Raw genomic sequence first — 576,716 nt, forward strand, 5'->3', positions numbered from 1 at the left:
GAAGCTCCCTGAGAAGCTGGTGTTAATCAGTCCAGGCTCCTGGCGGTGCTAGAGAGGTACATAAGAGGCTCCTCCTCCTATCTCTCCTTGCAGCTCCTGTTCCTTTCTGTTATTCCCTCTCACCTTTTCTCCTCCCTGCCTGTTATGTCTCTTGTGCCCTCTTTCCTCCAGCACAGCACTCCACCATCTCTGTGCATCTAGAGCACAGAGAATACATTTGCACCAGCCGCAGACACAATTTTCTATGCTCTGGGTCCTAGTGGTGCCCCCCACAGTCTGGCACCTGAGGTGGCCGCCTCAGTTCGCCTCATGGTAAGGCCAGCCCTGTTCATGCCACTGGTCCCAAGCAAAAGCTGATTTCTTGTTAGTACTTTCAGATACATAGAATCATAGAATATCAGGGTTGGAAGGGACCTCAGGAGGTCATCTAGTCCAACCCCCTGCTCAAAGCAGAACCAATCCCCAATTAAATCATCCCAGCCAGGTCTTTGTCAAGCCTGACCTTAAAAACTTCTAAGGAAGGAGATTCTACCACCTCCCTAGGTAACGCATTCCAGTGTTTCACCACCCTCCTAGTGAAAAAGTTTTTCCTAATATCCAACCTAAACCTCCCCCACTGCAACTTGAGACCATTACTCCTTGTCCTGTCCTCTTCTACCACTGAGAATAGTCTAGAACCATCCTCTCTGGAACCACCTCTCAGGTAGTTGAAAGCAGCTATCAAATCCCCCCTCATTCTTCTCTTTTGCAGACTAAACAATCCCAGCTCCCTCAGCCTTTCCTCATAAGTCATGTGTTCCAGACCCCTAATCATTTTTGTTGCCCTCTGCTGGACTCTCTCCAATTTATCCACATCCTTCTTGTAGTGTGGGGCCCAAAACTGGACACAGTACTCCAGATGAGGCCTCACCAATGTGAATAGAGGGGGACGATCACGTCCCTCGATCTGCTCGCTATGTCCCTACTTATACATCCCAAAATGCCATTGGCCTTCTTGGCAACAAGGGCACACTGCTGACTCATATCCAGCTTCTCGTCCACTGTCACCCCTAGGTCCTTTTCCGCAGAACTGCTGCCTAGCCATTCGGTCCCTAGTCTGTAGCTGTGCATTGGGTTCTTCCGTCCTAAGTGCAGGACCCTGCACTTATCCTTATTGAACCTCATCAGATTTCTTTTGGCCCAATCCTCCAATTTGTCTAGGTCCCTCTGTATCCTATCCCTGCCCTCCAGCGTATCTACCACTCCTCCCAGTTTAGTATCATCCACAAATTTGCTGAGAGTGCAATCCACACCATCCTCCAGATCATTTATGAAGATATTGAACAAAACCGGCCCCAGGACCGACCCTTGGGGCACTCCACTTGACACCGGCTGCCAACTAGATATGGAGCCATTGATCACTACCCGTTGAGCCTGACAATCTAGCCAATTTTCTACCCACCTTATAGTGCATTCATCCAGCCCATACTTCTTTAACTTGCTGACAAGAATACTGTGGGAGACCGTGTCAAAAGCTTTGCTAAAGTCAAGAAACAATACATCCACTGCTTTCCCTTCATCCACAGAACCAGTAATCTCATCACAGAAGGCTATTAGATTAGTCAGGCATGACCTTCCCTTGGTGAATCCATGCTGACTGTTCCTGATCACTTTCCTCTCATGTAAGTGCTTCAGGATTGATTCTTTGAGGACCTGCTCCATGATTTTTCCAGGGACTGAGGTGAGGCTGACTGGCCTGTAGTTCCCAGGATCCTCCTTCTTCCCTTTTTTAAAGATTGGCACTACATTAGCCTTTTTCCAGTCATCCGGGATTTCCCCCGTTCGCCACGAGTTTTCAAAGATAATGGCCAACGGCTCTGCAATCACAGCCGCCAATTCCTTTAGCACTCTCGGATGCAACTTGTCTGGCCCCATGGACTTGTGCCTGTCCAGCTTTTCTAAATAGTCCCTAACCACCTCTTTCTCCACAGAGGGCTGGCCATCTATTCCCCATGTTGTGATGCCCAGCACAGCAGTCTGGGAGCTGACCTTGTTAGTGAAGACAGAGGCAATAAAAGCATTGAGTACATTAGGTTTTTCCACATCCTCTCTCACTAGGTTGCCTCCCTCATTCATTAAGGGGCCCACACTTTCCTTGGCTTTCTTCTTGTTGCCAACATACCTGAAGAAATCCTTCTTGTTACTCTTGACATCTCTGGCTAGCTGCAGCTCCAGGTGCGATTTGGCCCTCCTGATAACATTCCTACATGCCCGAGCAATATTTTTATACTCTTCCCTGGTCATATGTCCAACCTTCCACTTCTTGTAAGCTTCTTTTTTATGTTTAAGATCCGCTAGGATTTCACCGTTAAGCCAAGCTGGTCGCCTGCCATATTTACTATTCTTTCGACACATCGGGATGGTTTGTCCCTGTAACCTCAACAGGGATTCCCTGAAATACAGCCAGCTCTCCTGGACTCCTTTCCCCTTCATGTTAGTCCCCCAGGGGATCCTACCCATCCGTTCCCTGAGGGAGTCGAAGTCTGCTTTCCTGAAGTCCAGGGTCCGTATCCTGCTGCTTACCTTTCTTCCCTGTGTCAGAATCCTGAACTCAACCAACTCATGGTCACTGCCTCCCAGATTCCCATCCACTTTTGCTTCCCCCACTAATTCTTCCCGGTTTGTGAGCAGCAGGTCAAGAAAAGCTTCCCCCCTAGTTGGCTCCTCTAGCACTTGCACTAGGAAATTGTCCCCTACGCTTTCCAAAAACTTCCTGGATTGTCTATGCACCGCTGTATTGCCCTCCCAGCAGATATCAGGAAAATTAAAGTCACCCATGAGATCCAGGGCGTGTGATCTAGTAGCTTCTGCGAGCTGCCGGAAGAAAGCCTCATCCACCTCATCCCCCTGGTCCGGTGGTCTATAGCAGACTCCCACCACTACATCACTCTTGTTGCTCACACTTCTAAACTTAATCCAGAGACACTCAGGTTTTTCTGCAGTTTCGTACCGGAGCTCTGAGCAGTCATACTGCTCCCTTACATACAGTGCTACTCCCCCACCTTTTCTGCCCTGCCTGTCCTTCCTGAACAATTTATAACCATCCATGACAGTACTCCAGTCATGTGAGTTATCCCACCAAGTCTCTGTTATTCCAATCACGTCATAATTCCTTGACATCACCAGGACCTCCAGTTCTCCCTGCTTGTTTCCAAGGCTTTGTGCATTCATATATAAGCACTTGGGATAACCTGCTGATCGCCCCTCATTCTCAGTATGAGGCAGGAGCCCTCCCCTCACAGACATTCCTGCCTGTGCTTCCTCCCGGTATCCCACTTTCCCACTTACCTCAGGGCTTTGGTCTCCTTCCCCCAGTGAACCTAGTTTAAAGCCCTCCTCACTAGGTTAGCCAGCCTGCTCGCAAAGATGCTCTTCCCTCTCTTCGTAAGGTGGAGCCCATCTCTGCCCAGCACTCCTCCTTCATGGAAGACCATCCCATGGTTAAAGAATCCAAAGTCTTCTCTCCGACACCACCTGCGTAGCCATTCGTTGACTTCCATGATTCGACGGTCCCTACCCAGGCCTTTTCCTTCCACGGGGAGGATGGACGAGAACGCCATTTGCGCCTCAAACTTCTTTATCCTTCTTTCCAGAGCCACGTAGTCCACAGTGATCCGCTCAAGGTCATTCTTGGCAGTATCATTGGTGCCCACGTGGAGAAGCAGGAAGGGGTAGCGATCCGAGGGCTTGATGAGTATCGGCAGTCTGTCCGTCACATCGCGAATCTTAGCCCCGGCAAGCAGCAGACTTCTCGGTTTTCCCGGTCAGGGCGGCAGATAGATGACTCAGTCCCCCGGAGGAGAGAGTCCCCGACCACCACCACCCGCCTCCTTCTCTTGGGAGTGGTGGTCGTGGAACCCCCCATCTCAGGACAGTGCATCTCATGGCTTCCAACCAGCGGAGTCTCCTTCTGCTTTCTCCCCCCAGACATATCATCTGGTCCACTCTCCGCAATGGTACCTGTGGAGAGAACATGAAAGCGGTTAGTTACCTGTGTCCGCACTGCTGGAACCCGGACATTCCCCCTTCTTCTTCTGGAGGTCACATGTTGCCAAGCTTCTTCACTGGCCTCTTGGCTCCTGCTCTAAACCTGCTCTAAATCTTTAGAGCTTTGTGCCTGTAGAAGCATATCCTGACTTTTGTCCAGAAAATCCTCCATCTCTCGTATGCAACGCAGGGTCGTTATCTGTTGCTCCAGACCTTCAATCTTCTCTTCCAATATGGAGACCAGCTTGCACTTTGTACAGACAAAGTCGCTTCTGTCCTGTGGAAGAAAGACAAACATGGCACATCCAATGCAGGTCACAACAGCTGAACCCCCCGCTTCCATATCACCTTTCTACTATGTACCAGTAATTGAAGTTGAATATGGTGATTCCATACACTTCATGGAATTCTAAACAGCAAGCGTTATTTTGGGTATAAATCAAGCAATCTCTTAAGTAGTCTGGCTTTCTCTCCTCTCTGAACAATGGTTAAGTTACAGTTCCCATGTAGTATTGCTAACTCCAACAATCTTGAGGACTCCCCCCCCCGCCCCCACAAATCATGAGGTGATTTCTTGTTGGTTATATTATGCTTTTAGTCTGTTTTGAATCCCCCGCCTACCTCCAGTGTGGTAGCTGCTGCATTCTCAGGCCCTTCCCCGCATTTCTCCCTCTCCCCACCTCGGTCGCTTGCCCAGCTCCACACGTTATTCCCCACAGCTCCTCAACAGGCCTGTGTTGCAAGGATAGAGTGAGAGAAGTGGACGGAGAAGAACCGCCCTCAACTGCTGTGCTCTTTCTGCTCCTCATTCCCCTCCTGTGAGAACATTACTTGCTGCTTCCTCTCCTCCCACCCCTACCAAAAACCTCCTCCTGGTTCCTGGTGTGATGTGTGTGTATGGGAACTCAGCCTACTTCCTACAGCAGCCCCGATTGGCTGCTCTTTCCTAGGAGGTAGGGAATGGGAGAAGTGAAGGCAGCCAATCAAAGGGATTCCCTCCCCCCCCCCACCCCCCGCAGGACTGGAGCCTCTCACAGGGAGAAAGAGAGACTTCAGCAATGGCCAACATTGCATTAGTCAGGCTGAAATCACAAGAGTTGGCAACACTGCTGACATAGTGTGGCACTTCGACACAATGAAAACAAATAGTAGACGCTTATAAATCACATAAGCCATGATCACACAAGCTGCCACACTTGTCCCCTGCCCCCGGCTGCCATTGAATCCAATGGGCTCTCCACAAAAGAGCTTGTAACATCAGGGCCTTAGCACATAGTATTATATCAGTCTGTCTGCTTCCAAATGTGACAAGGCAGCAGAGGGTGGTGCAGAGGGGACTAGTTCATTTGGAAGGCAAAGTTTCCTGTCAGAGAGGCTAAACATTTCTGTATCTTTACTGGAACTTGAATGTAAAAGAACAACACACAATAGATTTAAGATGGACTAAAGCAGTAGTTCTCAAAGCCAGTCCGCCGTTTTTTCAGGGAAAGCCCCTGGCGGACTGGGCCGGTTTGTTTACCTGCCGCGTCCACAGGTTCGGCCGATCGTGGCTCCCACTGGCCGCAGTTCGCTGCTCCAGGCCAATGGGGCCTGCGGGAAGCAGCGTGGGCCAAGGGTTGTGCTGGCCACCCCTCCTGCAGCCCCCATTGGCCTGGAGCAGCGAACAGCAGCCAGTGGGAGCTGCGATCAGCCGAACCTGCGTAGGCGGCAGGTAAACAAACCGGTCCGGCCTGCCAGGGGCTTTCCCTGAACAAATGGCGGCCCAGCTTTGAGAACCACTGGACTAAAGTATAAAGATAAAAAAGATAGCTATGGAGTAATATTTCTGCACATCCGTCCATGCCTGCAAGTTTTTCCTTGCCCATACCTATTATCTTTCTTGCAGTGGTAGAAATTTAAACATTGATGGATATAGAAAGATGGTTTACATTTTATATTAAGGTAACATTCTATATAGTTTATAATGTCTAGATGTAACAAGCATGTTACAGATGTGAGCAGTGTGCATTATAGACCATTTTAAGCACATCTATTGAAAGTGTGATAGATGGCTATAAGTGACCTATTGGACTAACAGTTGATTTATAACTTATTTATAAACAGAACATGATTAAAATGTCTGACCAAAAAATGAAATTTCACTACTAGAATTTAATCCCAGCTTTGAATACTTTTTATATTATGGGTTCTACTTTCCTTTAACATTTATTCTTCTAGTAATGTTAACAACAATTATGGTCACACATCTAGTGGAAACTAGGCCCTTTCAGTGTTGATTTTTTAAAAGTATCATTTTGAAGGATTTTCAGTATTTCCTACCAGTTGCATAAATACAAAATGAACCCAACAGATTTAACAAAATGCATTTGTTAAAGTTATCTGTAAACTGAGGGGCTCTGTTTATTATGAGTTTGCCACCTGGGGTATACATAATTTCTTTCACTGAATTATATAAAGCATTATCATACACAAAACAGGCAAAACATCAATGAATCAAATTATATGTAACATGGTGGCCCAGGTACAAGTGATTATAGAAGGAAAAAGCAATTGAACTATTAATAATAACTCAAAGGCATAAACGTGATGCTTTACAGCAATTTCCACATGAAAGAAAACAATCACAAAATTGCATGTTTGCCACCAGAGTGTTTGTGTGTGTGCACGTTAATGAAAAGTAATTTTACATGACTCTTCAAACACATTTAATCATTTTCATTTCAAAATGACTTCGTAGCTCCTCAGCATTTTCTGTTTTTCTTTGAATATAAAAACGAACCTTTCAAAAGCAGCAGTTAATATCTACAGGTCTTACTGAATCATTCATTTTTTTAAAGGGGGATTTCATGTCCTTTGTAAAATTTTCTATTATTATAATGAAATGCAGAAAGAAGAAGAAAAGGAGTACTTGTGGCACCTTAGAGACTAACAAATTTATTTGAGCATAAGCTTTTGTGAGCTACAACTCACTATGAAGTGAGTTGTAGCTCACGAAAGCTTATGCTCAAATAAATTTGTTAGTCTCTAAGGTGCCACAAGTACTCCTTTTCTTTTTGCGGATACAGACTAACACGGCTGCTACTCTGAAACCAGAAAGAAGAAGAAGAACTTGTTTTCCCCAGAAATCTTCCTCCCAGAACAATAAAGTTTTGAACAAAATATTTTCACAAAATTTCATTTTATCTTCTTTTACAAAGCATGATATGTCGGACTTCTAAGTATAGCCTTATAAAATGACAAGTTTTAACAGGAGAAAAACCATTTTAACAGGAGAAAAAAATCGATGAAATCTAATTTCAGGAAAGTCCATGCTGAGTTCAGACAGGCTTTTATAAAAGCAACTTTTCAGAGTTGCCTCTTATATTTCAAGGTCCAGTCCAGGAAAAAATACTTTAATTTATCACTGGTACCATAGCTTTTTTTCCCCATGGGTGAAGTTAGGAATCTACTGCATTATGAAACTGTTTAATTCTGTATACGTTTCAAATATACACAGTTCAGAACCCCAGCAGAATCCTTACAGGCTACATCACAAGTCCTCCTATTCTCCCCAAACTGTTACTGGTCTCATAAAAGATACAGAAATTAATAACCTAAATATCTTTATTGCTGGAAAACCGTGATGGGACTATAAATTTTATTTTAAAAAATCTCAATGCAGTTGTTTAAAAACATTAAATAAAAGCATCTCAGTGACCACATATGTAATTAGTGCTTTTGTTCCAGTTACAACTGAGAATACACTGTAATTTAAATCAAAGATTGTAAATTTCACTAACAAAAGTTGAAATCTCAGACACCTTCATTGCATAAAAGCACAAGCAAAGGAAATTGACCCAATGATAATGTTCTGTATTGCCATGCAGAACACCCAGTTGAGAATCCTTCAGGTAACACGTGTATACTGGGACGTTTGTGTGTTTAAACATATATAAATGAATTCTCCATATAACCAAATGAGAACCCCGCCAGCTGTTCATGAATGGCACAGGCAGATTGAGAAATAAGTCCCATCCAACCCTTAGCAGGAAGAATAGTAAACTGTGATGCAGGAACTCTAGGGTGGTATCAATTAATAACACTTGATATAATGAATAATAGATCCTTTGTGCGATTTTATCACTTCCTAATACTAGCATTATCAATCACTCATTCCACAAGCTGTACAAAAATATCTATATTTAGCTGATTCAGATAAACTCAATAAACAGACATAGTGGGCATTTGAGAAACATAATAAAACCATTCTCACAGGCTAAATGAAATCTGCTGCCATTTAAATATGAAGCCAGAGCAGTCTTATAATACTTTGTTTCAGATTGCACTAACAGGAAAGAAACAAGTTACTTTCAAAGGCTGAAATGCTCCATTGCAAACAAACAAACAAACAAACACACACAAAACTTGATTTTCATAAAACCAGAAAAGAAAGCACAGCTGCTAAAATGTATTATAAAGAAATCCTTCTATTTCATCTATGTTAGAAAGCTTACAACAGAATGTGGCAAATGACATTACATAAATAGCAAGTTAAACAACATCACACAACAAAGAGAACCTTGTGTATGAAATAATACAACCTTTTAACTGATGATATATTTAGTTAAATTTTATTTATTTTTGCTTTAGTAATGCATATTCTGTTCACTCAAAGTGTGCAAAAATGGGGACAAAGGCAGGTGTTTTAACTTTTCTAACGAAAATCAAGCAGAGATGACTTTTCTAGCTGAATGAGAGTCTTATTAAACAGGAAAGCTAAAAAGCCACGGCTTGTAAGACAAAGCTGCTCCCAACCTTATGCTGCCTTAGCACACATCTGGCGAGGTTGTCTGAGCAGCTATACCTCAGAAGAGTGACCTCTAGTGGACCTAAGTGATTGGTGTCATCATGGCAGCTACATTATTGAGATCTGGTTTGCAACCCAGTTCCAACCAGTGGGTGGCAAAAAGAAGGCACAAATCATTGTCAAGACAAGATTTTCTTTTTTTTCTTTTTTTTTAAATATGCCATTCTACACAAACTTAAATTTACACTGTAGATTGGTTTTGGGACATAAAATTGCATCTGTACTAGCATGTAAACCATCCCACAAAAAGCAGGCTATTCTACCGGAAGCAAAAAAACACCCCCACCCCCCAAACATCAACATTCATTCCTGGCTTATATGCAGTACAAATATTTTAGGAATCTGTGACAAAAGAATTAAAAAAAAGGTCAAAATCATAAAAGCTTGTAAACGGATAACCTGAAATACATTTTATTTATGGAAAAATATCGTCAAAATAGTACCACTACGGACTACACTGCCTGAGTTTTCATTTCATTTGTGATCTTGAAGTAGAGACGTTAGCACAGTAAGATCAGTTTCAGTCACAACCAGTGCCATACAGCAACTGCATCCCCTGAAGTTTTTTCCTCTTCGTTGGAATTTGTGTTGTGCTATCAAAAACTCTTGTGCTAATCCTTCAAACAAAGGGATATTGAGGCAATTCTTAAATCATTTGGCACAAAGTTATTTTGGCTGGGGCATAAATTTGAGTCTCAGTCATGATGAATAATGTAACATTCCACCTATCCAGTATTCATTTTGATTGAAGAGCTTTCTTTATGTCGTTAACTTCCATCTGCAAAGAAAAATCTGATTAGGAGATTTATTGATGTGTCAAATTCATGCATAGTGCCAGCACCAAATTCAGTTGCCTCTTATCTCAGGGTGTGGTGGGCTTGAAAGTAGAGGATTCTCTGTCATCCCCTTATTACTCCCACAAGCAAAAGCCTCACACATCCAGGTGACTCTCATTCCGGCTAAAGAGAATTGGAGATTCTTCTTCCAGAGCCCCGCAAAGATAGTCATTGGAACATGTCGTGAACCTACTCAGACTCTTCTCCATTGAGTGGAGACTGAACTGTTGCTGCACTCCAAGCCTAAAGGCTTCTCTTTATTTCACTAGGAAGGTGGTGAAGTATTGGAATGGGTTACCTAGGGAGGTGGTGGAACCTCCATCCTTTGAGGCTTTTAAGGCCTGGCTTGATAAAGCCCTGGGTGGGATGATTTAGTTGGGGTTGGTCCTGCTTTGAGCAGGGGGTTGGACTAGATGACCTCCAACCCTAATCTTCTATGAAATCTGTGATCCACCACACAGCCCTCTGCCAATTGACCTAACAGAGTAACTGATAGTTACCCTCTACTCCGGGTCCCAGCCCAGGGGCCCTAGGGATCGTGGTAAACCACTTGAACTCGTGCTTCCTTCCCCTGGGCTACTTCCCTCTCCTGCTCTTCAGCTTGTGGGGCTTCCTGCCCTCTCTCTCTGCACAAGCCAGGTGTCTCTTTACCTTGGGTCTTGGTCTTCTAACCACGGCACTTCTCCAAACTCTCCTCTACTTCAACTCCTCCAAACTGCACTCTGCTCCAACTCCTTCAAACTGCACTCTGCTCCAACTCCTTCAAACTGCACTCTGCTCCAACTCCAAATCACTCTGCTCCAACTCCTTCCCCTGGATATCTCTCCTATATCACTCTCCTGCTGCCTTCTGGCTATGCTGTATCACAAGCAGTATATTTGATGGTCCAAATAATGGCTCAGTTCTACTACATTTACTCATGTTGCCGGTGTCAAGTACTACTCAAGTGACTGATTCTATAGGATGACTCCAAGTAAGGTAATATTAAATGTTAAAGAAGCAGGACCTGGACTCTTAATGGAAATAATATATATTTTTTAAAATGACACTTTTTTAGAATTATCAGATTGTGTGCAAGAGAAACAGTAGAATCTTGTTCGCTGAAATTAACTTTTCAAATAAAATAAGACCAATTCTTATTTAAAAAGTCATTGGCAGACTGTAAATAACATTTTAAAACATAAATTCTCTCATCTACTTTATGAACAAATTAGATGATTAAAACTAAGAATTTTAAAAACAGATTTCACTTTTCACTAGCTGAACTCTGTTTACTTTTTTGTATTTCCCTCAGCTTAGACAATAAAAAATAAGACTATTCAGATTCCAGAAAATTTTCATATTTTCATGCGATAACACAATGCAACAGCATATAGATTGCAAACACTACAAGGGGAATATATATTTGTTTATATACATATATTTTAATTTCTTTTTATATTAAAAGAATGTATTTTTAAGTTTTATTGTAGGGGCAGGATTTTAGAACTGCACTATAAGAATTAATGTATAATTTGATTTCATCCTGCTAGCCACCCCATTTGAATAGCAGAAAGGAATGACCCTCTGGGACTATGAGATTCTGTTTTCCCATATGCATTACAAATTGGGCCCTCTTTAGTTCTTTGTTTTAAGGTTTAGTTAGTAAGAGACAGGATTCTGTATTGTGTCTATGTTAAGTAGATTAGAGGAACATTGAAGGCCTGGGTCTCAATGTAAATTGTCTTGGTTATTAATTGTAAAACTTAGCAAGGTTTAATTTGCAATGCCTTTTTGCTTGATATAAAATACTACTGTTTGTATTCTCAAAGTCTCTGTAAAAGACTGTTTGGTCTCTGTAACAGACTGCTTGTGTGAATGAGGAATGCATGCATCAGGAAAAGATAAGGTGTGAAGGCCATTGTTAACCAGATGGTCAAGAAAGGCGGAGCGAAGACACTTATCCAGATTTGTTGATGCCAAAGAACCATCAACGCATATCCATGATCCCTGATCCCCTTTGTGACCAATCTGGTTGGCCACTAGATTGATCCAGACTCTGGACTGGTAACTATAAACATCAACTGGCAGGAGAGAGAGAGAGAGAGAGAGAGAGAGAGAGAGTGTGTGTGATTGAAAAGCATATGCTAACTGTTGTATTCTCAATAAATGCGGTATGCTGCCTTCTTCCCTATCAAGATACTGTGTGCTTCTTATAACATTTATAAGAGCTTGTTTGCCTTATGCTTGAGGCTAAATTTGACCTGCCAGTATCCCTGTAAAGTTGTCTCCGACCACATAAGATTTGTTAGTCTCTAAGGTGCCACAAGTACTCCTTTTCTTTTTGCGAATACAGACTAACACTGCTGCTACTCTGAAACCTGTCATAAGATTCAAGTACCTGTAATCGTAGACGGATCTTTTTTTCTTCATCCAATTCAGACAACAATTGTTTAATCTCTTTTCTATAAAAAAAGAATGAAAAAATTGCAAAGGTTCATATTATTAAAATAAAGACAATTATCTCTGAACCATTTTCCCACCAAATCAGTTGCTGTATTTTCTCAATAATGATTTATCAAAGTATTTATATCCTTAAAACTTTTTGCATTAGTTTAATTTAAAACACATAATCGACAGAAGAGACTTCATTTATGCTTTTGGAAAACAGCTGTGTAGCAGCTGACCACTTTTGTTCAACTTACAAAAATACGACAAGGAATAAGGTTTTCCATTGTAATAAAAGTACTGTGTTTACAGGTTTAGTACTTTGGCCACCAAAATTTGCTCTGGTCAGTAACGTCACCACTGACTCAGTCCCCAATTACATTTTTTGTAAACGACAATAGGAAATTTGGATTAGTCCACTGGTAGGTTACCACAAAATGGTCTGTTGTCCAGGGGATGTCATGAAGGGAAAAGAAATGGTTTCTGACCTTTGAAAGGTAAGACCAGGATGTGATTATTTGGAGGAGGAAGTTTCACTATATCTTTCCCATAGAGATATCCTCTCCTCTGTCCCAGGCCTGTGCTCTGATCATAATAAATCTTGGAGAGACAAGGCAGGTGCGGTTAATATATTTTATTGAACCAACTTATGTTGGTGAGAGAGACAAACTTTCGAGCTTATTCAGAGTTTTCTTCAGGTCTGGGAAAGGTACTCAGAATGTCACAGCTAAATAGAAAGTGGGACCAACACGGCTACAGCAACGCTGAATGTAATAAATCTTGTCACACTCCTGTTTACTGCCCTGTCCTTCAAGCCAGAAACCAGCAGTTGGAGGCAGCTCCTGCTAGAATGTCAGGCCAGAGGGCTCTTGGGGCCAGTGGCTATGCAAGGCAGGCTGGGAATAGGTGTCAGTTGGCCCAAATTGGGCCACATTCACCTTGACAACCCCTACTTGACAGTCCTCCCCGTGTTCTTTTATTCCCCTACAGTCTCCTTCTTTGTTCTGTCACATTCCTCTGCCACTACAGGTTTTAGCGGTACTCCTAAAATCCTCTTCCCCAAACCTCTACCCTGTCCCTTTACTGTTTTTGGCCTGGCCTGTGGACACCCTAGTTTCATTCCCACTGGGAACAATGGAAGATATCAGCAATATTCAGGAAGGGCAAAAATAATGAGAAAATCCCAGCTTCTGAGATTTGAGCAGTTTAAACCCTCCCAATATCCTCCCTTCCCCAAGAATAAAAATAAATGTAAGACTCAGAATAATGACAGGAGAGTTTTCAACTCATTATTAATCACAATTCAGTTACAGTATTGCCAGCCTCACAAGATCAAAAATCATGAGCCAGTTCCTAAAAAAGTAATGAGATTTATAAAACATCATCAAACCATGGTTTTTTAGTCTCTCTTTTGACTTTTTACCTCCCTCTACTCTTCTGGTAATGTGTGTATGATAATTTCAGGTTGAAAAATCAACCTTTAATGCACAGATGCTTCTCCCTGGCTGCTCAAATGGAGATGGTGGAGGTACACAAACATATTTAAGGAGAATTAGAATGGAGAAGATGCAAAATGGTTAAATATTTGTTTTATTTAGTTGTTTTATTTATTTAGTCCTAAGTGGCCTCTGTTAATGGTATCTGCTTATTAGGATGGATGCCCCTTCAAAAACGGAGAGAACGGATAAAGAGAGGGAAGACACCCAGGCTGGTGGGAAAGAGGGGGAGTAATAAAAAAAAATCTAATTTACACATATTTGAAAACATACAAAGCCTGTAAAATGGAGCTGGAAAATGAATAAAGAACATCCAAGAAACACAAAGCACTCTCATTATGTATCAAGTTTTCCAATTATTTTTCAATAAAGATTTATGTGAGCTGCAAAGATCGCTATGTACATGAATATGTTTACAACATGAACCACCATTCCGAGCTTTCTATATTTCAGTGCAATAATGATACTTATCAGTCCCTAAATATTATTTTTTAAATAATTCAGTTACATTCTAAATATTTAACAAATAATTTTAAACCATTCTTTCTTTGTGTAATTTGGATAACTGTGTAACTATATACATTATCCAGTAGTTACAATAAATTATTTTTTAAAATCTCATAATTGTCCAAATAGGTAAAAAAATTCATTTTTATTTTAATTGTTCTTTCCTCCTGTGCTTCCTGGGACTTCTCCCCTTCCTTGAACCCAACAGCACACCCTAGCCCCCACCATCAATTCAGTCCCCCCATTCTCATCAGTCCCCATTCCCACATTTCAGCCCTCCCCGCACAGCCACACCACTGCTCCTCCTGGGGTCTTCACTCCCCTTTCCCAGGCCTGGGGGTATACAGCAGCGTCCCCTCTCATCTCCCCTTTCCCAAGGGCTCTTCACCTCTCTCTGCCCCTTCCCATCGCAGGTGCTGCAGGGGGATGCAGGTGAGGAGCAGAGGCACCATCCTGGCAAGTGGGGCAGAAGGAGTGGAGCCATGCTGGGCTGTTGTGCTCTTTGCTCCCTACTCCTCCCTCCCCTCCTGTGAGAACACTGCAAGCAAGATGGAGAGGCTCTGCTGGCTTATAGCAGGGCTGAACTTCATGAGGGGGCTGGAATGTCTCACATCATGGTGAGATGGGCTCTAGACCCTCAGAAATCCCGTCACTTGCAACAAAATCATTTGGAGGAGCAGCTTTCTGGGCAACTGTATTAACAGTTTAACAACTACTGAAGAATTTTAGTATAAAACCCCACTAGAAATGCTTCTCAGCTTTCAGATCAACATATTTAAGAGTCCCTAAATGACAACTGACGTGTTAGACAGTAGCACCTCGTTAGACTCATTAACCTCTGTCAGTCAGCAGTTCAGCTTTTCAAAAAGTCCATGTAAACATGTACTTATATGATAAAACAACATAGCTCCAGAGAAGCTGTTACAAACTATCAGATTGACTGTATCAGTATTTTAAAATTTTTCTCAACATCTGTCTTTATTAAACCTTTTTTTCTGACAAAAAGATCAAAGGAATTTCACACACAAACACACATATTATATGGAAAAGATTGGTACAAGCACAGTAAAGATGATTAGAATGGATGTTGTGGTTTCTAATGCTTACTTTTGCTGGTCTTTCATTGTTTCAACGATAGTTCTTAGCTCCTTAACTTGTGTTCTCAGCTCTTCCAAGGCTGCCGGACCCTGGCTTGAGAGCTCAGTCTTTGGCTTTCCTTCAGTACTGAACAAAGATGGGGAATTTGACCTATGGCCTGTTGTTCCCACAGTAACTGAATGAAGTGCAGGTGAGGATGAGGAGGATAACGATGCTTGTACATTACTCCCACTAGTCAAACCCCCTGGTTTTGGAGGCAATGAAGTTTTATTATCAGACACCTGTCAACAAAAAACAATGAATATTAAGTTGCCAGTGATAAGAAGCTTTGGTTTCCTGAATTGGAAGCACATCTCAGTATTAGCTATATTTTACTCCCCTGCAGTCATGCTGATGGGTTTGGTTAGAACCTTTACATGCTTCAACATGGCACAATGGATACGATACGTCACTGTTACTCAAATCTGTCTTTCTGAACAACCACAGTATTAAGCTTGAGCCTGCCAGGGACCCTCAGCCCAACCCATCACTGAAATGTTTTCCATCAGTATTGTTGCAACTGACAAGGAAAAAACGTTACCAAAATCTAGGTCACCAATAAGACAGGTACAAAGGTGAAAAGAGTTAAAAACAGAGATTTTACATTTTTATTAAGACGACACAGGCAATTCTCTAACAAAATTAAGTGCTTGATACACATTTCACACAGAACTTTATTATAAGTCAGAGTACGCTGAGCTAAGCTGACCTATTTCTGTGAGAATGCAACTTGTGTCATGCAGAGAAACTAAGTAGGATTTCTTGCAGTACCAAATTTGTTTTGATTTTCAACTAGTAATTGAAAGATTCTGTCTGCAATCCAAAACACAGTTAAAGAAAAGGAAAAGTTACTTTACCCAGACTATTACTTAAGAGCTATATAATCCTTAAACCTCCCTGACTTATTCTCCATCAGAACAAATGTACTTCATATTGCAGGAAGTATTCATCTATCAATGAGAAACATCTATCAAGGAGAAAAATAATATGTTCAACTACTTTAAAATAATTGTGTAACTTTGGTACTGAGTTTCTGCTCATGTCTACATCTCCACACTTTCATACAGGAATTCTGGGGCTTGGAAGTTTCATTGTCTTAATCTACCTATGTAGGTACTTATATGGGCCCACATCACTGAAGTGTCTGAATAAAAAAATCATGGATTTTTATCCACACAACATCCCTGTGAAATATTATTCCTATTTTACAGATTAGGAAGTGAGGTACACGTTAGACTAAACTTTGTCACTTACTGATGTTGGCAGAACTCTGAGAACAGTATTTGCTGATTAAAATGCTGCAGAGCACAGGGAGCAATACAGAAAGTGTTCTTTCAGTAACACCGTAACAAATGTGGCTATCTTTCTTTTTTAAATATCCAATCTAGAATTTATATTTTGTGTTAAGGTAATGCCTAGAGGTCCCATTGTGCTAGGCACTGTACAAACACACAGTAAGAAACAGGTCCTGCCCTGAAGAATTTACAGTCTAAGGCCTGTCCTACACAAAATTTTTATACCAATTTATTTCAGACAGGGGTGTGATTTTATATTGATATATTTAGAGTGGTACAACCGCTGTTGTGGGCAGGTTTCAACAATTTGAAGGTGCTTATACATATATAGTTTATTCCTGTGAATTTATATTTATGTCTGTTTCTAAACTGATTTAGTGAAAGTGGTGCAAAAACTACACGTGGACAAGCCCTTGGCAGATAAGACAGAGTGGAAGAGGAAATAGAAGCACAGGCCCAAGGTGTCTCAAAAGGTGGTAGAGGCAGGAATGGAACCCATGTCTCCTGACTCCCAGGCTGATATCCACTAGACCATGCTAGGGTTTTGTTTTTTTCTGCTAGAAGTTTGCTTCATACATTTAGGATCCAGAGAACTAGAATCAGAATAAAACAAATTTTTAAGTTAAATGGAATTTGGTGCCTAAAACCTTGACAATAGTTCTCTGTGATGTGCAGCTCTCTTGTGAAGTTTAGCTAGAACAGTATGATAGTTTAGAGCAGTAAATACAGATGTCTGTATTCATTATTAACATGGTTCCATTTTCTCTAGGCTACTGTGACGATATATTATCAATATGACATGTTCTACACTAATGACTGTTCACTTACCAGTACCATTTAAAGTTTTGGTACCAATAGTTAAAATCATAAATGGTTTGGAACTCAGTTATCTCATCCTCTTCTCCCTCTCAGATTTAATTCTAGTGGTTTGACGGCTTTTGCTCTTGAGTTCTGGATGTCCATAGGATATTCCCAATAGGGATTCATAACCTCTGGAACTGGTTTCCAATGAGTCAGCAGTGGCCAGAGTTTGACAGTCTAAAGGATACGGTGCCAGATTTACCTCTTTGGTTGGGCTTTTGACTGACTGGGGTACCGTAGCTGAGGCAGATAACAGGGTCATTTGCACTAATGAAACCTTGATTGAGATCAATATTTAATCATCATAAATAATGCATTGTATTTGTATCAGATTTTTTCTCTGAGGACCTCAAAGCAAAGATAAAATGTTACACAAATAGACAACACAACATGCCTAATAGTAAACAGAAAAGAAAAGGATGTGAAGAGAGATTTAGTAACTTTTCTAAGTTCAAACAGAACTTAGATCTTTAATTACTAAGGCCCTGCCTACACCAGAAACTTTTGTGGTATAGTAATGTTGCTTAGGGATATGATTTTTGCAACCTTTTTATACTGGCAAAAGCCGTAGAATAGATGCAGTAATACCAGCAAAAAAGTGTTGCCAGTACAGCTTATTTTGCTCAGGGAGTGGATATAAGCTATATTGGGAAACACACTTTTTTGCCAGTATAAAATGTGTCTACAGTGGGAGGATTTGCCCATATAGCTATACTTGCAAAGCTGTAAGGGCAAACCTCTTCTAGTGTAGACTAGGCCTCCATCTTGTGTTTCACTGTAGGACAATCCTTCAGTATTATATGTATTTTTTAAAACTAACTACCCTGAGGAGCCTAGTTACTGAGATGATGGGTACCGTGAAATAAATAAAATAAACGACAATGCATGTACATGAGGGTAAGTTAGCAGATGCAGAGTCATCAAAACGGTCTGATTAACTTACTTGTGATATTGTAACAGTCTTTGTTTTCTTTGACACTTCAGTTGCTTTATGTATAATGGACACATGTTCTTCCTTTTCCTCTTCAGGGCTTGGTGAGTCAAAGAAATCAGGACTTGAAAGGGAGGACTATATAGGCAAAAAAATAAAAACAGATATTTTCATTCTAGACTACTTTTAAAAGAAAAAAATTACATAGCAAATAATATCAAAAGTTATCATACAAGACAACTTATAACTCAAAAAGAAGGTTTTCAAAGTTCTATTTTAATTAGTACCTTGTTTTATAGGGTGGCGAATGGAAAGAGCAATACTGAAATGACAAATGTGTAGTGGCTATATTGTGATTTAGGGGCACTCTTTGTTAAGAAGAGGGTGCACAGCGCCTTCCTGCCCCCCAGAATTTTAGTTTAATGAGGCAGAATTTTGCTGAGGTTAATAAGGTGTGTATGCTGCTGTTACTTCCGTTCCACCACACTGGGAGAGGATGCATTTGGCCTGGTCAGGTGCAGGCCTCACTCTACCATTTTTGGGGAGGTTAGTGCTGCTATCTGTACACAACACCTACATTCCAATCCACCTTGTGTCTAGCCTCTGTGTAGGAGCACGAAGAGGGGAAAGCTCATTGCATCCTTTGCCCCCTGACCTTGCACACTTTGCGTCTTGCACAGAGTCAACCACAAACTGGCTCTTAGATTTGTTTTAAGTAAATGTAACCTTCCGTTTTTGTTCTTTTTTATTTCCATGATGAGCTATTCACTTTCCCTCCACTTTATTTTTCTAGCATATGAACATGAGACATTAGTGTTAGTAATAGCACACTCTCATTTAGACATCCCAACATGCAAAAACAAAAAATGGAAGAAAATGAAAATTATACACAAAAGATTGAGTATTTGTGCATGATCAAATCTTTGTTTTTTTAAGCAGCAAAATTATATTGGTCACACACCAGGAAGCTGGGCACAATTTGATCTATATAACAGATCCAGAGAAGTTAGAAAAAGATAGCTTTACTCCCCCTAAGTGGTATTTTAACAGATGAAAGGGAGGTCCTATTACGTGGAGCTGGTAGTCTGGACTATGTCTTCATACATTAAGGGGTGGATTAATGCAGGGCCTATAGGGGATCTAGATATTGATATATCATTTATAGCATCTTCAATTGGCAGCCATGTTCCTTCACACCTACTGGAAAGCAGCAGCCAATCAGAGCGACTCAGCAGACCTCCCTCCCTCTCCTCTCCGGAGCCTGGCCTATTCTCACTTGAAGGGAGGGATGCCCCTGCTCACAGGAGGAGAGGAAGGAGCATAAAGAGCCCTGAAGCATTGGGCAGCTCCACTCGCTCTTCCCCTGCACCCCTTCCTGTGAGCAGGGATGACTTTTCTGTTCCTTTCTCTCCCACCCTGTAACTCCTGACCAGGGAAGAGGGAGGGAGGTGAAGACCCCTTGCCAGGAAGGGGAAGAGGGGACCCTGCTGCAGCCCTCTCTGGCCTGAAAAAGGGGGTGAAGAACCCCAGTAGGAGTAGAGGTGAGGCTGGGGAGGAGGCACAGCTGACGGGCGGTGTTAGAGGGCAGAACTGATAGGGGGCTGGGCAATACTGATGGGGGCACTAGATGTATGCAGTGATGTTGTAGTTGTGTTAGTCCCAGGATATTAGAGAGACACTGTGAGTAAGGCAAATCTTTTATTGGACCAACTTCTACTGGTGAGAGAGACAAGCTTTGGAGCTGACATAGAGCTCTTCTTCAGGTCACTAGAAGGAAGAACTGATGGGTTCTGTGCCGATGCACTTCAGTTTATTTTCCCTCTATTGACTTTCATGCCATGTATTTAATGTAGAAGCTTTTCATTTACATTTAAACACATTAGATCTACAATCCATTGATACATTTCTACTTACAGTGGTACACTTTTAATCGGGAGCTTACTCAGATACTTAGTTATACACCATGAAGTTATGAGTAATTGACATACTTTCACGTGATCACATGCTGCACAGAAGTTTTCAAAAAAAAAAAAAAAAAAAAGATTGGGCAAGTGTCAAAATTTCAGACAATAAGGAAAAGAAAGTTAGATGTCCCTTCATTCCTAGTGAGATTAATTTATAATGTTAATTTCACAGTTTAAATAGAATTAATATAAATAGCATGCTGTGTTAATAGCATTACAGTGAATCTATATAATTATTTGCTTGAAAGATTTTGTTGCACTGTTGCCTACTGGCTCACTCAACCTTTTATTTTGAGATTAATAAATACAATCTGGCACACCACTCTTGAAAGCTTGTGAGCCCTGGCCAGTGGCAGTTTCACTAGGAGCAAATACCTGAAGAGCCCTTTGGCCCACCAAGATTTGGACTTTGCCTTATCTGGCTCATCAGAAAATGTAACTGAATACCACTGCTATTGATAATTAGGTAATTAAAGCCTTACTACTGGTTATGGCCCAAAATTAAAATGATTTTGCCCATTTTAACTTTAATTCAACCTTACCATATCACATTTAAAAAAGAAAACGGAAATAACCAAGGTAATTTAACAACTGATTCTTTGGCATTGGACAGGGGTGGTGGTAAAACAGTGAACGAAAGAAACTGAATATGCAAGGAGGGACTCCCAAAACTATAACAGCCCTGGGCCCCTATCAAAATTAATATCATCCTGATACACACCTGAGTCCTTTGGGTCATTGGTTGTTGGATGTCAGTAAAAACAAATACATTATTTAGAGCTAACAGCGGCTAGTGGGTTGCTTGATAACAGAATTGAACAGGATGTGTGAATAGTGGATAGGTTGCCTTTTATCATTGTGAGTACTTGCATGGGTATATGATAAGTGAGAGAAGGCCTGTTATTAGGAAATCACAATATTATATTACATTATTATATTATAACTGAAAAAAAATCATGTGTAGCTACTGAAATTCTTCCTTTCCCCTTCTTGTTCAATCCCTTCAATTCTATCTTTTCCCGTCTTTAATTTTAATTTCTTCATTTTCTTTAATTGTTGTTGCTACTGAACTTATCTGGCTGTGCCCTGTACCAGTCACATGTTTAGTATCTGGAGATGTCAGGGAGTGTCTTTTGGGTTTTCAGATCTATTAAATAGTGACCCCGGGCACAACCAATAGGTCATTTTGATTCCTTCATCTGAGACACACTGTTTATTGGGTGTAACTTGTTGAGCAAGAGTTTCCTAAAAGTCACAGTTGATGTGCAAGTGGTGTAAGACATGGTGTCTTCTGTCAATTGCCCCTTTTTATTTCTTTCTTGTCGTGAAAAAAAAAAGATGAAATTTAAGTTTCTCACAGTAACTATGAGTCAAGAATAACAGCTCTTATAGAAGAGGCAGGAAAGTATGAGAGAAAAAACATGCAAACATGGACAATGAAATTTAAAAGTATGACTTAATATGCAGAAAAACTGCAACTGGCATGTTATTACAGAAATATATAGAGAGTGTGTGTGTCAGTTATGAGTAGCCCATATCTGAACAAGAGGCTCATAAAAAGATATCCCCCTTAGTTTTTTGGAAATCTCTATCTTCCAGGGATGTATATGTTTGCAAAGAGGAAGAGTAAGGGACTTCAATATATTGATTTGATTTACCATTTAAATAAAAATGCTTTTTTAAATCATAACAATCAAGGAAGAAGGCAACACCATTTGGCAAACAAACAGCACATTAAGTTCACTTTGCTAGAAATGTTGATACTTTGTTCCTCTAAAAACATAATGTGTTTATTGCCAATATAGCACAGAATTCAACTTGTATAATTTGACAGTGGGGGCAGTTTTGAAGACCCCTAAAAAGACCAAGGAATATTCTCCTTGGGGAAACTTTTTTAAAAGTACTTGACACCTCAAGTGCAATCTGGTCTATTCCAAAAACTCTTATGAAGTATTTTTATGAGCTCCAGTCACGCTTGGTAGAGATGATCTAGTAGTATTCAGAGAGTGGTGAAACTCTTTCTTAGACAGGGAATGTTCTTAAACTTACATTCAAAATTATGACATAATTTTAAAAAGGGTCTCCCTGAGAACCACCTCCAGCACCTCATTAGTATGTGTGACACAGCTGCCTAAGTGTAAATGAAAGGATTGAACAACACGGATACTTACCAAGAAAAAAATTTTCAGAAAGTAATTTGAAAAAAAAAAGGAAGAAAAAATGAACGTACAGATGTGAGTGACTGGGATGGAGGTCGTCTGCCAGTAGCTTTTGGTCTGGTTGTAGTTGGATGACTGAGCTTCTCAGCAACTGGTACTACAGAGTCAAAACCTTCCAGATCTTAAAAACAAAGATCACATTGAGTCAATTCTGAGAATCATTCTCCAAGAGAAACAATACAAACTTATACTAAAGACAAAACAAACCCCCTACCTTTGGTAAATCTCAAAGAATTAAGTCCCCCTTACATCATGTTGCTTCTGTTCTTTTTTTCAGAATTTAGCTACCCTTATGTTTAAAAAAAAAATCTAGGATAGCTGAAATCTAGGCACTTTTAACTTCTGCCATGCATGCTTATTCTTTGGATCAGTTATAATCAGGCCTGGAAAGAGTTCAGGAGACTTTTTTGCCTAGCAGTGTAATTAAAGTTGAATGACAAAACTGTCCCAGTCATGTGAAACAGAAAATGCAGCTGCAAAATTACCTTGTTGCTGCTAGAGAGGCTAACAATTTTTCTATGAGTAATTTGAGGCAGAAAATAGCATGCACATTCTCCCAGTGTTTCTATCCCCAATGCTAGATTTGCACTACAGCACTTGATAATGATCACTAATTGAAACCTATAATAACAATGAAAAGAAAACACCTTAGTAGACTCCTAAAAGTCTACAGGGCCCAGGGTAAGTCAATTCAAAGAATAGGAAGCTGGCTTGGCTTTATGTGACATGAGACACATGGATGGAGTGTTTACTGAATCCAGCCACATGCTAGTACTGAAGGAGGGATATGACATCTGAAGGAATATTACCGCTCTTGAACACATTTGAATCAGATGGTTTAACATCACTCATCTGTTTTGTTTTATAGACAACACTGTTTCAGCCACCTCAACTTAAGATAGTCTACTGCATTTGTGTATGAGATAGATATATCACCCCTCCGGTCCCCCTGTTTTGTCAAATTATTGGAATATGTGATTCAAGAATAAACTCGATAAAAGAATGCATTGGCTGTGAACCAAAAACTGCAAATCCTTCATAAAATATATATACCAAAGAGTTAAATGGGATTGTATTCAGACCTGGTAAAGGAGCAATTAATCTACTGCAGATCAAGCTACGTTGATATAATACACAAGGTTAATATCCTTAAAATGACAGATAATAGAAAATAAAGACCCATTAGATGGATAAACTGTTGCACATTAAGTAGGAGAGCCAAACGGATTTCAGGTACTTAGAGGATTTGGTGGCTGGGAGTTAAACAGGATCTACATTTTAAACCATGTATCTCTGTGGCAGTAATACCCTGGAGAATCTCCAAGGAAGGTATGTACACTACTTTCAATAACCTTCTTATGGTAACCTTCTAAAGGTTATTTGCCTCAGAATTTTACAACATTTTAGGAATAACTCTTTCTACACACAACAAATAACTGCCCGTCCTCTAATGAACATGCCTTCAGCGCGTCTTTTGTTGGATCTTGTAACCTACATCTTAGCCTTGCCACTGTGGCATGTTACACATTCTGCCACTCAGGATCTGACAGTCTAAAGTTACAAGTTCATCTTTGCAAAGGTCAGGTGATGCAATAGGCCACTGTGGAAGAGCATGGATTAAACTTTAAAAGTCCATCCAGCCAACATATATCTGGAACCTATCCTTTTGCCCTCTAGTGCTGCTTTTTGTTTGGGTGTAATTTATTTTCTCTGGAAATCTTAGTTCAAATGTGGCATCTGATTTTCCGTAATACCCCACTTCTATCCAGTTTTCCAGCTGAGGTGAATAAGGGCTGATGAGGTTAAGTGAATTGCCTAAGACCACACAGTTAATAAGTTGCCCAACTTTAATTAGAACCCATGACATGTGTTTTAACCACTATACACAACTCTACCTTAAGTTTTAAAGACGGGGAATAAAAGTAAATTCTGATCCTCTTGACTACCATCTCTTCCACCACTGAACCAAGAAAACACATTGACAGCTTCACTGTTCTCTGTCTTGTGACTTTTGTCCAAAGCGCCACTGTTCTCTCCTTTTTTCTTATAAAAGGTAATTAACTACTACAGGTAATTAGACTATCGTGGAAAGCAACCAATGAAAAAGGGTGACGTTATTAATTCAAAGTGCTGGTTAGTATATAAAAGGATCACACTTGAGAAGTCAGCTCTCTCAATTTTTTAAGTGTAATACTGCTGATCCTACTCATGAATTATTATCAGACGTATGTTTCTATATTTGATCAGAGTAATTAAACATTCACATTTTGTTCATTTTAATGTAAAAACATATGGGTTAGATTCAGCAACTGAATGCATGTGTCGCTGAAGTCAGTAAAAGCTGTGAGCATCTGAATGAAGGAGACTATTAATAAAATTGGATGGGCCATATAATAGTTTTGTCCATAGTGAAACCTGACTTCTGTGAAAAGGTTCTAACAACAAGAAATAGATGGAAGGGTTTTAGCAATAGCCCAGTTTTTCAAGTTTCTCAATCTACAGCTGATTGCTAGAAAAATAGTTCAAAACAGCCTCTACGAGAAATACAGACTATAAAAGAGAAATACAGAAGAGAGCATAGGGTGGAAAGATTTAAATTCTGTTATATGCTGCCAAACTAGTGAGATTACAAAAACCCAAATGACACTATAATTAAAATCCTATTAAACTGTAAGTCAGAGCCCAAAGAGAAGGACCCTTACTTGTACCAGTCTAAAATAGCAAACTCATTTATAGAACCCCCTTGCCCTTTTTTTGATCTTCTTATTTAGACTTTTCGTATTTCTTTCAAATCCTTCCCTTGCCAAGTTGATCAGCACTTCAGAGGCAGACCCTAAAGTACTATTCACACAGAGAACAAATTATTTTAATAATTGATTAAATCAATACAAGTAAAACAAAGACTGCAATTGCTCAAACTAAAGGCAGGTCTCAGTGGTAGCAGAGTTGGTGTATGAATGTACAGTGTAGAATGCTGTACAGTTAGGGTCAATTTTTTATTTACACTGCTTATTTTTCTGTTTATTCTTGCCAATGAAATATAATGCTACAATGATTTTTCAATGTTCTTAGCCAGGTTTCCTCTTATATATTGTACACACATTATATAGGGGTGTGCAGAAATGACAGCATTAAATGCTAATGCAGGCATGTGATTATAAAACAATTTATATATAGCTAAGGAAGATTATATTTTGGGATTTTACATTTGAGTACAGTATACCTCCCTTGTTCTGGGAAATGTGGGATACCATAACAGAAAAAGGAAGCAGTTACTGTATGCAAAGTCTTGCTAATTGTGCTGTAGACCATACAGCAGCCCGTGGAAGCAAACAATCAAATTCTTCTCAAAGGAAGCCCTTCCCTTCTCTGGTCTGACACCAACCAAGCTCCAGGCAGTAGGCTTCACCTAAGACTCAGATGAGATAATGCATCCAGTCTCCTAACTTCCAGGTCTCTCTCAAACTGGGTCTCAGCTTCCCCCTCCCCTCCCCTTAATAGCCTCACGTGCTGCCCTGCTCTCTTAATTGGCCAAACTGGGAGCACCTGCTCTGGCACCAGACCACTGGGCCTGTTCACTTACAGGGGCCAGCCACCCTGTAGCAGTGTACTAATGCAGCATAATCTTTTTTAAAGTGTTCTGCTTGCTGTCCAAGCCTAGTTGGCAGGACCGGCTCTAGGCACCAGCAAAGCAAGCACGTGCTTGGGGCAGCACAATACCAGGAGTGGCGTCCCGGCCACCCTTTTTTTCTTGCTTGGGCAGTTGCGCTCTCGGAGCTTGGGGTGGCAAAAAACCTAGAGCCGGCCCTGATAGTTGGTTAAAATGAAAAATCAGCTGTGCAAGAAATATTCTCAGGTAAATTGGCATGGAAATCAAGAGTAGTTCTCCCGTTACATTATCTTTTAAGGAGTGTGTGTGTGTGTAAAAATGTTACTGTTTTCAAAACAGATCCATGTGAAAAAACTTAGGGTACAAGTTTTCAGCCTGCAAGGGACTTTTTCCCCTCAAAAAAGGGGGGGGGGGAAGTCATTAAGCAATTTTACAATTACTGAGTTGGCAAGAAATAGGCAAGGGTTTTAAGCTTGTTTCATAAGGTTTTTTGTTTGCTCATTTTTTTTTTCTTCTTCATATGGATTCAGCTCTTTGGTGCTTTAGAAGAAACAAGCAAAGTGATTTCACCTTGAAAATTAATAATGAAAAGTGATCAACAGATAGTAGAATCAATATTTTTAATAGTACCATGGATACTAAAATCTTGAAAGAAAATAAACATGAAAAGTCCATGTATGGTGGATGAGATAGAGATTAATGAAATTTGTTGCATGTTAATTAATGCAAATACAGTAAATATGGTTAATAATTGAAAAAAATGAAGAACCTAAGTATTGTTGAGGACTCTAAGAAAACTGACATTATTATCTATGTATTTCTATACAACAGGCCAGATTTTCCCACCCTTTACTCATCCTGAGTAGTACCTTACTTTGGGAAGGAATCCCGCATTGGTTTCTTAGAATGAGTCAGAGTAGCAGACCCCTGTCCATAAAGAAATGCAGACTAACTCCATTTGAACTCCAGTTCAGATCTGATTCATTCAATTTTATCAGGAAGGCTTCCTGTTTCTAAATATATTGCATTTAGAATAACATGGATTGTATGCGAGACTTCTGCCATCTCAGCCTCTTGCTTTAGGTGCAAGAATTTGGATAACAAAGGCTCCATAAGACAGTAATTAGATAACTTTCTTTTCTTAGCTGCCTTTTCAGATTTTATCCTGAATCTTGGATAGTTGAAAACTGAATGCTGAAAGTTGCCGTATGGTACCCCGCAAAGCTCTGGTTCAGTGCTCTCATCAAGTTTTTACCTTTAAAGATTCAGAAGATGCCGAGCAAGTATTTAGAGGTCAAGAAAACTGAGCTAAGCTAGAAAAAATGGGTATGTTGCTTTTAGACAACTCAACATACATGGAGAGTGGTTTATATTTCTGTTTTACCACATTTTCCTTGCCCTGAAGGGCTAGGGAGTTAATTAATTATTTCATGGACTATTATTATCTCTCTGATTACAATATTTACAATTCAAGGCTATGGTTATGGGTAATCCTCAGTTAGCTAACATAAATATTACAGCTTAATGCATTTCTGCAATTCTATTAATTCTGGCAGCTTTGTATAACTGTGTTAGAATGAATATGTACAGCATTGTGTTGGGGGATGCCAGCTGAAGGTGGATTTCTCTTTTCACTATAACTCTCATTTTGCCCTCAGCATCTGGTATTCAGTGAAGAACTATTTTTCCTAAGTTTTACAGATGAGGTTGCCAAGGAACAAGGGGGTCTAGTTATTTGCCTGAAGTCACAAAATGAGCTAATGGCTTACCTGGGATTTAAACACAGGACGATGTGTTTCATAACTCTTTCTTCAAGGGTTCTCTAACTTTTTACATAATGTGGACCATATCTTATTATGGAAATCATTTCACTGCCACTTCCCCTCCCATCCACAATCACACTGACCACCTCCCCTCCCATTTATGAATGTATATCAGCACTGTGGCAACTAGATATTCATTACGAGGAAAAGAGCTTTTTAGGGTATTTTTAACTGTCTTAATGCAATTTAGCATGTGGAAAAAAAGGAGGTGAGCTGGCAGCATGTGCCAGTCAGCTCTCCATCACTCACTAGCAGGTGTTCCTCAGACCATACTTTGAGAACTACTGATTTACTATCTTTCAAGATCATATCTCCCTACAGCTCTGAGAAAAGAGCTTTCTTCTGTTACCTTATAGAATATCTCTTAATAAATCTCATGCCAGTGCTACATTTTTCAGCAGCAATCAGTGAGTACTTAGGTGTCTTCTGTTAGTAATATTAGAGATAGCTAAGATTCGACAGAGCAAAGGGTATAAAAAGACAGGATAAACATTGAAACAGATTGTGTACTCTTAGATGCATGCATGAACTGTGCGCGCAGTGTTGCCAACTCTCATGATTTTGTCACGAGTCTCATGATAATTATTGTTTTCCTTAAAGCCCCAGCTCCTGGAGTCATGTGGATTTGTGATTATTTTAACCTTCATTCTTAAAGTAAAAGTAAGTTTCTAGCTCTTGTTGCTATGAAGAAAGCTTCAAAGTGTGACTCTCAGTGAAGGCTCAAAAAGCAGCAGGCATATAAAAAACCACACCAAATGTATCATTTGTACATAATCTCATGATTTTAAAGCCAATCTCATGATTTTTGGTGAGCTTGACTCATGATTTTTGAACATTTGGGGTTGGCAATACTGTGCATGTGCAGTCCATTATTTACTGGGAAGTACAGAGACTACTATTTTGTGTGGATTATTGCGTGATTCTGATGTATATATTTTAACAGTATTTACTGGCAGATTACAGTTTAAATGACATAGTTCAAATCCATAAGACTTTCAATATCAGATAATTTTTAAAAGGTCAAATTTTGGGTTTTAAAAGACTTCACTGTATTCTTTTAAAAATGTATATAATAATTTCTAACTCAAACAGGAGAGAGTCCTCTACATTCATTATTGATTGAAATTATTCTGTAATTCTTTGAAAACAAAATTAGAGCTTTATCCTTTAAATTACCAAATTTGCTAAAAGTTTTCTTTTGTCAATCTACTAGCCCTCAAAAATTATCATTGTTATAAAATAGATCATATTTCTGAGGGCTAGTAGATTGACGTTCATTGGTCCAGGATCTAGGAACTATGGGTGGAATTTTTAAGAAAAAATGCCTTACCTTGTACTAGTACTTTGCCATATATATAAGGTGTGAATTTAAACCACTATAGTTATACCAGTATAACTTCCCCTGGTGGCACTCTTATTCCAGTTGTGGTGGTTTGGGAGACCTGTCTATCTACACTGTATGAATTCTGTTTGATGCTGTATGTTTGTGCCCATATGGCTGACTTTGCTGTCTTCTTGCATCATATTTCTTGTGGTAGGGAGAGGGGGACTGGCGCGAGGGTGTCTGCTTCTGAAGGGGACAATCATTGAGGAGCATCAACAACTGAATAAGTCTACCCTAACAGAACAATGGGGTTGTTGCAATCTAGGTGAAAAACCAGTTCTTTCCAACTTGTGTGTAGAATGGAAAGAAAAAAAGAGCAAAGAACCAAGATATTAGCCCTGGCTTTTAAAACCACAGAGAGCGGGAGGGTCAGAAATGCAAAAGGAGCTTGGGCAGGAGTGGAAGGAGTCTCTATGATTTCAGAAGAGAAGCTTCAGCAGGACGAGTGAGGTCCAGGAGAGGGGACGTGAAACTCTAAAAAAAACACTGACCAAATCTCTAAGAATGCTCAAGAGTGTTGAGGAAATTGAGGCAAAGAATTGCACACAGGGTATCTTAGTTTGCATGGATCTGTATATATCTTTTGTGCTGTATAAAGTAAAGAGTGAATGATTTAGAAATCCAAAGTCGAGGGCAAAGCTACACTTAGCACGCTGCATCAGCGCAGCTGCACCACTGTAGCACTTTAATGAAAAGGCTCTCCCCCGACAGAAGAGAGCTCTCCCCCGACAAGAGAGCTCTCCCACTGGTGTAGTTAATCCACCTCCCCAAGAGGGGGTAGCTATGTCAATGGGAGAAGCTCTCCCACCAACATAGTGCTGTCTATGCGGGGCGTTATGTCACTCAGGGGTGTGAAATATCCACACCCCTGAGCAACTTAGTTATACGGGTATAGGTCTGTAGTGTAGACCTGGCCTAAGACAATCAAGTCTCCCTGAAGGGTTAAATTATAAACTAGAGTACCCATGAGGATTGCGCTCTGGGAAAAGGGTGTGCTTGAGCTCCTGGGAAATCTTGGGAGCCCAGGGTGGCTGGACCACAGTGTCCCACTTCCAAGAAAGGTATCAGAGAATCCAAGCCCCAGGAGGTCTGTAACACTGGTATAAGAGTGCCTTTTTCTGCTTTAGCTTATGTTGCTTTGGAAGTGGTTTAAGCTCAGCTGAAACAGGCTACTTTTATTTTGGAATAAGAGCATCCACTGTTGGAAATATATATATTATCCTAGTATAGCTGGAAACATTTCCCATGCAGGCAAGCCCTTAGTGACTTAGGTATGTGAGTCTATTGAAAGTCAATGGGTGTTTTTGACAACCTCACTTTATATATTTTACTTCAGACTAGGTAACAGCTCAAAGATGTTACTAAATGGTCCTTCTGTTGTGTAATATGTAATGATGCCACAATGAAATGTATGTATTATACTTTATGGTGGCACCATTTGAATATAAAGACCAGATAAACAGAAACCAGGTGTTGACAGATAGTGCATGCATAAAATATATACATCAGATAACCCAATAAAATCCCATAGAGAAGGGTTATAAGAAATTGTAATGATTATATTTCTGTTGCAATATTATAGTGCAATATTTTCCATCACAGTCCACTATCTACCCATTTGCAATTAGAAAATATCTATCACCAAAATGCACAACAGTAGTTCCACAGAATGCATGCTATTCATTCTTAGCTAAGGTAAATGTCAGGATAGAAAAGAGATGGAAAAACGCCTTACCCTCATCAAGTGAAGAAGAGTTACCCATGGTAAAGAGATGTAAATGGGAAAAGCTTGATGAAATATGAGTGGAAAGGAAAAGAAAGGCATCACTAAAAATAGGGGGGAAGGAAAAAAGAAAAAGAAGTGAGGAGGAAAGGGGAATGGTTTGTTTTTCATGTCCCTTACTGTAACTGTAACTAAAATATTATACTTTGTAAGCAAGATGGTAATAGCTGTAAAACCAGTACTCCACTTTACTGAACTGAATTAAAAAGACAGCCATAAAATCAAACATACTCCCACTAACTAGTATCTCACAGTTCATTATGACTGTAGACAAGCAATTTATTTTGCATACCTTGCGGGCTTGTTTTCACTAGCAAATTACATCAAGTTGGAATATGACCCTGAGGAGTCGTGTTAAGATGATCCTGACCACAACTTTTCAGTCTGTATAGAGAGGGACAAGACATGTAATGGATAAAACCAAATGAGCCTAGGGTTTATTAATGACCATCTAACTTCATGTAGAACATGATGTGTCCCTGAGTATACAGACCGCAAAGTAGCGGTCAGCATCAAGTTAGCTAACTTCTCAAGGTTAACTTCCAATTCAATACAATTTGCTAGTGAAGACGAGCCCCTTTGCTCTTTTGCATCTATTTAAAATTAACTTTCTGACATACAACATTATCTGAATTGTACAATATCAATCTAGTGAAGCTCAAGCAATAGCAATTCAGTTATAATTTGTGTGCTAGTACTCAACACCCCTCTGACACAGAGTATAGCAGAACCTTACTGACAGTGGGAGTGCCGCAGTGCAGATTAGAAAGGCTTCAAAATTTCCAGCGCCAGGGGGCCAGGACAGTGCTGAAGCACCACCCTGTGCACTAACACTTAGTAGCATCATGAAACCAAGCTAGGCCACATATGATTGGCTACTGCTGGTGCTCCTCCTCCTCCTGCTGCAGGGGGTTCTCAGAGCCCCAGAACAGCTCTATTTAGGCTATTGTAGAAATGGAAAGTAACCAGTGACCAAGATTACAGTGAAATGGGTATGCAAGAGCTGTTAGAAAGGCCACTTCGGTTCCCTCCTCTTCAAAGACTACTCCTACAACAGCTACTGCTTCTGCTTGCATGCTTTTTACAGTACTGAGCCCTACTGTGGGTCTGTGCTGAGAAGAAGATGGTACTTAGATCCACCTCCTTCTCACTTTGTTGGAAGCAAAAGGGGAAAAGGAGGCAGCTGGGGGCTGCCCTCTCCCCTCACAGCTCATCAGCATATAGGGTAAATCCTGCCTTAGTGACCACCTCTGAAGACAGACCACCTGTCACACACGACTACTTGCAGAAGCCGCAGAACGCTCCCACTCTCTGGTGTGCAAACCTTTGAAGAGAGACCACCTCTTACAAGTGACCACTTTTGCTAACTTCCAGGAGTGATCCCTCTTGGCAGGTTTTACTGTATTATAAAGTTAAGGCAGTTTTGGCAATGTTCACTACCTTTCACGTATCCCAATTTAATTCACTCTGACCTCGTGCTGCCCAATCAGTCAGTGCTTTTAAATCCATCTCTCAATTCTCTAACATTTTTACTAACAATTTATTATCAACAAAATCTCACCAATTTACTGTCCCTTCCTCTCATGAACGATTAATAAATCTATAAAATAACACTGATCCATAGTAAACCCTGGGGAGGTAATCCCTCTCCATTGCAAGGAGCAGTCATTCACTGCTACTCATTTTAGCTTACAAAATTTTAATCCATCACAAAACTTTACCCTCTACAAGGTGGCTTTTTATTTCCTTGATCAATAGCTTTTTGAAAATCCAAGTAAATTATGATCACTTTCACTCCCAAGTTAATACTTTTTTCTATGAACTCTAATGGGCTAGAAAGACATGTGGTGTAGATGTCATGCTCGTTTGACCCTATCAGGTTATACTTATCTAAGTATACTTTCCTTTATCCAATAAATTTACCTAAGTGTTCACACTATTCTATCCTTAGACTCATTTAGTTCTTTCCATTAAAGTTATTAGCAGCTCAGTGGCTAAAACCTTATGCAATGTTTTGCAAATGTGATTTGTTTATTTTTGTGTGCATTGTCCTTGGGTGATCTTTGTATTTACTTCTGTTCTCCCTACCAGTTCCACCTCAAAAAATAAAAATATCTGAAATGATTCTGGAAGAGAACAGTGATTGTTCTTAAACAACATTTACTAGTTATCCCACGATACCATTTTTTAAAATCTGTGCTTTTATCATATCGCACTTTTAGCACATCGCAGTGCTAGGATACTTATATCACACCATGCTATTTGGTGCATTTTTCCCTTCTAGTACACAGCAGCCTACAGGCTTTGAACTAAATTTATAAACATTAATACTAAATGCTGAAATTGATTGCATTTCCACATCATACTGTTGGCTTTAACATAATATTAATCAGAAAACATCATAATATACACCTGTAAAACAGGTTTCAGAGTGGTAGCTGTGTTAGTTTGTACCAGCAGAAAGAACGAGGAGTACTTGTGGCACCTTAGAGACTGACAAATGTATCTGAGCATAAGCTTTCGTGGGCTAAAGCCCACTTCATCAGATGCATCCAGTGGAAAATACAGGAGGAAGATATCACACACACAAAGAACATACATATATATATATATATATACACACACACACACAGAGAACATGAAAAAATGGGGGTTGCCATACCAACTCTTAACAAGACCAATGGATTAAGGTGGGCTATTATCAGCAGGAGAAAAAAAACTTTTCTAGTGATAATCAGAATGGCCCATTTCAAACAGTTGACAAGAAGGTGTGAGTAACAGTAGGGGGAATATTAGCATGGGGAAATAGTTGGGGAACTGTAAAACAGTTCATGCAATTTAATTGCAATGTGTTTTGCTACGTTCACCTTCATTAAAAATAAAAAAAAAATACTGTTTACTCCCTTAGAACAAGCTTGCTGTCATAGAACACACTGACAGCAACAAATTCAAAAAGCGGATACATGAATACTGAGAGCAATAATCAAGGTCATCTTCATAAAACTAAGAAAAATTATTTGTGTTCACTTTCTATATTTTAAATTATATATAAAAGTTTTCCTTTAAAGTCTGGAGAAAAGGCAGACTGGTTGCTGAAAAGTATAATATTCTACCAAAATGTGTTAATATTAATGTGTTCTATGAAAAAAACCAAACATCAAATTAACTTTAGATGCTACTAATGAGTTCTAGTAATGCTTACATTCAGGGTACAAAGATTCTGCCTCTTACAAAAACATGCCTGCTGCCGCACAGTTGTTACTAAATTGAGTGACTGGAGCAGATGTCATTGGAATACTTTCACATACAAATGACTCTGTTCCTGGGTTTGCTTTCAGAAATAAAGAAGAGTCAGAACACCTCACTTTCAGTGCCTCAGTTACAACAACATCCTGCTCAACAAACATCTCTTATAGATTTCAAGCTTAGCAATGGAAAAAAAAATAAGAAAAACAATCCAATCTTTAACTTTACTCCTGTTCAAGGTGACTCAGTGATTCAACTGTACGTATTTTAGGGATATCGATTATTATCTCAACTGCAGTCGAGTTCATGTTCATTTTAAAATTGGAACAGACACTTCCTTTAATACTTTTTCAGCAAAATGGATTTTTTAAAAGCAGTCTCTACTTCCCTTGTATTTGAAATGTAAAGATTATTGGTAACTACACCACAATGTAAACCTTTAACACATTACAAATATATAATACACATTAATCTTCACCTTACCAAAACATAGTACAATTATTCATTTGGCCTAGCCAATTATTTCAGGCTTTTAACAATAAAATCAATTTCCCATGCCAAAAAAATGTAAGTTTCATATTTCTCTGTTCTCTTAAAATAAAGTTTATGCAAGGAACGTGTGATTAACCTTGCATTTAAAATTTACTATGAACCCATTAACTGCTTCTTGGAGCAAAGCAAGTACCACTAAAATGCAGATATCTACACCATAACTTTGTTAGAGGAACAACAAAAATATGTCAACTTACCAATGTCACTGCTTCTTTCTGAGGAGTCCTTCTCCAAGGTTCCGGATAGTGTGCTGCCCACTAACTCTATTTTTGTACTATCATTCCTACGGTGAGAAAAAAAAGAGGAGACATTTATTAGAGTTTGTCTGTGTGTTACAATAAATTGCCAGCTTGCAATTAATAAAAAGAGAGGGGATGTGTTCCTCTTGTGTAGCACTGAGTTATAGCAACCTGTCACAGAGAGCCATCTCTAGTAAGCAGACATACTGCATGGATTAACCCTATCTCATTTCTCTTTAACACCTGTCAAAAAGCTATTTTAGACACAGTAGTGTCCTAAATTATTCCTCAAATGTTCACAGCATCTCAACATGAAGGAAATCTAAGGGCAAAGGGCTATCCTTCAACAGCTTATTCTTAGTTGCTTACAATTAATAATTGGTGCCTAGATATTATGGATAGGTGAACCAGAAATCTGCAGATAAATGGATGAAGAGAAAAAATGTCAAGCTGGGATAATGGGATCCAGCAGTGCTCCGTTCTGTTCATAGAAGCAGTTTCCTCACCATGATAAGTGCTTCCCACTAGAAAATGAAGATTTTTGTACATATTACCCATCATTATACTACGAAATCCCTTTCTATGGTTTCAAGGATGTCTCCCAACCCAGGAACTGTAGAGCAAAAATTTCTTCATCATAGAAAAATGACAGAGGAGTGGTGATACTTTATATAGGGGGGACAGAAATTTTTAAGAGCAACAGAGATTCAGCCACGAGTAGCCCTGTTTTTCTTCCATGCAAAAGCTCACATAATACATACAAGTTTATCAAAGCAATATGACCACTCAGACAGAATAAAATGGGATCAGCGGTAGGAGCACATGGTTAAACTGCACAGGTCACAAACACAACATCCTTGTGAAAATTTACTATGAGATTTCAAGACAGCTTCAGTTCACTTAATGGAATAAAAAATCTGTATTATAGTCATGAAATATTTATCCCATTTCATGGCCAGCCTCACAATATTGTATAATTCCCACAATAATTGTCACCATACATACATAAACAGTATTATCTATACAGTGTTATTGTACACATATCTTTGCACACTGGGCAAAATGTGCCAAATATATAACTGTCCCTGCAACTAATGACCGAGATATTTAGCGTTTCTTAAAATAGTGGTATTAGCTATTAATACATTAGAAATAAAGCATGCCACAATTGCTAACTGTTTTACCACTCACTATTTTATCAGCTAATTTAAACTAATGGGTTATCCAGGATCACTTTTGTATCCTGTTATGCCTATTTGTAAGGACATTTTATAGGAATAAGGCTTGACATTCGTATGATCAAATCTATAAAATAGTCTTTTAATTATTTGGATAATTCAGAAACTTGGAAAATTAGGGTAAAATGATGTTTTTGTTAAATGTAATTTACAGGATATGTTTGGTTATTTCTTTTTACAATCATTTCAGTTTAATACGCTAATACATATTTTGAAAGTATCTTCTGGTATCTTATTCTGAGATCTGTAAGACTCAGGCCAATTAGAATATCAAATAAAAATAGAACTCCTACAGAAATTTTGCAGATTCTAAGGGAAAAATCCTGTAGATTTTAATAAAATTCCCCTTAGATTTCTGTTGCTGTTGGTTAGCAACGGCATCCTTATTCTAGTGTATGTCAAGAGTCTTGCATTCATGGGTTTCAGTGGGCTGTTTTTATATTTTGTAATAAAAATCAGTTTCTTCAGTTAAATAAATAATTTTCTTTTGGAGGCTGGATAGGGCTTCAAGGACTGTGGGTTGGGTACCAAGAAGGCCCTGCAACTAGTTTGGATGTGGGGCAAAGCTGCAACTGACCTGTCCCCAGACATAATGGTTTATTTGGGCATGCTCCACTATTGGTAATTACACCAGTTACCAGTAGTTCAATTTTCTAGTGTAGACAAGGCACATACTATCTGTTGAGATGTCTCTTTTGAAACCAGGGTTTTACCCTGTTTTTCTGAGATATGTTCATCTGAAGCAATCTTTTTCACTTTCATCTATTGGAGATTAAGTGCATTACAAAAGATTGGTGTTGCTTTTTGAAGGAATAGAAGGCTATACAAATGGCAAAAGGTCAGTGCCAGCAATTGAGCATTTAAGGTATGAGCAACTTGGGGTGCTGGGGATGCGGCAGCACCTCCTGGGCTTGAAGCAGTAATAACCAAATACATGGTTTACGCTTTCAGCACCTCCACTATAATTTATAAATTGTTCTAGCACCCCTGTGAACAATCCTATAATAAACTTGTATGTGTGGGATGGACAAATTCTGTTCATTGGGAACATTTTTAAGATATGGAGTCTTGAAGGACATTTAGCATTCCTTAAGACAGCGGTGTTAAGTATCCTTTTAGGATCCATCATCAAGTTCAGCCTCAGTATCCTTCAGCCCTAAAATCGTAATAGTTTACAACCCCAACCCAAACCTCTCTCAGAACACTTCCAATTAACATTCTTTCTTCGCCATTAAATACATCTTGGCAAAGAGGTCCAGGGGAGGTACAGTGAAGACAGTTTTTGGGATTACCACCAGAATACTGTTACGTTGTTATACATTTCTTCCGGTGATTAAAAAAAAGAGGGAATTTTATTGATCAAGTAGATCATTCTGAACATCCTCGTTTATCATCAGCATTTTACTAATCCAGTGTGGTAGAATGTCTTAATTTCTCTTGCTTCCTCACCTACAGGGATGTCCTGACAACTTAATATTTCATAATATGATCTTGTTTTCCAGATCATCAACTGGGTTTTTTGTCTTTTTACATTCTGATCTATGTATCCAATTTTTTGTAATTTCTTCCAGTTTTCAACAAAACTTGCCAGACTTCTTATCCATTACAGCATTTTTAGTCTGAACAGTTCTAATAGCTAATGCCATGTTCATGCTTATAAATCTGGCATCATTAACTAAATCCAAACCATCCTTTGCCAGATTAGACCACCAGAAGCAGACAGGTGGTATGTGCTTGTATCTGCTAGTGAAAAGTAAGGAGCAAAATGCTAAGTCTTTAGAAGATCATGGGGCAGTATCAACTTAAACACATTTTTCTGTACTTTTAAAAAAACCAATTACCATTACAAGAAACACCCCATAAGAGATTAGAGGATTACATATTTCTCTCTTTTTTCTGTGTTACATTATGTACTGGACAGCACTTTCAATCCAGTTTCACTGTTTACCCTTCTGTAGGTCTTTCAAACAGCTAATGGGGAAACATAAACATTCTTAAACATAGAAACATGAGATTGTATGTATGTATTAATTATTTTCTTTAGTGTTATGTTCAAGCACCTCCCATGTATAGTCAGGTGGGGAGAGATAGACATGTCCCAAGCACTTCAGTAAGACTTCAAAAACTGAGAGGGGTCAAGGGCAGGTATAGCATCTTAAATGACTTTTTTAATTGACTAGATTTCAATAAAGAGTGTCCTTCTATAGGCTATTATTAGACGAATGAAGGGAAGCATGATCTATGGGTCCTATTCTATTCAGGTTCTTAACCTGCCCTTATCAAGGTAGTATATGATCACCTAAAGTTAAAGAGAAGGACTGAGAGTCAAGACATCTACTTTGTATTCTTGTCTGTGCCACGGACATTGTGTGACCATGAGTAAGTCATTTAACTCCTGCATCCTCTGTTCCCCCACTTGTAAAACTGAGTCAATGATACTGATCTTTCCGTCCAGTGTATTGCAAAACTTAATCAAAGCTTGTAAAGCACATTGAACAGCCACTGATGGAGGCTATACATTATGTTTCAAGTAGCATTCTAGAGTAGTACCTTGAGTAAGTCATTGTGTAATCAAAACACATTCTGTAACCCAGTTTGCAACATGCTTAGACTTGCACTACAATAGCCAGGGAAAATGGACTGAAATCAAATCAAATTTCTAGGCACTACAGTGTTTAAGAGAGGAGCATCCTGGCTAATATTATTCACTATTATATTTAGCTACCCAGGAGAGTAGAAAGGGCCACGCAGTGGCCATGGCTAATCTAGAGTTGTTGGTCTTGTAACTTGAGTTAACAGAGTGCCAATTAACTTGAGTTAACTAACTTGATTGTACATGCTAATATAGACACTCCACAAACTTTACAGCAGGAATAAACATCTTCAGGTGTCTAACTGATAATCAATTCAATTGAGTTACAATAAAACCAGAAGCACTAGTCTAGGTAAAACCAGTGTGACAGAGTGATGATACAGTATCTAACCAAAGGGCTTTAATATTATTATTTCAAAGAAAGTTAGAATTGGAAATGAACTGTAACATCAATAGAAAACCTACACTCTGTGAATTTGCAACTTTTAACAATACCTTGTATGCGTCAGAGGCACAGCTGGTCTTTCCGGTCGTCTTGGGGGCAATGCACCAGGTCTGTTCAGAGAGTTTGCTTTGGGTGGTCGAGGTTTCTTCGGCGGTATCGCAGGAACCGAAGGCTTGTGCAAATCTACCAGTTTTTGCTCTCTTTCTGGTCTTTCTTTAAATCAATTTCCCCCCAAAAAAGAACAAAGACCTTATTAAGTGGAATTCACCGGCACACATTGATTTACAATGTACAGAAGCTATGAATGTTAGTTAAACCATATCTAAGAAATAAGTCTGCATTCTTCACTGTTCTGCCTTATTTCACTCTTTTCTGAGAATAAAATGTTTATACCAGTTTTGTGCTAAACATATTTCAATAGTTTGAATTTGCATTAAACCTACTCTTGGCTGACATGTGTAGACAGTGTATGAATCTGAGTGTAATTTCTGATTTTAATTATTAAAAAAACGTATTGATTATCTAAAGAACTATTAAAATAAGACAAGAGAATTACACATCATATAGAAACATTTTTTCCAAGCCCACCTTCATACTAATTTTTACTCTGTGAGATAATACTCAGTTAGAAGAGCACAAAAATAAGGATAATTTTGTGTATTCTTAATGCTCTGCTTAAGCATGCAAATATCTTCTTTTGAAAATGTATTTGGCACGTATTTAATACAAATATATTTAAATGAAAAACGAATCAGCTTCAGATACTAGGGTAAAAATATAACAACGTGGGGACCAACATTTAGACACCCAGATTCATATTTAGGCATCTAAATAGAAGTGGCCTGATTTTTTTTTACAAATTTGGGCAATTGGATCCACAGGAAGTAAGTACCTCTCAAAAAGGGCTTAAATATGGATGTAGGTACCTAATATTTGGGATTCCAAGTTTAAAAAGTGGTTAGTTTGAATTTAAACTCATTACTTTTCATAGGAAATTCTACAGTCTTTAACATGCCAATGCTTACTATTGCTAGGATGTACATAGAGCACATACAAACAGCTTGAATGGTCCCATTATAAAATATGCTGAAAATGCACATAGTAAAATGTAGCTAAACACTTTTAACACTCCAGATTCCTTGGATGAAACCTTGGCTCCATTGAAGTCAGTGGCAAAACTCTCACACCTTGTCTCTCATAATATACCAAACCCATCAGTGACAAGATGGTCTACAGTCTGTTGTGAATATACACAGGAATCCCTATGGCATACACTTAAGAATATTACACAGAGCCAAGCTATCTCTTCATAAGTTTTAGGATACTAGGTTTGAAGGAATCATGGACCACAAAAACAGCCATTGGCAATTTGTCTTTGTTGATAATAGTTGCAGGGAAAAAAATTAAATAAATTCCAACATAAAAATGTGTTCAAAGGTCTGATTTCAACTCACAAAAGCAGTGGCATTCAAGCCCTGGAGACCAATTTATTGCTGTGTTGTCTAAGTGATGCAAAATATTATAAACCATTTGTATTTCACAGGCATATTTGAATGGGCTAGTGGTTTAGGTTAAGCATAGTATCAGCCAAGTTATAAAATGTATAAAAAGAACAAAACATCCACAGAATACACTTAATTAAATCTATCTACTGACTGGAAAATGAAAACTTGAATCAACCTCCTTCTCTATTCATCACTCTGCAAACAGCAGACATAGAAGCACATTTCATACCTTTCTCCTCTGTTCGATTAGGAAGACATTCTGGCCTTTCAGGAGGTACCTTTTTGATTTCATGTTTTCTGTCTGTGGTACCTGTCAAAGAAAGGAAAATTCAGGATTCTGCAAAAAGGTATCTGCAAACAAACCAAGAAAAAGATATACATTTAAATTTGTCCCCCTTTATTTTGATTCCCCAATTTTGAAATTTTCACGCTTAAACTAAAAATTAGCCCATTTTCAATTAAAATTATTTACGTCACAAAAGCATGTAAAATGTCATGATTGTGTAGTCTTTGCAACCAAGTTACATGATTTCCAAAACGTCTCAGGAGAGCAGGCACTTGCAAAATGGAAGTGTAGAATATTTTGTGAAATGTGCAAACAATTGTTCCATTCCAAATATCAGGGAGTCAGAAAATTAAATTTTATAATCCTTTAACTCTGTATCATTGTTAGACTCAAAAATAATTCAATGGGGAGGAAAGTTCAGTAGAGTAAGTCAATTAAATGGGACTTTTTGATGCTAAGAAAATAATTCCACATAGATATCAGATTTATTAATTTAGTTGCTGTCTGCATAATAATGCTTAGCACAAATAAAGTACTGTTTGTGTTTTAAAGTAGTTTTGAACATGATTCACAGCTAAAGGGGGTATATATACTCTCCGGCCACCCAGCTCTGAAGGCAGTGCAGAAGTAAAGGTGGCAATACCACGACCCCCCCCCTACAATAACCTTGCAACCCCCTCACAACCCTTTTTTGGGTTGGGACCCCCAGTTTGAGAAATGCTGGTCTCCCCTGTGAAATCTATGTAGTATAGGGTAAAAGTACACAAAAGACCAAATTTCACAGGGGAGACCAGATTTCACAGTTCGTGACACGTTTTTCACGGCCGCGAATTTGGTAGGGCTCTATTTATAAGAATTATTATAACAGGTTTTGGCTTCATTCCACTAGCCAACTACAAGGTGTTACAACCATTTTAGCTTAGCAGTGTTTAAAACGGCTACATAACACTATTTTGTTCCGTCTGTTTCACTGTGTGTTATGCAGCACTCAAGCACATTTACATTTTCTGAATATGGTAATACAATACTTGCAGCTGGTCCCTAACACTCACTACTCATCAATGCTAATGGCCCCTCATTACTGGAGATTACTGGACATTGTTTCTCTGTAACTGCTCTATTCAACAGGCAACACTTGTATAGCTTATCATGCCCGTAAGTATTTTTTTAACTGAGCTACACACATCACCCTTTTACACCACATAGAACAGAGGTTCTCAAACTGGAGGTCGGGACCCTACAGGGGGTTGCGAGGTTATTACGTGGGGGGTTGTGAGCTGTCAGTCTCCACCCTAAACCCTGCTTTGCCTCCAGTATTAATAATGGTGTTATAAAAGTGTTTTTAATTTATAAGGGGGGTCGCACTCAGAGGCTTGCTCTGTGAAAGGGGTCACCCGTACAAAAGTTTGAGAACCACTGACATAGAGGAGGACACTACTGCTAGCCTCCCAATCACAGTCACTCTAAACTCATGGGTTATATAAGTCGAATATCCCGAGAAACTTAAGTAGCGACACAGGACTTTAAACGTGTGTGTGTGTGCGCACGCAGCTACAACATGGCTGCAGCTGGCCAAGGGTCCTAAGTATGATTACCACACAGTCTCATCTCAAGCCCAGTTTGGGGATATAGTTAAGGTCCCAATTATACTAAAATACAAAATAGAACCAGGCTTTAATTTGTAATATAGACAAAGGCTAATTCTAAACATAGAATCATAGAAGAATCATAGACTCATAGAAGAATTAGGCTTGGAAGGGACCTCAGGAGGTCATCTAGTCCAACCTCCTGCTCAAAGCAGGACCAACACCAACTAAATCACCCCAGTCAGGGCTCTGTCAAGTCAGGCCTTACAAACTTCTAGGGATGGAGATTTCACCACCTCCCTAGGTAACCCATTCCAGTGCTTCACCACCCTCCTAGTGAAACAGTTTTTCCTAATATCCAACCTAAACCTCCCCCACTGCAACTTGAGACCATTACTCCTCGTTCTGTCATCTGCTACCATTGAGAACAGTCTAGAGCCATCCTCTTTGGAACCCCCTTTCAGGTAGTTGAAGGCTGTTATCAAATCCCCCCTCACTCTTCTCTTTGGCAGCCTAAATAAGCCCAGTTCCCTCAGCCTCTCCTTGTAAGTCATGTGCCCCAGCCCCCTTATCATTTTCATTGTCCTCTGCTGGACTTTCTCCAATTTGTCCAGATTCTTTCTGTAGTGGGGGGGCCAAAACTGGACGCAATAGTCCAGATGTGGTCTCACTAGTGCCGAAAAGAGGGGAATAATTACTTTCCTCAATCTGCTGGCAATGCTCCTACTAATGCAGCCCAATATGCCATTAGCCTTCTTGGCAACAAGGGCTCACTGTTCACTCATATCCAGCTTCTCGTCCACTGTAATCCCCAGGTCCTTTTCTGCAGAACTGCCACTTGGCTAGTCAGTCCCCGGCCTGTAGCAGTTCATGGGATTCTTCCGTCCTAAGTGCAGGACTGCACTTGTCCTTGTTGAACCTCATCAGATTTCTTTTGCCCCAATCCTCCAATTTGTCTAGGCCACTCTGGACCCTATACCTACCCTCCAATGTAGCTACCTCTCCCCCAATTTAGTGTCATCTGTGAACTTGCTGAGAGTGGAATCCATCCCATCATCCAGATCATTAAAGAAGATGTTGAACAAAACCGGCCCCAGGACCGACCTTTGGGCACTCCGCTTGATACCGGCTGCCAACTAGACATTGAGCTGTTGATCACTACGGGTTGAGCCCAACGATCTAGCCAGCTTTCTATCCACCTTATAGTCCATTCATCCAATCCATACTTTTTTAACTTGCTGGCAAGAATACTATGGGAGACTGTATCAAAAGCTTTGCTAAAGTCAAGATATATCACGTCCACCGCTTCTCCCATATCCACAGAGCCAGTTATCTCATCATGGAAGGCAATCAGGTTGGTCAGGCATGACTTGCTCTTTGTAAATCCATGATGACTGTTCCCGATCATCTTCCTCTCCTCCAAGTGCTTCAAAATGGATTCCTTGAGGACCTGCTCCCTGATTTTTCCAGGGACTGAGGTGAGGCTGACCGGTCTGTAGTTCCCCAGATTCTCATGTTAATTTTGCTTCTACCCTGTGCTATTTTTCTAGGCTCAGTAATAGAATATATTGGTTTTTAATTATTTAGCATGCAACTGATAGTTCTGGATCTAATTTTTCATATCATGTATTAACAGGTATTCAAAACCACCAATAGCAGAATCAGCCTCATGCTAAGACTGGTAAAATACAGTACCATGTTGGTAAAATTGTGATTTCACACTGTAGTTGGTGGCAGGAGATATTAATTCATAACAACAAGTACAGCATTCTTCAGCCTTGAAATGTTGTACTTTACCTAAACATTCACAGACTTCTTGCAGATACATAGCATGGTCCAGTCAGTAGATTGGGTTTGGAACTAGGAACCTGAAACACCTGAGTTCTCATTTTTGGCTTTTGCCCCCAACTCAAATGGCCTTGAGCAAGTCATTTCATTTTTCCGTGTCTCAATTTGCACTTTATCTGTCCATCTCGCAAGGCTATTCTGATGACTAAGTACCTTGTGCTTTGAGTATGTAAAGGGCTATATACAGGCTAAAATTATTATTCTCACCATTTTATGAAAGAGAAACCTGAAGCCGAGATATAAACAGAAATGTAATCTTTTAAAGGGTTTTTCCAAAACAAAGCTGTGATTATAATTTCATTTATGGATAAAGCATTGCTGATTTTTTTTTTAACACTGCAACCACCACTAGATGGCAAAATTATACTGCTCTCAGTGAGCAATGATTCAGGTAGATCATCTGAATAACAAAATCTATCTTAAAATTAAATCTCTTTTTAAGTGTCTCAAGACATAGAAGTGAACCATTGGCATGATTAAACAAATAGAAACAACTGCTTGATTGAGTTAAATTTCAAATATAGTTCCTTGATTCACTATCAGATACACTAGTGAACTGAAACACAAACTTGGAACAGATAACAATAGGTAGAAAACCCTGACTAGACTGGCTATGTCTATACTTGCTTATTTACCCTAAAATTTCCCAGTGGTGGTAAGTAACAGTGGGAGTGCGATTGTAGAGAAGCCACTAGATTTTTAACCAAGAGGTGGGGGATAGAAAATAGTGATTAAAGTCCTTTGTTGTCACAAGTGCCTGCATCACTGTGACAACAACTGGGAAATTTTAGGGGAAAAACACTAATGCAGACGAGGCCTTTGAGACCATCCCATTCATTCTGAGTTATTATGACCTAAACACAACTTGAATTCTGTCTTTAAGGCTAAAATTTTCAAAAGCACCTTAAGAAACTTAGTTGCGTACGTTCCACTGAAACATAGTTGCTTCTAAAAATTTTACCCTAAGGTCTTATCTACAGAAGGAAAACTAGTTTTGGTTAACTGGGTTTGATCATGGTTCATTCTAACATCGTTTAAACACAGTTTGCTTACCCAGAAAATAATATGAATAATGTATTTCTTTCTTGTTCTCCCTAACAGCCTCCTTTGATTTAACTCTGTGTACTCAAGCAGAATATCATCAAGCAGGTAATCTTCCTCATTCTCCACAGCAGGGATAAGAGTTTTAAAAACATGTTTATACCCACATGTTTAAACATGGCGATGCCTAATCTACACTGGGCAAGTAAATCATATTTGTGTTGTGTTACCATGAACCACAGTTAACTCCAGTTCAGCTGCAGTAGTATAGCTTTGGACCTAGCCGTTGTAAAAATGCAGATATACCAGGGAACTTGGTTACAACACAGGTTGTCCCCTAAATCAGTTTGAACATGATTCTGTGGTTAATAGTGTACTTAAGCCTACCTATAAAATATGGATAAACAAGAAACTGAAACTACGAGATTGATTCTGCAACTGGATCCACACATTTTGACTCCTGCATGCATGCAGATCCAGTTTCAGGAGTGAGGCCTAAGTTGCAAATGGACAGGAAAAAGGCCATGTATTTCTAGTGCAGATGGGGCCTGCAGGTGAAAGGTTAATAAACTTTCCTACTACAGTTTATATTCCCTAAATTTATGACACTGACCTTGCAAAAATGTATGCATGTGCTTAACTTTATGCACCATCACAATTTGTTTTAAATTCCAAGAACAAAAGTTTCATGTTTAGTATTAACTGTTTGAAATGAACCATAATATTTAAGATAAATCTTCTAATGTATTATTTTCAAATAAGAATTGGCATGTGTCCTCTTTCAGTTCACTCACAATCTATTCAGCAAGCATATCACAATCTTTCATGGTTCTTTTGCATCTTGTATCCAATCTACTTTAGTAATTAAGACTCTTTCTGCATATTGGCTTTGATACTGATGGCATCCATACAAATTTGAAAATACATGTGTTCTGTATGGAATGTGTTTAACTGATGTATATTATATAAGAGCAACAACACCTTACCTGACCCTTGTTTGATGATAGGAGCTGATGGAGGTGGTGGTTTCTTAGGTCTCTAAAATCAAGGAAAAGCAGAAAAGAGATTGCTTGTAAACACTTGAACTCATAGAAAGATTTGATGTAATCAGATGCTACTTTACAATGAGAATTACACGTCTTCAGATTCCAGGCCTGTCAATCACACATTTCACAAGTACTAAATTCATTTAAAAGACTTTCAAGAAAGAAAATGTAATTGAGAAATAATATGCCACTTTACTATTTTTATAGTTGAAATGTCTTTTAGATAAAAGCTCAGCATTAAGTGGCTTACAATCACTGAAAACAATGGCCTTTTATATACTGAAGTAGCCTTTGCAATTAAGCTTTAATCTTTTAAATATCCAAAGCCATTTTGAAAAACGTGTAGGCAATCCAAGAGCTGAAATATGTTTCTTACACTAAATTGAAGCATAAATGTAGAACACAGGAAATACTCTAGAGGTTACATTTTGTCATTTGCCAATATATGGTTGTTATCGCATTTGTGAAGAACATCTTCAAGCACAGTTATTAAGGCTTCCCAAGCTTGATGAAATGAAGCTAATTATTCACATCAACAGCCCATTATTCATCTTTGAATAATTATTCATCATTTATTTTCTCTGCAATCACCATCCTTCCTAACAGGACTGCAACACTTTACATGTTTAACAAATATGATCACTGAATTGGTTCCAGATCTGTTTTTCTTCTCTATTATGTAGATTAGCTGTGGGTCGTTTTTCCTTTTGTGCGTGTGTGCGCGTGCGCATCATACTGACAGATGTTGTAAATGCCTTGGAGTGAATGCAAAATCAAACGGGGCATATGACACACTAATTTAACTCCCACACTTAGAATAAAAGGTCAAAGCTTTTGAGTTAAAACTCTTCTAATAAAAAACTATATATATATATATATATATAGTTTTTATTAGAGAGGTGATAGATAGATAGATAGATAGATAGATAGATAGATAGATAGATAGATAGATAGATAGATAGATAGATAGATAGATAGATAGATATAAAACACACACACACACTCTCTCTCTCTATGTGGTATTCCTCATTCCTCAGGATGACTCTATTATTCCTGGTTAATCACTTGCAACCTAATGGCCCCACGTAAAAGCCACTACTTTCTTGACTGAGGAACACTGATCAGGACACCCTTTATTATAGGTGGGGCTTGTAGCACCGCGTATTAAGTTTGCCTGATACTACCCATTATAAAACCGTGTATTCAGTTGCTTATAACTTTCTCAAACTTTAATCCTTTTGGCTGAAATTTTCCTTGTTGGGTGTTTGCCCCAGGCTGAATCTTTTGGGGGAAAGTTCAACAATTCCCCCCCCTCCAAATTTAGCCAAGTTACAAGCCTTTGAAATAAAAATCACAGTTCACATGTGCTCAGTAAAGATTTAATAGAGCTAAACATCTACAATCTCTGAAGATCCCATTCTCACTGAGTATGGTCCATCCCCTCACAGCTCTCACATGTGACTGGACGGCAGATGCACCATCCCCACAGAGCGACTGAGCATGTTCCAGCCCAAGGCTAAGGGGGTTCAAAGCCTTTCCCTGTAGTGGCTGTTCTGGGTCAGGGTGGGGCTGGACACTGGAGCTGAGAGCAGGGAGCTTGCCTCTCCTGTGCTTTCAGTGCTGGCCTCTTCTGCGCCCCCTCCCCCCCCACAGTCCCCCCAGCTCATGCCCAAGCAGAGTGGAAGAGGAAGCCATCTGATTCGAATACAGGGGGAATAAAAGCAGGGAGAGAAAGAAGTATTTTGGGACAAGGAGTCTGGTAAGACTGGGACTAGAGGGGAAGGGAGAGAAACCTTGATTGGGAGGTGGAAGGGGGAGACTGGGACAAGGACACACTGGGAGCTAGTAGCAGCAGGGGCAGACTGTGATTGGTTAAGTGGGGGCAGTTGGGAGCTGGGGGGGTGGGGAAGGGATGCTGGGATTGGTTGGGTCAGGAGACTGGGAGTGGGAGCTGGAGGGCCTTGGAGTCAGTTGGTTGCGGGCGACGGGGGGGACACAGATTGGATGAGAAAATGGGGGGAGAGCAAAAAGTGGAACTGGATAGGCAAAGAGACCAGAACAAAGAACAGGGGAGGGGTTGGCTGAGTCCAAGATTGGCTGAAGAGCCTGAGGATGGAGCCTGTGACTAGGAACTAGTGTCAGGGGGGTGATGGGAGGAAACAGATCAGACAAATAGCTGAGAAGAGGAAACGGGGACTGGCTGGAAAGGAGAACGGGCCTGTGAGGTAGGGAGCAGACTGGGACTTGGCACTGAGCCAGGAGAGGGAGACCTCGCTGGACAAGGAGTCTGAGACTGGGATGAGAAGCCTGAGCAGAGGAGACTCAGACTGAAAATGTATCAGCAAAGGTGTCTGGAACTGGGGCAGGAGCCAAGGATGGGAAAGAAACAGGAGTGGCACAGGGACTGGTTGGAAGGGACAAGCTAGAAGGGCTCAAGGTTGGAAGTCTGCACCAAAAGAGACCAATTAAGATTTACTGGGGACCTGGGCACAAAGAACTTTTGCCCCCCCCAGCCGCCTCGCCATGGGTCCCTGCCCCCTGCTCCTCCTCTCCCCATTCCCCTTGTCTTCCGCCAACCCCACCTCCCTTCCCCACTGCCTCTCCCCCCACTCTACCCCCTTCCCCATTCCCCCACTCCCTCTTCCCCCAACCCTACCTCCTTCCCCTCCCCACTCCACCCTCTTTCCCACTCCCTCTTCCCCCCTCCCTACAACCTTTTCCCCCACCCACCCCTTCCCTATTCTACCACTTCCTCTTCCCCCACTCCCCCCCCCCTTTCCCCACTCCCTCTTCCCCCCACTCCACCCCATTCCTCACTCCCTTGCATATTTTTTTTCAAGGGTCTCTGCCTCTTCTTGAAATCATCATCTTTTCATAACCAGGCCTCGTTCTTTTCCAGGCTATCCACTCTGATGTGGAATGACATTTTACTCTGTGAAAGAGTTTTTGTTGCTCTCACAAGAGCCATAAATTTCACCTTCATCTTCAATAATTGTGGTAGCTTCTGGGAGTTGTTTTGTGATTTCTTTATCAAGGTTTCAAAGTTATTTAATCTGGCATCCAATTTTACTGTCAGTCCTTGAGAGAGAGTGTCTCTTGATTTTATCATTGATGGCTTACATAATAATCACTCTGAACTATAAATCAAGAGCCTGATTACGAGCTCACAGTATCACCCTGATGACAGAGGAGTTTCCTGAAAATGGGACAGTTTTCTTAGAGAGGAGGAATCTATCAAGTTCTCTCAGAAAGTGTGTTAGGATTTCTAAATGGTGTTAGGGAAATAAATAACCTTGCCTATTTTAAAATAGGCAAAAAGAATTTACCCACAGTTGTTGTTTTTTTTTAATTAATGAATTCTGACAGAGCTCAAGCGAACATGTCATAAAACAAGTTTAGCTTTCCTCTTTCAAACACATGCTAGAATTTCATCCTTTTCTTTCTGGAAGAGTGCTTTGAATTATGGCTGCTGGCAAGACAAAATGACATCTGTCTAAGCAGTTGGTAGACTAATGTTTCATACTGTATCACACACACTGTAGACATGTTAATGATTCTGATCATCATTACACCATAAAAACTAAGCAAATTACACCATGATCTCCAGTCACTCTGTCTCAGATAAACTGAGAATGTGGCACAGAGGGCTTTAAAAATAAGGTAGCAGAGGTTGGATGACTGGTTTTATGGGCCAGCAAAATACCTTCCAAGAAATTACTCAATATGGCCTCAAGCCATGAACAATCCAGTCATAGATGCTGCTGCTGCTATCCAGCAATGCCATTTTCCCTAACCATTTTTGTTTAATTTTTTGTAAGTGTAACTTGTCTTGCAGGAATCATAGAAATCCAGAGCAGAATTTCAGCTCAAATTTTATCCTATATGATAAAGCAAAACAGAGGGAAATAATTACACTTACCTCTTTTTCAAAATCAGAGGGAAGAAGCTTGACAAAGTTATCTGGAAACACTCCACGCCTGCCATTGAGTTCTCCTTCCCACCAGCCTGCATCAATGCAATCCTACAATACATTAAAATAAAATGTCAAAAATTAAATGTACATGTATGCTGTACAGATTTATGGGTTGAAAGGCAGTTTGCCATAACCTTCTGCCTTTTCACTACAGCAGGACAATTTTCTAGAGTTTCAGGTACGCAGAACACTCTCCTAAATGAAAGCTACAATAATCACCCTGGCTCATACTGTGATGTGGAAGGAGGAGGAAAGAACAATAAATGTAAGTACTTAATCAAGACTGGCTGGGCTTAAAGCGAAATGTTACCATTTAATCCATGAAACCAATAAGGCCTTTTGGCAGGTATGATATTACTTCTCTCTGATTTCATTTTAGTAAAATAAAATGATTTTATTAAACAAATACATTTTAGAATGCATTCTAAGCAGTAATAAGGCTCCTTTATTTTAATACTAAGGCTCTGAAATGTAAAACCTCTTCACACTAATAACTTTTACAATTATTAAATTTGATCACAAGTCCATTTGAACTGTTATATGCCGGTTCATTATTTATTACCACCAGTCATTGATTAGCAGTATGTTTACATCTACCCAGAAACTTCCTTAAGGAATCACTCTCATGTGCAGCATTCTGTGAATAGCACAAACTAGTGTGTATAACAAAACAATTCTACTAAGGTGGTGACAACAAAAATATTGAGTTATGACATTATTAGATGACAGGCTGGAAGCACAGGCTAATTCTAAATAAAAAAAGAAAATTAGGTATCTTGGTAATGAACCATAATAGTGAAATAGAAAAAACGATAACAATTTAACAAGGTTTTCCATTATTATTGATTATTAATTCTATTATTATTATAACCAGAGACGGCAGACACTGTTGTTCAGCTGTTTATAGCTTTGATAAATGACATGGTTCAGACTGGAATTTTCCATGCTGGGTGTCTGCCTCAAGCTGAATTTTATTTGAAAGTTTCAGTCATTTAAAAAATGACATTAGGGAAAATATGTTGTTTTGCTCATATTGAAAAATTTATTACAGCCATTGAACTGAGAACCTCTATCACCACCATGTTTTGGAGCAAGGTCCTGACATTTGGCAAGGGGTTGCCCTGGTACCAGGGATATGCCTTTTGCTGACCCTGTGAATATTCAACCACATTTGCTCATGTTAAAATGTCTGAAAATTCACAGTTCACACATGCTCAGCAGACACTTGTTAGAGTTTGGAGGTAAATTCTCTGAAGATTCTGTCTTCAGTGAGAATAATCCAATACAGGGCTGTGAAGACCACAGGCAAAGTGTCTCATCCCTGTCTAGTGCCTTGTCCACATAAAAAATAATAGTCTACTTCTGCTAGCTGTTACTCTGTTAACTTAAATGGTAGAGGCCTATCAGGTGGATGTATAGGTCCGAACGCTGTTGATGACCCAAGTTGAGAGTCAGTATGATTCCATGTGATAGAATTTTTTTAAAGTAAGAAATAACATTTAAAAAAACTACATTAATAGAACATTAAGGTCTTTAATTACATAACCACATACTACTTTTTTCACAGAATGGATGGTCCTCAGGGAATGAATTGATGTCATGTAGTGAATAAAACTGCTGTCTGTAGGACCCTGCCTCATTTCTCACAGAAGTTGGAGGTGTGTAATCAATGAGACAAGGAACTGCAGGAAGAGAGAGGATGGTCTTATGATTAAGGTTGTATCCCTGCATCAGCCACAGAGTTTCCATGTGATACTGGGCAAGTCATTTAAATTAAAATGTTCACAGCTGGCCACTAATAGTATGTTCCTTCTTTTCTCGGTGCCAAACACGAGACCTTTGTGGGTTGATTTACAGAAGTGCTGATGCAAATGAAGTCACTGAGAGGTGTGCTTTGAACATATAGTGCTATACAATGCTAAATACTGGGGAAAATCAGGCCCCAGGTTTCTCAAATTGGGCACCCAAAATTAGTGGAAACTTTTGACCCTAATCCCTCTGCCTCATTTCCTCATCTGTAAATTGGAGATCATACCACCCCCTCACCTCACAGAGGTACTATGAAGATAAATTAATTGTTTGTGAAGCACTCAGATACTATAGGAATAAGCACTATAAAAAAGCTCACCAGGAAGTGATTAATTCTGTATTCAGAGTAGGGTTTGAATCGTGTGCAGTAAATAAGGCATGGGGCCACACATGGAACTATGAAGATTAAAATATATAGAATAGCAGCTCATTCAGAGAGTACCGTCCAAACTGTGCCATGAATGAAGCAGGTAATAAAAATAGCAGATGATAATGGTAATTAAAGACTGTATTATAATACAGACACATGAGGGGGCCAAATTAAGGTTGCATGGGCTTACTATTGCTTTTCCAGGTAAGCAATTGCTTTCGTTGCCATAGAGATGTGATTAATTAATTACATTAATCCAGAACAGATGGTGTCTCCCCACCCCCACAACCTGTCAATCAGGTTTATGCAGCCAATCGCCACACGGGATTTTTCACACATTAAGCAAATCTTCAGACAGACTCTCTAATTTTTTCATTCTCTGTCTTATATGCAAGAAGGTCCTTCTCTGTCGCTGAGCAGAAAGAATGGGGAGACTTCACCAAAAAGAAAGCTAAGCTTGGAGAATGGGTGTACCTCATCTAGGATGTCACCTTGCAGTTCACCATGAAAATACAAGATAAGAAAAAAAAAAGAGGAATTTGTGTTAGATAAGAACAGGAGTGTTTAATTCAGAGTTTTAAGGAGTATTGTCAGGAACAGTTTGAACCAAAATTTAGCTTTTGTAAAAATAAGCTTTAACAAAAGCTAAAGACCAACAGAACTGTTTTAATTAATTTCTTTTAAAACTTCCAATGGAAACCTTTTATAAAACAAAATTATATATTCCCCTGCGGCGTTTGTAAGCAACACATTGCAGTATTATGCTTGCTCATAAGAACCTGAGTATGTGATAACATGACTTATAGAAAGTATGTGGTAAAACAAAAAATTTTGACTACTCTTTTCATCATCCAGGCTGAGAGAAATGTAAATCCTGAACAGCACAGTGAAAAGTAAAGAGGATGTTTAACTTTTTCTCCCTTTAAAAAGAAAAGTTGGAGGAGTTTTTTGTCATATACTCAGGAATTTTTGTTTCACATTATTTTAAGGCAGACAGATTTTTAAATACACTCCTAGCAAAATTAACGAAGCAATAAAATGTAAGATAAAGGCCATGGCTTATTCATATGCTTTCATATAAAGAGCTTTTTATCCATAGATCTCAAATCAATTTACAGAGGAAAGTATCATCTCCATTTTACAGATGGGAAAATCGAGACAGAGAAGAAGGGATGGGCCCAAGGTCACAAAGCAGGCCAGTGGAAGAAGCCAATTTGCAACCTACATTCTCCTATGCTCCAGTCTAGTACCCTAATCACTGGACCACAGCAAAGTATTATTACACGAAATAAAATTATTTGTTAGCTAAGTATCTTCTGTAGTAAAGGAGAAGCTTGGATTAAAAAAACCCAGTAAACACCACCTAACCCCTGGGCATGTACTCAGGCGTCTAGCCCTAGCCTCCATGGCCACACTGCTATTTTTAGCCCACTGGCTTGAGCAGAACTAGTGCATGTACATCTACCCAAGTTGAGAATTATACCTCCCAGCTATTGTGCAGACATACCCTATAAGACAAAGAAAAAGATCACAGGGATATCAGATAAAATGTCAATATGACCTGGGATTTTTAAGCAATTTATCTTAAAAAAAAAAAAAGTAAACAGGAAAAAACATTTAGTGTCGGAGAAGTAGCAAGCGCAAGAAACAGCATATACCAGAATAATCGGATACCTAGCATTCCCCAGGATGTCTAAGAATTTTGCCAGTAATTGTAAGTGTACATTCTGGCATCCACTAAAAGAATGATCCCTTTCTTGACATCAGCAATGACCAGGGGAAATGGGAGTAAGGACATCCCTCATGTAATCAGAAATGAAACACACCGAGCTGCAAAGAAATTATAAAAGGGAACCATCTCGAGAAAACAGACATTTTTCTAGGAGGGCAGAAAAAGAAGACAAAGGTCTCAGTTCTGAAACTGGAGCCTACAGTGAGCAAAAGAGACAAGGCAAAATAAAGTACACAAGGCGATCAAGACTTGAAAGAGAAAATAAAAGGAGCACCTGATCTGTTAGCATGTAAGCAAAAGAAACTTGTATTTGGAGCACCAGATTTCTGATACCACCTGCCAAGGTGAAGGAAACATAGGCACTGCTTACAGTATAAGACTATGACTGCAGGATCACATTTCAGCAGCTCCCAACTGGGACCTTGTAGAAAACTCTATCTTGGCTTATAAAAGCTAAAAAAACAGTGAAGTCATATTTTGTCCTTCTGGGCTAAGACGTCATTATAGTACTTGGTCTCTCAGATGGTGGGCTGCTGGACTAGCACATTCTTAAAAAGACTACAAAACTGCTGAATTTTTTCTTAAAATTACAAATGAGGGGGAAGACACAAACTTTGTAGCTTCTGTAGGCCAAGCTTATTGCACATCCCAGAGGCTCCTTGCATCCCTCCATTCTCCCTACAACCACCCTGTGCACCACCCTCCCATCCCCCTCTGTTTCAGGGACTCCCTGCAGCTCCCCCACACCCAGGGGCTGTGTCTGTCCTCTATTCCCTCACTACTATGTGCCAGGGCTGTGTGTGTCTTTATTCCCCTCGCCCCCCCAGGTCTCTTCTTCCCCATTCACCCACCCAGTTCCCTCACTAGATCCTCACTTCCCTCATCACCTCATCCCCCAATCATTGCCAAGTCCACTTCCTTCTCCTGACTCCCCTCTGGATCCCTGTTTCCCTCATCACCTCCACTCCGCCCCCTATTCCTCCTCCTCTCTGAGTCCCTGCTTCCTTCCCTCTTTATCTCTACTGCCCCATTCCTCCAGTCGCTCTTATTTTCCCACTACCACTACTCTTCCCTGTACTCTACAAGCCTCTATTTCCCCTACAGCCCCACATACTATGCTCTTCCCCCACAACTCCTCTCTGTAAGACACTTATTTCTGTTAGAGTCCAAGCTACAGAAAATCTCCCCAGGCAGTTACATTGCTACGTGTGATATGTGTAGCCAGCAGTAGGGGGTAGCAGAGCGCATCCTCTGCTTGCAACACCTCCAGTCAGGGTTCCTTTGCACAAAATCAATATGCATAACAGACAGACAGACAGAGAAATGCCACCGAATTGAGCGTTAGATCTCGCTTTGCTTGGCCAGCAAACAATGGTATTCTTTGCAGCCTGCTCTAAAGAGCAAGGGAACAGACTTTTGGCTAATAGAATTCCTCCACAGTGGTCTTGCCAGCTAAAAGAAGGCAGTTCTTAGTTATGATTCGTTGACACAAGCTAAGGCAGCGAGCGTCACTGCCATGGTCTCTGCGAGAACCAACCTGTTTTGTACATTCAGCTTTAACGCTAACACCTTGTGACAAAGTTATTCCCCTTAGTACAGGTAGGGAAGAGAAGCAAGGGAAACGTATCACACCCAAGAAAGGTCTTAGGGATTTTTATGTTTGATTTAACAAAAGAGGACAGGGGAAATGTTTGTTTTCCTCTATACTTGGTTAATGTTATGTTATGGAAATTGCCCTGACATAAGCACTCCCAAGAGATGGTGATAGTGGGGGAGACATGGTTTAGAGGTGGGAAAACTGCCCTTTATTATCCTTCCTTGAGGTTTTCAATGGGGGAATTGTCTTTTTGTGTAGGTGCAGTAGAGAGGGGAATAGCACACCTTTCTAACCTTTATTGCTTTATGCTCTCTATTTTTAACCTGTTCTTAGCTTTTGTCTGGCAGCAAATCTCTTATTCAACCCCTAACCCATCCTTCCTCCCCACGTGAACCCACTATTCACTTTCTTTAGAAAACCAGAGGACAGGAAGTCGCAGTTAGAAGTTGCTGTGCTAAAGTGGATTTAGTCCAGGCACAGATGTGCTAGCATTGTGCCAAATCTGGCAGTCCCATCAATAGGGAAGGGACAGGTGTTCTGTATGAAGCAACAAGAAGACTGTTTGGTAAAAAAGAGTGCTTGGATATAGGCCAAAAGGGGGCTTTTCCTAAAAATGCACTTTGCCTAGGAATGTAAACGGGATTCTTCTGGGGAAATGTATGTTTATAAACTCAACCCTTCTTCTGCAGCAAGGAGGTGGCAGAAACTGCCTCCCTCAGGCAGCACTGTAATGACTCTGAACCATTTATATGTTGGTTTACTTACAGGACAGCTTCTGTAACTGCAAGAGAAACCCCTTTAAAACTGAAGGACTATGATGAAAGAGTGTATGGGAGTTTTACTCAGCCTGCTCCAGTGGGAGGTGTGTGTATTCAGCACATCAGAAAATCAGGCCACTTTTTATGTAAAAGCTAATTGTATGTAGATGTCTAATAAGGATATATGTGCCTAATTTTAAGCACCCAAGTTTAAAACATGTGTCCATTCTGTTCTGTCATACTCTTCTACTGATATGTAAATTGTTTTGAAGCCCTTTGTATTATGACAGATTTCAGCTATGGTTATGTGCTATTGTGCTTTTTCTTTTACAGTCTATGGTTAAAGTGCAACTTCAAAATGTGTATTCAACAGGGCTCCTTATTCAGAGTGACACTGCTACACTACTGCCTAAACAACCTCTATAAAATCAATCCTCCAGAGCATGGAAGCTGGTTAGGTAGATAGGTCTTACATTCTCTCAGTTTCCCTCAGCTACCTCCCTTCCACCATTCACAATCCATGTATCTCCACCAGTATCCCAAATAACCAGTGTTGGACTTCACTCTGACCACATTTAAATGGTTATACATTCATGTGTTTGGATGATAATACAGGGCTGGGTGGTTTTCATAAATTATTTTGTAAGTATTTCTGCACTAGTGTGTGTAAATATGTGGTGTAGTGTATGAGATTGAAAATGGTGACTGTGAGATACATCTAGGAACCATTTTGTGTGAATTGGTGATCCAAATTTTAGTGGCTGCTCTACAGTTGATGGTAATTTTTATGTAGAACTTACAGAACAGAAGTTTACATAAATATGTGCATTAATGTATACTATCTGTGGTCAGAATGAATTCTCATTGGTGCCCACACAGGCTTGGGTTTGTCTGTGTTTGTTCCCTTGGTGGCAGCCAGGTCCAGCTCCTTGGTACACTGTAGTACCACTAACACTACTTACTACACACTCACTGTCTGTGGGGTGGATGAATGCTGGGACACTGTTGGCAAGCTTAGCCTTAGCCCTAATCACCAACAAACCTTGTGTGAATCATTGTTTGGAGGAGCTAAATTCAAATTTTGCTTTACTTGTATGACACCCATATTACATGGGCTTTGGGGGGTTTTTTTCTCCCAGAAAAGAAAAAGGCAGTTTCCAAAGCATTTGGGCATTTTGCCATGAAACCCCCTGCCCCATTAATTTAAACATGAGTTTCTTAGCTAAAACCCCATGCAACAGTTTGAAATTAAAGGCGCTAATGATTTAGTAACTTCAAACCCATTGTGTTACACTGACCTACCAAGTCTCACTCACTTGGAATTAATTTTAAGGCAGGTTCTAACATACACTTCTTGCACTGTAGGATTTTACAACATGATTAATTGAGATTGGAAATCTCCCTCACTGAAATTATCACATCTTTACAGCCCTGCAAATTTCTATCTGAGGCAAAAATAATTTCATATATTCTACCAAAGTTAGTTTTTATTTTGTATAAAGCAATACTTATGCAAATTATGTTTAGATATCACAAAGGGAGTTACTATTAGCCTATAAGTGCTTCCATGGCTGAAAGGCACTCTAGACTCTGACCCAGCTAAAAGGGTCAACAAGGCAACCACCCTTTTCCCTGTTAATGGAAAAGTGCATATCTAGTTCAGGTTCATATAAACTCACGACACAGGTTTTCCTATTTCCCTAATTCATGGAAGTCACAATATACAAGTTTAGGGTGGTTGTTTTTTTTTAAATAAAATTTAAGAGGTAGGCCAAACTGGGTCACATTGCTCATTGCACTACTCTTCATTTTATTTTTTTTCTTAAAATCACTTGAAAAAAGGAGGGTCATGCTGTGTAAGTGACCATTCTTGATCACTTTAATAACAAGCAGTAGTAATTTAGCCCTTTGGTTCCCTTTTCTTCTGCATCCAGAAGCCCCACCCAACCCATGCCACCACCTAGTTTCATGCTTTGGGAGCAGGGTGAGGGGCGAGCAGCAGAAGTACCGAAGGCAGCAGCATATGCCTGAAGACAACAAGCCGCTACTGCTGCTTCCAATGGCATCAGCTGTCTGATCCTGGGGGATATCTAGGGGCCTGCATCTGGTAAGGGAAGGCCAAGTACGATGGCTTCACCAACATAATAGAAAACCTGAGGTGGTGTAGGAGGGTCAAGAGCAACTGGGCTGAGGTGGGGAAGGGGATGTCCAGCTAGCAATGAAGCTGTGCAACCACCGATCTCCCTCCTTTCTGTTATCCCTGGAGCGATTGCAGCAGTTATGGTAGCCACATCTGCACTCCTTCCAGCATCTAGGAGAGAACCCCCGCTGTCCTTTCCCACACACATGTGATAGGTGGCCAGTACCCTTTTCTCATGGGGTTGGGAGGAAGAGCCAGTGGAGGTTCCCGTGTTGCCAATTCTTGTGATTTTTATTGAGGGTCTCATGAGGGTATTTTATATTTTAATTAATGCCTGAGCACCTAGATATATGTGACTGCAGAAGAATCTCAGTTTCCATTTAAAAAAAAAAGTAAGTTTCTAGGCCTCATAATTGTGGAGAAAAGGTTAAAAACACAAACCAAATGTAGCCTGAAAGCTCAAAACCAGAAATCAAACAAAAGGAATCCCAAATTTATTATTTTTATATTATTATTAGTAAGCCACTCATGACTTTTGGGGGCCTGATTTATGATTTTGAACATTTGGGATCAGCACTACCGAGGTTCCCTCTCAGATCAAAGGGCGGCTGGGAGAAGAGCAGAAGTAGCTCTACCATCTGTTAGCTTCCCACCTTAGCTCAGTTCTTCTGCCTGTTCCACTTACTCTCTGTCACATTCTCCATCTATTTTAGCATGCAGTAGTGCTTTCTGCTGCCTGCTCCACGGCAGTTGGATTCTTGACAGGGTATTACAGGTTTCTGTGTGGGGCAATCTGGGTGCGGGTGGCTCAGTGGGAGATCTGGATGCACAGGGGCTTGTTGGGGGGTTCAGGTGCAGGGACAATGGGACTCTGCAGGGGATCCAGGTGAAGATGGTTGGGACTCAGCAAGGGGGGGTCTGGGTGTAGGGAGAGGAGCTCGGCGGGGGAGTCCAGGTGTTGGAGAAGTAGGGCTTGATGGTATGAGGGTCCAGGTGCGGCTGGTTGGGAATCAGTGGGGTGGGGGCCTGGATGTGGGGGGCTCATTGGAGGGATCCAGGTGTAGAGGGGTAGGGCTTGTCAGGGTGAGGGTTCGATAGGCCTGCTTAATGGGGGACCCCCAGCTGCTGCCGAGGGGATGCCGCATGCCAGGTTGCCACTTCCCCCCACGATTCTCCTATCTCCTTTTCTTCTCCATCCCCCCTTCACTCCCACATTCCCCTCCGCCTGCCCTATTCTACCCCTCCTTCCTTCCCCACTAACTCTTCCCCTCAACCCTTCATCCCCCTTCCCTTACCCAGCCCCACCAAGGGCATTCACTGTTGCACAGAAAACAGGAAGGCTCCCAGCACACAGAAGGGGAGCACGACTGGCATTAGGATCCAGGAAGCAGTATTCAGATGTAGGTCAGAGGAGCCCAGACACAGCCTCCTTCAGCTGGGCAGCACTGCGCTTGCAAAAATGAAGGGGGGGTAGTGGCAGGTAACCCCATGTGCCCCTCCCCCACCTCATCTCTGTTTGGAGGGAGCAATCCCCCTTCAAACTGCACACATTGTTGCCCCCGTCTTCCTCCAGGCCCCACTGTGTCTTCCCTGATGTTTTCTGCACAGAAGCACAGGAATTCGGGGTAGGGAGAGTTGTGCGGGTGTGCAGTCACACAGAATCCCCCCCAGGAGTCATATATGTATGTAAAGCTATAGCAATATCCTATAACTTCAGATGCATAGAGCAATTGACAAAGATTGCTCTTTTACTCAGCATGGCTCTTGTATTTCCGAGCTAGCCGGTAATGTGTATAGTGGCCTTTTAAATGTATAATTACGTCCTAGTACAATTAAATATGAGGCTATAGTTAAGACATCAACTGCTAGTTATTGCTTGTGCTTATTAGGCTTTTCCAAAAAGTTGCTTGGCACAGCAGGACTAGCAAGTGGACAGTTACAACTGTTCTAGAGAGCACTGTTGAGACCAGTGGAACACAGCAGCTCCTCTGAAAATGTAGCTGCAGAATGTGTGCACACATGCTGGGGTTTTATATAGTCACGTGAGTTTTCTGAATACTCCAATAAAGGGGCTTTTTGCCCATGCAAGTAGATGAACTTTCATATACTGATAGCATTTTTGGAAAAATGTACCCTATAAGACTTCTTTTAAACCTAAAATTTTATAAATAAATTTAATTACACATACAAATATCCAGATAATTAGCAAATTACACAGTGAAAAATATAAATTACTCAAACTAATTATGCAGTGAACATCGCAAAACAGTGGAGTCTTTTGGAAAATAAAATCCCCCTGAATAGTAGGAACCTAGAGATTCTGAAAGAAATGATAGAAATCTTCAACGCATTGCCTTGGTCTCTGCAGAAGGGCTCTCACAAAATATTTTCCTATTCTTGACAACTGTAAGAATAAGTTACAAATGTCCGTTTTCCTTCTGCTTTTGTTCCGTAGGTACACCAAGAAAGATGCTGAACTTGTAAAACCACATTATTAGAATAGAGTCATGAATGTGTCTTACATTTTTAGCACAGAGAGCTTTCATGTGTCAGCTGTATCTGGCAGCTACATATTAAATTATTACTACCATAATTTTAAGTCTCTTTCTTGCATTTCCCCCCACAATAGAGAGCCAACCCCATAATTTTCAAAAGCAAAACCACCAAATTTGAGTATTGAAAATTTTAGCCTTAGGACAAGTGTGTTAACACTTTTCCAGAAATTATCAGTAAGTATAAATTTTTAAAAGACCTCTCAATTTGGGGATTATACTTCTCTTCTAAACCAGTGGGAATGTGTTACGTGATCTGTGCACATACTGTGGTGCCAATTCAGGATAAACAGAAGCTGTAGTTTTTATTGGAAGCCATAGCAATTGATGTGAAATCTTGTACAGTAAAACATTAGGTCTTTCCCCATTACTGCCCCTTTATGCCATTCCACTAGTATGTGGGGGGAGGGGGGAATGGAGGGGGGTGGAGAGGTAAGGCAGGGGAGGAATGAAGTGGTTACTAAACTAGAAAGTTGGTTTAAAAAAATACTCGAGGAGTAATGCGTATAAGCAGGAGGGGATTTTACCTTTGTATATGGCATTGGTGAGACTGATACTGGAATGCTGTGTCCAGTTTGGTGACCACATTAGAACATAAGAATGGCCATACTAGATCAGACCAAAGGTCCGTCCAGCCCAGTATCCTGTCTGCCAACAGTGGCCAATGCCAGGTGCCCCAGAGGGAGTGAACCTAACAGGTAATGATCAAGTGATCTCTCTCCTGCCATCCAGCTCCACCCTCTGACAAACAGAGGCTAGGGACACCATTCCTTACCCATCCTGGCTAATAGCCTTTAATGGACTTAACCTCCATGAATTTATCCAGTTCACTTTTAAACCCTGTTATAGTCCTAGCCTTCACAACCTCCTCAGGCAAGGAGTTCCACAGGTTGACTGTGTGCTGAGTGAAGAAGAACTTCCTTTTATTTGTTTTAAACCTGCTACCCATTAATTTCATTTGGCGGCCCCTAGTTCTTATATTATGGGAACAAGTAAATAACTTTTCCTTATTCACTTTCTCCACACCACTCATGATTTTATATACCTCTATCATATCCACCCTTAGTCTCCTCTTTTCCAAGCTGAAAAGTCCTAGCTTCTTTAATCTCTCCTCCTATGGGACCTGTTCCAAACCCCTAATCATTTTAGTTGCCCTTTTCTGAACCTTTTCTAATGACACTATATCCTTTTTGAGATGAGGGGACCACATCTGTACGGAGTATTCAAGATGTGGGCGTACCGTGGATTTATATAAGGGCAATAAGATATTCTCCATTCTACCCTTTTTAAATGATTCCTTACATCTCGTTTGCTTTTTTGTCTGCCGCTGCACACTGCGTGGACATCTTCAGAGAACTATCCACAATGACTCCAAGATCTCTTTCCTGATTAGTTGTAGCTAAATTAGCCCCCATCATATTGTATGTATAGTTGGGATTATTTTTTCCAGTGTGCATTACTTTACATTTATCCACATTAAATTTCATTTGCCATTTTGTTGCCCAGTCACTTAGTTTTGTGAGATCTTTTTGAAGTGCCTCACAGTCTGCTTTGGTCTTAACTATCTTGAGCAGTTTAGTATTGTCTGCAAACTTTGCCACCTCACGGTTTACCCCTTTTTCCAGATCATTTATGAATAAGTTGAATAGTATTGGTCCTAGGACTGACCCTTGGGGACCACTAGTTACCCCTCTCCATTCTGAAAATTTACCATTTATTCCTATCCTTTGTTCCCTGTCTTTTTTAACCAGTTCTCAATCCATGAAACGATCTTCCCTCTTATCCCATGATAACTTATTTACGTAAGAGCCTTTGGTGAGGGACCTTGTCAAAGGCTTTCTGGAAATCTAAGTATACTTCCCCTTTCTTTTTCATTTTTAAAAGGATGTTGAAAAACTGGAGAGGGTGCAAAAAAGAGCCACAAGCAATGATTTGAGGGCTGGAGAAAATTTTACAGTGAGAAATTTTAAGCGCTCAATCTGCTAAATTTGTCAAAAAGAAGAGTCAGAGATGATTTCATTATAGTATATAATTACCCTCACGAGGAGAAAATACCAGGTACGGATGGGCTCTTTAATCTAGCGAAGAAAGACATAAGAACCAATGACTGGAAGCTGAAGCTACACAAACTGAAATTAGAAATATGGCATGACGTTTTTTAAACAGTGAGAGGGATTAACCATTGGAACAAATTACCAGGGGAAATGGTGGATTCTCCATCTCCTGATGTCTTGAAATCAAGACTGGTTGCCTTTCTGGAAGACATGCTTTAGTCAAACACAAGTTACTGGGCTCAGTACAGAGGTAACTGAGTGACGTGATTTGTAGGAGATCAGACTAGATGGATCTAACAGTCCTTCCTGGCCTTAAACTATGAATTTAAATAATCAGATAATCTATAGCAAATTTGACATGCTTTGATGAAATATTGCACATGCTGCAAAAATGATCATGTTCACTGAACAAAACAATTTCTCCTAGAGATTCACTTGCCGTGTTCACTCAGCAGAAAACAGACTATCACAGGGAAACAGATGCATCTCAACACACAGAACCTGCATCATTAGTGTCCATATTCTAAATAAAACCAGAACATACAACAAACATGAGGTGGTTCTGATAACACCTATATTCTCTGTTGGGCCTATACAACACATGTGCATCAACAATATTTGTATATAAAAAAGAATCTATGATAAAACCTAGAATTAGTCTATTAGAACACATTTGTAGGATTATTTAACTCTGTTTTTATTTATAGCATAGTAGTGCCTAGGGATCAGGACTTCACTGTGCTAGCTTCTGTGCAAATGTAAAATAAAAATGGACTCCCTACTCTAAAGATCTTACTGTCTTGGATTTATGGTGACAAGATGCAACGGTGGATGAAACAAACAGACCAGCATAAAGGGGAGGATGACATTCAGTGAAATGAAAAAGTTTTGCATGCTAATCAATAGTCACCGCGTGCCATGTGTTTAGCCATTTCAACAGGTGGTGTTTTGCAGGGACTTCCAATCTTTTCCTTTTTTATTTTAAAATTTTAAAATAAGTTTGAGTTAGCACTGCATAATTTTAGTTTAGTTTTTAGCTTAGCAAACAGACCTTAACAGCCAGTGTTAAAAGAAGCAATTCTTAATCACTGTATGTATGCAACAACTTGTCACCTTACTCTCACAGCTGTGGCCTGCACTTCCATTTGCCAAAATTCATGTTCTTACCTTTCCAACAACAATATGATCTTTTAATTGCAAGACACTGGTCTAGCCCTGTAATACACTAGAGTCAATGCAAGCCTAAGTTGTAGGATGGGAAGAGGAGGATGAAAACAAGGAGAAAGGAGTCAAAGATGCATGAACTTCATTTTAGTGCATGTTTAATAAACAACTTTTATACAGATATCGGCAAGTAAGAAAAGGAAGTGTCATTTATTCCATCACCTGTAATTAATTCAGTCTTAAACATTTACTCAAGTGTGTCATTCAGAAAATGACTGTTTCGCTAACACTTCTGATCGCAGCAGTACGACTTGAGATGCATTTGGTTACATGAATATTTCATCAGCCCCCATCTCAAGGAAGACCTAGTTTGGTGCTTTATTTTTAGTCACAAACCGGTCAATGGTAAGTCACAAGACATGGAAATAATCCAAGTGTTAAAAAAAAAAAAAAAATCTAGGGCAAGTATAATCACCACAACAACTGAAAGGAAGAGGAAGAGGAAACAACTGATAGACAGTTACTAACAGTTTATTTTTCCTCTCAGTATATTAATGTATTTTAGAAAAAGAACCTCTTCTATGAGCTCATTCCTTTTTTCCTAGGTATAGCATCTATTTTAGATAATTTATAAGGTACTGTGGTTAAGCAATCATGCTTCTTTTATACGATAACTAGGATTCTGCCTCAAATATTTGCCACAGAGGAACATTTTCTAAGGGCCTGATTCTACAAACATCTAAAATCACCATCATACAAGGTACTGACAGTTCAGATATGGCAGAATGCAACCACTTTCTATTCCTTCTGGTTCAAATCTTTTAGTCCTTAGGCTACAGGATTTTGCCCTTATCTGAGTAAGTACAAAATGAAACACTTAGCTATAAGCAGACTTATTTTCACCTAGCTCATCAGAAGTTTAATTCAAAATAAAATTATCTATCATATACAGAAATATAAGGTCTCATCCAAGATATACTCAATTATTTTATAGCTTTCTGAAGAGAGAATTTAAAAGCATCCCTGAAGTTCTTTTAAGGCATTGTTTTTCACAATGGGAATACTCATAAAGCCCCAAAGAAAAACTTGTCAGGGCCTTTAGAACTCGGAAAGAGGACTAATGCTATTCTTTAAAGACTATGGTTCTTGAATTCTTGCATGAAATATGATGTTATTTGATGCTCGCTCACCTTACTGATTTCAGTGTCTGTATACAAGACTGACATGGCTGTTGCACATGGTCAAATTATTGAAACCCAGAATGACGGCATTTGTGAGTGAACATTTATTGCAAATAAAAAGGCATTTTGGTAATGACTACTTTAAGATAAAATTAAAAATAGTTTCTATTTACTGTAATAAATTAGGGGTTTTTTCCCCCCTGGTTGACTTGAATTTTCTTAAATTGCTGTCTCAGACAAACTTTTTTATTAAATAAGAAATGTCCCTAACCAGCTATATCTGTCAGAGAAAGAAAAATGTTGAATTACTAGAGAGACTGTCTGGAAAGGGAACTTTTCTTCTGAATGAAAGAAAGAAAGAACGCTTTAATTACTAGATTATTTTTTCTGCTCTGGAAACCAGTGTCTTCCCGGCCAATCAGGTATACTTGTATGACTACATTATGTGATTATCAGTGTGAACTTTTTCAGGAAGTTGAGAATTCTGGAAATCAATAGGGAGATAAGAAGTGGTTCTTAAAGACAGTTCTTATAGCTTCTTGACACTGAAACCACAGTCTATCATCCACTGGTTGGCTTATACTATCACTTTAAAACAAAAACGCTTCCTACATTCTTCTATTTTCTGCTGTTGCAGACAATTTTCTTTACTGTGCCAATGTCTCAATCATTCTGGGGTGTCAAACATCTGTAAGTTTATGTACAGCCTACAGAAAATGTCAATAAAAAATATCAGACTGATCTTAAAAATTAGAAGGAAATATTTTCCACCTGTAAAACTCAGTGATCTGGTCGCATGCTCAGTGTGATGAGATCCACTGGCAATATCAAGTAGCATCCTCTACAGCACGCCATCCTTTTCCTGTTCCCTCCTCTGCCTCCCTGGCCTCAGCTAACTGGCAGGATGCTGGTACAATAGCAATTCCCCATTTTGTTCCTATAGCATCCTTGCACATCCATGAGAGCAGCTGCTTCCTCCACAACTCACACCTAATTCAGTTCTTCTTAGAAGTCTCAGAAAGGCCCTCTGGTCCACTACCTCCTGGACAAGAATGAACAGATCAGAGGTTTTAAAAGGGAAAGTTGAAGGAAACCCATCTGTTGTCAGGTCTTGGAATCTCTAGGAGAGTCAGAGATGATGTGCTCTAGATTCTGAATTTCATTCTTCCTTGTATGTTTGTATAATTAAACTATTATGTTGTCTTTCATTTTTCAAAATAATAATGATATGGAATACTTGACCACACGTTCTTTATTGCTTGGAGCTCTGTAGAGATTGATGTAGAGAAATTAAATCCTTGCAAAAAAAATCTCTCATCAAAATGGGCTGTATAGCTGTTGGGCTGTCCCTTCTTAAACAGTTTATTTTCTATAAACCTCTGATATCCCCAGAGTCTTATGTAGTCGATCATAGGGGAAAATATTTATTAGAGATGATATATACCAGAGTTCACTTAGCAGTTCTTGTGAACAAAAAGGCTCCTGGGTGGTACTGTTGAAAGTTGGGTAATATAGTTATTATTTTGTTGAAATAATATTTGGAATTCATATTTTCTCTGCTAGTAAATCACTATACTTGTATGGCCTGCCTCAAATTAAGTGATCCTATCTTTTTCACATTTATAAATATTAAAGGAAAATGTCCCAAGATCTATGAAAATTATAACGCTGTTCTAAAACATAATATAAGGAAGACTGAAGGGGTCAACAACTTCATTAGCACTAAATTGATGGGGGGATATCCTTGTTAGTAGCTATATTGCAGGTATTCCAACAAATCACACTATGTCTTTAAAATGTGATGTTTTTGGAGAAATGTGTTCTCTTTCAGTATAAAAGAGGATCTATCTCCTGAACAGATATCATTTCAGAGTCCAATTAAGTTACTAAAAAGGTATGATTTTTCTTGTTGAAGAGGTGAAAGGTAAAGATAAGATTGCAATCAAGATATAAATTAAGTGGAGGAAAACTTTGACATGGTCTGAGAAAGCAAATGAAGCCTGCCAAAATCCTGAACAAACATTTCGCTAGTTCACTTTCTACATCAGGAAGTTGTATGAGAATCTTGAAAAATAGATTCCTGTAACTAATTTAATGAGAGAGAGAGAGCGTGAAACATGGTGCCTTCTTATGTTCTTCTTGTCCCCAAGGCCAGCATTAGAGCAGAAATTTGTAAAAATGCCTCTACTGAGTTAAACTTGATTGACTATCCCCCACCATTCTCTTTTCTGATAGCCAGAGCAGAATGTTTTATTAACACATTGCAATAAACAACATATTTTCATATATGAGTCAGATATCTTGTTTCCTGGCTTACCTCCGTCAGCCAGATGTTATGCTGTACCTGTCTCCTATTATTTTCAGTGTAATGCTTATGATATGGAACCTTTATTCTTTATGAACAGCCTTTATTCCTACTCTGTAAATTCTAGAATGGGGCAAAAGTGAATAAGGGTAAACAATCAAATATTTTCAATGTAGGGAAATAGCAATGAATGAAATATATATTAGCCTCCATCTGTTAGACCAGAAGTGGGCAAACTATGGCCCGCGGGCCACATCCAGCCCGTGGGACCATCCTGCCTGGCTCCTGAGCTCCCGGCCGGGGAGCCTAGTCCCCGGCAACTCCCCTGCTGTCCCCCCTCCCCCGCAGGCTCAGCTCGCCATGCCGCCCGTGCTCTGGCCTGCTGCTCCTCCCGGGCAGCGTAGCTGGCTCTGGCATGGTAAGGGGGTGGAGGGGGTCCTGGGAGCAGTTGGATGGGGCAGAGGTTCTGGGGGGACGGTCAGGGAATGGGGAACAGGAGGGGCTAGATAGGAGTGGGAGTCCTGGGGGGCCTGTCAGGGGGCGGGGGTGTGGATTGGGGTTGGGGCAGTCAGGTGACAGGGAGAAGGGGGGGTTGGATAGGGGGTAGGGTCCCGGGGGGGGAAGGGGTGGTTAGGAGCGAGGGTCCCAGGAGGGGGCGGTCAGGGGACAAGGAGCAGGGGGGGTTGGATGGGTCAGGGATTCTGAGGGGACAGTCAGGGGGTGGGAAGTGGGATGGGGCGGATAGGGGGCGGGAGCCAGGCTGTTTGGGGAGGCACAGCCTTCCCTACCCGGCCCTCCATATAGCTTTGCAACCCCGATGTGGCCCTCGAGCCAAAAAGTTTGCCCACCCCTGTATTAGACCCATGAGAATTCCTGCAGGATTGGTAAGAACTGCAAAGGCTGACAAGTATCAGGCTTGATAAACCTCTCATACTATTTTTTAAGTTCACAAAAGTTAATTTCCCAACTTATTTCCAAGTGAGATGCAATTTTCACCCCCCCGCCCCAAAACGTTAACTGAACAGGAAATTGTGTTCTTACAGGTAGAAGAACTATCCAAAAAAATTACAGTGTCAGCTGTGGATGCCCTAGAGACAGCAAATGTATATGTATAATTGACATCCTTAATAACTGACCATTTAGCATATTTAAGTTATCCCTTATGCTTAAGAGTAGGAAACTACCACAAACACTACAATAATGTTATGTTTTTAAAAAGGTACCCAGTGTGCTGTAACAATTTTTTCATTAGAAATTCTGTCCTAACTCCTCCTTTCTTTGTTCTCTCCTTGTTTGTCACTTTGACATTTCCGTCCATGTTTTTGCCAAGATTCTCTCCTAAGTAAAATATGAACCTGACAGTTCTTTGAGTCAGAGACAAACTTCTGAAAATGTTCAAGTACAATTGACTTTATGCAAGAAGAGGTTGCCAATCGCTAGTGAGCATACTTGTACTATGAGTTCAGGTCATTTTCTTTTTTTTTTAAAGTGATTTCACTATTTAGATAAAAGCAGAAAGTTCATAGAATACTGAAAAAGTGCCTGTTCCTTAAACTTGTTATTTTATTGTAGTCTGTTGCTAGAGAGAAAACTCAATCCACCCTTCAAGTCTCTCTCTACAAAACCACCTGTTTAGGCCACTTGGGTCTAGACAATTGGAGAGGGTCAGCATGTTCACCTCTTACGTGCCCAACCTTAGAAAGCAGAACCTACAGACCATGTACTTCTAGATCAATATTGAGAGCTTGGAGAGGCTTTGTAATGGGATGGCAGTTTCCATTGGTTCAGCATGGTAGAAACTGTTGGAAAAAAAAGGTTACCTGACTATAACTGTGGTTCTTTGAGATGAGATGAAGACATTTATTTTATGTGGGTATGCCTCACCAGAGCCAGAAAACTTTGCCTAGCACTCATACCCTGAAGCCATAGCCCCTCCCCAGGCCATATAGCGGTCAGGGAGACATAGCCTTCAGTTCCTTTGCTCCAAACATCAGAAGTGCAGACTCCAATGTAGAGGGGACAGAGGGTGGAACTTGTCCATTGACCTCAGACCTGGCTGCCCTGTTAACAGAGTCATATCTGGAGAGCAAGGCCTGCTAGTTTGCGATGCACTTCTGCAGGGAAGAGGAGGTATAAATCTTTCTCCCCATCAAGTTCATCCTCTTTGACTCTCTACCTTTGGGTGTAGATTTATACCTGCCCTGCTGTTTGCTGCTGTAACCACCAGGGAGTTGGGGGCTAGGTGGGAACAGAAACCCTCAAAACCTGGCATGGAAATGAAGTATAATTTCTCCAAATGTTTTGCCATAGAGGGGAATGAAGCTGGGGTATTTCAGAGGGCCTTCGCAGGATCCAGGAGAGCCTCATTTATTGGTAGGGCAATTCTCCCTAAAGCTGATGGTTGGAAAACATACAGGAGTTTATGCATATTCTCCTGGAGGAATTCTGCCTGGATACCCAAGTTGGCAGGAGGTCCTGATCACCAAGAGAGTGGACGATTCCAGCACGCATGGGGAGGACAAGGAGGTAATTTGCAGAATCAACAATGGATCCTGCTCTTATACCACAGGATCTGGTTGGAAGTGCCCTGTAGGACCAGAGGGAACAGATTCGGTGGTCACAGGAGCCACTGACGGGACTGGTGATCTTCCTCTGGAGGAAACAGAAGAGCGGGACCTCAGAGACCAAGGAGCATCTGAGGATTTCCAAGGAGGCCACTGGGCATACAGATAAGGCATTGGTATATAGTAGGTCCTGGGCCAACAACCTCTGTTCCTACTGCAGGACAGATGTCAGTCTCGATACTGATAGTGATCTGAGGGAGATCCCTGGTACTTATCTTGTGAGGAGGTGAGGACGATCCTGATCTGGATCTTGAAGAATCCCAGACATCCTGTGATGACAAAGGGGGAGCCAGCACCAATGTGGCAAACTACCAGTTCAAGTCATCTGAAGCACAATAAGGAGGCAGCACTGGTGCCGAAGAGCAGTGGAGAATTGGCACTGAATAAGAGACACTCCCACTGGGTACTGGGGAGGCATTGGCACCAAGGCTGGTACTGCATTTGAGATGGGATGTGCCACCAAGAAAACGACAGTGCCGAAGGAAGTCCCAGTGTCGAAGGGGCCTTCGATGCTGGGCCTGGCCTTGACCTGGCCTGGCCTCTAGCTCATGCCACAGGGCCGATGCTCTGCAACACAGCCAGAAGGTGCCAAGGACACAATGGAGGATGATCTGGTAGATGTTATAGCACCAGAGAACTCCTGAACCAGTGGAGAGTCCAGGACTGAGAGCAAACCAGGTATGCCTTCAGCATGGAGATAGTTGATGCTGATATTATCAATACCTGAATCAACAGACACCCTATGGCCAGAACCAGAGCCAACAGCATGGGCCCTTCCTGCTCTCAACATGGTACCGGGCAGCAGCTGGATGGATCTGCTCCATTCTACATGCCAGAGGGAGTATGGTGTTGGTCATCACTCCTCTTAGAAGTGGAAGAGAAGTCTCTGCAAGCTCTGGAATGGCTCTGGTTCATTCTATGGGACCTTTTCCTTGCGACACCAGAGGAGGGTGAACGACCCCTTGTCCTCCTGGGGGAAATGCCAGAGCCTGAATGCAGAGAGGCATCTCTTGCCAGGTCCGAAGGCAACTGCTGATCAGAGGAGGACCTCTGTGCTGAAGCATGCCTTATGGCCTGTTCTGGAAGGTGCTGCTTCAACAGCAAGTCTCTTGCCACCGAGGTTCTCACTTCGAATGACTTGCAGATGGAGCACCTCTCTTTAATGTGTCCTTTGAACAACAAACACCTGGTGCCGGAGTCGCTGTTGGGGTGACCCCCTCCATGATGGACAATTCTTGACTCCTGCTGAGGGCATCATACAGAGCAGCCAACTACTCTAGCTAACAATAAACTAACACTTAACTAACCCTAAAGATATTACTACTACTATCTACAAGGAAGAGTTCTGAGGGAGTCAAGGTGGCACCACCTTTATATGGCATGGGAAGGGGCTGCAGAGCGCCACCCCTACAGGTTCTGCTAGACAAAGTTCCCCAGCTCTGCTACGTGGGGAACGTGTATCCATATAGAATACATGGCTGCCTCTACTTGAAGAAGAGCCTTGTATAAAGATACTGATTAATTCCTGATGACTTGCTGTGGCAGATGTGACTATTAATTCCACCCTGGATATGAGGGAGATTCCTTAGGCAGAATGACTTGGGTTCTAGGACGGAAAGATCTCATCAGAAAAAGCCACGATAGACAGGTTTGCATTTGTGTTGTTCTTTGAATTATCCAAGAAGTCCAGGAGTGGGGGCTAGGTTCAAACAAAATACCCGGTATGTACATTACATTAAGAGCCGGGAGGGAGCTCCACCTGTTTCGAGACTCCTATTGCAAAGATCCTGAACCAACCACTTGAATTCTGCCCTAACAAACTATAGAATTTCGTTTCTAAGGCTGAGTCCAGAGATCTGGAGGATGACTACTGGGTAAGCAATAGCTTCTTCAACATCTATCTCAGATATTAGGGTACAGTTCAGACAAAGCACAAAAGCATGAACTATGGAGGAGCGCCAAGCACCTTTGCACTGAGTGTCTCCACTCACTAGGGATATGCTCAATGAACAATTAATGATAAAAGGCTTATGAGAAACCACAGAAAAAAAGAAAATATATAATTAACGAAAATCTCTGCAATTTGTCTTGCGTAATATCAGATTAGAGAATATTGGGAAATACTGGAATACCCAGAGAGAAGTTGTTGATTACAGGTTTGGAAGAATTGATCAGGCCAGTCAAATCATCAACTCAGCTATTATCAAAGAAAGATATGTTCGTCAAGGCTATGGGGGTCGTAAAGAAGGGATGAATATGAAATGCAGTAGTTCTGGCTCAATAGTACAGCTGCAGCTGTTGCTGGTTTTACATAAAGATGAATCTATCTAGAAGAAATAGTGGGAGTAAGACTCTGCTGTCCTTGCCTGGAGATCAGACACCTCACTGGAGTTAAAACAAAGGCTCGGTCAACAAAGAGTACATGCCACAAAATTTAAAGCAACTTCTATTTGGTAATGGACAATCTTTAAAAATTACCTCAGTGAAAGCCTCTATCCAGTCAGAAATAGTTTCAGTGAAGGCCAGATGAACTAAAAGATACTACAGAGGGATACTCAATTTATTTAAAAAACCAAAAGTTATAAAACTAATGGAACAATAAAGAATCAAATTCCAGAAAAAGTGGTCTTTCAAATACAGCGGTGACTCGTGTTTACTACCTTTAGTCTACATGGAACACAACAAATTTCGTTTTCCCCCAATTAATATTTACTAACCTCAATTAACATTTTATTTTCTGAATAATTATTTAACTTATTTTATTGCAAACACATTCTAAAGAAGGAAGTTCATTAAGCAAAGTGTAAAAGATTATGGCCTTCAAAAAACTTATTCATCAATAACATCTCTGTTCCCCTCCAAATGACCATAATGGGATAAACTAGTAGGACACTGTATTCCTTTGATTGATAAGTGAATAAAAGGGATAGATCATGACTTCAGTTTCAAGGTATGACTGATGTCACAATGGATTTTCAAGCAGGATGAAGACAAATATTGGGAGAAAACAGCTCCTCTGCATGAACAACTTATTCATTTCAAATTAATTTTTTAAAAAGAAAAATAAAGAAGATCCAAAATTAGCAAGGCTTATGTTTAATTTTTTGTCCACGTATGCAAGTTCATCTTTGTTAGCAACTATAAGTAAGTAATTTGGAAACCATTACAGTACTCCAATTCTGCTATTAGTTAGTTGACAAACTAATGAGATTATTTTATTTCTTTTGTACCAAAGGTCCTGATAAATCTAAGAAGAAAAGTATCAGAGGCGTAGCCGTGCCACCGGACTCCTAAGAAGAAAACATACTCAACCTATTTCAGATTCACCTTACACTTAGAAATCAATTCCCTACACAGCATGCAAGATTCATCTCTAGCATAACAATTCTTGTAATATCTCTGTGCATCCATGAGGAAAGACTATGTATACAAGTGGAACAAAAGGATAACAGGACTGAATTTGTTTGGCAAAACAATAGGTTTTCCTTATTTTGACAAACTAAAGGGGAAGACGAGAATAAAAAGATAGCTGAAAAGTTACAATCCACTGAAGTCAAACTCTACACATGCTCTTGGCAGGTAGGCACACGTGTAACAGCATGCATGTCTGTGAAGGTTTAGATTATCTCTAGTGTTTTAATGCTTTCCCTATGGGTTTTTTTTCCTGCTTAAGTGAGGGCACTATCTGCGAAGTCCCCATCCTCTTTACATTTGGGTCACTGTCATGATGCCCGTCAGAAACTTCCACAGCCAGACTTGAGGAGTAACTTGAGCATATTTTACATGTCCTACTTATTTATACTTGTTAAATTAACTGTGTATTGGCTGCTCACCTATCCTACCCATTATCTGTTTAGGCTCCCCACCATAAGCAGTGATACAACCTGCTGGAAAATTAACACATGGGCTCACCATGAAAGCTGGATAAATATTAAATATGTTAGCAACGGAGAAAGGACAGGGACAAACAAGCATTCAGTTTTGAGACACTAGATTGGATTTTCTTTCAATATGTATACTGACTCATTAACTATATTTATATTCAGAATAGGGCTGTCAAATAATTGCAAATAACTCATGCGATTAACTCAAAAAAATTAATCGTGATTAATTGCACGGTTAAACAATAGAATACCAATTGAAATTTATTAAATATTTATTAAATATTTTGGATGTTCTTCTACATTTTCAAAGATATTGATTTCTATTACAACATGGAATACAAAGTGTACAGTGCTCACTTTATATTATTATTACAAATATTTGCACTGTAAAAATGATAAGCTGCCGCCAAAGTGCCACCGAGGAAGGGGGAAAAAGAAAAAAACAAAAAAAAACCCCACACCGGAGTGCCGCCCCCTTCTGATTTGCCGCCCCAGACACCAGCTTCCTCAGCTGGTGCCTAGAGCCAGCCCTGCAGATGTATGCCTTCATGCTTCGGCCACCATTCCAGAGGACATGAATCCATGCTGATGATGCTCATTAAAAAATAATGCATTAATTAAATTTGTGACTAAATTCTTTGGGGGAGAATTGTATGTCTCCTGCTCTGTTTTACCTGCATTCTGCCATATATGTCATGTTATAGCAGTCTTGGATGATGACCCAGCACGTGTTTGTTTTAAGAACACTTTCACAGCAGATTTGACAAAACGCAAAGAAGGTACCAATGTGAGATTTCTAACAATAGCTACAGCACTCGACCCAAGGTTTAAGAATCAGAAGTGCCTTCCAAAATCTGAGAGGGACGAGGTCTGGAGCATGCGTTCAGAAGCCTTAAAAGAGCAACACTCCGATGCAGAAACAACAGAACCCAAACCACCAAAAAAGAAAATCAACCTTCTGCTGGTGGCATCTGACCCAGATGATGAAAATGAATGTGCATCAGTCCTACTTTGGATCGTTATCAAGCAGAACCCATCATCAGCATGGATGCGTGTCCTCTGGAATGGTGGTTGAAGCACAAAGAATCATAGAATATCAGGGTTGGAAGGGACCTCAGGAGGTCATCTAGTCCAACCCCCTGCTCAAAGCAGGACCAATCCCCAATTTTTGCCCCAGATCCCAAATGGCCCCCTCAAGGATTGAACTCACAACCCTGGGTTTAGCAGGCCAATGCTCAAACCACTGAGCTATCCCTCCCCCCAAGGGGCATATGAATCTTTAGTGCATCTGGCACATAAATATTTTGCGACACTGGCTACAACAGTGCCATGAGAATGCCTGTTCTCACTTTCAGGCGACATAAACAAAAAGCAGGCAGCATTATCTCCAGCAAATTGTAACCAAGTTTGTCTGAGCCATTGGTTGAAGTAGGACTGCGTGGACTTGGAGACACTAAAGATTTACATTGTTTTATTTTTCAATGCAGTTATTTTTTGTATATAATTCTACATTTGTAAATTCAACTTTCACAATAAAGAGGTTGCACTACAATACTTGTAAGAGGTGAACTGAAAAATACTATTTCTTTTGTTTTTTACCGTGCAAATAATAATAAAAAATAAATATAAAGTGAGCACTATACACTTTGTATTCTGTGTTGTAATTGAAATCAATATATTTGAAAATGTAGAAAACATCCAAAAATATTTAAATACATGGTATTCCATTATTAACGTGGTTAATCACAACTAATTTTTATAATCACATGATTAATTGCGATTAATATTTTAATTGCTTAACAGCCCTAATTCAGAATATTTTTAAATAATCTGACCAATTTTTGGTCATACTTGCCAGTATAGAGAGCTAAGCCATAATTTACAAATGTTCACAGACATACAAAAATTATGTAGAAAATCAAACTTACTATTAAGATAGTAATAGAACTTTGGCTTATACTACAGAAGTATAATATAGTTATTTAACACAAATTGTAACCATGTATATTTAGTATATTAATGAAATTGGGCCACTTATTACACGTGTAATGATATTAAGTCAACGAGTGTGCGTATGTGTGTGTGTGTGTGTGCGTGTGTGTCTATAACACCATTTTGACCCATTGTCTTTGGGGTTTTTGTTTTGTTTTCAAATTCAATTACCACATGCTTGCCACTTAGTAAAAGCACCTACTTACTAAAATAAAAATAAAACCAAACCAAAACAAAACCCCAACCAAACCACCAAAAAAAGCCAAAGCAAAGCAAATCACAACAAAAACCACTGCAACCCACTCAAACTGGACATATAAGCACTGCACTGATGCTGTTGTGCTTGTGTACATTTACTATCCTTCCCATCTAATCCCAAGGCTGTTGCATTTGGAAAAGGAACCAACCCATGGCTTATTTGGGTAATGCGGATTTGTCACTGGGTGCAAATCAAAGAGTTTTATAATTACTTGGGATGTCTATTAAAATATAATCATGCAAATCATTACTGCTACCACTGTTATATAATTGCAACAAATCTTATACAAAGTGTAACACATAGCCAGAAAGGGTTAAGCATCCTGCAGGCTAACTGACCCAGAGACAACTTGTAAAGACATATCAGAAATGGTAATTAGAGCCATTCTATGTTAGATTGGCTAGAATTTTGAAATGCAAACCTATATTTTTAGAAATTAGAGGTGATGCTAATTGTATGTGTGTACTCATTTCATATTAATATGTGAGCTATGTAAACAGACAGTTCCTGTCTGTCATTATAGCTATTGATTCAGAGATCAAAAGAAATATTAACATTTAGATGCATCTTGGGTGCAATCATGTAATTGTCTAAATGTCTCTTTGAAGTTTGTGTTAGACTGCCTAATGGATAAATTGCATTGTGTTAATTTGGGTAACTAATTACCGGTGATGCTTAGGAAAGAAGTCTCCATTAATTGCCTATTGTTCACCAAAGGACACCAACATGCCAAAAAAGGCCTGAAAAAAGGGCTTGGGGTCCTGATCCTTTTTATCTCAGACCTGCTTAATGCTTGATACAGGGGAAGCTTGAGTCAAAAGGTTGAGATCTTCAGAATCCCAGTCTGGAATCACCCTGAATACAAACATTGGACTATGAACCTATGAGCTAATTCTGAAAGAACTCTTTGCAATTACAAAGCTCACCATCCTTGCTATGAATCTGAATGTCAAGAATTGTACTCATCTGTGTATGTATACTGATCTTTTAACCAATACCCTCTCTCTTCTTTTCTTTTTTAATAAATTTTAGTTTAGTTAATAAGAATTGTCTGTAAGTGTGTATTTGGGTAAGATTTGAAATATTCATTAACCTTGGGAGGTAATCTGTCGGATCCTTTGAGATTGGTAGAATTTTTTTATATGATGAATAAGATTTTCAGTAATCCTCATCACATTTGCCTTGGGTGTCTGCGTGGAGGCCTAAGGCTGGGTTGCTTTAAGGGAACTGTGTTGTTGGCTTCTGGGTTACCAGTGCGGTATTATAGAAGCTGTTATGTGCCAGTTTGGTAAATCTAAGTATTGGCATATCCACCAGCTTTGGGGATTGCCTGCCCCATTCTTTGCAGTTCAGCCTAGTTGAGTGACCCCATTTGGCTCCCCTGGGACTCCAGTCACACTTGTAAACTCATGAAAACACAAACTCTGTGCTTTGCTTAATTTTATCAAGATAAGACTCTGAAGCAAAAGAGAAAAAAAAGTAGGTCTTCCTGACACCTATTTTATCATGTTTTAACAAAAAACTCTTTTAGTTTTATGAGCTAAGAGGGAGATTTTCAAAGGCACAAAATGGAGTTAGGTGCCCAGCATGGAAATTTTGATATATATATATATAAAGCTGTATTCTGGTTTATGAAAGGAAAATGCTGCCTTTACCTTATTGATGAGTATGACAATATCACCTTCTTTGATTGTCAGTTCATCTTCATTCTGTGCTTCATACGGAAATATTACTTTGCAATACTCCTTGACTGAAAGAAAAATGTGCAATTCAATAAACGATAATCTTATAACATTTTTTATCCAACTATTTCCCTATCAATATAGTCACGCTATACTTTAAGTGTCTCTATATAAAATATTTCTTTCTATTTTTACTATTTGTTTCTCTGTATATTGTAGACCTTCACAAATTGCATGAAATATTCAGAAGTTCTGAATTGACAATTCCTGCATTTATCAGCTAGGAAGAAAAAAGAGTTTTGTAGCCATATGTCATGAACTATTTCCATCAAAATAAATGTAAGCGTTTGTTGTTCCCTGTATTTCTTTCCATAAGCTCACAGAAATTAGAGATGGAAAAGACCTAGGAGGCCAGATAGTTCATTTATCTTCCTGCTAATGCAAGGCAATAGATATTTTTAATCTGGTGACTCAAAATAATTAAAAAAATGTAAAGAGGATTCATAAATATTTCCTTGTATATACATCATTAATGGACATTTTCCAACATTACTATAAAGTTTTTTCCTCCTTTCTTTCTTCACTTTCTATAAATAAGGTATCTTCTCAGTTCTAAGATACCAAATACTCCTACTCCTAATCATCAACACAACTGTCATAAAAAAACCCAGTTAATTATGACTTGTTGCTATGCAGCGAAGTCAAGCATGCCAATCCTCATTGAGAAGTTATAAATAAAGAGGATCATTCATTTCTCCTATTAGAGTATATATAAAAATATACAATATTTTAAATCAGAGCCCTCTATTAGAAAGATAGGTGGATGCTTTATAGATTAATATTAAGTAATTATAAAATATACATCTAGGTAAGTCGGTGCATGGGGATGCACTGTGCTTGAACAATTAGTTTTAATGGGGGTCAGGGTCTTTTCTGGTTCACATATTATTACTCAGCAGGGGATGAATTTTAAGTTGCTGTGAAGTAAGTATGTCAAGATCTCTCTGGCTCACAGCTCTCTTCTTGACAGCCAAGAAAATTAGTACATGAACCATCAGTTTGTAGCCTCTTTCCTCCTCTGAAGATATAATGATCAGGAAAAGAGGATGAGCATACTTCTGGAAAGACCCTCTGACAAGAGCCAAGGAGGAAGAGGCTGATCCTCCTGATACTTTCCAGAAATAGAGAACATCCTCCAATAACAATTTCCAAATACTATTATTTATGTATTAGTTGCTCAGAACAAAAGAACGGTCTCCAAGGATTCAGCATGGGAGAACCTGAGACCCATAATTAGTATTTGAGGTGGGACGAGAGTGGTTAACTACCAGTCTGTAAGTTGAGTCTTGGACCTCTCCATCTTTTCTCTGGGGCCAAGCAAGGAAGTTACTCCAGCTCAACATATTGAGCAGTTCTTCTGGGGTGCTTGACCCCATATCACTGTAGGAAGGAGTATGCAGAATAGTGGAGATATGGGGGTGGAAGACTTACATGCACTGATCTAGAACAGCTGGTTGTGGAGCAAGTGAACAGCAAGGAGATAGACTGATAGAATCAACTAAGAATCAACTATGTTCTCATCATTTCATTTGCATGTGGGCTATCATCATAATAATTTTGTATTTATAGAATCTACACACCACAAAGAAAGATTTTGACAAATAACAGATTTAATAAATGTATGTAGAGCTGGTATCAATTTAAGGCTGTACTTCAAAAAAGCGTGTGCAGCATCTTGTGTAAAGCCTCTTGTTATTAGGCAGGACCTTAGTGATTCATTTTTATGACACAGAATGGAATGTTGGGAGGGGCTGTTGCAGGAAGTGATTTTCCTTTTTGAATGAGACTCAGGAGACTGTGCATTCTCAGGTGCATAAATTATTCCTCTATGAATTAATTGGATGTTATGTTCTCAATATCAGGTGGGAAACAATGCACAGCAGTCTACAGTGAATAAGTAGAAAGAAAGTATTACATTAGAATTAAAACCCCAGTGTTCTCAGAGAAGGGCTCCCAGAAAGGGGCAATATACGTAGGTCTTAGTAACCCTTATGAGTGTGTAGTGATGATATGGGTGACTGCATAAAAAGGTTGAATCAACTTTCAAGCCTCTGGAAAGGCTAACTGTTTAGGAGAAGCAAAAATAAATAGTTAAGAGGCTCAACAGGTCAAACATATAAAATTCTATTAACAAAACAAGGTGATATTCTACTTTTCTTCGCCACATTAAGACCTTCATAAATCATCTGAGCAAAAGATAACAACAGGATTAAAATGTGCTTATTTCCAGCAATCATGTTTAGACAGAATAAAAGAAAGGGACAGACTCTAATCTCAGACACACAGCATATATGTATACAAAAATAAATGTTCTGAGAAATGTCAACACATGCCAGAAAGCTGAGGTCAGAATCAAGCCCATGAAACGTAATGGGACGCTGGTTTTCCAGCCTATTACGCTGGTTGGCAACAAAGAGGTGAGATACACTGGGTATTTACACTGAAAAACTACCTCCTAGAGACCACAATAGAATGAACTTTTTTTTAAAAAATGAGATCAACAGTAAATGAGTGGTTAAAGCAATGGCTGCCTGGAGAAATCTGACAAATGACAACTGTAGACAATAACAAAACAGACAAGCGAAACTCTATCCTCCTGCACCAAAAAGAAAATGTTTGTACAGCCCCTATATTTAGTACTCCCAGCTGCCAGTTTTGTACCCCTCTTCATCAGCTTCACACTGTGGACTAGAATACAAGGCACACAAACCTGCACCACTCTTCTTAAGTTCCACCAAATGCCTTGAAATTTCTCTCTGACCTAATGTAAAGGCACATTTTTAAAACAAGACTCCCTCCCAAACATATGCACATGCAAATTTTGGCAAAGAAATACTGGGGGAAGATAAAGACATTCAATCTGATGATTTTCAGTTCTTACTTAATACTTTAAAATGATATCGCTATGTTTACTCTTTCAAACTATATGAAGTGCCAGTAAAATAACTTGAATCACAAGCCCCACCCTCCCTCTCTAGAAATGGACAAGTAACCCTTCTTTCTCAATTCACATTCCTCAGGAAACAGACCGAGTGAACAGACAGGCCTTAATATTGCCCCTGAAAATTAATAAACTCAACCTCTTTTGCAGTGGTGTCTTAACTGTGGCCATTGAGGGAGGAGTCGTCTTTTTACGGGGGGAGGGGTGAAGCTTGACTGAATAATCTATAACTACCATGAATTCTAATTCCTAAATACTTAGCAGTTTATATTCTCTCACTCTGCGCTCTGTCTTTCAGGTAAAACACTTTTCTAATACCACTCCATATCTCTGATATCTTTACTAAATAACATAATGTAACTTTTGTTACCTTAAGATGTTTGAGTTCCTCAGAAAGCTTTTCCCTGTCTTTATCAAAGCCCATACATACACATAAAAGGGGATCAATTGTTTCTTCCACCTTACAGAATATACATAGTCCATCTTTGTGTCTATTTATCCAAAAAAGATTTTTGTTTAAGTCACAACTGGTTAGTACGCTAAACTAAATCATTTCATTTACTCTACCCAGGCTCTGATGTATGTTGTTATCCTCAGCTGTATGGCACAATTCAAAAAATCTTCTTCCGCTTTCTTCACTAATCCCAAATTTTTGCCATTCCTTTTTTAGGTTTTTCTGTACTAGGCTTTTAAATTCCTGTTTACCCAAGGGTATTTCTATGCTAATCCTTTTATTTCATTGTCTGCCTTTTCATTCCCTGTTATCCCAATATGCTCTGGGATCCAAGCTAATGCTAACGGTATCCCCATCTGTAGTAGCTATCATTAGAAATATATTATTTCATTGATTAAATCACTTCTACACACTGAGACACCTTTTTTTTTTTTTTATTATTATAAGACCTCAGACTGAGATAAAAAAAAATGACCACTTCTGTTGGGAGTACACCTCAGATCCGATTTAATGCTAGCATTCCTGCTACTAGTTTGGCTGTCATGACAGCTACAAAATCAGATGTTCTGGTAGATGTACTAATTCCAACTTCTGGTATACCATATGCTGCCCCTACTCTTCCTATTTTTTCTTTTTTGGATCCACCTGTATATATTTGAAAAAAACAACAACTACTTTTCATTTATATACTGGTACACTTCGTTTTTATTACCTACTGTTTCTTTTTTACGCTTACGTTTATAAAATAAATTTAAATCCGCATTTGGACATGCAACTTTCCATCTATAACTAATTTTTCTACGACTAATTTTCCTACAGTTTTCCAAAACGACTAATAGTTTTGACTTTGTTTAGTTTTTCCTTGCCTTTCAACTTCTGCTTCCACACTTTAACTCAATCATGTGGCTTTCTCACATCATGTGCTATCATTCACCAACCAAATTCTCAACAATCCTCGTATATTTGTTTGGTACTTTCCTCACTGAAATTCCCATTAACTTTGGCCCAGAAAGTTAGGTCCAGTAGTTTCATTTGTAGCGTAACTGGCATTTCACTAGAAGCGATCTGTAGTGTGTATATGGGTGTTGTAATAAATGAACCGCATACACTCACAGTGCCTGTGCTTATATTAAATCTAATTTTTTAAGTTCTGATTTTGATGCTGACACCCAGGCCATAGTCAATAATTGGGCCGATTAAAGCTCTGTATATTATCAACAGTGTTTTCTTATCCACCCCACAAGCAGTCCCAGCCAAACTTATAAGCAGGTTACTACTTCCTGTACGTTTATCTTTAACACAGTCTATATGATCTTTCCGAACTAATTTAGTATCAAATATTACCTCCTAGAAATTAAAACCTTTTACCTATGTCTATTTGTTCTCCATACATATATAGCTGACATTCCTTTATAACCTTCCTTATCATAAAGACCAATACTTTGATTTTAGTGATGGAGAATTTGAAACCTCAAGCATTTTCCCAGTCAGAGGTCTTTTGTAATGCTTTGTTGATTCTCTTTTCTCCCACTTCAGTATTCTTGCTCCTAACCCACAGAGCACAATCATCTGCAAATAGAGTGACACCTACTCTGGCACTTATTCATGTTGGGAGATCATTTATTCTATATTAAAGAAGGTCAGCCTGATAACACTTCCTCATGGTGTATCATTTTTAACATTACATATTTTTGACATAATTTTCCCAACTCTGACCTGCCTAGTCTTTTTACTCAAAAATTCTCTAATCCACCCATATATTCTTCCCCTTATTCCTTGTGCACCTATTTTGCACAACACGCCCTCCCTCCACAGCATGTCATAAAACTTTTCAATATCTATAAAGATAGCTATCATGAAACCTTTGTGCCCCATACAGTTTCTAATTTAACAATTTGATCAACGGTGCACCTTCCTCCCCAAAAACCACTCTGCACCTCATTTACAATGCCACTCTTTTCCAAATAGGCAGCCAATCTTTCATTCATCAGTCTCCCCATACTTTTTACCCAGGCAGGATGTAAGGGCAATAGGTCTACAGGCACTACTTTTGTGGACAGTTTGCCTAATTTCTGCATTTGTATGTTTTTGACAGTTTGCCTGATTTTTGCACTAGAATTACTGCACGTTTCTATTCTATTGTTATCACTCCTTTTCCCCATATAGTATTATTGTCATTTCCCACAGATCTTGAACCCAGGACTGCAGGATTCCTGGGAGCAGTCACACTCCAATCCTCCACCTGGCAGCCTGCTGACAATGGCTTATCTGGACCCACCAAGACCTGCCCCAGTGTGAGGCTCCACCTCTGAAGTCCAACTGGTGGAATCCCAGAGCGGCTGACTGGTCCACTGGCAGCAGGAGGAACAGGAAGCTCCACCCTGTTCTGGACTGTGTGCCTTATGTTTCCTGCTCTGTGGCTTGATTTCCTGGAATTCTGACCAGGCTCGACTCTTGGCATCTGACTTGTGGTTCCTAACCTCCAGTTATTCTCCTGCCTCTGACACTCTAGTATTCTGATCCCCAGCCTGACTCTGGTTCCTAAGTCATGGTTCTGACCTCTAGTTTGTCTTGTGCTTTTGATCTCCTGGTATCCTGACCCGCTGACTCTTGACTCTGGTCTATTGCGGACTCTATCTCTGCTAGGTCTGGCCTCCCACAACCAGGCCATGACAGTTATATAATTACAAGAGAACCCTCAGACTGCTTTCAAAGAGATATTTAAACACTATGTTGCATATATTATCTTTACCTACGGATGTATTCTTGCTGATATCAATAGCTTTCTCAAGTTCCCACAAACAAAACCATTCATTCAGAAAATAAAGATAAAGATAACAACTACACTGTTCATGATTCTCTTCAATGAATTGTATTTTATTCTTGTGGAAAACTGCCCTTTGATTTTCATAATTACTCACCCTTTGAAAAGCTTCTGTCAAAACTTCTGCTTTCTCATTATCAGAACATCTAACTATTTTGTCAGTCCTAGTAGGGCTTGGAATGTGACTCCTCTTGGTCTGAATTCCATTCATTCTTCTAATTTGCCTGTACATTTCTGATGTCTTAGTATCTTTATTTATCTGCCCGCAGTACCTCTTCACACGCTCTTTGATTTTTTTTAATAAGTCTTTGTGCTGTTGTCTTACTTCTTTTACACTTCATTACATCTTCACTATTAATTGCATTTTTTTGCTTTTTCATAGACTTTGTTCCTTTCTTTAACTGACATTTTGCACTCCTCACTTCACCATGGAAGAGAGTTTTTGTTTTGGGGTACTTCAATATCTTAGGTAGGGCTAGAGTAGCTGCTGCTATTAATCCTTTTACTATATTGTCATTGAAATTCTCTGTCATCATTCACATAAAGCTTTCTTAAAATTCCAGGTAGGTAATCTTCCATTACATTCAACCTTACCTTGCCCTGGAAAAGTAATATGTATGGGGAAATGACCACTCCCCATTCCTTCTTCCTTATGTATTTCCCAGCTGCGTCTACTTGCAGTATCTGGTGTTATAATTTCCAGGACTAACCAAGAAAGATTACCTATTCTGCATTAATTTGAGTTGGGGTGTCATTGTTTAAAACCACTACATTGTTTTCATCAACATAACTCTTGAAGGAGTCTGTGTTACGAAGAAAAATTGTATTTGTCTAATTTAAAGTCCATTCTCTGGGCCACACCCTGTGATTTTTAAAATGAAGTGTTTTAACCTGGCCTTTTACTATGGAGAGGCAATAGAGGGGGACCCTCTCTCGAGCTGACTCCTATCACTTCTGGTGCAGTCCTAATAGCAGCTCTGATGTGACTCAGGAGTGCCCTGAGCAGCTGCTGTACTTTATCTGCTGCAGTGGCTCAGGAGCTCCCTCAATGGCTATTTGCTGCATCTCCAGGGAGGGAGGAGAATGGTTCTGGCTCCTCCATTGCCAGTTTCCCCACCAGGCTATGGGAGCCCCAGGGAAAATACAATAGGAGCTCAACTGGCTGTGCCTAATCCCAGAAAAAAACATGGAGTAAAACATGGTTCCCCACTTGCACACAATCACTCAGGCAGTGGGAAAAAGGAAGAGAATCAGAGAACTAACAGCTCTCTGATTCTCTACCACAGCCTGAGCCCCAGCACAGGTTACAGAAGTCCAGGGGCTGCTTTAAGTTGTGTAAACTGGCTATGGTCTCCAAGGAACAATGCACCGGGGGGAAGCTAGAATGCAACTCACTCCAGCTACTCCCCGTCCATGCCCCAGAATCTGTCCGAAAGTACTGAACATAGCTCCTTGATCTATTTGTACTATGTTTGGCACTCAGGCAAAAAGCACAGCTTTGTTGAAAGAAGAGGGCAAGCAAGTGCCAAAGTTAAGGATAACTTGGAAACTGCAGCTAGTACAGAATGTGGATGCCTAATTACTTAGGTTGGTGCATGGGTCATATTTCTTTCACACACCACAGACTGCACTGGCTTGAAATGTATTTCCAGTGGCAATCTGAAGCATTACGTATAAAGCCCTATATCGTTTGGAGTCCCATTTATCTTTAAAGACCAACTTTCTCCTTGTTCTCTTACCAGACTCTAAAGATCAGATGTGGCATTCAAGCAGACAGTCCACAGATGCGCACATCTAGAGGCTGAAATAGGGCAATTCTCCAGGGAAGGTCCAGGACTCTGGAGCTTGCTTTCCCTCTAAGTCCAAGTGGAGGCATAATACTCTTTTTAAGTCTGATCCTGCTTCTTCCTTGTCAGACAACTAGTGTGATACACTGCAATAAACTTTCCTCAGTCTGACACAGCACAAGCACTATGCTAGATTTGTATTTGCAGTTTACTTGAAAATTGATTAAAAAACCCCATCAACATACATTTGACTTCTGAAAACCAGTTATTTAGCTCTCCACAGGGAGTCTAAATTCACATACCAACTGAGTTGGGTGCACACGCTAATGGAGTTTGGATAAATAAAAACAACACAGTCTGAAAGAAGAAGCCTAAAATTAAGTGAGATTAATCCTATTACTGATAAAACAGGTTTCTATAAATGGAGGAAGAGATGCTAGAGCACAAAAGACCCTGCACACTATTTAAATGAGAAAAAACTGCAACTCTGTTGCAAAGACAAACAAACACACCACACAACTCAAACCCAAGTCCAAGTTACAGCAGAATTTAGTTCTACTGCTCAATATCTACACAGATCATTAGAGTCATGATCCAAAACTGGACTACCCAAATCGACCTTTCCACAGAATTTCACCATGTATACCGAGAACATCAGAACACTACCTCACCACCGTAGAAACAAACATAAAACATAACAACCTGGAATAAATTAGAATTTCTCTAATCCAGATTAACTAATCTTTACATTTTATAATTTGTACCAAGAGGTATCTTCTGCCTACTACTGAGGAATATCAGACACAACATTATAATAAAGTTTCCTTATTATAAGAATTTGTTACTTTTACAAAATATAAAAATCATTTGCACATTATGAAACACCATGAAGTACCTGAAAGTAAATTATAATGCATTTTGTGCTACATTATCCATATTTTTCTATTGCATTTATTTACATTCTAAATTGTCAATTTCAATCATTTGCAATAGTTCTCCCAGTTAATTAGCAATGTTCTGCTGTACAGATTTTTCAGAATCCAATCTCAAATTCTTATAATAATGGATAAATATTTCCTAACACACAATCTTATCACGACAGGCTAGTGCCCCTCCCCCCAAAAGCAAATAACTCCAACCCCACAACAAAAACACACCTCCCCACAACATATTCTATTCCAAAATCATAGAAAAATATAGACACCCATCATCAGCATTGCCCCCACAAAAACCCAAACACAGCACATATCAGTCTTCCCCTACAAAAATCACTCCTATAAACTCATGTGACACCTTCAGTGACATTCCTCCTTGTCCTCTTTTTCTGCTGCCTCCCTATACCCCAAGGACTCTCCCACATATTCTGCCCCCTCAAACTCTACACACTCTTCCACCTCCTCTTTGCCCTTGGAGCCCTGAAGTCCCATCTTTTTCTCCCCCAAATCTTTGAGTGCCCTTCTTTCACTCTGATGGTTCTCTAGCTCTGAAGTGCTTCCTCCTCTTTGTCTCTCAGATCCCTGAGAACCCTTCCTCCTATCCTTTTACCCCTCTGTGGAATGATAGGCCAATAAAGAGACGGGGGGGCTCACTCAGTTGGGCAGAGAGGGTAAAAAAGAAGTGAAGCTGCTCCGCATTCTCTGTGTTTGTGGGCTACAACCAACATGTAGTCTCACACTGCAGCTGCTGCTATGCAACTGAGAGCAAGAAGCACCAACGTTAGCCAAGGGAAGGATGGCTCTGTGGCGGCACGCCAATCTTCCTGCCCTACCTATGCTACCTGCTGCTCCTCAGGCCAGCAATGTACTCATAGACTCATGAGAACATAAGAACAGCCATACTGAGTCATATTAATGGTCCATCTAGCCCAGTATTCTGTCTTCCGACAGTGGCTAATGCCAGGTGCTTCAGAGGAAATGAACAGAACAGGTAATCATCAAGTGCTCCATGCCCACCCTTTCCCAGCTTCTGGCAGAGATTAGGGATGCTTCAGAGCATAGTTTTGCTTCCTTGCCCATCCTGGCTTATACCCATTTATCTAGTTCTTTTTTAAGCCCTGTTACAGTCTTGGACTTCACAACATCCTTCGGCAAAGAATTCCACAGTTTCACTGTGCGTTGTGTGAAGAAATTCTTCCTTGTTTGTTTTAAACCTGCTGCCTATTAATTTCATTTGCTGAGCCCCTAGTTCTTGTGTTATGAGGAGAAAATAACACTTCCTCATTTACTTTCCCCACACCAGTCATGATTTCATAGACATCTATCATATCCCCCCTTAGTCATCTCTTTTCCAAACTGAAAAGTTCCAGTCTTATTAATCTTTCCTCATATGGAAGCTGTTTCACACCCCAGTCATTTTTTGTTGCCCTTTTCTGTACCTTTTCCAATTCCAATATATCTTTTTTGAGATGAGATGATCAGATCTACATGCAGTATTCAAGATGTGGGCATACCATGGATTTATATAGAGGCAATATATTTTCTCTTATTATCTATTCCTTTCCCAATGATTCCTAATATTCTGTTAGATTTTTTGACTGCCACTGCACATTGATATTTTCAGAGAATTATCTAGAATGACTCAAAGATCTCTTTCTTGAGTGATAACAGCTAATTTAGACCCATCATTTTATTTGTATAGTTGGGATTATGTGTTCCAATGTGCATTACTTTGCACTGATCAACATTGAATTTCATCTGCCATTTTGTTGCCCAGTTTACTTTGGATTTAACTATCTTGAGTAGTTTTGCATCATCTGCAAATTTTGTCACTTCACTGTTTACCCCTTTTTCCAGATCATTTATGAATATGTTGAACAATACTGGTCCCAGTACAGACCCCTGTGGGAACTTTAAGGTCATCTAGTTAGCCTGACCTCCTGAACACTGCAGGCCAAAAAACCACACCCAACCACTCTGTAGACCCCATACCTCTAGCTGAGTTATTGAAGTCCTGGAATCATGATTTAAAGACTTCAAGTTACAGAGAATCCAACATTTCCACTACTTTAAATTGCAGGTGACCTGTGCCCCATGCTGCACAGGAAGGCGAACCTCCCCACCCTCCGAGGGTCTCTGCCAATCTGACCCAGAATAAAATTCCATCATGACTCCAAATATGGCGGTCAGCTAGACACTGAGCATGTGGGCAAAACCCACCAGCCAGACACCTGGGAAAGAATTCTCTGTAGTAACTCAGAGCCCTCTCCAACTAGTGTCTCATCACTGGCCATTGGAGATATTTGCTGCTCGCAGTAGCAGATCCAATACTGTAGGCAGTCTCATCATTCCATCCCCTCTAAGCACTCTCTGGCAGCGAGCACACTAGGATCCAAATCGTGAATCCAAGAGCCCGCTCTCAGTTTGGAGCTGGATCAGTGGATTGTGCCGTGAGTGGCACAGTGTCTACTGTGTTTAGCACCTATAGGCTCTAGTCAGGACTGAGGTCCCATTGTACTAGGTGTTGTATTGAAAACACAGCAAAGAGGAAAGAGAAATTAAGCTAAACTCCAAGAATGCTGGTACCTAGCACTCTTGAGGAAGATTTAGTAACAGCCTGGGACTGGAGACTTTTTAGATTTATGGCTAATCCAGCTTACTTGTGGCAGCTTCTCAAAAAAACACAAAGAAAATTCCCATGCCTAATACAACTTCTGAAACCTTAAAAGTACCTATGAGAACTGTTCAGCTGTTTCTACTTTTCTACTTTCACTTATACCTAGTGGGATGGAAACAGTGACATAAACATGAGATTATTATTTAGGCGTGCAAATAGTAGGTATTCACACTGATCCATAAATGCTATAGGACTATGCAATTAGTTTATATAGATTTCTAAACTGAGACTTATTCAGGAAGTTATGCAATCTAGGGACTGTGGGAAATTCTGGGTGCATTGTAATAGAGCACAAGTGGCCAACCTGAGCCTGAGAAGGAGCCAGAATTTACCAATGTATATTGCCAAAGATCCACAGTAATACATCAGCAGCACCCCATCAGCTCCCCCCTGCTCCAGCCCCCAGCACCTCCCACCCACAGGCAGCCCTGACAGTCAGCACCTCCTGCCTGCTGCAATCAGCTGTTTTGCATGTGCAGGAGGCTGGGGGGAGAGACGGGGAAAGCAGTGAGCACCTGGCAGGCTCGAGGGAAGGGGTAGGGGCCTTGGGGGAAGGAGTGGAGTGGGGGCAGGGCCTGGGGCAGACACGGGGTTGAGCAGTGAGCACCCCCAGGCACACTGGAAAGTTAGTGTCTGTAGCTCCAGCCCCGGAGTCAGCACCTATGCAAGGAGCCGCATATTAACCTCTGAAGAGTTGCATACGGCTGTGGAGCCACAGGTTGGCCACTCCTGTAATAAAGTAAAAGAGGCACCAGATGTAGAACTTAAGAGAATACCCAGAATACCATAGAACAATTCTTTTGGAATAACTTTCTTAACATGGAGAACAATGGATCATATGCCTACGGTCCGACTATTACAGATGAAGTTTATTATTACAAAAACATTTCTCTCATATAACATTGGATATTAAAAAAAATCTTGTTAAAAATAGTTAAGGACATAAAGGTAAACGGTAATTGGGATAAAGTACAATATGGTTCTACAAACTGTAGATTGTGCCAGACCAACCTGATCTCTTTCTTTGAAAAGATAACTGGTTTTCTAGACAAAGGAAATGCAGTAAATCTAATCTACCTGGCTTTCAGTAAAACGTCTGATACGGTTCCACATGGGAAATTATTAGTTAGATTAATACAAGAGTTGAAAGGTGGATAAGAAACGGGTTAACAGGAGCCTACAGCAGGTAATGTCAGACTGGAGGGAGGTTACTAGTGGTGTACCACATGGATCAGTCTTGGGACCAATCTTATTTAACATTTTCATTAATGACCTTGGCACAAAAAGCAGGAATGTACTAATAAAATCTGAGGATGACACAAAGTTGGGAGGTGTTGCCATTACTGAGGAGGACCAGAATACAGTAAAACCTGCCAAGAGCAACCACTCATGGAAGTTATGGTATGTCTGCACTACAAAATTAGGTCGAATTTATAGAAGTCGGTTTTGTAGAAAGCGTTTTTATACACTCGATTGTGTGTGCCCCCACACAAATGCTCTAAGTGCATGTAGTCGGCGGAGTGTGTCCACAGTACCGATGCAACCGTCGACTTCCGGAGCGTTGCACTGTGGGTAGCTATCCCACAGTTCCCGCAGTCTCTGCTGCCCATTTGAATTCTGGGTAGAAATCCCAGTGCCTGATGGGGCTAAAACATTGTCACAGGTGGTTCTGGGTACATATCGTCAGACCCACCAAAACAATCGTTTTGCGCCTTTTTTCTTGAGTTACCTGTGCAGACGCCATACCACGGCAAGCATGGAGCCCGCTCAGCTAACCGTCACCGTATGTCTCCTGGGTGCTGGCAGACGTGGTACTGCGTTGCTACACAGCAGCAGTTTATTGCCTTTTGGCAGCAGACAGTGCAGTATGACTGGTAGCCATCATTGACGTAGTCCTGGGCGCTCTTTTAACTGACCTCGATGAGGTCAGGGGCGCCTGGGCAAACATGGGAGTGACTCAGCCAGGTCATTTCCCTTTTAAGTTTTGTCTCATGGTGATTGACTCCTACCAGCAGTGCACTGTCTTTTAATCAGCAGCCAGCAGAAGATGATGGCCAGCAGTCATACTGCACCGTCTTCTGCCGAGCACCCAGATGTTGATGATGGCTAGCGGTCGTACTGCACAGTCTGTTGCCAGCAAGATCTATAAAGATAGATGAAGTGGCTCAAAACAAGAAATAGACCAGATTTGTTTTGTATTCATTTTCTCCTCCCTCCCTCCGTGAAATCAACAACCTGCTAAACCCAGTTTTGAGTTCTATCCTTGAGGGGGCCATTCTGTTTCTCACAAAGCCACCCCCTTTGTTGATTTTAATTCCCTGTAAGCCAATCCTGTAAGCCATGTCGTCAGTCGCCCCTCCCTCCATCAGGGCAACAGCAGACAATTGTTCCGAGCCTTTTTTCTGTGCAGACACCATACCACGGCAAGCATGGAGCCCGCTCAGATCATTTTGGCAATTAGGAGCACATTAAACACCACGTGCATTATCCAGCAGTATATGCAACACCAGAACCTGGCAAAGCAAAACCGGATGAGTAGGCGATGTCAGCGCGGTGACAAAAGTGATGAGGACATGGACACAGACTTCTCTCAAAGCATGGACCCTGGCAATGTGGGCATCATGGTGCTAATGGGGCAGGTTCATGCAGTGGAACACCGATTCTGGGTTCAGGAAACAAGCACAGACTGGTGGGACTGCATAGTGTTGCAGGTCTGAGATGATTCTAAGGGCACTTTCACGGAACATTGTGACTTGCTTTCCCCTGCCCTGAGGCGCAAGAATACCAAGATGAGAGCAGCCCTCACAGTTGAGAAGCGAGTGGCAATAGCTCTGTGGAAGCTTGCAATGCCAGACAGCTACCAGTCAGTCGGGAATCAATTTGGAGTGGGCAAATTGAAGCACTTGCATGAGAGGAAAGTAATCAGGAACAGCCAGCATGGATTCACCAAGGGAAGGTCATGCCTGACTAATCTAATCGCCTTTTATGATGAGATTACTGGTTCTGTGGATGAAGGGAAAGCAGTGGATGTATTGTTTCTTGACTTTAGCAAAGCTTTTGACACGGTCTCCCATAGTATTCTTGTCAGCAAGTTAAGGAAGTAAGGGCTGGATGAATGCACTATAAGGTGGGTAGAAAGCTGGCTAAATTGTCGGGCTCAACGGGTAGTGATCAATGGCTCCATGTCTAGTTGGCAGCCGGTATCAAGTGGAGTGCCCCAAGGGTCGGTCCTGGGGCCGGTTTTATTCAATATCTTCATAAATGATCTGGAGGATGGTGTGGATTGCACTCTCAGCAAATTTGCGGATGATACTAAACTGGGAGGAGTGGTAGATACGCTGGAGGGGAGGGATAGGATACAGAAGGACCTAGACCAATTGGAAGATGGGCCAAAAGGAATCTGATGAGGTTCAATAAGGATAAGTGCAGGGTCCTGCACTTAGGACGGAAGAACCCAATGCACAGCTACAGACTAGGGACCGAATGGCTAGGCAGCAGTTCTGCGGAAAAGGACCTAGGGGTGACAGTGGACGAGAAGCTGGATATGAGTCAGCAGTGTGCCCTTGTTGCCAAGAAGGCCAATGGCATTTTGGGATGTATAAGTAGGGGCATAGCGAGCAGATCGAGGGACGTGATCGTTCCCCTCTATTCGACATTGGTGAGGCCTCATCTGGAGTACTGTGTCCAGTTTTGGGCCCCACACTTCAAGAAGGATGTGGATAAATTGGAGAGAGTCCAGCGAAGGGCAACAAAAATGATTAGGGGACTGGAACACATGAGTTATGAGGAGAGGCTGAGGGAGCTGGGATTGTTTAGCCTGCAGAAGAGAAGAATGAGGGGGGATTTGATAGCTGCTTTCAACTACCTGAAAGGGGGTTCCAAAGAGGATGGCTCTAGACTGTTCTCAATGGTAGCAGATGACAGAACGAGGAGTAATGGTCTCAAGTTGCAGTGGGGGAGGTTTAGATTGGATATTAGGAAAAACTTTTTCACTAAGAGGGTGGTGAAACACTGGAATGCGTTACCTAGGGAGGTGGTAGAATCTCCTTCCTTAGAGGTTTTTAAGGTCAGGCTTGACAAAGCCCTGGCTGGGATGATTTAACTGGGAATTGGTCCTGCTTTGAGCAGGGGGTTGGACTAGATGACCTTCTGGGGTCCCTTCCAACCCTGATATTCTATGATTCTATGAAATCTACTGTGGGGGCTGCTCTGATGCAAGTAGCCAACGCAAGCAAAGATCTGCTGATATCAAGGGGAGTGACCCTGGGAAATGTGCAGGTCAAAGTGGATGGCTTTGCTGCAATGGGATTCCCTAACTGTGGTGGGGTCATAACGGAACCCATATCCCTATCTTGGCACCGGAGCACCAAGCCGGAAAGTACATAAACCGCAAGGGGTACTTTTCAACAGTGCTGCAAGCACTGGTGGATCAAAAGGGACGTTTCACCAACATCAATGTGGGATGGCTGCAAAAGGTACATGACGCTCGCATCTTCAGGAACTCTGGTCTGTTTCAAAAGCTGCAGGAAGGGACTTGATTCCCAGACCAGAAAATAACTGTTGGGGATGTTGAAATGCCTATAGTTAGCCTTGGGGACCCAGCCTACCCCTTAATGCCATGGCTCATGAAGCCGTACACAGGCACCCTGGACAGTAGTCAGGAGCTGTTCAACTACAGGCTGAGCAAGTGCAGAATGGTGGTAGAATGTGCATTTGGATGGTTAAAAGCGCGCTGGTGCAGTTTACTGACTCGCTTAGACCTCAGCAAAACCAATATTCCCACTGTTATTACTGCTTGCTGTGTGCTCCACAATATCTGTGAGAGTAAGGGGGAGACATTTATGGCGGGGTGGGAGGTTGAGGCAAATCGCCTGGCTGCTGGTTACGCACAGCCAGACACCAGGGCAGTTAGAAGAGCACAGGAGGGCGCTGTGCGCATCAGAGAAGCTTTGAAAACCAGTTTCATGACTGGCCAGGCTAGTGTGAAAGTTCTGTTTGTTTCTCCTTGATGAAACTCCCCATCTCTTGGTTCACTCTACTTCCCTGTAACCTAACCCCCCTCTCCTCCTCCCTTCTATCACTGTTTGCAGAGGCAATAAAGTCATTGTTGCTTCACATTCATGCATTCTTTATTAATTCATCACACAAATAGGGGGATAACCACCAAGATAGCCCAAGAGGGGTGGTGGAGGAGAAAAGCACCAGGAGGGGTGGTGGAAGAGGGAAGGACAATGCCACACAGCACTTTAAAACTTTAAAACTTTAAAACTTATTGAATGCCAGCCTTCTGTTGCTTGGGCAATCCTCTGGGGTGGAGTGGCTGGGTGGCCAGAGGCCCCCGCACCGTGTTCCTGGGCGTCTGGGTGAGGAGGCTATGGAACTTGGGGAGGAGGGTGGTTGGTTACACAGGGGCTGAAGCAGCGGTCCGTGCTCCAGCTGCATTTGCTGCAGCTCAACCATACGCTGGAGCATATTAGTTTGATCCTCCAGCAGCCTCAGCATTGAATCCAGCCTCCTCTCATCACGCTGCAGCCACCTTTCAGCTTCAGCCCTCTCTTCAGCCCGCCACCTCTCCTCCCGGTCATTTTGTGCTTTCCTGCGCTCTGACATTGTCTGCCTCCACGCATTCATCTCTGCTCTGTCAGTGTGGGAGGACAGCATGAGCTCAGAGAACATTTAATCGCGAGTGTGTTTTTTTCGCTTTCTAATCTTCGCTAGCTTCTGGGAAGGAGAAGATCCTGTGATCCTTGAAACACATGCAGCTGGTGGAGAAAAAAAAAAGGGACAGTGGTATTTAAAAAGACACAGTTTATAGAACAATGGATACACTCTTTCATGGTAAACCTTGCTGTTAACATTACATACATAGCACATGTGCTTTCGTTCCAAGGTCGCATTTTGCCTCCTCCCACCGCGTGGCTAGCCCCTCACCCCTCCCCGTGGCTAACAGCGGGGAACATTGCTGTTCAGCCACAGGCAAACAGCCCAGCAGGAACGGGCACCTCTGAATATCCCCTTAAGAAAAGCACCCGATTTCAACCAGGTGACCATGAATGATATCACTCTCCTGCGGATAACACAGAGAGATAAAGAACGGATGTTGTTTGAACAGCAGCAAACATACACTGCAATGCTTTGTTCTACAATGATTCCTGAGTACGTGCTACTGGCCTGGAGTGGTGAAGTGTCCCACAATGGTGGATGGAATAAGGCTGCCCTCCCCAGAAACCTTTTGCAAAGGGTTTGGGAGTACATCCAGGAGAGTCGCGAATGCCAGGGCAAATTAATCATTAAACATGTTTGCTTTTAAACCATGTGTAGTATTTTAAAAGGTACACTCACCAGAGGTCCCTTCTCTGCCTGGCGGGTCCGGAAGGCAGCCTTGGGTGGGTTCGGGGGGTACTGGCTCCAGGTCCAGGGTGAGAAACAGTTCCTGGCTGTCGGGAAAACTGGTTTCTCCGCTTGCTTGCTGTGAGCTATCTACAACCTCATCATCATCTTCTTCGTCGTCCCCAAAACCTGCTTCCGTGTTGCCTCCATCTCCATTGAAGGAGTCAAACAACACGGCTGGGATAGTGGTGGCTGAACTCCCTAAAATGGCATGCAGCTCATTATAGAAGCGGCATGTTTTGGGCTCTGACCCAGAGCGGCCGTTTGCCTCTCTGGTTTTCTGGTAGGCTTGCCTCAGCATCTTAAGTTTCATGTGGCACTGCTTCGGGTCCCTGTTATGACCTCTGTCCTTCATGGCCTGGGAGATTTTGACAAATGTTTTGGCATTTCGAAAACTAGAACGTAGTTCTGATAGCACGGATTCCTCTCCCCATACAGTGATCAGATCCCGTACCTCCCATTCGGTCCATGCTGGAGCTCTTTTGCGATTCTGGGACTCCATCATGGTCACCTCTGCTGATGAGCTCTGCATGGTCACCTGCAGCTTGCCATGCTGGCCAAACAGGAAATTGAAATTCAAAAGTTTGCGGGCCTTTTCCTGTCTACCTGGCCAGTGCATCTGAGTTTAGAGTGCTGTCCAGAGCAGTCACAATGGAGCACTCTGGGATAGCTCTCGGAGGCCAATACCGTCTAATTGTGTCCACTGTACCCGAAATTCGACCCAGCGAGGCCGATTTCAGCGCTAATCCCCTTGTCAGGGGTGGAGTAAGGAAATTGATTTTAAGAGTCCTTTAAGTCGGAAAAAAGGGCTTCGTCGTGTGGACGGGTGCAGGGTTAAATCAATTTAATGCTGCTAAGTTCGACCTCAACTCCTAGTGTAGACCAGGGCTTAGCAAAAATGGTCGCCTGTAAACAGTGGTCTCTCTTTAAAGATTTGCTACCTTCAGAGCTGGGCAGCCAGAGAGCAGTGGTTGCTGGCCAGATTCCCTGCTCTGAACGCAGTGCTGCCGCAAGCAGCAGCACAGAAGTAAGGAAGATCATGTGTCCTACAGGTTGTTTTTATGGATGGAGTAACAAAATATGGTTGCTGGTTACAGACGACAGGTGGTCACTCTTCACAGTTAAATTATAGGAGGAAAACATTCTGTGGCCTCTGCAGGTAGTCACTCGTGATAGGTGGTCTCTCTTCAGAAGTGGTCGCTAAGGCACATTTTACTGTATCACACAAGAAGATCTGGATGACCTTGAAAACTGGACTAATAGAAATGGGATGAAATTAAATAGTGCAAGGTCATGCACTTAGGGACTAACAACGAGAATTTTTACTATAAACTGGGAGTTTATCAGTTGGAAGGGGGAAGAGGAGAAAAAGTTGGGTGTACTGGTTGATCACAGGATGACTATGAGCCACCAATGTGATGTGGCCATGAAAAAGGCTAATGCAAACCCAGAATGCATCAGGCGAGGTATTTCCAGTAGAGATAGGGAAGTGTTACTGCCATTATAAAAAACACTGGTGAGGCCTTATCTGGAATACGGTATGCAATTTTGGTCTCCCATTTTAAGAAAAATGAATTCAAACTGAAACAGGTGCAGAGAAGGGATACTATAATGAGCAGAAGAATGGAGAATCCACCTTGAGAGGAGACTTAAGAAACTTGGCTTGTTTAGCTTAACCAACTGAAGGCTGAGAGGAAATACGGTTGCTCTCTGTAAATACAACAGAGGGATAAACAACAGGGAGGGAGAGGAGTTATTTAAGTTAAGGGTCAGTGCGGGCAAAAGAAAAAAGGATATAAACTGTCCATCAACAAGTTTAGGCTTGAAAGTAGGTGAAGGTTTCACCATGGACAGCCTTCAAAGGGGCAAAACACGTACCTGGTTACAAGCTAGATAAGCTTATGGAGGGGATGGTATGATGAGCTTGCCTACCGTTGCATGTGGCCCATCTGTGATTGCTAGTAGCAAGTATCTCCAACAGCCAGAGATGGGGCAATAGATGGAAAGGGCTCTGAGTTACTAAAATGAATTCTTTTCTGGGTGTCTGGCTGGAAGGTCTTGCCCACATGCTCAAGATCTAATTGATCACCAGGAATTTTCTTCCAGGTCAGATTGGCAGAGCCCGTGGGTTTCTTTTTTTGCTCTCCTCTACAGCACGGGTCACTTGCTGGTTTGAACTGGAGTAAATGGTGGATTCTCTGTCACTTGAAGTCTTTAAATCATGATTTGAGGACATCAGTAACTCAGCCAGAGGTTAGGGATCTATTACAGGAGTGTGTGAGTGAGTTTCTGTGGCCTGAGATTACAGGTGGTCAGACTGGATAATCACAGTGGTCCCTTCTGGCCTTAAAGTCAATGAGTCTACATGCATGCCTCAGTCCCCTGTCTCCCAAGCAAGACCACAGACTCTAAAAAGGTTCAAATGGAGCCTGTAGATTCCAGCATGGATAAAATGTCCTAATTCAACAAAGTTTGGAGAAAATGCAGAGGTTCTCTATGAGGTCAAAAATTTGGGTGTAAATGGGAATGTTGTCTAGCTTATTCCACTTTGATATTGTGCAAGAAGAGGCTCATCCCATCAATTTTGGTCACATATAAGAAACTGAGTTTTATTTGCACACAGCAGGGGTGAAAGAGGTATGCAGAAGAAAGAGATGTTGTTTCTGGCCAAAAAAATCAAAGTGTCAGAGGAATATTCCAGGGAGGTGCAAGTAGCACCATTCAACAGGGACTAAGGTTAATCCTAATATAAGAGTGTGCCACTCTCCTATTGACTTAGATGGGAATTGCACCTGCTTACCTCAGGGAAAGCATGAAACCCAAGAGTGTTGGGAAAATCCACTCAGGTGTATATTAAAGTAGGACTGCCTCATATTACATTAATATTAATAGATTTTTAGCTGCTTTCCCAGCCTCAGAATTTTTGCAGTGGAACTTACTGCTTGTATGGCCTCTTCCTGGTCACCTCCAGTCTTTTTCCTGCTACAACTCCCTCTCTTCCTCCTCCTCAGTGTACAAACTATACCCAGTTTGCAGGCTAAAATAATAGCAAGTTGGTGCACATTGCCCTATTTTGTTACTTACCATGATTTTCTTATCAGCTTACATCCAACAACTAACTTTCACCACCTCTGTACTTTGCTTATAAGTAGTTCTATACAATTCTGCATTGTATGTATGATACCTACATCAAGAGACGCTATGTCCCCAGGGCCGAAGAGTGCATAAAATATTTGTGAGGAAGACCAGACATGCATTAAGTGTCAGGATGTCAGCACATTTAGAAAGAGGTCAGAGAACAACAAAAATTATTAAGGAAAGCAACACATAATGAAAAACTATAAGAAATAAAATATATAGAGAGAGGCTAAATGATTACTAAAGTTTGGGAGAAAATGTTTGTGACATATTCTTCATAGTGATATTATGATATGATTATGACATAATTATTATGTATTTTATGCAAGATAAGTCATGTGAGGTGTCATGGGAAAAGTTACGATTTGCTGAATATGAGTATCCTATCATATCATTTTTGTATCTGAATATTGACTATATACCTATATTTCAAATGTAGTTACACCTGGGTAACGCCCATTAGACAAGATGCTTTCAGTCTAGACAGTGGGTTGGAAAGGGCCTATTCAGGGCAGTGGGCCATTAGGAAAAAAACAATATGCCTTAGGAGCAGCTTATTTCCCACCTGGTGATGAACCTTCCTGGGAACACTCCAAACAGCCTGTGAGTAATGGCTGCTATGACTCTACAAGGACATGTGCTCAGATCACATGCCGGACTCCTTGGGATGTCAGTATTTTTCCACAGACTGGCCTGGGAACCAAGCTTTGAAACAAAAGGTTCCCACTATATGCAAAAGCTATATAAGGCAGGGTATGACATCATCTGGTGTTCTTCATTCCCCACACAAGAGGACTCCTGGAAACACCTGAGGAACAAAGACTGAACTGGGGAAAGTGCTGGACCCAGGCTAAAGGGATTTCTAGCCTGCGAATGAAACACCTGGGGATTCCAAGCTGTAAAGAAAGTGCAGCTTGTCCCTTAAGAATCTGTGGCCTGCTTGTATCATCTCTTAGAGTGAGAATCTGCTAATTCATATCCAATCAATTTAGTATATTAAGCTTAGTTTGTGTTTTTTGTTTCTTTGCTAGGTAATCTGCTTCAATCTGTTTGCTATCACTTATAATCACTTAACATTTATCTTTTGTAGTTAATAAACTTGCTTTTGCTTTATCTAAACCAATGAGTTAATGTGAAGTGTATGGGAATCTTAGCTCAGGGGCAAAGGTTGTTGCATATTCCTCTCCACATTGGAGGGAGGGGGTGAGCTTTCTAAGCTTACACTGTACAGTTTCCTGTGCAGTGCAAGACAGTACAATTTTGGGCTTATACTGCAGAGGAGCTGCATGCCTGGAGAGTTGGGAGTTGCCTTAGCTGTAGCCTTTCCATTGTTGATTCACTGAAGAAGCTGGACAGAGAGTCTGCAGCTAGGTGTGGCCCCACCTATATGAAGGCTGGTAAAAGTGCAGAGTGGAGGGCTTTTCAGCTTGTCACAGCAATACAGTGTGAGAGGGAGCCCAAGCTGGCGGGATGGGGGGGCGGGGGGTTTAGTGGTATCCCAGTCCCAGGTGGCACCCTGGGGAGAACCCGTCACAGTGTAAACTACCCATAAGTATCTGAAGGGTCGAAACTTCAAGAGGGAGAGAAATTGTGTTGGGCAGTTCAAGTGATATAAAGGAGTCATTACATGAAATAAGTCATAGGGAAATGTAATCTACAAATTAGGAACAATTTCCTAACAGGGAGATCTCTTCAGGTTATGGACCAGGCTCCAAAAGGGAAGCAGTGGAAAAATAATTTTTTTGGTTCATTTAAAACTGAAAAATAATTGAGTAATAACGCTGTACTGGATATATATTGACAGGTCTTTTCCAGCTCTAATTTCTATGAGCCATATTCTCCTATCCATTCTACATTACAGATTTCTTATCAGCTGTGGAGATCTCTGTTGATATCAAGGGAGTAAATGGAGAATGTGTAATAAAGAGCCTCAAGTGTAGATCAGAGAGGACAAATTTGACCTAGAAATACTAAGCTTCACTTTCTAATCAATTTCTTTGCTAATTCAGGCTTTATTTTCCCCCTTAGTTCCCCTTAGGTCCCAATACATTTCATTATAATTTTTATCAAAAAATAAGACTAAAGCAGGAACAGTTTGTATTTAATTTGCTTTGTATGATAGTTAAATACGTCTCCATTGGACAAAGCAGTGATCTTCCTAAGAAGCTTAATTATTAAAAGCTCCATGCTGAATATATTTGCAGTCTTGCTTTTCTTATTTTTCAGACATACAGAAAATTGCTAAAACCAAAACCAAAGAAAAAATATTCAAAACTTCCGAAAAGGCTCAATAGCTCTAAGTGCAAATGAGGAAAAAACAAACAGTGAGACCTACTCTTGATTCTGCTGTCCATTTCTATTTTCGTTGGCTCTTGAGCTGCTGTAGCTGGAGGTAATTTCTTCCCAACAGTCTGAAATAAATAAATTATTCCTCTTTAAAACCTTTATTTTCCCAGTTAAAGCTTTAGCAACAGTGCAGAAATCATGAGCAAAAAAAAAAAAAGCGGGGGGGGGGAAGTTACATTAAAGGGACATGGACAACTTGAAATCTAGTCAGTTTGCAGGGGGAGAAAAAAGAAAAAGGTAAAAAAGGGGTTGGGGGAGAAAAAAGAAAAAAGATTTCAAAATAGTACTCCTACCCTAAATGCCTCTGTCAATTTGTGTGTGATTTTACAGTCACATTTTCCTGTTTTTAAAAATACTTTCCTCTTCAATGTTGCTGTGTGAAAGACCCACAGAAACAAGATGGGTAAATGGATTATACAGGGAAACTGACTTTTATAAAGTGCTGCCAAACGAAGAAATAACGTGGAAAAAAAAGAAAAAAAAATCCTCCAATTTCCTTCTATCATACTAGTATTAGGTGTAACAAGTAACAATAGGTGGTAAACAAATTTCAGACATAAATGTGCTTTTTAAGTGGACAGTGTCCCTTTTTGTCATTTTAAGTACATATATTATCTAGTTCACCAAGCAGTATAATAATGCATCATCATCAGTGTTAGACAGCTAAGCTGAAAGAACAGTATGCACACACTGCACAACCATTATTTTTCTTCACTGACCGTGATCTTTATAGATGTACATTTTTTACTTTTAATTTTGTAAATATATTATTCTAACCTACAATGAAAATTATGCCCTGGAAAGCCTGGTAATATCTGTGGTCAAGGATCTGGCTACTTTTATTGTTTGTATAACCATGGCACCTAGGAGCCCCCAGTCATGGGCCAGAACCCCACTGTGCTAGGTCAGTGGTTCTCAACCTATTTACCATTGTGGGCCACAGGCTGAGAAAGACCGTGCCAAACACACACTGGCCTGACTAGCCCTGTGCTGCCAGGGTACCTCTTCTCTTTGTGGGAAGACCCACGCCACACCGATCACCTGCCCAGTGCCCCCCGACTCCCTATGCCCAGCACTCCCCTGCCCAGAGACACCCCCCTCACCGACCCCCTGCTAAGACTCCCCACAGACCCATATGCCCAGCAACACCCCCCTCCCCCCCTCCCAGAGACCCCTCCACAGAGCAGGGCCAGGAGCGGAGCCACACCCCTAGTTCCTGAGCCTATGCTGCCCAGCACCCCCCACATACTCTCACTTCCCAGAACCCCCTAACTCCCTCCCCTCCCCCCCCCCACAAGAGACCCACTCTCCCGTGCCCTGCCCCACACTCACTGGCCCTGCTGGGAGATGACTGTGTTTGCCGGGCTGAGCTGGCAGCACAGCCAGGGATCGCTCTGGCCCCTGGGGAGCAGTGCAAATAGTCATGCTGGAGCAGGAGTGGGGCCTGCCCAGGCTGGGCTCCCTCAGCACCCACTTGCCTGGCAGGGCCCCCTGCATTGGACTGCTGAGCTCTTCCCCTGCCACAGGAGGCTGCTTAGCCTTCCCTGCTGGCAGAAGCACTCCAGCAGGGCTGCCTGCCGCCATTTCCCCATCAGCTGTCCCCGTCCCCTGCCAGATCGGAGGAGCAGCAAGCTTTGCATTTTTTTTTTTTTAGTGCATAATTGGGCAGCAGGTTGAGAACCACTGTGGTAGGTGCTGCACAAACACAGAACAAAAAGACAGTCCCTTCCCCAAAGAACTTTCAGTCTAACTATAAGACAAGAGACAACAGATGGATGTAGACAGATGGGGAAGTAAAAGTAAAACGAGACAATACTGGTTAGCAAGGCAGACAGTGATATTAGTGTACCAGCAGCTTAACCATTTTTTATAGGCCTTATGGAGAGTTTTGAGACGGATTTGAAGGAGGCTAATAAGGTAGTTCGTGGATGTTTAAGGAGAGCTCCTCTCACGCATGAAGGGCAGCATGGGAGAAAACACAAGGGTGCTTGTTTGAAAATTTAACAAGTGGGGCAATGGAGGTTGTCATCCTGAGCTGATCGGAGCCAGGATTTAACATTTTGACACTGAATGAGAGATGCTAGTTAGGGTGGGGATAGGCCATGAAGGGCCTTTGAAGTAAAGACAAACAAGCTTGTGTTTGACGCAATAGAGCGGGGACTCAAAGAGAGGGCTGATATTGCCGACATGGCAGGCTAGGAAAATGCTCTTTGTAGCAACATTCTGAATGGATATTAGTGAGGCAAAACTGCATTTGTCAAGGCCAGAGAAAAGGATATTGCAGAAACCAAAATGATGAGAGACTGGATGAGAGTTTTATCTGTATGGATGGTTGGGAAAAACCGTATCTTAGAGATGTTATGCAGAAAGGATTTGCAAGATTTAGACATAACCTGGATACAAGAAAATAGAGAAGTCTAAGTTGAAGATGATGCCCAGGTTACTGGTCTGAGTGACAAGCAGGATGGTGGTATTGTCCACAGTGACTGAGAAAGGAAGTGGTGGGGAGGGGAGGGGAATTCAGAGCTGTGCTTGGCCATGTTGTACTAGAGCTGATAGCTAGACATTCATGAGGCGATGTCAGAGAGACGGGTTGAGATTTTAGGTCTGGAGTAGAGAAGTAGATCTGTCAGTCACCAGCATAGAGTTGGTAATTGAATTTGTTTGTGGGTGAGATTATTCAGTCATAAGGTGAAGAAGGAGAAAAGAAGGGGACCAAGGACAGAGCCCAGTGGAACCCCCATAGAAAGCTGGAGGAAGGATGGGATGGATTCTCCAAATGATACACTGAAAGATCAATTAGAAAGGTAGGATCGGAACAGAAGAGGATAGTCACAAAAGCCAAGAGAGGAAAACATTTCAAGAAGAGGAGCATGGTTGCCTGTGAGGAAGGAGGCTAACAGGCCAAGCAGGATGAGGAGGGACTGCTAGTTCTGAGATTTGGCTAGGACAAGTTCATCAGAGACTTTGGCAAGAGCAGTCTAAGGCAGAAGCTGGACTGGAGATGGTCTAGGATAGAATTGGAGGAGATGAACTCCAGACAGTACATACATTCAATGGGAGACAATAGTAGACAATACATTCAATGGGCTGAGAGATTAAAGGGAGAAAGAAGATGGAGCGGTCGTTCGAGAGACAAGTGGGGTCAACGATGGCTACATACCTCCCCACCACTTGGAACAGTATATATTTCCATATCAAAAACTCATCTATGGTTCTGCATCAAAAACAGGTTGGGGCTATATTGGAGCACATGATTTAAATCAGAGGCACCACCTTTGTGATTTCCCCCAGAGTGCTGCACCCCTGGTCCACCCCTTTCCCAAAGCCACCACCCAGCCTCTTCCCGCCCCCGCTCTGCCTCTTCCTGCCCCCGCTCCTCCCGCATGCCACTGAACTGCTGATCGCTGGGGGCAGGAGGGAGGAGCTGATCCGCGGGGCTTCCAGTGGGTGCTAAGCTATTTTTTTCCCACGGGTGCTCCAGCACAAATACAGTGTAAGTCACCCTAGCTCCAACAAGAGAGTCAAGGGATTTTTCAAAATTTTTTTTTTGTAATGAGAACATTACTGAAACAATTAGGAAGAAAGAAATATTTTGGCATCCATATGCTTTTTTATTTTAAACACACCATGGGTGAATCATTGACTATACACTAAAACTAAAACCAAAACCAAAACCAAAAAAAAAAACCCAATAAAAAACCCCATCCTTTTTTTGAGTTTAGCTCATGGAAAAATGTACGTATGACTAGAAACAACAGTTAATAACAAACGTCAACTAACTGAACACAAGATGAAGCTAGTGCATTCCAGACTTATGGGGTGAGCTGGACTGGTGAGCTTCCTTCCCTCCTTCCTTGGAGGGAAGGGAGAAAGGAAGGAAAAAGAATGGCCCAAACACCACTGTCTGCTTTACTGGAAGGTCAGCCGGAAACAAAGCAGCCCCTGGCCACTTGCTCTTTGCTCAGGACAGGAGGTAGGAGAGCAGAGGGGCACAAGATACCACTTTCTTTTGCAGAAGGGGAGGACAGAAGCCGAGCCAGGCACCCTTTTTCTTAAAAAGAGAGAAGATGAGAAACTGGCCCCCATGGGTGTTTTACCCAGCGGGGAGAGGGGGAAAGGAACAGAGTAGTATACATGGAGAAGAGTTGCTGGGAGGTCAGGATGCCCTGCAACATGATCTGGTATCTGCCAAACTCATTTATTTGGGGAAGAGCAGGGAGGTCCCAGAACTCAACAACAAGGAGAGGATGAGCCCAGAATTCATTGACTTGTGTGTCAAAATTAGGGAATGTTACAAATGAAGTTTTTGAAGGGCAACGGAAATGTCTAACTGGTGATGCAGAGGGGAGGGCAGGGCCCGTTGATTTACTAGGGAGAGGAAGTGAAGCTATAACAATGTTAAGTACATAAATTTGCCTTTAGATGGGCATGTCCTGGCAGCACAGGTACTTTCCACTTATGCCTCTAGGTCTCCAGTGAAAGGTATTCAGGAAACTTTATGCAATTTGTACATACTAATACCTCTCTTCTTATTGAAAGCTTGATTCAATTGCCTTTGAGTATATTTGGGTTCATAGTATCTCCATTTCTTTTTATTCTGAATATCAATAAAACTTGAATTGTTAACTTAAAAATAGATATAAGGTCAGTTTCCTCCAGTGTTTGAGACACAGGATCCTCTCTATTCCAATATAGTCAACACTCTGACTGTTTATTAGGTTTTCAGAAGAATAAAACATACAGCCAACCAAGGACATGTCTGAGAAGAATCCCACAGCAGGTGTTACTTTCACAGTTACCAATCTATAGTAAGTGAAAGGACAGAAAAGGAGTCCAGAAGAAAGATAAATCCCCCTCCCCTGCTATTTGGGCCAGAGTTCCTGCTGTCGGCTTTCTGATTTGTCTTTATGTCATCCTAGGCCCCTTCCTAGGGAAAGTTGGTAGGTCAAGTACCTCCTGAGGTCATCGGCAGGTAACAAGGACTAAGCAAATCCAACTTTCTAATTCCTGCTGATCCTGGACACATCCCTGTAGTAGTGGGTTTTCTTTCCAGCTCACAAAGGTTGCTTTTGGTCCAGATAGTTTCTCCCCTTCTCAACTCCAAAGACCAACATACCTTACCACGCTCTCTTTCACCTCTAAATAGGAGAGCTAGGCATTTTACTAAGTGTGGGAGCTGTCATGATCCCTGGGTAAGCTGGTCCATCTGAGACTCTTTTCCAGTCTCCGAGTTCACCTCTTTCAAGCGGCAGTCCCAAGCCTTCATTTCTCTTTCAGGTTGGCCCCCGCAATGCAACCACTCTTAAGAACATAAGAACGGCCATACTGGGTCAGACCAAAGGTCCACCTAGCCCAGTATCCTGTCTTCAGACACTGTCCGATGCCAGATGCCCCAGAGGGAATGAACAGAACAGGTAATCGTCAAGTGATCTATCCCCGGTAACCCATTCCCAGCTTCTGGCAAACAGAGGCTAGGAACATCATCCCTTCCCATCCTGGCATCAATAGCCATTGATGGATCTATCCTCCATGAATTTATCTAGCTCTTTATTGAACCCTGTTATGGTCTTGGCTTCCATAACATCCTCTGGCAAGGAGTTCCACAGGTTGACTGTTCGCTGTATGAAGAAATACTTCCTTTTGTTTTAAACCTGCTGCCTATTAATTTCATTTGGTGGCCCCTAGTTCTTGTGTTATGAGGAGTAAATAACACTTCCCTACTTACTTTCTCCACACCCATCACGACTTTATAGATCTCTGTCATATCCCGCCTTAGGCATCTCTTTTCCAAGATGAAAAGTCCCAATCTTCTTAATCTCTCCTCATATGGCAGCCGTTCCATACCCCTAATCATTTTTGTTGCCCTTTTCTGAACCTTTTCCAATTCCAATATATCTTTTTTGAGATGGGGCGACCACATCTGCACACAGTATTCAAGATGTGGGCGTACCATGAATTTATATAGAGGCAATATGATATTTTCTGTCTTATTCTCTATCCCTTTCTTAATGATTCCCAACATTCTGTTCGCTTTCTTGACTGCGTTGAGTGGATGTTTTCAGAGAACTATCCATAATGACTCCAAGATCTCTTTCTTGAGTGGTAACAGCTAATTTAGACCCCGTAATTTTTTATGTATAGTTGGGATTATGTTTTCCAATGTGCATTACTTTGCATTTATTAACATTGAATTTCATCTGCCATTTTGTTGCTCAGTCACGCAGTTTGGAGAGATCCTTTTGTAGCTCTTTGCAGTCTGCTTGGGACTTAACTATCTTGCGTAGTTTTGTGGTATGTGCAAATTTTTCCACCTCACTGTTTACCCCTTTTTTCCAGATCATTTATGAATATGTTGAATAGGACTGGTCCCAGTACAGACCCCTGGGGGACACCACTATTTACCTCTCTCCATTCTGAAAACTGACCATTTATTACTACCCTTTGTTCCGATCTTTTAACCAGTTACCAATCCATGAGAGGATCTTCCCTCTTTCCCATGACAGCTTGTTTTGCTTAAGAGCCTTTGGTGAGAGACCTTATCAAAGGCTTTCTGAAAATCTAAGTACACTAAATCCACTGAATCCTCCTTGTCCACATGCTTGTTGGCCCCCTCAAAGAATTCTAGTAGATTGGTGAAGCATGATTTCCCTTTACAAAAACCATGTTGACTCTTTCCCAACAGATTATGTTCATCTATGTGTCTGACAATTTTGTTCTTTACCATAGTTTCAACCAGTTCGCCCGGCACTGAAGTCAGGCTTACCGGCCTGTGTCAGGATCACCTCTGGAGTCCTTTTTAAAAATTGTTGTTACATTAGCTATCCTCCAGTCATTTGGTACAGAAGCTGATTCAAATATAGGTTACAGACTACAGATAATAGTCCTGCAATTTTACATTTGAGTTCCTTCAGAAATTTTGAGTGAATACCATCTGGTCCTCATGACTTATTACTCGGGCTGTCAATTAACTGCCATTAGCACACAGCACAATTAATACGTTAATTTTTTAAATTTGCATTAATCGCAGACCCTCTGGGTGGGAGGGCAGCATGAGCTCGCCCAACGTACCCCACGCCGGCTGCTCCACCCTGAGCTTCGCACTGCCCAGGGTGAGGTCTCCCCCTCCCAGCCCTCTGCTACTCGCAGCTGGGGCTGATCCCCACACCCCAACCCAAGCTCTGTGCCTCCCCCAGCTGAGGCTGATCCCCCTCCCCCGAGCTCTGCACTGCCCAGGGGTCAGCTCTGAAGCCAGCATTGCCTGCCAGCAGCAAATTTCTCCAGTTTCCTGCTGGCAGGCACTGTTGCCTACAGCTGACCCGCAGGCAGCAGCCGCCTCTCTCTGCTCTGCCTTGCAGCTGGGATAAATGCCCAGGTTTGGCGAAAAAGTTGGGACGGCCAGGACAGAGCTGAAAAAGGGGACTGTCCTGGCCAAAACGGGACATATCTGCACCTTAGCCAGCCCGGGCCCTATTGTTCCCAGCTGGCCCCTCACTGTCGGGACCAATCGCCCTGTGTCGTGCCCTATTGCCTCTAGCTGGCCACTCGCTCCGGGGTACCCTACCGATAACATGGGCCTGGCGAGCTCAGCCTCCCTGCACCAGCCTCCCTGCAGTATGAGGAGTCCCTGAGGTAAAATCCACCCTTCTTTGCAAACAAGGGCTCACTCAGCTGAAGGGAGCCCACCTAGCTCAGTAAAAGGAGGCTAGCTGTTCTTCAAATTATTTTTTGGCCTTCCTAATGATATTTTTACACTTCATTTGCCAGAGTTTACGCACCTTTCTATTTTCCTCACTAGGATTTAACTTCCACTTTTTAAAGGATGCCTTTTTCATCTCTTACTGCTTCTTTTACATTGTTGTTTAGTCACAGTGACACTTTTTTGGTTCTCTTACTATGTTTTTTAATTTGGGGGGTACATTTAAGTTGAGCCTCTTCAACTGCGTCTCAGGGTTACACCCTCCCCTGCACTTGCCAACCATAATAACTAGCAGGCCCAACGGACTTGGCACCTGCAAGAGTTTCCCTTTGGGGGGGGTCTGTGGACAGCAATAGTATTATTACCCATTTATGGCCTTAGTGGTAAGTCAAATTCAGGATGTTGTGGGTTGTTTCCATTACGAAGATAAACTGGTGATGGAGTTAGGCATTTTTGATGCAATCCTGTTTACTTACAAGGAATGCATAAAGTCCAGTTTCCCTGAACACTGCAGGAATCGAACAACGAAAGACAGTGTCTTTGCTCGGAGTTCCAAGCCCCTTTCCAGTCAGCACCTATCCCAAAAGCGCTCTCAGGGCCATGCTCCCGGGGCTTCTTCTGACTAAGTCCTTTTTTCCTCCTGCTTCTCTGGTGTATTTTCCTCCTCCTCACAAACGCATAAAAACAGACCGCTCCACCAATCAATGACTTTTCCCCTGCATTTGCTGCATCAGTCCTCAAGAAACCCCTCAGTCAACATAGCATAACTTCTGCTCAGTCTTGCCATGAGGGTCTATGTTTTGGGCAACGGCCCCGCTTGTTTCAGCTATTACTAAACAAAGACACATTTAACTGCTCCTTCATTTAGCCTGAATGGAAGGATGGCTGTTACACCCTCTAGCTTTCTCAAAATGAAGTATGATTTATATCACCCAAAGATGCACAGCACTCCCAGGAATGGGTTTAAAATAACACAGATCTGTGCACATACTGTTATACTTTGGTTGGCATAACTAGGGTCCTACCAAATTCCACTTTGGTCAATTTCATGGTCATAGGATTTAAAAAATCGTAAATTTCATTATTTCAGCTATTTAAATCTGAAATTCCATGGTGTTGTAATTGTAGGGGTCCTGACGCAAAAAGGTGTTGTGGGAGGGTTGCAAGGTTATTGGAGGGGAGGTTGCGGTACTGCTACCATTACTTCTGCGGCGCTGCCTTCCGAGCTGAGTGGCTGGAGAGTGGCAGCTGCTGGCCGGGAGCCCAACTCTGAAGGCAGAGCTGCCGCCAGCAGCAGCGCAGAAGTGAGGATAGCATGGTATATTATTGCCATCCTTACTTCTGCGCTGCTGCCTGCAGAGCTGGGCCCTCAGTCAGCAGCTGCCTTTGTCTGGCCGCCCAGCTCTGAAGGCAGCAGCGCAGAAGTAAGGATGACATGGGATGGTGTTGCCGCCCTTACTTCTGCGCTGCTGCTGGTGGGGCTCTGCCTTCAGAGCTGGGCACCTGGACAACAGCCGCCCAGCTCTGAAGTCAGCGCAGAAGTAAGGGTGGCAATACAGTGACACTCCCCCGAAAATCACCTTGTGACCCCCCTGCAACTCCCTTTTGGGTGAGGAGCCTCAATTTGAGAAATGCTGGTCTCCCCCATGAAATCTGTACAGTACAGGGTAAAAGCACACAAGAGACCAGATTTCACGGTCTGTGACGTGTTTTTCATGGCTGTGGCTTTGGTAGGGCCTAGGCATAACTCTCAAGCCCCTAAGTAGGCATTACTTAGCTTTGGGCCATCCTGTTCTCTTGGATCCAAAGTTACAACCTACTTGCTGCAGACCCCGGACTCTCAATCAGTCTGCGTCATCCTGCAGCAGCCAGATAACTTCCCACCTCTCTTTCTAAAGGGAAGACCTTTTAACTGATCAGTGCCTTTTGATCTCCAGGTTCTCACAGCAAAAGTGTTATGTAACCAGGGTTAAGTCTGAGGAGTAGCTTCTTCATGGCTATAAATCTGGCTATTGTGTTTGAGTGTTTGCTGGGATGATTCTTATCTACGCCACTATTTATCCTTTTCTGCTTGTTTTCCATAACAACCCCTTTTGATCTAACTCCATAGCAAGTAACCCATCATGAACACACACGGAGAGACAAGCACAATATTCATAAAAATAATATAGATATTTCCTAGTTCTCCACAGGATCAATGACAAACACTTCTAACTTTGATTGGCAAGATCTTGATACAATTTCTCACCCTCCCCCACTTTTCCCTTACTATACTGTAAAGGAGAAACCACTTCCTGCTGGAGAGGAAAAAATTACATACAATCTTTAAGCTGTTTCGGAAACAATGATTCACACAGCAAAATGTTCACATACAATAATAGTTAGTATGAATATCAAGTATTCGCTTTCATTTTTGTTTATTCATCTCCCAAATTCACCACAACCTAAATGCTAACATTTTTATGAGGAAGGATCTCAGAGCACTAGGCAAACATTAATGAAGACTCACCATCCCTCTGAAGCAGGTAGATATTAATTAATATTTCTATTTTACAGATGGGGAAACGGAGACACAAAGCGACTTGTCTAAGATCAGAAAGGGAATTTGTTGTGGACACAGAGAGAGAACTCAGATCTCCTGCCTCTCAGCCCAGGCTGCCTCTCAACAGGCACCAGAATATATCACCAACACAAGAGTATCTTGATCTTGCCTGTCCTGTGGGGTAACAATAGTTGGATTACGTAGCTGTCAAACACAAATTCCCCATATCCTATGGCTCCAGGCTAGTGGATCCTAAAGAAGAAAGGGGAAGGAGACCTTTCCTGCACAAAAACAGCCAATCATAATAATAACACTGGCCAAGCTTTGCTGTACAGATATTGAGAGAGATGTCACAGATTTAGCAGCAACCTGCAGGCATTAATGCTTGGTTTCATGAAGCCAATGCCTAGCATTAAAATAACAGGCAGTAGTTAATACAATGGGTTTCAGTGGCACTGTGAAGTCACATACACTGCATAGCCCTATCACTGCAGTCCATGCTTTTCCCAATTATCAAACTAAGAGTTGCCATAAACACCGTAGAGATGGCAAGTTACCTCTCTTGTAGTCACTGTGTGATAAATAATGTTCTTTATATTATATATATATTATATATATAGATGTAAGCAGAGTCAGGATGAGCTCCACCCTGACATCTGGTGGTGAGGTGTGGTAAGTTGTAGAAAAGAACTTCAGGGGCTGATCTCATTTGCATAGGAACACCCACCCCGCCTAGAATGAGGCCATAGCTGCCCAAATGGTCACTTTGGCTGCTGTGGGATCCCCAGTGTCTCTGTTATTGGGGCAGGAAGAATAAATTGTTATTACCCTGATTATGGGAATTAAGGACAGTGGAACTGCACTTGGCCTTTTGTTATGATGGCCTTTTGTTATCAACTAAGTAGCACTCGCTAGGCAAGGGACATGGGTTCCAAAACTCTGTGAATTGAGAGGCTGGGGACAGGTATTAATACTTGGTGGCATAGACCCCCCTTGTGATGCTAATTGCACTTCCTCCTCTCTCCACTGTGGAATATCAGAGCTTATTTTGATTCCATTAGGAGTCTAGTTACAGGTTGCTGAGCTGAATTCACTTTGGGCTAACAGTGCACCAGTGCTGAGGCTCCCCTTCTACAAGCTGAAATCACAAAAGAGCTAAACTTACTAAGAGCAGAAATCACTGAGTGTTATGTTAAGTAGTGGGGGAGTCTAAAGATATATGGTGGAGCAGAGCGGCTGGTGGAGCAGAGCGGCTGGTGGGACGGTGAGCGGCACAGAGCAACTGGTGGAGCAGAGCAGTTTGTTGGATGTCTAGAGCAGCCCATGGGGTGGCTGCTAGAACAGAGCCCCATGGAGAGGTGGGGCCATCAGCTTTGGACCGCGTTAGGTGCCCCTTAAACCCCCCCACTCCCAATCTCCACCCAGGTTGGGAGGTAAAACTCTGCAGGTAAACTTTTGAACTCTGGGGCTGCCCTGACCAGGGACAGAGACTTTGGGGTTGTTGGACTTTGGGTTGCTGGACTCAAGAACTAAAGGGAAAGGACATGCCCCAATTTGCTTGGGGTGGGTTTTTGCTAATGGGTTATGTTATGAATCCTGTTGGTGGTGTTTCCCCAACATAATGCCACATTGTTTCTCTCTGTTATTAAAAGGTGGATTAAGGTATTAAAAGGTTTTTTGTTATACTCAGACTATGTGCTTGCGAGAGGGGAAGTATTGCCCCTTGGAGGTGCCCAGCGGGGGTGGTATATATTTGTCCCAGTTCACTGGGTGGGGGCTCGAGCCGGTTTTGCATTGTGTTATTAGAATGGAACCCCTAGATACTGAACCTGGCCCTTGTTGCTGCCAACTCTGACAGGCAGAAGGGTTACATATATATAAAAAAATATAAAATTTTGGAACTGGGGTGATATCCATAAGAGTGAGGGACAACACAGGATAAAGCCAAACATAGCATGGGTAGACAACATTCAAGTATCCATCACATTGCTCCATTAAGGTCCCTCAGCCGTCACCTGCAACACCTGAGTCTTTCTTAAAGATGACATGCAAAAGGGAGAAAAATTTGACTTGAGCCCAGTTTTGCTTCTTTATGATTATACAGAAAGCCTGGACTTTTTTGTTTTTATGAATCTACTTGTATTTTACATTAAAAAATGAGGGCTTGTCTGCCTGGAACATTCAGTGATGATTGGAGAACTAGTGAAATGCTGACATCACAAGAATCAAGATAGGGAAAGCTGAGCAACTGAGAAGGAAAAACTTTTTTTAAACTCCTGTATAACTTCTATGAATAATATTTTGGATAAATTGCCAATCCTACGCACTGAAAAAGCATCAGCCAGGCAAATAAAAATTGTCAGATTATCTTAAATCAAGAGAGATTTTAAAAATAATGCACTTGGTGTGGGGGTTGATTTTGTTTGTTTGGGAGTTTTTTGTTCGCTTTCTGTTTTTTGAACCATTAGGATACACTCAGGTCACATTTTCAAGCTTTATTTCAGAACTATGAGAGCCAGAAATTTATTTTTTTTTAATGAAATGTTAGGTTATCATATAGTCACATGACTCCAGGAGCTAAACACTTAATATTACAAAACTCATGATAAAATAATGTGAGTTAGCTGCACAGAAGCTGCCTTCATGAAAGATTCCACACCCACACTCCTTCAATTAAGGTGCCACAATAAACATGGTCTGAACTCTTCAACAAGACCTTCTGCACAACCAGAAAAGATTGGGTTTTGAGGGAAAAATTGATCAAGATTTTTTAAAAAATATTTTACACCTTCTTTATAGATCATAAAGAATCAAAACGAGGCACAAGTCCAATGTTATAAACAATTTGCAACTCAAATGGTGTGGTTATTGTGTGATTCTGGATGCTAGCAAAGTCAAGCTCTCACTCATGATCTGCTCAGGTCAGGACTGAAGGCTCTGTTATACTCCAGCTCCGTTATATTCCAGTTAAAGGAATACAATTCCCACTTAACATCTATGCATTAACACAGGTAGGTTTCTCATGGCATCAACTTAAGGGCTCGTCTACACGGAAATTTACCTGTTTAAGACCCTGTGTGGACACTTATTTCAGAATAGTAGGACTGTATCAAGGAAATACAGAACTTCTGCACCAGTTTAAGAGCCTCACACTGTACTGTAGCGTATACCACTATCCTTCATTTAGAATTTATATTGACAGACTTTGGGCTTGTCTACACTGGCACTCTACAGCGCTGCAACTTTCTTGTGCAGGGGAGTAAAAAAAACATCCCCGAGTGCTGCAAGTTTCAGCGCTGTGAAGAGCCAGTGTAGACAGCGCTGGGAGGGGAGCCGCACTCCCAGCGCTGGGAGCTATTCCCCTTGTGGGGGTGGGTTTTTGATAGCGCTAGGAGAGCTGTGCCGCGGCAGCGCTTTAATGTTGCCAGTGAAGACGTGCCCTTTGAGAAGAATTCTGTCTCATCTATTCAGACATTAGGGATTGTGACAAGGCCCTGCAAAGAAGAGAAAGAGGCTAGCCACACTATCTCAGAGTGCTCTCAGAAGTTCAGAAAATTCCACTGACTGGGGCAGGGGGAAAGGAATGCAAAGATTCTTTGGCCATTGCTTTCCCTTTCCCCTTCAGCTACTATTTTTGAATTCTTGTTTACATGTGATGAAAAAATTGATTTTTTGCTTCAGGCACAAATCCAAGACTATTACTATAAGAGAAAACTAGGCCTTTGTTCTTTTTGTATTTATTTTAATAACTCAGAAAATGAAAAAACAACAATAAAAAATCTCTGATAGGCAAATTATGAGAGGGAGGCTCTCAACTACAAAAAAGAAGCAAACAGTTACCAGTTTCTTCTAGATGTTGAATGAACAGGAGCATAAACAAGCTTCTTATCAACTAAACAGGGTGGATTTGGTGTTTGTTTGGGTTTTTTTGGTGGTGATGGGGAATACTTTTTCTATTTACATCTTAAAGGGACACAAATCTTGAAGTCTTTTAATCCTCAAATCTGAACTATTTTACATTTCAATAAAGTCCTCCAGAAATAAATGTATCCTACTTTGTCACAGAAATTTAAAATAGAGAAGTGACTAGAATCAGTTATTCCTGTGGTATCAAACTCAGCTCTATGTGATCTGCCTTTCCATGACAGCAACACTTAGTTTTACTACCATGGGGTTTTCCTGACCCGCTACGTGAGCTCTGCTGAAAGAACAGAGTTAACAATAACTGAAGGGTCAGTACAGTGGCACTTCAGACAGGGGGAAGTTTAATTCTCACATTTAAAAAAAAGGCCTCAAAAAAGGAAGGAAAAGTTTCTCAGCAGAGTGGATTTAAATTCCTGACTTTCTATATAGTTGTCTCCTCTGTTCAGCTGAATGGCTTCTTCCATCTACACCTCTGCCCAGCTCCACAATGGTGGAAACATCACTCTGAATGTTCCTGTGGTTATAACAAGAGAAGCACTGTTGATTATCACCTGTAAGGATGTCTTAGCCACCGATTATGTCTCTGTAAGAATGTCTTAGCCTTAATTATGTTTCTGAGCTCCTCCCTGTTGTCATGCAGGAGCTTCAAGAGGAAAGGCATTGCTTTGTCCTAGTTTAGAAAGTCATACTTGGCCGGTAAGTCATGCATAGTTGTAAGGAGGCAGAGAAGAAAAATTTTCTCACAAGTTGATCAAGCTATCAAGTATGTCCTTGGGGAGGGTGATCCTGGCTGGACCAGAAACTGACAAGATGTCAAATAGCTTGCAGGATTTCTCTGATTTGATGCAGATCTCTATCTCCAGAGTCTCAGCAATCCTCAAGGATCTCCTGGAAAGACGAAGTCATCCGGCACCAGTACCAGTGCTGAGGACACTGCTTCACTCAATGACAAAGAGAGTTCCTTTGGTTTCTTTGATGGTGAGATGCTGTTGTTGCTCTGTCCCTAAATCCGGTTCTTCCTTGTGCTCTGACATAGGTGATCTGGCCAAAGGTGCTGATGAGGAGTTCGGTGGAGACCGGGCTTCTCTATACATGAGATAGTGGACCACAGTTCTCCAAATAGGCCCAGAGTGGCTTATAACAGGAATGGAACTGACCTGTTTTGTATTGGCCAGATCAGTGGCCAGTCCTTACGAGACACTGGTGGCTGAGCCCTGTAAGGAAAGCTGCAGTCTCTCTGCAGTGTCCACCTAACCTCAGAGAAGAGGATTTTCTGTTCGAAGAGGAGAACAACATTTACCTTGGTGATGGTAAGGAGGAATACACCTCCTTTAGGGGCAATCACCAATGTATATGGTGTTTATGCCCTACCATGGGAGCATGAGGAGGCACAGAACGCATGTATGGCCCAGATGGACACTAAGATTAAAAAAAAATAAAAATCAAATCTTGCATGCACTTACAGTGGGATCTACACTCACACATACTTGAAGTTTTACTTTTTAATTTCTAGGAAGATATTTCACCCAGTGCAGAGTGAAAACAAATCACAAATATTTTTTTTAACTACATGTCGCCATCCCTTTGCAGGCAGGCAAACCAGATTATCTGCAATTGCAGAATCTGAAAATATTCCAATACCACATACTCCAACTGATTGCATTGAATTTTCCTGTTAAAATGCTGTTTGTTCTCGTATCCAATTAGAAGTTGTATAAACAAACAACCTGCATACAAGTTATGAATTACTGTTACTTTGCTACATACATTTCTCTGCTAGCTTTAAAAAAATTGTTTTCATGGCAAATAAATGGAACACTGATATCTTGATTCTTCCTTCTCTGGGGAAATTATTTAACACATTTAATAAATTCACAAATATGAAAAGCCTTTTAGGATGAAATCTTGGCCGTACTGAAGTAAATGAGCAAAACTTCTCAACAACCAGGATTACATACACAGACAGCATACTAGTGACCACATTATAGAATGATATTTGAAGCAACAGTATCTTTGTTATTTCTAAACCAAATTTCTTCAAACATGTCAAAGCTCCTTAACTTCACTAAAGACTAAATTCAGGGCAAGTATAATATTTGAAAGTTAAACAATTTTGAAATCCGAGCATATACACACAAAATAGCTACAAATGTCAAGATATGCATAAACAGAATTCTTTTTATTCTATTAAAATTCACCTTTGAAATTGAAACACATGAAAAATTTCAGGCCAGAAGTTATTTTCAGAGACTACTATAAGCAGTTGAAAATAAACACAAACTAGATTATTCCACAACTAGAGAAACTACCACAGTGCTGTAAGTCTCATTCAAAATTGTGTGAAACAACTTGTGATCATATCAGATCACCTTCAGTCCTGTTGAAATAAAGTGCTGGATGTCAGAGCATCTTATACTTCCCTGTCTGACACACACAGATCCACCTTTTGCACATCTGAATCCAAGCGGACGAGCAAGCAGAAAAGCAAAAAAATAATAAGCCACGGAGAGAGCTCCAGATTAGATGACTGTTAGAACAAAGCAGGATTTTGTTGGGGTTCTCCATTTCTGGGCAGTGTCAGTTGCTTGTTCATCAGGGTCAAATCTAAGCATTGTTTTCTCCTCCAGTGAAAAAAGATAAACTGCTGTCTTTCATCAGGTAAACTGTAAAAACACACTTAAGGCTAATAGCCAGTGCTCTGAATACTGAACAAATAGGCAGATGTGCTTTCAAAGATTAAAAATTCTTTTTCAAAATTGCTTTCTCTCTTGAGTTTTTAAGAAAAGGGTTATTGATGCTTCATGTGAAAAATCACTCTTTAGCGAGCTGGGTAAAGAGAAAGATTCCAGTGATGTCAAAAGGTACTTGAAAAGACACTTTAAAACAGGAGTCTCAAATTCAAATGACCACGAGGGCCACATGAGGACTAGCACATTGGCCCGAGGGCCGCACCACTGACCACGCCCACCCTGCTGCCCTGGCCCTGCCCCCACTCCACCCCTTCTATGAGGCCCCACCCCTGCCCTGCCTCTTCCCACCCCTTCCCTGCCCCCATTTCAACCCCTTCCCTGAAATGTTAAGTAAGATGAACAACAAAAAGCACTTATCTTGGTGGAAGAGGATTTATTTATCCAGTACTGTGTGTGCATGACACTCTAAAGACAAAAATGACAAGCCCAGCACCAATCTGCTTGTAGACAACACTATAAATTATGACAAACAATGGAAATGGGAGAGGCTACAAAAATATAATATGGTTGAGTTGGTCTACTATACAGGCAGCTTGACGGTTCTGTATTTATTATTTTTTCATATTTTTATTTGCAGTTGCTAAATGAAGATTTAAAACAACAAAAAAAGAGTTCCTTTAAAATAAAATCCGAGAGTGCTGAAGGAATTGGCGGCTGTGATTGCAGAGCCATTGGCCATTATCTTTGAAAACTCGTGGCGAACCGGGGAAGTCCCGGATGACTGGAAAAAGGCTAATGTAGTGCCAATCTTTAAAAAAGGGAAGGAGGAGGATCCTGGGAACTACAGGCCAGTCAGCCTCACCTCAGTCCCTGGAAAAATCATGGAGCAGGTCCTCAAAGAATCAATCCTGAAGCACTTGCATGAGAGGAAAGTGATCAGGAACAGCCAGCATGGATTCACCAAGGGAAGGTCATGCCTGACTAATCTAATCGCCTTTTATGATGAGATTACTGGTTCTGTGGATGAAGGGAAAGCAGTGGATGTATTGTTTCTTGACTTTAGCAAAGCTTTTGACACGGTCTCCCACAGTATTCTTGTCAGCAAGTTAAGGAAGTATGGGCTGGATGAATGCACTATAAGGTGGGTAGAAAGCTGGCTAGATTGTCGGGCTCAACGGGTAGTGATCAATGGCTCCATGTCTAGTTGGCAGCCGGTATCAAGTGGAGTACCCCAAGGGTCCTGGGGTCGGTTTTGTTCAATATCTTCATAAATGATCTGGAGGATGGTGTGGATTGCACTCTCAGCAAATTTGTGGATGATACTAAACTGGGAGGAGTGGTAGATACGCTGGAGGGGAGGGATAGGATACAGAAGGACCTAGACAAATTGGAGGATTGGGCCAAAAGAAATCTGATGAGGTTCAATAAGGATAAGTGCAGGGTCCTGCACTTAGGACGGAAGAACCCAATGCACAGCTACAGACTAGGGACCGAATGGCTAGGCAGCAGTTCTGCGGAAAAGGACCTAGGGGTGACAGTGGACGAGAAGCTGGATATGAGTCAGCAGTGTGCCCTTGTTGCCAAGAAGGCCAATGGCATTTTGGGATGTATAAGTAGGGGCATAGCGAGCAGATCGAGGGACGTGATCGTTCCCCTCTATTCGACATTGGTGAGGCCTCATCTGGAGTACTGTGTCCAGTTTTGGGCCCCACACTTCAAGAAGGATGTGGATAAATTGGAGAGAGTCCAGCGAAGGGCAACAAAAATGATTAGGGGTCTGGAACACATGACTTATGAGGAGAGGCTGAGGGAGCTGGGATTGTTTAGCCTGCAGAAGAGAAGAATGAGGGGGGATTTGATAGCTGCTTTCAACTACCTGAAAGGGGGTTCCAAAGAGGATGGCTCTAAACTGTTCTCAATGGTAGCAGATGACAGAACGAGGAGTAATGGTCTCAAGTTGCAGTGGGGGAGGTTTAGATTGGATATTAGGAAAAACTTTTTCACTAAGAGGGTGGTGAAACAATGGAATGCGTTACCTAGGGAGGTGGTAGAATCTCCTTCCTTAGAGGTTTTTAAGGTCAGGCTTGACAAAGCTCTGGCTGGGATGATTTAACTGGGAATTGGTCCTGCTTCGAGCAGGGGGTTGGACTAGATGACCTTCTGGGGTCCCTTTCCACCCTGATATTCTATGATTCTATGATTCTATGAAAATAGAAGGCATAAAGAGACCTCAGGATGCACTTTTAGAACCAGGAGTTCAAATATGTATTTGTCCATTTGTTTACTGAAAAAAAACCTTGGCGAGTTCCATGAGATTAATTACCTATTAGCCACTTTATTATGTTATTTACAAATACAGTAATTTAAACTAGTAATAGGGTGTGGTTTCACAGAAGCATTAAAAAGCTATGGAATTCCTGAATTCAGACTGCACGTGCAGCCTTCATTCTACTCTGGTCTGGGTACGCATTATAACACCCTCAATGGAATGATTACAGACTGTCAGGTAATCCAGTATCATTCCATTTTTTCTATCACTTTAAATGCACAAATGTAACAACCTGTAGTATTCGGTGTTAGACAGTCATTGATTGTTATTTACAGTATACGAAAAATACACAGTACATGCATTTTACCTACCAAAACTGCACTTAACATCTAACTTAAAACGTACTGGTATTATGACAATGCAAGAGTCGTCTTTTGTCTCTTCCTTTATGTAACTCTCCCACACTGCATTGTTCCATTGTGTGTGCCTGGTGAGCTGTAGTGTGAAATGGGAGTGCTATGTAGAGGGAAAAAGGGAAATAACTTAACAGTGTTGCCAACTCTCATGATTTTATTGTTAGTCTCACAATATTTGATGTTTTACGTAAAGACCCAAATCCAGAAGCCGAGTCATCACACAAGACCCTCAGCTTCCATTAAAAAAATGTTTCTAGCTCTCGTGGTTGCAAAGAAAAGCCTGAAAATGCAATGTGAGCATACACTAAAGGCTCAGAAACCAAAAGGCAAATAAAAAGAACCCATTCATTTTTTAACAAAATCCCTTGATTTTAAAGCCAATCTCATGATTTTGTGGGTTCTGACTCACAATTTTTCTATGTTTGGGCTTGGCAATGCTGCTTAAGGCACACAATAAAGAAGGGGAAGCAGCAAAGGGCAAGACAATAAGTGGGAATACATGATAAAACAAAGAAGCTATGAAGAATTAGGCTGGAAAAAACACAAAATCAAAAAACATTCAAACAAAATAACTAGTAGCTTTCCCATTATATAAGGATGAGATAAATAAAATGGAAATAAAGAGAAAAGGAATAGAACAGGAAAAAACATCAAATCATAGCACAAGAAAGGAGTGCACTATTCTCTGAGCACTGTAACTCTTTTTCTCATTAATATGAGCAAGTCACTGAAATCCCATTCAGTGCTGAAAAACTGACCTGTAGGCCATTAGTATATTTTCCATTTGCCCTTCCTAACATGCCTCAAACCTGGTCTAACCTGGGAGAGCTACTTTTAGGTTTGAGAGACATCATTTCAATGTCCAAGACCATTCAGTCCCTGACTTCTTTCCTAAAACTGCCATGATTGTGAAGAATGTCAGCTTTCATGCAGTGGACGCTTATCTACAGGAACTGGACTGAGATCATCAGCTCCTTTCATTTTGGTCAAATGAAGAAACATTATATGGATGACTTCCACGTCCTTAGCTATGTGGGTAACAGAGAGCTAAAAATGAAAGACTCCATACCCTAATAGCAAATCCCTGAACTAATCAGTTCTTTGACTAATATTCTGAAAGGGAATATTTCCAAACTTTCAACTAGCTATAGACAAAGGGGTATAGATTTAAGAAGTTTCAACATTTAGAACATTTGGCCCAAATTCATCCTTGGTTTATTTCCTCTAAAGTGTTAAACCTATAATAATTAACTTTTTCTAGTCATTTTATTTTACACAAACAAAATTATACACATTCGCTATCAGTAAAGACACTGGGATTTATGTAGGGTAGTACAGTTTATATCTTCCACATTCATGTAATTTATAGTATTACATTAAAGCAGAGATTCACAAACTTTACTGGGTGGAAGACATCTAAATAGAGAGATTGTCTCATGGGTTATGTCTACACTGCAATGAGACACCTGCAGCTGACCTGAGCCTGAATGTCTACACCGCAATTAAGCAATGCCTTAGCCCCATGAGCCCGAGTCATCTAGCACGAGCAACCGTGGATTTTTAATTGCAGTGTAGACTTACCCACAGACACCTATCCTTCCATTTGCAATCAGATGACATCACTTCAGCAACTTCAGCAATTGCTTACAGGTACAATTATTTTATGTGTTTTTAGTGCAATTTGGAAGTTGAAAACAAGGACCAGAGCCAGCATCATGTGCCAACCAGCTATCCGTGCACCATCCTCACCAAGTGATCCAGAGACACAAGCAATCTACAGATCACAGTTTAAGAATTATCTAAGGCACCAAAGAAATCAAATATACACTATAGTGCATAAAAATAAGGAGTGAGGGGAAATATATAAGTACTAATTTACCATCCCCTACAGCTCAATAAAACAAATAAATAGGCCTGACAATGAAATAGCATTTGCTGGCTGAAGGCCTGAATAGCTCAGAGAGCTGGTAATTGAATACAGAGAATAATGGAATACAGAGAAGTTGCAAGTTCTAACACAATCCAGGTCAACAGCAAACAAAAAAATACCATCTGATTGCTGTACGATGCTGTAGAGCGGTGACCTGAAGGGCTTAAAACAGCCCAGGAGAGGGCACTGGCTGGGAGCAAGCAGTTCCGAGGCTGATTGGGGAAGCAGGCTCAGCTGTGGCCACACCACAATCAGGGCTCAGCTGGCCCTTATATGAGGGCAGTGGGCCAGGAGCAGACAGTCTCCTCTAGCTGTGGAGCGTACCAGAGTACCTGAGGTGGAGCAGGGCTGGGGGAAGGCCAGAGGAGCTGGGGAGCTCCGGCCTGGAAACCCCCCAGGCTGGAGGCCTAGTGTAAGGCTGGATGGGTACTGAGGTTGCAGGGGGCAGCCCAAAGGTAGGCAGAGGCAGCAGGTCCAAACCCGCCCTTGCCTGTGATGATTGGCTTATACACTGCATTCCACCCCGTGTGCGGGGGCTCAATGGTGACTGGCAGTAGCCAAAGACTGAGGCGAGGTAGGGATAGTGGGTGTGTATTCCCCGGGGAAGGGAGACCCACAGACTGTGGGGGTACTGCCAGGGGGAAGCACCCTGGGTAAGAGGGGCACCAGGGTCCGGGAGGGACATGGGGGCCAGCAGCAAGCAGGACACCGGCCTGCACAGGGTGCTCCAGAGGCTGGAAGAGCTAATTCCCTGAGAGACCAGCAGGAGGCGCCACAGGGGTGAGTCGCCACCCCGCTACAGGTGCTTATATGAAATAAGTTTATGAACACATCAACAAGAAAAGCCCATCCATTAGCAAAACTGGAAATCTTGTTAGCAGTCCCAACAGACAGGCCAAGAGCTGAATAAGCCTAGAGAAAAAGCTATTTGTTTCACATCCTTCCAAGTTGGGTCACAATGTGAGGAAACTTGCAGTGCTACTTTCCACAGTGTACCTGTTCTGTGAATAGAGGACTTCAGTCTCTAAAGCTGTTATAATGTGGTGCTTTTCTGAAGCCTTAATATTTCAAATGGAAAAACAAAAAAACAGATGTTTTTCACAAAGGGCTTCACTTGTGTCATATTAGAAAAAGACAACTCTTATCTCCCTCACTTGCCATAGTAATAATTTCTATCATTAAAATGATAAAAGGACTAATGTGATCCTTGGATGTACAAACAGGAGAATACTGAGTACGAGTGGAGAGGTTTTATTAGCTTTGTATTTGGCACTGGTGTGACCACTAATGGAATATTATGTCCAGTTCTGATGTCCACACATCAAGAAGGATGTTGAAAAATTGGAGAGAATCCAAAGAACTGCCATGACCACATAGGCAGGGGAAGTAAGGGTGCGGGGGGTACTGCAGCACCCCCAGGTTTAATGCGGGGCTGCTAGCCCCGCTCCCCAGCCGCTGGCTCCACACATAAAACCTGGGGGTGCTTCCTGTGCCTATGACCTGCTCCCGGCCCTCTGCCCGCATTCCATTCCCCAACCCCTCACCTCACCTGGGGCTCTGGTCCCGGCTGCTGGCCCACTCCCTGGCTGCTGAACCTGTGCCTGGGACACACTCCCAGCCCCACGTCCCAGCCCCACGACTGGGGCCCGCACCTGGCTCCCAGAGCCCCACGGCTGGGGTTCTGCTCTTTGCCCTGCGCGTTTGGTCCCAGCTGCCGGTTCCTGCCTAAGGCTCCACTCCTGGCCCCAAGCTGTGGCCTCAGCCCCCTTACCGCTATCCAGGTCTCCCCCTCCCAGAGATACAGCCTTGCTTCCAGCCTCAGTGGGGTGGGGAGTGGACAGGGATAAGCAGGCTGGCTTTCAGCACCCCCACTACTAAAAATGTCCCAGCGCCACTGCATGACCATGATTAATGGATGGGAAAACATGCCTTATAACGAAAGACTCACGGAACTCAATCTGTTTACTTAACAAAGAGAAGGTTAAGGAGTGACCTGATCAATGTCTGTGAGTACCGACATGGGTATCAGGGTCCTAGCCTGCATCAATCTAATGAGTGAAGTTGACCCTGACAGACGCTGTCTGATTGATTGTGCCACCTGGTTAGTTGACGAACTCAGCAGGCTGATACTTCCGCTCAGCAGCAGCTACAGTTCAGTGGCTCCTCATCCCATTCCTAGCCCGCAGCTGTGCTTGGTCCGGTTTCTGCTGTCTCCAGCCTTGCTCCTTCTATACCCCTACCTGTACCTGCTCCTGCTCCAGTCTTTTCCTGACTCCGACCCTCGGCTACACCTTCTGACTGAGATGCTGGTTAACCCTTCAGCTTAGGCTTTGGTTTCTGACTTCCAGCTCCAATCCTCTGCTACACCTTCTGACTGTGAACCCAGTTAACCCTTTGGCTCAGCTCAAATTGGTAGGTCAGACTCTTGCTCTCACCACTAGGCAAGACCACCACTGCTGATAGTTTGAGCAGTTCAAAAGATTGAACAAGGGTGAATAAGGTGCCGGACTGCCTTTCAGATGAATTTCTCAGAGGCAGGTGTGCCTTTGCCGGGCATTGAGAGAATCACGAAGACCCTACAGCCCAGGTTATGGCCTTGCATGTACAAACAGCAGCCCTACAGACTCAAGCCATCCTACCCATATCTGCTGCCCCGACTTCTAGAGAGACAGAGATTCCAATGCTGGATACGTTTGATAGGGACTGGAGCAAGTTCCGCTTTTCCATGACCCAGTGTTGGCTCTTTTTTATTGTTCAGTCCCAATCATTCTCCACTGGCCAAACCCAAGTAGGGCTTCTTATTAGTCTGCTAACTGGACAGGCACTGGCCTGGGCATCTCCCTTCTTGGAGAGCACTAGCCCCTCTTCTGGGCAAGCTCAAAGACTTCATCCAAGCCATGGTGATTGTGTTTGATGATCAAATTGCACATGGTCTACTGAGAGTACATTAGTTCATGTGATCTGTGCTGCCAAAGCAAGTGCCCATGTGCCAAACTACTCTGTCTTCTCCAGCCTTTGCCTATCCTGCCTTGATCCTGTCCTTGGCATCCTTGAATTTCATTGTAGAGTTACTTTGCTCCCAGGGGTACACAGTCATCCTTGTCACCATTGATCTCCTCATTAAGATGGTGCAATTTATTTCCATTTGCTCCCTCCCAACCCCCCCAAGAAACAGTCCACCTTTTTCTAGATCATGTTTTTACTTCCATGGGCTGCCCACCATACTAGTCTCAGATGGAGATTCACAATTCACTTCCCACTTTTGATACCAACTCACAAACTTTTAGGAACTGCTTACCTACTCAGCCTATCACCGACAAACCAACCGGCAGAGAGAGCAAGTGAACCAAGCCCTCGAACAATGCCTCCACTGCTTTCTCAATTATTGTCAGGATAACTAGCTGGTCATCCTCCAATATGCAGAATTTGTGTACAATTCTGCCCATGCATCCTTTCTACACAAAGTAGGGTTTCCACCATCGCCTTCATTCAGCTGCACCTACAGACTCCCAACTCCCTATCACAGCAAGTCTAGTTGCCCACCTTCACTGGGTCCACCAAGAGCTTACTGAACGCCTGGAAGTCACCCAGGAGGCCTAAAAATGTCATGCTGACCAAAACCAGCGAGCCATATAGACCCTGTCTGTAGGAGAAAAAGTCTGGTTGTCCTCCAAACACCTCAAAAACTCACCTGCCCCTCAGCCAAATTGGACCACCAGTATCTAGGCCAATTTAAGATCTTGGAGCCAATTGACCCTGTAGCATTTAGGCTCCAGTTGCTGGAATCCTTGAAAGTCCACCCAGTTTCCCATATTTCCTGTTTGAAACCTCACATGAATAATTACTTTCCCAGTCACTCAGCTTTACTGCCACCTCCCATAGATGTCCAGGGCCAAGAAGCATATGAGGTCTGGGAACTCCTTGACTCCACACAAGTTTGAGGCAAACTCTTATTATCTGGTGGAGTGGGAGGGCTATGAACTGGAAGCGCAATCATGGAAACCAGTAGAAAACATTGGTGTTCCACAACTAGAACATGCCTTCCATCAGAAACACCACCTGAAACCTGGTCCCATGGACTCTAGTAGGTCCCCTTGAAGGGGAGGTGCCAGGACTGATAGGGTCTAGCCTGACTTCTGACTCCCAGTTCTGACCCTCCACTATGCCTTCTGACTGCGACTCTGGTTATCCTTTGGCTCGGCTCTAATGGATAGGCCACATTCTTGCTCCCACCACTACACCAGACTGCCCATGGCCTTGGGGAACAGAAATTTGATAATAGAGGAATCTTCAATCTACCAAATAAAAGTATAAGAAGCTGGACAAATTCAGACTAGAACAAAGGTGCAAATTTATAACAGTGAGTGTAATTAATCATTGGAACAATTTACCAAGTGTCGTGGTGGCTTCATATTCACTGGAAATTTTTAATGTAAGATTGAATGTTTTTCTAAAAGACACGCTCTAGTTCAAAACACGAATTAATTCAGGGAATTAATACTTGAAACACTAATTAATTCAGGGAAGTCGTATGATCTGTGTTGTGCAGGAGGTCAGACTAGACAATCACAATAGTCCCATCTGGTTTTAAAAATCTATGACTCTATAAAATCTGAAATTTTGACATTTGATGTTGCTAGATCCTCAGTTATCACTTTTGTTAATGAGCTAAAAATCTTTCCTCCCAAGAGATTTTACTGGGATTAGTGTATCCAAGTGACAAAGTAAATGCAGGGAGTTGAGAGCAACAGTTTAGCTAAGTAGAAATTGCCTAAACAAATGGAGCAAGACATATTGGAATCACAGATGAGTAAAAAGCTTAGCAAATGAAATAAAAAGAACAAATGCAGAACTAAATCTATGCAGCATACTCCTAACTACCTTATCTCAAAGGAACAAAAAAAATACACAACTAAATGAGGTATGCGAACAACATCTGAGTGAACATAGTCGCTTGCTTTCTCTCTCAAACTGCATCCGATAAAGTGAGCTGTAGCTCATGAAAGCTTATGCTCAAATAAATTTGTTAGTCTCTAAGGTGCCACAAGTACTCCTTTTCTTTTCTCTCAAACTGGAGATTCACAATGGAAGGTCAGATTTCTGGCAAGAACGTGGCTGAAAAGTAAGGTAAATATTCTTGTAGCAGACATCTTTCTTTCGTTCCCCCTCCTCCTTTTATTTATTTTTAGTCATAACTTCTACTGAGTATGGCTCGTGCAAATGAAGGGATCATTTCTCCCAATACCACTCATTAGAAATTCCACCATTTGTGGGTTGCAATTCAAAACACAGTTCAGAATCAGTTTTCTGTCATTTGAGGAGGAGTCTATAGTCAGTCTACACATCATGGTCGAAATCCTTCTGTGCTTTCTCATGAGGAACGTACACTGTCAGCAACTAGCATGCTCCAGATTGCACCATCCAGCACAGAAAACTGCTTTTATGAAACCTCCCCTTTTGTAGCAATTAGCAACCAACGGGGCTGTTACAGTGTTAACAGGGATGCTGCTGCTTAAAGACAGCTATGATTCCTTGGTTCATTCGCTATATCAACAAAGTTATGTTCACCGATAGAAGAATAATTATGGCTAGTCTGCACAACCAACACTTCAGAATAGTCACACAACCTAAGAAATTTTCTCTTATTATACTATATTTTCTTGTGTAACATTTTGTAAAACGGCATTTATTCTGTGTCTATCCTGCCATCCATTCCTTTTCCCTTTTTTTCGCATCATCTGGTACAAGCAGCATTTTCATATTTTAAAAAACAATCTGTATTCTTTCCCTCAATGGAGATATAATGCATTTTTTCCAATACCATGCTTATGTGCTCCCTCTCCCCCGCCCCAGTAGTGGTGCGCTCTTTCTTTGCATCAGGAGCTTCTTGATACCGCAGAGGTTTTCCGATAGAAGCGCCTATCTGTAAAGGTACTTACATAGCCCTAGTCACCACAGTATCAGAGCAACTCACAGTCACTAATGGATTTTATTCACATGACAGTCCTGTGAGGTAGGGAAACATCCCCATTTTATAGATGCAACAGAGCAACTCAGGACAGAAGCAGGAATAAAACCCATGTTTCCTGACTCCCGGTTCTATGCTCTGGTAACCCACCAGATAACATTGCCTTTTGCCATCTTCTGTTGTGTTTCTTTTTGTTTTACCCGTGTTCCTTTCTTTTTATGCTTATGATAAGTTGTAACTAGTGACAAAAGAAAGATAGTAATATTACAGATTTTTCTTGATTTTTCATGGTAATGAAAACAAGACTACTTAGTTCTTCTATAGTAAAGTTATCATGCCAGCAATGATAAAAAACAGTTCAGTAATATTCTCAAAAGTTAACTGATAAAGAAACTGTTCCACTGTCCTAATTGACAGTCCCTTCTGCAACAGTGATGGACAGTTACTACTCCCTTGGATCCAGTCACAAACACCTTCCCCTCCCCCAAACCTGCCTGAAAGGAGGACCTGTGGAATGCCCTTCAGACATAGTCAACCCTCCAACAAACAGTCCCCCCCACCCCCATCCCTCCCAAACCCCAAATCCAACAACCAAGAAAACTGGTAAGACTGAACATTTAGAAAGTAAGTTTTATTGTAATCAGGACAATAAAGGAATTTTCACCACCCTCCACTATTGTTTCCTTCTTACTTTATGTGACATTTTTCTTTTTCCTTCTTTTTGTTCCTTCTTCCTCCATCCTCTTTCCCTGCTCTGTGAGCTTTTACCATATTTTTGTGCCCTTTTGGCCATCCTGCTTAGTTTTATACCTTTATGCTCTTTACTTTGGAGGTTTTTGTATTAAAAAAAATTCTTTACCGGGCAGCATAGTATTAGTAGCAAATTATATAACGAAGAACTGCAAGGGAAAATTGATAAGCAATCTCGTCCATTTCCCTTACCAGCCCTTCCAAGGATAAAGTTCTTTGGCACAGCATGAACAAGGAAACTCACTGGAACTTATCGGTTTCGCTCTGCATGAATCTCTGGAGTGTGGAATACAAATGGAAAATGACTAGGATCGTGTGATAGTTTTCCTCTGCAGCAAGCGCCTTTCGCACAGAGACAGCTTTAAAGGGAACAGTCAGCTCTGTGTATGAAGCTGCGCTGATATCTGTTTGGGTGGCCAGAGTGCGTAAGTATCAAAATAGCCAGAACACAGCAGGCAGCAGTCTATACAAGTCTAGGAATTGCCGTTTGAGCAGCATTGCTCCAAGGCCTTCCTCAAACCAGCAGTTTACAGTCCCACTCCTCCCGCACACAATAATTTTTAATAGAAGATTTTCACAAAGTGCTGAGTAGCTCTCATCTGTAAGCTTGTATTTTAGGATATTTTTAAAAAGCAAGTATTTTTGTGTCAAGATATTTTCTTGTTAAATTTCTTTTGTCAACAAACAGTTAAATCAGACTACAGACATTTCATCCTGTAGACTGTCTAGATATTATATGCCCCCCCCTTTTTTTTAAAGGCAGGAAAAGGAGACAAACATGGTATATTGTAAGCTTAAACGTCTATTCAGGGAAACTTGTAGCTTCATTTCATGTTTGGATGAGAACTCACAGACTTCTGCTTTTAAATGCATGATCTTAGAGATCTATATCTACCACACAAGTAAACAAAAAACTATTTGCACCAAAAAAAAAAATCAAATAATTTATTTGGTGTTTCTCCTTTGAATGTGCTAGATAATTTCATAACACACACCACCAATTGGCACAAATGCTCCTTGCAATTCCATGAAGTAATGATTGCTGTTTAGATTTCATTACTTTACTGAAAAAAGGTGTGACAACATCAAGAAATTACTAATTTTAGTTTTTCCCATTCATACAGCAAACTCCAAATGTCACCTCACAGAAAATGAAACACTAAAGCGTGCTCTCTTTTTCTACCAAGGAAGAGGAACTTTAGCTGTACTAAATTATTTTGGAGAAAAAAAATGGATTTTTGGTTAGTAAGCAAACACTTGAAATGGCTACACATCCTAGAGAGATGGTGAAACAGTTACTGCTTATGTGAAATGCCAAGTTACATTATTCTTTAGAGTAAAGTACTGGAAAACAAGTAGTATAAAAATTGAAAACATCTGTGTAAGTTTAATGGCCAAATTGACCGAAGGGGAAAAAATTACAGCAAAACAGTTCCAGGACAGACTATGTCTTCACAGAGTAATTCCTTATTTTAATATCTTCCTCTTTAACAGAGCTGGAGTTCCCATCTGCTCAAGATCCTGACTAATACAAAATAGTTTATTTTCGTATACACAATTTTTGTCCACTATGGAAAGAACCCTCCTACCAAACATCTGTGCTCTACAAAGTATAAGTTGCAATATAGTATTAGATGGTTAAAAACAAAAAAAAAAAGCTTGTTTAAAAAGAAATACCTCCTCTCCCATTGTGAAGTAAAGCTGCCTTTCTACAGTTAGAAGTGTCCAAGAAGAGCATCGGAGTTCTCCCACTTCCCTATAATAGCTAAACTCACAAGTCTAAAAGACCAAGCCTAAAACTGAGTCACATTTAGGGCCCTCTGAGCTTTGAGGAAAACAAAGCTTGCATTTGTTTATTTCACAGGAAGCCTGGAACTTTTTCGTAGTTTTGCTTACTTTGGGGTAGAGGTTTCCTCGCCTTTCCAGACAGAAAACTCAGCTTCACTGGCTTCATGTATATGACAGCCAGAAAAGGCAACATAAGCAGTAATATGCAAAAAAAATTCGTAAACAGCTCAGACAGAAAATCTTTTAACATATAAATCATATAATTAAACTGAAAAATTATTCTGGTCTTTGTCACATTCCAACTACCCAATTTTTTCACCAATTCAAAAGCTAGGAGCTAAAATTCCACGTGATTTACTACTTTTTTTAAAAGCTGAAATATCACCATGAATCCTCTCTTCCACAACAAAAGTATAAAATCTTTACACTTCCATGTCCCATATAAAGACATTCATGCAAATGTGTAAGAATGATCAGAAATGGAAAACAATAATATGGATACCAAAGAATAAATCAGAGGAGGCCATACCTCTCTCTTTTATTTGAGCTATACCGTGTGTTTACCAAGCTTCAAGACATTCTGCAAAATTCCACCATTAATACCAAAACAACAAAATTTAGGCATAAGGACATGAAACAAAATACCTTAACAAATGAAAACAGGAATTTTGAAAGAAGATCATAAATTATCTAGTCAGGACAGTGAAGCAGACATACCTACTGCTGGGAAATGTGCCACAGTACTTTTTTAATGACCAGAAATGATCACGAGGTTGGTTTTACCTCTCATGTAGGAGACAAACCCTCTGACTCTTTGACAGCATCTCTATAAGCACAGTAACCACCCTAGCACCACGCTGTGGAACAGGTTTGGTAATGGCTCAGATGGCAGTATGCAACCTGAGTCATCAAAACCACTTCCTGAAGAAGATGTTAATTTCAAACTTACACTGAACAAATTCTTTTAAACTCATAATGAAATATAGCCTTTTCAGTTGTACAGAATATAAAGTTGGGGTTCTTTTTTAAAAAAGCCTAAAACACATTTTAATTATATAAACCACAATCAATTGTATTTTTTAAAATCCTCTGCTAAAGATATTTTTAAAAAAGCCAAATTTACAGATTCAGAAAAAAAAATCCATTGATTAATTCAAACTGATAGAAAATTATGACTGTACAAAGTCTCATTTCAGTTGCTTGATACAGTTCAGTTTGCTTTATGTAACATGAAAATTATTTAATCAGAAATCTCCTTAATACCTCAACAAATATGAAGGTTACATATGCAACATTAAAGCTGAATTAAACTCGTTATTTTATTATTTGTGCCAAGCTATTTGCTATCTTTACTTCCCATGTTCATGTATGCAAAGAGTACCAAATGTTTGCTTATTAAAACCTTCCTGAGCTTTAAAAAGGCTACCTACCAACCCCAACCCCCCGCCCCCAAAACAAACAGTTCCAATGTATAATTAAGGATCACCAGCATAAAGGTTAAATTCTCAAACAAAAGCAAACAAAATAGAAACAGAAAAGAAAAACTCATTTCAAGTAAATCTACATGCTAGAAATTTCACAATATGATTTATAAACTGCCACAAGTGCCAAAACAAGCGTTTGAAAGCACTGAGTTTCGAATGTAGGATTTTACGAAGTTGTAACAGTTCATCCTTGTCTGCAATGATCAGGTAAATCACCCTAGGATCTTGCTAGGAAAAAAAAATACAATTGTTTCTTTGATGTAGACAAAGTCTCAGGAACCAACTTTGCTTATGATCACTATATTAGTTATTAGGGTTTATTTCAAGTAGGTTTTACTGCTATTTTACATGTTGTGTTGTATCACACTGTCAGCCAGTTATCTGGGAGCTCATCAGATAGAAAGTAAAATCATTCTACATTTTAGATACATACCAAGGAGCACTGGTATTTATCAAAGCATGTTCACTGTACTGGAGTTGAAACCTGTGGGGAATGGAGAGAAGCAGAGCAGCTGCCTCTTTCTAGAAATTCACTATCACATTAATTCATGTCTCCACAGAAAATCTCTGAAACTCAGCGATATGGAAATCAGCTTCACTTTTGCCTAAATAAAGCACGGTGATTTCTTGGGAATGATCCATCCCGAAATGCTTCTACTTTTTTGTTTCCAGGCCGAAACATTTTGAGATTTCATAGATTTTGTTTTTCAGGGTACACCACCAAAGCAGAAGTCCATGGCTCCCAACCAGGAATCAAAACCAGACTCTCCATAGTATTGCTACTAACATCACCTAGCTGTTATATAGTCTTTTCACCAGTAGATCTCATGCAGTTTTCAAGTAGCTCAAGTAGGCAAAAGGAATCTAAAATCAACTGTTTCCTCCATATGGACAATGCTTTCCTTCACTTTGGTATGTGATGTATGTGCAAGGCACTGTGGTATAGGCAATGTTAAAGCATCCTATATTTATGTCATTTATACTGCAATAACAGTTTTTAAAAATAACGATCTTAAGTGACACAGAGCATTGTTGTATGGTACTCATTTTTTTTAAATGCCACTTATACAGCTACATGATCTCTGTTAAAACCCAGGGCAAAGCCATTTCACTGACAGCTGGATTATGCCCATTTACCAGAGAGTAGCTTGAACATTTTACAATCCAGAGTGAAATCATGATATCACAGACACGTTTGGGGAAGGAATATGGAAGATGAAAAGAGACACTGCTCACTGACGCATCACTCTTCAAGAGGGATTCAGCAAAGACTCACTGCCAGTCTGGTTTATCAAATTTGTTCCTCTCTATTAAACTCAGTTTTCCAATTCCTGCTCCATTCCCTTTGTACCTGTTTTCCTGCATGAGATTATGGTTTCACAATCTCATGCAGGTATAGATCTAAACTGTCCTTCATCTGAGAGCTAGCTGTGTTTTACCTATCTCATGAAGACCTGGTGTCATTAATTAGCTTTTATTGCTGTAAATTATTTATAGCAAAAAGGATAAATAATATTCTTGAGAATTTTGTGCGTTACATTTTACAATTTCAAAGTGCTCTTCATAATTTTCAAATGATATCTTTGCAAAAAAAAATTAATCCTACATTGTTAACACTTTACCACTGAAGCACCAATGAACAATGTTCATCACTTAAAATGGCAGTTTTATATTCAGTTAATTATCTCATGGTAGATTAGAGATGAGGAGGCAAGGAATGGTAAAGAAATGGACCAGAATGAGTAGTTTAGTGTCAGAAGAGCTACAGAGGTACAAAAGAGAGGGACCTCATGTTGTGGGCGTTTCATGCATGGAGTGGCTACACTATCATGTCCCTAGCCTACAAAACAATATATGCTACTATTCTTCTCATGTCCCTTATTTTGAGCTTTGGTTCTAACTATTTTTAGCATTCAACTCTGTAACTGCTTTTAATTCTAATGTCATACCTGGGAAAGTGCAGCAGGGGAGAAGGGTGGCAAAGGGATAAAGAGCAACTAATGTGAAGTGAATTCTCCCTTTCCTTCTGTCTTCACAAAAGAGATGAGTGGAGACAGTTCACCCTGATCATCTAAAATGGGGACTATCAGAAATAATGGTGTTTAAGAAGAGACTTAATAAATACAAGAGTTTTAAAGGAACTAAAAACCAAAGCAGCCTGTCCGCCAACCAAAACATATAAGTTCTTTAAAACAGCAATTCTCTATACATTGCTCTTTATGGTTCTACATGCAGCTCTCACTGCGTAGATGACTGATTAGTGATCCACTCAGTTTAGTTGTATCTCAAGAAGAGACGCACAAAAATGCCAGTCACAGAACCATCTGCCTAATACATTGTGCAGCACAGGGAGCACTGAGCAAATTCAGCAACTCCTATGCTGCTGTTCAGTTACCCTTTATCACACAGAAGAATAAAGAAACAGGAGCAAGTAGTATTCCCTTCCTCCACAACAAGCAAAAATGGAGTTCCTCTTCCTCCCAACAGCCAGCATGAGGTCTACAGGAAGAGGAGGAGGAACTGCCAAGAGGATTTATATGAGAGAGAGAGAGAGAGAGGATGATGTTTGTGTCAACGTATAATAAACGTGTGCCATGATCAGGCAAATACTGTAATAACATCATATGATTATTTTGTGGAAGACAAGGGGGGGTGAGGCAATATATTTTATTGATAATTTTGTGACATTCTTAGACTCCATTTGATTGAGTGGCTCTCTAAGCTCAGTGGCTCTCAACCTTTCTTACTGTACCCCTTTCAGGAGACTGAGTTGTCTTACGTATTCCCGAGTTTCACCTCACTCAAAAACTACTTGCTTACAAAATCAGACATAGAAATATAAAAGTGTCACAGCACACTATTACTGAAAAAATTGCTTAAATTTCAGTGTGTCGTATATAGAGCAGTATAAACCAGTCATTGTCTGTATGAAATTCTAGTTTGTACTGATTTACTTTTAATGTAGCCTGTTGTAAAACTAGGCAACTACCTAGATGAGTGGATGTGCCACTCCGGAAGGCCTCCCGAGAACCACTGCTCTAGCTGTTAAATGTGGGGTGAGTATGGTAAGTGTTATGCAAGCATTTCCTACTTGCAGCCTAGTAACTTGAAGTTACTAAATACAGGAAATAAAGTTTTCTAACTGCAAATATGATGTAATCACATTCCATTAAAAATATTCTTTAAGGAAAATGTGAATACAGAAGAAGGGTGGTCTTGTAATTAAGACACCAGGCTAAGACTAAGGATTTTGGATTAAATTCCTGGCTATGTCGCAGACCTCCTGTCTGACCTTAAACAAACCACTTTTCAGTTCCCCATCTGAAAATAGGGATAATGATACTTCCTGCCCAGTAAAAAGTGGACTAAGACCTCCTCTCATTTCACAAAAAACATTTAATATCTACCAGATGGACACCTCAAATTTAACTATATTAGATGAGTAACTAAAAAGTGAATGGGTCTATATTTAATTTAATTTATTTATTTATTATTTAATACAGAGCCCGTTTACCAAAAAATTCTGTATCTTTACCAAAAACTACCATATGTAGGCTTGGCAGAATTCAATTTTTTAAATATAATTTTGAAGGACAATATCAAAGTTTATTTTTAAGCTTTTTATTTTTTAATTTTCTCAGTTGTGGAACATTGGAGGATGTCAGACAATTATTTAATGACCGTAGACACTGAGATAAAAAAAGCTTTCTAACCATTAAAACACAAATTGTCGACATCACATGTCAAAATATGCAAAGTCAATATCCTTAAATAAAAAAGTTCTCAAGCAGCATTTTTTTTACTTTACCAATCTGGACATTTCAATTATATCACTGATGGAAATATTTTTTGTTGGTTTGTGTGTGCACAGAAATCAAAGTGTACCAACATTCACTGATAAAAATCGAATTCTCCCAAGCCTAGTCATATGGTATTTGCAGAGCACTGGAGTCTGTCAATTCCAAGCCATCTGAATCAGACGTGGATAATTGAATACCTCTACAGTTCTGGTTAAGGTCAATATGTGCATATTCACATGTGAATGTGTATATAGTAATCATAAACAAACACTATTTATAACATCATGCTCAAATAAATTGGTTAGTCTCTAAGGTGCCACAAGTACTCCTTTTCTTTTTGCAAATACCAACTGTGTATCTAGCTCATCAGAATATCTGCATGCACTGTATTTGTTTTCTTTACCTATATACCTGCTGGAAATGAACTACTAAAAAGAGACGTTTTCTAATGTAATAGGAAAAGTTTATGGCCCTAGACCAGGACAGCACTTAACTACATGCTTCATTTTAAGCAGAAACTTAAATCCTATTGACTACAAGTGTATTCCTAAAGAAAGATGCTTTCTTGAATTGGGGCCTACACAAATCCAGTCCTAAACAGCTATCACACTATCAACTTAAAAAGAAAAAAACAAAACAAAAACCTTTCATTATCCCGTTCTGGTGGTAGTAACAATCTCTTTCAACATTTTAAAGCAGCACATATAAATGTTTACGTTGCAGAAGACCCTAATTTGAATTTTACCAAAGATAAGCAGAATTCCAAGCATGCATATGTCTATCAAAACCTCACTGATCAGATTATCCACACACGAGATAAATATAATTGCTTATAAAAGTGAGGGGAAGGATTTTGTGCCTTTTTCACTAGGTATTTCGTTACATACAGAAGGCATGAAAAAAAGCTAAAAAGCTTTTTCCCCCCTGCGTATTAGAAATATTAAGTCTTGTCCTCTTGTGTCTCTGGTTCTCCTGGGAGATTAGAGAATGAATGGACCTCTCTGAGGGCTCAACTGAAAGGGTGAAGGTGGTGTTTGAATCTTTAACAAAAAGAGAGGTTTCAGAGTAGCATCTGTGTTAGTCTGTATCCGCAAAAAGAAAAGGAGTACTTGTGGCACCTTAGAGACTAACAAATTTATTTGAGCATAAGCTTTCATGAGCTACAGCTCACTTCATCGGATGCATGCAGTGGAAAATACAGTAGGGGGATTTTATATACACAGAGAACATGAAACAATGGGTGTTACCATACACACTGTAATGAGTGTGATCAGGTAAGGCGAGCTATTACCAGCAGGAGAGGAAAAAAAAAAACCTTTTGTAGTGATAATCAAGGTGGGCCATTTCCAGCAGTTGATAAGAACATGTGAAGAACAGTAGGGGGGAAAATAAACATGGGGAAATAGTTTTACTTTGTGTAATGACACATCCACTCCCAGTCTTTATTCAAACCTAATTTAATGGTGTCCAGTTTGCAAATTAATTCCAATTTAGCAGTCTCTCAGAGTCTGTTTTTGAAGTTTTTTTGCTGTAATATTGCCACTTTTAGTCTGTAATCGAGTGACCAGAAAGAATGAAGTGTTCTCCGACTGGTTTTTGAAAGTTATAATTCTTGACGTCTGATTTGTGTCCATTTATTCTTTTACGTAGAGACTGTCCGGTTAGGCCAATGTACATGGCAGAGGGGCATTGCTGGCACATGATGGCATATGTCACATTGGTAGATGTGCAGGTGAACAAGCCTCTGATAGTGTGGCTGATGTGATTAGGCCCTATGATGGTGTCTCCTGAATAGATGTGTGGACACAGTTGGCAACTGGCTTTGTTGCAAGGAAAGGTTCCTGGGTTAGTGTTTTTGTTGTGTGGTGTGTGGTTGCTGGTGAGTATTTGCTTCAGGTTGTCTGTAAGCAAGGACTGGCCTGTCTCCCAAGATCTGTGAGTGTGATGGGTCATCCTTCAGGATAGGTTGTAGACCCTTGATGATGCACTGGAGAGGTTCTAGTTGGGGGCTGAAGGCGACAGCCAGTGGCTTTCTGTTATCTTCTATTTTATTATCACTACAAAAGGTTGTTTTTTTTCTCTCCTGCTGGTAATAGCTCACCTTACCTTAATCACTCTCATTACAGTATGTATGGTAACACCCATTGTTTCATGTTCTCTGTGTATATAAAATCCCCCTACTCTATTTTCCATTGCATGCATCCGATGAAATGAGCTGTAGCTCACGAAAGCTTATGCTCAAATAAATTTGTTAGTCTCTAAGGTGCCACAAGTACTCCTTTTCTTTTAACAAAGAGAGTTCCCCCTCAAAGTATTAATTGGGATCTTCTTTATGTGTCACACAAACAAAAGAAGAGCATAAAACAATTTCCACCCTCTGCAGGTCACCTACAAAAAGTATGGTAGTTTGCACAATGCATTTTTTAAATGAATATCCAAAGCACTAAGTTAAAAGTTAAATTCTGTAGGTACTTTTTGAAGTTTCCTTTTTGGCAGCCTGATGGTACAGTGATTTTATTCTGCCATGTTACTTTACATAAGAACCGGGCATTATTATTACTATTTGTGTTGTCATGTGGGTAACCACAGCTCTAATACAGACTCGTCAGTCTTGTTCCCTGCACTGGTAGTTATTTAGAACAAAGACCAGTGGGTGGAGGTGTCAACACAGGAATAAAACCTTCACTGAAATAATATTCTTCCAGGCAATTAAGTAGATGAGTTATTATCAACGTCACAGGAATCTATTTTCCTGCACTTGGCACAACAGGTGACAAAAGGAGTCAGTCAAAGTAAGGAATAGGAAAGAAACCATAAAGCTGTCAGTTCTACCTTATCATAAAGTTGAGTACTTTGGGGACAGAAGTCATGCTCATTTGAAGGACTCCAATGACAACAACGACAGAATTAAGTTACAATATGTACCTTTTCTACTGGTGGAAAGTCATTTTCTACTTCTATTGACCTTGGCCGTAGCTTTATTGGTTTGTCTTTGAAGATATCTCCAAAACCAATCCCCTTGACCTTTTTGGGTTGGATTGCTGCTGCTCCATTGGCTCCTTCTGATTTTGTGCTGCTTGAGTCACCACCATCACTCTCAGAGCCTGTAGCATCTCTTAAACCTGCCAAAAAAGGGGTTGGGGGGAAGAAACGTTAGATATGGAGCTTGACAATATTTTAAAAACAGAGAATGGTGGTCAAAGCAAATAGCAGCTCCTCTCACCCCCAACGCATAGGTAAAATTGATGTCCTTTCTTTATGCCAAGTACTCATTCTAGGGTTTTTTTATTTCATCATTTTCACATACGTCTTAGAACTTCTCCCAATCCACAACATACATACACACACACACACACACACACACACACACACTTCCAATATCAAAATATTATCCCTGAAGAAGGCCACTGCTATACATCAAAATATCATTTTTCCCCAGACACAGATCACTCAAAAGAGAGTCCAAGAAATTAGAATTAATTTCAGTTCTAGTTCAGCTATCATACTTATGGCACTTAAAATTCAGGAGTCAGACCAGATATACTATACTGTATCTGTATGACTCATGTCAAGCCAATTTTGCAGTTAGTATCTAAAGATACATTACCTAAAAGAGAAATACAAAGCTAAAAGCTGTTTAAACAAATTTGCAATCAAATAAGTGGCATAATATTATCCCTGCTGAAGAATTACATTTCTCTGTAGATTAGACAGCCTTGTAAGAAAAGCACACATGCACACCCTCCTCTAGGAATATAATAAATCAAAATTGACATTCCAATTTGCTTTACTACTCTCAATGAACAGGAAAATCCAAACTTACCTGAAAATTTCCTTTCTTCAAGTAATAAGGTCCACAGTTCTATTACAAAAAGAAAAGGAGTACTTGTGGCACCTTAGAGACTAACAAATTTATTTGAGTATATACAATGAGTATTTTAAATTCAGTCTGCTTGCAGTTCAAGGGCAGAACCAGAACTACCAGGAGGGAAGTGTCAGCGTATGCAGATGACACACCACACTATCTATCCTTTACCACACACAACCACACAACTACCATCAAGACAGCCCAGTACTTGGATGAAAGCAGCTCTTGGATAAAGAAGAGCTGGCTGAAGCTGAACCTGAGCAAGACAGCGATGATGCTGGTGCGCAGAGGAGAGTATTTTGAAGAGTTTGGAGCCTCAGTGTGGTTTCTATTGGTAGAAGATAGACACCCATAATTGGTCAATTCAGTCCATAGCTTAGGAGTACTCTTGGATTCTTCGCTAACACTGAGCTCTCACATAGTAGCATCTGCATGTAATGCTTTCCATCTCTGCTTGGCTAGGAAACTCCATCCCATCCTGGTGGATGAACACCTGGCCTTTGTCACCTTTCAGATGGACTACAGCAATGGGCATGAAGCCTTCAGCACTTCGGAAAATCCACTGGCACAGAATGCTGCAGCGCATCTCCTCAGCGACACAGGCTACCATGACCATATCAAACCTGTCCTCCACTCTCTCCACTGGCTTTCCTTTGAATTTCTAATCAAGTTCAAGGTTGCAGCCTTTATCTTCAAATCACTCCCTGGCCTGGGCTCAGGGTATCTAAAAGATCACCCACCTACAAAGCTCTGGGGTGAAGAGTGTTTGACAATTACACTCTGGCACAACAGAACTCTCAACAACAAGAGTAAAGCTCATCTGTGTGGGAGACAGAACATTCTCCGGGGATGTTCCGAGACTGTGGAGTGATCTCTCCCAGGAATTAAGGACCAACACAAACACCACCACTTTCTGCTCCAAATGCAAGGCACATTTCTTTCACCTTGCCTTCTCTTACATAAACACATAGCAACGGGTACACTGATATTTAAAAAAAATGCCTTACCAAACCTAGACACTCCACTGCACACGCTTCTCCCTCTGGGGAGAGAATACAAGAACACACACGACAGCTGTGTAAGCACATTGCTAACTGCATTACTGGAGGACACTCAGATACTAGGGTGATGAGTATGGTATAAAAACCATTAGAGAACAGACTAGAATGCCCTGCCTCTTGAAGTTCTCTCCAGTTGAGGAAACTTCCACAGCCAGGATAACTCAAATCTACTTTCTTAAATTACAGATCACGTTAAATAAACTTTGAGGAAAAACACAATGAAGTATCCTACTGCAGATCATGGTAAATTCTGCCTAATGACAATAAACCCAAATCCTTTTATGTCGATTTCCATCTCTATTCTGAATGACCATTTGTCTTCAGGGCAGCTGGATATGTGCACCTTATTACTTAAAGAAAGGAAATTTTTAGGAAAGCATAGATAAAATTTCCCATTTTTCTTAGTGCTAATTAAAATGGGTTTTCATAGTAGGGTGCCTCCAGGATAGGAAGCAAGATAATCTCTTAAATATAGACATCCAAAACCAAGTAGATTATATATCTCCTCCATCTTCCCCTGGGTACCAAGGCACGGATGAGACTTCTTCCAAAACAAAGGAAATGGCATTAACTGACACTGGATGACCAGTATGGTGAATGAATGGCAGACTAGCACATTTTATTACAGGAGATATGACTATTCTGCCCTAAGATTGCCAGTTCTCCTAAGGATTGGATGGTGATGCATAACTAAAGCAGGGCTATTTCTTGAGTTTACTTAAGGAATGAATGCTATGACAATTGTGAGGACTACTGGGCTGAAATTTAAGTACAATACTGGGTCTCACAGAAAGCCCCAAATTTCAAATTAAAAAACCCTATTCTGATTGGAGATAGTAGCCATTGGGAGGACTGCTCTAATGGATAGGAAATATGGTGACACTTGCTGAAGAGGTTCCATTTGGGTAGTGAGGTAAGGAGCAGGATGAGGTTACAAGGTTTTACTCTATGACCTTGTGAGGTTGGAATAAGGTTGCCGCCCTAAGGAAACATTAAATGTTGGGATATATACAAAGTTTCCTTTTCTTGAACATGCTGCTAACATTATACTACAGAGACCTGACCTGTTTGCGGGACACTCATATTCCCATATTAAGGTCCTCCTGGAGGAACTTGAGGTTATGTTTCACTGATTTAACAGGATAGTTAAGCTTTGCACCAGCTCGCAAAGTAAGTTTTATTTGCTGACTTCTCTTGCTTGAGGTCCATGGGAGCAAAAATCACTTTCTTCAGCTATTCATTTTGCAGCTGTCTGGTCGGATGGAGGACTGGTCTTGCAACAGCAAACGTCCTTTGTGAGAAGGACGCTTCCCAAAATCCACTGCTAGGTTAATCAACCTGGAGAGCCAAACTCTCTTCAGCCAGAAAGGCATAAACAGTGTCACTACTGCTCTCTTGTTCTTATCTTCTCTATTGTCCTGGGAAGCTGTGGAAAAGGCGAGAAAGCAAAACAAGGACTTTGTGTGTGGATGCAGGGGGGGAGGTAGTGAGTGATATCACGCAGAGAGGCACTTTATTTACTGTTTCCAGCAAAGCAGCTGATCACCAGCTGACCAAACTGATGATGTGTGAGATATTCTTGGGTTTAGAAGCTGATAAGGTGCTGGTTTGTCCCCAGGCCTTAAAGGACCCACTGCCATACCCAGAGTCTCTTTCCAAACTCAGTTTTATGTTCCAAACATAGGCAAAATAAAAACAGTTCATTGGTGAACCCTGGATTGTAGCACCTAGGGGGGCTTCCCCTTTGCCTCTCAATTTTTCCTGCTTCAGGGCCTACTGTAGGATTCTTTCTTGCTCTTTTCACAGAGCACTGCCTCCCAGCTTTCTCCCTGGAAGCTGCTCCCCTTCGGTTCCCATTGCCTTCCCTCTTGGCACTGTAGAAACCACGCCCAGGGAACTTCCTGTTGCTCCTGCTTCCTTACTGACAGCCTGGATCTTCACAGCCCCAGATGCTGCTCCACCCTCTTAATTGACCAACTGGGAGCACCTGTTCTAGCACAGGGGAGCTGGACCTGCTTCACTGAAAGGGGTCAGCCACCCTGTGACAGAGCCACTCTGATAATCCAACTTCTGCCATGTAAGTCTTGGTGTTCATCTCCTCTTTGGTGGACAGTGCACTTAGAGACAGGAAACTTCATTCTGCCAAGAACAAGCAAATTTCTCTCTGGGTTAGGGCTGAATGTGTTCTTTCTAGTCATTATGAAACCCTATTGGACACAATCACTGCCGTCACTAGAACAGGTCTGTTATTCATGGAAGAAGCCATGCTCTGAGACCTCAATTAATTATTGTGTTCCAGCTGGTGGATGATGTGCCTTCCTTTTCTGGTGCCCATTCCCTGAACCGAATTAGGAAGGTCCCTTAAAAGTAATAAAAATAATCTGATTCTCTAAATGTACTAGTTGTCAGAGCAGATAACATACAATTGGAGCTAGATCTTTGCCAATGGATAAGATAGAGTAAGATGCAGTGGCAGTACCCAGAATTACTGGATATAGGTATCATCTGAACTCATTGAACATGCCTCTGTATGAGATCAGAATTCCCAATAGGCTCCGATAAAAATTGGATTTTTGTTTCTGTGACACCACTTGTTTTCCATTAGGGGCAATCTTCATCTTCTGTAACATTTTTCTGAGATGAGACCCTGTATCTGATAGTATTCCATCTCATCCCAGGTCTGTTATTGACTTTCCAGGCACAATGTGTTTGTCCTGAATACTCCAGGAACTGTGTCACTCTGTGTGATTGATTCAGCTTTTCTCTGTACAGAATCCAGATCAGAAAAAGGGTCTGGGAAGAGATAAGTGAATTTCCTTCTTCCCTAAAGCCAATATTATTTCTACCACAATGCTGGAGAGACACTCTGGGAGCACATGGAACATCAAATGGTAATGACTGAAATTGGGAAAAAAATAAAAGGCTGCCATTCATCTGCAAATCATAAGTATTATCTAAGGATGGTTAAATGGGAATGCTTTGAAGACAAACCTGCATTAAGAATTTATTCAGATGTTTCAGACTCTTTGTCCCCAATTCTCTGAGGCTAGAAACAAGAAGGTGAACCAGTTGCAACCCTCCAATATGAAGCAGGTGATGGATGATTTCATTCATTTAGTGGCTGAGACTGGAATGTGTTGCTGAGACTGGAAATGGAACAAAGCTGTTCTCGTAATTTTTGCACAGCTCCCTAGTGACCATTATCCAGTGACCACATTTGATCAAAGCTACAGGTAACTCTATTGCTTCAAAATTGAGAGAACCTGGCACTACTCAGGGGTCTATCTCCAGAAAGGGCTGGCTGGGAGACCTTCAGATAGCTCTGGGGCAATGTAGGGCAACTACAGACCCTACCCTACTCTTGTTCTAGCTGCCTGACAAAAAAGTATTCTTTCCTGTTGTGCTTCAAGTTGCCATATGATTTGTACTCGCTTCTATAATGTGTGTCCAGAGTCAGGACTGTCAGTTGAATTTTTTGATTACTATGTGGCCACAAGTAAAAATCTCCCCCAGTTAGAAACACCGAGTCCCTGACCACCAGGGAAAATAGCTACTTTATTTTCAGTAAGGGAGGAGCAGGAGACACAGGCCTTTCCTTTTGCTTCTGACTTTTCTTTGCCTGGCTCTCTCCCTGAAGCCCATAGGTGCACCAGCTGCTGCCAACATCTCAGAAGGGGAAGCAGAACTAAGGGGACAATCTCCCCAAAAAATCAAATACAGCCTTGGGACACAGCTGGCAAATAGACAAACACATTATGGAACTGAACTGTTAGTCTAAAAATCTGAAATAAAGTTTGGCATTTTCCTCAGAAAAGCTCTGCTACAGGGAGGGCTGGCTAAAATACTGAAGAGAGCGTCAGGAGGCAGGGCATTCTCCTTCAGACAGTGACTAATAGCTTTGGTTCTGCCCACTATTAACATTAAACTGTTGAAGCTGGGAGAGGAGCAGCAGCAAGAAGTTAGATTTCCCAAACCTGACTCTAGGAAGCTAGACTTTTGTCTACTATCTATGAGAAGGTAGGGGGCCGCAGACAGACATAAAATGGTATAAACATGTTCATAGCCCTAGTATTGTCTGCTATTTATTTCATTTACACAATAAATGTGTTAGATAATTTAGTATTCATGCAGGTAAGAGTTTAACAACACTATCTCCAGAGGCAGCTCAGACCTAATCCTTTCTCAGAAAACCACAGCTGTGTCAAGCCATTTCAAGACTTGACCTATAACACTCTTGCTATTTGTCTGAGGTCTCCCCAGAGCAAACTCTCCAAATTGTGCCAAACTATAGTGGTTTTGAGATTAGCACAAATGGGGACTAGAAGGACCATCAGATTTAATTCACTAACAAGAGTTGTGCGGCATCAGTCCAGGATTCTGGAACACAAAGATATATTCAGACTTGATAAGCTCAAAATGTTAATTTTATCACAGCTGTTTATTTTTGTTTTAACTCTATTCAAAACACAGGAAAAATAATTGTTTCTAAATATAAATAAGTGAAAAGGCCAAAAAGAAAAAGAAAAAACATTTTCAAGCTTCAAAGAAAATTCTCTTTTAATGTATTGTTTAGCAATTTCATTTTTATTCTTTGTTCTGTACTGCTACTCTTTATTTCATGGTATTGGCAAAATCCCCAAACGTAATTGGCAGAATAGCCAGTAGCCAATGTTTCCGCCTTGCCTCCCTGATGCCCTCTAAGCTTTACCAGACCAAGTGATACAAAGGTCAGCTGTTCAGAGGCAAACACCTGAGACAGCTAAGAGATTTTCCTAATTTGGTCTGGCATCCAGAGAGAAATGCTGTCAGCTGTGTTTAATGGGATAAAGGGAGAACTGTGTAAATGGAGTTTGTTTCTCTCCCCCACTGATTTTAAGGAAGAAAGGAAGAGAGAGAAGAAGTATACTCTGCCCCTCTAGCAGAGATTGGCAGCATGGGATTGTGGAAGTCTTGGCTGGTGAATTTTCATGGGATGGGTGGTTCCATGGTGACAACCTGATGATTATCTTGTCAAGAAGCGAAGCAGGAAGGGTCCTTCCTTCCCGGTGGCAAGCAGGAGAGAGCAGGCGCGCGCATACACACACAGCCCACCATGATTCGTTTGGTTTTTTTGCGCACCCAGCACTCGTCTCTGGCCTTGTTTTCTGTGAATATCCTATGTTCCCTGATGCTAGGTTCACACTACCTCAGAGTAGTATTAAAGACAAAGGAAAAGCAGTTTACGTAAAACTGCTTTAAAATATTGGTTCAGAACAATGTTATGATTATGAATGCACATTTTGAAAAACAAACACATGCTTTATAATCAGGGTAAAACCGTAATTAAAAATGCTTCTGCTGCAGTATATAGTGCATACAAGTTGCAAATTTAGACTATCCTCTGCATTACTCTATTTATTTATTTATTTATTTATTTGATCATCAGATATATTCTTTCAGGAGATGTAATTCTGTAATCCAAACAGTGTCATTTCCTTTCAGCATGTTCATTTTCCTTAGCACAATGATTCTTGCTATGTGACAAGCAGCCCCAAATTGTTTATTCCTTAGCAAGAAATCATGCCGGGTAAAGGGGAGTGGTTTCCTGCACCATGGAGCAGCATGCATTAGACGTGCAGTGTGAGCACAACTCTCTTTGAATTGTCTTTAACATGAATTCTGAGCCATCAACATTGAAGTTGGAGCCTTTTTTCCATTCCCCATAAACGGTCACAGAGTATTCTCACAATTTAATTTTAGACTGGTTATACTGTGCTTCTGTCTGCTGCCTTCTTGATTTCTGAATTATATTTATCCCCCTTGTTCTGAGTGGCTGCAGAAACACATTGCTTACACTACATGAAGGGACTTGTAACAATCACAATCAAACAATATTTCTTCCTGACAGCCAGAGGAAAATTGTCTATTATAAGCCTGATAAAACATTTTTTGCGGGTGGGTTCTTGAATCTTTGGAAGGATCTGATGCATTTCTCCCTCTCCACCACTGTTTTTTTTCCTTTTCTCCATCTGCACATTTGTTTTTCAGGCAACATTTCTCAGTATGCTAATTCTTATTCAGGAAAATTGTGCCTCATGAAATGTTCGCACTGTTGTTTCCTCAAATGTTACTTTACACTGTAGCATCTCTATATTAGTTATATTTTCTCTTTAGAAAGCAAATACTGTAAGCAAGTTAAGAGACATTGGAGAGAAATGGAAAAGTTTAAACCTCTCCTTAAATTTGTAAAATTCATGATGTTTTAAAAATTGTGTGAATTAACTTTGTTCATATGATGAGCTATTTCAACAGTATTCATATTATAAATAGGTAATGAATCATATATTGCTTTCTTTGAACTCTGACCAGCAACAGTTACTCAAGGTCTAGAAAATATTTTTAAAAGGAAAAAAAAAAAGGTCTAAACTGGTGGAAGAGTAGAAAGCACAAAAGAAAAACTACTCACTGGTAATTCTGTTTGTAGCAATCCTGTCTTCTTCCATAACACTAAACAGCAGCTATTACTGACAGCATTATGGCTCCACCTATCAAGGCAAAATATCTGTCAATCAAGGCATTAAATACGCGCCAATCTGCCTACTTCCTTCAGTTACGGCACTTCCAGATGAAAAGAAAGGAAAAGAGAGAGAAGGAGAAATTAAGACAAAATAAAACAATTCCAAGTAGAATTCTTTGAGGAGGCATGGGAGGAGTGTAGGATGGGAGAAGAGAGGACTGCGATAAACAAAATTACTGGTGAGTAATTTTCCTTTGTCGTATATCCCTCTTCAAACCACCCTACCCAGAAGCAATTTCCCCAGCATACTACATTTTGGCTTACTGTATAGTGGAGCCTGCCATACCTAATGGCCAAAAAGTGATGTCAGCAGATGAGGAGAGGTCCAAGGATAATGCTGAACGTAAATGCAAGGAGATGATCTTACAAATTTCAGTGGCAGTGTCTCAGTCCTTGGTGCTCAGAAAGAGCTGCTGTACCCTAACTGAATGGAATTTAACAATTTTAGGACATGGTCATTTAGCATGATCATAGGCTAACAGAAAACAATTTTTAATCCACTATATTAATGTCCTTTTATTATGACTTTCAAAACAAAATGAACTCCTCTTGATTTTCATAAAATCCTTAAATACAGTGGAGAGGTAAAAACTTCTGAGCTTGTTTGAAGGCCTGGGAATGAAGTTTCCTCTGCTGTGAAAGTGGACAATCAAGACACGCTTTAGGAAGAACAGTGAGTTCCTTAATATATACATGTGAATTTACTTTTGAAATTAACTCATGGAGAAGTCAAAGAACTGTCCTATTTTCAAGTAAGATTTCAGGAACAGGAGAGAAGAAATAATAAAACTCAAATCCTTCATTCCGTGGGCTATCATGACTACAATTAATTAGGCTTTCTTAAATGAAAATGTCTTTGTGGAGGTGTCCAAAATGGAGGAAAGTGCACCTGAAGAATCAAAAGAACACTTTGTCTAAAACCAAAAACCATTGGGTAGGATATGAGAGGAGGCAGGTTTAGCACAGCCTCAGTAGGGCTGCCCTGGAAGAGAGATAGTAAAAGTCAGTATAGAGAAGGAGTCTTCTCTGCAAGATGAGCTGCTTAGAGAAATAGGACGAAGAGTGATAAAATACCCCCTTTGGGCACTGGATCATGAGAGGGCATCTCTGAAAGCACATGGGAGACCAGATTCTTGCCTCGTCTCAAACCTGCCCAAAGAGGCTTATCTGTAGGAACCTCTTCTCAGCTTTCTAGCTTCAAATCCACACACGGATAGCCACAGAGACCATGGATCTGCCTGTAAGTCTAGCATTGTCAAAAGCAGTATCACAGAGATAGGAAGTTGCGTGGGAAGAATCTGAAAGAATACAGAGGGCCTCACAACTAAGTTCTAGAGAAGGACCACCAGGGAAGAAGGCAGAGAAACCACAGACCAAGTGGATTGTTCCAGCTGGGCTGAGAGCATGTTTGAAACATGAATGGGAAAGATGAGCCACAAAAAGAAATGAATGCCTGCAAACAGACAGCCTATGAAGCCGCGGCTGAGGAGACAGCACCCTCTTTTGGGAGCTGAGCACCAGCACCTGCACTGAACCAGGAAGAAGGGAGAATGGTAAAAGCTCCAGTCACTAAAAAACAAACTGTGGTGGATGAGAGGCAGCAGAGCAGGGGACTACTGCCCTGGCAGACTCAGAGTGTAAGAGGGAGTGTCCACTGATAGAGGACGTACCGGTCCAAAGTCTCTGGGAGGCAGGAGAGCAGCAACCCACAGCTAAGTGGAGGGGCAGAGTAAGGGTGGGGAAGGATGAAGACCAGGGAGCATTGTTGTCACCACTGCATTGGAGGGAAGCACATGCCAAGATAAACATGAGACCTCACTCCCTGTGCAGGGCAGAAGTACTGATCACTTGTTTCCCTAGAGTCAGAGAGTGAGAGTGGACAAGCCGAGGGGGTTGTCGTGGTGATGCTTGATCTCTGGCTGCTAGACTTCTGCATGAGAGAGCAGTTTGTGAGGAGCAGAGGATTTCCATTTTCCTTTCCTCCTCTCTTCTCTGCCCATCTTTGTCTTTGACTTTCATCTTCATATTTTCTGCCTTATTCTGAGAGCTAGGGTTGCAGTAGGAGAAGAAAAAGAAAGGAGGAAGATCAGGAAAGCATGTGGAATGAATCATGCACACCATGCTTCCAGGATAGAGGAGCAAAAAGCCTGATCATGAAATGAGCAGACTGGTGCTTAGAAACTGGCCTAGACTGACAGATCTTTTACCTTCTTCCTGTGAATGGTACATTACATAGAGCCATAATGCTGTCAGTAATTGCAGTCATGGACAGGACAAGAGAAGATGGGTGCACAAATGTAATTTTTAAAGAATGCAGGGTTTTCTCTTTAAAATTCCTTTACACTTTTTTCTTGTAAGAAAAATATATTTGATATGTTCAACAATCGTTGCATGCAACAATGTAAAAGCAACAACACACTTCAGAGGGTATGGTTACGCTCCAGAAACCTACAAGTCTCACATGGCTGAAATCATCAGACCAAAGACTTTTCACCCCACTCCACACCTATGACCGAAAGCCAACACAATTGACAGCTTGTTGCGTGCTCACATACATTGTATAGATATATATAAACACACACACATGCACAGAGAAAATGAGAATACTTTCTCAATACGCTACGATTATGGCATCTGTCAGCAGCAAATAAGAGTTAGCTCACAGACACATCTACAGGTAGTGCAGCCATAAGTGAGTAATGGTGACACACTTTACAAGTGTAGATGAATCAAACATATATTGAGGAGTAAGATGTCATCTTTAAAACTGCCTTTTGAATTTTAATTACACTCACTGTTATAGCGTCTGTAGCTGTCAATCTTTGCTTGTGCCACTCTGTACAGAACTGTCCCATGAAAGGCAGACTTTCCTGACAGGAAATGAAAGAAAAGAAGGAAAGAGGAAACAGAAGAGGGGAAGGAGAGATCGAATGATGGTAAAAAAGAAGGTAGAAGAAGAGTTTTTAATCTGTACTTTCAATTACTAACATTTTAAGAGTTCTATTAGCAAAACAATGAGACCATTAGCTGCAATATCTGACTGTACATGAAGTTACAAATATTCTCACTGCATGTATGTCAGATAGGGAAATCTCTCTTGATTTTGCTAAAGCCACCTTGGTTGAGTTGTATAATGTATTGTTTCCCATAATCTCTAATGGCCAAATGAGAGAAAATTTGGCCCATAAAGTTTTATTTTACAAGTGTGAATGAACAGAAAATATGTCTCCTCTTTTTTTGTCTCTGTCTGAGATTTAAAGACAGCCTGAAAAGACTTTTCAAACACTTTTTTCTTGTTTGTTTTTTGCCCTAGGCCCTGTCTATAGTAGGGAAATTTCTATTAATATCACTTCATGCCCCTGATATAGAGACACACTTCACTGGCAGGTCACTGAATACCAGCATTCACTTAATGTAGACAGGACATTAGAAATACCAAAAACAACGTTTTGCTGAGGGACTCATTGAAGGTTTCAGATATGGATTATGAACTTTAACAGTTCTTAACTGAAGGGATGACATGTTGACTCTTAAAGACATTTGTTTAACCCAGTGGTTTATTCAGCTAAATAAGTGTTATCCAAAAAACAAACAAAACATAAAGAGCTTTAAACAGTCTGAACAAAGACTGCTTCCCATTTCAGTTGATTAAGGCTATGCCTTTACTGCCAAAAAAAAGATTGTGGGTTTTGTTTGTTTGCTGTTTACAGTGAGACAGCTAACACATTAGCTAATACAGATTTCATTACATATTATTCTGTCATAGTCCTACCAGTTCTCCAGTCATCCAAAACATCTTCTAGGGGAAAAAACAGTTAGAACTGTATATATACTGTAATAAACAGGCAGAATAAAGTATACAAATGAAAACATCCAACGCCATCTGTCTACATAAGCAAGCAACAACAAAAAAAAAGCACAAAGCCCTCCCCCTTCTCCTTTGCAGATCACCTTTAAGTGAAAGCACTCATTCATTCAGCTGTTAAGAAAGCAGAGAAGGAAATGTTTGGCTGCGTGACAGTGAAGAGACAGCTGAAATGTAAAGAAGTTAAGATGTATTACATTGCCTAACTAAATCATTAGCTCCAGAGTCTAACATCAATCTTAGTACTGGCGCTCATGATTTCTTAGAGATCATGGCTAATATGTTTTATAAATATCCAATATATTAAATTAGACCTAGTCATAGCTTAACTTACACACAAGCAAAAGAGATAGCAAGATATATCCAACAGTCTTTAAATGCTGTGATATTGCCTCAGGCATATTAAAAGGACTGTGAAATCACCCCCTTAAGATAAAGGAGTACTTGTGGCACCTTAGAGACTAACCAATTTATTTGAGCATAAGCTTTCGTGAGCTCAAATAAATTGGTTAGTCTCTAAGGTGCCACAAGTACTCCTTTTCTTTTTGCAAATACAGACTAACACAGCTGTTACTCTGAAACCCCTTAAGATAAGACTTTCATTCACAAGGTTATAATACTCAGTTTCATTACACACGACAATTTTCCTGATCTTTTGTTAAGCTGTAATGAGAAGCTGTGGTATTTCAGAATATCCTAAAACCAAATAAACAAATGCAAAGACAGCTGAGAAATCTAGCACACACAACTTGTGGATGTTATCTACTACCAACAGACAACAACACTTTGAAATCAATAGGACTCCTGGAAAAATAAGGAGTTACTCAATGTGAGCACAGGTATGAAAATCAAGCCTTAATGAAGTATGCCATGCGTCTTCGAGGACAGGGCATATTACAGTCATTTTACAGATCGGCCATACATTTTTTAAATTATCTCTGATCTTACGAAGCCCTTACTTTCCAAAATGCCAAGGCACCCAGAACTCATTGGAAATTACAGTTTCTCAGCCCCTCTGAAAAACTGGGCCCAACTGAGTTCCAAACAGAGTATCCAAGAACAGATGCCACCTTTAAAACATTTGGTCCAAGTAACTTTTTCAAGGTCATTCAGTTGTGGCAGTGGTGAGAAAAGGACTCTGGATTCCTCAATCCAAGTCACTTCGCTAAACTACTACAAAACATTTGCTTGTCCTAAAAAAGAGACACAGCATAAATAAAGAGAGACATCCCCAAATTCCCATAATTTATATTTTATTTTCTTACATAGAGGAGAGGGGATGGTATTTCATCAGAACCAATCTTGGAGCACCAAGGACATACCCACCTGCACTTTCTCCACTCTGAGAGCCTTGAGCACAGTCCCTGTCTATCTGACCTATGGCACTGGACAATGTTCTCTCCAGAGATAGTAAATAAGACTTATTAAAAACCAAATAATGACAATGTTTTGCATTTCTACAGTCCATTTCACCTGAAGATCCCCAACTGCTTTACAAACCTTGATTAACCAAACTGCATAAAAGACCTAAAAAAGTGGACAAGTATTATTATACCCATTTTTCAGGTGGGGAAGCAGAGTTAAGTCACTGCCCCAGATTACATTATAACTTCCATTCTGCAATTGGATCTTCATGGGCAGATCTGAGTCTGTGCAGATCCCCATTGATCTCCACGGGGCTCGGCATGGATGCTCAGGCCACACAGACTTGATTGCACGATATGGATACAAGTTTGTCATCCAGAGTAAACATCTAAGATCTGACTCTGAGTCCTGTGTTATAATCCCTAGATATAGTCCACCTCAACCAGTGCTACTCCTAGGCCATGTCTGCACTGCACCACAGTGGGCACTACAGTGGTCTGAATGGCAGAGCACACCATAGTGTTGCAATATAACTGTCCTGCGTGGATGCTGCTGGACTATAAAGTACTTAGTTAGCATTAACACAGTCCTCTTTCAAATAGAACTGCATTCATGCAAACTAGATACATTTTAGTTTGTGCCAGTAGTGTCCACATAGGGCAGTTAGATGGCAACATTTTGGTGCACTCTGCAATTCACACCCGTAGTCCACTCTATGGTGCAGTGTAGTCAAGCTGCTACAAAGCCGAGAGATGTTATAGTCCTACACTACATGATCCTACCATCTCTCAAGAAACTGCAGCACTAACATCCCTCGTCTTCCTCCAAGCGAGGAACTGAGTTGGAGGCCTGAAATTAGATCCCTAAATTAAGTAACATACTGTCTCTTGATGTATTTATATTTGCTTGATCTACAACTCTTCCTTCTGAAAAAATAGTAAATATGGATATTTTAAGTGGCATTTCCCACTGATGTGTGTGCCTAATGCCTATCTAATGTATAGATTTTTAATATACATATTGAGGTACCTGATGTAGCCTTATAAATGGCCATTCATTTATGAGGTAACAGCTGTAACCATTACAAGAGACAATCCAGAAAGAACTCAGTCAGTCCTTAGCTCCCTTGGAGGAACGTGTATGCATGACTTCCATACGGTCCCAATCCTAAACTCATTAAAATGGATAACAAAACTCCCATTGTTACAGGATCAGGCCCCTAAAGGGATAATGTTAACTTGGAAATTGTCAATTTTTAAAAAATAATTACAGAGACTACAGCTGAGCCCTAAGTCCCCTTGCCTTTATTTGTGGCTTCGTAATATTTTTTCCATTTTAGAACTATTTTGCTGCTGCCTGAAACACCCACATAAACAACTGTGAAACTGGCTAGTGACTAAGCACATTCAAATATTCAATTTACACAAAATGAAAAAAAACAACATTCTCTCACTCTCTTTCAGATAAAGTAATCTTAGGTATTACTTAGGAGAGAAGGTACAAGTGATTTTAGACAGATGTAATTTTTATGTTGATGATGTCCCTTTAACATGAATTTTATAATTGGTAGGGTTTTATCAAGCAAAGAGGCCCAAGGGAGCAATCTGATTACTTAACTAAATTGGTTACCTATGTCATTATGAAAGGATATAAATATTTTACACTTACTTGCCTTTGTCAAATCTGTTTAAAGCCTTTTCTGGGACACTTATCATCATAACAAGTGAGCACTTAAGGCTAAAAATGAAACATTAGCAAAGAAAAGGAACATTTTCCCTCTCGTACAGGAAAAGGGGGGCCCATCCTGGAAATCTACCTACCTATAAACATTTTTATAAAGTACCCATCAGTGTAGAATCTAGGAGATAAAATACAGATTCCAAATTGAAGCCTCTATGAATTAACTTGTGAAATGTTATTGACAAATTGGGATTAATTCTATGAAACTTCATTGCATTTATATTAAAAACATTATAATTGCAAGTAGTAATTTCAAAGTGTAGCCTGCCTACATATTGGAACATATAACTTCAATATTACTCCTGCAGATTAATTTCCTCCCTGCACCTCTCTTTAAATTGCTGAATATTTTTAAAGCAGGTTAATTTGAGACTGAAGCAGTATTCTCTATGAAGATCATACCAACCCCACGCATATAGAGTTGGTCACTAATACCTGTCCGTATAAGAAATTAGAAAAACCCTCTTCCAAACACTACAGTAGGCTTTTATTTAACAACCTTATTTCTGTCATATAGAATAAAGACAACAAATGGCCTGGCAGGGAGCAACTTATCAAGTAAATGTGCACTTATGCTAAAATATGCAAATACTGTGGGAATATTTTTAAAACACAGGATCTAGTGACCACAGAATTTGGAGATAGTGCCAAGAATCTTTACTTGAAGAAACTGAAATGCAGCAAGACAGAGAGGAGTATCCGATTCATACAGAAGCAAATTTATGATTCAGGTTATTCTTCTCCTTACATCAAGGAAAAAGTTACAAATTGGGAGAATCCACTACCAAGCTGACACTACTGCAAACTTAGTTACCAAACATGCTTTTCACCTGCAGCAGTATTGAAAATCCAGGTGAGCGGATGGCGCAGTGGGAGAACCAAATCTGAGTCCTAGTTCTGGCCTTTTGCTCCTTTGGCTAGCAGGGATTGGGAATGATGGATGTGGAAGTAGCATGCTCAGCACCTGGAGGGAGAAAGTGCCGCATGTCCCACACCAATAATTATGAATCCTTAAATACCCAGGAGGACTCATTGAATAAGGCCTGGCACTCCTAGTCCCCTGCTAAAATAACTAAGTATAACCATTGTATAAGCGTTTTGGTAATTTTGTTCAGCTACTGCATGTAAGGACAAAATGGTAGTGTATTTTCATTATGAAACAGAAGCCCTAAAGTCATGAAATGGCATCATTTCCTTGGCCCTTCACAGTTGTAGCTGGATTGGTCTTTAATGCAAAGTGCTATAATTAAGGGGAAGGTGCTAATACCCATATAGCATCAACAACCAATCAACCTTTTCCTGGCACCAGCTTTAGAACAAGGCATTCTGAAACTCTTCCAAGCAAGAGGTAAGACGATCCCAGCATATCAGCAAGTCAATAAACAAGAAGAGGAAAAATAGACTGACTTGATAATACTTTGTTCCTTACTTGGCTTTACTAGTTGTTCCTCCTGTGCAATTTCCACATCATCAGAATCAACAGAAAGTTCCTTTATGAAGTTGGAAGGAAACATGCCAGTCTTTCCATTGAGAATTCCTTCCCACCAGCCCTCCTCCACCTGGAGCAAGACAGAAACAGAACAAAAAGGGGTGTTAATATATACAGTACTTTTTTTATTTAAATGTTTTAAAATACAAATTGTATGAATAAGAACAAATGTGAAAAGAACACTGATTTTGAGCTGTTTGTATGCATTTCTACAAGAATGGGATGCGATTTGCATGTGTCCTTTTTATATGCACGAGATGGATGTATATTATCTGTGCACATCTGCAGGTTTTTTTATTTGTTCAACCATGGGAGTGGACAAGCCATTAAATAAAATGACTGAGCAATACTTCACAATTACAGAGCGCCAAGCACACTTCACATTTGTAAGAATTAGTTCAACCACCAAGGAAATGCAGCGGTTGAAATATGACAGCTCGTTAACTGTGCGCAGCAACACCACACCCCCATTCATGACAGGATATGAAAAAGAACACTAACTGAAAAATTCCAAGTCTTTACAAGCAACTTCTTTAGGTTTCCACTGCATGACGTGACACCACGTATTATGTAAAAGTTAAGGAAACGGCAAAGAACTGAGAGAATATGAAGAACAGTACTAATGTGTGTTAGATTGCAGTAGAGTCAACAGGACCTACAGAAATAAATAATAATGGGAGAAAAAGAAGCAAGCAACTTCCTAATGTAATTTCCATAGAAAATAAATACATCACCTAAAAATAATTCATTCCCTCATGTGTAACCTATCCAATATGGAATGGGAGCATCATACTAGGAAATGACAGTCCCTAAATACCAGATGCCTTTAGGTTATAACATGACAGCAGGGAATGATTTATTCTCTGCATCAGATAAACATATCTTTGACAGATTAATATCTTCCATTCATCAGACACTGCCCATCCACAAAAAAGTGACAGGAGAGGACAGCTTCAGTCTGTGAAATATCAGTCTCTAATGTGGTTTCACCCATCTCCTTTCTGTCAAAAAATAAATAAATAAAATAAAATTCTGAAAACCAGATTCCAAGTGCTTTGCAAGTTGTAGCTGTTTACTAATTTTTTTAGAAACAAAAAATTAAAACGGTTTCAGTTATTTGCTAAGAACTCAGCTATATAGCAAATTTTGTAAAAGTCACAAGTTTTTATACTGTAAATCATTTATTAAGAACATATCCAGGATGCCAGCAACAACTTATAGAAAATATTTTCTCAACCTATAGATGAAGTAGCTGAATCTTAAAACCCAGACATATACTGTACCGTGATTTATTTTTGTTTGGTTACTTCCTTTTGATATATTACTATAAAGTACATTTACCAAGTTATTTTTACTGTAGGGTTTTTTCTACCTCTTGCGTCTCATTCAAATTCATGTCCTTTTATGCTGACTTTTTGCCTTTAATTTTGAATGAAATGCAAATCAATGTGGCTATTTTCATTTAACAACTTCAGTACCTTACCATGCCAAAACACTTTGTTGATGGATCAGTAACATCAGTGAGGTCAAGCACACCTCTGGGAATAATGGTTGTTAGCTACCTGCTGCCTTAGAGAGAAGAAGGAACAAGACATTCTTGGTGAAACAGTGGCCCCGCCACACTGAAAGTCAATGGCAAAACTCCCATGGGCTTCAGTGGGGCTAGGATTTCAGCCAGTGTTTTCATATGTCCTAGAAAAATAATATACTTGTTTGTTTTTGTCTTCTCTGGTCAAACTAAAAAGGCTGGGAAAAACAGAGAAAAATAAACAATAGTATTTTCAAAAGCCAAATCTTTCCTATAATAATTTTCAAAGAGGAAAATTATAGGGTTAAAATCGTTAGCTACACCTTTTAATACAATTCATATATAAAATATTTCTACTTATAATACTGTATTATTCACAGAAGACATTATTGATCAAAACTGAACCTTTATTCATTACCCATACTACCCTAACAGTTACTCAAGTCTGACTTACAGATGACCAAAAGATGAAGCACAATGGAATTATGCAGACCTTTAGGTCCCAATCTTGCAAGATTGAGCCCTTACTGCCTTCCCCCCCCCGTATGCTATAAAACCAAAACAAGACCAACCAATATTATCCACTTACATCCCTCCAAAGTAATTTTTTCTGTATGTTTCCTCTTGCATAACACTGATTTTTAATAAATTAATATCAGTTCCATACACACACACGCACAAATCTCATCATTATTCACCCTTACATCATCTGCAATGCTTACTGATGACTACTGCATGATATTTCCAGTGTCTGCCCAGTGAGCAAGAGACTAGAGCCAGAAGTGGAATCTTTCCAAAACACTATGCAAAGTGATGTTCGCATAGGATACTGGGGAGCTCCATGTTTTAATAAATATTTTTTCAACAACAGCATTGTACAACACAGGTGTGCGTATGTGTGTGCATGCACATTTTTATTAACTTTAAATACACTAGTTAGAGATTATTTCATACAGCAAACTACATATAAAACTGTCTCTGGGATTTAACAGCCCCAAATAGGGACAACCTTGTGCCATATGGTTTGAAATGATGTGATAATTCTTAGTCAATAAAAGCTTACAAATAGAAATGCATTATTCATGTGAGTAGCCTATCAGAAGGTACAAGTATTCAGTAAAATCTGTTACTGTAGCTAAGTGCTTTCAGGATTTATGCACCTGGGTCCTAACTCTTGCCTAGCATTCATGTACTGTAAAAATCATCCTCTTCTTTTTTACCTCAACCACAGAACAGAAATCAGGATTCCTGTAGTAGAGGAAAGGTTCTTGAATTAAGCCATCTCCTACTGACAATACTGTATATACTGTTTTTGGTTCAAGATACTGGGCTGGATGGACCTTTGGTCTGACCCAGTATGGCCATTCTTATGACCTTCTAACTAAAGTGAAAACTACTGTTTTGTCTTCACTAGAATTTTACAAGTTAACTTGAGTTAAGAACATAGCATTTTTTCCTAGTGAAGCCAAGGCTTAGAAGTTTAAGGATAGCTGAATATTCTATTTAAAATGCTTCACTTTACAGCTTCTGGTAAAAATTTTCCCCCTTTTTATTCTAACAGAATATGTGGCTCTGTGTCGAAATCTGGCTTGGAAAACTCTTTCCCCTTCCCAAATACAGCATACCCCGCATGGTTCCCATCTTGACTCTATATGGATAATACAACATACACAGCCATTATTTTGCCTTCCATATTGGTCCTGCATCACAACAAATAATATATCAATATAATCAGCTAATGTAGTCCTAAAGTAGCAGTTACTCTTAGGTGAAAGAAAATCTGGAAGAGGTGTTTTCTGCCACCTAAGTTACATATATAGGTGCCAATCCTGTAAAGATCTACATACATGCTCAACTTTATTTACTGTGATTACAGTTTTTAGCATGCATGCAGTTTTAATTATTCTAATATTATATTACATAAACAAAAACCCAATGTTAGAAGAACATAAAGGTTGCAAAATCAAGCACTCAAAAGTTAGAAAATGCCAGTATTAAAGTTGCATATGTAAAACCCCCTGACTGTGGGCTAGATATTTGGAAAAACCCAGAGGTAAATGGAGTAGTGAGCCTGCAGTGCCATGAGGTGACATTCTCCAGTACTGCACCTCATTCAACGTGAAGCCCGACCAGTGAGAGGTTGTGTCACCGCTTGCATTATAATCCTGAGTGCCCCAAAATGCTTCTGCTACTTGTGGCTCCCTTCCTGGGACACACACGGAGTCAGCGGCCAGCATGTACATGTGTTCTGCATGCTGTACAGCTCTGATTCCATCACTTTGAGTCCAACAGCCTGCCAGCAGTTATCACAGACACACTTTTGTCTTTACCAGCCTTGGCTAATGTTAGCAGGTGACCCCAACATACTCCCATTCCTAAACTTCCCCAGACCCATGTGCTTTGATACGTCCAGCCCTCTCCTGCAACATTCAGAAGAAGATGATCCATTATCTCCTTTAAGGAGACAAAACCCACCACTGCTGGTTTAGATTAACAGTAAGACAAGTTAATTAACAAAAGAAGATATTATTTTAAGTGAGTTCATGTATAAGAGATAAAGTTAGAAATGGTTACAAGTAAGTAAAAATAAAAGCACACATCTAAAAGTCTGAAACTTAATCTATCAAGGTTTGGTTCAAGGCTTTGTTCAAGAGGACTGTTCTCAACCCACAATCTACCAGCAAGATGTGGCGGACCTCTCATTTCAGTTAGGATCTCTTCCAGAGGCCCTCAGGCACTGGTTATTTTGTCTTCTTAGTGAAAGAGATAATTTGGGGATCACTGCCCCTTTCCTTTTATAGTAGATTTAATCTTTGAAATGAATTCTTCTGAAGGGTACCCCCTCAAAGTAAAGTTCATTCAAGTTGTGAGGAAGGCAACATGGAAAGCTCTATGCTCCATCTTCCCCCACTTTTGTTTGTTAAAATGCAAATTGTTCTGGTTCCTGCCATCTCCTCTTCCTGATGTTTTGATGGTTCTATTTACCACTTATCTGTAAACTGAGGTAAACACACATTCATTTGTTTCGGATAGACCTGTTTAACAACTCTTGCTGAGGCAAGGCTGTCTGTTTTGAGCATGTACTAGTATCATCATACTGGGGGAATACACAACTTTACATATCATGTTGCTACATGTATTTCACCATGATATTATTGACCAGTGAATTATTAGTTTTCAAATGATACCTAACAGGGCATATTTTGAACAAAGATTAAGGATGTGAATATGGAAGTGCTTTGGGCCATAATGTTGCTCTCACCATAGTGTCTCAGTACTTCACAAACATTAATGTATTTAGCTCCACAGCACTCGTATAAGATTATGTGGTACAGTAACTCCTCACTTAACGTCGTAGTTATGTTCCTGAAAAATGCAACTTTAAGTGAACTGATGTTGAATGAATCCAATTTCCCCATAAGAATTAATGTAAATAGGGTGGGGGTTAGGTTCCAGGGAAATTTTTTTCACCAGACAAAACTTATACCGTGTGTGTGTGTATACACACACACACACACACGGTATAAGTTTTAAACAAATAATTTAATACTGTACACAGCAATGATGATTGTGAAGCTTGGTTGAGGTAGTGAAGTTAGAGGGTGGAAGAGGGTGGGATATTTCCCAGGGAATGCCTTACTGCTAAATGATGAACTAGCATTCGGATGAGTACTCAAGGGTTAACACATTGTTGTTAATGTAGCCTCACTCTACAAGACAACATGAATGGAGGGAGGGGAGACAGCATGGGAGACAGAGACACACACCCTGTGTGTGGGAGAGAGAGAGATGTGCATTGCCCCTTTAAGTTTGCTGACACCATTCTAAGTACATCGCCTTTGAAAAGATCAGGAACTTGAGCTAGCAGCTGCGGCCAGCAAGCTCTCTCTATCCTGAGCCCTGTCCTGTCCCCACCCTGCTCTATATGGAGAAGGGGTAAGTGGGGGCAGGAGTAGGGGGGTGGGGGACACCCTGATATTAGCCCCTCTTTCCCTCCCCTCCCCTACACAGCAAGCAGGAGGCTCCCAGGAGCAGCTCCAAGGCAGAGGGCAGGAGCAGCACATGGCAGTGGGGGGAGGGACAGCTGAACTGCCAGCAATTGATAGCCTGCTGGGTGGCTGCTGCGCAGGGAACTTAGGGGAGCAGGGAGCTGATAAGGGAGCTGATGGGGGGCTGCCGGTCCACCCTGGTTCCAAGCCCCCACCAGCTAGCTGCAACGGGCTGCTCTTCCTGCAAGCAGTGGACAAAGCAGGTAGCTGCCAAACAACGTTATGAGGGAGCACTGAACAACTTTAAACGAGCATGTTCCCTAATTGATCAGCAATGTAACAACAAAACAACATTAACCGGGACGACTAAGTGAGGAGATACTGTATTATGATCCCCAGCTGGGGAACTGAAGCACAGAGATTGAGGCGAAAATTGTCAAAAGTTTCCACTACTTTTGCAAGTCCAACTTAAGACACCTCAGGCCTGGTTTTTCAGAGTATTTAGCATTTTAATAGAACTTTATCTGTTCAATGCACAGGTGTAGTCCACATCATTTCCAGCTGTGAGCAGTCAGCATTTATGCAAATCTGGTCCCAGGTGTCTCACATTGGCCACTCAGAAAATGAGGAACATACAATTAGTGTTCAAGTTTGTCATAAATATAAAGGGAAGGGTAACCACCTTTACTTAAATCCCTCCTGGCCAGAGGAGAAACTCTTTCACCTGTAAAGGGTTAAGAAGCTAAAGATAACCTCGCTGGCACCTGACCAAAATGACCAATGAGGAGACAAGATACTTTCAAAGCTGGAGGGGGGTGGGGAAACAAAGGGTTCTCTCTGTCTGTGTGTTTCTTCTGCCGGGACCAGAGCAGGAATGCAGATCAGAACTCCTGTAAAGGGTTAATAAGCAATCTAGTTAGATATGCATTAGATTCTGTTTTGTTTAAATGGCTGATAAAATAAGTTGTGCTGAATTGAATGTATATTCCGGTTTTTGTGTCTTTTTTGTAACTTAAGGTTTTGCCTAGAGGGATTCTCTATGTTTTGAATCTGATTACCCTGTAAGGTATTTACCATCCTGATTTTACAGAGGTGATTCTTTTACTTTTTCTTCAATTAAAATTCTTCTTTTAAGAACCTGATTGCTTTTTCATTGTTCTTAAGATCCAAGGGTTTGGGTCTGTGTTCACCTATGCAAATTCATGAGGATTTTTATCAAGCCTTCCCCAGGAAAGGGGGTGTAGGGCTTGGGGGAATTTTGGGGGGGAAAGAAGTTTCCAAGGGGGCTCTTTCCCAGTTATATTTTGTTAGACACTTGGTGGTGGCAGTAATAAAGTCTAGGGACAAAAGGAAAAATAGTTTGTACCCTGGGGAAGTTTTAACCTAAGCTGGTACAAATAAGCTTAGGGGGTTTTTCATGCAGGTCCCCACATCTGTACCCTAGAGTTCAGAGTGGGGAAGGAACCTTGACAAAGTGTGAAAAGTATGGTTAAGTGACTTGACTAGCATCACATAGGAACTCTGGGGTCCTAAAGACAACAGGTTCCTTAACTACATACTCCTGGGGAAATTCTGTGCCAAAAAATTAAAAATTCTGCATACAGTATTTTAAAATTCTACAAAATTGTGAATGTTTTATTAGTCAAAAGAACACTATATGATCACACCAGTTTCAATTATTTTTGTAATTTATTTCAAAATACCTGTCAGCAACCATGTCGGTAACAATACAGAAAACAAAAGATTCCCCCAGTAGTAGCGAATTAAAGAAACCCCTATGACAACCCAGTTTCCGTTTCTCTGTTATCTTTTAGTTGGTGCCTCAGTCTGGGTGTGTCACTCATGTTAGCTGAGCACATCTTGAGGGAAAACTCTCCCCCTCTGGTCTCTAGGCACCAACACCCTGCCCCCCAGAGCCCAGCCACAGGGAGGCCCCGCCCTCACCCTGGCCCAGACACCTGCATCCTCCTACACCCTCAGAGCCCAGCCGCAGGGCCCCCTATCCCAGACACCTGCATCCCCCTATGCTCCCACAGCCCAGGGATCCAGAGAGAGAAACAGACTGATTCTGGGTCCTGGGTTTGTACAGAGTTTCTGGAATGCTGCCTCCTTCCTTCAGGGTGTTACAGGAATTGCAGCTGCCAGGAACTGTCCAGCTCCGCGCATGCATGCATGCACGCACGCACCTCCCCAGGAGTGTCCTGTATTTGTAAGCTAGAGACCAGGGCTTTGCTGGGTCCAGCAGCCCCTAGTGGTGAACAGCAACTCTGCAGCACCAATTCTGCAGAGAAAAATGAAATGCTGCACAGAACATTAATTCTGCACAAATTCTGCATTGCACAGTGGTGCAGAATTCTCCCAGGAGTAACTACAAACATACAAGCCTCAGTCCCAAAGCACAGTCCCATCCTGTGCACTGAGTAAGCCAGGGGATCTTGCGGAAAAAACTGTATGTGAACATGTAACCAAAGGCCATATGTCAATGCATGTGCACAAGGAGACTGAATTAAGATTGCACAAGTAACCTTAATGTGGCATTTCCTAACTTTTAGTGCTTAAATTTGCAACCTTAATGTTTTTTTAATGTAGGTTTTTAAAACTGTAATTACTTAATTTAAAAAAAAATTAAAGTCATTAAAATTAAAAAATATCATCATCTGGAACAGTACTGTCCCTCAACTTGGGCCATCTGCAGGTTCAGACCCTTAGATCCATAGCAGAGTTCTCTACCACTTGAGCTAGAAGAGTATCTCGTAGCAGTAATATTGTGATCCTCTATGTGGACCAGCCATATAAGGGTGAATCAGACACTTTGCCTGTGGGTTTTACAGCTATTTACTGACAGCAGATGAATGTAGAGGCACAGGACTACTGGGTTCAATTTCAGGTTCTGATGGAGAGTATGTGCTTTAGTGTTGTTAGGCTCTGCTATGAGGCAAAAGGGTCTGTCGCTGTCTGCTCCGATCAATCCCACTTCCACCTATGAGCTTCTTCCCTCACCTTGTGACATTCTCTTCCCACACCATTTCTTACTACGTTGCGTTTAAGGCAGGTTGCTTCCGCCTTATCCTCGCAACCTGTGTGACTGCAGGGGGAGCACTGAGAGCACAAAAGAGGCAGTCTCCCTGCTTTCAGTTCTGGTGCCAACCACCTAGTGGCCCACAGCAACCAGGAAGAACTATTGTGGGAAAAATCCTACTCAGCCCCTATATCTCTCGCATTCAGCATGCTTTTTACAGACAGAAGGTATTCAAAGGTTTATATCTTGATCATATGTGGAATTTTGGTAGGAACAGCAAAAGGCACATCCCTGACACTACGGCCACCCCTCTGCCAAATTTTAAGCTCTTGCTCCAAAGCGTCTCAATAAAATGGCTATAAGAATTTTTTGGTGAGAGCAGTAAAACATTTTTCACTGTTCTTGTAAACTTTGAGCGAAGACTTGCAAAACAATACTTTCAACGTGAGGCGGATACCCAGCATGTAAACATTTAGTGTGAATTGTTAAAGTTATGAGAAACTGAAAGCAGGGTGTTACCATGGAGAGGTTTCAGAGTAGCAGCCGTGTTAGTCTGTATCCGCAAAAAGAATGCTCACGCTCAAATACATCTGTTAGTGCCTACGGTGCCACAAGTCCTCCTGTTCTTTTTTTAATGGAAATGTTGGACTTCCTTAACCATAGGCAGCACTATCACTCCTGCGTATAAAGACCCTGCAGTATATTTTAAGGCCCCAATACCGCAAAGACTTACTGGCAATGCTTAACCTTAAGCACTCCACGTAGTCCAAGACACTGCTCGTAAAGAGGACTGGGCCTTAAAGTGTATTGCAGTATAATTACAGAATAATCAAAACTGAACACATGCTCAAAACTGTCAAGTGACATTCCAAAGGTTCTTAACCTGGCAGAATTGTTCAGCATTATATGAACTAGAAAAAACTGCAACGGGTATTTGAATGTTTACATTCAGTAAGAGAATTAGATGGCTATAGCTGCATTTTGGGACAATTGTAATTAAAGTTATAACTAATGAGCTTGGAAAACGAACTACATATAAAGAGCTATCATTCATAAACCTTAGAAATGGTGGAAATGTAGCTACTCTTTTGACTGTTTGATCTTATGATATTAAATACATTTATATGCCATGTAGAACCACCAGGAAGGAACTGTGAATTAAAGGGCTATAATTCGATCAAGGGGTTCTTATGACATCAACCAAAAAAGCAAAGTGCCTGTAGTTTGTTTAGCAATTCAAATACTTCGATAGAATTGTAATCTTACAAGTCATACTGCGATACTTTAATTTACATAAGACACAGCAAACTTGTAACTTTTTGCTGCTCCACTACACTCAAACCCCAAAACAGTTTCTGCTAGTCGGGCTTTCTATAATACCTATCTGTACCTACCACAGGTGCTAGAGAAAACCCTAAGGGTATGTCTACATAACAAGCTGGATCCCACAGCAGTGAATCTCAGAGCCTGGATCTACAGACTCAGGCTCGCGGGGCTGGTACTACGGTGCTAAAAATAGCCATGTGATTGTGCGGACTTGGGCTCTGGAGCCAGCAACACCCCTCTCCTCCCCCCAGGCTTCAAAGCCCAAGCTCCTGCCCAAGACTGAATGTCTCCACAGCTATTTTGAGCACTGTAGACCCAGGCTCTGAGACTCGCTACCACAGGATCTTGCTTACTGTGTAACCATACTCCAAGAGACCTCCTTACTTCCGCAGAGACCATAGATCTCAGTTCCTAAACTGATACTTTAAAGACGCAGCACAGTAAAAGAATACAATGGGGGGCAGCTTCTGTCTCTAACAGGTGAAATCTAAGGGTTTGGCTATATGGGAAAGTTGTACTGGTCTAACTAAAAGTGTGTTTTAAACAGATTTAGCTAAATCAGTGTAAAAGGCTGTGTACACACCTTTATTTCACTCTAAACCAAGCTTATTTTGGATTAGTTTAAGTCAGTTACAAATTGGTTTAGAATAAACTAAAAAGTGAGCCACTCAAACCGAAATGAGTGTTTGCACAGGAGTTTGCACTGGTTTAACTAGATCAGTTTCAGACCAATTTAATTTAAACTAGTGCAACTTTATTGGGTAGACAAGGCTTAAAATTTACAGGCATGACATCATACCTCATACTGTGAATAAAAAAGATTTGGTGGGTGGAAGGGAGGACTTGGAATAAGTGAGGATAGCTGTATGATCTAACCTTGCAAAATTTACACAGGGTAAATAATTTTTTAACAAGCAAATAAACTACCATTCAATCACAATGGTTTAGACTGAGCAAGTAAATTTTGTGCTGGTGCTACTAAATAGTAATGGACATTTTGCAAAGCATGATTAATATAACAGGTTTGTGCATTCATCATTTGAATGCACATGTTATGGTACATCATAAAGTAAAACTTTACAGAAATATGTTTCTGGTTTGCACTACTGAGGTGCTTATTTTCTTAATAATTCCACAGGTTAGGCATTCACATCTTAAAGATGAATTCCTCTAAGTAAAGTGGTATTTATGGGGTGTCAGAAGTGCCATGGTTCACACTGCAGTGCTATGCCTTTGTACATAGTAACATCGACACAGAGAAAGACAAGCAGTAAATTACTGCTGCAGCTTTCTGTGGCAGATTAAGGTCCTGTGAAATGGTGAAAAGCCTGCTGTACTTTCATAGGAATAGATACTGACCACAAGGGCAGTGGGGCAAAAACAGAACACAGACAATCTATTCTGCATCACCATTCTAAAAAACAACTCTGGTTATAATAAATGCCCTGTGGTTGTACTCACTGTGATCTTAAGAATTTTGATTTTGCAGAATAATTTTTTTCTTCCATCAACCCAGTCTGGTACCACTCAGAAGGCTAAGATAACACCTTATGTTGCACTAATGCAGCAAGGAGTAAGGAAGATTTTACATTTGGGCAAATGACAATGTAGGATATTTCCCTAGAACACAAATGAGTATTAGGAAGGGGAAACAGCTCATCTACTTCTGGCCCCCTTATTCTCTAGCCAGCTGCCATAGGCATTATGGTCAACACCACATGCAAGCAATTGGCAAACCTTTTCAGTGCAGCAGTAAAAGTAATCCCAGCAGTGCTTCCCCCAGGTCTGCCCAATAGAACCTTGCCTTAGCTAATACTGTACATTTTCTTAGAGCAGAGAATCTGCAAGACACTCAGGCTCCCTTCAGCAGTGCCAATCAAGACAGAATTATGAATTCCATGCCAGATGTGCGTATTACTAATTGAACATATTTTAAATATTATGTAAACACCTACTTATGAAAAACATTCCCTTAACTATTAGCAGGGGTGGGTATGTGGTGGAGGGTGAGGGAGTGGAATGTTTCGTTTTCATATGTCTACAACTTCCACATGTAACGTAAACATTTTCAATTTCATCTGGATTTGAAAAATTGTACTGATTACAGAAAAAGGAAGTTATTACAATGTGTGTGAAAAGAAATAAGAGATACATTTGTTGGCTGAACTTTAGAGGGCTCTCAATTAAATTTGTTACTTATATGATTCATTGGAGGGTGATAGTTCTTCCTCATGGATGGGCCTATTTAGATTATGTTAGGAGGACTTTTTATTCCATCACCTTGTTCTTCAAAGACAGATTTATCAAGTTTGAAGTGACACAATTCAAGGGAGGTTTTCTATGTTCATGTAAGGTCTAATATGTTTCAAATTGCACAGCAAGATGAGCTTAAATTCAGTCTTGGAACTCATTAGAATGTTGGGTGAATAGTGTCATCCAAATGTCCTAGCCAATATCTTATAATCTTGACATCCTACATTACAATTCTGCTCACAGCCAAAATAAGGTTAGTTAGATGACATGAGATGTCTGGTTCTGGGAAGGACAATGTGCAGTGTGTGCACTCAGGTTAAAGAAGAAACAGTGATTACTAAGCCCCTCACATTTGGATATGTCAAGTTTAGTCTTTTCACAGGCAACTGAGAGACCTGACCAGATTGCAAAGAACTTTTTTTTTTAAATGGATTGTTGGTTATTTAAGTGATGGATAAAAGAGAAATAAAACTGGCCATATCCTCAGCAGGATAACAAATGCTGATTTGTTAGCTGCTCAGTCATTGAAAAAAATCCCTGAAAATAAATCTCGGCAGCTGAAAACCTGCCTTTTATTGGACTTTTCATCAAACTGAATCCTTAATAGATTGTTTTAATGCTCAATAAATAAAATTAAATGACTGAGCATATCCTGATTCATTCTAAAGATTCCAGGTTAGTATTTTAGTTCCCAGTCCCAATATTTAAATCAAGAGCATAACTTCCAACAGCTTCAATGGCACAAGATCAAGTCCTCAGAAGGTGTATAGAATCGATCTGACAAGCAGATCTCCGTATGCAGAACTACCTGCAGGTTCTAAGCTTTTGATTCTAAGCGCAAACTTTTGTAAATGGTGCCCAATCCAAGAAACTGATCTGTGTTTAAATGCCACTTGGTGTGGAGCATGCACATATTCCTGCAGGTAAAGCTTTGAAGCAGATCAAATTACAACATAATCATAAGGGGCAAAAAATCTAAACTGACAACACAAACAAAAAAATAATATAAAACTCTTTTGAATTGTTTTAAAATATATTACCCTCTGAAAGGTTAGCGTGTACAAAGCAAATGAAGACTGTGTGCCTACACAGTACGTAAGAGTTACTTACTTCTCCCATCACTTCAATGATGTCACCAACTTTTAACTCCAGCTCATCGTCATTCTGAGGCATGTAACTGAAAGCCACCTGACATCTTCTCCTCCTATTTCTCTCCCCTAGATGGAGATGAAAGAATAGAGCAAAATATTTAGATGAAAATTTAAATAAAATGAGGCTTCCTGAACAAACAACCCAGCTACACTGTGCCCCTGAACACACTCCATGGGACAGCACTGAAGATGAATTGCACTGTTCTAAATGAGCACTATTCAAAACTTTTTGAATGTTTGCAATCCCTAATAAATGTGCCTAGGATCAGTTTACAAAAAAAAAGACTAATATTCAGATTTTTTCAGAGGACCACAGAGCATATTATTCCTTCGAACTATTTTTGTCTTTTGATGTAAATTGATACAATGAGATATTCAAGTAAGAATAAATGGTCTTTCTTCTTCTTCTACTACTACTATACTGCTTCTGCTTGCTCTCTCTCTCTTTTTTAAATATCAGTGCACCAGTAGGCTCATCTTCCGTAGATATATATTTGTAAATGGCATATTTGTGCACTATTCTAAATTTAGGGTGTTGATTTAAATGCAGCCAGGTAAATGGGATGATTCAGTTTTGGAATATTGCTTGCTAAACAAACAGCTCAGTATCTATCGATATTTGGACTTTTTTGTGGAACTGAGAGGGAAAGAGAAAACTTTCTGTAATTTAGCTGCTGAAACATCCTACCCACCCTCTTCTGGTTAAAGAGCCACCTAGCAAAACAAAGAATAGTAACAGCATTTTGCATGTGGGCATGATGGAGATAAAGTGATAGAAACCAAGTAAAATACAGCTCCCTCTGTCATAAATAAGGAAATTTCTTGTTCACATGCCTTGCAATGCAGGAACCATACCAAATACCATATGAAAAAACTGTCAATACATTTCTTCACTTCATGAGTAATTTGTTTACTTACAAACTGAAATATTAAATCTCAAATTCGCACACACAAATCAGGTGTGTCTTCATAATTACTGTCCAAATGCCCCTAGACTTCCATTTAAAAAAAAGTCATGCAGTCAGTATGATGTTTACTGTACAAAAATACCCATTGACAGTACTAGAAATGCTCCTTAGGACAAATGAATGAGAAAAGTCATATAATTGATGATTCTCTTTTTTTCAGTTTGGAAAGCTGGTCTTTAAAAAGAAAAAAAGGCAGGGGGAAGTCCCACGCAGACAAATATGAAAGGCAATTTTACCTTCACTAGATGACTTAGCTTTTAAATATTCCCATCTTGGGCTTTAGGAGAAAGTTTCCCTTGTCTTTGAGGTATAGTATGAACAGCAGATGACTATTTGAATTTTAAAAAAATAAAAATATATTTTAATGCAGTTGACCTAACTATCTCATAAAATGTTAAGTTTATTTTTCTTCACTTATACAAATAAAAAGCATTGTGTGACGATGATGATTTCATTAGAGTGATTTCTGGGCGGTATCCTAATAAATACATTCTGTATAGAATGCCTTCAGGACTGTGCAAAAATTAGAGGCTGCAAATAAAAAACAGACTTTTTTCTAAAGATAAACATACTCATTATATGAATATCAGCACTTACAAAGTGGTAACTGTTGACTGATTTGACAGACTGAAGTATGTCAGTTGCCATGGTATTTTATAATCAACATTGGGTGACTCAAGGATAAATGATTTTGACATTTCTAAGGGCTGGTCTACACCAATGCGAGGAGCCTAGGTAACAAAATGGAGGAACTAGAGCTACTGGTGCAGGAAGTGAAACCAGATATGATAGGGGTAACAGAAACATGGCGGAATAGTCGTCATGACTGGACTACAGGTATTGAAGGGTATGTGCTGCTTAGGAAAGACCGAAATAAAGGTAAAGGTGGTGGAGTAGCACTGTATATCAATGATGAGGTAGAATGTAAAGAAATAAGAAGCGATGGAATGGATAAGACAGAGTTCGTCTGGGCAAAAATTACATTGGGGAAGAAAACTATTAGAGCCTCCCCTGGGATAGTGCTTGGGGTGTGCTATAGACCACCGGGATCTAATTTGGATGTGGATATGGATAGAGTCCTTTTTAATGTTTTTAATAAAGTAAATACTAAGGGAAACTGCGTAATCATGGGAGACTTTAACTTCCCAGATATAGACTGGAAGACGAGAGCTAGTAATAATAAGAGGGCTCAGATTTTCCTAGATGCGATAGCTGATGGATTCCTTCATCAAGCAGTTGCTGAACCGACTAGAGGGGATGCCATTTTAGATTTGGTTTTGGTGAGTAGTGAGGACCTCATAGAAGAAATGGTTGTAGGGGATAATCTTGGTTCAAGTGATCATGAGCTAATTCAGTTCAAACTGAACGGAAGGATTAACAAAAATAAATCTGCTACTAGGGTTTGGATTTCAAAAGGGCTGACTTTCAAAAATTAAGGAAATTAGTTAGGGAGGTGGATTGGACTGAAGAATTTATGGATCTAAAGGCAGAGGAGGCCTGGGATTACTTCAAGTCAAAGCTGCAGAAGCTATCGGAAGCCTGCATCCCAAGAAAGGGGAAAAAATTCATAGGCAGGAGTTGTAGACCAAGCTGGATGAGCGAGCATCTCAGAGAGGTGATTAAGAAAAAGCAGAAAGCATACAGGGAGTGGAAGATGGGAGGGATCAGCAAGGAAAGCTACCTTATTGAGGTCAGAACATGTAGGGATAAAGTGAGACAGGCTAAAAGTGAAGTAGAGTTGGACCTTGCAAAGGGAATTAAAACCAATAGTAAAAGGTTCTATAGCCATATAAATAAGAAGAAAACAAAGAAAGAAGAAGTGGGACCACTAAACACTGAGGATGGAGTGGAGGTCAAGGATAATCTAGGCATGGCCCAATATCTAAACAAATACTTTGCCTCAGTTTTTAATAAGGCTAATGAGGACCTTAGGGATAATGGTAGCATGACAAATGGGAATGAGGATATGGAGGTAGAGATTACCATATCTGAGGTAGAAGCGAAACTCAAACAGCTTAATGGGACTAAATCGGGGGGCTCCAGATAATCTTCATCCAAGAATATTAAAGGAATTGGCACCCGAAATTGCAAGCCCATTAGCAAGAATTTTTAATGAATCTGTAAACTCAGGGGTTGTACCGTATGACTGGAGAATTGCTAACATAGTTCCTATTTTTAAGAAAGGGAAAAAAAGTGATCCGGGTAACTACAGGCCTTTTAGTTTGACATCTGTAGTATGCAAGGTCGTGGAAAAAATTTTGAAGGAGAAAGTAGTTAAGGACATTGAAGTCAATGGTAAATAGGACAAAATACAACATGGTTTTACAAAAGGTAGATTGTGCCAAACCAAGCTGATCTCCTTCTTTGAAAAAGTAACAGATTTTTCACACAAAGGAAATGCAGTGGATCTAATTTACCTAGATTTCAGTAAGGTGTTTGATACGGTGCCACATGGGGAATTATTAGTTAAATTGGAAAAGATGGGGATCAATATGAAAATTGAAAGGTGGATAAGGAATTGGTTAAAGGGGAGACAACAATGGGTCATACTGAAAGGTGAACTGTCAGGCTGGAGGGAGGTTACCAGTGGAGTTCCTCAAAGATCAGTTTTGGGACCAATCTTATTTAATCTTTTTATTACTGACCTCGGAACAAAAAGTGGTTGTGTGCTAATAAAGTTTGCAGATGATTCAAAGCTGGAAGGTATTGCCAATTTAGAGAAGGACTGGGATATCATACAGGAGGATCTGGATGACCTTGTAAACTGGAGTAATAGTAATAGGATGAAATTTAATAGTGAGAAGTATAAGGTTATGCATTTAGGGATTAACAACAAGAATTTTAGTTATAAGCTAGGGACGCATCAATTAGAAACAACGGAGGAGGAGAAGGACCTTGCAGTATTGGTTGATCATAGGATGACTATGAGCTGCCAATGTGATATGGCCGTGAAAAAAGCTAATGCGGTCTTGGGATGCATCAGGAGAGGTATTTCCAGTAGAGATAAGGAGGTTTTAGTACCGTTTTACAAGGCACTGGTGAAACCTCACCTGGAATACTGTGTGCAGTTCTGGTCTCCCATGTTTAAGAAGGATAAATTCAAACTGGAACAGGTACAGAGAAGGGCTACTAGGATGATCCGAGGAATGGAAAACTTGTCTTATGAAAGGAGACTCAAGGAGCTTGGCTTGTTTAGCCTAACCAAAAGAAGGTTGAGGGGAGATATGATTGCTCTCTATAAATATATCAGAGGGATAAATACCAGAGAGGGAGAGGAATTATTTAAGCTCAGTACCAATGTGGACACAAGAACAAATGGATATAAACTGGCCACCAGGAAGTTTAGACTTGAAATTAGACGAGGGTTTCTAACTATCAGAGGAGTGAAGTTTTGGAATAGCCTTCCAAGGGAAGCAGTGGGGGCAAAAGATCTATCTGGATTTAAGATTAAACTCAATAAGTTTATGGAGGAGATGGTGTGATGGGATAACATAATTTTGGTAATTAATTGATCTTTAAATATTCATGGTAAATAGGCCTAATGGCCTGTGATGGGATGCTAGATGGGGTGGGATCTGAGTTACCCAGGAAAGAATGTTCTGTAGTATCTGGCTGGTGAATCTTGCCCATATGCTCAGGGTTTAGCTGATCACCATATTTGGGGTCGGGAAGGAATTTTCCTCCAGGGCAGATTGGAAGAGGGCCTGGAGGTTTTTCGCCTTCCTCTGTAGCATGGGGCATGGGTCACTTGCTGGAGGATTCTCTGCTCCTTGAAGTCTTGAAACCATGATTTGAGGACTTCAATAGCTCAGACAGGTGAGAGGTTTTTCGCAGGAGTGGGTGGGTGAGATTCTGTGGCCTGCGTTGTGCAGGACTAGATGATCATAATGGTCCCTCTGACCTTAATATCTATGAATTTAAGTCGATCTAAGTTATGCTAGTTTAGTTACGCAAGTTACATAACTGAAGTCGACATAAGTTAGATCGACTTACAGCGGTGCCTACACCGCGCTATGTCGACGGGAGAGCGCTCAGGGAGGTGGAGTACAGATGTCAGCAGGAGAGCACTCTCCCATCAACTTAGCGTGTCTTCACCAAACCTGCTACATTGACACCACTGAATCAATTGCAGCGGTGCCGATTTAGCCAGTAGTGTACACGTGGCCTAAGAGAATAAGAAATCGGTGCAGCACTGGATACTACTGCTAGTGAATCTCTCTTTTTTTTGCATATTTATTTATGATATTTTTGTGTGATTGCTATAAAAGTGTGTCTTCCCTGGGTCTTCAAGGTGAATTGACTTGTTTTAAACAAAAAGATTAATATCCATGTAAAAGGAACATGAAGACATTAAGCCTCAAATCAAGGTACACTTACAAACTCCAGGAATCCTTCAGATGTTTTCTAAATTTGGAAGTTTAGCTACCGGAGTTGAGAGGAAGGCCTTTTCTACAACTACACATCCAGTCTCTCCTCTTACACTATCTCCTCTGGTCAGCATTACTTGGTCAGCAGCTCACTCTCACTCACTGTGCACATGTATACCTCATGCAAGCTGTCCAGTTTTAGACAGGCTCAATTGGTCTTATTTTACTCCCAAGAACAGAGCTGGTCAAAATTTTTCACACACAACTTATTTTGGGGGGAAATGTAAATTTGTGTCAATTTCATCAAATTGTTTCAGGTGGGGAAAGAAAACTAATAAAATCTGAAAAAAAACTAATAAAACATTTCACATCAAATAAAACGAAACATTTGGATTTTTCTGTATGAAATGACGTTTTGTTTCAAAACTTCTTACTACCACAAAGATGTAAGCACTTTATTGTAATCTCTTTGGAACTGGGACTGTTGTTTTGTTGTGCGTTTCTACAGCACCTAGCAGAATGGGATCCTCGTCCATGACTGGGGGCTCCTAGGTGCTAAGGTAATATACATAAATACATTTTTAAAAAGTATACTTAGGGTCTTTAATGTGTCTCCTAAGGCTGATCAGGACTTGCTCAATGAGCAAGAAAACAACATGACAGAACAAGGAGTAATGGTCTCAAGTTGCAGTGGGGGAGGTTTAGGTTGGATATTAGGAAAAACTTTTTCACTAGGAGGGTGATGAAGCACTGGAATGGGTTACCTAGGGAGGTGGTGGAATTTCCTTCCTTCGAGGTTTTTAAGGTCAGGCTTGACAAAGCTCTGGCTGGGATGATTTAGTTGGGGATTGGTCCTGCTTTGAGCAGGAGGTTGGACTAGATGACCTCCTGAGGTCCTTTCCAACCTTGATATCCTATGATTCTATGGGAGGTCCTCTAATAATGTAATGCAAGTCTTAGTACTAGAGAAGGACGAGTGAAAGGAAGCTCCTTCAATGCTGCAGTCCAGCAGGTAAAAAAGATATACAAAAGTCATGGGGTGAAGGAGGAAAGATATACAGTATATGTTTAGAAACATTCCTAGTGGCTTCAGTAATTATCCATCCAACACAGCTTCAATGTGCGTGAAATGGGTCCACTCTACAATGCAATAGGGACAGTGTAGAATAAACAAGGAGCTATAACCCCCATTCATCCAATATACTCTCTTCTCTACTGCTATTTTCTTAATCCTGCTCTTGTGAGAAAGATAGAGGAAAAGAGACAAGAGGCAAATGCTTTGAAATCCACTTCATGTCACAGCAAAACCAGAAAAAGTTAAAAATAAAATGAGTGCAACTCCATTGACTTCAGCTCCATTGACAGCAGAGCATTAGGCACATGGAGAATCCAAGAAAACCGTGGGCGGGTGGGAATCTTAATAGTGAAAAATTTCCTACATTTTAAAATTTAGGAACAAACAGCGAGTGAGTAAAGCACAGAACAAAGAGCTTTCTCTTCTCTGCTCGACCACCTAGTCACTGTTTGGCTTTGAGGATCCATAAGATCTTTGGGCTCTGTTTCCCCATTTGTAAATAGGAGAAATTGTATTTTCCTCCCTCCCCCATTTATTGTGAGCCTAACTTAATATTTGTAAAACTCCGAGATCCCAAAAATTTTACAGAAGTACGAAGTATAACAACTATGGGGATCATGAAAAGAAAAGGAGTACTTGTGGCACCTTAGAGACTAACACATTTATTTGAGCATAAGCTTTTGTGAGCTACAGCTCACTTCACTGGATGCATGCAGTGGAAAATACAGTAGGGAGATTTATATACACAGAGAACATGAAACAATGGGTGTTACCATACACAATGTAATGAGAGTAATCAGGTAAGGTGAGCTATTACCAGCAGGAGAGGAAAAAAAAAACCCTTTTGTAGTGATAATCAAGGTGGGCCATTTCCAGCAGTTGCCAAGAACATCTGAGGAACAGTGGGGGGCGGAGGGGGGAATAAACATGGGGAAATAGTTTTACTTTGTGTAATGACACATCCACTTCCAGTCTTTATTCAAGCCTAAATTAATGGTATCCAGTTTGCAAATTAATTCCAATTCAGCAGTCTCTCGTTGGAGTCTGTTTTTGAAGTTTTTTTGTTGAAGAATTGCCAATTTTAGGTCTGTAATCGAGTGACCGAAGCGATTGACGTGTTCTCCGACTGGTTTTTGAATGTTATAATTCTTGACGTCTGATTTGTGTCCATTTATTCTTTTACGTAGAGACTGTCCAGTTTGGCCAATGTACATGGCAGAGGGGCATTGCTGGCACATGATGGCATATATCACATTGGTAGATGTGCAGGTGAACGAGCCTCTGATAGTGTGGCTGATGTGATTAGGCCCTATAATTGTGTCCCCTGAATAGATATGTGGACACAGTTGGCAACGGGCTTTGTTGCAAGGATAGGGTCCTGGGTTAGTGTTTTTGTTGTGTTGTGTGTGGTGGCTGGTGAGTGAGTATTTGCTTCAGGTTGGGGGGCTGTCTGTCAGCAAGGACTGGCCTGTCTCCCAAGATCTGTGAGAGTGATGGGTCATCCTTCAGGATAGGTTGTAGATCCTTGATAATGCTCCTTGATGGAGAGGTTTTAGTTGGGGGCTGAAGGTAATGGCTAGTGGCATTCTGTTATTTTCTTTGTTGGGCCTGTCCTGTAGTAGGTAACTTCTCGGTACTCTTCTGGCTCTGTCAATCTGTTTCATCACTTCAGCAGGTGGGTATTATAGTTGTAAGAATGCTTGATAGAGACCTTGTAGGTGTTTGTCTCTGTCTGAGGGGTTGGAGCAAATATGGTTGTATCGTAGAGCTTGGCTGTAGACAGTGGATCATGTGGTGTGTTCAGGATGAAAGCTGGAGGCATGTAGGTAAGTATAGCAGTCAGTAGGTTTCCGGTATAGGGTGGTGTTTATGTGACCATCGCTTATTGGCACCGTAGTGTCCAGGAAATGGATCTCTTGAGTGGACTGGTCCAGGCCGAGGTTGATGGTGGGATGGAAATTGTTGAAATCATGGTGGAATTCCTCAAGGGCTTCTTTTCCATGGGTCCAGATGATGAAGATGTCATCAATATAGCGCAAGTAGAGTAGGGGCATTAGGGTACAAGAGCTGAGGAAGCGTTGTTCTAAGTCAGCCATAAAAATGTTGACATACTGTGGGGCCATGCGGGTACCCATAGCAGTGCCGCTGACTTGAAGGTATACAGTGTCCCCATATGCGAAATAGTTATGGGTGAGAACAAAAAGTTCAGCCACCAGGTTTGCCGTGACATTATCGGGGATACTGTTCCTGACGGCTTCTAGTCCATCTTTGTGTGGAATGTTGGTGTAGAGGGCTTCTACATCCATAGTGGCCAGGATGGTGTTTTCAGGAAGATCACCGATGGATTGTAGTTTCCTCAGGAAGTCAGTGGTGTCTCAAAGATAGCTGGGACTGCTGGTAGCGTAGGGCCTGAGGAAGGAATCTACATAGCCAGACAATCCTGCTCTCAGGGTGCCAAATCCTGAAATGATGGGGCGTCCAGAATTTCCAGGTTTATGGATCTTGGGTAGCAGATGAAATACCCCTGGTTGGGGTTCTACGGGTGTGTCTGTGCGGATTTGTTCTTGTGCTTTTTCAGGGAGTTTCTTGAGCGGATGGCGTAGTTTCTTTTGGTAACCCTCAGTGGGATCAGAGAGTAATGGCTTGCAGAATGTGGTGCTGGGAGAGCTGCCTAGCAGCCTCTTGTTCATAATCCAACCTGTTCATGATGATGACAGCACCTCCTTTGTCAGCCTTTTTGATTATGATGTCAGAGTTGTTTCTGAGGCTGTGGATGGCATTGTGTTCTGCACGGCTGAGGTTATGGGGCAAGCAATGCTGCTTTTCCACAATTTCAGCATGTGCACATCGGCGGAAGCACTCTATGTAGAAGTCCAGTCTGTTGTTTCGATCTTCAGGAGGAGTCCACCCAGATTCCTTCTTTTTGTAGTCTTGGTAGGAAGGTCTCTGTGGGTTAGTATGTTGTTCAGAGGTGTGTTGGAAATATTCCTTGAGTCGGAGAGGTTGAAAATAGGATTCTAGGTCACCACAGAACTGTATCATGTTCGTGGGGGTGGAGGGGCTGAAGGAGAGGCCCTGAGATAGGACAGATTCTTCTGCTGGGCTAAGAGTATAGCTGGGCAGATTAACAACATTGCTGGGTGGGTTCACTGTTGTGGCCCCTTGTGGCATGTAGTAGTTTAGGTAGTTTAGTATCCTTTTTCTTTTGTAGAGAAGCAAAGTATGTGTTGTAAATGGCTTGTCTAGTTTTTGTAAAGTCCAGCCACGAGGAAGTTTGTGTGGAAGGTTGTTTTTTATGAGAGTATCCAGTTTTGAGAGCTCATTCTTAATCTTTCCCTGTTTGCTGTAGAAGATGTTGATCAGGTGGTTCCAGTTTATTTGAGAGTGTGTGGCACAAGCTGTCAGCATAGTCTGTGTGGTATGTAGATTGTAATGGATTTTTTACCTTCAGTCCTTTTGGTATGATGTCCATCTGTTTGCATTTGGAAAGGAAGATGATGTCTGTCTGTATCTGTACGAGTTTTTTCATGAAGTTGATAGATTTCCACTCCACCCTATCAGAGGCTCGTTCACCTGCACATCTACCAATGTGATATATGCCATCATGTGCCAGCAATGCCCCTCTGCCATGTACATTGGCCAAACTGGACAGTCTCTACGTAAATGAATAAATGGACACAAATCAGACGTCAAGAATTATAACATTCAAAAACCAGTCGGAGAACACGTCAATCGCTTCGGTCACTCGATTACAGACCTAAAAGTGGCAATTCTTCAACAAAAAAACTTCAAAAACAGACTCCAACGAGAGACTGCTGAATTGGAATTAATTTGCAAACTGGACACCATTAACTTAGGCTTGAATAAAGACTGGAAGTGGATGTGTCATTACACAAAGTAAAACTATTTCCCCATGTTTATTCCACATACACACACACACCCGTTCCTCAGACGTTCTTGTCAATGGCTGGAAATGGCCCACCTTGATTATCACTACAAAAGGTTTTTTTTCTCTCCTGCTTGTAATAGCTCACCTTGTCTGATCACTCTCGTTACATTGTGTATGGTAACACCCATTGTTTCATGTTCTCTTTGTATATAAAATCCCCCACTGTATTTTCCACTGCATGCATCTGATGAAGTGAGCTGTAGCTCACGAAAGCTTATGCTTAAATGCATGTGTTAGTCTCTAAGGTGCCACAAGTACTCCTTTTCTTTTTGCGGATACAGACTAACACGGCTGCTACTCTGAAACATATGGGGATCATGAACTTACAGTTCCATTCTCAGACATATTCACAGCAGTTACAGAGTACATTAAGGCATGAAAGCAGCATGATACCAAACAAGAAAGATCAACCCACAGCATTCAATATACCCAACTGTTCAAAGTTCCTCAAATGAGTCTCCGGTTCTCTCAATTCTCTCTCGCTCCCTGGATCTCTCTGTAAAGAAATGTCAAAATGGAGAACAGCAAGGAACGGAAGATGAGAGAGAGACTATAACCCAGTTCTTCTCTTTCTTCTAATGCAGTTGTTAACAGAAGCAGCAGTTCACTCTTTTGGTTTCAACAAGGGGACACATGTAATCAGCCAGGCCCCACGAACAGCTAACTGCTTATGTACATGTTTAGAATCCTTGGGGACAGCATACTAGCAGCGTTAAGAACTATATACAGCAGAAGTGTTGTTTTTGTTTTGTACAGTGTGATGAAGCAACTTGGGTAGTTCAAGCAGAACCCAACAGGTTCTACTAGATCACTGTGAAAACAGAGCTGATTCGAAGAGAGTTCAGAGTCAACAAGCAGCACACATATAGGAGTTGTTAGCAAAGATAAAGATATTTTCATAAAATTCCAATGCTAGTCACCCTCCTGAGTTTTTTGTTTCTGTCTAATTAGTACACGTTTCTCAACACAGCATGTTCAGGAATCATGAATACCCCCTGGAATGGCTTATAGACAGTTAAGACAAAATATCAGTCCTGAGGCTCTGTCTGCCCTGTCCCCCCTAATATTCCCACCTACTATCAAACTTGTACTGAAATTATTGCTAACTGCTGTGTGTTGTGAAATGCATTAAAGACACACCGTGAAATTAAAATGTATTGTACTTGGCTAGTCAATGTGCAGTTAAATTTTAAACCATTTTCTTACTAAAATTATGATTACAGAAGTAGCTGTAACCATTGCAGCAATTAAAGTTGCATAAAGTTTTCATTCTAATACCATTTTTCGTCCTTCAACTTGATGAAAATTTCACCATTTGGATGAAAATTTCCCACTTTTGTTTTTAAGTTTTGGCATAAACAGTTCAGCCAGTTCTTGGTGCAGGTGGGTAGGAGGAGGTGAACAAGGCACCTTTCCCATTTTAAAAGTACTAGAATTTTTGAACAGCACATGAATCAAACTGCCCATGCTTTGAAATGCTAAATTTTCTCTGGATATAGTTGTAATAGCGAAGTAGCATCTTTCACTGTTTTAAAAGAAACTGGTTTTTCACTGGACAAGGTTATAAACCTTTAAAAAAATCACATATCTATTATATGCAGTCAATATTTAAAAATATAGTGTGCAGCCACAGGAAGGATTTACTGTGCAGATGTTAGGGGCTAACACGGGGCTAACATAACTATGAAATGAAAACTTTGTAAAAATGTATGGCATTTGTAGCAATGGCACCAGGACCTCAATGCAGACATTAAGAAGTGAGCAGGGGTTCAGGTAGGGCTCCTCTGCGCTTTGTAAGGGCTGACATTGAGGGCTTCATGCCTTTATCTAGCTTCTGCAGACCTTGTCAAGTGGGAAAAGACTATGAAACGGTTCATTTTGTAAGGTATGCAATGCTTTGATGCACCTTAGCATCAAGACTTAAAAGTTCACGGGAAAGAGGCTCTCTATTACAGAGATCCTATGACATGCTAGAGGAGGGCTTCTCTCTGTGGACCTATTAAGGTACACTGAAGAGGGTATAAAGGTGACATGGTAGATAGATAAATAATTTTATATTATGTCATTCACAAATGCTATTGCAATTTTTTGCAAGGTAGCAGATACTCAAAGTATTGAAGAATGAAGCTCCATTTTTTTTGGTATAACTTTTTCCTGCTTTTATTTTATATATTTTTTATTTTGCGTGTAAGAAATGCCAGAGGAAAACCCTAGAGGAGTAGTAGATGTTAAACCTGCATGGTGAAGCACTCAGTCAGGAAATTATTAGGGCTGTCAATTAATCACAGTTAACTCAAGCAATTAACTCAAAACAAATTAACTTGATGAAAAAAATTAATTGAGATTAATCACAGTTTTAAATCGCACTGATAAACAATAGCAGAATACCAATTGAAATTTATTACAAATATTTTGGATGTTTTTCTACATTTTCAAATATATTGAATTCTATTAAAACACAGAATACAAAGTGTACAGTGCTCACTTTATATTGCTATTTTTTATTACAAATATTTTCACTCTAAAAATGATAGACGAAATAGTATTTTTCAATTCACCTCATACAAGTACTGTAGTGCAATCTCTTTGTCCTGAAAGTGTAACTTACAAGTGTAGAGTTATTCTTTTTTTACATAACTTCCCTCAAAATAAAAATGTAAAACTTTAGCATCTACAAGTCCACTCAGTCCTACTTCTTGTTCAGCCAATTGCTAAAACAAACAAGTTTGTTTACATGTACAGGAGATAATGCTGCCCATTTCTTATTTACAATGTCACCTGAAAGTGAGAACAGGAGTTCGCATAACACTTTTGCAGCCAGCACTGCAAGGTATTTACCATGCCAAATATGCTACAAATTCGGATGCCTCTTCAGGCTTCGGCCACCATGCTGATTACAGGTTCTACTTGAAAACCATCCAAAGCAGTGCAGAATGTGGAAAATATAAAAAAAATTCAAATAAATGGTATTTTATTATTAACAGTGTGATTAAAACTGCCATGCATTGCAATTTTTTTTAAATCTTGCGATTAATCGCAATTAATTTTTTTAATCATTTGATATCCCTAGAAATGATATTGCTAAGATTGCATATGCAGCCTTAACTCTGCTCTCCTGTATACATGTATTATATGATACAAACTGATTTCATGATTATGTATTTTTGTAACATGTACTTCATATTGTTTTGTTCCGTAAGCTTAGGCATCAATCCTGAAATCAGATCCGTCAGGGTGTGCCCTTGTGCTTGCATGGTGTCCCAAGTACTTTATGAATGCATACCCTTTGGTATTTCAGGCAGGACTGAATGTCCATTAAAGTTTTCAAGGTGTCCCTGACAGACCTCAACAAAACGATTGTCAGCCGTTGATTTCACAGGGGGGGGGGGAAGCAAATGAATACAAAACAAATCTGGTCTATTTCTTGCTTTGATCCACTCCATCTATCTTTTACATCTTTGGCTGGCAGCAGACGGTGCAGTAGGACTGCAAGCCATCCACATCTCCTCACTGCTCGGAAGAAGATGGTGCAATAGGACTGCAAGCCATCCTCATCTCCTGCCTGCCCAGCAGAAGATGGTGCAATAGGACTGCCTGCAGGACTAAAAAGAGAACAACCTGGTCAAGTCACTCCTAATTTAGTCCCTGTGCCCATGTCTGCCCAGGCGCTCCTGACCGACCTTACTGAGGCGTCCAGGAGCACCTCAGACACGATAAGGATGGTTTTCAGGCCTATTGTACCGTCTGCTGCCACAAGGCAATGGGTTGCTGCTGTGTAGCAATGCAGTACCGCGTCTGCCAGCACCCAGGAGACATACAGTGACAGTGAGCTGAGCGGGCTCCATGCTTGCCGTGGTATGGTATCTGCACAGGTTAACTCAGGAAAAAAGGCGCGAAACGATTCTGCCGTTGCTTTCATAGAGGGAGGGACAGAGGGAGGGCCTGATGACATGTACCCAGCACCACCCGCGACAATGTTTTTTGCCCCATCAGGCATTGGGATCTCAACCCAGAATTCCAATGGGCAGCGGAGACTGCGGGAACTGTGGGATAGCTACCCACAGTGCAACACTCCGCTAGCCTTGGTACTGTGGAAGCACTCCACCAAGTTAATGCACTTAGAGCATTTTGTGTGGGGACACACACACACAATCGACTATATAAAAACGATTTCTAAAAAAACGACTTCTATAAGTTCGACCTAATTTCGTAGTGTAGACATACCCTTAGTGTGTTTTCATATTTGTTAAATTAGATTTTAAGAAATGAAAGTTAGTTGCTGACTAAATTTAAAGCAATTTTTTTTAAAGTGAATAATTATTTTGGGTGCTTTTGTGAAGCTGAAGTTTTCTAATTAAAAGGGAAGAGAACAAAAACTAGATGGTGCCCTTAGAGATCTTGTAAGATTTATTTAAGATGGAATTTCAAGTCCCCAGGTGAAATCCTGGCTCTGTTTAAGTCAATGAGAGTTTTGCCATTGACTACAACAGAGCCAGGATTTAATGTCCATCTCCCATTTAAATAAACAAAAACAGAAATATCAGGTCCTGATTTCCCTTTTATCCAGGAGGACTTTGGAAATATTCATAGGAATTGAATTGTGACACCACAGCTGGGATGTTGAAACCTGAGCTCTAATTCTCTTAATCACTCCGGTGGAAGGGTAGTTGATATGTGGGGCAGAAGAAATAAAATCCCACCTCTGATGTGTTCCAGATCCAACAGGAAACAGATGCCAGTTGAGCGCTGATATTTCTAATATAAAGAGTAAGATTCGCCCACCCCATTAAATCAATTGATCAATTGTTGAAACTCTCTTTTCACTAAAAAGGAGCAGTAAAAGGCTGCTCTGTTTGTCTTGCAGCTAATTTTTAAGTGCACCTTTTAGCTCTGCTGTGTCAAGTGCCCTGTTGGTACATTTGAAGCTGAATTATGAACATTGCAGGACTCTCAAATATGTTTAAGCCATCATACACTATGTCACTGCAGTTATGCAATAGTTTACGAGGTATGTGCTAATGTTCCACCATTACTGAAGAGTGTATTTTCTCTTGCTAGACACCACAGCTAGACTTCTGCGCTGACTCAGCTGGCTGCTATTGTGAATTTTATGACCAAGATTTATTTGGTCAAAGCTGTGAGGATCTTGGAAATCTGGCAGAAATATTTGTGTTATTCCATTAAATTCTCACAGGATTCCCCAGACAAAATCATTGCTAAGGTCATACAGTTGATTTTTTTTTTCTGTTTTCCAGAAGTGTGTATCAATGTGGTTATATCAAGGCTGCATGTCAGCAGTGATTACAATAGAGATTACTGGAAGCAACATATACCAAGGAAAATGAACACAGTGGGATTAATACTTTTAAACTTTTAATTAGTTGATAGGTGGAGCAACATGAGCACAATGATCCAATAATAATGTTTAAGTACAATAACAGGAGCCAGAGTTGTGTAATTGACAGACAACTGATATCAATGAAGTGTTGATCCTTAAGGATACGATTTAGTCAGGGAGGTTGCGGAAGTCATGGAATCCGTGACTTCCAAAAACCTCCATGATTTCAGCTTATGGCGCTTGGGAGCTGCAGGGTTCCCTGCCACCTGCGGGGGCCAAGAGTTACGGGGTACCCCTGTTGCCTCTGGCAGTCCCTGGAGCTCCAAGCCTCAGCAGATGATGGGGGAACCCCGCAACTCCCAGCCCCGCAGGCAACAGGGGAACCCTGGGAGGTGCAGGCTGCAGGGGTACCCCGCAGCCCCCAGCTGCTGCAGGAGGTGGGAGGGGGCCCTGGAGCTCCAACACAGAACCTGCAGTGGGGCACTCCGGAACTCCTAGCCGCCGCACAGCTGCCCGGCTGCAGGCGGTATGGGGACCCACAGATCCCATTTTGTCACAGATATCTTTAGTAAAAGTCACAGACAGGTCATGGCTTCCGTGAATTTTTATTGCCTGTGACCTGTCTGTGACTTTTACTAAAAATATCCATGACAAAAAAGATTGTGATATAAGCATATCCTGAAGTAGAAGCAAAAACTATACATCTGTAAACAAAACTTAGACACCAAATGAGTAGTTTAATCATAGAAAGGCTGCAGATAGAAGAATCTTACGAAAGAGGATAATTAAGTGAATCTGAAAGTAATTACACTTAAAAATGCAAACACTATAACATCGAAGTTCAACAGTTAACAATAAATAATAAGTAAACAGTAACATTAGACTTTGCTGCACATCTCGCATATTTATGTTCATGTGATACAACAGAAAGAGTAATATACTACATTAAGTCACACATTTAACAGGGTGCAGATTCAAAAATAATAAATATGTCCAACACAGCAAAATTAACACTTCTACCAGAACTTTATCTTTCATGTTGCCTGACTGTTTTGTAATTTAAACTGTAAATGAACACACTGTATCAGCTATAGGCATGAACAAGAAGAATGAAACATTGAATGAAAGAATGAAACAGGAGTGGTAGATACGCTGGAGGGTAGGGATAGGATACAGAGGGACCTAGACAAATTGGAGCATTGGGCCAAAAGAAATCTGATGAGGTTCAACAAGGGTAAGTGCAGGGTCCTGCACTTAGGATGGAAGAATCCAATGCACCGCTACAGACTAGGGACCGAATGGCTCAGCAGCAGTTCTGCAGAAAAGGACCTGGGGGTTACAGTGGACGAGAAGTTGGATATGCGTCAACAGTGTGCCCTTGTTGCCAAGAAGGCCAATGGCATTTTGGGATTTATAAGTAGGGGCATTGCCAGCAGATCGAGGGACGTGATCGTTCCCCTCTATTCGACATTGGTGAGGCCTCATCTGGAGTACTGTGTCCAGTTTTGGGCCCCACACTACAAGAAGGATGTGGAAAAATTGGAAAGAGTCCAGCGGAGGGCAACAAAAATGATTAGGGGACTGGAACACATGACTTATGAGGAGAGGCTGAGGGAACTGGGATTGTTTAGTCTGCAGAAGAGAAGAATGAGGGGGGATTCATAGCTGCTTTCAACTATCTGAAAGGGGGTTCCAAAGAGGATGGCTCAAGACTGTTCTCAGTGGTAGCAGATGACAGAACAAGGAGTAATGGTCTCAAGTTGCAGTGGGGGAGATTTAGGTTGGATATTAGGAAATACTTTTTCACGATGAGGGTGGTGAAACACTGGGTGGTGAAACAGGTGGTGGAATCTCCTTCCCTAGAAGTTTTTAAGATCAGCCTTAACAAAGCCCTGGCTGGGATGATTTAGTCAGGGATCGGTCCTGCTTTGAGCAGGGAGTTGGACTAGATGACCTCCTGAGGTCCCTTCCAACCCTGATATTCTATGATTCTATGATTATATCATAAATTGAAAGATGGGCTCAGTGACGCTGTTTCTAATAGATTTTTTAATACTATTGAAAGGAACTACTCTATCCTGACAGGGATTGGACAAACTGGGACCACTTTCACTTGTTTCCCAACCTAATCTTTGCTGAGATTCAGAAAGTGTTCACCAAGATCCCTCCAAAGCACACTTGCCCCAGTAAAGGTCTTCTCCCAGGCAGCCTGTTCTCTCGCCTGCTCCAAACAGAAAATGAACAAATGAATAAATAAATAAATACCTAGCTCTTATCTGGCTTTCTTCATCAGTAGATCCCAAAGCGCTTTACAAAGAGAGGCCAGTTTCATCATTCCCATTTTACAGATGGAGAAACTGAAACATAGACAGGTGAAGTGACTTACCCAAGGTCACCCAGCAAGCCATGGCAGAGCTGGGAACAGAGCCCAGGTCTCTAGCCAGTGTTCTGTTCTCTAGAACATACTGCCTCCCATTATCCACTGCACTTTAGTAGCAGCTGAGCAGTGGGAACCCCAACACAGCATCCTGCAACTATGATTGCACTCACTCATTCTTCCCTGTAACTCTGAAACTTCCTGGTTTAGTGGGCTTAGAAGAGCTCCCTCATGTATAAGTACCAGACAGCCTCAGAATGAATGGAAATGCAGCAGCATGACTCAGCAGAGGAGTTACTGAGTTTTAACATCCTGCTGCCACGGGATGAGGATGAAAAATGTGTAAAATGACCAAGGATTTGAACTAGAAACTGTTGCAGAAGGATGTGATCTTCAGAGGTGGGAAACTATGCCTCTGGAGGGTAAAGCAAGAAGCTGGACAGGGAAGTGATCAGAGAAATTCTTTAGAAATTTATCAGAAATAAACCTTCATGTTGTTGGTTCAATCACTAAATCCTGATGGAAAAACATGATAAAATACATGAAATAATCACACAGCTTAAATTGTAAACATAGGACTAAAGAGAACTGTAGGAGATGGTCTGAGGGTACAGAAAATGGTCAGGAACAAATTAAAAGAGGGCTATATATATTGTATAATTTATACAAACTGAATTTGAAAGAAACTTTAAGAAACACTGCAGAGACACCTACAGTTAAACTGTAAGCAGCAAGCATATGCTCCATCTCATTTTTGTGGTCATAGTCTCAGTACAAGTACCAGAATCAGGGAAAGTATCTTACTTAGGGTAGCCACTCATGCATCCCCAGAATAATGGACATTCTGGTACTTCTGAGAATGACATGGGCCTGCCTACGCCTGTGTGATACCGGACAAAACCACATCTGGTTTTGTCTCCATATCGGACAGTGGGGCTTAAAACTAAACAAATGGCTGCCTAATCCTACTCTTGAAGAGGTGGATATTGCTACCACATCAACACTTACTACTTGATAACCAACCCACCCACAAATTAATGACTAGAGCTGAATCATTCAAAGCGTTCCCAGTGAAGTACAAATAGAGTCCTATCAAAATTAAACTAAATTTTATCCCTTTTATTTAGTCAGTCATTTATAATGTGAAACATGCTTTGATTCTCCCATATCAGTTTGATTATGCATCAATAAGCTTAACATATCTTTAATAGAGACATTTTTGATCATGCTAGTTTTACTGGTTTAATTTGACTCTGATGAAAACAATACAGCTTACACATTTTGATGAAGACAAAATGTTCACTAAACTAGAATATGAAATATTTCCATATTGGCAAAATGAAGATTATTAATAAATATAGTTTAACCAAGTTAACTCATTATTAAATTGGAAATATTTTGGTTAATCAAACAATGGCAGTAGCATATACATCAGATGTTTTCGCTGTCATATACCGTCTTGTGAAAATGAGTTCTTTAAGAATAAAAAAAATTATGAAAATCAATGATGTAATCAAAGCAATTTAAACCTACTCTCAAGAGCGGGATGCATTAGGTAGCCGTGAAAAAAACAGATTTCTTTCACTCCAGAATGGCATCTGTGGTCATTAATCACAAAACAATACCTCCAGTTAACAGTTGCCTGGCAATACCACCTAATTCCCTGAAATAGCAACAAGGTATACACAAATTCCAATTTATAATCTCTGTGGTGGTTTCAGTAATGAGAAGAAACAAAGCTAAATAGTCATTAAGCTACTGTGCTTTTGGGTGGGGGGAGAGAGGGGGAATGGGGGTCGTGGCAAATTTTGAAGTTCATTTAACAAAATCCAAGAGTACAAAAAAGATTAGCAATTGAGCCAGGCGTGGTGTTTTTTAAAAACACTGAATAAACTTACTGTGTCAGCCTTGAGAAGCTAGTTATTAATATAGGCTATGACCAGCCCAACAGCAAAAATCCTAAATACGCTGCTACAGCTTACAATAGTGTTACTACAGTGACGGTGGTTGGATTTTATGCTTTGGTTTTCTATCACAGAAGAAAAAGAAATCCCTGTATTGTAGTGTTGCTGGAGGAGGCACAACAGTGAGTTCTGTTTGGATTCACTGCTGATTATTACTGTTTTGTTATTTGTTTCAGGAGGATTCCAGTGGATGGGAGATATACCATACATAGTGAAGCTGAAATGAAACTGAAAGCTACCTTTCAATCATCAGTTTATCAAAATGCTTGCAAAGCTCCTTTTCAAGGTAGATAAAATAATAAACAGTGAAACACATTAATCTCTATATAGATTTTAGTAACTAAGTTAAAAATAAATGTTAACACCTGTTGTATCTTGCCTACTCGTTTCACATATCAGTATATCATTTACAGAAATGAATGTACCTATGAATGTCAATGTTTTGCAAGATATACTAACAGAGACCAAACAATTTGCAAAGCAGACAGATGTTCCACCCAGTACCAATCAGCTTTTTCTGTTTCAATGCTATCTTCCAATAACCGCGATGTCATCTTCCAGTTTCTGTGTAAAGGGCATAGTACTGTCTCTTACGAATAAGCTTGTTTGGATCACAGAGGAAAGTGTGAAGTTAACATTTCTGCAATTTAGTAAACAACAAACTATCAGTTTATTGCTTTGTAGAATGACCTCTGGAATGCTTAATTTCACTGAGCAGAACAATTCTGATTTATTTATTTATTGTCTGGGGGGCACTGGTGTTGATAGCTGTACTGACCAATTTTGGTTTCTCAAACATTGCTGTTGGCTGCCAATACTGGAATTCTGTCATGAAACAGTCGTGTAAGTTTTGCAAAACCACTTTTGGTTCCTTTTCTCTATTACAATTTCCCCTTGATATACTAATTTCAAATAAGCCTATCCTGCCAGCTCCTCAAAATGTTAATTTTCAGTTCAACCAGCAACAACCTGAATTAAACTACTGCCCTCAAGTGCTGGAGAAAATACGCAAAGATCACCACAACTACCTTTCAAATTGCTGGACTCAAGCGAACAATTGATAAAATAAACTCATGTAATAAAAAAAATAAAAACCTCACAACACCTCTCCAGCTGGACAGTTCTAACACCACTCAAGACTTTCATCTATAAAAATCACTTCCCTCTAGAATATTTAAGCAAATTAAATTATTTTAATATCGTTCTTAACTTCGAAGCCATTATAGGTAGATGAGTAAATACAAAGGGCCAGATTCTGAGATATGCCCAGACAAATGTCATTAAATTCTAATTATGTTATGTATGTGCATCTGAGAATAGAATCTGCCCTATACAGAAAAGGTCTTGCCTAGTTCAACCTAATGGGTCTGATTCTTCCGTTTTTGCTCATAGCGAGTAGTACCTTATTACATAAACAATCCCCACAATGATGGGATTGTTTGCACAGTAAAATACTACTCATCGTAAGTAAGGTTGACAGAATCTAATCCAATGCCTTCAAAAGAGACTTTACTTCCCATTGCATAAATCTCTGCTGCAGGGTGAAAATGCTGACACATACAGAAACATGGCAGCCATATAAGACATTTGTTTGTTCCTACTCAAATGGTATACAATGGGTCAAATTATGCCCTAGTTTACATCCTTATGCATCAGCAGCAGAATTCATCCCCCATAAGTGACCATCATGAAATTCCCACATCCTGACACAGGCAATTCTTGCAAAAAACACAGGAGTACCTGATTTTCTAAATTCATCTATTCACGTTTAATTTTCATATCATAGTATTCATATTAGGGCTGTCAAGCAACTAAATAATTAATTGGGATTAATCTCATTGCTAAACAATAACGGAATACCATTATTTAAATATTTTGGATGTTTTCCATATTTTCAAATATATTGATTTCAATTACAACACACAATACAAAGTGCACAGTGCTCGCTTTATTTTTGATTACAAATATTTGCACTGTAAAAACAAAACAAAAGAAATAGTATTTCAATACACCTAATACAAGTACTGTATTACAATCTCTATCGTGAAAACTGAACTTACAAACGTATAATTATGTACAAAAAAAATAACTGCGCTCAAAAACAAAACAATGTAAAACTTTAGCGCCTGCAAACCCACTCAGGCCTGCTTCTTGTTCAGCCAGTAGCTCAAACTAGTTTGTTTACACTCGCAGGAGATAATACCGCTGGCTTCTTGCTGACAGTGTCATCTGAAAGTGAGAACAGGCATTTGCATGGCATTGTTGTAGCTGGCATTGCAAGATATTTAGGTGCAAGATTCACATGTCCTTTCATGCTTCACCCACCATTCCAGGGGACGTGCGTCCATGCTGATGACGGGTTCTTCTCGATAACGATCCAAAGCAGCGCGGAGCAACGCATGTTCATTTTCATCATCATGAGTCAGACGCCACCAGCAGAAGGTTGATTTTCTTTTATGGTGGTTCGGGTTCTGTAGTTTCTGCATGGGAGTGTTGCTCTTTTAAGACTCTGAAAGCATGTGCCACACCTCGTCCCTCTCAGATATTGGAAGACACTTCAGATTCTTAAATCTTGGGTTGAGTGCTGTAGCTCTCTTTAGAAATCTCACATTGGTACCTTCTTTGTTCAGTGAAAGTGTTCTTAAAACCAGCATGTGCTGGGTCATCATCCGAGACTGCTAGAACATGACATATATGGCACAATGCAGGTAAAACACAGAGCAGGAGACATACAATTCTCCCTTAAGGAGTTCAATCACAAATTTAATTAATGCATTATTTTTTTAATGAGCATCAGCATGGAAGCATTTCCTCTGGAATGGTGGCTAAACAGCATACGAATGTTTAGCATATTTTATACATAAATATCTTGCAATGCCAGCTACAAAAGTGCCATTCAAATGCCTGTTCTCACTTTCAGGTGACATTGGAAATAGGAAGCGGGCACATTATCTCCTGTAAATGTAAACAAGCTTGTTTGTCTTAGCGATTGGCTGAACAAGAAGTGGGACTGAGTGGACCTGTAGGTTCTAAAGTTTTACATTGATTTTGAGTGCAACTATGTAACAACAACAACAATCTACATTTCTAAACCTCACTTTCACAATAAAGAGATTGGACTACAGTACTTGTATGAGGTCAATTGAAAAATACTATTTTGTTTCATCATTTTTACAGTGCAATCAAAAATAAATATAAAGCAAGCACTGTACACTTTGCATTCTGTGTTATAATTTAAATCAATATATTTGAAAATGTAGAAAAAACATGCAACATATTAAATACATTTCAATTGGTATTCTATTATTAACAGTGTGATTAATCATGATTATTTTTTTGAGTTAATCATGTGAGTTAACTGTGATTGACAGCCCTAATTCATATATTCATTCTAACTTAATAAATAGATCTAAACTCAGAACTCTTAAAATAAAGCTTTTATTGATATATTTATTAACTAAAACATGTGAAATCACAAAACATCCCTCACACAATAGACTAACCCATTTTTTGGTCCTATCTTAGTCTATTATATACAGAGACAAATCACTCCTCAGTTGGCAACTTAAATAGGCCACACACATACATGTGTTAGATAGCAATTAAACCATGACATTTCCAAAAGCTCTCTCTAACCAGAGCCTTGCTAACATGACTTATGGATCCAGTGACATACATTAGCCCAGAATGCTAGTTTATACAACTAACCATCTTCCAGCTCCTCAAGGGAAAACTCACCAGGAGGAACACTCAGTTGTTCTGCCTGTATTAAGGTTTATTATTTTTACCTACTGTTGCAAAATTGCTATAATCCAAACGTAACTGGTTTCATGAAAGGTCATTTTACGTAGTGCTTTGTTATTTGGTGGTTTACTGACTGTGCAGTGCATTGGGAACATGTCAAGTAAAGTGTTAAATAAATCTGATAATACAAACAAATCCAGTTACTCCGGTTGCTGCTGGTTCACTGAACCACTAAGCATCAGAAGCTATGTTCTGGTAAGGTGGTGGTCTACTCCAAGAGGAAGCCCCACACATTTGGTGGATGTCGAATGCTGTATTAAGTATTCCACAATCTCTTCCTCCCTGGAAGCAGTCCAATTATCATAGAGGGTGACTAATATCACAAGTGAGCAAGGTACTTAGCCCCACCTGGCTGCTAGCAGCCTTTCAGAAAAAAAGTAAAGGCCTAGAGTTTCAACTGTATCCTCGTTCCCAGAATAATACTGATAGAAGAGACTTTATTCCACTCCCTTTCTTCTAAGGCAGCTCTGCATCAGACTGCTTTTTTGGCTCTGGGGAGCTTGAATGCAGAGCCGTCTAAGGCTCACAATGCTATACATACATTCTGCTGGATTGGACCCTGTGTTTTTCCTTGTTGCTGCCATCATACAAGTGAGCCCTTTGGCAATTATAACAGGTGTGGAAGGGTGTTCAGTTCAGTAGAACTGAAGTCCTGGTTGACAAACAGGGCTATTACAATCAGTGACCCAAGGGATAGGAGGGCAGTTAACAACTCAACACAAATATTAGCCACACTGTTTTGGTGATGTTCTTCTCATCCTTGTCACAAGGCTATGAAATAGATTAATAAAGTAATCAAAATGTGTTTCATCAAAATAGTCAAAATGTGTATGGTTTGATTCTTTTATTTCTGTCTTGGGCCTTTGCTTCCCCTTGGAAACCAGACTATAGCTGTCTCAAAACGCAAAACTGCTGAATACATTTAAGGGTCTATTTCCTCATCAACATGTGAGGAATTTGTTTGTGTAGCTATCAGTCCCATTAGTGCTAATGGGAATTATACACAGATTTTTCAACCTATTTGCCAAGGATGAGTAGAAAATGTTCTTTGGTGAACAGAGTAGGGGGAGACAGCCAGCAATTTAAGCAGAATTTAAAACAAAATGCTACTCTGAAAAATGACTCCACATGGACCCTTATGTTGTCATTTTTATACTGTATCTCAATTACTTCATGCCAAATTTGTTCCATCTGACCAATAAACCAGTGTTGTTCTTTCTAACTGCCTTCCACACACATTCAACTTGGGCTCTGAGAATCAAGCTGGTTTTCTTTTCTTGGGCATCGTTAATAGAAGCTGATATAAAAGATGGAGCTCCTGAAAAGGGTCCAAAGATAGCACCCTGCTCGGAATCCAAATTGCTGCTTGTAGTAGTATATGTTTTAGTGAGCAAGAGCATAGAGAAAGGCACATGTGACAGACACCACATGATATATCCTACTCACTTGGGTCTTGTCTATGGTTAAGAAATTTGGCTCACTAAGTCCCACTAAGCAGACCCATCACAAACCACATGTCCAAATAAAAAAGTCTTCCTAAAGGTGCACACCACTGTTTGGAAAAGACTTGGATCAAGCAAGGTTAACCAGCAAGGTCCTCCACTGTGCCATTCAACACACACTAGTGCAGCACCAACATGGATGGGAGTCAATGCAGTAATAGCCCTAATGGAATAAACAATGCTCTCATCATCATCTTCTGGTGCACTAGTCACTGTTACCATCTGTCTGGTTTATTTTCTGCATTCCACCTCAAAGAAGAGAAAATGTGCCAGATGCCATACCTGTGATGATTTTAACCGTTTAAAAACAGGAGTTTTATTACAAGAAATTATATATTGGGCACCACAGCCAAAACATTTACATTATTTATATTGTGTCTGCTGGCCCATGTCCTGGATCCCATCTCTTAATTAGCATGCTGCTCTTATCTACCTGCAATCACATTTCATTCAGTCTTTATTTAATACATGAAAAACAGTCTTAGTTGCACATCACTTAGCTATCAAAACATACCTAATTTGAGTCATGAGAATTGGGGGAATCATTGCAGTGCTCATCCTGCCTACTGTCAGAAATCAAACACATTTTTAGAAATTTAGCATAAATACCAAGTAATCTTACCCATTATTTCCCCAAATCCCCAGCAGTAATGTCTGAAAACCATTTATATAAAGCCAGTATTTGACCCTTAAAATCAAATTTTGGGGCAATACAAATTTCTCTGACCTGCTTCCCTAGAAGGCACAAAGGAACCTGAATTTGCTTATTTGGTCCTCTGATATCATCTGTGTGAACAAACCTAATATAAATTTAATAATCTTTTCCCCTCATTCTCTTGGAAACTCCCTTTTCTTCCTTGCTGAGACCTTCTACACAGAGTTGTTTGAGGCTCTTGTTGATCTGTAATAAATAACCTTTATGAGCCCACTTGCACTGACCACCACAAGCATCATCCTCACCCCATTTATAGCTCCCCTTCTCACTATAATCTAACAAACCCCCATACAGCTTTTTTAAATATAAGTTTTAAGTCTCAACACTATTACATCTACTTACTATTTCTAGTCCGGGCGAAAGAAAAATACTACACCTGAAATTGAATTATGATGGTTACTTTCATTGTATCCCTTAGTATTCTAAGGCATGAATGAGTTCTAGGGCAGATTTTCAAAGTGACTAAAGGATTCAGAGATACACCACTATCAATTTTCAACAGGACTCTGCTCCTAAAGCCATTAAGCACGTTTAAAAATTCCCCCATGGTTAATAACTTGTTATTTTTTATAATAATGCCCACTACAGCAGCATGGCTGAGACGAGGTGGATGAGAACCACCACGATGGAATATCTGACAACCCTGATCACAGGAAAAGGAAAATCAGGAAAGAGCTATTCCTGGGCATGAAGAGGGAGAGGAAAGGGAACTCTGATTATGTCTCAGTTCGAGGAGAGGAAAGCAAAGACCATTTTGAGAGGCAGGGCAGATTCAGGAAGAAGGATTAGGAGCCTATGTTGAACTATTTCTAACATAAGAGGGAAATGAGAATGGAGGACAGATAGCCCAAAGAATAATTTATAATGAGTATCTGCGTCATCAAAAAAAGATCCCAGCACAGCTCACACAACAACCAGCCTCTGTACCTGTGCCTGCACCACCAAAACAACACCGATACTTAGCACAATACAACAAATAAGATTCCCTCTACTCTCCTATTTCCTCATATTCCTACCCTGGGCATTCTATCCTTTCACATGTTTAGAGAAAGAAAAACTGAAATCCTAATGGGATGCATTTATGTGCCTTTGAAATGCATCCAACTGCCCCTGTTTTTAATAAATATGTTACTGTGAGTTGATATTGAAGAAGCCCTTCATGGCTGTGTGGATATAATAAAGAAAATGCTGGGGGGGGGTGAAGGGGGAGGAGGAGGGGGTAGGGCGGGTGCAAGTCTGTGTACTTTGGATGTCAATCATGCCATCTGAATATCAATACAACAAATCACTCTCCATAAACTTCCTCTTGATAACTAATGCAAACCATCTTTAAACCAGAAAAAAAAAATGACTAAATCCATTACAAGTATAATCCCAGCACCACAAAAGCACACAAAATCTACAACTGATGATAAAGCCCCATCAATATAACCACGGTTATGTAAACCATAGAATATATCCACCATACAAATTAATCAATAGGATAATTAAGGTCATATTTAATACATAAGTAGAAACCCACCACCAACACAGCAATAAATGTTTTAAATGTTCCTAAGTTTTAAATAAGTAAATAAGTAATAGTCATGGATACACATGATCAATCTCATCCCTCCCACCTTCAGTTTGGAAGTATGTGTACACAGGATTTCTAATTTGGACAGCATGGTAATTGCAGGCTGTGCTAATATCAGCCTGATTATTAACAGTTTACCTGACTGTCATCTGTGCACAAAATGCTGCAAATCTCACAGCCTCCTCACTCCATTGATCATTACAGGTTTCACCTTTGCTTTAACATATTATGCAAAGTGAAACGCACAGATATTTTATTTACTACATCAGTCACTGAAATGCCTGAAGTACATGGCAACAACATCTGGCACCCCCTCAAATGTACTACTGAATCCGTGTCTCTGTGAGTTTGTATTATCTGGGTAAGCTTCACTTCCCATTGTTGAAGTGGTCATTCAAAGTCATGCACAATCACAGTGTGGATGGGAACACTAGTTAGGTCAATGTTGGTTGGCTGGAGGACATTCATTCCACTCTCCCCATTAGAGTGACCAGGTACCAGGTTTTTGACCGAAAAGTCTGGTCAAAAACAGGACCTGACAATGTCCTGTCAGATCTATTGACTGGACACCCGAAGTCCAGTGACTGTGAGCAGGGGAGGCGTGGAAGGACCAAGCCATCACCTGCTCCAGCCCCCACTCAGCTGAGGCTGCCTCCTACCTTTGTTGGACGGCTGCAGCTCCCAGCCCCGGCTCTACAGGCAAGTACCTCCTGACCCAGACAGCAGTTTGTAGGGGAAAAGCAGCAAGCAACATGGGGGAGGAGGAAGAGGTGTTGATGGGAGCTGGGATTCAGGGGAAGAGGTGGGACAGGGACGGGGGCTTTGGGGGAAAGAGACTCTGCAGGTGTGCGGCCTCCGGGGGGGAAGAGGCGGGACAGGAAGGTTCTGGCACTCTTGCTGGAGTGTCCAGTTTTTAAATATTACCAAGTTGGCAACCCTACTCCCCACTGGCAGCTGCGCCTGAAGTCTATAAAATTTCTGGGGGGTTGCACTTCTTCTGCCCACTCTATGTACACTTTGACATACCTTATACAATCATCGTCTAAGGCCTGCATCACCACTAACGACCCCTTCCAGTTAGTGTACTCTTGGGCTTGTTGGAGGAGAACCAGAATGAATACATTCTCTACATGAGGTGTTGCATTGAGGATTATGTTTGAATTGCAAGTTATCGTTTTGAGAGAGACAGAGAGAGAGCGCGCGTGTGGAGGAGAAGGGGTACTGGGCTAGCTTGTAGACTAGAAGTCTCTGTGACCCTAGCAAGAAAGGCGTGCCAGCAGACAGTCATTCTGAAAAGAGCCAGCCTAGATGATGGTGGGTTGTGTGTGTCTGCCATAGGGAGCAGCCTGCTTTCGCTCTCTCTCTCTCTCCATATGTTCGGGTTTTTGTGAGTTATCATTCTGAATACTAAGAAATAAAGGAGTATACGTTGCAACCTTCAAGCTACAATATTTACATTTTATCTAATGTCACTGTGTGTATACTGTAAACATAACATATGTACCACAAAACAATGCTTCGCCTACTAAGCATTATCAAGCACAGCATGGCACTCCATGAGGGGGATTGCAGAACATTTTTATCAACAGCTAATCTCTATCTCCAGCTCCCTGAAAATACTGCCAGAATACCCATGCCTCAGACTCTTTTCAAGTGCTTTTCAAAAGCTTAGGAGACCCTTTTTCCTGAATATTCATCCTGGCATCCATTTTGAAAAAAGGGCTTGGAAAGGGCACTAACCCCAGGACTTATAGGAGTGTGATTTCCTAGTACCTGGCTGACAGCAAGAGAGTCAAAGCTGAATCTGGATAAGCCCAAAGGTTTGCAAAAAGAAATTGTGAAGATGACATCTGCCCATTCAGCTGATGGCGTTTGCTTGACATTTGTTTCTCAGATTCACATTCTAGGGGTATGTCTACACTGCAAGTACACATCCGTGACTGGCCCATGCCAGCTGACTTGGGCTCACGGGCTCGTAAGATATAAGAAATATGCTCTTTGGATCCAGAGTATCTCAGAGACTACTTCTCAGTCAATGTTTTACCGTTACAGTTAGATCAGCTGAAATGCCTGGGCTAAAAATGCCAATGTCTGTATATATGAGGAAGGACATGTTAAGTGGATGGCTTTCTAGACTAGAATTTGCTCCCTTCTGTGGTCTGAAAGGCCCAGAGTTTGCTGATATTTCAGGCATGTTACAAGGATCTGGATTCTTCTGAGGAAGTGGCATAAGTAGGGAGGATTTCAGTGAGCTGCAATGTTGTTTTAGTACTTAGGTTTTGTTTTTTTACATTGTTAATTTTTGTGATGTATGTTTTAAAATAAGTTGTATAGTATGAGTGCTTAGAGAACTGTGGTAAGATACACAGTCTAAATTGATGAAATAAATATTGTATTATAAATATAGTACGTATAAATATATAATATACTATAATTATCCTGTGCTTTGTTGGTATTTATTTTATAACTACTATAAATAACTTCACAATATCTAGTACCTGATAACTATTAAAAATCTCATGTGTGTGTTAGAATTTGTGCTGCTTGGATCATGGAAAACAGGAGAGTACAAGAATTCGGTAACAGCAAAGCCTTAGTAAAAATTATAAGGAAATAAAAACCCCATCCACATCCAGATAAATAAGGAAATATAGCTCTAGCACAGTCTGCATTTTAAATTAAATATTCCACATAGCAGATTTCATATCTGCCTGCCACAAAGGGAAATTAATAAAAAATATATTTCAGGCTTTAAGTAATTTTCAGTAGTCTTTGCCTTGGAAGATAAATGTCACTGCACACAGGACATCAGTATTTCATTGTCTCATAATTTATTTCCAGAAAAAAATCTATGTAAACAACAAAAGACCTATATCATAGTTTCGCCACTGAGCTACATTTCTTGTCTGCCTCAAAATTTTCTACCCTGTTTAATTATGCTGTGATGTTCATAAATAAAGATTTCAAACCTAGGAGTTGTCAGTAGGAGACTGGGACCTGTATCAAGTCTCCAACCTAAATCACCCCTGTCAGAACAGAAAGCTTCAGATCATGAATGGTGGTTGTTCGGTAGCTAAGGAATTGGCCAATGCCATATAGAGCCTTTTACCGCCGTGTACCACTGGCTCAAATTTCACCAACGATTCAAATCTTCAAAACTCATCATCTGACGAGGTACTACCCACAAGGGACCAGAGCACCACAAGCAGTATGAATTCCCCTATGCTGCCTTGCCAACGTGCCCACCCCTCTCAGCCGGGGAGAGACGGCTCTTAGGGGCCGACTGTGAAAGCAGTGAGTGCTCTTTCACATCAATTTGTAATGCACAAGTACCCATGTCACAAAATACAAGTAAAATAAAAGAGGACTTAAGCATGTGTTTTACTGAATCGGGCTAAAAACTATCACCAGAACTGTTAGTCTCGTGGAAGCAGATGAAGTCTGGGCTGCTTCTAAGAGCCCCTACTCCCACCCAGGTGAGGGTGATGGGCACACTGGTGAGGCAGTGTAGGGAAATTCACATTGCTTGTGGTAGGGTGGTACCTTGTTTTATGGATACATAATAATGTGAGCCTGCAGAACTGTCAGTCTAGCACTTTTCATTCTAGTTAACACAGACACCCACATGAATCATAAATTCTCACTAAAATATCAAACTCCAACCACTTCTTTGGGGGCTTTTTAAATGTATTTTTAAATGTATTAATAAACATTCTCTCTCTGATGTGAGGGAGAACAATTACTTGTCATGCCTTTTTCCATTTTCAATTCTTTAAACGGAGAGCACTATTAATATAGAAACCTACAGAGTATGCAGTCACACTTTTTGTACATAAGAGGTTTTATTATTATAACTAGTCTTTGTTTACAGAATGTTCCTTGGTATTTGCAATTCAAGCTTGTTGAATGGCTTTTGTAAGCAATCACTGGGGAATCGAATACTGTATATTGGATCAGCTCCTGGGCTGCTGTAAACTGTCATAGCTCCATTGTAGCTCAATGGAGTGACACCTATTCACGCAAGCCAAGGATCTGGCCCAGGAGTTGTTTTGAATTAGCTCTGAAGGCTCTCATAGTTAAAAAGACAAATGTTCTTTAATATTCTCTCCCCTCATCCCAAATCTAAAAAAAACCCAAAACACCTGAACAGCACCATATTTAATGTAGAGCACTACTAGATGATCAGCTGTACTTTTGCATATGGTGTTTCCAATGTAGAGCTGACTTGCCTGAAATCAAAACTAACTGTCGGCCAAGTCATGACAAACAAAACCAGTTTATAGTGTGAATACATACAGAAGAGCTGCTTTCCTTCATTAAGCAGAAGTGAGGTACTAGGCAGTTCGCTCAGAGAGGAAAAGCCATTTCTCTGTGCAAGTATCTCTTTTAGAGTTTGAAAGCAGATAGGTTAAATGTTTTGTTTACTTTTTTATTTTAGCACTCAACAGAACTCTTTAAAATACCGCTGCATCTTCTCACAGTATTTTCTGTGAATTCAGCCCTTTAGTAACCGTCATTATCTCACGTTGACAGGAGAAGAACATTGAAAGAATCATTTATGATCTGTCCTCTTTCTCCTTGACCATGTAGCTGTTGAATCTGATTGATACAGGAATAATCAAGTTAAAAAAGGTGTCATCAATCTCTTATGGTTTTGCATACACATTAGCTAAAGGCGTTCTTTTACTTGTGTTCATCTCTCCCAATTTGTGGGCTTGTATTTATCCCCGTCTTCTTCTTCCTTTCTAGCCTTTTGTTTTCTCATTAGTGGTTGAGGTCATTCATTTAGGAGCAGGCTCTCTTCCAGTTTTGCTTAAGTACTTCCAGCAAAAACATTGGTTTCTGTTATCTATCTAGCACTATTGAATAGCTCTCCAGGTGTCTCTTTACACTCTTACCTCATTCAGGACTATCCTGTTTTGTACTTTAAAGGCATCCCGCCAACTACTCAGTGAAAGAATATTTATTGAAGTTCACGGTTTCTTCTCTGTTTACATACCAAATTATAATAAAATGCTATTTTTTCTATAGGTCACATTTAACAAAGAAGGAAGAGAGAAATGAAGAGAGAGTGTGTGCATATGCGTACCTCACGACCAGCAGATGTATCAGAGGAATACATTTTATATCATTGTGATGGGTGCTTAAAAAATTAATTGCTTCAGTATTAACTAACATTAAAATACACCTGCTTAATGAATCTGAAAGACCCCGTGGAAGTGTCAAAGTTCTATTGGAATGCTGACACTAAAGATAAACGCTGTATCACATGCCAACAGCTAAGTGGTTACATGGAATATCAAATACTAAAAATTACTTTCAGCAGTGACAACAAGAGGAGAAACAAAAAAATGTGCTTTTTTTTTTCTTCTTAAATCCATGTTGAAAATTTCAACATTGGATGTTGGTTCTGCCCCCCCGGCCCAAATATGGTCTCTGTCCCACTACCAGACTCTCAACAGATCATCCAACACACACCCCCCCACACGCATCCCCGAGGCTCCAGCAGAGCAGCAGCAGCAAGAGGGTCAGGCACCTTTCAGAAATTCTGACAACACAGCATAATAGCTCTTCTTTGACCTTTTCACTCCTTCAGCTTCATTAATGGACTTTATTGCCAACATTTATGGGTATCTACTTCTTCTCTTTCACTGTGCCCTCATCCTGTTGACCCTGTACCCTCCACCCTGTCCCAACTCCCTCCTCTCCTTCCTGTCTACACCCTTTTCCTCCTTTTTTTCTTCTTTCCGTTTCACAGAGCACACCCTCTAACAAAAGCACATAAAAGACATTTAAGAAAGTAATGAGCAATGGCTGTTTTAAATCAAAAAAATTAATTTAGGATATTGTTACACTGCATTAGTGCATAATCATATTACAGTTACCCCTCATCCTCCTATTGTTGATTAGCTAAGTTCTTGTGCCTTGTCCTAAATTAGACTGTAAGCTCTTTAAGACAGGAACTGTCTGTTCATATCTTTGTACAGCCTGTAGGAAAATGGGGATTCTATCTGATTGGGGTCTTAAGCAGTTAAGGGAACATAAACAAACAAAGAAAAACTTTTATGACAACTCTTAAGGAAACACAACACATTTTTCTAATTCTCTGTTATTGGTCAACCTCAGTTAGTGCTAGATTTCTAAAATACCATACAGCTTTCTCCGACGCACCCTAACAGAAAGAGAAGCTGAGAACGAGCTGAATCCAAGACCTCGGTAGCAGAGAGAGGCTAGAGGCTCATCAGTAAGAACTCAGCCTAGCCCAGTCTAGCGTAGCTGGCCAATTGGCTTAGCACACAGGCCCCAAAACAGACCATACTATAATCTTCAAATAAGCAAGCACATAAACAAACAAACAGAAAGTCACCCCAAGCATCACTTAAGTCTCCTCTCCTTCCCCTGGAGAACTCTCGCACAAAACTCCCACGTACCACTCCTGTTCACTAGCTTCCTGGTTCAAGCGTTGGTGCTGTCACTGGTCTTGTTGAGAGGTCCTCCCTACATTTGCCCCACCAGATAATCACACTGGTAGTTCCGAGTCCGTCACTTCACTGCTCTACCTTTGGGTTGTACACAGCGTTGTTGAAGCCGTGTCCATTCCAGGATATCAGAGACACAAGGTGGGTGAGGGACAATATCTTTTATTGTACCAACTTCTGTTGGTGAGAGACACAGGCTTTGGACCTTACACAGAGCTCTTCTTCTGGTGACGGGAAGTTGGTCCAATAAAAGATATTATTACCTCACCCCACTTTGTCTCTCTACCTATGAGTGACAGACAAGTTACACACCTTCCTCCCAGTATCTCTGCTTGGGCATGTCACAGCCAGCACTCTTGAGTAACTCTTCCCACAGTTTAATTCCCTTTGCCCCTGTCCCCAGGCTCATTTCTGTTCTCATGCGAGACTATGTGATGCTAGACTGTGTGCTGCAGATGGCGTCTGCGCCTTCGCTGCCCTCTTATCTACGCTACAATCACATGGTGGGACAGCAGCTGAATTAGCTTTAATCTAGCTAGCTTGGGGATCAAAGACCAATGGCAGCACAGAAGTTCAGCATGGTCTAACCATCTGAGTAAGTACCCAGAGTTCCACATGGGCTTGTAAAGCCCTTGCTGCCAGAGATTCACTGCACTGGTAACCTGCGATAGCTAGATTAAAGCTAGCTCAGCTGCAGTCACACCTGTGTGATTGGAGTGTAGACATACCAAGTATCTGGCCAGTGATGCCCTGTATGAAGAAGAGGAGCAGGCCTCCCATCAGATCAACCCAGCTCCTGAATTCCTGTTGCACCACTCCCTCTTGTCCACCACATGGCCACCTCCCTACCCCGAGGTCCCTTAATTAACCTGTTCTTACTAGCCCTCCTTTTAGTGCTTTCCTAGCAGCCAGAGCATTACTTCTTCCACCCCAGGCTTCTGGGCCGGCAGCCTCTGGGCCGCTTTTGCTAGCTCTCTCCATGACCCTGCCTGGAGCTCTTCACAATGCTCTCTGCCTTCCTACTCATCTCCATGCATGGGGCTGTGGCAACCTCTTCTGGCCTATTGGCTCCTCCTCTTCTCTTTTCCTTGTCCCTTTTTCCTCCATACAACTGCTGAGCTGCTTATCTCACAGGTGATTGCTTTCAGGTCTGCTTCCTCTACTCTGCATGGCTGTACAGCTGCCCTGAGACAGTATGCACTGTTGCTTTCCTGCCTGCACTGATGGCTTTCACTGTTCTGGCATCCTGCCACACCAACTACAAAATACACCTGAATCCTCAGACAACACTCAGTTTTCTGAAATCTGCTGCCAGTGCTAGACCACGCTTCTGATCCCAGGTATATATCGCTGTTGATCCAACCTGGCTCTTCTCCCAGATACCAGCTGTTAAGGATATTGAGGTTGACCCACTGGCTTACTGGTGCAGGTCATCGACCTCTGCCTGTGTTTCTGCTCCCACCTCTTCTTTTGATTCACAAATGGTCTTTCAGATCAGTCTGGTTATCTGTAATTATTACGAAGATCCTCTATAATTAAGGCTACAATTTGGTCATGGCAGTCACGGATTCTGGACCTCTGTGACTTCTTCAGCTTCAGCTATCAGCAGTGGGGGCCGCTGCTGGGCTGTGTGCCCTGCCCCGTGGCTTTCGGGGGAGTGGGGGCGCTGCCAGGGCCGTGCGCCCCTGCCCTGCGGTGGGGGCTGCAGCTGGGGCTGTGAGCTTCTGTCCCAGCTTGTACAGTTATTTTTAGTAAAAGTCACAGCTCCGTGAATTTTTGTTTGTGGCCAGTGACCTGTCATGACTTTACTAAAAATAATTGTGACATAATCTTAGCCTTATCTATAATACATTTAATCCATCTCTCTTTTTCTTGATTTAATAATCCAGTAGTTTCTTTTTCCTGAAGGAACACAGTAAAGTTTAAAAAAATAAACTTGTCTGAAAATTGTTTACCTATTACTTAAGATCATAACGAAGAAATTAGACGAAAATGCAGTAACATGGTTCTCGAGTTTGGGTTTTTTTTTTCTGTTTTGCTTCCTTTGTGCATTTGACAACACTTTGTATAGTCAGTTTCACTATTTCCTCTACATTGTCAGGTTTTTTTCCATTTCTGTTTCTGTGGGTTTTTCATATAATGAAACTGGAGAAAATTCATTTACAAGAGTATGAAAATGTAACTATAGAACTACTCAAATTTTCAGGGCAATTCAAGAGCAATTAATAAACTTCTTTTAAAACTGACCAGACAAAGTTTATGTTGTCCCTTTATTTTCTCTACTTCTCCTGAGAGAGCCACTTTCTCTTCCTCAAAATTGCTGTCAAGTTCCTTTTAACTTTTCATTATAAGTGCTACATGAATTTGAAGTTGTTTCCTCAAAAGTTAACAGCTTTAAGTGAACATGCCCTGGTCTGCACAAACTCTATAATATTTTAATAGATTTTTTTTTAGAGAGAAAAAGATGATAAAGTAGTTAAAGCAAGGGACAAGGAATCAAGAGATTTGGGTCCTATTGCTGACTTTGATATAGACTTTCAGCAGACCTTGGTCACTTCACTTAATCCCTCTGTTTCACTTTCCACATATGTAAAAAATAAAGTTGCCACTGGAGTCCGCGAATAACCACCTCTGTGATATGACAAGGTATAATGATCTTTTGGAAGCCTGACCTATGTCAAGTGTCTGGAGTCAGGAAATAAAAATTACTTACCAGTATTCTGTGCGTCATTCCTTCATCACACTTAGCTACACTATTGGTATGCTGTGAAGCTAAATTAATTAGTGCCTTTGAGACTCTTGAATGGACACTATCACACCCAATGCAACAAGCAAAAAATGTTTAACCAAAACCAGAATGCACTGCAGAGAGATATTTAATGGAAGCCCTATCTAAATCTTCACTCCAGTATCATTATCATAACATTATGTACTAGTAGAAAGCAATGAGATGCCATAAGATACATGGAACAGGTCTTTAAAAAAGGTCTTCACTCAAACTGTACAAAATGTGGCAAAAACTATACATCTTTCCGGGCCCTGGGTATCGTGCCAATGAAAGGGCATACACAGAAGTGTGTCACGGGAGGAATGAATTTTTCTGAGAGATGATTGATAAAACAAACAATGAAAATTTAAAGTAAAAAAACTCTTAAGGAACCAACAGGGCCTCATGTCAGTGCACAAGAGGAATAAACACTTGGGGTTACTCTTACTCAAGCCACTGTGCCTATGAATTACCAGAATCAGAACAATGAGAGTCTACACCTGGGTGGGCAAGCTTTTTAGCCTGTGGGCCACATCTGGGTATGGAAGTTGTATAGTGGCCCACAAATGCACACAAAATTGGGGGTTGGGGTGCAGGAGGGCTCCGGATGGGAGTACGGGCTCTGGGATGGGGCTGGGGATAAGGGGTTTGAGGGCAGGAGGGGGATCAGGGCTGGGGCAGGGGGTTGGGGACATGGGAAAGGGTCAGGGGGCTGGGGACATGGGAAAGGGTCAGGGGGCAGGCTCTGGGCAGTGCTTACTTCAAGCAGCTCCCAGAAACAGCGGCATGTCCCACCTCCGGCTCCTAGGCAGAGGGTGTGGTCAGGCGTCTCTGTGCACTGCCCTGTCAGCAGGCACTGCCCCTGAAGCTCCCATTGGCTGTGGTTCCGGCCAATGGTAGCTGCAGGGGCAGTGCTTGGGGAGGGGGCAGTGTGTGAAGCCCCCCTGACTGCCCCTACACATAGGAGACAGAGGGGGAACATGCCGCTGCTTCCAGGAGCTGTGCAGAGTGGGGCAAGACCATGACCCTGTTCCCCGGCTGGAGCGGGGCAAACCCCGGAGCCCACATCCTGGCAGGAACTCAAGGGCCAGTTTAAAAATGCCTGGAGGGCTGGATTTGGCCCCCAGGCTGTAATTTGCCCACCTGTGGTCTACATACATGGTAATTCTATCCTACCCCAGAATTATCTATCTTACACATTATTGACAGTCAGCTAGTTTATATGCGATCAAAAATAAGTTACAGGAGTGAAAACACCCCCACCTAACACCATTAATTTAACTTTTTATTCTTTGTGTCTTCAGTAGGCTTTAATCAGTGGAATCAAAATGTTTTGAGTTGTTTAAGAAAAATAATCATAATAAATGCACTGACAGGCTCATGCCATGTTTGTCACACTTCAGCTGGGAGAATGTTTTTAAAGCCTGTATCAGTTTCTGAAACGAAGGCGTTTTAGTGGAAACTGTGACGGATCATACAACAGCACAAAATATGTGGCATTAAAACAACTGTATTGGACACTGCTTCCAAACAGTCAGCCTTTCATGATTTGAAGTTAATTATTACATTTTGTAGTAAAAACATTCAAAAAACAGATTCAAAATACAACCAAGTTCTCCCTTGATCAAAACATACAACTATATGAGAACTGAGGTAATACAGCATACTTTCAAGTAGAATTTTATGTTATGCTATCCTAGGAGCATTGAGAGATTGGCAACACAAAGGAACAAAAGCATTATCTGCAATGCTATTCTACGTTTCATTGTTTTGTGTTCTCAAAATGCTAGTCCACATGTCACTTCCTCTTATGTTTATTCCCATTTCAACTTCTAAATGTCATTCATTTGAAGAGTAAAGCTCACAGATACTGATCTCAATTTCCTTCTGTTCTGTTAGGACAAAGCTAAATAACTTCCTCCACCATATTACAGGATGGATTGACTCAAGTCAAACCGCACAACGAACACCATGAGAACAATGCATCTCACATGCAGCCAAAATAACTCATTACATGTCATTACCTATGCAATGCTACAGCAGAGCACTCATTTTAAAAAGATAACAGACATTCTTAAAAACAAGTGCACCAGTGGGCTTTTTGAAGTAAATTTTAATGAGACAGGAATGTAACTAAATAAAATAAATCTTAATTGAAAGAAGGATGAATGCTAGTTTAAGAGCTACTCTGAGACCTCTCATTTACACTAGGTATGTAGGTCACTAAACTACATCACAACTAAAAGTAAACCCACGGGGACCTTCACGGGCACTGCTTTCTACCCACAACTTCAAAAAAATCACTCACAGGCTCTAGGGCTGCTGATATGGCCCTATCAGCCAGCTGCCTCAACTCCCCCTGCTATGCTGGTGAGTGCAGCTGACTAATCATAACCCAACTGGCTCTTATCCTCACCGAGAGGGCAGAAGCAGGGGGTGAAAATGCCAGTAGCCACAGCACAAAGCCTGTGGGAGGATGGAAGTCATCTCTGAATCAGCAGCCTAGTGCAGTAAGGAGTGCCAGCACCAACTGCCTCCCCCACCACCCACGCAGCATTCTCTCGGGCCATCTAGCCATATGTACCTGTTCACGTTCAGAGAGAAAAGGAGAATGAGCAGTGCTGAGCTAGAGAGCTAAGCTTCTCCTGGGGAGAAGGCTTCAGTGGTACTCTTACCTTCTCAGCCATTTCTTAATCTAATGAAACCCCAGGCAAGGCTTGAGTTTTGACCCTACTCAGTGCAAATGCTTTGAGCTGTTAGGAAGGTCAAATGCTCACAGGGTCACAACTCCCACTTTTTTATTTGTATAATTTAAAATAAAATGAAATACACATTCCCAGAGTACTGAGTTATGCTTTATAGCCACTGATACAAAATCATACCGCTCCTTCTCTCTATTTCAGCTAACCCAGTGTATCCAGCATGACTTGGTTTCCATCAAAGCAATCGGATACCACACTGAGAAAACCAGTCTGTACACTTGTGACTGTTGGGAGATCTTCCATGGCAATAATAATTGCAGCCCTGGAGTTACCCTTAGGTCTCCAAAGGATGAGAGCCACTGACGAGTCCTCTGTCATTTTCATTTGACATGTGTTCAGATCAAAAGATGTGTTTTAATCAGGGGCCATCCAGATCATGGTGCTTATACTATCCTGAGGATCTTGGGATGGCTGGGTACAGGACCAAGGAAGAAAGTCACAAGGCTCCAGGGCTGGGAAGCAAAGATTAATGCAGAGGTGGGCAAACTTTCTGGCCCGAGGGCCACATCGGGGTGCAAAACTGTATGGAGGGCCAGGTAGGGAAAGCTGTGCCTCCCCAAACATCCTGGCCCCCGCCCCCTATCCGCTCCCTCACTTATTGGATCATATTAAAGAAGTTCTGTATTAAAAATCACAAATGAGTTTGATTCCCCATAGTTTAAAGTCCAGGGTATTACTAATGAAGAGGTCTCTTGGTTTTTGGTACTGTTTCTCTCCCTCTATGTGTGAAACTTGCAAGCTGCTAATTGTGTTAGTACATTCTAAGACAGAGTCTGTTCTCAAAGCAATTCTTTGTAACAACAACTACTCACACAGAGAGAGACTCAAAGCAGTACTCTGTAACAACAGAAACAGCACCCAGAGACTCCCCGTCCTTTTGTTGTATTCATCTTGCTTTGTTAACAATTGTGATTAAAATAGAGATAGAGGATGTATGTGGATGGATGCTTGGTGTGGATAATAACTGAATGATCAGGGAGGTGCCAGCCTAAGAATCCAGTGTCCATGGGCTGAAGAAGGCGTCAAGTGGAAATAACCAGAGGACCCCTGGAGGGCAGACTGGAATCCACCCAACAGCCTTGTCATAAATATAAAGGGAAGGGTAAACCCCTTTGAAATCCCTCCTGGCCAGGGGAAAGCTCCTCTCACCTGTAAAGGGTTAAGAAGCTAAAGGTAACCTCGCTGGCACCTGACCAAAATGACCAATGAGGAGACAAGATACTTTCAAAAGTTGGGAGGAGGGAGAGAAACAAAGGGTCTGTGTCTGTCTGTATGCTGGTTTCTACCAGGGATAGAACAGGAATGGAGCCTTAGAACTTTTAGTAAGTAATCTAGCTAGGTATGTGTTAGATTATGATTTCTTTAAATGGCTGAGAAAAGAATTGTGCTGAATAGAATAACTATTTCTGTCTGTGCATCTTTTTTGTAACTTAAGGTTTTGCCTAGAGGGGTTCTCTATGTTTTTGAATCTAATTACCCTGTAAGATATCTACCATCCTGATTTTACAGGGGGGATTTCTTTATTTCTATTGACTTCTATTTTTTATTAAAAGTCTTCTTGTAAAAACTGAATGCTTTTTCATTGTTCTCAGATCCAAGGGTTTGGGTCTGTGGTCACCTATGCAAATTGGTGAGGCTTTTTATCCAACATTTCCCAGGAAAGGGGGGGTGCAAGTGTTGGGAGGATTGTTCATTGTTCTTAAGATCCAAGGGTCTGGGTCTGTAGTTACCTAGGCAAATTGGTGAGGCTTTTTACCAAACCTTGTCCAGGAAGTGGGGTGCAGGGTTTTGGGAAGTATTTTGGGGGGAAAGACGCGTCCAAACAGCTCTTCCCCAGTAACCAGTATTAGTTTGGTGGTGGTAGCGGCCAGTCCAAGGACAACGGGGGGAATATTTTGTACCTTGGGGAAGTTTTGACCTAAGCTGGTAAAGATAAGCTTAGGAGGGTTTTTTCATGCAGGTCCCCACATCTATACCCTAGAGTTCAGAGTGGGGGAGGAATCTTGACAAGCCTCAAGGATGCGAGAACCAAAGAACAAGATAACATCTGGCAGCATGGAGCCATCAGGAATGTGCCATCTGCTGATTGATTCAGCAACAGCATGATGAAGCAATTCCCATAGACTGGCCTAGGAAGAAATTCCTATAAAAATGGACTCTAGAAAGTGAGACCTTTGGGGTCTGATTCTGCAAACCAACTTCCAGGAGTGTCAGATGAGCATCTGACAAGGCTCTGCTCCCTCCTCATGTCCAGGCCACCTGGCCAGTGGCTTGGCAAGAGCAACTCTAAGGCTGGTAACTATGATAACAACCTTGCAGAACCTCTTGTGTGTGTGTCTGTGTATGAATGAATGTATGAATAAATATGAAATTGAATGGAATGTTATAGCTATAACTAACTGCTTACTATGATTCTTTCTGTATTCACAATAAATGTAGTATTTTGCCTTTTCCCCTTTAATAAGATCCTGTTGGTTTTTATTTTATTGGTATAACAGACTGCCCCCCTCAGAATCCCTGATCCATCCAACTCCCCCTGCTCCTTGTCCCTTGACCACCCCATCCCGGGACTCCACCCCCATTCAACCTTCCCTGCTCCCTGTCCCCTGAATGCCCCAACCCCTATCCACAAGCCCGCCCCGAGACAGGCCCCCTGGGACTCCCATGCCTCTCAAACCCCCCTGTTCCCTGTCCCCCATCCCCTAACCCCCTTCCAGAACCTCCGCCCCATCCAACCGCCCCGTTTCCAGTCCCAATTGCCCAGACCCCTATCCACACCCCCTGCCCGTAACCACCCCCCGGGACCCCGCCTCCTATCCAACCCTCCCCTGCTCCCTGTCCCCTGACTGCCCCAACCCCTATCCACACCCCGCCCCTTAACAGCCCCCCCAGGACTCCCACACCTATCCAACCGCCCCCTGCTCCCTGTCCCGACTGCCCCAGGGACACCCTGCCCCTTATCCAACCTCCCCTCCCCCTACTCCCTTCCCATGCTGCTCGGAGTGGCAGGAGCTTGCAGCCCAGCCGCCCAGCATGAGCAGCAGGCCAGAGGGGAGGGGAGGGGCCAGGGGCTAGCCTCCTGGGCCAGGAGCTCAGGGGCTGGGCAGGACGGTCCCATGGGCCGTAGTTTGCCCACCTCTGAGTTAATGGATAGAGCTCAGAGTTGGCTGGTGCTCATCAGGCTCCACCGAACTCAGGCCAAAGCAGATAGGAGAGAGAGAATGGCAGCTTCTAGGTGGGGCATACTGTGCTTCTGGAAAGTTTGTACTAATCTAGAAGGTACAAAAGTAACTGAAGTTCCTGTCATAGTTGGAAAGCTCAATTTTAAAAGGAGAAGTTTTTATTCAGACTATGTTTTGTTGCTACCTGCAGCCAAAAGAACTAAATTATATTTATTCCTGCTTTCAACCCATCCTGCAGAGGGAGAGAGGCATGTTGACTGCTTATTTTACAGCCTGCTAAAGAGACACTTTCAGTTTAATGATACCTTTCAGAAGAAATTAGGCAACAAAAATGATTAGGGGACTGGAACACATGAGTTATGAGGAGAGGCTGAGGGAGCTGGGATTGTTTAGCCTGCAGAAGAGAAGAATGAGGGGGGATTTGATAGCTGCTTTCAACTACCTGAAAGGGGGTTCCAAAGAGGATGGCTCTAGACTGTTCTCAATGGTAGCAGATGACAGAACGAGGAGTAATGGTCTCAAGTTGCAGTGGGGGAGGTTTAGATTGGATATTAGGAAAAACTTTTTCACTAAGAGGGTGGTGAAACACTGGAATGCGTTACCTAGGGAGGTAGTAGAATCTCCTTCCTTAGAGGTTTTTAAGGTCAGGCTTGACAAAGCCCTGGCTGGGATGATTTAACTGGTAATTGGTCCTGCTTTGAGCAGGGGGTTGGACTAGATGACCTTCTGGGGTCCCTTCCAACCCTGATATTCTATGATTCTATGATCTAAAACAGCTTTTGTTTGTCAGCCTGAACAACTTTAATCTCCCTGAAAGGAAAGCAGGGAGAATGGCTCTTACAAGAAAGAGGAATCTATCTCAGGAAGACAACAAGTTTGAAAGGACCCACCCAGGCTAATGCTGTGTTTCAGGGAGCATGGTGGGCTGGAACCCTCCTCTTTCCTTGGTACCAAGAGCAGATAACCCCATGAGTGTTTCTGTACATATTACTATGAGGCGCTCATCGCACACTGCAATGGCGTTGAAACTTAGACTAGCACCTGTGTATCCTTACTGAAAGCATGTTACCTTCTCCACTCATGACAATTTTTCAGTTAGCAGGCATTTCCTCTGACACATTAAGAGCATCATAAAAATGCAATAGGTGGCTAAACTCAAATACCAATCACATGTAGGTGAAGAAGTCATAACTTACCTGTTAGCTCAGAGACAAAGCAATACCTAATATCAATGTGACCAGGTTCCCGAGGTGCAACCTGAACTATGGGCCCTCAGAGCCCTCTGCCCCACCAACCTGGGCTCCCTCTCACACTGTGATGCTATTGGCAAGCTACAAACCTCTGGCAGATACCACACTTACACAGACATCCACAGGTAGAGACGCACCCAACTGAGTTATCTGAAGGCTTCTCCCAGCCTCTCATGAACCATCAATAGAGAGGCTCCAGCCAATCCCCCACCAGCTCTCCAGCCTTGCACCTCAGAACTGTACCATCGTGCACTGGTCAGAAGCCTGACCAGTGTAAGTTCATTATCCAGTCCGCCCCTCCCTCAATGTGGAGAGGACACACACTAGCCTTTGTAAACTAAGCTGAGATTTCCCAAGCATTTCAACCTATATTTTAGGTAAAATATAAAACAGGTTTATTAAGCACAAAAAGATAGCTTTTAAGTGATTATAAGTAGTAAGCATAGAGATCAAAGTTGGTTACCTAAGAAACAGGGGCGATGGATTCTTCTTAAAAGTGGGAGGGCCATGAGGCCATGCTCCTCCTCTTCCCCCTAAGGCCCCACAACCTGGCCAAGCCAGAAGCTGGAGCCGGGCCAGGGAGCCTGGGTCCCTCCACCTGCCTGGGGTTGGGGGGCATCCCCGAGAGCACCCCCAAGCCTATGTTCCCACCCCCGGGCCCTCCACCCAGGGCAGTGCAGAGTCCGTGGCTCCCCATAGCTGCCCCTGCAGCTTTTACCTTGACCTGTCTCCGGCTTCCGGCCCAGGCTGGGGGTGGAGCCTTGGGGGCTGAACAGCCGCAGCCAGGCCACAGTACGAGCTGCCTGGGCAGCTGTTGGGAGCCATGGCCCCTCCACCTGCCCTGGCTGGGGGGATTAGGGGACAGGGACACAGGCCGGGGGCTGTTCTTGGGTCCTCCCACTCCAGACAGGTAGAGGGTCTGCAGCTCCCCACAGCTGCCTAGGCTGCTCTTACCCAGGCCAGGCTCTAGCTTCCAGCCTGGCTGGGGGGGCAGAGCCTCAGGGGGAAGAGGAGGGTCAGGGGATTGGGCCAGGCCCATGAACTTTCAAATGTGGGAGGGTTATGACCCTTCGGTGCCACCTTCTCCCCCCCACCCCCCGCTCCTCTTCTGGGACCCTTTCTAAGAAATAAAATAAATTTGCAGTCTGAGTTCAGTAAACTAAATTGGATTTGAATCAAGCAGTGTCTCACTCTGATGGAAGGTATAGTTCAATACCCACGCTAGGACTCTCCTAGACCACCCTCCCCAGGTTCAAAGTCTCTGTCCTCTAGACGTGCATCCAGGTGTTGAGTTGTGGGGGGGAGTGAGGCTAAGTCATGATATAACTTCCCCTCTGTATAGTTTCTTTCAGCTTGCTGGAAAGATCTATGCTTGTGACCCGGGGGGGCGGCGGCGGCACACCTTGGTCAAGCATTCTCCATTGTCTACATGTGCTCTCTGAGAAGTCTCCATTATATACAGTTCCTGGGATAGTGGATTCTCTTTAATGGGGCATCTGCTCATCTGGTTACTCCATTGTTGTACCTGAAAGGCTGGTTGTGGGTGTTCCAATCTCACAACATATTTCAGCAACACACACATAGCAAAAGTTTGTAACTTCACATACAATGACGGCACATACAATCCAACAGGATATTAATGTTCAACAGATCAAAACTTTCAAAATGATACCTCACATGGCATACTTCGTACAAAACATATCATAATTATGTTATAGTGATGAATATGAGGGTTCCAGGGTGCTGCTTTGAGGTACAGGGTGCCACAATTAGGTATTAGGGATATACTTGGTATAAGTGAAAATAAAAATTGAGGAAGTAATGCTGCATGGTAATCACAACTGCACTAAACTTAGAGAAAACAACTGCTGATTTACATTCCTTTTAATGTCTCACATTTTGTTTTAGGTGCTATAACACAGTAACGGTTTTGTACTTCTGTCCTCAGCCATGCAGGCTTGTCTAAATGAGCAACAATAAAAGATCTTTATTTCCAAGACTAACAACAGAACTCTCTGTGACTGGCACCTTTCCTACTTCATTTCATGATGATCTCTCAATGTAACCAACTGGTCCTGTAGAATTTTACGTTATCTGAGTACTAGTCGGTCCCAGCCAGTTACTTGGTACTGGTACTTCAGGACTTTGCAACTGATTTTGTAACCTAGGTTTCTATTGCTCTTAGCATTATAAAAGCTTGTTTTTACAAAAACTAAATTTTGAGCCAAAATATGAGTTGACAATGTCACTTCGGTTAACTAGTGTGTTGGGAAGATTAATTTTTGTGAAGCATTTCAAGATCTTTGGCCAAGCAAATGCAAAGTGGTGTGTATTACTATTATTAGGGAGAGGATGCAGTCAGGTCTTAAGACAGAAAAAAATCCCTCGACAGTTTCCATTTTTTAAAAAAGCTTTCTGACTCAATGGCCCACAAGGCGCCACCCCCTTAGCTCCCAGTGGTCACGGTTCTCAGTCAATGGGAGCTGCGGAGCCAGCACTTGGGGCACTTCCGGGAGCCGTGCAGAGCCAGGGAGCCTGCCTTAGCCCTGGACTCCCACTGCACCGCCGACCAGAGCCACCAGGGTCCTTTTCGACCAGGTGTTCCGGTCAAAAACTGGATGCCTGGCAACCCTAGGGTATACTCATGTTATGTTTTCAAGTGTTTCCTCTATAACCATGAGGGTTAGAAACTTATTTTATTAGAATAAAAACGGAGAAGTTTGGGGAGGACACGGGGGCTTTGCCCCCCCAAAACTGCAAATGTTGGGCATGCACAGAATTCCCCCCCTCCCACACCTGGCTCCACTAGCCTAACTGGAGCTGCCTCCCAAATATAGAAGTCAAACTGCACCCATGATTCACATACAATCGCTTGCTTCCGGCAGTGGAGGCTTTACAAAATAACACCAAAAATAGAGAGACTGGTGATAAAACTACATGATTTGGCACTACTGTAAACATATCCCTCTAAGGTTAGCAACCCACGTACTATAGCATTGAGTTCTTCAAAGACTATGAACAAAAGTTACTTTCACCTCACCAATTTTCACTGTTTGAGCTAAGAGAAGAGTAGACACAAACAGCATAAACTGTGACAAGAAAGATCAGTTTTAATAATTTAAGATATTGTGGCAGTTGGACTTTTGGAGTAAAATTCTCACTCTCAATCTAGATCTTTATGCCAGATAAAAAGGCTGAAGCAGCATAAAGGGGTCCTAAAAGCTCCATATCCAGGCAGGAGAAGATTTTCCTGGCGCACACTCTGCAGAAGGCAGTCTTAAGGTTATTCAAATTTGAGCCTTCTCAAGCTCTGGGGTAGCATGTGCACCAGGGCCACAGCTGCAGCACATACAGCTGCAGAGGCAACGTGTTGATAATTGCAGGGGGGGGCACAGTTTAAAGGTTCAGGGTGGGGGCACGTAACTGCCCCATGCGTCGCCTCTAGATCGAGAACAGAGGTTTTTAAATTATGGGGCATGCCCCCACGTGGGTCCAGAGAAACATTGTGGGGGTGCGGGGGGGAACGGTGACCCCAGGCGGCTCGAGCCAGCAATGCCATACAGCTGGCCCACACTCCCCACCCCCCACAAAAAAACAACCACTGCCTCTGGCTGCAGTGGTTTCCGACAGCGCTGCAGCTCTTAATATCGCTCAGGGCTCTTAATATATGCCAGGCAGTACTAGGGCTCTTAATATATGCCACAACTTAGACAATTTTGGGCCCCTGTCTATGTTACACCAGGGGATGCTACAGCCCTCAGAGCAGCCCAGGTCTGGGAAGGCACAGAGCTGACAAAGCCCGCTTAGTCCCATGCCCCGCCCCACAGTCACTGAGCTTACAGTTCTGTATTGAGACTCTCAGAGGTACAATACAGAATCTCTCCCTTGGATCTTAACATTCTTCCACTACATGGCTTTAGACGTTATTCATCCTTCTTGATGTTATTTATTATCTGCGGAGGTGCAGAAAATTTTGGACTTCATCACAGAACTTTTATCTAAAAGATTAAAGCAGTTCTGTACATTAGGCCAATATTTAAATTCTGATCCTTTCAAGAGAACTTTAAAAAAAAAAGTAGTTTTCTATTTTTTTTAAATAAATAAAAAAAAGTTACAGTACTATGTGTAATTTAGGTGAAGAAATGTATTTACTTGCAGTATATGATTCTGATGCTTCAACACCTTTATTTGGCAGGTACGACTCCTATTTTGCAGATGTGAAAACTGAGGCACAGAGGCCTAAATTTTCAAAAGTGATCTGTGATTTTTGATGTCCAATCTGAGGCAAATTAAAGCTGGTTGAAGGCACTCAGCCCTACTGGAAACCAGTGCACAACACAGTGTTTAGAATTGGGCACCCAAAATCACTAATCATTTTCAAACTCTTAGGCCCAAATTTTTAAGTAATTTGAACAAAGTCACATAGCATTTCTGTAGCTGACTTGAGAAAAGATCCTATTACTCCTTATTTGGGAGCACCAAGCCATAGATCGTACTCCCTAAATAGTGCAGAAAAGGAAACCCCTAGAATTACTAATTCACCTCTTAAGGATATACTTAAAGTTACAGACAACATATTTCCCTAAATTACTTCCATCAAACCAATCAGTTCTAGTACAGTGTTTCTGTGGGCTATCTATGGTAGCCAGCAGGAAACATATTAAAGCTATCAAGAATATTCAGACGGAAAAGCAAAATGAAAAGAAAAAAGAAAATCAGGACTGCAGCCAATGCAACCAGGCCCCTTTTATTTTTCGTGTTCTATTCAGTTTTGAGCCAAATAAATCGCTGGAGGTGATTTCCAACCAACAATCCTGTAACAAAACGGTTACCCCCTTTAAGCAGCTAAAGACAATTAGTAACATGGGCAGGCTATTATTGGGAGGCATTTGGAGGCCCTGAAGCATTCCTAGATCATGACTGCAATCTGAAGGAGTTAGACCAGTGGCTCTCAACCTTTCTTACTGTACCCCTTTCGGGAGCCTGATTTGTCTTGCGTACCCCCAAGTTTCACTTCACTTAATCTACTTGCTTACAAAATCAAACATAAAAATACAAAAAAGTGTCACAGCATGCTATTTCTGAAAAACTGCCTACTTTCTCATTACTACCATATAATTATAAAATAAATCAATTGGAATATAAAACTGTACTTACATTTCACTGTACAATATATAGAGCAGTATAAACAAGTCATTGTCTGTATGAAATTTTAATTTGTACTGACTTCGCCAGTGCTTTTTATGTAGCCTGTTGTAAAACTAGGCAAGTATCTAGATGAGTTGATGTACCCTCGGAAGACCTCTGCGTATCCACAGGTGTATGCATACCCCTGGTTGAGAACCACTGATTTAGACTAACCAATCATTTAATTAAGCACAAACCTTTATAAGAGGCACTTCAGTTGTATACTTGTTTCATTAAAAAAAACACCCCTCCATTACAAAGCAGGGCTCTGAAGAAATCATAAGGCATAATACTGTAGCCAAAAAAAGAAATTTTTCATTTAGAAATTTATTTTCTCTCAAATATGTAGACTGCAACAGAGGGGCTTGCCCTTTAAGGGCTACAGGCCCGTGGCAGTATAGGGTAGGGCTTAAAAAACATCCCTGGCACCTAGCTGCTCAAAGACAACATAAATTAAACTAGTAAAAAGTGCCTGTAATGTATATACACACTGCCAAGATCTGAAGAAAAGCTCAGTTTAAGCTCAAAAGCTTGTCCCTTTCACCAACAGAAGTTGGTCCAATATAAGATATTACCTTACCCACCTTTTCTCTCTAATAAAATATTTCCGTTCTTTCCCCGTCCCAAATCAATTTACCCTCCCCGATCCATCCCCATGTATCTCTTAGCGGGCTCTTCTTCACGCTTGCATGTTGCATCAACTGTCTGCTTAGCTTCCCTCCCTCTAACAAGATTTTCTTGGTAATCAGCTGCTCAGAGAAAGAGGAGATTGGCAGTGGCAACAACATTCTCTTGGCTACCTATGAGCTGTCTCCATCCAGTTGAGGCCTTTACACATTCAACTTTGTACTGAAACAGAGCGAGAGCATGAGTTGGAAGAGCTGAGAGAAAGAACTGCTGCATAGTGGACAAGGACCCTGTCTGTTCAGGAGCAGAGGGGATAGCTGTAGGAAGGAGGCAGAGTTTGAAAAATTCACCAGCCTTCTGCTATACAGAGTTGGATATACAAGTGGGGCAACACCACCTTGTTAAGAAGCCCTTCTGCCATCCCCAGATGGAGAATGCTGTCCTTCACATAATTTGAAAGCTACACCTTTCATATCAGATTTGGTTTAGGCAGTGTTTCATTAATTTGAAGTTATCTCCTCTTAGCTACTGGAAGAGAGAAAACAACTTTCTATTTCTTCTCTTTCCACCAAAGCTTCTGGGGTGCTGGAGTCGGGGGAGAGAGAAAAGAGATCTCTGCTACTTTGCCCATCTCCTATCATCATTTTTAGTAACCTAAAAAGAAAAAAACCACACACACACAAAAAAAAACCCCAAAAAACAAAAAAAACAAAAACAGTATACTGCCACAGAGCAACTTCTGTTTGGGAAAGAATGTGAAAAAAGGATACATTCAGGACTGAAGTTTGCTGATAACATAGCACAAGAGTGCTGTATATGCTTCTAGCTGTCAATTTGATAAGATTTAGTAATCCACCCATGTAGCTTTTCTTAATTAAAATAAATCTAGACAAGATCTCTTTAGAAGGAAAGAAGCTGTGATTCTGTAAATGAAAATGGAAATTGACATACTGAATATATCTGTATGCCAATCTAAGAAAAGATTTTTATCATCTTCCCAAAATTATTGGTAGCCTTTCACAACTGCATACATGCTGTGCTAAAAACAATGAAAGCTTACATTCCATTCTTTTAATTTTTTGTGAACAAAGCACATCGGTTTAACCAAAGTCTATACTTCGATATACTGTACCTTTCCTGGTGGTTCTAACAATTGTCTCAGAAAACAGTAAAGGGCTTCCATTGGAAACTTCATCTATAGGCTTCTCTGGTGGTTTGTTGGCAATACTTTCTTTCTTCATGTCCTTCTTTATTTCCTGTATGGGAGGAAAAAGGAAAGACAGCTTACAAGATGTCTCACAGGATACTCTTAAGTCTCAAGTGTCCAGTACTGGAAAAAGTCATAGATGTGAACTGTGATAAGTCCCAAAGGCTCAAAGTCTGACAGCTAGACTCACCCATGTTTTTTTATATTTCACAATAATTTGGGTTATTCTTACTCTTCTCTGCAAAAAGCAGACAGTTACACTCTTACCATTGTTATGGTAGTGACAGGTTATTGCCACTCCAGTACATGGAACAACTGGACAAATTTTTGAACTGGCCATCTATCATATTTAATGGCTTCCAAACACATGTAATTAAATGAAGTTAACTTAAAAAATCACCCAGTGGGCAACTCAAGATTGTGTCAGCTAAAATCTTTAAACTGCCTCTCCCTTCTCGCAAGAAGAAGAATATTTCAATTTAAACTGCTGTATTGTTATACGCAGTGTGTATACAGCCACAATGTAATAAATAATATTTCTTCCCCAACTCCTAGACATATTTATAAGTGAAAATGTCACAATGAAAACCAAGCAATATTCAGGCTAATAGATTATCAAAATTTTCCCCAATCAGTGTTTTAAAAGGGTTAATCTCACCAATTTAATCACATTTTTGTCTGTAAAATGTCTGCCTTCTATTTTATCAGCAACACCTAAAATTACTGTAGCTGAACAATTACCAAAAAATATTTTTCACCATTGTTCCAACATGAATACTTGTGCATTTGACAACGTAGCACAGAGTCTGCTACATGGTTACCCTTGTAAAGGCAGTTAAGTCAGTTTGTCCTGTTGTTTCTGTAGACATTTCAACACAGCAACAGGGAGACATGAAAACATTTTTTTTAAATAGGAAAATCTGACTAACACTACAAATATTGTAATGGGCACCCAGGGCAGGTATCATACCAGCTACTACAAATAACATATTTTTCAACTGACTGCCTTTTAAGGAGACTGTCTCTTTAGCAGTGGACAGGGGAAAAACAAGTGGAGTGAACTTTCATCATAGCAATACTGCTCCCTCCCTCATCACTGCGCCAAAGGTAAAGGTTTTCCCAATAGTTCACAGTTAATTCTCATTAAACAAATATTTACAGCACACATGCAGGAAGACCATTCCACAAACCGTTCATGCAGACCTTAAAATACAATCTACTTTCAGTTCTTATTTGACCCCCTCGCTGTAATATCTTTAATAATCTTCACAACATCCTTCTGAAGTCACACCGGAAGTCTGTAATGGAGTAGTCAACTGAACCTGGGTCTCCTAAATTCCAGGCTAGAGCCCCACCCTCTGACTCATCTTTAACTTTTTTGTTCTAAATTCTAACAAATATCTAAACTTACATTTTATTTCTACAATTTCAGACCCCGAAATGTCTCAGCAGTAATATTGTGAATCCTTTGATTTTTTTCTAAAGGTTTTTATTAAATGTAGCCCCCAAACAGTACTACTTAACCAGACATTGTATTATTATTCATTAATTGTATGAACCTGAGCTGTCTGCCACTTCTCCAAAATGCATGCACGTAGGATGCAATTAATGCATAGATCTCAGAAAGTGGAAGTTGTATAATGCTGCACCTTTAAGGAGTGAAAGTGTCTGTGACTGTGCATGAGCTTCCCAAGCAGTGCATAGCATCATATCCCTATGCTTACTATGCATGATCCAGAAAGTATACTCCAAAAATGATGCATGTGTTTAAAAAGGTAACAATACTTTTTAAAAACAGACTAGTCCAGTACATGGATTGTTACAAGAGTATATTTTTAAAATCTTAAAATGGCAGGAAAGAATGAACTTGTTCATTCTAAATCTAGAGTTCCCAAGCTCAATTTGCAACTCTAAGTGACAGACTGTTTGCCAGAATATCAAATGGATACTGACAATTTAAGTGGAAGGAGCTAATATGTCAAAACATTAGTCTTCTTCAAGCATGACCTCAGAGGTCCTGCCTTATTGCCAGAGGTAGTTTCCTATGCACCACTGCCAAATGGATTTTTCAAAACCTCATGTCAATATGAAACTCAATGTTCTTCAACTAACAAGAGTCAGAAATTAACTTCTACAGTCACCAGTAGCAAATAGGACACTTTTCCTTGTTGAATAAGGAGCATGGGAAAAGTAATAAGCCAGCAATTTCTGCAGAATATGATTTTCAATACAAAAAACTCCATTCACAGCTCTAAAGCAGAAAGCCTTCTGATGTGACTGAGTGAAGTGCAGCCTTCCAGAATCTGCAGAGACAACTCTAGTGCTTCTGCTCCAGTTTATAGCTTTCCCACCAAGCACCACTGTTCAATTTACAAAACACATGGAGCTGGAGGAAAGAGTGAGCCACAAGCTGGATCTTTAAAGGGAATTGGGCTCTACTTCACCAGTGAGGGATTAGCTACCTATGCCTCAAACACACACCCAGCTGATCTTAATGAGGTGGGCAAACTATCAGATCCGGGTGGGAAGGAGTCAGGAGCTTTCCATAAAAGGCTGGGGAGGCAACAAACTTATCAAATGTCTACTAGCCAGGGGCTGACAAAGATGCAACCCCATCCCACTTCCAGAGATCAAGGATGGCGGCATCCTCATGCCCATCACCTGTAGGTTGGAGTGGGGGCTGGAACTCTCACCAGCATTTCCCCTGAACTTCACGGGCATGGCTCTTCTCCCCTTCATTGTTCATATTAGCCTTTGCCTAATACTCCGCTCCATTCCACTCCACTATCTGTAGATTTTAATAGCTACCACCCCACAGCTAATTAAGATGAAGGGGGTTGTCTCTCCCCCAAACTCCTACTGATGTCAGGGGACACCAAATTCTGACTTATGCAGGGTTCTGTGCCACAAGAGGCTGGTCTTGATTAACCACTTTAGGGCAAGCCACAGATGGCTCCAAATCCTTAACTGCTTGTGTAGCTCTCCAGGAGACAACAGATTTCATAGCTGACAGAGTGTCTTCCATAAAGTTTTTTGAGTTAAACTAATGAAAAAGGGACTATACAAGAGATGAACACACACTCTACATATTTAAAAAAAAACCTGTTTTCTTGGCATCACATGAATAAAAATGGCATTTTCATGTCTCATACCAATAATATATTCACTACCTCTTGAGTCTGTGATTCTAAGGACTCCAGCAAAGATGTCCAGAAGTAGAGGAAGAAATCTCTTATTCTGAAAGTTGAATGCTGTGTATCTAAGGCAGGGGGTTCTCAAACTTCATTGCACCGCGACCCCCTTCTGACAACAAAATTACTACACAACCCCAAGAGGGGGGACCAAAGCCTGGGCCCGCCCGAGTCCCATCACCCTGGGTGGGGGACAAAGCCCAAGGGCTTCAGCCCCAGGAAGGGGGCCCACGGGCTTCAGCCCTGCATGGTGGGGCTCAGGCTTTAGCCCTGGGCCCCAGCAAGTCTAAGCCAGCCCTGGTAACCCCATTAAAACAGGGTCCAGACTCACTTTCGGGTCCCAACCCACAGTTTGAGAACAGCTGATCAAAGGAACACCTGAACCAAATGACCCCAAACTAGCACCACAAAACCCTGCCCCACGCACCGATGAGGCATAGCACTTTTCAAAACAACCTGGTGTATGTGCACTTGAAACATCAGCTCTTAAATCAGCAGCTTTGTTCTCAGGGCAAAACTTCCAAAAGAAGCCCCTTTACAATGTCAGCAGAGAGTAATGTACACACCACACATTCTCAACAAACTGTGGAGAGCAGGACTCATACTCACACTCCCTGGGTACTGCTTAGGTTCAGTGACTTCACCATATTACCTTGAGTCACTCAGTTACTCGATGTCAGGCTGCCTGCAAACACCCTGGCTTACAACAAAGCTCCAGTCAAACTGAGCATGTACAAATGACTTTCTCTGGCACATCAGTTTGGCTCAAGTCACAGCGGAGATTTATTTTTATTCTAAATAACTTTTAAAATATTGCTTCCCCGAAGAGGCAGAGGATTCTGGATAAAAACTTAAGAGGGTGATATTGGTTTGGGGCAAATCAGAGCCATAGTCTGAACTGCAGGTGTGTGCTAAAATAATTACATGAATGATAACGTTTTGATGACAATTTTAAGGGGTCTGTAGCTAACAAATTCCTTGCCGAAACGATTCCCAAATTTGAACCCTTAATCCTATCCCAGACCTCCATGAGTCAAAGCAATTTTCAAGACAACACCAGTAAGCCTGTGGATTTTAGAACACTGAGAAACTGGCTGATAAACAGCAAGTTCATCTCCACCTTCATTATAGTGGGCTACCTCTCCCATAGGGTGACCATATTTCCCAAAGGGAAAACGGGACACCATGCGTGGCTGGCCTGAAGCACCCTCATTGCGGAGCTGGCCCCAGCTGCTCACCTGAGGTGCCCCCCCAAAACTATCACTGGTCACTCAAACCTTGCTGGTCCCCCACTCGAGGCTGTTGCTGGTCGCTGGAACCCTGTCGGCCCCCCATGTACTGGAACTCTTCTTCCCCCACCTCCGCCCCACCCCCAGCCTGCACCGGGCTGGCATCTCTGCTCACCCCCTGCACAGTCCTCTGCACCACAACCACTTTTTTGACAAATGCCCTCTTTTACCAAAAAAATCAGGATGCCTGGGACAGACCTTAAAAAAAAGGGACTGTTCCGGCCAAAACGGGATGTATGGTCACCCTACCCATATAATAAAGCAAAAGTTAGTATATAAAGCTTCATGACTATCCTATTTGACAGCTGTATCAACATGTAAGAGGATTTAAGCAAAAAATAAATAAATAAACCCTTCTTGAATGCAATCTTTCATCTTTTCTTAATCTTTCAAGAATTATTAATTACAGTAGAACCTCATAGTTACGAACACCTGGGGAATGGAGGTTGTTTGTAACCCTGAAATGTTTGTAACTCTCAACAAAACGTTACGGTTGTTCTTTCAAAAGTTTACAACTGAACTTTGACTTAATACAGCTTTGAAACTTTACTATGCAAAAGAAAAATGTTGCTTATAATCATCTTAATTTAAACTAAACAAGCACAAAAACAGTTTCCTTAACGCGTCAATTTTTTTTTTTAAACTCTTGCTGCCTGATTGTGTATTTCTGGTTCCAAATAAGGTATGTGTTTGACTGGTCAGTTCGTAACTCTGGTGTTCCTAACTCTGAGGTTCTACTGTATACTGATGACATTTATCCAGTCTGCATATAATTAGCAAATTCTGCGAGTGGTGTTAAATAATAGGGTTGCTAATTTGTGCACACACAAAAAAAGCCTTTAGCAAACCTAATTTTTTTGTATTTTTTTTGTATTTCTATTTGTATTAATATATATAGCTTTGCTTTCAGAATCTGCTCACTCACTGCCCTTGAAGTCTAACTACTGTGTCTGCATATAGTCCCCTCTACCAAAATATTTCCTCTAATACAGAGGAAGTTGTTAGGATACAGATATTCAGGCCTGTCTGTAAAGGCCTATACTCTAAGAATTTAGGTGTATTCTTAGCACTTGGCTAGTTATAGAGGTACAAAAGAATCAAAATCACTGTCTGCCGGTGTTAGGGCCTTCTCTTACCCTGACAGTCTGAGGCCCTGTGCTTAGGCTAAGGCCTCTGGCTAAGCAGCAGAGACAGCCATAAGCTGGGAAGCCAACAGTCACCTCCTCATATTCCAAACTAGTCACATTGAAAGAAGGTGCTATTGGGCTGTTAGGAATACAATCCTGTCCTGATAGTGCCTATCACCTCCAGAGAAAGGGAAGTGCCTAGAAAATGTAAAAGGATACTTAGTTTGATAGCATGGCAAGAACTCACTTATCAATAGTTGGGATGTGAAATCCTCACTTCTGTATTGTTTTGTCATTATAGTTCCCACTTTGCTATTGTTTGTCTGTATAATCTCTGTCTGGTCCTGTGACTGTTCCTGTCTGCTGTATAATTAATTTTGCTGGGTGTAAACTAATTAAGGTGGTGGGATATAATTGGTTAATATATGATATAATATCATATCATATATAATGATATAATATAATCATGTTACAATATGTTAGGATTGGTTAGTTAAATTTCAGGAAAATGATTGGTTAAGGTATAGCTAAGCAGAACTCAAGTTTTACTATATAGTCTGCACTCAATCAGGAAGTGAGTGGGTGGGAGTGGGTGTGTGGGTGGGGGAAATGGGAACAGGGAATGGGGCTGGGAAAATTGGAATCATGTTTGGCTAACGGCAGGAATGGGAACAAGGACACAGGTGTAAGGCTCTGTGGTGTCAGAGCTGGGAAGGAGGATACTAAGGAAGGAAACTGGAATCATGCTTGCTGGAAGTTCACCCCAATAAACATCGAATTGTTTGCACCTTTGGACTTCGGATATTGTTGCTCTCTGTTCATGCGAGAAGGACCAGGGAAGTAAGTGGGTGAAGGAATAAGCCCCCTAACAGAAGTGCTCAAATCTGTCACCATAGTTACAGCTAATACTTGTTGGGGGAAAGTAGTAAACCACCACCAAGACCCTGAGAAAAATCTGCTCAGAGGTATTAGAAACAAAATACGAAAGTCACCCCAGCGGTATTAATTTTTTTCTAAATTGCATGTTTAAAAAGTCTAGCACTAATGGGCGAGGGGTCTCTAGTATTTTTGTGATTACTCATAATACTACTTCACTTTATTAGTTTACCATTCTACCCTCACTAGAGGGAAGTTCTGCCATTTTTATTAAATGAACATTTTAAGAACTTACTCAACTGATTCTTCCAACAATGCATTTACAATCCTCACTGTGTAAATGGACTAAAAACAATTGAGTAAATTGCTGCAAGGTTTCCACAGCAACCATTGCAACACAAAAAGCTGTTCTGTGCTAATTTGAAGATGAAAGCTTCCAGACAGTAGGTCATTTTCATTTCTCAAAGCTGTAGGAAGCTATGCAAATGTATGTGCAAATTATTGTCACAGACCAAGATAATTTATCCAAGGCTTGAAAAAGGAAAACTGATTCTTTAACTCCCTTCCTCCCAGAATGTAATCAAATTAATCTATATGCAGTCACAAAGCTTTTGAAAACAAAAAAAAACAACAAACAGTAAAAAACAGAGGCAAGTTAAGAAGTAATGAGACATTTTACAACTCAAAAACCAACTGCCTACCTGTACATTGCTTGAAACCAAATATGGTAATAGTAATAAGAATACAGAATCAGAAGCCTAGAGGGATGGCATGCAACACATTCTAATTATCAGAATAGAACAGAATAGAAACATCTTAACCCCTCTGATATGAAGAATGTAACTCTTCTCCTGTCTCTCATACTCCTAAACCAACTGTGTATATTTTAAGAGATACAACTTCTATTGTTATTTCCTCCAAATTGTTGTCTACAATTTAAAACAAAGCATGATTTAAAACGTATTTTTACATCAAACCGCACAGTATTTCTGCTGCAAGTCTCTTGTACTAGTCAACATCAACACCCCTGTCAACTGAAGATCAGCTTTGGCACCAATGAGAACGTTATCCAGTTAGAAAGATGATGGCTGCATTTAAAAGGGACATGCAGCGCTCAAGGACAAGGATATAAAGGTGAAGTAAAACAGTGAAGTAGTAAACCCCTGCAGGGATATACAGAAACCCATTGGCCTCTGCTGTCCACTCTCCACAAAATCCTTCAGGATTAACTGGACTTTGTGTCTCCTTTGTTATGTGTTGGGATTATCACTGTTTATGGTATTATCACAACACTAATTTAACCATAAATTCTTTTATTAAATCCGAAGGCCGAACGGCATTTATACAATTACTCTAAACGCCCCTAAAAAGCCTAAATAATATGCAATTTACTACATCCAGACACTAACAAAACATTTATAACCATTTCATCAAGATACTTACACATGGGTCAAACCCATGGGTGCTTAGAACCATATTGGTCAACTCCAACTCAGTCAGGCAGGTATTAGCAATAAATGAGGCTATGTTTAGTCATGGGTATTTTTAGTAAAAGTCATGGACAGTTAAAAAAAAAAATCACGGTCATGACTTGTACTATATACCCTTGACTAAGACTTGCGGGGGGGTGGGAGGGAGGGCTGCCCGGGGACCCCGCGGATGCTTGGAGAGGGAGATGATGGTGCATGGCCTGGGACCCCCGCTGGTGCTGGGGAGGGGGGGCGGGTGGCAACGGGCGGCTCAGGACCCCCACTCGTGCTGGAGGGACATGTGCAGAGCCAGCAGGCTCCCTACCTGGCTCCGCACCTCCCGTCCCCGTTCCCCTCCCCCCCGGAGGGGCAGGAGAGTTTAGGTGTGGGAAGGGGCAGGGGTTGGGGCATGGGACGAGGTGAGGCAGGCGCTGGGCAGAACTTACCTGGTGTGCTCCCCAGAAACGGCGACATTCCCCCTCACTCAGCTCCTAGGGGGAGGTGTGGCCAGACAGCTCTGTGGGCTGCCTCCGCCCGCCCAGAGCGTTGGCTTTGCAGCTCCCATCACCCGTGAACCCTGGCCAATGGGAACTGCAGGGGTGATGCCTGCAGGCAGAAGCAGCATGCAGAGTTGCCTGGCCAGGCCTTTGCCTAGGAGCTGAGAGACGGTGATGTCACCGTTTCCAGGGAGCCCCCCCAGGTAAGCGCTGCCCAGAGCCCACCTCACCCCATCCCACGCCCGCTCCCACACCCAAACTCTGCTGCTGGTGGGATTGGGGGGCAGTGGCCCGAGACTGCCCCAGCAGCAGGCAACGGCCAGTGCAAGTGGCACAGGGGCTGCCTGAGCTGCCCCTGAGCCAGGCACACTGGCCGCTGAAGAAGTCACGGAATCTATGACTTTCATGACGAACTCGCAGCCTTAGCAATAAACCCTATTTTCTCCCCTCCTTCTTGCTGATCAAACAGTTTTTCCACTGCACTGAGGTTTATATGGGTTCTAATTTTTAATATAGCACTGGTATGTGGGGTGGCGTCTTCTAATTCAGATTCACTTTGTCTTATTTAAAACCATCTGCAATCACCCCTATTGGTCAGAGGGTTTTCTTGTTTTGTTTTGTTTTTTTAAGAAACTCTGCCTTATTTCATTAGTTATTCCTGAACCAGATATCCTTCCTACTCCATTCCTTCTGGCCTTATAACTCATTATTCTCAAGTCCTATCTTTTATTTGCTAGTTACGGTCTTTCTTTACAAACTTAAGCTAACTTCAATTATCTAATTTTATATTTATTCTACATGATTAAACAGACATATAACAACCAATCACAAGGCATTGTCTGAAGGGACGGAACTAGGGGCCAGGCACCAAAAGCACAGATTGAGTGTGAGATAAAGGAGGAACTCCATTAGCTAGTCCTAATGGCAGTAGGTTCTTATATACACCAGCCACAAGAGGGGGATACAACAACTTATCAATCTCCTGGTTTCCTCTAGGACTTCTACTAATCAAAACTTGAGCAGATAACTCCAGCCGTCCTTTTTGGCTATTGACTTATTTCTAAACCACAGCCTTCTAAACATCTCACGGAGCTCTTTGATTTGTGTATGTTGCTTTCAGAGTCTAGCACATAGCCTATTTCAGTGGCTCACATGATCTCCATCTACTGGAGGCCCTAATCCTGCAAAAATTATGCACATGCTGAACCTTCCCTTCTGAGAGTAGCTCCATTGTTTTCAGTGGGAATGCTCACAACATTTAAAGTTAAGTATGCACAGGATCAGGGCCCTAGAGTGCTTCTTTTTGCAGGGAACTCCCTTTCTGCCTGAACTCACCTCGCTGCTTTTTGTCTCACTTTCTTCCTCTGGTGCAAAGAAATTACTGGACCCCATCCATCATTTGTTGACAGTGCTGTCTGCTTGATTGCACAGATGTGTGTGAAGCCCTACAACTGTTATTAGACTGATGGCCTTAGTAAAGTTGAAAGGTTTGTCATCTATACTCCATTACTCCTAATAGATATTTTATAACCTATCATGCGTTGACCTAAGATCACTGCAATATTGGGGCATAAATGAGTAGGTGAGAAGCAGTAATGAGTTTTGCGGAAATGCACAGGCCTCTGGAACAAAGCCATGTCAGACAATAATATAAACAATTTAGATTTAGTGCAAGTATAGGTGGTTTCTGTATTGTATTTTCCTGTCAAAGTGATTACATATTAATAAAATGGCAGCTGGCATGAAAGAATAAGAGGAAATAAACTCCAATAGGTGGCATATTTTACAGTGAATAAAGATAGCTGAACCATTGCTGTAGACTCCTGCATGTATTAAACATTCCCTACTCAAACCTTCCCATGGACCCAGGTGCTGAAGCACTCTGACCACGTCATATCCTGCTGAGGTTTGAACCCCAACGGCGGTTTCTACATCAAATTCAAGCATCTCACCTTCCTCTCCAAAGCCCTACATAAATCTTAGTCTGCCTACCTCTCAATTTCTTCTTCTTGCTCTCTTGCTTTTCCCACTCTCGGCTTAGCACCTCCTTTACATCTCCTTAAATCTCATCTTCAAGCAATCCCTCCTAATCAATAAGCCCTACATTTTCCCTTTTCTGAAACAGCTGTGTTGCATCTTGTATACGCTGGTCTCATCCTAAAGAACTTCAGAATAGGAACTATGTACGTAAACTGCCTTGTATATTTAGAAAGGTAAATTACTGTAGATATTTAAAATATAATAATAAACTCCATAGATCCTAAGTAATCCCTCAGCTCTATTTTATAGAAGCATGATAGACTTTTTTCCCCTCCTGTGTGTTGCTTTTCAATAGTGGTTCCTGCTCCAGGCAATAAACATAGCTCTCAACCCTTCCATTCAGAGAAAACTATTCAATGCACTTCTTCAATTTAGATTATTAGCTGCAACTAAAAACAGCCAAGAAGAGAAGAAAGGTGAAGGGAGGTGGGGGAGAAAGAAGGGGCAAAAGGCGAACAGCAGAGAGAGAGGAGGAGGAAGGAAATAAACAAACAGCTCCAACTGCCTTAGAGGAGTAGGGTGAAAAAAAATCAGACCATTTACCTATTGAGATTTAGGTTCTCTGGAGGGATATGATGTTGATGAGCCACATTACAAGAAGACAGATAGATTACGACATTCAAATACATGCTAAAGATCTTTAAAATGTGTGCCCTGTCAAGACTCAAAATGAGAAGTAAAACAACAAATGGGGAAAAAAAACAGAAACAATGTGTAATCTATGTATTTAACTAAAGAGATTAGTCCAAGTCACAAGATGCAGTTCTGGACCCAATCTTCACCCATTTCAAAGGAGTGGGGAAGTTCAGCTCTGTTATTCTATTTCAGGTCCCTTTATAGGGAAACACAGCGAAACAATGTCACAAAATTGGTCAAGATGAAAGCAGTGGTCACAAAATACCAGCTGACTAACCCTTGTCAAGTTTTTCTAGGCATCATGGCAAAGGCGAGTTTTAAGGAGGGATGTGACAGAGAATACTGAGGATACTGTGGATATGGGTGGCCAGTGAACCGGCCTTTGGGGGAGACTAGCCCACAGCCCGTCCCCTTCTCTTCTGCCCCTCCCCTGCAGAAGCCCAGACAACCCCCACTGCGGTCCCAGGCCTGGGCCGCATGGGCAACTCCAGACCCAGAGCGCCCGGCGGCACGGCAGCAGCGAACCCCAGCCCCTGAGTGCCAGTCACCTCGAGTCCTGGTGGCAGGGCCACAGAAGAGCACCGGGAACCTCAGATGGGGGGCTGGGGGCATAGCGTGGGCAGGGCTAAGCCAGGCTGTTTGGAGAGGCACAGCCACCCATGTTTGTGGATGTTTACAGGAAGAGCCTCCCTTGTGTAAGAGGCATCATGGGAAAAAGCAGAAAGGTGCTTCTTTGTCAATTTAATAAATAGGCGATGAAGGTGGACATTGTTGGCAGAGTAGAGGTGGGAATCAACTTCTCATAGTGCATTACAGATGATTGGTAGCAAAAGGATAGGCCATGAAAGGCCTTAAAAATGAAGACAAGTTTGGTCCTGATGAAAATTTACAGAAAATTTTCAGAAATACAAAATCATGAGAATGAAAATAATATCTTACAAAGGCACAAACAGTGAGATCGCAAAGGGTTTGGGAAGGCTGGAGATGAAGCAGAAACTATGAGTGATGTACTTTGCACTACAGCAGAGTCGCCTGCTAGCCCAGCAATGTTGTCTCCAGTACTCATTCCTAGTTTTTAATCCTCAACCAAGGATTTGTTCCATTTAACATACAGAGAGTAGAGTGGCACCAAGCTTTGGTGCAACAAGAACTATCTTGGGGAGGCTGATTGCAACCAGCTCTCCTGTCATCAAATAGTCTAACAGCAGTAGAGAAGCCCCTGCCTCTCCCCGCCCCCCCCCCCCCCATAACCTTCATGGCACTGGAGAGACTGTGAGGCTTTCAACTGCCACTGAGTCGAAGCACTCTCTCCCTCACCATGATCACAGCAACACAGAAAAGGCTCTATACAGTTTCAGTGACCCATTGGGTCTGACAACAGCCACACCCCCACATACACCCTGCTCTGATTGTGACAGCTGTGGAGGGGCACTGAAAGTTCTATCTACCAGCCAGTTCTCTGCCCTATCATAGCAGAAAGAAAGGAAACAGACCCCCTTGTGCTATTTCTGTATGTCTATTCAAGCTCCTGAATAGCAACAATAGTGCATTGGAGGCCCCATTTTTCTCCAAAAGAGTCAAACCACCATTACCTGCTTAGAAAGTACAAGATTGTTCTTTATATAGAGAAAAACAGAATTATGCGTTTATAAGAATAGGTGTATATAATTGTGCTTCCCTCACACACAAGATATTACTTTTCTGAGACATGAATAAAAGGAAGATCACCCGAAAGAGTCAGTTCTTCTATTTAGTCTAGTATAAATATTTATGCTGAGAACATAGCAAAGGCTCTCTCGCTGATATTCAAGATGCTTCTTGAAATAATTAATTTAAAAGGCTGCATCTTTGTTCTTCCTCCCTCTTTTCACAATCACACAATCTGAAGTAGGTAAACGGATATGGAAAAATAACATTCTTAGAAACAAGAAATTGCAGACATTATGGTAAAGTATAATGCATTAAACAAGGCATAAAGCATTGCCTATGATACATGCAGGTTCAGTGAGCAACAAGAAGCACAAATTCTCTGTGCAGAATCCTCTCAACACACCAGGCAATCCTTAATAGCAGGATTTTCTAATGAGAGCAGTGACAGAGTCATCCAGTGCCTTGAGTCCTCAGTTTAGAACCATGGGAAAGAGTTATTTATTTATTAATTGGTGAAAGGATTTTTCGTCTCCAAACGATCTTCAGTGAAGGGAAAAAATAAAGTAAAATCCCTATGCAAAACAAAAACACTTCAACGTTGAAATACTGAAGTTTTCATTTCAGCCACTGTTTTTAAAAAATGCCACAGTGACAGCCCAAACATTCATTTCCCTCTCCAGTCCAGAAAAATATACACAAATTCCCAGTCTCTACTCACATAATTCTTTTTTATATCAGAGCACAAACCCTTGCCTAAACCTTTTTATGCCACAAATTACACATATTGGTAAAAGCTTATTGTTCCTTAACAGAGCTGCCTTCAAATGCATGTCACTCTATTAACCCAATAATCCAAGCCTTTACAGCCTTTGATTATGAAGACAACGAAGGAAAATTCACTGTATCTACCAAAAACATAAAACAAACTGTGAAATCCCATTAATTGCAAGATGCAGTCAAGGTCAAAATCCAGTTCCCTGTGTTTTAAGGCATCTTCTCACAAAAGTTGCATTTTTACCTCTTAAAAAAAAAAAGGGTCATGAAAATATCTTCCTAGAAAGACAATTACAGGAATGTTTGTTTACATCACCAGCTCTATTAAAGTTGGCAAGCATTAATGCAATAAAATCCTGGATTAAATCAGGGTTAAATGAGATTAGGAGTAGACACGTCATTATTCAAATCACACTCCATGCGAGCAGGGTATGCTGCCAGACTTGTAAATCAGAGATTAGAATTTAACACTATTCCTTCTGAGATCTGACAGTCTAGGCCTAAAGGTCTTTTTATAAATATTGCTGGAAACCACTTGCCAAGTTCATAGACATTGATGTTACAGCCCTGATTTTCACAAGTGCTGAGCACCCGCAACTCCAACAGGAAGTTAATGGAAGTTGCAGGTGCTCAGCACCTCAGAAAAATGAGGTTCCACAAATAATAAAGTTCTTTTATATGTCATAATGGAAAATTTGTTTCCTCACTTCCTCTCTCTTTCAATCCAAGACATTTCATCTGCACCTCTTCCTGCACAGACCAGATGCAATTCAGGCTATTCCCTGAGGCTCTGGGGCTAGGAAACATACCTTCTGGCCTCTTTTATAAATAAATAAATAAAATCTAGTGTCCTTTTGGGTCTCAACCTACTGCTGAAGTCCTTAACACTCATATCCCATATATAATTGGCATTCAAGAGTATATCCCAGAAAACGGATCATCTTCTTTGAAAATAAAGTAGTCAGAAAAGCTTCTGAGTCACTGGCAAGGTTTCTAATTATCCACATAAGGAACTGGTGTTGGATCATGGAGCATTTCTCTTTAGAGGTAGGCCGGGGCATTCTTAGGAAGTCTTTGACTTAACCCTGAAGAGCTCTTGATCGATGAGGACAGCCAATTTGCTGAGTCCCAAGAGTAGAGAGCACTTACCCTACGAGGAGGCATCTCAGAGAAAAGTCTTGACTGACGTGGAGTAATGCAGAGTTACCAACAATAACCCTTCCAGCCTCTGAGTCCCTCTCTTCAGGCAGAGGGAAGGCACACTGGCTGGGAGCAGAGATGGCTGAACTCAGTGTCCTTCCTGAGGTCTAGTCACAGATGGAGCATCTCGTGTCCTTAAGCTTACTCCATTCTGTCTGCTCTGCCATGGTTGGGGAAAGGGGAACAGGCAGATAGAAGACCAGTGGGTTGATCTGTTCAGAAGTGTGCCCTTTATGTTTTATAGTCTCTGAAGGGAGAAGAGTGAGTAGGAAGAAAGATCTTGCTCACTCCTGCTCCAAACCTGCTGAGAATGAGGTGTAAGAGTAGAAAGGCAGTGGCCATGCCCCTGAGGCTCTGGGGCATGTCCGACCTGCCTTCAGTATTTGTAGGAAGAAAGGTGCAACCCACACATCTCAGACTGAGGAGGAAGAGAAGGAGGAGGAGGTGGTCAAGATCCAGAATTATTCAATGTTTACAAATGCGATTGGCATGTTACCTTTGAAGTAATATGTCACATGGAAATTTCTCACCTCAGTTTCTCAATCCTATACTTATTCAGAACTCCCTCTTACAACACCAGTATGAAACTTGGCACAAACATCGAGTGATATCACAGCAATGTAAATTTCTTGTTTTTAAAAGTCTTCTGCGACAAGTTGGGTCTTTCCCCTCTCCAAAAAAAAAAAAAAAAAAAAGTGTTTTGCTTTAAACTTCAAACAAGAGGACCTATTTAAGCCTTGCCTGCGCTAGAGAAACGCAGTGCGCTAACCACTACATGGTCTCCCAGCACATCCAGAACAGATCTCATGTCCACACACAAGAAGTTGCACATGCATAACCACCACCATTTGGATAAGACTTGTTTCAAAGAAAGGCTAACCTCTGTACGGTCCTCCAAGGTGACATTGTTTATTGGTGCAATGCCAGTGTGAATGGAAATCACTGGTATTAAAACCACAAGAGTGCCTTTAGGGATGGGGAAGTATAAGACCATGGAGAATCTTGTCAATTGCTTCTTTGACAATGTCAGTAACACCTTTGTAACAAGATGGTCCAGCCCCTTTAAGGAGTTTTGAGTCTGGGGGCCAGCCAACCTGTTCCATAATATGCCCCTTAAGGGAGCAGCAGACAAGCTGAGGAATGGGAGCCAGGTATTAATCAGGGAACTATCTCCTGAATAGGATAAAAACCCATCAGTTAGTGGACTCTGGGAAAGAGGCTCTGTAAAGCAGGGCTGGAACCTGGCCTGGGGGATGCCAGCTTGAACCACTACATTGCCCCACAAAGGGGGTCTGTGGAATCCCTTAACCCATGGGGGAAGCAGTGCACAGCCCCAGGAAAGCAGGCTATAGAATCTTTTAACCGTGGGAAAAGGTTTGGGTCTGATGGGCCAAAGCAGATTGGATTTTTATGAAGACTTAATAAACTGGACCCAAGCAAGGTGAAATATTACTTTGTGTGCTCTGGGCTGTGAACAAGTTATTTTGGAGAAGCAAGAGAGAACTGAGGGCAGTGTGCCTACAGGGCCATGCCGTGTCATGAGGCGGACATACTCTGGAATAGCACCTTGCCACAACCTTGCATAGACTGAACAGAGGGGAGGATTTAAGGATGGGGGTTGAGGATAGAAAATAGGCAGAAGGGATAGTGTAACAGTGCTGCTTGATCATACAGAGTCCAAGTCCTTTAACAAGGATAAAGGAACTCCTGGAGTTACGGTACTGCCCTGTTGAAATTGCTTTAACACAGTATTCATTGACTGATGCTAATGGTTCAGAGTTAGTAAGTAGAAAAATCGAGGTTCCTGGAGCCACAAAGTTGGCTGCACTGCTCAGCCTGAAGTTTCATTATGGGCTTTTCATGAAAAGTAGGTAAAGCTGTACATTTAACAAAAACCAGCTGGGCTATCCAGAATCAGAAGAAAAGCCCATCCATCTGTCTGAATGCAGGTCAATTAAAGCTTATAGTGAAAAATCTAAATGTAACCTTAAGTACGGAGCCTGGAATAATTGTGTGTGAAGTAGCTGCAGAACTGGGCCTTCATTCTGCTAAATGTCAACTTGTGAAGCTCTCAGAACAACAGGGAAAATGAATGGGTAGGTGAGGTAATATCTTTTATTGGACTAACTTCTGCATGTCGATATCAGTTTTCCTCCTGCTAGAACATTCTATCCTAAAAGTACAGTTGTCTCCTTAAAATATATATTAAAAAGTAAAAAGAATACAGAGCGTATTCACGCTACAAAAAAAGCTGGAATGATTTATATAAATACATGCATTTCTGAGGGTAGGGGGCAATCTCTCTCACAACAGAAGGAAGTATCCTCTCCTTTGTGGTATGGATCAAGTGTAGGAGAACTTGGAAGCACAGCTTCTCTAACTCATATCCACAGGTTGTCCCATTGAATTCAATAGGTCTACTAAATCAATCTTAATTAGAAGGAAGGATATATTTGGCCCTTGGAAATTAGACACAAACAGTCATCCTGAAATAACTTAAGAATAATGGAGAAAGAGAGGGTTGCTATTGACAAACACAATAATAAAGGCCACTAAATCACATCATACAAGAAAAATGCAACATATATACCTGTGACTGACTTTTTACTATGTAAACAATACATAGTACGAAACTATCTCCCCTCTCTCTCCAGCATTAGCCAGAATTGTCTGGTTAAATTATTTGAATATCCGATTACAGTTTTTCTTGATTAGATCAATTCTAATCAAACCAAAGTAGGAGTCCAAAATGGCTACCAGAATGCAAAAAGTTAAGATAAGCCACTAAATCTCTGTCTGTAACAGCCACTTTGATCTACAACTCATGCTTGTGTTGCTTTGAAGTCTGAACTTCAAGCTGCCAGCTGTTGCTACAGTACATGGAAATTTTAAGTCTCATGTTCTTGTAAAGATGGGCACTTAAGAAGACATCAGCAGTTACAAAAACTGCAGCGGTATAGATGCTGGGGTTTAAAACACCTGAATGTGCCATATCTAAAAACCTACTTAAAGAATGCTAACAGTATCTCCTGGTGTTCTGAGTTTAAAAATTTTGTTTCTTTCAACAAAAGCTGGCTAGCACTCCAACAGAGTTGCTACCATTTGTGATCCATGGTGTTCGTTTTGACTCAACCAGCTTAGCACATGTTTAAGGCAGCATGCGCCTTGTCTACCTTAGAATTTTAAACATATTGTGTGTCAGCTAACACATGCTAAATTTTAAATACTGGTCCTGACAAGGCCTGTTGTTCTCAGGACTGATAGAAGCTTGGCCTCAATATACTGGGAAATAGTGCAGACATACAACACATCCTTTTTCTCGGTAAGGGACAGACCCAGGCACAGACGAGAGAAAGCATGAATGCAGAGCACAGCTGCTCTGGTCTCTCAATGGAAGGACCTAGATGGCAGGCAGTTTGAGGAGAAGCTGAATCCATGGGATCAACAAGAAATTTGAAGAGGGATGAAAAAAGGGGCTTTGAGCAGAGCCGCAGAGTTGATGTGAGGACTGAATTGGGAACCTGCTTCCTTCAGGGATCCAAGGCCCTGAGCTTCTGAGAGAGGGAGGACAGACGCTCCTTTCACCTCTCTACCATATCAATGTGGCAGTTGGGCACAGCCGCCAGTGAGAAGCCTTGGGATCCAGGGAAGACTTCGGGCAGGGGGGAGGGGTGCAGGGGAACAAAGAGAGGACTGTTTGGCTTTAGCTTAGTGCTTCCCTGGAACTTCTGCTTTCCCAGAAGGGATGGAGTTTTTCTAATTACTACCCAACCCGCAACAAGGAGAAACTAAAGCTGCATCTGAATCCGACAGAAATCTAAGCCACTGGCTGCTACAGTCCACAACACTGTCTCTTCTGCTTGAGCTATTGTTTCTTACCGTTCTTCAAGGACAGTTATCAGCCAGACATTACCATTCACTCAACACAGCCATTCCAAATGGACTACTTCTCAGAGAGATTACAAGTAAAAGTCATTCCCACATAAAGAAAAGGAGTACTTGTGGCACCTTAGAGACTAACCAATTTATTTGAGCATGAGCTTTCGTGAGCTACAGCTCACTTCATCGGATGCATGCCGTGGAAACTGTAGCAGACTTTATATATACACAGAGAATATGAAAAAATACCTCCTCCCACCCCACAGTCCAGCTGGTAATAGCTTATCTAAAGTGATCACCAGGTGGGCCATTTCCAGCACAAATCCAGGTTTTCTCACCCTTTTTTTTCATATTCTCTGTGTATATATAAAGTCTGCTACAGTTTCCACGGCATGCATCCGATGAAGTGAGCTGTAGCTCACGAAAGCTCATGCTCAAATAAATTGGTTAGTCTCTAAGGTGCCACAAGTACTCCTTTTCTTTTTGCGAATACAGACTAACACGGCTGTTACTCTGAAACCTGTCATTCCCACATGTGTAGAATGGTGGGGTGGAGACAGAGAAATTGTCGATCTTGGGGGAACTAAGTACATGGATATAGTCAGCTGATGAGATCGGAGAGCTAAGGGAAAATTCTTTAAGAAATAGAGGTCAGATTCAATACAGACATAAACAGTGCTTATAATTTGGTCACAGGATAGGTTTAAGTGGCCAAAGTACTGTAATTTACACCAATCAGACGTTCAATAGATTTGCAAATGACTATAACATACATATATATGATATTCACTGGGGAACAAACTCAACCACATCCTGTATGAGTGCAAGACCTATTTACATTGAAGGGAGTTGTATCTGCTTATTCAATCGTTGAATTTGGCCTTGGAAATGGCGGAGATGGTGTGACACTTTTCAGGATTAACTGGGGTTTGATACCACCTTCTCACAGCAGAAAGGAGCCTTGTCTGTGCACACCGGAAGAAACCCTCCCCAGCTGCTTGCAACACAAGGACTCTGCTCTGCGCTCCACAAGCTCTGCTCAGTCCCAATTCAGGCTAGCAATTTACATACCCCATTTTGTTAACATTTGAACGTCCAGTCTATTATCCTCTGGACACCTGCGCCGCATACCATTCTGCTCCCACCATCTATCAGTCTAGTAAAATATGGCACAACCCTCTAGGGTGGAGTCAGTTATACCTGTAAAAAGGTGACTTATACCCATACTGATATTCCCACTGCCATGTGGGAATGACTGAAGCAGTAAGCATCGTTACACTGACTCCACGCAAGGGGGGCTGTGCCACTTTTATCTAGATGGTACAGTTAAAGCAGTACAACATTATCGTATAGACATAGCCTTAAACATTAGCCCATCATGGAGAGCCAATGACCTCAGAGAGAATAGGGAAAGGGATGGTTTACCATTCATTGCTGTTGGAAGACAGACCAGGGAGTGAACAGACTAATGACACTGTCAGACTCAAAAGGATGCTGCTAGAGCATATGAACCCCTCTGCCACAGCACTGATGTCTGCTAGGGACTCATCTAGATTGGGCAAATGAGTAGCTCTTTCAAATATGTTACTGGTTGGGATCAAATTTCTAGCCCTACAACTCTTCTCCATGCTTGATAACGGGCAGCTAGTTCCTTTATGGAAATGACTCTCCGCTAAGTGGTGTTTATGTTAATTAAACTCGTTACCTAACCCATTTTAAAGCACCATTCACTTTCCTAGGCTAAATAAACCTTATCTCACTGTTGTGTTCTGGCCAGACCCCTAAAATAAGGGTATGCCTACTGCAGTCAGGAGGTGTGACTGAAACACATGTAGACATATCAAAGTTAGATTGAGTAGCAATGGCAGCACAGCCATAGCAGCACACCAGCTCTAATCAAGCTGTCCCACTAAAAATCAGAGTGTAGCCGCAGCAGCAAGAGTGGCAGGAGGGACTACTAGCAAGAGATGTCAAGAGTAACAAGAAGGGTTTCTTCAGGTATGTTGGCAACAAGAAGAATCATAGAATCATAGAATATCAGGGTTGGAAGGGACCCCAGAAGGTCATCTAGTCCAACCCCCTGCTCAAAGCAGGACCAATTCCCAGTTAAATCATCCCAGCCAGGGCTTTGTCAAGCCTGACCTTAAAAACCTCTAAGGAAGGAGATTCTACCACCTCCCTAGGTAACGCATTCCAGTGTTTCACCACCCTCTTAGTGAAAAAGTTTTTCCTAATATCCAATCTAAACCTCCCCCACTGCAACTTGAGACCATTACTCCTCGTTCTGTCATCTGCTACCATTGAGAACAGTCTAGAGCCATCCTCTTTGGAACCCCCTTTCAGGTAGTTGAAAGCAGCTATCAAATCCCCCCTCATTCTTCTCTTCTGCAGGCTAAACAATCCCAGCTCCCTCAGCCTCTCCTCATAACTCATGTGTTCCAGTCCCCTAATCATTTTTGTTGCCCTTCGCTGGACTCTCTCCAATTTATCCACATCCTTCTTGAAGTGTGGGGCCCAAAACTGGACACAGTACTCCAGATGAGGCCTCACCAATGTCGAATAGAGGGGAACGATCACGTCCCTCGATCTGCTCGCTATGCCCCTACTTATACAAGAAAGCCAAGGAAAGTGTGGGCCCCTTACTGAATGAGGGAGGCAACCTAGAGACAGAGGATGTGGAAAAAGCTAATGTACTCAATGCTTTTTTTGCCTCTGTCTTCACTAACAAGGTCAGCTCCCCGACTGCTGCGCTGGGCATCACAAAATGGGGAAGAGATGGCCAGCTCTCTGTGGAGATAGAGGTGGTTAGGGACTATTTAGAAAAGCTGGACGTGCACAAGTCCATGGGGCCGGACAAGTTGCATCCGAGAGTGCTGAAGGAATTGGCGGCTGTGATTGCAGAGCCGTTGGCCATTATCTTTGAAAACTCGTGGCGAACCGGGGAAGTCCCGGATGACTGGAAAAAGGCTAATGTAGTGCCAATCTTTAAAAAAGGGAAGAAGGAGGATCCTGGGAACTACAGGCCAGTCAGCCTCACCTCAGTCCCTGGAAAAATCATGGAGCAGGTCCTCAAAGAATCAATCCTGATGCACTTGCATGAGAGGAAAGTGATCAGGAACAGCCAGCATGGATTCACCAAGGGAAGGTCATGCCTGACTAATCTAATCGCCTTTTATGATGAGATTACTGGTTCTGTGGATGAAGGGAAAGCAGTGGATGTATTGTTTCTTGACTTTAGCAAAGCTTTTGACACGGTCTCCCACAGTATTCTTGTCAGCAAGTTAAGGAAGTATGGGCTGGATGAATGCACTATAAGGTGGGTAGAAAGCTGGCTAGATTGTCAGGCTCAACGGGTAGTGATCAATGGCTCCATGTCTAGTTGGCAGCCGGTATCAAGTGGAGTGCCCCAAGGGTCGGTCCTGGGGCCGGTTTTGTTCAATATCTTCATAAATGATCTGGAGGATGGTGTGGATTGCACTCTCAGCAAATTTGCGGATGATACTAAACTGGGAGGAGTAGTAGATACGCTGGAGGGGAGGGATAGGATACAGAAGGACCTAGACAAATTGGAGGATTGGGCCAAAAGAAATCTGATGAGGTTCAATAAGGATAAGTGCAGGGTCCTGCACTTAGGATGGAAGAATCCAATGCACCGCTACAGACTAGGGACTGAATGGCTAGGCAGCAGTTCTGCGGAAAAGGACCTAGGGGTGACAGTGGACGAGAAGCTGGATATGAGTCAGCAGTGTGCCCTTGTTGCCAAGAAGGCCAATGGCATTTTGGGATGTATAAGTAGGGGCATAGCGAGCAGATCGAGGGATGTGATCGTTCCCCTCTATTCGACATTGGTGAGGCCTCATCTGGAGTACTGTGTCCAGTTTTGGGCCCCACACTACAAGAAGGATGTGGATAAATTGGAGAGAGTCCAGCGAAGGGCAACAAAAATGATTAGGGGTCTAGAACACATGACTTATGAGGAGAGGCTGAGGGAGCTGGGATTGTTTAGCCTGCAGAAGAGAAGAATGAGGGGGGATTTGATAGCTGCTTTCAACTACCTGAAAGGGGGTTCCAAAGAGGATGGCTCTAGACTGTTCTCAATGGTAGCAGATGACAGAACGAGGAGTAATGGTCTCAAGTTGCAGTGGGGGAGGTTTAGATTGGATATTAGGAAAAACTTTTTCACTAAGAGGGTGGTGAAACACTGGAATGCATTACCTAGGGAGGTGGTAGAATCTCCTTCCTTAGAGGTTTTTAAGGTCAGGCTTGACAAAGCCCTGGCTGGGATGATTTAACTGGGAATTGGTCCTGCTTCGAGCAGGGGGTTGGACTAGATGACCTTCAGGGGTCCCTTCCAACCCTGAGATTCTATGATTCTATGATTCTACCTGCCCCAAGTATGTACCGAGCCGAAATGCTAGGTACATACTCGGAGTGGCTAGCCCCTCCCACAGCTACGCTCCATGTGGAAAGTGCTTTCCCTCCCATCCCATTTATTTTTTCTTTTCCCTTCACCTTTTGCTGGCTATAAATATATAGTTTCTTGTGTAGGAAGGCTGTGTTATAATGTCGCTTTTACTATTCCATGGCTTGAGAGAAGTCTGAGGCTAGAGTGTAAGCCACCTGTTGTCTTTCAGGAGCTGCAGGGCATAGCTCTCTCCTTTAGATGTTTCCTTCCACTGGCTGTTCCAAACATTAGTTTATTTGGTATCCCTAAAAACAGGGAAAAAATGAAGCATGGTCTGTGGGTTTAAGGTGGGTACAAACATTAAATGGGAGTCACAGTTTTTACAGGCTCATTCCAATCTACCACCTCATCAGGTCTCTAACCTATCCATCAGGGGTTGGAAGAACTTCAGTGCATATATGTTTTCTTGGAATTGATTAAAAAAAAAAAAGTCCAACTCTTTTGCTCCCTAGGAGTTTTCATAACTGCAAGAGGACACATCACTGATTTCACAGTTCAGTGTGGAATTTCAAAGAACCATGGAATTGTCATATCAGATTGCGTAAATAAATTGTCACATACTGTATTTGACTAGTGACACACCTCAGTATAATGTATTCCTTGCTTGGTCTGCACACCAGTAAGCACTTTATAATCCCTCCCAGCTCACTGAGGATCCTCTCCCTTTCTTTTCACTTTTACCAAACCCTCCTCACTGTGATGGCTAGGAGAGCTGATGTAACTCTCTCTAGGCTGGGCATCCTGCACCAGCAGAGGAGTTTCTATTAAACAATAAAAAGGAAACCTATCCCTGTTGTCTGGTGTGGAGAAGCAAGCTAACTTCTACATCTGATTCCAATTTGTTGATTGAACATGAACTGCTGAGCTGGCTCCAATGTAGTTTTTAATTTCAATCTATTTATGACCAGAAACCTTCTGTAAAAAGATCAACCACATAACAGGCACATTTTCTAGAAATATAATTCAGTACATAGATTTCTAACCTAAATCACAAACACACAGAGTTTATTTTCTATTGACACTCAGTGCACTGCGTTGATGGAAAGAAGAAATGATTAGGGGTCTGGAACACATGAGTTATGAGGAGAGGCTGAGGGAGCTGGGATTGTTTAGCCTGCAGAAGAGAAGAATGAGGGGGGATTTGATAGCTGCTTTCAACTACCTGAAAGGGGGTTCCAAAGAGGATGGCTCTAGACTGTTCTCAATGGTAGCAGATGACAGAACGAGGAGTAATGGTCTCAAGTTGCAGTGGGGGAGGTTTAGATTGGATATTAGGAAAAACTTTTTCACTAAGAGGGTGGTGAAACACTGGAATGCGTTACCTAGGGAGGTGGTAGAATCTCCTTCCTTAGAGGTTTTTAAGGTCAGGCTTGACAAAGCCCTGGCTGGGATGATTTAACTGGGAATTGGTCCTGCTTCGAGCAGGGGGTTGGACTAGATGACCTTCTGGGGTCCCTTCCAACCCTGATATTCTATGATTCTATGATTCTATGATTCTAAGGAGTGGTTTGATTTCTTTGGTGCTGTGGTTTTAATGCAGCCATTCTTGGGTTCCACCACTAAAATACATATCCCAGCAGCAATAGTTATAAAGATGGTGACAAAACAGTACTATACTAGTAAAAGCTGGTGTCATGCATGGAGGCAAAACTCACCTTTCCTAGAATTTGGGGGTTTTATTCTAAGAACCAGAGAAATACACTTCTAGGTTTGTTTCTTTGGAGTAAAAAGGATATTCATTTTTCCAGCAGAGCTGGTTCAATGCGTTTTCCCTATGAAAGGCCTAAGGAACATATGCAGGGCTCACTTTTCTTACGTAAAGTAATAGAAGGAGTTACCCAACATGTGCAGCTCCTCTCAGTATAAAACTACAAAAACCCCTAAAAACATAAAACTAGTTTATTATTATGGATTATCCATGGCGTATTATCATCAAGAACTGGTTTACCTGGCCACTGGATATCATTCTTGATATCACAGCTGAAAATCTGCTTTCCTAGAAGTTACCAAGGTGGTCCTTCAAAGTCAATTTCATGATAGTTGTCAAATTGATGGTCACTAACTATTTAACTCAAATAGAAAGAATTCTTGAAATAAGTGTGTGATGGTGTGTAATTCTGGTACACTATTCTTTAGATGTTGCGGGTAAGTTTCTGGTCTAATTTACACTGTTGTAAATTAGGAATAACTCCACTGATTTCAGTAGCATTATTCCTGATTTACACTGGAGTACGTGAGCACAGAATTTAGCTTGCTGTACAGAGAAAGACTTGAATATTCACCTATTGTTTCAGAACAGTAATGGGCACAAGAGCAGTGTAACTATTCAAAGGAAAAGCTCTCGGCAAATGGAATGAATTCTGAAATTAGGGTTCTATGACTTACTTTAGCTTGGTCTCAGGATCATTTTGATACACAATAGTAATTTTCAATGAAAACACATCCAGCAGGCATACTATTCAAGACAGTAACTGAGGGACAGGATTGAAAAGCCTCACACAAAGCTGTTTGTTTAAATAACTTAATTAAAACAGCACTTAAATAGAGAAGAATTTAACTCACAAAATAAAATCTTTCATTTCTAAAAATTCAGAGTAAACAATATGCAAGAATCAATTGGCTACCATTTGATCTTACAACGTTCTCAACTTTAATGCTATATTTATAGGAGTCAGGATTTCTAATATTGCACAGTGGACAGATTTCAAACCTTTTAAAATATATTGAACTGCATACTTGATTTTTTTTAAAAAAATGTTTTGGTTAGTCCGTTTGATAATCACCAAGTATAAATCACTGTTCAGCATAGTCTATAAAAAGCATGGTATTCCTGTCCTAAGTCCTTCCTAGATAGCAATGGATGACAGTTGACATCGCTTACTTTTTAATAGCCTCTTCACTCTCCAACACTCACTCTCGTCAGTCGTTATAAGTAAGCTTGGAAGAATTAGATTTTTATCAGCAAATGTCAGTAAACATTGATTTCACCATACGCACGCACACACATTCCCCCCCAATGAAGAAATACTTCCATCAGTGATAGCTGAAATTTACAAATAGGGAAAGAAAGAAAAATCTGCTTAAGACCTTAGAGTTTGATTTGAGGAAAATTATTTTGTATATTTTGACATGCGATGCTGACAATTTGTGTTTTATCACTTATAAAGCTTTCACTTTTTGACTCGCAACATCTACAGTCATTAAACAATTATTGTCTGCCACCCCTATTAATTTCCCACAACTGTTAAAATTTAAATAGATAAATATCTTTAAAAAGTGCTTAACACCCATGATTTCACGGAACTGAAAATTTGTTCTAGGAATTATCTTGGAGAAGGTCTGTGGCCTGTGTTATACAGGAGGTCAGACTAGATGATCACAATGGACCCTGCTGGCCTTGGAATCTATGAATTAAAAAAAAAATCAATAAAAATCTAAGAATTGCATAAAAATAAACCAATATCTGTTATAAAAATATTTAATTCTGCCAAACCTACCTATAGAGACACAAGGTGGGTGAGGTAATGTGTTTTATTGGACCAATTTCTGCTGGTAAGAGAGACAAGCTTTTGAGTCACACTCAGCTCTTCAACAGAGATATTACCTCACCTGCCTTGTCTCTAATATACTGGGACATGGGAACATGGCTACAACTATACTGCATACAAGCTTATGTATAAGTGTTATGTGGGAAATCAAGCCAAATAGTTTTGTAAATTATGGACCATAACATAGGGAAAGGAAAAATAGACAAACTTTAGTGCAAATGCATAAAAATATGAAGGAAATGCAGTGAGTGAGTAAAAGTATGTGACTGACTGCAATCTTGCTAAAACAAAGTTTACAGGGCTTATCCTTGAAAGTGGTATTTTGTAATTAAATATCACAGAAACTTCACATCCAAGTATACTTGAAAATAGCCATGAGAACAAGTGTAGAGCTATGGTCATATGAAAAACCATGCTTATTCTCTTCAAAGGAGTAGTATTTTGACCCAGTATTTCTTGGACAATGCAGGGATTTGGGACTAGAATCTTTATCTCAAAATAAAATATCTTGAGGTGTAGCTTATCCATCAGGAAGCCTGAATAACTAAATGAAAGCAAATATCAGTTCTGTGCACACACAAGCATCTTTCCACACAGGAATAGAAGTAGAAATTTTAAACAAATATGTACGGAAATGTATATTATGCTGGATTAGAATGCCCATGTGTATCTGAGGAAAACAAAGACAAGTTAATGTATGGTATGGGTGGTTCTTGAATGACACAAAGCAGGTTTTTATTTAGTATGGCAGTTTGCAATTAAGTGCCTTATAAACTGATTTAAATAAAAGAAGAATTATATAAATCTGTCAATGAATGGTGATGTCAGGCAGTTCTACTCTAGGCTCTTTATAGGAAGCTCTCTGCAAGTATTCAGAAAGCTGCTTGTATTTGCTCTACAGATGCTATAATTAAGTTCAAATACTGGGTTTTTTAGGACAATTTTTGATAGTTATTTTGTACACTTAGGCTATGTCTACGCTGCAAACAAGAAGTGTGATTGCAGCACCTGTGAGCATAACCCACACTACCTTTGATCTATTTTAGATCAAAGCTAGCCTGAGTAACAGCAGCAGCATGGCTGCAGCAGCACTGCCTGCGGCAGGGGCTGGCCTCAAGCACAGGCATGTGCACGCTTCAAGCTGGGGGTGTCGTTCCCAGCTAGAGTAGACAGACCTGCACTAGCTCCATCTAGAAACAAGCACACCTTCAAGTGATATGTGGTATGTCCAAAAGGAAAAGAGAAACAGTCTGCCAGAGACATCTGCCAGTTCCATAACAAATAGTATCTCAGATGAGGGCCGGGGAAAATTATTATTCCGACATAGTAGATCATTAACTGGACCCCGGGAGAGGGTGGCAATGAATAATCAGACCAAAGTCAGTCCAGTTCCAAGCCCTGTTATGATATGAGAGAGGACCAAAAGACGAGTCAGAAAGCCTACCAATCAGCAGTCTAAACCATCAGAGCACCATAGCCTGTTATACATATTCCATAATGGTGAAGATCAAGACTCTGCGAAGGAGCAGCAGGACCAGAAAACCACTGGATAAAGAGGACTCAGTCTGATGCATTTTGACATTGCAGCATTTGGAAGGAACTTGAAGCCACACCCTAATACTGTCAGTAGAGACTAGAGTGAAGAGTACTACGGTTACCACCGCAGGGGAAAGCAAGTTTATGAATTCTGAGTCACTAACAGAACAGGCTGTCAGAACAAATGAGTTGCCCGAGAGTCAGGGTAGACACCACAGAATTTTCCCAGAAACCCACGACAACTGTATGCAGGATTTGCCATCTGATTAAACTGGAAATTTGGGGACTATAATAGCTGCCATTTAAAAGGCTACTGGAAGCTTTAGTCTGGGTACCCAGACACACAGGAAGTGTGAATGCAGTGAAGCTCTAGGAAGCGACTGGGTCTGGGAGCAACAGTAGCAGAACAACTGAAAGAGGTTACAATGATATTATAAACATTTTTTGTTTGACAGGTTGTTCACTAAAGAAATTAACTTGGGAGCTGTTCTGTCTCTGCCTCAGTATGCGCTCTCTATAATGAAATACAATACGGAAATGACAGGAAGTCCCTCCTCATGAAAGATTACAAAAACACAGCACTAGCTAATTAATGTTCGTGTCTACATTATCTGGTAAAAATAATCAGTTTCAAAGACCATGCAGACATGGACACACAATGCTTAAGAGTAAACTCTGAATGGTATGAAGGATAAGTGACAGAAAAATTACACTTTTCCATTATGTTAGCAATATGTGGTATTAGCATAAGCAAAATGTTACCTTATCAGTAAGACTACACAAAGCTTATCCTGTGTTTGATGCAAAGTTAATTTCTATAAAATGACACTTTACAACTGTGATACCAAAAATTCAGTGAGTTAGTACAGTGAGAACCACAGACCACCAGTGAACTGGCCACATATATCCTAGTGCTGTCACATGTTCCCCTTTTTTCGTTATGGCTACGTCGACTAACCACATCTCTCCTCAAAAATGACCTAGAGACGGAGAACAGGCCTTACCTAGCAACTGTTGCTATGTTACTTATTTCTGTTGCTTCAGGCCATAAAAATTCTGTAATTGTACTATTTTTCCCCCACAGGCCTATATCAATTTTATTATTCCTATTTTCATGCATTGTTTACTTCAGCATGTAATTTGCCAAGTATGCGACAGCCACACAAAGCCCGTCTAGTTAGATTGTTTCAAGCAAACTAGTACATTCTACATTTTCAAACTTCTAAGTTGTATGATTAAATAAACAAGTTTTTATAGCATCCTCTCCTTCAATAAAAGTAATATCACTGTTTTCAACAGATATGAAATACAGTACCTACAAATTATAATTAGTGTTTGTCATCAGTCACTGGAATGAAATGTAAAAACAATTAAAAGCAAAAATGGAAGGATTATAGATGTTCATGCTGTTAATATTGTCTGATACAGCCTACCTATTAACTCACTGATGAATGCATAATGTAATCAAATGTACACACAACATTACATGCTTCTTTCCTCACAGCTACATCAGTTGTATCAGTCAACTTGCACTGTGATTTTGGTTTGTACTGCAGTTTCTCAAGTTTTAAAAATACACCTCCTTAGACAAGAAATTTACCCTCTCCCACCACTTAACTGGCAATTTTGGAAGTAGACACTTTTGAGTGACCTGTAGCAGCCAGTTCATCTGAGAGTCCCAATTTAACAAAGCAGATAGAAAATCAGAAGGAAGCAGAACAGCGGTTTTTTTCTCTTTTAAGATCAGTTAAACTTTAATGAAGGCTTTTAGTAAGCAAAAAAGGCAAGGCAAAACCAAAGGGTCAATTCATAACTTAATTTTCATCTAAATTAAGGGAGCAGACCTACCCCTGCTACCACACCCTCTGCTGAAGAACAGCAGAGGCACCAGAAGCAGAGATTTGAAGTGTTTCCATAGGCAGAACAGCATCAAGTCCACAATTAGCAGCCACAGTTCTAGCAAAAATTGAGATCCTGAGGGGATTCCTTACCCATCTCCCTCCCTCATGGCAGATGCCACCTCACATTATCGAGGAACTATGGTCTGAAGGAACCATCCCCCAAGAGATCATTTCTTAATCCTGATGGGTCTGTACCACCCTTCAAAGTCAAGTTACGAGTATTGAAGGCCAGGCTGTGTCCATACAACAGCTCTTCTAACTTCACAGCCAGGTATACATCTGTGGCCATGTTTGCATCTGCGAATGTAGGGAATTCATGTGTAGCTCTTCCATCAGACCTCATTAGGGAACAGAGTGCCTGTAAAATGTGAACACAGAATCACCAGGGCACATGGGGAAATGCATTTTAGGCTGTCCTACTGCACAGAGAGCTGGGAGGGAGAAAGGCCAATCAAATTCCTTACACCCACTCAATTATGGGATCCAACCACACAGCTTAAACAGAATGTTGAATTGGTAACAGGCCAGGGGTCAAACACTGTTAACTTCCACGGTTATTAAGAGTTTTAACCCCATGGTGTGCGAACATAAACTATATTTAGACTCAACCATGCAGTTAACTGGGTACAGAGACCGTGAAAAGTTGTAGTGAGTGCAGAATCAGTCTCTGGTAGCCTGGATGCTGAGAGGTAGTGACTGATGAACCAGAGTTACTCCACCAGTGTTCTAAATACCCACCAACAAACCAGGAAGAAATGGCTGTGTATAGTATACTACACAATGAACAAGTTTCCTCATAATTCACCCAGAACACACACACACAAAAAAAGACAAAATTCTATTAGTCTCCATCACAGTCATGCTGGTTTTTCTTCAGAAAGATCAGCACAAGAAGGGTGCATGTATTGTTTACAAGGACACAAAATACAGTAAAAGCTTTGTTATCCAGCATGTTGGGAGAATGGGGGATGCCAGTTAGTCAAAATTCCGGTTAACAGAGTTATACTTACCAATGGAAGGGTCTCTCAGTTAGACCTCCCCTTCTTTTTAATTATTTTGGGTGGCGTTTGGATATGGGAGGAGGTTCGGGGCAGGGCGTTGGGGCGCAAGGGGGGTTTTGGGGTGTCGGATCCAGGTGGCACTCACCTCGGGTGGCTCCCCGGAGGCGGTAACATGTCCCTGCTGCTCCTAGGCGGAGGCGCGGCCAGGCAGCTCAGTGCACTGCCTCCGCCCACAGGTGCCACCCCCAAAGCCCCAACTTGTTGGATCATATTAAAGAAGTTCTGTATTAAAATCACAAATGAGTTTGATTCCCCATAGTTTAAAGTCCAGGGTATTACTAATTAAGAGATCTCTTGGTTTTTGGTACTGTTTCTCTCCCTCTATGTGTGAAACTTGCAAGCTGCTAATTGCGTTAGTACATTCTAAGACAGAGTCTGTTCTCAAAGCAATTCACACAGAGAGAGACTCAAAGCAATACTCTGTAACAACAGAAACAGCACCCAGAGACACCCGGCACTTTTGTTGTATTAACAATTGTGATTAAAATAGAGATAGAGGATGTATGTGGATGGATGCTTGGTGTGGATAATAACTGAATGATCAGGGAGGTGCCAGCCTAAAAATCCAGTGTCCATCGGCTGAAGAAAGCGTCAAGTGGAAATAATCAGAGGACCCCCGGAGGGCAGACTGGAATCCACCCAACAGCCTCAAGAATGGGAGAACCAAAGAACAAGATAACATCTAGCAGCACGGAGCCGTCAGGAATGTGCCATCTGCTGATTGATTCAGCAACAGCATGATGAAGCAATTCCCATAGACTAGCATAGGAAGAAACTCCTATAAAAATGGACTCTAGAAAGTGAGAACTTTGGGGGGTCCGATTCTGCAAACCAACTTCCAGGAGCATCAGACAAGGCTCTGCTCCCTCCTCATGTCCAGGCCACCTGGCCAGTGGCTTGGCATGAGCAACTCTAAGGCTGGTAACTATGATAACAACCTTGCAGAACGTGTGTGTGTGAGAATAAATATGAGATTGAATGGAATGTTATAACTATAACTAACTGCTTACTATGATTCTTTCTGTATTCACAATAAATGTGGTATTTTGCCTTTTCCCCGTTAATAAGATCCTGCTGGTTTTTAATTTATTGGTATAACAAACTGACCACGGTTCCCGGCCAATGAGAGCTGTGGAGCCAGCGCTTGGGGTGGGGGCAGTGCACAGAGTCCCCGTGGCCGTTCCTCTATCTAGGAGTAGCAGGGACTTGTTGCCACTTCCGTGGAGCCACGCGGAGCCAGGTAGGGAGCCTGCCGGCCCCGCACCAACCGGACTTTTAATGGGAATCAGAAATCCCAGTTTCTAGAGCTTTCTGGTTGATAAAGTACTGGTTAACACAGGTTTTACTGTATAAAGGGACGAATCCAGCTGAGCTGCACTCAGAGAGGCCCTGAGAAGGCAGGTGGGAAAAATAGCTCTACATCACCCAAGGCTGCTTAGGGTCAGTTCAGTCCAAGGGGCCATTACATTGGCTAGGAACAGCCAGAGAGGACCAGTGATCCAGCTACCCCCTACTCAGGCACACTTTATGTCAGGCAGGGCCAGAATAGGGTGGGATAGAGAGCTGGCTATGCCAATTTTACACCACCCAGATACAACCCCATGATGTACTAACTTTGCAGTCCCTTTACACCACCAGATCACAGCAAAGAGGGCCAAAATGAGACCAAGGGTCTGGTCTAACGTTTCTTTTCAGGATGTTTTTAAGATACATCCCAGTATTTAGCCTCCAGTTGCTTTCCAAAAATATAATAGGATTAAGAGGCTTCATTTGGAATAAGTGAGCCACCTAAGGCGGTGTCTGGTGATTACTTGAGTTTCATAATCCAGAGAGCATTTCTCTAAAAATGCTTTAGACAGGAAGAGATCGGTCAAAACAAATATGGGTGAAAGGGAGAGAAATAAAGGAAACAGTTCAAGATGCTTCATTGTCATTTCAAGGCATGATCATATGTCATTTCAAGGCATGATCATTTAGAAATACCTAGTGACAATCTAAAGAATATTGATTAATTAAAAGGACATTTGAAAGAATAATGCACTTCAGCACAGCTGTTCTTCATTATTATCTTGTCAATGCTTTGACAGGTCTGCTCACTTTTCATCCATCATGAGGCTTGTGAGACCTTCATGGTAACACTGGGCTCTCTCAGTCAGGCCTCCCCTTCTTTTTAATTATTTTCAGAAATACTATACAGTGACTAGCAGGCTCCAAAATCATTGATGCATTTCTACCCTATTTTAGAATTAGACAATTAAAGAGTCATTACCCTCGGGGAAATTCAATGCCTTAGTAACATGTCGAGAACTCAGATTCTTTTCTATAAATATTTTTAAAGCACTTTGTTTTGGATAACTTGATATCCTGGGAAGATATTCCCCATTACCACTCCACTACCATCTCATCCCTTCTCCAGGAGCATACAACTATTCAGTTCAATAAGTTGTCCCTACACATGGACCGTCGCATATCCCTGTAACTAGAAGTCCACAGTAAAACAGAAGGGGTAACTACAGGATATAACATGTACACCTCTGTCTCTTCAAAACATGGGCAGTTCACACTCTGTTGGTCCTCCGCAGTCTGAGCCATGGAAAAGGCACTGCCTGGGATTAATAGTGTGGTTCATGCATTTTGGTGTATATATGTTCCTTGCTCCAAGTCTTGCGCACACATTATTTTTGCCCCAGCAGGAACACAATGAGGGCTCAGTGGGTGGAGTCATGGCCTTTCTTCATATGAGCCAACATTAATGCTCATTTACTTTTGCTACATATATTCAAAGCCTTTACTTCTCTACCTTCTTCTTCCAACTGTTGATTCAATCTAAAAGCCAGATGCTGAAAACACTCAAGATAGTGCAACAGTGGGCTACAAGCTGACCTGATCATGAAGATCATGAAATCACCAGACATCTCCAAAAGTGGCTCAAAAATCTTCCCCAATGCTATGTTATGGTTATGAGAAGAAAGGAGAGGTCAAGTGCTGGGAGCGTAGGAGCATTCAAAAAACCCTGTCATGTCTCCTTGAAATCACTCCTCACGGTACTGATACCTATATATTTTTCTGCATCATTTATGTGCTTCCATATCTATGCTAAAAACATTTAGAGTCTGAACTTGGTGTTTCATTATAATAAAATACACACCGAAACACTGGTGACAATCATGTATAGCACAACCTTGCACTTTGCATGGCTCTGTAATATGGTATGGTAGTACAGTCCTCCTCACACCTCATCAGAACAAGCCCTGAAGGAAGGAAGGAGGCAGCCTGCTGGAAACTCCCTACAAGTCCCGGACCCAGCATCAGGCTCCATCTGGATCCTGGGCTCTGGCAGGGAGGGGGTGAGAGTGTCTGGGCTGGGTGGGTGCCCAGCAGCTGGGCTCTGCGGGGGTAGGAGGTGCAGGTGTCTGGGCTGGGGGGGATCCACTGCTCGGCTCTGGGGGGTAGAGAGTGCATGCAAATATCTGGGCTGGGGGATCCCTGCGGCTGGGCTTTGGGGGGGAGGGGTGTGAGTGTCTGGCCCCCCTGCTGGGCTCTGGGGGGGAAGGGGCAGAGAAACAATGACTGGGTTGTCATAGGGGTTTCCTTAACTCTCTGCTGCCTGGGAAAAAATTTTGTGTCTGTATTGTTAAAGACAGTTGCTGACAGGTATTCTGAAATAAATTACAAAACAATTGAAACTGGTGTGATTATATAGTGTTATTTTGACAAACAAAATATGCAGAATTTTAAAATATTGTGCACTGAATTTTTAATTTTTTTTTGCAGAATTCCCCCAGGAGTACCATTGGGATGACAGCCTTCCAGCACTCTCTTTGGCAAATTCCTCCAAAGACGACACACTGCTGTGCTTTTTGAAGACCCGCTCTACCATACTACCCTCTCCCAAAGCTATAGTGTGGTGTGAAATTTTAAGCAAAAAAAACCAAAACCAAAAACAAACAAAAAACACAAACACCTAGTGCAGACACAGCCAAAGCATCCATCTCGTCTTTCTTCATATTAACTTTGCCTTTTGTACACAGAAGCTATGTTAAAAAAAAATTCCAGCTGTCCTCCCAAGTGTCATTAGAGAGAGCACAAAGTTAGAAATAATTGTTCCTCTTGGGCATATAGCACATTAAGTGGTATTTGTTTTTTGATACTCTTTTATATTCATATTTTGCAACAACCTATTTTCTTTAAAAAAATACTGTATGAGCCACCACAAAACAGCATTGTGTACAAACCATGCCCCTCCTAGCCCAGATCAGCTTAAGCATGTTCTGTACAGCATTGAAGACACATATCTGCTTCAGTTTTCCTGCCAGTTAAAAAGGTAACACAAGATCTCCTATAGAATCCAAGTGTTTCTATTTTTAACCTTGCTTGTTACTTGATGTTTTATAGGTAATACATAAACCCTGACATAGAGCTGCATGTGGTCCAGCACCTAAGGTAACCTCTCCACCCTAGCATTCCTTGAATTGTGTTTTTCTAGCATCTTGTATGCTTACATCACCACCACCACCTCCACACACGCCTATGCAAAGGTGACAAACGTATTCTCTGAGTTCCAGTACACTGTAAAAGCACAGAAATAATAATGTCTAACAACCATATGCAATGACAGAGAAACCACAGGTTATGAAACAAACATGAAGCAATTTATTATGGTGAGTCATCAGATCAATTTTCAGTCACATGAGACACTGAAGTCTCTCCTCCCCTCCCCGCCACACACACAAAGCAGACCAAACTGACTGCTTTTTAGCTTTTAAATAAAATTTCACACTCAATTTTTAATGGACCCACAATGCCTTTCATCAGGAGCCAGCTTACAGTCTAATCAAAGGCTCCAGCCATAGCTTGAATTAAGAAACAATTCAAAACCTCTCTATTGTCATGTAAGGTAGCAGATTGATTAAAGTGGGATGCGGTGGTCAAAATATGCTTTCAGAGGAAAATGAAAGTGATCCACACATCGCTTTTTTCCATCCCTCAAGGTTTAGGGTCACACTGAGGGCTGGCCATGTCGTCTCCTAAGCGATGTCTCCTGCACTCATTGCAACCATATAAAAGTGTAACTGAGTTCAAAAATGAAGTAGATAAGTTATGGAGGATAGGTCCATCGATGGCTATTAGCCAAAATGGTCAGGGATGCAACTGTATGGTCTGACTGTCTCTACCCTTCTGACTGCCAGAAGCTGAGAATGGATGATAGAGGATGGACCTACCAATAATTGCCCTATTCTGCTCATTCCCTCTGAAGCATCTGGAACTGACCACTGTCAGAAGACAGGATACTGGGCTAAATGGACCATTGGTCTGACCCAGTATGGCCGTTCTTATGTGATGCCCAAATGTTTGTGTGTGCGTCTACTTCTGTTCCAAGGGAAAATGGTGATGAGTGGTGATGGAAATAGATTTTTCAGCACTATGTCACTGTAGATTTTTTAAAAATGTTAATACAACAATTACTTTTGAGAACTGACTTGATTAATCTAATTTAATAAGGATACAGTACTTTAAAAACTTGTTTAAGGAAAAAACTTGTTTCTTTTCTCCCCTTTTACTGCTGTCCATACAACAGATATGTAGATTACACACAGTATCACAGAACCATATATCAATTTCAAAATATTTGCACTAAGAAATGACTGCCAACATCATCATCTTAGTACTGCAGCTATGGTAATCATGTTAGTAACACATTTTCCAGTGATTCCTAGACCACTAAATAGATTCAGAGATTTTTAAAAAGGTAGATAAGCGTTATCACTGCCCAGCACTGAGCTATCTAAAATATTATATTTCTAAGCCAATATTAAACCAATTTGAAACATCAAGAGATTCTTTGCATCAGTTTTAATTAGAAAAGATATTTTGCTATTTCACAATTCCCTTTTCTTCCTGCACAATGTAATCCAGTACTTAAAGTCTGTCCCATACTGTGCTGGATTGCTAAATCCAAATAAGACCCATTGGTGTAATATATAAATGATCCTCTACAAATGGGGGAAAGCCTGCTAAAATACAGCATAAACAGGGATCCGTGTCAAAGCAGCACAACTTTTTAGGTAATGATGTTTCACCTAATTCGGGGGGGGGGTGGTGGAATGAGCAATGTAAACATAAAGCCAATCAAACATAAGATATCAAAAGGACTTTTTCATGTTAAATATATAGGTGTGTGTGTTACAAACAACTCTTTTGATCACGTCCACAGTGATTTTGTAAGTGATTAGAAGCATACTTGTAACTGGTAAAGGAGGGTAACACTGTTCAGTTTGTTTCCATACATCAGCTGATCTGCAATCACAACTGCATTTACATGTCCATATCTCTTCTGCTACCCATTCATGTTTGGTTCACTGCATTCTAGCAAATTTTGGGCAGTTATCCCACAGTGCCTCAACAGGGCACACATTCACATAGAACAGCACTTGACACACATGTGGCAAAGTACACGGGGATGTCTTATTGTACAGAGAACTATGAGGTAGGAGGGCCAACCCAACTGCTTATACAAATCTGTGGGTTCTTTCCAAGCTCTAATAAAACAGTGCTCTGAACAGATTACAGGAAAACCACCATATGTCAACCCAGACTGTCAAAGATCACTGCCACTGGTTACCAAGTGAATATAAGCCATGTGGTATGTGAACGCAAAATCAATCATATTTAGATTTTGTGACTGGTTACAAATTCAGATAAATTTGTTGTGTGGATAGGCAATGAGATTGCTAAAACACTTCAAAATCTAATTTACTTTTCACTATTTATATTTTGCACTTCTGTCGGACAATGATAATTACTCACTTTTACTTCTGTTCATATTATTTCACTTTATTGGTCATACAGTAACACAAAGCAGCAGTTTTTGGCTCACAAACATGGGGGGAAGTTTTAAATAAAACAAGAAAATTAAAAATATGTCATGGAAATATTTTTATCATTTAATACTTGTCGTACATTTCCATTGGTTTTACTTAGATTTTGCAAAAACTTGTATTTTATAAAACCTAAATGTCAGGACAAATTTGACCTCTTTTTGTTCCTTTAGAGGCAACTTTCTGGTCAGTTTATAATAGGTGAGGTTCGTAACGCTGCTATTAAGGTTGCCTGACATCACTTCTTATACAAACCCAGAATTCAGTTGCTTAACTTTGCCAAACTTTGTTTCGGCTGAAGACCTACATGCAGATGTCTGCTTCAGACTGAATTATTTTGGAAAACTTCAGTCAAAACTGTGTCTAGGAACAAAGGTAAGGAAAAGTATGTTTTGTCCATGTTAAAAAAAAATCTGGTGAACTTTTCTCTGAACAGCTCTAGTTCTCCCAGACATGATACCAGCAACCTGAAATTTGGCAGGGGGGGTGGGCCCTTATGTCAGGAATGTGCCTTTTGCCACACCCATAAAATCTTCCCAAATATGGTCAAGTTACAAGCTTTTGGAAAAAATCAGTTCTTACATGCTCACAAGTAGACACTTCTTAGAGTATAGCAGTTAAAGTCTCTGAAGAGTCCATCCTTACTAAGCAATCTCAAGCCTCTCACAGCTCCTACATGTAACTACATGATGCATACACCATTCCCACAGAGCAACTGTATATGCTTCCTCCAGCCCCAAGCGATGGCCTTACCCAGACTCTCTCTTTAATGGCTGCTCCCAGCCAGGCACTGGAAGAGAGAGAAGGAAGTCTGGCTCTCCTGTACTCTGAATGCCCCCACTGCTGGTGCTCAGGCAGTGTGTAAAAGGAAGCCATCTGATTTTAATACAGAGGGAAAAGTCAGACTGGGGGAGAGAGAAGAGTAGATTTGGAGAAGGAATCTGACAAAACTGGGACTGGAGGTGAGGGAAGAGCAAATTGGGGCTACTGCACTTGGAGACTGGGAGCCAGTGATGGGGATAGTTGGTACTTGGAGTCAGCTGGCTGGGATGGCACAGTATATGGAGATCCAACAAAGAGTGCAAGGAGCAAAGAGACTTGGACTGGCTGGACAAAGACTGGGACTATGAACCAGTGAATGGGGAAGAAGGGGACAAGGGAAGGGAGACAAATCTGACAAGGAGCTGGTTGCAGGGGCAGAACTGGGACTGGCTGGGCAAGAAGCACTGGGACAAGGGGCTGGGGAAGGGATTTGGCAGAAGGGGTGTGAGAGGAGGGAAGAGACAGACTGTGACTGGAATCTAGCAAGGGAGATAAGGCAGGAATGAGGCAGGGGTCCTGTGGGAAACATAGTATGTGACTATGTAACCCACACACCTTCTGGGTGTGGTGTTCTGTCCCATCTAGCAGCACCGAGACCACTTAGAGAGAGCGATTAATGAGTCTGCTCTACAACCTTTGCTAACAGCCAGATGGCTTTTAGCTCATTCAGTAGAGGTTCATGCACTAAGTTCCAAAGGTCCCAGGTTTGATCCTGCCTGCTGATGACTGGGGTCTGTCAGTGTTACAACCACACAAGTAAAAACTGCATCAATCATCAGATCCTACGTGTCTCAAACTGGACACCTAAAATTAGTGAATATTTTCTACCTTAACTGCACTGTACCTCAGTTCCCTCTGTAAATTGGGAGATAATCCTCTCACCACAGAGCAGTTATGAAAATAAATGAATTACTGTTTGTGAGGCACTCAGATACAATCGTGATGAGCACCACAGAAAAGTCTATGAGGCAATTAATAATTCTATATTCAGAGAGCAGGGTTTGAATAGTGTGCAGTACAAAAGGAATGAGGTCACACACTGAATAATGACAGGATAACAAAATATTGAATAGCTGTTCATTAACTGTCCATTCTGTGCACTGACTGAGGCAGGGCTCCTGTGGAAAAAATAGAGAGTCACCGTGTAATTAAAGACTGTATCATAACGCATAGGCAACCTTAATTCTGCCATTTCCTAACTTCTGAGTACTTGACTTTGCAGTTCTTTTAACGTTGTGTGTGTGTGTGTGAGAAATAACTACAGTATATAATTTAAGAAAAGCAGTATTACCTACATGATTCCAGCAATAAATATATTTATTTTAAACAATGTTTGCTGAGACTAAAATGTTAAAAGCCCCAAATTTATCCTGAGACCCAAATGTAAATCTCTTATGTATTTTTTTAACTGCAGTTTAATCACCATTCTAGGTTAGATCTTCTCAGACACCAGGGGTGAAATCCTGACTCCAGTGAAGTCAGTGGGAGTTTTGTCATTGACTTCAGTGGATCCATGGTTTCACCCCAGAATTGATGTGTGATGTATCTTTACCATAAATTTAACACCTATTGATCTTCTCTCTCAGAAGCCAAGTTGGTGCAATGCACCATGACTGGAAGGGTTCAGCAATTTAATCAACATGGCTCCAGAGTTAAGAGACTCCATCTTGAAGTGAAATGATGTAGAAATTAGCCACAAATAAATGTTGCACTGATTTCTGAACTGTCTGCTTTGAGCAGAATTAATATGTTGTTTTGTGTAGAATACATACAATTGGTGAAATCACATGATTCCAAGCAAAGGTCTATGCAATAGCTGTTGGCAAACTTCTTGTTAAAATGCACAAGGTCATTTCTTAATTAAGTTCATGTGGCATTTTGTTTTCTGAATGGAGGTATCATAATGAAGTTAAAGGATTCTTGTCCAAAAAGGACCTCCCCACCCACAAATTGAGTATTTATTGTATTAATTTAACAAGAGTAAAAATTCCAGCCCATTCTTGACTTAGATTGCTCTAGACAAGCATCTATATCTTGTGTAAAGCACAAAATCTAAGTTTTTAAAATCTATTTCTGCTAAACCAACTAGTTGTTCAAGTCAGGGCTGGATTAAAGCACAGACACTCTGGGCCTATGCCTAGGGTCCCAAACTCAGCTTTCTTTGAAAAAATAAAAAGGAAGATTCTAGCCCTCATGGTTAGGGTGACCAGATGTCCCAATTTTATAGGGACAGTCCCGATATTTGGGGCTTTTTCTTATATAGGCTCCTATTACCCCCCACCCTCTGTTCCGATTTTTCACACTTGCTGTCTGGTCACCCTACTCATGGTTGAAAAGAAAAGTTTGGTTAAATGGGGGTGGGGGGTCACATTTTCAATGCAGCCATGTCTGCCTGAGCCTGCAGTCACCCTGAAACAATAGCTCCAAGAGGGGTGGTTTAACCCATCCATCTCAGTGTGGTATTAATGTCAAGACTCACTGTTCTGGAGAGCCTGCCAACACCCTCCCAACAGAGGATTTGAGTGTGGCAGGAAAACAGTGCAGTTAGCCTGCCCCACTCACACAGATAGACCACTTTAGCCAGGTTGTGTATTGACGGGCCCTCCCTGCTGCTGCCCGTGACTTTTGGGACAGTTGGGGGTATTGTCAGAGGTGCCACAGGGGCCTTAGTGTCATGATGTATTATTTAGTGTCCCAGATTGCCTAAAATCTAGCCAAAATACAATGAGAGTCTGAAGAGATCCTTCAAAATGCATCATGAAACCCAGTTACTAACAGCTCCGAAGCAACGGAAATAGTATTCGTTAGTTCTCTCTCTTTTCTCTAAAATGTTCTGCTCTAAATTTTTAGGCTTTGACTGAAACATCCTCAATTGTTTTTTTCAGGTCAGTACTTTTCAGCTGTCTCTTTGCATTTTTGGTTCAGTTTTAAAGAATGGAAGCTTTATTACAACCATAACAAAGCCAGCTCCACTCTGGCAATCAGATATTTAAAACAGAGTCCCCTCTGAAAAGACAGAGAGAAGGAGTACAAGTATATATTATGAGATAGTCAGCACTACCACATAGTGAAATTCATTCATTCACATATGCTGCATCCAAAATATAGAGGAAAAAGAATATGTTAAATCCATGGTTGTTTTCTCCCTTTTAAAAAGCTTAGTTTCAGCAGGAAAAACACTGAGTTTGAGAACCGTGTACCCATTTCAGAAAATATTTTTCCTGTCAGCACAAGGACCGTTCATTGATTTCTGCACTCAACTCATGCTTCGCTTGAAAGTAAGCTTGTATCAGGACTTAAACCAGATTAATTATCAGAGCTCATTAAACCTATTGCAACGGTCAGTTTAAAATGCAAACTTTTTATAGTAAAATTAAAAAACCTGCACAAATACTGTAATTTTGACTGCAGATTTTATGCCTTGATACAATACTTCCATGTGTTATAACAGACTGCACGTGACTTTTTGCCTTAACATTCAAAGGTCATTCCACCATTTCTGTGGTAAATGTAAGATCAAGTTTTCATTTTCTTAGCATGCTTGACTCAAATCTGTACTGTGTTTAAGGTGACTATGACCCAGACTGAATAAACTAACTGTAAGTACTCACCAAAGTTTCGGTTACTTTGTGGAGCAGTTTCTCCAGAGCAGAAGAGAAGGAGGAAATGAGAAGAGGAAGACTGAGCAACATTGAGTAATCATGAGTCACAAGAAACAGTCAATAATATTTTGATTATTTTTATTTCTAACCAGACTTTAAACCCTTTGTGAACAGCAACATCTATAAAAATAGGTTTCAGAGTAACAGCCGTGTTAGTCTGTATTCGCAAAAAGAAAAGGAGTACTTGTGGCACCTTAGAGACTAACCAATTTATTAGAGCATAAGCTTTCGTGAGCTACAGCTCACTTCCTCAGATGCATATCGTGGAAACTGCAGCAGGCTTTATATATACACAGAGAATATGAAACAATACCTCCTCCCACCCCACTGTCCTGCTGGTAATAGCTTATCTAAAGTGATCATCAGGTGGGCCATTTCCAGCACAAATCCAGGTTTTCTCACCCTCCACCCCCCCACACAAATTCACTCTCCTGCTGGTGATAGCCCATCCAAAGTGACAACTCTTTACACAATGTACATGACAATCAAGTTGGGCTATTTCCTGCACAAATCCAGGTTTTCTCACATCCCCCCCACACCCCCATACACACACAAACTCACTCTCCTGCTGGTAATAGCTCATCCAAACTGACCACTCTTCAAGTTTAAATCCAAGTTAAATCAGAACATCTGAGGGGCGGGGGGGTAGGAAAAAACAAGAGGAAACAGGCTACCTTGCATAATGACTTAGCCACTCCCAGTCTCTATTTAAGCCTAAATTAATAGTATCCAATTTGCAAATGAATTCCAATTCAGCAGTTTCTCGCTGGAGTCTGGATTTGAAGTTTTTTTGTTTTAAGATAGCGACCTTCATGTCTGTGATTGCGTGACCAGAGAGATTGAAGTGTTCTCCGACTGGTTTATGAATGTTATAATTCTTGACATCTGATTTGTGTCCATTTATTCTTTTACGTAGAGACTGTCCAGTTTGACTAATGTATATGGCAGAGGGGCATTGCTGGCACATGATGGCATATATCACATTGGTGGATGTGCAGGTGAACGAGCCTCTGATAGTGTGGCTGATGTTGTTAGGCCCTGTGATGGTGTCCCCTGAATAGATATGTGGGCACAATTGGCAACGGGCTTTGTTGCAAGGATAAGTTCCTGGGTTAGTGGTTCTGTTGTGTGGTATGTGGTTGTTGGTGAGTATTTGCTTCAGGTTGCGGGGCTGTCTGTAGGCAAGGACTGGCCTGTCTCCCAAGATTTGTGAGAGTGTTGGGTCATCCTTTAGGATAGGTTGTAGATCCTTAATAATGCGTTGGAGGGGTTTTAGTTGGGGGCTGAAGGTGACGGCTAGTGGCGTTCTGTTATTTTCTTTGTTAGGCCTGTCCTGTAGTAGGTAACTTCTGGGAACTCTTCTGGCTCTATCAATCTGTTTCTTTACTTCTGCAGGTGGGTATTGTAGTTGTAAGAAAGCTTGACAGAGATCTTGTAGGTGTTTGTCTCTGTCTGAGGGGTTGGAGCAAATGCGGTTGTATCGCAGAGCTTGGCTGTAGACGATGGATCGTGTGGTGTGGTCAGGGTGAAAGCTGGAGGCATGCAGGTAGGAATAGCGGTCAGTAGGTTTCCGGTATAGGGTATAAATAGCACACCACTAACAAAGGTCACTCCCTGCCATCAACTCCACAACACTGTCAATACCACAATCACTACTGCCACTTTCTGGTCTTGCAGCATGTTTTCAATGTTATCAACTTTAGCCTCTGGCGGACCAAGGAAGGCAGTTATAGAGCCAAGGAACCCTCACATTCCACAAGCATCTCCCTCTCTTTTAAACGAGGGGTGGGGCCAACCTGGGCAACCTTAGTTAATCATAATTGCCTTGAATCACAGCAAGAGAAGAGAGGCAGTGTCTGAGGAAGACAAGAGTATGCCATTTAGCACCCTATATGTCAAATCACATTGGTTAAATTTCCTCTGGTAATTACCTAGAAGATTGACTGAACATCCTGGGAATCTTTCCTTTCATGGGAGGAATTAAAAACAGGATGAGGTTAATTAGTTTAGAAATTCCCAAGGTCATAAGAAATAAGCTTGGGAGAGACTGTAGTCTCTACCCATAGAGGTGATAGAAAAGGGTCGTGCCAGCGTAGAACCTGGTTTCAGGCATGCTGACGCACAGTTACAATTCCTATAAATCAAAATGATCAAACAGATCTCTTTGGACTTTCTGGGAAAGCAAACAGGTTAGCCTTCACTGCATAGACAAACTCACTCTTCAGCTTTTATTACCCCCCCAAAAAAAAAAGAAAAGTTAGGTAGAACCTTATACAGGTAGAGAAATCAGTGGGATTACTCAAGGAGTAAGGCTATCATAATCTTGCCGTAAATATCTAAGGACACTAAATAAAATGCAATAAAAATTAGAATGAAAACACATAAGCTATCTAAAAAGTTGTTTACTATTGAACTTGGTGTAAAAGTTTTTAAAAGGCCATGATGACTTTATATTTTAAAAACCACCAGTACTTTAGTAATAAAAGAAGTGAGGGGAAAGGGATGTTCATTGTTACTGATGTAATCTTCTCTCATGCATAGGAGCACAAAGCCTCTACAAATTCACAGTTCTGATCAGTACAGCCACAAGCCTGTAACTAACTCTATACTGGTGCCCACACGGAGCCCCCAGGTCTCTCAGGTCCACCCACAAAGTCAGTTGCAGGATCCAGGCCTAAGTTTTCACCATTTCCTTAAAGTAAAATGGAGAGCAAAGTATATTTTCCAGTGATTGTCAAAATAGCCAAGAGTGGAAGACCTCTCTCTTGAAGGAACTATATTAATTAGCTGAAAATCATAGTGGTTCTAGAGGGCTTGCTGAGGCAAGTCATGCGTACCAATCATCCATGCATATGACCATTTTGATAAGGTACTTGGGAATCTTAAATTGTTATCTTTACCTTTGCTGTATGAAGTGGTTAGGCCACAGCAACAAACAAACAAACAAAAAAACACTGAAAAGGCATTTCTTACAATGAATTTTATCCCACATGAAGAGAAACTGTCCCAAATATAGATACATAATAAGCTTAGATATCAGATTGAGGACTTTTAGGAGCATGTTTTATATATAACTTCCAGATCACTCTTCTGTACCTTCCTGTTTTATTTCCTCTCCCCTCTCTTCATTAAACAGTTAAGTTATGGTATGGTACTGCAGCCCAAACAGGCCAACCAGGTGTAAAGCACTGTATTTGTTTCTGTGTTTTTCTTACCTTCCTTTGCCACTTCACACCCCAAAAATATTTTAAGCAGTTTTTTATTGATTTTCTTTGTTTATAAATTGAAATATGTTTATTCATGTTTCATTTACATTTTGGGAGAAAAGAAGCAAAAAATGTTTCTGTTTCTCCTAACTAAAGGATGAAGTAGGGGAAGAGAGTCAGAATATCCAGGACCATCTTAGATCATAAGCTTTTAGGGCAGGGAATGTGTGTTTTCTCATGTTTGTATAGGGTAAGATACAATGAGGCCCCGATCCTCACTGGGATCTCAAAATGCTTCCATAATATTAAATAATTCCCCCATCTTGAAGAAAAAACCCAAAGCAGTCCGCAAGCAATTTGATTAAGTGAGGGAGGGCTCCATCTTCCTCAATCCTATGTCCCATTACCAATCCCATGCAAGCTTTATCGAAGGAATTCAGTGAAAAGCTAGGTTTCAGAGTAACAGCCGTGTTAGCTTGTATTCGCAAAAAGAAAAGGAGTACTTGTGGCACCTTAGAGACTAACCAATTTATTTGAGCATGCTCAAATAAATTGGTTAGTCTCTAAGGTGCCACAAGTACTCCTTTTCTTTTAGTGAAAAGCTAGATGCCAGTTGTCTCCCAGTCCTTTAAAGCTCTAATATGTGGCTCTCAAAGGCAACTCTATTGAAGAGACAATATGTGTCTGATTATGGATTGAAAATGCACTCCTCGAGTTGCCGTCAGTGACTTTTAAACTAAGTGTCTACTGTGAACAGAACCACAGTCTCTTCGGTCTGCTGCCCTTGCCCTAAGGGTCGGAAACTTCACACCTGGTTTTCATTTGATCACATGTTGGCGACTTGTCAGATGCCCTGCACTAGAGTTCTCAGTTTTAAAGTGCTCATGGCCATAATAGGCATACTGGGGTCCACATATGTACCCCAACACCCAGTGCCCTTGGTAAGTAGATGTGACTGTCAAGTGGGAAACGTTGGACACCACAGGGCTAGACAGCTATTAATGATGATAGGCAAACCGCAAAAGGGTAATACATCAGATCTGAATAAGCATCAACAAGTTACAACTGAACCATTTGGAAGAGATCCTTCCACAGAAGCCATTTGACCCTCCTTACCAACTCCCCCTCCAGCAAAAGACCCTGCAACCATCCCTATACACACTCCTCCAACAGGCCGTTGTTCCCTCTACTCGTAATAAGTTGTCTTCTGGGAAGGAAGCGAAATGCAGCAGGACATCTTCTCCTCCTCTCCTCCCCGCAAACATCTGTTCTCTCCTTTGACAACAATATTGCCCACTAGCTCACCCAGTGTCTTCAGGCAGTGTTTTCTAATCTTCTGGAATGACTGACTGACCAAATTTATCTTAAATTTAAAAAAAAACAGTACATCTGGCTACTTAAGCTAAAATAATCACTAAACAGAGAGAAAGAGAAGGAACCACAGACCAAATGTTTAAAATTAATCCACACCAGACAGTTTCTTAGATAAAGGTAAACCTCATGTTCCAGCAAGTAAGCTATCATCACAGTGAGCAGAAAGGAATTCCTCCTCCTTTTTATACAGCATTGCGGAATTGCTGAGGTGTCTTATGGGATAGAAGATTTGCCTTCTTCTGAGGTACCTGGTAAGGATCCCCTGCTGAACACGGGATACTTGTCTTGATGGTAATTCTGTACAGCAAATCCTATATTCTGTGAGTTTTGCCATTGCTTGAATTACTGTCTTTCATCACTTTACACTGAAATCTCTAAAAGGGGAAGTCATCTGTCTATTTTCTCTACTTCCCATTTCAGTGGACTAAATACAAAAATAATTAAACTAGAGCATATTTGACTGACACTACAGCAATGTCTCACTCTTCCCTCCCTACTTCACTCCCATCAATTTTGCATATTTTTAGCAGCCATCTTCTCACTGGAAGAGTTCTAACAGTGCATGCTGTTGACCGTTTCAACCTCTTCCTCAGGTTCTGCCTGCTTCAACGGCTGCCTGCAGTTGTACCTATCCAGAACTGATCTACTTGCTACTAATTAAATTCTTCCTCCTGGCCCACACTGCCCTACCTCTGATCCTTCCTGACTCAAAAACTCTCATTCAGTCCTAGTGACAGCACCCTAGGTTTCCGATCGGATCACAAACTCAGCTGCCTCCCAAGTCCTCAAATCAACCTTTCATTTCCACCATCGACAGTACCTTGGCTACTTCTCTGCCAAACCTCCCCCAATTTAAGGTCCATTTGTACCCTCAGATGTTCATGTGTGGCTCCCATGATAATCAATAAGGGCTGGCTATCAAAAGGGAAGAATTTGGCTGGTAAATGTTTGAACACATACAAGCTTGATTTTAGGGAGCTCTACATTGGATCATGATGTATAATTTTTTTTAAAAAATCTACTTTTTAATTTAACAGCATTTTTACTTCCTACAATTTCGGGGTGGGGGGACATTAGATGTTGGTTGCTGAAAAATAGTTTTACTTGAATGGAGAATAAACTGCTCACATGCTCTAATCTGGAAAGGCCCTGTTCACAAAAGGGATCTATCTTAGCACAGCTCTAAGTAAATGACAAAAGAGAAGCCTGAGTCTTTGATTCATTTGGCAGCCAAATTATTCCAATCACTCTACAAAGGCATTTAAAACCCTACATCTATTGCAATTTTTAATGCCTATAATTTTTCTCCTTTCACTCAGACAAGGAAAAAGGGTCTCATAAGAGGAGGCTATAATTATCAGCAGAAGAGAGAAGGCTGTGGAGAAAAGATGGCTCTGTGGAGACTGTAAAGGGATGCTATTTAAAGGAACTGAAATGTTCTACACAAGCCCCAGGAGAAGCTGAAACAGGATGTATATAGTTAAATAAAATAGGGGGCTTTGGAAATAAGGAGGAAAAGGAGCGGGACTGTACCCTTACAGCAGTGATACTCAGACTGAGGCTTGTGAGCCACAAGCAGCTCTTTAATGCAGCTCTCATGGCTATTTGCAGCACATGATATTAAAACACTGATTTAATTATTAACCAATCTAAGTTATTAACAAATGAGGATGCTTTTAATATGTTATTATCCAACTGTAGTTGATTAAATAATAATCATAATACTCAAATAATCAAAATAATAATAATACTTGGTCATTCATTTTGCTGTGAGAATTATATTTTATTTTTACACACACACGAACCTCAGTTATGAACACCTTGGGAATGGAGGTTGTTCATAACTCTGAACAAAACGTTACGGTTGTTCTTTCAAAAGTTTACAACTGAACATTGACTTAATACAGTTTTGAAACTTTACTATGCAGAAGAAAATGCTGCTTTTAACCATCTTAATTTAAATGAAACAAGCATAGAAACAGTTTCCTTACCCTGTCAAATCTTTTTTTTAAAACCTTATACGTATATTCACAGTCTCATCTGCTCACTTTATTGACTAAAATAACTGTTTACTACATTACACTCTTGTTAATCTCCTGTACCCCTTTACTTCATCTGTCCTCTCCTACTTGCTCCCTGTTCCCTTCCTCAGTCCCCTACCCTCCTACCCCTAGTCCCAAGTCTTGGTCTGCTCCTTACCCTTACACAGAGGAGTCTACCGTAATTCCAGATACACACAGAGTATACTCAGTTTTTCCTTTATGATGTACAAAACTGCACCCAGAAGAGAGGAGCAATGAGTGAAGTGCACCCTTGTGCACAACCTCTGCTAGTGCTAACACAGCTACGGTTTCTGCAATGCAATAAAATGTTTTGCTGATATGTTAAACTTTGCCATTTGGTGCTCTAGCTACATTTCCTGTGATAGCCCGTACAACTGAGCTATCTTAAAGTAGGTTCATTTTTATACAGCTTTCCCTATTGTTTAATATGGCTCACATTCTTTGTAGAGATTTCACATTAAAAAAAGAAACATAAGAAACTAATCAGTTCCCTTCCATCTTATCTCACCTGTTGAGGGTTTAATTTAAAAACAGAGTTAGAGCTAGGACTCTATGGCAGGAGTTCTCAACCTTTTCCTTTCTGAGCCTCCTCTCCCCTCACATTCTATAAAAACCTCCATGGTTCACCTGTGCCACAACAACTGTTTTGCTGCATATCCATTAAATTGATAGTTATACAGCCAAATATGCACACACACATATATAATATTAACAAAAGGATAATATAGGTACAAAAATTAAAAAAATGGATAGCATTTTTGTTTTACTTGCTCAGTATGAAACTTGTTGCTGGTGCTGACCCACAGGTTGGGTGGCCTGCTGAGGTGAGTCAGGGGTTGGAGGTAGCACTCCCTCCCTGTCCTCGCCACCCGGGGCTGAAGCCTGGTTTACTTTGATGCCCCCTCCGGAAATCTGCTCTCATCCCCCTAGGGAACCACGGACCCCCAATTGAGAACCACTGCTCTATAGCACACAATTATGTCCAGGATCTGGACAGCATTTCACAAGTATTTTGGATATCTGTCATGGTCAGAGTACCTCTACCCTTGTACTTGGAAATGTAATCTCCTGGATATCGATTCTTATCTTGTTTCCACACACAGAATACAAATCTTAAATCTCTACCCCGTCTTCAAAAGGTGTAGAATTTACATCAGACAGAAGGAAGGTAGGCAAGGAACTATTTCCAAGTCCAGTTAAGCCTAACTTAGATCTTTAAAAGGCACACACAATATGCTCCCTATAACTGCAGGTTCTTTGGAGAGAGGGAAGGAAAAGAAAAGAAAAGAAGAATCCACTTTCCAAGGATGCTAGATGTGTTCAAATTATTATTTTTAGATGAAATTTCTGAAAGAGATGAAGGGAGAATTTATTGTCACTGACAGTTTTGCTCCTTGCATCCATAATGCCCGTAAACCCTCCCCCCTCCACAATATGTTACTGTATCATCCTACATGATATTTTTGTAGTAAATCTCATTGTTTATTTTTATACTAGTGAATACCAGACAAACATATATGTTTAAACAACAAATTGTAGAGGTTAGTGATTTCTACTAATTGAATTTATGTGGTTTTTGGAAATTAAGTTCAAGTGAATTTACCAAAAAAGTGTGCTTTTCCCTTTGTGTTAATTATTTGGAGATCATCAATACCCTGTGATTTAAAGACCTTTATTGTAACTGTATTGACAGTTATATTTTGAATTACATATGGCACAACATTCCATGGGACCCCACTGCTGACTGTTCTAGGTTGCCAACTATCTAATCGCACAAACCCAAACACCCTTGTCCCACTCATGCCCCGAGGCCACAACCCTGCCCCCACCCCTTCTCCAAGGCCACGCTCCTGCTCACTCCATTCTTCCCTCCCTCGGTCACTCACTCTCTCCAACCCTCAATCACTTTCACCAGGTTGGGGCAGCGAGTTGGGGTGTGGGAGGGGGGTGCAGGCTCTGAGCTGGGAGGTGGGGCCGAGGGGTTTGGAGTGTGGGAGGGGGCTCCAGGCTGAGTGTGGGGCCTGGGGTGCAGGAAGGGTGTGGGCTGTGGGAGGGAGTTTGGGTGCATGATGGGGATAGAGGTGCGGGCTCCCTCTAGTCAGCGCTTACCTGGGGTGGCTCCCGGAAGCAACCAGCATGTCCGGCTCCTAGGCTCAGGGGCAGTCAGGGGCTCTGCATGGTGCCCCTGCCTGCAGGCACCACCCCTGCAGCTCCCATTGGCCATGGATCCCAGCCAATGGGAGCTGTGGAGTTGGCACTCATACAGGGACAGTGCGCAGAGAGCCCTTGGCCGCCCCTGAGCCTAGGAGCCAGACATACTGGTAGCTTCCGAGAGCCGCACGGAGCCAGGGCAGGCAGGGAGCCTGCCTTAGCCCCGCTGTGCCGCCGGACTTTTAGCAGCCTAAAATCTCCCAGATTTGTTTCAGTAGCCTCCGGGAGATTCGGCAATCCTAGACTGTTTATTCATAATGGCCAAAGTATGATTAAATCACGTTTTGATGTTGTAACTTATACACATCCAAGAGACCAATTTCAGAGTTGAACCTCCTACTCTACCCCTAATTCCGTTTATGTAAGGATCTCAAAACTGTGAAGGTGTTTCTAGGTATTATGTATTGAATGTTCTTGCAGCTATTACTTATGTACAATTGAGATCAGCATTAAACAGCATAGCACTCTGAGAATACAGGCTTCTAACAGCTTCTCCACTCTAGATACTTTGGCTACACCCCCTTCATATCACCGGTAATCACACGTCCTGCCAAAACATCAGTTACTAGTTTTATAAATTACAGTTATTGTGGAAAAGCCGCTCCTAAAATTGTTCAAATAAATAAATAAATAAAAGCAAAAGATGTTAAAAGTATTTAAAAGATAGACCTAGACTTATACCGCCTGCTGCCAGGCCCATGGAAGTTTTTCCATTGTTTTCAAATAGGATAAGCTCAGACCCATGACACACAAGAAGCAGAAAGATGGATGGCTTTATTATGCAGTGCCATTGTTATAGTGTCAATAGGGTGGGGGGAGGGGTGTGTCTGATGGTGAACGATCTATATAGTGAATGGATAATCTACAGTGAACTACTATTGCTATACACGTGTCACAAAACAAGAGTATGTTTGTCAGCACTGAGTGGTTTCAGTACTGCATCGCAAAGCTTGAAGCTTTCAATTTCCATCTCAATTTCCAACTCTCCAAATACAGGAACCATGATAGCCTGCATCGTTCATTGGCTGGAGCGATCATTCATGTTTAAAGGAGGACAGGCTCCAAAGGGAGACTCTGAAGCCTTCACTAGACACATTACATAAAACTTCCCTAACATAACTAGTCTAAATATCTTATTGATTTTTACACAGTGCTCAACACAGTAGAGCAGAAATTCCGTAAAGAGAACGACATCAAATTGGGAGAAGGACAAAAGGTTACTCACAAACAAACAATTTCAAACCCTAATAAAAAATTAATCACAAAAACAGTTCAGCATCCAAGATAACAGTTTGTGTCTAGTTTCAGTTTGATAGGAAAGTAAAACACTGAAAAAAATTAAAGGCTCTCTAATATAAACAACTGAACCATAATTACAGGAGGGCTAGTGCACCCCGCTCTAAAAGAATGAGCAACGGTTTAAGATTTTTAAATATCTGAATGCACAGTACTGTGGTAGTAAGCAGAAAAGATTCCAGAAGCAGTGAAATGAATGTCTACATTTTGAAAAACAACAAGGAGTCCAGTGGCACCTTGTTGCTTTTGTGGATGCAGACGAACATGGCTGCGACTTGACACCATACATTTTGAAGTTCCACTGCAAGTGTCACCACAATTGAGATGGAGCCGGGGTCAGTCTTACTGGTTTCTCCATTATAAATCTCTGGTTTCTGGGATTTTTAAAGCTCAGCTGTAAATATATGCTTCAGGCGAAAAAGTCTGTATTCAAGAATTGAGTCAGGGAATGTATTTTTCCCCCTCCAATGATTTTGAAAAGAAAAATCAGGCCAGTTTAAGTTAAAAAGTGGTTCAGATATCTTAACTCTCATTAGCCATTTTAAAAAATTACATAAATGTATTGTTAAGAAATTTAATCTACATTTTGATTTTTTAAAAAAGTCTTATTTTGTGTTTATTTACAATCCATTCCTTCCCCTGAATTTCTGCAAAATCTCTTGTTAATTTTCAGAGCAATGCATGCATGCATTCTCACGTAACTTAAATAACCTGATGGACTACAATAGCTCCACGGAGTCACTAGAATCTATTGGTTAGTGATCTGCAAAACAAAAAGTTGTCTCTTGATTTGACTGACAAATAGCGGACAAAAACAATAGTGGACAAAAACAAAAACAACAACAAAAAAACCCAAAACAGCAAGAACTATGAAGTAAAGAAAAGCCATTTGGAAAAGCTCATAAGAAATAAAATCATAATCTGATTTATATCTATCTAAAAATAATAATTACACACACGGCAATCATAATAAGCCTGTCAACTCAGATTCATAATGCTGCTAGATACCAAAATAATGGACTCAACAAGAACACTGGTTTCATGATCACAACAACACTTGGTAACACACACACACACACACACTACCCTGCTAACCCTTAGGATATATCTACAGAGCAACTAGACACCCCAGTTGGCCTGTGCTCACAAGGCTGTTTCATTGCTGTGTAGACATCCAGTCTGGGACTGGAGCTTGAGTTCTGGGATCCTCCCACCCCGCAGGGTCCCAGAGCTCGGGCTCCAGTATAAGCCTGAATGTTTACACTGCAATGAAATAGTCCTGCAGCACCGAGCCCTGTGAGCGGAGTTGACTGGCCCAAGCCAGCTGCAAGATTTATTTTGCTGTAAAGACATACCCTTAGTGGCCCACTTCAAACCCTTTTTGCATAACCATTCACGCCACTCCATTTCAAGTGGCTACCTACAACAAGCATTATCCCTTATGCCTATCTGTCCCAACTTGTATTTAGCTCAGACACTTTGATTACCCTTCCCAGACCTGAAGAAGAGCTCTGTGTGGCTTGAAAGCTTCTACCATCCACCAACAGAAGTAGGTCCAATAAAAGATATTACCTGTAGACAGCTTGAGCAGCACAGGAGCCAGCAAACAGAGCTGTAAACAGGGAAGTTTGAGTGGGAGTTTGAAAGGGGAGTTTGTCTTGGGGTGCCTGTTTGGGGTTTGTTTTTGCTGTGGGTGCTGGTGTTTTGGTGTGGTTTGTGTTCCCCAGATGAACAGGATTGAGGTGGGAAGGCTATGACAGATACAGAGGCAGCAGTGGGAGTGACCCATGTAGTGGGAGACACAATGAAGATGACTGGATGTGGAAGCTGCGGTATGTACATGATCCTGGAGGGGGAACCTGGAAAGAGTTTCGTCTGCATGAAGTGCCGTCTGATAGAGCTGATGGAAGAAAAGATCCGAGGATTGGAGATGCAGGTGGAAAGTCTGGTTGAATTTAGAAGGGGGTTCGAGCGGATGATGGAGCAAAGACATGAGGCAGCTGAAGGGAAAAGCTCAGACTTGCAGATGGAAGCAGGACTGAAGAACTCTGAGGGAAGACTGCTGGGTGAAGAAAATGGACAGTGGAAGCATGTGACTAAGAGAACCAGGCAGAGGAAAAGACTGGCTAGTGAAGGAAAAACAGAGCTCAAGAACAGGTTTGCAGAGTTGGAAAATGAAGAAGGGGCTCAGCAGGTGGTCACTGAAGGTGGAAGGGCAAGGAAGAAGAGAAGAACGGCTAGACCTATAGGAAAAGGGGACGAGTCAATGGAGACTACACCAAATATGAGCCCCAGGAGGATACAGGATGAGTTGAAGAGGATTACAAGGGAGAACAGGAATGGAAAGAACTTGCAGCCAGAAGGAACAGGGGATAGACTGGAGAATCGCACTGTCACCAGGAAAAGGCAGGTCTACGTGATCGGGAACTCCTTACTGAGAAGGATGGACAGGCCTGTAACCAGGGCTGATCCAGAGAATAGAAGGGTGTGCTGTTTTCCAGGTGCTAAGATATGGGATGTGGACCAGAAGTTGAAGAGGATCCTAAAGGGAATGGGAAAGAATCCACTGATCGTCCTTCATGTGGGAAACAAATGATACCGGTAGATTCTCGCTGGAACATATCAAGGGAGACAGGCTATGCCAGGCTGGGGAAGACGCTTAAGGAAATCGAGGCTCAGGTGATCTTCATTGAGATTCTGCCTGTTCCTAGAGAAGGGCAACAAAGGTGTGACAAAATTATGACTATCAACAGATGGCTCAGGCAGTGGTGCTATAAGGAGGGTTTGGGATGTATGGCCACTGGGAGGCATTCATGGACAGAGGACAGTTCTCTCAGGATGGACATCATCTGAGTAGGGAACGAAATAGACTTCTAGGATGGAGGCTGGCACAACTGATAAAGAGAGCTTTAAACTAGGAATTTGGGGGAGATGGTTGGGAGATGTCCAGGTAATCTCCACGCTGGATTTTAGCATTGAGAGGGAAGAAAACAAGGTTAGACAGGATACAACCGTGGGTAGGAGAATGGACATAAGGAGGAAGGGCAGTGTGGATACCAGTCTAATAGGTCATACTGGCTGTAGAATGTCCGTGCCTAATCGGGTAAAGAATGTGAGCGAGGCCAAACAGCAAAAATTAAGATTGGTTTGTACACCAATGCAAGGAGCCTAGGTAACAAAATGGAGGAGCTAGAGCTACTGGTGCAGGAAGTGAAACCAGATATTATAGGGGTAACAGAAACATGGTGGAATAGTCGTCATGACTGGACTACAGGTATTGAAAGGAATGTGCTGCTTAGGAAAGACAGAAATAAAAGTAAAGGTGGTGGGGTAGCATTATATATCAATAATGAGGTAGAACGTAAAGAAATAAGAAGCGATGGAATGGATAAGACAGACTCCGTCTGGGCAAAAATCACATTGGGGAAGAAAACTACCCGAGCCTCCCCTGGGATAGTGCTTGGGGTGTGCTATAGACCGCCGGGATCTAATTTGGATACGGATAGAGCCCTCTTTAATATTTTTAATGAAGTAAATACTAAGGGAAACTGCATGATCATGGGAGACTTTAACTTCCCAGATATAGACTGGAGGATGAGTGCTAGTAATAATAAGAGGGCTCAGATTTTCCTAGATGCGATAGCTGATGGATTCCTTCATCAAGTAGTTGCTGAACTGACTAAAGGGGATGCCATTTTAGATTTGGTTTTGGTGAGTAGTGAGGACCTCATAGAAGAAATGGTTACAGGGGACAACCTTGGTTCAACAGATCATGAGCTAATGCAGTTCAAACTGAACGGAAGGATTAACAAAAATAAATCTGCAACTAGGGTTTTTGATTTCAAAAGGGCTGACTTTCAAAAATTAAGAAAATTAGTTAGGGAAGTGGATTGGACTGAAGAACTTATGGATCTAAAGGCAGAGGAGGCCTGGGATTACTTCAAGTCAAAGCTGCAGAAGTTATCGGAAGCCTGCATCCCAAGAAAGGGGAAAAAACTCATAGGCAAGAGTTGTAGACCAAGCTGGAAGAGCAAGCATCTCAGAGGTGATTAAGAAAAATCAGAAAGCATACAGGGAGTGGAAGATGGGAAGGATCAGCAAGGAAAGCTACCTTAATGAGGTCAGAACATGTAGGGATAAAGTGAGAAAGGCTAAAAGTCAAGAAGAGTTGGACCTTGCAAAGGGAATTAAAACCAATAGTAAAAGCTTCAATAGCCATATAAATAATAAGAAAAGAAAGAAGTGGGACCGCTAAACACTGAGGATGGAGTGGAGGTTAAGGATAATCTAGGCATGGCCCAATATCCAAACAAATACTTTGCCTCAGTCTTTAATAAGGCTAATGAGGATCTTAGGGATAATGGTAGCATGACAAATGGGAATGAGGACATGGAGGTAGATACTACCATATCTGAGCTAGAAGCGAAACTCGAAAAGCTTAATGGGACTAAATCGGGGGGCCCAGATAATCTTCATCCAAGAATATTAAAGGAATTGGCACCCGAAATTGCAAGCCCATTAGCAAGAATTTTTAATGAATCTATAAACTCAGGGGTTGTACCGTATGACTGGAGAATTGCTAACATAGTTCCTATTTTTAAGAAAGGAAAAAAAAGTGATCCGGGTAACTACAGGCCTTTTAGTTTGACATCTGTAGTATGCAAGGTCTTGGAAAAAATTTTGAAGGAGAAAGCAGTTAAGGACATTGAGATCAATGGTAAATGGGACAAAATACAACATGGTTTTACAAAAGGTAGATCGTGCCAAACCAACCTGATTTCCTTCTTTGAGAGAGCAACAGATTTTTCAGACAAAGGAAATGCCGTGGATCTAATTTACCTAGATTTCAGTAAGGTGTTTGATATGGTGCCACATGGGGAATTATTAGTTAAATTGAAAAAGATGGTGATCAATATGAAAATTGAAAGGTGGATAAGGAATTGGTTAAAGGGAGACTACAGCGGGTCATACTGAAAGGTGAACTGTCAGGCTGGAGGGAGGTTACCAGTGGAGTTCCTCACGGATCGGTTTTGGGACCAATCTTATTTAATCTTTTTATTACTGACCTCGGCACAAAAAGTGGGTGTGCTAATAAAGTCTGCGGATGATACAAAGCTGGGAGGTATTGCCAATTTAGAGAAGGACTGGGATATCATACAGGAGGATCTGGATGACCTTGTAAACTGGAGTAATAGGAATAGGATGAAATTTAATAGTGAGAAGTGTAAGGTCATGCATTTAGGGATCAACAACAAGAATTCTAGTTATAAGCTGGGGATGCATCAATTAGAAGTAATGGAGGAGGAGAAGGACCTTGGAGTATTGGTTGCTCACAGGATGACTATGAGCCGCCAATGTGATATGGCTGTGAAAAAAGCTAATGCGGTCTTCGGATGCCTCAGGCGAGGTATTTCCAGTAGAGATAAGAAGGTTTTAGTACCATTATACAAGGCACTGGTGAGACCTCACCTGGAATACTGTGCAGTTCTGGTCTCCCATGTTTAAGAAGGATGAATTCAAACTGGAACAGGTACAGAGAAGGGCTACTAGGATGATCCGAGGAATGGAAAACTTGTCTTATGAAAGGAGACTCAAGGCGCTTGGCTTGTTTAGCCTAACCAAAAGAAGGTTGAGGGGAGATATGATTGCTCTCTATAAATATACCAGAGAGATAAATACCGGAGAGGGAGAGGAGTTATTTAAGCTCAGTACCAATGTGGACACAAGAACAAATGGATATAAACTGGACATCAGGAAGCTTAGGCTTGAAATTAGATGAAGGTTTCTAACCATCAGAGGAGTGAAGTTCTGGAACAGCCTTCCAAGGGAAGCAGTGGGGGCAAAAGACCTATCTGGCTTTAAGATTAAACTCGATAAGTTTATGGAGGAGATGGTATGATGGGATAACATGATTTTGGCAATTAACTGATCTTTAACTATTCATGGTAAATAGGCCCAATGGCCTGTGATTGGGATGTTAGATGGGGTGGGATCTGAGTTACTACAGAGAATTCTTTCCTGGGTATCTGGTTGGTGAATCTTGCCCACATGCTTAGAGTTCAGCTGATCGCCATATTTGGGATCAGGAAGGAATTTTCCTCCAGGGCAGATTGGAAGAGGCCCTGGGGGTTTTTTGCCTTCCTCTGTAGCATGGGGCACGGGTCACTTGCTGGAGGATTCTCTGCACCTTGAAGTCTTTAAACCACGATTTGAGAACTTCAATAGCTCAGACATAGGTGAGAGGTTAATTGTAGGAGTGGGTGGGTGAGATTCTGTGGCCTGCATTGTGCACGAGGTCAGACTAGATGATTATAATGGTCCCTTCTGAACTTAATATCTATGAATCTATGAACCTCACCTATCCTGTCTCTCTCATAATAATTAGATTCTAATATCCTCAGTAGAGTTGTTAAAGACAGCCTCTATCTTGCCAGCACTTATGCATGTCAGTAACTTTACGCACGTAATTAGCCCAATGACTTCATTGGGACTATCTGCATGGTGAAGTTCTGCAGAGGAATAAGTGTTTGCAGGATTAGGCCCTACACATGCACCTAGGGAGGTTTTAAATACATTTAATATAAATACTTTTGCTCCATAAAGAACAACTTCACAAAGGAGATAACTTTCATTTACATCAGAACAAAACAAATCCTATCTCCTTTCAAGTATTTGTCATAGTTTTCCCTGTCATTGTTTCATTACAAAAATATTTGTAAATGTACAAAATTTTCTTTTCCCCCTACTTAATCCTGAATTTGTGGCAACCATTTCATGAGAACTGATTACGATTTCAAATACAGGATTACACACACAGAAAAAGGCACAATAGAGCTCTGATTTTATTGCATAATTGCTTAAAAGAAGAAGGTGGGTGGGGCCATAAATAGCTTTTACTTAAATACGTATTTGCAATACTAAGAGAAAATGCACAAAACAATCTCTACATTTAAATGTTCTTACAGCTGCACATTTGTCATGGCTCGATCCTCTTAAATTGTCGGACATAAGCATAAATAAAACAATGGAATTCAGCTAAAGTTTGAAAACTAAAACCCACAAAAAGCAAAGAAAGAAGTGAAACAGGAAAAATTATGCTGATGAATAAATTTACGTTGAGACATGCATGCTGGTTTTCTGTGGTGAACTTTAGACGTTCTTGTTGCAAGATTATTATTAGCACAGTGGTTTTTTACTACACAATCATTTTTTCCATCTATATTTCACCAAAACTATCTAGTAACAAGAGCAATTTAGCTCTTTTTATGGTAATGCTGTTTTTAGAAATGCCTTTATAAAATAATAGTTTTGCCATTAGCTTGCTAAACTAAATACACTCAGATTTTGGTCTTTTTTTATCCTAGTACTGCAGAGGTGCTAACAGGCCACTTCACTCTGAGTGGTCTGTTACAATGTGTGTTAACTACTTATTGTAAACAATCTGTTCTAGGTCCTTGTATTTAGCTGTAGCATTGAGTACCTTTCCCAGACCTGAAGAGCTCCATGTACCTCAAAAGTTTGTCTCTCTCACCAACAGAAGTTGGTCCAAAAAAGTATTACCTCACCCATCTTGTTCCTCTATTAACCTACCTGACAGATAAGCAGGGAAGTAAAGCATCACCACTCCTCATCTACAGTGACACAGTTTGAGTAAACGTGACCACCAATAAAAACCAACAACACAGTTACAAGCAGAAACACAAAGCAATAATTGTTCAGTTTCTGGTAACAATGGAGTTCTTTAACACTCTTTTTGTGCTTATTTTACAATGTTTAAAGGGATTCATTCTACAAAATATACATTGACAAATGCTTAAAATGCAATTTGCATATGTTCTGGATTTACATTTTCCCTATTTGTACAACCATAAACTGCAATATCATAGATAATGTTTTTATTTCACGGTACAACAGACACAGTCGAGGTTTTCATCTCAAGGCCAAAAGACCAAAAAGATCAAGACGCTTCACCGCAGCCTTTGATAGGCCGAGAGACTATTTGCACTTGATCTGAGCTCCAAGAAGCCAAGAAGCTGTTACATACAGTGCATTTTAAAAAGAAAAGGAGTACTTGTGGCACCTTAGAGACTAACCAATTTATTTGAGCATGAGCTTTCGTGAGCTACAGCTCACTTCATCGGATGCATACATTGCATACAGTGCATTTTAAAACTTCTTTTGGTAAAACACAGGTTTGGGCCAATACATATTTACTCTGTGCTGTATTTTTGGTAATGTCGGATTCCTTGCTCCTGCTGCAACCTGAGACTGAACATCTACACCGCAATTAAACAGCTCCATAGCCCAAGCCCCGCAAAACCCAGTCAGCTGGCACAGGCCAACCATCAGTGTCTAATTACAGTATAGACATATCCCAAGAGGCTAAAGCCCTAAGCTCTGGCCTGTGACGGAATCAGATGACAGCAGGTCACATGATGGTAGCCAAAAAATGAGGCTTCTACAGGATGGGCTGCCTGTTCACACACTGGGATAGACCTGCAGGGAACAGGCTGATCCCATCAAGGGCAGGACTTCAAAGTAATCATGAGGCTAGTACATACACCCCCTAAGACAGGAGTGGCCAACCTGTGGCTCCGGAGCCACATGCAGCTCTTCAGAAGTTAATACGCGGCTCCTTGTATAGGCACTGATTCTGGGGCTGGAGCTACAGGCGCCAACTTTCCAGTGTGCCAGGGGGTGCTCACTGCTCACCCCCTGGCTCTGCAACAGGCCCTGCCCCCCTGCACCTCTTCCCACCCCCTCCCCTGAGCCTGCCATGCCCTCGTTCCTCCCCACCAGAGCCTCCTGCATGCCACGAAACAGCTGATCGGGAGGTGCGGGGAGGAAGGGGGAGACGCTGATTGGAGGGGCTGCTGGTGGGTGGAAGACACAGGGAGCGGGTGGTGGGAGCTAATGGGGGGGCTGCTGACGTATTACGGTGGCTCTTTGGCAATGTACATTGGTCAGTTCTGGCTCCTTCTCAGGCTCAGGTTGGCCACCCCTGCCCTAGAAGGAAGGCTATGGAGAACCCTGCACCAGGAGTATAAGTGCTACTATCCCTAGAAAGAGGGGAGAATAATTGGCGCCTGGGAGGGACAAAGAAACTATGTTTATTTTGGGTTACTGCGTAATAACCAGACTACCAGAGGGAAAATGTTATTTCAAATACCTGAGTGCAAGTAAGTTTGGCTCATGAAGAAAACAGAGGCTGGGGTGGTTATGTTGTCATGCAGTGAGGGTGGCTCATGCTGACCCACGCTCTGCAACACTGGGGAATGATGGCATTTGTCACTGTAGGTTCAAATGGGGAAAGATTCTGCTGGCGGGGTGTTCTGATCAAATCTCTTGTTGTTGTGCAGCGGGGACAATCAATTATTTTTTGTCAAGGTCCAAATTTATTCAGCAAGGTATAGCCAAGGTACAGACTCCAAAGAAAACATAAAAAAAATAATGAAAACAAGTACATAAAAAGATTTCAGGGTACATTAAAAAGCATCCCGATTTGACTTGCGGTCTACCTATTGACTACCCCTGTTGTACAGTCATGGAGTCCTGGACTCCCAAGTTAGGCTTTCAGGGTGTGTTGGGTCACAATAGCATACGGAGACAGGTAGCGGAGAAATCAGGTCACTGTAAAGAATGGGATCATGGATCCACATGCCTGACACATGCTTCGGGATAGCCTAGACCAGAGATGGGCAAACTATGGCCCACAGGGCCAGACAGTCCTGCCCGGCCCTTGAGCTCCCGGCCAGGGAGGCTAGCCCCTGCCCCCCCTCCCCTACTGCCCCCCCTCCTCCACAGCCATGGCGCCGTGCAGGCAGCGCTCTGGGCGGTGGAGCTGCGCGCTCCTGCAGGGCAGCGCTGCAACGTGTTTGGCACCGGCTGGGCGGCATGGCTGCCAGACATGGTAAGGGGGCGGGGTGGTTGGATATGCGTGGGAGTCCCCGGGGGTCTGTTAGGGGGTGGGGGTGTGGATGGGGTTGGGGCAGTCAGGGAACAGGGAGCAGGGGAGGTTGGATAGGGGGTGGGATCCCGGGGGGGGGGCGGTGAGGGGTGAGGGATCCGGGAGGGGCTATCAAGGGACAAGGAGCAGGGGGGGTTGGTTGGGTCAAGGGTTCTGAGGGGGGCAGTCAGGGGGCAGGAAGAGGCAGGGGTCAGATAGTGGGAGGGGACCAGGCTGTTTGGGGACGCAGCCATCCCTACCCAGCCCTCAATACAGTTTTGCAAACCCAATGTGGCCTTCTGGCCAAAAAGTTTGCCCACCCCTGGCCTAGACTCTACCTCTACATCCCCAGTTCAAGTCAGTGGTAGAAGAAATTCATTATCATTTGTTCTCAATGTGAAATTTTAGTCTCCGTCCAGCTCGTGGTTGGAGGTGTCCATGTTATTTAAAAAGGGAAAAAAACAACTACTATCACAACAAATGGCAGTAATTGGCACTCCAACTGGCAGCCCCTTAAAAAAGTTTAAGAACTGAATGGCCATGGTGACCAACAAACGTTCAGCTAGAATACTGTGGCAGCATTCCTTGTCCTTTCCAGGGATAACGAGAGAACTTGTCTCCAGGGATGTTAATCCAGCGTCTTTCAAAAGCACCAAATTCACTTGAAAGTTTAAAAAAAAGAAAGATATTGAAGGCCCTAAAGGATTGGTATTATGTAGCTGTAAAATATTATTAACTATAAAAGCCAAAATCATGAGAACTTCAAGAGGAATGTACTTTCATTTCTCCCCCTCAACTCCCAAGAGAATGACATGTGTGGATCATGAATCTAAATAGCTCCAATACACCCTGCCTCATAATAATTATGCTAGAAAGATACCTGTGAAGCTCTAGTAAATGTATGTAGTCAGGCGTTAGCAGGGTGAAAAGGAGGGGGGGGGAGCCCTGTAAACAACACAGTCTCCAACATAAGCTTCTAAACTGCTTCCCACTAGATTCTAGACAGGCAATACAACACTTAAAACACATTTACATGAAGACAAGTTAGTCAAATGCAATTCTCAATATTAAATGTAAGCAGTCTCACCCCAAACCAGAATGAACACCCTTTATAAAATATTACCAGGAATGCCTTTAGGTGACCTAAATTTAACCCCACATTTTTTAAAAGTGACCTTCACTTCTAATTTTTATTTCATTTGAAACTAAACACATTTTAAAACTGTTAGTTATTTTTCACCACTTATACTGTTTGCTTATTTCTGCATTTCATTCATCTTGAACAATTAAAATGGACTGGATGCTTTTCCTTTGACTAGAAATTGGTCTCTAGTCTTTCTTTCTGGGTCTGATGTCTTGGCACAACATTGTTATTTGGGTTCACAGGAAAGAAGACTTAAAAAACAAACCTCCATTTTCATACATATATGTTAATGATCTCCCTATACAATTTATGCCATTGTCTATTCATCCTCACAAAAATCAGGTGCAACAACAACTACTCAGAGTACAGGCTTGCTAAAATTCACCATGGTGGCATTTAGTATTACAATCCCTGATGTCTTTTCTTGCCCATCTGATATGTCGTCACACTGTAAAATTTCCATTGTAACTGCTGCGAATTGTGAGATATTTGGAAGAAGATGAAATTATTAATATTATGCAAAGGATTTCCATAGTTCCACAGGAATCAATGGAACTCTACCTGTGAGACTAAGTTTGTGCATGGGAGTAACCCTTTGTAGTGAGAATTGTTAAACCCCATAGTTCTATCATATACCTCCAGAATCATGTGTCACTTCTAAGTCATCTTACACACAGAAAAAAAAAATCCCACAGAATTCATAATCTAATAATTTTAAAGATGGCATCACCCAAAGGATATCAGTCATAGCCTTACAGATGTAGTGGTTCTACCTACACCATTCCTTCCAACATTTATATTATACAAACATCCAACTTGTCCTTGACTAAACAGTAAGGAATAATCCTGCAAAGGCAGGGGGTGAACATGATGTCAAAACAGGTCTTTTCTACCTTTAGTTTCCAGGAGTCTATGATTTTTTACTGCAAATACCGTTATTGCATCTCAAGAGTTATAACTTCTCCCACAGAGGAAAGAAAAGGACAGATCTGTTCTGTTCTAGGGCCTCTGTATATCCAAAATTGTAGGGTTTTGGCCCTTTTTGTTTTGTTTTTTTAAATAAGGCAATTGTATCTGAAGGTTTCCAAGCACCTTAAAATAATTTATCTAAAGAAGAAGAAGAATTTCTCATGGCAACATGAGTTAATAGTAAAACAAATGCTGGACCTAGTATAAAAGAGCCCCAATCCAATACACATAAATAACCAACCTATCCACCCACACAAAAACAAGCTAAAGAGGAAATATTTGGAACCTGGAAGGAAGCCAGAAATGAACTCAGACATATATATCGAAAGGAAGAGAATTACAAAGTCACAGCTCCACAGTGATAAAGGCACTGCCCCCAACCTTTCAAGATTGCATTGGGAAAGAGTCACCACATAGACTCCTGCAAATCAACAGCACATGCTGCGATGAATACTAGCACAAGAGACTATCCTCCAAATATGTTGGTCCCACAGATTCAAACCATTTGCACAATGCAAAGTTCAGATAGAAGAAAGTGTCCAAAGGAAGTTGTGATGAAGGCCTTCTGTACAGAAGCATGAGAGTAAGATACCACTACTTTGAAAACTTACCCCAAAATGGTAAATTCTGCTCTAATTGGGTTCTTCCTCTCCTTTCCTCTGCCTCTGGCTTAGAGGCTCAAGCAGAGAAAAACAAATTCTTAGTTTCATTCTCACTGGATAAAAAAATGTAAGTTTAGAATCCTCTACTGAAAATTCCAACAACAAATGTAACAACAACAACAAATGTCCTTTATATAAATCAACTATATGCTTCAAAATGGAACTTGTTTTCTTCAGGAAAAACAAAACAGAAAGCAAAGGATAATTAGCTTGCCGAGCAGTCTTTTTTTTAAATTTTCATTTTATACATTGAACGGTCTTCACAACAAACCGATGTAGTGGTGGTATTAGTACTGTATAATCAATTACTTAATGTATAACATATGTAATAAAGGAACCAACAATAGGAAACATTAAAAAGGAATACATTTAAGTATCATCCATAAATTAAATCAGCTGTCAGTTGTGCTGCTGCCAATAAGTCACTGACAAGCCACTTCTTCAAAATACTACTCTTTACAAATAAGTTATCACAATATGCAATACTATGAAACAAACTAGAATAGATGTACTGAACTGGAGGCATATGACATTATATATCCCTTGCATAATTTAAACATACATTTTAAAAAACTGCACTTATAAGCCAACAAGTATTAAAGCTTTCTTTTTATGATGTCTGCCTTGCTATTAAGAAGAGGGTGGGAGGGAAATAAAATATGAAAGTATCTGTCCTGTATGTCAAAAATTGAAGCATTTTTGCCCATTTAATTCTTTTGCACTGGACCCTAAGGCAGTAGTGCCCAAACTTCTCCTGTTGCACCACTCCTTACCAGTAACGGAATCTGTCCGTGCCCCCAGTCCATTAAAGCACAGTTGGCTCAGCAGAGGAGCGCGGGCTGAAGGTGGAGCTGGGGACAGAACAGTGGAGGGGGGGAGGGGGGGAGGAAGCAGCGCATGGGGGGGTGGGGGAGCTGGGGCTAGAGGCAGATCTGGCCGGGGGGGCAGAGAGGGCAGAGCTAAACTGGAACAAGAGCAGGGGATGGAGTGGAGCTGTGGGGCTGCAGCTGGGCTGGGGGCAGAATGGAACTCCCTCCCCCACTGCCCATGGGGGTTGGCCCAGGCCCCTCCATAAATGTTCCTCTGCACCCCACTGGGGGGCATGCTCCACAGTTTGGGGACCTAAGGTAACAAATTTAATTATTTTTCCTCGAGGCCTTAAAGAGCAGGGCTATTGACTTTTATTTCTAAGAACGAAGTGGCAATCAAGAGGCATTGTAGCCCACTGCCTCTCAAGAATTAATCTATATTTAATGAGGGGTTTTTTATAATAGAAATCTTATCAGAATGCAACAATTAATGGCAACACTCCACCAAGTACACAAAAGGACTTGAAGGGCTCCACTGGCCAATTAAGCAGATAAACTTCCAAGTGTGGACACTGTTGTATTCCTCAGTCTGCAGATAACTTAAGCCCCTCTGGAGATGCCATAGCTTTCAGAAGCAGTTACTGAGCAAAATTAACAAGGTCACAGTCAGTTTCACTACCGTTATTCAGAACTTTGCGGGCAGCAATAAAATCAACAAGAATCAAGTAAAGTCAAGAGCACTATATCAGAAGCAGATACAGGAAGCTTTATGGGAGGCTGCCGGGTTGGGATGCTGGAGGAGTGACAAAGGACCTGTCCACCACCAAGCAGCAGCCAGAAGGCTGGGGCAAAGATAATAGAGTGGCTAACAACTATTGGGATGCTCTGGGGGTATGTGGGAAGGAAAGAATAATGCTCTCTCCTCTCTAGCAGCCTGATCAGGGCTGTGGAAGCTTTATAGTTATAAGCAACACCTACATGTCCAAGTCTTTATATAAAAGAGGGAGCCCTGTGAAGAGTTCAAGAACAGGATCCCCCAAGGAATAGCAGTACCCTCTCCACTAACAGGGGATAGGGTAGGATGGGCTTCTCAAGAGGTTTTAGCAGACACATCATCGTCTTTGAAATTCAACTGATTTGCAGTATTTAGAGGCTTATTTTCTGCTTTAATACAAAGAGGGAGTCAATGGAGCTTGGCAGCTCTTCTGACCTCAAGCATCAGTGCAGTTACGCATAGTTTTCTGCCCTCTGTTTCACGGATTCTAAAAACCTGGCTTTATACAGCAACTTTACACAACTCCAGTTGCACTTGTAGCCTGCAAATAAAGGGTCTACAAGTCTGCTAACAGTACTTGCAAGTCACCTGGGGTAAACTGACAAGGATGAAGATAGTCTAACCTGTCATAGTCTAGTGTAGCATACAATTTACCAGTGCTGCACCACTAGATCACACACACCAGTTCCCTTTGTAAATTAAAGCCAGCAAGTGTGGGTTTTCACCACAGTTTCCTGCTTTCTGCATCTTCATTTGCTATCAGCAAAATCTAACTGTCTCAACTGCCGCTGCATTTTCAAGTACAGTTTGTTACACTGAAAGCATGGTTTGACTAGGAATTCAATGTTTTTCTTAACTTCCATCTGCTTCCGAATGACATTTCTCAACACCAAAAGAAAGAGGAACAAATTTAGCACACACTGCCTGTATTACCCAGAAGTTCAGTGTCCAGACACATTTAATCTTTTGCAGACTCAGCACGAACATTAACAACAAAAAACATTTTACAGATTAAAAATAGAAGTTCAATCAACTTTCCTTGCCACAGAATTTGCCTCCTCTTCTTTTCCTGTATCTCCTTTAAAAAAAAATAAATCTGTATCTGGAGGATATGGGGTATTAGAGCAGATACAGGGAGGGGATTTGTTTGTATTTATACCTCTCCACCTGCGAAATCTGAGAGGCAAGAATCATAAAAGGATAAGAGATATTTCTTAAACACGATTAAAAATATCAGTTTCATGCGTCATTGTTTATAGTAACAGAAGTGAGTTGACTGCAGAATCTAAAATTAGGTCTTGAATGAGGAACACAAAGTATTTTCACACATATTTAGACAAAACTTTTCCCACGTCATCTTTCACTAGACCAGATGTACATCTTGACAATAGACAAAAACATGGAAGTGGGAAAACGATATCTTAAGTACCTGTATAGTTGCTCCATTGAACTGAAGGTCATTTATCACAAATATGCCCCTCTACTCTCCCTATAAAACTTATACTTACAGCATTTGTTTTTGATGGCTGTTTTGTATGTTTTCAGTACATTTGGCTTGCAGATTCAAGAGCAGGAAATAGCCTTCCTGTAACTTCATAGTGAAAGTCCCTTGATGAATAAGGCTACTGAAGTTGTAAATATAACACCATCACCCGCTTTCCTTTCCCCTTTCTTTCTCACATCTGTCTTTTTATTCTCGGTCTCTTCATTAGAATATTCTCTTGTAATCTGTATTTTTAGTCTTTTCTTTTCTCTCACTCTGTGGAGATGAAAACTTCATTCTGGTTACAGGTACTTCAAAAAGTATTTCCAGTGCCACCTGCTCTTACCCCCATATTCTGTTTTTAATTTCCTCCACCACTCTCCCCCAAACCATGATTTAATACATTTCATTCTCTTTACCTCCTAAGCATCCCTATTCTCTCTTGACAATCTTCTACCCACTTCCAACTGCACTTCTGAAATCCACACATACTACTTAATTTTTATGATTTAAGCAACTTTGATTGCCTAATCCCCCAAGTTTTAGATATCTATAAAGTTCCTGATGAGCCTGGGATGCTCTCATAACCTTATTAAACAGCAAACCAATTCTAGGAAGAGCACATTTTCCATCATAATCCAGATCTTATCCCCCCAACTCAATCTACATGTTTATCTACCTCAGGACTGGTCTAAAATGTAATAACCAGAACTGCTCATCCTCCTCTTGCTCTAGACTAGCGTTTCTCATATGCAGCCACCATGGCTGCATGAGGCCACCAGCGACTTCTCTTGCAGCCACAGCCTCCTAGGCAGTGATGGGGGATGGCAAAGCTGCAGCCCCCACCCCCAGGGCCGCCAGCAGTGGTTGGACTCTGCTCACCTTTGGAGACAAAAAAGCTGGAGGAGCGGGCAGCCAGTGAGTTCCCCGCCTTGCCAGGGCTGGTGGGGTCAGGATTCAGCCCTTGGGTAGTGGGTGGCAGGCTCCATTAAAAAAAAAAAAAAAAAAAAAAAAGCTTCCTTGCATATATGTATTCTGATGACATGCAATCTCCTTTGTACAGCAGACCTATTGCTATTGTTGTGACCTTACAATAACTATTTTTTCTTTAGTGCTATTTTCTTTTTGTTATAAACTAGTTTGTCAGTATTATGGCATGTACTGATCAAGGAGGTTTATGGGTAACAAATCCAAGATTTTCAGATAGTACTCATGCCTACAATCTCCAACCCTCCTATAAAGTCCAGTGCAGCAAATACCTCACTGAAACCATCCCCCAATTTGCAGGCACAAGTAGGGTTGCTTCAATGCCCTTATACCAATGTTTGAGTTAAACAGGGGTTGTGACTTTTCTGCAGTCCTGTCACAGCTTTCATGGCCACCCAATCCATGTAATCACAGACTCGGTGCCCATACTACTACCCTTCCCATAGCTAAACCATGAAAACCTTCCATGATGGGCAATGTGCAACTGGCACTGAATCCACCCCAATGCCTGCAGGGAGTGCAGTTCTGTTTGCCTGCTCCTCATCCTTCTTTGGCACAAAAGAATAGCTGCAGTTCCCTGTATTAGAGGCCTGTCACAGCCCCTCCACTCACAGGTGAAATTTTACCTTTACGCAGGTATATGAACATATATGTAAAACGTTTCACTGCGAAGAGCTACTATTTTCACCTCTGAGAGCAACTATTTTGATATTCTGAAGTAGGGTAGGATGCCACATACCAGAAACATCAAGACACACTGAAAAAGTAGTGATCATTTTGAACACAGCTCCCAAAAGCAAGTTACACCTACTTGATATTGTTGTGAACATCCTTAGGAATCCTCAGGAATTCAAGAGAGGCGCAGTGAACATGAGTGAGTATATTTATGTATGTGATTATTATATACTTGCATTAATTTTATTTGCCATGGTTATCATGCTTGACAAGCTTTCCCAACGTGACTATGTCCATGCTGAATTGTAGTTCTATCAAGTTTAAGGAGATTATGGATAAAACAAATTGAAGCAGCAGGTGAGGTTATGCACTTTTGAGATTCTCGCACAGTATTATTTTTTTTTAAAGAATGTATGTCAGAAACTTTTTCCTATTACAGTTGTATCCAACTGGAATACGGAAGGTTCCACAAAGGAAAAGCAAATTTTACTCTGTGTTCTGGTTGACTATGAGAAAGAGCACGTGCGTAATCTGGTTTTCAGTTCTTTTGAAAATAGCTTTATATGCTGATTAAGCAAAAACTGCAGTTTTATTGATATTGCATGTAATGTATATGTTTATATTGGCCTTAAGTTCTTTTTTATTGAGAAAAATGGTAAAATTTTGAGATCATTTGATTAGATGCACATGTTTGCGATCATTTAGAAAGTACAGGAGGTAACAAAACTTAGATACAGTAGAACCTCAGAGTTACGAACACCTCGGGAATAGAAGTTGTTCATAACTTTGAAATGTTCGTAACTCTGAACAAAACATTACGGTTGTTCTTTCAAAAGTTTGCAACTGAACATTGACTTAAGACAGCTTTAAAAACTACTATGAAGAAGAAAAATGCTGCTTTCCCTTTATTTTTGAAGAGGTTTACATTTAACATTGCACTGCTTTTGTGGGGGAGGGAGGTCTCTGCCGCTGCCTGATTGCTTACTTCCAGTTCCAAATGAGCTGTGTGGTTGACGGGTCAGTTTGTAACTCTGTTGTTCGTAACACTGAGGTCCTACTGTATTATAGGAGAATCTGGCAAGCAACCCCTACACTTAGGTTGTCTAACACTTTCCATTATAGAAGTCTTGCAACCCTTTTTTTGGGAAACTAACATTATCATTGTCTGCAACAGACCTCAAAAACATTTTCTTTTTCTTTTCTTTTTGGGGCGGGGGGGGCGGGGGGAGGATTTTGAGAAGCTTTCAAAAAAAGTTTAATAAAAAAAAATCTTCCACAAAATAGTTTCTTCCTCCTTTAACCAGATGTAGAACTTCCTACCCACTACTCAAAAAATGACACTTTGACAAGGACTACAAGGAACAATATTCAATCCTGCATCAGTAACAGATGCTTTATATGTTTGAAGTCCAACATGCAATGGCTCTGCACAGCTAGAAACAGGACCTTTATACCATTGGAAAGAGGACATTCTCTCAGACCCTTAAGGGCTGCAATATCAGTCTTGAAAATCCCAATACTGGTGTCTAGAAAAGCTACTTTAGTAATGTATTCTGGTTATTATGCCTCCCTTGGACTCCTACAGAGCTAGGTTCATAGTAACTGTCGCCTCAAAGCTACATCAAGATCTGCAAACAACGACCCCTGAACCAAGAAGACTCAGTATAGGCATATGGGTCCCCACTCGCAGGTCCCAGTACAAGATCATGGTGGATGCTCTTACGGGAGGAGGGGAACAAAGAAGAGCCTCCACACAAGATATTAAAGAACACTTGAAAACATTCCTAAAAATAGTATTTCTGCACCATATTTGGCACATTCTAGAAACATGAACGGGAGTTGTGGTATAAAGATTTTAAAGACATTTGTTTGGAAAAAAATCTGCATAACTCACTCATAGCTTCACTATTTGTGAATAACGCATCTACCCCAAGCTTATGCTGATAAAGCAGGGGTGGGCAAACTTTCTGGCCCGAGGGCCACATGTGGGTGGGGAAATTGTATGCAGGGCTATGAATGTAGGGCTGGGGCAGGGGTGCAGGAGGGAGTGCAGGGTGTGGAAAGGGGTGCAGCAGGGGGGCTCAAGGCAGGGGGTTGGGGAACAGGAGGCATACAGGGTGTGGTCTCCGGCCTGGCACCACTTACCCTCGAGTGGCTCTAGGGTGGCAGTGGCATGCAGTGGGGCTAAGGCAGGCTCTGACCCCACGCCACTCCCGGAAGTGGCCAGCATATCCAGCAATGGCTCTTGGGGGTGAGGTGCGGCAGGTGGCTTCGCCGCACGCTGCCCTCACCAGAGGGTGGGTACCACCCCCAAAGCTCCCATTGGCCATGGTTCCCTGTTCCTGGCCAATGATAGCTGGAGGAGGTTGGTGCCTGCAGGCAAGGGCAGTGCACGGAGCCCTCTGCTCCCCCAGGGGCTGCAGGGATGTGGTGCTGGCTGCTTCCGGGAGTGGTGTGGGGCCAGGGCAGGCAGGGAGCCTGCCTTAGCCCTGCTGTGCCATCAGGCTGGCAATCCTGCAGGCCGGATTGAAAGCCCTGATGGACCGCATCCAGCCCATAGTTTGCCCTCTCCTGTGATAAAGCCTTTACATCACACCATAATGCACTCTAGATATCTATAAATAGATACTGTATATGAGAGAGAAGATATTACAAACAGCATGAGTCATACAAGGAACTGAGTTTTGGAGGATGGCTTTGTCCTAAAAGTTAATTTTGTTTTCAGACCATGGAGCTGCAATAACCACTGCAGAGCAGGAAAAAGGTTTGTCTATTTATTTATTTTTAATGATATCGTAACTACACTAGATATCCACACAAATGCATTCTCTACTTTGTAATGCAACATGATTCAAAAAAATACTAATAGCAGCATGATATAAAAAGACTGCTTTTCAGTCAAACAACAATACAAGCTAGTAAGTACAATATACAAGAACTGTTTCACTTTGTACTCACTCTTACAAAGTTGTCAGGGAACAAACCTCTTCTGCCTTTGAGCTGTCCTTCCCACCAGCCTCCAGTCTCTTTCTTGATATTGGTGATTATGTCACCTACTGTGATTGTCAGCTCATCATCATGTTGAGCCTTGTAGTCAAATTCCACTATCGCCTCCACTAAAAAAGAAACAGCCACATGTTGCAGAGAGTTAGAGACAGTATTTATTTGCAGTCAGGTTGATTAAAGTTTTCATGGCTTCAGAGATAAAAAGAAAAAACCAACCAACCAACCAACCCGGTAACAGCCGCTCAGCAACAGGAATAGCATCAGATTAACCTTGAAGACTTCATACAACAGCAGCATATTATGGACAAGTGCTGGTGGGGGGAGATCCTTTGAGAAACCTTTTATGACTGGTTGACAGACAGCAATTTGAATCAGTTTATTTTATATTTATCTTTTAATTTAAAAAAAATCAATTTGTGTCACTGCAGCAGTATCCATTCAGATGTAAGCATTACAAACTGGTGTCTACTTCTGGGAAAAGGTTATGGTTTTTCTCCCTCTTACTTTATAAATACTTGCTTTATTTCAGTACTATTCTGAAATGGTGTTCAAATCCACACCATTCAAAACCATAATCCTTTACTCAGTTTGCCAGGCACATCATTGCTACCCCCAGAAGCAATTATTAAAATTTCTGCATGATGCTAAATTTCTCTATAACAATCTCTCAATAAGCAAGATGTATCCAGAAATGCAGAGCTCAGCTTGGCAAAGTTTTGCTTTGTGCATATACTCTCTTAGGATTTCACTGAGGAGGAAAAATTGATGTTCACTTGCAAAATGACAATGCATCAGAGGATGTGAAATTCAAATATTACTATTGCTCCAAAATGTCAAAACACACACACACACACTTATTTGTTGCTGCTCCTATACCAGTATTTAATCATGCCAGGTAGTATGCCTTACTCTTTTCCCAGAAGAATAAAAGCTCCATAAACCCAACCCCAACCCCAGATTCTCATATTATATTACAAATACCTATGTCGATATCGTGTATATCTATATCTCCCACTGGAAGGGCCTAGGAAATTCATAATGGCAGGAATAAGCTCTATTAGAAATGGGTAAAGTTTCTCTGCCCACCCCCATACCATATCATCGAGCTCTTCCTCTATCAGTGTGGAATTGAGGCGTACAGTAAATTTTCTAAATATTTAGTATTTGACTTACTGTGGCAAAAAAAAATATTTTTTTTTAAAAAGCCAATATCAGAGGCAAGCCGTGCAGAAGGAATTAATAACTTTTCTGTTACTAGCAAGATGATGCTCAATGGTGGAAGGAAATTTTTGTTTGTTTGCTTGTGTTTGTTTGGTTTTTGGCGCTCTAGAACAATTGTGGCATTTTCCTTTGGGTGCTGTTCTCACTTATTTTCACCTGAAACCACCCTCCTAACCAAAATTACTTTATTCTTATCTCTAGAGGCTCTCCCAGCAGCTACCAAAAGAAGACTGGATGCCAGAATCTCTGGAATAGCTGCATTTAGAAAGCCCCATCTCCTGTGATGGGAAATCATACTCTAAGGACATTCTGTAGAACATTTACCCCCCGAAGAGGCTGAAGCTGCAGGAACAGAAATACCCACATGCATCTCCTTTCTGTGCAGATAACTGTGTGTGCCATGTAAGATACCACGAGAGTGAATGCTCTCTTGGGGAATCACGGCAGCTGGCAAAGCTAAAGGAACATACACCATTAAACCAGGAACAGGGTGTTGTTGCCCCCTGCTGGAGGCCCTGCCACCTTGACACCACCACCCTCAGATGGCCTTTTGAAGAAAAGGAGGAGTGAGTTCATTCTTTCAAGAGCTGCCTAGAGAGGCCATCCAGGATCAGCTGCTAGCAGAACCCCGCAGGCCGGAGACATTTTAAGCTGGCCTGCGAGCCACATCATGTGGCTTGGCCCTGCTCCGGCTAGGGTGCTGGGTCGCGGTCGAGCCGCCTCGGCCCTGCTCCAGCGGGGGCACAGGGTCGGGGCCGCACCACGCAGCTCCCGGAAGCCGCGGCATGGCCCTGCTCTTGCTCCTACGCGCTCCAATGGGAGCTGCAGGGGCGGTGCCTGCGGATTTGGCAGCGTGCAGAGATGCCTGGCTGCGCCTCTGCATAAGAGTTGGAGAAGGGACATGCTACTGCTTTCGAGAGCCGCTTGAGGTAAGCGTCGCTCGGAGCCTGCACCCCCTGAGCCTCTCCCCACGCCCCAAACACCCTGCCCCAACCTTGATCCCCCTCCAGCTCTCCAAACCCCTCAATCCCAGCCCGTAGCACCCTCCTGCACTCTAAACCTCTCATCCTCAGGCCCACCCCAGAGTCCACACACCTCCACCCAGAACCTGTACCCCTTCCCGGACACCTGCCCCAGCCCTGATCAACCTCCCACCCTCCCAACCCCTTGGTCCCAGCCAGATCACCCTCCTACACCCCAAACTCCTCATCCTCACCCGCAACCCAACCCCATCGTTGTGAGCATTCATGGCCCGCCATACAATTTCTATTCCCTGATGTGGCCCTTGGGGCAAAAAGTTTGCCCACCCCGATCTAGAAGGGCGATGAGCAAGCAGAATCCAATCAGGGCCCAGCAAGGGGCAACACCACCACATTACTGGCTGTTTCTTCCAGGAGCCAGTTCTGGGTGAAGTTGAGATGGGGAGGAAGAATGTCTCCAGTCTTAACCCAAGAAACCCAGCTTGGTCAGAGGCCACACTCTGACCACAGCTTATTGTAGTTGGACCAGCGAAGAAGTGTTAAATTTAGATTATGAAATTTAAAGCCCAGGTGGCCATCTTGAGTTAAATATCAATTTACAGTTGTAAAATGAGGGCGGGCAAAGCCCCACTGGCCCAGACAAGACCGTGATACCACCACAGATAGTAAGACAATCCCAATAACATTCCACCTAACTTACAAAGGGATAGAACATTATATCCAACTAGGTTGGTAAGAGAGTATGGTTATTCCTCCCATCCCAAAGAAGTCTCTCTCTCTCTCTCACACACACACACACACACCCATTTTCTTGTTTCTTGGGCAATATTAACACAGACAGAGATATCACCTAGCTATAGCTAGAAGAGCCTGATTGCTTTTTGTCAAGGGCTAAAGGCCACAACACACCTTGAACTTCTGAATGTCCTGGAGACCTTTCATCAAAACATACTACAGTCTCATCTCACATTAGATAATTAAAGATTTCTAGTCCTACCAAGACTTAGACATCACAGCCACCATTTGGCATCATAATTCAGGCTGAGAGTTTGTCACAGAGGTCATGGATTCTGTGACTTTCCGTGACCTCCATGACTTCTGCAGCAGCTGGTATGTCTGGCTCAGGGACAGCTCAGGCAGCCCCTGCACCAGGCGCAGGGCGTCTCTGGCCCCCGCCCTGCGAAGTTTGAGTGTTGGAGGAGGCAGAGGGTTGGGGCACCGAACAGGGTGAAGCAGGCTCTGGGAACCGCGACCAGTGGAAGTTGCAGGGGCAGTGCCTGCAGGCGGAGGCAACGCGCCGAGCTGTGTGGCCACTCCTCCACCTAGGACCTGATCCAGGGGGGATGTCGGTACTTCTGGCACCCCCCTGGTAAGTGCTGCTCAGAGCCCACCTCATCCCGTCCAGTGCCCCAACCCCCGGCTCCTCACACACACAAACTCTGCTGAGGGGGATGGACAGCACCGGCTAGGGAGCCTGCGAGCCCCAACCCTCCCCACCAGCACCAGCGGGGTCCTATGCTGCACACCACCACCTCCCTCCCCCACCCCGAAGCTGCCAGGCCGCCCTCCCCCAAGTAGCTCCCCCTCCCAAGTTTTATTCACTGATATTTTTAGTACAAGTCATGGACAGGTCACCGGCCGTGAATTTTTGTTTACTGCCCAGGAACTGTCTGTGACTTTTACTAAAACTACCTGTGACTAAAACGTAGCTTTAATCATAATGGATCCAAAATACCCACAAGTGAGATCATGGGCCCGCCCTCCCCCAAGTAGCTCCCCCTCCCAAGTTTTATTCACTGATATTTTTAGTACAAGTCATGGACAGGTCACCGGCCGTGAATTTTTGTTTACTGCCCAGGAACTGTCTGTGACTTTTACTAAAACTACCTGTGACTAAAACGTAGCTTTAATCATAATGGATCCAAAATACCCACAAGTGAGATCATGGGCATCATAAAGAAGCTAGAGATGGAATAAACCATTTTAATGCATAATGGTGAAGTTATCATGCTCTTTCTGCACTGGAGGCTAAAGTCTAAAGGACAATTCTGTTCATTGGATAGTTTGCATTTGGTTGCCCGCTTTGGTCCACCCGTGAGACCACAGATTACGAGAATGCCATTGCTAGCCTTCCGGGGGAACCATTAAGATAAGGAATTTATCAGTCGTGGCACCTTTTCAGGGATCTGGGAAGAAAGATCTGCTGGTGAGAACCTCTGGCCCCTGTATGGGAACCACAAAACAAAAGAAACATGTATACAGAGAGACCAACAATACAGCGCCGAGGCCATAAGGGGCCCACTGCCTGTAAAACAAATAGCAAGACCTGTAGCATACGTGAGATGAAGTCCAATACCACTTCTTAGAAAGAATTTACTTTCAATCAGAGCTTGAATCAGACACCTAACTAAGGGTCCTACTAATTTTCCATATTGTTCATAGATGCATATATCCCCTTGTGGTGGGCTGAGTGGTCTGTTAGTTGGGAAGCATCTCCATGCTGCAGCCCTGGCGAGATCGCTAGAACTCAGGCGACTTCAGGGTTTAAAGAGGCATGTCACTATTGTAGGCCTTAAATAATTTTTTCACCCTTTGGTCCAGGCAATGAGGGCAGGAGCTTGTGTGGCCCAAACCCTTCTTTTAAAAAAGTCTACTTCTGTAATATGGCCCAACTGTCTCCAGGCCTGACAGCTTGTGAAGTCCCTTTGGTAGGTGTCAGATCCTTCTGCTCTCTTCCAAGAAAACCTATTAGCCTCTATCCTCATCTTGCTGAAAATGAAGTATGTAACTCTGTCAGAGCCACCCCTCACCCTGCAGTTCTTGAGGTGGACAGGCCTCCTCTCAGTTGCTATGAATGAACCTTTCCAAAACCGGGGGGGGGGGGGGAGAAGAGAGAAAGGAAGAGTAGGAACTCTAGGCTCACTCCCAGTACTGACTCTTCAAATTACACTGCCTCCCCATTCCCTGGCTGCTGCAAGAAGAAGAGTGAAAGAAACGGATCAATACCGTACAACTCTCCTAGTCTTTATTTTTGAATCCTCTTTCTCCATAAATAATTCCAGTCCTTGCCTCTGACGCTGCACCCAAGGAGCAGTGTAAAATTGATATGACTTCATTTTATTCTGAATAGCACCAGTAAAATTGACCATACTGCTGTTAATTGGACTTTGCAGCTGCTTGGGGAAGCTATAAGCTGCTGCAGAGGAACTGGAACATATATCTTTGCAACCATAAGTGCGAGAAACAATTTTTTGAAACGGAAGTTAAATTTAATTAAACACAGATGTGTCCTCCCCAGGAAACTTCCTGCTCACTGATACTTCTTTAATTCTGAACCCTATCAGGAAATTCCAAAGTTATTTTTTTAAGTGTGTGTGACTTGATGATGGTATACAAAACAGCAGCTGGCACAGAAAGGGTGAAATTTCACAGAAACTGGATAATTGTAAGCATTTTTCAAAAAAAGCTAAGAAATCCACAGCTCTGGAGGGTGGCGAATAGGGTAAATCGAAGGAATGTGAAAATCATTGAAAAATAACATTTTGAAAAAAAGACATCCAAGTTCCCATGTATCAAAAATAGCACATAAAAGCCTAACCGTGCTTTATAATTTATAGGACTGAGTTTCAGTTATTAAATCAAGTTCATTTTTAAAAGCATACTAAAGGATTTGCACATCCATATTTCAAAACATGTTTTGAATAATACATTCTGCCAACTTTTTTTTTTTGGGGGGGGGGGCGGATTTTGGCCTAGATACTCTCAGGTATTTAGGTGCTGTGGAAGTAGAATGAATTATATTGAAATTATAATTCATTAAAGAAATGCTGCTTGAAGGTTTTGTTGAAATATAGTTGTCAGGAAGAGAAACATTAAGGAGTGTGAGACAATGGGTCCTCAAACTAATTAACTTAGAGCTCCTACTGAGCTAGGAGATTGGCAAACGTTAGTATGCAAATAAGATATGTATGTATACTTGTCAGTTTCTGCTTCCTTTTGTCTCCTATGTTAAATTGGCTTTCCCTTATCTGTTTAAATAAGTTAGCTTGAGCTTTTGCAGGAGGCTCACATATCTGGGTGCATTGGCAAAGCGTTTTGCTAATAAACAGAGTGGTCTAACAAATTCAGTAAGTCTTGAATCTGACTTTGACAGTGCCTAACTTTCGTTGATTTCAAGTGGAGATCTGCTGTGCTAGATCTCTCTGGAACAGATTTGCTTGCATCCTAAATTGCACAGTGCTTTAGGAGAGGAGAAAAGCATCTCATGGACAATGAGATCAAACTAATTTTACTTGTAAGCTCTGCTTATGCATTAATAGCCTACACCTGCTCCTACTGAAGGCAAGAGGAAACCTCTCAGTGACACCAGGGAGCACAGGATCTAGCCCTAGATCACTGGACTACTTAACTTTTTTCAGCAACTTTTACTTCAAAACAATGTACATGATGCCTCAATAATGTCAAACACATATCTCTAACCCTGACAAGTTAACCATTTTTTCCCCCAACATGCAATGTACACTCTCCTTAGCACTCCTTCCCTGACATGAGGAGACGAAATCCAGCACCAAAGCAATTCAAGCTATTTTGATCTGAAAACTGAATGTTCGTTCCTATGCCAACATGATCAGCTATGCATGACATCATACAACTGTCAATCTAAATTGTAACAAAAATCCCATAAGACAGAATCAAAACCAATTATCAACTTCCCTGTTAGGGACTGACACAGTGAACTCACTACTACAGGTTTCAGAGTAGCAGCTGTATTAGTCTGTATTCGCAAAAAGAAAAGGAGGACTTGTGGCACCTTAGAGACTAACCAATTTATTTCAGCATAAGCTTTTGTGAGCTACAGCTCACCGATGAAGTGAGCTGTAGCTCACGAAAGCTTTAACCAATTTATTTGAGCAAAAGCTTTCGTGAGCTACAGCTCACTTCATCAGTGAGTTGTAGCTCACGAAAGCTTATGCTGAAATAAATTGGTTAGTCTCTAAGGTGCCACAAGTCCTCCTTTTCTTTTTACTGTAAGGAGAGTGATCACATAAGATGAGCTATTACCAGCGGGGGGGGGGAGGGGGGACCTTTTGTAATGATAATCAAGGTGGGCCATTTCCAGCAGTTGACAAGAACTTCTGAGGAACGGGGGGGAGGGAGGGGAAACATGGGGAAATAGTTTTACTTTGTGTAATGACACATCCACTCCCAGTCTCTATTCAAGCCTAAGTTAATTGTATCCAGTTTGCAAATTAATTCCAATTCAGCAGTCTCTCGTTGGAGTCTGGTTTTGAAGGTTTTTTGTTGAAGAATTGCCACTTTTAGGCCTGTAATCGAGTGACCAGAGAGATTGAAGTGTTCTCCGACTGGTTTTTCAATGTTATAATTCTTGACGTCTGATTTGTGTCCATTTATTCTTTTACGTAGAGACTGTCCAGTTTGATCAATGTACATGGCAGAGGGGCATTGCTGGCACATGATGGCATATGTCACATTGGTAGATGTGCAGGTGAACGAGCCTCTGATAGTGTGGCTGATGTGATTAGGCTATGATGGTGTCCTCTGAATAGATATGTGGACACAGTTGGCAATGGGCTTTGTTGCAAGGATAGGTTCCTGGGTTAGTGGTTCTGTTGTGTGGTTGCTGGTGAGTATTTGCTTCAGGTTGGGGGCTGTCTGTAAGCAAGGACTGGCCTGTCTCCCAAGATCTGTGAGAGTGATGGGTCGTCCTTCAGGATAGGTTGTAGATCCTTGATGATGCGTTGGAGAGGTTTTAGTTGGGGGCTGAAGGTGAAGGCTAGTGGCATTCTGTTATTTTCTTTGTTGGGCCTGTCCTGTAGTAGGTGACTTCTGGGACTACTACAGTACCAGGGACAGAGGTTTGGGGTTTGTTTGTTTTTTTTATTTGCTACTTTGGGTTTATGAAACAAAATTTTAAATGCCTATTATATGCACCAGGAGTTTTCACATAAATTTAAGATACATTTTGCTGAAGAATGTGGAGTGACAGAAGACAGAGTTGATTAAATTATTGCCAACATATCTACACCTCCCCCTCCCCCCCGCAACCTCCAGCTATTTACAGGAACTTGAGAGAACAGACTTTTTTTGGTAATTACACAACAATTTTCCCTCATTGGTTATGGCTATTTACTAGTTCCTGTCCCTATTTATTGCCATTATTGAACAGAAACAAATCCCCCCAAGAAGACCTAGTCAGAGTAAAAGGAACTTTAACAACATGACAAAAATTCAGAGAAGCGATGACAATCAGAGTTATTGCTACCTTAACCCACACCACCGTGTCTTATCAAGAATATCACAGATTGTTACTGTATAGCAAGAACTATGTTAATTAATATCACCAACTTTCTGGAGATGTCTGAAGTGTCTACGCACAATAGAAGTGTTATTAAAGTCTTTGCCACTATTCCACGGAAGTAACAGAAGCCATATGGTCATACAACCTTCTGTTCTAACATGACTTCTCACACCACAAATACTGTCACCTGAAACTAGAGTGTGCAGTTAATGTGGCAATCGAAAGGTTTAGAGTTTCTCTATGACAAGCAGGAAACTTAAAGTTCCATCTGTACATCATGTAGGTTTCATGTAAATTGATAAACCATACGCTGTACAATATAACCAGAAAATCAGAACTGAAAGAGGGCAATAATGGTTTTCAAAATCTCAAAACTAAAACTTAAAGATAACATTTGAGTTACATAAATCCAGGGGGGGGGGGGAAATTAGCTGTAATTTGTATTTTTGTAACTAACCACAACAATGAAATTATTAGCATGGAATTAAAAATTTGGAGCAGAAATAATAGCAATTTTCACCATTCTGCTTTTCATGTAACATTACCTATAAATCTCAGTAAGAGGACAATGATTCTTCCGGGATTTGTATTTTTTAAATATTAAGTAATTTTTACTAGTTATCATGGACTGTTCAATTATTTAAAAATCAATTGCCTTGAATATGTATTTTTGGTACACAATATTTCTATTATACCATGGTTATAAACAGAAACTTCATTTACGCAGTTGCACGGTAGTTAATACTCTGTCAACACTTTACAATAAATACAATTTATAAGTGGTTTTCAATCTGGCCATAAAAATTCAATCTGCATTGAAACTTGTTAGATAAGGTCCTAATCCAGAGATAAATATTTTTTTTAAATAAACAGAACTTGCTTTCAGCATGAATTAAAAAAAAATACTGTAAATAAATATTTTAAACATAAAAGGGATATTACACTGCATGCTAATGATGATCAAGTTAAACTGATGTGAAGTGGTATGGAAGAAGATTGTTGAAAAGCATCTCCCTGGAATGGTTAAAGTTTGAGATTGTAAGGGGGCTAGTGCACGTTGCTCCAACTGAAGACAAGTCGAGGGAAGCTAAGCCATGTTGGTGTGGACATATCCAGTTGATATCAGAGAGCTCTGTCGGAAGCATGGCTCTTGCAATGACTGTTTTTGGAACAATTTGCATGGTGGGGGTGCCAAGAGCCACTGAACCAAAGTTTAAACACTGTATATAATGGAAACCACTTCAAGACAGGAGATGCGGCAGCAGCCGCAGTTCCAGCACCTATGACAAAAGCTGACTATGAGGGAAACCTATGCAAGACCTGGTACGTGGATGGATATTGGCAGACTTCAGGGAGATCAACCTGCATGACAGCCTGAATCATGAGTTTTGGAAGATGGCTATAGAAGTCACTGACCCCAAATAGGAAAGCAACAAGAAAGACAACAACTCTAAATAATTATTTATAGTATCTATAGTGGGGCGGACTGGCCGCCCACAGTCCCAGAGGGGGAGGAACCCTCATTGAACCCTAGTGGGCGGAGCCATGCCACACTCAATCCTTCTCCTGGAAGTCAGTGGGTGGGGCTGGAAGTACAAAAGGTGTGCCGCAGAACTCAGTGAGGAGGCAGCTGCCACCCGAGGAGCCAGACGCCTCCTGTGAGCTCCCTGTGAGGCCAGCTCAATCCCACCCCCCCGTATTTCTCCCCCCGCTGCAGAAAGTTCTGCAAACTCCCACCCCATTTACTGCACCCATCACTCCTCAGCTGCAGGGGGAGGGATCCCTGTGCAGGGAGCTGCTCCCCATCTATCCATGCATCCAGACCCCCTCATACCCAGACCCTGCTACTGAGCCTCACCCCCTCACACTCAGAACCCCATTTGATGAATCCCACTCGCCCTGCACTGCCCCAATGAGCCACCTGTACCCAGATCCCCACCCCGCTGAGCCCAACCAGCTGCACCTGGTTCCCCACCCCACTGAGTCACACTCCCCCAGCATCTGCCCCCCCCCCACCCAGATCCCCTGCTGAGCTTTATTCCTCCCACACCCAGACACCCCACACCCCACTGAGCCCCAACCACCTTCACCTGGACCCCCCCGCAGAGACCCATTATTGTTGCACCCAGAACACCACTCCCCCAAAGCCCCTCTGCATCCAGATCCCTCCCGTACCCGGATCCCCCACTGAGCCGCCCACACCCAGGTTGCCCCACACAGAACCCTCTCAACCCACACCTGGATCCCCCACGCACTAAGCCCCTCCAAACTTGGATCCTGCCTTGCTGAGCCTGCCTGCCCACCCACAACTGGTGCATCTTGCACGGAGGGGCAAGGCCATGGGGTGTTTCTGGGGCAGGCCCGGTCCTTCCACTGTGTCAGGGTTAGGTGCAGCCTCACTGTTGAGTCTTTGTCGTGGTGGGGGGCTGCACAGTGATCTCCTACTTCTGTGCAGCCACTGGCCTGTGCTCCCGAATGCCATCCTGGAGCCTCCACATTTATTTGACAAATAAAATTTGCAGAATTTTGCAGAATATTAAAATACTGTATGCAGAATTTTTAATATTTTGGCACAGAATGTCCTCAGGAGCATACTATGAGTAGTCCCATTACTTCAGCAAAGAGAGAGATTAGGTGAAGAGCTGGTTGGGAATTTTCTAATGGAACAATTGCAATTCCACAAAATCAAAATTTTCCCTCCAATTTTTTTTATTTTCTATCAATAAATTTGAAATGAAATATTTGGTTTCAGGTCAGTTCAATGCCATTTCAGGACAAAACAAAATGTTGAAGTGTTGGAGTTTCCCACAGGATGGAAATTCAGAATTATGTGTTGCTCTGGTTACTTGATTTCCTTTGGGACTACTCACAATAATAAGCATTACACCTGGTAGTAAATATTTGCACAATTCAGCTCCAAAAGAAATAAAAATTAACAATAAACCTACATTACTGTACATCCTATAAGTGTAGCTGCCTTCCTAATGTAAGGATATTCTGCTACCATTGTACTTTCATATTTTAGTTTTAAGGATACTGAACTTGGGGAATGACAAAGGACACAATCCTTATTAACCTGAATACATCTATTACATGGGAAGGCAAGCAGTCTCTATCCTAACCATATGAGTCATGATGTGCACTGGTTGTTTTACATTATATTCACCAACCAAAAGCCAGCTCCCTTAATAAGCATGCAGTGCATAGAAATTCACTGGTTTTACAGTACAGGGCAGGAGAACTGTCTCAGCACAGTCCACTCATGCTACTTTTGTCCGAATGTTGTCACTTCTAGTCTTCAAAAAATTGAAGATGCCTTCACAATTTATGCTGATATTAATGATCTTTGATGGTTATTCATACAAGACCCCACCGATTATATAAATAGGCTATAAATTTCTCTCTCTTGAAAAGGAGTTCTACTCCTGGGAGAATTCTGTGCCATTGCACATGCGCAAAATTCATGTCCCCTGCAGATTTCTTTGATTCCCCGCAGAAAAATGACTTCTGACAGGGCAGCCACAAGAGTGGTCATGCGCCCTCCCCCGCAGCATGTCGTTTCAGGCACCTGGGGCAGCCAGTGGAGAGGTAAAATCACTGCGGGGGATAGAGACAGGCCTGGGGACACCTCAGCCACAGGCTCCTACCCTGCACTGCGCTCTGCTGCTAGTACCAGCTAGGCTAGGGGCAGGGAAGGGTGGGACTTTCTCTTCCCCTGCAAGAAGTGGCTGGGACTGGGTCAAACCCACCCCAGAAACCTCCTCAGCAGTGCATCACCCCTCCCCTGCTCCTCAGCCACAGGTGGGAGGAGTCACTACAGGGAGCTGTTCCCCATCCGCCCAACCCACAGGCATCCGGACCCTCCCCCATACCCAGGCCCCCTCCAGCCAACCCCACCAAATCTCACCCCTTGCATCCGGAGCCTCCATGCACCCAGACCACCCCACCAAACTCCACTCCCCTTGCACCTGGATCCGCTCACTAAGCCCCCCACACTCAGACCTTCTGCTGAGCCCCAACCATCTTCACCTGGACCCCCTTGCAGCGTCCCATTCCCCCTACACCCCCCCCAATGAGCCCCTGTGCATCCAGAGCTCCCTGCACCCGGACTCCCTCACCGAGCAACGTGCACCCAGATTGCCCCACACAGAATCCTCTCACCCCACACCTGGATCCCCCCGGATTAAGCCCCTCCACGCTTAAATCCTGCTGGGCTGAGTCTGCTTGCCCTATACCTGGATCGGGGGTCAGGGCCGGGCATGCAAGACTCTGTCCCTCTTGCTTGTTATCTTGTTGTACCTGGCACGGAGGGGCAAGATCCCAGAATATTTCTGGGGCAGTCCTGGCCCTTGCGCTGTGTCAAGGTTGGGTGCAGCTTTACCGCTGAGTCCGTGTCCCAGGAGGGAGCGGGCTGCAGGGTGGCCTCTCACCTCTGTGTAGCCAGTGGCCTGTACTCCCCATTGCCATGCTGAAGCCTCCACATTTACAAATAAAATACACAGAATTCTGAAAAATTTGAACTTATGTGCAGAATTTTTATTTTTTTGGCACAGAATTCCCTCAGAAGTAGAGTTCTGAAGGGGGATCCCACCAGAGAGACTTATGCAAAGATAATGATCGTCTACTGTAGCAGTACTATAGAAGAGACTTGGGGAAAACTGAAATATAAGTGTTGTGGGTGGAGAAGAAAATCTGTACAAAGATTTATGTGAATGATAGAAAAAATATTAGTACAGAACCATTTCAACTGTATAATGCCTGTAATGCTATCAACCAAATCTGGGACTGCCTAAATTTTTTAAACTAAGGGCTGTATGAAAGTTGACAGGTGCAGAGGAACACACAGCTCAGGAGAAGACTTCCCTTAGAGGTGAATTTATTAAAATTGGAACTCTATATCCTAGTAGAAAAAGGATAGGGAAGTACAAGTAGGAGCTAGTGAGGAACAGTCAAACATAAACGAGTCCCATTTAAAAGTAACGTGAAGACAAAACTGAATATTGACAAAATGTGAGAGTGCTTATATCGAAATACTAGAAATGTAAATACTAAGATGGGTGAACTTGAGTACCTGGCATTGAATGAGGATATTGATAAATAAGGACTGCAGAAACTTGGAGGAATGAGGATAATCCAAGTGACATGGTAATACCAGAGTACAAAATACATAGGAATGACACAGTAGGTTGCACTGATGGGGGGGGGGGGTGAAGAGTGGCACTATGTGTGAATCAAAAAGTAAAAATCTTAAATGATAGAGATTCCATGCTTGAACAATAAGAGTATAGGAGGACGAATATGCTACCGACCACCTGAGCAGGATAGTGACAGTGACTGTAAAATATTCAGAGAGATTAGAGAGGCCACCAAGGCAGAAAACACAACAGTAATTGAGAATTTCAATTATCCCCATATTGACTAGGGCAGTGGTCCCCAACCTTTCTTGTGGGAATAGCATATTGCTATTCCCAGAAGATTGTGGCGGGTGCCAAACACCTCGCCGCCGAAATACCGCTGCCAAGAAGTGGCAGCGGCAAGAAGGGTCACCGCTGAAATGCCGCCAAGAAACGGCAACACTTCTCGGCAGCATTTCAGCAGTGGGGTGTCCTGCGGGTGCATAAAAATGCTCCGGTGGGCACCATGGCACCCGCAGGCACCGCGTTGTGGACTCCTGGACTAGGGACGCCATAAATTACTGCTTCTTGGAACAGCTTGTCCTGGAAACCAAAAGGGGAGAGGCAATTCCTGATTTAGTCCTAAGTGGAGCACAGGATCTGGTCCAGGAAGAGACTATAGCTGAATCGCTCAGTAATAGTGACTACAATGTAACTAAATTTAACATCCTTGTAGAGGGAAAAAATGCCAAAACACACACACACACACACACACACCGTACTCCACAGTAGCATTTAAACTTCAATACCGGGAACTACACAAAAATGAGAAAGCTAGCTAAACAGAAATTTAAAGGAACAGTCACAAGGTGAAATTCAAACTGCATGGAGACTATTTAAAAACACCATAATAGAGGCCCAAACTAAACATACACCACAACTCAAAATGAACAGCAAGAGGATCAAAAGAATGTCACGTTAGCTAAACAGCAGAGTAAAAGAGACAGAGGCTAAAAGGCATCCTTTAAAAACTGGAAGTCAAATCCTAGTGAGGATAACACAAAGGAGCATAAACACTGGCAAATCAAGTATAAGAAGGTAGGCCAAGAAAGAATTTGAAGAACTAGCTAAGGACACAAAAAACTAACAGCAATTTTTTAAAAGTACATCAGAAGCAGGAAGCCTGCCAAAAAGTCAGCGGGGCCACTGGATGATTGAGGTGCAAAAGGAGCACTCAGAAAAATCAGGGCATTGTGGAGAAGCAGTCTTCACTACAGAGAATGCAAGGTTGTCTCCCACACCTAAGCCATTCTTTTTAGGTGACAAATCCAAGGAACTGTCCCAGAGTTAGGTGTCAACTGAGAAGGGTTTTAGAACAAATTGGTAAATTAAACAGTAACAAGTAACCAGGACCAGATGGTATTCGCCCAAGAGTTCTGAAATTCAACTATTAACTGTGGTATATAAAACTTATCACTTAAATCAGCCTCCATACTAGATGAATGCAGGATACCTAAAAGTAACACTGTGTGACACTTAGTACCTCAAAATAGCATCCTGGAAACCCCACATTCATCTCTGTAATGTGATTATAATGGGTTTTGTACAAAGTATGCCTTGTGAGGTATCATTTAAGTTGTCTTGGTTTGCTGAACGTTAATATCCTTTTGAATTGTGTGTACTACCATTGTAAGTGAACTACGAAGTATTGGTATATGTCTTACTGAAATACATTGTGAAGCTGGGAGACGTTCACAGCCAGCCTTTCAGTAGCAACCAAAGGAGCAAGTATCACTGGCCAGAAAGGAGCTGATGGGCCATCAGAAAGATTCCACTCTCTCAGGGACTCCTCACAGAGGTTGTGTACACAACTGGGGCTGCCTAACCCCCACGCCACAGCAAGCATCATTCTAGAACCTGGAGAGAAAGTATAAATGAGACTTTGAACTGGGGATATTGGTCCCAGGCTGAAAAGAAATACAGTCTGTGTATTAAGTACTGTGAGCTGTCTAACATGTATGAGGGTGAGAAGAGCTGTTTGATTAAAATCTTGCTTACTCTGCTAAAGTTACAATTTAGACTGTGTTTCTATTTTTATTTCTTATGAAACCAACTTTGATCTCTGTGCCTTCTACTTATCACTTCAAATCTATCTTTCTGTAGTTAATAAATCTGCTTTATATTTTACCTAAAACAGTGTGGTTTGGGTTGAAGTGCTTGGGGAATCTTAGCTCAGGTTAACAAGGGCTGCTGCATGTCTACAAACCTCTGTTGGAGTGGCGAATTAATGAGCTTGCACTATCCAAGGGAGTCTTGAGCAGTGTAAGACGGTATATTTCTGGGGTGTAAGGCTGGGGTAATATGCTGTTGCCTCTGTATGATTCATGAGTGGCTTAGAGAGCATTTATGCAAATTAGCTGGGTGAGTCTCCACATGCTGATGGTTTCAGAGTAGCAGCCATGTTAGTCTGTATCCACAAAAAGAAAAGTAGGACTTGTGGCACCTTAGAGACCAACAAATTTGATGGATGAGCGATCACTGGGCCTGGAGGGGTATTGCTGTTTGTCACCGACATAGCACTGAGAGAGACAGCCCAGGCTGGAGAGTTAAGGAGGCACAGAAGCACAGTTCCAGGTTTTACACTGGGGATCCCAACACACACTGATTTTTAAGAAAGAGTCCAGAGGCGATCCTGGCAATTACATGCCTGTAAACCTAACTAAATACCAGGCAGATTGCTTAAAACTATAGTAAAGAACACAACTGTCAGACACATAGAGGAACATGATATGTTGAGGAAGAGTCAACATGGCTTTTGTAAAAGAAAATCATATTTCACCAATCTATGAGAATTCTCTGCAGGAATCAACAAGCACGTGAACAAGGATGATCCAGTCAATACAATGTACTTCAGAAACTTTCATAAAGCCTTTGAAAAGGTCCGTCACCAAAGGGCTCTTAAGCAGTCATGGGTCAGTAACTGGTTAAAAGAGAGGAAACAAGAATAGTAATTAAATGGTCAGTTTTCACCATGGAAAGAGGTAAATAGCAGGGTCCCTCAAGGATCTCTACTGGGACCTGTGTTGTTCAACAAATTTATGAATGATCTGGAAAAGGGGGTGAGAAGTGAGGTGGCAAAATGTGCAAGACAATACAAAATTACTCAAGATAGTAAAGTCCTAAGCAAATTGTGAAGAGTTACAAAGGATCTCACAAAACTGGATGACTGGGCAATAAAATGGCAGATGAAATTCAGTGCTAATAAATGGAAAGTAATGCACATTGGACGATATAATTCCAACTATACATACAAAATGATGGGGTCTAAATTAGCCGTTACCACTCAAGATCTTAAGTCATGGTGGATAGTTCTCTGAAATCATTGGCTCGATGTGCAGCAGCAATTTAAAAAGGCTAACAATGTTAGGAACCATTAGGAAAAGGATAGACATTAAAACAGAAAATATCATAATGTCATTATATAAATTCATGGTATGCCCAACACTTGGAATACTGCGTGCAATTCTGGTCGTCCATTCTCAAACAAGACATATTAGGATTGGGAAAGGTACAGAAAAAGGCAATAAAAATGATTAGGGGTATGAATCATCATACATGAGAGAGATTAAAAAGACTGGCACTGTTCATCTTGGAAAAGAGATGAATAAGGGGGATGACAGAGATCTACAAAATCATGAACTGTGTGGATAAAGTGAATAAGCAAGTGTTATTTACCCCTCCACATAACACTAGAACTAAAGATCACTCAATGAAATTAATAGACAGCAGATTTAAAGCAAACACAAGGAAGTACTTATTTGCACACTGCACAACCAACCTTTGGAACTCATTGCCAGGGATTTTGTGAAGGCCAAAAGTATAACTAGGTTCAAAAAAAGAATGAGGAGTTCCTGGAGGACAGATCCATCAACAGCTATTAGCAAAGATGGTCAGGGACAGATGGATAAGTCAGACCCAGTATGGCTGTTCTTATCTTTACTCATTGTATATCCAAGATAAATCAGAAGGATTTTGTGTAGTATTCGCATGCTCTCTCTCTCGCACACACACACCACCCTCCTCAGTGAAAGGAATCATTCCAGCATGCACCACAAAAAAGAGAATTGTAGGAAGTGAGTGGTGTGCATGCACATTGCCTCCTACTGTCTTGAATCAGAGTTGCTCTAGTGCTTGTAATTGCCCCCACCCCAGTGACAAGCCCAGAAAGATAACCAAGTTCAGCTTTTGCTGAAGCAATAAATGCTCCTGTGCTTTTGATATAGAGAATGCCTAGATTGTGTCCCTCATACCATATATGAGCCCTAGCTGAAGACTGTCTGAATGTATACAATTCTATTTATCTAATAGGAAAGGAATAGAGATGGTTTTGGTTTTCTTGGGGTAGGGGTAAGGGTATTTTTTTTGTTTTGGAGAGGGTTAGGTATTGTTGTTTTGATTTTTTAAACAGGAACACAACATTATTTAGTGGAATTCGTGCAGAGCAGGAAATTCCTTGTAGGATAGGTAGAATATTTTACGATTCCAGGATTGTACTCAGCCACACATTTATTACAATCATAATCCAGCATACAGGTCTAGGATTTCCAATTATGCAAATAAGGAATATTATGCAAATTAGTTTAAACATACAGGAAACTCCATGAACTGTGAAGTATCTCACAGGGCTCCCACAGTAAGCAAAGTTTTAGAGACACACGCACTTAACATTTATTAAACATTATCTTGTTGAATGGGCTTTATGAGAATAGTTTTTTCCCCACCAGACCTTTGTATTTGTCACAGACATATCAATATAAAATTAAAGACAATATGTGCAATAAATTGCATGTGATCACCAGACTGGTCAATGCAAAATTTTAAGAATAAGCTAGGAAACAGGACAAAGCCACAATAGTTCTAACCTGTAGCAGTTGGAACCATATTGCTATAGGCTTCTTTTTAGGCCACATTAGATCTAACAGCATTTTCCAGATTTGCCATGCCCTTTAGAGACTGTAGAGAACAAGCACCCTCACTCTAGCATTCATTTGGCTGGCAGTCTGAACAATGCCTGTGTCCCATGAGTTAATTCATCCTTTCCCGCGGGGGAAACAGCTACTCCAGTAAGTGGCCCTTCTGTCTTGTGCACCAATATCTAGGACCAGGATGCTGCCAGTAACAGAGCTTGATTTTTGATTCAGCAGCAAAACAAATTGAAGTGCATCTTCCAAATATAGCAGGTGCTTCAAGCTTTACTGCCTCAATAAGCCAGCTTGCCATACTTTGTAATTCACATTTTATTTGAGAATTATTTCTGTTGTAACTCTGCAGTGTGAATTACATAGCCACTTATTCTGAACCTCTCCAAACCTTCAAGAAGCTTTAGAAGGAAAATCCTTTAGAAAAAGTTTTCTCCTTTTAAACATCTTTTTCCCCCCTCAGATATATTACCACATTCCACTAGTTGCACAGAGGAAGCAGGAGAAGACAGACCAGTTGCAAAGGGAAATAGTCACCTAAGGGTAAAATCATGGCCCCAGTGAAGTCAATTGTTTCCCCATTGACTTCAACGGAGCCAGGATTCCAGTGCTGGAGTTTTAAAATTTTGCTAGCACCTGAAGAGGAATATCTGCATGGCTAGAACTGAAAAACAAAACTAAAAATGGAAAAGTTCATAACTAACCCTTACATGCAAAGATTAAACTAAATAACTCTGATGTGACCTGGAATAAACGTATTCATCCATTCACTCAATGCTGGGAACACTACTTATGCGCTGTCCAACTCCCATCCCGAGCAGCTTGAAGTTATTGAAGGACATAAGCTACACAAAAATATGTGCTTTTCCTTTAGATAGATTTTTTTGAGGAGCAAGAGAGTTGCATTGTTATTCTAAATACCTTATCATCGGTGTTACTGAAGCAGAAATACACCAGCTCATTCTGTGGAGGGGGGAGAGGGGAAGGAAGAAAGTTTATACCTTGAAAGTAGCCACTGTTTAGCAATATTAGTCTAATGTAACTATCACATGGTTCTAATTACACTGTAGTGTCAATTTTTTAGCACTTTGTGTGAACTGTACTTTCAATATTGTCACAAAAAGTTGTGTGGATGGAGAAAGATTCCTGCTGGCATTGAGATCAGATGTCAAATCTACTTGCAAATCTTACTGCAAAGCTAGGAAAAATTACCCTTTGAATAGCAGGAGCAACAGCACAGGAGACAAAAAACGGCTGAAGGGGGTGGGGGGAGAGTGTCCATCCCCATCCTTGATAGGAGCTTAGGTAAGAAGGCTATGACAGCTACAGAGGCAACAGTTGTAGCAACCCAAGGAATGGAGGAGACAATAAAGATGACGGGACATGGAAGCTGCGGGAGGCTCAGATGATCTTCAGTGGGAATCTACCGGTCCCTACAGGAGAAGGCCGAAAGGTGAGACAAGATTACGATAACCAATAGATGGCTCAGGCAGTAGCGCTACAAGGAGGGCTTTGGGATGTTCGTCTCTTTGGAGGCATTCATGGACGGAGGACAGTTCTCATGGGAGGATTCCACATGAGTAGAGAGAGAAAAACTTCTGGGATGGAGGTCAGCACAACTGATAAAAAAAAACAAAAAACCAACAGCTTTAAACTAGGAACTCCAGAGAGCCCGTCAGAAGATGCTCACATAATCTCCACACCCGATTCTAATATTGAGCATGAGGAAAATCAAGGAAGAGGCTATAGCAATAGAGAAAGGAACAACTGAGGGTAGGAAAATTAACGTCAAGAGGAAAGAGAACGCCCATACCAATGGCATTAACAGTCAGGCAGGCAACACTGGCAGTACAATGACTATACCAATCAAGCAAGGAATCTGGGCAAAGCCAAGCAGAAACAACTAAGGAAAAACCAATATCAGAAGCCTGGGTAACAAAATGGAGGAACTAGACCTATTAATCCAGAAAGTGAAACCAGATATTCTAGTGATACCAGAAACATGTTGGAATAGAGTCATGACTGGAATACACATATGGAAAGGTGTGTGCTGTTCAGGAAAGACAGAAAAAGGTAAAGGTGTGGTAGACTGTAAAGAAATTAGAAGTGATGGAATGGATACAACAGAATCTGTTTGAGTCGAAATCACTTTGGGGAAGAAAGTTAACAGACGCTCCACTGGGATAGTGCTTGGGATATGTTACAGACCTCCAGAACCCCATCTGAATATGGAGAGACCTGTTTTATATTTTTAATGAAATAAATGCTACTTGGAGTTGTGTGATTACGGGAGACTTCAATTTCCCAGATATAGGTTGAAGGACAAGTGCTACTAATAATGGTTGGGCCTAGATATTCCTGGATACAATAGCTGACAGATTTCTTCAGCAGATAGTCACTGAACCAACAAGAGCTTTTAGATTTAGTATTGGTGTGAAGCAAGGACCTCATAAGAGAGAACTGTAGAGGACAACTTCGGTTTCAGATCATGAGCTAATTCAGTTTAAACTAAATGGAAGGATAAACAGATCTGCAATTAGAGTGCTTGATTTCAAAAGAGCAAACTAAAAAAATTAAAGGGAATTAGTTAGGAAGTGGACTGGACTGAAGAACTCAAGGATCTGAATGTGGAGGAGGCTTGGAATTATTTTGACTTAAAGTTGCAGAAACTATCTGAAGCCTGCATCCCAAGCAAGGGGAAAAAATTCGTAGGGAAGGATTGCAGACTAGATGAACGAGCATCTCAAACATCTAGATGACAACGAAAGACGAGGGGAAATAGGATATGCTCCCTATAAATACAAACCAGGAAAGGAGAGGCATTTAACTTAAGCACCAATGCTGACACATGAACAAACAGATATAAACTGGCCATTAATAAGTTTAGGCTTGAAATTAGGCGAAGGTTTCTAACCATCAGAGGAGTGAAGTTCTGGAACAGCCTTCCAAGGGCATCAGTGGGAGCAAAACACCTACCTGATTACATGACTGAGCTTGATAAGTTTATGGAGGAGATAGCACTGGAATGGGTTACCTAGGGAGGTGGTAGAATCTCCTTCCTTAGAGGTTTTTAAGGTCAGGCTTGACAAAGCCCTGTCTGGGATGATTTAGTTGCGGACTGATCCTGCTTTGAGCAGGGGGTTGGACTAGATGACCTCCTGAGGTCCCTTCCAACCCTGATATTCTATGATTCTGTGGTATGATGAGACTTCCTACAATGGCATGTGGCCCATCTGCAACTGCTACTAGCAAATATCTCCAACAGCCAGAGACAGGAACAGGACACTAGATGGGGAGGGCTCCGAGTTACTACAGAGAATTCTTTCCCAGGAGCCTGGCTGGTGGGTGTTGCAGAACATGCTCAGGGTCCAACTGATCACCATATGGAATCCTCCCCACCCCCCAAATCAGCTTAGCAGAGATCCTGGGGGGTTTTCACCTTCCTCTGCAGCATGGGACTAGGTCACAGGTCACTTGCAAATTTAAACAAGTGTAAATGGTGGATGCTCTGTAACTTGAAGTCTTTAAATCATGATTTGAGGACTTCAGTAACTCAGCCAGACGTTAGCGATCTATTACAGTAGGGAGGGGACGAGATTCTGTGGCCTGTGATGTGCAGGAAGTCAGACTAGATGACCACCATGATCCCTTCTGACCTTAAAGTCTATGAGTCTACACCAGTGGTTTTCAACCTTTTTTCATTTACAGACCCCTAAAAAATGTCAAATGAAGTTACAGACCCCTTTGGAAATATCAGACAGTCTGCAGACCCCAAGGGTCCACGGCCCACAGGTTAAAAAGCACTGGTCTACATCATACAGCAAAATTCAACTCCTAGCAGTTTGAAAGGAGCTGATATTCAACCATTCATTCACTATCTCCAAACTTATATATTGTATGATAATTAAACGCAAAAGCTAGTCCTTAAAAATTCCTATACTTACCCAGCCACATTACACATTCCTTCTGTTCGTTTTACTCATTGAATGTGCACTTAGCTACTATATGCAAAAACAGCAGCAACTTCTTTACAAAAATAAATCGTAAAATCAACTATTTCTTCCTTTTCTGCAGTTTTCCTTTTCTTGAGAGCTGTGAAGTCAGTTTTGCCTACAGAATTTACAATTTCACTCTCCCAGTCTTCCAACAGCAACCCGACAGCAGCAGCCCTTGGGCCTGTCAGATTGAGCACAGAGGATCTACAGTGCAATATCACAAAGAGGCAAGGCTTTATCAGGTCCTACTTTAAAAAAAAAAAAATCTTAGCTGATGCTTACTGGGCATGCTCAGAATTGAGTTTTCAATAATTTATAGCTTTATAATCCAATTATTTCTCCATGTCTCAAAAAGACAATGTACATCTTCTTAAGCACTCTTGACATGTCCATTTTCAACTTCCTGCCTTTTCTGAGTTATGTGAAAAAGTGACAAATTTTATTTTACAATTGGAAAAGGAAAAGCGCAATTTTTCAGCCTCATCTTTCTCAAACGGTTGAACAGACTGTCCAATTTTCTAAACTATTTTTGATCACTTTTTTGCTGAAACCAAGCATAGGTATCATCTACCATCAAATATATTGTTTTGAAAAAAGTTATAAACTGATGAAAACAGGAGTGTTATAATTTGACACTGACCTGGCAATCTTATCTATTGCATTAACAATGACTGAAGATTAAAATTACAATCCTGTGTGTGTTGAAGTGTCTATCAGGACCTAGACTTGCTGTTAAATAGAAAGAAAATCTGCTACTCTTGTCTCCCCCCGTATGCAAGTATGTATGTGTTCAAAAGATTAGAAATATTCGGTGCAATGCCTGCCCCACTCTGGAACTACTCAGTAGGCTTTCATTACAGGCCAGATACAAACAATTACTACCAGGATTCCACATCCTAGAATTGCACATATACTTGATTTTCAGGCCTTGCGCATGCTATTTTGGTGCGGAAGCTGGATAAACTTTTTATTCCGTCTTGAGTTACAGCAGAGCAGGACAATATTTAGTTTTAATCTCCCCCTTATGAACCAATGCAACAGTAAAATACCCTAACATTCAGCTCTCCCTGCTATGCTTCAAACTACAGTGACATAATAATGGACAAACATAAGAAAGCCAGGGCAGAATACTAACTAAACATAACCTGTTTAATTGTGGAGGTGGGAGTGCATGAAAGGTCCAAGTACCTGGAAAAAGATTTTTAATCAAACCACCATGCCTACTAGTATGAGATTCTACTTTTAATCAATACAAGAAAAAAAGAAACTGCAACTCTTCTGCTCTTCATGGCTTTCTGTTATTAGTACCACTAGCTTGTTATTTGCTTATTCAGACTTAAAAGAATATTGACGTACAAAAAGGAAATGCTCTTTAAGCTATTGGATACACGGGCTCACCTATTCACAGATTCCAGCCCAGTCTTGGGCAAATAAACCCAAACCATCACATCAGATAGCATGTTGAATCTGAGGACTAAAAATCTTTCCAAATGACAGTTTCAGAATTCAAGAGGCAATCCTGAAGGACAAAGTTCTAGATGGTATCTTTACTGCCTCTAGTCTTCCAGTTCAAATCAATATTTACGGGTAATTTTGACTGGCTTTTAAGAAAAAAGGAAAATTGGTGGTAAATATTTTTAAAATAGTATTTATAACTGAAGAACTTATGTGCTGCAGCCACTAACTTTGCTCTGGCTTTACTGTGCTCTGAAGCAATGTCAGATAGGCCTACCTGAGGTGACTCAGCAAAACAGGACTCTTCCATCATGGAATTTATTTTTTAAAGAAAAAGTTTCTAGCCTACCAAAAAGGGGCACTGCTTTATGGTTAACAGTCCTCATGCCGAGAGAAGATAACATGCATCTAATGGAACTTTGTTTGTGGGGGTGGCAACTCTGCAGGAAGCTAAATCCACCTGGGGAGACAATCTGCTTACTTTCCCCCAGAGAGCCCCCATGTCTTCTGCTTAAAGCTTAAGGACCTTTGCCCAGAAGAGTGAGCTCTTGCCCAGAGGCAAATGGATGGAGTCCCCAAGAAGGAAGCATTGCAGTCCTTTTCCTTAGAAAGATAGCCTTGAAAACATACTCATGCAAATCACAATAGACTTGAAAGCTTGTCACCAATTTTCATGATAAGCAAGAATAGCCTGTGATCTGTCGACACCATATAGCTTCCACGAGTGGAGCTGTTCCAGCAGAGAGTTATAACTATGGCTACGTTTTAGTCATGGGTATTTTTAGGAAAAATCATGGGCAGATCACAAGCAGTAAACAAAAATTCACAGCCTGTAACCGGTCCATGACTTTTACTATATACCCCCAACTAAAACTTGTGCCAGGGGTGCTTGGGGAGGGGAGAAGGTCGGGGGCACCGCGGGTGCTGGGGAAGGTGGCCTGGGACCCCGTGGTGCTGGAGGGGGGTAGGGCAGGTAAGGGTTGGGGGGGGCAGGGCTCCCTACCCAGCTCCGCATTCCTCCAGCTCCTAGGCGGCGGAGGGGCCAGAGGGCTTCTCCGCATGCTGCTCCCATCCCTCCACAAGCCCCGGCTGTGCAGGTCCCATTGGCCAGGAACTTCAGCCAATGGGCACTGTGGGAGTGGAGCCTGCAGGAGCAGGCGGGGAGTCCCCTGGCACCTCCGCCGCCTAGGAGCTGGAGGGCCAGGGGGTTTCGAGCTAAGCACCCCCCTGTACTCCTCAACCCCCTGCCCCTAGCCCTGAGCCCCCTCCCATACACCCAAACTGCTGCTGCTGGCCCAGGGCAGCCCCTGAGCCAGCACCAGCTGCTGCAGAAGTCGCGGAATCCGTGGCTTCTGTGACAGACTCACAGCCTTAGTTATAACAACAGAATTTGCTAGTTTGTGTTGGTTAGAACTGAGTACTCAGTCAAATGCACTAACATTAGCCAACTGGGGGGTGGGGGAGAAGGCAGGCTCACGGCTGCAGTGATGGGATGCGACACAATACACAAGGTAGTGACACTGTGGAGTTCTACAGAACCAGAGTATGCGCAAGATGAGGCTATGCAGCTCTATTATACTGCAAGGCATGGCAGGAATGTTATCCAGGTCCATTCATCACAGCTTCCATCCTACTGGCTGGGGCAGGGTCCCAGGTGCGGATAGAGAGGGCATCTGTCCTGAGCAAAAAGAAAAGGAGTACTTGTGGCACCTTAGAGACTAACCAATTTATTTGAGCATGAGCTTTCGTGAGCTACAGCTCACTTCATCGGATGCATACCGTGGAAACTGCAGCAGACTTTATATACACGCAGAGAATATGAAACAATACCTCCTCCCACCCCACTGTCCTGCTGGTAATAGCTTATCTAAAGTGATCATCAAGTTGGGCCATTTCCAGCACAAATCCAGGTTTTCTCACCCTCCACCCCCCCACACAAATTCACTCTCCTGCTGGTGATAGCCCATCCAAAGTGACAACTCTCTACACAACGTGCATGATAATCAAGTTGGGCCATTTCCTGCACAAATCCAGGTTCTCTCACCCCCTCACCCCCCTCCCAAACTCACTCTCCTGCTGGTAATAGCTCATCCAAAGTGACCACTCTCCCTACAATGTGCATGATAATCAAGGTGGGCCATTTCCAGCACAAATTCAGGTTCTCTCACCCCCCCACCCCCATACACACACAAACTCACTCTCCTGCTGGTAATAGCTCATCCAAAGTGACCACTCTCCCTACAATGTGCATGGTAATCAAGGTGGGCCATTTCCAGCACAAATTCAGGTTCTCTCACCCCCCCCCCACCCCCATACACACACAAACTCACTCTCCTGCTGGTAATAGCTCATCCAAAGTGACCACTCTCCCTACAATGTGCATGGTAATCAAGGTGGGCCATGTCCAGCACAAATCCAGGTTTTCTGGGGTGAGGGGGTGAGAAAACCTGAATTTGTGCTGGAAATGGCCCACCTTGATTACCATGCACATTGTAGGGAGAGTGGTCACTTTGGATGAGCTATTACCAGCAGGAGAGTGAGTTTGTGTGTGTGGTTTTTGGGAGGCGGGTGAGGGGGTGAGAGAACCTGGATTTGTGCAGGAAATGGTCCAACTTGATTATCATGCACATTGTGTAGAGAGTTGTCACTTTGGATGGGCTATCACCAGCAGGAGAGTGAATTTGTGTGGGGGGGGTGGAGGGTGAGAAAACCTGGATTTGTGCTGGAAATGGCCCAACTTGATGATCACTTTAGATAAGCTATTACCAGCAGGACAGTGGGGTGGGAGGAGGTATTGTTTCATATTCTCTGCGTGTATATAAAGTCTGCTGCAGTTTCCACGGTATGCATCCGATGAAGTGAGCTGTAGCTCACGAAAGCTCATGCTCAAATAAATTGGTTAGTCTCTAAGGTGCCACAAGTACTCCTTTTCTTTTTGCGAATACAGACTAACACGGCTGTTACTCTGAAACCTGTCCTGAGCAGTGTCTCTTCTCTTAGTCTCTGGCCTGGAACAGTCTCCAAAAACCATACAGAGTTATGGGTAACTTCTTCTAGCTGCAGAGGATGAAGGCTATAGCGGATAAACAGAGCTCTGACTAAACCCCTCATTACCCACCCTGCTTCTCTATTCCCTTAGCTTCTGCTTAGATTTTACTACCAATCCACTTGAGCAAAATGTTTCTGGCCTTCCAATGATTGGGAAAAGTAACTACAGACCTTCTGAGTCTTCAACAGATACTTTCTAAGAACGAGGCACTTCTTGTTGCTTGGTTAATTGGAGCCAAAACCAGTGCTCCTGTCAAACGGCGTTGGGGGACATCTTTATCTGGAGTCACTGTTCCTAGTGAGAATGTATTTAAGCGAGACCCTCATTTCCTGGCTTTTCAGGGAGAGACGGTCAGGTCTTGCAGAAAAATGATAAATGGCATCAAAACTGTAGATAGAAATTAAACTTAAAAGTGACATTCCAATTAACAGTTTTACATTCTGCAAATTGGCGAATGTTTGTGTTTCAGCTATAAGCTCTGCAGGTCTCAGGAGCTAGTTCCACCAGGAAACAGCAACTGACCCATCGTGCAGCAAGTCCCACTAAGCAGGGCAACTCAAAAGACAGACTGAATAAAATGCATTTCCTATGCAGCTCCGCATTCACTTTCAAGATGCTGGTCCTGATCTTTAAAATGTTAATGGGCAGTTAGACCAAAGCTATCTAAGAGACTGCCTCTGCCTGCTCCAGCAGCTATGATCATTGATCACCAGGAACCCTGTAGCTTTCCCCAGGGTGAAGCCCAGAGGTACAGAGGACCAGGAATTCTTAGAAGTCAGGACAGGCTACAAGCAAGTATACTGCAAAAACTGTGACTTCACAGAAGCCTTCTCCCAATAATGGAGCAACAGAACGACCCAGCAACATTCTTCTGAAACACAACCACCTATGTGTCCCTACTCAGGTAGCAGCTAACAAACAAAAAGGAGATAGTTCAGGTCTCATTTAACTCTGCCAGTCAAATGACCTATTTACATACATGACACCCCTGCAGTATCAAGGGCACACAGATTCTTGACTGGGGAGGGGGGAGATCAGCATAAATGCTAAGGGAGAGAAGCCAACTGAAGTTACAAGTACTCCTCCTCCCACATAGCAACAGTGGATCAGACACACAGTTGCAGAATCCTGTACAATGGGTCTTCAGAGACCAGGAAAACAGGCTGATAACTCCTCTAGAGCAGGTTCCTGTGCACCCAATAGTGGAGAGTCACAACTGGATTGTGCAGGTGCTGTGGGAGGAAGACTTCTGAGGGTAAAACAGGGGAGATGAAACGATGGAGAAAAGATGAAGGGGAGACGGAAGGAAGGGCGAGCTTAAAGAGAGAGAGGATATGGAGAAGAAATAAGAGAGAACACTCAGAGGCATCTGAGAAGGAGAAAGCGAGGACTGGGTGCCCAGGAGAAGAAGGCAGGCATCTGTGTGTTTAAGAAAGAGAGGTTAAAAGGAGGAGTGACTCCCCAAGAGAAAAAGGTGTGTAGACATGCACATAGGAGGCCAACAGTGAAAAACTGTTGCTTGTGTCAGGAGAATGGCCCAGGGTAACGAAGAGAACAGTCTACCCAAGCTTGTTTTAGTAAAGCTTTGTTCCCTGCATAAAGTAGCAAAACTATAATATGCTGAAGAACAAAATGATAAAAGTCTCACCTCTGCCTAGAATCAGCAATCTCAGAAAGTACCAGATGGCAGTCCAGGACTCTCTAGCTGGCATCCCGGTAAGCCATTTATGCCAATTTTCCATGGACTTTAGCCAAAACCTCAATCATCAGATTAACAGAAAGTCCTGTTTATGGCTACTTCACATTAAAAACTTGCAGTCTTTACAAAAATACATGGCACATTGACAATGAATCCATCTGAACAATTTTGACATGCATGAGACAACAAGAGAACAAAGAATTTTCAAATTGATTTAAGTGGCCAGGCAAAGTAAAACTAACAAAAGTATGTCAATCCTAACGACTTGTAATAGTTTAATAATATAGTCAACTGTAGATGCAAGAGAGTGACCACGGCTATTTCATGGTACTGGAGACTTCTCCAGTTTGATGGCAGATCTTTCTTCAGACCAGGAGAGGAAGCAAACCACGGCAGTCTACTGTAAGCAGACTACATTTAAAGGGTTGTAACACAAGAGGCAGCAGCAACTGTGTTTCTCTCATCCCGATTTTTAATTCATTGGCTTTCTGTTGCACAAATAAGAACTGCTCCCTCACTTGCAATATAGAAAGCTGTGTCCAAGGTATGCTCTTTCATCATGCAAAAGCCATAACGTGTCAACCCTGCAACCTCAAACACAAGCAAGGAAGAGGAAGTGAAGGGTAGTTCTCTCCCATATTAGACCTTCAGTGGGACATATATATATCTGATCACAATACAAACACCAGGTTAAATCTCTTCTATAGCTGAATGGGAGAGTCCGAGAATCAGAGTCTAATTGGGGAAAGCTGGTGAGACTTAAATTGACTAGCTAATACCCACCCAAGTTCTCAAGGACTCTGTACCCACATTGCTTAATAAAAGAAACGTGACTCTGTATTTTTAATACATTTTAAGTCCATTAAACAAAAATAAAATCAAGAAACATATCACCACTACTGCTAGGAATACTGAACTCAGAATGAAAGCAATACAACTATGAAATCAAAGTCAAATCAACAGGTTAATCTCAATACTGGATTAGAATTACATCACCAAATGAGTTAAACCCTGTAAAATCAACGCAACAAATAACTGATCTTTATAAATTCTAAGACGGGTCTAAGAAGATGGCTGTCCATTTGGTTATGAACTCCAGCTAAAGAACTCTACCCAAGTCAATCGAATCTATAATTTGGCTGGTTTGATACTGAATCCAAATTATTATCTAATATCATAACCACAAACTCCGAGCCAATTATAAAGCTTCTTCTGCAGATTTCAATAAATTCTTGTGTGGTCGTTAATCCTTTCCTCACTCCATGTTCCTTCCTTCCCCTCCAAGATATCAAACAGACAAAAAAGGCCTTAAAGAAACAATGATAAGCTTGACAACTTTTGCTTGGCAGTTTACAGCTAACACAGCTTTCAGTTTCTTAGAACTCAAACAAACACATTTTAATGAGTACATTTCAGAGACTATGTATTAGGGATGCTTAAACCTGGGGAAACTTTCTTCCCCTTGCTTTCCCCAGGTAGTCGGTACAGGTACTCTTACATACAGCCATGTTTTCATACATTACAATTAGGGAATAAAAGGGGCTGGGACACCTCCCAGGTAATAAAAACAAAAGACAAGCATAGAAAAGGGGAAAAATATTAAGATAATGGGTTCACAAACTCTTCAACTCTCATCATCTTCTGGACTCTCAGAGTAAAAGCTAGAACTGCAGTCAAGGAGCCAGACAGTGATGCTGTTGGTTCAGAGCTTCTCACTAGAAGGCCTCCTTTGGGTGCAGGGAGAGACTAGTCAAAGGCTGAAGTGGGCTGGTTGTCGACGTCATGACTTTCTCTCCCCACCGTGAGGAGTGTCAGAGGTTCTGAAATGGTCCTCCCTCCCCTGGGTAGCTTATAGAACAAATAGGAAGGCTTCTTATGGTTTGCAAGCTTCACCTCCCTCCCAGGCCTTCAGACAAATCAGGTGTGAGGCTTACCTTGGAGCCATGCAACTTGATCCAATCAGGTTAAGATTAGATCATCCTTAGTTTGTGTCCATTTGGAAAAGTCCTGCTTATGCCAACAGCTTTTAAAATATTCGGTGTTTGCATACCACAGAGACTGTGACTATTTCCTCCCTCACAAAAAAAAAAAAAAAAAAAAATTAAAAATAGAGAATACCAGACCACTTTTGAGGAAGCTGGCATGGCCTTGTCAGACTTATTTTGAGATTATGTCACCAATTTACAGAAAGTTTGGCAAAAAAAATCCTATAAAACAACTGATTAAAAAGACCATAGCACCAACCAGCCACTTAACATTCATCCATCAGCAAAATTAAACATAAATGTGAACATTTTATAACCAGATGTCACCATTCTCCTTGCAAAACAATTTAGTACGTTTTATATTTAGGAACTAGGTCACAAGTTAAAAAGCTTCTCTTTTAAAGTTTTCATCTTGATAGAGATAAAGTTACTTTAAAACCTCAGGATGAAACCCATTTAATAAATAATAATAAAGATTTCTATAAAGTCTGTATTTCCATTATGCTGTTTCACTCACAGGAGCTAAAGTCCCAGCAACTCACTAAGAGCTAATATGAACACCACAGAAAGGACTAATGGAAATGAGGAGGAAAATACTTAAGAAATTAAATGAAAAGACAAAGGGTTTACCACGAGTCAATGGTTTAATTCATTCCAACGCCCTGAGTATAAATAATATTCCCCACTGTACAAGTCCCTAATGGATAAAAATCCAGTCAAGTTATCAGTGTGTTAAATGATCCTAGCCAGTGGCAAAGCAGCAGCAATTGCATACGAGACTACACATTAGACTCAAACCGGAGTTGAAGGTTTATGCAATCACAGGAAGTTGTTTTTGCACTGTATATTTAGTTCAAAAAGAGAAGATTTATATTCTAATTATTTTGTTAACCTTATCTAAATATTTTACAAGTTTGTCTAAATGGAAATAGAGTAACACATCCAAAAAGAATAATGCTGCCATTAGCAACTGGATACTGTATAAAAAATAAAGAGTTACTAGAATGAAAAAAGAAAAGGAGTACCAGTGGCACCTTTGAGACTAACCAATTTATTTGAGCATCAATAGGTGCCACTGGTACTCCTTTTCTTTTTGTGAATACAGACTAACACGGCTGCTACTCAAACTAGAATGAAAAGTTCAGTAGAAGTTTTCATTTGGTGTTCTTTTTTTAAGGTATATAAAATACAAGTCCTATGCACTGCCCACTACGAACTCCTTCAGTGAATAGAAGTAAAGGTTTATTCTTTTGAGATATCAGTATTTCATTGGTGGCTAAGAAACACCATACAAAACTAGTAAACAAGATTTCCTGGACTCTGAGTAAACAGAGGATAAACACAAACAAAACAAACCACTGGAACAGTAGGCTCCCTCTATCATAGCAAACTACCACAGTAACTAGACACAAATTCTGTAGCCTCTACAGATTATATGTCTATGGTCCTGACTCTGCCCTGACTGCAAACCATGCAACCAGTTCCCACAGACATTTAACCCATATCTCTACATGGAATAATAAAAGACACCAGCTCCAAAGGGAGTCGCTTATCCAAGCCCTGATCTACACTAGGACTTTAGGTCGAATTTAGCAGCATTAAATCGATGTAAACCTGCACCCGTCCACACAATGAAGCCCTTTTTTTTTTTTTTTTTTTTACTTAAAGTGATCTTAAAATCAATTTCCTTACTCCACCCCTGACAAGTGGATTAGCGCTTAAATTGGCCTTGCCGGGTCGAATTTGGGGTACTGTGGACACAATTCGACTGTATTGGCCTCCAGGAGCTATCCCAGAGTGCTCCATTGTGACCGCTCTGGACAGCACTCTCAACTCAGATGCACTGGCCAGGTAGACAGGAAAAGAACCGCGAACTTTTGAATCTCATTTCCTGTTTGGCCAGCATGGCAAGCTGCAGATGACCATGCAGAGCTCATCAGCAGAGGTGACCATGATGGATTCCCAGAATCGCAAAAGAGCTCCAGCATGGACTGAACAGGAGGTACGGGATCTGATCGCTGTATGAGGACTCCATTCCAGTTTTCGAAATGCCAAAACCTCTGTCAAAATCTCCCAGGCCATGAAGGACAGAGGCCATAACAGGGACCCGAAGCAGTGCCGCATGAAACTTAAGGAGCTGAGGCAAGCCTACCAGAAAACCAGAGAGGCGAACGGCCGCTCCGAGTCAGAGCCCCAAACATGCCGCTTCTATGATGAGCTGCATGCCATTTTAGGGGGTTCAGCCACCACTACCCCAGCCGCGTTGTTTGACTCCTTCAATGGAGATGGAGGCAACACGGAAGCAGGTTTTAGGGACGAAGAAGAAGAAGAAAATGATGATGAGGTTGTAGATAGCTCACAGCAAGCAAGCGGAGAAACCGGTTTTCCTGACAGCCAGGAACTGTTTCTCACCCTGGACCTGGAGCCAGTACCCCCCGAACCCACCCAAGGCTGCCTCCTGGACCCGGCAGGCGGAGAAGGGACCTCCGGTGAGTGTACCTTTTAAAATACTATACATGGTTTATAAGCAAGTATGTGAAAGGATTAATTTGCCCTGGCATTCGCGGCTCTCCTGGATGTACTCCCAAAGCCTTTGCAAAAGATTTCTGGGGAGGGCAGCCTTATTGCGTCCTTCATGGTAGGACACTTTACCACTCCAGGCCAGTAGCACATACTCGGGAATCATTGTACAATAAAGCATTGCAGTGTATGTTTGCTGCTGTTCAAACAACATCCGTTCTTTATCTCTCTGTGTTATCCTCAGGAGAGTGAGATATCATTCATGGTCACCTGGTTGAAATAGGGTGCTTTTCTTAAGGGGACACTCAGAGGTGCCTGTTCCTGCTGGGCTGTTTGCCTGTGGCTGAACAGAAATGTTCCCCGCTGTTAGCCACGGGGAGGGGGGAGGGTTGAGGGGGTAGCCACGCGGTGGGAGGAGGCAAAATGCGACATTGTAACGAAAGCACATGTGCTATGTATGTAATGTTAACAGCAAGGTTTACCCTGAAAGAGTGTAGCCACTGTTTTATAAAATGTGTCTTTTTAAATACCACTGTCCCTTTTTTTTCCTCCACCAGCTGCATGTGTTTCAAGGACCACAGGATCTTCTCCTTCCCAGAGGCTAGTGAAGATTAGAAAGAAAAAAAAAAAACGCACTCATGATGAAATGTTCTCTGAGCTCATGCTTTTCTCCCACACTGACAGAGCACAGACAAATGCGTGGAGGCAGACAATGTCAGAGTGCAGGAAAGCACAATATGATCGGGAGGAGAGGTGGCAGGCTGAAGAGAGTAAGAGGTGAGCTGAAGACAGGGCTGAAGCTCAAATGTGGTGGCAGCATGATGAGAGGAGGCAGGATTCAGTGCTGAGGCTGCTGGAGGATCAAACCAGTATGCTCCAGTGTATGGTTGAGCTGCAGCAAAGGCAGCTGAAGCACAGACTGCTGCTACAGCCCCTGTGTAACCAACCACCCTCCTCCCCAAGTTCCATAGCCCCCTCACCCAGACGCCCAAGAATGTGGTGCAGAAGCCTCCAGCCAACCAGCCACTCCACCACAGAGGATTGCCCGAAAAACAGAAGGCTGGCATTCAATAAATTTTAAAGTTGTAAACTTTTAAAGTGCTGTGTGGCCTTGTCCTTCCCTCCTCCACCACCCCTCCTGGTGCTTCTCTCCTCCACCACCCCTCCTGGGCTACCTTGGCAGTTATCCCCCTATTTGTGTGATGAATTAATAAAGAATGCATGAATGTGAAGCAACAATGACTTTATTGCCTCTGCAAACAGTGATCGAAGGGAGGAGAGGAGGGTAGTTAGCTTACAGGGAAGTAGAGTGAACCAAGGGGCGGGGGGTTTCATCAAGGAGAAACAAACAGAACTTTCACACCATAGCCTGTCCAGTCATGAAACTGGTTTTCAAAGCTTCTCTGATGCGTACTATGCCCTCCTGTGCTCTTCTAACCGCCCTGGTGTCTGGCTGAGCGTTACCGCAGCCAGGCGATTTGCCTCAACCTCCCACCCCAGCATAAACGTCTCCCCCTTACTCTCACGGATATTGTGGAGCGCACAGCAAGCAGTAATAACAGTGGGAATACTGGTTTTGCTGAGGTCTAAGCGAGTCAGTAAACTGCGCCAGCGCGCCTTTAAACGTCCAAATGCACATTCTACCACCATTCTGCACTTGCTCAGCCTGTAGTTGAAGAGCTCCTGACTACTGTCCAGGCTGCCTGTGTACGGCTTCATGAGCCATGGCAGTAAGGGGTAGGCTGGGTCCCCAAGGATAACTATAGGCATTTCAACATCCCCAACAGTTATTTTCTGGTCTGGGAATAAAGTCCCTTCCTGCAGCTTTTGAAACAGACCAGAGTTCCTGAAGATGCGAGCATCATGTACCTTTCCCGGCCATCCCACATTGATGTTGGTGAAACATCCCTTGTGATCCACCAGAGCTTGCAGCACTATTGAAAAGTACCCCTTGCGTTTTATGTACTCGCCGGCTTGGTGCTCCGGTGCCAAGATAGGGATATGGGTTCTGCCTATGGCCCCACCACAGTTAGGGAATTCCATTGCAGCAAAGCCATCCACTTTGACCTGCACATTTCCCAGGGTCACTACCCTTGATATCAGCAGATCTTTGATTGCGTGGGCTACTTGCATCACAACAGCCCCCACAGTAGATTTGCCCACTCCAAATTGATTCCTGACTGACCGGTAGCTGTCTGGCATTGCAAGCTTCCACAGGGCTATTGCCACTCGCTTCTCAACTGTGAGGGCTGCTCTCATCTTGGTATTTATGCACTTCAGGACAGGGGAAAGCAAGTCACAAAGTTCCACGAAAGTGCCCTTACACATGCAAAAGTTTCGCAGCCACTGGGAATCGTCCCAGACCTGCAACACTATGTGGTCCCACCAGTCTGTGCTTGTTTCCTGAGCCCAGAATTGGCGTTCCATCGCATGAACCTGCCCCATTAGCACTATGATGCATGCATTGGCAGGGCCCATGCTTTCAGAAAAAATCTGTGTCCATGTCCTGATCACTCACGTGACCGCGCTGACGTTGCCTCCTCGCCCAGTATCGCTCTGCCAGTTTCTGGTGCTGCATATACTGCTGGATAATGCGTATGGTGTTTAATGTGCTCCTAATTGCCAAAGTGAGCTGAGCGGCCTCCATGCTTGCCAAGGCATCCGCACAGAAAAAAGGCGCGGAACGATTGTCTGCCGTTGCTCTGACAGAGGGAGGGGCGACTGATGACATGGCTTACAGGGTTGGCTTACAGGGAATTAAAATCAACAAAGGGGGTGGCTTTACATCAAGGAGTATTTCAGGCAGGACTTCAGGGAGGGTTCCAATAAGAAATGGTGCACCTAAGTAAATGTTCTTATTGGAACAAGCAGGTTGGTCTGGCCTCTGATTGATACATGGCTAGATTTACCTTGCTGCACCTTCTGTGTGAGTGACTGCAGTGTGACCTAGAGGAATGAGTCCCCTAGACACGGGGCGGGGGGGAAGCAAATGAGTACAAAACAAATCTAGTCTATTTCTTGTTTTGATCCACTCCATCTATCTTTTACATCTTTGGCTGGCAGCAGATGGTGCAGTAGGACTGCTAGCCATCCTCATCTCTTACCTGCCTGGCAGAGCATGGTACAGTAGGACTGCTAGCAATCCGTATCGCCTGCCTGCTCACCATAAGATGGTTCAATAGGACTGACTGCAGGACAAAAGAGAATGACCTGGTCAAGTCACTCCAAATTTAGTCCCTGCGCCCATGTCTGCCCAGGTGCTCCTGGTCGACGTGGCCAGGAGCACCTCGGACATGACGATGACGGCTACCAGTCCTATTGTACCTTCTGCTGCCACAAGGCAAGGGGTTGCTGCTGCTGTGTAGCAATGCAGTACCACGTCTGCCAGCACCCAGGAGACATACGGGTGATGGTTACCTGAGCGGGCTCCATGCTTGCCGTGGTATGGCATCTGCACAGGTAACTCAAGAAAGAAGGCACGAAATGATTGTCTGCTGCTGCTTTCACGGAGGGAGGGAGGGAAAGGGGGCCTGACGATCTGTACCCAGAACCACCCGCGACAATGTTTTAGCCCCATCAGGCATTGGGATCTCAACCCAGAATTCCAATGGGCAGCGGAGACTGCGGGAACTTTGGGATAGCTACCCACAGTGCAACACTCCGGAAGTCGACGCTTGCCTCGGTACTGTGGAAGCACTCTGCCAAGTTAATATACTTAATGCACTTAGAGCATTTTCTGTGGGGACACACACACTCGAATATATAAAAACGATTTCTAAAAAACGACTTCTATAAATTCGACCTAATTTCATAGTGTAGACATACCCCAACATATACTAGGACTGATCTAATTAGACACAGCTATACTGCAGCTAACGTTGAAACCACTCCACCAGAAGTAAATTTGGTGAATAGCGGAGGACAGAGTGAGAAGGAGACAACAAAAGGGAAAGAAGAGAGAAAATGTTGGCATTTTTTTATTTGAAATATTTCTAGTAAAATTCAGAGGAGCTCAAAATGCAGTTTTCTACACGGAGATTATAGATAAGTGGAGACCAGGAATTATTTCTCAAATGAAATAGCAGTTTTCTATTTTAGGTCTTCCCTGTACCTAGAGAAAGGAATTTTAGCATAGCAATGATTTCTGATCGATATTTCCTCATCATAAAACAGATATTAACAGAAGCACAAGTTCTAAGCGACACAGTGGAAAAGGAACTGCTTTACAAACTATTTGTCAGAAATACATGGTCATCTTATTTCATCATCATGGGCATTTCTTTTACCAAGTCAAACTCAGGTTTGAAGGGAAGAAAAGTTGAGACACCAATATTTGTTTTGCCTTACAGATTTTATGTAGCTACTGCTACTTGAATCCCCAAGACTTCAATTTCCACAAATCCCCATCTGTTATCATTCATAGGAGGAAAGAGAACACACACTCAGTATTTACTAATAAAATTCATGACTACCAAACTGCAATATTGTATATTCTCTCTCACACATTCACAAACTTAAAGCTTTTAACTTTTTCCCGCTGGATACGAAGCAGACACTCACCAATTACTTTCACACAAGTTGAAACAATTATCTGATTTCCCTCTCCCCCAGCCAGTACTGTACTGCTTTTTTTTAATAGGACATTCACAGTATGGATTGCACAAAGCCTGCTTTCATGTTCCCCCCAAAATACCTTTTCTTGGTTCAGATTTTAGACACATAGTGATAGGATCTCTATAAAAACCCATATATAGTAAACAATGATCAAAAAACGGCCATAGGGACAATAGAAATCTCTAATTTCTCCCTCCCTCCACCCACCCAACAGGGCACAAATGCACCTTTACATTTGAGAAATGAAAGTTCAGCTGCTTATTATATACAACTGTAATTCCTCCTTTCCCCTACCTACACATGGCCTCCATTAAGTAGTGGAAGTCAGAGTCAATGCATTAGCCGCAAGATCAATGAGGATCTGCTATATGAATTCTGGCACACACCTGTTACGAATGTTACCATGCTTAACTCAAATATTTGTCAAAAAGCTTCTTGATAATAATCAGGAAATAACTATTACAAAATAAGTAATCTGAACAATGTTTAAATGCCTTCTAAAATAATAGTGATAGGTTTCAGAGTAACAGCCGTGTTAGTCTGTATTCGCAAAAAGAAAAGGAGTACTTGTGGCACCTTAGAGACTAACCAATTTATTTGAGCATAAGCTTTCGTGAGCTACAGCATCCGATGAAGTGAGCTGTAGCTCACGAAAGCTTATGCTCAAATAAATTGGTTAGTCTCTAAGGTGCCACAAGTAAAATAATAATGGTGAGCAGAAATCTTACACTTCATGAACAGTATAGGAATAAGTATATGATCACCACTGATAATAAGTGAAAGTAAGAGAAGGCTGTTTATTGTTGGCAAGAAGGAGAAAACCATTTTAATTATGGCATAATTTTGCTTCCCAACTCTGAATAGAGAAGGATGCCTCGTGATGTGTGGAAGGTCTAAATGGAACAGTAACCACCACACCATGATTTCACAGCTATGCATCTTTGTCAGGTATATGGACCAGTAAGAATGCAGTTGTTTTACTCCCAGCATATTTGCAAATTATCCTCCTCTTTCTCACTTAATGAATTTGAAGCAACAGTTAATACACAACCCGATGATAACAGTGGGGGAAGAGAGGGAGAAGTGAAGCAAAGTGATACTCATGGAGGGTACATCCTGGCATTTAAAAAGAGTTATGCAATTAGAAATCATTCTCAAAATACGATGTACGTGGTCCCAAACGATTAGCTAAAAATGCACAATTTTATATCCTAATTTCAGAATTCCTAGGTATGCCTTGTATTGTTTAAAATATAATCTGAAGGCACACAACCTGGAACAGGCTTTTGTGAGGTTTGTAATTTCCTGACTTCTGGGAGGAAAGAGAAGCCAGTTATTTTACAGCTTTTGTGTAATATTTCCAGTAGATCTATGAACTTAACCTTTAATATATTACCATACTTACTACAATTTATGAAAATATCACATGATGAACTCATGCAATGAAAGGAGTTCACAAATGGTGTACCAAATGCAATGTACCAGACAACTAGAAATATGTTTTTGAACAGCTCTAGTTCAGCCGGACCTGTCAACATTCAATCTCACAATGACTTCAATGGAAGTAAGACAGAGTTCTAGTTAAGAAGAAAACAGTACTAGAAATTAGAAAGCAGACAAAGCTTTAAAAAACGTTATGGGAGATTTTAATATAAAAATACTCTAAGTGGTGCAGGTAGTGAAGGTTGCTCACACTTCCCATTAATAGGACTGTGACAAAGTCGGGTTTTCCTCCTTATTATGTTGTACATGGGCCTATGTGAGTCTTACTGTTTTGCATGAATACTGTGTGTACCTCAGTTTCCTGGGTATTACACCAGTGCTTAGGTGGTGGGAATAAGGATGTGTGACTTTTGCTGAGACCCTCAGGGGCAGGGGAGGCGGCGCCAGCTTCCTGCACCTAAGCGATGGACGATGCCCTTCACAACCTGAGAACCAGGAGAGGGATGCAACCAGGTGACACTTTGACTGGGAAGCAAGACGAAAGACCGCAGGAGGAGCAAAGGGCAGGGCAGGGGCCAGGCAACTGGAAGCAAGTCTGTCTCGGCTGCCTTGGGGCCCAGGGGAAAGCCAGTGCTCTGGGCTCCCCTCCCCCCGCCAAGATGGACTTTACTGTATGTTCCCAATTTCTGTGCTAGCAAGCTGTGTTCTTTCTACATGGTGTTCCTGTTGACTAATAAACCCTTCTGTTTTACACGCTGGCTGAGAGGCACGGATGACTGCGAAGTTGGGGTGCAGGGTCCTTTGACTTCATCCCATCCAGGCAGACTTGATGAGGGAAGTGCAGAGTAAGAACACGGGTGCTGAATGCTCTGAGGTTAGACCCAGAAAGACCAAAGTCGTGTAGGCTTCTTGCCCTGGCAACAGTTCCAAGAGAGGAGGCATGTTAAACCAGAGTCCTGATTGGCTTTACTCGGAGCTGTTCCAGAGCATTGGCCCTGTAACTCCGTGACAGCTCATGGCGGGGGAGTGGGGGGGGATCAACTACAGGATGCTCTGTCCACAGGGTGCACTAAGTGACTGGGGAGCAGTAAAACAAAGGGGGATTAGCAAGACACAGGCATGCTGAAAGCTGAGTGAGGTGCGGTTCCAGGAGGCAGAGCAGCCCATGGCTTCCCCCCACCCTGAGAGAGATTGTGACCCCCGAGGAGGACTGTCACACTGAAGGGAATTCTTCCTAGGGACCTTGGGGAGCCAAGAGAGCAGAGACCTGAGGGTCTGTGACAACTTAGAAACAGCGAAGAGGTGGCCTATAACTAAGGCTCCGAGTTTGTCATGGAGATCAAAGATTCCATGACTTCCTGTGACCTCTGCAGCAGCTGGTGCTGGCCCAGGGGCTGTCCAAGCCAGGCAGCCCCTTGGCCAGCAGCAGCAGTTTGGTGTGTGGGAGGGGGCTGAGGGCTAAGGGAAGAGGTTTGCGGGGGGCGCTTACCTGGGAGGAGGGTGTTACTAAAAATACCCATGACTAAAACATAGGCTTACCTATAACCATCTCTGTAAGAAATATATTGTAGAGCTTAATTTGTCAGCTGGAAGAGGATGATTGCTCTAAGGAGCTGGTTCCTGACCTAGCTGGGGCCACGAATCTGGGAACAACTGGGCATCCCCAAGGCCCACGTTCCCAACCAGCAGGGGGTCTCTACCAGGTTCCCCGTCGGTGGACCTGAGACAGATGGAATTGGAACTAAGATTGAAGGAATCAGAGGATCATGAGAGACAGGGAAGGCATGAGGCAGAACAGCAGGAGAGACAGCAGCAGCATGAACTGGGATGGCTGAGCTGAGAGGCAGAGGGACCTGTCCAGGGGTGAATGGGGATGGACCATGGGTTGCCAGTTCTGCAGGGAATCTCAACACTAAGTTGCTGCCTCAGGTTAAGGAGGGAGGAGATGTAGATACCTGTCTCGCGGCCCTTGGGAAGGCGGGCAATTGGAACCTGGCTGACCCCACAGAAGGGGCTAGACACCAGAGCCTCTTTCTGGGTCTCAAGGCCAGAGCTGTTTAGCCAGATGGGCAGGGTGGCAGACAGGCTCCCACTCCTGGCCCTAGCATACATGTCTGTGTGTACTCTTCTGGGCTCAGGCCCCTTGGATCTCCAGTGGGAGTGGAAGGTGGTGGACAATGGGGAGACATTCCTGGGGTGGTGAGATCCTGGGACAGAGAGAACTGTTGTCAGGCCCCAGGTGGTGCAGCCTCACCAGATGCTGCAGGGCTGTGTGATCTGGGTGAAGGTCCGAGGGATGAAGCCACTCGCCCTGCCTATGGCTCAGATCCTTGTACAGACACCAGAGGGGTAGGGCTGGCTAGTAGTTGGGGCTCTCCAAGATATCAGCTTTGATGTGGATGATGGAGGGATGACTGTCTCTTTGGGACAGGATCTAGGCCCTCCTCCTGTAATGGCCAAGGATTCAAGTTTGAATTCAGGGAACCAATCGGCTGAGACTGATGTGGTCAGTGTAAATGCAAATGTCCTGGCTGGCAGGGAGGAGGAGTTGCTAAGCTCAGGTGCCCTCCCTATCTGTATCCCTGGAGCTGAGTGGGACAGAGAGATGCTCCCCGCCCCCTGCGGCTCACACTGGCTCTGACGACATTGTGACCAAAGCAGCAGGCTCGCTGCCTGCCCTCACTGGTACAGCAGGGGTGAAGCTGAGCCCGTGGGAATCGGAGATCCCCGACTGAGTGTGGGGAACCACAGCCAGGGCAGGGTGGCAGCCAACCAGGGCTGCCTTGTCCAGAGGTGCAGGAGGCTCCAGGGAAGGGGTAAGCAGCTAAAAGGGCACTGCTGGTGACGGAGATGCCTGGTCAGAGGGTGACCAAGATGAAGATGGTGGCTCTTCACCAAGAGAGCCCGAATCTTAGCATTCCAGTCTGGAGGGCTGTTACCACAGGCAGCGAGAGGGAACTGGTTTCACTCCCCTCTCCAGCCGCTGAATTCCAGACCAAGCTGCAGAAGGACCCCTCCTTAGAGAAGCTGAGGGAACTTGCTGGCCACAGCGTGGCGAAACCCCTTGAGGAAGGCTGCTGGGAAAGATTCCTGTGGGAGAAGAGATTCCTGTACCAGGAATGGGCTTCCCTAGGGGAAATGGAACTGTGGGGGATCAGGAGACAGCTAGTGGTCCCCCAGAAATACTGCCAAAGGCTACTGTACCCGAACCCGCAATGTCCCTCTCTCAGGACACCAGGGAATCCTGTGCCCCAGGCAGAGGCTGCTACAGAATTTTTACTGGCCCGGAGTCTTCAATAACATCCAGCAATACTGCAGGTCCTGGGACCCCTGCCAGAGGGTGGGGAAGGCCCGGGACAAAGGGAAAGCAGCCTTGAGATGCCTGCCCAACATAGAGGAGCCTTTTCAGAAGGTGGCCATGGACATAATGGGGCTCCTCAGCAAGGCAACCCTGGCAGAGAAGAAATACATTCTAGTGGTGGTAGATTTTGTGACCCTTTACCCAAAGGCAGTGGCTCTGTCCTCTATCGAGGCAGACACTGCGGCAGAGGCACTGCTGACCATTTTCATCTGCTGGGAGCTCCTTAGAGACCAAGGATCCAATTTCATATCAGTCCTGCTCTGGTGCTTTTGGGCGAAGTGTGGGGTCCAGCACACCTGGGCCTCAGCATATCACCCTCAGGCCAGTGGGCTGGTGGAGAGATTTAATGGGACCCTGAAGACAATGCTGCTGCTGTCTCTCCTGCTGTTCTGCCTCATGCCTTCCCTGTCTCTCATGATCCTCTGATTCCTTCATGGGCCAGCATCTGCAGGACTGAGACAAGTATTTAACCCACCTGCTGTTCGCATAAAGGGAAGAGCCCCAGGAATCCATGGGGTTCTCTCCTTTTCAGTTGCTGTATGGGAGGAGAGTCACCTGGATTTGGTAAGGGACGAATGGGAGGGGAAGGCCTCTCCCGATGGAGAATCAGCGATGGAGTATGTACTGACTTCCTAGGAAAAGCTCACTGAGCTCATGGGTGTGGCCAGGGAGAACCTAGCTAGGGCCCAAGGGAAGCAGAAATATGGTACGACTGCTCAGCCTATGTCACAAGGGACCAGGTGGTGTTTCTCATCCCAGTGAGGAAGAATAAGCTACAAGCTGCCTGGGACAGGCCCTTTAAGGTCATCACACAGCTGAATGAGGTGAAACGTGGTGGAACTATCCAACCTGAGCACTGAGGGTACCATGTCAACATGATGAGTTCATACTGTGACAGGGAGAGGCTGCTACTGGCTGAGTGTGGGCTGTGGGAGAAGGGGGATGATCCCCTGGTGGATCTCTTCCCTGAGACAGAAGCTGGCCTCTGGCTGGAATCAATTCTTCTCTAGGCCCAGCTAATCCCTGCCCGGCAGGCAGAGATCAGAGTTGTGCTGAGTTCCTACCAGCAGCTGTTTTCCAGCTGGCCTGGGCTCACTAACTTGGCTGTTTACTGGGTGGGGACAGGAGCCACCCGACCTGTCAGGTGTCCCCCTGGGAAAACAGCCCAAGCCCTGGGGAGAGAGGACAGAGATATGCTGGCTTTACAAGTGATTCAGCCGGCCACCAGCCGCTGAGCCTCATCTGTGGTGCTGGTCCACAAAAAAGACAGGTGGATCCGATTCTGTGTGGACTATCGGAAGCTCAATGGCATCACCATGTCTGGTGCCTGCCCCATGCCTGGGCCTGACGAGATCCTAGACAAGTTTTTGGGGGGAACTCGATACTTCACTACCAAGGATCTCACCAAAGGCTACCGGCAGGTGCTTGTGGATCCAGACGCCAGGTTAAAACTTGCTTTTGTCACCCCTTTGGGGCTATACAAATTTCTGGTCCTACCTTTCAGCCTCAAGGAGGCACCGGTCACCCGCCAGCATCCAGGGAATCAGTTACTGAGGGGGATAGAGAATTTTATCCTAGCGTATATTGATGATATGTGTCTTTAGCCAGACTGTGGAGGAACATGTGTCCCAGGTGAGGAGGGGGAAGGATTGACTCTGGGAGGCAAAACTGACTATAAATGCTGGGAAGTGCAAGGTGGGGATGGCAGAGGTGCTGTACTTGGGCCACAAGGCAGGAAGCGGCTACCTAAAGCCAGAACCAGCCAAGGTGGAGGTGATCAGGGATTGGCCTGCTCCCCAGACTAAGAAACAGGTCTAGGCCTTTATTGGGATGGTGGGGCACTACCAGAGGTTTCTGCCCCACTTTAGCTCCCTGTCAGCCCCATCACTGAGCTATATGATAAGGGTAGGCCAGACAAGGGGATCTGGACCAGGCAGTGACAAAGGGCTCTCTGCGCACTGAAGGAGGATCCGGTCTAGAGCCCCGTGCTGGTAAACCCAGACTTTGACAAATGTTTTATGGTGTTCACCATGCCTCAGATGCAGGGTACTCCCGGCTGGAGGTACCGAGCTGCCCTCCTCAGGCCTGGCTCCTCTCCTGCCCTCTCCTTCCCCTGCCGAATGTAGAAGACAGTCCTCTCCCGGTCTTCTTTTGCTGCATGGAAGGTGCCGGGGAAGGGGATCAGCACCGGTCTGTCAACGGTGTCAGTGGGGCACTCCACACCAACGCTGCGGTGCTCGGGGCAGAATCAGACCTCAACTGCTCCAGTGCCGGAGTTGGAGCCAACTCCATTAGGAGCGCTTTGAGACGGATGTCTCGCTCCTTCTTAGTCCAAGTTTGAAGGACTTGCAGATACAGCACTTGTCGCTTATACGCGACTTGCCCAGACACCTTAGACAAATGTTATGCGGATCGCTGATGGGTATCGGTTTTCTGCAGCAATCGCAGGGCTTAAAGCCTGGGGACCGGGGCATGCCCCGTCCCTAGGCTGAGTCTCATTGGGACTAACCAAGTAAAATGCACTAACACACTAAGAGATAACTATTTTACAAGAAAAGTTCATAACACTGAATGCAGCGAAAAAGCTAGCAGAAGTTTTAACACAGTCACTGGGGGCAAGAAGGAACTGAGGATGGGGGGAAACAGCAGCGCCCCTTATACCACAGCATGTGCACGCCACTCCAGAGAGCACCAGAGCCGGTCCCCTACAGCGGGTGAGGCAAACTTTTTGGCCCAAGGGCCACATCGGGGAATAGAAATTGTATGGTGGGCCATGAATGTTCACAAAATTGGAGCTGGGGTGCAGGAGGGGGTGACGGCTCTGGTTGGGGGTGCGGGCTCTGGGGTGGGGCTGAGGAGTCTGGAGTGTAGCAGGGTGCTCTGGTCTGGGACTGAGGGGTTTGGAGAGCAGGAGGGGGATCAGGGCTGGGGGAGGGGGTTGGGAGAGGCTCAGGGGTGCAGGCTCTGAGCAGCACTTACCTCAAGCAGCTCCCGGAAGCAGCGGCATGTCCCTTCTCTGGCTCCTACGCGGAGGCATGGCCAGGCGGCTCTGCACGCTGCCCCATCCAGAGGCACCCCCCTGCAGCTACCATTGGAGCACCGGAGGGGGTCATTGGAGCATGTAGGAGCCAGAGTAGGGCGATGTCATGGCTTCCGGGAGCCACATGGTCTGGGCCCCCGACACAGCACCCCGGCCAGAGCGGGGCCGAGCCACGTGGTGCGAGCCATTTTAAGCGAACCACATGGTCCAGTCCCCTCACCCAGCACCCTGGCCAGAGCTCAGAGGCTGGCTTAAAATGGCTCACAAATGGCTCACGGGCCGGATGCAGCCCATGGGCCATAGTTTGCCCATCCCTACCCTACAGATACCACTGAAGGAAAAGCTTTCGGTATCGGTTCATGTGGCAAGCACACACACCTAATAACGAATGGACCTGAGCAAGCACTCGAAGAAGAATGATGCCTCCTTTCTGAATCCCTCCAATGGGGGGGAAGTGGGGAGGGAGAGAAAGAGAGCGTGCAATTTCCAAAGGTGCACTCTGAGATGAAGTAGAGTCCATAGCTCCCTATACTGAGTGGCTGGGTTCTGAGGAAGGACGTAAAGCTGCTTCCATCAACAGATGTCAAAGCCTCACCTCTCCAGATTTCTTGGTCCTAGTCTTAAATCCCCTGGAGATCAGACAGTTCTCTCAAAAGGTGCCCCCTTCCAAACACTTTAAACAATGGGCTTGAGGGTCACTGACTGGCAGAGACTTATTACAGGCAGACACTACTTAAACCTTCGGAACTTGGGCATGCCCCACTACTTGGTGTCGATGACACCATTACATCCAAATATGCAAAAACAAACAAATATAAAAACAATCCTTCTAAACTAACACTAACTACTAATCTAATTATTTAAAGAGAAGCTCTCACCAAGAGAAAAGGAGAGTGATGAGGCACACAAGCTCTGTCTACCTATCACAGGTGGGGAGAAGGAACTGAGGGAGAGGTGGGGGCATCCCGACCTCTTCATACCATTGGCTAACAGCATGAGCATGTGGAGGGTGCATGTTCCATCCTGGAGATTTTTTTTCCATAGCTTCCGTGCACTGCATGAGCACATGCCTAAAGTGGAATGGACATGTACTATCACTTGAAGAACCTTAATTCTGTCATTTCATAACTTTTCTGCACTTCACTTTAGGATCGTAACATTCTTTTAATGTGTACGGAGGGAAGTGTTGGGGGGGGGGCTGTTTTCTTTAATGAAGCATATACATACATTAAGGAGCCCAGCCTGGGACAGATTAGAGAGGGATGTAAGTCGGTGTCTAACATACACAGATTTTCAAAACACAGAAAAGATTCAAAAAACATATCAGTGTCAGACTCAGGTTTGTTTTTAATAATTGACAGACAAGATTCACAGGCTTGGATTTTATGTATTCATATATAAATGCAGTAGAACCTCAGAGTTACAAACCAGAGTTACAAACTGACCAGTTAATGATACACGTCATTTGAAACTGGAAGTACACAATCAGGCAGCAGCAGAGACCGCCCCCCCCCTCCAAAAAAAGGCAAATACAATACAGTACTGTGTTAAACGTAAACTACTAAAAAAATAAAGGGAAGTTTCAAAAAAAAAGATTTGACAAGGTAAGGAAACTGTGCTTGTTTCATTTAAATTAAGATGGTTAAAAGCAGCATTTTTCTTCTGCATAGTAGAGTTTCAGAGCTGTATTAAGTCAATGTTCAGCTATAAACTTTCCAAAGAACCACCAAAGCATTTTGTTCAGTTATGAAGATTTCACAGTTACGAACAATGTCCACTCCCAAGATGTTCATAACTCTGAGGTTCTACCATATATACATTTTCACTAAGTGCAAAGCCATTTTGAAGGATGGAGCTTACCTATTCTTTAGTATATGCAGAAAATCTTTAAATTGTCAATTTAATTTTTAAAACTCCCACTTTCATCTTGAATCTTTGACAAATACATAAAAATTTCACCTTCATTCTAGCTGTCAATACCTGTGCTTCCCGATATAGTTTGTTTCTGTTTTTGTTTTTTAAGTGGTACTCATAAAATTAAAAGTAAAAATATTAACAGCACTGCAAAATATCTCCAACCCTCTTCCCCCGGCCAAAAAAAAAAGAGTCTGAATGAGTTACTGAGAGTTCAGAAAGGAACCATTAGTAATATAAATGACCAAAATGAGATGAGAGAGAGCACGCACCTGCAAACAAATGTATGAACAAACAAACCATCATGGATGGGCAGAAACTTCATCAGAAAAACAATGAGGAGTCTTTGTGGCACCTTAGAGACTAACAAATTTATTTGGGCAGCTACCACTCTGAAACCTATCAGAAAAACAGTTTCCCTTCATTTCAGACTGGCTTGTAGATCACAATCTACAGCTCAAAGAAAAAGGAAAGTTACTTCATGTTGCCTTATCACTTCTTTTAACCTCCTGTGTGGGAATGCACAAAAAGGGAATGCCAAATATTTTAACCTTTGTACATTACATCAGAGAAAGAGCTTATTCTTATTCATTGCAGCTTGATCTCAGATATAAGTGACACGTACCTTTTTTGACAAGTGGCTGGGCAAAACACTGGGTCTAAGCAAGAGTGACAGAAGTGTCCTGTGGCAGTTAACTTTTTATCACAATAGGGACATGGCAAAGAATAAACTATACTGAATAAGAACAGAAACAAAACAAAGGTTTCCAAGATATGCCCAGATGAACCCAGCAGGCAAGCCACGCCCCATATTGCAGAGAAAGGCAAAAAAAACCCAACCACCTCTCAATGTCTCTGCCAACCTGACCTGGAGAAAAATTCCTGCCAGATTTGGGGATGGGAAATCAGTAAGACTCAGAGTGTGAGCAAGATACAGAGAATCCTCTTATTGATGCCTGGTTGGTGTATCTCCTCAGAGCACTGATCCACCCCACTGGGTGTCCTGACTCCCTCCCTGGCCAATCTCTAATGCTTCAGAGGTAAAATACATCAATTCTACATGGGGGACAGGGATGGAAACTCTCCCTGGCCCCTGCAGATGGCTGACTGAAGCCCTGAAGCATGTAATTTGATTACAGCCATCTAATAATAAAAAAAAGTGTGCTTAATTTCTTGTTACGTATTTTTGTCCAAATTCCTTTATTACACTGGAGGTATGGACATAACACCCAAGATGCAGCTCTGCTTAGCCATTTTTTTTTTTAAATCTCAATTACAGCACCATCTTATAGTCATATTGCAGATTGAGGAGTGCAACCCTTTACCGCTGAATACAGAAATGGAGATGAATGCTCTCTGAACATTAACAGCAATGATCTAATCCTACATAGTCTTCTAAAATGCACCAATGAAGTGAGGTGTTCTGGGATGCTGGCCTACTGTCAACCAGCAACTGAGCTCAGATCAAAGCAACCGAATCTGTTCCTGTGACTGAATGCACTTCATTTTGGACTGCAGGACTAACTGAAGTTCAAGAGCAAAAAGCTGGTGCTTAATCTTGTGTATCTTTGTGCATTACAGTAGTTATGTAGATTTTCATAAATATCCCTCTAACATGTCAAGTAGCAGTAGCAATGTGGTGATTTTCAAATGACCAAATATCACTATAGATACCGAAATCTGGAGTATGCCTGCACATGTAAGTGCCCATATCCGCTCACTGTAATTGACAGGATACAGACACCTCAAAAGGAGACCTAATGTTGACACCATTCTATCTGCTCTTTGCCTTCATTGTACGCAAAATGGGGTGGCAGTATAAGAGAGAAAACTTAAAAGCTAGCTCTTAAAGTACACTTAGCCACTTCCCCAAGTCTAGTTACAGCTGCACATGCAAGAGTTTGTGCGCACACACCAGGAGTCTATAAAACACCATGGCAGGGGTTCTCTTTTGTTGCCTTCTTTCACTATTCCTCCCCAATCTACAAAAGCGTGAGTGTGTTCCACACAGAGCGCTAAACATATTGGACGGATACAACAGCGTCTGGCCCTGTTCAGGAGTGAGCAGGCTGTGGCCCATGTGTGCGCCTCCAAGCCAGCCGGAGCCTGGCACTGCTGTCACCCTGCCTCTCTTCAGCTCCAGGCTCAGCATAACAGGACAGGTTTCAGAGTAGCAGCTGTGTTAGTCTGTATTCGCAAAAAGAAAAGGAGTACTTGTGGCACCTTAGAAACTAACCAATTTATTTGAGCATAAGCTTTCCTGAGCTACTTAGTCTCTAAGGTGCCACTAGTACTCCTTTTCTTTTTGCATGACAGGGGACAATTCACCCCCCGGGCTCTACGGGCACAGCAGGGGAGCATCCGAGCAACCCCCATACCTCGGGCTCTTCCCAACACCTACAAACTGAGCAGCATGGGTAAGTCTCGCCTTCCACCAGCTGCCGCGCTCCTCGCTAGCCGGGTACTGAGCCCACCACCCCACGCCAGGCGTGCGCCCGTCGCCCGGCTGGATGCACCAGGACTCGCAAACCAGACACAACCTCTTCCCCAAATCCACGCGAGCCGCCCCTGCAGCGCGAGCTGCTCTGAGGATTAACAAGGCAGGCTGCGGAGGGAGAGCGCGCAGCGGGTTGCAGAACCGACCCTGGGTAACAGCCTGACAGGGCTGCTCGGCTCCCGGGATGCAACGTAGGGCAGCGAAAGCAACGCCTCGCCTCTGTGCGGCCCCCGCCCGCACACCCTGGGACATGTCAAACCTCGAGCAGGCCTCTCAGATTTCCTGCCTCGCAGGAAGGCAACAGCCGCTGCACTCATCAGCGCGGCTGCTCGAGCACCTCGGCAGGAAAAGTGCAGCCTGCGCGCCTCGGGCCCCCCCGGGTCTGCTCTCCCTCGCACGCCAGCCTCTCGAGGCTGCATTTCACCCCCTTGCCGGCCGGCAGCCCAACAGCGGCTCCCGCAGCAAACACAAGCCCGCGGGTCAGCTGGAGAAATCGCAAACGTGTCAACCCAGCTTTGCAATCACCGCCCGCCCCAAGGGGATGGGTCCCCATCCCTTCCCCGCTCCTCGCCGCCCCGGCCCCGGCGCTGCACAGCCACGCGTCCACCCTTCACTCCGCCTAGCCCGGGAAAACACTTCGCGAGCCGGGGGGGGGGCGGGGGGGCGAGGAAAGGCAGCAGGCGCCCCGGGGAAGCCGGGGAGCCTCCAGCCCGGCGGGAGACGGCAGCCTCCGGATCTCTAGCCCGCCCTGGTCACCCATCCGCCCGCCCGCCCAGTCCTGGGGGCGTCCTGCGGAAAGGAGACGCGCCCAGGAGCTCCCCGCGCCGCAGCCCGAGCTCACACTCACCCATGGATGTGGAGCCGGGCTCTGCCCGGCAGCGGGGACAGGCTGAAACTTGGGGACAGGCTGGACAAGCCGCGGGGACGGGAGCGCGTTTAAAGCCACGGGTCGGGGGTGGGAGCCAAGCGGAGCGGAGGATGCTGACTGAGGCAGCCGGGCTGCGTGGTGCTGCTTCTCGCTAGCGGCTCCTCTGCTCTCGTCGGCATCCAAACCGCAGAAATAGGACGAGACCGGGGGGGGGAAGGGGGGGAGAGAGACGCAGTTTCCGCAAAGGACCTGAGCCCCCGCTGCTGCCCTGCACCGGGGGCAGCCGGGCTCGGCGAGCGGGGGGGCGGCTGCTTATGGGCGGCGACTCCCCCTCTTGGGTTCCGCGTGTGCAGCGGGGCAAGTCTGAATCCAGACCTGGGTCCCCCCCCTCCCCGCCCCAGGCGCCGCCACGCTGGGCGCTGCCGCCGCAATCAGCGGCTCCGCTCGGCGGGAAGTGTCGCGAGAACGCGCCACAGCCCGGCTGCACCGCCTCGGCCCCGCGCCGCCCGCAGCAGCCGCGGCGGCGGCAGGGAGGAGAGAAGGGGGCTAGTGACCCTCCTGAGGCAGAGGCGAGAGGCGCAGGCGTGGGGAAAACTCAGCTCCCGGGGTCCGCCCAGGGAAGGCTGGGGATGCTGCTCCTCCCCCTAGGGACAGTTAAAGAGGGAGGCAGCTTTCAGGCCGGGGGCGAGGGGAGAGACAGTGGCAGATCTAGGCTGTTGCTTAATAAAACACCACAGGGATGACCATACCCTGGCCTCATAGCCACTGACTGAGGTTTGGGGATTGGTTTTAACGTCAGGCAGCGAAAACAGTCGGGGTAGGCTATAAACAACACGCACAACCCCTTGGAGAGCGGAGGTTCCACGCCCCTGAACGGTTTCTGACACCTAAACTTCAAATACCTCCCAAATTCAAAGCTCTATATTGAACTGAAACCTCCACAAGTGTGCTAGCATATATGCCAGCAGCTGTACTTTTCACTCCATGCATCTGAAGTGGGTTTTTTACCCGAAAAAGCTTATGCGCAAATAAATCTGTTAGTCTTTAAGGTGCCCCTCAACTCCTTGTTTTTAATCGAGAGTTGTTGCTCTAGATGAGTACTTTCCAAGGCTCTTAGGAGACGTTCTATTAGTTTGTAGCCCTGTATGATTCAGGGGGTGTTGAAACATAGAGGGTCTGTAAAGCACTCTATTCTTGGTGACCAGATAGAAACAGCTCTTTAATACAGATTCTAATGAGAATGTATAGACCACCTCAGTAAAGCTATTCCAGCTGGAGTGAAGTGGCATGACAAAAAGACCTGAGCTCTGTAGCGCTCAAAAGCTTGTCTCTCTCACCAATAGAAGTTAGTCCAATAAAAGATACCTCACCCATCTTTTAAAAGAAAAAAAAAAAAAAAAAAAAGAGTACTTGTGGCACCTTAGAGACTAACCAATTTATTTGAGCATGAGCTTTCGTGAGCTACAGCAAGTGAGCTGTAGCTCACGAAAGCTTATGCTCAAATAAATTGGTTAGTCTCTAAGGTGCCACAAGTACTCCTTTTCTTTTTGCGAATACAGACTAACACGGCTGTTACTCTGACACCTCACCCATCTTGTTGCTATGGAAAAAAGAGATACAGACATCAGTAAGAAGACAAGGCATCAAAGCTGCTGTAACTGACAGAGTCGAGGAGGCTAGATCATAAGAGACAGATTTAATTTAAAAAAAAACTTTCATGTATAGTTGAAAGTAGGAACAATCACTCAAGTATAAGGATTTGAAGTCTGCATTTGAAGACAATGAACACTTGTGACGTTGACACAATGAAACAGTATCAAAATGATTCATTAGCTATTTCAGGAACAGTAACATGTTTGGACAGAAAGAGGCCAAGTGGCCTGTCTCAGCTTCCCTACCTATTTGGTAACTGGTGTTTTTCCGAGGTTAGAGTGTATGTAGAAGTTCAAGGGTCTTTGGAAGAGCTATACATATCAACTGAAGCAGACTCGCATTAAGAGGGGGAAAAAATTAAGAACTACAGAATCAATTTTAAATGGTAAGGTGTAGGAAATGTAATCTAAAGAGATATTTGCACTACTGAGCAGCTTTAACTGCCCAAGGCTGCTGTAGACTATTTCTTTAACTCTCCCTAGCATTAATTTAGCAGTGACAATGGAAAAATGCTAGCAGCCAAAATGATATAGATTTAACATGTGGAGCATATTCTTTCCTGTTTGAAAAATAGCTCTCAGGTATCAGAAAAGCAGAAATTATAAAAACACCTCAGTGGAGGCAGAATTGTCTATAAGTAGAAAAATGCTTTGATGCAATTTATTTGGACATCAGAATCTGTATTTTTGAAATCTAGACTTGAACTGTTTCAATGTAGAAAAATAGATGATCTCAGAACATAAACTCCACAGGGTAAGTGGCATGATTTCAGTTTTCGATGTCACGCACACATTGTGCTTTATAAATACCTAGGTTTAATTTTTTAGTAATACAGTATGTCTATTAGAACTAACTTTTGTTCAACTATAAAGCTATGTCCGTAGGAGAGTGATTCCATATGCTCAAGGAGTTTAAACTGAACCAGCTTAGACTTAACTGTATTCCTCTTATTGTTTAAAGTACTGGAATTTTACGTTTTGAAAAAAATATATTACATGTCCAAAAAAGAAAAAAGTGTGCACAGAATGGCTTATAATGTTAAATGATTTCTGTTTTTATTAGATGTATCTGTAAGGAAAATAGTAAAACAAATCCAACACACAATAGGGACAGAATAGAAATGTAAGAGGAGCAAGGTAGGAAGAGTATCTCGTAGAGTCAGCTTTCACTGAAAAGAAGAATCAAGCCAACTTGTCCATTAACGTAGTTCCATCAAAAGCAGAGTAGAGATGTAAACTGAAAGGTATTGTTTCACTTTTCACTCCAGGCAATGGCATTGGAACATTTCTTGTAGTCATTCTTCCAGTCAGGGAGTGGAGGATTCTCTAACACATCACAGCCTGGCTCTTCACATACAAATGCAACCATACAAAGTCTGCACAAGGTCCAATTTACATCTGTCTCATGTACTAAATTCATCACATTTCCACAATATGAACTGAGGTTTAAGGTCTTTTTAAAATAACCAAACACCCCTTTTATAATGGCTTTCCTCTATTTTTTAAATCTGTGGGATAACCAGAAAGTGTGGAAATACAACTGCTGAAATTGTAGTGCTGGAAAGGTCTATTCTGACACAACCCATCTGCCTCCATTTAAGAAGAGTCCAAGATCATAAGTAAATAATGTGCCAACCTCTATTTAGAATTGATGGAACTAGTTTTGATAAAAGAATGAGGATGATTCCATTGTAGAATGTTAATTGCTCCAGTTGTGGTTCTAAGGAGCTTAAGGTGTACTGGAGAAATTGGTATACCTCATTAGGCTATGTCTACACTACCGCGGTAAGTCGACCTACGCTACGCAATTCCAGCTACATCATTCACATAGCTGGAGTTGACATACCTTAGGTCAAGTTACCGCAGGATCTACACCGCGGGGGGGTCAACAGGAAAAACTCTCCCATCCACTTTCCTTACTCTTTTCGTCGGGGGTAGAGTACAGAGGTTGACTGAAGAGCGATCTGCTGTCGACTTGGCAGGTCTTCACTAGACCCGCTAAATCTACCGCTGGTGGATCAATATCAGAGCATTGATCCGGGCTGTAGTGTAAACATAACCTTAGAAAGAGGAGCATTTCTTCAGCAGTTTCTACAGGGATGGATCAGTGCTGGCAGGGAGACAGATGCCACAGTGTCTTCCAGTTTTCACAAACTGGCTTACTCCTATGTACAATTCCCAACTAGGCTCTCAGAATCAGAAAACTTCTTCCCTTCTGCTAAAGCACACTAGCAACTTCTGTCCAGCTTGAAGGAAACCACTCTAAAATAATTACTGTATTTGAATTAGCCAGTTTCCCAAGGATTAAAGCATGGAGATAATATACTCCCATCCTGGAAAGCGAAAAAAAGCTTTTTCTATAGTGTAGGCACTTTGTGGCTGGAAGCATCATTAGTTGTATGTTCATGCAGTGCCAACTACAAAAGGGACCTGATATGGTTAAGGCCTCAAGATGGTATCATAATATCCCAAAATAGCTTTCTAAGCCCTTTACTTTGCCAAAAGAATGACATACACTTAATACATTATTGAATAATATATTAGAGATAAGGATATCTTTAGAAAAGAAGGCATTTGGAAAAGAAAATTAATCTTCAACTACACTGTTTGCTTAGAAAAATGTAAGGATTTGTTAAAATGCACATTGCCCTGATGTATGGGATGTGATTATATATTTTAGATAAAAATGATTTTTTTGACTGATGTATTTCTCAGGAAACAAAAGCTCAACCATATGTAGGATGCAATTTTCAAAAGCACATAATTGTTCTTGTTGATTTTTAGGGAGACTTGTGCTCTTCAAAAAACAACAAGGAGTCGGTGGCACCTTAAAGACTAACAGATTTATTTGGGCATAAGCTTTTGTGGGTAAAAAACACTTCTTCAGATACATGGAATGAAAAGTATTGATGCAGGCATATATATACACTGACACATGAAGAGACGGGAGTTACCTCACAAGAGGAGAACCAGCGTTGACCACTGTGTGGAGGACTGTGATTCATAAATATTAATTTGGATCCTTGCAATTTTAGGGAAAGAATGAACTTTCTCGGCAATTGGTTAGAAAAAGGCAAACATTTAATTTTTGACTTTTGAGTTTCAAGAGGGAGAGTAGCCATGCCTCTTAAGGGCCTTTCAGGGCCTAAACTCTGAGTAGTGTTACTTTTATACATTTTAGTGTCATGTAAAAGGATGGCATCACAAAAAGATACACACACTTATCAGACTACTGGAGTGCAGAGCACACACTTTTCTCAAGGTGATCTCTTAAATTTTAGAAATTGGAACAATACAAATGTGAATTTAGATGTGATCAGAAATATTAGATTTGACTCTGTTAAGCCGAAAGATGCTATAGAGGACAAAAGTAATCTAGAAAGTTAGTGACTTTCTGACTGCAATTGAAAATATTCTATCCTTCAGCCCTATCCCTAGATTCTAAGGTCACTTATTACAGTACTTTCCATTTTGTTAAAAATCGAGGTTTTAAAAACTGTAAAGTGATGTGTGTAAACTAGCATAGATGGGCTTGAGATTGTTACAGCAGTTTTAAATATTCAACAGAAATGTACTCACACAGCAAATGCATGCCTCCCCATAAGTGGTGTACAAATAACCAGGATTTGCAACAAAAAGGATATAGAACGACATCTTTTGAATGGAATAAGTGATATATTCAGAACCTATCCTAGAGTTTTCTACTGTATCCATCATAATACCCAAACATTATTGTTCTAAGAATTCAAGAACATTTGTGGGCACTATAAAGACAAGAAATATGAAATAGAAGCAATGCTACTACACCCCATATTAGCTAGAAAGGAAACGTACCCAAAATTATAACTATATTAAAACTTTACATTCACAAAAGAGCAATGGATGAAGCCTTGAAGAAAAAAAGCAATCTAGTACACAAATATTTTTATGGACTACATTTTTACAGAAAGAATCTAGCAGAATTTTTTCTAAGGAAAACTGGACACTACTTCAATAACTACACATGATTATCAATTCCTGATCCTAAAACAACTCATTAAAACAATTTGCAACTCTAAAAAATTAAATTTGTTAAAACATCTATTTAGAGTTTGTAAGAACAATCTCTGTATTAACATAGGTTTCAGAGTAACAGCCGTGTTAGTCTGTATTCACAAAAAGAAAAGGAGTACTTGTGGCACCTTAGAGACTAACCAATTTATTTGAGCATAAGCTTTAGTGAGCTACAGCTCACTTCATCGGATGCATACTGTGGAAAGTTTAGAAGATCTTATTATATACACACAAAGCATGAAAAAAATCTCCTCCCACCCCACTCTCCAACAAGAGAGTGGGGTGGGAGGAGGTATTTTTTCATGCTTTGTGTGTATATATAATAAGATTTTCTAAACTTTCCACAGTATGCATCCGATGAAGATCTTATTATATACACACAAAGCATGAAAAAATACCTCCTCCCACCCCACTCTCTTGTTGGAGAGTGGGGTGGGAGGAGATTTTTTTCATGCTTTGTGTGTATATAATAAGATCTTCTAAACTTTCCACAGTATGCATCCGATGAAGTGAGCTGTAGCTCACTAAAGCTTATGCTCAAATAAATTGGTTAGTCTCTAAGGTGCCACAAGTACTCCTTTTCTTTTTGTATTAACATAGTATCTGTACAGAGTCAAACATAAGCATACTTGAATGACAATATATATGTTAATGATCAGGAAACTATTAAACACAATTATAGTGAATCAAGAGACTAAGTCATACTTTAGAAAGTTTTACTCGCAACAGTGAAGATTAAAAAAAAATACTATGCCCCACCACACCAGCTGAAACAATCATGTTAAACTTAAAAAAAGCATTTAAAAAGGTTTAATGGAGAGGAACTGCAGTATAGATTGGGTCTACTTTAAATTTATTTCTTAACAATGGATAGCTAGCCACATCTTTGCTGGATGGAAAATTGTTGATAATGGCTAAACAAAGGAAAGAAGCTTTTGTTGTTCCAAGGACTGTTTACTTAATCAGCAACTCACTGGGAGGGCCCTTCGCCAACCCCATTAACTAGAATAAAAACAGTCACAAGAAAAAGAAACCGGTCACAAAATAAGATTAGCAACTAAATTATTTACAGAATATTACACCAACATTTCAAGACTATGAGATTTAAATGACTCAGACAAGATTCAGAGCAACAACTACTATAGTGTAGTGGGCAGGGGGGAAGTATATGAAGAAAGCAGGGAGGCACAAGTCTGTGCTAAATCACATGCCTCAGTATTTATTCAAGAAACAGGCTAAGGGCTTTGTTATAAGAGTGGTTATGTCAACTCCTTATCACTGAAATTCTCTCTTAGCCAAGACTGAGATAGGACAGTGGTTAACATTTAACTGATTCCTAGAAGTCTAATAAAGAGTTAGAGGGTTATAGGTAAGCACTCATAGTTCTTGCGGTTGCTATTTTAAAATTATATTTATGGTACTTTTCTTTGCAGGGATGCTGAAGCACCAAGTATCTTCCTAACCTGCACCCGTGGAATAAAGTCATGTCATAGGCAAGAGATCTGTGCATATATCTAGGCACTAAGTTTTTGCACATTTTTGCTGCACTAGGTAGTGTAAAAAGTTTAAGATTTCCCCTTTAACCAAGAAATACAGACAACTTGGCAAGGGTGGCACTAACTGCAGTTTAAACAGAGGCAAAATGTGTGTCCTGTTTCTAAAGACCTTGGAAAAGCAGATTCTTCCAGCAGGTAAAGCAAAGTTTAGTAAGGATTGTATGCTCTGTTCTTCCTCTGAGGTCAATACTAAAAAGCCAAGTGTATTTTCCAAGTCGTCCTTATCACTTACCACCAGTATCTTAATCACTTAACTGAAGCCTCTCTTACTCTGTCCATCATATCTGAGTCAAGATGGAGATGCATTTTTCCATGGACTGAAAAGCCAGTTTTGAAAAGCCTTCCTTTTCTATCGAGTTTCACAAAGACTTTCAACCTTTTGATTATCTGTGCAACTCTACGCTCAGACAGAGGAAGCTGAATGTCTGTTTCATCCAGATGCAGTGGAAAAGAGGATGGCACCTAGGTATAGTCAGTTAGTGTCCAGACTGGGCCTTCAGGTGAATCCCCAAAGAAATCAGTCATCTGCATTGAGGTAGTCTTCTTGTCTTAAAACCTGGATATAACCAAGTCCTTTACATAAGGTAAATTGTTAAATTTTGAAAAAGTTGTAAAATTAAGCAAACAGAAGAGGGTAAGGCAGAGCTCTACTAGTGTGTTAGCTCTCTAGTTTTCCAGTAACTCTCACAATTTTCTTAACTTTGGGAGTCTGACCATCAAAGTAAAAAAATTCCAAAAGATTAAATTAGGGTTCTAGCCATGCAATGTCAAATGTATATGCCAAAGCAATTACATACTTAAAAATGGAACTTTGATCATATTAACCATTGCATTTTTGGATAGTGGTGAAGAATAATTTAAACATTTCAATTTATAAATACAACTATTGGAAATATGACAAGCATCATTCTAGTACAGTCATTTTGAGATGACTGAAAGCAATTTAACAAAGATCTACACAAATTTAAATAAGAAAAACTAAAAAGAATGGCTGTCAGACATAATTACATATTCAACATCTAGCACTTCACAATAGTAGTGTCAATTGGCTTTGCCAATAAAAGGACATACCTATGCCTCCTCTTAGTTAAGCTACAATATGGAGGCTGAGAATTACTTGCATAGGGAAACAAAGTGGCTATTGTAATCCACAAATGTCTCCTACCCACATTTCCATCAAACTGATTTTGAAAATGACATTTTGTTTTTGTACAGCAAGAGGTTATTTTCCTTAATGCAGTACATTACAGAAAGGCACAGAATAATTTTATGATCTCATTTTTCTTATAACTCTCACTGACTTCCTCTTTCCTCTATTTCTGGGCTGCCTTTTGGTATTTCAGTCTATTATTCTCAGCAGATACATCACTGTATAGTATTCATCTGACACAGAAATCAGTTAAGTGTGCAGTGCTAAGTGAGCCAATTGTGTGTACATCTGTGTATATCACACAATATGTAATGAAGCCTTTGCACAATGTGAAGGGAGTCATCTCTGCAACATTCCCCCAATTAGCAGGACAGCAGATGCTCTTCAATGTAGATATCACACTGGATAACAACATGTAGTAGTAAGTCAGGCTGTTTTAAAAAGACCTAGAATTCAAGTAAATTCCTGTAAGCTAAAATATCTATACACCCAATTTATTCAATGAATGCAGTCGAGGAATCTTGAATTAGCATTGCTAAATTATTAGTAAACAATCATTTGTGCAAGTGGTGAGCTCTTAAGAAAAGCATGTCAAAGCAAATCAAAGTACAATGACTGAATGAGTAATGTTTGACATCCCCCGTCTAGAAAAGTTTATAAAGTTACAATGGCTACAGTCTAAAATTTGTAGCATTTGCAATGTGTTACCATCAATGGTCATCAGTCTCTTAAAATCGTGCACGGAACAAGGTATGACTGAAGTACAAAAGAAATAAAACCTACCCAGTGTCATAGCTAGAATCAGCAAAACATACTAGTCAGTTGGGGAAGTCATTCATATTTCTAATGTTGGAATTTTTGCATAAAATGTATTAACTTTACTGTCTGACTACACCAATATTGTATACTCCCACATAATGGTATCAATTTGCCTTATCAGATATGGTGAAGTTGTCTCATGTAACCATTTTTTCCTACTTGGCTCAAAATGTAATTCTTCTGAAGGACTTTTGTGAAAAAAATGAAAATGTTTCAGAAATAGTACAACACTGTATTGCCCCATAAAGCAACGCAGCTTCAACAGTTTACATTCTATTGTGTGTAAGTTTGTTTAAACGTATTTTTCCACATTCAGAAGCAGCATACCTGTTGGACAGTTTGAGCACAAATTGGGCCTAGATATGGACAGAGTCACTTTATCCAATCTCATATTTAAAATATTTACTGTACCTGTAAATTGTTAGCTGTATTGGTTTAAAAAAGAAAACCTTTCTAACTTAACTTTGCTGTTTGGCTTATGCACACCATAAGTTCCTGAAAAACTTAGTTTAATTTTTGAACAACGGAGCAGTGTATGTACATTACCTAAATCCTGTACTTAGCTTTTGGAAACATTCACAGAAGACGACAAGTCTATCTGTTGTTGAATCACAGTTATACTAATGAGTACTGCACATTATCCTACATGAGGACTAAACTGTGTACCGAAGTGTATGTCAAAGTTTTTAGGCAAATTTCAGTGTAACAACATTTTACAGTCCCTTGAACTATGGCTTAGGAGTTTCAATAAGTCAAATACTCCTATTATTAAAGGTACTCTAGAAAAATCATGCAGTATATATAGTTTATATCTTGATCTTCCCAAAAGTTGAGTGTTTTCCTTTGTATTTTCACATGCCTATTGAATGCACCAGCTTGCTGAATACATTCCATAAATGAGATTCTAACGTAATTTTATGGGTACTATCACATTGGAGATTACTAAAATGCACAAGACTGGATGACAATAACTTTCTTCTTAAAATTAATTAGAAAGTTTTTCCTGGAAAAGTTACTTGTTTTTACCTTTAGTGTACTTGTAATAAGAAGTCTGAAATAAATCTTTAAAACAAACAACCCTATCATATCTACATTAAGGCTCAAACTATAAATGGGAAATGAACACAATATTGCTTCAGGCCTCAGCATATTATGTATATCGGCCTGCTTGATTTTTGCATAAAGCATAACAATATTGAGGAGTGGTAAACTATGGAGAATAATTGGGATTTTAATAAAAAAAATTACAAGCTTTTTGCCTTAAACAGTTTCAGTTATAAACAGCTTTGTTAGAGAATATGCTCCTCTTATCTAATTTTTTAGATATCTTTAAGCCCACTTTTAGAATCAAGTAAGCCACTCAGTCATTTGTATCAGAAGATAAGAATGTGTTGCTAATCAAGAAATGATATATATGGAAAGTGATGACCCAGAATATTTCTGCATACAGGTCAACCAGTCCTTTAACTAACCCACGCATCTCAATGCAATTATAAGCTACTGCTATGTAATAAATGACATACCTACGCATTACTACACATTTTTAGCAAATGTTGGAAATTGTTACAACTTTTCTAACAATTTATTTACAAATTTATATATACATATATAAGTCAAAAACCCAACTAAATATAAAGCAAAAATAAATACAAAAGATTGTTCTAGGGAAATTACTCAAAAGAGCTGTAAACTCTATTGCACAACCTAAGAAGTCATTGTTTGGAGAGTCCTGAGCTAATATGCTGTCACTAAACAATTCAGGCACTTTCCCCACCCCCACCCCCCCCTTTTTTTTTTTATTATGTAAGCAATAAACTTTTCAACATATAAACCTCTGGGTATAACAACTCAAGTTCTATTCATAAAATCATGCTTAGAGAAAAAGTATTCAATAAATAAGACTCACTTCAATTTTTCTTTGAGACTTGTTTGCAAAAAGAACCAAAAGGTACCACACTAAACTTTTCAATTGAATACTGTAATTTAAAAGCAATTATTAAAACTGTAAAAAAGTTCTGCAGCATGCCACTACTGAAAAATAGTTATTTTATCGAGACAGTTAGTGTTAGTTCATTTCTCCCATTTTAATTCCTGATAAAGTTGTCAAAAAACAAACCGATGCTCCCTTGCCGTGTTATTGTATGTCTCCACTTAGCACAGTTCAGGTTTCTGTGGCAATGCCTGACTGTTCCTATTAAGAGGAAAAAATTGTTACTTCTAGGTCACAACAGTGGAAAAAACCTCTATTGGCTCATATTTTTATTATTTTAATTTTCACTATACGGTATGTAATAATGCACAAGACTTCTTACTAAAGCGGCCATGCTGCTATAAATAATAAGTAATCAGCTTTGCAAAATTTTACTTGCCAAGGACAAAATGTTTTAAACAGGTAATACTGTAGGGTTTTTTAGTCATTTAGCATCATAGCAAAGAGTAGGCGAGTATGAATCGTGCCCAGACTGGTACATTTTCATGTCAATTTTGCAAGGCTAAAGGAAATCATGCAATGTATGCCAATTTTTTCAAAGTCAGCAGCAGCTCACCCTCTCTGAAAAGCAGGGAACTTATTTATTTACCTTTAAGTGCTTATCCAACTTGGAAAATTCTGGTCAAAAAATATAAATATATACTAAACTGTCAAACTTGGGACCAGAAAAAAAACTGGTACAGTACAGTACAAACACTTAAATCTGTTTTTATTCACTCATAGCTAGGCTGTGAACCAGACATGCCAAACCCGCGAAAAACAAATCGAAATTGGGCTTGTTTTTGGCTGAATTGGCTTGTGAGTTGATTGTTGGCTAGTTTTTGGCTTGTAGCTTGTTGGGCTTGTAGCTTGTTGCTTTTTTGTTTTGGATCAGCAAGCAGGGGCAAGACTGGGAGAGAGGGGTGCACAGTGGGCCCACCACAGTCCCAGACTGCATGCCGAGGGGACAGAGTGTTGTGGTTCTCAGGGGACAGGGGAACAGTGTTGTGGTTCTCAGGGATTGGCTTGTTTTGGCCTTGTTTGGGATTAACTTGATTTTTGGCTTATTGTGAAAGTTGGGGTGCTTATTTACCGTGTGAAAGTTGGCAACTGTTGTGAACCCCTTCGTTCACAATACTGATGAGAAGTTACTCAAGCAGCCCCATTAATATCATTTGGACTACTTGTGTGAATAACTGCACACCAGTGCAGGCAGGGAGTTTACCCCTTAGAAGGCACATGGGTCATACAAAAGCAGCAGCTTTAATACCCTCATTAGAAAGAAGCACTCTTAAAACCTGAAAAGTACCTATTCTAGCAAATCAAAGTTTGTTAACGCACTATCCACTGAAAATACTTTGACTAACATGGTGAATAAACAGTAATTTTATTGTTTTGAATGTGTAGATTTATATTTAAGATGAGTTTTGGCTGACATGGAATTTGGTTATCCTTTATATTAATAGCACAATTGTAGTTTATAAAGGGTTCATACATGATTAAAAGATAAGCATATTAGAGATTGTTTAAGTAACTTCTTGACTTGCTAGACTTGAAAACAAACTTTTCATTAACGCTATTAATTATCAATACATTATAAAATGTGACTGGGAATTTTGTTTCAGGTAGAAGCTTCTGGAAAAATAATTTAGATTAAAAAAATTAAAATGGTTTACTTTGAACATCAAAGTATAATTTAAGTGGGGACATTCAATTCTTTTTAAAAAATCAACTTTCAGCAAGAAACACGATAGATTAGCACTTTCTAAAGAATCCATATAAATCATACCAATTGTAACCCATTTTAACAAATATCAACTATTTAACAAATTTACTATATGGATAGAAATACATGAATTACTGAAACGTAAGAACATGTTGCCATGAAGAGGCTTTCTAAACTGCTAGTTGCACACAGGAAAAAAGGCCACATCATACACTTTAATACAGGATTTATTTTACTTTAACTGGGAGGTATTAATTTTATAACCAATAAAGAAATCGAATATTAAAATGCCTAATTACACTGATCAACAATTCATGCTGTAATCTTTGGCAGCCAGATTTTAAGATTATTTTAATGAATTTTAAACAAGAATTTCTAACATCGAATTATAAAATAGCAATAGGAAATTTACATGGCAGTGACATCTGTTTGCTGTTTATAGTGAAGCAATTGTACATTTGTATTATAATACAAGTTTATAGTTCAGAATGATTCTGTATTCTGAAAATTGATCTTTCAGTCATTTTCTTTTTCCATCTAGCAAGCATGGGTATTTATCAGAGATATTAGAAAGGAATGGTCAGGACTGTCATTGTTTAGTGATGTGAGAAGCATGCCCTGTTCCCTCAGAGAAGTAATGTACTGTCTTTGCAGCGTTATCTACATGACTAAATCATTTGAATCAAGATCATTTGTCTGGCACGTTTAATAATTTGTAATATGGATTAGACACCATGGTTATAAAACAAGAAACGGAGATACATCTTAGACTATGCTGAGACAATTCAAATAGGAGCTTTAGGATGCCATAATAATACTGAGGTACCCTATTTGTTACTGAGCCTTACAATACTCATGACTCCTGACATGATTCTATAAATTGTAACATGATACTTCATCAGGTGCTACAACAGCGTTGTCCTGTGCACCCTACGAAGTTATTACAACATGGATACTCCTAACTGTGTCAGACTGTGCTCTGTCAAAATTACACTAATACCGATGGGAGATCCTACCAGTTCAGGGTACCCCAAAAATTCTCCATTAATTACTACTGCTGTAGCACATGACTTTGCAGAATGCTACCACTCATTTGAGTATTTTAAAAACTAAAAGTTGCACAACTAAGCAAGCTTATAAACAAACAGGAACATATTTCAGATATCCAATTTAAGAACATGGAATGGCCATACTGGGTCAGACCAATGGTCCATCTAGCCCAGTATCCTGTCTTCCAGCAGTGGCTGGTGCCAGATGCATCGGAGGTAGTGAACAGAACAGGGCAATTTTTTGAGTGATTCACTCCATCATCCAGTCCCACCTTCTAGCATGGGTAAAGATTGACAGGAGTTCAGTCTGCCTTTTATGCACAAGGATTGCCTGTAACGTATCCCAGTGCATCTAAGGATGTAAACATGAACATGCATTGTTCTGTATGCTGCTTGTCAATATAGCACTCCAATGTGTATGAATCAGATGGTTTATAAGGTGAATATTTGGCTTGGATCCTTAGGTAATGTACTGAAAAAGAACACATTCATACAATAGAATTTAGTTAGCCAATTGTTTGAAAGGACACACAAAATAGTCTTCAACCAGCTTCTCCACTTATAGATGGAAAATCAGCTTAGTTGAGCTGCAGAAAGGATCGCCCAAACTAAGATTTCAGAAGAGAGGCAAGGTCAGAGGCCACAGCTAACCAAAAGTCTCAGGGTATGTCTACACTTACTGTGGAGTGATGCTGCGGCGATCGATCCACCGGGGGGAGCGGGAGGGGTCAATTTAGCAGGTCTAGTGAAGACCCGCTAAAAATCGATTGCGGATCGCTCTCCCATCAACTCCAGAACTCCACTGGAATGAGAAGCGTAAGGTAAGTCGACAGGAGGGTTTCTCCCGTCGACCCAGCACGGTGTAGACACAGCAATAAGTCCACCTAAGAGATGTCGACATCAGCTACGTTATTCACATAGCTGGAGTTGCATAACTTAGGTTGACTTACCACCATAGTGTAGACCTGCCTCAGTTACCAAGTTTCCAGGAGTGGGGGGGAGGAGGGGAAGAATATCAATTTAGTACTTCAAAGAATATCCGAATATCCATACAAGATAGACAAACAACTCCAAGTGGATTCTGAAATAGAAGCTGATCATTTGGATACTCACATTTTATATATAAAAAAAGTTTAGGGAAAATTAATTTTAATCCAACTCACCTTTTCTTTCCTCAAAAATCCTTCCCTGAATTTATAAGTGGTAAATCCCCTTACACCAGCAGAACGTAGCCGCTGGTACTTAGCCTGAATATATAAACCCTTCTGTACTAAGCCTGATTTATAACTGTGTTGCAATCGACCATCTGTAAAGTTGTTCTGTAGAGGGGAAAAAAAGAAAAAATGGACAAAATGATCGAATTTCAGAACTCTGGTCAAAGAGGTCTTTTGTATTTTATTGTATTCAACTATTTTAAAGTTACAATTACACAATTATACACACAAACTTACAGTACTGAAGTATTATTCATTTATAAATGCATATTCCTCCTCTTTGCCTCCTATTTAATACTTCTCAGACCCGTACTCACTGTTCATAACACAGAACTGCAGTGTGGTACATATTGGCCAGTGGTCCAAAGTAGCTCAAGTTATCTTCATAGAACAGGTTTTGATATCAAAATTATGAGCACTGAAGAGGTTGTATAATGTGGGCAATAAATGAGGTGGAAGGGGAGATACAAGCCCCTTGGGGGGGGGGGTGAGTATCTCTCTATATAAGCAGCTGTTCTAATGAGTGAGTAAAATCCTGGCCTTATTAACACACTGACTTCAAAGGAACCAGGACTGCATCCAAGAGCGGTCTCTGGTGCATATGCTGAACGTAAGATATCAAATTAGATAGCATTACCTGGAATCACTTCAGTCTTTAAAACCATAGGAAGAACATCCTAGCCACAGAGCTATGCTTCCTTCACCTCTATATTGGGCTACTGTAAACTCACTTCAAGTAGAACGGAGGGTGAAGGCCACAGAGAAACAGAAATAGAAAGTCAATGGCACTATAAATACTGGAGCGGACAGACAACATATGTAGCAGGAACAGCAGTGTCCACTATAATTAAGTTTGTTTTAAGTTTTCCATTCTCAGGCACTCAGATGCCACACGAAAGGGTGCAATATAAGAATATTAATATAAAAAATTCCAACCTCATTTATTATAGTTTCTCAGGTGGTTTTTGAGCATTTTGTTTGAAATTTGCGAACTTGGTCTTGCCCGAAGGTGATTTTTTTTTTTTTTTTTTAGGAGTTAAGAAAAAATTGTTAAGTCTACTTTTGAATACAAGAGAATGCAAGAGGAAGAACAGAAACCTTCCGCATGTAAAAGTCTTGTAACCTTTCATGAACAACTTTAATTGCTAGAAGAAAGCTGAAATTTGTCATGAAAACAGCCGTCACTGAAAAGTGCTTTTGAGTGTTCTGGTAACATTTGGTAGCAATCTGACAGAGTTGAAAAAAAAAAATCACATGCTTCACATACACAATATATTTTGTACCAGTTTTTCAGTAAACTTGCAATGTGCAGCTAAAAAAGGCTTGCACAGGAGAGGAGCTCATTTATACAAACTCCTAGAAGTCTTTCTATTTCAAAGACCCTGTATTCATCCATGATATACTGAGAAAGCTGCATTTATCAGGAAAGATGAACACGTCAGTGACCATGGTGAAGCTTACTGGAGTTGGAGGCATAGGATTCTTGGCAGATAGCTGCCAAATACTCAACTTCTCACAGGGAGATCAGAATAAGTCCAAACCTGACTGTTCTCAGGATACAATACAACATCATCCTTTATGCAAATATATTGCCATAATATGGGAAACAAATGTTTTTAAAATTCTAAATTAAGCCCGTGAACCTTGGTAAGGTTTAAACCAAGATTCCCCCTAAACTATGTGCATGGGCAGTCTATGCCCCAATTGGCAGGCATCTTGCATTGAGCAGGGGAGTTCTTCAATCAGGAGGCATCTGCCTCCTACCATGAGAGGAGGCCCCAAGGCTTTCCCACAGCCATCACTACTGTTTCCAGCTTGGGAGAAAGCTACTGAGGCTTCCCTCTCCTTCCACACCGTCTGGTCTTCATTCTAGCAGGAGTGGTTAGGAAGATGATTCCAAGGCTATCCCCCTGCATGTCTCTCTCTATGGAAATAAGCAAATAATGGATACAGAGAGTAAGAGGAAGGAATGGGAGTGGGGCTGCTGCTGTCATAGGTTCTATGTTTGAACTAAGGAAATCATTTGACACACACAAAAGCGGAGAAAAAAAACAAAAAGACAACACTGATGAAGAGTATAGTCAATTGTAGATAAACCTAACCAGAAGCTTAATTATGTATTTGGCAATCTGGCACTGTGATAGCAGACACATTAGAAATACCAAAGATAGATAGGTTTCAGAGTAACAGCCATGTTAGTCTGTATTCGCAAAAAGAAAAGGAGTACTTGTGGCACCTTAGAGACTAACCAATTTATTTGAGCATGAGCTTTCGTGAGCTACGAAAGCTCATGCTCAAATAAATTGGTTAGTCTCTAAGGTGCCACAAGTACTCCTTTTCTTTTTGCAAAGATAGATAGTAATGGGTTTTGGTCCTACCTACTGCTACGTTCAGTATCACATTCCACAAAACCAAAGTGTAGCTTATTCCAAATTACTAACACTCCTCAAAGACAAATTTATGCAATTTAAACAGATTCTGCTACAAAATTACTCCACTGCTCCAAGTTATTTGGAAAATCTTAAGATGTTTCAGTTTGAAACACAAAACAATCTAAGGTTCTAAATTTCATTTAATAATCAATGTAAAACTATTTTACAAAGATTGATAATATTGTTTGTTTCTGAAACCATCACTTCAAAAATGAAGTAACATTGATTTTCAAAATATTTTATTTTTAATAGCAGAGACTATATACCAAATAATATTAACATCTATGCTATCCCACCATACAACCATGACTGTAGAACATGGTTAATTAAATCATCGGAATTCTAGGATAATGATTTTATTTAAATGATAAACATACCAGGTGGGTTTACTGATTGCCCTCATCCCTTGGGTGCATTATGAATCACTAAGTCAAAGGAAGAGCTTTTTAAACCTAAAAACTTTCGGTATCCCATAAAAAAAAACTGCTCCTCTAGAGTTTGTTACTCTTTTCATAAAGTATTTTGAACAAAATACTTCTGCTTAGACTCAACAGAACTTGTTTCATACACAAGGAAAAAGATTCACCTAAGTCTTTTGGTTGATCAAGATATATTAACATTAGAAAGCAGTCAAACTACCATCTCAGGTATACTGAACGCACTCCACCTTCAACAACATAAGAAAATATTATATGCAAGACAAGGGAAAATTCAATGCAAAAAATAAGTTGATGAAATTTTAGGTCAAAAAATCAATATCCTTTTTCCCATACCAACCATAATCCATTGCTTTTCATACATGCAAAACATAGTGCTGCTGCATATGCTGTTTATCCAAAGTGATACTGAAGCACAAGGGAAGATATTATTATGAATGCAACAGTGGCTTAAAGCTCACCTTTATGTTCCCCCAATCCTAAGCAGAATTCCAAGTTGACATGAATTAAGACTGACTTCAGGCTGCTTTAAGTTACATCAAGTGCCAACAGACCAAAGGGTTTCATATGGCAGGCAGGGAATCAACCCTGATGTAACAGAACCATCTACTTCCCCTGTGCTGGTAAATAGACAGGAGGTGCTGACACAGGTGCCATTATGGTAACGTGTACACCAAAGGATCCCAAAATAATATTCTCTGTAATGTAATTTTAGTGTAAGACTACTTTTTTAACCTGTTAACTAAAGTAATAACTAAAAAAGGCTAATTTTATAACACTATGAACTTTATCTTGAGGAAAGTTTGTTTTTCTTTTAATCTGGTGGGACTTGTTGGCTAAGTGCATTTAGTAATAGGCTACGGAGAAAGACACCACTAGCCAGGATGGGAGAGCCTGAAAGTCATTTCTATCTAATGGTTCCATTAAGTATAGTTAAGAATAAGAAAGTCTGAAATTTGAATTTAGGCTTTGGTGCCAACTACCTGTATATACTTGATCATAATAATTCTGCCTCAATTTCCCTATGTGTAAAATGATGATAATAATGCCTACCTACTTTACACAAGTTTTCTTTTAAAAAAAAAAAAAATCCTTGCAGTGACCTTGTAAATATCAAGCTTTTTCGGTGGCTTATCTGAAGTGTGTTTTGTGGAAAAGGTGGATTAACTGTGATCACTCCTCCACCATTCACATGGCTCATGGAGAAAAGGGATATTCTGGACCATGAGTCAGTGACCTAATTGCCTTATACCAAGGCCACTTTAAACTAGAAGAGGTTGACCCAGATTTGATCAGCGTTTTCCTATTATGAATGAACCTAATTGGGCCCATGCACAGCATGCCACTCACAACAGGAAGGAAGAGATACAAGTAATCTTTGTTTTACATTTAATTGACTTTGACCCCAGGGTGCCTTTTTCTGTCAGGACACATTGGGAAGCCTCTGCAATACCCCAGAATCGGGTGATTTTGCTGACTCTCTTACATCTTGTGGTTCCTGTAAACAAAACCTAAAAGGAATACTTATCAGATAGAATGAGAAAATATAAAACATAAGAAGATTACTGTTTGGGATTCATTATATCGATTTAAGGCAATTTTACATGAAAAATGCAAACAGAATGCAGTAGAAGTGCAACTAAAAAGGGCGATTTTTTTCTTAAACTTGGAGAATACTTTGAATTTCTCATGTAGCGTTATGACAGCTACAACATTCCACCAGGCTTAATTTCAAAAAAATTTCAGTGGAACAGTATCCTAACAAAATAATGAAATTAGGAGTGAATATATTCATGTAAGGTGTTTCCTCATAGGCAGATTTGACAGATTTTGATTTCTGTTTGTTTTTTAATAAATTGACAGATAGCAATGTTTATTTACGCTTTTTTTTTAAATTATTTAAATTTTCACAGTTGTGGGAAGTTATGGAGAAGGTCAGGCAATAGTTATTTAATGACAGTAGATGGTGATTCAAAAAGTTAAAGCTTTAACTGTTGAAACACAAATTGTCAACATCACATGTCAAAAAATACAAAGTAAATATCCTTAAATCAAATTCTGAAGCAACATTTCTCTTACTTTGCCTATCTGTGAATGTCTATTCTTATGGATAGAAATTTGTGTTGGTTTGTTTGCATATGGTAAAATCAATGTTTACCAACATTTACTGATAAAAACCCTAATATCTTCCCAAGTCTACTTATTGGTCAGATGTTTTAGTAACTCCCATTTTTTCTGCAATTTTGATTCTAACATTTGCTTTTTAAGGTTATTTTTCCTCTTCTATTGTCCAACACTAGCCCCATGATCTTGCCACTCTCTCCTTCCTTGCCCAACTCTCCTTTCAACCTTACTGTTTTGCCATTCTGTTTGCCCTCTCCCTTAATAATGTTATTTAAAATTACACCCTGGAAAAAAAAGTCAGCTCTCTTACCAACCTGGGAGACCCCAAATTCTAGTAACATAGGGTATGTCTACACAACCCGCCAGATCAGCGGGCAGCGATCAATCCAGCGGGGGTCAATTTATCGCGTCTAGTCTAGACATGATAAATCAGCCCAAGTGTTCTCCTGTCGACTCCTGTACTCCACTGCCGCGAGAGGTGTGGGTGGAGTCGACGGGGGAGCAGCAGCAGCCATCTCACCGCGGTGAAGACACCACAGTGTGTCGATCTAAGTACATCAACTTCAGCTACATCCATTCACGTAGTTGAAGTTGCATAATAGATCGATCCCCTCCCCCTCAGTGTAGACCAGGGCTTAGGCTTCCAAAATATGATAGCACTCCAGCTGTTACAGGAGGGTTTGGGGACTTGGGGAGGGAAAGGAGTGGAATTTTCAGACATCCAGTTCTGACATAACTCCCCTCCTACTGAAGTCAAGGTAACCCCCCATTACTTCAATGGGAACAAAGTTCAGCCAATGCTGACCATTTTTGAAAATCTCACCACTAACATGTCTGTTTAGGGCAACATGCCTAAATCACAACACCACAGCCTGAAATGAAACCTTATGCATACACTTGGCAAGAGTCAATCAATACCTTAAAGGGTCTTCTGAAGGGTCTTGGATTTTCCAGGTGTCCTCCAAATGGTCTGTGAGTAAAAATGTCATTTGTTTTTGCAGCATAATAAGAATTCTAGAAAAATGGCACAGATAGTTTATCAATGTTAAAAACAATCGTTTCAAAGAAACAGAATTTTTAGATGAAGCTAATTTGTACTGTACTTTTTTGGCCTAAGATTATAACTGTGATGGATTAAGTCAGTGAAATTGCAGCAGTGCGTTGCCTATTGAACTGGAGTATAAGTTGCAGAGACTTATTTCAGATTACAGAGTAGTAGCCGTGTTAGTCTGTATTTGCAAACAGAAAAGGAGTACTTGTGGCACCTTAGAGACTAACAAATTTATTTGAGCATAAGCTTTCGTGAGCTACAGCTCACTTCATCGGATATGTCCCCTGAATAGATATGTGGACACAGTTGGCAATGGATTGACAGAGCCAGAAGATTACCCAGAAGTCACCTACTACAGGACAGGCCCAACAAAGAAAATAACAGAATGCCACTAGCCATCACCTTCTGCCCCCAACTAAAACCTCTCCAACACATCATCAAGGATCTACAACCTATCCTGAAGGATGACCCATCACTCTCACAGATCTTGGGAGACAGGCCAGTCCTTGCTTACAGACAGCCCCCCAACCTGAAGCAAATACTCACCAGCAACCACACACCACACAACAGAACCACTAACCCAGGAACCTATCCTTGCAACAAAGCCCGTTGCCAACTGTGTCCACGTATCTATTCAGGGGACACCATCATAGGGCCTAATCACATCAACCACACTATCAGAGGCTTGTTCACCTGCACATCTACCAATGTGATATGTGCCAGCAATGCCCCTCTGCCATGTACAGTGGCCAAACTGGACAGTCTCTACGTAAAAGAATAAATGGACACAAATCAGACGTCAAGAATTATAACATTCAAAAACCAGTCGGAGAACACTTCAATCTCTCTGGTCACTTGATTACAGACTTAAAAGTGGCAATACTTCAACAAAAAAAACTTCAAAAACAGACTCCAATGAGAGACTGCTGAATTGGAATTAATTTGCAAACTGGATACAATTAACTTAGGCTTGAATAGAGACTGGGAGTGGATGGGTCATTACACAAACTATTTCCCCATGTTTATCCCCCAACCCGAACTGTTCCTCAGACATTCTTGTCAACTGCTGGAAATGGCCCACCTTCATTATCACTACAAAAGGTTCCTTCCCCCCTCCCCCCACTCCTGCTGGTAATAGCTCACCTTAAGTGATCACTCTGGTTACAGTGTGTATGGTAACATGCATTGTTTCATGTTCTCTATGTATATAAATCTCCCCACTGTATTTTCCACTGAATGCATCCGATGAAGTGAGCTGTAGCTCATGAAAGCTTATGCTCAAATAAATTTGTTAGTCTCTAAGGTGCCACAAGTGCTCCTTTCCTTTTAGACTTATTTCAGTTCCCACAGCTGAAAAGACATAGGGCACCACTCCAGAATATGGCCCCTTTGGACTGTACAGCAGCCAGATCTTTCCAACTGAAGATCACCCTGGTGTGGGGCAGAGAGCCATCAGATGGCACAGAGCCAGCATAGCAGCCTCCTATACTAACCCTCTTTGAGGGGGACATGGGGGGCACGGGGGGAGGGAGGAACAGGAGTGATGCAACCAGATCTTTGGTGATCCCTGGCTGGCAAATGGGACTTCTATTTTTTTTCCAGAGTCATTACCAGTCAGACTTTATAACTTTAGAGCAGCCATATGCATTTCTAGCACGCTCATTACTGTAATACCCATGCACTGAACATCACCTTAAGAACTGCATTAGATTTGTCCGTAAGGAGGACTACTCTTCACCCTTTCTTGATTGTGGCATGTATCAATATAAAAGAGGCTCATCTACCCTAGAGACATGCACTATTTCAGAAGCAAGTGACACAACCAAGTGGTGTTGGAAGTGTTTGTCACTACAACTGTTGAGTGTGTATGCAATTAAGCAGCCTTGGTTATGTAAAACAGTGCAGTGCCACCACACGCAGCACTCCCTCCCACCGCTGCTTTACCTGTGCATTGTGACCCTTTTCCCATAGTTTCCAGCACAGCTGCCGGGAGCTCATGCATTTTTTAAACATATATGACACGTATTAAGTTATTTTCATACATAAATCTATCTTCCAGATGCATGTAAAATATAAATACAAATATAAAAAAGTGTTATAGAAATTGTTTTATGTAGGCAGAGCTTAAACGATGCTAAGTTCTTCTTTTAACAACTGAAAATTCACCATAATTTTTATCGCTTCTTTTAATGATAAATCATTAATATTTCTAAAAGTTTTGAATTTGTTGGGACTCCTATTTTCTTCAAACAATTTTTTGATCTTTGAAACAGTTATAGTGTTCTAAAGAAAACTTATGAAAGAAAAGTATCTATACCAGTGGTTCTCAACCAGGGGTACAGGTACACCTGGGAGCATGCAGAGGTCTTCCTAGGAATACATCAACATAGCTATACATTTGCCTAGTTTTACAACCGGTTAGATAAAAAGCACAAACAAAGTCAGTACAAACTAAAATTTCATAAAGACAATGACTTTTTTATACTGCACACTGAACTATAAATACAATATTTATATGCCAATTGATTTTATAATTATATGGTAAAAATGAAAACGCAAGCAATTTTTCAGTAATACTGTGCTGTGATATAAGAATGGCCATACTGGGTCAGACCTAAGGTCCATCTAGCGCAGTATCCTGTCTTCCGACAGTGACTAATGCGAAGTGCCCCAGAGTGAATGAACAGAACAGGTAATCATCAAGTGATCCTCCCTTGTCACCCACTTCCAGCTTCTGGCAAACAGAGGCTAGGAAAACCATCCCTGCCCAGCCTGGCTAATAGCCACTGATGGATCTATCCTTCATGAACTTATCTAGTTCTTTTTTGAACCCTGTTAAATTCTTGGTCTTCACAACATCCTCAGGTAAGGATTTACACAAGTTGACTGTGCACTGTGGTGAAAAATACCTCCTTTTGTTTGTTTTAAATCTGCTGCCTATTAATTTCATTTGGTGACCCCTCATTCTTGTGCAAGGAGAAGGAGTAAATAACACTTCCCTATTTACTTTCTCCACACCAGTCATGATTTTATAGACCTCTATCATATCCCACCCACTCACCCACCTCCATCGATTCTTTTCCAAACTAAAAAGTCCCAGTCTTATTAATCTCTCCTCATATGGCAGCCGTTCCATACCCCTAATAATTTTTGTTGCCCTTTTCTGAACCTTTTCCAATTCCAATACATCTTTTTTGAGATGCATGCGGTATTCAAGATGTGGGTGTACCATGGATTTATACAGAGGCAATATGATATTTTCTGTCTTATTTCCTAATGATTCCCAACATTGTTTGCTTTTTTGACTGCCGCTGCACATTGAGTGGATGTTTTCAGAGAACTATCCATAATGACTCCAAGATCTCTTTCTTGAAGTATAGTTGGGATTAGGTTTTCCAATGAGCATTACTTTGCATTTATCAACATTGTATTTCTTCTGCCATTTTGTTGCCCAGTCACCCAGTTTTGAGAGATCCCTTTGTAGCTCTTTGCAGTCTGCTTGAGACTTCACTATCTTGAGTAGTTTTGTAACATCTGCAAATTTTGCCACTTCACTGTTTACCCCTTTTCCCAGATCATTTACGAATATGTTGAATAGGTCTGGTCCCAGGACACCATTATTTACCTCTCTCCATTCTGAAAACTGACCATTTATTCCTACGCTTTGTTTCTTTTAACCAGTTACCAATCCATGAGAGGACCTTCCCTCTTATTCCATGACAGCTTACTTTGCTTAAGAGCTTTGATGACAGACCTTGTCAAAGGCTTTCTGAAAATCCAAATATTTTTACACGTCATTCGCTAGAGTTATGCTCCTTTCTATTTTCCTCACTAGGATTTAACTTCCACTTTTTAAAGGATGCCTTTTTCATCTCTTACTGCTTTTTACTTTGTTGTTTAGCCACGGTAGCATTTTTTTGGTTCTATTTCTATGTTTTTTAATTTGGGGTATACGTTTAAGTTGCGCCTCTATTATGGTGTCTTTAAAAAGTTTCCATGAAGCTTGCAGGGATTTCACTTTTGGCGCTCTACCTTTTAATTTCTGTTTAACTAACTTCCTCATTTTTGTGTAGTCCCCCTTTCTGAAATTAAATGCTAGAGTGTTGGGTTGCTGTGGGGTTTCCCTTGATTTAGTCCCAAGTAGAACAGAGGATCTGGTCCAAGAGGTGAATATAGCTGGACTGCTTGGTAATAGTGACCATAGTAGTGACAGATCCCGTGCTCCAAGTGGGACTAAATCAAGAATTGCCTCTCCTCTTGTGGGATCCAGGACTAGCTGCTCTAAGAAGCAATCATTTAAAGGATCAAGAAACTTTTTCTCTGCATCCCGTCCTGAAGTGACATGTACCCAGTCAATATGGGGATAGTTGAAATCCCCAATTATTATTGAGTGTTTTTGTTTTTATAGCCTCTCTCATCTCCCTGAGCATTCATAGTCACTATTCACCATCCTGGTCAGGTGGTCGGTAATATATTCCTACTGCCATATTCTTATTATTGGAGCAGGGAATTACTAGCCAGAGATTCTATGGTACAGTTTGGTTCATTTAAGATTTTTACTTCACTTAATTCTATGCTCTCTTTCACATATAGTGCCACTCCCCCACCAGCATGACCTGTTCTGTCCTTCCGATATATTTTGTACCCTGGTATTACTGTGTACCATTGATTATCCTCATTCCACCACATTTCTGTGATGCCTATTGTATTAAATGAGGATATTGATATAAGACACTAGTTCATCCATCTTATTACTTAGACTTCTAGCATTTGTATATAAACACTTCAAAAACTTGTCACTTTTTAGCACTTTGTCTCCCATTACATGATGTAATTGAATGAGACTCTTTCATTTGTCTGTTTCTCACCAGATCCTACCCATATTTTATCATCTTCCATTCTCTCCTCCTTACTAGGACATAGAGAATCTCCATTAACAGATCCTCCCCTAAGGGATGTCTCTTTCAGAACCATGTGCTCCTCTGCACCTGTTAGCTTTCCCCCAGCCCTTAAAATTAAAAAGGCCATACAGCAGTTTTAAAAAAAAAAAAGTGCAAGCAATCTGGCTCCATTTTGGTTTAGGTGGTGCTCATACTTCCTGCATAGGCTCCCCCTTTCCCAAAAGTTTCCCCTGTTCCTAATAAATCTAAACCCCTTCTCACTACACCAGTGTCTCATGAATGCATTGAGACCCTGCAGTTCTGCCTAACTGGCCCTGTGCATGGAACTGGAAGCATTTCAGAGAATGCCACCATGGAGGTCCTGGACTTCAATCTCTTACCTAGCAGACTAAATGTGGCTGCCAGGACCTCTCTCCTATCCTTCCCTATGTCACTGGTACATACATGTACCACAACCACCGGCTCCTCCCCAGCACTATACACAAATCTAATCTAGATGTCGAGAGACATCCACGACCTTCGCACCAGGGAGACAAGTCACCATGCAGTTCTCCCGGTCATCGCAAACCCAGCTATCTATGTTTCTAATGATCGAATCCCCCTAACTATTACCTTGACACTTTTGTATGTTTATTTCTGGTTTTGTAAGCAAGTAGTTTTTAAGTGAGGGTGAAACTTGGGGTACCCAAGACAAATCAGACTCCTGAAAGGGGTACAGTAGTCTGGAAAGGTTGAAAGCCACTTATCTATACATTCCAGAATGTGTTACAGTTCAATAATGATACATTTGCAGTTAACAGCACTGTGTCTGGGATTTCATCCATGTGTCTAGATGTCAAATTATTAACAACAGATTATGCAACCAGTTGTTTCTTACTGCTGCTTAATTATAATGAACGGAAATAGAACAAAATTAGTTGAAAAAGATAGCTGAAGATCAGGCATGCTGAACACCCCAAACAGAAAGGCTAGCCAGACATTCATTCCACTTGTTCCCCTAAATTTTATGATTTTGCTGATATTACGCTAAACTGTTACAGTTCTTCCGCAGAACCCAGGATGAATTCCTTAATCCGCACCAAAATTGAGCCAAATAAAAAGATTAACGTGGATGTAATTTATCTGTTGCAGTTTGGGATTTATTTATTTAAAAGGTTTAGTTTCTTATTACATGGAACACTTCACACAATTTTAGGATTAATTTGTTTTAAAAAAAATTTAGCACCTTTTACATTTCTAGATTAAATTCAGGCTATAAACCATTTTATTACTGTGGGCAGAGCTGGAGTAAAATACAGTCACCGCCCCCTGCACAAATACCCCTCCACTCTGACCTTTGTTAATTACTTATTATTCCACAACATGATCTCTAGTTATATAGCTCAAAGATACTGGCCTATTTTGCTCCCATAGTGCAATAGAATATGTTTAATTTACTTTTCACAAACCCCTAACTCTCAACATTTCAGGTTTCTCCCTCCCATATCTGTATTTCCTGTCTGTGTATCTACATGCATTTTTCCAAGCTGAATCTTTTTACTCTCTCTAGGTCACTTCATTATCAAATTATTACCTATTATCTCTTCTTCCCTTGTGGCTATTTGCAACTGCCCATCCACCAAGCACAACTTTTTATGAGTGTCATTAACATTCGCCCAGTTCTAGATCATTCATGAAGATATTTGGTTAGAGTGGACCCAACATTAACATCTGTGGGATTCCACAAACTATCTTCTTCAAATCTGACACACTGCTATTTAAGTCTTTTTTTTTTTAAATGGTCCTGCCTCCAGTTTTGAATCCATGCGACAATATTCATATCCAAGACCACATGAATTTGTTTTGGTAGCAGGATTCTGTGGGATACTAATGCTTTACTAAGATCCAAATACTAATCTTCCAAATTCCCTTTCCCTACTTTTTGAGTGACTTGATAAATTAGCAATGAAGAATATCGGTCAAAAATTATTTTTAGTGGATAGATTTCTACGCTGCTTACTTCCCATGATTTTGTTCTTCTCTTGATACTTAGTGATTTCTCTTAACATTTCTTCTATATTTTATTAGAGATAGAATTGATAGTAAATTAATTGCTAGGATCACTCTTCATTTTGAAGACCAATACTACCTCTGCTTTTTCTAATGATCTGGCACATACCCCGTGTTCATGACATTTCAGAAATGTGTGTCATTCATGAGTTTTACAAGTTCCCTTAAGAGCACAGAATGTATATTATGCAGACTGGATGATCTGTGTATTCATATTTAATGTACTTTATTGCCTTACTTGCTTTTTGTCAATAACTTGTATAACATTGTCTCACTTTCTATTTGTGTAAATTTCTCAGGTTTTCTTGAAGGCAGATCTTTTTGAAAAGGAGTTTAATATTAGAGCCATTTTGGGATCTTTATTTTCATTCAGTTCTTTAAATAGCTGCCTTCACTCTTCTCTACTGCAGTACTTTCCAACCCAAGAGATGCCAGACTACTCTAGGGGGATCAAGGCCAAAAGCAATAGATGTTGAGAAAGCTGTGTGGCTCTGGATCTACCTTAACACACCCTGCAAAATTACTCTTAAGCTAAAGCTACAGGTGGCTCCTTGAAAACAATCTCATCTCCCTGCTCCTGCAACAGCCTATAATTCTGTGATAGATACTCACTTGTACAGAGATCAGGCTTAAGCTACAGCCTTTCAGGCAAAGTTCTTCTCCCATGGCACTCAGCTCAGCTACAAGAATATCTGCCACCCAGCCACTACAATACACCCCATGAATGGCTATCTTAGCAGCATACAGTGAGTGGGGAAATAGTAAAAGGGAGCAAAATGAAGAGAAACATTTTTTAAAAGACAAAAAAAAACAATACAGAAGAGAGAAGATGGATGGGAAAGGAAGCACAAGTGTGCCAGGGCAAGACAAGGGCAAAAAGGGATGCTCATCTGCCAATCTGTCACAACTGGGAGCTCTGACTAATAAAGACTGGTAAAAAATGTTCTAGTGCTGTCCCTAAAAGCCCTTTTAATCTCTTAAAAGATTTGGCTAGCACTAACTCATTCTAATTTTTGCTGACATCTTCTAGATCAGTGGTTCCCAAACTTGTTCCGTTTGTGCAGGGAAAGCGCCTGGAGGGCCGGGCTGGTTTGTTTACCTGCCACGTCCACAGGTTCGGCGAATCGCAGCTCCCAGTAGCTGCGGTTCGCTGCTCCAGGCCAATGGGAGCTGCTGGAAGCAGCGCAGGCTGAGGGACATACTGGCCGCCACTTGTCTTCAAACTGGCTAGCACATGGCTGGCTCTCCCCTCTTCGGGATGCCCTGCATTGTTCTTTCATAGCTGACGTTGCTTCTTACTCAGCAACTCATCATTGCCGGAACTTGTAAGCGTCAAGGCAAAGGCTTTTTCTGCTGTCCAAGAACTCTCGTTTGCAGTTTCCTGTTAAATATCAGGCTAAAGTTTTCACTGCACCCTCGGTAGACACAATGCATTAACTCAGTTCCCACTTTGAACCAACACCCTTTTGATTTGCACTGAGTCTGTTAACTGCTAAGCCGGGCTCTCACGGTTTCAAATGCATAATTTCAATTTTAGTTCTGAATCAAGTATTATTCATGTCCTGTCCTAAACTGTTCTGTAGCATTGTCAGAGCTGTTAGAGAGTTGCCATATTACATCCCCAAAGCAACTGCATTTCAGTGGTTGGTGAAACTAATTGTGGGTAATAAAAACAAACTTCTGGTAGACGAAGGAAAAGTTTGATGAACCCATGGAAGTTTGACATTAAAATATTAACTAGATGTGTCAAAACATTGAATAAGGAAGACCACAAATTTGATGTCTCCTATCTAGTTTCTTTTATTCATTCTGCATGCACCAAAACAGTCCCTTGAAAACTAGGAAGTTGAGGCTTTAGTTCTAGTTTACAGCGTGCCTTTGCTTATCCAACTCTGTTAACTTACAGTCACTTATTTATCTGAGGGTATTTCAATACCCAAATAGTTATAGTGGCACAGCTACAGCTGCATCACTGTGGTGCTTCAATGTAGACATTACTAACGCTGACGGGAGAAGTTCTCCCACTGGTTTAGTTAATCCACCTCCCTCAGAGGAGGTAGCTATGTCGACAGAAGAATTATTCCGTATACCTAATGCGATCTACACCAGGAGGTAACTCAGGGGTGTGGATTTTTCACACCCCTGAGAGACATAGAATCATAGAATATCAGGGTTGGAAGGGACCTCAGGAGGTTCATCTAATCCAACCCCTGCTCAAAGCAGGACCGATCCCCAACTAAATCATCCCAGCCAGGGGTTTGTCAAGCCTGACCTTAAAAACTTCTAAGGAAGGAGATTCCACTACCTCCCTAGGTAACGCATTGCAGTGTTTCACCACCCTCCTAGTGAAAAAGTTTTTCCTAATATCCAACCTAAACCTCCCCCACTGCAACTTGAGACCATTACTCCTTGTCCTGTCATCTTCTACCACTGAGAACAGTCTAGAACCATCCTCTTTGGAACCAACTCTCAGGTAGCTGAAAGCAGCTATCAAATCCCCCCTCATTCTTCTCTTCTGCAGACTAAACAATCCCAGTTCCCTCAGCCTCTCCTCATAAGTCACGTGTTCCAGACCCCTAATCATTTTTGTTGCCCTTCGCTGGACTCTCCAATTTTTCCACATCCTTCTTGTAGTGTGGGGCCCAAAACTGGACACAGTACTCCAGATGAGGCCTCACCAATGTCTAATAGAGGGGGACGATCACGTCCCTCGATCTGCTGGCAATGCCCCTACTTATACATCCCAAAATGCCATTGGCCTTCTTGGCAACAAGGGCACACTGTTGACTCATATCCAGCTTCTCGTCCACTGTCACCCCTAGGTCCTTTTCCACAGAACTGCTGCCTAGCCATTCGGTCCCTAGTCTGTAGCTGTGCATTGGGTTTTTCCGTCCTAAGTGCAGGACTCTGCACTTGTCCTTGTTGAACCTCATCAGATTTCTTTTCGCCCAATCCTCCAATTTGTCTAGGTCCCTCTGCATCCTATCCCTACCTGCCACCGTATCTACCACTCCTCCTACTTTAGTATCACCCACAAATTTGCTGAGAGTGCAATCCACACCATCCTCCAGATCATTTATGAAGATATTGAACAAAACCGGCCCCAGGACCGACCCTTGGGGCACTCCACTTGATACCGGCTGCCATCTAGACATGGAGCCATTGATCATTACCCGTTGAGCCCAACAATCTAGCCAACTTTCTACCCACCTTATAGTGCATTCATCCAGCCCATACTTCTTTAACTTGCTGACAAGAATACTGTGGGAGACAGTGTCAAAAGCTTTGCTAAAGTCAAAGAACAATCCATCCACTGCTTTCCCTTCATCCACAGAACCAGTAATCTCATCATAGAAGGTGATTAGATTAGTCAGGCATGACCTTCCCTTGGTGAATCCATGCTGACTGACATACATAGCTATACTGATGTAAGTTTCCAGTGCAGACCAGTCCTTAGTAAACACTTGAAAACAGACTAAATTTATTTGTAGAGCAATTGCCCAGAGGGAACATGCATTTATTTCTAATTATTGCAGGTCAGCATTGGTCCCACTGTAATCATTTGCCCAGTTTAATATACAAATTTTATTTAAAAAAGACTCATTATGGAGGTGTCAGTAAAGGCCCCATCTAAATTTGGTGAATTAAAAATCTAGAGTAACATGAGCTTTTTAACTACATGAATGTTAAGTATGTCCAATTATTTCTATTTCCGGAATTTTTTTTTTTCTTATGCATGTCCTAAAATCTTTCTGGTAACTAAAAGATAATCTCTTTGCAAAGGAGAGTACTTAATTTAAGCAAGATGTGCACTTTGTCCTTTGGTCAGCCACTGCGGTGTGTGGGCTCGCGATCAGTCCCTGTGTTCTTCATCCAAAACTATTATATTGTACTTCAGATGAGTCATTCAGTAATAAACCCTTTGATCTGTGCTTTAGGTGGGAGTATTTTATGAAGTAAGAGAAAACGTAGTGCATCACCAAATTTCTTGAATACAGGCTGCAATCAAATCCAAGTTTTAATTTAATAGTTCCCCATGATCTATTGAAATTGCAAAGTCATTCAGCACCCAGAATTACACTGACCTGTGCTGATTATCCTGTGTTAAAAACTGATCTCCCCATTTCCTGACTATCCTGAAAATGTTCTGACTCCACTGTAAATAGTTCCAACTCTAAATCACACAGAGTTCTGATTCCCAATAACCATGTCCATGCCAGAGAAATAAAAAAACAGTATAAGTTTAGGAGTGGTACATAGGCACATAAGAAGCAAAAGAATCAAGATTTTAAATCAGAATGTCATGATTTATGCAAGCCAATACCTTTTTGTATACTATGTAACAGTTGTAACACTTGAAAAAGTTCAGATGCAGCAGAGTTTACCCATGACCAGTAAACTTTAGTACTATTTAGATGTAATTTAACACAAATAAATCTTATGACGTTAAGTTTCAAAAGATGATTTGTTACAAGACAAGACAAGGGATCAAGAGACTTAAAAGTCATGTCAGCCCAGCCAACACAGCAAAATTTTAAATATGAAGATATAAAGGAAATAAAAAAGAAAGACAAAAAAAAGGGATCTATTTCACTTCAACTTACCATGGGAGGTTTCCTAATAAATTTCCTGAAAGGTGGTTTCAGGAATCTTATAGGTTTTTGGAATCCACCAATTTGAGAGATCTGTAATTTTGAAAAGCTACCGTTGTGCTCATTCCTGATTGGATACAGAAAATAAAAAAGGAATGAAAACTAAGCCAGCAATATTTCAAAATTAAGCTATTTGAAAAGTTTAAATTACGTACAAGTATTACAAAAATATGTTAAACTGGCACATTAATTGACAAATTACTAGTGGTCCATTTTCACTGTCGAAACCAAAGTTAAATGAAATCATCATTGCATACTGGTACACAGATAATAAACAGACAAGCTAGCGATTCTCTGTGCCTTCTTTAAATCCTCATTCTGCAACTGAAAATCTTTGTACAAATGATTCAGTGATGCATGTGCTTGGCCATCCCTGCCCTCTGCTGGCTGGAATATGTTAGATCTTCTTTTAATTATTTTACAGCTTGAACTTGTCTCAGCCTAGTGTGGCTGTCCAACATAGCTCTATGTCTTAGCGTTCTTATAAATGGAGAGTTCTATTAGTTCAAATGGAAGAAGACTGCACTTTTGGAGCTGAAGATCACAAGCTCTATTCCTCATACCACATTCAGTGCAGTGTGACATCCAGCGTCTATGTACCAACAGGATTTTCAAAAGCATATAAGGGCATGTCCACACACTACAGCAGCACTGATGAAGATGCTCTATGCCGACAGGAGAGAGCTCTCCCATCGGCATAATAAAACCACCTTCATGAGCTGCAGAAGCTGTGGCGGTGGGAGAAACTCTCCGCCAACACAGTGCTATCCACACCAGCGCTTATGTCGGTGTAACTTATGCCTCTCGCGGGGGTGGTTTATTCACACCCATGCGTGACAAATTCTGCTGACATAAGCTGTAGTGTAGGTAAGTGATTTAGGAATGCAAGTCCCATTGAAAGTCATGTACTCAAATACTGAATACCAGGGTTTCTCAACATTTTTCTTTCTGAGCCCCTCCCCCACCCCCAACAAGCTATATAAACTCCATGGTCCACCTGTTCCACAACAACTCATTTTCTGCATATCCAGTAGATTAAAAGCCATGGCTGACATTAGGGGGTAACAAGCAGAGCAAGTGCCTGGGGCCCCATGCCACAGGGGGCCCACAAAGCTAAGTTGCTCGAGCTTCAGCTTCAGCCCAGTGGGGCTCGGGCTTCAGCCCCAGACTACAGTGAGTCTAACACCAGCCCTGCTCTCTGGTTTATTTTGGCAGACCCCCTGAAACCTGCTTGTGGCCCTCCAGTGGGTCCCGTGCCCCTGGTTGAGAACCACTGCTGAATACAACATACTCTTAGCACCCTGGATTAAGAGGAGACAACAAATTTTGAAGGTGGAATTTTAAAAATCTGGTTGTAACCAAAGTTATGCATGTCAGATTAGACAATCAAATTATCCCTTCTAGGCTAAAAAACTATTTACCTATGAAAGTGCAGGATATGAAGAAACACTGCATGAATGATGAAGAACCCTTGGCGCTATATGCCACCAAAAGCAGCAAAGGTGCAAAGCGCAAGAAGAAAAACAACATTTCTTCTTCACATTCTGCACAAAATTATATTTTTTTCCTACAACTTTTGCAGATTTCACAATTGTACATTGGTGTCTTATATACAGTTTAAATATAAAGCTGAAAAATAACTGCCTGAAACATAATACTGGGGTTTATGGTTAGCAGTTTCAAACGCATAAAGCCTGGAATGCTGCTTTAAAAATGCCTTTTATATTCTCTCCTGATAGAAAGAAAACAGCTCATTAGCTTAAGCACCACTAAAAAGTCCTCTAAATAAAACCATACAAAATTTGTAATTTTTAAAGTTCTAAATTAAAACAGACATTATGCAGTACCCAAAAGAATGCTTACTGATATTATACCCTTCGGTCTCCTCCTTGAACAGGCCATACCTCTCCCTTCCCCCCTCCCTCTCTCATTTAGTATACCACAAATACAGTAGTGTCAACATCTACCTAAGAAAAGATTTACCATAAAAAGAAGCAGCCACTACAAGTCAAGATTTAGCTTTGGGGCTATACAACCGACCATTTCCATTTGGCTATTCAAGTTGCTTAGCACCTACTTTTAAATAAGAATTTATAGTATGGCCTAAAAGCATTTAAAGGTAAATCTCTATTGTTTGAAAATATATAGTTATAAAATGAATTCTAAGCACACCCATTGAGATATACTGGATGAGACTTGAATAGCAGTGAGTCAAGCTAGTCAGTTACATAATATATTCTGTATGATCTTCCATGAAAGTTCTCCTCAATTTAAAAAAAAAAAAAAAAAAAAAGAGAGAAACATGATGAGGATGTTACAAACTGACAAAAGAAAGGAAATTAGTTCTTTCTCCCCTTCTGAAGTCTGCACCCAGTCCAAGCCACAAATTAATTTTCTAATCAGTAGGTATTGCAACTTACTATGTAACAGACTTTGTATTTAAAATAAATATGCACTTGCATGTTATGAGGTATCATCAAATCAAGCCTTTTTTATTACAATTTGGCAGTTTCCTCCACAATTATTCTTTTCTATATAAAGAAGTAATCTTTATATATTCAGATTAATCTTTTAAGGTTAACAAGTGAAGTAGTAAAATTGAGTTAAGCAGACATTTCTGTGCTGAATGTCCCACTAATCAAGCAGTGGGAGGCACTCAGTGCAGTAATTAACTAAAATCTTTTGAAAAAGCTCTCTCTAAAATATTCTTGGAACTTCCGGCTTCACTGAAGGTATTCTAGATGGGGACATCACAAATAGCAGTGGTCGCACAGAACAATTAATTCCAGAATACTGTCAGTGAACCAGAGAATTCCAAGAGAATTTTACAACAAAGAGGAATTTTTAAATGGTTAAAAAAAATCTATTTGAACTGAATTCCTTCCTCCTTTCCACAGCCTGGCCAGTGGGAACATTAGACACTTAAAACTTAATTTTGATTTTCACATTGCAGTTCATCTTTATTAAAAGTTAACTGTTCTCTCTTTCAAGGCTGTTCTTTGTACTTCAAAATAAGTCTAGGTGTGTTTATAGTGGATTTCAATTGAATTTGATTTTGAGACTCAAAATTCAAGGACCAACCTTAAAAACAGACGCAAAAATTTCTGATGACCCTACAGACTCAGGCATACAGATGTATTCGCTAAAGGTAGATTACCTTTGAATTACACTGTCTATGTGAAACAATCTCTCATCTTCATTCTGCAGCCTCTCTTTTCTCCTCCTCTCTATATCATGACGTAGATCATTTGGATCTTCTAGAACTCTCACAACAGTCTAAGTAATAGGAAGGGAAATTTTATTGAAATTATATTGGATATATAAAATTAATTTAAAGGCAGGTTACTTGATCCACACAGTAGGTGCTGTGGCTTATCTTGTGCTTGCAAAACCATTTAAAAGAAGTGTAACCATCTGAGGGCAGGTAGGAGCCAGGCATGCACATTGACCCATGGATACAAAGTTCAGACTTTGGTTAGAAAGAACTCAGCTCTGCAACTATCTGCTGATCCTCTCTGCTTTGTTTTACTAATTACAATATCTCAAAGTAACAAGGAAGAAGGGTCAGTGTACAGCTGAAGAGGCAAAATATTCACAGAACTCCATTACTGGTACTTAGGCTGCCATTCTCCTTCATGTAGTTACCGCTAAATTTGCACTGTAGTAGATTAGCAAGCGGCAAGAGAGCAGAATACTTAATTAAAAGACCTCAAGCCTTCCCTCCTGAAATGAGCATCCTATTTAGCTATGGAGTTGAGAAAAAAAAGTGCTGAATAAACTAAGCTATGAGTGGTTTCAGAGTAGCAGCCATGTTAGTCTGTATTCGCAAAAAGAAAAGGAGTACTTGTGGCACCTTAGAAACTAACCAATTTATTTGAGCATAAGCTTTCGTGAGCTACAGCTCACTTCATCGGATGCATTCGGTGAGCTGTAGCTCACGAAAGCTTATGCTCAAATAAATTGGTTAGTCTCTAAGGTGCCACAAGTACTCCTTTTCTTTAAGCTATGAGTGGAATTTCAAGTGGGATCCTTACAAAGAAAGGTACATTCGTGAGATAAATTGGGAAGGTGGCTCCTCTGTTAGAAAGCACTCCAAGGCTCCTCAGCCCCAACTCTGGTGATATGATTTATCAAGGCTGAGAAGAGAGATATCAAAGGGAACACTCAACCATTACAAGACCCCGGGGCCTAGAAAAGGAAGGGGGTACAGGTGAGCTAAGAGGATCTGCCCCAGGAATCAGTGAGAGCTGACAGGCTAGCATGGAGACACAAAGAGTAAGAAAAGAAGAAACTGAAGTAGTGGCAGTCGGCTTCTCATAACCCAGAGATGGAGATAAATGGGCTGGCTGAAACATGTGAAAGACTACAATCAGGGGTTAAAGAGAAATATGCATGTAGATTTTTATTATGTTTATCCTTTGCTCTGTATGCTCTGTACCATTAGTGAATGAATAAAAAACGGGGGGGCTGTGTTTTGAAAAAAGCTGTTTTGGAGTCACATTAACTACCTCAGTGGTCACAGGACCCGAGTGAAAGTGGTGACAGGTGCCAAACCAAGTTGGTCCCACCGCATTAACACAGGTAGGAAACAGGTGAGCTGACAGCCATAGACCCAGTTCCAGAGTAGTTGAAGTACATGGTTCCACACAGACTAAGGTGCAAGAAGCCAGGTCTGCCACCTAGGGGGTACTTGAGAAGGACTAAAGGGGCTCAAAGTTCCCGCGGTAACTGTGACACCCAGATACATTACTTTAACCATCTGGATAATCTCTAGATAGAGATCTCTTCTCCTTTGGTCTTGTTACCAAAGTCCTAAAATAAGATTACTTCCAAATTGGCTTAGTTTTCAAAGGTCTGTTTTCACATCTAATTTATTCAGCTAGCCTTCCTCAGCATGGTTTGAAGCTTTGAGTGGAAGATATAGATATATGTTCTGCTTTCTCTTTGGAAAATACTAAACAAGAGGGGTCCATCATTAAAGTCTGGATTTTACTCAGCCGCCAGGAAGAGAACTTTTCTGGAAAGAAAAGGTAGAGAACAGTTCCCCAACATTCAAAAAGAGTAGCCATAAGCCGACTAAGAATCTAGCTCAACATACAGAAGTTAACAGGCTGGTGAACTGGGGGAATTAGACCTTTGAGGGAATGCTTCTCCATACAACACTGAGCTTGGCAACAAGGGCTTACCTCTTGAATGTTTCTTTGAAACAGCTACATCAAAACTGATCTCTCAGCATGTTGTTTCTTAAGAGAGGACAGAGGACAATGGGACTCTGAACAGGCTGCTATAACCAATTATTTGTCTATAAGTACTTCTGATCGGATGATCCAAAGCCTCAGATGGAAAGGCCTATTCCCATTTTTCTTATTTGCATCTTGTTCTCATATCAGAGAACACCAGCCAAGTATCCTCAAGTAGGTGCCCTTTTCCCAAACACTTTAAGTACCTAGTGTGAAATACAGAGCAGTGATTGAAGCCTGCGTGCTTTTCTGGATCCACATTAACTAGATCTAACGTTTTTTAAACAATATGTAAATACAACTATAATCATTAAAGTACATTGACAATACAGTTGGTTTGGGGTAAATAGTGCTGAGGCTGCTTGCGCCTACAAAAAGAGAAGTACTCAGGACAACTATTTAGTTTAGTGAGAGGGGAAGAAGGTTAGAGCCTTTTATAACCCCAGAGGGAACACTGGATCCATGGATTAACTGGCATCAACTCAATATTATTTAAACTGCTTTCAAATGGTTTTGAGTTCACAAAGCATAGCATGAGTACTCAAAAACTTCAGTTGGCAGAGAACACATCTGCCTGCTTATTGAGTGGGCAGGGAAATACACAACACCTGGACTGTCAAGATTCAGTTTCTAAATTTATGTGCAAAAAAAGGTAAAAAAAACATAATATTAGCTTAAATTTTTTGGTGGTTCAGTATTTGTATACTAATGGGAATGTTATGGACGAGTTACAAGAGCATGAAAAAAGGATAACAGAAGTGCTGACAGATTGTCACTGTAACTTATTCTCCCCTCATAAAAAACAAAAAATTAACATACCTGTCCAGATTCACATGGCATAGCTAGTTTATTCTGAAGTTCTGCCAAAGATATATCAATTCTCCTGAAGTAATAAGCCAAAATGATACAAGAATGAGTATGCGACATTTAAACATGGAAGAGAATGATCACTTTAAACTAAAAGCCATTGTTATTATGGCCATTCTTAAGACAATTATACTACACAGTTGCATGCTATGCAATTTACAGTCCACTAAAAGATTTTGAAAGAAATATTCCATTTATTTCATATTCCACATTAAGCTGCATGTATAATATACTGGAAACAATTAAATAGCTTAATCAATATAAGTAATAGCACAAAGTTTATGCTTTACCTGTGAATTTCTGGATCTGAATATATTTTAACTTCATTTAAATTTACAACTGGTTTATCTTGAATTTTTGAGAAGCGTTCATTTAAAGTTAGGTCAGAAGATGTAAAATAATTTGCTGTGAAGATATATTAAATGCAAAAATATTACTTTATCATTTGTATTGCAATTGCAGAACCATACTATTAAAATATTAACTGTACAAAACACTGAACGCTGACATCAAAATAAATTCCACTTGAAATCCAACCCTAACTCTCACTGCTGAAAGATTAGTACTTTAACAAACTGCACACATATTATAGCAGCCATCCTAGTACTTTAATATTTAGCATATTAGCAACAATGAAATTAATCATTTCATTTTTCAATGAAATTAATCTCAAACATAAAAAGAAGTAAGTTTACTATCTCTGTTAATATAATATTTTAAATACTGGTACCTATGGGTTGTCACAATCAGCATGGCATAGAAGTAGCACTACAACAAAATTAGTAAGGTTAAACTGAAAAATGAAAGAAGAAGCAAATATAAATTGCTTATAGGTAATGTTGAATAAAATAAAGTATATCTTATCTCATTCCTTTCCTCCCAAGAAAAGCTATATGAGAGGCACCAGTATCTCTCCATGGCAACACAAGCCCTGGTACTGCAAGATGGGATGCATATGGGTGTCCCACTGAGGTCAACAGAACTCTACACTGGTGCAATAGTTTGTACATATGAATTACCACATAGAATTGAGGCCCTAGCTTTGTATTTGTTTTGGCTGTAAATGAAATGCAAATCGAGTCCGTTTTTACTTAATATAAAAACTATGTAATCAAGTGAGGCCACCGGTTAAGAGACTACTTTTGTCCCAGAAGTCAATTTCTAACTCCACCTTTAACAATCAAGAGCCCCGATATCCTACCACCTTCTCCATGCTGCCAAGCCCCCTGCATATCCCTTACCCACATTCACTAAGGACAGAACCCCATGTCTTCCTTGAGAAACAGCTTAATTTGATCGCTCCTCTAGAAAAACCCTTCCTGAACACTTAGCGGACACCAGATTTCCTCTACTCTAGAGACTAGACTACCAAAACCTTCACATCAGCATTCCTTGTCAAACATGCCCAAGGCCACAGCCACCCCACAGACTGCTCAGAAATCTGCATGAGGCTTTACTTGTCTTGTTCTATTTGTATTCAAATAGAGACTTATGGTAAATACCAAAACATTTTAATTAACCACATCCCTAGTTTATATGTTCAAGCCTAAAATATTATAATCACCTTTAACTTGATGGATAATTGTTATGATTTCCTGAGTAAATTCTTTTGATGGGTTGTTCTCGACATTTTGTGTTACAGACTCCATGTGTTCAAACACTGGATGAAAATGTTCATTTTTCCTGCCAACAGCAACCAGATCATGAGACATCTGCCGCTCCATAGTATGGCTAGAAGCAGTCCTAGAATAAATTTGTATAAATTTATTTAGTAACTTTCAGAGATACTGAAATATTAACAAAATATTAAAATAAAGGCTAGATCAAGAGACAATTTCATCTTAGGGAAAGATGGAAAAAAATTAAAGCCCTTTTCACATTTTAAATCAAACACTACGCAAGGAACACAGATCATGAAGGAGAAGATTGAATGAGGAATGAAGGAGAGGATAGCTCAGACTATGCGTGAGCTAGGACTGGATTTTTAATGAGTATATATATATTTGTAGATTTAAAATTATGTAATGCACCTAGATTATCAAATAAAAATAAAGGAAAAACATGTATTCAGAAACAGCCATTACTATAGACGTATGTTCCAGCAGAAGGTATGGAGTGATTTTGGAACTCAGCAGGATGTATCTCCATATTCAAAAAGAGGGACTATATTGGTTTCCAACAGTAGTCTAGGCTATTCCCTCCCACTACCACCCCGTCAAACAATGACTCAATTTTCAAAAAGTCTTGTGGCTGACTATTGCAAGTAACCAGCTTGACTGGTTAATATATCAAAGGAGAAGCATCTGGTGTTTTTATCAGTACATTTTAAAATTTCTAAATTAAGCTGGTCTCCAAAATTGCTGCAGTCTCTCAAACTATTTTGAAGACAGCAATACTTTTAACAATCTTATTCTATTACCCTCCTTACAATGAACACTTTAGTCATTATTTAGGAAAACACAAAATGCAGAACATGTTTAAGTGTTCCACATTATCATCTTTTTTATAAAATACAAAAATGTTTCAGAATTTTTTTTATTGTGCTTTTGGAAGGCACCTCTCTATTTTCTTCCATCAAGAAGCAACATATAAATAATGATGAGCTACGTCAGACATAGCTGTTCCTGGAAGGTCTTCAAAACTGTTTGCCTATTTGCCACTGAAGAATAGGAAGCTTTCCAATGAAAATTAACAGGCCTAAGCAACCAACTTCTGCAGAATTTAAGTTTTCAGTTAAAAAATGGATGCAAAAATAGTCTTCCAAATGTGAAATGAATGACAATCCATACAATGTTGTCTTGCTCAGTCTGCAAATAAATTTCCATCTCTACTGTGGGTGGCTTTCCCAAACAGAAGCAGAGTGAAATTAGCAAGACATGGCCAGGTTCTTCACTACTGTTTTTCAGAGCCTTGTGGGAAGCAGTGAAACGGAGCAGGATCATGTCATGTATATTGCCACTCAAGAAAGCAGGAACAGCAGCCCAAGCACAGGTGCCACTGTCTCTCAAGCTCCCTAGTGGTACAGCCCTCTATAGTCTTTCATATTGGCCTCTCTTCAGTTAGTACAATGTTCTTTTTAGTCTCCATAACTCCATATTTTATTACTGATTTCAGGCAGAAAAATATACAAAAGAAACCTTGATGGGGAGGGGAAAAAATACTGTGGGAGTAGTTCCCTTTATATATAAGGAGTTTCTAATTGACTATATTATTTTGATATTTCTTAGACCAATATAGTTTATCAATGTAATGAAATACCACTCAGACATCTAGAGCATCGGTTTATTGTTCACCTTTCAGAAAATCCATCATGAATGTAAGAATTGCTATACCAGATAAAACCCGTGCAGTCTCCGCAAGGGAAGTTTCTTCCTAACGTTTGTCAGAAGTTGGCTTCTGCCATGAGGTATGACTGTTTGCCTCCCTTATAAAAATCTTTCTCCCACCTTATGTAGTTATCCAATTCTTTTTTTAATCCTATTAACTCCTTGATTAAATCTGGTCATCCTCAAGATTTTGCCACTTAACTGTTCACCCTCTTCTACAGTTCATTAATATAATAATAAACACTAGTCCTAGTAGAGAATCTTATGACACCCGATTGTTAATCTTTTGCCATGCTGCAAATGGATAGTTTTCTGTCTTTCAGGCAAGTTATAATTCATCACAGTACTTTACCTCTCAGAACATAACTACCTAGTTTCCCTACCCTACCCCCTCAAAATAGCTTCTCGTGAAGGACTCCGTCAAGGTTTTCCAGCCTAAATTATATAAACCATCTCTCCTTTACTCACCATCATGTTAATAGGTTAGAATAATTCTAGTATACTAAAGCATGATTTCTTCTCAAGAAGTCATACTGTCCTGTCTGTCCTTATAATTTTCATCTAGGTATTTATATTGCAATTTCTACTAATTTACTGGTACTTAAGTAGGTCTGATAGGGATGATCATAGAAATTACAAAACACACACCTATTTAACATAGGTACAACATTTGCCATTTCCAGTCCTCTGGCATAGTGGTTGATTACAATAATGCCATATTTTTGTTAGCTTCATGAGCTTCACTTTCAAGCTCATGAAGAACCGTTGCAGAAATACCATCAGGCCCAGGTAACATGCTGCTATTTAATTTAGTTTGTTCCAGCAACACCGCTTTCAACACATTTGGATTATACAGCCCATGAATGTACCATTTTGTTCTATAGTTTTATTGGATTTGAGATCTCAGGTGTTTGAGATTATATACATTTTAAGGCTGTAATTTTCAAAGGAGCCTAATGGAGTTAGGTACCAAGTCCCAGTGGAAGTCAATGAAAATCCCATCCTAAATGGTCATTCCAGAAGAAAGGACAAAACCAGATTTTTACCTGGTTAAAAAAAAAACAAAAACAAAAACACACCCAGGTAGTTATAGGCATCTCAGTGAGAGAAAAAAAAAACCATACACCTTTTTTCCCCCCGCCACATCCTTATAATCAGGTACTATTTTCTTTTCATAGAAACAAACAGTAACTTACACCGCAGTTAGCAAGTTAGCATTTTGTACTAAGGAACAACCACCTTATTTTGCCCTACTTACCACCTTAAGAATCTTTGGTTTCTCTAATATTCACAACTAAACAGGAAAGCATGAACAGGTAAGAAAAAAAATACCTGTACTTGTTTATCATTTTCTTCATATCCACTTTGATTGTGAGCAGCTCCTTCCTAGGAGTGACATCTGACATTTTCACATCTGAAACTGTATGACTTGTATCATGATGGCTATTAGAAGAATCTATTTTTTTTCTGAAATCACCTTCATTTCTTACTCTTTCCTTCTTTGTGTTATTAAAGGGTCTCAGATCAACATCATTTTTGTAAGAGTTGGCACATGCATTGCAGCCCTTCTCTGAACTATATTTAATGGGTACTTCATTATGCCCTTCTTCAGTCTGTCTCACTCTTCCACCACTACAGTAATCTAACTCTTTGCTATTCAGAGCACCCTTAGGAGAATTATATTTTTGGTCTTCCTGCTTTACATACTTCTGAGCTCTATCATCAGAAAAAGATTTTGTCCCATCTGGGTATCTATGATGTTTGTAACTATAGCCATATGCTATCTTCGCAACAGAACTCTTTGTGTACTCCCTTTCAGCAGGCCGATGAGCTTGGGGACCAAGGTTTCTTTGCTCCTCCTTTTTTTGGTAGGGTGGAAAAGAACGATCTTGCTTCCATTTGTGATTTCTTGCTATTTCTCCACCGTCATCTCTCTCAATTTCTTTAGCCCTTTTAGATGTGTGCCCATGTTCTCTGTAATCACGATCTTCAGGATACCTGTGTTGACATAAAGCAATTTACACTTGCACTAGAGAAGAAAGTGAGAATTTATGTGCAGAATGTTGGATAGCACGGCCTTATATGCAGAATGCGTGGCAAGTTAACCCAAAATCCCTCAAGCCAGAGTACAGAAGTGCAGGGGCACTTAAAAGGAAAATATTATCCTTTTATACTCTAGCCATGTACATGGATTTACTTAAAAAGATAAATACTTCTCTACCACCAGTTGCCCACAATTAAACTACAAATTGATAAATGCCTTTCAAGGTGGAAATCTTCAACTATAATGAAAACAGACTTTCACTTGAGGCTTTACACCACATTACCCAGGTTTAATTATTTTATTCCTATACCTCTTCTGCAAAGAGCTCCTTGTCGTAAATTCTTCAGAAGCTCTTCGGAGTGACTGACCATATTTGTCTCCTTGTAACCTCTGGTGCCTCATTTCATCTTCATGCCATTTTCTTTCAAATTTACATGAAGCCCCTAATGGTCTATGAAAAGGTTTCATTCCTTTCTCATCTGCAGTGTCTCTGAAGTCCTCAGGCATATATTTTTCTTGCATTTTGTGTGGGTAAAAAGGTCGATCATGTTCTTTGTAGGATATTTCTGAGTATTTGGGTGGAAACGGATATCTCCTGTTGCCTTCAAGCCTTTCTGATGAATGTGTTCTATAGGGTTTATGACTATACATATCCTCTAAAGAAATTCTTTTTAGGTTTGGCGAAGATGATCTATGTTCGTAAATTCTGTGGTGGATATTCCCATGTGGTGCAAATCTCGCATTGCTTTGTCCGTATTTCCCATCTTCCACTCTCCAAGACATAGGTTTCTTTAGGTCCTTCCTAAATCCCTTATATTCACAGTCATAATTAATATGAGCATGCCTTTGTCTATGGTGTTCTGGGCTCCTAAATGCAGGTGATAAGGACCTACACAAGAAAAAAAAATGATTCCATTTTAAGTGTTACAAATTTTTTTGTTAGAACAAAAATATATTCAATGCAAAAATAACTTACGTAGTATTACTGCGATGTTAGGGTTCATAATCTAAACAAGCCAAAGTATTCAAAATTAGAAAGCCCAAAGCAATTGCATCTCAGCTAGAGCGGATATAAAAACCTGATTTTTCCCCTAATGAAAAATTACATGGGAAAATACCTAATTTTTTTAATTGAAAATTTTTAGGTTTTCCACAAGAACTTTCATTTCAAAACAATTTTTTTTTTCGTTTCTATTACACTGGAAAATGTTGGAAAACAGTAAGCAAATGTAGAAAGCACTTTCACACTTGTTTACCATTTTTCAAATTTTTTCAGTGGAAACAAAAAGGGGGTGGGAGTGGTAAGAGGTGGAGAATGGGGGAACCCCAAACGTTCAAAAACCAAAAAATGGAGACAAAACATCATAGTTTCCAAACACTGGAACCAATTTTTTAAGAAATGCCACTTTGAAGCATTATGTTTAATTTCAAAACTTCCTTTTGAACAAAACAAAAAACTTTATTGAAATTAGGCTTTTCCTGCAGAAAATTCTGATTTTGTCAAAACCACATTTGCCACTAGGAAAAATTTTCATAAGTCAAGAAATTTAAACCAGCTCTCTGTCTTCTTGCATGTAAATATGAATGGTTTTGCTAGTAAGTATATACGTGAATATGTTAAACGATACTTCCACATGTTCATTTTAAAAATTAAAAAAACATGATTGATTGCACTTTCATATGCAAATATGGAGTTCATACAACTAATTATTCAAATGAACAGTGTTCCATCACAAATTCAAGTGACACTTGCGCATTAAAATAAATACTCTTCCATGTGTATTTCAATGTGTGATGAAAGCATGTTGAATAAAGTATGCTCATCTGACTTTCAAAAATGCTGAGGCCAGCTATGCAGGGGTGTTTTTTTGTTTGTTTTTTTTTAAAACTGCCAGACACCTACTAGTCAGAGGCCATTCCAAAAGAATAAGACAGTAGGAACCACCCATTGAGAATCAGGAGGCAATCACAGACCAAAGCATCTTGTATTTAAACTAACCAATTACTGAATATTTACAGCAAACTCTGCAATCAATCCACAGATTTAGAGAACCCTTGAAAATCGTAAATTCCAAGAAAATCACTATCTTCTTGTGGATTTTTCCTTAGCAAATGCAAAATTCATTGCAGATTGCTAGTTCAATTCTAGAAAGCTATGTTCAGCAAAAAAGCTGTCTGCAGACGCAGGACACCACCATCAACTTTGAAAGGTACGGTCACACCTATGGGGGCCAACTAGAAATGTAGTGGTTGTTTTGACATTCTGCCAAAATTGATAGCATGCACCCCGCTCCCTCTACTCAGGAGGGAAAGACTTCATCCAGCCTACCCAACAAACCCCAACAGTCCACCTCACTTAATTGTTAACCAGTTTGTTTTACTTTTTTAAAAATGGAAATGGAATTTAAAAACCTGTCTCAAATTAAACTGGTGCCGTGCATGCACAAACTCCTTCTTGCAGGCTTAATGATGCTTGAAACCTATTACCGATTTCTATCTGGCTCAAATTTCATGCAAATAAGAACTCATGGAAACAATTTACTTTTCAAAACTTGCTTTTACAGATTACATAAAATTAATATTTTATAAAATAAATGTTTTGTTTGAAATAAATTTTTAGCCTTAATATCTTTTTGTTCTGCTATCCTAGAAGATACAGGCTGTTTTATAAACTTGTATATGAAGCGATGTTCTGAAAATATAAACTAGGGCTGTCGATTAATCGCAGGTAATCAGTTAACTCACGTGATTAACTCAAATAATCAATCATAATTAATTGCTGTTTTTAATTGCACTGTTAAATAGAATACCAATTGAAATTACATATTTTGGATGTTTTTCTACATTTATATTGTACTGTGTTGTAATTGAAATCAAAGTGTAGATTTTTTATTACAAATACTTGCATTGTAAAAATGATAAACAAAAGAAATAGTATTTTTCAGTTCACCTCATACAAGTATTGTAGTGCAATCTCTTTGTCGTGAAAGTGCAAATTACAAATGTAGATTGTTTGTTACATAACTGCACTCAAAAACAAAACAATGTAAAACTTCAGAGCCTACAAGTCCATTCAGTCCTATGTCGTGTTCAGCCAATCGCTAAGACAAACAAGTTTGTTTACATTTACAGGACATAATACTGCTGTCTTCTTATTTACAATGTTACCAGAAAGTGAGAACAGGCATTTGCATGGCACTTTTGTAGCTGGCATTGCAAGGTATTTACGTAACAGATATGCTAAACATTCGTATGCCACTTCATGCTTCGGCCACCATTCCAGAGGACAGGCTTCCATGCTGATGACACTCGTTAAAAAAATACTGCGTTAATTACATTTGTGACTGAACTTATTGGGGGGAGAATTGTATGTCCCCTGCTCTGTTCTACCCACATTCTGATACATATTTCATGTTACAGCAATCTCGGATGATGACCAACCACATGTTGGCATTTTAAGAACACTTTCACTGCAGATTTGACAAAACGCAAAGAAGGTACCAATGTGAGATTTCTAAAGATAGCTAGAGCACTCGACACAAGGTTTAAGAATCTGAAATGCCTTCCAAAATCTGAGAGGGATGAGGTGTCGAGCATACTTTCAGAAGTCTTAAAAGAGCGACACTCTGATGCAGAAACTACAGGACCCGAACCATCAAAAAAGAAAATCAACCTTCTGCTGGTGGCATCTGACTCAGATAATAAAAATGAACATGCGCCAGTCTGAACTGCTTTGGATTATTATTGAGCAGAACCCGTCATCAGCATGGACGCATGACCCCTGGAATGGCGGTTGAAGCATGAATGGATATATGAATCTTTAGCACATCTGGCACGTAAATACCTTGCGACGCTGGCTGCAACAGTGCCCACAAATGCCTGTTCTCACTTTCAGGTGACACTGTAAACAAGAAGAGGGCAGAATTAACTCCTGCAAATGTAAAACAAACAAACTTGTTTGTCTGAGCAATTGGCTGAAAAAGTAAAAGAACTGAGTGGACTTGCAGGCTCTAAAATTTTACATGGTTTCATTTTTGAATGCAGGTTTTTTTGTACATAATTCTACATTTGTAAGTTCAACGTACAAATTGAATCACTACAGTACTTGTATAAGGTGAACTGAAAAATAATATTTCTTTTGTTTTTTAACAGTGCAAATACTTGTAATAAAAAATATAAAGTGAGCACTGTACACTTTGTATTCTGTATTGTACTGAAATGAATATATTTGAAAATGTAGAAAACATCCAAAAATATTTAAATAAATGGTATTCTATTATTGTTTAACAGTGCAATTAATGGCTATTAATGTTTTTAATCACTTGACAGCTCTTATATAAGCCATAATAAAAGTTAAGGATTTACCTGTATTTCCACCTTGGTGATCTTGATCTAGATCTAGCCATCTTTTGATGTGTGTGTCAATTAGTTTCTTGAAGCTATAAGAAAAATATGAATTATTAGTCTGTTTAGAGAGCTATAATAACTGGTTCTCCGGACAGTTTTTAAGCAAGAGAGCTATCAATAGGAGGCATAGACTTTTTTTTATTTATTTATTTTTACGAGATTTGTATTTAAATCTTGTTCAGTTTTTTTAAAAAAAAGATAAAAAGTGATTTTGTGAGGCTGGTAGCCTGAGAAAAAACAGCTGTTTTCTTTAAAATTATTTAAATATTGGGCAATTGCTCCCTTTCCTCTCTAAATTCTGTGATATTTGTGTTTAGGAATCTTTGAAAAAGTAATGTCACAAGGGACCTGCAAGAACAGAAAAAAAGTGACATGATTATAAGGTTATGTGCTGAATGCCACAAACAGCAGACATAGGAGGAGCATTCAGGACATTAGTGAAATTAATTTTTTCTCCCTTCTTTATAAATTTAAGAGTATTATCTGCATATACTGAACTTCTCTTAGTGTATTCAGCAAAAGTTGTTTTAAGCAGTTACAGGTCACCTTTTCATAATTACATTTTGCTTGTCTTAAATAGTATCATAATACACAGGAAAAGACACATTAAATTTCCTTATATTCACTTTTTAATCCATTGGTGACAGAGCGTTTCCCAGTGGTAACTTGCTATTTTGATTTAGGTTTTTATAACCTGATTTTAGACATATTTAAAAACATACAGATGATGACAAATTACAAAAGGAAACATTTCCCATTTTTAAACAAGTCTAATATAGTGTTTACACTTTTCCTTTCCAACCCCATAAAATTCAATTATGTTTCTTAACATTATTTGCTTGCTTCCATCAAGTGGGACTTTTTGGATAATATAACTTAAAACAAAATACCAAACTACAATTTCAACTGCAGGAATAGCTATTAGATCTTAACAAATCATTCTATTAATTGCAACTCAGAAGGACATACTGAATAGTCCCAATGAAAACCACAAGCATTCAGATATTATGATAGTGGGTAACCTTTTAAAAACCTAGAGCAACAGGGTATGCTAAGTCAGGAGCTAACTCAGCACCCTGTCACTTTAATACCCATCAGTATATATTAACTGGGATTTAACAGGAAGACAGGTAGTTGACAGAGGGAGTCAATTAACTGAGTAGAGCTACAGCTCAAGGGCTAATTGAAGAGGAAGCAACCCCAGCAGGTGGGATTATATAAACTGACAGGAAGAAAGTGCAGGGGTGAGGGATCCTGAAGTACACAGGATTAGATGCCGCTAGTACTGTTCCCTTCCCTAGAAGCAAGGGGGAAACTGGCTAGGGACTGTAAATATATGTCAACAATGCTACAGGCCATGGCCTGCTGGAAGAATACAATAAAACATGGTGGTGATGGCGAAGGAGACCTGGAGTAGTAGTGGTGAGTTGCTGCAATTGGAGAGGACCTCCAGAGAACCACCCCTGATAACTGGATTTAGTTCTCTGTTTATCAAAACCAGCATTTTCTCATTGAGATGTGCCATAACCTGCCCATATACCAGTTTGCAATAAACTGAAGTTTCTTACTAGAACTATACTTTGCTGGTACTTTATATGTGTTTTTTCTGTACAAATCAAATATCTGAGTATTTACCTTTGGTGAATCCTTCCATGTGGCATAAAATGAAGGAGTAATGCCAAAAGGCAAAAACCTTGTAATGGAGCAGAGATGGTGACATACACCCAAAGACATTTGTACTGAGTGCCTCATAAGAGATCCAAATCCAAAGTAATTTTGATCATCAATGCTGAAGTCATGTGCATGAGAGCCACACTACTAAAATTGCAGATACTTATAGACAAATGGTTTCATTCAATGTTTATTTAAAAATTAAAGGCCAGATTGCAACATTTTTACTCACACTGAGTAGCATCTTATTCCAAAAATGATGCCACTGACATCAATGGTATCACAACAGGGCCATAAGTGATTTCCCACTCGATCCAATGCAATGAAAATCTTTAAAATCTTGGCTAGTGAACATGTTGGAAATGGTGCTTCCTTAACTGATCCATACTCTCAAAGAAGAGAGAGTTCTATTATCTTTGCTAGGATTCAGTTGTTTTCCTTCCCAATCACCAACTCTGCCCATCCAGAAAAAGCACAATGGTTTGTGTACTTCACAAAAAACTTGTTCCCTTCATAGGTTTCTTAAAGTCTTTGTATTTCATTCTTAATTTTAAAAAGTCCATCATCTAAAGAAGCAACATCTCTATTTACTCCCCACTGAAAATAAGTAGTAATGCTGAAGAGGCAATAATGCTCATCCCTAGCCGTCTCAAAGCCATGATAATACAATACGATCAAACTAAAAGTGGAATGTACGTGGTTAAGTCAAACCTAAGAAAAAGCCTTCTCATCCAGATCAGCAATGCAGTCATCTTGGAAGCGTGGGAAAGACTGATAGCATGTACTTGTTTTCGCCTTGGGATAAATGGTACTATTATAATTTCCAGCTCAGACACTCCTTTTGCCTCATGGAAAGAAATGTCTTACTTGTTTTAATATAGGACATTTAAAACTTACCCAAATCAAGTAATCTGACTTCCTGACAGTGAGAGTCAGAAGATTATGGTTTTAAAAAAAGAGAATTTATTAAAGAAATTGCTCATAGCTTATTTTCCAAGGGTATGCAGACAATGACCCAGAGTATTAGTTACCTAAAAATCATAGCAATATATGAAAGAATTATTAATAAATGAAGACTTAGTCCCAGGTCATGAGACTGATTAGTTTGGGGAAGAAACTAGACAGTAATTCTATGTCAGGATTGTCTGAGCCAAGCAGGTGGACTCTGCGGTGGCCTTTTGAGTTGCTGAATCTGCCTCATAGATCTTCCTTACAGATTAATTCACTTGCCTATCTGTTAGGATATAGATATTCAGGCCTGTTTGTAAAGGTCTATACTCTAAGAATTTAGGTGTATTTTTATCACTTGGCTAGTTAGAAGTATAAAAGAAACAATCAAAATCACTGTCTGCCAGTGTAAGGTCCTTCTCTTACTGTGACAGTCTGAGGCCCTGTTCTTAGGCTAAGGCCTTTGGCTAAGCAACAGAGACAGCCATAAGCGACGGGTCACCTCCTCACATTCCAAACTAGTCACATTGAAAGAAGGTGCTACTGGGCTGTTAGGAATACAATCCTGTCCTGATAGTGCCTATCACCTCCAGAGAAAGGGAAGTGCCTAGAAAATGTAAAAGGAAACTCAGTTTGAAAGCATCCTGTCTGGCAAGAACTCACTTATCAATAGCTGGGATGTGAAATCCTCACTTCTGTATTGTTTTGTCATTATAATTCCCACTTTGCTATTGTCTGTCTGTATAATCTCTGTCTGGTTCTGTGATTGTTCCTCTCTGCTGCATAATTAATTTTGCTGGGTGTAAACGAATTAAGGGGGTGGGATATAATTGGTTACATAATCATGTTACAGTATGTTAGGATTGGTTAGTTAAATTTCAGGAAAATGATTGGTTAAGGTATAGAAAGCAGAACTCAAGTTTTACTATATAGTCTGCAGTCAATCAGGAAGTGGGTGGGTGTGGGGGAGGGAAATGGGAACAGGGGTGCGGACATTGGAATCATATTTGGCTAAGGGCAGGAATGGGAACAGGGACACAGGTGTAAGGCTCTGTGGTGTCAGAGCTGGGAAGGGGGAAGGAAGGAAGGAAACTAACTGGAATCATGCTTGCTGGAAGTTCACCCCAATAAACATTGAATTGTTTGAACCTTTGGACTTCGGGTATTGTTGCTCTCTGTTCATGTGAGAAGGACCAGGGAAGTAAGTGGGTGAAGGAATAAGCCCCCTAACACTGTCTACTGGCAACTATAGTGGGATACAAATCCACAAGCTTTGAATTAGAGATCCAATGAAGTCCATTGTACCACAGAGCTTGGGGTACTGCAGGGCCCTCCCATTCTGCTATAATCTGGACACCATTTAAGGAGATATAAGGAACTAATTTTGAAGCTGAGGAAAAATATCTTCTGGACATTTTGCTGTCTGGTTTTTTGGGTCTTTTTGGGGAGGCAGGGGGAAAGAGCAGGTTGTTGTTTTTTGTTTACAAAAGGGAAGACTTGCCATAAGCAATGGTCTTATGCAAAAATAAACCTCCTTAGAATAGTCTTGAAGTACTCCTGATGGAACCCATCCTATATTTCCTTTTTCTTGTCCCTCGAGTTTCAATTCCAAGAACTGATTTTCCTCTCAAGAAGAAGAGTCTGAGCCCCCAAGACAACTTTTCTTGGCCACTGCCTTTTTGAGAGTAGTGCTTTGGGTAGGTACAAGGATCCTTATAACACCCTTAGCAAGGGTCTGAAAGACAAATCTATGCCTGAGCTTAAAATGGCCAGTGTTATTTGTATTCCCTGCCCTTCTCCCATGTGCATTCTTTTGGGGAGGCAGCAAGGATTTGGCTCCTGTACTTTTACCCTGTCTGATTCAGACAGAGATACTAACATACAACACAGAGCTAAGGCAATTCCTGCAGAGCTAGTGGGATGCACGTCTAGATTATTTGAGAGAGACAAGGTGGGTGAAGTACTATCTTTTATGGAATCAGCTTTTGTTGGCGGATTATTTTAATCTTTTTGTATGCTCCAAAAGGCTGCTGCTTCTTTGCTTCCCTTGTCAGACAAGTCTTGGAGGAGGGTATGCTCATAGATTCCTGACTCCTTTATGTGGATTTTTGTCCAGCATGGTCAGACTCAGGAATCATCAATCGGAACTGTGGTCACCTGGCTGATGGGAGAGGGAACTGGAGGTGTCCCAACCTCCACCCTTATATACCTTGAATGGAAAAAATTTACATCGGTAAGTCTAACTGGAAAAACAGTAGCTAGTTAAGGCTTCTGTAAATAGGCTATAAAATATGTGGACTTTGGGTATTCTGTGGAGTTGGGCACAATGGTCCCTTACTGCCATCTTGATACCTCTCCTATCTGGCTTTCGTCTAGCCTTGTTAATAAGGTGGTCTGGTTGATTCATCTGTGGGCTAGGCAGGAGATGGGGAGAAAGAGAGGAAGGGCATTTCCCCAGCCATAAACTAGTAGAGCTCATTATCCATGCATTATCTGGAAAGAGGTTTAGGAATTGAAGGTCTCTCATTTGACCACTTGCCAAGCAAGTATCTAGCAGGGACATACCAAAGCATGCACCAATGCAGTGGCTCAGCAAGAGAGAGAAGCCAAGAATTCAGAGGCTCAACCTCAGAAGACAGCCAAAACATTTGACACAGATCCAGACACATTAAAGCTCAACTGCCCTAAGAGCTAAGACCTGCAGCATAGAAGTCTGTCTGTCCTACTCATAAACAAGGTGGCAAGACAAACCTGGCAGTCTTTTCAACAGATGAGGTATACCCATGAGCCAGGGATTAACAAGCTTTCACAGACCTGGCGTAGCTACCCGTTTTTGGAGGCTCATCAGGCTGCTGTCACTGGATCCGTATGCTATTAAGCTCCTCTGAGTGAGCTCCAGATACTCTCTTTCTTTGGCCTCTTGGCTCACTCCCCAGGAACAGACTCTTGTCTGGTACCCCTTCTCGGAAGGGCTCCATGGTCCAGCTGCCCTAGCCCCAAGACCAGTGCAAAACACACACTCCTGCTCATGACTCCCCAGTAACTTAAGAACACACTTTCCAGAACTCCACCCTAATGGGTACTCAGGTGTATAGTTTAACTCTTCAGTGACATGATAGTTGAAGCAGATAAACAAGAATTTGCAGAGGGATATCTAAACCAATCACTTTACTGCAGGGTGGAATGATTTAAATCAGTGCTTTTCAAACTTCTTTTCTGGAGACCCAGTTGAAGAAAACTGTTGATGCCCACGACCCAACGGAGCTGGGGATGAGGTGTTTGGGGTGTGGGAGGCTCAGGGCTAGGGCAGAGGGTTGGAGTGCAGGCTCTGGGGTGGGGCCGAGGATGAGGAGTTTGGGGCGCAGGATGGGGCTCTGGGTTTGGGGGGGAGCTCAGGGCTGAGGATTGGGGAGCAGGCTTACCTCAGGCAGCTCCTGGTCAGCGGTGCAGTGGGGGTGCTAAGGCATGCTTCCTGCCTGTCCTGGAACTGTGGACCGCGCTCCGCCCCGGATGCGGCCAGAAGCATGTCTGGCTTCTAGGTGGAGGCGCACAAGCATCTCCATGCGGCGCTCGTGGGCAGGCACCACCCCTCCCCCCCACCCCAGCTTCCATTGGCTGGGAACCCCAGTGCTCGGGGAAGGGTCAGCACGTGGAGCCCTGTGCCCCCCCGCCGCCTAGGACCCAGACGTGTTGCTGGTCACTTCCGGGGCACAGCGTGGTGTCAGAACAGGTAGGGACTAGCCTGCCTTAGTTGGGCAGCACCACCGACGGGACCCAGTGCCTTATATTCTGCGACCCAGTACTGGGTCGTGACCCACAGTTTGAAAACCACTGATTTAAAAAACCCAGGGGAAAGCCTTGATTTACATAAGATTTTAATCAACTTTTCCATTTGTATTTCAGTTAATTTTCTAAAGAAGGTGCATTTTCATTGGTTGATATAACATGTTGATTTACAACTAAACAGAGCCTTTACACTAGATTTGGTGCATCTTTTTGCTATCTAGAAGGGTAGACTATATACATTTATTTAAGCAATAATATAGCTTAATATTTTCAGATTCTTATTTATTGTACATTTTTAGTTTGTTAGAAAATGATAATGATATATTGCTTATTTACTAGATAATTAACTTTTAGCTCACGGTTTGTAGAAAGCTGTATTAGGATGACAATTAGAATTTAAACACACAAAACAGCATATAAAGTGTATAAAGTGTATAAAACATACATATAAAACAAAACACCCTTAATTGTTTTAGATACATAAATCTCTCTTAACAAAACATGTTTCATACTTACACAACTAAAAAATTTATTAAACAGAGGGGTTAACTGTAGTCAGTCAAACAAACTGATTTCAGGTCAGCCTGGGAAAATTTTCAAATATGCCAAACAAAAGTAACAGGATCTTAAATTCCTAATCTCACCTAAGTCTCTCAAAAATGAAACAACTATCTCTTAAATTACTTAGGCTGATCTATTCGTCCATATTCATAATGCTTGACTTCAAAAGTTAGATTTTTTCCCAGTGTTTTTCTTTATATAGAAGAACAGCCTTTAACTCCATTTTTCATAGAGGCTCATGCATTCAGAATATTTATTTAAATGTTTTAAGAGATTACAGTAAATATAGGCTTTAATGTATTTTGCATTAAATTCAGATTCATGCTAAACAGGTTTATTTTTTAAAAAGAAAAAAATACAATTTAAACAAAATAAAAAATCAATTTTATGTTTTTCAAAAAGTCACCAATTTTTATCCACCCTGCTTTATTTTAGACACCATGAGATACACAGATCGGTGCAAAATAAGAAACATCTGTATACAATTCCCTGCCTCGGTTTCCTCACCACTCTTGAGCATTCTTTGTCATTTGGTATATAACATTTCAGGCTTCCAGGCCCCCTCTCCTGGACCTCATGCCTCCAGTTCAAGCTTCTCTTCTGAATCATGGAGTCTGCTTTGACTCCTGCAACCAGCTTCCTTTGGCTTCTGTTGGTCTGACAGTCACAAGGTTCCCTCTAGCCCAGAAAGCAGGGCCTTGGTGCTTCTGACCCTCTCAGTCTCTGTAGTTTTGAAAGCTAACACTGACTCCTAGCCCTTTGTTCCTTCTGTTTTTTCCCCCATGCTCTTCTGTGGACAGTTTTTTTTTTACCAAGGTGGCAGCCACACTATTGTTTTGCTAGGGCAAGGCCTAGTCAGCTAAAGGTCCTCAATGACCAGCCTATTCAGTCCCCTTTCTCCTTGCCACAAGCAGTATGATGCAAATTGTAAAGATCACCACCCGGGCATAAACATACAGAGTTCATAATATCATACAGAAATCATAAATTCCACACAAACTGTCCCATATGCCTGAGTTCCATCCCAAAGATGGAAGCAGGATGAAGACCTACTATAGGATTTATAAGCTTTACCATGCTGAAGAAAAAAAGTGCAGCGCATCAATGGGTTTGTTCCAACAAATTTAAAAGAATTTTCTACAATGTTTTAATTTGTGGGAACAGCTTTAGTAATGCAGCATACAACGGAAGACATGCCAAGAGGCATTAAATGGACATCCTTGAAGACCTGGACTTCACAGATTATCTCGCTCTATCACATACCCAACACCATATGCAAGAAAAAACAACTCGACAATGCATTCAGACAGCAAATTGAACTGAAAATCAACTACAATAAGACAGATATCATGACCTTTCATGTTGTCTCACCATCACCAACAGGGATAGAGGATTATGTTCTCACCAATGTAGAAACATTCACATACTTGGGCAGCACCATCAGTCAAGATGGTGGAACAAGCCAGGACATACAGAACAAAATCAATAAAGTCAGGAACACCTTCAGGAGCTCAGATACAGTCGGAAAATCATCAACATACAAAACCAAACTCAAGATTTATCAGAGCAGCGTACTTTCAACATTACTTTACAGTGCAGAATACTGGGGAATGAGAAAGGAGGACGCGTGTCCAAACTACCTTAATTCCATACAACCTGCCTCAGAAAAATCCTCCATATCTTTTGGCCCAGGACAATCTCAAACCAAGACCTATTCACACAGTGCAGCCAAGAGGATATGAGCACCATCATTGCCAGGAGGCATTGGAGATGGATTGGCCAAGTGCTTCGGATGGAAACCGATTCCATCACCAGAGTGGCAATAAAATGGACACCTAAAGGCAAGCAAAAACAAGGCCGCCCGAAAACAACATGGCAAAGAGCTCTGGAAGCTGAGCTGAAAAGCCTGGGGCACAGCTGGGTAACCATTAAAAGACCTGCCAGAAACAGACAGGAGTGGAAGAGCTTTGTCGCTGCCATGAGACGTAATGGGAACATGATGATGATGATCTTTAGTAAATATAAACAGCAGAAATGTCTTATGTGAGTAAGTTTACTGGGCATCTGCTATAATTTTAGCAGACTTACATGAAAACTCACCCAGTCAGTGACATCACCTAGGCCAGTAAAACACCATGTTTGCACCAAAAAAAGAATGCAGTGGAAACTTACAAGAACCAATGGGCTAAAAATAATGTACATAATGATTATATTTTTTAAACCCAAAATAAATGCAGTTTTTTGTGGAGAAAGCATTAAGACCCTAGGTTATACACCACAGATTTAGAAGGTCTTTTCCAAGTCTACCTTTTATAGTGTCAACCACAAACATTATCTAGACATTTCTGTGAGGAGCACCAGAGAAATCCTCATAAGTACACTTCAAAGATGATGTGAGGCAGTTGTCTTGGAATTCTACATAGTCTGCGGACTCAGGAGGACAACACTGTATTTTCAGTTCCTATTCAGGAGGTTTATTTCACTACTAAAATGACTAACTTTCCTTTTTTAAATCATGTGTGAGGTTCGTACAATCCATCACACTAGTCACGTAAGAATTAATGGGCTACTGGAGGCCCAATCAACCCCACTTCAGGACATTTGAAGCAGATGTCAGGCCTTGAGGAAGAAGCTAAAGGGAAGAGAGCCCAACTGATTTGTTCCCTGGGTGTGAGAGAGAGCACAACTTGAGTTTTCACTGCAGGAGAGAAGACAGGCTGGGAAGGGTGGAAGACTACTGCTACAGGCTCTCCTTGAGGTAAGGAGAAAGCTTTTATTTCTTCATGTTGATTTTGGACTTTCGGTACCCCAGAAGGGGAGGAACTTTTGGGTGACCTAGCCAGAGCGCTAAAATCACCTCAACTTAGAAGGTGTTGGAGGCTGGGTGGAACAACAAAAGGCCAGGAGGGAAACAGAGGCAGACCCACTGCTGCACTGCACCAGGCTATAACGGACCATGTGGGTCACATAATGAAAGCTTGAACTCTACTCTGAATTGAGAGGCATTCCCAAGCCACACTAAACCCTCATAGTCTCAAATATTCATCTTTCAGTGTCTTGAAATTTCCTGAATTCAATAGCTCCCTAGTCTCCTAGAGTATCTTCCAGGGGAGATAAAACCTGAATTTCTGACAAACAAACTAGGGAAAGATACTACCCCTTCAGCTCATAGAACTCTTTTGGGCCTTTTAGACTTCATGAAGAAACAAAACTGAGCTAAAGCTCCTCTTCTACCCAGTCTCCCCCTTTTGCAGGTTAGGGTCATGGACAAGAAAAAGGTCACCGGTACAATCTCAACACAATCTTCTCCAGAGTTCTATAACACCTGAATGCTATACAACACACGATTATATAAAACCTAACAGAGAACTGTTTTTAATAATCACAAAACAACAGGAAACTAAATTTTCTCCAGATCATTTTCAAAAAACACTAAAAAGGACTTTCAGTGATGTCGTATGTGAATGCTGCCAGTGAACTGCACCAAGAGCTCTTTTAATAACCTGAAAATCTAAAGGGATTCTACAAAGTGTGGAAACATGGACAAATTGTTATGGACAAGTACAAAAAAATTGCACATGCATGTAGGGACAAAAAATCAGAAAGTTTAAGACATAAAACAAGTTACACCCAACAAGGGATAAAAAAGGCAAGAAGAAGAGAGTCTATAAGTATATGAGGAGCAAGCAAAAGATGAAGGAAAGTGTAGGTCAAATTCCTAACAAGGAAGGATAGCTAATAAAAGAAGATTAAGAAGGCTGAGCAGTTTAACGCCTATTTTGCTTCAGTCTTCATTAAAAAGATTAATTGTGACCAGATGCTTAACACAATTAACATTAACAAGGGGGAAGGAACTCAAGCCAGAATAGAGAACAAACAGGTTAAGGAATATTTAGATAACTTAAACGTATTCAAGTCAGCAGGACCTAACAAAGTTCACCCAAGGAACTAGCTAAAAGAATCTCTGAACCGTTAGCAATTACCTTCAAGAACTCGTGGAGGACAGGTGAAGTTCCAGAGGATAAGTACTTTGTTTGTCCTTTGTCAATCTTTTAAAAGGGGAAAGAGGATTCCAGGAATTATAGACCAGTCAGCCTAACTTTGATACCTGGAAAGATACTGGAACAAATCATTAAACAATCAAATTGTAAGCACCTATAGGATAACAAGGTCATAAGGCAAATCATGCCAAACCAACTTCATTTCCTTCTTTAAGAGGGTTATAGCCTACTGGATGAGGGGGGAGAATAGTAGATGGGATACATCTTGATTTAATTAAGACTTTTGACACAGTCCCACGTGACATTCTCATAGGCAAACTAGGGGGGAAATGTGCTCTAGAGGAAGTTACTATGAGGTGGATGCAAAACTGGTTGAAAGATTGTACTCAAAGAGTAGTTATAAATGGTTCACTGTCAAACTGGAAGGGCATAGCTAGTATGGTCCTGCAAGGGTCTGTCCTGGGTCTAGTACTAGTTAATATTTTCGTTAATGACCCAATGGAGTATGTATGCTTATAAAATTTGCAGATTACATCAAATTGGGAAGATTTCTATCACTTTGGAGGGCTGGATTAGAATTCAAACAATTTTGACAAATAGGAGAACTTGTCTGAATTCAACAAGATGAAATTCAAAGACGACAAGTGAAAAGTACAACACGTAGCAAGGAAAAATCAAACGCACAACTACACACTGGCGAATAACTGGCTAGACAACAGTACTGCTAAAAGGATATGGGGGGTTACAGTGGATAACTAAGTGAATGACTCAACAATGTCATGTAGTTGCAAAAAAGGCAAATATTCCAGGGTGTATTAACAGGAGTGTCACATGTATGCAAGACACAGGAGGTAACTGTTCGAATTTATATATCATAAAGATGAAATATCAAACCCACTGTTAAATTAATGCACTGGTAAGACCTCAGCTGGAGTACTGTATCCAGTTTTGGGCACCACACTTTAAGAAAGATGAACAAATTGGACAGAGTCCAGAGGACAGCAACAAAAATGACAAAGTTTAAAAAACTATCCTATGAGGAAAGGTTAAAACAATTGGACATGTTTAATTTTGTGAAAAGATGACTAAGGGGGGACCTTATAACAGTCTTCAAAGCTTCAAGGGCTATTATGAAGAGGAAGGTGACCAATTATCCATGTCCACTGAAGGCAGGACAAGTAGTAATTGGCTGAATCTGAAGCAAAGGAGATTTAGGTTAGATACGAGGAAAAACTTTCTAACTAAAAAGTTAAGTACTGGAACAGGCTTCCAAGGTAAGTTATGAAATCCCAGTCCATGGAGATTTTTAGGAACAGGTTAGACAAACACTTGCCAGGGATGCTCTAGGTTTATTTGGTCTTGTTTCAGCCTGGGAGCCTAGAGTAGATCATTTTGAGGTCCCTTCCAGCCATTTTAACTATGTTGCCCATCTACACTACAAAATAAGTCATCCTGGAGAATTTATTTACTATACTTTCCCCTTCCCCTGAGATGATTAAAATATGGTTCCATCTGTAATACAGATGGGATCCAACCTGTTTTAACTACCTTGCTTTAGTATAATCCAAGGACAAAGATCTCCTTTACGTTGCAAGACAGAGCTACCTGGAGGGTGGTCCCTGTTCAAAATGCATGTCCATTGACAGAGTTGGTTTTTCTAGCAATGACTGGACCAAAATGAATCCTGCCTCAGTTTATCACAGGCATGAAGAAAATTGACTTGATTATACATACTAAAGTAGTGGCAATACCACCAGAGTTATTTTGCTGGAGGCAGATGTGGAGGTGCACAGTATAGCACAGACATTATTTAGGAAAGACAGCTGTTCATCAGAACTATGAGGGTATGTCTCAAAAACTAAATGAATTACTTTTGACTGATCTCTTCCCACACTAGCACTTGCAGAAGAAAATATTTTAAAACTATTCTAGAAAATCCAATTAGAACTTTCAAGATGTCAAAAATGTGTTGTTCAGAAACAACTGAATATCAAATTTAAACTTCTCGTCCTTGCCTTCCAACTCTGCCCCAGGCTCTGATCTCCTTTGTATGCTTTTCCCACTGACATTTTTGTGCCTTCTTCTATGCTGTCCCTTATGGATGAAACAGCCTTCAATTTCCAATGCAATACACAAATCTCTTCCCATAATACTCAAGAAAGAATAGAGACCTACAAAGGTAAGAAATAAAATAACATAACTAATTATGATAGGGGCTCTCTCCTCCAGTTCTCCCATCACTTCTTGTCTCACTTGTCTCTCTTTTTTAGGAATCGGATAAAATTTTCAAGAGATCCGATGTGACTAAGGAGCACACACCCCATTTTCTCAGTGATTTTCAGGAGCCTAAGGCCTAGTCTACACTACAGGGTTAGGTCGACAACCTGTCTTGTGTCAACCTAGCTGTGGAAGGGTCTTTGCTTTTGGTTCCCGTCAATGTAAGTGCCTCTTCGCACCAACTGAGTAACAGCACCTCCCTGAGCTGCCTAGAGTCACAACTGATGTAATTAGGTTGATGCACTGTCAGTGTAGACACTGCGTTGCTTACTGACAACACAATCAATACAAGCACTAGGACCCACGTGCACATACACAAGCCAGTTAATAACTGTGGTGGCTGTATGCCAACATAAGTTACGTAGACATAATTCTGTACTGTAGACATGGCCTAAGTCACTTTTGAAAATGGCGCTTAGCCTCCTAACTCACTTTTGTGCTTTTAGAAGTGTTACCACTTATCTATGCTAGGCAAAAAGATGTTTCTATAAAATTGAGTAGCTTTATCTAGACAAGGACTTTAGGTGTAAGGGTTTGTCTACACAAAAGCTTGTACCACTTCAACTATTTATTGCATATTTACTTTGTTTAAATTGGTGCAAGTTTGTGTAGATGTCTATGTTGATTTGGTTCAATCCTGTAAAACTCTCAAGCCAAAATACCAGTCCCTACACACACAACTTGTACCTGTTTAATGAAATCAATATAGATTAGGGCTGCCAATTAATTGCAGTTAACTCTCACGATTAACTCAAAACAATTAATCACAATTTAAAAAATTAATCGCAATTAATCACCCTTATAACAATACCAACTGAAATTCATTAAATATTTTGGATGTTTTTCTACATTTTCAATATTGATTTCAGTTACAACACAGAATACAAAGTGCATGCACAGTGCTCACTTTACATTATTTTTTTTACAAATATATGCACTGTAAAAATGATAAAAGAAATAGTATTTTTCAATTCACCTCATACAAGTACTACAGTGCAACCTCTATCTGCTGAAGTAAGCTGTAGCACATGAAAGCTTATGCTCTAATAAATTTGCTTGTCTCTAAGGTGCCAAAAAGTACTCCTTTTCTTTTTATGGATACAGACTAACATAGCTGCTACTCTGAAACCTCTCTATCATGAAAGTTGAACTTACAAATGTAGAATTAGGTACAAAAAACCTGCATTCAAGAATAAAAATGTAAAATTGTAGCGCCTACAAGTTCACTCAGTCCCACTTCTTGGTCAGCCAATCACTCAGATAAACAAGGTTGGTTACAATTTGCAGGGGCTAATTCTGCCTGCTTCTTGTTTACAAAGTCACCTGAAAGTGAGAACAGGTATTCGCATGGCACTGTTGTAGCTCGCATTGCATGATATTTACGTGCCAGATGCACTAAAGATTCATGTGTCCCTTCGTGCTTCAATCATCATTCCAGAGGACATGCTTCCATGCTGATGATAGGTTATGCTTGATAACGATTCAAACCAGTGCGGACTGATGCATATTCACTTTCATCATCTGAGTCAGATGCCACCAGCAAAAGGTTCATATTCTTTTTTGGTGGGTCAGGTTCTGTAGTTTCTGCATCAGAGTTTTGCTCTTTTAAGACTTCTGAAAGCATGCTCCAGACCTCGTCCCTCTCAGATTTTGGAAGGCACTTCAGATTCTTAAACCTTGGGTTGAGTGCTGTAGCTATTTTTAGAAATCTCACTTTGGTACCTTCTTTGCGTTTTGTCAAATCTGTTGTGAAACTGTTCTTAAAACGAACATATGCTGGGTCATCATCCGAGACTGCTATAACATGAAATATATGCAGAATGCGGGTAAAACAGAGCAGGAGACTTACAGTTCTCCCCCCAAGATGTAGTCACAAATTTAATTAACGCATTTTTTTAACGAGTAACAGCAGCACAGAAGCATGTCTTCTAGAATGGTGGCCGAAGCATGGAAGGGTCATACAAATGTTTAGCATATCTGGCATGTAAATACCTTGCAACTCCGGCAACAAAAGTGCCATGCAAATGCCTGGTCTGACTTTCAGGTGACATTGTAAATAAGAACCAGGCAGCAGTATCTCCCATCAATGTAAACAAACTTGTTTGTCTTCGTGATTGGCAGAATAAGATGTAGGACTGAGTGGACTTGTCAGCACTGAAGTTTTATACTGTTCTGTTTTTGAGAGCAGGTTTTTTGTACACAATTCTACATTTGTAAGTTCAACTTTCATGATAAAGAGAATGCACTACAGTACTTGTATGAGGTGAACTGAAAAATACTATTTTTTTGTTTTTTATAGTGCAAATATTTATAATAAAAAACAAAGTGAGCACAGTACACTTTGTATTCTGTATTGTGAAAATGTAGTAAACATAAAAAAAATATTTAAGATAAATGGTATTCTATTGTTTAAAAAAATTAATTGCATGATTAATCGCTTGACAGCCCTAATACAAATACATATCTTCAGTTAAGCTGTGCAAGTTTGTGTGTTCATAAATCCTAAATTTCTTGGGGCAGGAAGGGTCTTGACACATCTTGTTCAGTTCAAAGCAAAATAATAGCAATAAACTCAGTTCTGTATAGGTGATGCAGCAGAGTTCATAGAAAAAATGAATTTAATGGAATGAACAAGAAATATGAGTAACCTCAGGATATTATAACCTTATAAATCTTGTCCTACACTTGCCCTGACCCTTACAAACCTGGCCAAATCATACTGTATGCATCTCTAACATAACTGCAAGAGATCTATTTTAGGGGTTTGTACCTATGACCATAGCATGAGTTTCTCCAGATTAACAGATTTGCAGAGTCTACAACGCCTCTCCTGTCCCGATTTACAGGACAGTTTAGAATAGGGTTTCTTGGGGGGCGAGAAGAGGAGGCTGTTGGCTTGATTGGTATTTTAATCTTATGCCATTTGCCATGCCAGTAAAAACTGTATTCGGTTTTACTACACGACGAGCGGACAAGGTTTCACATGAAATATCAAGCGGGAAGATTTTGTTTGTCCCTAGCCCTGGCCCGTGACCTGAAGCCAGGCTGGCACCCTGGTGGGGGAAGAGTCAGCCGGAGTGGAAGGGGGGGAGAAGAAGAAAGGTAAGCGACGGGCAGGGGGCATTTATCAGCCGCCGGTGGGGGTGCTAGGAGGGGTTTTGTACATGCCGGGGGCACTAGGAGAACTCGAAGCGCAGCCAGCCCGGTGCCCAGGCCGCGCGCGGCTCTGGCGGGGGGCGGCCCGGGCTGGGGGCGGGGGGAAGCTTTGGTTTCCACCCAGCGCTGTCCCCAGGTGAGGCTCCGCTCGGGAGCTCGCCCCGGGCTGCAGGCGGCCGAGCAGGCCCCGCACCTCGCCGTGTCCCCGCGGCCGCCCCCGAGTCACGCCGGGACCCGCAGCGAGCCCCGGCCCGGCCGCAGCAGGTGCCCCCCGCCCCGCCGCGGGGCGCGAGGCCCGGCCGGGGACACACCCACCTCCCGCCCCGCCAGCGGGAGCCCTCCGGCGCAGCCCCCCCCCCCTCGCGCCCGGCCCCCGCGGACACTCACCCGGAGGAATCGCCCCCAACGCCGCTTCGGGGCCCGCCGCCGCCGCGGAGAGAGCCGGGCCCCGGCGTAACGCGACCAACCGCTGCCCCTCAGAATAGGCGGCGGCTGCTGCGGCTCGGCTCGCGCGGCGCATGCGCCCAGGGACTGAGCAGGCTCCGTGCCGCCCGCTGAAGCAGCTGCCAGGCCTCTGCCCGCGCTGGGGAGAGCTGGCTCGGGTCCGGGCGGGGGTGGGCGGAGTCTGGGCAGGGGGCGGGGCCTGACCGCACAGGCGGGTCACAGAGCTGGGGGCGGGGCCTAGCGGCAAATACTTGGGGGCGGGGCGTTGAGAGCTGGGGGCGGGGCGGCGAGAAGCCGGCTGCAAAAACCCAGGGTGGGGGGCGGGGGGCCCTTTTGCCCCTCTCAGGATGGTTCAACTCAGCCCTGGCTGCGCTCCCCAGGGCGGTGTCGCCAACTCCGGGCCCTCCCAGCACCAGGACAAGGCGGCTCTTCCCCACCCCAAATAGGGTGACCAGATGTCCCGATTTTATAGGTTTCAGAGTAGCAGCCGTGTTAGTCTGTATTCGCAAAAAGAAAAGGAGTACTTGTGGCACCTTAGAGACTAACCAATTTATTAGACACCAGCAGGAGAGTGAATTTGTGGGGGGGGTGGAGGGTGAGAAAACCTGGATTGGTGCTGGAAATGGCCCACCTGATGATCACTTTAGGTAAGCTATTACCAGCAGGACAGTGGGGTGGGAGGAGGTATTGTTTCATATTCTCTGTGTATATATAAAGCCTGCTGCAGTTTCCACGATATGCATCTGAGGAAGTGAGCTGTAGCTCACGAAAGCTCATGCTCTAATAAATTGGTTAGTCTCTAAGGTGCCACAAGTACTCCTTTTCTTTTTGCGATTTTATAGGGACAGTCCCAATATTTGGGGCTTTTTCATACATAGGCGCCTATTAACCCCCAGCTTCTGTCCCAATTTTTCACACTTTCTGTCTGGTCACCCTTGCCCCAAACCGCTTGCAGAGCCGCCAGTCGGGGCAGCATCTCACCTGCCACCCCGCCGCAGGCTCCTGGCCAGACCGAGTTTTCTGTTCAAAGCGTCCCAATCCCGGGTCTGCAGAGCCTCCGAGTGGTTCCCCGACCTGCCCGGGCGGCTGGGCTCAGTGCCTGTCCCGGACCCAGCTTGGCTCTTGGGAGCCGCAGCTTCGCTCCTTTGAATGATTTACCCCTTCACGTGTTATTGTCATTACTTTGGGCACTCCAGCATTTCCCTGCCTTACCCTTGTGCAGCTGGGCGGCGTATGCCATTTCACTGACACTGTAACAGCAAATAATCACTGCAACTATTAATAGTTGGAGGAGCTTCAGCAATCCCAGTCCCCTCTAGCGCTTCCTGCATTATGGCAACATTTGTTTTCTACATTTTTGTTCTTTTCTCATTTTTTTAATGCACAAGTTTATTCCTTGGAATCATGTGGGGTTAAGGATGGCTGATTTCCTGGTGTGGTGTCAAAACTTGTTCAATTCCTTTGATCCACCAATGGGGATTGCCTTGTCTAGGGTTTCTTTGTTTTGGTTTTTTTTGCCTCTCTATCCAACACCACAGCGGTATTTCAGGTGTCACCACTGGGGCATAGAACTTGGTTCCTGAATATTCACCACAGGCCAGATTTGTAAAGGGCAAAAGCACCTAGATGCTTTCAAAAATCCCAACAGTTGCCTAAATATCTTTAAAAATCTGGCCCAGGTCTGCAGGGCTGCTACATGGTCTTTGGTACATACTTTCTAGAGCAGGGGTGGGCAAACTTTTTGGCCCAAGGGCCACAGTGGGGTTGCAAAACAGTATGGAGGGCTGGGTAGGGAAGGCTGTGCCTCCCCAAACAGCCTGGCCCCCACCCTCTATCCACCCCCTCCCACCCCCTGACTTCCCCCCTCAGAACCTCCAACCCATTCAACCTGCCCTGCTCCTTGTCCCCTGACTGGCCTGAGCCCTATCCACACTCCCAAACCCTAACAGGCCATCTTCACTGAAGTGCTACAGCTACACTGCTGCTGTGTTTTAGGCACAGACAAGCCCTGAACATTATAACACTTAAGTTCCATTGTGAATCTGCCCCTTAGGCCTTTTCCTCATGGCTAAAAAAGGTGATTTTTGTTTTGTTTAACTTTGGATATCTAAGGTGCAAGAGCTACTCTGAGGTTAAAAAAACAAACAAACCCCATTGAGGACAAGGCACTTAGGTTTTAGCAGTGAGAAAATGTCTCTGCACTAAGAGTAGAAGGCAATTCGCTCATATGTTTATGCCAAAGCAGAGAGGTGCAAATCTTGTTTTGAGAACTTAAGCAGTAAGTGTAATAGTGACAATGAAGGGGGGGGGGGGAGTCTGTATAAGGAACAATGGTAGATTTTCTGCCTAATGGGTTGTGTTTAAAATGTTTTCATAAGTATTTCAACTGCTGTTTACAATGCTTTATACTAGCATCAGTGTTTTGTGTACATTAAACCTTCCTATAGGACATACAGTTTCTGATCTATAATGGGAAGAGCTTAATAAAAAAAAACAAAACAATACCTTCCTGCAGGTTTTTACATACAATAGCCCTGCAGTTTAATTCTGTAGAATGCTTTTCCAAATTACAAAAATCCTTTATTTAGTTGTGTCCAAATTTAAAATAGAGATTTCACAATGGTAACAAAATTTTGATGGGAGTGCACCCAACCCTTATAACGTGCTACCTTCAGACCAAGAGGATGATGAAAGGCAAAGGCAGCAAATTGTGGCAGTGCACCAAAAAAGCATACCCATGGAAGTCAGTAACTGCTACCAGTAGAAAATTGTGATTGTAGCTGTTTGTAACATTATACTGGCCCCAGAGCAGCAAGCCTGGCTAGGAGGCATGCTGACTGCAGCTTCTCCCTGTGGGTGGGCCACCCTGGGCCCAGTGCCTGAGAAGTGAAGAGGCGGGAATGAGAACCAGTCAAACCTCCTCTCCCCCGTCCGCCCTCTAGAGAGAGGGGAGACCCCTACTGGGGGTCTGGGCAATAATGCCCCCCATCCCCACACACTGCTGGGCAACCTCCCGCCCCCCAAAAAAATCTGTCAGGGTATTAGTTCACCCCCTCCTATTCCCCTGATGAGGCAATAACTCTCCCAGAGCCAGCAAATAGTAATCTATACATATTTACAAGGAAAGGTGAACTGGTGGAAAGTCCTGAACTCCAAAGGGCTCAACCTGATTATATACATTTAAAATTTACTACACTTTTATTTCACATAGAACAGTCACTATCACTGCACAAAGAGGAATATCTTCATAATCAAGAAAAGGAAGGTGGACCTGTTAGAGTAAGAAAACATCTTACTTTTTCTATTATTCATTACTCCAGGTGGCAGGTTTGTATATTTACTATGACAAAACAAGGGCCTTATAAAGCACACAGGGATATTCAGACCAATAACGTGGCTGACAACATTCTGAAACTTGAAAATGAGCAGATAGAGCATCCCACTTTAAGTTGCAAACTCTTTCAGAATGACTACAGAAAACCCACTTTGTACGTAAGCTTTTATATTAAATAACCTGAAATAATGTAGCAATATTAACTTCTTTACTTCTGAATCCTCCTCTAGCAATACAGATTTCCGTCCTGCAAACAGTTATTAAATATGTGGTTAATATTAAGCATGTGCATAAGTGTTTCCAGAATTGGGACCATAGTTTTTAAAGGAAACCTCCAATAAACTAGTTAACTAAATATGTACTCAGTAAAATTATATTTACATTTCAAAACAGCTTTTATCAATAGTCTCACTAGTTCATTATCTCCATACCTATGAACTGTGAATGGTTTCTCTATGGGCCTTATTGGACATGGCTCATTTGATGATTACTCATTATATTTAAGAAAATTTATTATTTTTAAGTGATTTGTCTTTCCAATTAAAAGTAGTTAGTGTAGCTTTCATACTCCACTTGAATGAAAAATTTGTTTTGGAGCTATGTTAACTGTGTATGTGGCTAAACACTTATAGATTATAAATGCAAGTTAACTGGAATTCAAAAATAAAAGATCACACAATTAAACAGACCGGTGCCTTAACTGTCCCTATAAACTGCTTTTACATGCAAAAAGTTGCGCGGAAGGCCATGTCAAGCTAATTGTAGAACAGTGGACAAAATATTTCAGTGGAAGCTGCTCAGCCCCTTTCAGGATCAGGTAGAGGCAACCTGAGCAACACAGGCTTACTCTGCACTAGTGAAAGTTAAATGGTTTGACAACAGGTCAAAACACCTGGTTTTGAATACTGCTGTTCCATGGAGGTGGTCCTGGTTAACCAAGTTCCAAGCCTATTGTAAAAAGTGTGCTAGTTTTGTTATCATATACAATTCATTTTTACCAATCTTGACCCAGCCCTAGTGCAAGAGATGTTTCAGAGGAGGAAGACTGCTGCTTCAAACCTGCTGCAGGAGATCCTCTGAAGAGAGAGTTTGCAAGGGAGGAGAAAGTCTAAGAGAGCTGTCAAAGGAACAATAAAAAAGGTGGGCAAGGCAAACTTCAAGAGAAACGTTTAGTTCAGAGGTGGGCAAAGTACATCCCTGCGGGCACATCCGACCCATGGGACCCTCCTGCCCGGCCCTTGAGCTCCTGGCCCGGGCAGGAGGGCCCCCTCCCCCGTAGCCTCAGCTCACTGCGCCGCCGGTGCAATGCTCTAGGTGGCAGCGCAGCTGCAGAGCCGCGGCCTGACCCAGTGCTCTGTGCTGCGCGGCGGCGAGGCTGGCTCCAGCTGGGCAGCGTGGCTGCCTGTCCTGGTGCTCTGGGCGATGCAGCTGTAGCTCCGCCAGCCACCAGTGCTCCAGGCAGCGCGCTAAGGGGGCAGGGAGCTGGGGGGGGGAGGGTTGGATAGAGGGCAGGGGAGTTCGGGGTGGTGGTCAGGGGGCGGGGGTGTGGATAGGGGTAAGGGCAGTCAGAAGGCAGGGAACGGGGGGGGGGGTTGAATGAGGGCAGGAGTTGGGGGGGGCAGTCAGGAAGGACAGGGGGGTTAGCTGGGGCAGTCAGGGGACAGGAAGAAGGGGTGGTTGGATGGGGCACAGGTCCCAGGGGGACAGTCAGGAATGAGAGGAGGGGTTGGATGGGTCAATGGGGGGCAGTCAGGGAGCAGGGGGGGGTGGATAGGGCAGGAGTCCTGGGGGGCCATCAGGGGACAAGGGGGTTGGATGGGGCAGGAGTCTCGGGGGGGCCATCAAGGGGCAAGAAGTGGGGGGGGGTCAGATGGGGGTGAGGGGCAGGCCACGCCTGGCTGTTTGGGGAGGCACAGCCTCCCCTAACCACCCCTCCATACAATTTCAGAAACCAGATGTGGCCCTCAGGCCAAAAAGTTTGCCCACCCCTGGTTTAGTTGGTGCTTTACCATTTTTTTAGCCTGGTTTTAAATATGCTTTTATAGTAACAATAATTTTGGACTCTGCTTTCTGTAATAGCTTGAACTTCAATCTTCATTTCTCCCTCACATACTATACAGAAAGCATTTATAGATAGTCTATAGTAATATTTAGTATTTATATAGTGCTGTGGAAACAAATTACTTAAGATCACAAACACCTACATGACGTAGGTCAGCTATTTTCCCCCAATTTACAGAAACTTAGGCCTGAAGCTCAAATCAGACCTTGAGGTAACTTGACTTCAGGTGAGTTACACCTCACCCAGACCAGGGATGACTTTGGTCCAGAAAAAGGTTAAGCAATTAGCTCAATGATCCTCTCCTGATTCTGTGCTCCAAACAGTAGCCAACATTTCCTCAGTTAACTGAGGGAATTAGGATCCTCCTTATTAAAATCACATATTTGAATGAAACTCTGTCAAATCAGTTAACTTATAAATATGAAAAAAGAAATGGGATTTAACCATTAAACCTGAACAGGATGACTAACTGCATTACTCAGCTCACTTATTTAAAGAATAATTTCTTGATGCTAAGTCTTACTCTGAATCTAACAACTCATCTAATTCTCCTGGTTGGTCAAATAAAATAGGATTCAAGCCTCCTTTTTATGACATAATGGTGCCTGGCTATTTATATAGTCAGCATGACTTCCATGTAGCAACACACAAAACGAATTCATTGCCTCTAGCTGTGCTCACTGTGGTGACTGGTGTATAATTTGTAAAATGTAGCTTAATAACTTTAGCTGCAAACGAGTGGAGGTACTTCGTGTATGAATAGATATGGACTACAAACGTGATCATCAAAAGAGAATTTAAAAAAAATTGAACAAGTATTCAATTTTGATTAAGTAATAAACAGGACACCAGTGAGATTATTTGAAGATGGAGTGATACGTTTGCATTTCTGTGCATATGTGAGCAGGCAGAACTAGAATTTGAACAGTCTACAGCGAAAGAAGTTGTAATAAAGTGGTGGCATGAGAAAATGAAGGCATGACTTTGGATTTCAAAAGACATGGATAGCTCGATGGTTAGAAGACATTACTGACATTTATATATTATGATTTTTAATATTAATGACTCAATATTAAGGTTGCAGAGTCTATGAAACACCTTAGTGACGCTGTTACCCTTATCCTCCCCCATTTCTTCCAATTGTTTGTTAAATCCATTTGTTGTATCTTGTTTTACATTAAATTATAAAAATCCTCAACGTAGGATCTTGTGTATTTGTATAGCAACTAGCACAACAGAGTCCTGATTTTGATTGCAGGCACTGAGTGTTACCATAATACAAATAATTAAGTAGAGGTGATGCAATACTATATCTGAGATGGCAATAGGTAGACTTACTGATCTAGGACACTGGGAAAGAGAAAGTTCAGGGTTCAGCATACCACCAGGATTACAGTTAGTAAAGAAAAACTGGAGGTTTGGGTCAAGGAAGAAGAAACAGGCAAAGAAGCTATTACTTATTTCCTAAATTGTATGGGAATTTTTAGTGCTTTGACACACCCTAGAAGTCCTCTATTTATTAACAGAGTAAGAATAGCATGGACCACAGCAGAGCAAACTTCTCCATATGGCCATAGCAATTCTGATCCGGATGTACCATCTCTGGAGGGGAGAGGATTATTCAGTCTCCGTGCCCATTCAAGTTTTGGTCTCTGCCAGCTGTGGTATAAATTGCCTTCAAGTAGAAATTGGACTAAGAGCAATCTAATTTCACAAGACAGCTGTGAGAATTTTTAGTCATGAGGGCTGACTGTCTTGGGGCTGGTAACGTAGAGGTGAAAACTCTGGTCTTGATTCTGAACTCACACCAGTGTAAATTAGGAGTGACCTCCAAGAAGTCACTAGAGTTAAACCCTGTAACACTGGATGTCATTTCTAGTCCACTGGTCAGTCCAGTTCTCCAGGGAATTGAGGATGGTCAGTTATGCTCATATTTCTCCGTATTTATGAAAGATGCTAATAATTTTCTTTTTGGGGATGTTGCCACATTAGGTTAAAAAAAGAGGTTTTAGAACACAGTAGAATAGTTTTGCCTTTTATTTTAAGAGAGAAAAGTTATTGTGATGACATAAGGGACATCCGAACTTTTGAAAGTTTAGTATGGTATTATGCCTGCATTGCCCTAATATTGCCAGCCACTGGCCTGCACTCTGTCTTTCCATGGGATTAACAAGTACTGGTCATATGTAGTATTTGGTAAATATGTAGCTGTCATTCTCAGAAAAATACAGGAAATAGTATGAGAATAATTTTCCAGTTTATGGTCTCATCTCACACCCATGCAAATTCTTCTATAGCTAGGTAATTTTGGATATTTGGGGGTCCAATCCTGTGACGTGCTGAGCACTCTCAACTCCCCTTATCTTCAGTGACTCTAACCTGCGTGTGTATGGCTGAAATATACAGCTCATGTGATTGATTGCCAAAATAAATAAATAAAACATTCTCGGTTCAAGGACTATGTAAATCATGCCACTTATTACTGCAGTTTTCTTTCTATTTTTCTAATTTCTTCTCAGTCTGAGCTTGCATCTCTCTAACAAATATTCAGGCTGGATTTCAGAAGGGCTGCATGTCTAATTGTGAATCATGAGACTCTAGCTTCTAGGTCATTTTGATCCTGCACATTGCAGGGTTCAGATAGTCATCCAAACCAACTAGTTGGGAAACAGATTTCCACTATTTCCTTGGTTTTCAATTATCAGAAATACTCTAAGAACTTCTCACCATATTTCAGTCCTTCAGTCTGCGCAAAATGAGGAAACGGTGGAAAACAAGTGTCATAAAACTCTTCTGAAGGACAAGAAATTGTTAGCTTGCATTTTAGATTTTTTTAAAAAAGCTTAAAACCCTTTCCCTCCTTACTCCCTGCTTTCAAATTTAAATTGCCTTTCCCATAAAATATTTTCTTAATAGACAGAATAGGTAATTGATGATTAGCAGAGTGAGCAGTAGTACTCTCTAATTTTCAGACATGAGAGCTTATACAGATGATAAAGTAAGGACTGTGTATTAATGAAAATCAACAGTGTCACATTGTTGACTCAAACCCAGTTTGTGATCCACTATAACCCTCAAATCCTTTTCAGAAATACTACCACCTAGTCAGTTATTCCTCTTTTGTAGTTGTGCATTTGATTTGTCCTTCACTTGGGAAGGACTTTGCATTTGTCTTTACTGAATTCAGACCAGTTCTCCAATTCATCAAGGTCATTTTGAATTCTAACCCTGTCCTCCAAAGTGCTTGCAACCCCTCCCTGATTGGTGTCATCTGCAAATTGTGTAAGCATACTCTCCACTTTGTTATTCAGGTCATTAATGAAAGTTAAATAGTACCACATCCACGACTGACCCCTGTGGGACCCCACTAGCTATGACCTCCCAATTTGACAGTGAACCACTGACGACTACTCTGAGTACCATCTTTCAATTAGTTGTGCACCCACCTTATAGTAATTTTGCTCTAGTCCAGTTGTGTAAATACTTTTCTATAACTTCACACTAGCAATGTAGTATATGATTTCATCTAACACAATGAAAGAGGCTAATTTCAGTGGTTCTCCAACAATTCCATTGTGTGGATCACTTTGTAACAAAGATCGCTTTTACCCACTTCTCTCCCTGCCTTCTTTACAGCTTGGTTCTCTAATGGTTTAATTCTGTAGATCTCTAGAAGAAGTTGGAGGACCAGCTGTGGTGCACAGACTGTAGTTCCAGGACTACTGTCCTATACAAAGAAAGTCCATTGAACCACAGCAGCAAATATGAATACCAGTACAAAGAGTAAGAAAATGAATTAAGGCTCCGCCCCTGACACATTCTATTTTCTACAGGAGCAGTAACCCCAGATATTCAGCCCAATCCTGCTGAAAAATATCTTTGAAAGTCAGTAAGAAAAGGATCTGAAGTTATTTATATGTACACCTATCTGTGTCTCCTCCTATCATCTTAGGATGCAATTGTATTGAGAAATCACATAAAGGACTCAGTGTACCACAGAACTCAAATGAGCACGTGTTGAAACACTATGATGGAAAGAGATATCCTGGATGACAGAGGTAACGTATTAGTACACTCTAAAATATATCAGATTTACATATTTGATATTTTGCATTAAAATTATTTTGTTTTATTTTACTTTTATTTAAAACAAATGTTTGCAGACTACTCCTCCCCAAGAGATCAAGGGACTGTTAGTCATTACATGGAACAAGCTGGTCTCTTTCTAAAAAGATATTTGTATTTAGTCTAAGGAGCAGTTTAACATTTATATTTTAGGCTGTTTTGTAATGTGGATAATTAACAGTTCAAGTACCTGAGACAACACTAGTAAGAGAATAGAGCAGCCTATAGAAGCAAACCACCACATCAGATTGAAAACAAAGGTAAAAAGTTAAGTATTTTGAGAGGCTAAGGAATTATCCCTCCATGTAGTATTAAGCCTTGCTGAGAAAACCACCACAAATCAAACTACGCTTTTATTTATTTATTTATTGGGGGGGGGGGGGGGCAGTAGTTTTGCCATGATCATGGGGCGGGGGGGAAGCTAGGAAACAAGTCAGACTCAAATGAAAATGTATTTCACTCTTATACATGCTATACACGTCATGCAAGTGAGGTAATCTACAGGTTATACAATGACACCATAATAAAATATAACATCTCAGGTGACATCTGCCAAACACAATATATCAAGCAAAACAAACATGATTCTTTTGTTTTGGTTCTTTTTTTTTAAATTTTATTTAGGAAACAACTGTAGGACTAATTTGGAAGACACGATACCATGCTACAGCTTACTGAACAGTCACTAGAAAAGTATTTTGCTGAAATACACCAACATAAAAAGAACTATTGTTATAGGCATGTTTTCTTTATATACTCAAACACAGGTTCATTGGCTACTTCAATTTTTAAACAGTTGCTGGCTTTAAAAGCAGAAGAACGTGGCTACAATTGAGACCAAGCTACACTGTAAACTTCTCTACATATAAAAGTTTCTACTTTTTTGTTAGTCTCCGAACAGAATTGTAGTGACTTTTTTAAAAGATTTGGACAAAAATGTCCTCCAGGCAGCACAGAATATAGCATAAAAGTTACCATAGCTCACCAAAAGAAATAAAACTAACTAAAATACATTGTATGGCACATAATGTCTACATTTTACATTCTTGATATGAATTTTCCCATATAGATGTTTGTTGAGTACTAAGGAGGCTAATATTGTTATATAGGTGAAAATACTATGTGAGAGAGCGTGTCTCACAGACTTAGTATTTCTGTTGCAATATCTGTCTATTGTTTTACCACTGATTATATTTTTTGTTGAGTCTGTAGGAAGACACAAAATAGTTATCTACATGAATGAAAGCCTGCTGGTTTTAATAATTGATCTCAAACAGTTAACGCAACATTTATCTCAATCCCATGACATACTTGCTTAGAACTACTGCAGTTATGTAATACATATTAGAGAACTGTAATGGATATTATGCCTACATTGCCTACAAGTGTTATATCAAGGGAGTTTTAAAGACTTCAGCAAGAGTCAACCCAAGGCTTTATTAGTATTAACTAACTACTTTGTCACTATTGACTTTAAAAAAAAAAAAAAAAAAGACAAAATAGTCATGTGTGATGCATTGTAGCAGGGGGATAAATTAACCCTCCACAGTCTGTAAGGAGGATCCTTTGATTCCAGCAGTTGAATAATTATTTGTTTTCATGCTTCCTCAGTTCTAGTTTTGCAATTATACACCTGCAAAAAAGAGTTGCTGAGAACTCGTCAATATTTTTCCCCATTTAAAAAAATAGGCACAGAGCTAAAGTACAGTACATTATTTAATTTCAATGCACTGTGGGTAAACCTCAGAGTATTTACAAGAAAATTACATCAAGTACTTGTATGATAAAACTAAAGGAAGAATGATTTTAAAATAAAACGCACAGGGTAAAAATCACAGTGAAGTATTCAGATGAAATTTAAATTAAAAAAAAGTAGTAAGAGCTTTATTAGTAGATGAAGCCCAAATTCTGAAGAACAATGAATCTTCCCTGAAACCAATCAAGGCTATAGATTCCTGCCATCTACCAAGAACAGCCAGTTATTCAACATACCACTTGGGAAGACAAAGTTATATTCAGCTCTGATTATGTGAAATCCAGTGTTCAAAAGACTGCAGAAGCTCTTTCTGATGACAAGCTCGTATTTTACTGCCAGCAGCATGACAGGACGTATATCCTCCACAAATACTTCCTCTGTCAATTAAAAACACACCCAAACAGCTTATATAAGTAAAATGGCTCCAATTTTTATAATGGAGAACTGATTCTCTTGCAATAAAGTACAATGCTACAATTAACATTAAGACTACCATTATATCATACTGTATTTCACTTAGCTTGCAGACTTTCCAGGAAAAGGACTGTTACTTAACTGTCAGTACGATGCTGCGTACATCTGCTGCACTGAACCATAATAAATGGCAATCACTCCCACATTCCACTTTGCTGCGTACTTAACTGGTCCTGCTTTTAACTGTTCTCTCTTTGTTATTAAATTGAAATGAGATATAATTAAGGACTATCATAACTAATAGGGGGAAGGGTGCATAGTTCTTTAACGAAAAGAACACACATCTATATTTTTCATTATACCCTTAGTTTATCACTAAAATGTTTAAGTTAAACAGGTAACTTCAATTGCTTTAATGTAACTAGTTGATTTGGGTACCAGAGCAGATTAACAAAAAGTCTTAAACATTTTATTAAGTACTGACTACTGTCTGTATAATTCAGAAATAAAGACACTGTCCTCTGCCAGACACAGAATTTACATCTATAGTTCCGAACTATACAGTGAGTTCCTGCACTGCCAGCATAAAACCAATCTGGATTCCACTTTCTTTCTACTCCTAGCTAGCTCCCCACTCCTCCTGGCTGTGGTTAGAAACCAGGAGCAGGGTGAGGTAGGGCATGACAGGGGTTCCCAACAGGGATGAAGTGGGGCCAGTAAAAACTTATTATAGGAAAGCATAGTGGTGTGACCCATCTTTCCAACAGCCAAACAAGCTTTCCCCTTCCTTCAGGCTGCCCTCCTTACCTATTTATTATCTACAGAGTACCAAGAATGTGCAAGGCGCTTTACAGACTAGTATGAAGACAAAACACCTATACCAAGAAAGTTATAATCCAAGTAGTCACTGAAAGGAAATTGCAGGAAGACGAATGGGCAAACTCAAAGAGCAAGGTGAGCAAACACTGAGGATGAGACATATCTTGTAAGTTCCACACTTTTCCGATTATCTTTATGTGGGGTTTATTTTCCTTTGTTCTGTTTTTACATCTTTTCCTTTCATATTTTTGTACTTTTATTGAGGATTCTCATTCATCTGACTAGTTAACAATTAAACTGCAGAGAGCTCTAGAGTTAATAGGCCTTTTGGAACAGGTTGTGTCATAAGGAGACCTTGACAGTAGAGAGGGTGGATGTATGACAAAATGAGTAAGGACAGAGGCTCCAAGCATACAATCAGAGGCTATATGAAAAGAAGCACAGGCACAAGATTAGGAGGGAGCACAACATGAAGTGAACAGTTATCTGTCCTGCTTGGGCACAGCACAGGGAGCAAGAAGAGATGATGAAAGGAAAGATGAGTGGAAAGGTACAAGGGAGTGAAGTTGTGCAAGTCCTTGAAGGATACAAAAAGGAGTTTGAATTTGATACAGGTGGCTAAAAAGTTACTCTAAAACCTAGGAAAATGCTCATTCCCCAAAATGTTCAACATCTGGAGATTAATCAGTATTCCAAGGGTTCACAAGGTTTCTCTTGTGTCACTTTATCTAAAAAAATGGAGCAGAAGTGTTCAGAGAAAAGAACACTTATGTGATTGGGGAATTTTATCCTAGTAGATTTCAGGAAGACTAGGATTATTTGGTTTGAAAGGGGAAGAGTAAGTAGTATGATAGGGGTATAAAAAAGAATAAAAATGTAGAGGAAGCTGAACATTATTCATATTTACCCTTTCCCATAATACAAGAATAAGAGGAAATTAGAAGAGAATTTATAACTGATAACAGTAAATGCTTTTTATGTTACATTTAATTAATCTGTGAAACTCTTGGCTGCAGGGTATTCTGGCAAAAAGCTTAGCACATTTCAGAAAAGGATTAGATTATTGTTTTAAAGAAGGAGTAAGAATAGCATCTGCAAGTATACTAGCTAGGGTAAAGTTACAAGAACCATCACTTCTCATACCTTAGGGCTTAAGCTGGTAAACATCTTGGGTCAGGAGGAGTTACCGTTAAGATCCGGAGAGTTCTGCTTTGTTATACATAGGAGCATTCTGAGGGTTTATACCTTGCGCTGAGGGACACTGTTTAGCGCAGACTGCACTCTGAAACAGGATTCAGGACTAAGTGGACCATTCATCTTTTCCACTATGCCAAATCTTACATTCCTAATTAGTCTACTCACGGAAGATTATGCCAAATTTAAATGTCCAGGAGCCTAACTCTCCACATATGCTGCTCGTACTACTGGATTAACCTAAAACATGTGCTATCTACACTCCCAACAACTTGTCATATTTTAGATATTTCTCACAATTTTATACCTTCATCTGTACAACAGAGTCGTGTGGTTGTCAACAGATGGAGTTAAGTGTATTCTCCTGCCCAGGACTGTTAAATCCATCAATCAAGTTTTTGTTACAATCATCCATGCTAATGTTTTCACTGGATATCTTGGAGTAAGTGGCCTGTCCTGTGAAATCCAAGAGATCTTCAAGAGCCTTGGCATTACTTGTTCCATTTTGGTCCATAGAAACACCAGGAATGAGTTCATTCATGGGTGAAAATTCTGGGATAGATATAAGTTCTTCTTTTGAAACAGGACTGTATGAAAGACAGAAAGGAAAAAGCAGAATAAAAGTCTTGTAAGCTCTTAGTGTTCATGAAAAGGTTTACGACAGCCCTGAAAGCTGTACTATTTATCGTCAGAACAGGTACAACGTGCCATGGCCCAACTCATACACAGAGGGGCCAACTTATAGAGGAGAGAAAGTAATTCTGTCTTCATACTCCTTAAACGTTGGCCTTGGTGGTGGCTGTGTGGTATCGACACAGTCCAGTAGGAACTGGACTGAGATTACAAGCTCATTTCAGAGAGACTGGATTCCAACTGGTGACCCAGAGGTTAAAAAAGCTGAGTATTCCACTCTCTGCACCATCAGATTCCTTATATTTACCATTTCTAATTGCATCTTAGTAATTCTGGGCCTGATTCTGCAAAGGTTTACACACATACTTAACTTCATGAACAGCAAGTAGGCCCATTGCCTTCAATGCATACATTTCAGTTAAGCTTGTGGATAAATCTTTGCAGGATCGTGGTCTCAGACTGAAATCTGTACTGCGCAAAATTAACAAAGATATATTTGACCATGTGAAAATTGTGAAACCATGTGAAATTTAAAAAGCTAACTTTTACAGAACAAACTAAATACAGTACAACAAGGGAACTGAAATTCTAAGGTTGCTGGAAACTATAATTCTGAATTCCTTTACTTTAGTAAAATCTCATATTTAATATTGCATTAATGTAATAATCAATGGGTCAAATTTGGCCATATTGCAACTCTAATTACTTCAACAGTTATGCAATGGATCCATTTGTTATGATGTTAGGTTCATTTAATTTTCAGTTTTTTCATGTTGTGTCTGAAGATTATACCAAGATTTTAACAAGAAAAATCTTTTATTAAAATTGCATTTGAAATGTCCCCATACCCTTTCGACTATTTGTTAGAGAAACAGGAGGAAATAAGTGAAGATTGTAGACATCTGTATATCAACGTTTGGCATAGATATAGAATATATTTATAACCTTAAATATAGTGTTCATTCGCCATTAATATTATAACTAAAAATTAAATGAACCTAACATTGTAACAAATGGATCAATTGCATAATTACTGAAGTAATCAGAGTTGCATCAGAGCTTAATTTGGCCCATTGATTAAAACAACCTAGATTAATGCAATATTAAATATGAAATTTTACTAAAATCAAGGAATTCAGGACTATGGCTCCAAGCAATCTTAAAATTTCAATTCCCTTGTTGCACACACTGCACAATAGGAGTCTTTCACTCACGATCCTGTAATGCTTGTTTACTTGCTTACTTCATACTGTTTACTTGTTGCCAAATATTTGTTATATTAACATGAATTAAAAGATTTAAGATTAAAATAATTGAAAATGTGTATGTAGAAATTCTAACCTGCAGCATTATTTGTACAACACAATGACTTATATGCCACTGCTTTATAGTTCTAATACAAAACAAAATCTGATATTTGAATACCCATTTTCACAGCAATACAGCATGTGAATTCTATGGACAATCCAAAATGTTTGGGCATATTTGTGTGCACTTGGCAAGTGAGAACAATGGAAAAGCTTAATTATTTTGCAGGATATGAGAGTGAGATAAGAGATTGTAATTATCCTTAGATCTGAAAGTGCATTTACTTCTTGAGAGCATACTACTAGTCAGAACATACAAAGAGTAGTTACACAGGAGTCCATATTTGGGGTTGGGCTGTGCAGAGAGATAGACAGATTAACAAATGAAATGAGAGAACTGCATATATTTTGGTGGGTTGGTTTTGGTTTTCTGAACAGTTACTTAAAAGTTGTGTGTTTCATGTGACGTGTACCTCACATCCATAGACTGAACCTCATCTGTTGAATCATCCATGCTGTTAGATTTCCCATCAATGGCATCCAGCTGAATAAGCCCCGTAACTGACTTAAGTCCATTAGAAAATATATCTCGAGAAAGTGTTTCAGCAGCAGCACATCCTAAGCCTTTACTCTCCTGGCAGGCTGTCAGTCCATTGATTTCTATAAAAGAACATCATTAGGAAATATGACAGTAGCAGTGTTTATATTTAAAAATCACAAAATTATTTGAGTCATAAAAATTAGAGATGAAAGTGACCCATCATATTATCTTGTCAATCACCCTGCTATTGTAGGACAATTTGAAAAAGAAACAAGATAATATATTATCTTTTACAACATGCACAGAGAAGCCGTAGAGAAGGGGAAAAAATGCAGAAAAGTGACACTTCACTATTTACACATTTTTCATTTATCATTCTTTTATATATATATGTGCTGTTATAAAACCAAATTAAATGCAAAAGGGACTGTATTTTAAAAAAAATGTTGAAAAAGCATGTCAAACTTGGCTGTAGGGGAGAATATTTCTAGAGAATCTACAGAACAGGAATGTAGACTACAATGAACAAACAGAAATTTGAAGGCTAGAATAACTTTTATATAAATGCTATCTGGGACATGCTGTGGAGTAGAATATTACCCCTCAGGATAGCTGTCTCCTGCTTCTACATTTACCATGCTTTGATAAGCAAAAGATGTTCTATTTTCTTATGTTTAACATATTTACACAAATGTATTTGTTCCTTTTCTGAAAGAAAACACAGCATCTATGACAATACAGCACTATCTAAGGTTATGGATTTTTGTTTTCAAGTTAACAACACTGCATATTGGTCAAAACAAAAATGAAAGGCTTTTTACCTGTTTGACTGAGAACAAGAGTTTTTGGTTGCTTTTCCATAGTCAAAGTGGATGGTATCTCCAGTTTTGGCTCGTCCTTCTGTAACCAAATAATGTTTTAACTACATTAGATGCAAGGTTCCAAGATTCAAGGAATTGACTGGACTCAGAACCTTTAAAAATCTCTGCTGGTTAAGAAACAATTGTTCCTAGAATGTTTTTCCTCAATTACATTCAAGCACATAGCAAAAACTACAAAACACAGAATTTGATCTGTAGGCTGCATCTATCGTAGAAGTATTCCCTACACTGCCAGAGTAGTTACTCTGAGAGTACACATGGCCTCGTGAAATTATCTTCAGTTCCCTCTTTGGGATACAGAGGCACAAGGTGTGTAAGGAAGATATAAAGGGAAAAGCAGAGGCTCAAGTGATGGTGGTAGGGGAGTGGACGGGATAGGACAGTGCCAGAAGGGGATCAGAAAGTTGACTGAGATGGACGGGGAATTCCTGCATGGCCAGGAGAATGGGGGTTGAAGACAGACAAGATGCAAGGGATGTAGTTTAAATTAGGCCACAATTTTTTTAACTCATTTTGGAAATACCTGGCAAGGATTGTATGGTGCTGGTCATTCTTTCCTTAATAATTCCCACCGATCTGTGAGGGCTGCCAACAGCACTCTGGACTTCCTGCCTGGCCCCAGCTCATTGCTGGGTCCTCACTGCCCTTCTCTCCTATGAAGGTTAAGAAGGGGTGGGGATACAAGTTTGTCTCCCTGCTATACCAGAAGGTAGGAGCCCCAGTTCCCCAGGAGATGCCCTTCCCATACATCCACTTCCAACTGGTACATCAGGGAACCGGATCCTCCATGCAACGAGTAACTCCACTGGATACCTACTAAGCTCCGACAACTTGAACCTTTCCTCCTGACCTGTCCCACCAGGTCCCTGAGCTTCAAAAAAACCCCACTCCGTCTCAGCCAGTCTGGCCGTGAGAGAAACTCCTTCCCAGTCCCCCCAAAAAGCAGCTGGTGTAATGTCCACCACAGACAATAAAACCCAGTCTTATTATGATCCATGGGTGAGAGCTGCTGTTCCTGGGAAAGAAATATAAATACATGGGCTGTCAAGAGATTAAAAAAATGAATTGTGATGAATCGCACTGTTAAACAATAATAGAATACCATTTATATAAATATTTTTGGATGTTTTCCACATTTTCAAATATATTGATTTCAGTTACAACACACAATACAAAGTGTACAATTCTCACTTTCTATTTATTTTTTATTATAAATATTTGCACTGTAAAAATAAAAACTTGTATTTTTCAATTCACTTACAACAAGTACTGTAGTGCAATCTCTTTATCGTGAAAGAGCAACTTACAAATATAGATTTTTTTTTGTTACATGACTGCGCTCAAAAACAAAACAATGTAAAACTTCAGAACCTACAAGTCCACTCAGTCCTACTTCTTGTTCAGCCAATCGCTCAGGCAAACAAGTTTATTTACATTTACAGAAAATAATGCTGCCCGCTTCTTGTTTACAATGTCATCTGAAACTGAGCACTGGTATTCGCATGGCACTGTTGTAGCCAGCATTGCAAGATATTTACGTGCCAGATGCACTAAAGATTCATATGCCCCTTCATGCTTCAACTATCACTCCAGAGGACATGCGTCCATGCTGACGATGGGTTCTGCTCATCATCCAATTCAATCATCCAATCCAAAGCAATGCAGACCAATGCATGTTCATTTTCATCATCTGAGTCAGATGCCAACAGCAGAAGGTTGATTTTCTTTTTTGGTAGTTTGGGTTCCGTAGTTTCCGCATCGGAGTGTTGCTCTTTTAAGACTTCTGAAGGCATGCTCCACACCTCGTCTCTCTCAGATTTTGGAAGGCACTTCAGATTCTTAAACCTTGGGTCAAGTGCTGTAGCTATCCTTAGAAATCTTTAAGGATTTCTCTGGTACCTTCCCTGCGTTTTGTCAAATCTGCAGTGAAAGTGTTCTTAAAATGAAGAACATGCTGGGTCATCATCCAAGACTGCTATAACATGAAATATATGGCAGAATGCAGGTAAAACACAAAGCAGGAGACATACAATTCTCCCTCAAGGAGTTCAGTCACAAATTTAATTAATGCATTTTTTTTAACAAGTGTCATCAGCATGGAAGCACGTCCTCTTGAATGGTGGCCGAAGCATGAAGGGGCATACACAAGTTTAGCATATCTAGTACGCAAATACCTTGCAATGCAAGCTACAAAAGTGCCACGCGAATGCCTGTTCTCACTTTCCGGTGACATTGTAAATAAGAAGAGGGCAGCATTTTCTCCAGTAAATGTAAACAAACTTGTTTCTCTTAGCGATTGGCTGAACAAGAAGCAGGCCTGAGTGGACTTGTAGGCTATAAAGTTTTACATTGTTTTGTTTTTGAGTACAGTTATGTAACTAAAAAAATCTACATTTGTAAGTTGCACTTTCACGGTAAAGAGATTGCATTATGGTACTTGTATCAGGTGAATTGAAAAATAAAATTTCTTTTATCATTTTTACAGTGCAAATATTTGTAATAAAAATAATACAAAGTGAACACTGTACACTTTGTATGCTGTGTTGTAACTGAAATCAATATATTTGAAAACGTAGAAAAACATTCAAAATATTTATTAAATTTCAGTTGGTATTCTATTCTTTACCAGTGCGATTAAAACGGTGATTAATTTTTAAAATCGCTATTAATTTATTGAGTTAATTGCATGAGTTAACTGTAATTAATCGACAGCCCTAATAAATACCTTTGTGACACAAAGGCCCACAGGTGGTTCACTACTCTGTCAGCAACTCGTCAGGCCTGACATGCTCACTACACCTCACACACTGTTGTCATGTTATATACCCAAAAAGTGGCATGCAATATATCATTTGAAAACTAGTAACTCACTGATCATTAATATTTTTGCATGATGTATGCATGGAGTGTGTACAAAGAGTTATGGATATGTGCTGGAATTATGTTCTCAAAAATGTGTTTGGCAAGCAATGCATAAGCACAGATTGCTGTAGGCAAAAGAATGTGCATTTGTTTGTCTGACCCACCTGGTCATCAGGCAGAGACAATGAAGGCACATCTAGATAAAAGATTTAAAAAGGCCACCAACCTAGCATATGGGGGAGACTGCCCCTGAAGGGATCTGAACTTCAAATGGCAGGTAACAGAATCAACTGACTGTACACAATATTACTGTATTAGCAAAGTGTACAGAGGAAGTTCTTTTCTGAACGCTGATGACACGCTGGTGATTAATATCATTGTGAAATGTATGTATTAACACTCTGTGAGAAAATATGAAAAGGAGTACTTGTGGCACCTTAGAGACTAACCAATTTATTTGAGCATAAGCTTTCGTGAGCTACAGCTCACTTCATCGGATGCATACTGTGGAAAGTGTAGAAGATCTTATTATATACACATAAAGCATGAATTTATGTGTATATAATAAGATCTTCTACACTTTCCACGGTATGCATCCGATGAAGTGAGCTGTAGCTCACGAAAGCTTATGCTCAAATAAATTGGTTAGTCTCTAAGGTGCCACAAGTACTCCTTTTCTTTTTGTGAATACAGACTAACAGGGCTGTTACTTTGAAACCTGAGAAAATATGGACACTTAAGGACATTATGCTTTAAAGTCTGTAACCAAAAGCAGGGAAAAACAGGCTTCTCCCAGACAGGTGAGACGTTGGCTCTCTTTCTGTCTCCAATGACATTAAGCAAGGTGTGACCAAAAATAATGGAAGCACCATTTTACATACGAATCAGCAGGGGGGTGGGAAGTCCCCAGGAAGGGAAGACCAGCATGACGTAATCCTGGGTCTGGGGACAAAAGAGTGAGTTTGGGAAGATAATATAAAGCAAGAGGAAGAAGCCATCATGGCATCCATCACTAGGCAGACGCAAGGGACCAGAGCTCTTGCAAGCTGACAAAGACAGGTCCTTTAACCAAGGGGGTTGAAGTTTCTGGGAACTGAATACAAGTGAGAAACCTGCTTCTGCAAAGATCTGTCACCCAGGAAGACAAAGGAAACCAGCACCTTGTACTTCTGTGGAAAGTCCTGACTGAGAGAAAGTCAGAAGTGGCTGGAAAGAAAAAGATTGGTAAGAAATCTACCTCAAACAAAAGGCTGTAGCTTGTTGAATTAAGTCTTAGCCACTAAAAAGTGTATTTTTACTTTTGTCTGTAACCCTTTCTGTCTTTATTCCTTCTACTTGCTCTCACTTAACCTATGCCCTTTTGTTAATACCCTTGTTTTATTTTTACAAAAAAAACCCCAACAACTCCTCAGTGGTATGCTTGAAGGGAAGGGTGTATTTACCCCAGTTAAGGTAAAAAGCTCTAATCGGCTTTTGTCTCTTTGAATGAGCAAACGAACTATATTATTTCTCTGAGTGTTCCAGAAGAAGGCAGGACACTTCAGGGTAGACAGTTTTGGAGAAATTTGGGACTGGGGGTGTGTTAGGGTCACTTGGCTAGCAGTAACCAAGGCTGCTAGAGACCAGTGTGTGGCTGTGGTGAAACAAGCAGGCAGTTGGAGTCAGTTGCTGAATCAGGGCTGCTTACCACATAGATACTCAGGACATGCTTGCAGGCACACAGGGTCACTGGGCAGATCGTGGCACAATCCCTTACTGGTCAGGGATTGCACTCAAAAATCTCCTCCCTCCCCAAGGCGCCCATGGATTAGTGGCCCACCTGTGCCATTTCCAATCCTCCCCTGGCTCAGATGAGATCCCCCTTCTGCCTCCTCAACACAAAGGAGGGAAACCCTTAAAGGAGTCATGACTCCCATTTGTTCCTCCCCTCATATGCCTAATGTCTGGTAGCTTTTAGAGAAATGTGGAAGGGAGAGAGGATTTTTTCTCGTTTTGTCTTTTTAAAGAAAACTAAAACAACATTTTATGAAGTAAAAGTCTGAAGTGAGAGTCCAATACTTTACCTCTGTCCATTAAGTGCTGGTGCATCATCAGGCACCTCTGCTGTTAATCCTGCCCCGTGATCAGAATTAACATGGAGGAGCACAAGAGCTCTATGACTGATTAACTGAACATCATCAAAATGGAGGAGGTTCATTGCATAGGCAAAAGTCACAAAGATAGCAATTCTCAGCACTACAGTTCTGAACAATATATACGGCTCACCCCCTCCACTGCCTCAGAGCGTAGTACTGACCTCACGGTGCTGCCACGACTATAGTGGGTCTTAATTCTAAAATGTATTGAAAGAATACGAATAGAGCATTTCTAGTCAAAGCATTTATTCTGTAGGGAGCAACCCTACAGTGCTCCTCCTCTGCAACCCACACGGGAAATATCTGGGGAGCGGGGTGTGTGTGTGTGGGGGGCACTCTGTTCCATACCTTTACTTCTGGTGTTTCACTCTTTCTTGTTCTCTTCATTATTTCATCTATTCGCTAGAAAGCAATGTAAATCAATCACATCAGAAGGTTACAAGGCAGACATGCTATGTAGCTGGGAGAGAGGACTCATGGGATTGGTAATGGGTAGCAGGAAAGGTTGATTTAACTCTGGTGTCACAAACCTATCTTCGCCCTCACTAGAAAGGAAAAAGATGACAGAAGGTACATCTACACTGCAATAAAAGACCTGCAGCATGGTTGTGGCTGGCCTAGGTTAGCTGAATTGGATTTACATGGCTAAAAATGGCAGTGCCGGTGTTTGAGCTCAGGCAGGACCCCAGGCTCTAAGACCCCAAAGGAGGGTGGGGTTGAGTCTCAGAGGATGAACTCCAGCCCGAAGGCATACACTGTAATTTCTGGCCCTGCAGCCCAAGTCCCTGTGAACCCAAGTCAATTCATCCAGGTTCTAAGACTCGGTGCTGTGGGATTTTTATTGCAGTGTAGATGTACCCAGAGAAGAAGAGGGGAAGAAGAGAAGGGACCTCTCTATGCAATCACAATTCCAACAAACTGAATTTCTCACCAGGTGCAAATTAGTAGATAAAAAATAAATAAAAAGGTTTGTGATTATGAGCTCCCTGTGCCCAGTTCCTGAATGAAAAATTTGTCAGCTGAATACTAATTGCTCAAGTGTCTAACTACTGCTTCTTCAGACCACAAAGTCAGCAGTAGTCCTCTAATATTGCAATCCATTTGCTATTTAAAATGAAACACTATTATATAGTTGTACCAATTTTGTTTATTTTGGGGACAGGGGAGAACAAAACATGTAAAGTTACTCCTGTCAGAAATGTGTCAGATACAGCTGTAAAATCCATTTTTTCTTCTTGTTAATTCATCAAATGCATTATGTCTTTGCCCAGAGAGTTATATACTTAAAGTAAACTATTTTAGATTTAAAGACATCACTTCTAGTTCTTGTGTTCCAATGTACAAGTGGTTGACCCTACTAAAGTTAAACCCCTCCACCCTCCAAGACTAATAATTTGGAATGAAACTGGAAGAAAACACACAAAAGGGAAGGCTTTTATAACACCTTTCCAGGCATCTCTTAACTAAGCTAAAGACAAAGATTTCTACAAATCTGGGGGAAATTCTGTCCGGCCACCCTCAGGCATGCAGTGTGACTACGCACTACATGGATGCTTTGCAGGGTGTGGATATGGAGTTACATAAAACCACCAGCCATTTCCTTACATGAGGGAAACAGCTGCAGTAGTGGACAGAGTGGCTCTGCTGTTGCTCCTCCATCCCCTCAGAGTAGGGTGGGAGGAGAATGCTTTTTCCAACTGGATAACATACTCTTTTTTTCTGCAGAGTTCAAATCCACTTTCTCAATTAAAAACTGCATATTTATTTAACGCAAACACACCCCTATTACTGTTTTTAACTTTCTGTGGCTTATAAATTTGAGTGGTAACCACCACTCCGCTTGTATGTTATACCCTCTTCTCCTACCCTTTGTCTTGTCCATTTATACCCATTCTCCTACCCTTTGTCTTGTACGCTCCTCAGGGCAGGAACACTCCAATACTTTGTTTATACAGTGCCTAGAACAATTGGGCCCCATTCTCAGTGGACACGTAGGCACCGCCATAATATTTATGAATTAAAAATAATAATAAAAAAACAACTTATAAGTTTGCTACAAACTCTGAGGTACGTTTCTCTAGGTTGAAATATGTTAATATGTTAAAATATGTTAATATGTTAAAATCCAGTTAATATGGATTAGGTTTAAAAAAAACCAACAACCCGTGAACTCTGCCTACTCAACTGAATGTTTGCTTCGGATATTTTGGGGCAGGTTTCTGGATTTATGTATATAAAATAACAAAGGTACTAGTTCTTTTAAATTGGAGATGAACATCTACCTTCTTTCTCTCCAGTCTTTCTTGCTCAATCTGCTGCATGATTTGTTCCCTTTCCAGCCGCATGTGTTCAGCTGCCTCTCGGGCCTTTGCTTCAGCTTCTTCTCTCTAATTAAAATGTGTAAGTTAAGGTAGAGCGTTATTTATTTTAGACAAGTTATCAGATTCTATAAAATCTTGCATAGCCTGCCAGGTATGTATTATTGGCATATCTCCACCAGCAAGCATCTTACAAAAGAGGAAGAGGAAGAGTTTTCAGTTTCATTAAACTGCATGTTCCATTTTAAAAGGAATCACTGAAGAAATTTCTAGATTACATTTTATCTTCACTACAGTGTCCCTCTGCTTTCCACCTCATCTGAGAAGCAATGGACTCTAAGCTATTAAGTGGTCTTCAATAACTTTTCCACACTAGTAGCTTTTTATAACGTTCATAAATAAAGATGGGGCCCCAATTTTCTGAAATGATGAGCATACCAAGTTTCCAGTGATTCAGCTGGAGTTGCTGTTCTCAGAACATCTGAAAAATCAGGCCCATTGCCTGTAGGCAGATTGTATTTTAGATTTCTGCTCCTTTAACAGGAATTCTTGCAAGAGGTATCTTGTACCTGTTTTTCAAGCTTGGCCTGCAGTTCTTTTTCTTGCTTTTCCTTTAGCATTTTTTCTTCCTCAGCTCTCCTTCTGGCATCCTCTTCTGCTTTTCTCCTAGCCTCTTCCTCTTCACGCCTTCTTTCCTCCTCTCTCTTACGAGCTTCTTCTTCTAGGCGAATTCTCTCTTCTTCTGCCTTTCTTTTCAGCTCCTCTCTCTCTAGCCTTCAAAAACACATTTAAAAATGCAGCACATGTTGCACTTCGTTTAACACAGAACTCAAAGGCGCACAGAATGCATACACTGTACGTACAGAATGCAATTTGGCTGCGAATATATGCTTCTACATACGTTTGTATGGAATGGGCTCTGACACAATGGAGGGACTGGCCACAACTCCATAGTTCAAGTTGCAACCAAGCTTCCATTCTAAGCCTTATTTTCACCCCATCTAATGTTTTGCAGGGATAACATTTCCCTTTGAACATTGATGTGACTAAAGTAGGACAGAACAAGAAATGTGTTTGTAATTTCAACTACAGTATGTAGAACTAACATTTTTCAAGCTCTGAGTAGTTAAAAAGGACCCTTATTCCCACTTTTGCCTTATGATAGCCTCACCTCACTCCAGTCCACCTGAGGAATACAGTTATTTTTGAACATACAAATGCCCTCCCTTGGTGAAAATAGTGAGAGACAGCCCCAGAAGGAAGGGAAAGCACATACCTGACAATGCCTCCTTCATAAGCTTTCTAAGCTGTGTATTTGCGATGCTGAGGGTCTGACAGGTCCCATTTTGGGATCAGGAAAGAATTTTTCCCATTGGGCCAAACTGACTGAGGCCCAGTGGTTCAATCTTTTCACCCTCCTCACAGCATCATGGAGTTAGATTAAAAGAAATAGGATTTGGAATTTTAATATTAGCAATTTATAGGAACGGTTAGTTTGTCACAATTTTCAGCTGGTGTCCAGCGTGGTGAAAGGCTAAAAGAGCCAGCTTCCTGAGGTAAGAGACACCTGGGATTTTGCTAGTGGCCCTTGCATCTCTGGGAAAAGAGAAGATCTGAAATCTTTGCAGACCAAACCTTCAGTATCATCTAATCCCCTCGGGGGGAGAGGGTGAGAGATTCAGAAGTGGGCTATGTCGTAGGGGTAGTCTGAGCAGGTTCTCTCCCCAGCTATTGATTATATGATGTGAGACCTGCAACTGCTGAGTTAAATGTGTGGTATGATGGGTGGGACACACATAATGCGCTTCCCCAGTGTTAAGTCAATAAAGTTGTGGCCTGCTGCTTAAATCCATCCCTGTTTCTGTTTTAATTCACTTGTGTGTCCTGCTCAATTCATGAGTGCATGTGTCCAGAAACAATACCTCATGACACAGAGAGCTAAGGGGGTCAGGAGTACAGAAGCTCATGTCTATTGGCCCCACAGAGCACCTGGACTAGGGGTAAACTCCTAGCTTTTGAATTACTTAAAGTTTTGTACTTTTACAAGTAAACTGGCTTAAAAAAATCAGCCAAGTTTAGTGCCTCAGCACTTCAAATTTTACATGTATAAAGTTTGAGGCACTTAACAGGAGAGATTGCACACTACGTTGCATCTGTACACATAAAACCTTAAGGAGGTCAGTATAGTTGGAAGCTAACCCTTCCATACAGTGCTAAGCCTCTCATGGTCCTTGGGCTCCATGGCTGTCCTTGGAGCTCTCTCTCCCTGGTGCAATTTTAACCAGGCAGCCTAGGGACCACGGGGTGCTTAACAGCTCAGTAAGGAAGCAGGAGGTAGGAGTGGACTGCATGGTAGTTGATCTGTAAATAAAACTATCAATTCAGGCTAGAATGAGCTGAGAGCACTGCAGTATCTTCATATTTCCTTAGCCACAGGGAAAGAGAGGTGAGGGAAAGGATCTAGTACTACACTGTGATATGGGACAGGGACTCCTATCAATTGTGAAGGAGCAATGACAAGCTCTGAATTAAATTCCATTCAGTCCTCCAGGGCCAGAAGGATAGACACTTTAGATGTGTGAGAGGGTAAAGTGGGGAAAGAGTGAGAAGCCTCCGGCCTTCTACAGGGATAAAAACACACGTTTCTATTGCACTCGATATAAAAAGACTTGAGTAATTAGTTATTTAAGTCAAATTTTTAAAAACATGAGGGCCTAAGTTTAGGCTCCTGAGTAGCTGGCTTGATTTTCAAAAGTACTGAGCTCCCATAACAGATAAGCTCTTAGGGATTCTCTCTATTACTATGTGTTTGTGTAACCCACACACCCCCTAGGTGTGGTGTTCTGTGCCATCTAGCAGGGGCGGGGGGAAGGGGGAAGAAGAAAGAGAAAGAACAAGAAAGAGACAGAGGCTCTGCTCTATAGCCTTAGCTAGGAGTCAGTTGGCTTTAGAGGCTCCTGCACTAAGCTCCAGAGGTCCCAGGTTTGATCCCGCCCACCAACGACCAGGGTCTGTCAGCGTTACATTTGTACAGTACTTTTTTTATAATGGGCCACTGACCTTACATGTCGGGGTGCTAACGACGACCACCACGGTTTTCTTTAAAAAAAAAAAAAAGACAGCAAGTACCTTTCCCGCTTTTCTCTCTCCTGTCTCTCCTGTTCTTCTTGTTCTTTCAGCAGACGAGCCTGCCGTCTTTTCTCTGCCAGAATTTTTGTAGCTTCTTCTGCATCAGTAGTTCCTGCTGTGAGCTTCCCTGGTGGAGCATTGTGATTCGTCAGGAAATGAAAAAAGCAGCACAGTACATACATATTATACTTTATAACATGTATTCAATAAGCATGAAGAAAAGGAGGACTTGTGGCACCTTAGAGACTAACCAATTTATTTGAGCATGAGCTTTCGTGAGCTACAGCTCACTTCGTCGGATGCATACTGTGGAAACTGCAGAAGACATTATATACACAGAGACCATGAAACAATACCTCCTCCCACCCCACTCTCCTGCTGGTAATAGCTTATCTAAAGTGATCATCAAGTTGGGCCATTTCCAGCACAAATCCAGGTTTTCTCACCCCCCCCACCCCCTTTTTTCAAAAAAACACACACACAAACTCACTCTCCTGCTGGCAATAGCTCATCCAAACTGACCACTCTCCTTACAATGTGTATGATAATCAAGGTGGGCCATTTCCAGCATAAATCCAAGTTTAACCAGAACGCCGGGGGGGGGGGGGGGTAGAAAAAAACAAGGGGAAATAGGCTACCTTGCATAATGACTTAGCCACTCCCAGTCTCTATTTAAGCCTAAATTAATAGTATCCAATTTGCAAATGAATTTCAATTCAGCAGTTTCTCGCTGCAGTCTGGATTTGAAGTTTTTTTGTTGTAAGATAGCGACCTTCATGTCTGTGATTGCGTGACCAGAGAGATTGAAGTGTTCTCCGACTGGTTTATGAATGTTATAATTCTTGACATCTGATTTGTGTCCATTTATTCTTTTACGTAGAGACTGTCCAGTTTGACCAACGTACATGGCAGAGGGGCATTGCTGGCACATGATGGCATATATCACATTGGTGGATGTGCAGGTGAACGAGCCTCTGATAGTGTGGCTGATGTTATTAGGCCCTGTGATGGTGTCACAGGAAAAAGAACACAGAAGGAAAAAGATGACAGAAGGTACATCTACACTGCAATAAAAGACCTGCAGCATGGTTGTGGCTGGCCTAGGTTAGCTGAATTGGATTTACATGGCTAAAAATGGCAGTGCCGGTGTTTGAGCTCATTTTACATTTGGGGACAATGTATACCTTCAGATCAGCGGCACTGCTATGGGTACCCGCATGGCCCCACAGTATGCCAACATTTTTATGGCTGACTTAAAACAACGCTTCCTCAGCTCTCGTCCCCTAATGCCACTACTCTACTTGCGCTATATTGATGACATCTTCATCATCTGGACCCATGGAAAAGAAGCCCTTGAGGAATTCCACCATGATTTCAACAATTTCCATCCCACCATCAACCTCAGCCTAGTCCAGTCCACACAAGAGATCCACTTCCTGGACACTACGGTGCTAATAAACAATGGTCACATAAACACCACCCTATACCGGAAACCTACTGACTGCTATTCCTACCTACATGCCTCCAGCTTTCACCCTGACCACACCACACGATCCATCGTCTGCAGCCAAGCTCTGCGATACAACCGCATTTGCTCCAACCCCTCAGACAGAGACAAACACCTACAAGATCTCTATCAAGCATTCTTACAACTACAATACCCACCTGCGGAAGTGAAGAAACAGATTGATAGAGCCAGAAGAGTTCTCAAAAGTCACCTACTACAGGACAGGCCTAACAAAGAAAATAACAGAACGCCACTAGCCGTCACCTTCAGCCCCCAACTAAAACCCCTCCAATGCATTATTAAGGATCTACAACCTATCCTGAAGGATGACCCAACACTCTCACAAATCTTGGGAGACAGGCCAGTCCTTGCTTACAGACAGCCCCCCAACCTGAAGCAAATACTCACCAACAACCACATACCACACAACAGAACCACTAGCCCAGGAACCTATCCTTGCAACAAAGCCCGTTGCCAACTGTGCCCACATATCTATTCAGGGGACACCATCACAGGGCCTAATCACATCAGCCACACTATCAGAGGCTCGTTCACCTGCACATCCACCAATGTGATATATGCCATCATGTGCCAGCAATGCCCCTCTGCCATGTACATTGGTCAAACTGGACAGTCTCTACGTAAAAGAATAAATGGACACAAATCAGATGTCAAGAATTATAACATTCATAAACCAGTCGGAGAACACTTCAATCTCTCTGGTCACGCAATCACAGACATGAAGGTCGCTATCTTACAACAAAAAAACTTCAAATCCAGACTCTAGCGAGAAACTGCTGAATTGGAATTCATTTGCAAATTGGATACTATTAATTTAGGCTTAAATAGAGACTGGGAGTGGCTAAGTCATTATGCAAGGTAGCCTATTTCCCCTTGTTTTTTTCTACCCCCCCCCGAAGTTCTGGTTAAACTTGGATTTATGCTGGAAATGGCCCACCTTGATTATCATGCACATTGTAAGGAGAGTGGTCAGTTTGGATGAGCTATTGCCAGCAGGAGAGTGAGTTTTTGTGTGTGTGTTTTTTTGAAAAAAGGGGGTGGGGGGGTGAGAAAACCTGTATTTGTGCTGGAAATGGCCCACCTTGATTTTCATACACATTGTGAGGAGAGTGGTCACTTTGGATAAGCTATTACCAGCAGGAGAGTGAGTTTGTGTGTGTGGTTTTTGGAGGGGGGTGGGAGGGTGAGAAAACCTGGATTTGTGCTGTAAATGTCCCACCTTGATTATCATACACAGTTTAAAGAGAGTGGTCACTTTGGATGGGCTATTACCAGCAGGAGAGTGGGTTTGTGAGGGGGGTGGGGCGGAGGATGAGAAAACCTGGATTTGTGCTGGAAATGGCCCAACTTGATGATCACTTTAGATAAGCTATTACCAGCAGGAGAGTGGGGTGGGAGGAGGTATTGTTTCATGGTCTCTGTGTATATAATGTCTTCTGCAGTTTCCACAGTATGCATCCGATGAAGTGAGCTGTAGCTCACGAAAGCTCATGCTCAAATAAATTGGTTAGTATCTAAGGTGCCACAAGTACTCCTTTTCTTTTTGCGAATACAGACTAACACGGCTGTTACTCTGAAACCTGTCAATAAGCATGTTATCTTTTCGCAGTAGCCTACTGTTTCCCTTTCCCCCATATCCACCTCACAAGTACTTTTTTTATATCCCTCATGCACTGGAAAAGTCTTAGGGTGGGGTCTTTATTTTGTGTATGTCTATAAAGTACCAGGCACTTTAAAGAGGCTGACACAGACATAGAAATAAGATTAATATAAAAATAACTTCATTGTGTGGTGAAGTATTTTAGGTCACAACTGCTGTAGAGATTGAGTAGTATCTTAAAAGAAAGAAGTAGGCAATATTTTCAAGTGGCATCCACTGTCGAGCTAAATGGACCCTGATCCTGCTCAGGCAGAGCCCAGTACTTCAGGGAAGTACCAGACAGAATAAAGGTAAGTTCTGAAAACCTGTCTGAAGTGTAAGGAGTGATCAAGGAGCTCATTTTTCTAAGGACCATTGACTTCAAATGATTAGCACAGCTGAAGCCGAAGCACCTTGTTAGCATGAAAAACAAAAATGGAAAAAAAAGGGGATGTTTAACTGACCATTTTGATATGAAGAGAATAGTAAAGAAAAAAGTTTTAATCCAAAAGTGGCAAGATTATAATAATAATAATAATAATTTTTAAAAAAGCCTAGACTAGGCTTCTAAATCCACACTTGGGCATCTAAATAAGGTGACCTGATTTTCAAAACCATGCATCCTTGATGACAATGGCTAACTTCAGGCTCTTATTTTTGAAAACCTTGGTCCATGAGATTCAGTGATGGGAATCCTCAGTTTGGCCACCTCATATTGCATTTTTATCATTAAGAGTTTATCCATGTCGCCACAGTGGAAATTATATAACTAGTGATCTCAATAGATACTCCAAACTTCAGATTTACAAGTAGCTTTAGGAAAAGAAAGAAATGCCCTTGTTTAAAAGTATCATGTACCAGTAGCAGCTTTAGATAGATCCTTGCAGCAAAACCCACCTTCACCGCTTTCAGTCTTTCCTGCAGAAGGCACATGTTTCTCAGCAACTGCTTGGCCCACCTCCTCCTCAGTGGAAGATAGCTGGGGTTTGTGGCTAGTGGTGTTCTCTTTCTCCTTGTCTGCTTTCTTTTTAGGAGTCTCCTGGTTGAGATTAGAGATGACACGGTGCTTCACAGGAGATGCAGGATATTGTTTAACGTTTTTAGGAGACTGTGGATACGTCTTTGTAACTGTCCTGGGGTTGGGGAGGGAGAGGGAGGAAGAAAGGGAAAGAAAAGTCACACACACCATAAATTATATGTGATTTAGTATGAAGTTCTATCTTAACAGATATTTGCTACTCCTTTCTTGTAGGCTTTGACACAGTAGCTCAGACTATCAAGGAAATGAAATGTTAGTGATAAGGAGAAAGAAAAGGAGTACTTGTGGCACCTTAGAGACTAACCAATTTATTTGAGCATGAGTTTTCGTGAGCTACAGCTCACGAAAGCTCATGCTCAAATAAATTGGTTAGTCTCTAAGGTGCCACAAGTACTCCTTTTCTTTTTGCGGATACAGACTAACACGGCTGCTACTCTGAAACCAGAAAGAAGTAGGCAATATTTTCAAGTGGCATCCACTGTCGAGCTAAATGGACCCTGATCCTGCTCAGGCAGAGCCCAGTACTTCAGGGAAGTACCAGACAGAATAAAGGTAAGTTCTGAAAACCTGTCTGAAGTGTAAGGAGTGATCAAGGAGCTCATTTTTCTAAGGACCATTGACTTCAAATGATTAGCACAGCTGAAGCCGAAGCACCTTGTTAGCATGAAAAACAAAAATGGAAAAAAAAGGGGATGTTTAACTGACCATTTTGATATGAAGAGAATAGTAAAGAAAAAAGTTTTAATCCAAAAGTGGCAAGATTATAATAATAATAATAATAATTTTAAAAAAGCCTAGACTAGGCTTCTAAATCCACACTTGGGCATCTAAAGGATGATAAGGAGAGTGTGTTTATATATAGATATAGAAATAGAAGAGTATGTAACTTACTGGCTTGAATTTATTGAATTTATTATATATACATACGTACACGCCCCACCCCACATGTCTAAAGATTTACCTGGAGTAGGCCAGGTTTGATCCCGATCACTCATTAAGTGCTTCGATCAGCATCATCCCTATCATAAACTGGACACTGAAAACTCAGGTATTAGAAATTTTTTTGTTGCACTGTGTAAGCAGTGGCAATGGTGCTGACGATGGATTTTGGGTAAGCACATGCCATAGATAGCTTATCATCATAACACTCTGTCCAAGGTGTGATTTTTATGCTATTTCCTTAAAAATATGCACATATTAAAGAACAGAGATTACAAGGAAACAAACATGGATAAGAGGAAATACTATCTGTTATTTATATAGCATCAATAATGTGCTAAATACTTTAAATACTTGTAAAGTTGACAAAAAATCCTGTACAATTCTCTGCCTTAGAATACTGATGCAAACGGTTTATTATCTTTCAAAAAATATAAATTATATGAACTCCATATTAAAAATATCGATATTAAGAGAGCATATATATATATATATATATATATATATATATATATATATATGAATATATATATTCACTTTGCACCCTTGAGGCTATGCAATTATGATACAATTTTAATTACATAATCACATTTTTCATATAACATAATAGAATATACAATTTCCTGTACCATAGTATAATGTTTTCTATAACCTTATTCAGGGAGCTACCACACATAGCAAATTTCAACAAGTTATGAATAACTGAAAATAAATGGGTTAAATGGACACCTTTATGCAAATGTATCTGCAGCTTGAAGTGATCAGACACTACTATAAGAATAGGATCTTGAACTGCACTAGCCAAGATAGCAAGTTTTAGGGGTTATTATCTCCATGTTTCAGGTCATAAATTGATCACCAGGAAAAGTTTCTTTCCCTCGTGTTGTTTTGCACCATTAGTTGCATTATTGTCATCTTTAAAGGCCACTCTCAGACCCAAGTCAGCTAATCTGGAGCAGTGCAATCCAGGGAAGAAGAGGAGCTGCAGGGAGGCTGGACAGCAATGCTGAGGCAATACAGCAGTGTGGAGACAAAAAGCCATTATGCCAATGCCCCTTGGGTCTCTCAGATTCCCCAAGATCCATGGATTTGGGGATAGACAGCCCTGAGCCCCCAAATAAAGGATCAGAAGGAAACTGTTTTCACTGAGTTTCTATTCCCCTGCATGGATTACTCACAGTTAAGGGAGTATTAGACCCTACGAATACAAGGGTTGTTTTTTGAGAGAGAGAGAGAGAGAGAGAGAGAGAGAATGAACATTGATATGTGGAAATAACTTGATTAACTAGTTAAAGCTCTGGGAAGATCAGTACAATGCAGTTTTGGAATACCACGCCTACCCCTCCCATACAAATTACAGTCCAGATTTTGTATAATCATCTTGAACATAGCAAATAATTCAACAGACATCACTAGGTTAGATTTCAAAGTAGCAGCCATGTTAGTCTGTATCTGTAAAAAGAAAAGGAGGACTTGTGGCACCTTAGAGACTAACAAATTTATTAGAGCATAAGCTTTCGTGAGCTACAGCTCAATTCATCGGATGCATACAATGCAAAATATAGTGGGGAGATTTTATATACACAGAGAACATGAAACAATGGGTGTTACCATACAGACTGTAACAAGAGTGATCAGGAAAGGTGAGCTATTACCAGCAGGAGAGCGGGGGGAACCTTCTGTAGTGATAATCAAGGTGGGCCATTTCCAGCACTTTACAAGAACAGTAGGAGGGGAAATAAACATGGGGAAATAGTTTTACTTTGTGTAATGACACATCCACTCCCAGTCTTTATTCAAGCCTAACTTAATTGTATCCAGGTTGTAAATTAATTCCAATTCAGCAGTCTCTCGCTGGAGTCTGTTTTTGAAGTTTTTTTGTTGAAGAATTGCCACTTTTAGGTCTGTAATCGAGCAACCAAAGAGACTGAAGTGTTCTCCGACTCGTTTCTGAATGTTATAATTCTTGACGTCGGATTTGTGTCCATTTATTCTTTTACGTAGAGACTGTCCAGTTTGGCCACTGTACATGGCAGAGGGGCATTGCTGGCACATGATGGCATATATCACATTGGTAGATGCGCAGGTGAACGAGCCTCTGATAGTGTGGCTGATGTGATTAGGCCCTGTGATGGTGTCCCCTGAATAGATATGTAGACACAGTTGGCAACGGGCTTTGTTGCAAGGAAAGGTCCCTGGGTTAGTATTTTTGTTGTGTGGCGTGTGGTTGCTGGTGAGTATTTGCTTCAGGTTGGGGGGCTGTCTGTAAGCAAGGACTGGCCTGTCTCCCAAGATCTGTGAGAGTGATGGGTCATCCTTCAGGATAGGTTGTAGATCCTTGATGATGCGTTGGAGAGGTTTTAGTTGGGGGCTGAAGGTGATGGCTAGTGACGTTCTGTTATTTCTCTTTGTTGGGCCAGTCCTGTAGTAGGTGACTTCTGGGTAATCTTCTGTCTCTGCCAATCTGTTTCTTCACTTCAGCAGGTGGGTATTGTAGTTTAAGAACGCTTGATAGAGATCTTGTAGGTGTTTGTCTCCTTTTCTTTTCACTTGGTTAGACTAACTTTTCAATCTGAGGAGGGACAGATTTCTCTATCTTCTCAACTAGCCCCTTAAGTTTATAGGAATAATTTTCTGGGGGTCAAAGCATGGCATCTCCTCTAGTCTGACTGTAGAAACATTTGTCTGGAGAAGGAGGGAGTGAGAAAGAGACTCTAGAAGGCCCTCCTCTCCTACAAGCTCATGGAGTCAGAAGGCCGAAGGCTTGGGGAGGATTCTCCAGGGGTGAGAGGAAATGGGAACCTGTGCAGACAGTGCCTTCTCATGCACATCCACTGCTAGGATCTGTGGGCACAGTCGCCTGTTCTTGGCACAGCTGAGCATGGAAAGCATAAGCATTGAGCTTATGCTCAAATAAATTGGTTAGTCTCTAAGGTGCCACAAGTACTCCTTTTCTTTTTGCGAATACAGACTAACACGGCTGTTACTCTGAAACTAGTCAAGGAAGGATTGTCTTATTGAAAGACTTGGCAAGTTGACAGAAAGTTACAAAGAGCAAAGTCCTTTTTTTGTAACCTTTGCTTTACTTTAGAAGTAAACTATCAAACATCTTTGAAGACTCTACTTAATATTTAACAAGGAGCAATAGATAAACACTCTATATAAATTTTTGCCTGACTCAACCTTTAAGTTTCTCCTTATCCACTCCATAAATACAAAGTAAATTTGAAATTAGGCAATTTTACCTGCAAGACTTTCTATTGGATTACTATTGTATATTTACAATTACTATATTTAGAAAATGTATCCAGAAATAGGTGAGGAATTTACAGTTAACCCTAAGTGAAACCCACCATAAGAAGCAGCAATTAAGAGATGTGCACATTGTCATCTCTCCTTCCGACCTATCCTACTGAGCCATTCATTCGACAAAGGAAATGTGCACAAAAACTTGGCATTGCAGAATGGTGTGGAGGGCTATACAGCCTTGCAAAATCTGCAATACCACTGCGTACAAACAGAATGAAATGACAAAGTTTCTATGTACTATGGTTCTGTTCATACAAATTTGCACTTAAAACCCTGGGCCCAAATTTTTGTATGTAAAACTGGAACTACCCAATTTTGTATGAACAAATTTGTCTTTTGCACGCACAAGTGACTGCACAAACATTTAAATCTCTTTGAAAATGTATCTCTCAGTGAGTAATTATATATGAATTCAATTGGACTTCCCCTCCCAGACTCGTCCTTTTCCACTGTTAAAAACTGTATTATTTTCCCCACATCCTCCAGTATTGCAATCTTGGTGTCATGCAACTCCTATCTCTTCTCCCTCCACATATAGCCTGATAATTAATCCTGCAATTTGATTTTTAATATCAGTAAAATAAACTGCTCCTCTTCATTCTAATTAAAAAGACTGTTAAGTAAACTAAGTAATCCTTTAGCAGTGACAAAAAAAACAAGCATGGACAAGGGTCATCTACCACTTTGATTAGGACAACCTCTCCTTCATGGCATTCTGCTCCAGCCTCTCCTTATGCTGAAAAAGTCATGGGTTCTGCTACTTTAGCAGTGCCATGTGCCTTTTTGAATTCCTGCACTGGCTTTCCTTCAGCGTCCACCTCCTAACTTCTGATTCCCATCCTTATGGTGCTGTACAACCCTGCTCCTGCCTATCATTTGAATCTCTCCTTCAAACACAGCTTCTGTGAGGCGTTTCAGAATAGCACACAACAGGAATTTAACTATTCTAAGGGTATGTCTACAATAGGAAAATAATTCACATTTAGAAACATGTGAGCTAACTTTTTTTAAACCTGAACTTTGCATCTAGCACAGACACAGTTTGAAAGTGTGTTCGCTGATCATGGTTGACCCTAGTGGGGAGCCCAGGCTTGGCCACAACCAGCTAACACACTTTTAAACTGTGTTTGTACTAGGTGCAAAGTCCTTGTTTAAAATCAGGTTATCAAACATGTTTTCAGACATGACCTATTTTCTCAGGGTAACATTTACAAATCACTTACATGATTTAGATATCCAAGTTCTATTTTCAGAAGTAATGTGGCACTTAGGAACCTGATTTTCATGGAAAGTCATTTTTCAAAATGAGACTTAGGTTCCGTTAAAAGATATGCCCCTAGTCTAGACAGGCCTGAAGTGGGGGGAGGGGGAATTATGTATCCAAACAACTTCTTTAACATTCCACTCTCCAAGCAAAGCCTATTGACCGAACTTTCCCCTTTTTGTTCTTTGCACTCCCCTTCTATCTGAGTGTGTCCAAATTTCATTTGAGTTCGAACATAAAACATTTCCTTGAGGAAATGACCTTGTTTTATTCACACGTAAAATATCATGTACACCTATGACACAAAATAAATAAATAAAAATAAATGAAGTATATCAGCTACATAGAGAAACCCTTTCAGCTTTCGTGTGCGCACACGCATGTGCGGTAATGTTCAAGGTTAAAGCTAAAACCGTCCCTATATTTTTTATTTAAAAATTTGTAAATAAAAACTGATAGCCATCCCTCAGTCTATCCTTTTCTGTTGCACAGAGGATATTACTTCCCAACCAGATTGCATTCACCCTCTGCCTCAGTTTCTTGGATCACCTTTTCCATTTCAGAACACATTTCTGGCAACTCTGTTTTAGGTGTTGTAACAGGAGGAGAAACAGTCACATAACTAAGGCGGAGTCATCACGTTTAGCATTACCACAGCAGTAATTGTATTCTGATTAAGGGATGACAACAAGTTTATATTAAAGAGGTTGGTAGGGAAGGAGCCTAGTAACGAGCAATTAAATCTCTTGATCTACTTTGAGGACCAGGACAGAAGGCACCGCATACTACACTGAAGCCAAAACGTGAGTTAAAATGGTAACTTGAGTAATAAATCTCGCCACATTTTCTTGTGTGGTTGTCTGAGGAGAGGAAAGGAGAACAGTGGTTGACTTGCTTTGATATTTGCTAAAAGCCAGAAATAAAACCTATAACTCAACTGTAAAAATGACAATATTGCAGTGTGACAGAGGAACAGCTGTTCCACAAAATTTATATCAGCAATAAGAATCTGCATTCTGAAGTTTTCAAATCCCACAGTAGGTGCCAGTCAGAAATATAGAAAAAGGAACATTGCTTTGATTTGATGGTTTTTTTCTTTGCATTTAAGAGCACCGTAAATTGACACCTCTAGCATTCCTCTATTCCAAGATGCCAGTAGGGGTCATTATTTGAAGCAAGTTTCTCCTTTTCTCCTCTTCTTTTTTCTCTTCACTGAAAGGATTAACCCAAATGTCTAGAGCCCTGAGTGGATACAAAAATTTGTACACACATCTGATCTGCAAAACTTGTCTGCAGATATCCGCGGATTTGCAGGGCTTTACTAACAGCTCCACAGGTCACCGCGCAGTGAGGCAGGGCTATGCCAAGCACCTGCTTCCCAACTGCCCTCCACTTCTCCCCAGAGACCTCCTGCCCTGCCACCCAGGCTGTACCTCCTTCACCACTCCAGGCAGGGAGACTACAATCCTGGGCCCTCATATACAGCACCGCCCTCCCAGTGGGAGGCTCAGACACCCCTACGCAGCTGCGGTGGCTCTAACGCACACAGACCAGGCCAGGATAGACAGTGGCAACAACTACTCTCCTCGCAGTGCCTGCTGTCGCTGCCCACTAATTTAAAAGTGCAACCACATCTCTTTCAAAATGGTGTTTGGCTCTCTCCCTTCTGGGAATTGTAGTTCACCTCCTCTGTCTGAGCAAGCTGGGGACAACTCCTCCCATATTGCCACATATCGCAGCCGGCTGCTTCGTGATTCAGAGAGCCAAGCTGGAGCCTGAGGGCTGGGTGACAGCCGCTCCATTCAGGTGAGTGTGTGATGCAGAGCCTTACACAGATACAAAATTTGTATCCTCATCTGAGCCGTGAACCGCAACAATGGCCTGTGGATACAAAGCAGATATCCGTGGATTTGCAGGGCTCTTTGAATGTGTGGATAGAAAACAGGATTATAGAAAAAAGTATATATAAAGGAATCTTTGGCATGATCCATACACTCTCTTTCTTGATGGTTTGGTGGTGGTGGTGTTCTTTATTTTGTTTGGTGAACTAGAAACAGGGAATGCAATCCTAGAAGGAAGATGGAAGCTTAGGGTACTTTATGACTCATGGGATCAGGCTGAGAGAGACAAGAAAATTATATAGAAAAGGATCCTTTACCAATGACAAATAAACCCCAGGAGGAATTGGTAACACAGTAAGTTACCTGAATGTAAATACATGAAGCAGGGACAGCTGTGGAAGAGGCATTCTCCTCCCACCTACAGCATGGAATTTTTCTGATAGGCTAATTAACATACCCACCTTTCCTCCCTGTTCTGACAAACCTTCCTTTAGCAGTGTTCTGGAGGGAGCTGGGGGGAGACCCTGTCAGCATAACTCTTGCTGTTGCTGTACTGACATGGCACCAGAAGAAGCAGAGCAAGGGCAAACACCAACACAGGGGCACAAGCCCTCCAAAGGGTCTGAGGATTCACTGGTGTTTGTGGGTCAACACCTGCCACTTTTCAGGGGGGGAAAGATGACCCCAGCATGGCAGAAGAATGTGCAGGAAACTCCACAGGAGGAGTTCTGAGGTTGTTTTAGCTGAAGCAAGGACAGGTGAGATATATGTCCTGCTGCACCAGAAGATTCATAAGGCTTCAAAATACACAAGAACAAAAAAATAAAAAAATCTAAGTCTCTCAATATGTGCCAGTCAGAGGTCACGTCCAATTTTATCTAAAGGGAGTAGGGAAGAGAACAATGTGTTGCTTTAAAAGCCAGATTCACAACAGCTCATGAATTGGAAGACCATGCTGTAGTTTAGAAGGCTGATATTAAATCAGAAATGAATAGCTCAGACATCCTGTTTGTTTTATGTCCACTTTAATTCAAACCCAAGAGACTGCCATACTTTCAGGTTTTTCTTTTTGAAAGGATGCTGTCAGACTATTCTTTAGCATTACCATGTCTGCTTTTTACAGTTCATAATTTGTAATATTTTCTCAAGAGCCTGGATGCAAATTTCCCCCATTGCCCTATTATTGTTCATTTCTTCCTTTCATTACTAATAGTTAAGACTAAGATTATGTCATGGAATCCGTGATTTCCACGGCCTCCATGACACTGGGGGCCCTGCAGCTGACCAGCAACTGCTGGCGGGGGGGGACCCTGCAGCAGCAGCCCAACTTCCGCAGACGGTGTGGGACCCCCGGCAGCTGACCAGCTGCCGTTGACCCTTGAGCTGCCCAGCTGCCACTGCTGGCAGGGTCCCCCTTGCAGTGTCTCAGTCGCTGCAAGCAGCCGGAACCCCCTCCCCCACAGCTCCCAGCCATCGCCAGCGGCGGCAGAGGGACCCCCAGAGCTGTTCAATTTATTTGAGCATAAGCTTTCGTGAGCTACAGCTCACTTCATCGGATGCATCCGATGAAATGAGCTGTAGCTCACGAAAGCTTATGCTCAAATAAATTGGTTAGTCTCTAAGGTGCCACGAGTCCTCCTTTTCTTTTTGCGAATACAGACTAACACGGCTGTTACTCTGAAACAGAACTGTTCAGTGGCTGCAGGCAGGCAGGCCGCCCCCCCCCCACAGCTCCCCAGCCTCCATTGCTGGCAGCATCCCCCACCCCCACAGCTCCCCTGCCGCCGTGGGTGGTGGGGAACCCCCGCAGCTCTGAGTCCTGCAGGGAGACCCCTTCCAGCCACTGGGAAATGATATCCCTTGCAGCTCCCAGCTGCGGGGTGGGGAGGGGAGGGGAGGGAGGTTGCTAGACCCTCCTCCCTCCGCATTTTGTCAGGGATGTTTTTAGTAAAAGTCAGGGACAGATCATGGGCTTCCGTGGTTTTTTATTTATTGCCCATGATCTGTCCCTGATTTCTACTACAAATAGCCATGACAAAATATTAGCCTTACTAATAGTGCACGAACCAACACAGCTTTGCCTGGCTTTACTACTTTGTCTGAATATCCTCATCAGTTAAGTCAACACATCTCTGAAACTGGTGTGTCTCAGTGCCTTCTGTTAGCTGACTATCTCTGAAGCAGGTAAACTTTAAATATTGTAGATCCAACAATTAATATGTGGCTTTACTTTATTTCTCTCCTTCCCTCAGTCAAGACAACATTGGGTTGAAAATCAAGGTAGCATACTGAATGGATTAAAAACTGGTTAACTGATGGATCTAAAAATGTAACTGTTAACAGGGAATTAATCACTGAACACGGGTATTTCTAGTGGGGTCTTGTATGGATCTTTTCAAAACTTTAAAAAAAAACTGATTTCAATACCATTATGGCCATGTTCCTGCAATTTGATCCATGAAGATAGATCCTGAGCCCATACAGAACCCCTCCCACATGGATCAAATTGCAGGATTGGGCCATAGTTAGTAAGCTTGACTGGCAGCAAAAATCTATATTGGTTGAGCAACAGAAGCCAGAGCATACTGGTAAACAAACACAGATCAGAAAAAGAAGACAACCACCCAAGGAGAACCTTCACTGGGTTCACTTTTCCATCTTTTAAAAAAAAAAAATATATATATATATATATATATATATATATATATATATATATATATATATACACACACACACATATACATACACACTGTACATCAAGTGTCCTACAGGAAACAATATGTTACGAAGTATGAAAATTTGCAGATGCTTGAACAGGTTGGGGCCTGTCAGTTCTCAGGAGGACTATGGCTGGGCCCAAAGAAAGTTAGAAGAAATGGGGACTTGTGCAGACAGGCAGATCAAATGTAAACAGAGAAAAACTGGCAAGGAAACAATAATTTTAAACAGACACATGCTTCTAGATACTGATCTGAGAGATAATCTAATGGCCTGAACAGAGGACTTGGGGCCAAAACTTCTGCTTTCTATTCCTGGCCCTAGCACTGGCTCCCTCTATGGCTTATGTCTTATGGCAAGTCAATTAGGGCTAAATCCTGCTTGTTTTACTCAGGCAAGTAGTCCCACTGACTTCAGTGGAACTTCTCAGTTGACTAAAGGCAAGCCCAATGTGGCCTTCAATCACTCGGTCTATCCATAAAATAGGGTAATACTTATCTACCCACCCTTATAGGAATGTTATGAAAATTAGCTGATGTTTTCAAGATCTTTGAAGATGAAGAGAGCTATAAAAGTGCTAAGTATTATTGACCTGGGGAAGTATCTTGAAGGTGATAAACACTTAAAATAATCAATATCCACTAGCAACTGAGAAATTAAAAAGAATTCCTTGTTTTTGACAAGCTATCCCACTCTGTCAACTTCCCTGCCCATTAACAGACTTCCATATTAAGTAAGATTATCATTCTAAACTTTTCTGTGCTTCATGCCATTTCCTGACTTGTCTAATTTCACACAATTTTGTATACTTCCTCGTCTTCTAATTAGTGTTCTTTTGGCATCTCCTTTATACCCCATTTTGCCTCATCATATTATCACTCTTTCATTCTTCTTGTACTCCTGGGGGAATTCTGTACCACTGCGCAATGCAGAATTTCCTTTCCCCCACAGACATGGGCTGCAGAGCCCAGCTCGCACATAGAAGACACTGCTGGGAGAGGTAGCTAGAGGTTTCCTGGCAGCTGCAGTTCCCTGCATTTCCTGAGGGAAGGAGACAGTGGTATGCAGGAAACTCCATGCAAGCACGGGACTGAGCATCAAGCTGTTTCTTCCTCTGGATCCCTGGGCTCTGGGGCAGGGGACGGTGTCTGGGCTGGGCGGGGGCACGGCTGGGCTCTGGGGAGGGGATTCAGGTATCTAGGCAAGGGAGGACCCCATTGCTGGGCTCTGGGGGTCGTGGTGCAGGTATATTACCTTGGGGGGTAGGGGTGGGGTGGCTGAGGATGGGCTCTGTGGGGGAGGGGTTGTTGGTGTCTGACACCATGGCTGGGCTCTGGGTGGGGGGGAGGGTGCAGAGAAACAGGAATTAGGTTGTCATAGGGGTTTCTTTGACTCTACTCCTGGGGGAATTTGTGTGTGTCTCTGTATTGTTACAGACATATTTGTTGACAGGCATTTTGAAATAAATTATCAAAATAATTGAAACTGGTGTGATTATGTGGTGTTATTTTGACAACATTTGCAGAATTTTACAATATTGTGTGCAGAATTTTTAAACAAATTTTAATTTTTTGGTGCCGAATGCCCCCAGGAATATTCTTGGCCCTTTTAGTGGAACAAGCTTCTTTCTTTTAATCATTTCACTAGGTCTTTGTCCAAATGTAATTGTGGATGTTCTCATTATTCATATAAGTGTCTATTTTAAAAAATATCTAAATTCTTGGCTTCAATCTTTTATGTTAACTAGTTTCATAGGTTAAAGGCATTGAAAAATAAAGTATTTCCTTTATCAGTTACAAGTTTGGTGCCTTTCAGATTCATTGAATGTCCCCTTGTTCCATGATATGAGAAAAGGTAAATCAGGTACTACTATTCTCCCACTTTGTACCATTCATTAGTTTGTATCTCTCGATCATGTCCCTTCTTATTTATCATCTCTCTAAACTAAACATTTTCATTGTCTACTCATCCAGAAGTGTTTCCACGTCGCTACTCTCGCATTCCTGAACCTCCTCTATTTCTTGTATATGTAACCCTTCTGCCCGACAGAGTTGGCAGCAACACGGGCCGGGTTCAATATCTAGGGGATCCATTCCAACAACACAATGCAAACCGGCTCGAGCCCCCACCCAGTGACCTGGGACAAATATATACCACCCCCGCTGGGCGCCTCCAAGAGGCAATACTTCCCCTCTGGCAAGCACATAGTCTGAGTGTAGCAAAAAGCCTTTTAATAACAGAGAGAAACAATGTGGCATTATGTTGGGGAAACACCACCAACAGGATTCATAACACAACCCATGAGCAAAAAAAAAGCCCACCCCAAGCAAATTGGGGCATGCCCCTTTCCCTTTGGTTCTTGAGTCCAGCAACCCCAAATCACCCAAAGTCCCAAAAGTCCAATGACCCAAAAGTCTCTGTCCCTGGTCAGGGCAGCCCCAGAGTTCGAAAGTTTATCTGCGGAGCTTTACCTCCCAACCTGGGTGGAGATGGGGGCGGGGGTAAGAGGCACCTTACATGATCTGAAGCTGAGCGCCCCATAGCGGCGCTCCACTCCGCCAGCCGCCCCACAAACTCCTTCGCTCAGCTCCGCTCTGCGGCCCACCAGCAGCTCCCGGCGTCCTATGAACTGCTCCACCAGCCGGTCCACAAGGCACTCCAGCCATCCCGCAAACTGCTCCACAATATATCTTCAAGCTCCCCCACTACTTAAAACAACGCTCAGTGATTTCAGCTCTTAGTCAGTTCAGCTCTTTGGTGAATTCAGCTTGTAGTAGGGGAGCCTCAGTGCTGGTGCACCCTTGGCCCAAAGTGAGCTCAGCAGCCTGTAACTAGACTCCTAATGGAATCAAAATTAGCTCTGATATTCCACAGTGGAGAGAGGAGGAAGTGCAATTAGCATGTAAGGCCCTCACCCAGGGGCCCATGCCACCAAGTGTTAATACTTGTCCCCAGCCTCTCTCAATTCACAGAGTTTTGGAACCCATGACCCTTGCCTAGCGAGTGCTACTTAGTTGATGGTGAGTCCCTCCATCAAAACAAAAGGCCAAGTACAGTTCCAAGCACAGTTCCCATAATCAGGGTAATAACAATTTATTCTTCCTACCCCAATAACAGAGACACTGGGGATCCCACAGCAGCCAAAGTGACCATTTGGGCAGCTTCTAGACCATTATGGCCTCATTCTAGGGGGGGGGGGGGTGTGCCTCTGCAAATGAGATCGGCCCCTGAAGTTCTTTTCCACAACTTGCCACACCTCACCACCAGATGTCAGGGTGGAGCTCATCCTGACACTGCTTACATCTATCTATGAGATAGGATGATTGAACTGTTAAGGAATACCATCATTTAAGAAATACCATCATTTTTATAATATTTTTGGAATTATTTTACATCCTATCAACTAATTTTTGTTTACATTTTTGACTGCCATCACACACGGAGCAGAAGTTTTCCCTGAACTGTCCAAAATGATGCTTAAAAAATTGGGTCCTCTGCAGAGTTGCCTTTTCATTCTTCAATGTTACATGAATTTGTCTCAGTCCAAATTCATGTGGCACCAACATTTGGAACATACAAGTCTTTACTGTATATTTAAATACGATATTTGATTGTGACCCAGGATGGAAACATGAATTAAGAATGTTTTGTGGCTGAGTGTCAGGGGTCTTCTGGAAGGTACAAGATGTGCATCAATACAGGCTATGTCTACACTGAAAGGCAGGGGTGCGATTCCTTTGCTTATGTATACACACTCGCACTAACTCGTGAGTGTAAACAGCAATAGGAGCCGTGGAGCATCAGTAGCGGCAGTGAAGGCAGAGCTGAGCCATGCTGAGTATGGCTCAGGAGGATTTGCGCTCGGCATGGCTCAACTGTGCCTCCGCTCCCACTGTTGGTGCCACCCTGGTTACACTGCTGTTTATACTCATGTTCGCTCCATGAGAGTTCGCACAAATGTGTCCACCCAAGTAGGTGTAATTCCACCCTTAGCTCGTAGCAGAGACATAGCCACAGTGTCAAAGGCTAGACTGCTTTTGGAAATGTCTCCATGAATTCTCCACACTATTTTGTCTGACTAACACTAAACTTACATGCACAAAACTCTTCTGTTAAGAGGCCACACGCAAAAAGTTTGAAAGAGAGGGAGGGTTGAGTTTTTGTTTGTTATTGTTGTTAAAGATGGGTGTGTGCCGAACTGGACTCATGTGGCATCAGCATGTGGCAAGGTTAAAAACCTTTGTGCTAATTAGAAAAAGGAGATCATATCATAGATGGATGAGACTGAGGTATGAATGTTCCAAGGGGCACAGAAAAAATGGGTAAAACAGAACTGTTCTAGGCAGTCATCACCTCAAACACAATAGTACATTGACCTAAAGAAAGAAAGGATCAAGCTAAAAGGACGTTAAGGATAAATTTCTTTAGATGAAGGGTAATAAATTTGTTTGTGAACTGGACTGCCATGGTCAGCAATAGAAACTGCAACATTAAATGTATCAGAAAAGGAGTTAGACTAATCTGTAGTGTTTGTACTCTTGCCAATTTCTTTCTTCTTAGATAGAGAAGGATGGGTTTAACCCCTCCCCCTCAACACACACCCCCAATTTCTATGCTACATAACTAAAGACAGGCTAATTCAACCAGATTTAACATGAGCTACCAAATGGAAGGCTAACATCAATCAGTTCATGAGTGGGACTAAGAAAGATGAAGAGAAATGTTATCAGACAGCCATTAACACAATAATATATAAAAAAATGAGAACTCAAATTAATCTGGATTTTAATCAAAATTTCTAAGGAAGCCCCTGAGCAGTTAATGGTTTTCCTACGGCAACAGGGACAGTCTTAGAAAGTACTGAAGCAATGAGAAAATATTCATACTTCGGTGATGCAGATCTTTTAGACATGCTTGCAGGAGAATCAGATCTTCTCAGTGGGGATCCCACGCCAGATGATGAAACAGGTGTTGTGGGTCGCTTCTCTCTCTTTATCTTTTCAGTCTAGAAAAAGAAATTCAGGTGTTTTTGTTTAGCTTGTAGTTAAAAGCAATGCTTCAATGATACAGATAGTTTATTAACACAAGGACATATAAACAGATTTGCATAACATTCACATAAAATGGACGTTTTCTAAATCCCAGCATACAATTGAACTGCAAGATCTTCTTCAATACTGTATATACATTTTTATGTCTTGCACACACAGTATATGCTGCTGCAAAAATACCTTTCAGGCTATAAACAAATCGTATGGAGCGGTACAGAAGGGTACTGCCCCCGTTGGAGCCCGGACAGCATTGGGTAGAATTTTCAAAAGCGTCTAAATCCTGCTGATTTCCACAACTACACAGACCTGTTGTCTCTCTCAGTTTTTACAAGAGATATGGCACTGTCAGGGATTTGGCAGAAAAGTTGAGCTTTTGTTCTCAGATGCTATGCAATGACTAGGCACATGCAGGCTAAGTTCAGTTTCCATGCCTCTATAGAAAATATACAGTTGTTAATAGTGAAAATGTTGAATAAATTTCACTTAAAATTATATATACAGAAAGAAGTGAAACTTGACCGGTATAAAGTAGTGATGCTCTCAATACATTAGGCAAGCTACCGGAGCAGGAGGGAAATTTGCCAATTCAGTAGGGTGGTTTTATTTCTAGCCAAACACTCTCAACGGTGGCGACATCCCATTTGCCATGCAGCTGTAAACTCAGTCCCAGAAGTACTGGTTTCCCAAGACACAGCACTTCCAGAAAACATGTTTCACTGCCAGAAATGTAGATTCCCTGAATACAGAAGTGTTATTCCAACTAATTCTGGTTAATAGAGGCTACACTGCTTTCCAGGAAGATATTAAAAACCTGCTGCTTGGCAGGTGAATGGAACCAACAAATGGACATGAATGTTTTTCTGCTTTCTGTTCTTAAAAACAAACAAACAAAAACCATATTGTACAATAATGAAACACAGCAACTAAAAGCAACATAACTTTGTCCAGGAACACAATCAAAACATGTTCCAAACCCACCTGTGTAACTTCAGCTGCAGTTGCCCCTTTCATGGTATCAGAAGTGGAAGCTGATACCGCCTTCTTCCTTTCTGCACTTCGGGTGAGGGAAGGCTTGTAGGGAGATTTAAGAGGACTAGCTGGTGCTACACGAGGACAGATATGGAATACTAAAGAGTTACAGTACAATAGCAAGAGCAAAGGGGAACAGACAAAGTAGGGGAGAGGAAAAAACAGCACAACTTTGTTATAACATGAGACATGGCAAACGACATTTTTAAAGATTTAAATAGATATTTAAATCACATTAAATCTGTGCCTTTTGCATGTGTGCAGAATGGTCTCATTTACCAAAAATGCTTTCACTAAAAGCATTAACATAAAACTAAGAGCATTTTTAAAAAGCCCATAAAATACCTGAGCACTAAAGTCTCTCTCTTTTACCCATAACATTTCTGAATAACTTTGCAAATACAGATTTCGTGATTTCCCCCCTCTTCTGAAAAGGGCTGATCTCCTTTATTAAATATGCATAAAAAAGACTAATAGGATAGCCATAGCTGTGTCAGTGTAGACAGTGCTAGGTCTCTATCTGTCAGCCTAACTACTGCCTCTCAGGGAGGCGGACTAGCTGTGCCAGTGGAAGAACCCCTCCGACTGCAGCCGTGCGTGTCTATACCGAAGCACCATAGCAGTGCAGTAGCCGTGCAGCTGTAGTGCTCCAAACATAGACAAGACCTCAGTCACCTAGATCAAACAGGCGCTTTTAAAAGCTGTACCCATGAGTCCTAAAAAAAGCTTGTCTGAGACATATTAAGTGCACAGTTATTATTACTAAGTGCACAGTTATTGTAATGGTGCACATATTAAGCGCACAGTTATTGTTACTCCACGTAACCTTGAATTTGAAAGTTCACTGGTTATGTGCATCATGACCACAATCACAGCACTTCTTCCCCCTCCTTTTTTGTCCTTTTTTTTTTTTAACTGCAATTTGAACAAAAGGTTAGCGAAGAGAGGATATTCTACGTTTTACTGGTATTGCTTTGACAATATGTTGGACAGCTTCCACACATGCGAAAAAACAATACTAACTGGGAGAATGTGAGAAAAGGCAAAACAAAAAACAATTTTGCCCTATGTTTGATGTCTTCTACACAAATAATGAAGAACCCATAAAAGATTTAGTCTTGCCTCAGTGCAGGGGACTGGACTAGATGACCTACTTAGGTCCCTTCCAGTCCCACCTTTCTGTGGTTCCGTGAAGTAAAAAGCAACAAACTTTCATTTCATCTCAGTAGCTCTCCTTTAATCTAGAGCAGAGTACACTGACATTTTGAGCTGGCTTTCCTTTAGACAGTTGCTCTGTGAACAGTAAATCAGGAATTCTCTCATGGCTGAAGTATTCTATATCATAACTTCCAAAGTACAATATTTTTCATGTAGAAACAAAAAACGGAGGATCTTTTAATGAGTCTACCTTTATATATCATAAAGAAAAAGTGGAGGGGAAAAAGAGAACATCTCTTTTCTTTGTAATATATCTTTGAGCATCCTTTTATTAAGTGGTAATGTGTAGAACGTGAGTACATTTGAGTCACATAATATGGGGATAACATGTTTAAAATGCTAATTTGTATTTTGGATACTGGATATACAATAATTTGGATATTATTTGGTTGTTGAAGATAAAGAGCACAAAGTTAATGTGCTATCTTTTTCTCTGATATCTTTTTCACCTTGTAGGGTAAGTACAAAAGTTGAGCTACCTCATAATTATTCTGCCCTGGTTTGGAATTTCCTGATGATTTTATTTAGTTAGTTAATTCTAGACCCCGTCACCAAATTTTCTTATAAATACAGGTAAGAACTGAAAGGGACAAAATGGTAGACATGTAAATATTTCCATGCTTTTGAGACATTACTACCCAAAATGGAAGTAAAATTATATTAAAAAAGAACAGATAGTATCTCTATGCAATTTTTCAAGTGCAGCTAAACACATACCTTAACATTTTCAAAGGGCACAATTTTCATTTTTACCTGAATCATTGTATTGCTCAGAAAGCATTAATGTACTTCTGCTTCTGGCTAAAGAAGACTGTGTGGGAGTCAGCAGTCGAGAAACAATAAAGTTTTCCACTGGACTAAGGTGCATGCGGTGAGCTGAAGGATGGGAGCAAATAAAACAAATAAATTTTAACAGAAAAAGCTAAAAAAAAATTGTTTTAAATAACTTAAATAAAACCAGTGAAATGATCAAATGAAATGAACAAGAGAAAACCTGTTATGTCTGTGATTTAAAAATGCTGTTAAAGAAGTTAATGCTCCTCTGAAGGAGATTTCTGGTTTCTTCATCATTTTAAGCCACCTAAATTATCTTCCAACCTGTATAATAAATACAGTAGATTAAACTTGTTTTTTATACAGAAGAATCTTCAGTTCTGCAAAATGGTTGCTTTCATGACTCAGCATGAAAAGGGTTTGCTTTTTCCCCAATGACAGAGCAGTTCCTGGTTTGTGTGCTAAGTACCCTGGGAGTCATTTAAAATGCACAGTCTCTCTGTTGTATAAACCTTATTTATACAGTACATCCTTATGCCTTTCCTCCTCATAAATATGAGATATGACTACATATGTTTATAAACAAATTCCTATTACCTGCATTTATAAAGTCACCCATCACCATAACCTCCGAGTTCTACATTTATATTTATTAAGCAACTCTAAAAAAATAATTTAAAATGAAGTATGTTTACTGTTGCTTCTTGTTTCTGTCAAAATATTTGTCATTTGTTCTAAAAGAAACAATTCACAGAGGGACAAATCCTTCAGTATTTACTGTACAATTATTACCTTCTAAAGGGCCTAATCTTGCAGAGTGCTCATCATCTGCAGAACCTCTCATGGATCAGGCCTTTAAGTCGAATTAAAAGACTCTAGAAATCTTGACACAAGTGACAACTTCCAGCTGGCTCACAATGACGACAAACTTTTGTCAATAAACACCCAGTAAATACACATTTTTTACATATAGTTTCTTAATATGGCTAAAGTGTCACAAGCAATGCCTTTTTGGAGGATTACTGCAATTACATTTTGTGCTCAGCCCTGTTTCTTAGTGCATCACGAGATGAAATACAACCAGTAAGAAATGAAATGCTTGCTGTGATTTACTGTTTAAATAAACCTCATATTTACTTGAGGTGCAGAAGTATAATACATCAGAGTGTGAACTATCACATCTCAAAAAAACCCTAATTTGCATCCTCTCTTTAATTCATCCAACGTTTTCACTGCCCTGCCATTCCTCACCAATATTCAGCCACAGTAATGCAGATAACTGGCCACTCAAAATGGTTACATGAAGGTGCACTTTGACCTCTGTGGCACAGACTTATATCTGCCGTGCTACGTTTAGTCCCACACAGCCTGGGGTCTCCAACATGGCAGCATTATCCTGGGCTGGCTATAAAGCTATTTCAAGTATTTAAGATCTTTTACTAATATATTTAATTTACCACCCCAATAACGTTAGAATTGGTTATAATAAAGAACTCAAGAGTTACAGACAGATCTATCGACAAAAAGGTGCGTTTTAAACATAGGAGAGTTTATGCTGATAAGAGACCATAAGCAGCATATTCACTTGCCTCTGTCAGGGGAATACGTTATTGCCGCTGTGGAGGAGGAGAGACGCTTACTGATTGGTGACTCCATTTGCTTTGGCAGATTCATTGTAGAAGCTGAAAGTTTGTCACATGCTGCAGAGAGACGCATTAAAGATATTTATATTCATACTACAGCGTTGAACACTCCCAAAATTAACCTCTCATTTTTCACTCACGGACCTTGTCATTCATCTAGGGGCAATGAATAATGCAGAACAGATAATTCTATTCCAACTGCTGTAGATACCAGCATTTTATAAGATACATTTTGGGATATCATTTTTCTACTTGTGATTTTAACATTTCAATTTTACAATACCCTGTGTAATACAATGCCAGGAGCAAGTAACTTCATACTAAATCCAAATGAATGAAATGGTATCAAGGAAAGAAATGCAATACCTGTACAAGAAGAAAATACATAGGCTGCACAAACATAACAAATTTGAACTCTTCCCTGACCTCTCTCAGCTTCAGTCTTCCGGAGGTGATATGTATATCAGCTCCTCCAAAGTACTATTCTAATGCAAAATTCAAGATATTCAACACTAATTTATGCATTTATAGGACATACGACAGCACCATTTACCTCTTTACCATCTCATGCATGAGAACTTTCAAAACAATAACTTGGTTTCAGCCCAACTGTTTACATTTGGTTTTATTTCTGTTACAATATTGTTTGATAAAGTAAATTTTGGCTTGATAACTATTCCTATGTACTCATAAGTTCAATATAATGATGGAATCACGTATGCCCAATTATTGTAGCAGCGAACTATGACGTGTTCGTTATGTAATGGTCAGAACCTACAAGCACACTGGATGGTTAAGGGGGGGTTGTTTATTTTTAAAATTTTGTTTCCTCTGACAACAACAAAGAAGTCTCAGCTAGTAACTCACATTCATGGTACAAATTCTGCAGTCCTTGCTCAACTAGGACTCCCACTTACATCAGTGGAAGTCTTGCCTAAGGGACAACTGCATGATTTGGTCCTATCTGCTAAAGCAAGCAATAAAATTCCTTATGTTCACATTTTTAAAAGATAGGTGCAATGATTGCTTCCAGAAAATGCATGCAAACCTGCAAATCACTTATTTGTTCATCAAGACTGTTCACCCATGTCTGCACCAAAGTAAGAGTCTTGGGGTTTACATACATGTTTTTGCAGTACATCAGTTACTCATGCATTTTGCAGGCATAACCATCGTGCCCATCTTTGAAAAAACAGCTCTTGAGTAGATTGGCTGTGCTAGATTTCCAAAATATGTCAGATATATTTGCAGCTGAAGGAAAAAACAACCACCACCAAAAAAAAACCCTAAACCCCACACTGTATGATTCATCCCTGGTATAGACATACACGATCTATTTCACAGTCCTTTGAAATTAATAATTCTAATCTAATGTACAATATAAAATGCAATAAAGTTGTCAAAGGACAAACTCAATCAAAATTTGTAATTATTACAATGTTCAAAATACTTCAGCATACTAAAACAACAGTGCTTCCTAATTTTTAACATATCGTGGATGTAGAGGGTGGGGCTGGAAGGAATCAATACATAATGGGTGACGTGATATCTCCATAAATATTTATTCTTATTGTATAATTGAAATGTTTTTAAAATAGAACCTCTACCCCATCAAGTCTCTCTTGAACAAGCTACTCAAATGACATACACACAAAAAAAACTACAGAAACACATATTTGTGCCCACAAATTTGACAAAGACGTGAATTTATTGAGTTATTCAAGTCCACAGTTAGTAAGAAAATTATGAGATGTCTCTGTTGTGCTGGAATGCTAGGCATGCATTGCTTCACGATGACAAAATCAAAAGAAAAAAAAGACATTTGTTCCATATCTTTAATGGTAACAGTGTAGAGTACCGGACTGAAATAATAAGAAAACCAGTGGTTAGGAAGGACAACATCAAGGGATGGTTTAAAGTGATTAGAACAGTTATAAACGAGACACTATGGTAACTGTGATTCTCTGAAATACCATTGTAGGAATCATCAGCAGCAGTAGCGGTCACAGGGTCTGGAGGAAGGGTGTTGGCAGCTAAACCTAGGAGAGGGGGTGGGGTATTTTCTGATTCACCTATACAGCAGAAAAATCAGAGCAAAGAGAGGTGAAAGAAATTACCGAATAGCTTAAAAAAAAATCATGTATAAGCGATACTAGAAAAATAAAGAGGTTGCTTTCTAGAAGAAGAGTTGCTTTTATTATGTTGCATGTAAATTTCTTTCCCGATTTTTCTTAAATGACAAACCCTGAAAATTGTTTTGTGAAATAAAGCTAAATGTTTTTTGCTTTAACATGGACAGAAAAATATATTTACACTTAGTTTAGAAGAGAGCAGCAGCCATATTTCATCATCTGAGCAGAGGGGGTTTTTTGGTTCTTGTTTTTTTTAAATAACCCAGTCCATTTGGAAACCCAGTGAATTTAAATGAGATAAACAGCAGAGAGATGAATACCTTTTTGAAACATAAAAGCAGTTCACGGTTGATTATGAAATAATTATGAAACCAAATCAAAAAGAGCAGCAGCAACAACAAAAAAGTATATGGAAAAATCCATTTTAAACCGTGAATGCTGCATAATCATCTAGAAATCCCTGTGAGCTTTTAGAAATGCCAGTGACAAAAATAGATCATTTTCCACAAAGATTTGGGCAGCACTCGGTTCCTTTGTGAATACGTAGCAAGCTAAATGTGTTGGGGATTTTTAAAATTTCATTTTAGCATTTGCTGTTATCCCCAAAACACTTTCTGATTACTCTATTAAAATGATCTGCTTCCACAAACTTAGGAGTGACCTTTCTTCCTAGGAGGTACCATAGACATGAAACCTGATAAGCTATTACAAAGCATTGATTCATGCTACATATCAACAACCCTCACAACATCACAGTAACTATAAACAGGTACCTTCTTTCTATCTTTAATCTCATGCATTTTGCACTTCAGGATCTGCAATGCAGGCAGCTTGTTTCACTCACCATCTCTCCCTCCTGAGCCTGCAGCCAGTGCTCCGCCCCATGACCATCGCTTCTGTTTCTGTTCCAGCTGCTGACTACGTTCTAGTGAACGACGCATCATGGCTTCTAAACGTTCCTGGTTAAATTGTTGCAAAAATTAAGAGACAGAGAAATAAAATCTAATTCAGGTCACCTGGGCTTTCTGATCAATACTAAAAAATAAACATTTTTTATCACCCCACATAACAGGTTCCTGTAATTATGCTATCAACAAAAGAAAAACGACTGAATACAGAAGGTACCAGTATGTCTACCTACCTCCAGAGAAGAGTATCCTTTGTTTGCAATCCACTGAGGTCACTACCGAGGCCTAAGTAAATACCACAGGTTGCATCACTGCCTAGCATCTGTTCCCGCTGGGGAGTCTGCTGCTGTGCTGTGGACTTAATTTGTAGAAGAATAATGCCTGACAAGCATTAACTCCTTCTTGTCTAAGCAGGCCTCAGGTTTTTCTCCTTCAGTATTAAAGTGAGATTGCTGCAATGCCAGTGGCTCCTCCTAGCTGCACAGATAAATGATCACTTCAAACCTGAAGCAGGTTGCATTTGCAGGATGACTTTTTTTTTTTTTTTAAATCCCTGCTTCCCCCATAACACCTTCTACAGATTAGACATTTAAAACGGTCTTTATCCTAATCCGAGTTGCACAGACCATTCAATTTAGATACACATTTTTAAACACATATCTACTACTTCTTGCTCTGAACAACTTGCTTCTCCCCCTCCCTCATCCCCACATCCTCCCCTTCCGTCTGCCTGGTGTATTTTTTATTTTCTTTTTTTTGGTCCTTCTGGAAATCTTACCCCACCCGTAAACTTTTAACTGTTTATGCATGATCTTTCTACTACCTCCACATCCTGGCCCCCACTGAAACCTGACTCCTCCTCCCCTATCCATGCCTGTTACCATCTTCCTCCTACAGTGCACGCTCTCTCTGTGCTTTATTCATCAAGATGGTGGCACTGGCCTTTTACTTTCTCTCTTTTTTTCCTTCAATATGGGCATCATCTTGTTCTTTGCCCTCTACTTATTTTTTGCATCTATTGCCTCACACGGTCCTGGTCCTTCTTCCTCTCTTTCTCCAAACTGCCCTCCATCATCTTTGGCCACTTCAGCCTCCATGCTGAAGATCGGTCCAGCTGTGCAGCCTCTCACTTTCTTACCCAACATTCATTCATTCGTTTGTTTTTTTACCTCCGGCTATGGATCAGTTCCTCTACTCACTACATCAGTCACTCTATTTTTCACAAGACACTGGATTCTTATGCTCTAAATTTTCTGTCCCTGATCACCACATTATCTCCCTTATTCATCCCTGTTAAACCCCAACCCAATCTCAAAATCCTTGGGTTACCTCCAACCTATTAAATTACCAACTTCCTGCTGACATTAACCACCATCCTTTTATCATTAACCTCTTTCACTGTGGCAGAGAACACTGGTCTCCAGAGGCAATGCGTAAGGGTCATGTCCCCGTCCCCCCGCCCATTTGCAGCTTGGCTTGTACTGAGCATGCTCACAAGGACGTCTCATAATACTTACCCAAATGGCATCTTGTAAGGTATCATATGTAAACCGGAAACACATTAATATTATTGCGTGATTTATGTACATTTAGCATGTGAAGAGTTAGCTAGGTGTGCTGGAAATATGTTTAGATCAAGCATACTAAGTAGAGTGGATAAGAAAGCCTGCCCTAGACAAAGGAATGTGGATTTAACTGTCTGTCTAGCTTGATTACAGGCAAAGGACAATGAAAGTACATTTACAATTAAGGTAAACAAAGTAATCAAGTTAATAGACGATGGAAGAGCTTGGTGAGCATACCAGAGGACTCATCAGAGTCTGAACTCTCAGAAGGTCTTCATGGCTCTTGAGGCAAAGTCAATGGATTTTGGGCAATAAAAGGGGAGCAAAACAACATCCTGGCTATCTATCACTTAGGGGACAAAGGGAACAGCGCCCTCTGATTCTGTGAATGCTGGATCCTCTGGCCTGAAGAGCGAGAGATGCTGGTAGTTTGATATCAGTGAGAAAGCTTAGACAAAGATTGTAACTTGTTAAAATTAAGTTTTTGTCACTAGGAAACATGTTTCTGTTTTATTTGTAACCATTTGTCTTTGTTACTCTTGCTTAGTATAACTTAAGTCTACATTCTTTATCAATAAACTTATCCTGAGTTTTACTATAAACCATCTCAGTGCTGCATATTAAGATAAAGAGCATGTCCTATTTCTGGCCGAGTGTAAATGCCTCCACCCTATCCTCCTTCATGATCTATCCACTGATTTCAGCACCAGGCCACTTCCTCCTCCTGGATTCTGATCTACTGGTTCTTCCTCCCCAACTGCTCCTTTAGTTTCTCCTCTCCCTCTTTTGAGGATTCTTTCAGTCTCTCTCAGGGCTCTGTCCATTGTTCAATCTTTTCCCGCTATTCTGGATGACCTCATCTGATCTCAAACTTTCAGCTATCATCGTCCATGTACTGACAAGTCCTTCGTCTATGACTCCTTACTGACATGTCCCCCTTTGATCTGTCTCTCATCTCCAGCTCTCTTTAGATCACCACATCCTAAATGCCCTGCCATTAGCTAATGCAAAACATGCCAAAAGCAAACTGCAGCTTTTTGTCCTTTTCCTTTTTCCCTGTGTCACTGTCAATACCATCAGTGTCCAAGCAGACACATAAGCTCCCTTCTTTTTTTCCCCCTCCTCATTTCCCACCCTCCCTCCAAGTGCATGCACAGAGAAGCACACACAGGCCACCACAAAATCCAGACGTCTCTCTCTACAATAGCTCAGAAAAATCCATACCTTCCTTCCTGCCTCTGTGAGTAAGTATGCTTGTCCATACTGTGGTGGTCTTCTGCCTTTGCTATGCAGCTTTTTTCTGTCTCCCTGACACCAGACTTGCTCCCCTCCAGCCTACCATGCCATGACCTAAACAGCCTTCCTTCCCCACTTCTCTGACTATGTCATCCCCACATTTAAATCCCTCTTCTGTCTTCCACTCATCTTCTACATCAAGTTCAAGCTTCTGGTCCTCACCCTTCAAGGCCATGCTAACTCCACAGCAGCCTAATCATTACTCTCATTTCCTTTCAGTTCCTCTACTCCTCCCAAGCCTCCTACCTCACCGATCTCTTTGTAGTCTCCTCCCACTCATTTACATTACTTTCTCCAGTTATCCTCCTTGCCTATGAAATGTCATCCCACCAGTGTTATGCAAAACAATCATTCTCTTCTCTCATATCTCTCTTTAAACACACTTCCGCAAAATCTACCAATCTTATCATAGCTAATAAGTATAACACACTTATTTTTAAAAAATGTGATACTATATATTAAAATGTCAGCTGGTTATAAGAGGCAACATGTATTTGTTTTGTATGTTTGTTTATAACTTTAATATTCCATGGGGCAAAGATCGTGTCATCCTCTGTTTTGTAGGTCAGATAACACAATCATGGCATTTAAAATAACTAATAACACTGTTATATGAACAAAATAAAACACAAAATGAAAGTCTAAAGGAAAAACGGTGGTTTTTTTCATATGTATTTTAAAACTCACGTTACCCACATTTAGAATTTGATATTTTAAATTGTATAGTATGAAACTACAAAGAGAAAAGGATTTTCTGTACATTTTATTTGGAAATATATACTTTCATTTATGTGTGCCTTTCATCAGAGAATCACAGAACACTTGAATATTAAACCCTCACAAAATTAACAAACATATACATTAACATTTTAAACTAGCAAAATATCACATACTTAAAGCAAAAACCAAAAATACCCAGCTTGTTAGACTATAAAATGCCAGAGTTAGCAAAAACAACATTTGGATTTAGTACTGTTACAACCAATTTTTTTGTCCAGGAATAGCTAAACAGTAGGACACAAATGCATTTCTCCATCAGCAACACACAAAATTTGCTGCCTTTGTTACATAGACCCTACCTCCTTGAAAGATGTTTCAGACACTATGCCAACTTCCCATCTGGAATCTGTAATAGCTATTGTGAAGGTAACTGCTGCACTATTGATATGTTGAGCCACCAAAAACAATCCTGTAGTATTCCATGAGCTTCGCATGAAGGTTAAATCAAGAATAAGTAAACTATGAAAACCTGAAAAGAGCCATCTACTGTTCATAGGGAAAATATAACATTTATTTCTGCATTTCAAAAATCCTTATAGTCATCCACCCAAGTTTCTTCAGTCGAAAGAACAGAACCATTTTGATCACCCAAAATTACATTTTTTTAAAAAGCACTAGTACAGAGACTGCAAGTAAATGGATCAGAGAACTTCCCTTTCATCTATACAAAATATAATACACACAAAAGGCACAAGAATCCAATTTCTTTTCTCATTCAAACTGGAAGTTATTTTACAAATATCATGGGTAGAAACAAAAAGGAATTGGTTAAAAGGACAGCTTTAAAAAGTCACGCTCCTGCCTGAAATTGTTGTACCTACTGTTACAAACACGTAGCTAACTGTAAGATTAGAGAAAAAGTATAATTCTGTTCACATAAAGTAAACAAAATTAAAAAAAAAGGATTTAAAAAAAATGAAAACTGTGTATATAGTTAGTTGCACTGTTTCTAAATATCACCACCCAGTCACTTTCTACTTTTATTTGTGTGGGTCTTTTGCACAGCAATGAGGGAAAGAATTTTTTGTTGGTTTTAAAGGGGAAAAATGTGCATTGTAAAAATCACAAAAACTATGATGCTGGCCTTCACCACCCCTTTTAACTGCCCTTCTGCACACAACCCTTTACCAAAACTACCCTCATTTAACACAACTTATTTCTATCCAGACATTCACAACGACTAGTACCGACAGGGCAAAAAAAATCTGGTAAAAAGGTGTGCAGAAGGGCACAGGGAGGGCAGAGTTAAGGTTGCAGTGCATGGTCTGTGGTGTACAATAGTTATAGCAATGACAATGATGGGTATGTTTGCAGTTGGAGAAGAAGAGGGTATGGATTGATCGGTTGCTTAAACTCACAAGAGTAAAGAAATAAAGTTGTGTCCCGTATGTTGCGTGTGTAATACCTTAACTGCTTGACAATACAGTTGTGTATTTATATATTGGATTAAGTTACACACAAATGAATTACAACACTTATGAAAAAATTATTATTCACATATTTTGGTTCCAAATGTAATTAACTGGAGTACCCAAACATTTATGAATTCTTCCAGTCTATTTTTTGTAAACATATACCCTTCCCAAATGTGAGTTTCAAAAATATGAAATGTACTCCATAATGAATATTTAACTGAGAGAAATCCTTCCAATGATGCAGAATGATTTTACAACAGCTATTACCAAGATGTCTTGAAGTTGGAGGCTGGGTTTTGTATATGTACCTGTTTTGCAATGCTTGTTTATTTAAACCTCAATACAGTGACAGATTCAATGTTAATTGCCTTTTTAAAAAATATAATCTGAAATTTTTACCCCAAAATGATGTATGAATGGGCAGTGTGGAAAAATATGAGAAGAGCACCCAATATGCTTGACACAGTCAGTACGAGTTAGAATGGTAATCCAGTGTTGTACATTTTGACAGGTGTTCACATTGCTTTAACAACAAAAATGTGAGAAGAGCAGAGGACATCACATCTAACAAGAGATACATTTAGAATATGTTGAAAGTGTTGGATCATATTAAAGAAGTTCTGTATTAAAATCACAAATGAGTTTGATTCCCCATAGTTTAAATTCCAGGGTATTACTAATTAAGAGGTCTCTTGGGTTTTGGTACTGTTTCTCTCCCTCTATGTGTGAAACTTGCAAGCTGCTAATTTTGTTAGTACATTCTAAGACAGAGGCTGTTCTCAAAGCAATTCTTTGTAACAACTACTCACACAGAGAGAGACTCAAAGCAATACTTTGTAACAATAGAAACAGCACCCAGAGACTCCCCGCCCTTTTGTTGTATTCATCTTGCTTTGTTAACAATTGTGATTAAAATAGAGATAGAGGATGTATGTGGATGGATGCTTGGTGTGGATAATAACTGAATGATCAGGGAGGTGCCTGCCTAAGAATCCAGTGTCCATGGGCTGAAGAAGGCGTCAAGTGGATACAACCAGAGGACTCCCCCCCGGAGGGCAGACTGGAATCCACCCAACAGCCTCAAGAATGGGAGAACCAAAGAACAAGATAACATATGGCAGCATGGAGCCATCAGGCATGTGCCATCTGCTGATTGATTCAGCAACAGCATGATGAAGCAATTCCCATAGACCAGCATAGGAAGAAATTCCTATAAAAATGGACTCTAGAAAGTGAGAACTTTGGGGGGGTCTGATTCTGCAAACCAACTTCCAGGAGCATCAGATGAGCATCTGACAAGGCCCTGCTCCCTCCTCATGTCCAGGCCACCTGGCCAGTGGCTTGGCATGAGCAACTCTAAGGCTGGTAACTATGATAACAACCTTGCAGAACCTCTGTGTGTGTGTGTGTGTGTGTGAGAATGAATGAATGAATGAATGAGTGAATAAATATGAAATTGAATGGAATGTTATAGCTATAACTAACTGCTTACTATGATTCTTTCTGTATTCACAATAAATGTGGCATTTTGCCTTTTCCCCTTTAATAAGATCCTGCTGGTTTTTATTTTATTGGTATAACATGAGACCATAATTATTTTTTTTTAATGAAGCAAGTCATTTTCACGGACAGTAAAGCACATAGAGAACCAGATCATAGAAACAGGATGTCACAGTTAAAGTAGGAGAGGCCAGATTTTGTTCTCTCTTTTAAAGTTAAAGTCGGGGCAAAACGTACATAGACTGAAAGAAGAGAAGTGGGAGTAAATTATTTTGAAAACTACATGGAAATGTTTTCTCTCTTTTGCAAAGGTGATTTGGTCATAGAGAAGATCATCAAGGCTCTCTAGAATGTCTGTCCTTACAAGATTTGAAAGTCCACTATTCTAGCAAAGTCATCATCTTCCCATGACATCTCTTTTCATCCCCTCTCTCTTTTCAAAAATCTTTTAATTCTTAATCAGCCGCAGTGGCAGTGCTAACGTCTACTAAGGCCCAAGCCGTCTTCAACCTCTGCCCGTGTGTGAACAATAACAGTCAGGGGAACCTTACTGTGATTAACAGCAGCACAATAATAGCGGTGAACTTAAGTGTTAAAGTGAAATCCTGGAAGTGCAGGGCAAGCTTGTGGCCATTTGTTTTCAGCAGAATTGGAACTTTCACACCGTATTTTAAGTCTCTATCCCTTTATGGTTTGTTAAAACCTTCCTCATAGGACAGAACTGGAATGGTCCACTGCAAAGGTTCATCTGAGATGTGAACATGCCCCATTTTATCATGACGAGCGCTAACAATTTATTTGAGCATGAGCTTTTGTGAGCTACAGCTCACGTAGCTCACGAAAGCTCATGCTCAAATAAATTGGTTAGTCTCTAAGGTGCCACAAGTACTCCTTTTCTTTTTGCGAATACAGACTAACACTGCTGCTACTCTGAAATCTGGTTTTTCAGTTTCTGTTTTTACTCATTTCTATGTTCATCTTTTTGATACTTCAGTGCACTGATACTGCATAAAATTATATTTTATAGCTTTGCCTGTATTGTTACTACATAATTTATCAGAAATCTGTTGCTTTTGTAACAATGAAAAAAACAAAAATTAAAAGAGTTTTAAAGCACTCTCATTACATATTTGTCTCCTATGTCGCCCGCCTGTCCATAAGCGTGCAGATACACACATGCACACACTGCATTTTGAGAGCTACATCAGAAATTAGGCCACTGTCCACCACAACAGAAAACCAAATAGAGTACTAACTGACCCTGGCAGAGAGAGTGTGTATGCAAGTGCACACACAAGCCTTTAAGAATACTTTATTCCTTTTATTCTAAACACTGGTATTGTCAGTTGGCTTAGATTATTTACATATGTTCCATTGAGATTTTCTGGTTTTGTTTTGGGATATGGTAAGAAAAGGAAATATGTATTTAGATGTATAAAGTGCTTCATCTTTCAGTGGACAGCGTAAAGAGGACATAAAAAAAGAACCTTGGCATTTTCTGACTCTTCCCTCTTGTCCCGACTATTTTTAAAAACTGGCTCTTGAAATGCTACATTAACCCATGCATTACTGAAAGTCCTAGTTATTTCAGCAGAAACATCCAGCTAACATTTGGGTTTTGACTGAAATTATGAGATAGAGAAACCCACGCTTCCCAGCTAGAGTCTCTCTGTGGAGGAGCAAGATGCCTGTGGGATGGGTAGGATAAGTAGAAAACGTATGCGGATAGCAGTAAACAACAAGGAAAGATCAGTCTGCAGTCAACACTGCATGGCTGCAACTGTGTTGCACAGGTCAATAAAGACTGTGGTTCAGATTTTCAAGGTCAACTAGGTGATGTAGACACACAACACTGATTAATTTTATGGTGAGTTGTGTATCTAAAATCCAGCAAACAGGCTGAAATTGACAAGAAAGCCAGGCAACTAGAGCCCAGCTGCCCCTGGCTCCCTGCTGGACTACACCTGCCCAGCTCCCCACTCAGGGAGGTGAGAAGCCTGGGCAACTGCCCCCCCATGCTGTGGAGAATGGGGAGGCGAGAAGCACAGGCGTCTGGCACCCACTCCTGGCAGGCAATGGGGAGGTGAGTGGAGCTGAGAGCCCTGGCTCTCAATCCCTTCCACCACTCCTCTTCGGTCAGTGGAAGCGCTCCTGGTAAGGCCATGCACCACCGATAGAAGGAGGGTAGTGTGGACATCAGCCACTGCAGTAATTACTGTGGTGGTTGTAAATCGGCCTAACAAATTTTGACTTAAGTCTGTAGTTTAGACATGCCCAGAGGAATGGGATCAGACCCAAGGTCCATCTCATCTAGTATCCAGTTTCTGGCAGTGGTCAGACTCCAGTCTGCCCTGCATAATGTGTGTGGCCACTTCAAGAATAAAGTAGGACATCAATATTTAATATTCATATTACAATAATTATTCCTGGGGGAATTCTGTGTCACTGCTCATCCGCAGACTTCATGTACCATGCAGAATTTTTTTCTCAGCAGAAAATACATTCTGCTAGAAAAGTCCTGCAGTTATGCCTTTCACCCACCAGTGGCTGCTGTGGCACCAGAACAGAGAGCAGCTGCTCCTGGGTGGGAGCACCCCAGCTGCAGATAGGGAAGAGAAGAGGCTGCTTTCCTCACAGCACCCAGCCCATGGGGCCAGGTCAGAAGGCATGAAATATGGGGGACGGATAGCGTGGGGCACATAGGGGTGCTGGGGGGTCACAGACTGGGGTTCAGAAGGGCTAGTTGAGGGGGACAGACTGGGGCAGGGGCTGAATGGGAGTGGGGGTGCAGGGACACATGGGGACTGGGGCAGATGTGTATAACTGAATTAGATAGGCTAGAGGTCAGCCAGGGACTGCATGTGGAAGCTCCCTAACAATCCCCCACAAAAAATGTTCCATACTTCTCCCACCCACACCCAACAACCCTCCAAGTTCACACCCAGGCTCCTTCCCAGCAATTACTTCTCTCTGCCTAAGCTCCTCCATTACCCCTGACTCCCCAAAACCTTTGCACTGCTTCTGAGGGGAGTGGGAAATATGGTTCTATATTGTAGTTTAAATGAATTATTACTAAGAGTTCTGTATTAATATGCCTAGAAAGGAATCTATTTGTCAAAAGAAAAGGAGTACTTGAGGCACCTTAGAGACTAACCAATTTATTTGAGCATAAGCTTTCGTGAGCTACAGCTCACTTCATCGGATGCATACTGTGAAAAGTGTAGAAGATCTTTTTATACACACAAAGCATGAAAAAATACCTCCCCTCACCCCACTCTCCTGCTGGTAATAGCTTATCTGAAGTGATCACTCTCCTTACAATGTGTATGATAATCAAGGTGGGCCATTTCCAGCACAAATCCAGGGTTTAATAAGAACGTCTGGTGTGTGTGGGGGGGGGGCGGGGGTAGGAAAAAACAAGGGGAAATAGGTTACCTTGCATAATGACTTAGCCACTCCCAGTCTCTATTCAAGCCTAAGTTAATTGTATCCAATTTGCAAATGAATTCCAATTCAACAGTCTCTTGCTGGAGTCTGCTTTTGAAGTTTTTTTGTTGTAATATCACAACTTTCATGTCTGTAATCGCGTGACCAGAGAGATTGAAGTGTTCTCTGACTGGTTTATGAAACCTCCCCCCGCCCCCCCAAAAAAGAAAACCAAAAAACCCAGGAGATATTAATGGTGTCATAAGTGATCAACTTTCAGAGGTGCAGTACCAGTTTCCCCACAGGTACTCCATCCCCTGCAGCCCACAGAGCATTTGGTCTCTGTGCAGTTTGCGAAGTACTGTATACTATTCACAGTACTCAATAACACATACACAACACATAGAGATACATATAAAAACAAACTTTGTGCAGCTCTCTGAAATCCTATGCAAGTTTAGGCACAGCTGTTGGCTACCAGGCTGCAGCCAGCATGGTCCTTACTGCAGCAAAGGTTGAGTCGCAGTGCCATAATCATTGGATAGCTCACGTTAAAGCATAACCATCCCTACACAACAGTCACGCTACCTGTGGTGGCTGTACTATATATGCCATAGCAGTATACCTCACCTCCTCTTCTCTGAGCTTCTGTTTCCTCTTCTCTTCAACAGCTGCTCTCTTTTGCTCCTCTCTCTGTCTCTGTTCCTCCAGTTTTCTCCATCGTTCTTCAATTTGCTTTTCATACTGAAGTTTTGCTCTTCTCTCCTTCTCCAAAATCTGCTGCTCTCTGGCAGCTTAAATAAATAAAAATACTCTCTTAACTTGATTTGATTTTTCCCCGTCTATAAAGTAATTTACTGGTATGACAAAATGGGAAGCAAAGAGCAAAAGTATACCAAATGCAAATATACAGGACACATTGATGCAATAAAATCAACAGCACAATGCATAAAAATACACTATGCAGGTAAACAAGAAAATAAGCAATAATCTAATTAGTATAATAAGTAATGAGTTCACCCTTTGTTTGCAATCTGGCAGGTGCTCCATTTCTTCCATAAACATTATAATCAGACTAACAAGTGACCTGTATCTGTATACATTATGAGTTCCTTCATAGCTTTATGGCTAAATTCTTCCCTGCACAAACATGCCTCCTGTGGCTTTTAAAAGGAGTCACATGTAGGATGAAGAGAGCTGAATGTGGGTTTTAGAACTATAAAGTCTGATTCTTTCCTTCTCTCTTCTTTGGCGGTATCTTTAAAGAAAGAATTTAAATAGCTGCAAAAGATTTATGGAAAACTTTGAACAGTGGTCCATTCAGTTAATAATTTTGTATGTTTCAGTTACCTTGTTTGTTACCTCTGGCTATTTGTATGAAGAAAATTTATTTTTTCTGTTGTTGAATTTGTCTCAATTGCTTGTTCCACGTGAAAGTCATAATCCTCTTTGAGACACTAATTTATTGCTATACAAATGATGACTGCAACATGATAAACTGGATTGTTACTTCAAGTGGACAAGGGAATAAATATCAGGAATGAATCAATAAATTATTTAAAAAGCTCCAGTTCTCATGCCAACTTTTAGGTAAAAGACAACAGAAAAATAATTCAAAATAGATATGAATGTATAAGAGTGTATACACACACACACACACACCCCACACTTTAATATATATTACACACACACACTAAAAGCTACATCAACAGAATATTATTAACGTTGAAAAATCATGCATCCAGTCCCATTCTCCTCACCCCGTCAGTCCCCATCTCCACTCCTCAGACTGTTCCAGTACTGGTCACCTCTCCCAGCTCCTCATCCAATCCATCTCTCCCCCCAAACCTGGCCTAAAATCCCTTACCCCCATCCCCACTGGCTCTCAGTCCCAATCCCCCTCTTCAGGTTCCTGATTCAATTCTAATTGTGAACTCTCCCCTTCCGGCTCCTTTTCTAGTTTCTTGGCCAAAGTCATCCGAGCTCCCCCCGTGCACCCTTATCTGGTATGTCTCCCCTCCTTTCCCCACCCCATTGGTTCTCATTCCCAATCTCCCTGCCCACTAGTCCCAGTGTCCACACTTGGCTCCTCATCCAGTCTCAATTTGCCCATCCCTTCCCAATTTCCCTCCCCAGATCCCATTTCCAGTCTCATCTGGCTCTTGCTCCCAGTCATAGTTTCCTCTCCCACCCCATCAGCCTGCAGTTGTCGTCTTCCCTCCCCTCACAGGCTCCTTATTCCAATCTACTTCCCCCACTGCTCGCCCCCAATCCCAGTTCTCATTCTCTCTGCACTCAAATCAGTAGCTTTCTCTCCCAACTGATCCCAGGCTTCAAGTGCACATTGGAGAGAGTCTTCCTCTTCTTACTTTAGGTGCCCACATCTGGCAGTGGCATGGCCTCTAGCGGCCCAGTGCCACTATTGCAGAGAAAGCCCTGTTGAAACCCAGGCTGCAGTATGCTCAGTGTATACAGAATCTTTGGGGAATTTACTAGCTAAAAACCTAAACCATCTCTACTGAGCATGTGCAAACTGGGATTCTTCAAAGGCTTATAACTTGGCCAGATTTTGGCACCTTTTCACAAGGACAGGAAAGGGCACATCCATGACAATGGCTATGTCTACTCTGCAGTTAGACGCCTGGCTGGCCTGTGCTCAGGGGCTCTAGCTAAGGGGCTGTTTAACTGCAGTGTAAATGTTCAGGCTCAGGCTGAGGCGCAGGCTTTCAGACTCTGCAAGGTGGGAGGATCCCAGAGTTCGGGCTTCAGCCTGAGCTGGAACCTCTACATTGTAATTAAACAGCCCTTTCAGCTCCAGCCTGAGTCAGCTGCGGGTGTCTAATTGCAGTATAAAGGTCACACAAAGGCCACAGCCCTGCCAAATTTCAAGTCCCTACTCCAAAAAATGGGGGCACTGCAGCTTTTCAAAGGAAAGGTCACCAGAGATTTTGGACATGAGCTAAACATATTTTCTCTAGCCTCCTTCTTGGAAACAACTGAATCATTTTGGTGAAATCTTCCAAAAATACCTGCCATGGCAAATTTCAGTCCAAATGTTTAAAGTTTGGTAAAGTTATAAGCAACTGAAAGCAGGATGTTTTCCTGGGAAGTGTTGGGCAACCTGCCCTGCCTATAATAATGCAGTAGAAAGAATTATTCAGAAATATTTTGCAAGCACTCAACATTTCCCGTGAGGTTTAAGTTGTTCTTTAAAGCATCAGAAATGACACCAATGAGTCTAAAAATAATTTTTGCCTCCCACAACTGAAAAATGAATTTGTAAACTTTCATTCAGACAGCAAGGCAAAGAAAATATCTAGTGTATGCCACTCTCACTAACTCCACTTTAATTTTGAAGTTGTTAACACTCAGAGGTTAAAATCACAATGCCGCAGCCAATCAATCTTTCATTGTAAATATTGTTCAAGGCTTGACTTTTTGACAGAATCATATACATCAGCTTCCAGAAAGTCAGTATCTCACACATATATTCATGTCATAATATTCAATAGCACATTTACTGAAGATAACTGATTGCTAATTGTAGAATGTGAAGTGCTGTATACTGAAACCAATTGAAAGAGTCCTAGAAGATTAGGTTCTCTATCTATTTGAAAGTGAATTAGATTCTGCTGAAATTCTTCAGCAATTTAAACCATTTTAAGATGACAAAAAACAAAAGTGGACTGAAATATAACATTTAAAATTCAGAAGAGGAAAAACATAATTATTTTTCTTTTCCCACTAAAACTCACATATAGCTTTAAAAAAATGCAGAGGTCAACTTACCTAGATATTTTTCTCTTTCTTCTCTTCTTTCTTTTGCTAATCTTTGCCTTTCATCAGTTTTCAGAAATCCATCAATCACTAAAACCAGAGGGGAAAAAAGGAATTTTAACGATAAAACTCAAGAAGAGTCCAAAAGAGCCAAAGAGCTGGTGCATTTCTTAAAAAAAAAAAAATTACACCATACTTTCATGGGTTATTGCATTGTATCAGGGATTTTTTTTTCCTAAACAACTCCTTGCTATGTACTGTGGAATTCCAAGTAAAGTTAATCACTATAAATACCCAAACCTGAATCCCTTCCACTGCAGAAAAGTGAAAGATCAGGCTTTTGTAGCCTGTTGTTTTTTATAACCTTTTTTGTGAAGGCAAAGTTACAATAAAACATTAATACACTACACATTGTACATCACTTGTTCAGGATAACGTTAATATTCAAAGAACCTGGCTACAGATTCTGACCTGCTGGTTGGGAATCCTTCCTCTGCTGAGAACACTAGGAAGGGTGACCAAATTTCTTAACACCTATCTGCTGGTGACACTGGGCACTACACTAGGTAACTCGGGAGGGTGGAAGACCATGAGTGTCGATGAAGCCCTCTTGCTCTAGGCCCAGATAAACTGAGGCCCCTTTGCTCCTTGAACTTTCTGTGACCCTGCATAACTCTAAGGAAGCTAGCACACAGACAGACAGGTTTGCACACGGCTCGCCAGCCAAGGCCAGCTTCGGCCTGGGAAACAAATAGATACGGCAGAAATGTTTAGCAAAAACCAGTAACGAATAGGACCAAATAAGGCAAGGCTCAGGCAATGCTACTGAGGAAAAACACAACTGGCTGCTTTAGCCGATTGGCTACGGTATTGTATGGGGCAACAGGTAATTGATTGCATAAACTTGTGTAGTGAAGTAGGCAAAGGTATAAAGTGTATACTGGAATTTGCTGCGCTGCTGCAGGATTTGAGACAGCTCAGTCTCCCTGCGCCCTATTTGAAGCTTCAAATAAATCTCTGCTTCTCCACCCCGTTGTGGTCATTGGCGCGATGCACACCGGGCAATGAACCCAGCTGTTGCTTGCCTTGGGCAACATATCCTCTTTTTGGAGCTTCTCGTGTGTGTACTTTTAGTTTACTTTAAAAATACCCAAACGTTTTTATTGCTATATATTCAATATCATTAACAAGCTTGTTCTCAAATTGTTGGCTAGGGTTGGGGTATTTCAGTATAACAATAAGGCACAACAAATTGTCATTCCCCACAAGACAGGCCATCGTATGTGAGACCTTCACTGTTTTAGTAGTGTTGTGGACATTAAAGGGAGCTGGCACCAAAGACACAGCTTTTTCTGCCTTCTAGTATAATTGTTACATGATCCTGTGGTTTCCTTATTCGTGGGTTAAGCACAGCTATGCCAAATCCCTGGAATAACACTTATACAACAGAACCATATGTAATTATTACTGCTCCCTTCCTGCAGCTGGTACAAACAATTTATTTCCCCATCTCTCATCCTGCCACCCCAGCAGGCAGGAAACACACTTTCAATCTTCCTCTCAGTTAGCTTCTGAACTTTCCATCTGTGAGAAGCCACACCCTTTAGAGCAGTAGTTCTCAAACTTTTGTACTGGTGACCCCTTTCACATAGGAAGCCTCTGAGTGCGACCCCCCCTTATAAATTAAAAACACTTTTTTTATATATTTAACACCTTTATAAATGCTGAAGCCAAAGCTGGGTTTGGGGTGGAGACTGACAGCTTGCAATTGCCCCCCGTAATACCCTCGCCACTCCCAGTTTGAGAACCCCTGCTTTAGAGGCTGTCTATGGATAGACCATGCACAGACCCAGTCAGCACAGTAAATCTGCTGTCGCCTAGTAGGTGTCAATTAACAGACAGACCTTTCACAAAACACAATACAAAATACAATTTAAGTCATCCATCTGAGAGGTAACTACATGGTCTCCATTTATACACCAACAATTAACCCGGGGCCCTTTGATCAAACAGGCTGTTTAAAGGCTCCTTCTGAATCATGTTCTTATGTAGCCTTCAGACATTGACTCATCGCATATTTGCTTCTTATTCCAAGGTAATGGCCTTCACTTTCTTCTAGGTTTTCAGAAGCCACCACAATCCTGCCAGAGCAGCAGTGTATACAGGTAGCTAGATCTTAGATGTTGTATCTTTATTTAGTGATTAGTTTATTTGGACCCCCTGTTGTGCCAGTGTGGTTCCCTCATATCAGCAAATATCTCTGAAACCTTCTGGCAAAAAGTGTCTCATGCTCCTGCTGTGCTGGTCCACATAAAGTAACTGCTATCAGTTACTCCATTCGCTCAAGTAGCAGAGGTCCATGGGGTGGATCTAAAGTTTCCAACCTTGCTGATGACCCATATGGATGTCAGTATGATGTCACATGATAGAATTTCCGTTTTTTCAGTTTGCTTTTTTATCAAATTAGGAAATTACCCACAAAAAAATATGTTCAAAGAACATTATTAAGGCTGCAGAGCTCAAAAGTTAGGAATTGCCAGAATTAAGGTTGCCTCTTCAAACTTAAATTGGCACTTGTGTGCATATGAATTATGAGACGGTATTTAACTACATTATAACATACTATTTTTTCCACAGGACTCCTGCCTCACTCAATGCACAGAATAGATGGTGCTCACTTGCTAAGCAGCTGTTCAATATTTTCTTTTCCCCTAATTGTTCAATGAGTGGCCCCAGGCCTTAACTACTGCACACTGTTCAAAACCTGCTCTGAAGACAAAATTATTAATATCCTCATGGCCTATGGAAATGATGCTTGCTCATATTTATATAGAAATGTGTTGAAATGTTAGTAGGCCCCAAAATCTATTTTCTAGAAACAGGCTGGACAATAGCCAAGTGAGGCCTCGTAAAATCTGAGTAAAGTGAAGTGAGACAATTCAGAAGCAAGTTGCAGATAAATTAGGGCATAACCCCAGGTCATGTTGTAAACATGTTTTGGTCCTAACTGGTTTTCACAAGTGTTCTACATAAAATGTTAATGTTTTGGAAAATCTTATCTATATTGATAGTTATTGGTATGGCATTTATGTGGATGTTAATTAAGATGATGTTTAATGTTAAATAGCCAATGTAGAAATAAGTAGAAAATATTTAATTATGGCAGTGCAAACATAAATATGGTAAAAGGTAGATTTAATATTAATTAAAGGGCATTATTACAATTGATTATAAAAGGGTAGCACACTAATTTTAGATTAGGTATGGCCATCCACCATCAAGGTAGAGAAAGAATTATATCCATTAAGGAACTGATCACGGCTAAATGTACCATTTCATATTAGAAAGTGAGTATGAATGCAATGTATGGTTATATTGCAATGCCTGTTTGCTTAACTACTTTATATTAAATAAAATCTTTAATTTTAACACTCTTTGTGCCATTTTCACGGTCCTCCACTAAATTAAATGATCTGTAACCGCCTTGGAAGCTCGAACCTTAAAGGATTCAGATTGGTTTTATTTATTTATTTAAGCTACTAATTGGGAACATATAAATCAAAAGTTACAGGGCGCTCATCACTATAGTTTCTAAGTGCTGTACAAACATTAATTTATTATTAAAATACTCTTATGAAGTGAGGAGGTGGTATTTTACAAATGGGGAACTAAGACACAAAGATTAAGGTCAAAACTATATTGATTTTGGGTGTTCTATACGAGGCCTCATTGTTCCGAGTACTTAGCATTTTAAAGCACTTTATATAGTCAGAGTAGAGTTCTTGTTGGCCTCTGTTGAAACTGAGAGTCCTTGGGCTCTGAACTGCAGAAGTGCTAAGTATCTCAAGTTGGACAACCAGAAAATGAAGAACACACAATGGTCACCTGTGAAACTGCAGGTTTCAGTGACTTGCCCAGCACGATGCATCACACAGTAACTCTGTGGCAGAGGCAGGGATAGAATCCAGTTCTCCAGGGTGGCATTCCACGGCCTGAACTATGAGATCCTCCTTTCTTCTTCCTGCAATCCCCTGCCTCATTCACTACACACATTCCAACCTCGGCAATAAATGAGGCAGGGATCCTATGGACAACAGCCTGCTGCATTATACAACCCAGATTCATCCCTAGAGCAGATCTATCCTGTGCTCTCAATAAGCCAGAGGTCCTATGGAAAAAATAGTATGGGATCATGTAAAGACTATCATAATGCATATGCACAAAGAAGGCAAATTAAGGTTGAAGTCAACCTTAATTCTGACACATCCTAATTTTTGAGTGCCTGACTTTGCAACCCTAATAATATTTTAGCATGGGGTTTTTTTGTGTGTAATTAATATTTGATTTGTCTGTCAAAAGTTTCCTGCCTCAACTGAGTAGGCAAATACATTTTTCCAAAGCTGATCTAGCTATTTCTCTTGTGTAATAACTGATTATTTGATAATGATCTTTTATTGTAGGTCAAAATAAGCATACAGAGCAAGGGCATAGAATAAAGAATACAGTGTAAAGGTAGTAGTTGCCATGGAGGTTTACAGTTAATTTACTAAGAATATGATCAATAGTACAAATTTAAATAGTCTAGAAAGCAGACTGCAAATGATGTGCATCAGATAAGCTAAGTGCATGTTTATGAATCACAGCACCATTAATTTCCCATTAAAAAAATGGCATCTATTTATTTCACATAATGAAATACCAGCAGATGGCAGAGCAATAGTTTTGCAAAATTTTAAGCATGAAAAACTGCACTCCAGGACTGGAAACTTGTATACAAAGCTTCAATCCAAAAGGATGTTTATTGCCAAGCCACTGGTCCCTCAACAAGGGATCTGCAGTGGTGAAGGGCTTGTATAAAATTCCAGGACAGATCCACTTCTGCAGAAAAGGGTCCTAATAGGACACTAGAAATCGGTTAAGACGACAGCATTCCTGCAGCAGTAATACATCAACAAATACTGAAGACTTTTTTCAATACGTTTACGTTCATTTGAGATAAATATTCACAGGAGCACATGCACACTTATCTTAATCACAGCTACAATTCAGTTTGATGACCTCCAGAGCCATCTAGTCCCTTTCAACATAAATTATTGTGTGATAAAACTGAATGTCAGAACACATTCTCTGCCTGCTTTTTGTAATTTTGGGAGGATAAACTACCATTTCTCGGGCAATGCTGCTCAAGAAGTAGAAATTAAACCACGTCAACTGAAGTGTAGAGCAAGTTTCTAAACTTAACATAATGTTGCCACTTCTTCGGACACCAGCATCCTATTTCTAACACAAGTACTGCCCCTCTGTCTGGAGACAGCAGATGTCTGGGCCCTTGGAGATTGGCTTCCCAGTGTAAGAGAAAATCTGGGATGTGGACTCAGTGCATATCCTAAGCATAACTTGCTTTATTTACACACACATACACAAGTCATGGTAGACAGGCAGTTACCCACACAAGCAATCCACTCTTCCAGAAATCTCAGCTCACACATCAAAGTCCAGTTCCAGGAAGTTACTCTGCCTCAAGAATTGTCTCCAAATATAGAGAATAAAGCAGACGGCAAACTCTCTGCTCTCTTCCACAGCTTCTGTCCAAGTAGTACTGCATAACAAAATAATAATAATACAGCATTCCTTCAAAGACTAAAAACTGTATTGCAATCTAAGAAAAAAAAACTTGTAGATTGATGCATAACTTTGCCATGCGGTGACTCCCGCCATAATACGCGGCATCTTACAAGATGTGCCAAGAAACCATGACATACAAATGTATATTCACAAGATTCAATACTTTGGAAACAGACGGGGTATTCCACAACACATACTAGGGACTGTCATAAGGAAAGTATCTGTGAATTTTGTATTTTGGTACAACACTGACCATAGTCCCAGGTCAGCTAAAAGAAAATAGTTTTTCAAACTCTGGTATATTGCCAAAAAATCTTGAAAGTGTTAAGTAACAATGTGCCAAGTAGAGACGATCATTTTTTTTTCTAAATTTTCCATTAAAATTATTGACAAAATAACTGTTAGTCAAACTTTTTCCTATACAATTTTTTCAGGTTTTTCATTGAACTGAAAACCCAAGAACAGAAACATTTTTGGTTTTCAACCAATTAAAAATTTTGTCCAGTCCAGACTTTGTATGAATGGCTGAAATTTTGTTTTTCAAAATAAATAATCCAAAAATTTCATCAATATTTTCCACAGAAAATACTCTTTTGACCAAAAAAATGTTTTTATTAAAAAATATTTTGAATTGAAAAGTTTCAGGCAGCTCTAGTTCCAAACATATAAGAATGACAGTATTTTATTTGTCATAAAGAGGATTATGTTAATATGGATAGTCAAAGTAGTGGGGACTATATTTCAACATCCATTTAAGTCCAAAAATTTTGATAGCATGACATATTTACATAAGGTTATGGTACTGATTTTTTTTTTCTAAATTCAAGTTAGATTTACTTAAGCTTTACATATGAGACATCCTGAACCATTGGCCAAATGTTCTTTACCAAAAAGATTTTCAGGGCATTTGCAATGCACTAGGAGTTTGGTGATCAGCAAACTTAAGTATAAAATGGTCCCCTTTTGACACCTCACCACATTCCAATATCTAAGAGGGCAGTCTACTCCTTCCCTCCCTCTTTCTCTGCTTAATTCCCACACTGAAGCTCTGATACTTTGCCAATACATGAATTTAACTGGAAATAAAATGTAACCCCACAAAGGTCTCCAATTATGTTTAATCCTAAAAGAAATGTTAATCCATCTCTTAACAAGTTGCATGGAAATTCACAAAAGAAGGCTCTTGTGTTGTGTTAAACAGAACTCTATTAGCTATGAATAGGCCATAAAAGGGATGCTTATCCTGGAGAGTTGAGATTCTAAATGTTAGGAGCATTTAAAGGTAAACAACCCTCCCACATTTGTTTTGGGAAGAGCCCTTACCTCTAATTTAAACCAGAATTTAGGGCGCCATCTCTGCAATTTAACACATCTTAGACATATGCAAGGAAGTAAATTAATTTAGAAATCTTTACCAATGTTCCCAGATTTTGAGATTAAAATTGTATGTCCAAATTATATTTAGGACTTTGGACTTTTAAAGTTCGAAAACTCAGGTTCTTATCCATAAAGGACTTTCAATTAAAATAAACTAATCTCTTGGGAGAGCAGAATCACCGCACACTTCTTACATAAATAGGATACGCTCATCTGAGTTGAGATCAGGATGCTTTTGTATTCAGGACCTCTGGACCTTTGGACAAAGACTGGATCTCTCAATGAAGAGAATCAGTGGACTCTCTTAGGAGGAGAGAACAATGAATTTGGATTTTGCAAAACTTTTTATGCAATATCTTTCCATTCAGATGTATGGAAGGGTTGGCCCAATTCTGAAAAGGGATCAATCTCTCATTCTAACATCATCCCACTGGGCAGTTTAAAATTTTGGGACATACTCAGATTTGATTGCAGGTAATAAATTAATCAACTGAACAGCTCAAAATGTCATTTCATGTTTTCTATTAATCCAGTAGATGGCAACCAAGCTTTAGAAAAGTTCACCTCTTCAACAGTTTCAAACCATTTTATTTTGGACCTCTTTAATTTCTTTCTTAGCACTGTTAATTAAAATATATTCAACAAAATTGTTTGAAAAGTCTTTTGGCTCAATTTTCTGTCACTACTTCTTCTTGAACCATTTAACAACAGGATGAGGTAACTTGGTGATTATCTTCCAGAATTCTACTTAATTTTGAAGTTAAAGCTTTCATGTTCTTTCTTCTTACACTTAACTTTAATTTGAGGAGAGTTTCATCTCATCTTTCTCTTAAGAGAAAAGATGAAGGTTTCCCCAAATTTGACTCTACTTTTAAACAACTTCCAGGTTCATTATAAAATCATAATCCTAATTCCCAATAATTAAAATATTCTGGCTATTCTAACCTTGTCCTAAATAACTTCAAAGCATTAATAAAATGAGCAAAAATGCTTATATTATCTAATATTAAATTCACAATTCAAAGTTAGCAATTTTATACAACATTCCTACAATCAAGTAATATGCGAACATACAGTTTCAGCATTACCTTTTATACTAATGCTTCAGTACTATTCCTAGACTGGTAAAAATATTTACTTACAAACATAAAAAAGACAACAAGCTTAGCTATATAATAAGACAAATATTAGGTTTTCTTGTGAGAAAGGAATTCAGAATTGTCACCTTAAAAATTACAGAAAAGACCATAAATTTCTTAGGTTTCAATAGTTCCTGGTTTCTCAGGGTGCTATGACATGCAACCTTAGGAAAGAAAGAGCTTTCCTGAAGATAAAAATACTAAGAAGAACTCCACAGACAACAGAAGGAAAGGGGAGACCACAATGGGTCATACTGAAAGATGGCTGTCAGGCTGGAGGAAGATGACTAGTGGAATTCCTGAAGATCTTGGGACCAATCTTATTTAACATTTTTATTACTATCCTTGACACAAAGAGTGGGCATGTGCTAATAAAACTGCAAATGTCACAAAGTTGGGAGGTATTGTTAATATGGAGGAGGAACAAAATATCATACAAAATGGATGATCTGGAAAACTGGACTAATGGAAATGGGATGAAATTTAATAGTGCAAAGTGTATGGTCATACACTTAGGTACTAATGACAAGAATTTTTGCTATAAGCTGGGGACTTATCAATTGGAGGAGACAGAGGAGGAGAAAAGCCTACGTGTACTGGTCTATCACAGGATGACTATGAGCCATCAATATGACATGACTGAAAAAGGCTAATGCAATCCCAGGATAAATCAGGAGAGATATTTCCAACAGAGATAGGGAAGTGTTATTACCATTATACAAGACACGGTGAGACCTCATTTGGAATACTGTGTGCAATTCTGATCTCCATTGCTTAAGAAAGATGAATTCAAACTGGAATAAGTGCAGAGAAAGGCTCCTAGGATGATCAGAGGAGATTTACAAGAGCTTGGCTTGTTTAGTCTAACAAAACGAAGGCAAAGGGAGATATGATTGCTTTCGATAAATACATCAGAGGGATAGAACACCAGGGAGAGAAAGGGTTATTTAAGTTCAGGATCAACACTGGTCCAAGAACAAATGGATATAAATTGGCCACCTGCCAGTTTAGTCTTGAAATTAGATGAATGTTTCTAACCACCAGAGGAGTGAAGTACTAGAACAGACTCCCAAGGGGAGAAGTGGGAGCAAAACATCTAATGTGTTTCAATATTGAGCTTGATACGTTTACGGAGGGGATGATGAGGTTGCCTACAACGGCATATGGCCCATCCATGATTGCTATTAGGAATATCTCCAACTGCTGGAGATGGGACACTAGATGGGGAGGGATCTGAGTTACTACAGAGAACTCTTTCCCAGCAAAGTTTCGCACACATGCTCAGGTCTTACTAATCACAGTATTTGGGGTCAGGTCAGATTGGCTGAGACCCAGTGAGATTTTTTGCTTTCCTTTGCAGTGTGGGACATGGGTCACTTGCTAGTTTGCACTAGAAGACACAGTGGATTCTCTGTAACTTGAAGTCTTTAAATCATGATTTGAGGACTTCAACAACTCAGCCAGAGGTTATGGGTCTAATACAGGAGTGGGTGGGTAAGGTTCTGTGGTCTGCAAGGTGCAGGAGGTCACACTAGATCATGATGGTCCCTTCTGGCCTTAAAGTCTATAATCCACTTGGCTCTAAAGCTCATTGAATGAAATAAGAATTTATTTCCAGAAGACAGTTGTGCACAGACAGTATTTTGAGAATAGATGTATTGCTCCCTGCAACTCAGGAAAGTTGCACCTTCATATTCCCCCCTAAGCAAATGAAATACCAAAAAAGTTAAGTGCATGATTTCTACGTGCTCAAACAGTCTCTTGGGGCACATCCATCTTTTAAAACAAGATGAACGGAGGCCAGCCCAAGTCAACATCTTTCAGGAAGGGGAAAAAAAAATAATCAATTGCTTCAGAGGACTAGAATAATCACTGCTTCTAAGTAATGCTTTACTTTTCTAAAATAAGTCGCCAATTTAGCTAAAGGCCAGCAGGGATTGCTAGGATACAGGACTGCTGATTTTTATATATTTTAAAATTTAAAAAAACGTTAACAATTACTCAGAACCATTAAGCAGAGCAGAGTCTATATGGAACCATGTGTTATTGTTATTCTTGTCCCTCCTCCACTTTAAAACACCCTCTTATTGACTGTTAAACTCACACATTGCACTTGTTTTGAACTGGACACTGGTCCTGCAAAGATTTATGCACCTTCTTAAGTTTATGGACTGTACGTCATTCCAATTACTTCAGTTGGGCTACTCACCCCACATAAGTTAATCAAGTATGTAAATCTCTGCAGAACTGGGGCCTTAGATTGGAAGCTGTGTGTAGTACTTAGCAGTACTTAGCACAAAGGAACCCCAACCCTGATCAGAGCCTTTGGTCCCTACCACAATACAAACAGAATATTACGTTTGAAGGATGTGAAGGAAGGTATCCAGGAGACCTTCTGTTTAGGCTGCTCTAGTTTGCCTTGTGCCATGGCCTATGAAGAAAAAGTCTCTCAGAAGGTCAACTTCATTAAAAAAAATAATTCTGTAAATAGAGTTACTTTGTCCAGAATAGTGGAGTAGCTATAGTCACACTGATTTGCTTCTCCACCTCTTGACTTCAGCCTGGGTCTCAACAAAAGCTCTCTTAGAACATGCACTTGAATAGAGCAGGGACTTGGTATCTGCAGTGACAATCAATAGATTTTTAAATCTGGACTTATGTTCATTATTATTTGAAACAAACAGCAGCAGCATAGTTTTATTATATAACAGAGTTAATTTCTTCATATTAAACATACTCTAAATATATTTGGATTTAAAACAGTCAGGTTTTATAAAATCAAACCATCTATTACATTTTATTGTTGTTTATTAGTATTACAGTAGCATGTAGAGGTCCCAACCAAGATTGGTCCCCCATTTATTTTGACTCCTAAGTTTTGAGCATTCTGATGGAAACTGTAACTCCACAGCTACATGTTAAAAACTGCTTGCCATCAGGATTAATTGGCTCTGCCAGCACGTAGTGCTGAACACAGTGCAAGCACCTTGCATCCACATTCTGAGGAGGGAAGGAGAAGGGGGAAGAAGAGTCCTCTTCACTTGTTCTACCATTTTCTTTACTACAACATACTCCTAGGATGTAGCTAAAATATTTGGGAGGCAGGGAAGGTCAAGGAGATCACACAGCTGCTCTTATAGTCCAAGAAACTAATAACAGCCTTCCTAGAATCTCTAAAGCCAGTGCATTCTGCAGTCTTGTGCAGCCCCCATGTGGACACAGTGATGATCTGCAACTGGATGTGCAGAATACTTTTTCACTTTATTGTTTAAATTACTGTAAAAAAACACAAACCACACTTGTTTATTTCTGACATAATTGCTTTTGATATTGTAATTTAACAAACAGACCAGGGCCTATACTTATTCAGAGGGCTACTCAAAATCAAATCTTCTGTCTTTTTTTTTTTTTTTTGGGGGGGGGGGGGGAGGGGGTTAGAGAACCAGGTTTCTTTGTACTCAAGGGCTTAGCATTATGCCTCTAAAGTACTGGCAGCCTCTTAATCTGAATATTTCTCCTCCACATAGAGAGTTTTCCTCCCACCACTAGATTGACAAGCTATGGTCTAAGATTTCAGTACCCTGGAGCCTGTTTTAAAATTTTGCCATCACAGTAAAGGAAAAGGTAGGATGATTTCCTTCTGGTGGCAAAAGCAGTCTACACTCACGCTAGATATTGTTGAATCATCCCTTACAGAGAAAGCTTATAAAATCATTTAATTCTTCATTTTCTGGAGATACCACAAGGTGATAATTTCTGTATGTGTACACACACACACACTTTAAAAAAATCCTGGAAAAATATACCAGATTTCTTAAAGTTTAAGTTTAAAGTGTAAAGTTTGTATACACACAAACTGGAACAGAATAAAATAAATCAATTGTAATTCACAGTTTTAGTTATTTCTGGGTTAGTCTGTATGTGGACACTTATTTCAGATTAAGAGGGACGTAATCCGAAATAAAAATATCCACACCGATTTACCTGGAAATACTTAAAGGTGTGAATTCAAACCGGTTTGGTTCATCCTGGTCTAGTTAATGTGTAGACAAGCCCTATGGATCGTCTAAACTGGAACCAGGAGTGGTATTTTAAAAATGCATTAACATGATTGAGAGAAGTGTATTAAACACCACTTAAACACCCAGTGCAGGCAAAGGCGTTATTGCCTTTAAATGTTTAAAAGTTCATTAACTGGTCATGGCTAAACACACCCATTTTCCCTCGGTTACAAACCCTAAACTTCCATCTTATTCCACATGACACAAATTGAACTGTTACACGGAGGATATTTTTCAAGAGCAAAGTCAATACTGAAAGAAAAATGCAGTTTAATATGGCTTGTCAAATTACATTACCGCTTCCTCTGATGATGGTTATGAGAGAATTTTTACATAAATGGGAAAATTAATAGCTTTTCTAGTCCTTGACCCTCCTTTCTGAAAACTCACATGCTGGCACATGCATTCTGTTACACAGTTTATTTCTGGCAAAGGGAACCTAGTTATGCGGCGCCCCTTTAAAAAACAGTACCAACACTAACTGTCAATTAGTGATCTTTTGCCCAGTTGAATGCATTTTCTTAACTGACAGGATCAAAATTTCAAGTAAAGCAGCAGTGATGTCAACTCATGTGATCTTTGGTGCTTTTCTTAAAGCTCCAGCTCCTGAAGTCTTGTGATTACATGAGAACTGCAGCTTACTTTTCTGTTTGCTTGTTTTAATTTTGAGTCCTCATGGCTTTGGAGAAAAGCTTAAATATATGAACCCTAACAGCTCAAAAATCAAGAGGCAAATAAAAAGGATCCCAAATATACTTTTAAATAGTTTCATGATTTTTAAAGTAATCTTATGATTTGGAGGCCTGACTCATTTTTGAAAACTTGGTTGCCAATATTGACAGTCCTGTGTGAGATGTGAAACTAAGTTCTTGCCCCTCCTTTTGGCCCAATTCAGCAAGATACTTGTCACAGTTATGGAGTTAGCTGCACCTCTGTTCCCCTTTTTGGTCTGACAACACCCCTCAAGTGATGGGCCTCGTGGCTCAACTTGTCTTGGGGTGGAATTCCCCACGTATGCCAACTGCTTATCACCCGGCAGATCTGGCTGGATTTCGGGCATATATATTTCCTCCCTTTGGGAACCTGTGACCAGTGATAGGAACATAAGAACAGCCATATTGGATCAGACCAATGGCCCATCTATCCCAGGTAATCATCAAAATATCCATCCTGTCGCCCATTCCCAGCTCGGGCAAACAGAGGCTAAGGACACTCAGAATATGGTGTTCCATCCCTGCCCAATAGCCATTGATGGACCTATCCTCCATGAACTTATCTAGTTCTCTTTTGAACCCTGTTACAATCCTAGCCTTCACAACATCCTCTAGCAAAGAGGATGACTGTGCATTGTGTGAAGAAATACTTCCTTTTGTTCGTTTTAAACCTGCTGCCTATTATTTTCATTTGGTGTCCCCTAGTTCTTGGGTTATGAGAAGGAGTAAATAACACTTCCTTATTTACTTTCTCCATACCAGTCATGACTTTATAGACATCATATCCCCCCTTAGTCATCTCTTTTCCTAGCTGAAAAGTCCCAGTCTTATTAATCTCTCCTCATATGGAAGCTGTTTCATACCCTAATCATTTTTGTTGCCCTATTCTATACCTTTTCCAATTCCAAAATATATTTTTTGAAATGGGGCAACCACATCTACACATTCAAGATGTGGGCGTTCCATGGATTTATATAGAGGCAATATGATATTTTCTGTCTTATTATCTATCCCTTTCTTAATGATTCCCAACATTCTGTTTGCTTTTTTGACTGCTTTGAGCGGATGTTTTCAGAGAACTATCCACAATTACTCCAAGATCTCTTTCTTGAGTGGTAACAGGTCATCTAGACTCAGTCATTTTATATGTATAGTTGGGATTATGTTTTCCAATGTGCAATACTTTGCATTTATCCACAAAAAAATTCTGCCAATCCTAATTATAAATTGACTTAAGTCAGTGGTGACTCAAGTATTTAACTTTTTTGGGAGAGAGGGATGTCAGGGATTTTATTTTCTCTTCTGTATATCCACCAGGTGCATGTGGATTGTTTAACATAAGCCATATGAATACAGAGTAGTCTCTACTGCAAGCTTCCCTTGATGTAACTTAATCCTCTACAAATAAGCAGTCAGACACTGACTGACCTTAACTGGCATGGCATGCTCCTGTCAATGGCAAGCTGAAACAAGTTCCAGTTTGCTCTGCTCTCATCTGCTACATCAGTAGACTAGCTCATGGCTTCAGATAGAAGCATCTGTTGGTTGCGGAAAGTCTTTTCTCCTCATCTACCGTTCCCAAAAGCAATGACTGCAGGATAAAAGCAAACCTAACAGATCCAGAAAAAAAGCAAAATTTATCAGCTATGGATCCAACTGTGATTAGGAGACAGGTTTAACTTGTTCTTTTTACTGTATCTTATTTTAATGAACAATATTTCCCACTGACTTGCTAAGGGAAAGCAAGGGATGTTCGTAGATCAACAGAAAAAGGATGCACATTTTTCTAGGCCTCTGTGTGTCAGCCCTTTCCATTGTTAGGGGTGTTTCTCCATTAATGCCTTCAGTTTGTTCATCCTGTTTTTCTTGAAAACTACACTACTACATGTATTATAAACAGCATATGTTATAAGCATACCAACATTAGCACCAGTACCACCTGCAGTTCCTTAATTATCTTTCTGGCCAATTCAAAATGAATTCTACCCCGCCTCTAATTCTGGGAAGACAATTTTAGCTGCCCACAATTAGAGGCTGCTTCTCAAAGCTTGACTTCTAAGTCCACATCAATAACTGCCTCAGTGCTTTCTTCCACGTGCCCCGTATGCAGAAAGGGCCTCCATGAGCTCATTGAAGACTCTACCCTTTCTATGTTTAAGCCACCCTTTAAAGACCCACTTCTGCTGTGATGTCTACAGTGACTTTAGTTAACTAGTATTAGTTGTCCCTATTTGTCATTCCCCTTCCCAATACCCATACCTGTGTCTACTTTCCTATCTGTCCTTAGACAGAGCAGGGGCCTTCCAATCTTGCATGTCTAGAGAGCATTTAAATAAAAAATAACAATTACATTGGCCCAGCACATGTGATCACGTGTTTTTCTCCCTCTCTCTCTAGAAGGTGCCCCAAAGCCTATTCAGCCTGCCCCTTTTCCATAGCTGGAGTAGTTATCCTTCAGCTCAGCTAGTGGAGGACTAGTGCTTTTAGTGCTAAGTGTCCTAGGTTATATATTCTTTGAGAACTCAAGTATGTGAGTGTGAGAGAGCCACCATGGTTGATTAAACATATAGAAAAAGTCTGAATCAAACTGATTTTTCTTTTCAATACAACCTTTCAGACATGAAGTTAAAGAAATACTGACTATAAGTCATCTTTTGTCTTTACCCTTTGATGTTGCATTCTGCACGTGGAAAGATGTCAGTATCCTATTAAACCTGAGACTCTTTTATGCTTTTCCAAGGTGACATACTACAGAGAGAGAGTGAAGGGGGATGAGGCAAGAAGAGAGCGAATGCACTCCTGCCTTGCGCTCCACAGTTACAACAGGCACCAAAACCACACTCCACAAATGAAAACTTCTTGCTTCACAACCCTTAGGGCAATAATTAATTTGTATATGTTCTATTTCATTTTTTCCCCACACAAAGTCATAAGCTATATATTACATTAGACAGATAGAAATAGCAGGTTTTGGACTAGACTACTGAATTTTAGTATTGTAAAGGGGGCTCTTTGGTAAGGTATTTCTGGTAGGTTCTCAGGGTACAGATCTCAAATACAATACAATTGGTATTGGCATGTTAAGCTAGCCAGAAAGAGGTATTATGAAACACACCCACAATGGGATCCAACCTATCTTGCCTGGAACGAAGTGAAGAATGTTTTACAGCCTTGTTGAGAAGGCAAGAGAGAATTCCAGCTCTTGACTCTGAGGGACCGTTGAGTGAAAAGAGCATTCCACCTGCAAGGGCTTGCTGACATTCCAGCAAGCGTTGGGAACCAGCTGCCGAGAGGGGAGAATTTAAGAATCAAATTGTGTCTGTAGCTATGTTTTATACCCCTCTTGGTAGCTCTGAGGCTAATCTAAACGTAAGGTGTATAATATTTTGTTTTCATTTTATGCCATCTTCATATTGGTTCCTTTTAATAGTCATATTATTGTCTGGTTTAATATTTTAAGATGAATTACACAGTGGCTGTGATCAGTCATGTAGAGGATGTATGCATCTGTGTGTGTAAAGTTAGAGAGACTTCCTAGGACGAGATCCTCACCCCTGCTTTGTCTTTTCTGCAGGGTTAAAAGGGCCAGAAAGGCATAAAGGGGTTCTTGCTGCCCATGGAGCAGCACAGAGAGGTTGCCATGATTTAGATAGCTGTCTACATTATGCTGGAATCCACTTCAGTCCCCAGAGCAGCTCAAGATTGGGAGGGGACAAAGGTGGCTCAAAGTCACCATAAACAGCCCTAGCCCTGCCAATGGCTGTGCATTCTGTGCTGCACTTCTTAGAGAAAAAAAGAAAAGGAGTACTTGTAGCACCTTAGAGACTAACACATTTATTTGAGCATAAACTTTTGTGAGCTACAGCTCACTTCATCGGATGCAGCTCACGAAAGCTTATGCTCAAATAAATTTGTTAGTCTCTAAGATGCCAAAAGTACTCCTTTTCTTTTTGTGAATATAGACTAACATGGCTGCTACTCTGAAACTTCTTAGAGATGCATCACAGAATCTCACCCATAGTGAGTAAGTCCTGCGGCTTTCTAATCAAAAGAGAATGTTTGTAATCAAGGTGAGAGGATATACCGAAGTGACTCCATCCTTCTGGGAGTCCAGTTTGATTCCTGGAAGAGACTATTTTAAGTACAATTAACAACATCCAAATGAGTTGATGCATAAAAACATTTAGGTTGATTATTAGGAAAAACTATTCACTCAGAGGTTTTTAAGGGCCGGCTTGACAAAGCCGTGGCTGGGATGATTTAGTTGGGGTTGGTCCTGCTTTGAGCAGGGGGTTAGACTGGATGATCTCCTGAAGTCTCTTCCAACCCTAATCTTCTATGATTCTATACTTCGGATACACTTTGGAAGAGTATAGGTCAGTGTTCTGAATAAATAACTTAATTGTTAAATTGATGTGTCTCTGTGTATTTCCCTGGCTATTCTGAATTTGAAGGGAAAAAAAATGTGATCATAAGATGCTTTCACCAAAATCTGTTCTTATGTCTATTGGAAAATAAAGTTAAATCTTTGTTAACCTGTAACCTATTCAAGGCTTCATGAGTTTCTGTTGCAAAACTTCTAGTTTATTTACAAAAATACTAGCAGATTCAGGGTGACAATCTAATCATGAGCACTTGATCTGTATACCAACTGAGTATTAAAGTTAAGTTTGTCGAGCCCAAGAGGTAGTATATGAGAGAATTGTGTCTCTAACGCTTATTTTCATGTCTCAAAAAAAGAAAACTCTACCTGCAGGTAAGATTTTGGAGCATTTACAGAAATTTTTCTAAGCTACAGGATAAAGCAAATGTGAAGGCATGGGGCGGGGACCCAGATTAAACTGAATGCACATGAGCGCACACGCACACTATTTTCAGAGTTTTGCCACGCTCATTCCAAGAGAAAAATCAAAGAACCAGTTAGAATACAGCAGGTCACTAAGCTTTCAGTTTAAGTTAGGTTTACCACAAAGTTAAGGCACCGTAGTAAGTATTCTGTCAAAATACATCAAAACCTCAAGGTTAATAAAAAGTGCAATGAGGCGTAACAAGACACCCTGAGGATGAGTGTATAACTTTCGTTACAATAGATATCGCTTAGGTTTTTTTTAGGAAATGTGCAGCCCCTGAACATATTTGTAGGAGTTCTCTCTCTTCTTTTCATCAGCTGAACACCACTAGTTCTGCTCAAGAATTTGGTCCACTAGTCTTGTTAACTGTTATACAACTCAGCCAAGTCACCAGTTGAAAATAGCCAAATTGTACTACAAACAACATCTTGCTTAGGTCAGAAGTGAAACTGAGGTTGGCAGTCTTACCCCAATCACTATTTGGCATTTGCCTATATCACAAAGAGACTAAAAATATTTAGCCCTACTAGCAGACTTTATTCAAGAGAAGTCCAGAACTAGAGCGAGGGAGGCAGTGTAGGTATACGGACAGAGCTAAGAGAAGACTTGTGAACCAATGTCCTGACTCAATTTGTCTCATAATCAAACACAATATTTCATTTTGACCAGTAACTTTACATTATCTTCTTCTTCAAGGCCCATGGACACTAACCCACATTAACATACAATCACTCTCCCAGTTTTTTTTAAAACAAGTTTTTATCAGGGATGGCCATAGCCGGAGATGGAACATAGGGCAAGGAGGGCCAGGGCTCTTAGGCAGCACTGACCATTTTCTTGGTGGCTGTACCGAGTCTGGAAGTGTTTCCATTTCTGCAGGCAAGATTTCCACTACTAAGATGTAGTCTTTGTCTCTCTGGGAAGTATTTTTGTCCTATACCAGAGAGCCAGCTAGTAGCCACCATGCCTTGAGGTGAAATGCCAAGAGGTTACGGGGGGCGGGGATGATGGATCCCAACTGAGTGAGTAGATTCACTGTCAGAGCAAGGCTGAACCAGCTTTGGAAACTACACCTGTCTCAGCAACAACGGTGCTACAAGGACAGATACTAATTTCTCCTGTTTCAATTTGTTTAGGACCTCAAAGAGTCCTCACATCAGCAACACTATCAGAGGCTCATTCACCTGCACATCTACCAATGTGATATATGCCATCATGTGCCAGCAATGCCCCTGTGCCATGTACATTGGTCAAAATGGACAGTCTCTACGTAAAAGAATAAATGGACACAAATCAGACGTCAAGAATTATAACATTCAAAAACCAGTTGGAGAACACTTCAATCTCTTTGGTCACTCGATTACAGACCTAAAAGTTGCAATTCTTCAACAAAAAAACTTCAAAAACAGACTCCAACGAGAGACGGCTGAATTGGAATTAATTTGCAAAACTGGATACAATTAACTTAGGCTTGAATAGAGACTGGGAGAGGATGTGTCATTACACAAAGTAAAATTATTTCCCCATGTTTATTCCGCCAACCCTCACTGTTCCTCAGACGTTCCTGTCAACTGCTGGAAATGGCCCACCTTGATTATCACTACAAAAGGTTTTTTTCCCCCCGCTCTCCTGCTGGTAATAGCTCACCTTAAGTGATCACTCTGTGTATGGTAACACCCATTGTTTCATGTTCTCTATGTATATAAACCTCCCCACTGTATTTTCCACTGAATGCATCCGATGAAGTGAGCTGTAGCTCACGAAAGCTTATACTCAAATAAATTGGTTAGTCTCTAAGGTGCCACAAGTCCTCCTTTTCTTTTTGCGAGTACAGACTAACACGGCTGCTACTCTGAAACCTGTCAAAGAGTAAAGGCGCTGGTGGATAAACATATGCTAGGCCAAGGAACGACTAGAGCATCTCCCCTTGAGTTGTGGCTGTGTCCCTCCCCACACGAAGCAGAACTGTCTACACTTCGCATTGTGATACCATCCAAAGGAGATCTATCTCTGGATGATCCCTAGTAAGGCATCTCTCTCAGAATATATCATTCAGCTGCCATTTGTGATCAATTACAAAATGCCTGCTAAGGCAGTCGGCCACTGTATTCTGCAGTCCTGGTAGATAAACCACTGAGATCTGTATGTGGTATGACATGCACCAGTTGCATAGTTTTACGGATTCAGTATGTGAGGACTGGGATTTTGCTCCTCCGTCCAGCATCATTCTGATTGGGTGGCCCCTATGTGCAGTGGGAAGTGCTGCCAAGCATAATGAACCACTATGAGCTAATACGTTTCAGAGTAGCAGCCGTGTTAGTCTGTATTTGCAAAAAGAAAAGGAGTACTTGTGGCACCTTAGAGACTAACCAATTTATTTGAGCATAAGCTTTATGAGCTAATATGTTGATACAGAGGATAGCCTCCCAAGAGATCCATTTGCCCTGAGTTGTGAAGTTCTGGAAGTGTGTGCCCCAGCCTAGCAGGAAGACATCTGTAGTGATGATCCTAGTGAGAGAAGTCTACAAGAATGTAACTCCCATTCACACCTTCTGTGGATCCTTCAACCAATTTAGAGAATCAAGGACCCTCCGAGGTATGGACACTCACTTGGATAGACTGTGCTTGCTGGTATGCAGCTCTCAGCCAGGCTTGAAGACATCAAGACTGTAGCCTTGCTAAAGGTGTCACAAATTTACAGGCTCCCATATGGTGAGAAGTTGCAGGTGAGCTGTTCTGTTGTAATGTTGAAATAAGGCTGGACACTGTGGCAAATCCATCCTTGAGCAAGTATGGTCTGGCAGTGGAGGAGTCCAGAGTGGCCTCAATTAAGTCCATGCGTTGAATGGGTGGAAGGGTAGGCTCTTCTATGTCGAGAAAGAGGCCCAGTGACTGGAACAGAGATAGGACCACACTCGTTCCTGTCTGTACCTGATAAATCAGCGACCTTTCAGGAACCAATCTCCCAGGAAGGGAAAGTCAATTATTCCCATCTGGCAAAGATGGGCTGCAACGGCCGAGAGGCCTTTGGAAGGGACCGCTGGGGCTTCAGAGGATGGCCCTTTCCGAGAGAACCTGAGTTTTTTCCGGGGCGTGCAGGCAGCCTCATGTGCTGCCAGTTCTGCAAAGCCTGGAGAGACAAGTTGGCAGTTGTTTGGCCTTCTCTTATTAGGGCTTCAAACCTTCCTTCTGATCCTGCGGCAGGTGTTCAATAAAAGAGGAACAATGTGAATAATTAGTAAAATCGTATTTCGCCATCAGGGCTTGTTAATTAGCTGCTGTGAACGGCAAAGAAGCAGAGGAGTAGCTCTTGCAGCCCAGAAGGTCTGGTCGTTTCAGTTCCTTGTCAGGTGGCGTTGAGCAAGACCAGTGTTGCTTGTTTTGTTCATTAACAGCCTTGACAACTAGGGAGCTGGGTGTAGAATGGGGAAAAAAATAATACTCTTGAGCATCTGGGTGGGATATAGGCAGGGGTGAAAGTAAAATGTGTCTCTTACCGGTACAGGGGGGCTTTGTGCGCCCCCCCCCCCCGACCTCCAGAAGGGGCAGGACCTCAGGGGGTCAGCATCCCCCAGCCAGCCTGCTCGCTCTGCCTGGGGCTCTAGCCCGGGCCCTTTAAAATCGCGGGCCCCGGGGTAGCTGCGCCTCCCTCCCCCCCCCCCCCGTCGGCAGCCCGGGGATGCAAAAAGGGCAGGGATGTTAGACTGCTGCCCTGGCAGTACTTCAAAGTCAGCAGTACGGGCCGGTACAGGCGGCCACTTTTTACCGGTATGCCATACCAGCCCGTACCACCTTACTTTCACCCCTGGATATAGGTTTTTTTGGTCAGTCTATTTACACATAAGTGGTACAGTAGCTGGAGTTTTCCATACAGTACAGGCTGGGGCCAACAGAACATCGTGGCTGGGCTAGGCGATTTTGCCCTGAGGAGACGTATGATAGATGTCGAGCTGGGAATGTTGGGATCCCTGTATCTCCTCCAATGGAATTAGTAAGGCTTCCACTAATCATTTCAGAAAGCCCTGACAGGCCTTGAAATCATCAGTGTAAGACGATGGCGTGGCTTAACAGCCTCCTCTTGTGATGAGGAGAATTTGTGGGAAGGTGTTATTTCTTCCTCATCAGCAGGAGCTTACTCTTTTGTAAGATCCTGCTCTGGAGCAGGACCTAAGGCAGTGGCTGTTGCTCCTGGCATGCCCTCTTATGCAATGGGATCCTGGAGAACTGGTCACCATAAGAGGCCCAGTGGTTCCAATAAGACAGTTATCATGGGGCATAAGAGAAGAGGGCACAGCCTCTTCTAGGTGTATCTCCTGCTGGGAGATTCCACCTCAGGGCATACCTCAGAGACTCAGACTTTAAGGCCAGAAGGGACCATCATGATCATCTAATCTGACCTCCTGCACATTGCCACAGAACCTCACCCACCCTCCTGTAACAGACCCATAACCTCTGGCTGAGTTACTGAAGTCCTCAAATCATGATTCAAAGTTACAGAGAATACACCATTTACATTAGTTTAAACATAGGTGCCAATTCTCTGGGTTCTCCAGGGCTGGAACACCCATGGAAAAAAATTAGTGGGTGCTTAGCACCCACTGGCAGCCAGCTCCATCTCTCCCTCCCAGTGCCTCCCACCCGCGGTGATCAGCTGTTCCACGGCATGTAGGAGGCGCTGGCAGGGAAGGGAAGGAGCGGGGACAGGGCACCCTCGGGGGGAGGCGGCAGAACTGGGCAGGAAGAGGCAGGATGGGGTGGAGTGGGCAGGAAGAGGTGGGGTGAGGGTGGGGCTGGGGTAGAGTGGACATGGGGCTGGGGTAGGACTTGGGAGGGAAGAAGCAGGGGGGGTTGACCACACACACCCCGGGCCTGGAGGAAGCCGGCACCTGTGAATTTAAACCTCCAAGTGACCCATGCCCCATGCTGAAGAGAAAGGCAAAAAACCCGGGGGCGGGGGTCTCTCTACCAATCTGACCTCGGGTGGAAATTCCTTCGCAACCTCAAATATGCCCATCAGTTAGACCCTGAGCATGTGAGGAAGACCAACCAGCCAGACAACTGGAAAAGAATACTCTGTAGTAACTCTGAGCCCTCCCCATCACTGGCCATTGGAGATATTTGCAGCTAGCAGGCGCAGATCCGCTACATGCCATTATAGACAGAGAAGAGGAAGCCTGAAGTCTTTGCAGAACAAATACAGGAGATGGATACGTGTGTACACCACCTCCACCCACTGCTAAATTTACAAAGTTGCAACTTGTCACTTAAAATCCATTCCACTGTTTCATTCACCTGCATGTCCTAAGAGCAATCAATTCTGTGAGTTTGGATACTACTCCAGCGAGCGTTTGCAGTGTTAAGCCCCAGATGAGAACTTGACCCATTCAGAGCATGGCTGGCAGTTAGGGGGGAAAAAATAAAAACCATCCATTATAGTTAAATTGAGAAAGTTTGATCTAGAAGTCCCTAGGCACAACATTTGATGGGAAGACAGGCACACCAATATCAGTGTTCTGGAAGAGGCAAAGACCACTGGTATTGAGGCAATGATCATCTGTCAGCAATTCCGCTGGACTGGTCACGTTGTCCGGATACAGGCCATCGCCTCCCAAAATAGGTCCCGTTCTCTGAAAGAAGGGCACCATAACGTGGGTGGACAACGGAAATGTTATAAGGACTTGCTGAAGGACAACCTAAAAAAGTGTAATATTGACATTGACACTTGGGAGACACTTGCCCAGGATCGCTTAAAATGGAGTGAAGTCTGATGTGATGGTCCCCTGCATTTTTGAACCTGCTTGCCGACAAGCCGAAGAGGACAAGAGGCGCAGGAGGAAGGAGAGAGAGGTCTCCAGTCATGGTCAACAGCCTCCTTCTGAGCCTGAAAACATCTGCCCTCATTGTAATAGAACTTGTGGTTCAAGGATTGGCCTCATTAGCCACCTGAGGACCCATAACTCCCATGGATGATTATACTTGGTAACGAGTGATTCCCCCATCAGGCACAACAGTTGCAAAACCCCACGATGGAATTTTTAGTGTCACTTTTCAGAGTGGAACCACTCTTTTACATATTAACTTCTGAGCAATTTGAAGATGACAAAGGTAAATTTACTGAATGAGGTGATGTACGGATTAGCCAAAAAGGAAGTTGTACTGTTATATGAAAATTTCCTATCTAAACGTGTTAAGGGATATAACCACCATATCACACTGGTGTCAGTTTTCATAGCATGTAATGCAAAACAGCTAATATTAGAACTGAGAGGCTTAGAGAGATGATGGCGTAGCCTTGTCAGTCCCAGGATATTAGAGACACAAGGTGAGTGAGGTTCAGGGGTGGCCAAACCGCAGACCTTTTACAATTAAAGTGAGGCTCGCAAAGCTGCCCACATCCGCTCCATCCACCAGAAAACATGCCCTGCAGTCCTGGAGCCCCAAGTCCTGGCAGGCACACCCTGCGGGGCTGAAGTCCTGAGGTCCCGCTTCCCGCAGGGCAGAAGCCCCTAATCCCACCACACCACCACAGGGCAGAAGCCCTGCTTCAGCTGGTTTGCCCCGTCTCTGGAATTTCTGAACATTGTTGTATGCAGCTCGGAGGGTCAGTAAGTTTGGCCACCCCTATTTATTGGATCAACTTCTGATATAACCCACCCACCTTCTCACGCTTAGAGAGAGGCAGTGACCACATTCAAAACCACAGCTTCTAAAGTAATTTAGTTGTCTGGTACAACGACACTAGAGTTAATGCCAATGTGAAATTGAATTGTAGTGTTGGAGATGATAGATTTCACCGTAATATTTTTTCATTATAGCTCTATACAATGGGAACTGTTTGACCCAGGTCCCAGAAAAAGAAAAACTTTCCAGAAAGTAGGGGGAAGATATAAAATGGACAATGACAACATTAGGAGGCCTCACTGTACTTAGAACACCACACCTGAAAACACCTAAGGAGCAAAGACTGAACTGTGAGAAGTGATGGTCCCAGGCTAAGATCTTTAGCCTGTGTAAGAAAACCTGGGAAAGCCAAGGCAACTTGTGCCATAAGAATCTGCCAGCCTGTTTATCACTCAGAGTGAGAATTTGTTAGGTAGGATACAAATTATCTAGTGTGCAAACTCAGTCTGCAACTTTTATTTACTAAAGTAATCTGCTTGGTTCTGTTTGCTATCTCTTGAACCACTTAAAATTCACCTTTTAAGGTTAATAAACTGGGTTTTATTATAAACAAGAAATAAGTTTATGTAATTTCTAACTGCAGGGGAGTCGTGCACATCTCTCTTCACATTGAGGAAGAGGGTGGATTTTTATGAGCTTGCACTGTGCAGATTTTTCTATACAGTGCAAGACGGTATTATTTTGGTTTATCTCCCGAAAGAGGCGTGCACGTGACTGCTGGGGGAGTCCTCTCACACAGTGCTAACTTCAGACTGTGACTGCATCGGGGTGTGGCCCTACCTGTGTGTATGTGCTGCAAAAGACTAGAGAGCCTAATTCAGCAAAGCAAGGAGAGGGAACCCTGGCTTGTTGAGCAAGAGAGGCTCAGTGAAATCCCAGTACATCAGGTGGCACCGCAGAATGGGGATCCAACCCATCACAAGGCAACAAAAATGAATGCAAAGGAATCAAACGTTCGTAGTCTATTATATTTATCTCTGTTTAGCAAAATGATAACTTTGGTCTAACTGCTTTAACAAGTGTAAAAATGGTCCTTTATCAATTAACTAATATACTCAATAATATGAGAGAAAGTGGGTGAGGTAATATCTTTTATTGAACCTACCTCTGTTGGTGAGAGAGAGAAACTTTCAAGCTACAAAGAGCTCTTCCCCAGGTCTAGGAAAGATGCTCTCAGGGTCTCAGCAAAATGCAAGGTGGAACAGATCGTTTAGCATAAGTAGTTAGCACATATTGTAAGGCAGCATTCAAGGTAGAGTGACCCATTAACACCTCTACAATCATAGGACCAAGAGAGGGGGTTAGTGGTTTACAGTTTGTTGCAACAAGTCATAAATCCAGTCTCTTTGTTCAGTCCATGATTCTTAGCCCTGGTCTACACTTGGGCGGGGTGGGGGAAGGGAATCCATCTAAGTTACGCAACTTCAGCTATATGACTAACGTAGCTGAAGTCTTTCAGAGTAACAGCCGTGTTAGTCTGTATTCGCAAAAAGAAAAGGAGGACTTGTGGCACCTTAGAGACTAACCAATTTATTAGAGCATAAGCTTTCGTGAGCTACAGCTCACTTCGACATACTTAGATCAACTTACCGTGGTGTCTTCACCGCGGTGAGTCAACTGCTGCTGCTCCCCTATTGACTCTACCTGCGGAGTTGAGGGGAGAGTGCTTGTGGAGGGGGGTGGGGGTGGATTTATCTAGTTGCGATTTATCTAGATTTTAGTCTAGACGCGATAAATCGATCCGGTGGGTAGTGAAGACATACCCTTAGTGACTAGCAGAGTAATGGATTTTAGCTCCCAGACTTGTCCTTTGAAAGCTTTGTGCAGGTTTCCTTTGAGGATAAGGACTGATAGGTCAAATATAGAGTGATTGCTTTGATATTACCTCACCCACCTTGTCTCTCGGACATCCTGGGACTGACAGGGCTACAACTGCACTGCATACTACACAATAATATTTGGAGGCTTATCACTGAGCAAGCTTTGTCATCAGTTTAATGTCTTTTAATGTGTGTTTGGAGTTCAATTTGTGTCTATAATATGCCTCTAAAGGGTTCAGTGATTTAAGTGACACATGCAATTTTAATTGTATTTTTTCCTTATTAAAATGAAAAATAAAAAATAATTTCCCCCACATTCTTCATTTCCTCTTTCCCTTCTGGCTTGTCATAATTGTGCTTTTACGGCAGCAATTTCTTTGTAGGAATGTTAACTCTGCCAATTCTGTAAATAAATAAAAATAGCTTTATTTAGCTACCATATGCACAAAATGTGGGTTCTGAATGTCAAAAGCTGGTTGGTAATTATATTTTAAAAACCAATTTACAAAAAGATGCAAAAATCAGCCTCTGTAATATTTAAACAATTTTGTCTTCTTTTTTCCACTGTAACATCCTCTTCAAGGACAAATCCTTTACTTAGAAATAGTGTCCATTTCCACTTGGCAATTATTCCTCTTCCCACTCCAACAAATGTGTGTTCTGAAGGAAGCTGAGATAACACATTTATATCAAATACTTCAGATGGTCATACTACTCATGCTAAAAAATGTTCTTGAACCACAGTATTAATACATACTTTGGACTCATCTTTTTTGCGTCCAAATCTGCAACACCCCGCTGAGGTAGCTATCTCCCATTTTTCAGAAAAAAATTAAACCAGAGATTTTATGCGTTTTGGAGCGGGAGCTGGTCAGAACTTGGATTACAGCTCAGGAGCAGAGGTAGGCTGGAAACTGTTTTCTCATTTTGGGAAAATTTTGAAATTTTCAAAAAATTTCCATGTCCCATATGGACAAAAAAAAAAGATGGAATCTCGAAATGTTTTTGAACGACTATCAGAAAAAAAACGTTCAGGTTCATTGAAACATGTTTTTTAAATAAAGGTGAAAATCAAAACAATTAATTAAAAAAAAATTATAATTTTGCAACTTTTTTCCAAAAAAGTTTTTGAAATTAGAAAGTCATCAAAACTAATCTTTTCCTTGCAAAAAGTTTTGCTTTTGATGAATTGGCATTTTCCAAAGTCAAACAAATCCCAGCAGCTGTGCTAAAGAGTACCTAACTCTCAGGCCTGAGCTCAAATCACTAGCCCTGATGTGCACAAATCTAGAAATTGCTCTGTAGCCAAAAGAGGACGATCACCCCGTCCTCCCCCAAAACCCCCTCGTTATGTTTGCAGTAGTATGGTCAAATCATATTAAATAAAAATGTTAAAATCAGGTGGTATTTTTACCCCCATAGGTTTGCAATAGCATCCAAGTTATGGATGATCTCTGTCAAAGGGACTTGTGGTACACCTACTGTTACACTATCTTGGCACCATATAAAATTATTCACTCAATTTAATCAAGGTGACTCTCTAAGTATTGTGCTAAGACTCACTATCCTACCAGAGGGGAGGTTTGTGGAATGGGACATAAAATATAGGTCCTGACTACCTTTAGTTATTAAAGATTCTATGGCATATTTCACATGAGGGATGAGGTTAGACTCAGTGTCCTGGACAAATTCCAGTTTGGGTAGTTATATTTTAGCTATCTAGATCACTCCCACTGAAGTTTCAACTTATTACAGTATTCCCTAAACCAGTGGTTTTCAATCTTTTTTCATTTGCGGACCCCTAAAAATTTTCAAATAGAGGTGCAGACCACTTTGGAAATTCAACCTGGACCACGGACCCCTACCATAGAAGTCTTAAGAGACTGAAATCTGACTGAACAGAATTCAACTACAAACGTTACACATGCTCGGCAAGACATTTGATGCACTGTGAGAAAGGTTTCAGAGTAGCAGCCGTGTTAGTCTGTATTCGCAAAAAGAAAAGGAGTACTTGTGGCACCTTAGAGACTAACCAATTTATTTGAGCATGAGCTTTCGTGAGCTACAGCTCACTTCATCGGATGCATACTGTGGAAAGTTTAGAAGATCTTATTATATACACACAAAGCATGAAAAAATACCTCCTCCCACCCCACTCTCCTGCTGGTAATAGCTTATCTAAAGTGATCACTCTCCTTACAATATGTATGATAATCAAGTTGGGCCATTTCCAGCACAAATCCAGGTTTTCTCACCCCCCCGCCCACACACAAACTCACACAAACCAGCAGGAGAGTGAGTTTGTGTGCGGTGGGGGGGGGAGTGGGGGGTGAGAAAACCTGGATTTGTGCTGGAAATGGCCCACCTTGATTATCATACACAGTGTAAGGAGCGTGGTCACTTTAGATAAGCTATTACCAGCAGGAGAGCGGGGTGGGAGGAGGTATTTTTTCATGCTTTGTGTGTATATAATAAGATCTTCTAAACTTTCCACAGTATGCATCCGATGAAGTGAGCTGTAGCTCAAGAAAGCTTATGCTCAAATAAATTGGTTAGTCTCTAAGGTGCCACAAGTACTCCTTTTCTTTTTGCGAATACAGACTAACACAGCTGCTACTCTGAAACCTGTTTTTATTTTCATAGTCATCTTTCGTGGACCCCTTAGACATAGTCTGCCAACCCCTCCCCACCCCTGGTCCACAGACCACAGGTTGAAAGCCACTCCCCTAAACTGCCATGTACTGATTCTGTACCTTATTAAACAGTAACCATATTCCATCCAGAGGTGATCAGTAATCCAGTGATGGTTAAATGATTCAGGCATAGATAACTTATAAACTGCTTTATAACACTAACATGAATGATGTGATATAAACCCAGTTATGAAACTATCAGGAATTGTTCTAACAAGGATATTTTGGCAATACCAAAATACTTGAATGGCTTCCCAATAATCAAGTAGTGAAACTAATTACTTTCAGTATTACAAACACATACATTACAACAGATGCACTTTACTATGTTCTATCCAAATGCCTTGATATGTTTGTAGGATACAGAATTACATATATCTGCTCTTTATATTTTACAAGGGTATTCACTTACTAAGACAGGTATTATTATGTATACCACATTCTTCTGCAAAAGATTATCTGACAAAATGAGTAACCTAATGCCACACAATTCTCTTTTTGTATAAACTGTGCTTTGCAAATAACTTTTTTTAAAAAATATTGCTTATCTCAGCAGGTCTGTTATATTTCTCAATATTGGCAAATTCTTCAGTAGTACCCCCATGTGCAACATTTTGGCATTTGTGTAGACATATTCCCAAGAAGCAAACTGCTCAAGAAACAAAGCCAATGTGATTAATTGAATTATTTCCAAGACAAATCAAAAGTATTCATCTGTTTTACATACAGAAATGAACAGTTCTCCACTGATTAAGTCACTTTCACCTTGTAATGTATGAACTAGAGTAGTTGTATATGGCTTAGAATCTGCCTTATAATTAAGTGCCAAATATGGCATTCTGGCAGAGGAGGATCAGTAAGAACTCTGTTTAATCACAGTAAAAGTAAAAGTAAAAAAAAAAAAAAAAAAAAACACCTCCCAACAATCTACACCCTCAGTTACACTTCTAGCTTTAAGAATAATTTATAGGTCATTGATGTAAAGCAACAACAAAACCAAACCTTTAATCCTTGGTGGTAAATGACAAAAAGAAAAAATAAACAAAACAGTAAAAAAATAAAAAAGGAACTGAGCAGTGCAGAACATTGTCCTACTAATCTGTTCAGTAGCTGATTTTCATTTAATCAAATGGCAGCTACTTTCATGAAAAAATGACGAATTTTTTAAACTATCTGAAATTAGTGTAACTGAAACATCTCTTGAAGTTTAATTTTTATATTAACAAGGAAAAGGATCATTTTGCACTGGACAGATCTACGGACTAAGACTGGCTGGAAAATACAAATTCCAGTTCACAAATATTTTAGAGGTTTTGATGTTTGTTTTCATTCTGATGTGGCATAAAAGCAATATATTTCTAACTTTTTTGTGCGTGAAAAGTTTCAAGCGTGCATGTGCAGACCCCAGAATAGCCAACAGCCTAGTCACAGAGTCATAGAATTTAAGGCCAGAAAAGACCACTAGATCATCTAGTCTGATCTCCTGCATATATCACAGGCCACCAACACCTGCACATTAAATCCAATAACCAAAATGATGCCAAAGTATTACAGCCCACAGAAGTCTAGACACAGGCAGGGAGTAGGAAGGACCAAAGAGTACCAGTGCTCTGCTTGATTCATACCAGAGTCTTTAACTTGAGCCTCTCACCTCCCAGGTGTGTGCCCTAGCCACTGGGCTATTGTCTATTCTGGGGGTGTTCTGCTCCCTCCCAACCCCCCAGACCAAAGATTCCACTGTAGAGCTGAGAAACCTTCCCTACAACCGTGTAGTCAAAAACAAATTAGCACAACTCTAGCATTGTGGCAACACCAAGGATGGAGTCTGTTTCAGAAACAGCAACTGTAGCAGACTTCTGAAACACGGTTATAGCTAGAATTGGCTGGGAAAGTTTCAGATTTCAAAAGGTTTAGTTGAAAACGGGCAATTTTTTTTGTTAATGAAAAACTCATTTCTGTTTTTCTACCAGCTCTAGTTACAATACTATTTGGACCTATCCACACAGAAGACAAAATTATGCTACAGTGCAGTTGAGGTAATAACAGAGCTTCCACGCAAAATGTGTAGTATAGATTAAATCTTACTGTCTCATTTGGTGACTAGAACTATTGGCCCTGACCTCAGTAGGGTTTGTAAAAGCATTTCGAATGTTTTTAATTAAAAACAAACAAACAAAACTTAGTAACAAATGTTGCAACCACACCTAACATTGTTAGTGTTAAGTCACTTTTGGGAACTCTGCCGCAGACTTTCCGGGTGCAGAAGATTAGATACCTGTGCTGTAACCGAGGAACACTTGTTCACAATGCACATTGAACACATACTATAAGTGAAATAACCATTTTTAGGGTGACCAGATGTCCCATTTTTAAAGGGACAGTCCTGTATTTAAGCCCTCCTGCAGGTGTCCCAAATTTTTCTTTAAAATGGTCAAGTTGTTCTGTATTTTCTGTCTCCTCCCAATCAGTACAGGCAGGTTCTGCTGCGGGCCAGATCCCTGCTCGCTAGCAGTGAGTAGAGGGCGTCCAATGTCCAATAATGGAGGTGGGTGGGCCAGGCTCATAGCAGGGCGAAGATGCAGCACGCAGGCCCAGGCTGCTCCCCTTGCTGGTCCGTCAGCACAGCCCCCGCTGCACGAGGGCTCTTGGCCAGCAGGGCCCCGCCCCCCGTCCCATTTCCGGCCAGCGCTGGCTGCACACTGTGAGCTGCGGTGGCTGGTGAGTGCGGGCAGGTGCCAGGTGGTGGCCGGCTACATGTCGCCTCTGTTGCCCACTCATCGGTCCTTTACGTGCTCCCCCGCTCGCTGTCCTCTCCCTGCTTTGCCCCTTCACCCTCCCCAGCCCCGCTGCTCCTCCAGATCCCCCCGTGTCCCGTTCCCAGCGCTGTGTGGAGAACCAGCCTGTAGTCGGAGCGCTCAGCTCACCAACAGCGGGGTCAGCAGGCTCCTTCCTTCCCCCACTGCCTCTGGCTGGGCTGGTGCCCCAGGAAAGCCCAAGACCCTCTGGCTTGGGGTGCTGGCCAGGAGGAGCCGAGCCCTGCATGTGCCAAAACCCCGCACAGTGCTTGTGCGGGGAAGCCTCTCCGCTCCTCAGCTAAGCTCTGGAGTGGGGGAGGGAAGTGATTTCCAGCGTGTTCCTGTCCAGAACCTGCAGACTCCACAGCAGCCCCCCCGGGCAGAGGCTTAGCACCCTCTTCACCCGCACACACGCCCTGGGCCTTGAGCCCAGGGCTGCTCCGTTCCCTAGGCACCCTCCCCTCCTGAGCCAGCTCTCTGGCCAGGTTTGCTGAAGCCCCTACAGTCAGGTTCCCTGGACCCTGGTGCTCAATGCATCCTTAGGGCTTACCCTCTTCCTGCCTGCACTGTAGCCAGGGGCGGGACAGGAGGTAGCTGTGTTATATCAGTGGCCAGCAGCAGCCTGGAAGTGTTAGTTGGCTTTCAACACTGTGCGGGCAGGAAGAGACAAGCTGCTTCCAGCCACAAGGGGAAGAGGGGGAAAGATGAGCTCTACAAAGACATGGGCCAGGTCATCCTTTCCCCCCCTCCTTCCTCCACTATGGCTGGAAACAGCTCCCGTCCCTTCCCTCTCACGTTCCTTACCTCTCACACAGTGCCGAAAGGCTGCTGTTGGCCACATTAGGGTGGGTCCTTCCCAGGGGCTCAGCCAGGCATGAAGGGCGGAGAGTGCCACGCAAGGAAGAGAGGGGGTGGGTGGGTGGGTGTGTCCTCTCCCCATGTGAGCCCTAAAGCCATAAGAAAGTAAATAAATGCATCCAACTATGCAGTATTTATTTTTAACAGGGGCTCAGTCAACTTGATGTTAATTTGAATGTTTGTACTGCATAGTTCTGATTGATTGCCATTAAAGTCGCTTGAACACGAGTAATTTTACCAGGCAGCCCGTATTCAGCATAGGGAAATATGGTCACCCTGACCATTTTTCTAGTATGTTGCTCCCAGAATTGTGCTAGACAACCATGTGAGGAGACGCTTTGTGAGCGTATATTCATATTTCAAGCTGGGAGTGTGATTCCCAGCTTGAGGACACACTCCCATGCTACTTCTAACTGTGCTAGAGTGGTAAAAACAAAATACAGTAACTCCTCACTTAAAGTCGTTCCGGTTAACGTTGTTTCATTGCTGATCAATTAGGGAACATGGTCATTTAAAGTTGTGCAGTGGGATAGCTCAGTGGTTTGAGCATTGGTCTGCTAAACCCAAGCTTGTGAGTTCAATCCTTGAGGGAGCCATTTAGGGATCTGGGGCAAAAATTGGGGATTGGTCCTGCTTTGAGCAGGGGTTGGACTACATGACCGCCTGAGGTCCCTTCCAACCCTGAGATTCTATGATTCTCTTATAACCTTAGCAGCTGCCTGCTTTGTCCACTGCTTGCAGGAAGAGCAACCAGCTGGGGGGGGGGGGGAGGGCTTGGAACCAGGGTGGACCGGCAGCCCCACATCAGCTCCCCGCTCCCCTAAGTTCCCTGTGCAGCAGCTACCCAGCAGCTATCACTTGCCTGCAGTTCAGCTGTCCCTCCCCCCCACTGCCATGTGCTGCTCCTGCCCTCTGCCTTGGAGCTGCTCTCCTGAGCCTCCTGCTTGCTGTGGGGGAGGCGGGGGGTTAATGTCAGGGCGTCCCCCTCCCCCTTGCTTACCCCATCTCCATAGAGCAGGGGGATCCATGACAGGGCTCAGGACTGAGGGGGCTTCCCGACAGCAGCTGTGGTCTCAGCTTGCTGATTAACTTAACAAGGTAGTGTACTTAAGAGTGGTGTCAGGGTACTTAAAGGAGAAATGTGCATCTCTCTCTCTCTCACACACAGGGTGCATGTCTCCCCTCCCTCCATTCCTGCTGCCTTGTAGAGTGTGAGGCTACATTAACAACGAGTTAACCCTTGAGGGCTCAGCCAACTGCTAGTTCATCATTTAGCAGTAAGGCATTCCCTAGGAAATATCCCACCCTCTAATTTCACTACCTCAACCAAGCTTCACAATCATCATCACTGTGTACAGTATTAAATTGTTTGTTTAAAACTTATACTGTGTGTGTGTAGTCTTTTGTCTGGCAAAAAAAAAAAAGACATTTTCCCTTGAACCTAACCCCCCCATTTATGTTAGTTCTTATGGGGAAATTGGATTCGCTTAACATCATTTCGCTTGAAGTCACATTTTTCAGGAACATAACTACAACGTTAAGTGAGGAGTTACTGTATAGCTCCCACAGTGTGAGCAGCGGGACAGTTAGCACATACTTTTGTTGTTTACACTACTGTTCTACAACTGGCCACCCTACCCTCATCAAGCCATCCAACGGTCACGGATTGGTAAAAGTTCCACTTTTTCCATTAACTTTGCAACTTAGAAGCCTAAAGAAGAAAGAGCAGAGGACTCTCAGCTATTTATAGAACTATCACTACAGTGAGTTATACTAAAATAATTAGTAAAAAAATGGACACTACGCTGATACTTCTCTAAATGTGTCTTTTTAGGGAAAGATATTAGCTGTTGAAAGTTAGATTGTTACTATTTCAAGTCTATTTTTCTTGCTGAGCAATGAGATTTCAACTGAGAAGATGCTAACCACCATCAGAACAGCAAATGTAAGAAATTCGATTAGACATTACATTTTATTGATTGGCTCTGCTCTCTTCATTTTAATTTGGTAGATCAATGTAACATTAAGACATCAAGGTTTGCATTTTAATGGTCCATTAATGCCTCAGATGCACAGTGATGCATGATAAATTAGATACTGCTCTTTTACAATAAGATTTATTGATTTGTATATCAGAAGTGTATTAAGATTGAAAAAAATGTTTACAGTATTTAAACCTGTCTAAGAGAAAGACAGGTAGTAAAAATGCAAATATTGAACTTGAAAATTTTATAGCACTATCAGTTAGTATAATTGATATTGTACCATTGTGTTCTTGTATATTCTGCCTTCCTTCCCTTTTTGGGATGCTAGTGTAAAACAAGGCTATATACCATTTCAGACCCTTTAAAAATATCTCCCCACCTCTTATTCCCAACATTGAATGACTGGTTTTAGAGGGTGTGTTTTGGCATGCATACATACATGGGGATACACCCTCTCCAGATACTTAAAGTAAGGACTTAATGTTGGACCACTGACAAGAGCAATGAGTCTTGCCTACAAAGTAGCACTGAACAACCCCTCCCCCTCTCCCAAAAAAAGAAAAAGCACACATCCAACTTTGCTTTGGAAATGTATTGCAAAGGAGTGCATTTATACTGTTAGCAACCAGTGTGTCAGTTACTAAGATAGCACAGGGACATTTAACAGATTTCAGGTTTTCAGTATCAACAGCATTTTTATTTTCAGTTAGTTGCCAAGAGCAATCTTTGTCAAAGCCAACATAAATCCTGAGAAGCGTAATATCTACAAAATGATGTAGACCTCCAGCCAAGAATACAAGTGGCAAGAAAGATGGTCCAATTTAGCTACTTTCTGTTAATCATGGATGCTTTAATTCGACTGTTAAATAAACATGCAGGTCAAGTCAAGATGGTGAGAGTGTCATGACCATCTGAAATCTGAAAGGCAAAGAGCCATAATGAAGTGTAATGATGTGTTGCAGTTTCCTCAAACCAGCAGGAGTGATAAGTGGAACATACCATGATCATCTATTCCCACCCTACACAAATCTGTTCACTGTAAAAAGGGTAAATCCACTGAATATACCGGGACTGGTTTGGAACTTATTCTGAACAGTTCCAGCACAGTACTTTGAATATTGTGTCCACACCTAACACTATTCCAAACCATCATTCATCAGGCTGAGGTTTCTCTACAGCAGAGATGGGCAAACTACGACCCGCAGGCCACATCTGGCTCGCGGGATCATTCTGCCCGGCCCCTGAGCCCCCGGCCCCTCCCCTGCTGTTCCCCCTCCCCCACAGCCTCAGCTCACTGCGCTGCTGGCGCAATGCTCTGGGCTGGGGGGCTGCGAGCTCCTGGGGCAGCGCAGCTGCAGAGCCCGGCCTGACCCGGTGCTCTGTGCTACGCAGTGGCATAGCTTGCTCCAGCCGGCCACTGGTGCTCCAGGCAGCGCGGCAAGGGGGCAGGGGGATTGGATGAAGGGCAGTGGAGTTCGGGGGGTAGTCAGGGGTCGGGGCGGTCAGAGGACGGGGAGCAGGGGGGTTGAATGGGGGCAGGGGTCCCTGAGGGGCCATCAGGGAATGGAGGGTTGGATGGGGCAGGAGTCCCAGGGGGGCCGTCAGGGAGTGAGAAGCAGGGGGCGGGGGTGGTCAGATAGGGTGCAGGGGCTGGGCCACGCCTGGCTGTTTGGGGAGGCACAGCCTCCCCTAACCGGCCCTCCATACAATTTCTGAAACCCGATGCGGCCCTCAGGCCAAAAAGTTTGCCCCTCCCGGTCTACAGAGTCCATCATCATAACATCTAGCCAAAGTGACCATATCAGGGCCTCACATTACAACACAATAATGCCACAACCATGTCATCACAGGATTTGTTCTTGCCTGTGGAGACACCAAGCAGGGTTATAACCATGGTACAGAACTATGTAACAGCCATATAAAGACCAGTGCAAAAGTTAAATTTTAATAGAACCATAAGTTAAGCACTGCCAAAGTGTTTCACACCAGTAAAGGAAGAGAGAGAACCCACTGGTATTTATCAGAAGTAGCTATATCTCCCTGGGATAGGGTTTCAGTGTATTTGGCACGGTCTACTTCTGCATACTTCTGTTCAATCTTTTCTCCCAGGGTTATATAATTTTTCCTTTTTATTTAAAAAATGAATGGTCTAAAGAACACATATGCACACAGTGTAGTATTTGACACAGGTTCTCCTTAAGGGAGTGGAATTGATAGGTGGAGTTTCCTTATGTGGAGTTTGCTGTTGGCTGTAGGGTAGCTCCATACAACATGGGCAGATGGTAGGTTAATTTTACTTCAGATCCCACATAAGCCTGCAGTGGCGCCAGAGTTTATCCCAAATTTGAAGTTTCACTATTGGGGAAAGATGCTTTTCCTGTGCCTTGGAAATGCTGGCCCTCTGAAGAGATCAGGTGAGGGCTGCGGGCTAGACAGCTGGTCCCCCAAAGACACTAAAGGAAAATAAAGGTCACTGTTCCCAGGGGTGAAAGTAACTTAAAGGACATACCAGTACTCCAGAGTATTGAGCGGGGGCGTGGCCTCGACCGGAAGAGGCGGGGCCTTTAAATACCCGGGCCCTTTAAATCAAGATTTAAAGGCCCCAGGGCTCCTCACCCCCAGAGCTACCAGCTGCAGAGGCAGCTGGGAGCTGCAGGGCGATTTAAAGGGCCCCAGGCTCTGACCACTGCTACCACAGCGGAGCTCCGGGCCCTGCTGCTGCTGCCGCCCTGGGGCTCCGGCCACACTTTAAAGGGCCCAGGGGCTCCAGCCACTGCAGGGAGCCAAGACAGTGCTGCAGCATAGACTCAGACACTGTAAAACAAAGCTGTGTTTAACCACTATGTATAACTAGGCTTGGAAGAATTAGCTGATGGATAAGTGTCGATTGCACCGCGCGTGCACAAACTAGCAAAAACGTATTTCGATTGATAACAGAAATTTACAGATCTACAAAGTAAGAAAAATGCCAATTGGAAACTCAGAATTTCATTTAATTTGTATATTTGGACATGTGATGTTGACAATTTATGATTTAACAGATATAAAGCTTTAAATTTTTGAATCTCACTAAACAAGTATTGTCAGACCCCCTCCCCCATAATTATGAAAAACATGCCTATTATCTCTTTTCCCAAAGTTAGTCAGTCTAACACAAAATAATTATTTGAACCATTTGAAAGCCACAAGGACAGTTTTGACTTTTTAATCAGTACCAAAAATGTAAATATATGCATTGTGATATTTTCTGGATTCAAAATGAAAAAAATGGATGCAAAATTTAGTGTTTAAATTGGGGATGGGATATAGGCCATTATGACATATCTTGTTTTCCCCACCTTTGCTGGTTTAAAAAAAAAATAGACAAGTGCCCCAACTTTCTCCTTAACTTCTCTCCTTTTTTCTCTCCCAATTTTTCTTCTTTTTTTTGAACAGAAGTAGTGAAGAGGAGAGGCACGACATGACTCTCTATTTGCTCCACGCTGTCCTCCCTCAAACACTAATAGTTTCAATATTTGTTTATTATTCAGTTACGGAAATAGAGACTGACACTGTTCCTAAATTCTATGGAACTTAACTGATTTATTTTATGAAGAACTTTAGCATACAAAAGTTCTAAGCAAGTATTTTAGGTCTTCATGCAAAACTGATTAAAATTTCAGGGCAGTTTCTTGCACCTAAGGAACATACAATGGAATCTTGATACTACACTACTGGAAACCAACATCTCTGCTTGTTTGTCTAAATTCCACTAAAATTTAAAAACAAAAAAGTGATATTGTCTTAAGTATGATATGAAGAAGGAGATATCTGAAAGTTTTTTTAGTAAGAAAATGTTGATTAAATGATTACTTTACAAAGTTATGTCAATATTGGTGTAATGCTGGTTAAAGTTTAAGAGACACGCCAAAACAAAGTGAAAGGTAAACAAAAAAGTCTGGAAACTCAAAAAGCAATGCCAGTGTATGAAACCCTTATTAAAGCAAACTTTAAACATTGCACATTCCAAAAATAGTCAGACATACTTTGGATGATCCTTAAACTTAATATAGGCAATAGCTAACATGAAATAGATACCAACAGAAGAGATTTCTGTGAAGAAATCTATGTCTATACAGAAGAGACCTTGAAAGTTGGCAAGTCCCTAGTTATACTAATGTGTGTGAATTTTTATCTGTACTGGATTGAAGTACATGAGTATCTAGTCTTTCTGCACAGTTCCAGAATGTTTATACATAGGACATGTGTTGTTTTTATTATGACTAAATCATTCATATCTTGTGGTAATAGCTAGAAAGACTAAAAGCTGATTATTCATTTATTTGCCCTTGTGAACTAGAGTCAGGTTTTCAGCTAAACTAATGAACTGATGGGAGCCCATCCAAGCTTTGCCAGAGAGATCCACTAAAGAGAATCTCTTAAATGGTTGTACTTACACAATCCAATATTAATAGCACATATTTATCCTCATGTTGGATTAAGAAGGCTTCTCTTAACAAAAATGCACAAACACCATGAACACCTTGAACATTAGTCACTACTGTAGCCTATAAAAAAAGTATCTTTTTATAGCAAGATTCACAAACCCTTGAGCAAAGAATCTCAAACAATTCATTAAACTGAGAAAATGTATAATGAACAAATGACTAGTTATTGCCAATGTGAGATGTACAGAACTGAGAGAGGTTAATCTGAGTTTTTTCTTTCTGGGTTAAAGCTACTTTGGGAAAACCTAGCAGCACCAGGACAGCTACACGATTCAAACACAGCTTATTTTCCCCAAGTTGTCATACAAGTCATTTTTACTTTCCCAGAGGTGTTGTTCCTGAGAGTCTCTCCCAGTTTCGGAAAATTTAAAGACCTGTTTGCCACCTATTAAGTAGCCACCCGGCTATAAAACAAAACGAAAGTAAGAACTTAATTTTTTCAATACCTCACTTTTTAAAATAAGATGACTTGTATCCTACATCCTCCTCAGAACCGCACTGAGGGTTTGGGGATGGAGGTTTCCTTAGGCAAGAATATACAATACAGAGTCAGAAAACTTTCCATTGAAACAGGAAAGGAAGGGGTCAAGCAGCTAGAGTCCCCACAGCCAGGCCTGAGGCACGACAACCTACCCAGTCAGTAATGAGACTTCAGCGTGCAGAACAAGTGTTATTACTGGTTCAGTGACTGAAAGAAGATTACATCAGTAGTTCAGAGACCCGAGTCTGTGGCCACTGTTGCTCCTAGTAAAGCCTTATACTGTATTATTAGACTGCTTCTATTAGACTAGAAAGTAATGAGAAGGAGCATGGTCAGCTTTGGACACTTGATACTTCTTCACAACAAAGTCAACACCCAAATAAAAAAAAAAACAAACCACAACCCCAACAACAGGGGTCCAACTCAGGGACATGCACTCACTACTGTTTCCTTCTTTCTTCAATATTCCTATGCAAGTAAAAGTGCATCCCCCTGAATAGTTATACTCAAGGTGAAAAAGGAACACTCAAGGAAGACAAGGCCATTGCGGAGAAGCTAAGAGAATTCTTTGCATCCGTCTTCACTGCAGAGGATGTGAGGGAGATTCCCACCGCTGAGGCATTCTTTTTATGTGACAAATCTGAGAAACTGACTCAGATTGAGGTGTCAATAGGGGTGGTTTTGGAACAAACTAATAAATTAAACAATAAGAAGTCACCGGGACTAGATGGTATTCACCCAAGAGTTCTGAAGGAACTCATATGAAATTGCAGAACTACTAACAGAGGTATGTAAGCTGTCACTTAAATCAGCTTCTGTACCAGATGACTGGAGGATAGATAATGTGATGCCAATTTTTTAAAAAGGTTCCAGAGGCAACCCTGGCAATTACAGGCCACTAAGTCTAACTTCAGTACAGGGCAAACTGGTTGAAACTATAGTAAAGAACAGAATTATCAGACAAATAGATTAACTTGATTTGTTGGGGAAGAGTAAACAAGGCTTTTGTGAAGGGAAATCATGCCTCACCAATATGTAAGAATTCTTTGAGGGGGTCAACAAACAGCTGGACAAGGGTGATCCAGTGGATATAGCATACTTGGACTTTTAGAAAGCTTTTGAAATGGTCCCTCAGGGCTCTTAAGCAAACTAAACAGTCATGGGATAAGAGGGAAGGTTATGTCATAGATCAGTAACTGGTTACAAGATAGGAAACAAAGAGTAGGAATAAATGGTCAGTTTTCAGAATGGAGAGAGGTAAATAGCGGTGCCCCTGGGGATCTGTACTGGGAGCAGCACTGTTCAACATATATATAAAAAATTCTGGAAAAAGAGGTATGGTGGTACCATTTGAAGATGATACTAAATTACTCAAGATAATCAAGTCCAAAGCAGACTTCAAAGCATTATAGAGGGATGTCACAAAACTGGATGACTGAGCAACGAAATGGCAGATGAAATTTAATGTTGATAAATGCAAAGTAATGCATGTTAGAAAACATAATCCTAACTATACATAAAAAATGACTGGGTCTAAATTAGCTGTTACCACTCAAGAAAGAGATCTTGGAGTCACTGTGGATAGCTCTCTGAAAACATCTGCTCAATGTGTATTCTATGGGTGTCCACAAGCCTCTGACTGCCAGATACTAGGACTGGACAACAGGAGATGGGTCACTTAACTGCCCTGTTCTGTTCATTCCCTTTGAAGCATCTGGCATTGGCCACTGTCGAAAGCCAGGATACTGGATGGACCATTGGTCTGACCCAGTATGGCCGTTCTTTTGTTCTTATTCTTATGGTCTTATACTGAATACAGCATCGCTTTTCTTCAGTGAAGCTGCTGGTCTTTTAATGTGCCTAGTAACTCCCCAGAAGTTCTTCTTCACTCAGCGCACAGTCAACCTGTGGAACTCCTTGCCTGAAGAGGTTGGGAAGGCTAGGACAATAACAGGGTTTAAAAAAAGAGAACTAGATAAATTCATGGGAGGTTAAGTCCATTAATGGCTATTAGCCAGGATGGGTAAGGAATGGTGTCCCTAGTCTCTATTTCTCAGAGGGTGGAGATGGATGGCAGGACAGAGATCACTTGACCATTGCCTGTTAGGTTCACTCCCTCTGGGGCACCTGGCATTGGCCACTGTCAGCAGACAGGATACTGGGCTGGATGGACCTTTGGTCTGACCCAGTATGGATGTTCTTATGTTCAGCATGGAGTAGGCATGTAGACAATTCGTTACATGCAGGATAGGCATAATAGGTATTTTGTTTTCACAGAGCTAATAGAGACAGTGCCAATTTTTGCACAGTGTCAGTTTTGCTGCAAGCATTATTATGGTCTTATCCCTCATAAGGAATTACAATAGAAAAATCATATCATTTCGCTGCATGCACTTCTGCATGAAAGCAACTTGTGAAGTCAGTGACACAACGGTTGCCTAACAACAAGTATTTAGGGTCCCTTATTATAGTAACAGGAAAAATTCATGCCTAAGGCAACTGAAATTCAAGTAATCAACAGAGCTAAAGATCCAATTAGTTTCACGGTGGGGCAAGTAATAGTATGGCTACGGCTTCATGGGGATCCAAGCAGGGGTTGAGCTGGGCCAGCCCACTGCAACTCAGCAAGCGGGTACTTCTTTTGATAGTTGCCTTCTTGCAATACACAATATAATCTCACTTTTAAAAATTCTTTAGCCCTTATTTGATGCAAACCTTCCAATGTTCAGTCCTTGAGTCTGCAGACAGTGCAAAACAGTAGGTTTGAGAGGGTATGAACTGCACCTATTTAATCAAGTGTTAACTCATAAACCTAATGATGGTGGTTTAACTGTTAATACTATTAACTACTGCAATGCTGCTTGAAGTAAACAAGAACAAAAAGGACAACTGTATTGGAGACTTGTCCAATTATTCCATTAGGAATATGTAGATCCAGACAAGAAAGAGTGAATCCAACGCTATTTCATCTTCTCAAGCTGTTATGAAAAGAAAATAATGACAAATACAGCCCCCACCTAATATAACAGCATACCCTGGGGAGTCAGACTTATTTAAAAATAATTATGAAAAACATTATAAATCTAAGTGCCTTTAAATGTAGTTGGGGTGCAAGATACCCGAGTGTAGTAGCAAAAGAGCCTTTGATTAATATCACATGAGCATCCAGAGGCCCCATTCAGCATTGGTGTTTCTTTGTGGTAAGCACTGTATAATCATATGCCCTAATCCTGCAAATGGATCTATACAGGCAGACCCATATGTATATACATTGTAGCCAATGATGCTCTGCGCAGATGCAGAGGTGCATCCATGTGGAACCTCTTGCAGGGTCAGGATGTAGAACAGACAGGCCCTGCCCCAAGTAACACTGAAGTTTACCAGTATAGTGCCCACCACTATAATGAAGGCTGTGTTAATGCTGCAAAACCTGTTCTAGATCACTGACACCACTCACTCGCATGCCCCTTCCCAGAACCACAGGAGAGGTGAAAAGCAGGATCTACCATTGTGTGCTCTATGGACAAAAGTCAGTGAATCTAAAGAGACTAAATTTGATGCTCAGGTGCCAAGCTAATGGGTGCTTTCTATATATACACACCTTACACAGAGTAGCTACTCACTCAACAGGTTCTTCACTGTGTCATATGTATACTTTAAATTACAACTGTTTAAAACAAAAAAGACTGGATCCAGAAGATTTTCATCCCACACACTGTAGCAAAATAGTGTGAAATATATAAGTATATATAAATAAATTTGGCTGCAGTAAAAGAATTACTAAAATAGAATAAGTACCTTATATTCTGTTTTTGTACTCCTGAAACACTGGGCTCCCCTCACCCAACAGCATGTGCTTACCCGGAGCAGACATTGCCACACAAACAGATGTAGACTAAGAATTTGAAAATCTTAGAGTTAGTCTGTCATTTTTCACATGATTCTGAATTCTTTATTTTTTAGAACAAAAGTTAGGAGAGAATGCCAACAACATTTTTAAGTACATTAAAAATGTAATGCATTAGGAAGCATGAAGTCCCTTTAGATGAACAAGGATTCTGAGCACTGTGCTACTGCTTAAGGGTGAAAATTCAACCTCTCTGATGCGGTTACGTCCTTCATTTGTAGTTAGTAGAAATCCTTTGAAAGACCTAAAAAGGGAGAATGCTTAGGCTTATGGAATAGTCGACTACAACACTTGAACAAATTAAGCCTGACTTCTAAAAGACACACCTCTGGACTAACGTTAGCCACGACAAGCTGATGTGTTTTTAAATGTTAATGATCTTATCCACACTAACGGCAAAAATTGCATTTAACAGTGTTAACGTTTTCTAATGTGATGTATTTTCCCAGTATAGATGAAGCCCACAAATGTAGGGATTGGAAGAGGAGTTCTCACCACTCAGTGATGACACAGAACTTCTCAAACTGGGGGCGGGCCCGTCTGTGGTGAGGGGAGGGGGGGGCACAGACTGTATTCGGGGGGAGGGGACATGAGAAGCTTTAGGAAAAAAATAAATACTTACTGTGCACATTTTACACACCACTATGAACAACTAGCGAAGCTGATTCCTCCAGACATACCGAGTTGTCAGATGGCGCTGTACATTTTGACGGATTTCTGTTAAGCTTGCAGAGCCTTATACAAAGTAATTGCCATCTGTATGTTAATCCATTTGTAAGACGCCGTGTGCACATTTAATTGTGAGCATCAACACAATCGCAGTTTTGCTTTGGCTCTTATTACAATGGATCATTGACTTTGAATCAATGCCTTCCTGTTTTTAATATTTCGTGAGTTGCGTATTTTCTTTATGTGCTTGTGGGGTGGAGTCTGCGGCTTTCCAGGCGGCCAATGGGAGCTACAGGGGCAACACCTGTGGATGGGACAGCGTGCAGAGCTGCCCGGCGCTGCAGCTTTCTGTAGGAGCCAGAGAGGGGCATGCAGCTGCTTCTGGGAGCTGCAGGGGCAGCGCCTGCGGACACGGCAGCACCTGCAGACAGGACGGCGTGCAGAGCTGGCCCAACACCGTGCCTCCACGTAGGAGCTGGATGGGGGATATGACGCTGCTTCTGGGAGCTGCTCGAGGTAAGCGCTGCCTGTACCCCTGAGCCCCTCCCGGGACCCAACCCCCTGCCACACCCCCATCCCTGATCCTCCTCCTGCCCTCCAAATCCCTCAGCCCCAGCCCAGAGCTCCCTCCCGCACCCCAAACCCGTCTCCCCCACTCCCACCCCAGAGCCTAAACCCCCAGCCAGAGCCCTCTCCCCCCATGTGCCCTAGCCCTGATCCCCCTCCCACCCTTCAAACCCCCTGGTCCCAGCCCGGAGCACCCTCCTGTACCCCAAACCTCTCATCCCCAGCCCAGAGCCTGCACTCCAAGCCCTTTTATAAGCAGCCCCCTCCCACCCTCTGAACCCCTCAGCCCCAGCCCAGATCATCCTCCTGCACCGCAAAACCCTCATCCCCAGCCCAGAGCCCCCCCCACATACACTCCAAACCCCTGCCCCAGCCCAGAGCCTCCTCCCATACCCTGAATTCCTCATTTCTGATAACAGTCTTCAGATATGTTAAGGGTTGTTATAAAGAGCACTGTGATCAACTGTTCTCCATGTCCACTGATGGTAGGACAAGAAGTAATGGGCTTCATCTGCAGCACGGGAGATTTAGGCTAGATATTAGGAAAACAACTTTCTAACTATAAGGATAGTTAAGCATTGGATTAGTCGTCCCAGGGAGATTGCAGAACCCCTGTCACTGGAGGTGTTTCGGAACAGGTTGAACGAACACCTGTCAGGGACCGTCTAGATATACTTGGTACAGACTCAGCGCAGAAGGCTGGACTTGATGACCTCTTGAGGTCCCTTCTAGCCCTATATTTATATAAGTCTGTACTCAGTGCAAATCTACTTTGAGAAAATACTTTTTTAAATAGCTGGCCATTCCATATATGGATTTTTCCCCAAAATATAAAACCATTTACAGTCAACACATCTTAAACATTTTGTTAAATTTGATCATACTCATATCAGATAAAAATAACATTGTGTTTTACTGTGATGGGGGAAGTTTTTTTTTTTTTTTAAAAAGAGAGACAACACTTGATTTTTAAAACTTTAAGTGTTAAGTTTAAAAAGTTCTCTCCTCATGTGAGCATTGCATAGAATACCTAAATGTTCAAACAGGGATTCTCTGAATGGTTGCTAGGAATTTTAATTAATGTTTTATAGGAATCTCATGGAGGATGAAAATGTTACTTTTTACATCTAGATTTTTTCTAAAGGACACAGAGAAGACAAAAATAGTAATGTACATTTGTGATGGGTTCCCCCTGGGGTGCAACCTGGAATTGGGATATCATTGAGGCCTCCTGAAGCATTAGCTTGGGCTCTCTCTTACACTGTACTGCTGTGACAAGCTGCGAAGCCTGCCAGGCTTCAGCCTGCACCTTCACCAACATACATATAGGCAGACACACACCCTGCTGCAGTACATTCAGGTAGGCTCTTTAACCAGACCCTGCATGGGAAGGCTTCAGCTAGGACACCTCCCAGTTTCTAAGGCACACTCCCCACCCTCTGGAGCATAAACCCAAAATTATAGTGTCTTGTGCTGCACCGGGAACTATACACCATAAGCTTATAAAATGTGTCCCCTCCCTCAATGAGGAGAGTAATATGCAACAGCTTTCTCCCACTGAGTTATGATTCCCACACACTGGTTTCAGATAAAGCAAAATCAAGTTTATTAACTACAAAAGATAGATTTTAAGTGATTATAAGGGATAGCAAACAGATCAAAGCAAATTACCTAGCAAGTAAACAAAAAACACAAACTAAGCTTACTATACTAAATAGATAGGGTGAGAATGTGCTATTCATATCCAAAGTGACGATATAAGCAGGTTGCAGATTTGTAAGGGGCAAGCTGCACTTGCTTACAGCTTGGAATCCCCAGGTGTTCCATTCACAGGCTAAAAATCCCTTTAGCCTGGGACCATCACTCCCCCCAGTTCAGTCTTTGTTCCTTAGATATTTCCACAAGTCTTCTTGGGTGGGGAGTCAGTAAAGACCTCAGATGATGGCACTCCCCTGCCTTATATAGCTTTTTGCATTTGTTTCAAAGCTTGGTTCCCAGCCCAGTCTGTGTGAAAATACTGACATCCCAAGATGAAGTCCAACACCAGGTAACCTGTAGTGTCACAGCAGCCATTACTCGGAGGCTGTCTGCCGTGTCCTCAGGAAGGCTCCCCAGGTGGGAGATAAGCTTCTCCTAAGACTTATTGCTCTCTCTAATGGCTCTTCCCCACCCACTATCTAGCCTGAATGCATCTTGTCTAGTGAGCATTCCCCAGGTGCAACTACATTTTGAAATACAGATACATAGTCAATACTCATAACTTCGGATACAAAAATGATACATGCATACAAATAGGATATTCATATTCAGCAAATCATAACCTACCCAATGACACCTCCCATGAATTATCTTCCATAAAATACATTATGATTACGTGGTAATCATATCATAATAATATCACTGTGAAGAATATGGGATGCTGTATCACAACATTATTATTTTTTTTTGCAGAAACACCCGGAGACTCCTGTCCGGCTTAGGGCAACGTTGTGCTGAATGATGCACAATAAAATAAAAAAGACAGCCCCTGCCTCAAATGGCTCATAATCTTAATAGTGACAAAACAAACAGGGATATTGAACATAAGAGAGGAGAGGCAAGGATAATTGGCCAGACCTTACACAAACTGGAGCGGATTAAAAATATGATTTCCAACAAAAAAAATGTTCTTTTTGCAAAACCAAAATTTTCTGCAAGTGCATTCTCAGTACATAAAATTATGTCAAGGTTGATTTTTAAAAAAGAAAAGATCCTCTACCAGCTAACGAGATGTTCTAATTAAAGCATTTAACTGTTTACTCAACCTGAATGATACTGTACTGGAGAGACCATACCAACTTTGTTTTTCAAGCGTCATACTTTCAAGATCATGCTGAATGATCAAAGCAGTGCTGAATCAACACCATTTGTAGTATGTTAGCCTTAAAAGATAAGCAGTAAACCTCAGAAGACCTCAAAGTTTTCATAGTTTAATGAAAGGAGAGGGAAAATGACTATGGTTAAGAAAACAGAACAAGTGAAATAAAGCTAGTACAACATACCTGACCTTTGTTTAATCTTAATCCCATTGTCCGGCTTTCCCACCACACCTATAATCTCTTCCAATAAAATATAGATGCCTCACACTAACTATGCTTTTTGCTTCAATCACCTTGCCTGGTAACTTTCACTTTACTGAAAATCATTTCAGAATTAGTATACAGAACACCATAACTTATAACAACAACTGCACAATGTACCAATGTCTACTGACCTTGTGTTATCTATTATACCTTTAAAAAATATTTATCTGATTGTAAAGGAGGAGAGAAACAACCCACCAGCACTGCAAGGGTTAAGGAGAGCCTTTGGGCCCAGCTAGCCCCACCCAGTTACACTTGCAGCCAATGGCAGGCCTGGAGGAGGGAGAGAAGGAGAGACCCAGGCCCAGATCAGGGCTGACTTGCAAAGAGGCAGGAGCTAGCTACTGCTCTACCTGACTGGAAGGATCCCTTCCAAACAACGCAGGCACCAGGGAGCACTTTCTGTCACCCAGCCAACAGAGACTGTGAAGGAGACCTCAGAGCCTCTAGCAACTGAGATAACTGGATGATTGCAGCCCAGAGACATTGTGGTGATTGGCTTCACCAAACTTACAGCTGTCCTGGCGAAGGAGCCTGGGACTGCAGCAGGACGCGACCCACGATCCACAATAGGGCACCACGGGAGGCAAGCCACCTCAGCAAATTGGACTACAGGGGCCATGCCCCAAGATGAAGGGAATCTGGTAGGAAGTAGCCCAGGACAGTGGCTTTGGACTTCCTGCTCGGAGTGCCCCTGTTCAGGGGTTGACTCACACAGGGCCTTGGGCTAGGATGTGGTACAGTGGGAACGCCCGTGTTCTCCTACCCAGAGTGTCTGAAAGACTGAGGCATCTTGACCAGTCCACCACTACCCTCCAAGCATCCTGTTAGTTACACTGATACACAAAGATTGCACGTGGGGACTTCATATACCAAACGATATACAATGATCAGAGACTGTTCAAAAATAACCTTACTGAACTGCATTCCTCCCCCATCCCCCGCCACCATTTACATGTAGGATGAAATCATTTCTAACCAACACCCATGGTAGAAGTTCAGGCATGCATCCCCACACAGCATATGACTAGGTAGAGAGAAAGTATTTATTTCCAAGATCATTAACCAGGAGCAAGTCACCACCTTTTTTTTTTTTTTTAAACTACAGTCACATGAATATTCGTCCAGGTGATTAATGGAAAAACGAACAACATGGATTTCTGGTTCCATATTTACATATAAATCTGTAATTGATACACTATTTGTCTATCACTCTCTAACCCAGTGAAGTTCACCTTCACAGAACGATAGAAGTAAACAATTCTGATCTCGTTTTTCAATTTCATCTATTATGTACAACCAAGTCTCTTAAGTTTTGCTTAAAGTATGTGCTGAATTTTACTTGTGTTCCCACCATGTGGATCCTCATTTTGTACAACAGAAGATTTAGGGGTATGATGCACTCTAGTGACAAGCCTATCTCTGCTGTTTGTGCCACATTCACACCACACTAGTTTCACTCAAAACACTGTTTTCCTACATCCTGAATTGTTAACCTGGCACAGTTTAGATTGGCTATGCATGGATGCTTCAAGTATGATATTCTCAATGTTACATGACAACTAGACACCTTGAAGAAATTCCTATGTCTCAGAAGACTGCTCCATTTTGGTATGAACTAAATAGTAGGGGTGAGATCCTGTCCCCAGTGAAGTCAGTGGAAGTTTGGTCATAAAGTTGGGCCACAATTTGACCCTAGATCATTTTTCACTGACAAATTCAATGTCAAGATATCCTTGTTTTCCTCTTTGCCAATTTGTCACAGACCTCTATTAGTACTCCTTCCTGCATCTACAAAGAACAGTAACAAGATATATTGGATTAAACTATTTCCCTCAAGATTTTTCCCCACTCTACTCCACCAGCACCATTCAGACACCTATGTTCCTCCTGGCCACAGGAAGGTAACTTTTCAGGTGGGCAAGCTGTGTTAATGTGTTAATTTCATCAAATGAGTTATTTTTAAAAGTCTGATTTAGTTAATACTTTGCACTTTACATTTTCAAAACACTGTACAAATACTACTTCTCAAAACTTGTTAGATATCATCCCTACTGAGGGAGGAAAGACGTGGAGGAGAACAGGAGAGTACTCAGGGATATATGGTGAGCATAGGCACCAACTCCAGGGGTGTTCCAGGGCTGGAGCACCCCCGGGGAAAAATGAGTGGGTGCTCTGCACCCACCAGCAGCCAAGCTCCCCTCCCCCATCCACCCCACCTCCTCTGCCCCACCCCAAGCGCACCTCATCCCCGCTCCTCTGCCTATCTCCCAGCGCTTCCTGCCACCAAATAGCTGTTTGGCAGTTCTTAGGACTTTCCGGGGGCGGGGGGGGGAGTGGGGATGCGGCAGGCTCAGGGTAGGAGGCATAGAAGAGGCGGGGCAGGGACAGGGACTTGGGAGAAGGGGGAGGAATTGGGGCGGGAAGGGAGGGGACTTTGGGGAAGGGGTGGAAGGGGGGCAGGGTGAGGGGCGGGGCCAGGTGTGGGAGTGGGGTGGAGCACCCACCGGGAACAGTGGAAGTCGGCGCCTATGATGATGAGTCCACAGCAGAGCTGTGACTAAAACCCAGAAGTTCCAGGATCGTGCTCAGTCACCTACACCGTACTGTTTTTTTTAAAAAAAAAACAGTAAGAAGCATTTTAAATTAATACTGCAAATATTTTTAAAAAACTTTTCACTATTTTTAGTATTTATGCTGTTTGTTTACTCCTTCACATTCCACTGAACTTCGATAATGAAAGCAGCCTAATCATTTTCACATTGGCTTTCTAGTCAGTATCACTTTCAGATGCTCTTTCAACTAAAAGTTTTTTTTTTTAAATGTCATGAAAACATTTTTGTTTGGTTTGGTTAAAAAAAAAAAGAGTATATTTAAAAAAACCTTACATTTTGGATCAAATTTGACTTGACTAGTATCCCTTTACTTTATTCACACAAGTACTTGTAAAAAACAAAATAAACCCCCCCCCATACATCCACCTTCCTATCTCCCCTCCAAAAAAGTGCCCATCGGTGTAGTTTTAAGTTATTTGAAAAGCTCGACAACTCTAGACTCATAGAATATCAGGGTTGGAAGGGACCTCAGGAGGTCATCTAGTCCAACCCCCTGCTCAGAGCAGGACCCATCCCCAACTAAATCATCCCAGCCAGGGCTTTGTCTAGCCTGACCTTAAAAACCTCTAAGGAAGGAGATTCCACCACCTCCCTAGGTAATGCATTCCAGTGTTTCACCACCCTCATTGTGAAAAAGTTTTTCCTAATATCCAATCTAAACCTCCCCCACTGCAACTTGAGACCATTACTCCTTGTCCTGTCATCTGCTACCACTGAGAACAGTCTAGAGCCATCCTCTTTGGAACCCCCTTCCAGGTAGTTGAAAGCAGCTATCAAATCCCCCCTCATTCTTCTCTTCTGAAGACTAAACATTCCCAGTTCCCTCAGCCTCTCCTCATAAGTCATGTGTTCTAGACCCCTAATCATTTTTGTTGCCCTCCGCTGGACTCTTTCCTATTTTTCCACATCCTTCTTGTAGTGTGGGGCCCAAAACTGGACATAGTACTCCAGATGAGGCCTCACCAATGTCTAATAGAGGGGAACGATCACGTCCCTCAATCTGCTGGCAATGCCCCTGCTTATACATCCCAAAATGCCATTGGCCTTCTTGGCAACAAGGGCACACTGTTGACTCATATCTAACTTCTCGTCCACTGTCACCCCTAGGTCCTTTTCCGCAGAACTGCTGCCTAGCCATTCGGTCCCTAGTCTGTAGCGGTGCATTGGATTCTTCCATCCTAAGTGCAGGACTCTGCACTTGTCCTTGTTGAACCTCATCAGATTTCTTTTGGCCCAATCCTCCAATTTGTCTAGGGCCCTCTGTATTCTATCCCTACCCTCCAGCGTATCTACCACTCCTCTCACAGCATGGTTCAAATCATCATTGCTATTACTGCCCATAATTACTGACTGGCAGACGTATCTTCCTTGTGAAACCCAAATCTCACACGTAAGCCTCCTTAGCCCAAAGCACAGCATCCTTCTCAGAAAGCCACTTATTTGGAAGCAAGTTCCATAAGCTGGTGACTTCTACTCACAATGCCATTTGCTACACAGTTCTAGCCTAACACATAGCTGAAGCATCTCCGCTGATTTGAACTGTCAGATTCCAGATAACTAAGACAAGGATAACCATGACAAGGTGAGCATTGGAGGGAAACAATCTCCATCAATCAGAGATTGGAAGCAGCGCTAGGGAGCACCACTGCTACCTGGGAAACAAAAGGTTTTGACATTTTCATATAAACATTCAAAGCAAATAAGGACATTTTGGTTTTATAATTTGTGCTAAAAAGAGTGTCATTTGTTCTAATATGAAATTGGACACGCAAGTACTGAAATTAATAAGCCATTTGTTAGAGGTGAAATTCATGCTCTAAAACTTGCACTTGACAGTTTCACATCAGGGGTTCTCAACCTTTTTCTTTCTGAGGGCTCCCAAACATGCTATAAAAACTCCACGTCCCACCTGTGCCACAACAGACTGTTTTCTGCATATAAAAGCCGGGGCTGGCATTGGGGGTAGCAAGCCGGGCAATTGCCCGGAGCCCCATGCCACAGGGGCCCCCATGAAGCTAAGTTGCTCAGGCTTTGGCTTCTTCCCCGGGTGGTGGGGATCAGGGCCTCAGGCTTTAGCCCCATGTGGTGGGGCTTCAGCTTTCTGCCAAGGGCCCCAGCTAATCTAATGGCGGCCCTGCTTGGCGGACCCCCTGAAACCTGCTCACTGCCCCCCAGAAGCCTGGTTGAGAACCACTGGTTTACTTGTCTTGGCTCTCTTCTCCCCTCAGTGCTGACTAATGCAGGCCTGTGACATGGAGATAGCTACACAGCCTTTCCTACATCTACAATTCTCTGGGAAGTTAAGTTCAGCTCCAACTTCAGCTGCCACAGATAAACATGGCTGAGGAGTTCAAAACTCTGTAGGAAGTGAGTGCTTCTTTGTTCTGAGATTTTTCACAGGTTGCTGAACTTACTGACTCCACAGGGCAATCAACAAATGACTGCTACAGGGATGCTTGCGAGACCAAGAAGGAAGAGTTCTTATTTGCACACTGGGTAATGCAGCTCAGCCAGTTTGTTCCCACACCTTGATGACGCACTGCTGTTGCACCATAATGAGTGGTACCATTTTAGTGCAGGACACAGTAGCTGCATATATAAAAAAATCAGAGCAGATTATGAGAGTCTGCTCTACATGATTTCAAATGTACCCCACTTGCCCAGAAATTAAACATTTTTACCTGTACATTTATCTATAAGAGTAACTGCATCTTGGATTCTCCAATCTGTTACTCTTGACTAACTCATATTATGAGTCTAGCAGAAAAAGGAACCATTCAGTGTTAGAGATCCCATCTCACCTCTCCTGCTTTCCCTTAAGATCTGATGGCACTCAAGCTGAAAGTTACTCAGGAGAATCATAATACAGTATATGTAAATGACAGACAGCTTCTACTCTTGGTCAGACAAAAAACAAAAATTAAAAATAAACATATCATCTGAGGTTCAGGGAGGAAATATGAATACCCTGGATACTGGTGACTATCTATGAATAACAAAACCAGCATCTGAATAGTAGTGTGTCATTTCAGATTGCATGTCTGATGCACCAAAAACATCATGTACAGATGAATATTTCAACTTATGTAGTCCCCAACATAGAATTCTCACAATTCTCTTTGCAGTTCCTCACAAAGAGGATGGGCAGTTACAGGGAGAAATACTTGGAGAAAATTGCAACTTCTTGTCTGTGTATACCTGAAGCAGATTCTTACAGAATAATCTAAAAATTCCTAAATCGAAAGACGGCTCCAGTTATTTGATTTTTTTTTTAAAGTTCACTACATTCTCTGGTTTGTGTGATTCATGGTTTGTGTCAGTCATGATTTAAGTTTCCCTGAGGAGTAATATACGTTGATCATAAGGACAGCGGTTACTTAATATTTTGCAGAAATTACTTTAAATATTTAAGCTTTTGAAAAGCTTCTGTTCTCATGATTTTAAAGGTTTGGGGATAACACCCCCTTGCCTTCACTCACACTCCTTCTTTCCCCCATCCCCAAAAGCCTGGTCCTTCCATTTGAGTAATTCACTCAGGAACTCAGCATCTAGGCTCTTGGCTGCAGGCACTCCTCCTCCCCCTTCTCATCAAGCCCAAGTTCTGCTTTTATTAAAGGCCAGATTTATTCTTGTATAATCCTCTTCTGCTGTTGATGGGCCTTGCGGCAGCACAACTCCCCTCCAGCTGGAGTGTCTTTTCAGAGCTTGTCAGTGAAATTCTCAAACTGGTAATAACTCTTGCCAGCCAAACACATATCTTAACATCCACTACCTGCTACCTTAGAGTGATAATCACTGCTTCCGCAATATCCCCCCTTGCTTCCAACAAGGGGAGCAAGTGGTTTAAATGTATTTTTGTAGGTTTACTGTTCTCTAAACAAAACTGCTTAACTTAATCCCTTCTAGGAAATTTCTGAAGATAACAAACCTAGCTCTATTTGAAAACGCTAGGGGAAACTTCCAGTGTCTTCCGGCTGCTCACTAACTTACCGTGTCCATTAAAATCAACACAACTTACCTTCCATTACAAATACCTAGTACGCATGAAAACTTTACATAGCTTTCCTGTTTATGGCTTCGGTCTGCGGTCTCAAATGCTGTAACAATACTATAACAATGCTGTAACAATACCTACATGTTAGTTTACTACTTTTAAAAGGCAATCTTCTGAGGCATCAGAAAAGACAGCAGTTGCCCTAGACTCCCCTGCTTTTGCACAATTTTCTTTTGTGCTTAGAGGTCAAGCAAGATGTGTCTTGAGGCAAACTAAGGCAACCACATATGTGGTTGGGTTGAATGGACTGAGTAACTGAAGCCAATACGTTTCTCAGAAGGAAGCTGTCACGGAGCAAAAAGTGGCCTGTAGCTCACAAAAGCTTATGCTCAAATAAATTGGTTAGTCTCTAAGGTGCCACAAGTACTCCTTTTCTTTTTGCGAATACAGACTAACACGGCTGTTACTCGGAAACCTCCCAGGGGTTGTTCCTTTCAGAGGGAAGTTAGCAGTGAGGAACAGCAAACCTATGTGGAGATGAGAAGCTAGAGCCTCCTGCATGCTCAAGAAGGCAGCAGGAGGAGCAGCAGCCAGACCCAGAACTGATTTATTTAAGTTGGTTACATAATCAGCAAATCTTCACACTCCCCAGTGGATCAAAGAAAGTTGCACATAAATGGTCATGGGATCATGGCAGCATAAGTGTTCTTTACTTAAGCCAGTAGGATTAGTACCCTTGCAAAAAGTAGTCAGGTAAAACTTTCAATACCTGAACAGTGCATGAATGACAAACATGGTATTTTAGGCAAGAAAAATTTCAAGTCAGGATTAAACAACTTTGTCCATAAACTCCAAACAAAGAAAATAATAAGTAAAATTATGGAAGGTAATAGTCTCTGCACAGAAAAGGGACCACCAATTTGCTGTGTAAGAAAAATATTTACCCATCATGGACTTGTTTCAGAAGTGCTGAATACATTAATAAAAAGACATTCTTCAAATGGTTTTTGTCATTTTAAGTCAGTCACCTTTTCACTTGCTCCCTGGTCCCTCTTATGCTTGCTTAAATTCACTATGATTCAGCCTACTTATTTTCTTCTATACACCCTTTTATCAATATGTATCTTAAAAAAAATCAAGGTACATTCAATTCCAGTGGTATCTAAATAAGGAATAATATCTAAAACTCAGGAACACAACATAAAACAGAGCAGGAACAATATACTGGAAAAACAAACATACACAAAAATGCACTTTCCCTCATTCTGTCAAAATAGCTGCACACAATAAGCCCTCTTCCAACTAACTTATAAAAATGAGTGCACCGCAGTTTATTTGAGCCTCAATGCAGACGTGTCTCTCAGACTTTTCTTCTAGGTCTTCAGCTTCTCAGTCACTTCACTGACTGTAGGATTCATGATTTCTTCAACTCTGCTCTCTCCATAGAACACTCTTTAAACAACCTATATCAGGGGTCTCAAACACGACGCCAGCGGGGCTATTTCCTGCAGCCAGCCAGCTCCCCGCGACACCCCCCGCCGCAGCATTTACCGAGAGCAGCTCCGGCCCGGCACGCACTGGGGGCAGGGCAGGCTCCCTGCCTGCCTGCCCTGCCCCCGCGCCACTCCGGGAAGCAGCCAGAACCTGGGGGAGTGGGGGCACAGGGTCTGTATGTTGCCCTGGCCACTCCTCCAGGTACCACCCCCGAAGCTCCCATTGGCCGCAGTTCCCCTGCCCCTGGTGCGCGCTGGGCCGGCCCTGTCCCCTGAACCCCTCCTGCAGCCGAATCCCCCGTCCTGAGCCCCCTGCTGCACCCCAACCCCCTACTCTGAGCCCCCTGCTGCACCCCACACCCCTCCTGCCCTGAGCCCCCTGACACACCCCGTGACCCTCCTGCACCCCCTGGGGGCAGGGAGGGGGCAGAGTGGTCAGTGGTGCAGCCCTCGGGCCAGTGTACTAGTCCTCATGTGGCCCTCATAGTCATTTGAGTTTGAGTCCTCTGACCTATATCATGCATTATCTGTGTCCCATCTCCCAGTGCCTCATTCCTATTCAGACTTTGTTCTCAAATCTAGCCTCAAAAAAATTACAGAACCACATTCTGGAACATTACCTTGCAAGCCCTTAGATCTCTTCTTACAGGGCCTGATCAAAAACCCATTGATGTCAATGGAAGGGCACCCATCAATTTCAGTGGGCTTTGGACCAGGCCTTTAGACAGTTCCATAACTGCCATTCCTAATCATAGCCACAGCACTTAACTGTGTTTCTTACTGAAAAGAAGTTTGAAGTTGAATAACAAATGCTTGTACATATTAACAGGAGATAAAGTGCTTTGAATACAGGGAAGGATGTCTTGTCGCTGAAACACAGGACTGGGAATCAGGAGACTGAAAATACAACTTAGGCTCTGCCTCAGATTTCCTTTGTGACCTTGACTAAGTCTCAATTGCAAGATTCAGCTTCTTCCATCAGGGAAACCAGAATACCTGCCTCACAGAGGCTTAATTTTTGTGTTTGTGTCGTGCTTTCATCGAAAGAAATATACACATGGAAAGCATTACTGTTGTTATTAAAATCCAGTCATGGTACCATGTAGAAAGTATTTCAAAAATAAAGGCACCATTACATCAAGTATTTAAAATGCTATTAATGCAGTGTTTATTTATGCCCCGATAAGATATTTAATGGAAGATTATATTTATTTCCTTTTGGGACAAAGAGCAAGATCCATTTTGTGATGTGCCCTATGGCCTGCTTAACTACATAAATAATGCATCTTTGTTTCAGTGATTAAGGTTTTCCAAATTAAGGGCTTATTTTACTTACAATAAAATTAAATTTACATTTAAAACATTTAATTCTAGATAGATAATCAAGGACTGTTTACTTGGGTTATAGTTTGAGGAAAGCTATAATCTAATTTACTCTTAAAAAAATAAGAGCAGCACACTCACTGACTGAAAAGGAAAACCACTTCAAAGTTCTTTCTGTAGTCAATACCCTGGAGCATGCTGGCTTAGCCTTATGATAAGTCTGTATCTTTCTTTGTGGATCAAAGACCCATTAAAAATTCCTCCATTCTATGACACACAAACTGAATTAATTACAAACCACAGATATTAAAAAGAGCATTTTATTAAACTAAAGAACAGTCATTCTGGTTTCTGTTTAACGTGTGACAGGTAATTGACCACTCACAAACGCTGAACAAAGCAGGACACACTGCTAGAGTTTACCTAACTGGATTAAACTACAGGGATCAATATGCACTCCAGCATCTGACTGGAACAGAAAAAGAACAACAGGTATACATCATGCCATTATCTTCTTACATATTTCTACAGAGCCCTTACAATAGGCATCCAGGAGCTGACATATGGTTTCACCAACATTACCCTTCCAGCCCTTTCCCTTCATATAGCCAAATCTCTAGAATTGTTCATTTTTTAATACTGCCTATTTCTCTAATTGAGGCAGTTAATGTTAACAATTGGAAAAATCAAAACAATTAAGAGGGGAAATTTATTAAAACAGCAAGAAAGGGGACAAGTAGCATCGTGATTCTCACATGGCTGCTTAAACCAATAGCTCTGCAAGATTAAAGAATGCTCTATGTGCCCCATCACCTTTCTGTCACTGGACATGAGAAATGCAGCAGAGGCACGAAAGTGAATGTAAAGACCGACATCACTGAAGCGAAGAACCCACTTAGAAAGACACTGCAGGTGGACAAGCCAACTTGACAACAGCTAACCGAAACATATGCAATGCAGTTGTGGGGTGGACCAGTCCCCTTCTAACACAAACAGACAGAAGTGATTTGACATTAGACAAACTATAAAAATGAACTTTCATTAAATGGGTTGGGTTTGACAACAGAGAGAGCAAATGAATGGAGAAATTAAAATATTTCTGGAACAGGGAGAGAAAGACATCTTCAGATTTTTGTCATACCAGAAAATCCAGGAACTGAATACATGATAAAAATCTATTTCAGCTCATTATGGGATAAAGAAATCTTCAGGGAAATTAAATCCTACAAAAGACTGGAATGCCTAAATTCTGACAATGGAAGGCAATAAAGCTGACTCCATGGAGTATGGAAAATAATTTAATATTAAAGAAACATTAAGAAATGAAGTTTGTAACAAGGGTTTTAATTTATCAGACATATGTGAGAGTTTTCCCTGTTTAGATTGGTATTACAACAGAAAGGTTAAGAGTATTACCAAAACCAATCCAAAAGAAACAGCAGTCAGAGAAAAAGATAGACCAAGGAAAATAACTTGCACCGAAGTTATTCTGCAAACTGAGAAGCCATGGAGCGACTTAAAACACTGAAAGGTTCATTTACCGTCATATGCAGAGAAGCTACCTAAAATATTACTCACTTCCCCCAAACACTGCTTATTGGAAAATGAGAGCCTTTAAAAATGAACATCTTTTCTAGTCACTACCAATTTGGGATCCCTTGTCAGAAACTAGAGTTATGAAGCACGATAGAAACAAAGAGAGCCTGCTGCCATAACAGTGGGAGTGGAATAAAAATTCAACAGACAATGCAGGAGCAGGTGGGAGTGGGAACTGCAGGGCGGGACTGGTGTGGGATTAAAAAAAATAGTCGTCCTGTGCCACAAACAACACGAACGCCCCAGCCAGCAGCCACTGCTCTCTGGCTGCCCAGCTCTGGAGGCAGCACCGCTGCCAGCAGCAGCACAGAAGTAAGGTTGGCAACATTGATATTTGTATGTTTGTTTTTTAAAAGGGCAAAAGGCAGAAGTTTCTTCGCACCACCCCAGAGAACCTCTTGCACCCCCCTTTGGGGGGTGCCCCCCAGTTTGCACACCACTGGTCTATAGAAATTCTAGAGAAAGCAGAGGTTTGGTTGTTACTATTGTGAAGTGACGATTACAATAGCAAGTTGAACAAAGAACAGATATATATGATGATAACATACTTTTTAGACATTAAATTGGGCAAAGAGAATTGTTGCGCTAAGACTCACAGAAACACATGCTAATTAGGCACACAGTAAGCAAGAGTTGAGATATAGCAATTTGATGTTGTCTATTTGCTCTCACATTTGAGAAGAATTCAGACGAGCCAAGAAAAATTTTAAAAGAGTTGAATGAAAGTATAATTACATGAATCATTTAAATAATAATTCAAATAATGAATAATGGGAGTGAACGAAGAGAAAAAAAAACTAAGATGGAACAATCGAAGATCTGAACATCCTATTTTATTACTTTAACAAAAAATACTCTATGAACACCAAATAGAGAACAATTTTTAAGCAAAACTGCCATTTAATATGAAAGATTTTAATCACTATCTAATTACACACAAAATACATCACTAAGATCTTTACAATATTCATTTGAAAAGATTGTCAAGCAGAGAACACTGCTACCTTGACAGCCCATTGGCAGAAGTCAAGGCAAAGAAAATGAAATTCATTATCTGAATGAGAGAGGCAGTGACTGTCGGACATAAGATTTTAAGTAACAGAACAATAAGAACCTTGAAAGTCTCTGCCTATTTCATTCTAACAGTGAAATGCATTTCCTGTCTTAAGCCACTTCCCAGCAGGAAGACCAAACTGACATCAGCTCCCATCAGGTGTGCAGACGGGCACACACAAGCATCAGTCACAGTTAGGGAGATCAATTACAATGACGGGTATCTCTAAAACCTCAGTACAGTATATTATTCTGCTGTAAAATAAATGTTTTTCCACCTAAGATTACAAGTCACTAAATTAGTGAGTGGCCCATTAAATGACCCTAAGACAGGTATTGGACACAAGCAATGTGGCAGACTATCCAGTATACTATAACAGCTCAAAATTTAAAATCATGTAGTTTTTATGAAGTTGGAGCATGGAAAAAACAGAGAAACTGACTGTGGGCAATATATATAAATATACACATATATATACACACATACTGTACAATAGACGGGTAAAATCCTCACTGACACAATTATAGAAAATACACAGTCAGTAAATATCAAGTCATCTATCATTCAAAAGCAGGTCACTTATGGCAAATTCATACAAAAGAATGTAAATGGTAATAAATAAGAGGGGTTAAATAATAACTAGATCAAGTTCACAATAGTACTAGAGGAACGTTGGTGTTTTTTTAGTGTAACTTTTGTTAATGTACACTAGTATTCCTGTAAACAGTTAAAAGTTTGCCTAGGCCAGTATGAGAGAAACATGCTGTATGAAAGTTAAACTTGGGTGTGTAACAAAGGAACACACTGTATTAATGTGTACTACTCAAATCACAGTAACACACTGTACTGAGCTAGGTAAAATATGTTGTTCACATCAAGTGAAAGGAAATTGTATCAAGGAGAACCTGGATCAAACAACGAATTCCACAGATTTGCTCAAATTCTAATTTGATCGGCTGGAAAAAATTGTGACAGCCAGTTAGATATGCAAAAAGAAAAGGAGTACTTGTGGCACCTTAGAGACTAACAAATTTATTTGAGCATAAGCTTTCGTGAGCTACAGCTCACTTCATTGGATGCATTCAGTGGAATAAATTTGTTAGTCTCTAAGGTGCCACAAGTACTCCTTTTCTTTTTGCGAATACAGACTAACACTGCTGCTACTCTGAAAACAGTCAGAGATGGAATGTGGAAAAGGCAGAGTGGATCAAGAGATGGTTATATCAGGACGTAGGTAATATTTTCACACTTCACAACATAGTGTTTGTCTGCCTACTCTTTTTTTTGTAGTGCCTGAATAGATGCATTTAGTTACAACTTTTATACACGGCAATTTTTTACTTTATTTAAGCACAGAAATTGCATATGGATATTCAAATTGAGACTAACCGCTATTGAGAATCTTACAGAGAATGCTCCTAAATTTAGAGCAGTTTGAGCGTCTTGTCCTAGCAGAAAGATTGTGATTTTCCTTCACAGCCAGTGCTGCAATGAAGTTAATGGAAGCCAGCTTGTACATGGGGAGATCCAACGATTTGAGGGGAGCCAGGCTTAGTTACAATGCTACTATATTCATCAAAACAAAAAGGCACTTATTTAAAGATGGCTAATCTATTAAAATACTGGCTAATGGCCACTGAGACTGCCAATATAACCATAGTGGAGGACAGCAAAAGAACCAACTAGAACTGCCAACCATGGAATATATTGACAATGGAGGAATTCACATGTCAGAATAAGGGAAAAAAGACACACCTTTTTACATGAACAGTCAAAAAGAATAATCTGGCCACCAAACACACATTCGCACTTTTCAGTGCACTGGATATGTGGTGTTAGTACCTGACTGAAGAGTATGAACAAGATATTCAAAACTTCTTTTACTAAGTTAAAAAAATTGCTAACAAAATTATAATTGTTTTAATACATACTAAAAAGTGCTTACTATAAAAATCTTAAGATTTCAAAGGGCAGTATACATAGTTTTATTTACATGACATACATGTAAACCCCTTCAGTCAACATGAAAAAAAGAATATCAAATATCTAAGTTAACCCTTAGTTAACTCATGTATTTTGCACATATGTGTATGAAAACCCAATAATGCAGACTGAAATATGTATATTATGTATGGTATCAAGACTGCTTTCTAACGCCCTAAAGTTCAGATTTTTCGCTGCTACATTTTTAATAGCTTATGACATTCAAGCAACAACTCTTCTCCCCCCCCCCCCCCGCATTTTTGCAGTTCAAAGAGGAAAGATACTGTTCCTCACTTCATTCTACAAAATACAAAAATAATTTTAACTGGTAATGCCTCTGAGCCATTACTTATGTAACTACAGAACGCATTACACTATTCTGAAATAAAATTGATGGTTATGAAATAGTTATACCATATAAAAGCAGGCCCTCAAATTAACACCTTGGGAAAACAATATTAATTTCTCACATAAAAAATTATAAAACAACATTAGCATACTGTGCTATACACTGAAAAATGTTATAGAAATCAGCTGAGTGAATGCTGTCATCACAGCAGGAAAAAAAATCTGAAGGAATATGTAAGAATTTGCTCCTTATATTTTCACTCTGTTTATATTTTCTACCTAACTAGGCACCATATGTACCTTTTTCTTAAATCCTCTTAATTTTGACCAAGCTTTTATGTGAGAAAAGAAAAAAACACTTCCCTGAAAAATAACCAGAAATACTGAGCTCTTCTTAGGTTTCCAGGACAGATCTAAGCACACTTCACAGAGCAGTGAAATGGAAGATGAGAGATCTGGAACTCAGAAGCTTGACATTTGGTATTTATTCCTCATTATTAATTATTATTATTAGATGGAGAACTGGCAGTGACCCCAATATTTAGTCTACCTAACACCTTCCATTATAAACGATTGTCATCTTTCTTGAGCTCTATCACCTTTATTATTTGTAGCAGGGTTTTGGCAAGAGGAAAGTGCAGTTTACTAGCACCATGAAATTCTGCTCAGATTTAGATGAATATGAACTGTGGAAAACAGCTATTTCCCTACCATGGCTTGTGTTGTTACTGCGTGATTTTGGCAGCATGCAAAAACACCATGAACATTCTAAGGCTGGGACCGCACAGCTATTGCCATAGCAGCATACATTGCACTGGAAATCTCTGCGAACAGAAATTCTGCCAAGTTGCTGCCAGAGCAGCTATAGTACCAGAGGAAGGGATGGGAAGATCCAGGCTGAGTTGCAACTATCACCTGGGCCCAACAAATGGCCCCAGTGGCCTATTGCCCACCTCTAGGGGTATCACAGAGGGCAGATATTATTCTTCCGCACCCACATACCTCCCATGTTGGGATGAGAACCCCAGGAGAAGATAAATTCAAATAAATAATAATAATAATAATGTGTACCAGAAAAGCATGAGTTCTAAACTCTGTTGCTGAGTGCTTTAGTAATTGTAAAAAGAAAAGGAGGACTTGTGGCACCTTAGAGACTAACCAATTTATTAGAGCATAAGCTTTCGTGAGCTACAGCTCAAGTGAGCTGTAGCTCACGAAAGCTTATGCTCTAATAAATTGGTTAGTCTCTAAGGTGCCACAAGTCCTCCTTTTCTTTTTGCGAATACAGACTAACACGGCTGCTACTCTGAAACCTGTCATTTAGTAATTGTGTACCCTTCACAATTATTAAACTGGGACTAGCAATATATCCCAGCTCTCTACTACAGCAGACCCAAATGTCATCCAATTAGCCACACTGCATACCTTTATTTTCTATTCTGTCTGTAGAATGGGGCTACTCATGCATATGTAACACACTATTTTTCAGTGTATTATGCAACTTCTTTTAGTGGAAGGTTCAAACAGGGTAACAGTCTTCTGCTACCAACTAATACATTTAGTCCTGTAGTTGAAGGAATAGCACTCTGTGTTGAAGTACTTAAAATTCAGGATTCAAATCCTGATGATGCATGATCAGCAATTACAATTGCCCATGCAAGCTTCATTCTTGTGCAGATTCATTGTGACACAGACTGATCACATGATAACATATGACTATTTCCACAGGACAGGACAGAGAATGGATGGTACTGAGAAGTTGTATAGTCAATGAGATTTATCTATAGAACCCTCCCTCATTTTTCTAGCAGTTGGAAGGTGCATAGAGAATAAAATAGGGAATGCAAAAAGATAAAAGATGGTCTTGTGGTTAAGACAGGTGACTGTTACACAGACCTCACTTCCGCCCCTCCCTCTACCAGAAACTTCCTACGTGATGCTAGGCAAGTTACTTGAAGTGGAATTTTGATACATGGTCACTTAGTTTCGCTCTCATTTTCTAGGGGCCCAACTTGAGATACCAAGGGCTGGATGATCAGAAATGCTAAACACTCTGAAGAGCAACTGAGCTGTGGCTGCTCACTGTCTTTGTCTCAGTTTCCCCACCTGTAAAATAGGGTTAACAATACTCTTATCTCTCCAAGAAATTGTGAAAATAAACTTATTAGCATTTGCGAGGCACTCAGGTACTACAGCTTATGAGCACCATGAGTAAATTAATAATTCTGTATTCAGTACATGGTTTTATAAGACGCGAAAGGGTCACGTATTGGATAATGGAGATAATAATATACTGAATAGCTCCCTGAGCACTGTGCACTGACTGAAGCAGTGGAAAAAATAGTATGCAATCAGGTCATTAAGGTGTCTATCATAATGCACCCACACATACAAGCAGGGGAAAGAATAAGGTTTCACAGGCAACCTTAGTTCTAGTATTTCCTAATGTTCAAATGCTTGACTTTACAAAGTAAATACTGGTTTCAGAGTAGCAGCCGTGTTAGTCTGTATCCGCAAAAAGAAAAGGAGTACTTGTGGCACCAAAGAGACTAACAAATTTATGTGAGCATAAGCTTTTGTGAGCTACAGCTCACTTCATTTGAATATGTTCTCATGTAATTATTATTTATATTTTGGTAGCACTGAGAGATTCCAATTAGAATCAGAGCTCCATTGTGTTGGGTACTGTACAAACATATAGCAAAAAAAAGTCCTTGCCCCAAGAAGCTTACAATGTGGTTATTTAGAATGAAGCAGGAAAGGAGAGCCCTTTAGAATCTGTGCCTATATAGGACTGAGAACTAAACTGATTGTTCAAGCTCGATACCAGCTTAACCAGTTTATTCCATGGTTTGGCCTACCAGTATAGACAGGCCCAGACACCGTAGGAAATTGTGTTTAGATGTTCTGCCCTTGATCCTTACTTTTGGCTAAAATAAAGCTCATTCCATCGCTGGCAACACATTTAGTGGTTAAGAAATTAACGTGCATCTGTCATGCAAGACCAGTCCAACAGGTTTAAAGACACCTAAAAACTTCCTCGTGGCAAATATTTACTATACCACAAAGAAAACAGTTTTAAAATGAAAATAAGCAAGCCAAGGGGCGTGAATCAGAACTATACCAGTCTAACAGTAGCAGAGCTCTGTGCAGGTTTACTCTCAGATAACACATACTCCCTTTCTGATACTGCTGAACCAAATCATGTTTGACATCCCCAGGGAAGAGCAAACCATTCAGCATTAACAGCTTTCTCCTGTAGCTATTACGGATACTCTCTCCCACAGATGCAGGGATTCACAGGTCCTTCTAATCCTTCCCTGGCATTATTTACAGCCGGCCGCGCGTTCCTAGGATAGAGGAAACTCTCCAAATTCTCTGACTGGTGCCTGGCTGCGGAAGTCTCCCCGCATGCAGCCATCACCCCCCCGGATGAGCACTACGCGCCCTGCCCCTCCACGAGCGACTACTGCCCACCAGCGTGCGCCTCCCCCGAGCACAGGAGCAGGAGCCCCTTGCGAAGGCCTTGCGCGCCCCTCCTCCGCACCCGCTCACCCGCTGGTTAGTTGCGACCCTGCCCCCGGGAATTACTGGGGCACCTGCCCCCGTCTTTGTTATTTTAATGCTAGCGAAGGAGGCTCCGCTGGCCCCCCCGAGCCCCGGGGCTGCTGGAGGGAGAGAGAGCGAGCGGCTCCGGACACCGCTGGAGGGGTCGCTCCCTGCCCCCGCGGGAAGGGGCGTCCCCCCACGCCCGCAGCCGCCAGCCCCGCTGCCCCGGCCTGTCGCTCACCTGGCGCCCGCGGCTGCGGGGGGGAGGTACGCGCAGCCCCCGGCTCCGCCATCTTCTCACTCGGCCGGCGGCGAGCGCGGCTCCTGCTCCCGGCTGCGGCCCCGCTGCGCTCCGGGTGGCCGCCGCACAGGCGCGCTGCCCGCTCCGCCGCACCTGACGCCGCGCGGCCGGGAGGCGGAGGCGGCGGCGCGGGCTGCCAGCGGGGCGGGAGGCGGCGGCTGCTCCGGTGCCCGCTGCGCGCAGTGGGTGGGGCGGAGGCTCCGGCGCCTCCAGGTGTTTCCCTCCTTCCCGGCGCTTGCTGCGCGCTGCCGGCCCGCGCCCGCCCCCTGCCCCGGGCACCCGCCCCCTGCCCCGGGCACCCGCGCTGGGGAGCGGCCCGTGGCCCCGCCACGCAACTGGCGGGTGGGCGCTAAGCGGGACCCGGCCGCTGCCTCCTCCGCAGGCAGCCGAGCTCCAGCTGCCACCTCCCCGGGCAGCTCTAGGCGCGCCGCGGGGGGGGGGGGCGGAGGTGAAAGGCAATTGCAAAGCGGGGGGCTGGTGCGTTTCCCTGGCCTCAGAGCTCTGATGGCTTCGGGATGCAGGCTAATAACGCCTGACAGACCGCCTGGCCCCTAGAAGATGGGGTAGCCAAGAGCTGGGCTTCTAGAGTCGTGTCTCTTTTGATACACCCCCTCCCGCCGTCACCTCCGCCTTCACACACGTGGCCTCTCCATTGTTCTGAAATATTTCTGATTCCCAGGTTGGGCCGGGAAATTGGTTTGAACGGATCTTGCCCTGACTTGACTGATTCTAGTACAAAGTACAAAGTTTATCTCCATGGATATTCTTGAACCGAGCAGCAGGAAAACTTGCTTCACCAGGACAGATCCAGCCTCAGGCATAATCCTTGCGGGGGTGCGGAGGACGATTCCCCCTTACAAAACACCTGGATCCTGCTACGTTTAGGGACAAGTGAGGAGAAAACACCTGGATCCAGGTGCGTGATTACTTAAGTGCCATGGACAATCAGTGAGAGGGAGATCATGATGGTCAAATTTCAGGTGACAGGTTTCAGAGTAACAGCCGTGTTAGTCTGTATTCACAAAAAGAAAAGGAGTACTTGTGGCACCTTAGAGACTAACCAATTTATTTGAGCATAAGCTTTCCTGAGCTACAGCTCACTTCACTTTCCACAGTATGCATCCAATGAAGTGAGCTGTAGCTCACGAAAGCTTATGTTCAAATAAATTGGTTAGTCTCTAAGGTGCCACAAGTCCTCCTTTTTGCGAAATTTCAGGTGCATTCTGACTGCTGCACACACGCTCCTTGGAAAAGGTGGCATCTGGAATTTGGATCCATGTGCATGGATCTGCTAGTGTGCAAATTTTGCTCCCTAATTATACACAAAATCAATACATAAAACAAATATCGCATAAAAGCATTTTTTAAAGGATCAGAAAACGAGAATCCCAAAAGTGTTTTAAGTAGCATTAAAACGTTTCTCTCTTCTTCCCCTTTTCACCGATTCTTTGTTACTGTCTGTATATAATTTTTGTTTCAAAGTTTAGGCCCATTGCAGTTCCACAGTAAAGGAATTCTAATACCGGCAGAGCTTTTAAAACACGCAAGAATATGAAAAAAATCTCATGGGCATTTAAAAAGGAAAGACAACACTACGTGTGAGATGTCAAGATTTAAAACCTGTTGATTTTTTTTATATTATAAAGAGACACACTGCGTCATAGCTTTGCATGCAAAGGTGAGTTTTGTGGAGCAACATTACTTCATACATTGATAATTAGGCTCTTGTAATTAGTTTATCCAGGGAGGGAAGCTAAACGATCTGTAGCATCTGGCTTTCAGGAAGGTCCTGGTTTAACTCATTTTTCCAGCTGAGCAGATTGAAACAAAAGAAGGTTAAGTGACTGGTTGGAGGTCACACAGTGCCTTGGATAAACCAATGGCAAATTCTTATTATTGGCTCCTTACTAAACTGCTAGACATACTGCTTGCTTTTTGGTGTGGAATACAGCTTGAAAAAGATACAATATGTCATCCTATAGTTATGTTTCTCAATATTCTAAATACCTGATTCTTTCCATTGTTTGGGTTGAGAGGAAGGTTACTCAAATATGTTTACTCTGCTGGGACAGTATGATTGTTTTCTTCATACATCTAATGACAGGCTCCAAAAAGAATTATGGAAATTGCTTTCTGGATTTCTGAAATCTGCTTCTATTTTCTCATTGGTATCTGTATGTTTGTGATCAAGGGACAGGACTGAAAGCTATACAGTTTAGCTGGTACATCTGCTTTGCTTCTGATATCTCTGTTTTCGCTAATTCCTGCGAAAGCTCTGACGGCTTTAATACTAACGGAGTACAATATATCTCCATTTGTGTGATGGGAAGGCGTGCACTGTTCAGATGGATTGAGCAAATCTTTCTTTGCATAGAAGCAATGAAGTTTTAACAGATAATTTAGTCCTACAGCTGCTCTGTCCTACTATACTTGTACTCAGCAGTTATACTTCCAGTATATAGTTGTCCCCATGAAAATACAAGGCAATATGCAACATAATTTTGTCAGTATTTTAGTATTAATGCTACTTCAAATAAATTAGAAGTTTCTTGCTACATGTGAATTGTTTTGTTGGAACTTTCTTGTGAACTATTTCTTTCAAGTCAGTACATTCAACTGGGTTTTGATTTACATATACCATTAAAATAATTTTACTAGACAGAACTATGATTTCCTATCAAATAATTATAGATGGCGCATGAAGTAATGCTCATAAGTTAAAGTTGCCCTTATAAGAATGCTGTGTTCAGTTGTTGATAACTGCGCCAAAGTTAAAGCATTTGGGCTGAAAATTTCCATGCTGGGCATCTCCCTCAGGCTGAATTATTCTGGAATGTTTAATCTAAAATGGTTCATCCTGATCTAAGAATGAGCTTAGGGGAAAATGCATTTTTGCCCATGTTAAAAAAAATTCTTACAACCATTTCACTGACGAGCTCTATTGCCAATTTATAACTTTCTGGGGGAAAAAAATCATGGTTCAGACAAACGCAGTGGTTTGGTAGCTAAATACACCAAAGATTCTGTCTGCACTGGGTATACTTCATTCCCTCACATGGCTCCTTCCTGCCCACTGGATGAGCTATAGACTCATCGAACATGTCCTAGACTAGCACTGCAGGGGCTGAGCAGGACTTCCCCTGCAATGTTCCCCTTGCTGCTGCCAGGGGCCACTGTACTGCTGGAACTGAGAGCAAGACCACTCATATGCTCTCAGTGCTCTCCTTGCTGATGCCCAGGGAATGTGCAGAAGGAAGAAACAGATGACTCAAATGCTGAGAGAAGAAAAGGAGTACTTGTGGCACCGTAGAGACTAACAAATGCTGAGGTGTAAGGAATGTGGGGAAGGGGGAAATAGGGGGCAAAAGGAACAGGGCCAGGAGCTCACGGGATAGAAGCCTGGTGGTGCAGGGTGTTAGAAGCAGGAGCTCAGAGGAGGGGAACAGGAACGGGGGGCAGGAGCCAGAGAAGAGGGAGGATAGGAGTGCAGAAAAACATAGGCAGGAGCCAGAGGGAAGATAGGAATGGGGGAGGGAGGGACTGGGCAAGAGTTGAGGGACGGGACAGGCAGGAACTGGGGAAGAATATCAACAGTGGAATGACGAGGACAGGAGCTGAGAAGAGGGGAAAACTGAAGGGGTCAGGTCAGAGCAGAAAGGTCTGTAACCACTAGAAAATGCTCTCCTACAGAACCTGGACTTGATACCATCATTCCCTAGTCTCAATATTCCTTTTCAGTCTAGCAAATAGCTGTGAAACCCACTGGCAAAATATGCATCTCATCCTCCCTCCCCTCCTCTAGTGGCAGGTAATACAGAAGAGAACAGATCTCTAATGCTGCCAGTTACGCTGGTAGCTCAAGGCAGTAGAGGGCTGTGCTCTGGATCTAAAGATCCCAATCCTGGTGCTAACCAAGTTGAGCCACAACATGGTTCCATGGGACAAAATTTTTATATTTCCAATATTTGTTTTTTAATGTAATTTCCTAAGGTTTTAAAAACAAACAAAACTCCCTAAATTACAAGAATAGTAAGGCTGCAAAGAGAAGCACTCAAAAGTAAGGAAATGCCAGAATTAAGTTTGTCTGTGCAACCTTAATTTGCCTCATTGTTTGTATGTATTATGATAGTCTTTAATTACATTATCACATACTAATATTTTAACAAGTGGTGCATAGCTTTTTTTTTAATGTATTCATAAATTCTGCCCCACACATCACCTTTCTTTCTCTTCCATCTCCTATTCCCCCTTCTTATTTTCTACTGTATATGTACCCTTCCCAAACCCTCATAATAAATAACTCCAATTATAAACAATCTTAGGCATAACAGGATATACCTTTGTGGCTCACATTGCAGGATCAAGGCCCTGCTTCAGTGATTGTTGTGAATAAATTGAATTTTAATGAGTTTTGGATTACTTTTGATTCTGGGATTAAACTGAAGATTCTGTGCTCCAAGGCTAGGCAAAGAAATGGCAAAAGCGCTCCTAGTTTTTCATGCTTTAACAGGCTGTGACACAGCCTCAGCATTTGCTGGGAGAGGTAAAAAAGAAAAACCCTCCCTAGGAAGCTTGGAATGTTTGCCCTCAAGTCACAGAAATATTTTTTTGGGTTTCTCATCACCAACTGCTGAAATCATTGATACTTGCCTTAAGGAAATTGAGTTGTTTGTAGTGTTTCTGGGTAACTGCACTTGTGCATTGGGAATGCCAGAGAGACAAAAGAGTACCCTTTCACCAAACAATATGTTTAATAGATTTCATAGAGTTCAGGGCTGGAAGGGACCATTAGATCATCTAGTCTGACTGCATGTGTAACACAGGCCATTACATTTCATCTAGATAGCCCTATATTGAGCCCAATGACTTTTGGCCGTGTGATGGGGTGGCTGCCCCACACAGGCACAGAAGGGCTTAATTATGCCCTGCCTGGAAGGAGCAATGGAGGTTAGTCCTCTGAATGTCCCAGAGAGGCTGCATGAAGCACAGCCAATCAGGGAGGAGTAGCCAATCCGGGCCCGGTAGGCTCAAATAAAAAGGAGCTGCAGTGCCATGGGCAATGGGTATCATAGGTTAGGGGAGACTAAATCTTCCCTAACCCAGACTGTGGCCCTGCCCTAGCTCCCCCTCTTCCCTGAATCCGGAGGGGGCTCAGCTCAGGCTGGCAGCCTGGAGCTGTGGCTCAGCTGGCTGGCTGCTTTGGCCAGTCAGTGGCCAAGGGCAGCCTGGGGTACCTAGGGCCAGGGGGTGGCTCAGGGGTGGCTGGCTAGTGGTTTGGGGGCTGGGCTGGTGGGCACTTGGGCTGATGCTCAGGGCTGTCCGGCAGCCCAGGGGTTGGTACGGTTTGGCTGGAGCTCCTCTGGCCATGGTGAGTGGGTGGGTGGGGGGGACTCAGGGCTCTGGCAGGTGAGAGGATGTGGGGTAGGGGTGGGGAGGGGCTAGCTTCCCTGAAAGGGGCATTCATGTGCTACCCATGTGCAGGGCAGAGTAGATCAGTGGCTGCTGGGAGCCCAGGGAATTTCCACAGTTTTCTAAGATTTGTTAAAAATTAACATTAGTGGATAACAATTCTTCAGCTCTACCCTCTTGGGTACAAGTTACACAGCCCTTTTTTTTGGGGGGGGGGGAAATATTTAATTTTAACAGATGCTGGCTTGCATCCTCCTTTGTTACAGATGTTAACCTTTCTGCTCCATCCACAACTTCATATAGGATGGATACAGCCTCCTGTGTTCCAAATACAGACCAGATATATCTTTTGAACATTTCTGCCTTTTCTACATTGTTAACTGTTTAAAAGCTAGGAAACAAAAGGTAGAAATAAATGGTCAGTTTTCATAATGGCGAGAGGTAAATAGTAGTGTCCCCCAAGGATCTGTGGTGTTCAACATTCATAGATGATGTGGAAAAGGAGGTCAACAGTGAGGTGTCAAAGTTTACAGATTATACAAAATTATTCAATAGTCAAGTCTAAAGCTGACTGTGAAGAGTTAAAGGGATCTCACTAAATTGGATGACTGGGCAACAAACTGGCAGACGAAATTTAATGTTGATAAATGCAAGGTAATGCACATTGGAAAACATAATCCCAACCATACATACAAAATTAGCTGTTTTAAACTAGCTGTTACCACTGAGGAAAGATCTTGGAGTCATTGTGGATAGTTCTCTGAAAACATCTTAATGTGCAGTAGCAGACAAAAATCTAACAACTATTAGGAACCATTAGGAAAGGGATAGATAATAAGACAGAAAATATCATAATGCACTATAGAAATCCATGGAATACCCCTCACCTTGAAAACTGCATGCAATCTTGGTTGTACCATCTCAAAAAATATATTACCATTGGAAGAGGTGCATAGAAGGGCAACAAAAATGATTAGGGTTATGGACTGAGAGGAGAGATTAAAAAAATCTCTCTCCTACATATGGAGGAGAGATTAAAAAGACTGAGTTAGAGGTTAGACAAGAGACTACTAAGGAGGGTTACATTAGAGGTCTATAAAATCATGAAATGTATGGAGAAAGTGATTAAGGAAGTGTTATTTACCCCATCATATAACACAAGCAGTGGGGTCACCCAATTAAATTAATGGGCAGCAGGTTTAAAACATATGTAAGGGGACTGTTGGCCCCTTACTAAAACTCAGTGGGGGTGTTTTGGTTGGCTAGCTAGTACCAAAAGAAAGGGGAAGGGTCGATGGGAAATCAGGACCCTGAGACTGACAGTCCCTGGAGCAATGGGGAGAGGTCAATGCTCCAGGTCAGCCTGATTGACAGGGCAGGAAGGCCAATCAGGGATCAGGAGGCCATCCTCCCTGGGAGCTGGAATTGCCTGGAACAGAGTGGGGCTGAGCTAAGGAGAGAGCAGGAGCCTGAGCTGAGCTGGGGTGCAGAGCTGTGCTGGCCAGAGAAGCAGTCCAGGGAGCAGGTCAGTGCTGGGAGCAGAGCCACAGAAACAGCCCAGAGATCAGATCTGTGCTGGGAGGAGAACTACAGCAACCAGAGCCAGAGAGGCCAGAGAAGCAGCCCAGGGGGCTGGAGGCAGAGCAGCATCAATGTTGAGGCAGAGTGGAGCTGGAGCAGTTCGGAGCCAGGTGTGTGAGCAGTTGGGGACTGCAAGGGGGGACACTGGGCAGCTGGCCCAGTGCAGGGAGACACCCCCAGCCAAGAGGCCTTGCAGGCCAGACTTATCGTAACCCCGACCGCAGGAGGGGGGCTGATCCTTGGCCCAGCCTTGTTGGGGTTATGAGGAGTGGAAGGGGAGCCCTTGAGGTCAGGCAGGCCTCTGGGTAAAAGGGGGAAGATATCAGCGTCTTAAAGGCCTAACTGGCTCCTACTACTTTAGTTGACTGCCTGTTCTGCTCAAGTGGGTTCAGGGAAGCAGCAGGAAACAGGAAGCTCCCTGAGAAGCTGGTGTTAATCAGTCCAGGCTCCTGGGGGTGCTAGAGAGGTACATAAGAGGCTCCTCCTCCTCTCTCTCCCTGCAGCTCCTGCTACTTTCTATTATTCCCTCTCACCTTTTCTACTGCCTGCCTGTTATGTCTCTTGTGCCCTCCTTCCTCCAGCACAGCACTCCACCATCTCTGTGCATCACATATGCACCAGCCGCAGATACAATTTTCTACACTCTGGGTCCTAGTGGTGCCCCCGCACAATCTGGCATCTGAGGCGGCCGCCTTAGTTCGCCTCATGGTAAGGCCAGCCCTGAGTTCTGTAACCAGGAGGTGCTCATTGTTATTGCAGAAACCATCTCCCGAGAAGAAGTGTCCACCATGTCAAGCGCAGACTGGAGGAATGTCTTGGCTACAATGCAACCTTCCATCAGGAAAGTCTTGAACTCATCCCCTGCATCTTCTGGAGGTTTCAGTAAATTTGGACATTGCATCCCAGTTTACAAAATCATATTTGGCTAACAGGGCCTGCTGGTTAGCTATATGCATCTGGAAAGAGAAGGTGGAATGAATCTTTCTCCCAAACAGATCAAATCTCTTGGGCTCTTTTTCTTTGGGGGCTGATTTAAATCTCCCTTGATGTGACTTTTCCTTAGCAACAGTAACCACCAGGGAGTTAGGGGCAGGATGGGAATAAAATAGGACAAGAAGCAATGGACTTAAACTGCCCTTGCTGCAATTTAGGTTGGACATTAGGAAAAACTTCCTAACGGTGAGGGTGGTTAAGCACTGGAATAAATTGCCTAGAGAGGTTGTGGAATCTCTGTCATTGGAGATTTTTAAGAGCAGGTTAGACAAACACCTGTCCGGGATGGTCTAGATAATACTTAGTCCTGACATGAGTGCAGGGGACTGGACTAGATGACTTCTCGAGTTCCCTTCCAGTTCTATGATGCTATCATTCTATGAAAAGCACTAAACTCTCTGCTTTGGCATATAACATTTGTCTGTGCACTTAGCTGGAGGAGCTAAGGAGGCTAGCATGTGCCTTAAAGTAGCACTGAAAAAGTGCCTCTGACAGCTCTGGAAGATCATAATTAATTGAGAGGACCACCCTCCCGGGGTAACTGCCTGCAGACTGTCCAAATGTTTGTCAGTATTCTCTCTAGCAAGCTCAACTTGTATGCCTAACACCACCACCATTCTCCTCAGCAGGTCTTGAGAAGACAAAGTTCTCTAGGACTGGAGAAGACGACTCTGGTATCAGTGAGTTGTCAAGCAAGGAAGAGGACAGATGAACTCGCGCCATAGGATCCTCCTGATGTGGAACTGGCTCCTCCCACAACTGGCCCTTTTGAAGCATTGGCTGCTCAAGAGGAACAGTATCTCCATGTGTTTCCAATGTAAGAGGCTCTAAAAGCTGTTTTGCTGGACAGTCTGATGACCTTCCATTCAACTGAGTCTGTGAGTGGTGCCTGGGGGAAATTGAGAAACAGCCCAGGGATTCCAAAAAGGCCACTGGGGAAGAGCATAAGGCCTGGGCAGCCGGTAAGTATCAGGACACAATGATCTGTCTCTACCATCTGGTTGGCTCCAGTCTTGGTACCAGTGCTCTCCCTCTGGAGGTGGCCTAGAGGAGTTGCTAGACCATCTGTGCTTAAGAGGGGACAGTGAAGTACTGGAGAACTCTGAACCAGATTGCAAAAAAATCATCCAAACAGTCAGTGGGCATCAGAGGTGCCAAGGCTGATGGAGCCATTGAGTGACCGAACTTATCCATAACCCATTGAACAGACACTGAGGTCAGTACAAAGTTGTTGGTACTACAGAGACATTGATGGTCAGTCATCATACATCCAGGTTGGGAAACCCTCAGTCGGTGCTGAAGAACAGCCCACAGACAGGATGCCTTCCAATGAACGTCATAATACAAAAGCTGCAGGGGCCAAAAGAAGTAATACAACTGGTACCGAGGCTGGGGACTCAGCTGAAGTTGGCATGGTGTGCACTGGTGCTGAGGGTGGTACTGGGGCCAAATCGCTGCCAAATTTCTTAGTTGGTTCTGGGCATTGTTACCACTAACAGTCCCTGAGCAGAAGCCCAGGACTGCAACAGGCCTGGACCAGTGGGAGGCATCATCAGCAAAATGGAGTCCTGCACCACAGGAGAGGACTGAAAGGCACAGCAAATCCTTTGCTACCTCAAAAACTTGCAGGATCGTCAGTACTGATAAAGCTGGTGCAGAGATAGTGTCCACTGGTGCCAGACTCAATGGCCATCCTGCAGACAGTACTGGAGTTGACAGTACAGTACTGGTATTTTTCATCACAGTACAGGGGTAATATGGGTTGATGACCCAGCTCTACCATGAGTACCTGAAGAGTCCTGATGCTGTTTCACATCCCTTCTTGAAGAAGAAGAGTCCTTCTTCAGCTTTGAATGGCTGTGGTCTGTTTTGTAGGTCCTTTTTCTAGGAGGTCCCAGAGAGGAAGATTGACCCCTCTTTCTCTGTGGAGAACAGTCTGAATCTGGGGGTCTGTCAGACACAACAGGAGCCATTATAGCGTACTGAGCATAGGAGACAGGGCACTTGCCATAAGGTCCTGGGTCTGAGGTGGGCCTCATTGCCTGCTCCATGAGGTACTACTTTGAGACGAAGCTCTCTGGTAATCTGCGTTCTTTTCTGGACAGAATGGTAGATGCTGCATTTCTCCTTGATGTGCCCCTTGCTGAGGAACAAAAGACAGTGTGTGTGTGTGGGGGGGGTCGGAGTCGGGGTCACTATTTTGGGATAGATACCCCAGGCAATAGGCAGTGCTTGAAGTCTGGCAAAGCGCTGCATGTCACTAGTGCCTAACACTGAACTAAAATCTGAAAGAAAACAAAAGAAAATAAACCCTATCTATTGAGTACTAAACAACAGCTTACTGTCTTCAAGGAAGGTAGAGAGCTAAGTATTCTGAAAAGAATGCAAGAAAAACCACACAGGGAGCTCTGACTGGCCACAGGGAGTAAGGAGGAAAAGAGGGGGATTGGGGTGACCTCACCCACTCTACAAAGAATTTAATTAATAATAATCTGTCTATGCTTCCATCAAATCAGCTCATCCACTGTTAACAGCAGTGGGAGAACCTAGTGTAGACAAAGCTCCGGTGGCTTTGAGCATTTTAATTACCATGTCAATTAACTTAGCTAACAAACCAGAAGAGAACACAGCATTTCAGCTGGGTAAGACAGGGACACAGATATTTCATAATATCCTTTATAACAACAACAGAAATATCTGAGTGGGTTTTAGCCTTTAGTCCCAATCTTGCATTAATTGCAGATGGATCCAGTATTGTTACCTGCATCCCTCCATCTCCCACTATCTCTCCTCTTTTCTCCTAACAGTCCACACTGTTCAATAAGCTAGAAAGAAAAAAATTTTTTTGTAAAGGAGCAGTTTACAGTGCCTTATAGCATTACCAATTTATCAATAGAAGTGTTCAAAAGACTAAAAGTGCAAGTGTTCAAAAGACTAAAAGCATTGCAGCCATAGCCCTGAAAAAATATAGCTTGCTTGAGCAGTCCTTAAAGACACCATGTGGTATTATCCTCTCACTGGTGTAGCAGCCAGTTAATTGCAGATCTTATTTTGGTCCATTTGTAAGAAATAGTAAAGTATTCACACAGTAGAAATTCCAAGTGGGCTACTAGATTTCTGGACAAGGTAAGCTTCCCTCTGCCTTCTCTGTAATTCACAAACCCCTTCAATCATTATTTTTCAGTTCATCTGGTATAAAAGTGCAGAAATATTTCCCTTGAATAACCAGGTCTCTGCTCTGAGGCCTGAAATAACTGCTCTCTCCTCCAGGCTGGAATTTCCAACATGACCACATCAGCCTGCAATAAGTTTGAAATAATCGCCAATGCTGTTGTTTCACTAAGACTGGCTGCCTCACCTTTAAAACATCTCCCTATTAAAGTGGAAATTTATGGAAGCACACTATTCTTTTCCTGAGAACATGCTTTAAACAGGCACATGAGGCAGCAAAAGGAATGGCATTGGAGATCAAAAGTGGCATTTTTTTGTTATTTCCAGCTACATATAAAGAGTATAAAATCATAGTAGGACTCAAGGACACTCACAAACTTTTTTCTTTATCAGGAACCTCTGAGTCACTCTCAAATGTAGGAGGGAAGGGAGGATGCCAAAAGCTGTGAGCCTGTCTGCAGAATCTGAGGGCCAAGTGACAGAGGCCCAGGGATGACCTGCTGTTGGAGATGCAGAATGACTGCTCTGTCAGACTAGCACTATGAAATGAAGCTCAGGAACTGGCAAGTGGACCTAGAGCAAGCTGTAATGCAAAGGGAGGACCTGGCATTGAAGAAGCAATCCGGATATGATGGTGGAGTATCTTTGTTATGACTGGGAGATGAGGGAGTGAGACATGACATTTCAGAGGGACATCTCAGAGATGTTTTGGGATCACGAGTCAGTTGGCCTCAAGTTCTGCTGCATAAACCCCCAGACCACCTATGCCCAGTCCTATGGACAACTCTAGCTGGAGGGGTGGGGTGGGGGTAGGGAGGAAATCAGTCAATAAGCTATGGGAACATGCTTCATCAGCAGTATCTGCTGCACTGCACTCCTATTCCAATATGGGAAAAGGGACAGATATCCCAATGACATATTACGCTGCCTATCAACATTTCAGTTTATTTTGCTCTTTGATGTTTAGAATGTTTTGTACTGTGATATCTTTGCAGGCAATTGTTGCTGGTTTTGATTTGTCTGGTTCTGTTTTGCACACCTTTTCAATATTGTAATGGCAGTTGAGCTGCCCAAATATGTTTACCTTCTATAAAGCTTTATCTGGTCACATACTGAGGTCTGGAATTACAATGGCTAACAGTACACAACCAGAAATGACAAGTCCACTACATTTATTTCATACAAGACTACATTTAATTTCACCCTCTGGTGCAAGGTGTGGCATTAATCCCCGTTAGCTCCACGGACATACAAAGCACCCCGTATCACCTTTGCTGTAATGGACCCTCCATCAGCACAAGGTGGATGTCTGTAAGCATCCCATTGTCCCAAAATATTCCTCCTTATCCTCATGTATATGGTAAAGCACATCATAATCACATGGCATGATACATGCTACTGTCCAAACAAGTCTTAAGCAGCACCACCATCCTGCTCTTGCTCAGTGTGTAGTTATATTGTCTTCTGGCAGGCTGGTAGAAATCAGGAGAAGTCATCACCACCTATGGCAACAGAGGGTAGGCTGGATTGTCTAAAAATCACAGTTGGCATGGACAACCCCTTGATGCCTGTCACGAGGATGGAATAAAACTTGCCTGCTGAAATAGCTCAGACCTCTGAAATACCCTGGCATCATGCATTCATCAAATGTCGGTATCCACAAATCTACCATGGTGAACCACTAGGGTTGCAAAATGGTATAGTAATATCCTTTCCAGATAATGTACTCACTTCAATTAAACTCCACAATTATTTTGGAGATACTTCCTAATTCAATCTCTCTGGATTGCAGTAAAGCAATAAATTGCCTTACAAATCTCCATGACCACTGTGATAACTTCGGATTTGCCAACCCTGAACAGATTATCACAGATGTGTAACAATCTAGGGTTGCCAGTTTTCACAAGGTGATAGCAACATATTTTTGGACAGTTACTCCCTTTCAACTGGAAGTTATGGTGGCACTCAAGGAGTGAGCTTCTCACACTACTCCACGAACATTACTTTCATCATAAAAAAGTTTTGGGCCAACTGCTGGTCACCCCACATTTCCATTATGATATAGCCCCACCACTCTACACTTGTGGTACTGGTCCAGAAGTGGCAGTCTGAATAGGGAAGAGTCTGCCATGAAAGACAGCATCAACTGGGTCCATACCTCCATCTCTGTGAGGCACTGACCTTTTCTCTTGCTTCTAACTGCAAACCACCACTGTCTTCTTGGGGTAAAAAGCCACCTCTGAACACGTGCCACCATCTCAGTGGCTGAAGCATACTATAAGTAAGATGGCCACCAGCAGCAGCTGTTGGTTCTGTTCTGAGGGCAAGCAAGATTCATACTTTACAACACACCTGCATGTGTCCTGCCACAACATGAATTTCTCAGGTTTATAGTTTCTGCCCATAATCCGCAGCAGGCAGAAAAAGTGTTCCTCAGCACAGGGTTATGATATTATGAACAATGTAACGTGCACCCAGAAATTTCTGAGTTTCTCATGACTGGGTATGTGGCATGACAATAAGTGTGAAGAACTCAACTGCTGTTCTGCAGCAGGGGTCACACTCTAATGAGCTAGACAAAAGTGAGATGACTAACTTGTGATTGCCTAACTCTGTCTTCACTGCAGCATGAAGTTCTGAGACACAATGAGGTTTTAATGCAAGTTGGCTGGTTGGTGCAGATGGGGCTAACAAATAAACTCGTTCTTTGAGATAAAAGCACTTAGAAAGCATGACTAATAAGGTTGTCCTGGTTCTACTGGCCAGTGCAAGTGCATTAGAATTCCATGTGGCTGTAAGAGATTTTTAACAAGTGTGCACAAACACTGATTTCTTTAATAGATGGGGTATGTAATGAAAGATGTCAATATAGTTAAGAGCATTTGCTTCTCTTAGTTAACAGTGCCTAAAAGCAGTAGCAGGGACAGGCCTGAGACTTGGTGAGTGGAAGAGACATTTTAGTGCCTGGTATAGAGAGAGTAGAAAAACTCTGTAACTGTCTCTTTTTGTCTGAATACCGTATGATCTTTAATGAGTCAAGACTATTGCAACTTTGCTTAACAGACCTCAAAACAGGACTCATGACTTCTCAACTCTGAGATTGTCAACGCTCCTAAGGACTGGACTTTCATGCTTAACAGATGCAAGAATATTTCTTTATTTTTGGAAGGCGGATAATGACACTTCTAAGGGCTACATCCTTGCATTAAGAGCACGATATTGGTTCTTACATAAGAAAGCTCCAAACTTCAAAAGTCATCTGATTGAAGATAGTAGCTAGCAGGAGGCCTTTTCAGGAACAGGAAATGTAACAGCAGCTCCTGCAGGGGCTCAGTCCAGGTAGTGCTGTTAAGGAGCAGAATGAGGGTCCAAACTTATGCTCTATGACCTTGAGAGACTGGAAAAAAGGGTGTTGTCCTAAGAAAACATTTAATGTTGGGATTTGTGCAAAACATTTTTCTTGAACCTACTGACAATATTATACTACAAGAACTAGAGCTTTTGCTCATGCTTATACACCTGCTTAAAACCCTCTTGCAAGAACTTAGGGCTGCATTTCACTTGGTTAAATTATGGACTTCGCTCCAGCCAAAAGACTAAGTTCTATTTGTTGATTTCTTTTAGGGTCCATGAACTTTATCCAAGCATCCATTCTGAACCTGCCTGATTCCAGGTGGAGGATTAGGTTTTTGCAGTAGCAGACATCCTCTGAGACAGACACATCAGATGGTTCATGTTAGGCCAGAAAGCCACAGCTTCTTTAGCTAAAAAGGCATAAATAGTATCACTGCTGCTTCTCCTTCCTATCTGTTGTATGGTTCTAGGGAAATAGAAAACGGGGGGGAGGATAGCTCAGTGGTTTGAGCATTGGCCTGCTAAACCCAGGATTGTTAGTTCAATCCTTGATGGGGCCATTTGGGATCGGGGCAAAAATTGGGGATTGATCCTGCTTTGAGCAGGGGGCTGGATTAGATGATCTCCTGAGGTCTCTTCCAACCCTGATATTCTATGATTCTATGAAAAGGTAGGAAGATATACAGCACAGACATTGCTAGGCTTTGAAAGAGGTTGTTCACCACCTCACATTCTGAATCTAGTACATGGAGAGGCCACAAAGCAGGTGACTGCTTTCTAGATGCAAAAAATGTCCATCACCACCGCATTGACTTACACTGAATGAAAATATTTCTGGATGCACATTCTATGCTAAGATGAGCGGGGGGGAGTGGGGTGGAGAGAAAAACTTCTGACATGTAAGCCTTGGCATCCATCTCCCCCTTGATGGGCAGTACACATACAGAGGGGAAACTCTGCTCTGCCCAGGACTAGAGAAATTGATTTTCATTCTTGGATCAGGTGATCATGTTGTTCTTATTTCAGGAAAACAGCTGTCAAACACACTGATGGCTAGAACCAAAACAAGTCTGGTATCTAGAGAAGGAAAGATGCACTGATTCATTGGTTCCTGCAGCTGGTGTGCCTGTATCTTGAATCTATTCCTTGGATTGAATTAAGAGATGAATTAATCTCTCCATTAAACCCAGTTGGCATCAGATCACTCTGCCTAATTCAAAAATAGTGGCGCTCTCTTAAAACAAAACCCTGCTTCTGCATTCAGTTGGCAGAACAGTAGATACACAATGGGACCCTGATCAATGTCAATGGATGTGATAAAGAGGTGGAGGGGATAATCTGAATTACGGGATAGGTCCCATATGACTTCCAGATCATTAAAAGCACACATGGGATTGAACAGGCATACACAGCCACAGGAATTACCACATGGCTCTGGCTTGGTCTCTTCTGCACTGATCTACCATACTGTACACTTTGAAAGTGAGCAGGGGAACGAGTTGCTGATTGTATTTAAAGGGAGCAAAACCAGTCCCAGAGATTGCTTCAATAGTATTTCAAGTGGTTAACTATCTCCCTCTCCTCAAAGTGGTCAGATTTATTGTCCCTTCCTCCCCCACATGAGCCTCTTCTAAATCCTTGGGCTTTCAAGGCAGGTACTGGTGTCCAGGGGTTTGAGGATGGACAGCTCAGCTCTACCCTTTCTACTGAAGGAGATCCAGATGGGCCTGCAATTCCCCTGTAGACCTCAGCCTGGGATATCAATAGAGATCCTTTAAAAGGCTTGTTGTAGAGATGGTGGCAGTCGGAAAGAGCGGGATCCAATGACTCCTCACTGCCATCAGCAGTATCTGTGCTGAGTCCACTATCCTCCACCATCTACACTGAGGGGAGTGAGAAGATGTGACTGAGCTCAACAGTCAAAAAGAGGGTTGGTGGTATGAACTCCAAGGACTTAACAGCAATCTTCCATCTAGCAAGCTGTCCTTCTAGCATCAAGATGGGAGTGGGAACTGCTTGCCCTAGTTTTTCCAATCCTGCCCAGGAGAGGTGGGGGGGGGGGGGGGGGGGGCTAAAGCAACCCTGTTTAGACTGGCTGAGAGAGACTGCACCCTGCCCATAAAGCCAGTCAAGCTCCACAATGAGACACTATAAGCAAGTGAAGCAAGAACAGACCCTTCCATTTGCCTCTGGCTTTTCTCAGCCTTGCTCAGTCTCTGAAAATGCACCAAACACTGCAAATGCTTAAGATGGAGAAAAAGCTGAGGGGACAATCTCCCTAAAATGCAAATGAAGCCCTAGAACAGAGACAGGAATCAGTCAGCCAATCTGCTGAGCCAAAACATTAGTCAGAAATTTGAAATGAAGTCGGGAATTTTCCCTCAGAAAATCTCTGCAGCAGGGAGGTCTGGCTGTGCCATCTGCCACCGTGGGTGCACATAACGGGCAGAATTTCAGGGAGCAGGGCATTTGCCAGCTACTAGTGACTGACAGGCCCAGTTCTGCACCCAAGCTGAAATACAGATGGTAATAAATTGGTATGATGAATAAAGTTCCCTGAAACAAATGAAGATAATCAGTATAAAATTTGGCTCGTTCCTCCCAGTTACAATACATTTGAACAAAAGGTACAGGTTCCCTAACAGCGGTCCTTTCAGTAAGTGGACAGGCAGGATGATTTAGTCATCACAGCTGAATCTTCTCCAAAGGATAGTTCGAGCATTCTAAAGTTAATGCCCACATTTTATCTGTTGTGACACCCAGCCAATTCACAGGTAATTGGTATTAGGAGAAAACAGCACAAGCAAAGACAGGACCGATGTATGTAGTAAAAGCCTTCTGTGCCATGCCTCCAGCTAAATTTTAAGAACTCAACCATGTTAGGTGTTCAAGATCCTGTTTGGGCACTCGGGGGAAAAGATAAAGGGGAAGGGGGGGAAATGGTTTATGAATTCCTGCTCACTACAGGCTCTATGAAACTGTTAATTAAAAATCAGATCCTGAATTGCTGGAAATTGAGGCATATAAGGATTACAAAAGTCAATAGACCCGATCCAAACCAATGGAGCAGGAAGGATGTGTCGGTAATGCATATATATTTTCTTTTTTCAAAAGTCAGTAGGACTGTAAAATTATTTATAAATTATTTAAATATATAATAAGTTTTGCAAATAAGCTGAATACCAAAGAAAATTTTTCAGTCCCTGTGGTGACTCGCAACTCCACACAAGGGAAATGGAAACCTACAGTACATTGTACACTGGGGAGAAAAGGTAGAAAGTTACATTTTTGCTACATGCTCTAAGGGAGTTTGTTTGAATATTCAACAGTGTCCAAAAAATCTTGTTTAAAGCAATGAGACCAATCTGCATTTTTAAAGCTATAGTCACTTCACATCATGCCTATCAGACCATATAATGAATACAAATGTCAAAAATCAATTTTACACAGCACAGAATGAAAATTAAATTCTCCAGAGCCCCATTCTGCTTTCAACCGTTAAACTCAAAATACATCATTAAAAAGACACACAAACTAATGCTAGCACGTGAAAATATTTCCTTGAATATGTTAGTCTTTATTCAACTTTTTAGTTATGACTCTTCCATTCAGAAGCTGGAGAGAATCTTTCCATTAGTTTGTCTCACTGGTTAATTCTGGATAAAAAGATTTTGCAGAATTTGACATTAATTTAATTTTTCATTTATATTCGGTTATTCAAAGTTTACATAACCTTTTCAAAGTTGTACCTTACAATGTATGGAACTTAAGATTAAAATAAAACTCTACTTTTAACATAACATTTTCTATTATGTAAAAATATTCTACGTATGTTTAACACATCAAGAATGTTAGGCATTTATTTTGTTGAGGGAAAACTATTTTATGCATGTTTCAGTATAAAAAACAACTAATTGTTTAGTTATCAATGTGTCCATTAAATGGGGTGCCACAAAGTGTTTAATTTCCGCAACTACAGTATAATACTGCATTTACAAATACAGAATAACTATTCAAACAGTTTTAAACAACTGCAAATTTGAGATGCTGCTTACTTTTTCTCCCATTGTGGCAACTTTACATCTTTGAAAGAATGAGTGCTTAATTATCAAAACTATTATAAAAATAGCAGCATTCTACTAAAACATGAAAAGCAGACCCATGCATTAGGAGTTTGAATGCAGATTTCTGCCTTTCTTTTAGATTATCAAAATCTTTTCAAGTTAACTTCAAGGCAAGGGGTATACAGAAAGACACTGCATAGTATGATTGGACACTAATCTGAACTGGGTATGTAATCAAAATCCATGATAATTACAGGGTAAACAATTTTATTTCAAAATACAAGTTTAACTGGAAATGTAATGATGAAAGCGTAAGAGGCAAAAATGCAGACTTTTACAGCAGATATTACTCTGTCTCACTTCCATCCAGATGTAAGAGCTCTAATTTGTGAAAAGACAAAATAGTTGTGGCATTTCATTTAGCCTTTAAGATAATCCAGCATTATGTTTCTAAAGAAATATAAATACTTTAAAACAAACACTGAAAATAAATTCTCATTTGATGTAATAAGCTACACTCATTATTGATGTTTCAGTCTTCTTAAAAGAAAGGGATTTTACCCAATATATCAATGTAGAATAATCCGTGGAGGAAAAAAGTTGGAATGTAAACCTCAACTCAATTTAGATCTGTAAGTAGGGGGGGAAAAAAAAAGAGAGCACAGTGAGACAGATAATTTTGACCATGTGAGCAAACAAACAATTCTACCTTTAAGATGTATTTTAATAACTTCTTATCTTAGAGAACAGGAGATTCACAACTCATTTCACAATTTTTTTTTTTGCCCCCAGTTTCCTTTGCCCCTTTCCTCCCAACTCATCTCTTCTAGAGAAGTTAATGATCAATGTAAAATCATCGCAATGAGTAAACAGTAAAATGCAAACAGGCAGGGCTATGATTTTCCTGAAGAAGCAAAAAGAAAAATAATCTGAGTTATAAGGTAAAGTTCCAAATCAAAACACAAATATAGTTTAAGAAGTTACTGGCAAAATGAACTTGTTTCTGTTTAAATCTTCCTACTACAAAGATGCTCCAGCATACAAATCACATAACTTTTTCACACTAACTGTGAATTTGAGCTCATTTTACTCACCACGTCTGTAACTGGATTAAAGAGAAACTACAAGCATGCTAACACGTCACAGTGTTTCTTCATACTGTTTTATTCTGCCCTCTTATCCTTTGGGAAGAAATCTTGTTCTCTGCCTGCTACACCTAACTTATAGGTATTGTACCCATCTTATACTCTATAAATGATTAATAACCAGTCTCAGCTGCACTTTAAAATACATTTTTCCCCACTTAAAACTCCATGCTCATATGGCACACTGTTTTCAGAATTTGCCTGAAGAGTCAGAGGATGGGATTTTGAGTCATTGTTCATTTTGAGGGTGACTTATCCACTAGAGCAGTGGTTTTCATCCTGGGGTCCGCTGACTACATCTAAGATTTTCAAAGGGGTCCCCTACCTCCATTTGAAATATTTTAGGGGTCCACAAATGAAAAAAGGTTGAGAACCACTGCACTAGAGCTCTGAAATTGTCACATTAACTTGATTAATCTATAGTGACTGCTGAAGTTGACTACATTCCTGCAACCATAATGTGGTAATTTATTTCTAGCTCCCATAAACAGTGTTAAAGATCAAACTTTGACAGGTATGAAATTCTGTTATTAAAAATCTGAAGCAATATTCACTGTATGACAGCCTACAAATCTTTGATCTAGGACTATACAGAGGTCTGCAAGAAGTGCCATAACTCCAAGGACAGGATTTTTGACCAATTTCACTTAGTCACTGGACAGCCTTTGAGAAATAATATCTAGCCTCGTTAAAGACTTCAAAGCTTTAATACATTATGCAACCTAAATTAAGTAGTAAACAAAGCAGTATTATCAAGAGTTGGTGCTTTAAATATAAATGTAGTATTCTTATTACTTACATCATCAATGTCCTCATCATCATCTCCAATATCATCAAACTGGATTTCATCATCATCACCAGGTCCAAATGTGTCTGTTTCATTGATTTTAGCTAAATAGAGAGTTTAAAAAAAGTTAATGAACATATTAGAAACTGACAATTCTCTGTGGGCTACTGACCACATTTGTGTCTACTGACTTCCTATCTGATCTTGAAAGATTCTTACCATGTTCTGGAAGTTCCCCATATGCCTTCAGACTTCTGGCTTCATCTGCATTGTATTTTAGAATGACATCAGCCTTGTTATCCTAAGTAAGAGAACATTTGACAGCATTAGTCAGCATTGTGGACATGTTTCCACCTCCTAAAATGACAGGTTAGCAAGGTGTTTGTTAGTTGGACAGTTGAATCTTTTTCAATTCTTATGTCCTGAAATCACCCCCGAAATCTTTAGTTCTCAACTTTTCTTCAATTTGCCACTACAAGTGAAAGAGGTAAACCCCACTATACAGAACATTATAAGTCTTCCCTCCCTGAAGTCCAATTTTTGTTAAGCATTCTAAACTGTTTTTTCAAGGTACATCTACATTTGTCATATCACAACGCTAAAGCTTTAGCTAGCATTAGCAGTCTAAATTTTATCTCTGCAGCTGTGTAATAAAATATTTCTAAATGGGTTGTTAATTTGTTGAAAGTCTATTTTGAAGAAATATAATTCTCTTCATAATTCCATTAGCAACAAAATTCACATTCCACTGCACTAACTGAACGTATATTTGTTATGAAAACAGCCCATTAAAAGTCTGATACAACTGCCATTCACTGGACTCAACATATAGTTACTATAGGAAACTATTAGAGCCACACATTTTAAAGAAAAAACTAATGTAGTCTCTGGATTCAGTGACAGATTAAGGCAGGATTCTTCGAACAGCAAAGGACTCAAAGAATACATTTATCTGAGTGAAATGGCTGGTGTGATAGACATGGCAATTTTCTGCAATATCCTTGACAAACCTTAAGGAATTAAATCGAAGTGTCTTTGAAGTCCATTGTATTAAATGCAAAGGTTATGTATTGTTGTGAGCCCTAGAAATGTTATGAACTTCAAAGAACTATACTGAACAATGGGCCACACAAGAATGGACTTTTGGTCAAACAATGTAAAGTGGTTTGCCTGGGGAATCTCGAAGGGGAAATGAAAGCAAATTCTCATCTCTGGTTATGAAAAAGCCCAGTCTTTGAAGCTACACCCTGAGGGGACCATTGTCTACTGAGTTCTTGTTCCCAGAATCTAAAGAGTAAAGGCCCAAGATGTGTAAAGGAAAGACTATCCGTGTGTGTGGTTGTTTTGTGCTAAAGCTATCATGAACTTAAAACAAAACTCTGGGGCCTGTTTAGGCAGTCTGGCTTGATGGAAATATCACATTGTAGTCAGGGGAGTGAGGTCCAGGAGAGTGCAGCCTGGAGAGTGATGGCCAGGTCTCCACCCAAGAGAGTGAGGGAAAGCAGCCAGAAGCCTAACAGTGGGAGCCCTTGCTGGACCACAAAGGGAGAAATACAGGTGCAGTTACACTGAACTGTGACGGATGGCACCCTACCAGACTACTGGAGCACTTTGCTCCATTTGCCAGTGAAATGCACAGGAGCAGCTCACCAAGCAGCAATTTCTGAAAAGGTCAGAGGCATTCTGATGCCACAGGGCATTTTCCGCCCACACTAAAGGGGCAATGCAATTTGGATGAAAATTGGTCCACTTACCCATCAAGGAATTTGCCTTGTATTACAAATATAAAAATAACCAAATATGAAACATATTTAACTTGATACAGTTAAACACACAGTAAGTGCCAGATAAATAGAAATTATTTGCACAATGCTCTTTAGCAGACTTTTAGTGCCATTTAAGTCATAAACCATGCTATGCACTATAACACATACAAGTGCTAAATCAAGAAGAATATTTACCTGGTAGTCTCTTAAGCCAACCAATATAATATCAGATGTATTTATCCAAACCTGAAAGCCAGAAACAAGGAACATTTGTTAAAAACCCTCTCTACAAATCCACATTTGTCCATCTGCAATTTAACAGCAATAAGTTCAAACACTATACTTGTGGATCTACTAAAATATTAAAACTTAAAGTGCAGACACTATTTTTCCTAAACAAGACGACAAAGACATCCCCACTTCCTAACACTTGGTTTCAATATTATATTACATAACAGCTGGTGCGGGTAATAGTTGACCAAGAATGTTACAGAACTCCATCACTACAGGGAATCAAGTGATTTAGAGGTCTCCAGCCCTATGGATGGCTACTAAATCATTAAATTTGGGTAGGCCAAAGGAAGTCTGTAACCATTTTATTGACCGAGTTTCACAAAGGGACTGTGCGCAGAAAAGTAAAACTTCACAGTAAAGTGAATGTGAGGAAGAAGCCAAGCAGAAGAAAAAATGCAAGAATTCTAACCTGAACTGTTTCCGTGAATGACTATGTTAAAGTGATTTTCTAAAAGTTGAATTATTTTATTCATTGAAGAGATACTACGAACAGGTCATTTTTCAAAGATGACAAATTCACATCAAGGGAAATGAAGATTAAAAATACGTTGAACTATTCACTGTGCATTATTCCAGTGGTTTGTGTTGTTTTGGAGGTCTGCAATAAGGAAAAAGAGTCTTTCCTTATACTCAGCTTTAATTAACTCTTTGAGGCAGGGACCATTCATTAAGCATTTGTACAGTGCCTAGCACGGTAAAGGATCCCTGACTTGAAGCCCCTGAGCACTACTGCAATTCAAATAAATAATGTAGTAACTGGTATAAATATGATATTGCATTAAATATTTATGAATTAAGTTTACTGGAATCCTAAATACTTACTGACATCTGGTAATGCAAGGGTTCTCAACCTTTTTCTTTCTGAGGCCTGTCCCAACATGCTATAAAAACTTCACGGCCCACCTGTATCATAACAACTAGTGTTCTGCATGTAAAAGCCAGGGCTGGCGCTAGGGGGTACCAAGCAGGGCAACTGCCTAGGGCCTCATGCCACAGGTGCCCTGGCAGAGCTACATTGCCCAGGCTTCGTCTTCAGCCTCAGGAGGTAGAGCTCTGGGCCCCTTGAGACAGGGCATTGGCTTTCCGCCCTGGGCCCCAGCAAGTCTAATGCTAGCTCTGCTTGGCAGCCCTCCTGAAACCTGCTTGCGGCTCGGACACCTAGTTGAGAACCACTACTGTAATGCATGGCGCGAATGGGAGGCTTTTTTGTACCATAACAGGGAGAGAACTTCAGTGAGAAAGGTGCATCTCCTATCACTTACACAGACAGGGATGCAGACTATGTAGAAATCAGCCACACAGCTTCATAAGATCTATTGCAGATGCAGATATTAGAGACAGATTTGTGTTTGTGGTAGGACTTGTTAGGCTCCTTGCTTAAATGGATTTTTCCCAAATAGAGCATACACCATAAAAAAAGACTCAGGGAACTGGATTTTATGTCTTTATCTAGATGTGTGTTAATGAAATGAAAGACACAATTTAGTCAACTGATCACATGTCCTGCCTGTTAGTGTAAATTCTTTCTTTTTGTTTTTACTGTACTTAACTTTCCTCTGCAAGCCTGACTGGCAACCAGGGGAACCTTAAATTACCATTATCGTAAGTACATAACTGGTTGGAAAACCATTCCTAAAGAGTAGTTATCAGTGGTTCACAGTCAAGCTGGAAGGGCATATCAAGTTAGGTCTCACAGGGATCAGTTCTGTTCAATATATTCATCAGTGATTTAGATAATAGCACTGAGAGTACACTTATAAAGTTTGTAGACCATACCAAGCTGGGAGGCGTTGCAAGTGCTTTGGAGGATAGGAATAAAATTCAAAATGATCTGGAAAAACTGGGAAATGGTAAGAAGTAAACAGGATGAAATTCAATAAGGACAAATGCAAAGTATTCCACTTAGGACGGATCAGTTGCACACATACAAAATGGGAAATGACTGCCTATGAAGGAGTACTGCAGAAAGGGATCTGGGGGTTAAAGCAGATCACAAGTTAAATGTCTGTCAACAGTGTAACACCACTACAAAAAAAGCAAGCATCATTCTGGGATGTATTAGCAGGAGTGTTGTAAGCAAGACACGAGAAGTAATTCTTGTGCCATGCTGATTAGGCCTTAACTGGAGTATTGTTCTGGGTGCCACATTTCAGGAAAGATATGGACAATTTGGAGAAAGAGCAACAAAAATGATTAAAGGTCTAGAAAACAAGACCTATGAAGGAAGATTGAAAAAATTGGGTTTGTTTAGTCTGGAAAAGAGAAAACTCAGGGGGGGGACATGATAACAGTTTTCAAGTACATAAAAGGTTGTTACAAGGAGGGGGGAGAAAAATTGTTCTCGTTAACCTCTGAGGATAGGACAAGAAGCAATGGGCTTAAATTGCAGCAAGGGTGGTTTAAGTTGGACATTGGGAAAAACTTCCTAACTGCCAGGGTGGTTAAATACTGGAATAAATTGCCAGGGAAGCTGTGGAATCTCCATCATTGGAGATTTTTAAGAGCAGGTTAGAAAAACACCTGTCAAGGATGGTCTAGATAATACTTAATCCTGCCATGAGTGCAGGGTACTGGACTAGATGACCTCTCGAGGTTCCTTCCAGTCCTACGATTAAGGTTAGTTGAGTAGAATAGAGTGGAGTTACAAAAGCAGTCACTACACAGCCACTTTAATATTCAAAATGTGTCAACGAATTTAGTGGATTGTGCTGGGGTGCCTTTTTCCACAACTTCCAGCCCCCGCTCCCCCAACTTGATTGAGAACACAACATGAAGTTCTGATTGTGTTTCGTAGCCTAGAAATATCTTGATTTATCTTCATTCACCCACTGTCAAAAAAAAAATCCACTCAAGTCTTCTTTAAATCAGCAGCCTGAAAGTGGCACTACTTTCCTCATATGATTGTCACAATATATTTGAAGAAAAATTTCAGAGATTTTGGGCTTGAGTCTCAGTTATGCTATGAAAACAACAAGAAGTCCGGTGGCACCTTAAAGACTAACAGATTTATTTGAGCATAAGCTTTTGTGGGTAAAAACCTCACTTCTTCAGATGCATGGGACACTGCAGACTACATTGACAGGGTGGAGCCTTAAAGTGGATGTAAATGGAGCTGAACTGAGATTCAAGCCTTTTATTTATAAGCATCTTGATTGGCAATCAGCATTTTACTAAACTGGCCCTCCTAATTTCAGACTACAAAAAAACATTCTCAGTTTGATTAACATTAAAACTTTTCTGTATTCACTGGTCAAAATCTTTGTTAATTCAGAGATAGCATTGACCACAAGGGTCTTAGACCTTCCCGGAACGTTTCATGCCCCTAAACTTTAACCTCAGAAACCTGGAAATACAGAGTTAAGGTACACAGAGATGCCCCACCCAGAGATGACTAGGACTATTGCGGATATACTGTAAGTATGTTTCACAGTCAGTGCTACCCTATAATAAACAGACGAGGAATGACTGAGTGTGCCATTTTCTGAACTGTATTCTCAGCTGCATGCATGAATTCCAACTACTCTTCACTATGTTAGGATAGCTGTAGTGACTGATTCGGGGATTACTTGCAGCTGGCACAGATTAGATTGATATGAAAAGAGGTGCATCTGGTGGTTTGTGAAGAGAAGGTGAAGTGGTTGAGTATAAACCAGGCATAGTTTGCTTCTGCTCACTAAGCTCACCCTGAACACAACTTTGGCCTTAGTGAGGACATGGTCTGCCAGTTCATCCTAGAGTACCCATTCGCTGTATCCACACTGTGACAGGTGTTACTGCTATATGCAATATCAGTGAGACTATTGTTCCAATGTTATAAATGTTATCTGTATCTTTATGAGCCAGACATTGTATGGCAGGTTACTCAGCTCCCTCTAAGAACTAAAATCAGTGGGGGGAAATTACTGTAGACCTGGAACAGAAAAACTGTAGAGAAGTACCACCGCTTGGGTGAATTGTATATACTGGTTCAGAACAGGTTGAAGTCGTCCAGGAGACAAAGAATGAGCCTATAGTATCAAAGGCAAACCTGAACTGGCTGAGGAGCCTTCATTTTTGATCTGACAACTGACAGATTGTAACCAAGAGAGCAAATCCTGCTGAAAGGGTTTGAAGGACTTGGTTTACCATGTGGAAGATGGGGGATTTCCGGTAAACCTAGCATGTGTATAGATGTTTTGTTTTATGATGTATTCTCTCTAATGCTTTTGTCCTAAAAATAAGTGTATTTTGCTTTGCACAGGCTGACTGGTCTTCACTGTTGTAGAACTTGAGAAAGAAACTGCGGTTGCTGAGGAAGAATTCCAGTCTGGTTGGGAGGGAGAGGAATGTGGGTCCCTGTCTATAGAGAGGTGATAGAGGCCCGAATCCTAAGCGGACGTCTCTTAAGCAGACCAAGGATGAGGCAGAGGTGCAGTTAACCCCAAAATTGGGACACCCACATTGCTCCATATCATCTGGAAGCACAGTGCCATAATGGCTAGTGGGGTCAAGCTGGGGCATCATTCAGAGTTCAGACTGCAGGGCAGTGTACACTGTTGGGCCCACAAATTTACCTGAATTGTAAGCTCAAGTGTAAGTAGTATGTAAAAGGTTATAATATGTTCAATAATCTAACAACAAATGTTGATGGGAAAAGGTACGAAAGGGAGACAGAATAACTGAATTAGTCTAAACAAAAAGGCCAAGCTGATATAATTCAAGGACTGTGTTGAAATTATGCTTATTAAAAAACAGGAGATATGACACCAGAGGATAATGAGTCAAAGTTGGTTTGTCAAATATTAGGCCCAATTGGTGGACAAAATAGTGACAGGATAGACTATTATACCCATCACTCCCTTCTTGGGTACTTAAAAGAAAATGTGGGGAAAGTATGAAGGAACAAAAGAACAGATACAAAAAACAGCTAAAGGCTACTCGAGCGAGCTTCACCAATCATAGATACCAACCCCACCGTTTCATGGGACCTCAGGCCTCCATCATCTTGAACTTGAGAGGTGTCTTAACTAGAACAGGCCAGAGATAGATGGACCAAGATAATACTGCCATCCCTACAGGCTCCAGCTGAATCTCAAGCACCACCTGGATGACAGTTATTACCATCTTTTATAGCATCTAAGATTGTCAGCTAGGGGGCTTTTCCTTCTGAGATTAAACTTCAGCAGCATCTCTAACTGACTTATCCGCTTTTCCCCAAAAGGACAGATATTACCATCTTTGAGACCATCTAAGAGACTGACAAATGGGGGTTTTCCCTCTAAAGGCTGTCTACAGCTAAAGAGAAAACAAGTAAGGGATTGTGTTAAAATGAAAGCCTTGCTCAATATTTTACATTTCAAATGTTTTAACTGTTTTTCCTTCTTTTCTGTATTGTTAATAAATGGCTAAAAAGATTTGTAATAGTGTTTGCCACAGCGCTAAGCAGGCTAAGGTCTCTGTACACCAAGTCCTGAACCTTTAATGTTAGACAATGCTGGAGTGTGTTAATGCCTTTGGCCCCTTTATTCCATCTACATTTATATAACAGTACCTTAATTCTCTGCTTCCTAGTTATCAAAGGGTTAAGCATAGGTGCATGAGACATAGAAGGATAGGAGATTCTGTAGGAAGTGGTGGTAGTGAGGAGGGCATGATTGGGGGCATCCCTATGAAAAGGAACAAGGCAGCTTCCTGGGAAAACATCACTTCCATTCAGGTACCAGCTGTACCCTTCTCTTGGCCCCTCACAGGTGCCAAGGATGGAGGGAGGAAGGATGGTATCTGATGGAATGTAAGTCTACGTTTTAGTCATGGGTATTTTTAGGAAGTCATGGACAGGTCCTGGGCAGTAAACAAAAATTCACAGCCCATGACCAGTCTATGATTTGTACTATATATCCGACTAAATCTTCGGTGCTCTGGGGCAGCCCAAAGGTGCTGGGGGGTGCGCGCAGCGGGTACTCAGGGGGATGGGGGGAGAGAAAAAAGGGGGAAAAGGTGGCCCAGGGGCTGTGGCCCTGCTGCTGCTGTGCTGGGGGGAAGTGTTTGGGTTGGCAGCCTCCCTGCCTGGCTCTGCGCAGCTCCCAGGAAGTGGCGGTTATGTCCCTTGGCTCCTAGGCGGATGTGCGGCCAGGGGGGATTCTGCATGCTGCCCCCGCCCCAAGCGCCAGCTCCGTAGCTCCCACTGGCCAGGAGCTATGGGCGGAGGCAGCGCGCAGAGCCGCCAGTCTATGCCTCCACCTAGGAGCCGAGAGACACGTCCTGCTTCCAGGGAGTCCCCTGAGGTAAGTGCTGCCTGGAGCTTACCCCCCCACCCCAACCCCCTGCCCCAGCCCATAGCCCCCTCCCACACCCAAACTCCTGCTGCTGCTGCGGGCGGGGGAGAGGCACGCAATAGCCCGAGACTGCTCCAGCCCATAGCCCCCCCACCCCAAACTCCTGCTGCTGGGGGAGATGCATGCAATGGTCTGAGACTGCTGCAGCACCAGCCGCTGCCGAAGTCACGGAGGTCCCTGAAAGTCACAGAATCCATGACAAATTCGCAGCCTTAACTATGAGTAACACATCTATGAACTGTATGCAGCAAGAGGAATGGAAAGGGAACTCCAAACTCCACACTTGGTTTCAGGGACTGCTGCAAAGGGAAGAGGTTCTGCTCAACCTTCTGCAGCATAAGAGGATTGCAGAGGCGTGAAATAACCCACCCAAATCTGCCCCAACCCCTGTTGTAGCATACCAGCTTTCCAAACAATCTCCCTATGCATATGGATTTTAGAGCACCCTGATAATAAAACCCAGCTTCTTACTCGAGCATGGCATCTGAGGAACTTCTTCACCAAGTAATCCCATACATCCACTAATCAACTACCACTGGCCCTAATGTGGCATAGCATTTAACACAGGTGGAAAAAGGTCAAGAAAAGTCTGCCTTTTGGGGTTAGAGTATCATTTTAAAATGTTTATAGTTTGTGCACTGCCTAATTTTAATATAACCTTCCCGATGGAGCATCTTCAGAATGTAAACAAAGAGCAACTAATGTGCACAACGTATGCTGTCAGAAAGCTGACAATGCAGTTTGCTTGGCTTAAATGGCCACAGCATGTCACATTGAGCCAGCCCTGTTATTCTGATGCTAGGCTACCTGTAAAACAATCAGGTGTGCAACAGAGCCCCTGTCCTGTTGCACTTGTGATTTCTGGAGGACTGTATCTTGCAAACCTTTGTTAAATTACCTCAAATTTGGACCACTAAACCTATCTCCTTGAGGTACAGCAATTTGCAAGTCTATCCAAGTAAGCATGCAGATTTTACAGTAAGCTAGCCTCATAATTACCATCATGCTATCCACCAGGTTACTGTGACCCGGTAACCTTAAACTCAAGACAAAATTTAGAGTTTGTACAGGGTTCTATAAAGCCCAAGTACAACAGAAATATTTCTATAAAATAAAAAAGTGACAGTTTTTAAACAAGCAAAACCTCCTCTGAAACATCTGCATCCCCAAGAACCTGAAAGTTAGTGTGACTATGGGCAAGCTTTAAACTTCCTTCACTGCCTTTGCCAAGAGAAGTATAAGTAGCTAACAATCTGAACAAAACTAAATATGAGTTTTAAAATTTTCAATTTTAATAATCTAAAGTTGCTAGTACACTTCTACCCTGATATAACGCGACCTGATTTGCATACAACACGGGTTCGCGTACAACGCGGTAAAGCTCCGACACACTGCTCTGAGCGCTGGGCCAGGGCCGAGGGGTTGGATAAGGGGCAGGGGGTCTCGGGGCAGTCAGGGGCTCCCCCCACCCCCAGGGTCTGGTAGGCAGGAGCTGTGTGTGTGTGGGGGGGGACTTTTGGGGGCCCCGCAGTCCCAGAGTGGCCCGGGGGATTAGCGGGGGGCAAGGAGCAGCCCACTCTACTTCCCTCACCCCAGCTCCAGCCATGTTGCTTGGGGGAAGGGATTCACTGGCAGTGGCGGAAGTGGAGCAGCCCGGCCCCAGACCACCAGCTCCCAGCCGCAGTGCTCCGCTTCCCGCCGCAGGTGCGTGCGGGACCTTTCTCCAACCCACCCCTCGCGACACAGCTGGGGCCGGGGCAAGGAA

General features: G+C 41.5%; 4 protein-coding genes and 1 long non-coding RNA gene across 38 annotated transcripts in view; 1 reads left to right on the forward strand and 4 right to left on the reverse strand.

The window, feature by feature from the left end:
• Positions 1-7,058: 7,058 nt before the first annotated feature.
• SH3KBP1 (SH3 domain containing kinase binding protein 1) lies at positions 7,059-346,576 on the reverse strand. Of its 4 annotated transcripts, XM_073356811.1 has the most exons (20): positions 346,104-346,576; positions 295,024-295,181; positions 221,890-222,013; positions 170,828-170,934; positions 157,543-157,672; positions 151,939-152,013; positions 141,482-141,520; positions 140,584-140,780; positions 102,388-102,463; positions 78,820-78,914; positions 50,690-50,791; positions 46,711-46,762; positions 41,193-41,273; positions 39,509-39,671; positions 35,141-35,226; positions 22,557-22,666; positions 18,375-18,500; positions 15,246-15,517; positions 12,089-12,152; positions 7,059-9,650 (listed from the first exon to the last, which is right to left on the reverse strand). In XM_073356811.1, the coding sequence occupies exons 1-20, from the start codon at positions 346,105-346,107 to the stop codon at positions 9,609-9,611; spliced, it is 2,103 nt and encodes a 700-aa protein (XP_073212912.1). In that variant the 5' UTR covers positions 346,108-346,576; the 3' UTR covers positions 7,059-9,608. The 4 variants fall into 4 exon arrangements, with proteins under 4 accessions (XP_073212912.1, XP_073212922.1, XP_073212928.1 ...); XM_073356821.1 differs by lacking the exon at positions 346,104-346,576 and having other exon boundaries at positions 295,050-295,136; XM_073356827.1 differs by lacking the exons at positions 295,024-295,181; positions 346,104-346,576 and adding an exon at positions 290,429-290,582.
• A 5,821-nt stretch (positions 346,577-352,397) lies between these two features.
• On the reverse strand, positions 352,398-411,822 carry BCLAF3 (BCLAF1 and THRAP3 family member 3). Of its 22 annotated transcripts, none has more exons than XR_012160363.1 (13): positions 411,630-411,821; positions 394,801-394,874; positions 390,746-391,324; positions 389,724-390,389; positions 386,630-386,808; positions 385,356-385,470; positions 385,018-385,081; positions 382,116-382,234; positions 378,911-379,025; positions 367,224-367,319; positions 361,262-361,417; positions 357,261-357,545; positions 352,398-354,936 (listed from the first exon to the last, which is right to left on the reverse strand). XR_012160363.1 is itself a non-coding variant. In XM_073356886.1 (13 exons), the coding sequence occupies exons 2-12, from the start codon at positions 394,839-394,841 to the stop codon at positions 357,936-357,938; spliced, it is 2,157 nt and encodes a 718-aa protein (XP_073212987.1). In that variant the 5' UTR covers positions 394,842-394,874; positions 411,630-411,821; the 3' UTR covers positions 357,167-357,545; positions 357,934-357,935. The 22 variants fall into 22 exon arrangements, 17 of the variants coding, with proteins under 17 accessions (XP_073212987.1, XP_073212977.1, XP_073212969.1 ...); XR_012160361.1 differs by having other exon boundaries at positions 352,398-354,981; XM_073356886.1 differs by lacking the exon at positions 352,398-354,936 and adding an exon at positions 357,934-357,962 and having other exon boundaries at positions 357,167-357,545.
• A 9,725-nt stretch (positions 411,823-421,547) lies between these two features.
• Positions 421,548-546,150, reverse strand: MAP7D2 (MAP7 domain containing 2). 7 transcript variants are annotated; one of them, XM_073357031.1, is made up of 18 exons: positions 546,014-546,150; positions 480,000-480,077; positions 476,841-477,004; positions 466,165-466,279; positions 465,162-465,260; positions 463,135-463,245; positions 461,525-461,647; positions 459,503-459,627; positions 458,360-458,478; positions 443,261-443,496; positions 439,197-439,323; positions 436,637-436,841; positions 436,032-436,136; positions 434,098-434,151; positions 428,693-428,771; positions 427,804-427,990; positions 425,698-425,977; positions 421,548-423,340 (listed from the first exon to the last, which is right to left on the reverse strand). In XM_073357031.1, exons 1-17 carry the CDS (start codon positions 546,063-546,065, stop codon positions 425,728-425,730), a joined length of 2,229 nt encoding a protein of 742 aa, XP_073213132.1. In that variant the 5' UTR covers positions 546,066-546,150; the 3' UTR covers positions 421,548-423,340; positions 425,698-425,727. The 7 variants fall into 7 exon arrangements, with proteins under 7 accessions (XP_073213132.1, XP_073213121.1, XP_073213141.1 ...); XM_073357020.1 differs by having other exon boundaries at positions 459,503-459,651; XM_073357040.1 differs by lacking the exon at positions 465,162-465,260 and having other exon boundaries at positions 459,503-459,651.
• Positions 545,627-558,331, forward strand: LOC140916090 (uncharacterized). Of its 4 annotated transcripts, XR_012160417.1 has the most exons (5): positions 545,627-545,784; positions 546,753-546,989; positions 547,556-547,751; positions 553,823-555,018; positions 557,621-558,331. It is a non-coding gene; the product is annotated as an uncharacterized lncRNA (long non-coding RNA). The 4 variants fall into 4 exon arrangements; XR_012160415.1 differs by lacking the exon at positions 547,556-547,751; XR_012160418.1 differs by lacking the exon at positions 547,556-547,751 and having other exon boundaries at positions 553,823-554,873.
• Positions 558,332-564,137: 5,806 nt separating this feature from the next.
• The window catches only part of EIF1AX (eukaryotic translation initiation factor 1A X-linked), an 18,973-nt gene continuing 6,394 nt past the window's right edge, over positions 564,138-576,716 (reverse strand). The window contains exons 4-7 of the mRNA XM_073357082.1: positions 568,539-568,589; positions 566,797-566,878; positions 566,590-566,681; positions 564,138-565,275 (exon numbers count right to left, since the gene is read on the reverse strand). Of these exons, the coding sequence (XP_073213183.1) occupies positions 565,270-565,275; positions 566,590-566,681; positions 566,797-566,878; positions 568,539-568,589 (231 nt within the window). The 3' untranslated portion in view covers positions 564,138-565,269. The remainder of the gene's footprint in view (positions 565,276-566,589; positions 566,682-566,796; positions 566,879-568,538; positions 568,590-576,716) is intronic.

Source organism: Lepidochelys kempii, chromosome 1 (genome assembly GCF_965140265.1).
Source record: "Lepidochelys kempii isolate rLepKem1 chromosome 1, rLepKem1.hap2, whole genome shotgun sequence".
Taxonomy (NCBI): domain Eukaryota; kingdom Metazoa; phylum Chordata; order Testudines; family Cheloniidae; genus Lepidochelys; species Lepidochelys kempii.

Excerpts from the sequence above, each read along its gene's own strand:
- BCLAF3 (XM_073356850.1), bottom strand. The coding sequence starts at position 394,841 with ATGGCTAGATCTAGATCAAGATCACCAAGGTGGAAATACAG. Across the intron at positions 367,320-378,910 it reads TTATTAGGAAACCTCCCATG|AATTCTTATTATGCTGCAAA; the intron begins GTAAGTTGAAGT and ends CCATTTTTCTAG. Across the intron at positions 357,546-361,261 it reads GATTTTTGAGGAAAGAAAAG|GAACAGTCAGGCATTGCCAC; the intron begins GTGAGTTGGATT and ends TCCTCTTAATAG.
- MAP7D2 (XM_073357020.1), bottom strand. The coding sequence starts at position 546,065 with ATGGCGGAGCCGGGGGCTGCGCGTACCTCCCCCCCGCAGCCGCGGGCG. Across the intron at positions 461,648-463,134 it reads AACGTATTCCCCTGACAGAG|CTCACCGCATGCACCTTAGT; the intron begins GCAAGTGAATAT and ends CCCATCCTTCAG. Across the intron at positions 459,652-461,524 it reads TGAGCAATACAATGATTCAG|TATTCCATATCTGTCCTCGT; the intron begins GTAAAAATGAAA and ends GTAACTCTTTAG.
- SH3KBP1 (XM_073356811.1), bottom strand. Across the intron at positions 46,763-50,689 it reads CCTCTGATTTTGAAAAAGAG|AGACCTAAGAAACCACCACC; the intron begins GTAAGTGTAATT and ends CCTTGATTTTAG. Across the intron at positions 15,518-18,374 it reads AGACTGTTACAATATCACAA|GTGTCTGATAATAAAACTTC; the intron begins GTAAGTTAATCA and ends TTTTGTTGACAG.